This window comes from Ahaetulla prasina, chromosome 7, assembly GCF_028640845.1.
Source record: "Ahaetulla prasina isolate Xishuangbanna chromosome 7, ASM2864084v1, whole genome shotgun sequence".
In the NCBI taxonomy this organism is placed as follows: Eukaryota; Metazoa; Chordata; class Lepidosauria; order Squamata; family Colubridae; genus Ahaetulla; species Ahaetulla prasina.
In genome coordinates this window covers 102,293,738-102,856,155 of record NC_080545.1, presented here as the reverse complement: position 1 = coordinate 102,856,155, position 562,418 = coordinate 102,293,738, and the positions used below count along the sequence as shown (strand labels likewise).

At 51.8% G+C, this 562,418-nt stretch overlaps 14 protein-coding genes across 34 annotated transcripts; 8 read left to right on the top strand and 6 right to left on the bottom strand.

Annotated features, from left to right (window-relative positions):
* The first annotated feature begins 22,905 nt into the window (after positions 1-22,905).
* On the top strand, positions 22,906-27,929 carry LEP (leptin). Of its 2 annotated transcripts, none has more exons than XM_058190762.1 (3): positions 22,906-24,234; positions 26,405-26,562; positions 27,551-27,929. In XM_058190762.1, exons 2-3 carry the CDS (start codon positions 26,419-26,421, stop codon positions 27,908-27,910), a joined length of 504 nt encoding a protein of 167 aa, XP_058046745.1. In that variant the 5' UTR covers positions 22,906-24,234; positions 26,405-26,418; the 3' UTR covers positions 27,911-27,929. The 2 variants fall into 2 exon arrangements, with proteins under 2 accessions (XP_058046745.1, XP_058046744.1); XM_058190761.1 differs by having other exon boundaries at positions 22,906-24,274.
* An 11,753-nt stretch (positions 27,930-39,682) lies between these two features.
* RBM28 (RNA binding motif protein 28) lies at positions 39,683-47,335 on the bottom strand. Its single transcript, XM_058191322.1, has 19 exons — positions 47,162-47,335; positions 46,934-47,074; positions 46,713-46,804; positions 46,489-46,564; positions 46,050-46,142; positions 45,154-45,228; positions 44,809-44,911; positions 44,446-44,606; positions 43,761-43,830; positions 43,394-43,503; positions 43,099-43,172; positions 42,858-42,993; positions 42,616-42,680; positions 42,214-42,375; positions 41,492-41,626; positions 41,140-41,214; positions 40,508-40,848; positions 40,264-40,354; positions 39,683-40,165 (listed from the first exon to the last, which is right to left on the bottom strand). The coding sequence occupies exons 1-19, from the start codon at positions 47,316-47,318 to the stop codon at positions 40,028-40,030; spliced, it is 2,295 nt and encodes a 764-aa protein (XP_058047305.1). The 5' UTR covers positions 47,319-47,335; the 3' UTR covers positions 39,683-40,027.
* A 7,531-nt stretch (positions 47,336-54,866) lies between these two features.
* PRRT4 (proline rich transmembrane protein 4) lies at positions 54,867-73,241 on the top strand. Its single transcript, XM_058191735.1, has 4 exons — positions 54,867-55,222; positions 61,718-62,358; positions 62,655-62,774; positions 70,943-73,241. Exons 1-4 carry the CDS (start codon positions 54,867-54,869, stop codon positions 72,679-72,681), a joined length of 2,856 nt encoding a protein of 951 aa, XP_058047718.1. The 3' UTR covers positions 72,682-73,241.
* On the top strand, positions 65,078-66,517 carry LOC131201983 (adenylate kinase 8-like). Its single transcript, XM_058190474.1, has one exon. It carries the CDS (start codon positions 65,078-65,080, stop codon positions 66,515-66,517), a length of 1,440 nt encoding a protein of 479 aa, XP_058046457.1.
* A 2,383-nt stretch (positions 73,242-75,624) lies between the features above and the next one.
* IMPDH1 (inosine monophosphate dehydrogenase 1) lies at positions 75,625-100,944 on the bottom strand. Of its 10 annotated transcripts, none has more exons than XM_058190864.1 (16): positions 99,925-100,944; positions 89,539-89,637; positions 86,173-86,221; positions 85,645-85,746; positions 85,374-85,448; positions 84,935-85,138; positions 84,580-84,667; positions 84,261-84,460; positions 83,602-83,691; positions 82,554-82,659; positions 81,867-82,124; positions 81,223-81,367; positions 80,743-80,886; positions 79,935-80,018; positions 77,165-77,181; positions 75,625-76,300 (listed from the first exon to the last, which is right to left on the bottom strand). In XM_058190864.1, exons 1-16 carry the CDS (start codon positions 100,107-100,109, stop codon positions 76,251-76,253), a joined length of 1,896 nt encoding a protein of 631 aa, XP_058046847.1. In that variant the 5' UTR covers positions 100,110-100,944; the 3' UTR covers positions 75,625-76,250. The 10 variants fall into 10 exon arrangements, with proteins under 10 accessions (XP_058046847.1, XP_058046846.1, XP_058046848.1 ...); XM_058190863.1 differs by having other exon boundaries at positions 84,935-85,141; positions 99,925-100,939; XM_058190865.1 differs by having other exon boundaries at positions 82,554-82,649; positions 83,601-83,691; positions 84,935-85,141; positions 99,925-100,934.
* A 5,323-nt stretch (positions 100,945-106,267) lies between these two features.
* Positions 106,268-111,632, top strand: LOC131202257 (Golgi-associated RAB2 interactor protein 1A-like). Its single transcript, XM_058191059.1, has 6 exons — positions 106,268-106,411; positions 106,749-106,883; positions 107,605-107,922; positions 109,357-109,472; positions 110,060-110,124; positions 110,331-111,632. Exons 1-6 carry the CDS (start codon positions 106,268-106,270, stop codon positions 110,555-110,557), a joined length of 1,005 nt encoding a protein of 334 aa, XP_058047042.1. The 3' UTR covers positions 110,558-111,632.
* A 5,285-nt stretch (positions 111,633-116,917) lies between these two features.
* On the bottom strand, positions 116,918-120,105 carry LOC131202482 (uncharacterized). The gene is made up of 2 exons (XM_058191512.1): positions 119,974-120,105; positions 116,918-118,814 (listed from the first exon to the last, which is right to left on the bottom strand). The coding sequence occupies exon 2, from the start codon at positions 117,988-117,990 to the stop codon at positions 117,292-117,294; it is 699 nt and encodes a 232-aa protein (XP_058047495.1). The 5' UTR covers positions 117,991-118,814; positions 119,974-120,105; the 3' UTR covers positions 116,918-117,291.
* A 121-nt stretch (positions 120,106-120,226) lies between these two features.
* Positions 120,227-126,011, top strand: LOC131202483 (rheacalcin-1-like). The gene is made up of 6 exons (XM_058191513.1): positions 120,227-120,303; positions 124,242-124,320; positions 124,484-124,578; positions 124,858-124,995; positions 125,104-125,209; positions 125,754-126,011. The coding sequence occupies exons 2-6, from the start codon at positions 124,263-124,265 to the stop codon at positions 125,867-125,869; spliced, it is 513 nt and encodes a 170-aa protein (XP_058047496.1). The 5' UTR covers positions 120,227-120,303; positions 124,242-124,262; the 3' UTR covers positions 125,870-126,011.
* Positions 126,012-126,590: 579 nt separating this feature from the next.
* On the bottom strand, positions 126,591-138,950 carry CPT1B (carnitine palmitoyltransferase 1B). 9 transcript variants are annotated; one of them, XM_058190086.1, is made up of 21 exons: positions 138,809-138,950; positions 135,890-136,001; positions 135,318-135,374; positions 135,025-135,172; positions 134,505-134,644; positions 133,796-133,973; positions 133,575-133,676; positions 132,927-133,064; positions 132,701-132,778; positions 132,466-132,573; positions 131,946-132,030; positions 131,269-131,464; positions 130,926-131,111; positions 130,280-130,385; positions 129,964-130,080; positions 129,161-129,325; positions 128,899-129,033; positions 128,094-128,246; positions 127,815-127,928; positions 127,035-127,127; positions 126,591-126,889 (listed from the first exon to the last, which is right to left on the bottom strand). In XM_058190086.1, the coding sequence occupies exons 4-21, from the start codon at positions 135,163-135,165 to the stop codon at positions 126,800-126,802; spliced, it is 2,325 nt and encodes a 774-aa protein (XP_058046069.1). In that variant the 5' UTR covers positions 135,166-135,172; positions 135,318-135,374; positions 135,890-136,001; positions 138,809-138,950; the 3' UTR covers positions 126,591-126,799. The 9 variants fall into 9 exon arrangements, with proteins under 9 accessions (XP_058046069.1, XP_058046067.1, XP_058046071.1 ...); XM_058190084.1 differs by lacking the exon at positions 138,809-138,950 and adding an exon at positions 137,544-137,827; XM_058190088.1 differs by lacking the exon at positions 138,809-138,950 and adding an exon at positions 136,429-136,609.
* Positions 138,951-145,439: 6,489 nt separating this feature from the next.
* On the bottom strand, positions 145,440-155,085 carry CHKB (choline kinase beta). 2 transcript variants are annotated; one of them, XM_058190093.1, is made up of 11 exons: positions 154,853-155,085; positions 154,291-154,399; positions 153,397-153,510; positions 152,306-152,439; positions 151,984-152,088; positions 151,598-151,656; positions 151,400-151,487; positions 149,032-149,140; positions 147,307-147,413; positions 146,971-147,052; positions 145,440-146,782 (listed from the first exon to the last, which is right to left on the bottom strand). In XM_058190093.1, exons 1-11 carry the CDS (start codon positions 155,029-155,031, stop codon positions 146,726-146,728), a joined length of 1,143 nt encoding a protein of 380 aa, XP_058046076.1. In that variant the 5' UTR covers positions 155,032-155,085; the 3' UTR covers positions 145,440-146,725. The 2 variants fall into 2 exon arrangements, with proteins under 2 accessions (XP_058046076.1, XP_058046078.1); XM_058190095.1 differs by lacking the exon at positions 154,853-155,085 and adding an exon at positions 154,538-154,698.
* A 17,800-nt stretch (positions 155,086-172,885) lies between these two features.
* Positions 172,886-207,060, top strand: MAPK8IP2 (mitogen-activated protein kinase 8 interacting protein 2). Its single transcript, XM_058191548.1, has 12 exons — positions 172,886-173,193; positions 185,108-185,213; positions 187,445-187,666; positions 196,034-196,157; positions 196,986-199,175; positions 199,789-199,864; positions 200,502-200,674; positions 201,916-202,025; positions 203,197-203,316; positions 204,061-204,131; positions 204,550-204,648; positions 205,637-207,060. The coding sequence occupies exons 1-12, from the start codon at positions 173,129-173,131 to the stop codon at positions 205,707-205,709; spliced, it is 3,429 nt and encodes a 1,142-aa protein (XP_058047531.1). The 5' UTR covers positions 172,886-173,128; the 3' UTR covers positions 205,710-207,060.
* A 2,045-nt stretch (positions 207,061-209,105) lies between these two features.
* Positions 209,106-518,668, bottom strand: SHANK3 (SH3 and multiple ankyrin repeat domains 3). The gene is given in 24 exon segments (XM_058191734.1): positions 209,106-216,145; positions 229,797-232,110; positions 242,955-243,048; positions 243,943-244,070; positions 251,523-251,603; positions 254,810-254,945; positions 267,094-267,218; positions 285,348-285,430; positions 297,687-297,762; positions 314,346-314,459; positions 338,804-339,151; positions 339,209-339,699; positions 360,296-360,602; positions 367,464-367,530; positions 369,661-369,738; positions 370,509-370,692; positions 371,317-371,340; positions 371,673-371,812; positions 372,675-372,826; positions 374,540-374,648; positions 412,385-412,456; positions 415,388-415,591; positions 471,073-471,657; positions 518,565-518,668. Coding segments are annotated over 23 exon segments (6,330 nt in total). The 5' UTR covers positions 471,532-471,657; positions 518,565-518,668; the 3' UTR covers positions 209,106-215,601.
* A 20,435-nt stretch (positions 518,669-539,103) lies between these two features.
* LOC131202627 (uncharacterized) lies at positions 539,104-548,164 on the top strand. Its single transcript, XM_058191732.1, has 4 exons — positions 539,104-539,161; positions 542,500-542,574; positions 546,754-547,491; positions 547,914-548,164. The coding sequence occupies exons 1-4, from the start codon at positions 539,104-539,106 to the stop codon at positions 548,162-548,164; spliced, it is 1,122 nt and encodes a 373-aa protein (XP_058047715.1).
* Positions 546,774-562,309, top strand: ARSA (arylsulfatase A). Of its 2 annotated transcripts, none has more exons than XM_058191837.1 (9): positions 546,774-547,029; positions 549,777-550,214; positions 551,655-551,895; positions 552,495-552,713; positions 557,090-557,259; positions 557,968-558,092; positions 558,182-558,309; positions 558,700-558,802; positions 559,834-562,309. In XM_058191837.1, exons 2-9 carry the CDS (start codon positions 549,976-549,978, stop codon positions 560,139-560,141), a joined length of 1,533 nt encoding a protein of 510 aa, XP_058047820.1. In that variant the 5' UTR covers positions 546,774-547,029; positions 549,777-549,975; the 3' UTR covers positions 560,142-562,309. The 2 variants fall into 2 exon arrangements, with proteins under 2 accessions (XP_058047820.1, XP_058047819.1); XM_058191836.1 differs by lacking the exon at positions 546,774-547,029 and adding an exon at positions 548,299-549,526.
* Positions 562,310-562,418: the final 109 nt, after the last annotated feature.

Sequence of the window (562,418 nt, the reverse complement as noted above, 5' to 3'; positions counted from 1 at the left end):
CGCCGGGATTCCTCAGGAAGTTTCCTTGGGACATCCCTGGGAAGCTGCCCCAGATCCTCCCAGCTTTCCACTCCAGCCTTTGGTGACCCGGCAGAGGAGCCCCCTCCCCACCTCGATGGCAAGACGAGGCCCCCTCCGCCCAGCGAGGACATCTGGCGGGAGAGATCCAGGAGAAACAGTCCCTCTCCTGGCTCTTTGGACGGAGAGAGTTTGGCATTCTGCCAAGGCTGAAGGCCAGTGAACCCCTTTGGAGCCATCTTCCCTCCCTCCCTCCCTCCCTCCCACGCACCGCTGAAAGCCGCTCCGGCTGCTCCGGGCTTCCCCCAGTTTCTCGCTTTTCCATGAAAGCTGTTTTCCGTGGAGAGCGAACGAAGCACTTACCAAATTATCCTCTCCATTACCGCTGGTCTGCGAGCGTAATAAAAATTTCATCCCATTTATCCCACCTGAATTGTAGGCTCCAGTGCTCAGAGGCAAATCCTCCGGCTCGGCTCCCCCGCCCTTGGGCCGTCTTTCCAGCTCCGCGCTTTTTCAGCAGCTCCCAACAACTTGCGGAGGATCGGATCTCCCGGCTGCGCCAGAAGGCTGGGACCCCCTCCCTCGGGCGTCTTCTGGAGAAGGGCTGGGGGTCTCCACCCGGCCCCTCCCTCTTTCTCCGCCCCGGCCGCTCTTTGGAGCAGAGGGTGGGTGGAGGCAGCCGGATAAAGCTGGTCCGTTTCAAGAAAGATTTGGGCCAAGAAGATCAGAGTCTGCCCGGGGGTATCTGTGGACCAAACTGAGCAGCCAGCTTCCCCGGTCTCAAGTTCTCATTCCCCCTGCCTCGCTCCGCCTCCCACCCCACCCGGCCTGGAGAGAAGCGCCACCCCAGGTGCCGCCTTTGAGATGCGGGGGGACAACCGTGGCCCAGATATGCGCTGAGAGGGCTGGCCCGGCCGAGGGACCGCTGCGGTGGGAAAGAGGAGGAAGGGCTCCCAAGCATAAGGGCCTCGCCGCCGGTGCCTCTCGCCAGCCGTCTGCGCCAAGGTCGGGCAGAGCCGAGGACCGCCGGAGAGGCGCTCCGTGGTCGAAGTGAAGAACCTGGGTCGCTCCAGCAGCCCTGGAACTGGGGTGGGGGTGGAAGGGACCCACACTTACCTGAGCAATTCAGCCGGGGCTGTGGGTCAAATACTGCCTCGAAAGCAGGGAGGCAAAGACCAGGCTGTGAAGGACTTCGGAAAAGCGCTTCCCTTTGGGGAAGATTTAGGTTGAGCTCGGTGGGAAGCATCACGCGCGCGCGCGCTAAAGAGAAGCCGCACCGGGGCTGCCTTTCCCCGCAGCCTTCGGTCAGACAGGGCCCTGAGGGGATCGTCTCAGAGCCAGTGTGATGTGCCTCAGCCTGGATTTGCAGGACCCAAGAAGGTAGTTGCGTGTGCGCATTTTCCTTCGCCACTGGCTCCTCGGTGCCTCCGAAATGAGGCAGCCGCCCGTTGTTCCCCGTGGAAGCTTTTGCCACGATCATAAACCCGTCATTCATCTCTCAAGTTCCGAGGATGCTCTCTTTGCCAAGCCAAGAGACCCAGGAAGGGGCTTGACTCTACAGCTGGAGCAAGAGCGACACCCAGCGGACACCTGATGGAATGACCGTGTTGAATCTTCTGGGAACCAAGCCAGAGACTCAGACTCACCTCGGCAAAAGGGCCCCAGTGCAGCATTTCCGGCATTCGTCTTGCTCAGCGTTGAGTGTAGGATAGACTGATCTAGAACTGGTAACTACTGGATAGCAACTGGGGTGAGAGAAATCCAAGCTAGTGAGAAGGAGCAGCTGTGCTCTGCTGACTCCAGTGTTGCCTCTAAGGCAGGACTCTCCAAACTTGGCAACTTTAACATTTGTGGATCAACTCCTAGAATTTCCCAGCCAACCAGAGTTGATGTCCACAAAATTTAAAGTTGCCAAGTTTGGAGAACCCTTCTCTAAGGGGATGGGACTGTCCCTGAGGAAGCAGGTCCATAATCTGCGGGGGAGAGGGGGGAGTCCTCCTGGACTTCTACATGAGCCAGGAGAGGCTTTGCTCAGCTCTGGATGACCCACCACAAAATCTCTCCATGAACTGTCTTTGAAGACCACTTGAAAACAGCAGTGCAGCGTATGAGGCTAGAGAATCGTTGCCTATTGGCTTATAAATGAGTGGCCATCATTGGCCAACAGGTGATAGCTGCTATATAAGTAGCAGCTGTGTGTGAAGTTGGTTTGTTCGGGAATATTGCCCTATTTTTACTCGCTGTTAGTTTGTTGTTAATAAAGGATTTTTGCTAACCGTCAAGCCTCCATTCCTTCTTCATTCTTTGAATGAAGCAAGCAGAGACCCCAAAATGCAGCTGCCCACCTACTGCTAATTACCCTGACTCTGCACACACATTCAGGGTTATGACAAGGCATGGCCCCTTGGCACTTGCCAAGCCCACAACTTCAATGCTGGATCATACCGGCCAATGGTGAAATCTGAACCAGTTCGCTGGCCGTGCATGCATGCTGTGCATCAAATGCACGCGACATGCACACATGCATAGTATACAGCAAACATGAGCTGCGCGCGTGCATGTGCAGTCCATGCCAAAAGGAGGTTTGGGACGGTAAGAAGAACAGCATGGGGGGGTGATCAGCTGTGGCGTGCGATCATGGGAACCTTTAAAAAAAGTTTTTAAAAGCATTTTTTACTACCGGCTCAGGCGAATAGGTAGTAAAAAATGTTTTTAAAAAGTTAAAACAACTGTGATCATCGGAGCCTCTTTTTTTACTTTTTTTAAGCATTTTTTACTACCTATTCGCCCGAACCGGTAGTAAAAAAATGCCTAAAAAGTAAAAAAAAAAAAAAAAGGACTTCCGGTTTGGCACCGTAGGTGATGGCGGTGATCTTTATGATCACCAACCTCTGGATTATGTGGAATCGCTAGGACAGCTTAAATCTGCTGTCCAGCGGTTCGGAAAACCCCCTCTTCGGGAGAAGGAGAAGGGGTGAGCTGAGGGCAGAGGTTGAATTTCCCTAAAGCCCCTGAGAAAAAAGGGGTTTGAAGGGTTAAGTTCCCTCCAGTAACCCGAAGTGCTCCAGATCCGAGGATTCTTCTGCTTTGGCGGAACCAATCACCACGACCAAACGCCGAGACTTATTTTGGATAATAAAGGATTATACCGGACAGAACGAAAGTGGGAGAATTTTATGCAAGTAGCTAAGCCGATTCCCCGATACTTTGTAACAAGCTTGAAAACAGCAAGAAAATGGAGGCGAATTGTTAACAAGTTAATGAGTGGAAAGCGAAAGTGATACTTTCAGCGTTTGTCTGCAGTTGGTAATTTGCATGTTACTTGCTGCTTTAACTCTTTAACTCTTTGCTGCCTGCTGATAGAATCTAGGGAGATTTTTAAATATTGCTTTAAAAGACTGTGTTTTTTAGAAGTTAAGAAGATTTAAAGTGAATATTAAGTTGGAAATAAATAAATAAATAAATTTATAGAAGATGGCAGCCAAACAATTAAAGTCTACTGTAACAAAGAGCTCTGGAACTTTATCAGCTGGTGCCTCTCCAGCTCATACAGCAGAGACTAGAACATTGAATTTAGAGGCGTTACAAGAGAACTTAAAAGGCTTTATAGAAGAAAATTTAAAGTAATAACTGATGAGATGTCTGAAATGAAAGAGCAGATATCAGAAATTCAAGTGGGAAATAAAGAAGTTAAAGAAGGATTTGTAATGGCAGTACAAAGTTTGGCAACAAATGTGATTTTATTAGAAGAGGAGGTTGAAGAAATTAAGCAACATAATTCAAAATTAGAAAATAAAATGGATGAATTTCAAAGTAAAATGGAAAAAACAGATGATGAAATAGTTTTGATACAATATAGAAATATGGAATTTGCTCTTAGAATCCGAGGTTTGAAAGAAAATAAGAAGAGAATTTAAGGAAATTTTTCTGAAGTATTTGCTGAGATATTAGCAGCTCGTCCAGCAGATGTGGCTTATCAAATTGACAAAATATATCGCGTGAATTCTTGGATAGCAAGGCAAAAAAAGTTGCCAAGGGATGTTGGTATTTATTTTACAAACAGAACAGTGAGAAATCAGATTTTGCAAGGCTCATACAAGGCAGAGACGATTCAGATTGCTGGTCAAGATATTTTAATATTAAAGGAAATTCCACCAAAATGTTAAGGGCTAGGAAGGAATTTGCCTTCCTGGTGAATGAACTTAAAAAACGTCAGATTGAATATAGATGGGATATTCCAACTGGTATAATAGTATATTATGCAGGGAAAGTACATCGTCTCAATACAGTTGGAAAAGCAAGAGAATTTTATGTTGAGGTATTAAAAGTTGGAAGTCTTCCCCATTGGAAGCTAGAAGAAGGAGGCTGAAGTGAAGGAAGAGAAGTGAAGCAGGTACAAGAACAGATTGTGATGGAAGAAGATTTATTACAAGTATTGGAAATACCTACGATGGGTTTAGATTCAAAAGAACAAAGGCTGACAAGAGCTGCTGCTAAACGCAAGGAACAAGAGATGAAGGCACAACAACAACTGGCAACTACTACAACGGAAACAGTGGAGGAGCAAGGCCTAAAGTAAAATGTGATCTGCGGCTGGTGTTCCAAAAGTTTCCTTTGGCCGATAATGGCAATTAAACTATTATCTTGGAATGTTAATGGTTTGAATTCACCGCAGAAGAGAAGGAAAGTATTTCATTATTTGAAACAATTTAAAATGACATTACCTGTTTACAAGAAACACATATTAGATCTTTAGACCAGAAATATTTGATAAACTCAAAACTGGGGGTACATTTTGTTGCCTCCTCTTTGGAAAAAAAAAATGGTTTAGTTATATATATAAAAAAGGATATATCAGCAAAATTAATTGAGGTGGATAAGCAAGGAAGATACATTGCTATTGAACTTTTGTTGGAGGAAAGAAGACATTATTAATAGGAGTTTATGCTCGAATCAACAACAAGAATTTTTCAAGTTTTACATAAAAGAATAGTATTTTGGGATTATAAATCATATATATTAATGGGTGATTGGAATGGTGTGTTGGATACTCAAAAGATAAAAAAGTTTAAGGAAGATATCAAGTAGGCGAAATTACCAAAGTTTTTTTGAAATGATGGAGGACTTGGAATTAAGAGATATTTGGAAGAACATAATACAGAAGAGAGGATTTTACCTTCTTTTCTGACAGGCATCAATCATTTTCGAGGATTGATTTTATTTTGATTACTAATGATTTGTATTCTAGAGTGAAGAAGACTAAGATTTGTTCAAGAACTCTATCTGATCATAGTCCAGTTTGGATTGAATTTGATCGGGAAAAGGAGGCTAGGAGATCATGGAGGTTGAATGAGAATTTGTTTAAATATGAACAAAATGTAAATGAATGTAAAAACAAATGAAGAATTTTTATTATGAATATGAAAAAGAAACATCTATAGAGATGATTTGGGACGCTAGTAAGGCCTATATGAGAGGAAATCTTATACAAATGAATATTAAATACAAAAATAAATTGCAGAAAAGAAAAAGGAACTGGAAGAGGAAATTAAAAGAAAGAACAGTTATTGATAAAATAGCCCAGGAAATAGTAAAATAAAAGAATCAATAAATATATTAAGAGGTCAGTTTAATATGTTGATGGCAGATCAAGTAGCAATTAATTTACAATATGTAAAACATAATACGTTTAATAATGCCAATAAGCCAGGAAGATGGCTTGCCTATTTAATAAGGAAAAAACAGAAATCACGAATGATTGATAAAATAGAATATAGGGGTAAGGAAGTTTATCAAAAGAACTTGATTAAAAAAGCATTTTTAGAGTATTATAGTAAGTTATATTCTAGGGATATGATTGATGATACAGAGATAGAAAGATATTTACAACAACAAAATATTTGTGAGCTTACAGAAAATCAAAGAGAAGAACTGAATCAATTAATTACTTCAGAGGAAATTTTGTTAGCAATTAAGCAACTTAAAATTGGTAAAGCACCAGGTACAGATGGTTTAACAGCTGTTTATTATAAAAATTTACAAAATGAGATGGTTGAACCACTTAAAGAGTTATTTAATAAAATTCAAATGGGAGGAGATGTTCCCCCTTCATGGAGGACAGCCTTTATTTCGTTAATACCGAAGGAAGATCGAGATGGTATTAAAGCAGAGAATTATAGGCCTATATCACTTTTAAATACTGATTATAAGATATTTGCCAAGATACTTGCTAATAGATTAATGCCAGTGATGAATCAAATAATTCATAATGATCAGTCAGGATTTATTAAGGGTAGGCAGATGAGATATAATGTGAGGCAAATTGTAAATTTACTTGAATATTTGGAAGGAAACAACCAAATCTCAGCGGCTTTGTTTTTTTTTGGATGATGAAAAAGCTTTTGATAGATTGGATTGGCAGTTTTTATTTAAAGTAATAGAAAAAATGCAATTTGGGGATTATTTTATCCATGCAATTAAAGCAATATATCAGAAGCAAACAGCACAAATAATAGTAAATGGTGGGTTAACAGAAACTTTTAAAATTGGGAAAGGGACGAGACAGGGATGTCCCTGTCTCCATTACTTTTATTTTAACTTTAGAAATTCTTTTGAATAAAATACGTGGTTCCGATCAAATAAAGGGAATTAGAGTTAAACATCAAGATTACAGATTAAGAGCTTTTGCAGATGACCTGGTTGTTACTGTATCTCAACCAATATACTCAGCTACTGGTTTAAAAGATATAATTGGTCAGTATGGTAAAGTATCTGGATTTAAGGTGAATCAGCAAAAGACAAAGATGATAACTAAAAATATGAATATACAACAAAAGAAGAGTTAGAAAGAACTACAGGTTTTGAAATCGATAAAAAGGTTAAATATTTAGGAATATATATTACAGCTTCAAATGTTAAATTATATAAAAATAATTATGAGGTATTGTGGCAGAAGGTATGGAAAGAAATGGAGAGTTGGAAGAAGTTACAACTATCTTTGTTGGGAAGAATAGCGGCTATAAAAATAAATGTTTTGCCCAGGTTTTTATTTTTGTTTCAAATGATACCGGTGCTTAAGAATGATATTAAATTACAGGAATGGCAAAAGGGGATTAATAAATTTGTATGGATGGGCAAAAAACCAAGAATAAAATTAAAAATAATGCAGGATACAAGGGAAAGGGGGGGGGGTCTTAAAATGCCTAACTTAAAATTGTATTATGAAGCAGTTGTCTTATCATTAATTACTGATTGGATTAATTTAACTGAGGAAAGCGTTTTGAATATAGAAGGTTATGGTTTGTTGTATGGATGGCATGCCTATTTATTATATGATAAGAAAGTAGATAAAATATTTAAAAATAATATAATTAGAAATGCATTATTGAGGGTTTGGAGGAAATATCAATATAAATTAGATGGAAAGATTCCAATATGGGCAATCCCGAGACACATGATAGAAAATATAAATATATATCAAAAGATGGAGGTAGTTACCTATAAAGAACTGCTTTGTATGGAAAAGGGGGAATTACAATTAAAATCCAGAGAAAAGATGGGGGAAGAAGGGTAAAATTATACATGGTTCCAATATGGACAATTACAAGCTAGATGGAAATTAGATCAAAAAATAGGTGTTAAGCAAATTGAGGATAATTTGTTAAAACAAATGAGAGATCAAGGCCAACAGCATATTAAGAGGTTGTATAATGTATTAGTAGAAATAGACTCAGAGTCCGAACTAGTTAAGGATTGTATGATTAAGTGGGCACAAAATTTTCAGCAATCAATAATGTTGGAAACTTGGGAAAGAATTTGGGTGAGGAATGTTAAATTTACACAAGCGCAAAATATGAGAGAAAATTTTATAAGATGTTTTATAGATGGCATTTAGACCCCAAATAATTGTCAGGTATGTATCCTAATGTACAGGCTAAATGTTGGAGATGCGATGGTGAAGATGCCACTTATTACCATATATGGTGGACTTGTAAAAAAGTTAAAGCATTTTGGATTAAAGTATGGTGGATCATGCAGAATATTTTGAAAAGAAGATTAAGTTTACTCCGCAGTTCTTTCTACTAGGAATAATTATGGATTGTACAGCTATAGAGACTAAATTGATTTTGAACTTAATAACAGCCATAAGACTTTTGATTGCTCAATATTGGAAGAAAGAAGAATTACCTACAATTGAAGAATGGACACTCAAAGTATCAAATTTGGCAGAGATGGCAAAATCTCCGCTTACTTGAAAGACTATACACAAGAAAAATATATTTTAGAATGGAAAATGTGGATTGATTATATTCAAAATAAGTAACAGATTAAAAAATATCGAATAGCATATGAGTAAATTTAGGAAATATTTTGTATTAGATATATTTTTGAAGGAGAGGGGAATTGAGAGTGTGACTAAGTGTGGTGTGACTAGAGATTATAATTTTGGAATTATTTTAGATTATGATTGTTAGTTTTGATACCCTGCATTTTGTTCTGGGAAGTCGGGGTGGGGGGTGGGGGGTAAGGGGGAGGGGAATTGGGGGGGGGTTTGGCAGAGATGGAGTGATGGTTAATGTACAGGGTTAATTGAAGATGTATAAATATAATTAATGTAGGGTCGGGTCTGCCCAGTTACCATTTTAGAACGGTGGGGAGGGAGAAAAGAGAGAGTAGGAGGTAGGAAAGAGGAGAAGAGGAAGGAAGAGGGGTAGAAGAGGGAGAAGGAAGGTGTAATGTATTACTGTAAGTTTTGGCGGGAGTTTTAGGCGGGAAATATCTCGTTTCTGATTGGATGCAGCCTCAGGCTGAAGTGTATATAAGGAGAGGTTTTTCTCCAGAGTTTTGCTGGGTCACACTATATTAAAGAGCTGTTGTCACTAACCTGGTCTCCTGCCTCGTCAATACCCAAACATAACATTGGCGACGAAAGTGGGATCTTGAGGCAGAGCACCAGAACAGAGCTGAACTCACTACGAGAATCAAACCCAGCAAGGTGACGGCGAATGCAGCGATGACCGGCTACACGCCACCCACTCCGTTTGACCCTGCCCAGGAGACATGGGGAATATATATGACCCGTTTCGAAAGTTTCCTGGAGGCAACGAGCTACAGGAGTCTCCGACAACCGCAAACGGGCTTACTTCATAAGCCACTGTGGGTCAGCAGTCATCGCCGTCAGAAGCCCTAGCGGAGCCAACACCGCTACACTCCGTATCGTGGCAGACCCTTCAGACCCTCCTGAAGAATCACTACGCACCAGCCCGTCCAAATCGTTCGGATGCGAGTTTGGGGAGCGCAGGCAACAAGAAGGCGAGTCTATCAGCGACTACATGGCAGCCCTGAGACAAGCCTCCAAGCATTGCAGTACCGCGATCTGGACGAAGAGCTGCTGGAACAACTTATACGGGGGGTCAGAGACATCCGTTTGAGGAGACGGTTGCTAGCCAAGAGCAACCTGACATTGGCAAACGCTCTGGACGAAGCCAGAGCCCATGAGATGTCCAACCATGCAGCAGACACCTTACAAAAGCGACTCACGCCGATGGCGGGCGCAAAGCCGAGCACAGTCCACCACGAAGAAACCTATCGTGAGTCAACCAGCGAAGAGGAGGAAGAAGTCCACTACACGGAAAATCGACAAGGAAGACCCGGAGGAATGCGGAAGTTGCGGGCGACATCAGCGCCAAAGATGTAAGTTCAGGGCGCCATTTGCGGCGGTGTGAAAGGAAGGGCACCTGGCTCAAGTCTGCCGAGCACCCCAACCTTCCGCCGAAAATTCAAATCGGCCAATCAGAGCGGCTCTGAGTCAGAGATGCAAACCCCACATTCCGCCGAAAATTCAAATCGGCCAATCAGAGCGAGATCGGCGAGGCGACCAGCGATTGGCCAGGAAAGAAAGAGCGAAGTCAAACCGAATGACTGTTACCATAGACCACGCAGCTACCCGCATCGAAGAAAAGATCTTCACAAACCCGACAATTGAAGGCGTACCGTGCCGACTGGAAGTAGACACAGGATCAGCTATCACAATCATGTCCTGGGACACTTTTGTGAAAGCCTTGCCGCACATCGCAAAGCGCAAGCTACAGAAACAACGGCTCCGGGTGCAGGATTACCAGGGCAACCGCATCCCTGTTCGAGGGACAACGACCGTCGAGGTCAAGTACGGGACATACGAAAAGACCCTGCCCATCACGTTAGTCGAGGAACCTTGCCAAGCTTGCTGGGGCTAGACTGGTTCAGGCGTTGGGAATGGGGTGACTGGCGTCCACGGAGCGGATGCAACCTGCAAACGCCCTACTGGAGGAATTCGCAGACGATTCGAGGACCGTTTAGGCAAGTACAAGGGGACCCCTATCTCCTTCAATTTAGACCCCCAAATAGCTCCCATTAGGTTAAAGGCAAGGAGGGTTCCTTTTGCACTCAAACCTAAAATCGACAAAGAGTTAGATAAATTAGTCAGCCAGGGGATACTAGTGCCAGTTGACCATGCCAAATGGGAGACGCCAATCGTCACCCCTATAAAACCAGACGGGTCCATAAGAATTTGCGCTGATTACAAGGCTACCTTGAACAAAGCATTGCAAAAGAGCGCCTACCCAGTTCCAGTAGTGCAACACTTATTGCACTCACTAGGGCACGGACAAGTTTTCGCCAAATTAGACTTGGCACAAGCGTACCAACAGCTACCCGTAGATGCTAGCACAGCTGAGGCCCAGACCATTGTAACGCACCGGGGTGCCTTTAAGTGCACCCGGTTACAGTTCGGGGTGAGTGTGGCCCCGGGGCTATTCCAAAATTTGATGGAGCGGCTCCTACAAGGGTTACCGGAGTCGTACTATTTCGATGATGTGTTGGTATCAGGGAAGATTTAAGAGAACTGGGGAAGCGATTAAGGAAAGTTTTGGCCATTTTAGGTCGGCAGGATTAAAAGTCAAAGCAAGCAAGTGTCAGATAGGGGTCGAATCTGTTGAATTTTGGGCTATAGAATAGACAAAAAGGATTCACCCCACTGAGAGCAAAGTCAAGGCGATAAAGAGAGCCCCAGCACCCAAAAACAAGACAGAACTCCAGGCTTTCCTGGGTCTGGTAAACTTTACGCCGTGTTTTTAAAAGACAAGGCAACCGTTGCTGAACCGCTGCATAAATTGCTTGGAAAAACACTGTTTGGTCGTGGGGAAGTCAGAGAATAGGGCATTTGAGGCAGTAAAAGTTTGCTATCAAGCGATAGCCTGTTAATACAATACAACAACAGACTGCCGTTAGTATTGGTTTGTGATCGTCCCCTATGGAGTAGGAGCTGTGCCAGCCACAGACTCCCAAACGGCACTGAAGCCCCTATAGCGTTCTATTCACGAGCGATGTCCCCGGCTGAAAGGAATTACAGCCAGCTAGATAGGAGGCTCTCGCAATAGTGTCAGGGTGAAAAATTTCACGAATACGTTTTGGGCGTGATTTGAAATTGTCACTGATCACAGACCGCTATTGGGGTTACTGGCTGGCGACCGCCCAACGCCAGTAGCACTCTCACCTAGACTGACCAGATGGACTATTTTTTGACCGCATACTCCTACAAACTGCAGCATCGGCCTGGAAAGGAGCTGGGGCATGCGGACGCATTGAGCAGATGCCCATTGCCAGGGAAATCGAGGACCCCACCCGGGCACACCCGTTCTACTAATTGACTCTTTGGACTCGGGCCAGTCACATCGCAGGAAGTGGCTCGGGCCTCCTACCGGGACGTTGTTTTAAGGACTGTAATCAGTTGGGTTCAAAGGGATGGCCGCTGCGGCGTTTCAAGGAATTTGTAAAGAAAAAGGAATTGTCTGTGCAAGGGGTGCCTGCTCTGGGGGATAGGGTGGTAGTTCCAGAGAAGCTGAGAAAAAAAGTTCTGGAACTCCTGCATGAGGGTCACCCAGGAATTGTGAGGATGAAGGGTTTGGCTAGGAGCTATGTCTGGTGGCCCCTAATGGACAGGGAAATCAGTGACAGGGTTGGCCGATGCCAAGTATGTCAGGAATCCAGACCACTACCACCTACGGCCCCAGTTTTGGAGTGGGAGAAACCCCAAAGCCCCTGGTCCCCCATACACATTGATTTTGCCGGCCTTCCACGGCCAAACATTTCTAATTGTGGTGGATGCATTCTCCAAATGGCTGGAGATCATCCTAATGAAATCCACAACCGCGGAAGCTGTCATCTTAGCACTAAAACACCTTTTCGCCACGCACGGGCTACCGGACACCCTCGTGTCCGATAACGGCCCACAGTTCACCGCAGCATTATTTGAAGGGTACCTGGCTGAAGAGGGCATCCGACATGCCCTCTCAGCGCCGTTCCACCCTGCGTCGAACGGCCTTGCTGGACGTTTTGTCCGAGTGCGAAGAAGCGCTATCACGAAGCGGCCCCGGCGATTGGCAGGCACAAATCGACACATTCCTAACCGTCCAACACAGGACCCCCTGTGTGGCCACCGGCCACAGCCCAGCCGAGCTTTTAATGGGGCGGAAGCTACGGTGCCCGCTAGACCGGCTACACCCGAACTACGTACAGGACGGGTTCAAAACAAAACCAGATAGAATCCGAGAGTTAAACATAGGAGACTCGGTGTGGGCACATAATTACAGCGACGGCCCTAACTGGAAGAGGGGATAGTCATAGACAAACGGGCCCCAAATCTTATCTAGTGGAACTAGACGATGGCAGAATCTGGAGGCGCCACATAGATCAATTAAGAAACAGATTGAGCGATAAGGCAGAATTAGGCGAGAACAGCCCTGACTATGATTTAATTAACCCCACAGCTGACTGGAGCCAAGAACAAACAGAAAGCGTAAGCAAAGAACCAAACAGAGACTTATCTGAGTCAGGCGAGGTCCAGCGACACCCTCCGGTCCCTCTAGAGGACAGCAGGTCCGAGCCGGCGAATAATCCAGGGCGGATGGCGGGAGGAGGAGCTCAGAGGAACGAAAAGTCCCTCCGGCAAGCTCGACTCAACTCCAGAAAGTGAACTGCGCAGGTCCGGGAGAGTCAGGAGACGCCCCACGTACCTGCAGGACTACGTAGAGAAGTAATATGCAAATATTGGCAAAGTGCCTTCTGGGAGGGAAGGAGTGTAATGTATTACTGTAAGTTTTGGCGGGAGTTTTAGGCGGGAAATATCTCGTTTCTGATTGGATGCAGCCTCAGGCTGAAGTGTATATAAGGAGAGGTTTTTCTCCAGAGTTTTGCTGGGTCACACTATATTAAAGAGCTGTTGTCACTAACCTGGTCTCCTGCCTCGTCAATACCCAAACATAACAGAAGGTGTAGGGTGGAGGGAGGAGAGGATGTAGATAAGAGAAGGAGAGGAAGGTTGGAAAGTAGAAGAAGGTAGAAGAGGGAAGAGTGTTAAAAAGGGGGGTGGTGACTGGGCAAGCCCGACTAATTGTATATAACTGTACATTAGATGAACTATTTGATATGATTGTAAAAATAAAACTTTTAGGAAAAAAAAAAAAAGTAAAAAAAAAGTTCCAATGATCAGCTGAATGATGCTAGATTGTTGGAACTTTTTTTTTTTACTTTTTAAAGCATTTTTAAATTCTGGAGAACCAGTAGTAAAAAAATGCTTAAAAAGTTTTTAAAAAAAGTTCCAATGATTGCGTGTCACTCAGCTGATCATGGGAACTTTTTTTTTTTTTTTACATTTTTACTACCGTTTCGGCGAACCAGTAGCATTGGGAGAACTGGCCCGAACCGGTAGCATTTCACCCCTGATACCGGCCCTTGGTCTGGTCAGCAGGACCTTTCTTATGTTCTAATGATGATCCCCTCAGAGGATGGACCAGCCTTTAACAGTCTTTCTATTTAACAGTCTTTCTAACCAATGGAGTTCAAGGTTCTCAGTCATCCCTTTATCAGCCCCCTCCTGGCAGGGCTTATCTGCAGAAGGAACCCCTGAAGCTAATATGGAGAAGATATGGGGCCAGTTCCAGCAATATCCTTCATGAGTAGCCCTATTGGTCTACAAGAGAAAGTCCTGCTTGTGGAAGGCTTACGAGGCTCCCCTGACGGGCACCATCTTGATGTGGAATCCTGACTTTAGGAGTCATGTTACCTGTAATGACAACTCTTTTAATTGGGCAGAACCTGGCCACTAAATGGTCTTTTCTTTTGTCCTGGAGCTGCCATGCTTGCCTCTGTACTCGGCCTGAACATGTCCCCACAAAGCTCTGGAAACCCACGTGAAAGGCTCTGGGCCCAGGATGCACAGCCTTACTGAAATGCATGATGTGCTCCACAGGTTTCAGCTGCCCCTCAAGTAAGATTGCGCCCTTCTTTCCTGATGCCAAGAGCTCCCCAAAGGCCAAGGGGCAGTCCCCACCCTCTGGCATGAGCTATGCTCCTCTGTAGGGGAGGGGCCGCCTGGCCACAGCCGTGTCAATAGAGGGCTTTCCTTCCTCTTGGACTGAGACCTCTTCAAGGCCCAGAGAAGATCCCTTTGGGGCAGGTGACCCACCTCCAATACCAGCCTGGGACTGCTGGGTGAGGCTGATGGGGTCTTCCCTCTTTCAGACCTTTCCATGGCTGGGAGAGGGAATAAAATAGCTGTCAGCTTTATCTCTTCAAAGACAATCCTGCCAAAGATAACACCAGATTATGCAGAATGTTGAATTGCACCTGACAGTTTATTTTGCCTTCTGAACAGATTGGATCACCCTTGTTCTTGCTGATAATTGTGCTGGACGAGTGACCTGTTTGCCAGCTCCTGCAATCATGTTAAGCTGAAGTGAGTGATGTAAGAAAAAAAAAATTCTGGTCTTTGTGTGGCACCACAGTACCTTTTAAAAGCAGCTATAATATTGACCTTGTTATAATCTTTATCAATTAATTTTATTCAGTATTATAATTACAATAGTAAAACTAATATACAAAGCAGTGTGATGGCCCAGTGATGAAGACATTTGCTTCCCACTTGGAAAGTTGAGAGTTCAATCCTAGGTAGCAGCAGATGTTTCTCTCCTAGGATGCAAAGAAAAAAAAATCTGCTGTGAACTGTATGTTGCTGTCAGGAAGGGCATCCGGCCAGTAAATGCTCAGCTCCATCCAGGTGCTCCGACTCCCAAATCAAGGGATTACAGAGTCATAAAAAGAGAGTAAAACTAATACACACTAAAATAATGACAAAATAGAATGAATAAAAAAAGGAAAATGTGGAAAGACATACATAATAGAAGCAAAAAAAATAATAGAAATAAAAGTAAAAATAGGCAAATAGAACCACAAACATACAAAGGAATGACTCCAAACCTTTATCACAACAAATATAAATAATTTTATAAAGTTATTATCTCCTCTTAAAAGACGTGGGAAGGATGGAAGGCTGAGTCAACCTTGAGCTGGTCGGGCAGAGTCAGCCTACAATGTATGCTCTAACCACTAAACCACCCCACCTCATGTTACCCAACTAAGTAACACCCTCAGAAGGGACTAGAAGGGAGCTTCATATGTTTATGGGAATTGGGTTTCAGAAAAACGTGCTGATCTCAGGCCCCTCTTTCCCACTGCACCTTCAAGGGCTTTGCCATTTCAACTGAGGCCAGGAGAGCAAAAGCTGGCGGCCTTTTTGAGAGCAACTGGATGAAGGGACCTTCTTAGGCCTCTCCACAGGACAACACATCTGGCCTCTAGATGGCGCTGGAAAACCAAGTTCCTGCAATTGTCCATAGCTGGTGAGATCCCATTTGAGCATCAAGGGCTCACAGCCCTTTCTGAACTTGTATTTTGGCCTTTGGACAAGAGGAGGGGGACCCAAGGTTGTGCTTTCAAGCTTTCTTTTTACACTTGGCAACCCCTCCCTGCTGTTTTCTGGGCAGCATTTTTTTCAAAGGACTTGCTAGTTCCTCCTTTCTAGGCCCAACTAAGTGGCTGGCCCAGTCATCTAACCAACTTGATGCCTCTGATGGGACTAGACTCTCCCGGTTTCTAGCCAAGGTGCCTGTGGAGAAAGGACCCTTTTAATCCCTCAAGATCCCTTTTAAACCTGGAAAGCTCTGGGTTCAAAGATTGGCTTATTCCACCCTTGCAATTTGAAGGGGTTTCAACACCCCCAAACAGGCTTGTAATTTGGAATCGACTTAAGACTCAAAGCTCCGCTGGAGAGCAGGGAGCAGCTGCAGCTCACAGGATCTTCTTGTTGTCTACAAACTGTCACATTTCTTGGCCTTTCTTCCCCTGTCACTCACCCCTGAATTGCCTTTCAAGTGGATTGCTGCCCTGCACTCTACATGGGGCTGTCCTTGAAGAGCATTTGGAAGCCACAACCTGTCCAGAGAGTTTTGGGTTCATCTCAAGCCATCCATAAAACCCACACAGTCACTCTCCTTCAAGAGCTTCACTAACTACCGGCCGGGTTCTAGGTGCTGGTTGACACCCTTTGAGGTTCAAGGCTTGGAAACAGCACGGGACGTTCCAGGTGTCCCTTCATTAGCTATTCTTAACATCTTACTTCCCCCATCTCCAAATACCTTGTTTCCATATATAGACCCCTCCCAGCTGAAGATCCGGCTATGCCATTAGGCCCCTGGGCTAGATTGCTGGGGCCATCACTCATTTAAGCAATTCATTTTATTGGATTCAAATATTATTCCCCATTTTTGTATAACTCATCATTAAGTGTGGGTTTACTTTTAAATGTGGTGTAGCTGTTTGTTTTCAGCCCCAGATTACAGATGTGGAGAGTTGTACTTTGCTGAGGGCTGATTGATTGGGCATTGAATGAATGAGTGAATAAATAAATAAATAAATAAATAAATAAATAAATAAATAAATAAATAAATAAATAAATAAATAAATAAATAAATAAAGCTGGCCTGTGCAGAATTAGTGTTCAACTTGGATCTGGGTTCAAATCCCCATCTGAAGCCATTGTTTTCCAACTTAATGGGGTTGCTATGAAGACAGAATTTATAGGTGAGAGGGAAGGGTAGAAAAATGGCTGAAGAGCCTTTGAAAAAGCCTTCGAGGTTTGTGAAAGAAAAGAAAACCTCTTAAGGAAATGTGCCCAGGACAGCTGGGCTGGGGGCCATCCAAGCAGCAGCTCAAACCAAGCCGCCCATGCAGGTTCCCCGTGGCCCTTTGGCCCAGGAAGAGAAGGGCAAGTCTGCTGACTGAGAGGGGCCACGGGGTGGCCCTTCATGGGAAGAGGGGGAGCCAGGGAGGTCTGTCCTGGGCAGGGAGCCAAGCAGCAGCTGACCTTTGGCAGGCTCACCGGATCCCAAGCAAGGGGGCATTCGGCTATCAACCTGAAGCTGGCTGAGGGACCCCCAGGGTCTGAAAGAGGAAAGCTGCCCCACCAGCTACTAGACCAGGGGAAAAGAGGAGGGGCCCTGAAGTGGAAAGACTTGATCCGAGGAGCCCTTCAGTCAAAGGTTGAGCTTGGACTGGAACATCCATCATGCCCAACCAGCCCAGGCCCTCAGGAGGCAGGAACAGGGGTGCAGTCCCAGGCTTTTCACACGAGACAAACTGGCTGGACGAGAAAACCTAGTTCCTGCGCCAGGCCCTGGGAGGGAGGCGGGGCCTCCTAAGCAGCTGTGGGCGGTTCTCTGGCCCCCAAGCTCTTGGACTGGCCTACCATGGAGGAGGAAGGGGCTCTGGGATGTGCAGTCCTGAGGAGAGGCAGGGGACCCCTCTCCCAATAGCTGAAATGCTCTCGTAGCCCAGATGGGGCAGAGCTGCTGTATCATCTCCAGAGGGCCAGACCGGGAGCATCCTCGGATTTCATTCGGAGGAGGAGGAGGAGGAGGAGGAGGGATTCCCAGTGAAGGGAAGGAGCAGTGGGCAGAGGAGCCCGAAGGAGGTGCTGTGGGGGGGGGACAAACTGAAGAATTGGAGGCTGGAAAGGACCCAGGGGCCCTCTAAGCCAACTCCTCAGAGGCCCCCCAGAGACGTGGCTGTCCAGTCATTGCTTGGAAGCCTCCAGGGATGGAGCCCAACAACTCTTGGGGGGGGGAATTGGGGTGGACATTGCTGTAGGTTAGCACAGCCCAACTGTTCTCCCCCTCCCCTCCCCACACACACAGACACGGGAAACACATGCCAAGCCTGTCATGCAGAGAAGGCTCAGGTTAGGCCAATCCTTTTTCAGATCTCTCCTGCAACTTTTCTTCCATACTTCAGAGACGTCCTTTGTGAATGAGGGAAGATCCATTCTTCTTTTCTCCTATGATCTATTCTATTGTAAGTAACTTTTTTGGAGGGAACTGTATTTAAATCAGAAAATAAGCCAAGGATCCTGGAATCGAAAGGACCTTGGAAACAAAATGCCCATCCCACCTTTTCTTGGAAACCTCGAGGGATGGAGCAGCCAGACCTTCAGGAGGCAGGCTGCTCCCTGCCTCAATAGCTCTCAGTCAGGCATTTCCTCCTCTTGTCAAATTCAGAAGTCTCTCTAGATCTGCCTGCTGGGTCTTGTCCTGCCCTCCAGAGTCAGCTTCTAGGGGAGATGGATAGCATAAACACTGAATCAATAAAAGTACAAGAACACAACAGCCCCACTGCCTTCCCTGGGGCAGCCCTTCAAGGCTGGGAAGACTGCTGGGAGGCCTTCCTCTTCTGGAGGCTAAAGATGCCCCTAGGGTCTTTAGCTTCCAAGACCCTCCCCATCTTCTCTGCCCTCTTTCCAGTTCCTCAGGGTCCTCCTTTTATTGTAGGGACCAGAACCGGTCACAGTATTCCAGGGCTAATCTGTCCAGGGCAGCGTGGAATGCCGATCCCTTCCTGGGGTCTCAATGTTTTACCTCCGTTGGTGCAGCCCAAGATCACATTAGCTGTTTTGGCAGCTGCAGAACACGGCTGGCTTATGCATGTCACCAAAGGGAGAATCCACTGCCTGAATGGATCCTGCACTCAGCAGGTGCTTGCTGGCCCTTCCTGCTTGTTGACCATCAGTGTCCTGCACTTCCATTTCATCCAGTGCCCAATGTAGCACCCAGAGTCTTTAAAAAGAGATGAGAAGCCTGCCTCGTTCTCTGCTCAAAGTCAGCATCTAAGCCAGGGGTGTCAAACTGATTTCTTTGAGGGCCGGATCAGCAATCTAGTACTCTGTGGGCTGGCCGGGGTGGGGTGGGGAGGGGAGATGGGACAGACGCCTCCTTGCATGCACCCCTGTGCCCTGTTTTGGCTGGCAGAATGCTGCAGGAGGCTGTCCAGGCCAAAAATGGGGCACAGAGGTGGCATTTTTGCTGCCAGAGGCATCGCGGGCCAGTCCTTTGCTATTTCCAGGCTGGCCCCGCGGGCCAGATTTAAGCACCCCACAGGCTGGATCCTCCCCATGGGCCTTGAGTTTGACACCCCTGATCTAAGCAATCTGTTCACATCACTGAGCTCCTAAGCAGGGAGTAGATAAGTGAGGGAGATGGGCTGCCTTCAGGGCTCAGGACTGTCGCTTCTTCTGGAAGGGTCTGGTTGCTTCTGCTGAGTCCACCGGAGCCAAATGGGCTCTTCCTTGGGCCCTCTCAGGGGACCCAGAGTGACATTTCCTCCACAGCGCCTTCCTCTCCCAGCTGCTCTAACTGAGCTGCCCAGATGGGTGGCCACAAGCCGGGAGGAGCAGGAAGGAACCTGTTCTCTTTCTTCCTTTTGCCAGAACCAAGGACAAAATTAGCCTTTTTAAAAAAAAACAAGTTTTAATTGATTTTTCAATTCCACCCCCTACACACATAGTTTATGAACAGAGTATTGGCCACATCATATCTTATACAATTTAACATATCCAGATACATTTTACTTTATTTCAATTTCTGCCAAGGTATTCTTTTCCATATTTTAATCGTGTCTTAATATTTTCATCCTCAATTATATAAATCACATCTTCCTTCGCCCTCCAATTCTAATTTCTCAATTTTTACTAATATTTATTCTCTTTTATTACTTTTTTTTTATTGAAAGAGTTTTTTTTAAAAAAACAAAAACATTTCCCTTTTCCCCCTCCTCCCAAAAACCCTTCCCCTCCTCCCCGGCTTCCCGGGTCAATCACAAGGTATTGTTATACATAAACCAAACATAGAATAAAATTTTCCCTTCCAATCCAATTAACCTCATCCAAAGCTTTTCATCGGCCGATAACTACTGGAGAAATAGTGGAGGCAATTAAACAATTAAAAATGGGGAAAACCCCTGGTACAGATGGTCTTACAGCAAGTTATTATAAAAAAATACAGGATGAAATATTAGGCCCACTTAAAGAATTATTTAATCAGATACAACTAGGAGTGGGAATACCCCCGTCATGGAAAACATATTTTATTTCACTGATACCAAAAGAGGAGCAAGATTGCTCTAAACCCGGTAACTACAGGCCGATTTCACTTTTAAATAATGATTATAAGATTTTTGTAAAAATAATAGCAAATAGATTAATGTTAGATCTTTTATTACTTTTTAGGTATTTCAGTTTTATCCTGATATATTCAAACATATTCGGGGTTGTCTTTCTTCCATTTCATCTTTTCCATTTTACAGCAATCTTTCTTCTCCTTCTCATTCCTCTCTCTCCCTTCTTTTATCCTTCCTACTTTCTTCTGTCCTCTACTACTCCTTCTCTACTTCCCCTTCCTTTCTCCCTCCCTTCTTCCTCCCTAATTCTCTACTCTTATTTCCCCTCCCTTTCTTCCTCTCCTCTTCCCTTTCTTTTCTCTCTCTCCCTCCTTCCCTCTTTCCGTCCTTCTCCTTCTTATCTCTATTGCTGTATTCATTTTCATTTCAATATTTTTAACAATGGTGTCCAGACAACCCTGATTTTCCCATTTATCAAGTATATTTCTCAGCATTCCCCTCATATGTTTTAATTATTAACATTGTCTTCATCTTTATCTTACAACCTTTTAATTAGTACAACCTTCCATCTTTTATTTTCTTTAAATTCTTATTCACAATTCAGTAATTATTTTTGTCTTCCAATAGGATACATCATTTACCAACGTTTCAATTTTATTCCATTTTACATCTCAGTTTCAATTATTTTCACTTATACACCATACTGTCTTTCATATCCCATCTGCTGGACTATTTTTCTTAAACAATATACTTCTTTTTTTATTTCTTCTCAGTTTTATATCTTAATTTCAATCAATTTCTTTCCTTTCCATATTTAAAATATATTTCTTTACCATCCACTATAATTCTCTCACATTCCATGCATTCTCAAACAAAACATGTATCCCATTATATCTTTCACAGGACAAAATTAGCCTTGAACTCAGAAATGAGTACAGGAGCCACAGGCAGTCCTGCTTCCCAGCCTTCCAGGTTCCTAGGACTACAGCTCCCAAAATCCCCAGCTGCTTCTTGAGGGGGTGTTGCCAATTCAGGGACTCTACTTGGATCCATGGATGTCCTGGCGCAGGGGGAATGCAACAGGTGCCTCCTCTCAGGTGCTGCCAGCAGCCAAGTGCAGAAGTCAGAACCACGTTCAGCCCCAGCACTGCAGCGCCCCATGGACATAACCCCACCGCAAGCAATGAAAGGGGGGCATCTGCCTTGACAGAGGTGGCTAACAGCCCCCTTCCTTTTGGGCTTTCCCCTCCTCCCCTCCTCCCTTTCCTCCCCCACACCTTTCCCGTTTCCCATTTGAGAGAAACCACCTGCTCCGAGACAAGGCAGGGCGACGCAGGGCTCGTGTGCACGCTAAAGTCTTGAAGAAAAACGCTTTTGAAGGAAAAGCAGGGCGAGAGGACTCCAACAGAATGGCAGAGTCGGAAGGGACCCAGTCCACCCCCTGCTCAAGCAAGAGACCCTATATCATTCAGGACAAATGGCTATTTCTCAACCTCTTCTTAAGAACCCCCAGTTATGAAGCACCTACAACTTCTGGAGCAAGGCATTCCATTGATTAATTGTCCTCACTATTAGGAATTTCTCCTTAGTTCCAGGTTGCTTCTCTCCTTGATGTAGTTTCCATCCGTTGCTTCTTGTCCTGCCTTCAGGTGCTCTGGAGACTCGGTTGATCCCCACCTCTTCTTTGTGGCAGCCCCTTAAGTATTGAAAGACTCCTATTCTGTCTCCCCCAGTCCTTCTCTTCATTAAATTAGTCATACCCCGTTCCTGCAACCGTTGTTCCTATGTTTTACCTTCCAGTCCCTAACCACCTTTGAACCGCGCTGAGCGGCTTCCCGAGTATCGGTCGGCAACATTAATATGCAACTCTTGGAAGGTCACGCGAATGTGCGGAGAATGTCCCGGGACAGAAACTGGTGGCTGCACCCTCCCACCGAACTCCCAGGTGTGAGAATTAAGGAAAACACCCAGATAAGCAGAAAGGGAACCTTAGGACCCCTCAGCCCTCGGCACCAGCTTCCCCTCGACCCCTTTTCATCTGAAGGGAAGATCACTTTCTCTGAAGGGAAACTGGCACGTAGCCCGGCCGGATGGTTTAAAAATCGAGGAGGACGGAGTTTCGTTAAAATAAGCTTTTATCCCCTTCCCCACCCGACCAGCCTTTCCTCCTTCCCCGATAAAGGTCGGTAAGGAACTGGCTCCCTCTTTAGAGTCGAGCGAGGGAAATAGGGCGGGGGGGGGGGAGGTGGTAGGGAGGGGAATTCCCGCGTCGGTCTTTCGAGCCAGAGGTGTTAAATTCGGGTCTGGAGGCTCTGCGGTGCGGTTATCTGAGGTCTCGCCGCCTCACGTCTCATCTGCTAAAGAGGGGGGTCGAGTTCCTCCGCTTCCCGGGCAAGAGAGGGACGTGGGGGGGGGGGGCGGGACAGAAAAGGGATGGGGCTGCCGAAGGGCGCACAGGGTAAATGGGGAGAGGAGACGCCCCATCCCCGACGCTCCCCGTGGAAAGATGGACCCAGAACTAGAAGAGCCCCTCCCTCCCTCCCTCTGTGCCATTTTCGGCTGGATCCGGGCGGTCCTTGGGCGACCCTCCTGGACGACCCTTCCTTGCTCTACGGATTCCACCCGGATTTAGGAAAAACTTTCCCGGGAAGCCCCGGGGAGGGGACTGCACAGCTCCCGTTCGTCTGGGGGGATCTTGCAAGGCTCGGCCGGTTCTAAAGCGAATCCCCTGGCCACGTTCAGCTGCGCGCCCCTCTCCAAAGACTCGCGCTCTCCCTGTTGGCGGCCGGTCTCCTAAGGCCCGAGGGGGTCCTGGCAGGGGGGCGCCCGTTAGGCCGGGACGTCTTCCCTCTGCTCAGGGTCTTCTTAGGCTCCTTCCGAAGTGGGAGGGAAAAACACACTCCCTTTCGCTCTCCGGGCTCTTCTTCGCCGGAGGATTCATCCGACCGCCGCCTGAGCGCCTGGGCCGGCTAGCCTCCCAGGGTTGAGTATCTTAGGGAGTCCCGACGGCGCGACCCTTCCACCCCACGAATGCACCGCCGCTTCCGACGCCTCTCCGTGCTCTAAGAGGGCCCTTCTGCAGCCGGTCCAAGCGCAGGCGCCCCTTAGTTGGAGACTGGACGGGGAGGGCTTGGAGAACCTGGGCCGCCGCCTCTTTTTCCCTGAACTGTCCCGGTGCTCCGTCCCAAGCAGAACCGGGAGACCAACTCCAGCAGAGACACCCGCTGGGTTTCGCCAGCCAGCGCCAGCCCAGGGGCTGCTTAGCGCCTCCGGAAGGAAGTCATCTCCGGTGTCGCTTGGCAGGGCTGTCCCAAAGGCTGAGCCCCCAGATGCCAGCGGAGTCTAGCGGTCCGGGTAAACCGGCTTTTTAACCCAGGATCTGCCCGTAACATTGCCCTTGACTTAGAGTCTGCGGGGGATGGGGGTGGCTAACAGAGGGCGAGCGGAGGACGTCGCCGAGCCAAATCCATTCTAGCCAGCCAAAAGGCGAAGGCGCGCGGGGCAATGCGAAATGTTTCCCCTCCACTCGCGCCCATCTCCCGGTCGTTTCCCAATCAGCCGGGCCAGAAATCGTCCCCCCCCCGTGCTTAGGGAGGGGGCAGAGATGTCCGTAAAACCCGCCCCCCCAGCCTTTAAGCCGAGTGAGTCTCCGGGGTGGGTCCCTCCTGCCGGGGTGGCGGGGCCCTGGAGCATGGGGGAGGGAGCGAGGGAGGGGAAAAGGGAGGGAGGAGGGAGGAGCCGGGCAGGGCCGGGACGGGACGGGACGGGCAGGGCCGGGCAGAGCCGAGTCGCGGCCGGCTGCGCGTTGTGCAACGCCGTACTTATAAAAGGGTCGCGACTGCGATGGAGCCTCAGAAGCCGGGGCGGAAGCGCGAAGCAGTACCGCGGGCGGAGGTGAGCTGCGCCGTCCGCAGAGCAAGTGATGCGCTGAGCAGTGAGGTTCCTCGCGGTGGGAGCGGGGAAAGAGGGGAGCGGGTCGTGGGCTGGATTTTTTGCAGTCGTTTGGCTGCCTGGAAGAGTGCCTCTGAGCATGTGCTCACCTTCTTCCAGCTCTTCCCGCCGTGCTTCCAGGCGCCTCCTGGTTACGGAACCTGGCCTTGCCAAGGGGAGACTCAGCCCCATGGCAGTTTGAGACCAATTTCGGGGTTCACCCAATTCCTGGAAACGCAGAATAAGGCCTGGGGCTGGGTTCGCACAACGCACTAAGCCGCAAAGGCAAACCATACTAAAACTAGCCGAGTTTCGCTCACTGAGAATGCCACCGCGAGGTCCTTCCCTGAGTCAGAGAAGCGTGTCTTGAGAACAACGCCAGGCCAGGATGCCTTTCCCAGGCGTCCCGCCAGCCCGACGGCCTAGCGCTCGTCCGCAGGGGACAAGGCCAGGGGACAAGCTGGGCGCGCGCGCTGGAGCCAGAGAAGTAGCCGGAGCAAAGCCGGGACGCCAAGATTTCATCACTTGGACTCGCGGGGGATGGGGGGGGGACGCTTCGCAGCGGGAGGGCTGGCGCCTGCATCTGCTCCAAGGAGGCAACCCCTTCTTGGGTGAGACGGTGTCCAGAGAAGCCTGGCATCGGCCCTGCCCGGGTCGCAGAGCTGGAGCAGTGCCAGAACTTGTGAAGCTACAGCCTACAGTCTCAACCCTGGTCCAACCAAGAAGCCGGGCACATGGGCAATTCTCCCCCCATCTGCGACTGAGCAGCATTTCCCTCGGGGCGTCCACCCACCCTTCCTTCCTTAGGGCTGGATAGGGCTGAAGTGCCCAGGTGGTCTTGAGTGGTCAAAGCTGGCAGCTTTGCCAGTCTCGGGATGGGCAAATGGAGGGTCCAGAGGAATTCTCAGAGGGGCTGTCTGCCTGACGATTGTGCTTTTCCTGGATCTGCTGCAAGCACACTTCCCCCGCCCCGCCCCCCTGTTGTGCCGGTAGGTGAGGGATCAATGTCCAAAAGGCCAGCTCGGGTGAGCCTACTGAGGGCTTTTGGGGCTTTCATTTTTCTAGGGGTCAGCCAGTGGGTTTGGGCCACACGACAGCTTGGGCTGCCCCAGTCTGCTTAAAGGGCGACCAGCCTGCCCTCGCCCGGGCCGGCTCTTGCTCAGCCATCAGGCGGATCTCCAAGCCAATTCCGCAGGAAGCCTCCTGCCCCCACAGTTGGCCAGCAGGCACTGGTCATTCTGTCCCGCTCGCCTGGCGGGGGTCTCCGACCGCTTTTGTCTTCCTGTCTGTCTGTCTGGGCTGGGCGCTGCGGCTGCCTGGAGTCTCCTTGCTGCTCCCCGGTTATGTAACGGGGATGAGTCGAGCGCAGCTGGATGGCCACGGGCCCCGGGAGGCGCTGCCTCTGCTTGCCGTTGCCGGCGAGGTGACGGAACTTGTCCCAACCGTCAGCGGCGGGGCTCATTAAGCGCGCACCACTTCAGAGGGCACCGGGACTGGCAGGGCACGCCTGCCCTGATTGGGCTCCCAAGAGCCGGGCTGGCTGGGAGGAGCCCAGATGCAGTGCGGCCCTCAGCCTGGCGCAGGAGGTGAGGGCAAGGCAGGGCAGCCGTTGGTGTGGCCCCTGCTGGGCATAGCCCTGATCTCCCACGCAGCGGCTTTGCCACAAGCCGCCCTCCGCCTCTGCCGCTCCTGGGAAGCGGAGAAACGCCCGTTTCTGCAGGAAAGCGATGCCAGGCTGTTCTCTGCACGCCCCGTGCCAGGGCAGCCCCGGACTCGATGGGACTTTGGGTGGAGAAATGAAATCTTGGGCTGGGCGGATTCTAGGGAAAAGCAGTTTGAAAGAGTGGGGGGGGGAGTTTGCAGCCCACCAGGAAAGAGAACCTCACAGGCACACCAAGACAAATGCGCCTTTTTACTTCTTTTTAGTGTGACTGGTCTTTGGCAAATAATTCAGCCCGGCTTCCTCAGCCACGCAGCCAACCCAACGCCTTCTCTACTGCCCTAAAAGCTCTGCTTGTACTGTCCTCGGATAGGACAGGGTTGCCATCTGCCCCCCCTTCTTCCTCTCTCACCCCCTTGCCCTCCTCCCTCTTGCAGCCCCCCCATCATTGGTCCCCATTTCCCCCCCGTGCAGGGCTCAAGGAGAAGATGCGCTCCCCCCGCATTTCTGTGTATGGGTTTCTGTGGGTCTGGCTGCCCCTCTTCTACAGCCGGTCTGTGAAAATAGACAAGGTGATTGCCGACACTAAAAGCCTCACCAAGACGATCGTTGCCAGGATCCAGGAGCACCAGGTAAGAGGAGCTCCTTGTCAGCCGCCGGGGGTTGGGGGTGGGGGCTCACCTCTTGCCAGGTTGGGCTTGCCTGGCATCCCCTGCCTGCCCAGAGACCGCCCTCCCTTTGGCGCCCCGAGCTGACCCCAACTGCAGCCCCACTGCTCGACTGGCTTCTGAGTCCGCTCGGGAGCTCCTGGGGCGGTTGGGAAGGCCACGGAGCTTCTGCACGCTCTACACACAGCAGCTTCTCCTGCCCGCGCTCTCTGGCTGCGCGCCTTCCTTGTAGAAGTGCGGCTGGGCGAGGCCCGAGCACCCCAAGGCATCCCATTGGAGGCAGACCCGCGTTGTTTTCACGCCGCGGAGCAAAACAGCTCATTCGGGCCAAGCCCAGCCGGTGTCCTGGGCCGGTTGAGCATCTTCGCCACAAGACGTGGCGGCTGCACAAGAAACCGTTATACCATAACTCGTCTTTCCACACCCACACGGGAGGGGACGGGGTGTGGAAGGGAGGCAGTCACCTAATTAGGTCAGCGCTGGGAATGTTCAATTGCCTCATCCTTGCTCTGAGGATACAGCGGGAGGAGGAGCCCGGAGGTAGCGCGCCCTGTCCCGTCCAAGCCGTGGGGAGGAGAGCGCTCCAGTAGGGTAACCGCCCCCCGCCACAGCCCCACGGGACTAAAAGGGCCTCTTGGGTGAGGCGGGGGTTAAGAAGCGGCCCCAGCCGGCCTTGGAGAGGGAAGGTGAAGAGGTGCGGGTGTCACAAAGGGCGGATGTCAGCTCCAGGCAGCTCCATTCAGACCGAAGGGCCAGAAACACTTCCTAACAGGAGGAGAAGCTGCCGGGGGACCCAATGGAGGTGGGGTGGGGTCTGAGTTCAAGCAGAAGCTAGACAGACATTTCCTGGGGGTGCTTTGTTTGCGCTCCTGCCCTGAGCCTGGTTGGCCCTTTCCAACTCTGTTGGGCGGTGTGTGCACAGACTCTCGGCAGCTTCCCTGTCTCTCGGTAGTTCCCTCCGCTGAGCCTGAAGATCAACGGTCTGGACTTCATCCCCGGGGAGCTGCCGGTGCAGAGCCTGGAGGCCATGGACGAGGCTCTGGAGCTCTTCCACCAAGTCCTCTCCAACCTGCCCCTGGAGGCACCCGTCGTCCAGATCTCTCACGACGTGGAGAACCTCCAGAGCCTCTTGCAGCTGCTGGGCTCTTACCTGGGCTGCCCTCCCCACAGGCCCGCCCGCTCGGACGCCCTGCAGAACCTGACCGAGCGCCTGGCCGTCTCTCCCTATACCGCGGCGGTGGTGACCTTGGACCGCCTCCAGAAGTGCCTGCAGAGCATCACCAAGCACCTCGACCACGTGCACAACTGCTAGGGGGGGCTGCCTTGACAAGAGGGGCAGCCCAGCAGGGACACCCCTGCAGCAAAACTGGGGGCCTTAACTTGCATTTGGCACCCAAGCCTGGTTGGCAGATTCTTCATGCCTCGTTGCTGTTTCCTGGTGGCCAAGTCCCGGGGTGGATTTTCTGGGTGGTGGGGTGTCGCTTTGTGGGGCAGAGAATTACTGAATATTGGTGGTGGGGGTGGTGGTGGTGGGCGAGTTTGTGATGAAACGTGTAGTAAGGACCTCCTGCTTCCGAGGGTGGAATGGGGGGAGGGGTCTTCGTGTGCAAGGCTTGTTGCCCAGAGGGCCACCCTGGATCTCATCCCAGGCAAGCAGACAGCTGAGGATTATGGGAGGAGAAACACCTGGATGGAGGCTGGCGGTCAGAACCGCTGGGCAGAACCGGGCTTTGTGGGCCTGGCCAAGCTCCGGAGCAAGCGCAGAGCTCAGAACATCTGGGCTTTGCGAGGCAGCCCTCAGCCACGCCTGAGCATGGTGGGTGGGGCAGGGCTCCCTGAGATTCCAGGGGGCGGAGCGGGTGGGGTTTACCTCGGTCCACATCCGACTCCTTGGATTGGGTATCTTTCCAAACAAAGCTTCCGGCCTGGAGCTGCGATTCCCTTCCCTGCCTGGTGGCTGCATTCTTGGTCCCCGAGATCAAAGGGACGCCTTCCCTCCTCCTTCAAAGACAGACCTGCGTGGGCTTTTGGCTCTTGGCTCGCTCGCCGTTTGAGTCAACACCCAGAACGAGAGGATTTCCCCGGCTTCTCCCTGCCGCAGCCTCCTCCTTCGTCCCCAGACTGGCATCGCAGCTCCCTTTTGGGTGCGGCCAGGACCGGGGACTTGGGGAGATGGCCGGGGCGCCAGGGGAGGCGGAGGCTCAGCCCCTCTTTTTCAGGCCCCGGCGGGGGCTGGGGGGAGACCCACCAGCCAAGCCGTGCTGCCAGTGCAGGAAAAGGCGCTGGGTTAGCAACACGTTGCAGCCCGGTCGTGGAAAGTCGAATCCAGAAGCCTCGATCCAGAGTCCAGAAGTCACGGGATGCGCCTTCAGCCACGGCAAGCAAGAAGACTCCTGGCGACGGGCTCGGGAGTTCTTGCAGCCATCCGGGCGCTTTCGCCCTGCGTGCCTCTCAACAGGGCGGATTTTCAGCGTGGGAGGAGAGCGCTCCAGTAGGGTAACCGCCCCGCCACAGCCCCACGGGACTAAAAGGGCCTCTTGGGTGAGGCGGGGTTAAGAAGCGGCCCCAGCCGGCCTTGGAGAGGGAAGGTGAAGAGGTGCAGGTGTCACAAAGGGCGGATGTCAGCTCCAGGCAGCTCCATTCAGACCGAAGGGCCAGAAACACTTCCTAACAGGAGGAGAAGCTGCCGGGGACCCAATGGAGGTGGGTGGGGTCTGAGTTCAAGCAGAAGCTAGACAGACATTTCCTGGGGTGCTTTGTTTGCGCTCCTGCCCTGAGCCTGGTTGGCCCTTTCCAACTCTGTTGGGCGGTGTGTGCACAGACTCTCGGCAGCTTCCTGTCTCTCGGTAGTTCCTCCGCTGAGCCTGAAGATCAACGGTCTGGACTTCATCCCCGGGGAGCTGCCGGTGCAGAGCCTGGAGGCCATGGACGAGGCTCTGGAGCTCTTCCACCAAGTCCTCTCCAACCTGCCCCTGGAGGCACCCGTCGTCCAGATCTCTCACGACGTGGAGAACCTCCAGAGCCTCTTGCAGCTGCTGGGCTCTTACCTGGGCTGCCCTCCCCACAGGCCCGCCCGCTCGGACGCCCTGCAGAACCTGACCGAGCGCCTGGCCGTCTCTCCCTATACCGCGGCGGTGGTGACCTTGGACCGCCTCCAGAAGTGCCTGCAGAGCATCACCAAGCACCTCGACCACGTGCACAACTGCTAGGGGGGGCTGCCTTGACAAGAGGGGCAGCCCAGCAGGGACACCCCTGCAGCAAAACTGGGGGCCTTAACTTGCATTTGGCACCCAAGCCTGGTTGGCAGATTCTTCATGCCTCGTTGCTGTTTCCCTGGTGGCCAAATCCCAGGGTGGATTTTCTCGGTTGTGGGGTGTCGCTTTGTGGGGCAGAGAATTACTGAATATTGGTGGTGGGGGTGGTGGTGGTGGGCGAGTTTGTGATGAAACGTGTAGTAAGGACCTCCTGCTTCCGAGGGTGGAATGGGGGGAGGGGTCTTCGTGTGCAAGGCTTGTTGCCCAGAGGGCCACCCTGGATCTCATCCCAGGCAAGCAGACAGCTGAGGATTATGGGAGGAGAAACACCTGGATGGAGGCTGGCGGTCAGAACCGCTGGGCAGAACCGGGCTTTGTGGGCCTGGCCAAGCTCCGGAGCAAGCGCAGAGCTCAGAACATCTGGGCTTTGCGAGGCAGCCCTCAGCCACGCCTGAGCATGGTGGGTGGGGCAGGGCTCCCTGAGATTCCAGGGGGCGGAGCGGGTGGGGTTTACCTCGGTCCACATCCGACTCCTTGGATTGGGTATCTTTCCAAACAAAGCTTCCGGCCTGGAGCTGCGATTCCCTTCCCTGCCTGGTGGCTGCATTCTTGGTCCCCGAGATCAAAGGGACGCCTTCCCTCCTCCTTCAAAGACAGACCTGCGTGGGCTTTTGGCTCTTGGCTCGCTCGCCGTTTGAGTCAACACCCAGAACGAGAGGATTTCCCCGGCTTCTCCCTGCCGCAGCCTCCTCCTTCGTCCCCAGACTGGCATCGCAGCTCCCTTTTGGATGCGGCCAGGACCGAGGACTTGGGAAGATGGCCGGGGGCGCCAGGGGAGGCGGAGGCTCAGCCCCTCTTTTTCAGGCCACTGCGGGGGCTGGGGGGAGACCCACCAGCCAAGCCGTGCTGGCAGTGCAGGAAAAGGCGCTGGGTTAGCAACACGTTGCAGCCCGGTCGTGGAAAGTCGAATCCAGAAGCCTCGATCCAGAGTCCAGAAGTCACGGGGATGCGCCTTCAGCCACGGCAAGCAAGAAGACTCCCTGGCGACGGGCTCGGGAGTTCTTGCAGCCATCCGGGGCGCTTTCGCCCTGCGTGCCTCTCAACAGGGCGGATTTTCAGCGTGGGGGAGGAGTTAAAGGCTTTCCCTGTCAGCCACTCCGCACCTTTGAAACGTCTGGTTCACACGGACGGTCAGACCCCAGAAGACGCGGGGAAAGAGGCCATCTGGGTGGGCGACCCTGAAGCACTAGACCGGCGATGGGGGATGGCCTTCGCTGGGACAGCGCACCGCGCACGAAGAGTTGTTCGCGCGGCTGACCTTAGCTTCTTCAGGGCCTGGGAGCTGTCGGGCTTGCAGGCGCGGGAAGCGGGAGCATCAAGTAGACCGCCATGGGCGCTTTGTTCCGGGCAGTGCTGCCCGTGCGCCCACCCGAATGCGAACAGCCGAAGTCAGAGCCGATGCGGTGCTTAGGCCTGCGCTTCCCAGCAGGGGAAGAAAGGAGTTGTTCGGCGCGGTGGAGTGGGCCTTGGGGATGGGTGGGGGACCCACCCAACGAAGCACATCTTTTCTCCTGTAAAAAAAAAAAGTGGCCTTTTTATTTATTTCCGTTGGTTTATTTTCCACGCTGGTGGTTTTCTTTATATACCTGGAAGACTATTTATGTTTTATAAACAAACCTTCTGAATTTCTGTTGCTTCCATTCTTTGTCTGGGCAGGGAGATGCTCCCACAAGTTGAGAGGGGGCTATTTCCAGGGGGCTTGTGCAGATGTGCTGGGAAACCAAAGGACTTCCTGGGGGGAGAGGGCCAAATTGATTCCTGATGGACTGATGGGTACAACTTCAACTCCCATCACTCCCAACCAGTGCCTGGGTCTAGGAGGGAGGGAGGGAGAGAAAGCCTTCTCCATATTTCCTAAGACCCAGATGGTTCAATGCTTAAGTGGACCTTCCTTCTCGGGGTGTGGGTCATCATCTTCAGACCCTCCCCTGGCTGCAAGAGCAGCTGCTGATGCTGAGAAGCAGAGCCCTTCCCTCCCTCCCTGCCCCTCCCAGAGGCCTCTTTGCTGGGGCAGGACAAATGCCAGGATTTGCCTTCCAAGGCATTTGCTGAATTTTATTGAGTTTGTTACTCTGTGCATTGCAAGAAGGGTCTTGGTGACATTCTGGTGCTACTGGCCACCACATTTCACTCCAAGAAGCAGACAGAGATTTGCAAACTCAACACGTGTCACAGGCCAAGCACCTGGACCCTCCTTCCAGCCACGACCCCATTGGCCAGGCCAGGCGTCAGTTGCAGCTTGATCAAGGGTAGCTAACCCTAACCCTAACCCTAACCCTAACCCTAACCTTAACCCAAGGCTCTTCTCCACTCCTGTGCTTCCCATTGGGCTTGGCTAGTCCACCCAGTTTGGCCAAGAGTTTTGGCACCTGCTCCTGGGCTTTTCCACTGGACACCTTTACCATGGGATCCATCTGTCCTGACTGTCAATACTCCCTTGTTGGGTCTTCTTCCAAGCTGTCCTTCTCCACAAGATCCCAGGAGGACTGACATTTCTATCTACATGGCCTGCTTCTAATGAGCCTCCTGCTTACGCCCATGTTTTTGCAATACTTCCCAGTATTATCCATGCAATAGCAAACATGGAAATTCCATAGAAAAAGATAAGGAGACAATAAATTTCTCTACCATCCATCCATCCATTCATTGATTCATTCATCTATTGATTGATTCAATTATTGATTGACTCATCCATCCAATGTATAAGCCACCTCTATTGCCACTCTCTTTGCATCTGCACAGAAGAGGGCTGAGCCCTGCCCCTCTCTCTTGTCCCTTTCCCAGGGGGCAGGCAGGTGTAGCTGAGCCCTGGAGGGCTAAGGGAGGCAGCCCATTGGACCGAATCGGCTTTCACACTGGGCCAAGTCAACTTCCCCAGGAGAACAATTTCTGATGCTCCATAACACACCCACAACCCCTGGCCCCATTGACCCAATTGGCTTCTTGTGAGTGAATGTTGTGAAGATGTGAAGCTGAGGTCAGGAAGCCTCGAGTGACCCTGGACTCCTTCAAGTGCAACACTGGACGGGTCAGTAGAAAACAAGTGGAGAAGGCATGGAAGCTGCTCCCTGAGAAGCAGCAATCACCAAATGATTAATGAGGAGCCTCGGCCAGGACCAGTTTCGGCCTCAGTCCCCGTGTCCCCTCCCAACTGCTTCAAAAAGGGTTTGGAGCCTGGGGGTCCCAGCCTGTCCCTGCCCTACAGGCCTGCTTGACCTCTGCTGAGTCTGCCTGGTTCAGCCTTCCCGGTCAGTGGGCAGAAGCCGCCCAGCCCAGCCTGCTCGGAGCTGAGATGGGAGCCCTTCTTGCTCCCCCTTCACCCAGGTGGCTTTCTTTTTATTACCTGAGTTCATAGAAGGTGTTCTTTTAGCTGGAAAACCAGAACATTTGGGGAATTTTTTTTAAAGATCAAGTTTAAAACGTGACAGATCTTTTGAGGACTCCTTGTGAACTATGATCCTCTTTCCTTTAATTAAACCTTCCAGCCCCAGGTGACGACATGTGAGCTCAGAGCCCCTCGCTTGCCGGCTGGAGCTTCGCCTTCTGTGCCCCCCTTTGGGCTTCCGGGCCATGTGCCTTGGCAGAGGGCCTGTGGAAAATGGGCTGGGGGGCCTCCCAGCCCCCAGCCCATCAATCCGGCTCCATCCTCCTCCGTGCTGACTTGGCAAAGAGCAGGGGGCTCAGCCGGAGAGGCGCCTCTGCACCCCCAGGAGGAGGGGGCTCTCTCCCTTGCAAGGGAAGGCAGGCAGGAGGGCCAGGGGCGGGCAGCAATCCAAGGCAGCCGCACCCACCCTCGTCCTCCTGTAACCTCCCTGCGTGGCTGGCGGGGGGAGCCAGCCCCACTCTTCACGTTGCTGCAAGAGGCCACTTCAGGACAGATGCGCACCTGGGGGGGGGAGAACCCCCGGCTGGTAGCACCTCCCTTGTGAGGTACAGGCCCCCCACCCTGTGAGGTGTGCGTGCACACGGACAAAGGAAGGTGCTCCAGGCTGTGCAAAACACACCTAACCTGGACCCAGAATCCACCTATTTTGTGGTTCGCACAATACACTAAGCTAACTCCTGGGAGTAGCTACACACAGGAGGCTAAGCCAATCTCAGTGCCTTATGGGATTGAAGCTGCTAGGCATGTCACTGAGATGGTTCAGGATCGGTCTGGACAGAAATGTGGAATTATCATACAATCCCAAAGGTGTGAAGGACCTGGGAGGTTCTCAACGCCAACCCTCCACCCAGAGTAGGAATCCTCAAGACATCCCAGACAAATGGCCACAGAGTCTTTGCTTGGAAACGTCTAGAGATAAAAGGCAGCTCTGCCACTGCTTTGTGGCCCTTCCACTGTGGGGGCTAGATCCGAACAGAGTAATTCTGGAGTGATCTGAGCCCACAGCTGTTCCTGGGAGGCCATCCTTTGTCCCAGGATTGCATTGGCTCCTTTGGCAGCTGCAGCACACGGCTGGCTCACACGCAATTGGAGGCCTACCAAGAGGCTGAGACCCATCTCACGTACTACCGCTGAGTGCCTCCGACCTTGTTCCTGTCCATCGGATTTTTCCTACCTAAGGGCAGACTCTTACCTTTGTCACCGTTGAACTGCCAGGTTCAAGCCTATCAAGAGCTTTTTGGATCTTGAGCTGGTCTTCTGAGGCCTTGGCGTTCTTCTCCAGCTTTGTATTGTCTGACCATGGAAAGAGTTCCCCTCTGATCCCTTTCTCCAAACCATTTGTAAAAAGGTTGAAAAGCTCTCAGGCCAGGATGGAGCCCTGAGAGAAAGAAGCCCTGCCCACCCCTGCTGCCCTCGAAGGCTTGTGCTGCAGGCCAGGCCCCAAGGAGGGCTCCGAAGTGCTGAGGAAAAGATTGCTGGGTTGCTGAAGGTGGCGGCCTGCTGCGGCATTTCAGGGAGATCCTCAGCAGCTGGAGCCTGACCCAAGGTTCTCTCTGAACCCTGCCTGAATCCCTCCCACCACCTTCCCAGCACACAGGTTGGGCCACAAATGCCTTGCAAGGTGGTGATCAAAGCCGCAGCTGCCACAGAAGATGGCACAGCCTCACCTTTGGCGAGGCCCAGTAGGGAGAGGCGCCATGCAAGGGCAGGGCACCCCAGGGGGTCACCGGCTCCGTCCCTGGCAGCTTTTGTGCCTTGACCCAGGAGCAGCAGGGTTGTGTGCTAGGAGTCCTGTGTGGACCACTTGCAAGGGCTACCCACTTGGGGGCCCCAAGCCAGGCCCCTGCAGGCTAGGATGACATCATCCGGCTGCCGTTGAGACGCAGTTCGCGTGTCTCCACAGCAACCCAGGTCAACAGAGGATACGCCAAGCTCAGAGGCAGCTAACCCAGGCCCTCGCCAAGAGCGCTTCGGCTGGCTGCCAGCCAAGGCTGAGCAGCCGGCGATGGAGGGAAGCCCCTCCCAAGAGGAGGTGGCCTGGGGCTGCCCCGCCTTGGCTGCTTTCCCCAGGTGGATCACCTGGCGGAGGCCCAGTCAACGGCTCCCTGGCCTGAAGCAGCCATTGCAGCAGTGCTGGTGACGTGGCGCAGAGCAGGACTACTTCTGCTCAGCCTGCCCCCGTTCTCTTCCCCCCACCCGCCTGCACAAAGATGCTTCCACCAGCAGCCACCTCCAAGAGCTGCCGAACTCAGAAGTGGAGTTTAACGTGTCTGCATTGGGGGCAGGTGGGTAAGAGGGGGCTCTGGATGGCTTGTTGTGGCATCCCCCAGGTGGTGCCTAAGAGCTCAAAAGGAGGGAAGTCAGATGGCCAGGCATGTTGGTGCCCAAGTTTGCCCACAAACCATCCAACAGGGTGCTGAGGTTTCAGTACTGCCCAATGGCAGGACCATTGTCCCCCACATTTGCAGAGGCTGGGAACTCACCTGGAGAGGAGGGGGGAACCTGGACCCCACCCGACTCTCTGCTGTTTGGGGCTGGGAAGGACTTGGCACCCAGGAGCCTCCCTGGCACATGGAGACATTGGCGGCCCAAAGAGGTTGAGGTTGGCTCCTCCTAGGCAGGAAACTGCCAGTCGGCCATCAGCCCTTGAGCCAGCCCTGGGTGCTTTGCCACTCTCTCTCAGTTCTGCAGTGACTCAGTTGGCCAGGAGGGCAGGGAGGTCCCTGGCATTTAGGAGGTCTGGCAAATGTTCTCTGGCTGCAACTTCCCAGGGCCAGGCACAGGTTCTGCCAGAAAAAAAAGGCACCGGGCATAAGCAGCTCTAGTGCCACCATCTGCTAACCGCAAATCTGCATGCCAGTCTCAGGCGGCACCTCCCAAAGCTTGGCTGAGCAGGATAAACCTGCCATGAGACTTCAGTGCCTGGTCCCTGCAAAAGTCCATTTCCAAAAGTCCATGGTCCGGGTTTCCATAATTCTCCCTTTTGGGAATTCTTGCCCCCTCAGCCTCCCACCCCCTGGTCTTCCTCCCGTCTGGCCCCATTGCAGGCCAGGCAGCCCCACTGCACTCTCCCTCCTCAGTGAAGTTGAGCTGGCATAAATCCCGGCTTCTCTCTCCACTCCAATGGGGCAATTTTCAGTTTCCTTTCTCAGACTCTCTGGGCCACTGGCCTGTGGGTCAGACCCAGCCTGTCTCTGCCCCACAGCAAGGGGGGCTCTGTGTCCCTTGGGTGATTATGTCCAGCAATAAACTCAAAAGAAAATGCCAGCAGAAATAGGCAGGGCCCGGACCCCCAACTCAGCTTGCCAACGATGCAGGCAGACACCCCACCCAGGGAAATTTTGCCTCAACCTGCCTACCCCAGTGGCTAGGAGGGGGCTGTGCGGCCGGCATGTGACTAGGGGAGCCACCCCCAGCCTGGGCCTCATGGGCATATGCCCACCCCTTGCCCGCAGGCACCAGGGAGACCTGCAGGTGCTCATGTGCCTAGCACTGTCTGTCCGAAGCCCTCTAGCCCGTGGAGGGGCATTGGGGGTGCTCCAGCTAAGTCAACAAAATCCCTAGAACCGCCTGTCTCCAGATGCCAGGCGGTGGCTTGTTCCTCTCACCATCAGAGTCTCTGCGGTGGCGGCGGCAGCCAGCCAGTCCATCATCACATGGCCCCACTTCCCTCAGTCTCTGGTCTGCATTTGCCTTGCTTCGGCCTCCAGGCCAAAACCAGATGCTTGGCTCCGAATTATGCAGGTCGGCTGAAGGTCCCACTTGTAGAGGAATGGAGGTGGCTTTCCTCCTGCTTGGCCTGTCTTCAGAGGGGTCAGCCCTCTGGGAAACCTCGTGCGGAAGGAGCTCCAGTTGCCCCCCAGACTCGGGCACCCCCTGTAGCCAGCCTGCTCCCCTGCTCCTGGGCAGCCCCAGGACACCCGGGCCTGGCCTTAGATGGCAGGAATGCCCAGCAGCGTGGCACGCAGGAGCTGCGGCAAAGGGAAGGACCACTTGCCTGAGGAAGTATGGGGCAGGCAATGGGAGACTCTGGGGAAGGGGGCAGTCAGGTCATGGGTCTGGCTCTGCACTCATTTCCCTGGCGCCGGGAAAGTGGGGGGGAGACAAGCCGGGCTTCAGTTTTGCATTATGAAGATGAACCGCCTGCAACTGAAGGGTTTCCAGCAGGCAGAGGGCCAGACCCACACGCTCCTCTGCACGAACTTCTAGGACATCTGCAAAGGATGATGGCGCTCTCAGTCCCAGCCCCCCCCCCCGGGCTACGGCTTCCACCACAAAGCTCTTTGCTAGGTAAAGAAGGGGACTTCCCTGGGGGCCCAGAGCCTGGAAGGGCCCAGTCCCAAGTGGAGAGGAGGCAGGGCAAGGCGTGCACTAGCCAGGAGCCCAGGCTGAAGGACAGTGTAAGTGAAGGAAGAGAGTGGGTGAACCAGGAGGGGTCCCCAGAAAGTGCTTCCAGAATGCAGGAGAGCCACAAGAATGACATCATCCTGCAAAAGTACATAACACGCGCACGAGAACAGGCCAAGGGGGGTCAAAGAGGAATTGGGGAGCACAAGTAGCTGAGAGGCAGGAGGTTGCCCTGATCCATGGAGCTTAAGCCAGGACTCGACTGCCGCAGGGAGCCCAGGTGGCCCTCAGCCTGGACAGAGCAGCCGTTCAGACCGCTGGCTCCAACAGCAGCCTTCAGCGGTGGAAACAGCTCCCTGCACAACTGTCCACGGGACTCTTTGTGAGCTCATCTGTTGACACCGTTTCCCGGAGTCACTCTTTCCAGAGGCAAAGCGTGGCCCAGCTGCGCTTCCTGCTTGGAGGATCTTAAGCGACTTATTGGCATTTTGCAAGACTTGGCTTGGTCGTCCAGAGGCAGCTGGGCCAAAGCAGAGCCGCCGCGTAGTTCACTCTCGCCCGTCTGGGCTCCTCCCCATCGCCCCCTACCCCTCAGTTGGCTGGCACGGGGGGGGGGGGGGCGCTCAGGCTCAAATCCTCTCAGGTAGGGCTGCCCTTACGGCCAATGCTGAGGGAGCCAAGTCAGACCCTGAACGGCCAAGTCTACCGATCCCACAGAGCCCCACCCCAGGACGGCTGCAGGGCCCCGCCTCTTCCAAGCCAATCTGAGGATCAGGCCTGGCCAAGGCAGGGTTTCTGGGATGAGCTTTGTAGTCCCATGCATTCTGAGGACATCCGACTAGAGGGGTCTCCTCCAAAGGATTTGAAAAGACAGGAGGGCTGTCTTCCACTTACAATGGTTCATTTAGTGACCATTCAAAGTTACGTCACTGAAAAACGTGACTTATGACCATTTTTCACACATATGACCGTTGCAGCATCCCCATGGCCACGTGATGAAAATCCAGTGTCTCAGTCTCACGTGATCCTTTTTTGTGACCTTCTGACAAACAAAGTCACAAAATTGGGGAAACTAGATTCCCTCAACAGAACCTGTAAGGCTTCGTGTGAGGCCTCGTTGACGCCACATACCCAAACTTCAGTTGGATTGCTAAAAACCACCCAGCCCCCCTCCTTTACCTCCAAAACAGAAGCCTCTAGGCCAGATACATTAAGTGATGTTTGGGAAACTGGGTTTTGAATGGGGGGGGGGCGTCCCATTAAACTCAAGATCGTTCACTGGGAGATTGGTAAAGGAGCCCCCAAAAGGAATTTAACATCCCATTACAGCATCTAGCTTTGATCACAGTATTAACAAGTTTTTGAGACCCTAGAATAGTGCAGAGAAGAGCAACAAAGATGGTGAGGGGACTGGAAGCTAAAACATAGAAACAACGGTTGCTGGAACTGGGCATGGCTAGTTTAAAGACAAGACGGACTAGCGCCGGCAGTCTTCCAATATCTCAGGGGCTGCCCCAAAGAAAAGGAGGTCAGTCTGTTCTCCAAAGCACCTGAGGGCAGGACAAGAAGCAACCGATAGAAACTAATCAACCTGGAACTAAGGAGGAATTCCCGGACAGTTCAGAATCAGTGGAACAGAAGTTGTGGCTGCTTCATCATTGCAGGTTTTTAAGAGAGGGGACAGCCATTTGTTTGGAATGGTATATGGTCTCTTGCTTGAGCAGGGGGTTGGACTAGAAGACCTCCAAGGTCCCTTCCAGTTGTTTTTCTGTTAAGAGCATCCAATTGGCAATCCACTGGTTGATTTTGTGAAGTCCTCTCCAATGCCCTGTGGTAGAACTTCTGAACCAGAAGCCCACTGCCTCTTTAGCAGGATTTAACCCTAACCCCCCTGCCCCCCCCCACAGAAAAGGGATCCTCTGATCCAGGCCTAGGAGGAGATTCCCAGCAACCACAATTCTGAGAAAGTCATTTATTAAAAGATGCCAAATAAGCAATGGGCTCTCCATGCCTGAAGCCGCCCCCTCCTCCTCCCAGCAGCGGCTCTCTTGCACGTCTTCCACCAGGCTGTGTTGCCGGGACACACTTCTGCACGGCTGATGCCCCCCCTCCCGCCCCTCCTCAGGGCAAAGATGTTCTGGCCACAGCACGTGGCTGCCTTGCTTCTCCAGAGGCACCAACCCCCACCCTGGCGGCAGAGACCCCAGCTTTTCCAGGGCCCCAGGGGGCTCTTCACCCTGCCTGCCTGGCCCCCCAAGTCCTGTGTCATGTCTGCCCACACAGTGCCTGGGCGAGCCTCCTCCTCTCCCCCCAAGGGCAGGACTCGACCTCCCAGCAGCCCCACCCAGCTGGGGGGTGTCTCTCTTCCTTGGGGAGGGGCGACTCAGTTCTCGAACCACTTGCTCCTCTTGAGCTGCAGGGCGGCCTTGCCAGCCCCCAGGATCCGCTGCTTATACCGCTCCACCAGCTGCTCGAAGCGAACCTCCGCCTGGCCCCGTCCAGCCCGCTTCTTTTGGGGGCCCTGAGGACAAGCATTGGGGTCAGGCTCAGAGGGCCGGGGGTGGGGGCACTGCACAGAGGCAGGTGGGCTCTGGATGGGAGGAGACCTCACCGACTCACCTGGGGGGCAGCTCTGGGTGCCTTCCGCTCTCTGGGCCCGGCCTTCTTCTTCTTGGGAGGGGCCCCCTTCGCTTTGCCCTTGTCACGATTCCTGCCAGGAGAAAGCCCCCACCTCAGTCCAGGGGATTTTCGTGCCCCGGGGGCCCTTCCAAGCTCTCGTCTAGGTAGCGGAGCAAGGTTGTGTGTGCAGGATTTCCTCCGGCCCTGCCAGGGACCCGGGAGCTCCCTCCACTGCTGCCTTTACCTGATTTTGGGTCCCCAGTGAGAGGGGAGGGCCAGGACCCTCCGTCGCTTGGTGCCGTCCGGCAGCTCCACAGTCTCCTGCTCCTTGTGGGTCTGGAAGCCTGACCAGGAGCTGGCTCCTTCGGCAGTCTGAAGGCTCGGCGAGGGCCCAGGCCACTTCCTCTTCTGGCCACGGTGCTGTGGTGGAGCCTGAGGGCCGCTGGAGGCCCCAGCCTTTCCTTTGGCCCCTGGGGCCTTCTTCGAGTCCTCAGGTGGCTTCTGCGGGGCCCCTGGCAGGCTGGTGCTGGGCGATGGCCCCTGACTCGCTGACCTGGCAGCTGCTTCCTTCTGCCTCAGCTTTTGCTGCCCGGGGGAGAGAAGCGTCACAGCGGAGCAGCTCCTGGAGTGGCTGACCCAGCTCCAAGTTCATCTCGCAGCCCTGAGCCTCTCTCTTCCTTTGGGTGGTGCAGCCGGACGCCCTTTATTCTTCCAGCAGCTCAGGACGCAAACCTTAGGGACCCCTCCCCACCCCCAGACCCCTGGGGGCGCTCCAAGGAGCCAGCAGAAGGGGGACTGGCACCTGCCCAGGAGATGGCTTCATCACTGCAGCCCTAAGAGGGTCCCCCACCCCCCACCCCCACCCCGATGCCCTACCAGGCTGCGTTCAGCACGCTGCTCCTTCAGCTTCAGTTTCCTCCCGTCCTCCAGGGAGAACTCCACAATAGGCCGCTGGGAAGAGAACCAGTCCTGTCTTGGGCCAAGGGGCACCCAGGCTTCTGCCCTCCTGCTCAAGGGGTGGCCTCCCTCCTATTCCCTGCCTGGATCCTTCCGTGAGGTGGGCAGAGACCCACAGGCCCAGTCACCTCCGGCATATGGCCCATCCTGAGTCTTGGGATGCCCAGAAGGGCACGGGAGCCTCACAGAGGAAGGGTGGGAGGGGGCTCCATGGACCCCAAGCAAAAACCGGTCCAGCAGTGCAGCCTTGGCCGGTGGGGAAGAGACTCACCTTCTGGTCCCCAAAGAGTTGGGGGTTGTTGTTGACCTGGCGCAGGGCAAGCAGGGCATGCTGGGGCTGCTGGAACTCCACAAAGGCGTAGCCCAGGGACTGGCCCCGACCCTTCAGCTCCCGCATGACCCGGCACTGGGAGGGGGGGAAGAGGCAACCCTTGGGCACCCGCTAGAGGCTGACCGGACCCACCTAAAGTTCAATTCTGGAGCCCGAAGGCTCATCCCTGCCACACAAGGGGCTTTGCCCACCCAGAAGCACCAAGGGGAGCCCCAAGACTCTGCAGGGAAGGTTCCACTTCGCAATCCACATGAAACCTGAGACATCATACAACCAAATGAGCCTCTGGGATTGGGGTCACAGAAGACACCCTCCCCACCCCAAGAGGCTTTGGAACCCAGGGAACTGCAGCTGAGGAGCTTCCAGATGAGAAATACTCGGCTCAGCCCCCTCCTGGTGCATGTCCCCCCATTGGGGCTCCTGGTTCAGCCATGGAGTGCCCCCCCCACTTCTGCCCTGCAGAAGCGGAGAAGAGGCAAGGGATGGGTGGGGAAAGGAGGCTAGGGACCTCCACTCTCAGCCTGTACCGGCCGCCTTCCTTCCCTCTGGCTGAGCTCCGATTTCTTGGGCTCTGCAGCTCCTGTCCAGCTACCTGGGAGATGCCCAGACCCAGTCACGGCAGTAGAAGGGCGAGCTCCCCAGAGAGGCCGGGGTAGGCTCACCTCCTTGATCCTGGCGCCAGATGTGCCACCACCCGCCGCCTGCAGCATGACCTTCCGCAAAGCGGCACCATCCACACTCTTGGGCAGGTTATGGACGCAGAGCCTCGTCTGGGACACAAAAATGTTCTGGTCCTTTAGCTTCTGTCGCTTCAGCTCCTCGAACTGCAAGGGGGGGGGGCGGAAACCCGTCAGAGTTCTGCCCATCCGTGCAACCTGCCTGGTGTATCCCTTCCCCCGGACGGGCCCCCCTCCGCCCACGCCAACCTTCAAGAGCGAGGCCGGTGGCAGAGAGTCTTCCTGGGCACTTCAAGAAGGCTGCCCGAGTGCCCTCAACAGCAATGGGCAAGCGAGGACTAATGCTCACTCCCCTCCCAAACCGGTGCGGGGGGAGGAGGCACTTACCCGGGCCCTCTTGGCCATGTCAGTAGCACTGACCCCCTCAGCTGCTTTCGTGCCAGCCCGGATCACTGCAGAAGGGAAGGGAAGGGAAGGCCGGCTGGGGGCGGGGCTGCTGGAGTTGCAGCTGGCCAGAGGGTCAGCCTCTCAGTGCCCCGAGAGCTCTCCCTTTTGCCTGGCATCAGGCTTCTCCTCCACAGGCAGGGCTGGGCCCAGGAGCCCCGGGGACAAGGAGGGGACCCACTCACAGCCTTCTCGGGCCAGGTAGAGGTTGCGTGTGCCGGTGGGCTTGGGAGTCTTTGGGCTTCGCAGCTGCTGGGCTTCCTCACGGCTGACAGCCAGGTCCACCCGGAGACGGCGCCCCCCCAGGTGAAGCCCCCGACCCTTGCAAGGAGAAAAACAAGGTGAGAGGGAGGCGCCCTGCGAAGGGGCTCCTGTCAGTTCAAATGGGGTAACCCCCCCCATCGCCCCACAGGGTCCTGCTCTCACCTCAGTCTCCTCCTGTGCTGTCTGCAGACATTTCTGGGCAGCTGTCTGGGTGGCAAACTGGGCAAAGGCACAGCCTGAGGAGGGCAAAGGGGGGGGGCATTGGAGGAAGGCAGGCAGGAAAGGATGGAGGGGGCTTCTGAACTGCCCCTGCAGGAGTAGGTGGGGCGTAAGGAAAAGATCCATTTTGGCCCTTATTTTTCCTCTAGGTCTCCCACAGGGGAACTGGGAACCGATGGAGTGGGGGGGGCATTACCTATGGCCAGGTGAGAGGATGGGGTCTGCAAGCCTCACTCACCTTTGGAGTGTTCTGTCTCAGGGTGCAACACAATCCGGACGTATTTCAGGTCCCCGAACTGCTCCAGAAGCTCCCCCAGCTCTTCCTCTTCCGTGTCAAAAGACAAGTTCCTGGGGGGGGGGGAGGGAGAAGCAGAAAAGGCTCCCTCCACACGTGTCCTGACACTTCCCCCCCCCAGGTGGCTGGAAGGAGGCAGCTGCCAGGTCTGCCTGGTAGTTTTTGTGCTGCTGCCAAGCATGGTGAGGGGGTGCAGCGCAGGAGCCTCTCGGGGGCTCTCCCCAGACAGAAGGCCCTTTGGGGCTGCAGCATAACAACCCTCAAGCCCCCAGGAGGGCGCTAAGCCCCTCAGGCCGCCCCTTGGACCCACCTGAGGAAGACAGTCCGGCCCTCTGCGACATCAGAGTGGCGTTGCTTGTGCTTTGGGGCAGGGTCCTCCCCTGCAACGAGAGGGAGGAACATGAGACTCAACAAGCAAGTGAGCCAGAAAGCCATAGAAATGGGCTCTTAAACTCCTGGGGTACAGATATTGTCACCCCTTGTCCGCCTGGGACTCTCCAGAGAGGCCTGACTGTCCTGTTCCCCCCCCCCAGCACCTGAGCTGGTCAAGGGAGGGCTGGTAGGTGAGCTGGTTTCGACAAGGTGGCCCTTAGGAGAAGTCTCTGGAAGGCCATCAGACAGGGCAACTAGGAAAACCCCAGCAAGGGTGGAATCCCCTTGAAGGACCCCGTCAGCCTAATATAGGGAATCCTTGACTTGAAACCATTCTTAGTGACCGTTCAAAGTTACAATGGCACTGAAAAAAGTGACATAACCATTTTTCACACTTACAACCATTGCATCATCCCTGCGATCACATGATCCAGAAGGGTCGCAAAATAGAGCAAAACTCACAAATGTCTTGCTTAGCAATGGAAATTTTGGGCTTTATTGTGGTCATAAATCAAGGACTACCTTTACAGGGTGGTCTTCTGCTGCTTCAAGTATTGGTTGATTCTACATGTGCAGACCCTACTCACCCTGTCCCCCCAAAGCATATGGACCAACCAACCAACCTGCTCCTCCTCCTCCTTCCTCTTCTTCTTCCTCAACGCTCTCCTCCTCATCTTCCCCATCAGAACTCCCAGCCTCGTCCAGTTCCTCCTCCTGGTCCCTAGAGCTGACCTCCTGCTCTTCGTCCTCACTCTCCACAGGGGGAATTGGAGCCTGAAGGTCCCTAGGAGGAGAGGCCAGACAGAAGAGATCAGCAAGAGAGCGTTTCTTGGGGGCAAAACCAGGGGGGATCCACTGGCTTTGGGCGAGGAGCTTTGCAACCGCCCACCACCCTTGAGAAGGCAGCCCCGGCACTCACGCTTCTGCCACAAGCAAAGCCCTGGTCTTGTCACCAGTGTGGCCACCCCAGGCTCCCTGAGGCTAACCTGCTGGGCCTCCCTGGCCCAGTAGCCTCTGGCCTCCCTCGTTTTTCTTCACTCCCATCCACACCTTCCGGCTGGGCTTTCTTCTCTGTCCCGACTTTCTTCTCTGAGGACAGACAAAGAATGTGAGGAGACTTTGTGGGCCAGGCCCTCGTGTCAAATCAGAATGGGGCTTATTTGGTCACAGCAACATGTGTGAAGCCAGCCGCTCCAAAAACTGGCTGCAAAACATCCTCAGAAAGTCTTTTTACAGGGAGAAAGCAAAAGGTGAAGAGTTGAAGAGCAGAACAGATCCCCCCCCCCCCCGGCAACACTGCCCACCCTGATTCCCATGAGATAGCCACTCACCAGTAGGGATGCCTTTCACCTGCGCAGCCTGGTACTTCTCCTGGGCCACAGCCCAATCCACGGCCACCGGACGCTCTGCAGAGAGTAAGGGGACCACTGAGGCTGGCTGGAAGTGGGGATAATACAAGGCAAGAGGCCCCAGAGTCAGGTGATGCTTACACGGGAGGACCAAAAGGTTACCCATCTCTTGCCTGCTTTTAAAAACCTGACAGGCCTTCAATCACCTTAAGTGCTGCCCTAGTTAGCTGCCAAGCCTCAGCAAGATGGCAAGTGGAGGAAACAGATCACATGGAGACTACTGCCCGCTTTCCCGTGACCAGGGTCATCGCCATCTCCCCTCCTTGCCCACAAACCCACAGACCCTCCCTGCAGCAGGCAAAGCCTTCTGCAAGTCCGCTTAGACCAAAAACAGAAGTCTCCTCACAGCATGGCCCAAGGGAAATTGCAAGCTAGTGAAACCCCAGCTTTCCCTCCTCAATCAGGGATGCCGCCCCTCCCATTTGGCCAAAACCATAGAACTTGCTCAGGAACAGGGACAAGAACCTGCCCAGCTTCCCCAGACTGTCCAGCCCATCAGGTCCCCAGGAATTTCTGCCCTGCAGCTCTCAACTTCTATAAAAATCCTGGCTTTCCCAGGGTTTCCTCCTTCCCATAAAGCACTGTTGTTCTTCCCCCTCAGTATTCAGCCCGAGTTCCTTTTATCCAGGACACCTTCGTGCTGCTGACCCTCAGCCCTGCACAGAAGCGAAGACGGCGTGCTCAGGAAGTGGGCAAATTCTTTCCCCAAGGCTGGTATCTGCCGAGCTGCAGCTGGTCCCCTTCCTGCCCCTCTGGGAGCACCTCAGCACGAGATGATGGACAGCCACCCAAATCCTGAGCGGGTTACAGGGACTCACCTTTGATCTCCTTCATGTTCATCCCCTTCAGGGCTTTTCCCGCTTCCAGGACGTTCCTGAACTGCACAAAGGCAAAGCCGCGGAGCTTTCCATCTGGAAGGCAAAGATCAAGGCCAGAAGCCCCTTCTTACGTCACACATTCACACCTTCCCCAGGCCTGCTGCTTCCCTGCATTCCAGAAGGATGGGGGCAAAGCAGCCCCTCACCCAGAGCAGGGAGTCTCCTGCATTCACCCACTGAACACAGATCTTTTGAACCTTTATATTAGTAAAAACTAATCTAGGTGAACTGTTTATACATTAAAGCTAGTCCATGTAAGATGAGCCATAGACTGTCTAGCAAAAGCCTTCATCGCTGAGATGCACTCGGGCTCTTGTCCCGCAGGGGCCCCAGGACCTTCTCCCTCCCTCCCTCCCTCCAGGTTTCCCAGTCCACTTACCGGGCTTCCTGGGCAGGGAGGCTTCCAGGACCGTCCCGAAGGGAGCAAAGGCGCTCTTCAAGTCGTCTTCTGTGCACTGGGAGGAACCGACAAGGCCAAAGGGATTCAAGGGCAAAGAGCGCAGGGATCGGGGGCTGGGAGAAGAAGCGGTGCGGCCGCCCCTTCCCTCACTCCGGTGGGGGGGGCCGCCCCAAACTCGGGCAGGGCAGCCGCCGCCCTCCTACCTTGAAGCTGAGGTTGCGGACGATCAGCCGGGCCTTCTTGGGGGCCCCTGGCCTTGGGGGCTCCTGCGCTTGCCGGGGGCCTCGGGGCGCCTCTGGGAGAGAAAGAGGGCGGGCGAGTGAGGGAGAGGAAGGCGGCCCGCGGAGACCCCCCATCCCCAGAAGGGCTCCGCAGCCTCCGAGGGACCGAGCCCCCCGCCGCTCACCTGCGCCGCCGCCGCCGCCTCCCGCCTTCCGCTTCTTGGGCCGCGCCAACGCCAGGCTGACCCGGCGGCCGCCGAAGGTGCGGATCTCGCGCAGGGCCCGCTGCGCGTCCTCCGGCAGGGAGAAGCTGACGAAGCCCAGGCCGGTGCACGCCTCGCCACCTGCAACGACCAGGCCGCCCCGTCAGGCGCCGGACCAGGAGGGGTCTCTCCCGCCCGCCCCCCCCGCTCGTCTCCCCCCTCGCTCACCGGGCGCCGTCACGACCACCGCCCGCCGCACCGGCCCCGCCTGCCCGAACTCGCCCTCCAGGTCGGCGGCGCGGGCCGAGGGGGGCAGCCCCCGCACCAGCAGCGTCCGCCCCATCCCGCCGCCCGGGAGACACGCGCGCCACCCGGACGCCGCCATCTTGCGCCTCCCGGAAACGGAGGGGGGGCTGCCGGAAGTGCGGGCGCCCCCTCCAGGCGCGGCGAGGAAGAGCGCCAGTGCCGGGTGGCGCGAGTACGCATGCCCAGAGAAGGCTGGCCTTCCCCCGCCCCCCCCCCCGCCGTGGCAAGCCCTGCTTGGAGGGGGGGGGGGGGCGGTGGGGGCAGGGCAGCCCCACTGCGGACTCCTCCGGGGTTCAAGCGGGGGCTGGCAGAAGCCGCGTCCCTTCCCTTCCCCGCTGGTCCCCCCCCCTCCCTCAGCCCCACCCCCGCGCAGGTGGGAAACGGGGGAAGTGGGGGGGGGTCTCGTGGGCCACGCTGCAAAAACAGCGATTTTTTCCCAACCGTTGCTGGGACTGAGTCCAAGTGGCCCTTCTCTTGGCTCCTTTGTTACCTTACTCTGTGTGTGGGAAAGGGGGGGGGGGGAGACTGTGCGTGTGTGAGAATTCTAGGGTTGGAAGTGAACTCGGGGGTCATCTAGTCCAACCCTCTGCCGGCACAAGGATCCTCAGACCATCCCAGACAAAGGATTGTAGGTTTGAACCCTCAGGTCTCTTTCTGCCAGGGCAGGTCTTGTCCTGCCCTCAGGAGCTCTGGAGGAGAACTCCAGGGTCACCCCACGGGAGAGATGGACGGCATAAACATTGAATAAAGTCTGTCATCTGCACCTCTATAACTGGCTTGTTTGGCTCTGCAACCCAACAAGACAGACACAGACTTCAGAGGATCATTAGAACTGCAGAAAAAATAATTGCTACCAACCTGCCTTCCATTGAGGACCTGTATACTGCACGAGTCAAAAAGAGGGCTGTGAAAATATCTACAGACCCCTCGCATCCTGGACATAAACTGTTTCAACTCCTACCCTCAAAATGACGCTATAGAGCACTGCACACCAGAACAACTAGACACAAGAACAGTTTCTTCCCGAACACCATCACTCTGCTAAACAAATAATTCCCTCAACACTGTCAGACTATTTACTGAATCTGCACTACTATTAATCTTCTCATCATTCCCAACTCCTCCCACTTATGACTGTATGACTGTAACCTTGTTCTTTTATCCTTACGATTTATATTGACTGTTTCCTAATACGATTTGATTGCTTATTTGTTCCCTATGACTATCGTTAAGTGTTGTACCTTACGATTCTTGATGAACGTATCTTTTATGTATGCCAAGAGCGTATGCACCAAGACAAATTCCTTGTGTGCCCAATCACACTTGGCCAATAAAAAATTCTATTCTATTCTATAAATAAAACTCCCCACCGCCTTCCCTGGGGCAGGGAAGATTGCTGGGAGGCCTTCCTCTTCTGGAGGCTAAAGATGCCCGGTTCTTCGTAGGGTCTTTAGCTTCTATGACCCTCCCCATCTTCTGTGCCCTCTTTCCAGTTCCTCAGAGTCCTCCTTTTGTTGTGAGGACCAGAACTGGTCACAGTATTCCAGGGCTAAACTGACCAGGTTAGCATGGAGCATGGATCCCTTCCTGGGATCTCAATATTTGACCTCCGTTGGTGCAGCCCAAGATCGCATTATCTGTTTTGGCAGCTGCAGTACACAGCTGGCTCATGCCTGCTGTGAAGGGTTGGATGCTCTCCTCCAGACCTTCCTTTCCTCATATATTTGTGGGTAGCTGTAGTTGTTTACATCCCTTTTGCTGTATGAAACAATGCCAGATTTAAAAAAAATTAGAAGCAGGCAGTTTTGTTAGGGGAAAAGCTTCCAGTCTATCCCCTTTGAATGGAGTGCCTATTGGTAAGTTCATTTGATGTCGCCCCCTCCCCCTGCAGTATTTAGTGTGGCCGTCCATTTATACACATGGACAGACCAAAGAGATTAGTGCTGCCAACATTGACCTCACTGGTTCATACAACATTGACCTCACTGGTTCATACAGAGTTGGAAAGGCACTTAAAGGTCATCTAAACAATCCTTGACAGTCACTCAATCAACACACTTTGAAAGCATTTGATGAGTGGGAAGCTACGTTCCTGGCAGAAGGTGGTGCTGATTTATAGCTTTTGCACCCCAGAAATCTCTGACGCTGCACCCAATCGGCCCCTTTTTCATTTGGACTGACTGCTGCTGCTTCTTCTCTCAGTTTCCATGGAGAAGAATCTGCATCCTTTTGCCTAAGACAGTCCTCAGATGTTTGCAGCCCCCTCTCCTTCCTCCTCTCCGCCTTCTCTTGGGCAGGTTCAGCCTCCCAGCTCCTTTCAGGCTTCCTCGCAGGGTTGGTGTTCAAGTTCCTGATCATTTCTCTTAAGTCTAGTGGCCAAACTGGAGAAGAGAGACTGGACCGTCCTGAAGGTCAGTGGAACTATTGCCCAGCCCCCCACCTCCCATCTGGCTGCAGTGCTTCTGCTAATTACATGTGTCTTCTTAGCTGCTGCATCCCCCTTGCCGGCTCAGGTGCAGCTGGGATCCCAGATCTTGTCCTGTGTACACAAGGACTTGGCGTTGGCCTTCCTCCTCCCGGGTCTGGCCCAATGGCTGAGCCTGTGGAGGCAGTAGTGGGTTGTCCCTGGTTCAGACTGGTTCTATAGAACTGGTAGTAAAACCAGCGGGAGGCTCCGAATGTCGTCATAGGTGATCTGCGTATGTGATCCCATTGCGAACCGGTAGTAAAGGTAAGTAGAACCCGTGTGGAGGCCACGTTGTCCTCTAAGGAGGATTGGTGTCTTCTGAAAACGCCCTTCCCATCTTGGCCGTTTTTAAAGTTGTGCAAGAGCCTCAGCTGCCGATTTGCCGCAGAGAATGAGTCAGAGACGAGGTGGGCAGCAGGGATGGCTCAGTTGTAAAACCACCCTGGTGCCTGTATCTGTTGACTGGATTGCCAATCTGGAGGTCTAACTGAGCTCCTGCTGGGTTGCCATCTGCCTGGAATCTGGCTGGGAACAGAAGCTCAAGATGAGCAGCTTCAGAAGGGGGAGTGGGGGCAGAACTTGCTGCCAGCCTCAGCAGCGTCCACCAGAGGGCAGCAGAGTCCTGTGAAACCAGTTACTAAGCAACATGGGTTGCAGGGAGCACATATACCCTGTGGCCGCCTGCACAATTTATTTATTTATTTATTTATTTATTTATTTATTTATTTATTTAGTCAAGCATACAGTATATAAGATAACAGATAAAAGTATAAATATGATTAAGAATACATGAAATGGGTACAAATACAAATGCCCTTGCCACCCTACATGGCCGCAACCTGGCCTTGCCCACTGTGGCTGCTCCTGGCAGATGTTGAACTGGTGCCACCCTATGCTTCCCTCTTGTATTTTGAATATAGATAGCACTTAGCTGTGGGGGCAGAAGTGTCCTTGTGGCTGGCTGACTCCCAAAATGGCTCTGCATTGCCTGCCAATCCAGAATGCCCTGGGAACACAAGGAGGGAGGGGCAGTAGGGCACCCCCAGGCTCTCCTTGGCTCGCTTACCTTTTTCTCGAGAGAGAATTGAGGCCTTGACTCTCCTTGACCTTTCAGCCTCCTCAAGTCTGTCTTTGAACCTGTCTCCCCCTTCCCCTGCCCCCCAGTGTGCTGCCCTGGCCATTTCCCCCCCTCTCCTACAGCCCACCCTTCTTGGCTGCAGCAGCTTCCTTGGGTCCCCAAGGCTGTGACCACCGCTGCCCCAGCTGCCCCTCCGCTCATCCCCTTTTGGGTTGAACAGATGCAAGCACCTTCAAACACACGTTAAGCACCTGCACAGCTGCTCCACAACCACAACCCCCTTGTGTGTTGCCATTTGTGCAGGGACGCCCTCGGCACCCGCTGCCTTCCCGATTCCCTTTCCCGCCCCCTTTCCATGCATCCCCCTATATCTTCCCCCAGCCTTTGGCCCTGATTCAGAAGGGACCTGGGGCAGAACTCTCATGGGTGCCACCAGCCGCCCAGGACCCCAGCAGCAGCATAGGTGGCCCTGGCACCGGAGAACCCCTCGGCGTTAGAAGAGGCAAAATGCCACCAGAGCCTCACCACAATGACGTGTAGGATGACAGGTGGGGACAGTGTGGTTAAAGCAGCTGCCCCACTGCCTGCCCCCCAACTGAAGGCTTTGCCCTATTCCATAATACCCAGAGCCTCCTCTTGCAGAAACCTAGCCTGGTATATTAGGCTTATACAGATAGTCCTCGACTTACAGCCGCAATTAAGCCCAACATTTCCCTTGCTAAACGAGATAGCTGTTAAGTGAATTTTGCTCCATTTCATAACCTTTCATGCCACGGTTGTTAAGTAAATCACTTCAGTTGCTAAGTGAATCTGGCATTCCCATTGATCGCTTGTCAGAAGGTCGCTAAAGGGGATCACGTGACCTGGGACACTGAAAACGTCATAAATATGAGCCAATCGCCAAGCCTCTGAATTTTGATCACGTGACCTTGAGGATGCTGCAAAGTTTGTAAATGTGAAAAACGGTCATAAGTCACTTTTTCAGTACCATTGTAACTTTGATCACTAAACAAACAGTTGTAAGAAGAGGACTGTTTTTAAGACCCCAGGAAGTACCTTAGTGTTGTGTCTGCGCCCCCCGAGCCGGCCCTCCTGCCAGAAAGTGACTTGGAGCCGGGCTTGCTGCCAGAAAGTGACTTGGAAAGTGAGGGGGAAGGGCCGTCAGGATTTACCTCAGGAGCACTGGCTCCCCTGGCTCAGCTCCAGGAGCCAGAAGCAGGCCAGATGAAAGAGATAACGAGGCCTCCTTCCCCTGACTCTTTCCCTCGCTAGGCCACGCCTGCAGACCCAGCTGACAGCAATCAGGCTTGGTTGAACCCTAGGTTTCGTAGGCAGGAGAGGAGGGAACAACAGAAGCAAGGGTGGGGCAGGCCTAGGAAGTGCTGAATCATGGAGCCAAACCCCACCAGATATAAAAGGCAGTGAGAGCTGCTGTGTCTCTTTGTAACAGGCAAATCCACTGATTTGACTAGAGCTGAAGTTTGTGACTCACCAGCATCGTGGAAGTTAACGAGGGCTCTTGGCAGACGCTGGCTCTTTTGCCGCCAGAGCTGATAGTGCCAGCTAATTAAGCCATCATTCGGACGGAGGCGGAGGAGGACAGAACACTTACAAAGGAAGACTCCATGGGCTTCAGAGCAAAAGACACTATTGGCCATGGGGAGGGGGGCAGAGAGCAAAGACCACAGTCGGTGGGAGAGGAGGTGCACACAACATACAATGAAACATTGTACACAAAACACACAGCTGTGCCTCTGCTGGCCGACACTGGACTCTTGATACAGAGCAAGGAAAGAGGGCGGAGGGTGACGGGTTACGTGCTCCTGCGCCCCACCAAAGAAGGAGACAGGTGGCTTCCCTGCGGCAAGCAGGTGTGCAGAAAAGCCCATCAGGTCTCTGACCAACCCAGCAGGAGAGGCTGTGCCCGCAGCCCCTCGGTTGGTGGCCCAGAAACCGCACGGACGCAGTGGCCAGAAGGGGATCGGAGGGGAAGGGACTGTTTTGCGGGGTTGGAAGGGGCTCACCTGCGCTCTCTCTCTCTCTCACCTTCCTTCCAGGGTCAGGATGGGGCATGACGGTCTGATGAAGCAGGGTGGCAGACTGGCTGAAAGGGAGAAGGGAGGGAGGGAGGTTCTGGTGCTCGGACAGAGGCTGAGCAGCTTCCATGCCCTCTTCCTGTCCCAGGATCCTTTGGGGGTGGGTGGGAAAGGCATCTGGCCCAAAGGGGCTTCAGGCAGATCTCATGGGGCTCCCTGAGCCTCTCTCCCCCAGACCCGTTTCCCATGGCTCTGAGCAGGAGTGAGTGAGCTCTCCTGGCACCTTTCTGACTCAGCCCAGGGAGTGGGAGAGGCCTCGAGGCAGAAGTGGTCCTAACAGGGAGGTGGACATGGGGGTCACTGGCCAACAGCAGCAGCCACAAGAGGGATCATATCCCAAGGACCTGAGAAGGACCGTTACTCATCCTTTCATCAGATGAGAGAATTCCAGTGGATCCCAGGGGGGCCTTTCTCATCAGTGATGCATTGGCTACTGGTGGTCTGCACCCACCATGACCCTGTGGAGAGTTGTCCTGAGCCCCGTTGGGTCTGCATCAGGCAGTTGATGGTTGCTGCCTCTTGAAGCCATGGCCAACAAGGTTGGGGGCTGGAGAGCAGGATGTGAGGAGGAGGAGGAGGAGGAGGAGGAGGCGGAAAATGGTTCCCCCTTCCCTCTGCTGGCTAGCAGGGGCTGCTGCTTTCAGGACAACTGGAACTGCCCATCTCCCACCTGCCCTGTGCCAGGGGCTCTGCTGCCAAGAAAGCAGGCAGCTTCAGTCTGGCCTGGATGCTCCTACAAGCAGAGGGGCTTGTAAGGATCTGAGTCGGCCCAGCCTGGCTGGAAGACGCTCAGGGAGCTTAGCCAGCTCAGGTATCAAACTTCTGCCTGCAACCTGTCCAGGTAACTCCCGCTGGAGGCTCTGGGCCTGTGTGGCTCTCTTCTTCCCCCAGAGACCCTCGGGCCCTTCTCAGGTCCTTGGGATCTGACCCCTGTTGTGGGTGCTGCTGTTGGCCAGTGACGCGTATGTCCCTGTTAGCACCACTTCTGGTTTGAGACCTTCCCTCTTTGGCCTTCACCCCACCCTGGGCTGAGTTGGAAAGATGCCAGGAATCCCCACTCTGATCCAGGCCCATAGGAACAGGGGCAGAGAGGTTCAGGGAGACCTTGAGCTCCACATGGTCTGCCTGAAGCACCTCCAGGCCAGTTGCCTTCTTCTGCCCAGAGGGGCCAGGGGAATGCCATGGTGGTCAGTGCCTTCTGGAGCCAGGATTCCAGGCCATGCTTCATTTAGCCATTCCTTCCAGGCCAAGGGGTTCCTGTTCCATCACTGGAATCCCAGGGACAGCTGCCAGAACCCAGGGCGGCAGCTGCCACATGCCAACTCCGGGTGAGGCCTACCTGCTGGGTGAATTTCTCTGGCCCTTGGAGCTGCTGGGCCATGGAGTTGGCTCCCAGAGATTTCCTTGCCAGGCTAGGTGGCATCTGCTGAGCTAGGAGGGAGGGGAGGGGTGTCCTGCCAATGTTGATGGGGTGACTGGGCTTGATTGTCAGAGCAGCTGAGGGCAGCACCTCCATTTCCCAGGCATTAGGTCCACTACAGATCTGCAAAATTAGACTGGCTGACATCAGGAGCTGCCCATGGTGGAAGGGCTGACAGCATCTGCTCCTCAACAGCAGCCCTGCAGTATAGGCCAGCCTGAGTGCCCAGGCTAGTGGGGTGCAGAGGCGCTTTGAGTGGAGGCCTGCAGCTGAAGGGAGCCTGGCTGCCCCCTTAGATCAGACCGAGCCCATCCTGTCCCGCCCAGCCTCTGCTGGGGGAACCAGAGCATCTTGCTGCTGGAGGCTATTTAAGCCTCTTCCCTGTCCTCCAGGCAGAGAGCCAGGGGCCTCCAGGGTCCCTCCTGCTGGGCTGCCCAGCTGAGCGAGGTCCCGGGTTGGGAGGCACCCCTAGCTGACGCAGAGGAGCGCAGGGGGGCCTCGAGGGGCTCAGATCACCCTCGCCGGCCAGGACTTGCGGCGCAGGAGTTCTGGCAGGTGTACCCAGGATGGCGGGCGGCTTGGCAGCGGCTGTGCTGACAGCATACGGGCGGGGGCCTCCGCCACCTCCGCTCCGCCTGGGGGAGGTCCGCGCGTGCCATCAGCGACGGCCGCCTGGATGCGCCCCGAATCCGAAGCGGCTCCCGCCTCCCCGTGGGCAGGGGAAGGAGGAAGGGGGAAGGGGCGGGCGCCGGCCGCATCCCTCCGACGGCAAACGGGGAGGAGTCGCCGCTGCAGCCGCTTGTCACTCGGGCTGCTCGCCCTGCTGCTTCGCCGCGGCGCCAACTGGGCTGCGGAAGGAGGCGAGGGAAGGAGCCGCGCTGGGGCCGCCGCTGGTCAGGGCAGCCCGGGCGGGCCGGGCCAGGTGAGCACTTCCGGACCCGCCGCGTCCTCAGACCCCGACGGCGCTGCTGAGTCCCCCTGGCCGAGCCTCGAAGTGGGCGATGGGGAGCCTTTACTCGGGGGCCGCTCTCAGCCCGCGCCCTGGCCCCGGGGGAGCAGGCGAGGCGGGTCCCGGGCCCCGAGGACAGAGGGTGCGCGCTTGGGTCTTGCTGTCGGGCGAGGCGGCGGCGAAAGCGCGCGCGTGGGCGAGTTCTCTTTCGCCGCTGCTCTCCCTGCGCGGCTTCCTTCTTGCTTCGCGGTTGCCTCTGGACGATGCGGCGCCTTCCCTGCGGGTCTCCCGAGCAGCTCTCGACCCTCCGAAGCCCCCGCTTGCTTTTGCGGCTTTCGGGAGCGGCTGAAATTCCTTCTGGCGCAGCGGGAAGCGCGCTTGCTTTTGCTGGGCCTCCCAGGTGGGCTGCGGCGTCGTTCTTTGGCTTCGGGGGGGGGGGGGGGCCACGATGTTCCTTGGCCGGCTGGCGTGAGGCCCCTCCTGGCCCCCTCCGTTGGGTCTCCTGCGGGAGGAGGGGGTCCGGATCCTGTGCGCCGGCTGCGCTTGGCGGTCCGGATTCCGGAGCAAAAAGTCGAGCTGTGTCGTGGTCCCCCACAGCTCTCTCCCGGACGTCGGGAGACGCCAGATTGCGGGAGGTCGCTGTGGAACCGCAGCGCATCCCGGAAAGGAGTTGCGATGACTTCTCTCTGGAGCAGCAAACCCCTCCCCCCCCAAGGAAGGCCCAGGCTAAGCAGCCCCGGGTGGGGGGAAGGGTCTGCCCACCCCCCACTCCGCGACTCCCCCGACGAGGTTGTCGTGGGGGAGGAGCCAGTGGCCGATCTCGGAGAGGCTCCCGGGGTCAGGCCCAGGTGAGAGATGGATGAAGCCCCCAGGAAGTCTCAGGGCAGAACCAGCCTTTGGGCTGAAGACCCCTGGAGGCCTCTTGGTTTGGTTTCTGTTGGAAGCTCTCTGGGGATGCCAACCCGGGGATCTGATCAGTGAAAAGGCAAACCCCAGCTAGAGGAGAGATTCTTGGGGTGGGAGGGGGGGGCAAGCTGGAGAAGTTGCTGCTGGGCTGCCTCCACCAATCACCTCCCTTTGGGATCCCACCCAGGAGCCCCAAGGAAAATGAGGCAGGGATGTTCCTGAGCTGCATAGTTTTAATAGCAGAGGGGCTGGGGGTGGGCATTCCCCTTCCCTCCCTTTGGCCTCCTGGTGCAGAAGGGCTCATATACTTGGTGGTGGTCGGGGAGAGGAACTCTGGCCATTGAAAAGCAGTCTGTGCATGGAGAGCGATGCAATGCAACTGCCAGCCTCAGACTCCTTCACCCACCCATGCTACCACTCTCACCCACTGATTGGGAGGAAGAGGCAGCATCACATTTTCTGAGGGAGGGGCTGAAGCTAAAGGGCTGCTTCTGGTCCTCCATCTGGCTGTTGATGTTGCGTTCCTGGGGACCCGTTTTTTGGTCTTGGGCCTTCTCCCTTCGGTCGGATGGAGCTCAGGCAGGGGCTGCCCTTCCTTCAGGTTGAAGCCTCAGGTAAGCCAGGCCTGTTTGATGCCCGCCCCCCCTTGGCCCCTCAGTCAGCAGAGTTCATTCCCTCCTTGAGGGGCTCATTCACCCCATGGTTGGGGGCTGGGCTGGACGCCTTCATCAAAGGCCCTTGGACTGGTTCTGGTGGAGGAAAAGATGAAGGGTCAGCCTGGTAGACCTGGAGGTCATCTGGGTCAGTTCAACGTGGGGCTAGCAGGAGGAAAAGCTTCTGGGACCACCAAGCCAGGGGCTCTGCTGCCAGTGGCTGTTCTCCTAAAAGCTGAGTTGGATGATGGAAAGGGCTGGTAGGCAGTTGGGCCTCGGTGGTATGAATACAGATGGCTGTTTCTCCCTCTCCAGAGTCCGAGCCAAGGCCCGGGGGCACAGATATTGGGGGAGTCCCACTCTGCAGTCCTGGCTGGTGTCAGAGAATCCATTTGGAGTCACAATCACCTCCCAGAGCCCAGACTGGCTGACTGGGGCACCAGAGACAAGATGGGGGCTAAACCGGGGTGGGGGAGATACAGTCTGGGAGGGGACAGGGGGCTGTTGACCTCCAGTCCAGAGTGGCCAACAAGTGACCCAACAGCTGGACTAGATGGGTCTGATGCTGTTATGCAGATGTTTAGATGATCTCTAGGGAGACCCTGGCTGGGAAATTCTGGGAGCCCACCCATCTCCCAGTGACTGAGATACTTCTCTGATGGGATATTGATGGGCGTCTGGTTGAGTCGCACCAGACAGGTTGTACAGCCTCACCACCTGGTCTTTGGGAAAATAAGGCAGCTGCCTTCACACCATCAGCTGAGATGCTTTCAAGCTCCCTCTTTTCTGTTTTTTGCAATGCTGGCTTAGCACATTCTGTGGGTCTTGGCAACGCACAAAACCAGGTTCAACGGGATTGGGTGGTTGTGAGGATGCAAGCTGGTTTTTAAGATGCAGTGGGAGGCAGGCCATCACGTTAGGTCAACCTGGGGTTTACTTGTTCAGCCAGAATGAAATTAGACAGTTAACTTCAGTGGAGCATTCAGCATGTTGGGTAACCCCCAAAATGGGGATAATTCAATAATCAAATGTATTGATTTGTGTGAGCCCTGTATCAATCCTTTTTAACTTTTCTGTGGCTTAGCAGTTTATATGACTTCTGTTTCTTTGGGCAGCTTGTGACTCAACATGCATGCAAAGTAGGAAACAGAAAATGGCATTAACTCCATTTCTGAGATACTGGCGGTCCTTGACTTACGACCACAATTGAGCCCAAAAGTTCTGTTGCTAAGTCAGATGTTCATTAAGTGAGTTTTGCCCCATTTTATGACCTTTCTTGCCACCGTTCTTAAGTGAATCACTGCAGTTGTTAACAACATGGCTGTTATGTGAATCTGGCTTCCCTACTGACTTTGCTTGTCAGAAGGTCGCAAAAGAGGACACGTGCTCCCCACAACACTGTAACCGTCATAAATATGAGACAATTGCCAAACATCAGAATTTTGATCATGTGACCATGAGGATACTGCAACAGTCGTAAGTGTGAAAAATGGGCATAAGTCACTTCTTTCAGTGGTGGTGTAACTTTGAACCATCACTAAATGAGCTGCTATAAGTCAAGGACTACCTGTAGGCAGTTGTGGAGCTATAAGCCTACTGACCATCCGGATCAGCTCCCCAAAAGGCTCCTCAGCAAATGCAGCTCTTCAGTTGCAACTGTGGGGGCGCAGAGGAGCCCCCAGCCTTGAAGAAGAGCCCACCCCATCCTGCCTTCCGTGTCTGTGCTGGGAAATGAGCTGCCTGCAGTTGCAGGAATTGGGTATCTCCTGTTTAGTGAAAAGAAGGACGGGGGGGGGGGGAATATGATAGTGGTCTTCCAATATTTGAGGGACTGCCACAAAGAAGGGGCGGGGTCCACCTATTCTCCAAAGCACATGAGGGCAGGACAATAAGCAATGGATGGAAACTAATCAAGGAGAGAAGAAACCAGGAATTAAGGAGGAATTTCTTGTCAGAATAATTAATCAGGGGAACAGCTTCCCTCCAGAAGTTGTGGCTGCTCCAACACTGGAGGTTTTCAAGAAGAGGCTGAACAGCCATTTGTCTGGAATGGTATACTGGAGGGTCTTGTGCCTGAGCGGGGGTTGGGCTAGAAGACCTCCAAGGTCCCTTCCAACTGATTTTCTATTAATCAATCAAAACTGGTGATGCCTTAGGGCTCAAGCCAGACTTCCAGTCTTTGCAGATGCTGAGGTGTTAAAACAGTTGGCACAAGCAATGGAGTTGCCACACAGCCTCACAGGGCACACAGCAGAAGAGGATTCCTGCCTGCCTTGGTGCCCGCCTGGCAGCAGCATGCCCACAAGGCATCCAGGTCCAGCAAGAGCAGCTACTTTTGGGCTGGGCTGTCAGCTCCATTGGCTCCCGCCTCTTCATCTGTCGGCCACCAGTGCCCGGAAAGGGAGGCAGAGGAGATGCCAGCTGGCATTGGAGCCTGTCGCTTCACACGGCTCGCCTGAGCTGCTGTGACATCCCGGAGAGGGAGCTTCTGAGCACGGGAGTGCCCAAGGCTGCCTGATGCCCCATTTCTCTGCCTCCTGAAAGACGAGGTGTGCCACGAGACCTACTTCCTCACCGGGCATCCCGGATCTGGGCAGAGTGGTCCAGCATGTCCAGAGGCAGCCGTGGGATCCTTCTGCCCCAAAGGGCATGTTTGGAGCCCCAGAGAAAGCCACTGATGGCAGAAGAAGGAACAGAGATCACTTGAGGGAGGAAGGGGCCCAGGCAGCTTAAACGCAGGGAGTAAGCAAGAGGGGCCCAGCCCTTCTCCCCATCCCCAGTGACGGGGGCTCATAGGAGTTCATCTCCATCGATGGAGGGAAGTTCTGGGGTGAGATGAAGACAGCCTTCCTCTCTCTTCCCCTGTCCATGGAGGTGGAGGCTGGCTGGGACTCCTTGGCTATTTGGTGACCTGGGGTGTGTGTGTAGTTATAGGGAAGAATTTCCTCTCAAGGTAGCCCAGTCCAACCCACTGGAGAGCCTGGGGGAGCCTGCATCCTGATCCCAGGACACCGCCCCTCCAGATCATAAGGGTGAAAACGGTCATAAATCACTTTTTTCAGTGTAACTTTGGACAGTCACTAAATGAATGGCTGTAAGTTGAGGACTATCTATACTTAGTTCCCACCTCCCAATGGGTGTGTGTGTGTCCCTTTCCCAGAGAGAACTGAAGCGCCAGATGGTTCAGAGGCTGGAGAAATGGCCACTCTATGCTCCAAAGGATGCGAGTGCCCCGTTCTTAATGGTGCTGCTGGCCGTCATCTCGGTTGGCGCTCTCCAAGAAGGGCCAGAGGGCCTCTGGGGAGCCACATATGGGGTGCTAGAGGCTGGCACTTCCTTTTACGGCCTTTTCCAGATTGGCATGAAGCTCAGTTCTTCTGGTCTCAGCCAGCACAGCCCCCAATCTCCCAGCCACTGACCCAGGCCGTTGCAGGCCACCTTGGCGCCCTTGGTGGGTCTTCTTCCCCCTCTCAGCTCACCTCAGCCCAGTTGGAAAATGCTGTCACAAAGCGGCTCCCTCCAGCGGGGTGGGCACGTGCCAGGATCAGGGAGAATTCACGCCTCATCTCCCCTTGCTGGAGGAGCTGCTCTGGACTCCCGAGCCAAAAGTGTCACTTGTCGCGTGTCTCGCTCTGCCCGTCTTCTTGTCACGTTTCTCATATAGGCTGCATCCCCATTGGGCTTGCAGGATCTCCTCTGACGGCTCACCTGGGCCCCCCAGTGCTGGGGGACACAAGGGGGCTGGGGGCCTGCCCCTTGCTCTAGAAGTAGGAGGTTTCTCTGGCCAGTTGAGAGCAGCCTGGCTTCGGGGTGGACGCCCTCCCTCCCTCCCTTCGTCCCAGAGTGACCCTGACTATCAGCCCTCTTGCACAATAGGATTCTGCTGTGGGAGAGCAGTAGGGGGGGGCAAATTGGGCATTTTGTCAGGCCAAAATGGCTCAGCTTGAGATGCTTCAGGTGACAGGTGTACTATTGCCAGCAGTTGGACGAGGGGAACGTCCGCCATGCTGCTGTGCATGTAGGATGTTGCTCACACATAGGTTTTGACCCAGGAACAGCATCTCTCTTGAGGGTGTGCAGAGCCCCTACGCTTCCTACGTGTTTGTTATTGATGTAAGATCTTAACACACTTGTTCGCCAGCTGCCTCCCTGCATCTCCTCCTCCTCCTCCTGCTCCACAGCCCCAATTCGTGTCCTGGTTTCATTCCTTTTGCGTTGCTCACTAGCACCGCTTGCCTAGTGCACCGAGTGCCACTCAGGCCTGGTCCTTGCCCATTTGTCCGTTGCTGGCCAGGGGAAGGAGGTGTCTGCAGCGCCTCCCTTGTGGTGATGACCGCCAGAGAGGCTCCTCCGCCCGTCGCCCTTCGGGTGGCCCTGGGAGGGGGCTCAATTTTGGGGATTCCCATTGGGCTGAGCAGGCTAAATGCCATTATTTCATCTCATCTGTGGGCTCAGCTGGTTTTGCATTTGACCTGCATGTTTTCAAATGTGCATAAAATGTGTGGGGAGCATTTATCAGGAGGAAACATGAACAGGAGAGGATTTAACTCTTTCCTCCTTGGCTGAGGTCTTGGGGACCATCCTTGCTCTGCCTGAAGTTGTGTGGAATCTTTCCAAGAGCAAAAATGGGCAAAATGAACCCCTGGGGAAGGAAGGAGCCACAGTTCTTGGCCACAACTCCAGGTGGCATTTGGGGCGGCTTCTGGCTCTGACCTGCACGGGGGTCCAGAGGAGCAGAGTCGGTGGGCCCCCTCCTCACTTTCCAGAAGCAGCTTCTACCCAGGCAAGGACTTGGCTGGCTGGGCTGATTCCGGACTCAGATGGAAGCTGAGGAGGAGGAGACGACTAGATAGGCGACGCTCCCTCGGGACCCTCAGCTCCGCTTGACCCTCTCCCCTTCCCTCCCCAGGTGCTTCCTGCCGGCGGTAAGACTCACCCCGAGGCCAATGTGGGGATTCCTGCTGCTGCTGCTGCTGTGCGTGTCCCCGCCGCCGGGCTCGGCAATGCCCCCGCCCCCGCCCCAGAATGAGTCTGGGGCGGACTTGCAGAGCCCCGGCCCATCTCCCGCCTCTCCGGCAACCCCCACCCTGCTGCCCAGCCACAGCGAAGCCCCCGCCTTGCGGCTGAACCTGGGGCTCAACTTCCAGGTGAAGGTGCGCAGCCAGGGGAAGGGGCAGCCCCCCGAAGGGCCTGGGAGAGCCGCCACCAGGCCGCCCCCGCCCCGCGGCCAGCCGGACGCCCCCGCCCACTCTCCAACCGAAGCCGCGGGAGGCTCCGCGGGCGCCGGATCGGCTGGAGAGCCACTCGCTGGTCCCACGGCCGGGCCGAATAATGGCTCCTCCTCGCCACGCGCCCCTGCGGCTCCCCGGCCCTCCGCGACCCCCCTCCGGCCTGGGGAGCACAGCAGCGAGCTCGAGTTCCAGGTGGACATCGGCCTGAGTGCCGGGCTGGGCCAGGAGCGGGGCTCGGTGCTCGGCGGCGGCGGCGGCGGCAGTCTCCTCCCTGTCCTGGCCGACGCCTTGGGGATGGCCGGCCAAGGAGGGGGTCCAGGTGAGTATTGCTGAAGATCTCGGGGAGTTGGAATGCGCGCGGGGGGGGGAAAGATGCGCAAATGCCGGTCCCGAAAAGGCCAGGGAAGGGAGAAGTCAAGAACCGGCGCCTGGCAGATCCAGCTTTGGGGTTGCCAGCCAGGGTCCCTGCGGGAATGGTTGAACCCCCACCAGGCCCTGGAAGGTCTTGACTGGAGAGGGAGAAGAAATGGGGCTGAGTCTCTGGCCAAGTCCCCCTGGGGGGGGGAAAGACCCCAGGCCCCTTCTGATCCCTTCTCTGTACTGGTCCTTCAACAGGTCTGTTTGGCTTCACTCTGCCTCCTGAGCTGTGGAAGCCCCAGGAGTGGAATGTCACGGGAAGCCCTGTGGAAGAACCTGAGGACCCCGTCTCCACTGCTGAAGGGACCCTGGAGCCAGGTAAGAGCATAACTGGGGGGGGCGGGCTGCCCTAGCCCCCCACTCCTTTGCTTCTTTTGTGGGGCTCGTCCTGGCTGTCAGTCTTGCCCTGTTCCGAGGAAGAGGCTCCTAAACGGGGAGGGGGCCTGCCATGCACTGGTCAAGGAGGTTCTCCAGGAACACAGCAGGACCTCAGATGGGAGATGGTAGTGAGGTTGGTGTCCCCCTTGAAAGTTTCTCTGGATTTGGATGGTGGAACAGCCAAGGGGCCTCTGGGGCAGCCCCCCAGGGGCCCTCCTCCTCCAGGGGCTCTCTGGAAACCTTCCTTAGTCTGGAAATCAGGCCTTGGGTGACTTCAAACGTCAGGGAGGCTTCCCAAAAGTGGTTTTCAGATTTGCTGAGATTTTAAAAAATAATTTCTATTAAAGCATTTTTTTCCAAAGTTAAAAAATACAGGAGATAATGGTAGGTAGGTAGGTAGGAAGGAAGGAAGGAAGGAAGGAAGGAAGGCAATAGAAAGCAAAGGAAAAAAATGAACCATTAAAGAAGGAACTTCTGGTATTCTTTATAGCAGTTACAGACATGCTTAAAGCCACTTCCTCGGTTCTGAATTAATAATGTGTCTCCTTCTCCCTGTATTCAACTTTTATTAATCTGCAATTCCACAAATTGCCAGTTCATTTTTACTCATTTTTAGCAAAAAGTCTGTAAAAGGCTCCTGGTCTGTTATAAAAATAAAGATGTTCATTAACCATTTCTACAAGTTCTTCACCACCCATTCCTCTATTGTGTGTATTTTTGCCTTCTTAATAACCTGGCTGCATCCAGGCTTTCCCTCTTCTGACCTTACTGTCCAAAAGTCCTAGGAAGAGGAATTCTGCTTGCCAGTTTTTAAAACTCTGGATCATCATCGCTTTTTCATAACTACATAACAAAATATCCCTTCACGCTTTTTACATTTCCAGAACCATTGTAAGAGGATTTTGCTGGGTAGCCAAGCAAATGCACCTTGATTTCCTGCCCCTCAGTGGCTTTGCACCTTCATAGTTGGGGGAGGGGAATTGTGGGGGGTGGGGTGCTCGCCATGCAGGAATTTCCTCAGGAGGAATGTCCAGGCAGCACAGAATCCCTGGGAGGCTTCAGGTGAGAGCAGAATTTGAAAGCTTCAGAATGCTAGATCAGAATTCTCAAGCATGGAGGCTCAGGGGGCTCTAGGGTTTCATGCCCCCCCCCTTGTTGCAGCCTTTCCATGCAACAACGCTGGAGTGGGATGGGTTGTGCCTGTGTGTGCATGAAAGCAGGGGGTCCGATGCAGGGCAACTGAAGTGGGGAGCAGGGAGAGCAGTGGGGCTGTCTGCCCTGCAGGAACCGCAATCCAAAGCCTCTTCAGCATCAGCACCAGCAACCCTGGTCACCAGAAGGCAGAAAGCAGGCTTGCTGCCTTCCAATGGCTGTATCTCCCTTTGCCCCTGTCGCCCTCAAACATTCCTCCCTGTTTCCTTCATGGGGGGGAGGGGAACAATTTAAAAGAATCTCTAATTGAGCTTAGGAAGACTGATGTTTGTTTATTTAGAAGATAGATACAGCTGCCCATCTTAAGGCCATCATTCTGAGCAGGGAACAATACATGCCAAGGCGATATAAGAACCCACAACCCATGAAACTATTCCAGTGTAAGGAAATAGGCACCACCTGGCATGCAGCCTCCTAACAGACAGGCGGGCACATGTCCCCTTCCGGGCCTCACCCACCGAAGGAAGCAGCTGCCCTTCTGAGTTCCACAAGAGCCCTCCTCATCCTGGACGATGGGTGCCAAGGGACATCAACTTCAAAACAGTCAGCCGGTGCCACCTTAGGTGCCCAGAGCTGGCAGAGGAGTGCCACCTGCAACCCTGTCACTGCAGGTAGGAGCTGTCTCGTGAGCAGCCTGATGGAGGATGGCAGGCCCTACGTGGCTGCTTCAAGGGGAGGAGAGCTTCTAGGCAGCCAGACGTTTGTCGTCTTCTGAGCAAAGGCTTCTTGAGTGCCGGGAAGCAAAAGTGAAAAATGTGGAGGGACTAGGCAGACCGGAATATTTGCAACTGAGCAGGATTGTCCTTGCTCTGGCCTCTTAGGTGACCTTCGAGGGAGAAGACATCTTCCTCAAGTTCCCTGGGCTCTCTTGGTGGGGGCCACTCCCATGGGGGGGAAGGTTCTCTGACTCAACTGGGCAAATGTGGCTGAAGGTTCCACGGGCTGCTTCCATCATCAGAAGCGCCTGGCAACCTCGGAACACAAAGTCTGTTTAAGAACCTGCTTTACTGGGCACTCTCCAACTCTCAGAGATGGATGCTACCAGCAAGCCTCACCAGATCCCCCCGGAGATGGGGATCTATGCTGAAAAGCACAATATCTTCCAGATCATGCAGGGCCTGATGGAAGCTCTCCTCGTGTCCCGGCCGGCCAACCCCATTGACTTCATGATAGAACATCTCAAGAAGAACAATGAGGAGGTGCCCAAAGTCTTCATTGTGGGTCCCCCGGCTTCTGGGAAGACCACCATTGCCCGGTGGATTTGTAAACACCTCAGTGCAATTTATCTTTGCCCCAAGGAGCTCGTGTGTAGCAAGCTGCTGAAGAGGGCCAGGGAGGCTGCGGCATACCAAGCACGTGGGGAGAAGATCCCCGATGAGCTGTGGGTTCACCTCCTGCAGGAACGCACGAGCGATGTGGATTGCGAGACCTTGGGCTGGGTGGTGGATGGCTTCCCCCAGACCAGGAAGCAGGCCCTGGAGCTTCAGACCCTGGGTGTCCTCCCCCGGCATCTCGTGGTCCTTTACGCCCCGGACACTCTGCTGATCGAGAGGAACCTGGGCAAGCGTGTGGACCCCTTCACCCAGGAGGTCTACCACACCACCTTTGACTGGCCAGTCGACGTCACCGTGCAGAAGCGCTTGGTGAAGCCGGAAGACACCTCAGAGCAAGCCACTGCTCGGCGGCTTCTGGAGAATCACCGCAACATACCTGGCATCATCCAGACCTACCAGGATCGCCACAAGGCTATCAACGCCGACCAGCCCTGTGTCGACGTCTTTGCCCAAGCGCTCAATTTTGTGCAGAGCCGTCCACGCTCCAACGCCCCCTTCACTCCCCGCATCTTGCTCCTGGGGCCCCCGGGCAGCGGCAAAAGCCTGCAGGCAGCTCTGCTCTCCCAGAAATACGGGGTGGTCAACGTTGCCTTTGGGGACCTCCTGCGGGAGAAAATGGCCGGGAACATGGGCGTGGGTGAATTCATCAAGCCCTTTTTTGAAAGGGGGTACCCCGTGAATGACAACATAGCCTTGCACGTCCTCCAGGAGCGGCTGGAACAGACCGACTGCCGTACCTACGGCTGGGTGCTCCATGGCTTCCCTCGGGACGTGGACCAGGCGCTGCTCTTCCGGCAGATCGGCGTCGAGCCCAACCGAGTCTTCTTCCTCAACCTGCCCACCGAGGTGGGGTTGCAGCGCCTCTGCCAGCGTGCCACCGACCCTGTTACCGGGGAGAGGTACCACACCATCTACAAACCACCTGTGGAAGAGGAGGTCCACCAGCGCCTGCGCCGCCACCCCAAGGACGATCCCCTCCACGTGGAGCGGAAGACGGACATCTACAGCCACCAGCTGCCTGACCTGGAGGAGCACTATGAGGACTCCATCTGCCTCAATGCCGATCAGGACCCTTACACCGTCTTTGAGTACATCGAGAGCTGCCTGGTCAAGCCCCTGCCCCTCTGCAAGTTGTAAGAGCCGAGAGGTTCCCCCCACCCCGTGGCTTTGCCAGCACCGCCCTGGCAGCAAGCAACATGGATGGTGAGAGGAGGGCAGTGTGTTTAGCGCTAATGGGAGAATAAAAATATTTTGCTTTCACGTGGAAGCCATCTCTGCTTCTTGTTTAAGAAATGCCTTGCCCTGGGTCAGCCACGATGCCTGGCTCCTGCAAGTCACTGCTCTTGGTGCCCATCTCTGTCATTGGCAGCAGGCTGGGTGGACAGAAGAGAGCCTCATTCTGCCTGCCTTCCTTAGGACCCGTCCTCTACCCCCTATGTGGCTCATAGTGGCGTTTTGGATACCTGCCCTAGAAATTAGTCACATCTCTCCCCCTGAAACCTCAAAGGATGTGCCCAAGAAATGGGCACCTGCCCATCAGCAGAGGCTGGTCCAGGTGGGGAGGTTTCTGTCCAGTTGACAGGGAAGGAATTGGGCTGAATCACAGCAGGGAGCATCGGACTGTCCTTGACATCCTCTCTGCCCCCCAGCCCCCTTTCCTAATTTTGTAGAAGGAGTGGCAGGTAACCACAGAAAAGCTGGAGGAGTGTTCCAAATTTGCCATGTCTCCCCAGTTAGGCTGTGCTGATGCAGACACAGCACTATCAAGGGTCCTGGCTGCCACAGAGATAAGCATGGAGTTGTTCTTGGCGGGGAGGAGTGGGGAGCTGAGATTTCCCCATTAGGCTGGCTGGTGGGGAATTCTGAGGCCAACCGGAGAGAGGCTGGAAGGTATTTTAGCGTGGCCCTCTTCTTCTGCCTATCCACTCCAGGGCATCTGTTCCAATAATGGAGGGTTTACTTGCTCTGCCCTCAAATATTGGGGAGGGGCTGGGGCTGGATGCTTTGGGGGGCTCTTGGGCTTCTGTAAATGGCCCTGTAGATGGCCCAGGCCAGGCCCCTTATTCTGCTCCCCCCCATCTCCCAATAAACAGAATAACAGAGCTGGAAGGGACCTTGGAGATCTTCTAGTAGTCCAACCCCCTACACAGTCTGGACAAATGACCATCCAATCTCTTCTCAGAAACCTCCCAGCTGACCTTCTACTTGAGCGTAGCTGGGAAGATTCCTTGGCATCAGCCTCTCCATCCTTTACGTGGCATGAAGATCTACTTGCCTGGGATGGTCCCTGCTGGATCTCGTCTCCCTGACCGGCTGCTGCCCAGGACGAGCGTCTTGAGGCTGAGCTCTTGAAGGGCTGTGGTGGCGTCAGGAGATCTGAGTGTCCGAGCCACATTTCTCCCTTCGGAGAACCGGGAGCCAGGTGCCTTGGCCAAACCAGGAGTCTCTCCCGAAATGGGGAAGGAAGCTGCCCTATTGCGATATTGGAGCCAAGTGGAGGACGTGACACCCTGGAGGGCACAGAGGGGGCAGCCCTCCAGATGGCTCTCGAACCCACCCCACCGGCTCCATCGCCCTCTTGCAAAAGCCCCAGCTTTCTTGGGGTAGCAGCTTCACACGAGCCAGTCTCTTCGTCAGGTTGACTCACCTGTTTGTCTCCTGCAGTGACGGTACAGCTGGTGACTTCGGCCCAGAGATTGTAGAATCCCAGGATGAGAAGGAACCCAAAGATCCTCTGGCCCACCCCCATCAAAGACAGGAGACTGCAAAGACCCTGCCAGCCCCACCAGGCAAATTAGACCAAGAAAGAGGCTCCAGGGATGCGAAGTACAGGTGGTCCTTGACTTATGACATTTTGTTTAATAACCTTTCCACATTACAACAGCGTTGGAAAAAGAACTTCACACTCAACGACTTTTGCAGCATCCCTGTGGTCACATGATCAAAATTCAGATGTTCGGCCACTGACTCACATTTATGACGGTTGCGGTGTCCCGGAGTCACGTGATCCCCTTTTGTGACCTTCTGACAAACAAAGTCAATGGGGAAGCCGTAGTCACAGTAACAACCATGTTACTGACTTAAGCACTGCAGTGATTGGCTTAACATCCCTGGGAGGAAAGGCCATAAAGTGGAGCAAAACTCATTTATATTAACAAAGGAGATTTTGGGCTCAGTTGTGGTTGTTAAGTCAAGGACTGGCTATATTTACGATCCAAATTTGAAGTTACAAAGGCCTGCCCCCCCCTCCCCCCTGTGATCATGGGACCACATTTGGGGCACTGGGCAACCGGCAGGTGTTTAGTCACATGACCACAATTTAGATGTTTTTCCCGGAAACCACTGTTAGTTTCTGGTCTCCGTCAAAGAACGCCTCATAGGGAACGATGGGCTCCCTTAACAAGGCTACTTTGGCTTTCCAGCTGCGCCATCTGCTTAACCACCATTGCAAAAAAAACATGGTAAAACCGAGCACAGTCATATGATGACCTGCTTAATGACCATCATGGCTTACGATTGTAATTGTGGCTTCAATAACGGTCGTATTTCAAGGACTGCCTGCGGTAACATCGTCTTGCAAGGGTGATCGGGCTTCCCCTCCTCCCTCGTTTATATTCATATAGATTATGGGGGGGGGGTCTAAGACATTGTGCTGGTATTCTTGCCCCCCCCCCCGAAGCCTCCATTTTCTGACCATGAAATGGGCCCCAGTGAGTTTCTCTCGGAAAGGGTCTACGTCCCCCCGCCTTGCAACTGGGCCCTCAATGTCCAAAAGCCACGGCACGTGGGAGCTGCTGGTTCATGGGTTTTGGGCAACAGAGGCTTTCTGGGGAAAGGAAAAAGGAAATGGGGGTGGGTGGGTGTTTCACCACCAAGACAGGCTGCCTCTCCTGCTTCATTTTTTTCTTACAATCTCTTAAATTGCAGAAGGAAAATGAACACTTGACTGAAGCCAGCCTTGTTCTGTCCAGGAGTTCAATTCTGAGCAGCTCAAGGTTGACTCAGCCTTCCATCCTTCCAAGGTCTGTAAAATGAGGACTCGGATTGTTGAGGGGAAGAGGCTGACTCTGTTAAACGGTGTAGAGAGGGCTGGAAAGCACTGTGAAGTGGTATATAAGTCTAAGGGCTATTGCTATTCTCTCTTTCTTATTCTCTCTTTTATTTATCTATCCTCCTCCTAATCCAATTTACGCAGCCCTGCATCACAGGAAAAGTGACTGCCATCCCGCAGTGCCTTCCCCAGAATCTGGAGCACCTGCGTCATTAACAGAGGGATCAGCCGGGCTCCTACTGGCTGCCCTGGGCTGCTGCAAGCAGGCCCCCATGGGGTTCAGCCTGTGGGGGGAGCTAGACCCTTGGCTGCCCCCCATAATGCCCAAGCCATGCTCTGAAAAGGGCCAGTGAGGCATTGCCAGGCTCTTGACCTGCCCCACTCAGCCCCATTCTACCAGAGGGCTGGGCGGTTTCTGAAGCAGGCACTCAGCCTGAACCGCTTAAAGAGGGCTGGTCCTCCTGCGAACAGGAACTGTTTCTGCAGGAGCAGGAACCAGACTCCGCCTTCCGAGAGAGTCGGTGGCTTCTACTCACCTGGAGTTTTGCACAGCCAGGCATTTGGCAATTTTTAATGGGGAGGCCTGCTCTTTTGCCTGCTCCTCTACGATTTACCTGCCCCAGAGGCTACTTCTGGGTTACCAGTGGGGCCGCTGCCTTTACTGAGCAGCCCGCAAAGAGGATCTTCCTCAGGGTGTTTCCTTTCTGCTCACCCTCCTCTCTCCCCGGTGCTTGTCAGCCCAGCTGATGGATCACAGCCCTGGAGGAGGATAGCCCCCTCCCCAATCCTCCTTCTCACTGGCGATCTGTCAGTCTGGCTGCTTCTGGTCCTGGGGCTGGAGTGCTACACCATGACTGGGTTGGAGCACCTCCCTGAGCAGCCCAGGCAGCTTCTCCCACCCTTGGGTCTTCCTCCCCACATCAGTGGTGGGTTTCTACCGGTTCACCCCGGTTTGGGTGAACTGGTGGCGGCGGCGGCGGGAGGCTCTGCCCATCTGCCCGGACATCATCACGGATGTTCTGCGCATGCGCAAAAGCACTGTGCATGAGCAAAGTGAGCGCGTGCTCACATGCACGCTCACAGTTCCGAACCAGTAGCAAAGGTAAGTGAAAACCACTACTGCTCCACACCTCGGGAGAAGAAGGGTGGCTGCTGAGTGGCAGCCAAGCTAGGAGAGCCCAGAGGTCTGGAGGACAGAAGGGTGACAACGGGGTGTTTTTGCAGGGCACTTTGGCATTAAAATGTGAAGCTGCTGAGAATCAGGAAACCAAAGGAAGCAAAGAAGTGTTTTCAATTAATTTAATATCTGAATAACGAGGGAAGAGAAGCCCCATTGCCAGCCTCATCCATACCATGCAGTTCTGCACAATTTCTGGACCTCTGGCTGTGTCCTCAGAGGGCGGGCCAGACCTAGGAAGACAGAGGGAAGATTGTTCATTGTCAGCTGCCATCGGGGCAGGAGCGGCCCCTCCCTTCCTGGCTTAACCCTCCCTCCTGTCTTCTCTCCCCAGGACCAGTGGAGCCCAGTGGCAGCCCCACCGCCCCGCTGGGCAGCGAGGAGGCGTTCGTGGCACTGCCCGCCTGCCTGCCGGACCGGCCCGATGCCTGTGGCTCCCCCCGGCCAGAGCCCGGCACACCTCAGCTGCTGCCCGGTGGGCCCCTCTTTGTACCCCTGCACTCGGACTGGACGGCGGCGCTGGCCACGTGGGGGCCAGCCTGGGAAGGCCACGTCTACGGCGCTGGTGCCCTCTTCGCCTTGCTGGCAGCCTTGGCCCTGCTGGCCCTGCTGGTGCTGCCCTGCCGCCGCCACCGCCTGGCTGCCTCTGAGGGCCGCCTGCTGGGCCTGCTGCACCTGTTGCTACTGGGGGCTGGCAGTGCCCGGGCCGGGCTGCTCTTTGGCCAGGCCGATGGGCAGCGTTGGGAGCGGCTCCCTGCGCTGGCTGTGCGGCTGCTGCGCGATCTTCCACTGCCCTGCTTAACCTCAGCTCTGGCTGCTGCCCTACTGCTGCTCTCACGGCGCCCACGGGCCAAGCTCTCAGCACACCCTGGCCTCCGCCCACCCTGCCTGCTGGTGCTGCTGTTGCTGGGTCATTTCTCGGCTGCCACAGGCGCCGTCTTGGCCGCCGAGCGGCTGCCGGTGCTGCTGCTAGCCTCGCGGGGGCTCTTTGCACTGCTGGCTGCGTTGCTCTCGGCCGCCCTGCTGGGCTGCTCCTGCTTGGCGCGGGGGGAGGTGGCTCAGATCTATGACCTCCGGAGTGCCCCGCCACCACCAACCTGCCAGGGCTCTTTTGCTAGCGGCCGCCGGTGGAGCCGCGCTGCCCGTGCCGCCTCACCCGCCGCCACCTTCGGGCTGCTCAGCGCTGGCCTTCATGCCTATTCGGTACTGCATGTGCTGGGCTATGGGCTTAGCCCGGCACTCTTCGGGCCCTGGCCCTGGTGGGCGCTGCAGCTCTCGTGCCGGCTGTGCGAGGCGGGTGTGGGGCTGCCGCTGGCTGCCTTCGGCCTTTACCTCACCTGTGGCTGCTCTGCTGCCACCTGCTGCCGCCGTCTCACCTTCTGTTCAGGCCAGGCTGCCGCCAAAGCCCCAGTGCTGCCCAGCAGCCTCCACTGGGCGCTGTCCCAGCAGGAGAAGCTGGCTGTGTGCAGTGACACAGTGGTCCGCAGCCAGTCCGACTACCTCCCACTGTGCGCTGTGTCCATGGAGGGGCCCCTTGATGCCCGCTGTGCTGCGGCTGCCTGGTCAGTCCTCAGCCTGGCCGTGGAGGCAGCTGATCCCACCGCCGACTTCCAGCCACCCTCACCCATTGACCTGCGCCGTAGCATCGATGAGGCACTGTCCAGCGAGGGGCTCCTCCAGGGCAGCAGTGCCTTCTCCACCTCCAGCATCCTCTCGCTGGTCTCCGCCACTGAGTGCCACCTGCCCCACGCCACTTCCTGCTTGGAGCTGGCCCTGGTTCAGCCGCAGGACGATGGGTTGGTTGCTCTGCAACCCCATGGGGCCACCATCCAGCCCTCCTCCCCCACCAGCCCCACCAGGAGCACTGCGGGGCCTTCCCCGAGCCATGCAGACTCACTCCCATCTTCTCCAGCTGCCAGAGACCCACCCGGGGGCCTGCCTGAGCACTCCCAGGAGTCCCTGGCCTCGGTGGGGCAGCCCAGAGAGGACACAGCCCCCATGCAGGAGGAGCCAGTGGATGTTAGCCAGCCAGCCGATGTTGTCAGTGTTGGCAGTGACACCATAGATTTATAATCCCCTGGAACCCCCAATATGGACGCCTGCCCCATACTTTGGATCGGAGCTCACTGTGCATCTGCAGTGGGAGGATGCCCAGCTTGGTGGCCCCTTCCTCCCAGGCGGCTGTGCAGCTGCTTCACTCCTTGGGTGGGGCAGATGGGCAGGGGTCTCTGGCCCAGCGGGAGGCTCTTCCCACATCATTCTGCCTCCGCACAAAGTGGCCAGTTTCTAAAACCCATCATGCTCCCAACTCAGCAAGCTACTCACTGTGCAAACACAACTGCTGGGTCTTCAGCGTACCCGCTTAAACGTGTTGTGGGAACAGAAGTGATGGGACGGGTCGGGGTTCTGCTGTTGCACAGCCACCCCCTTCCCTTCTGCTAGCAAAAAGGGTTGCCCTCCCCCCTCCCCTCCTTGCTGGGGACCCGGCCAAAGTGGCACTGAAATGAGCCCCCCCCTTCCCGATCTTCAAAGCCAGCAAGAGCGGGCGACTCTGTTCTGTGGGGTGGGGTGGGGAATCCAAATCCTACGTGTGGATCCTCCCTCCTTCCCCAGAAGGGAACCGAAGCTCTGTAATTTTAATAAAGGGATTTTATGGAGAGGCTGTCTGGTCTTTGTGCTTGGAGGGAAAAGGGTCCTCTACTTGTCCCGCCCCTTTTAGAGCTCAGAGCCTCCCCCACTCCATGAGTACCCACCTTTGGGCCCTTTCAAATTTATTTATTTATTTTATTTTATTTATTTGATTTTTATACCGCCCTTCTCCCAAAGGACTCAGGGCGGTGTACAGGCAAGATAAAACCAGCAATACAATATACAGGTTAAAATACAATTTAAAAAACTTATTTAAATTAGCCTGAGGATTAAAATTTACCATACACTAAAAACCCCGTTTAAAAATTAATAAATTTAACATTAAAATTCCAATTTAAGCCAGCCCCGCGCGGATAAAGAGATGTGTCTTCAGTTCGCGACGGAATGTCCGAAGGTCAGGTATTTGGCGTAAACCCGGGGGAAGCTCGTTCCAGAGTGTGGGAGCCCCACAGAAGGCCCTTCCTGGGGCCGCCAGCCGGCATTGTTTGGCGGACGGCACCCTGAGAAGTCCCTCTCTATGGGAGCGTACGGGTCGGTGGGAGGCGTGTGGTAACAGCAGGCGGTCCCGTAAGTACCCAGGTCCTAAGCCATGGAGCGCTTTAAAGGTCGTAACCAACACCTTAAAGTGCACTCGAAAGGCCACAGGCAGCCAGTGCAGTCTGCGCAGGAGCGGTGTTACATGGGAGCTACGCGTAGCTCCCTCTATCACCCGCGCAGCTGCATTCTGAACTAACTGCAGCCTCCGAGTGCACTTCAAGGGGAGCCCCATGTAGAGAGCATTACAGTAATCCAAGCAAGAGGTAATGAGCGCATGAGTGACTGTGCATAAGGGATCCCGATCAAGGAAGGGGCGCAACTGCCGAACCAGGCGAACCTGGTGGAAGGCCCTCCTGGAGACGGCCGTCAAATGGTCTTCAAACGACAGCCGATCATCCAGGAGGACACCTAAGTTGCGCACCCTATCCTTTGGGGCCAGTAACTCGCCTCCAACAGTCAGCCGCGGCTGCAGCTGACTGAATCGGGATGCCGGCATCCACAGCCACTCCGTCTTGGAGGGATTAAGCTTGAGCCTGTTTCTCCCCATCCAGACCCGTACGGCTTCCAAACACCGGGACAGCACTTCAACAACTTCATTGGGGTGGCCCGGGGTGGAAAAGTACAGCTGGGTGTCGTCAGCGTGAACAGCTGGGCACCCTCTTTGCCCGGCACAGCCTCAGGGCCCTGAACCCACGGCTCAACTGGCAAAGGAGAGCCTTTGTCACCTTCCCCCTCCCCCCTCCCCCAGTAATTTTTGGACAAGGCAGGTTAAACCAAAGAGGGTGAGGTTGGTAGCAGCCATGTTTGCTTTCTCCCCAAAATGCCAGTGGCTCAGATTTAGTTCCTGCCACCTATTGAGCAACAACCGGCCCAACCAGGCCGAATTCCCACAGCCCTGAGTGCCACCCAACCCATCCCATTCAGGCAGGAGGAAAAGGCATTATTCTCCTGGCCACGTCTCACTCACCTAGAGGATGGGACTGGAGGGCACTAGCCAGGTTGGGGTAGGCCACTCGGGGGGCTACCTGATTCTCTGCTGCTGTCCCGCTTCCCCAAGCTGGCCTCTCTAGAAATGGGGCTATGGACCTGGTTGCCTTGCTAACTCACTGCAGAAAGAAATTATGGTTAGCGGTCAAAGAACGCGGTGTGGCCAGACATCCCCAAAGCTGACCAGAGCACAGAACAACTCAAAGAGGCAGTAAAAGCTGGGGAGAGGCGGAGAAGCGACCCAGCCCACGGAACCCCCGAGAGTTGGACATGATGGAATGGAGACCATCCCCCTCATCACCTTGCTAGCCTGGCTGGGGGGGACAAGGGCTGTGCAGGCCGAGGATGCTGGGTGCTGCAGTCCTGAAGGTGGAAAGTTGGCGGTCTTACTGCCCTTCCCTCCGGGGGTGGCGTAGAGGTCCCTAGGAGGGAATTTGGGGAGGGGGCTTCTCCCTGAAAGAGCATCCCTGGGGCCTGCTGTGTCTTGACTCTGGGTGGGAGTGTCTCAAGGTGGGGAGGTCATTATGACTAGGACTTGCATTTCTCCTCCCGACAAGTCATTTCTTCAGTGCTGTTGTAACTGTGGTCACTAAATGAATTGTTGTCTGTATTCCCTCTGCACCTATTACCCTGGCCTATCCCAATGGAGAATTGAAGGTGACCTTAGGAAAATGAACCATCCAAATGGGTTGAGGAGATTCTGAAAAGCTCCCCCCCCCCTTGGCAGGAGTGAGAGATCTGGCCAAGAGTTGGGGGTAAAGCCTCTGACTCCTGGTCCCCCACCCCATTTCTTCTCCCCCTCCCAGCCCAATTCCAGAGCAAGAACCAGCAGAGCCATTGAAATGACACTCCGCTGCTTTTATTTACGAATAATACAGGACACAAAGTGGGGCCCTGGCATGCGCAAAAATTACAGCATTGGGAGGGAATCCCAGGTGGGGCCGGTGAGAGCTGCCCCCCACCCCCCACAGCCAAGATCCTCTTCCCCACCCGGAGGCGGCTGCAGTGGGAGCTGGAGAGCCAGCACAAGAGGGCCAGGGGCTGGCCGGAAGGGTTTGGAGAGAGGCTGCCGCCAAACCTTTGCAGCTGGATTTGGTCCCTTGCAGCTCCTTCCACCTGGGCCCACCCCCTTCCTTCCCACACCAGCGGGAGGGCAGCAGTTCCTCCCCGGCTGCTATTCAAGGCCAATACCTTTGAGGCCCTGGAGGGGGAGACCGGCCAAGGCCCCCACCTGCAAACGAGGCCAGGCACTAGGGGAAAGCCCAAGAGGGGCATCCATCCCACCCCGCCCCAATTCTGCCCACCAGATGGAGTCGGCGACAGCCCCAGCGCCGGGCGAGAGGCCTGATGTGTCGCCAGCAGGGCAGCCCAAAGTGCAAGTCTTGGGCCGCAGCCAAACCAGGGGCAAGAGAAGAGGTGGGTGCACTGGTGGGCTTCAGCAGTGGCCCCTGGCAGGGGGGCTGGAGCGGTCACAGGCCGCTGCTCTGGAAGTTGTCCTCAGTACAGCCGCTTCTCGTAACTGCAGGGAGGCAGAGGGGAGAGGAGGATCAGCCCCTATCCGGCAGCTGGAGGGGGGAGACCTTTTCTCCAGGAATCAGTCTCCCAAAGGGGGCGAGAGGCAGGGGGGGAGGTGGGACTGGCCCCGAGGAAAGCCCCAGGGTGCCAAGCGAGCCCCCTTGCTAGCCCTCCTCCAGAGGGACGTGCTGGGACCCCCAAGCCCCGCCAGGGAACTTGGGGAGGAGAAGGAGACAGCAAACCGGGCGAGAAGCAAAAGGAGGGTGGGGGTGGGGGGTAGCAGAGGCAGTATGAGAAGCTAGGAAAAGAGGCTCTTGTGGGATCCTCAGCCCATAAGAGAAAGACCAGGGGCCACTCCCTTGGAAAGAAGAGAAGCCATGAGCCCTCCCAAAAGGATAGGGGAGCCCCCCGCATCCCCCAGGGATACCAACACCCACACCATCCCCGGGCCCACGAGGGGCACCAAGCGTCACAAGGAGCAGAGTTTGGGCTTAGCCCCTGCCAAGGAAGCCCACCCCTGGCCAGGCAGGTTCGGGATAGAGGAGGCATCAGGCCTGGGCAAGACAGCACCCGCTTAGCTTCTTCCTCTCCCTCGCTCTCCCCTCCACCCACCCATCCTGGCACTCCTGAAATCACCAGCCCCCACTGCAGATGGCATTCTCCGGCTCCCTCCTCCACAGGAGGGGCTCCTGGCAGAGACCAGGGCCGTGGGGTGGGGTGGGTGGGGGCGCCGGCCCAAGGCAGCCGGCCAAGGGAGGGAGGTGACGGGCTGTGCAAGGCGCCCAATCCACCATCCTGTGGTGAGGGGTGGAGGGGGCCGCTGACCCCCGTCCAGCACACCCAGAGTGGCTCTGAGTCAGTTACTTACATGGCAGAAACGTAAAGCTACAGGAAGGCAGTGGGGGGGGGGCAGGGGGAGGGAGAGAGAGAGAAAGGGACAAGGTCAACGTCTTCCCCCCATTCGAGGCCACCACCACCACCGCCTCGCCGTCACCACACCAGCCACCAACCTGCTTGCTAGCTGCCAGGCCTACACCACGCATGGGACCCCCAGCACTGCTCAACTAGCCTGACCCTCAGCCTGACCCTTCTTTCCCAGGAGGGAGCAAGGACTTCTTGGGAAGCCCCCAACCCTTCCGCCAGAACCCAAAACCAACCAGCACAGAGCAAGGAAAAGCCTGTGGCAGGCCAGCTCGGCTCCTGGGGTGCCTCGAAGGGTGGGCGAGGCCCTTGGGGCTTCCCTGCAGGGCTCTGGCATGTACCTGGAGGGTCTCTAAAGCCCCCCCTGGAAGGACAGCCTCAGAGCTGCTCACCTCCAGTGACCACCGAAGAAGGGTCAGCTACTGGCTGGGGGGGAGGGGTCAGGGCTGGGAGTCTAAGGGGGGGAGGGGACTTTGGTCAGTGTCTCTTTTCCTTTCCTTTCTGTACACCGAGAGCAGAGGCACCAAGACAAATTCCTTGTGTGTCCAATCACCCTTAGCCAATAAAGAATTCTATTCCCTTCCCTTCCATTCTCAAAGCTCCCCCCTTTTACCCATCTGCCATACCCCCCCCAAAGGAACAAAACAAGAAGAAAAAGACATTTGCACATGTTGCCCCCAAGAAAGGGCTGCCTGACAGCTGTTTTGGGCTTCCTAGGCTCCAAAGATCTAGGGACTCTGTGTGTGTGTGTGTGTGTGTGTCAGCCAAGCAGCAAGCTCGAGCACCAGGTGAGATAATCAAACAGCTCCCCCAAAGGATGCAAAAGTTTTGGGGTTCCCGAGGTCTCTTCCTACAGAAAGCAGGAAAAGGGGGAGCAGAAAGGCCAGTCATCAGGCCACAGGAAACGCTGCTGGTTGTGGGGATACCCCCAAACAGCTTCCCTTTACAAATGATAATGGTTCTCTTCCCCTCAGGCACACACACACACACACCTCAAGTCCAGTCGGGGAGGAAAGCGGGACCAGGGGCAGCACCGTCTCTGTGCCCGGCCAGCAAAGCCCTCCCTGCAGATCCCCGATTTCTCTGCCCTGCCAGGACCTGCTCAGCCCAATTGCTGGAAGGCGGCTTTCCAGCAATTCTCCATATGCCGCCCCTCCCCCCTCAAGCTTGAGCCTGGGAGCACCATCAAGTGCCTGAGCCCGGGGTCACCTTTGGCCCCCAAACTGGCTGCCCAAATAAGACTGTCAACGCAAGCAGTGCTTCCTGGAGCTGCCCGGCTGGAGGCCCAGTGCGGACCTTCTGCAAGATGAGCTTCCTCCCCCGCCCCGCCTAACCCTAACCCTAACCCTAACCCTAACCCTAACCCTAACCCTAACCTGATGGGCTTTGGGGTCCACGTACTTCACGGTATGGGATACGTAGTGCCCCTATGGAGAACAGGCCTTGGGACAAAGTTCCCTAGATTTTTATTCCACCGTTAGGGAGAAAAACTTCACCCAAAGCACCCGAAGTTCTCCAGAAAGCAAAGAAAGGACAAAACATGAAATACAGCAACTAGCCGTAGCCCTTGAGGCTTCTATACCGCCGCTCCATGGTGCTTTATAGCCCACTCCAAGCAGGTTACAGACTCAGCCTTTTGCCCTCCACAATCCGGGTCCTCCTTTGACCCAGCTCAGAAGGACGGAAGGCTGAGTCAACCTTGAGCCAGTCAGGATCAAACTCCTGGCAGCGGACAGAGCCAGCCTATAGTCCTGCACTCTTAACCGCTGCGCCACCAGGGCTTTGATACCTTTGCTGGTTTTTAAACTCTTCCGTTTCAGTCTAATCCCACGCCAACCTCTGCCCCCTTCTGAGCACGGCTGACCTCTCGAGTCTCTCTCTCTCTCTCTTTCTCCCTTTGGTGGGAGGAGGCCCAAGGAGGAAGGGGGCAGCTCTCTTTCCTTGGACTGTGGCACAGCTGGCATCGGCTCAGGCCAAGCGCCCCCCAAGCGATGCTGCTCAAGCAAACCCACAATCCCTCTGCAGCCGGAGGGTGTGCGTTCCACACAACAACTGCAAAGCAGCAACACCCACAGGGGCTGCTAAGCCCTCAGCCGGCAGTACGGATCCCGGGAGCTCAGCCCTCCCCTGGCCAGGAAACAGAGAGGAGGGGGCCCCCTCGCAGGCTCCACTTGGAACAAGGGCCAAGTGCTCCAGGCCAGGCAAAGCGGTAGCTCCCCCCCCCCCATGTCCCAAAGTGGGAATCCGGACGAGTAGCCGAGAAGGCCTCCCCACTCCCCCTCAAGCACACAAGGGGGAGACAAGGAGGGTTTCTGGGGTGTGTGTGTTATTCCTCCTTCAAGCCTGGCAAAGGCCTGGGCATCATCCAAAAGCCAAATGGAGTTTTTCCTTCTGGTCCTCCCGTCGCCCAATCACGAAGCCCTGGCCTGGAAAGGGACAGATGGGGGCTGTGCACAATGCGGCCCATGCGGTGGGGGGAGAGGCACCCAGAGGCACCAACTGGCAACAGGTGTTCTGGACGGAACCTCTTGGTGGGAGGCAGGGCAACCTTGGTGGCTACTGGGGGACGGGCAGGAGAGGAGGGAAAGACCGGGGAACAGAAGGGCAGGGCAACCCGTTGCACTGGACCTGCTAGGTTTGGACATGGGGGAGAGGGGCAGAAGATGGACAGTGGGGGTGAGGGGTTTTCAGGGCAGCAAACAAGCAGAGAGACTTACGAGTGGAGGCCATGGACTCCCCCCTCAATCTGGGCTGACATTGTCCTCTTCTCAAACTTTAGTTCCCCTGAATACATCATGGAGCTGGCAAGAGCAAAGAGAGAGGGGGCTTAGGGGGCCTTCCTTCTCCCCTAAGCCCACCAGAAGCTCTGGGTCTAGTGCAGATGGTGGCGGGAGGGGGATACATGAGAGGTCTGAGAGGCTGCAGCAGGCTCAACCTTCCCAGACACCTGGGAGGGAGGGGAGGGGAGGGAGACACAGAGAGAAAGAGACACAGATAGAGAGACAAAGAGAGAAAAAGGAATGCCCAATGGTGCCCAGTCTAAGGGGGAGCCCCAGGCCTTTCGGGGGGACAGTGAGCTTTGGCAATGTACGTACGGATGGTGAGGAGGAAGAAAGCTGCTAGACCCTTTTCATGCTGGCGAGGGGGGCTAAGAGACAGGCTGGGGAGGAAGAAGCGGGAACCTCCCCGCAGGAATCCCGGCTGGGCAGCTCCCTCGCAGGGGCCTTCTTGGCACAACCTTCTCAGGCAGAGGCTCTTGCAGAGAGGCTGCGCCATGGGAATCTCCCTGGGCCTGAGAGGCGCTGTCTGGATTTCAGGACATTCAGTTCTCCTTGCATTTCCACTGGGGATGCTGCTGGGCTGGGGCCCCTGCCAGGACCTCCTGCTGCGGGAGGCTCCCCCTCTACCTTCCTGGGTGCCCTGCGGTCTCTCGTGCCTTCCCTTCCTCCCCTCCCATTTGCTGCCCACAGCGGCCACCCCAGCCCTGGGGCCCCAGAGGGGAGCATCCCCCCACCATGGACTCACCGCAGAACGGAGAGGCTTCTGGCGCCAATGTCCTGGCAGCCGTGCTGGATACCAGCAATCAGGTATGGCACAAACTTGTGGATGGAGCCCTTGTCCTGGATGGAGCCGGAAACGCCCTGCGCCACCTTCACCTTGTCCCCCTCGCTGCAAGGCAGGCCAGGGGAGATGCTGGAGGGCAGTCTGTCTAGCCCCCTCCCCCCCTCAAAAGTAGTGGGGCTGAGCTACCCTTCCTGTGGCAGCAGCTCAGCCGTGGCCCTTTTGGAAAGCCAGGGGCCCTCCCTGCCTGACCTGGAGCCCCCAGTTGCCAGACCTGACAAAGGCCCCTCCCCCTCGCAGGGGCTCTTTGGGGGCAGACCCTCCCTTGCCTGCTGTGCCAGCTCTTACTGGGCTGTGCCCGGCTTTCCTGCCTCTCCCCTCCTGCTCAAGGCCCAGCTGGCCTGGGAGAGCTGCTGTTGCTGTGGGGGCCCTTCCCCCCCACACCTGAAGTAGCGTTTCTGGCTGCTGCGGTTCTTCTCCATGGCGTCCAGGGAGCCCATTCCCCGATACTTCTTCAGCCGCACTCCGTCGGAGAAGAAATACTCACCGGGGGCCTCTGTGGTGGCCGCCAACAAGGAGCCCATCATGACTGGGGGGGAGAAGAGAGGGCCGGAGCTAGGGCTGGGGGCCGCAGCCAAGGGGGCCCTGCCTCTCGGGTGGTGAGCTGCGTCAGGCAAAACCTCCCTCCGGCAGGGGTCCCTTGGGGCATCGTGGGCCAGCCCCAGCCACCCTCTCTCAAGTCAGCCTCAATCAACACTGAGGGAGAAGCGTTGAGAAGCCACCTACCCCCCCCTCCACGAGCTGTGCTGAGGATTTGGGGGGTGGGGCTGGGGGCGTCATGGCCCAAAGTGAGGCAATTAATCAAGAGCTCAAGGAAAAAAAGATCCAGAGATCATTTTCAAACAACTGAAATTCAAGTTCATCAAAACAGTCACGCTTTCTGGAGACAGGCATGCAAGCAATGCCCATTTGCAGAACACGAGAGAACATGCATGTGCATGAATGTATTGTGGAAGCACTGATCTCTCTGTCATGGACCACGATGGTTCAGGTCTTTCTACCCCCCATCCCAGGGCACGCCCCCTCACCTGTGGAGGCCCCCAGCGAGAGGGCCTTGACCACATGGCCCACCGTCTGGATCCCACCATCCGCGATCACAGGTACCCCAAACCGGCGGGCATATTCTGCCACTTTGTAGACTGCGGTGCCCTGAGGCCGGCCACATGCCATCACTGAGGGAGGGAGAGTCATAGGCAGGAAGGGCCCACCGAGGGTCCGGCCCAGCCCTCGGCCACCCCGGCGGCTCCAGAGAGCCACGGGCTGTGGCCAGGGAAGAGCAGGCAGCTCTGAGCGGAGACCCAAGGAGGAAAAAAGGGTGATTGCATTGCAGGCTCCAGGCATGGCAGCGCCAACCTTCCCAGCTCCTGGGACTCTGCAGCCGGTGCCCCTCCAGGCTCCGCCCATAGGGCCCAGTGCCAAGGGCAAGGATCATTTTCTGAGCGTTTCACTCAGCCTCGCCCAGCCCCACTGACTGGCAGGCCAGTAGAGAGGTAAAGACCAGGGAAGGGGCAGGGGATTTAGGACGGCCTCTCTCCTTCGCTTGCTGGCTGGGCAAAGGCCAACCCCGGAGGGCCACCAGGGCTGCTTGGGGGCTGCACAAAAGGCTGTGCCCAGAGGGACCACCACCAGGATGCCTGGGAGCACAGGAAGAATCCAGAAGCCGCTTCCTCTGAGGCAGGGAGTGCCCACCCTTGGGGGCCCCACCTCAGACTCACCTTCCTGCGTGATGCAGATGGAGCCGCAGCCCATGCCCACACGCAGGGCATCCACTCCAGCATCGATCAGGTTCTTGGCCTGGGCAGCTGTCACCACTGTGCATCCCGTAGGGCAGAAAGCAGAAGGGCCCGTAAGACCCCTGAGCAACAAACGACCCCTCCCCCCCAAGGGTCCTTGGTCCACACTAAGGCACCCTTCTAGAACACCCCCACCCCAACTCCACTTTACAGCCAGCCTGCCTGCCTGCCTCTGGCAAAATAAAGCCAGAAAATGTAAATTCAGGAATTTCTGCAAAGTCATTGACTGTAAAGAGCCAAGAAGCTCTTAGGAGCCACTTCCAGAAACAAAAGCCGGTCTCTCTATGTTGAAATCAAAGCTTGTGTTTCTGCACATCCTTCTTGCACCAAAGGTACACAATGGGCTCCAACACAAAGGAGGTCACTCTGGGTTCTATCTAACCCACCCATCCATCCATCCATCCATCCATCCATCCATCCATCCATCCATCCACCTTTAGTCACAGGCAGAAAAAAATCTGATACCAAGTTGTTTCCCCCTGACCATGAGAATTCCCATAGGGAATTTTCTAAACAAATGGAGGTTTTTGGAGGAAACTTTAACTCCGCATATACTTGTTTATAAGCCCATTGGTGAATCAGGGGACCCTTGAAGTTTTAACCAAAACACGCCATAAAAAATGTGCCACCCACGGATAAGGCCGCCCACATTTTTCATGGTATTTTGGTTAAAAATCTGAGGGTTGGTTGATCCACTGATAGGGTGATAGGTAAGTAGAGCTAGTCCTTGAGTTATAACAGTTTGTTTAGTGACTTTTTAAAGTTACACCACTGAAAAATATGATTTATGACCATTTTTCACAGTTACGACCTTTGCAGCAGCTCCCTGGTCATGATGATCAAAATTCAGGGCTTTGGAAGCTGCTTCATAATTATGACCCTGCAGGGCCCCGTCGGCTGAGGAAGCAGCCTGGAAGCAAAGGGGCCAAAGGGGGACCCCATAAGGCCATGGCCCCCGCAGGCGCTCACCATTGCCCCCGATGACCTGCAGCTCTGGAGATTTGTGCTTGATATAATGAACCATATTGATTTGGTAGACGGAGTTTCCCTGAGATGAGTCCTGGGGGGGCGAGGGGGGGAGGAAAAGAAAGGAAAGGACCATTAGGCACCACAAATAAGCACAAGGCAAGCAGTGTCACCTGGCCACCCGCGTGTACCCACAAAGGACAGACAGCAGCAGCCCCTCAGGGGCCATGCCAGGGGAGCAGCAGGTCATGCCAAGCATAGCCTTGAGAGGGCCAGGATGGGAATCCCCTCCTCCAGAGAAACAGACCAGGATCCCAGCTGCAGAGTTGTGCCAGGCTTAAATCCAGACAAAATCCAGGAAGCCGCTGGGGCGGGGGGCATGCCCTTGACTCGCATACCCGAGCCGTGGAAGGGAACCTCCGTGGGAGGTTGGGAGCAGAACTCCGTCTGTATTCCGGGGGCTCCTGATGGCACTCAGGGCTAGCTTTCAGATGGGGGGGGCGTTCAGTGGGGATACTGCTGCCAGCTTCGCTTCTAAACGACCTTTTGGCTTCCCTTGTTTTGGGGTACAATTTGGGGGTGCTGAGCAAAGGATACGTGCACCATTCAAAGCCTGCCATCCGAAGCACCCGGGGGGGGGGGGAGGGGCAGCTTCAAACTCACCAGTACCACCACGTCCACGCCGGCCTGCACCAGCAGGTCCAGCCGGTACTTGTCGTCCTCCCGGGTGCCAATGGCTGCCCCACACAGCAACTGCTTGCGCGAGTCCTTGGAGGCCAGTGGGTAATCACGGTTCTTCTTCAGGTCGGTGCGGGCGATGATGGCCACCAGCTCATCCACTTCATTCACGATGGGCAGCTTGCCTGCAGGGCAGGAGGGCCAGTCGCTCGGTCAGGCCATGGCCAGGAAGGGAGCCGCCATGCAGCCACCTGGGCCAGGCAGGACCTCCCCAGGCCACAGAAAGACCCTCCCCCATCTCTACCTTTCTTGCTCCGCTGCAGAATCTCATTGGCCTCTTTGAGGGTGACGCCTGCCGGGGCCACCACCAGGTCATTGCGCTTGGTCATGACCTGAACAAGGGAAAGGGTGGCAGGGGCTCAGCTGGCCCACTCAGCCCCTGGAACGGCAGGCGGCCAGCTGCTGCTTTATGCGGGGGGGGGGGGGGGGTGAACCAGGCCACCGGCGTCTCCTAAACTGGGCTCAGCAGGGGCACCAATCCAGCCGGGCAATTGCCCCAGAGGAGGGGCTGGCTCTTGCTAGGGGTCCCCCACTGCCAGAGGGCTTCTGTCCCCCGGGAACCCTTGGGGGGCAGGAGGGAAGGCGGGTCGCTGCCTCACCTCACTGAGAGGGGTGTTGTAATCCTTCTCAGAGAGGAAGTCGATGTCCCTCGAGGTCACGATCCCCACCAGCTGGCTCTCCATCTTGCCCGTCTCAGTGACGGGGATGCCCGAGAAGCCGTGCCGGATCTTGGCCTCGAAGACGTCCCCCACGGTGTGGCTGGGGCTCAGGACCACCGGGTCGGTGATGAAGCCTTGCTCAAACTTCTGTGGCCCGAGGAAGAGGGGAGGCCTTTTCTGTAGAGCTGCCCCTTCCCCACTCGCATTCTCGGCTCTGCTCCCACGCCTGCCCTTCCTACACGGGGCAGCCTGGCAGGGAAGTCTGGGAAGAGGGCTCCTGGCGCAAGGCCAGCCTCAGGGCGACTGAACGGCCTCTCCCGCCAGCGTCCCTGCAGCCCCACCCCCAGCCCAACCCTCCACAGCTCCAAGGGCCACTCACTTTGACTTTGCGGACTTCGTTGGCCTGGAACTCCGGGGTGCAGTTGTGGTGGATGATCCCAATGCCCCCCATCAGCTGCAGGAGGAGAGAGGCGGGAGCTCTGAAGTCCTGAGGCCGGTGGGGATGCCCCCCCCCAGCCCTGGCTTCTGCCCTCTGGCCCCACAGCACGAGGGCCCCTGTTTTGGCATCCCCATGGAAAGGGCCCCGGGACGGCAGACCCACAGTAGCTGCCCCACCAGCCTCAGAGGACTCGGCCCCGGGAGAGGCTCACCGCCATGGCAATGGCCATATCTGACTCAGTGACGGTGTCCATAGGGGAGGAGATAAGGGGGGTCTTCAGGGTGATTTTCCGGGTCAGGGCGGAGGTCAGATCCTGCAAGCAAAGAGGGTCAGCTCAGTGTTCTGCCAGCCAGGTGTGTGTGTCCCCCCCCCAATTCCTCTCCCAGGCCAAGCTGGAAGGCAACACTGGAGGAGCCAGGCTGCCCCCCCACCCCCTTCAGCCTTGCAGAGAAGGTAGAGTTGATGCTGATGCAGGAGAACCCGAAACTCTGTGTGTGTGTGTGTGTGTGTGTGTGTGTGCGCGCGCTGGGCTTTTTCTATCTAAGCCCCCCTCACTGGCACCGGGAGAAAGCACAAGCGATCGGCCCCTCGGATAGAGATGGGCGAGCAAAGCCTGTTTCTGCCCCGGAGCCAGGCTGGGGCTCTCAACCCAAGGGAGCTGAACAGGACAGCTGTGCCCCCCTCCCCCTTTGATGGGCCCCCCAGAGGCCCTGTGGGAAGCCGCCTCTGCCAGACTCACCACTTCATCCGCCGTGAAGTCAATGAAGCCAGGAAGGATGAGGAAGTCACTGTGGGGAGAGACGGAGGGGTCACCCAATGCCCGATGCAGCCCCAACGGGAAGCGGGAGGCAAACCAACCCCGGCTGGCATCACATGGAGCCCAACGGTTGATATGGTCGCCCATCTTGTAAAAGGCAACTCTGGGCAGCTCCGCAGCCATGAAACGCAGCCCTCCTCTCTCATCCATCCATCCAGAGCATGTCAGGCCCCAGCCTCTCCCCACTTAAACCCACTAAGGGGCATCGGCCACTGCGAGGAGGAGCCTCCAAGCCCTGAAGCCAGCCAGAGGGACGCTGTGGCCGATGGTCCCGAGAGCCACCAAGAGGGCCAGGACAGCCACACTACCTCCGTCGCCAGCCCTCCAAAAGGAACCTGGCCTGAACCCAGCCGGAAACTGGTGGACAGAAGAGGTGGAGGAGGCTGCAAGGCTCTTGGTCAGCCACAGAATCTTTTCAAATCAGAGACATCACCAACACTGTCGTTCGTTCGTGTGTGTGTGTGTGTGTGTGTGTGTGTGTGTGTGTGTGTGTGCCCGCACGTGTGTGTTCAGCTGCCCTCCTGTAGCACAAATAGGCAACAACAAGCACCAGCAGTGCAATTTACAAGGCCGTAAAGGGCTGGGGGCTGTTTCAGCTTATCTCCCCCCCCCATCCCCTGCCACCTTGAACCAGGCCATTGCCATAAGCTGGGCTGTGATTTCTCCGTTTCTGCTTCCCGCATGTTTTCTATCCATTGGGTGGAGTTCAAGGCAGCGTCACCTCTGAACTGGAGCCCCCAAAGGGCTCTGAACATTTATTTAACTTTTCAACTTTTGTACAACAGAGTTCATATACAGGAGAGGATGCCAGCAAGGCAAAACAAACTGTAAATCCTCAATTAGATCAAAATTGCCAAGGTTTCCGTTACAAAACAAAGTTGATCCAAGGCAGGCTTTCAAACCCCTTTGGGAAGCTTTCCCAAAACCCCTCCCCAATTCCGAGAACCCTGTGTCACCCCCTTCTCAATCTGACCACCTGCTCAGCTTTAAGACATAAAAGCACCCTGCCTTCTCCCTGGGCAATTGGTGATGACAGACACCCTTCCTTGGTGCAGGGACCAAGGGGCTGCTCCCCTATCCCTGCAGAGACACCCCTGCCCACCCCATCTGAGCAGCCTGCTCAACCCCACCCACAGGCCCCACCCCTACCCTCCAGCACAGCCCTGTGGGGACGCGCATCTCCTCCTTGAAACGTGAACCAAATGCATTGAAGTGCCACGTCCCCCAAGGCTCGGCAGGCGCCCAAACGAAGCGCAAACGAATGGCAATTTCGTTTGGGACAGAGCCCGGCCCAGACCAGGCCCCCCTTCCCACATGTGCCAGGATGACTGCAGGACCCCCAGGCTTGTGTGAGTGAGGGAATCATCCATCCCCCTCAACCGTCAAAGAGGCGGCTCTGGGCAAGCCACCTGCCGGCTTCCAAAACCACTGTTTTGTTCAAAACCTCAGTGCCTCACCTGTCCCGTAAAGGATTCCAGGCAATGCTCAGTCATTAAATATTAACAGAATGCACTGTTGAAAAGAAGCAACCAGGTAGCTCAGCAGGTTAAACACTTGAGGAGGGACTTTATTGGGAGAACTTAGGTAAACAAGCCTCACATGGAAGCAGGCTGGCTATCAGAGATATTGTAAGACTTTTCCTGAAGAAATGAAGGAGAGTGAACCATGAAATGTGAGCCAAAATGGGCCTCTGCAGAGTGGGAAAGGGCTATGCAGCCCCCCTGCCAGGGCGTGTCTGAAAAAGGGGGCACCCCACTCCTCTGGCTCTTGCAGTTCAGAAGGAGCTCATTTTAACAGTCGGTTTTGTCTCAGAAACAAAACAAATTTCCGCTTTATTATAAACCTTGCTTGGCCGAGAAGAGAGCACAGAACTGAAAGCGAAAGAGATTTCACAGAGGAAAAGGTGCCCTGGAAGGAAGCACCTGCACAGCCAGGGGAAAAGGAGGGACTCAGCCTTTGCAGTGGCCCTCAAACAGCTGGAGGGTGAAGGCCAACCGGGGAAACAGGTCTGAAAGGAGCCGCAAACGTTTAGCAAAATCAGCAGCACAAGTTAGAAAACTCTCTGATTGGTGAAAGAACCGCACTGCACCCCTTTGTGCTCACACTCCCCGCATCTCACCCTTGTGCTGACCCTACAGGAGCCCCACCCTCCCGCCTTGAGACACGCAAGGCTGGGCCCATTGGAGGAGCCTTCCTTGCTCCAAAGAAGGCACCCCTGTTGCCTGCGGAGCCCCTGCAGGGCCTCTTAAGAGGAAAGCAAGCCAGGCTGAGACCTGCCCGGCCCTGGCTTCAGGGCCCCGGATCAGGCATGCCAGATTGCGGCTTGAAGAGGCTGCTAGGGGGCTGTGAAGCCCCTTCCCATCCTGAGGTTCCTCACTTTCTCTCAGAGCACTGACCTTTGAAAAGGCACGAAGCCCCTCAGCTGAGGGGCAAGAAGTTCAGGCCTGTCACCACGGGCAGCCCCAGGTACGCAGTGGGGCCAGGTCCAGTTGTACCAGCAGACATTTGGACCCAGATGTAAGCAGCAGCATCGGGGTATGCAGCACCCCGTCCCTAGTAAACACACCTGGCGCCATCCAAGATGCCGTGGAGAAAGGTCCATCCCAAACAAGGTTTCTGCCAGAGCCCCTTCATGCCATTGCACCCTCCTGCAGAAGAGCAGCCCCTTGGGAGGAGGGCGAGGTCCCTCCTGTGCTGCCAAGGAGGCTGAAGGTGCACCCCGATTCAGTCCACGCCCAGGGATGCTGCAGAGCTTCTCCTGCCCACCTTTTGCAGGCCACCTACGGCTCACAACCCTTTTTGCACAAGCCCTGCTTCTCGGGAAAAGGGGTCGGGTCAGCAGAGGCCCCCTAACTTGCTGTCTGCCTCCACGGATTAGCCCAGAAAAAGGCTACAGCCACGGCTTAGCTAGAGGCCTGGGAGAGTTGGGGGGGCGGCGGCGGGTGAGAGGCACCATCAGCTGAGAAAAGGGGGCAGCTTCTGCCCACTCCAGCAAAGGGGTCCCTTCCAGGGGGAGAGGCGGGGGGGGGATGCTGTCCAGGCAGGTGGGCACCCGGTGGCTGCGCGTCCCTTGCGCGCCCGGCCTTCACTTCGCCCGGAGCCCCTTGCCGGGCTAGCAGCTGCAAGGCCAGCGGCCCCCAGGACCCCCCCCCCCCGCCCACAAGCCCCGGAGCGTCGGGCGGCCGGGCCATCCGCGGAGCTTCCCGGGCCGGGCACAGCTGCGCCTCACTCCGCAGAGCCACGTGCGCCGCCACCCTGCGACCCCCGCCCGTCCCGCCCGCCGCTTACTTGTAGGTGAGCCCGTCCGCCACGGCGAAGAGCTGCTGCGCCGTCAGCCCATCCTCGGGGACGTAGCCGGTGCCGCCGCTGATCAGGTAATCGGCCATGCTGCGCAGGGAGGAAGGAGGGGGGAGGGGTTGTCAGCCTGCGACCCCCCCCGCGACCCCCGCCCGGCCACACCTGGGCGGCTCACCGGGCGCTCCGGCTGGCGGGATGCGCTGCTGGCCCCGCGGCTGCTCGGGGCGGGGCGACTCCACCCGGCCGCCCCCGGAAGAGGAGCCCGCTCCGCCCGTCCCCCCGCCTCCCCCCCACCCATCCGGCCGCCTGGGCTGCGGTTGGGCGCGGCGCCCCCCGGAAGACGGGCCGTGCGAAGGCTGCCCCGCTGGCCCGCCGCCTCCCGCGCGCATCCCTCGGCTCAGTTCCTGCTGCCGCGTCAGTCCGTCCCGGCGTCCCTTGCAGCGCCTGCCCGCCCCCCCCCCGCCCCGCGACCCCCCCCCCCGCCCCTACCTGAGCCCCGCCGGGCGGAGGCTCCGTGGGCAGCGGCGGCGGGGAAGGAGGAGGGAGGGGCCGCTGCCGCCCGGGGCTGGAGGGGAGCGGGGGCGGCGAGGGCTTCGTGCAAGGCCGGCCGGGAAGCGGGGCTCGTGACCGGGGCTCGGCTCTGGTTACGGCGAGCTTCCTGCCCGGAACTGGGGGCTCAGTCAGCGCCCTTCGAATCGGCTGGGCGAAGGCGGCCCCTCCCTGGCCTCCCCAGACCCTGGCGGGCCTCCGCTGGCTGCGGGCTCCGGCTCTGCCCAGGGCAGGGCCGCTGAAGCTGGTCCCCTTTCTTTGGAGAGGCGGCCTTGGGGCTCCTCTTGGACCCTTCCCCCCCCCCGGCTCCCCCGGTCGCTGCAATGGAGCCAGGCTTCCCGGGGAAGGGGGCGGCGAGGGGAAGGGCCCTTCTTCCAGCTCTTCCCGGGCCAAATTCACTTTTTGACTTGCCTTTATTAGGTTGTGTGGTGGCTGTTTTTTTCATTCTTCTGGGCAGCCCCTTTGAGTGAACCCAAAAGAGAAAGCCAGGAACCCCCCTCCTCATTCCACCATCCGGTTGCAAGGCCCAGCAGCCCAACTCAACCACAGTCCAGCTGACAGGATCAGGGGAGGAGGGCAGGGCCTGGCATCTCCCTCTGTGTGTCCCAGCCTGGCATTTGGTGGGAACCAGCTCCACCTCGGGGTTCATGGCGCAAATCCCAGCTGACCTCCCCCCCCCTGCATCTCCCCCTTCTTCCTGATGGGCAGTGGCCACCCACGAGCTCATCCGGATCTCCTGACCAGGGCATGATAGCGAGGCTCAATTAAACGCCTGCCGCCTTTCCAGCCCCGTGATTCCGATTTGTCCCCGGCTGAGACTCCCTGAATGCAAAGGCTGGCACTGATAGGGGGGGGCCTGAGCTGCCATAGGGTGGGGATCTCCATCTGCCACAAAAAAGGCTGGTGTGGGAGGAAGCCTAGCTTCCCCAAAGGGAGACATCTTTGATCTGAAGGCCAAGGCCGAGTGCACAGTGGAGCCAAGAGCGGCTGGGCTGGGGCCGGGTGCCATTCTTGAGGTGGGCAGAAGGGAGCAAGCACTTGCCAGGGTACAGGCCTAGCTGGTGTCGGATAGCAGTAGCAGCAGCAAACGGCCTTTTCCAAATCCTGGGCTGGGCAGGCCATTGCTGCCCTGTTGAATCCTGGGAACTGTAGTTCCAGGCAGAGTTGCTTGAAAGAACAGGTGCCTCTAAAGCACCCGCCACATTTCTCATCATGCTCCTGCGTGGCAAAACAGGAGCCTTTGCCATGCCACTCCCTCGGCCGAAGGAGCCGTTTTGGCATGGAAGGAAGGCTGGCTGAAGGAATATCCCAGCAGAAAATCTTCAGCCCAGCCCTGCCCTGATCTGCCTGGAACCGGCCTCCCACCTGAATGGGTCAGGAAGATCATCAAGAAGTTTTCAATTCAATTCAGAACAAAGTTGGAAGGGACCTTGGAGGTCTTCTAGTCCAACCCCCTGGTCAAGCAGGAAACCCTGTACCATTCTAGATAACTGACTGTCCAATCTCTTTAAAAACCCCAGGGATGGAGCCTGCACAACTTCTGGTGGCAAGCTGTTCCACTGGTTAATTGTTCTCACTGTCAAGAAATTCCTCCTTAGTTCCAGGTTGCTTCTCTCCTTGATTAGTTTCCATCCATTGCTTCTTGTCCTGCCCTCAGGTGCTTTGGGGAATAGGTGGACCCGGCCCCTTCTTCCTTGTGTCCGTATTTGTCTCAAATACTGGAATACATGTCACCCCCAGTCCTTCTTTTTTCTAGACTGGCCATATTCCATTCCTGCAACCATTCTTCATGTGTTTTAGCTTCCAGTCCCCTCATCATCTTAGTTGCTCTTCTCTGCACTCTTTCCGGAGACTCTACATCTTTTTTATATCGGGGCAACCAAAACTGGATGCAGTATTCCAGGGGTGGCCTTACTAAGGCTTTATAAGGCAGTTTTAACACACATTATCTTGACTCTATGCCTCTTGTTTATACAACCAAGGATTGTATTAAGCAGGCAGGCAGCTGAGGTGCGAGGCCCACATAGCTGCCCCAGGGCCAAAGTTCCTGCTTTGAACCCCCTGTGGCCGCTGCCTCTGCGCGAGAGATTCCTCAGCCCCATTTGGGTTGGGGAGGAAGCAGGTCAGCGCGGCAAGAGGGCTGGTTCACCCCACAGACCTGACCCCCCACCTGGCAGGCGACCTTGCCTGTATTCTGAGAGACTCTTTAGGGTGCCTTAAAATCCTCAGCAAGAAAAGGCAAAGCGCTCTGACTATGCTCAGAGAAGACCCCTGTTCCTCTACTGGCCTGGAGCCTAGTCCTACTGCTGGCAACCATTTGGAGATGCAAGAATTGGCAAGTGGGGAGCTGTTCCCCTTGGTTGGCTGAACCAAAGCCCCCAGGGTGGGCGGGTGGCAGCTGCTCTGCTTTGGAGAGTGCAGAGCAAGCGGTCCAAGGGAGCTCTGGTGCCCACAAACCCTGATGAGCTGCTGTGCCCAGGCAAAGCCTGTCCTGGTGCCCACCCCCAGCTGCTCCCCCCTCCTTGGAGCCTAAGGCTGAGTCCAGAGCTCTGCAGTGGCTCATCCCAACCTGTTGGGCTCCAACCTGGAGCAAGAGAGCCTGGAAGCCCCCAGAGGTCTCCTTTATCACACTGAGGTCAGGTTGGTGGCCTCTGAGGATCTTCAAAACGGGGGTGGGGGTGGGGGGATATAGCTTCAGGACTGTTCAAACTAAGCCCCACTCAGAAGGATCCCCACGTTTGCTCCCCAAGGCTGTTGGAGCTGCTGCTTCATCTTGTGATTTGGCATCCCAAAAAAGGAGTAAACTGGGCTGAAAAATCCTGGTCACAGATTGAGCAGCAGCTGATGAGGGAGGAGGGACTCTAATTCCCCTTCCGTGAAGTTTGGTTTCTTGAATGGCAAAAAATCAAGTGCATCTCTTGATTAGGCCTTGAATGCCTCTTTGGTGGATGGTGAAGATTTAATCCACCTGTGGGATGGGAAATAGCCCTTCATGTTAGTAGGAACACGATTCGTTCCTGCCCTGCGTAGGTAGGTAGCTACGTGTGGGTGTAAATATATACATGTATATATGTATGTATACATGCATACAACATATACCAAATATTTGTAATATTATCCCATATGTTTCCTACAGAAAGAAACATCAATTGTTAAGTCAAAGGTGCTTTTACAAAAGACAACTTGGCTTTTTCTTTGTTTTTTTCTTTAATTTTTTTCACTTATCATCCAAGAAGCTTCTTGTGCTTTAACTGAAGCTATTTAGAACATTTAAAACTGAAAAAGCTTCTTGGATGAGAAGTGAAACAGTTTCAAGGAAAACCAAGAAAGTCCAGTTGCTTTCTGGGAAAAGCACATTTGGGCTAACCATGACCCGGATGATGGGAAAATCAACATAAACATCAATTGTTAAATATCTGGAAGAGAAATAAGTATGAACCACCTTCTGACCAGCATAAATCTTTGGTCTGTGTTGAAAAAAAGACAAGGTTTATACTTCCAAAACAGCAGCGCCAATAAAGCACTTGGACTATTGGACAATCGGAGGGAGGGAAGGAAGGTGAGGACATGAAGGCTGCAGGGATGCAAATGTGCTTTAATTTATTATAAGGCTTTGTGCTTGGGTGGGACACTACCAGGGATCTCAGGGCTATGAGCGGAAGAAGGCAGTGGCCAGCTACTTTGGCAATGGGATCAAGGAAGTCACCAGGAATCGCCAGAGTTAAGCGCAAAACCAATTTTTAAGAATTCCTGGTGATTTGCTAGAGAAGGGCGGTTATGTGTTCTGTGCTAAATTCAGGGGTGAAATGCTCCCGGTTCGGACCGGGTCGCTCGATTCAGTAGCGATGGTGGCGGGTGGTTTGGAGAACCGGTAGCAAAAATCCCTTCCCCCCCCCCACCGCCCCAGCTGAGCCGCGCGATCATTAGAGGTTTTTTTTTTTACTTTTAAAAGCATTTTTTCTTCAGCCGAAAAAATGCTTTTAAAGGTTAAAAAAAAGCTTCTGATGATCGCGCGGCTCAGCTGGGATTGTCAGAACCCTTTAAAAGCATTTTTTCTACGACCGAAGAGGTTGTAGAAAAAATGCTTTTAAAAGTAAAAAAAAATAAATAAAAAAAATTGGCCATGCCCAGCCAGTCACATTAAACCCCCCACCACCAAGCCACGCCCACAGAACAGGTAGTAACAAATTTTACATTTCATCCGTGGCTAAATTTCATACTGGAGGCACAAGAAAGAAGGAAGGAAAAAATTAAAAGGGTTCCTTAATCAAACGTGTATGTGTGTAATCTTTTTTAAGGCAGTCTTTGCCAGCTAAGGGTCTGGGTCACTGTGGCCTGTGAAGACAGGAAGAGGGGTGTGTTTGGGGCCGGAATCGGAGCTACACTCTTAAGCAGCCCTGACCTTCCAAGATGGCCCAACTCTTGGGCATCCTCCCTGTAGCAGATGAAATATCTATCTGAAAATGGGGCTGCTCCTACATCAGAGGACTCCAAACCTGACAACTCTAAGACTTGTGGACTTCAACTCCCAGAATTCCCCAGCCTTTCCTCTGCCATACATTGATCTGCTCAGGACTTTTAGCAGGGCTCTGGGTGTCTGCTGCCCCCTACCGGACTAACCGAAAACCTCAGTCCAGCTCTCCCAGTACAACTCTTGAGCCTAGGCCAACTGGAGAAGAGTCCGTTTTGGGGGTAGGGGCATGGAGGGTCTTCGCTGGATGTGGCCGGTCAAAAGGATCACAGATATTGACACCATGTTCAGTGCAAGTCTACGCTCAGGATCACCTTTGAAAGATGACTCCCTCCCCGCAGCAGGGGAGGGGGTGTCTCAGGCATTTCCCCCTCCCTTGAAAGAGGACTTTAAGCCCCCTCTGCCCTCAGGAAAGAAATCCAGGTGAGTCCCTCTTGAGGCAACCTTAGACACCCGCCATTTGAGCCCCTGAGGTTGAACAGTCTCTTTTTCCTACCCTACTTTTCATTGAGGGAGGGACTGAAGCTAGTGCTGCCCCCAGCACTCCCTTGGGTGCAGCACTGGGCATTAGTTGAGAGGCTGCTGAAAACTGGTAGCAAAGCACCCCTGCAGGCCGTTCCTTTCCCCCAGCAGCCAGGAAAGGGGAGAGCTATGGGGCTGCCCCCCCCCTTTCCTGGGACAAACTGTGGTTCTCCCTCCTCCACCTTCCAAAGGATCTACGTGATGTCCAGGCCACTCCTCTCTCTCTCCTGAACCTTCCCCACCAAGGCTTTGGCTGGATTGACCTGCTGGGGATGGGGATAGCTGAAAGCCTGCAGGTGGCAGCAGCTCATGTCTCTACACACACACACACACCCTGTTGCCTTGAACAACTTGCCTAGGTAATTACACCCCCAGGGACCCCCCAGAGCCAGCAAAATAGCCTTGGGGCCCAGCAACCATGGCTGCTGCTACTGCTGTTTGTGTAGCATCGTTGCAGGGAAGGGAGGCACTGGGTGACTGTGTAGCCCTCCAGCATGATGTGGCTCCAAGGCCACCCTTCGGGGGTGGGGGGTGGGCACGGAGTTCAGGGACGCTTCCTGGGCCCAGAGGGGGACTCCTGGCATCTCCTGGTCCAGGCCAGCTCAGCCCCAGAGCTGCCTGCAAAAGGGCTGCTTCAGCTTTGAAGCCAAGCAGATGGGCTGTGGGTTAAGGGGGTGTGCGTGTGTCTGTCCCTGACTGGCCGCGGATGGCATCGGGCAGCTTAGGAAGAGAAATAAATAAATAAAACTCTGGGGAGCTGGCAAAGCCCAGGAGGAAGAACAACAGACGCTTGTAAAATTTGGAGGGCATTTCAACTAACCAGTGGGACCCCCAACTGCCTCCCAAGGGCAGCTGCAGACCCTTGGCAGGTAGAAGAGTGGGGCATGGTGCCCCCCCCTGCTCAGCTGCCAATTTCTGCCCTGGGCTTCCCTGCAGCTGAGCCGGTCCCTTTAGGGCTTTAAGGATTAGCGGCTGCACGTCACTCTCTGTCCTGAGGCAGAAATAGCCCCAGGAGGAAGCTGCTTTGCAGGGCAGGGCAGGGCAGGGCAGGGCAGGGCCACCAGCCGCTCAGAGCCAATGCCCATGGGAGGGTGCTCAGGGCAGGCCACGTGTGCGAGGGGCAGCGGGCAAGGACCGCCAGAGGTGGAGGTCTGCAGAAGGCCAAACGGGCAGTTGGGGGGCATTGTCAGGTCAAGGCATCTGTAACACCCCTCACCCGCAAATTGTTGTGTTTTTGCACACCTGCTTCTGGGTCTGGCTGTTGTGTAACGTTCATCGTGAATTTGATTCCCCAGCAGCTTCAAATGCCTCCTGGGGTCCTGAACCAAGGCTGGATTGAACACTTACGCCGCGATGCCTCCCTCTCCTGGTTGTGATCTGCTTCTCTTGGGGCCCTGCCATTGACAGAGATCACCAGATCTCAAGACCGGATTGACCTTGTGAAAAGGCTCACGGGATCTGCCAGGCCATCTATCCTGTTCTCCCCACCAGCACACACACTGGTGACCCAGCCGGGGCTACCCCCTGCGAAGAACCAGGGGAAGCTGCACCTTCCCTCCTCACCAGTTAGGCCAGAACAGGCTGGGAATTATGGTTGCTGATGTGAACAGAGATTATCCGTCTGGGGGGGGAGGGGGGGCTGGAGATGGCAGGAGATGCCTGGCCCTTCTCAGAACACCCCCATCCCTTTCCACCAGGGAGATGGGCCTACTTATGGGGTGGCCTGGGCCAGGGCGGGGTTCAGCAGCTTTGCCCTCTGGGCTCAGACCCAAAACATTGCTCTCCCCTTCTTCAGTGTTGGACGTGCAGCTTGGTTGACTCTGGACTAGGTGAGCCATTATTGTCATTATTGCCTCCCCCCGCCTCCTGCATGGATCTGAGGAGCCCCACTTCAGGGATTTCAAAGGCATCACTGCCCTCTGCCCGGCCTCCCCAGGTGAGCCCAGCCTTCTGTGTAGCACCTCTCCCCTTTCGGTTGCTTTCTTGCCAGGCTTGGCTACATCAGGGCAGGGTCTCTGTGCATCCTCCTCTCCAGTCAGCTGGGAATCTCAGGGTCAAGGGACTGGCAGCTGCACATCCCCTGCACAGTTGGCTGCTGTGCTGTGGCCCAAACAACACCCCCCCCCAGGGCAGCCAGGCAGGCCACATCCTTTGGGCCTTGACTTAATGTGGCTTGAAGATGGGGGGTCTTTGGTGAAAAGCAGCATCAAATGCCTGCCCTCTCCTTGCAGAATGGACACATTCACACATGCAAAAGCACAGGAGGGCTACAACTGTGGTCCTTTGTCCTGGGGGGGGGGGAATCCACCTTGCAGGGGTTTGCAGAGCTGTGCGTAGTGCGTGAGCAGCTGGCACTGCAGGGTGGTGGTGGATCAGAGCCCCCTTCTGATATTTCTATAGGCTAGAGGAACTCAACTTGTTTCTAACTAGTCACTAAACTTGCCTTTTTTTTATTGCAGCCAATTCCAGGGGAAATTTTCCTCCCCCTTGTCTTTTTTGCCCAAGCTGAAAATGTGGGAATTCCACGATAGCAAATAAATCTTTTTTAAAAAATGTACATCAAGCCAGCTCTTTGAAACCAAAGTGTTTGACATTTAAGGATTGCTGCCTGTCTGTCTACAGCAGGGGTCTCCAAACTGGGCATAGCTGGGAATTCTGGGAGTTGAAGTCTACAAATCTTAAAAGGGACCAAACTTGGAGACCCCCTTCCCAGGATTAACTCCCAAGGCCCTCATCTTGCCTCAGAGCAGAATCCTGCCTACTTGTTCTTAGGCTGATTTTCAAGGGGAACAAAATTTCAGACGTTATTCAGATATACCATCTGTTTGTTTAATAATGGCAACCCCTAATTCAGTCTACACAGGACTGCAGAAAAAGAGGCCATTCCCCTCCCCCCAGTGTGAGCCGAATGGGCTCCTGCAGGCCTGCTGACCCAGACTGCCCGTGGCTGCAGCCAACCCTCCAGTGGACTCTTGGCAGCTTACAAACACAACAATACACATGCTGAGGGGTTTGTTTGCTTGGCTCTCGGTCCAGCCTGAAAGGATAAGTTAGCCCAAACACTGGCACAAACAACGCCACAAACCCCAGCAAAGGTTTACTGATGGCCGGGATTTTGACCCTGCCCCGTCCAAAGGGTTCAAGGCAGGTCATGCTCCTTTGCACAACAGGAAGCGGGGACAGGCCACGGTGTGGTTTGGGTGCCAGTGGGCTCTGGACCTCCCGGTCCACTGAGCTGCAAGGAGGGGGCTCTCAAGTGTGGTGCCTTGAAGGGAAAACCTTGCATGTGGATAGGCTATCAATGGGCAGACCCAGAGTTTCAAGCACACTTGCACCCACCATGGCTGGGCTCACACAACACAGTTAATCCCACAGCCAGCTAACGAAGCACCTTTGCTAGTTCGGGTAACCTGCCAAGCTAAGCCAAACCAAACCTATCCTGACATAAACTACCAGTCCTGCTTCTGCCTGGACTCACATCTGGCCTGAACCAGCCTTGATTCTTCCCCCCAGCCCTGGTTTTTGCACCCCAAACCTTCATGCAGCTGAGCCATGGTGCAGGTAGATGAGAGGCTTGGTGCACAGATTCCCAAAGGTCGGGGGTGGGAGATTCCTTTTGCCCCTGTGATTCCTCTGACTCTCTTCGAGGTTCCCCACCCCAGCCAGATGCTTCCCTCCAAGGAGACCAGGTCCAGGCAAGAGTGAGTGAACCCGCTCGTCTCCCCCTGAACACCCCAGGCAGAAAGGAGGCCTAAGGGCCCTGCCGCTCCCCTCTTCGTCCAGTCCTTTCACACATACACACAAACACGCTTCCCAGGCATGGGGGCTGCACCTCTCCCTCCCTAGTCTGCCCGATCTCTGGGCCAGGCTGGCAGTCACATATCAGGACCAGCTGTGCCAAGGCAGGGAGCTGCTGGGGCTCTTCAGCAGAGCAAAATCTGCACTCAACAATAACGGAACAGAGTGTAATTTAGGGGCAGGGGGCTGCCTCCTCTCTTAGTTGAAGCTCCTGAAATTCAGAGAGAGACAGTCAGAGAGCAGCCAGTCTCTCCTGGATCCATTTACCAAACAAAGCCCGCTCAGTAAATCTTGGCTAAAACACAGCATCACACGCTGTTTGACAGGATGGTCAAACTGATTGCAGTCTCCTTTGCTTGGCCTAGTGCTGAACTTTTGGGAAGGGGGGGGAGGAATTCTGCCTCCTTCACAACAAGAGCTGCAAAATATAAGGAGTGGGAACGGAATGGGGGAGTCTCCTCAATAAGGGATTCCCCCCAGAAAAGGCTGGAGGCTGGAGCGGGAGACACCGGCCACTCACTCCGGGTTTCACAGCAGCTGCTTTCAGAGATAGACTGCTCCCCAAGAGGGAGGATCCATTCATCTAAGGAAAATATAGTGAAGATTATAATATGCTTCCTAAATCCAAAATGTCGATTTAAAGGCGGAATTCAATCTCTGGTGAAGTTCGAATATTTTAAGTAGATGAGAAAGTGATCTCAGGTGGCAGCTCCTGGCCCAGCGGATGTCCAAAAGAGAAATCCGCTCCGGCAGAGACTGTCCACCCCCCCAGGCGTCACCAGACGTTGATGCCAGGCCTGCCAGGGAGAGCCTGCGGGTTCAAGCCTACAGCCTTCCCTGCAGGGCTGGCTGGGCAGGTGCGGGCCGCCCCTCTTGCCCTTCCTGGTTAAAAGCCGCGGCGCAGAACCCCCGCGAGACCCCCGCGGCGCACCCTCAGCCCCGCGCCACTCGCTCCGGAAGCCGCGTGCCTTGGAGGGGCCCCGGAGGACCCGTCCCGTCCGCCGCCCGCCCGTCCGCTCTTGCTCGGCTGCACTCACCTCTCGGGTTCCAGGCCGGCCTGACAGAGCCGGGCGTTGTACCTCTGCGCCGCGGTCCGGTGCCCGGTGTGGAGCGGCACACAGCCAGAGGAGTCGAGGCGCGGCGTCCTGGGGCTGGCGGGTTCTTGCAGAGGCCCCACGATCAGGCTGTAATCGTAGGGCGCCATCGCCGCCTGCCCGTCCATGGCCACGGACACCTCGACGGCTCCGGGCAGCCCAGGCGGCGGCGGCGGCGGGAGACGCGCTCAAACAGGCGTGGCGCTGGGCAGGAGCGCCCGGGAGGGTTTCCACGCCCGCGCCCAGCCCCGCCCAGCGGTCCACCTCCCGGGCCGGCAGTGGAGGAAGGACGGCTGCCTGCCAGGCTCAGTTCGGTCCGGCTAGAGGCAGCGCTGGCGACCCGGCCAGACAGGCCCTCGAACCCCGGACGGGCGAACAACAGCCAGCCCTCTGAGCGTGGACGAAGTGCGAATCCTCTGGAGTCTGAGCTCGGGCGCTCGTTTTCCACCGGAGGCTGTTCCTTGCCTGGAAACCCCGAGTGGTCTCGAGTCACCTAGCGAGTGATCCCCATTCCGTCCGATTTTGGAGCAGGGATAAACGTTGCTGTAGGACCGATTATTCTTATTCTCATCGTCCCGCGGATGTTTGATTCTTTCCACGCCACCAAAACCGCGGCACTCTCAAAGCCTCCTCGATGCCCGAGCAAACCTCCCCCTGGCAGATGCCCGGCTGCTGTCTAGGGCGCGTCAGCCTAGCTCCAGCCCGGGGATTTCGTCCCCACGCGCCCTTTCGCTTTCTCTTGGCTCTTGCCACGTTTCGCGGTAGGGCCCCAAGGTCACCCGTTGCCTTTCCGGCTCTGCCTGCCTCCCTCCCTCCCGGTCAGGCAGCAGGAGGCCGCCAGAGTCGCCAGGCATCCGGGCCGTTTGTGGGGGCCCTGAGTTCCCCGCGCTTCTAGGGCTACCCGGGGAAGAGGGGCTGAACCGTTGGTTCGCTTCCTTTGCTTGCGCTCCGCAACGAACTGTCTCCCCAGCAAATCTGTAACCCGTTGCTTGAAATAGCTTTGCCCCCTCCCGCAAACCCTGGGTAACCCCTAACTCCGATGCCGCCCCCTCAAAAGCGCCTCGCCGGCGGAGAGCGGGAAGTGCCGGTCCCTCTGTAGGCTGGCCGGCCGGACACACGGACGCCGCCTCCGTCCGTCCAGCCCGCCCCCCGGCAAATCTTTTGATCCCGCTGCCTGTTTGCGGACACGCACCCGCGTGACAAAGAGGAACCCGTTGGGAGGCAGCTGGGTTCTACTAGCAGCCCGGCGGTGTCCGCGGCTCCGAACATTCCCGCCGGCAGCATAGCCGTGGTAGTGGGAGGAGGGGAACCCGGGAGCCCCACTCAGCGCCCTCGCGGCACCTCCAGATGGGGCCGCCAAGGCATCGAAGGAGGCTTCTCTTCCGGCTTTCTGGGGGAGCTGCGCTTTGGGGACGAGGAAGGGTCAGCATTTTCCTTGCGCCCAGCATAAAAAAAAATGTGGGGGGGGGAGGAGGAGGAGTCAATGTCCGGACTGTGAGGATTGGGAAAGCCAGTAGCCTCCGAGTCTGCCTGAGCCCCCAAGCTGCATCGGGATCAGAAGGTTTCGGGGGAGCCCCCTCGGGTCCGCTCTCGCCCCCTTTTCCTCCTGCCTTTGGCCTTGTACAGGAGCCCTCAAACTTTTATTCGTCCTTTTCATCAGCCTCAGAAAGCCGGCGGTTGGGTTGCAGGTCGTCACGTGACCTTTGCTCTACCACAATTGGGGCGGGCTTTCCCCCCCCCCATATTTCTTTGGCTGTTTTTAGATTATTTAAATTTATAATTGTTGGCATGTTTGTCTGCTGTTTGCCATGAGCTATCATTTATGTTAAACAAACGAACGAACAACGGGGTGTGTGTGTCCCAACTTTCTCTTTTGCCAGGAGTGGCCTTTTGGCAGCCTCGGGTTGGAGGTGTCCCTGGGTGGATGTGGATGCTGAAGTCCGGGGGGGGGGGAGGAGGGCCAAGGATGCCCCCCCCACTCCTTCTCCTGCTGAAGGCAGGGCCTTGGTGACTCTGTCCCAGGCCTTGGCCAGTCCAGAGGGATCCCTTGTAAAAGGGGCGGCTGACGCTCTGTCCCTGCGAGGATGGGGGGTGGGGGTGGGGGGGGCATGCAAAGGGCAGCCTTCCTTCTGCATTTCCTCAGCAGCCCTGGAGAAGGAACAGGACTGCTCTCCCACTCCTTGCATCTGGTCTGGAAGGGAGCAAGTCTGCCTGTAATGGTTTTTCCTGCCTCTTTGTGTGTGTGTCAGAGAGAACGGAAAGAGAAAGGAGAAAGAGAGAGGGGGAGGGAGGGAGAGAGGGGGGGGGGGAGAGAAGAGTTTGGCACTTATGTCCCCCCCCCGTACCCACATTCCGATAAAAAGGTTCAGAGCCAAAAGACTGGGTCTGCTTTCTGAAGCCCCCACCTCTGCCAAAGGCAAGCAGGGTGGAGAGATTGGCCATAACCAAATCGCACACAGGCAATGTGGGAAAAGGAGTCAGAGGCCGAATTCAACTCCCCATGGTTGGTTCTCTGCTGGGCCTGGGTGGTGGGACCCTTAAGACAAGGCAGCCCTTCTTAGCTGAACTCACCTGGAACTCACCTGGAGCCCCCAATCTCATCCCCAGAGCAAAGGGGGAAGAGCAGGACCTGGGGGACACTGAGAGCATATGCACCAAGACAAATTGTGTGTCCAATCACACTTGGCCAATAAAAATTCTAATTCTAATTCTAATTCTATTCTATTCTATTTTATTCTATTCAGTAGCTCTGCCTGGCCAAAGAAGGGGGGAAGTTGAGGACCCACTCCTGAGTTGCCCAGCTCTTGGTCTTCCTGTGGTCACAACACAGAACCTCCCGCCTGCAATGGCAGCTGATCTACAGCAGGTGGCACACTTGAGCAGGCCTTTCAAAATAGTCAAGCAAGACTTAACCTGGTTTGTCATCCCCAATGAAGCAGATTGTGGCTCGCAGAGCACCAAACTCTCCTTTCAGCCATATAATTGGGGACTGGCTATCCGTTGTTGGATGTCCTTTTTTTGGACAATTTCATGGAGAAACGCTGCTTTGGGGTGAACACACGTGCAGATATCTCAGCAAGCGTCCCTTTATCTTGGCTTTCGACCCAGAAGGTAGCCTCTCAGGAGTAGCCAGAGAGAAGTGAATTTGAGTGGCATCAGCAGATCTTCTGATCTCAATTTGCGAATGTTAAGAAATGATGCTGAGGGGAGGTGTGGAAGCTATGGATAATTCCGAACATCGTGAAGAAAAATAACCAACCAAAAATAACCAACCGTTTAATTTAATTCAACACTTATCGGATTCCAGCTTCAGAGGGAGGGGAACAGGGAGCAGCAAAACAGCCCTTTTAGGAGCATGAATGGCCGCGTGAGTTCTGATTTGCAGTCAGGATATTGAGGCCAGAGAGGAAGAACCAGATCACTTGAGCGGGGCATGGAGAACCCCTCGACTGTTAGAGAAAAGAATGTTTGTTTAGGGGGGCTGTGCTTCTGGGACAGCCACAGCCTCTTTTCGGCCAGGGGGGTTTCCATGCCTTTCCCATATTTCAGCTTCACCTTCCTCTGCCTGTCCACTCTGCCTGTGTTGGTGGCCAGCAATGTTTGTCTTCAGGGAGGAGAGGATTTGGGGTACAAGTAGTCCTTGACGTATGGCCACAATTGAGCCCAAAATTTCTGTTGCTAAGCGAGACAGTTGTTAAATGATTTTTGCCCCATTTTATTGCCAGCTATTAAATGAATCATTGCAGTAACACAGTTGTTAAGTAAATCTGGTTTCTCCATTGACGTTTTTATCAAAAGGTCACAAAAGGGGACCACGTGACCCCTGGGACACTAAAACCGTGACAGCAAATAGCAAGAGCCCTTAGGCTTCTCTACTGCTTTGCGGTGCTTTCCAGCCCTCTCTGAGCGGTTGACAGAGTCAGCCTCTCTTGCCCCCAACAATCTGGCTCCTCATTTTACCCACCTCGGAAGGACAGGACGGAAGGTTGAGTCCACCTTGAGCCTGGTGAGATTCGAACTACCCAATTGCAGTCAGCAGAAGTAGCCTGCAATACTGCGCTCTAACCGCTGCGCCACCGTGGCTCATACATGCGAGCTGCCAAGTGTTTGAATTTTGATCGCATGACCGTAGGGATGGGGCAATGGTTTTGTGTGTGAAAAATGGCCATAAGTCACTTTTTTCAGTGCCATCGTAACATTGAACAGTCACTAAACGAGCTGTTAAATTAAGGACTGCCTGTACCTTGGGGGCAGGAATAGTGTGAAGATTTAAGGGGATGGAGTAGGAGACAGGCCTCCTCTGCTGTGATCCCTGCTCTGCGAAATATCCTCTCATGGAGATCAGGCGTTGGCCCCAACCCTGCTGGCCTTTGGTAAGGGTCTCAGGACCTGGCTGTGTCCCGGGGCCTGTGGCTCAGGACGGGTCAAGAGCCCCAGGCCTTGGCTTGATGGCTAACTGGCCGAGGAGCTTGTGTATCTCTATTTTGAGTGTTTTCACTCTTGTGTTTAAAATATTTTAAAAAAACATTTTGGAATCATTGATTAAGATGGGAGGCTATATAAATTGAATAAATAAATTTAAAAGGCTGGTGGCCGGCACTCTCCGGCCCCTTGCTCGTTTGCAGAGCAGCTGGAAGGGGGGGCGCCCCATCCAGAAGAGGGGAGGGTCTCATTGTTGGGCTGGACCCAGAAGGCGCTGGCTACTTCTGCTGGTGACAAGAGACTTTGACACCCCCCCTCCACCCTAGAAGGCGGGGTGGGGTTTGGGTCGTCACTGACCGAGCCTGGGCCCGGAGGGACCAATCCTGCCTGCCCCTTTGCTGCTGATCTGGCAGGAGAGGAGAAGTGTGGACCCGTGATTTGGTTTTTAACACGAGTTGCTGCAAAGTATGAACACTGAGGACTAGCCGCACACAGAAATAGATGCTTTCTCTCTTTAGTTTTCTGAGTGTCTTCTTATAAGGCCCAGGTCTTGTCTGTGGACCCTGTGAATGGGCCAGGATAGGGAGACTGGATATGAAGCCTGGCTCTGGGGTCAAGACATGAGGAAACCCACCCAAGCAGCCGTGTCTATGGAGATTCTCAGTCACCCAGGTTGTGGCCGTTTTCCAAAAGTTAAGACCTGTTTTGTTCCATCCAGAAAGGGGTGTGATGAATGTTGGGGTGCACTGTGGGACACATGGCTTTTAATTTTTAAAAAAAATATATTATGGTGCTGTTGAGATTGTTGTTATTTGGAGGTCTGGATTTGTTGGGCTTTTAGGTGAGAGTCACTCAGAGCCATTGAGCAGGAGGGTCACATAAATATACAGTAAATAACTGAACCATTTCCCCTGCCCCCTCCCCAGATTAAGACCAGATGTAACAATCATAGGTTATTGTCCAAAACTACAGAGAAACTCCTTGTAAGCATGACCTACGCCAGAGGGGAGTGGTCTCCCTACAGAGGCTGTGGGTTCACCCTCTTGGCCTGAAGAAGCCGAACGAAGGGTCTTTCGAGGTTGGTCTAGATCAGGGGTCTCCAGCCTTGGCACGTTGAAGACTTGTGGACTTCAACTCCCAGAATTCCCCATCTCTCTGAGCGATCTCCAATCTTTCCGACTTGAGGCAGGTGGGGGAGGGGAGAGTGAGGGGATGGTTTCACGGGGATGCCCTCGCTGGCCTGGCTCGGTTGCGAATGGGCTGTGGCCCAGCACTGGGCTGCGGCCCGAGGGTTAGGGACCCCTGGTCTAGATGATCCTCGTGCTCCCTTCCATACTGGGTACTAAATCCTGAACCTGATCACCTTCTTAGCTTAAACATGGCCCATGTTCTAGAAGCACAGAATTTACCTTTTATGGACCCGAGTTTAGGGTTAACCTGTTGTGTAAACACAGCCTTTACAAACTGCCAGGATGTCTATGGATGCCCATGAAATGTCACATGGCATTAGGGGCATGTTAACGGGGGAGGGGAATGGTGAGCCACCTGTCTTGCCTGCCACTTGGGGAATTCTAAGGGAAACCAAATCCATGCCAGGCTGGCAGCGTGCAGTGCACCAGAATGGCCTCTGAGTTCTGCTGCCATCTCAATGGAGCCAGCGCTTCTGCTGCCAGTGTGACATCACAGCTTCTTCCAGGTGGCACCCCAATGCCACTGTGATGCACACAGCTCTGCTCTGACCCGTTCCACGGATTGCTGAGCCAGCTCCCGCCCCTCGCTGAGTCAGTGCTGGCCCCTGCTGCCTGGCCAGCTAAGGGAGGGCCTGGGCATGCCTGGCTCCTTGAGCCCAGCCGCCCAACGCCCCATGGCTAGAGGGCTCTTCACTGGCAGCAACCAAGATGCTGGCAGGACACTCGGTTTGGAGGGGGGGCTGCTCTGCCAGCTGATCCGTTCCCCAGATTACAATCTGTTCCCCAACTCAGCGGTTTTTGAGAGCAACTTCATTCAGGTTTGTGGGGTGGGTGGGTTACCGGAGGGGTCCCTTTCCCTGGCCCTGAACAGGTCTAGGAAGCAGGCCGGGCTGGGTGCTGAGCCCAAGATGCCCACCTAGCCTTCTGCCTTCACCTTTGGGCAGAGAGGGTGGCACAGCTGGTCGCTCCTTCTGCTGAGCATGCCAGTGGGAAGCCTTGGACTGAGTGAGGAGGGTACCCTCGCCCGCTGCGCCACCTGGTGGGAATATGGGGGCAGCTGGATTTGGTGCAAATGGATTGACTGGGTTAATCAAGAGGGGTCTGGCCCTTCTCTTAACTCAGGGGTCTCGGGTGGGCGGGGAATGGTTCCCACAGGTCACAAAGAAGGGGAAATGGATGGACATCACCCACACACCCACCATTGTGACTCTGGCAGTGACCTCCTCAGATCCCTGCCTCCCTCTCCCCAACGTGCTCCTGATGGCGAACCAACAGGCCCCACTTCAAAGGGTCCACACTGGCAGTGCCCGGCTGTCGCAAGTGGATCTGACCAGGTGACGTGGAGCCAGGATCAGGAGGGAGGCATTGGGCCGGGCCTGTTCCTGCCTGGGCTGGATCAGGAAGGGAAGCAGGTTGGCACCAGAGAGGCTCACGGGACCTTCCCACCACTAAGAATTCCTTGGGACCTCCTGAATGGGGTCGTGTGGCAGCACCATTCCCACAACATTTGAAGGAACACTGGGTGGCCCCCAATACCCCTAGCCAGGAATGGCCACCTGCTAGTTTGGTCTAACAGGGGTGCGATCATGTGAACGGATTCCCCCCAATGTTGTGCAAAGCTGCTCTCTAGAGAAGGAGGAACCGGGCCAGGTATAATCCCAGGTTGCTTCACACATGCAACTCAAGGGCTGGGTGCGTGGACACCATCCAGAACCTCGTTTTGGGCCACCTCAAGTCCTCCCTAGCTGCAGACCCAGACTGGGGCTGATGCCTGACATCAGCTGTGTTTGCATGACATGCTTACCCAGGATTTATTCCATGAACCCTTTCCTGGAATTTTATCTAAAAAAACCCAAAACCGGCTGCAGGGAGCAGATTTTTGAGACTCGGGAGGGTTTCACTGCTTGCGAAAGGGGGCAGCCAAAGCCTCCCTCCCCAGCCAAGCCTTCTCCAGAGTTGCTGGACTTTGAGTCCCCCAGGCCCACCCCGGGGGGTCTTGCCCACCTCCCAGCCCTGCCCGCCACTACCGGAGCTTCTGGCCCTGACTGCCTCCGTTGCTTTGCCCAGGCTGCTCCCCCTCCGCTACGTCCGGCTCTCTGTCCACAGCGCCTCCCAGCGCATTTTGCGTCTCCAGACGGTGACCAAGACGGTGTATTACCTGCAGCTGCACCACGAACACCCAGAATCCGTCTTTGCGCTCTGGAGCCGCCTGATAAACATCCTGCAGAATGGCCTCTCTACCACCACCAAGGACCCGGCCATCCCCATCCACCACTGCCTGGTCTCCAGCCGTAGCAGCAGCGTCTCCAGCATCGGGCCCTTGGTCGAGGTAGGTAGCCCTCCCCACCTCCAGTCAGAATAGAGCTGAGAGGGATCTCGGAGGTCTTCTAGCCCAACCCCCTGCTCAAGCAGGAGACCCCATGCCATTTCAGTCAAATGGCTGTCTTGCCGGTCTCTTCTTAAAAACCTCTAGGGATGGAGCCCCCACAACTTCTGCTCCACTGCTTAATTGTCCTCACTTTTAGGAAATGTCTTCTTAATTCCAGGTTGCTTCTCTCCTTGGTTGCTTCTCGTCCTGCCCTCTGGTGCTTTGGAGAATAGCTTGGCCCCTCTTCTCTATGGCAGCCCCTCAGATATTGGAAGATGCTATCGTGTCATCCCTAGTCCTTCTTTTCTCTAGACTGGCCAAACCCAAATCCTGCAACCATTCTTCATATGCTTTAGTCTCCAGGCCTTTAATCATCTTAGTTGCTCTTCCTGCACTTTTCCCAAAGTCTCAACATCTTTTTTGTAATGTGGTGACCCAAAACTGGATGCGGGATTCCAGGTCTGGCCTTACTTTTATAAAGTAGTATTAATACTCCTCTGAAAGGCTGCTTGGTTCTGGGGAGACCCCGGGAGGAGGTGCAGCCGGCTGCAGCGGCTGCCATGAGAAGCAACTCTGACAACATCCCTGCAGGCTGTGGATGGTTTTCAAGGAGTCAGTGGCAGAAGGATGCCCTAAAGGCCAGCCAGATGCCCTTCCGGCTTGATGTAGGCTTTTGATTTCAGAGATAATCAGAAAGAATCTCTCTCGCCCAGCCGATCTAGACCTCTCTTGCCAGCATAGCAGCAACGGGGTGGGTGGGTGGGGGTGTCCCTTGGTACTCTCTGAGCTTGTTTTTTTTTTTTTTGCAGACTTTTCATAACCCAACTACGTAACATCATCAGTGCTTAAAAAGGGGAGTGGGGATTGCTTTATATACCATTTATCCTGTTGGTGTTGTTGGAAGTGTTCTTGGTTGTTCCTTCATTAGGCTGTGGCTTACCGTTTGATTGTCTGAGTTGGTAGTTTCTTGATTGGGGTATAAACAGAGAGCAAACCCTGCTCCCTTCTAACACTGATGCTGTTCCCTAGTCGGGTCATGAAACATCTGCAAGAAAACCACCCAGCTGAGAGAGCACCGAGGACCCCACAGTTCAACCCTGAGCCACGAATACTCCATGGAGAGCAGCCCTCCCTCAGCTCTCTAATGGGGCAGCCTAGTCCTGGCCGCTGCTGAGCCAAGCCCGAACCACCCCCACCCCCACTTTAGCTGAAGCTACTTATGGTGCGAAGAAGCCTGATCCTTGGCTGCCGCCTTCCTTTCCACCTCACAGGGATGGAATTGCAGGCAGGGCGGGGGATCTGCAGCCCTGTGGGGGAGCAGGGCATTGGTTGCTTCTCCCTGGGCTGATGGAATTTGGGGGTCTCCATCTAATACCAGCCTCCTCCCACCCACAGCGCTCTGATACGGTGATAAGGAGCGCAGGGGTGATCAAGAGAGTGGGCAGGAAGGTGTCGGGCACCACCACCCAGTTCTCCCCAAGTCCCAAGCAAAACCTGGAAAAGCCTCGGAGGTAAGTGGGCAGATCAGCCAGTCTCCCCCCACTCCCCCCCCCCTTGCCCGGTCTGCTTGAGACAGGCTCAGACCTCTAATTTGCATCAGTTTCTCTCCTGACTTTGTGCTAAAGTCTGCTTATCATTTCCTCGCCCATCTGGGTGGACAATTTAGGGACTTGAGGCAGGGTCTGCAAGGCAGGTTCAGGCTGGATGCCCTGCTGAGGGCCAGAGTGGTTTCAGAGGTCGCCACTGACCCAGAGAGCTGGAGTTCTCCAAATAGAAGCAGGACACCCCTTTATTGGAGACTTTATTTATGTTTATTACCAAACTTGCTTTAATTTGAATTTTATATGCTGAGCGGTGGTGGGGACAGGGCCCCTTGGCAGGAGAGGAGAGGACCCACTTGTCTGAGAAGGGCCGACCATGGGAGTGGCCCATCCTGGAAAAGAGGCAACCCCCCCCCCCGACGTTCTCTGGCGAAGCAAGCGCCAGCGCCGGCTCACTTTCTCCCCCGAAAGGCCCCTGTGGCAATCCGCCACAATCCGGGTGGGGCGAGGGTTTTGCGGAGGGTGCCTTTCCTGACCGTCCTCTCCTCCTGCGCCAGAGTCTCCTTCCAAGCGCAGCAACAGAGCCTGGAGGACACGTCGGGCCTCTCCAGCAACATTAAAGGTGAGCGCTGCCCGCCATGGACAGCCGGGCGGCGGGGGGGCCCCAGCGAAACAGGGACTTTTTTGGCCGAATGCCGGGACCAGAAGGGCGGGAGTGCCTCTGCAGTGGCACAAGACAGCCACCCGGGGGCGCCCCAAAGCAGCCCCCCCCGGGACCTCTCCCACTTCCCAACCCACCCATCCACCGACCCCTCCTCTGCCCGGCAGTCCTCTTCTACGACCTGCCTCCGCCGCTGGTGTGCGCCCGCTGCAAGGGCCGACTGCCGAGGACCGAGCCGCGAAAGTGCCGCCTGGACGCCCGGCCCGCCGACTCGGATGTGGAGCTGGCGCCCTGGATGGACCGGAGGACCCACGGCCTCTGGCAGCAGGAGACGCCCACCTGGCTGCAACCCCTCTGCCGCCTCAGTAGCCTCGCCGCCGCCGGCTGGAAATAGGCCGGGCCGGGCCGGGGCGGGACCCCGGCTGGGGCGCACGGCCGCCCGGACACGCCGTCGCCGCAGCAGCCCAAGCGGGACGAGAAGCGACTGGCGGGGCCAAAGCGCGAAAGGGATAAATAAAGCTGCCGGCTGGACCCGACCCAGGAGTGGCGCCCACTTGCAGAGGAGGCGGGAAGGGCGGACGCCGGGAGCAGGAACCCCCCCCCTCCCGACCCACCCAGAGGGGAGGGAAATGCACTGGGGGCCAGCTAACTCTGCTGGGTGTCTATGGGCACAGCCAAGGCAGGAAGGGGGTGGGGGGCTTCTAATACCCCCCCTGACCCTCCTCCTACCAGCCTCTTTCCATCACCTGGAAATGGTACATCAATTGTTGAGGGACAGCCCTCTAAGTGGACTGGGGTCCCACACCAAGCACTCCGGCGTCAGGGGTCCCTCACTTGCCCAGAGCAGGTGTCAGGTGCCCACCAAGGGGGCAACCTCTCCTCCAAGGTCTGCTTTTGGGTGGGAGCGAAGTTGGTGGTGAGCAGCTTCTTGCAGCCAGATAGGGAGGCTTCATCCAGAGCATCCCCCAGAAGATGTGGGGGAAAGAAAGAATTGGGGGGGCCAGGAGGGGGCCTGGCCAAGGGCCTGGCTTTGGAGGCAGGGGCTGAGCAAGCCACCCCCACAGATGAAGGGGTCCAAATTTGGGGAAGGGTGGCTGGAAGGGCAAGATGCTGCTTTCCCCATCACTGGAAAAGTCCCCATCCCATCTTAGGGTTAGGGTCCCCCCCTTCCCTTTCATCTCCCCCCCCCAGTAATTCAAAGGAAGGTCAAACCAATTTGGGGACAAAGTTGAAACCAGGGTTTGCATCTGCCTGCTGTGCCTCGAGAGCAGTTAGAAAGAAACGAAGGAAGCTTAGTGCCCTCCTGAGACATTGACTCACCATCCCAAGGTCAGCCCTCCTTCGCAGGGAGAGTTACCAAAACCACTTCTTTGAACGTGAACTGGACAAGCGGAAGATAGCTCTGTGTGTGTGTGTGTGTGTGTGTGTGTGTGTGTGTGTGTGTGTGTGGAACAGGAAGGGGAAAGTTAACTGGGAAGCTTTTTTGTGTGCAAAACCTCAGTCTGGCTTTGATCTACTGAAACCACTTGGCTTTTAAAAGAATAAAAGAAATAAAAAGAATAAAAGTGCTGTCTTGTGAGTCTTGCTTTCCTAGGAGACCAGGCTGGGGCAGGACTGACCGCTGAATCTTCAGGGGAGTGACCGCAGGCAGCCCAAGGACGCACCTGGAGGAAAGGAACAGGGTTTTCCTGCCTTTGAAGAGGGCGGCCGTCTGTGCAGACACTGAGAGGAATTCTCTGGCTTTGCAAAGCTCTCCAGCTTCCTGCCTTTTCCAGCTTTTGCAGCTGAGCTGGGTGGTCCTGTCTGGCCCCGAGCCTCTCCCGCCCCCCCCCCCGCTCCATCCCCCATGCCAGACCCCTCCCATGCCAGCTATGTTGGCTCCCTGGCTCCCTCCTGGCTTGTAGTTCTGGGAAGGGGCGCCAGGTGCTCCCAGGCCCCTCTGCATGTGGGGCAGACCCTTCCCCTGGGCCAGCAAGGTCAGCTGGCACCTACAGCTGTTGCCTGAAAGCTCAGCCTGTGGCTTCTCTCCCAGCTGCCTCACTGCCAAGCAGAGCCTTCAGCTGGCAACTTCCCCCCCTTCAGGCATCTGGATGGGCCCTTCTCCTGCTCTTCTGCTATTCCCACAAGCTGCTCCAGGCGTCTCTTTCTGGCCTTCCTCCCCTTCCTGAGGATGAAATCTCCAGACGTGGCAGGCTGGGTCAGGCGGGGCCATCCCTACTCCCGGGTGGAGGAGAAGGAGGAAGGAGTGGGCACCTCTTCAGCAGCCTCAGAAATAGACCCCCCCCACTTCTCCACCTCTCCCTTCTGTGTCCAAGGCAAGTTGTGTGACTGTACAGGTGCGTTCCAGCATTTGCTCCTTTCCCACCCATGTTCTCTCGGTCTCAAGCTGAGCCATCTGCCTTCCCTTGACAATCTCCATGCCTTTGGCACAAAACCAACTCAGATTCAGAATAGAGCTGGAAGGGACCTTCGAGGTCTTCTAGTCCAGCCCCCTAGCCCTAACCCTTGATTAATTTCCATCCACTGCTGCTTGTCCTGCCTTCGGGTGCTTTGGAGAAGAGGTTATCTCCTTCCTCTTTGTGACAGCCCCTCAAATACTGAAATGCTACTATCATGTCACCCGTAGTCCTTCTTTTCTCTAGACAAGCCAAACCCAAATCCTGTAACCTTTCTTCATAGGTTTTAGTCTCCAGGCCTTTAATCGTCCTTTAATCAGGCCCTCCTGCCTCTCTCTGCTACTGGAGATGCATCTATGGGGATTGTGGGGGGGGATAGGGACCCTTCCAACAGGGGCAGAACCCACACCCTGTTCCTGACTCCTCACCTTTCACCCGGGGTTAATGTTGGGCTGTTTTCCTCCTGGTGCCCCCAGGAATGCGGGTGTGCAGTTCCTAGAATCCCAAAGCAGCACATCTGGAGCACATCAGCTTGGGGGAAGCTGCCCCACCTCTTTGAGGGAGAGCATTTATCTCCCGCGCTTTGGCGCAAACATGCTGTGGAGCATCCAAATCCAGATTACTCCGCTGCATTCTGGGAGGGGGGTGAGCAGCCCCCTCGGGGACACAGGGACCTCTGGCCACTTGGCTTCTTCAATGCTCATTTTTGTTCTTGTTTCTCCCAAAGATGCTTTTCCAAAAGGCAACTGGATGTTCCAGGTTTCTTTCCTTGAAGATGTTCCGCTTCTCATCCAAGAAGCTTCTTCGGCTCTTCTTGGATGAGAAAGCCAAACCTCTTCAAGGAAAAAAACTGGGAAAGTCCAGTTGCCTTTTGGAAAAACATCTGTGGGACAACCGTGGATGATGGAGACTCCCCATAGACATCTGCTCCTGCCTCCTTCCAATTAAAGGTGGGCCTTTCTACTTGCCCTCCTCAACTACGTGGCTGCTGGTCTCTTTCCTGAAGAGGGGAGGGAAGAAGGAATTGGGGAAGGGGGAGGGTTTCCTGTTGCTGCTGATTTTCCTGATTGGGGGGGAGCTGTCCTCCACTTACAACATCATTTAGTGACCTTTCGAAGTTACAACAGGACTGTCAAAAGTGACTTATGGCCATTTTTCACACTGGTGAACCTTGCCACATCCCCAGGGTCACGTGATCAAAATTCAGACGCTTGGCAACTGACTCGTATTTATGACGGTGGCAGCGTCCTGGTGTCATGTGAGCCCCTTTTGTGACCTTCTGACCAGCAAAATCATTGGGGACATTGAATGAACTTCACAATTCCGCTGGTTCATTTAACAACTGTGGCGAGGAAAGTCATAAAATGGAGCAAAACTCACTGAAGAAATGCTTAGCAGTGGAATAGTTGTCCTTAATTGTGATCATAAGTCAAGGCCCAGGTGTGGCCCTCGCGGAGAGTCCGGATCTCACGTGGGCCTTGTGAAGCTGTGCTGATACCCAAACAAGGGGATTCCACCACCCCCGAACCTGCAGCTGGTGAGCCAGGCTGGGTTCGGATTCCCTCAGGAGGTGCTCTGCCCATCTTCAGCGGTAGCTGGACAGAATGGACCAAGGCATGGATATGGGCAGGGGGCTAAGCAGGTGGTTCCCAGGACCCACCTCCACTTATCCGTGCCACCCCACCCCACCATGTCCTGCCCTCCCCACAGGCAGAGGGGGAGGGAGTTGGCTTCTCAGCAGGAAGGAAAAAAGAATGGGGAAAATCCACCAGTCGCTTAGCTGAACTTGTCCCACCTTAAAACTGCGAAGACAATCCAGCTGTTCCTGCTGCTGAATCAAGCAGCACCTCTTGAAGCTGGACCCTTCCTGGCTTCAGACTGCTGAGAATCCAGCTGTTGCGGGGTCACACTGCACAGTGTTTCTCAGCCAAGGTGGCTGGACTTCAACTCCCAGAATTCCCCAGCCAGCGTTTTAAGTCCGCCCACCAAAAGTGGCCAAGGATGGGAACTATTGCATAGAAAGAAGGGCCTCTGGCTGGATAAAACCGGGTGTGTTTGTGCTGCACATTCTTGGTTGTGTGTTTTGAGCACAAGTTTTGGGAGTTGGCAACTAAGAGTGCAACATTCCTGTTCTTCTCCCGCCAAGTAGAGTTGGATGGATTTTATCCTTGACAGTAAAGCCATCCTGCTAGAAAGACCTGAACTGGGTGCCTTCCTGGCTCCCTTGGCTGGAGAATTGGACCCCCTTCCCCCTTTCTGGGGGGGGCAGTGGGGGAGCTGAATCGATCCTCCCAAGGGGCCAATGAAGGCAGGATACAAATTCATAAATAGACAAATAATAAAGTAAATCCAAGCACAACGTCATGGGATGGGACGCTTGCAATTGTGTGTTTGAGTTTTTTATTAGTTTGTGAAAATATGAAATGCAGAAGTACAAATGGAAACAACGGGGAAAGGGGAAGAGGAAAAGAAAAGAAAAATGGGGGCGGTTGCAATTGTGATGCGCAGCAGAGCACGGCTGATGTGGCTCCCCAAAGACCCCCACCTGCCCCCCTTCTCTCCCCCACCTCTTTTCTTGCCAGGGATCCAAGTGCAGGCGTTTCATGCGACAGGAAAGCTGGCAGCGGAAGGCCTCCTGCCAGCAGGTCCCGGTGCCAAGGACGTGTGTGTGTGTGTGTGTGTGTGTGTGCATCTCCCTCCCCCTTTTCTTGTGCACAGAGCCCCCAATCTCCCTCCTGACCAAGTCAAGAAGAGCTGGAAAGGCAGAGATTTTGGCTCCCCTCCCGTTCAGCTGCCTCCCCCCCCCCCCGCTCACTGGAGAGGGGCTCTGGAGCACTTTGCAGCTTGTGGGGTGTGAGGGTGAGCACCTCCAGGGTTCATCCCAGAGAAGCCGTCCAAAGGGCAGCCGCCTTTCGTTCCCCTTCCCTCAAGAGGGCCGAGCCTCACGTCAGGACCCCGAGGAGGGGTTTCTGCCCTGGGCATGCCTCTACTTTTATCCTGCGTACAGGGAGTCTTTGACTTACCCTGTGTTTGTGTGGTGGCAGTTGTGTGGTTTTGACCATGGTTGGGAGGCTGATTTAGGGTCTCCGGGAAAACTGCCACAGTGGTCCCAGAATGAAGGGATTTTGCAGAAAAGGACTTTACTTTTGAAACAAGCTTGCAATGTTTTGTTGCCTTGCCTTGCTCTAGGGCTGCCCCCTTCCTTAGGCTTCCTTGAAAGTAAACCACATTAAACTCCCTGGAACTTTGGGGACGATTGGTCCAATAGAGCTGCCGACTCCCCCATCCATTCTTCAAAACAAGTAGGAGAGCAGACAACCATTTCTCTGTTGCGGCTCTTATGAAGGGAAGCCAAAAGAGCAGCTTTGACTGCTTAAAGTTCTGAATATTTGACATAGTTAGAATTGTTCCCACAGGAGCCAGCTGGGGCCATCTGGGCCGCCTCCACCAGGGACAATGAAGATTAACGGAGGATCCTGGGGCAAAAGAGGCGTCTGGCTGCATGTTGTTTGCAGCGCCAGATGCTGCTGGCCTCCCCATGCCGGTTGAGGGAGAACGGGAGGTGGGGGGGGGTTGCGGGTGGGGGGCACTTTGCCTGGCCAGGGTGGGAAGAAAGGACTGGTCTAGACTGCATCCATGCAGCCTCAAGATTCTTGATATACAGATAGTCCTCGACTTACAGCCACAATTGAGCCCAAAATTTCTGTTGCTAAGCAAGATAGTTGTTAAGTGAGTTTTGCTCCATTTTATGGCCTTTCTTGCCACAATTGTTAAATGAATCTGGTTTCCCCGTTGACCTTGCAAAGGTTGCAAAAGGGAATCACACGACCGCAGGACACTACAACCGTCATAAATAAGAGTCAGTTGGCAAGCCTCTGGATTTCGATCATGTAACTGTGGGCATGCTGCAATGGTCATAAGTGTGAAAAACGGTCATAAGTCACTTTTTTCAGTGCCGTTGTAACTTCGAATGGTCACTAAACAAACTGCTGTGAGTCAAGGAATACCTGTATCATGTCTGTCCTTTATTATGACTTGGATGATATGGAAATAATTGACTGAGCAATAATGCAGTCTGGGTATTCTTTGGGAGAGTAGTTGAATTTTGGAGCCTGGACGATCTCAGCAACGTTGACCCTTTGCAAGGGGAGGGGGCACAATCAAGTGCCCAAAATGGGCTCAGGTGGTCAAGAGGGAAGAAAGCCCCCACCCCAGTGGGTCAGGCCTGGCAGGGGGTGCGGCATCTGCTCTGTGATAAAATGGACCCCAAAGTTAACCCAGCCTGGAGCCTGAGCAAAGAAGTAGAAGTTGGTCTGTGGAGACTCTTGGTCCTCTTATTTATTTATTTATTTATTAATCACATTTATATACCGCCCTATCTCCCGAAGGACTCAGGGCGGTTCACAGGCAAGTAAAAACATATAAATACAAATTAAAATAACAATTAAAAAACTTATTCTAAAAGGCCGAATTATTAAAAAGCAGTATAAATAATAAAACCCATTAAAAACTAATATAAATTTAAAATCTAATCCAGTCCTGCGCGGATGAATAAATGTGTTTTAAGCTCGCGGCGGAAGGTTCGGAGGTCCGGAAGTTGACGGAGTCCTGGGGGGAGTTCGTTCCAGAGGGTGGGAGCCCCCACAGAGAAGGCCCTTCCCCTGGGTGTCGCCAGACGACACTGCCTAGCTGACGGCACCCTGAGGAGTCCCTCTCTGTGGGAGCGCACGGGTCAGTGAGAGGTATTCGGTAGCAGTAGGCGGTCCCGTAGATAACCCGGCCCTATGCCATGGAGCGCTTTAAAGGTGGTTACCAAAACCTTGAAGCGCATCCGGAAGGCCACAGGTAGCCAGTGCAGTCTGTGCAGGATAGGTGTCACACGGGAGCCACGAGGGGCTCCCTCTATCACCCGCGCAGCCGCATTCTGGACTAACTGCAGCCTCCGGATGCCCTTCAAGGGGAGCCCCATGTAGAGAGCATTGCAGTAATCCAGGCGAGACGTCACGAGGGCGTGAGTGACCGTGCATAGGGCATCCTGGTCTAGAAAGGGGCGCAACTGGCGCACCAGGCGAACCTGGTAAAAAGCTCTCCTGGAGACGGCCGTCAAGTGATCTTCAAAAGACAGCCGTTCATCCAGGAGGACACCCAAGTTGCGCACCATCTCCATCAGGGCCAATGACTCGCCCCCAACAGTCAGCCGTGGACTCAGCTGACTGTACCGGGATGCCAGCATCCACAGCCACTCTGTCTTGGAGGGGTTGAGCTTGAGCCTGTTTCTCCCCATCCAGACCCGTACGGCTTCCAAACACCGGGACAGCATTTCGATAGTTTCGTTGGGGTGGCCCGGTGTGGAAAAGTACAGCTGGGTGTCATCCGCGTACAGCTGGTACCTCACACCGAAGCCACTGATGATCTCACCCAGCGGCTTCATATAGATGGCTGGGTCATGGCTGTGTCTCAAAGGTGCTTTTCAAAAGACAACTGGACTTGGCCGTGTTTTTTTTCATGAAAACGTTTCACTTCTCAGGACTGAAGAAGCTTCTGGGATGAGAAGCGAAACGTTTTCAAGGAAAAAACCCAAGAAAGTCCAGTTGCCTTTTGGAAAGCCCCTTTGGGACAAGTGGAAGACAGCTAAAGAGGTGGCAGAGAAGTCTGGAGATGTTGCTTCAGACCTTCTGGAGATGTTGCTGGGCCTGCTCCATGGCCCGGGGACTGGCTGAGCTCAGAGGCAGTTCAAAGGGTGGGCTTGCTGATGCCGTCAGACCGGCTGGCCATCTTCCTTACAGGAGACCTTGTGCACAGGTCAAATACTTTCAGGTAGAGGCTTCCTGCACAAACAGGTCAACTGAGGGGCACTGAAGACCAGGGGCACTTGGCTGCCAGACCATCTTGGCTTCCCAAGGGGAATGTTCTGAGTGATCTGGTGGCTTTCGGCTCTCTAGATTAGTCCTGGGTTAAAACAACAGCAACATTTGATACTTTGGAGAGCTGAGAGGTGCATGATCTTCTCACAACTGGGAAGAGAGAGAAATCATCATCATCCTGATGTTTGGAAGGAAGCTACAGCCAACGGGGTGGGGGGGGGAGGGGAGGTGGGGAGCAATGATGGTGCTGGTGGTATTTGCAGGCCGGTCGCCATTCCTTATCTTGTAACCACCAAGCCTTTGATGGCAGACTTGAGGGCAGCTACAGAGGGAAAGTCTGAGAGAAACTTCTGTGCCAACTTCAGTGCAGAGACCTTCTGTCTCTTTTCATCTGAAACACAGGAAAAAAAAACCCCTGAGCTCAGTTAAGAACATGATGATAGGCAAGATAAACAACATTAAACCATCAATTCATCTCTAAAACATGAGAAACGTGATCAAAGAGGAGATCGGTATGTTGATGGAAATTCAAAAAGAGATCAACTGATCCTCAGAGAGCCAAACTGGGATCCCAAAGAGACCTCAGCAGGCACAGGGCTAAATGCCCATGGAGATTCTTGGTCATCTAGACCATGGTTGTCCCAAAGGTCACTTGACCTTCTTGAAGAAGTTTCCTCAGTTCAGAACTGAAGAAATTTCTTGGATGAGAAGCGACGGGTCTTCAAGAAAAAACGAAGTCCAGCTGAAAAAGCACCTTTGGAGCACAGGGCTAAACTTCATAGAGTTTCTTTAAATATACTTTTGATATATTGATATATTCACAACCCGCCCCAAAGAAGCTGGAGAGAAGAGTAGCTAAAAAAAAATATTTTCTTCAGGACCATCACCTCCCCCAGGTAGAGTCAGCTTCTCCTCTGCTTTGTCCAGATTGGGACCGTTTTATGTACTGAGTAAAGGAGAAGTTGGGGGCCCAGGATGAGGGCTTTTTCATAGCCACCCCCACCCTGTGAAAACACTTTCCCAGATGTTCCATTTGCAGCCACCCTGGTATTGCTGTACAACCCCCCAATTTTTCCTTCTGGGCTTTGATGAGCTGCTTGGATTAGGCTGGGCTGCCATGAATAGTTGTCTGACTTTATTGATCATCGTTGCACAGCTATTGGCTTTATGAATGTTAGCTTTTGAGGCTGATGTGTCTTGCGAACCTCTGTGAGTCGATTTGGCAGGGCAGTGTCAGAGAAAGGATGCAGGAAGAACCACGGGGAAGGAGGCTCCACTGGGGATGATCATGGCAGGACAAGACCACTTCAGGACCTAGGCCCCATTCACACCAAAGAGCACTTCAGTCTGTTGGGCAGTTTTTCAGGCCAGAGATGGTTTAAGCAGCACACAGGCAATGCCTCCTCCCCCTTCACTCTTGCACAGTGACACACCAGCTCATCCCAAAGGTTAAATAGAGTGGGAGGCCCCCCACCTCACCCCACCCTTAAGGTTTCTGTGCTGTCTGCTTGTCTGTCCTGGAGGATTTCACTTGTTTTGAAAAACCCTACCTGGGGCTGGCTTGGCCAGCAGGCCTCCTCTCCTGGGGGAAGGTGGAGGAGGATGGTGGGGTGTGTATGGAAACCGGGGTTTGAGCCTGCAGCCAGCCTTCCTTCCATCTCCCTGCCTGCCACGGGGCTCCCGATAAGCAGCGGCGATCGCCGACTGCTCGCGAGGGGACCACCCCGTCGGAGCTCTCCGTGCGTGGGTGGGGGCGGCACTGACAGCTGCCGGGCAGGGGCGGGGCAGGTCGGTTTATAAAGCACAGGGAAGCCGCTCCTCTCTTCTTTTCTCCGCTTCGGCTGCCCAGAGCTTGTTCTCCTCCCAGCGCGACAGGACCGGTGAGTGTCCTCCGTCCTCTTCCGACCCATCGCGCCTTCCACTCATCGAGCGCAAGGATCGAGTCGAAGGACCCGCTGTTTCATCGCGAAGCCTCCCGCATCCGGGGCATGGCAGCCGGTCTCTTCCCTCCACCCTCTTTGAGGTCCCCGGCTCAGCGGGGCCAGCAGCAGAGGCTTGCCTTGGGGAGGGATCAGCTGTGACCCGCGGGGCAACCCGCACTAGCCGCGGCGGCCAAGCCTGGCCAAGAGACCCGCGCACTCGGCTGGCGGAGGGTGGGCTCCTCCGTGGCTTTCCCAGCTGCAGAGCCCCCCGGCCCCCCTCCAAGCACCCCCAGCTAGGAAGGTCTGGAGACGCACGTGGAGGGCGCCAGGGCGAGGCTCGGTTTCTACCAGACCGAGCTCTATTCTGCCTGCTAGGAACGGGGCTTGGCGGGCACAAAAGCAGCTCCCCTCCCGAGACCCCCGCTGGAATCGGGCTCTTCGAGGCTGCGCCTGGCACTCGCGGCGTTGAGCGCCCCTCCAGACGCCCGATGGCCCAGTTCCCGGCCCTTTCTGCCCAAAGGGAGGGAGAAGGGGGCCCGCGTCCCTACTTGCCAGCCCCAAATCAACTCCAGCTGCGGCTTAGCCCTGCCAGCGGCTGGACCTCAGCACCTCGGAGAGATCCAAGACCCGGAATGGGACACTTCGCCTCCGCCACATGCTCGCGCCCCTCTAGCCCCGGTCTTCCAGCCACAGCCGACAAACAGCAGGCCTTTAGACTGGGCTGGTCTCCTGCCTGAGCTCCGCCGCCCCCAGCGGACCCCCGGCCCTCCACCTCTGGCCCCTCGACCCGGGCGATTCGCATAGGGATACTTTTACCCGGGGGGGGGGTCGCTACAAGGGACACGTAGCCGCGCCTCCCGGCAGCCAGTCTGCGCACCGAGGATTGGGCTTCTGTCCAGCCGTGGTGGCGCTTGGGGGGGCGTGTGTGCGGCGCTGGCAGGTAGCGGGATCGGAAAGACGGTTCCTTTCTATGGGACGGGAAGGGTCCCCCACCCACACCCAGACACGCCTTTGATTTGAATGACCTGGATTCCTTGTTGACGTCTGGCAATTACCAAGAAAAATGGAAAGTTCCCTCCCTTTTTCCCCCCCAGCAATGCAGCGGAACACCCATGATTTGGCCGCCAAAAGATTCAGTATTCAAGCTGGCTGCGATACAGCTTTCATACCAAAGGGGAAAAAATCTATTTCGGCCTCGCTAGGGATGAAATGCAAGTAGAAAAGTTCCCGCTGCACTGATCGCGGTTCCTCAGAACCCTATTTGATCGGAGTCTTTTGACCGCTGCTGCTTTTCCTGAGTCTAACTTCAGGTTTAAATGTGTCTGTCCAAGACTCTAGGTAGACGTGCAGAGAGCTGAGACGGTCGACCCAGGCCAACCTTTGCCTAGTGGGTCTTGATATCATTTTCAATATATGGATGCGTGTACAGTATGTATAAATTCTGTTCTCACGCAGAGAATATAACGTGAGCTGAGTGTGCAAATCACAGCTGCAGAAAGTTGTTTCAATCCGTGCCAAAGTTGCCACAGCTGTTATTAAGAAGCTATTGATTTACTCCCGACTCTTAGGTTACACAAGGAAAGAGTCCGGGAAAGCCAACACCTGCAGACAAGGCTCCGGATAAACCGTTGTGTTATTCACTACACATTTTTCCCTGCTCTGTCTCAGCCCAGCTATGTGTATGTAATACAATAACCTAGAAGATCCAACTCCAAAGTATTTTTCAGTCAGTTTCCCAGAAATTGTGGGGTTCTTGGTGGTCTCTGAGGTTGGTGGCTTTCTTGTAGAGTCTGTAGAGATTCTCCATCCTCCCAAAGGTGCTTTTTCTGGAGGCAACTGGACTTTCTGGTTTTTTCCTTTGAAGACGTTTCACTTCTCATCCAAGAAGCTTCTTCAGCTCTGACTGGATGGTGGGGAATGGAAGGATTTATACTCCTTGCAGACAGCTGGTCCTTTGCATCTTTTTAGAGGGTTGTTGAGGCACTTGGAGGTTTATCTGTGTCCTGGGGGTCACCTGAGTGGTGCAAATGGTTCCTGTAGTCTGAATCATTCCTTTCATGCAGAGATTTCATTACCAACAAGCACTGATGATTTTCCCTAGTTGGGTCATGAAAGGTCTGGAAGGAAACCCTCAAATTCAGAGAGCACCAAGGACCCCACAGCTCAATCCCGAACTACAGCGCTTGCGCTCTGTCGGTTTTCAGAAACTACCCACTATTTTATCATTTCTAATCAATGTTTCTACGCACATTTATAGCATTTCAAACCTAAGCTGGTCTGAAAAACATGCACAGCCCTTAGGTGATATGGTAAAATAGCACGTGGCACTAAAAGAATGCAACTGCTTTAAATGACATTTTTCAAAATGCTCTTTTTACGGCCTTCCTGCCCTCATTCGAAGGGCTACCTGTCTCCATCTCTTTCCTTCACTCTAATCTTACCTGCCCAGGTGTGACAGCAGCTGATTTTGTTCTGCACTCCTGGGGACTAAAATGCTCAACTGGGATAATTGATATAATTCCACACCTTCACAATCTTTTATTTCAACTGCCCCCCACTTTGTGATACACACTTCCTTATACACAGAACTTATACACAGAAAATTTTGTTTTTCTCCCCAAGATAAGCAGACCTGTGAGGATCAGGGCCAAGAAAATGGTGCAAAATTAACACGTCTCACTTAGCAACAAACATTTTGGCCTGAATTGTGGTCGTTGAGTCGAGGACTATCTGTGCTTTTATTCCTGCACAAGAAATCCTCGACTTGCAACCATTTGTTTAGTGACCATTCGGTTACAATGGCACTGGAAGCAGCAGCTTATGACCCGTCCTCACACTTACACCAGAGTGTCCCCAGGGGGCGCTTGGCAGGTGGCAGGTGCATCTCCCAGGGCCGTCCCTGGGTGGGTCCCATAATTGTCGCTTTCTGGCAAACATCATCATGGGAAAAAGAGTTGTAAAATTGGGCACCTCATGAAACAACTACCTTGATCCTGGAGGTGCTTTGACGGTTACAAAGGTGAGGATTTGGTTAATTTAGCACCGTTTTACGACCTTTCTTGCATGGTCGTTAAGTGAATCCAGCTTCCCTGTTGATTTTGCTTGTCAGAAGATTGCAAAAAGGGGATCACAATTCCAGTCCTGAAAGTCAGGTGCCGAGGGCCTGGTGTGGATCACATGGCCATAGGGAAGCTGCAAGGGACATTTTGAACTGCCACTCATCAAGTAGTTATAAATTGAGGATTATCAATATACTTTGTTTGCTGGCCGTTTTATCCTTCCAAAATACTTCCCCAGAGGTTTTTTGGACTACTGCTTCTTTTGCCTGGAATGGCGTAGGCCTTCCTGTCTGAGCAGGGGGTTGGACTAGATAACCTCCAAGGTCCCTTCCAGCTCGGTTGTTCTGTTATTACTCTTAAAATATTATACTATTTTCCTTTGAATAATTCCATGAAAAGTTACAAGCCCTGTAGCAAAATGAGAGATTCTCAACCAAGCTGAGCCGCTGTGCGTTTTTGTGCCGGTACAGATCCTCCTCGGCCCCGATCTTCACAGGTTTGCTTATTTTTTTTGGGCGGGGGGGGGGGAATCCATAACTTAGCAATGGTTTCTGTGTTGTATAAGGGTGTGTGTGTATCAGGGTCCCATGGCAGCAAAGTGGAGGGGGGTTGAAATAAAAGGTTGTGAAGGTGTGGAGTTATATCAGTTGCCTCAGTTGAGCCCCCAGGAGCGCAAAATGAAATCAGCTGCTGTCACACCTAGGCAGGTAAGGTTAGAGGGAAGGAAGGAGATGGAGACAGGTGAGCTTTTCTCATCCCATTTTTCATTTTCCTACCAGCAAGGCCTGGTGGCTGCCGTCCTCCCCCTCCCCTCACGCCTTCTCTTTCTTTACCCAGCTGGCAAGAATCGGAAGGAGGATGGCCGCTTTCAGCCTTGGCCTCTTGATCTGCCTGGTGCTTGTACCCTTCAAGGCCGGTGAGTGTCCTCTCCCCCCCTCCAAGCCTGCAGGGACGACCCCCTGTAACTGAAAGAGAGGAGGGGGCTCTCCCGTTCCTCTGATGGGTTCTGCAGTTCTACTTCCTGGGAGCAAAGCCAATCTGTGGGCATTCAGGGCCTCACCCCTTTCCTGCTTTTGCAGATGCCCAAGCTGGCCCCTGTCCCGGTGGCTGGCTCTCCTACAACGGCCACTGCTATGGTTACTTTGAGCAGGAGGTGAACTGGCAACAGGCTGAGGTGAGTCAGGGCAGGGGAGAGGGGCCTGGCTGGGATTGGGCCCTCTGCACCTGGGGATGTGCAGTGGCACTGCCAGGGGTTCAGCCTTGCCCACACCCTGGCTGCTGGGGCAATACCAGGAGAAGGAGGCAATGGCCGAGACCCGCAGCTTCTCCCGCTGGCTGGGAAATTCTGGGAGTTGAAGTCCACCCATCTTCAAATGACTACGGTTGAGCCACCTTGAGGGCAGGAAGCCGGCTTCCTCTGCAAAATCTCTGCCAATCTCTCCCCCACCCCCAGACCTTCTGCCAAAGCCACAACGGCCACCTGGCCTCCATCCAGACCCGCGAAGAGCACCAAGCCGTGGCCAACTTCCTGACAAAGGCTCAATGGTGGGAGCACGAAGACGTCTGGCTGGGACTCTTCCTCCCATCCAATGTGAGTGACCGGGGGGGGGGAGTGGGTGGCTTGTGGTGCCCCCGCCCGCTCTGCCTCCTGGGACTCTTCCTCCAGTGACCAGTCTCAATGGGTTGGTTGTGCCTCTAGAGCCGAACCTGGGCTTGGGTGGACGGCAGCCCCGTGGGCTACACCGCCTGGGAAAAGCATTACCGTCGCTCCTGGAAGACGTGTGCTGCCCTGGATGACTCTTATGGTAAGGGCCCAGGGCCAGAAGGCAGGGGAGCGGGCTCCAATCTCCACATTGCAGACCCTCCCTCAGCAGGACGTCCTATGCTTGTCTGTGGAACTCCCTGCCACAAGGAATTCCACTGAAATGGGGCAAAAGGACTCCCATTTAACTGGTCTCTGAAAACCCCCTCCCAGTTCCCAAAACCTGAGGGGGGACTGCACAATATCTCGGCCACAGTTCAGCCCCAAATTTCTGTTGTTAAGTGAGTTTTGCCCCGTTTGACAAACTTTCTTGTCGGTTGCTAAGTGAACCTGGCTTTCCCATTGACCTGACTGGTCAGTGCCCAGGGTGGCACCGCTGTGCAAAGGCTGGCACGATGCCAGGACAACATTCACAGAATGCTCCCCCTGCCCCCCCCTGTATCGACAGCCTTCCCTTTAAAGGCAGGAGTTTAAAGGCTGACCAGTGGCCAAGGATCCATCTGGGCTTGGTGAGGGACCCCTCCTGGAAAAGCCTGCTGGCAGCACCCAACCCCCTCCCCAGACCTGACCCCCCTTTTTGTTTCCAGGGTTCATGCTGTGGGATGACGACTCCTGCTACGACCGGAACCCCTTCCTCTGCAAGAGCTTGGCAGCGGCTGCCCCCACCCAGGCCCCGGAGGGAGGCCAGGCTGGCCAGCCCTGAATCTGCTTCTTCCCCCCCCCACCCCGCCCCGCCCCACCCTGGCCAAAGCCCAGAGCCCCTCCTGCCACCCCCTCCCTCTATCCATCCTCCCTTCCCCACCAAAGCTTCTGCAGCATCTCACAATAAACACCTTTGAGCAAAGGATGAGGTTCAATGACTGCTTTGGGGCTGCTGCACTGGCAAGTGGGGTGTGGGGGGGCGATCCTACCCATTTAGCCTCAACACCCTCCCCCCACCAGCTGATATGGCAGTTGAAGGCCTGCCGTCTTGGGATCACTTCACTATCTTGTAGACTGCACTCCACCAGGTGGCCCCCAATGGCCACACAGGTCGTTTCCTGCATCTGCTGAACTTCCTTGGCCAAGATGATGTCGTGTCCCCCCCACCCCCTCCGGAGGAGATTCCCATTGTTGAGGAGGGAGGGTGGGCCCTGTGCTCCAGCTGGGGCACTTGTTCTGCAGGGAGGGGGCACAAGGGAAGCACAGCACCCCCCCCCAGGCAACCAGGAAGGGCCCTCCAGGGCAAGTGGACCTCGGCTGCCAAGGGCGAAGGCTCCCCCATCTTCTGCTGGGGAGCAGGGGGGGGGAGATGCCTCTGCAGAACCAGTGGGCGTGGCTGCCTCCGGGTGTGGCCTGACCTTTGCAATGGGGCCTCCGCCCCACCACTAAAGCTTCACAAGAAGGAACGCCCCAAACAAAATCAGGTGGCTTCACACAAGGGGTCCCCCCAAAACAATTCTCCTTTATGAGTGACATCACAGGGCAACCACTCTGCCCCCCACACCCTGCAAATCCACAATCCACCCACAGGGCAGCTCTGCAGGGCAGGAGGCGCAGCCGGCCGGCCGGCACCAGGCTCGACGATGCCCGGAACAGCCTCTCTGAAGCTGGCGGCTGCTTCCTGATGGCTCTCGGCAAAGGCCCCCCCAGCTCAGCGGGCCATTCGCCTGGGCTGCACGTCTATCAGGGCGGCTATATCCACCATGGCCTGACGGATGTTCCCCCCGAAGCGCTTGGAGTCCTGGGGGGAAGAGAGAAAAGAGGCATCGCTCAAGGCAGGCAGGAGGGGCGGCACCTGGCCAAGGAACCCCGTGAGGGCCTTCCAAGGAGCCGGCCACTGGCCTTCCTCCACCTCAGCCCACCAGCCCTTCCTCGGGCACACTCACCGTTTCAGGGCTGGAGAACTTGCTGGAAACATGAAACGTGATCAGGTTCTCACCAGCAATGATATAGGAGACCCCGTAGCCATCGTCGGCCACCTGCAGGGCGGAGGGACACCGAGGGGGCCACGCTAAGACCGGAGGACCAGCCCCTGGGCATGGGGGCACAAGGCAAAGGGGTGTAGGAGGAACCCTTGGTGTGCCTTGCCAGAGCCCTACCTCTGGACTCAATAGCCCTCCCCGCCCCTCCCCTCCCTCTTTCTGGCTCTTCTGTCTGGGCTATGCATTTCTTCATGTCCAGAGAAGCAAACTCTCATGCCCCACCTTCCAAAGCAGCCTCCTTTGCATATCAGTCGTGGGGTAGGGGAGGGAGGGCGCTCTCCCTGGGCAAAGGCCTATCCATTCCAACAGAAGGTGGCCACGCTGGGCAGATTTTGGCTCATCCCCAAAGCCAAGAGGGGCCGGGCCCTCCATGCTTGGATGAAAACCCCCCACGATTGGGTTGGTGCAGCTGGGAAGTCAGCGAAGCGTGTGGGGCAAGGCCATTGCAACCTCCTTTCTTCCTGCTGCCCACCAGCCACAGGCATGGGCTCAAGAGGGAGCTCTTAGGGAAAAGTCTCTTGGCAGCTTTTGCCCTCAAGAGGCTGCGGTGCCATCGCCTCCTCCCAACTCTGGCACTCCCCCCTCCCTCCCTCCCTCCCTCCCTCCCGGGGAACCCAGGACCTCTGCAAAGCCTCCTCCACCCCACCCCACCCCCGCCTGCTCCAGCTGGCCAGCCCCACTCACCGGCCCAAAGCCCCCACCGGAAGAGACGTAGTCAGGATAGGCCTCCAGGCTGAACATCTTGATCTGCTGCTGGGGGGTCTGGCTGGTGGAGAGGCGCCAGGGCTCGGACAACACCTGGTGGATGGGGGGGGGGGGACAGGAGGGGTCAGCCCCAGCAAGGCCAGCTTCCCTTCCCTCTTAAACCGCAGCCCCACAAGGCAGGCACCTGCTCAGGCGGGCCGCGGTGCAGAGTCCCTCCCCAAAGCCTGGGGCCCCATGGCCAGGACCCCCCCTCCGCACCTTGTCCAGAAAGGGAGACTTCACCCCGAGGTAGCGCGACATCACGTAGAGGCAGAAGAGATGCCGGTCGATGCCGGCCCCCGTCATGGCCAGGCGGTACATCTGCTGGTGCTTTTCGGACGCTGCCCGGAAGAGCTGCAGCCGGTCCAGGGGCTATGGGGAGACCGGGGTGGGTGTGGGGAAGAGAAGGGGGTGATGCCCAGCTTGATCGACTGTTTGGCCCCTCCAAGGTGGGCAGTTCCAGGCGCCTCCTGAGCTGGAGGTCATGTTGGGCCACCTTTCCCCAGCCGCCCCTTCTCTAACCTGACTCTGCCTCTGTTGGGATCCCACTGCAAGCCCCCTCTCCATCTACCTCCAGTTACGAAGGAGTTTCCCTTGCTTAGGGGGTCCCACGTTCACGGGGGGCACAATTTCCATGCTCCCCCACTGAGCCCAAGTTTAGAGATTTGGAGGTGTCAAAGTTTCCCACCTGCTCTGCACCCCCAACCTCCCCCTAGCCAGAAGGCTGGAGAGGCAGCTGGGCGAGGGGGCACCAGGCAGCTGCGTCTGAAGCACCCTGGAATTTAATTCTGGCCTCTGCCCACGGTGGGTGCCCACAGCAGAAAAGCTGGGCAACCACAAGCTGCCATCCGTGGGACCCCCTGGAACCACAACTGTCACCCCACCCCCCCCTCGTCCTGGGGCTGGGTGGGATGTGCCAGTTTGCACCCCCTCCTGAAGCTCTCTGGGGCTTTCGCAATGCCCCATGAAAGGCAGTGGCGGGCTGCAGTGGGGCAGGATGGGGCCGAGCAAGCGGGGGGCTCACGCTGCAGTTCGGGTCGCTCATGCTGCGCACGAAGGCCGTCGCCTCGCTGGTGCAGGAGCGCACGGTCTCCGTCCGGCCCTCACGGAAGAGCCGCGTCATGGAGGCCTCGTAGGTGAGGCAGAAGTGGCCCCTGTCCTGGAAGGGGGCAGGAGGAGGAGGAGGAGGAGGAGCTGGATGAGGAACACAGAACCCTTGCCACGGCCACGGCTTCCCCGCAGCTCCCCTTGGCAGCCGGCCTGAGAGCCCAGGGCCCCCTCCTCACCCGGAAGTGTGCCAGCTGCAGGGCGATCTGGATGAAGCTGTCGGGGCTGGTCCGGCATTTCTTGATCCGACCTTTGCCGAAAGCGCTGAAGCAGAAGCAGCAGAAGTCCACTTCCTCCGCCAGTGCTTGGGCCTCGTCGTACGACGCATCGATGGTCCGGATGCACTGCGGGGAGAGGCAGCCTGAGACGGTGGGGGGCATCCCTCCCTCCCTCCCTCCGTGTGAATTGCTCCAGCCAAATGGAGAGGAGCCAAGGATGAACCCGAGCCCTGTGCCAGCAGAATGCCATTCCGCTCTTCGGAGGACACCAGAAGAAATCAATAAACCACCTTCTGGCTTGCAAAGCATCCCCCATTTACGGTGGGGTTCCCACAACCTGACTACCCACAACCACAATGTCCCATTTGACCCAGACTAGCTCTGTGTTGTGCCAGCCTGTGCCAGCTTTCTACAAGGGAGGTTTTTGCCCCTTGCATCAACCCTCCAAGAGAGAGGAGGCCCTCTGGCAGGGAGGCTTTAACAGGAATCTCTGCACTCAACAGGAGGCTGGACTGGATGGCCTCAAGGGCCCCATCCTACCTGAGGAGCTAAGGCTGGGCAGACTTTCTTTGTTCCAAGGAGCCCCTCAACAACCTTCACCCCTCCCCCGCCCACAAGGATGTTTTCAGGATGGCGACTGTTGTGGGGGTCTCCCACCTGCTTCCTGGGCAGAGTAATTCTGGTGAGGGGCAGGGGCTGTGGTACTAAGGGGAGAACCCTCCCTCTTCCCACTGAGCCCCACTCTGGACAGCCACCAGACCCACCTCTTCTGGAAGGTCCCACATCAAACGCTGCGGGGGGAGGAGATCGGTGTTGGGCACCCCCTGGCAGTGCCCGCCATTGCAGTAACCTAGCTGGAGCTGGTCTGTCGCCAGCATGAACTGGGCAGTGAGAGGAAGGAAGGAAAGATGATGAACCACCTTTAGGGTTAGACAGCTTGCTCTGGCCTCCCACTCCCGATCCCATCAGCCTTAGCCAGCCTGTCCCCAAGCAGTCCCCTGAGGACATGGACCAGGCTGTGGCCCTTCTCGGGCCCTCGGCAGGGACCTCCCCTAGAGGGAGACCGACAGAGCAGCTCACCTCCCAGAGGTGCCCCATGACAGGAGCGTCGGCCCACGAGTGCTCAGCGTTGCCCCCCAGTTTGCCGTTGGGATAGACCACCAGCGTGAAGGACTTGTCGAACCACCTGGGGAAGAGAGCCCACTTGCACCAAAGCAGCCCCCAGAAGCCACCAGGCAGGAGGCGGCGGTCCTCCCCTCTACAGGGGTGTCATTAGGGGGAGGGGCGCAGAGTTCCCAGGACCAAGATGCCCTGCACAGGAAGAAGGTCCGGCTGTCCTCTCGCCCCCACCCCCGCCCTCCTTCTTGATCCCTGCCCGAGCCCGGGAGGGGGCTGGAGCCCCTGGAAGGAAAACAGTGGAGTCCAGGATGGAGAGGGAACGGTTTGGCCTAGTGGTTAAAGCACCAAGGTCTTGCCTTGACCACGAAAGCCGGCTGGGTGACTTTGGGCCTCACTTCCTCTCTCTCAGCCCAACCCACCGCACAGGGTTGTTGTTGTTGTGGGGGAAAAGAGGAGGAGGAGGAAAGAGTGTGGGATATATTCAACTGCCTTGAGCAATTTGTGAAAATAGCAAAGGCGGAGTATAAATAACCAAACCAAATATAATCCCTGTGTGCCATCCCAACCCAACTGAAGCCAGATGCCCGCGTGCCAGGGATGCCCTCACCGGTCGTAACAGCGTCCATGCAGGAGGCTCTTGGCGTAGTCGCTGAGGCTCTCTTCCCGCTCGGGGCTGAAGCCTTGCGCTTCTTCGTCCAGCGCCAGGAAGAAGGCGGCTCGGTCAATGCAGTCCAGCGATGCCCTGTTCTTGCCCCGGCTGAAGAATTTGGCACGGGCCTCGGCCCAGGGCACCCTGGAGGGGGGGAGGAGAGGGGCCCTGGCTGCCACGTGTCCCTCCAGGGTGGGCCTGGGCTCTGGGCGCATGTGGGCACCTGTGGTCGTGCCCACTCCCCCACTGCGGGTGAGGGGGGAATGCTTCCTCTCCCAGCCACCCCTCCCACACGGGCTACCTGCTCCCCGCAGTGAGGGCCGCCAGCCGCAGCTCCCCCGGCTGCGGAGGAGAGGAGTCGTCCAGGATGCGCTGGAACTGCATCTCCAGGTCCCGGGGGGGCAGCAGCTTCCCCCCATGGTAGAGCCAAACTTTGAAGAACCGCCCTCCGTGGAAGACCGCCAGGTGCCTGCTGTCAGCCAGGTGCAGGAGGGAATCTGGGGTGGGGGGGTGAGGATGGGGATGAATGACAGGTGGTCCCTGAAGGCCAATGAGGCCTGACCTCTGGCTGGCAGCGGTTCTGCTCCATGCTGACCAACAAACCAGCCAGCCCCCTTTTCCCCCCTTAAGGGGCTTGAAATGAGAATGAGGGTGTGGGGCCCCGAGGTCAAGGGTCAACTCTCCTGCTTCTCGAGGAGCCCCTGCAAGGATTGGCCAGTCTCCTCCCAGGTGATAAGTTTGGACAGGAAGGAACATAAGCCCCCCCTCCCCCCTCTGGGTCGGTTTCTGATCTCAGGTCAAAGTTGTGACAGGTGATCCTCAGCTTACAACCATCCTTTTAGTGGCCATTCAAGGTTATGATGGCACTGAAAAAAGTGTCTTATGACCATTTTCCACACTTATGACCATTGCGGCATCCCTGGGGTCACGTGATCAAAATTCGGACGCTTGGCCCCTTCCTCCCCCAGCGCCGCCCACCTGCCTCTTTGCCAGGGATGCGCGTGGTGTTGAACATCCGTTCCATCTGGTAGGAGCACATGGGCACCACTCCCAGCGCCATCACCTGGGGGCAGAAACAGGCAGAGGGGTTTGGGCGCCCTGGCTGTGGGGGGCTCAGCCTGGCATTAGGACGTCTGAGCAGAGAAGGACCAGAGTCCCTGGCAAGGGGAGGGGGTGGCAGAGGAGGAGGCAGGAGGGAAACCTCCCAAGGTCCTTTCCCTGGGGGGCGGGGGGGGGGCTACGATTGGCACCAAGGAGAATTTCTCTTTCCAGCAGAGAAAGGGATCTTTCAGTTTTGAGGGGGGGATTCTAAAGAAGCCCCTAAACCCAGCCAAGCCCCCTCCCCCAGAAGCGAGGCTCTCTGGAGGAGGGAGGGGGGGCTTTGCCCGGGTACACTTTGCCAGAGGGCAGGAAGGCACCTTTTCCTCTAGAAAGCTTCTGGGAAAGTGCTGTGTGGGGAGCCCCCCCCCCCAAAATAAAATAAAAAACTTTTACTCACAGGCGGAAGCTCTTCCCGGTCCAACTGGCGTCGGTACTTCAGGATGGCGTGCACGGAGTTGCCTGCTCGGGCAGCCTGGATGGGCGTCGGGGTGATGTAGAGAAAGTCCTGCAGAGGGGGGGGGAGGAGAGAGGGAGCAGCCAATGACCTGGCAGGTAGGGGAAGGGCCCCCGCCAGGCTCTGCCCCACAGAGCCGGGGTCCCCCTGGCCGAGCCCCCCAACGGCTGAGACTCACCATGAGGTAGTAGTTGCTGTTGACCATGATGGGGCCCCTCCCCCGCAGGTAGATGTACTCCTCCCACCAGTCGCTCACCTGTGGGAGAGAAGGGCTTCCTTGGGGGGCTGCCAGGGTGGGGGACCCTCTCCTGGGGGAGGCTCCCTCCACAGCCTGGGCTCCAAGGACCAGGGGCCCCGTGCCGAGCCGAGTGTATGTTTGTGTGTCAGGAGGTGCAGGAACTCACGTAGTTGGTGGCCCACCAGGACTTGAGGACTAGGAACTTCTGGAGGCGGGGGGCCACCTTCTGCTGGAAGTCCCTGGCCAGGCTGTCCATCTGCTCAAACTTCTCCTTGTCCAGCAAGGGCTGCACAGACTCCAGATACTGCAGGCAAAGAAAGGGCATTGGGGTCCAGTACTTGCGCCCCCCTCCACGGGCCCACCTGGACCCAGAGTCCCAGGGCACTGCTGGGCATTGGTGGTCAGACTGGTGCGTCCCCAGCATCAGCCCAAGCCCCACTGCCTCAGGCAGCCTCTGCTTAAGCCCCACGGACTGGACTGGACTGGGAGGAGAGGTCTCGTCTCTCTGGGAATATGGAGTCCCCCCTTCAAATTGGGGCGTGGCACTCTGGGTCTGTTGTGGCCCCCACTCTGGGAGGCTCCCAAGCCCCACCCAGCCAGAAGCAGCAACTGGGGCACTGCATGCCCCCCTCCCTCCCAGCAGGAAGGGGCAAGAAGCAGGGGGCTGCAGGCAGACCCTCCTCAGACATGGAGAACGCACTTAGGGGCCCCTCCCTGCCCTCATCCCATCGCCCCTAACCCACACTCAAGGCAGCGCCCCCGTCTCCCCACACCCGTAAGAGGCCCTTCCAGCTCAGGGGAAGCCAGCCCTTACCCTCTGGATGGTGTCCCCCACGCGGGGCACTGGCAGCTTGGGCAAGGAGGTCTGGAAGCTGTAGAGCAGCGGGTGGCGCCCGGACATGACCTTCACCAGGGCCTGCGAGGGGAGGATGGTCAGGCGGGGAGGGGGCAGGCCCTGGCCCCCAGCCCAGCCCCCACGGAGCTGAAGGGCAAGGCTTCCCTCCCTCTGCCCGCACTCGGACCGCCGGGCCTCACCACCCAGACTTTGGTGCTGAAGCTGGTCTTGCCGTGGGGCTCAAACATCCAGCCGTGGTAGGAGAGCAGCAGCTTCAACATCTGGCGGCGCAGCCAGATGCCGAGGACCCAGACGCCCGTGGAGAAGAGCAGGGCACTGAGCAAGGTCTGCTGGCGAAGGTTGAAGTAGCGGCTACAGCTGGAAGGACACAGGGGGAGGGGGGATTTCTGGATGGCGGTCCCGGGCAGGCCAGGTGAGTGGCTGGAGGGAGGGGGGCTTCCCCTCACGGGAGGTTTGCAAAGCGGACTGGGTAGCGATCCGTCAGGGATGGTGTAGGAGAGTGCAACATGCAGTGGGGGTGGGCTTGATGACCTCTGAGATCTTTTACAGCTCCTTTAGCTGGAAAGGAGGGGGAGGACTTCCATACTCAGAGGTCGAGGTGGCTACCTGGGGGGAAGCAGGGTCCTTGAGGGAGAGGGTAAGGCCCTCCCCTCCAGACACGGCCTCGGGAAGACAAAGCTGCCTTCAGGAGTTCCCCCGCCCCCTGCCCCTCCAATCCCCCCCCAAACACTGCACTGAGCCCTTGAGAGGATGGGACCCCCAGGTCTTCCCAGATTACCCCCCATTTCCCCACCTCAGGAGGCCCCCTTGCAAAGGGCCAGGAGCTGCCTTGCTCTGGAGTGCTTCTCCTGCCAGGCGCTGGGAGGAGGGGTCAGGACTGGCGCTCACCTGGTGAGCAGGTGCCTCTGGATTCTGCTGATGGCTCCCCTGGAGAGGTCCACGTGGGCCCAAGTGCTGCCCACGGTCACGGTGGTGATGGCCAGCCAGCCAGAGGGGGAGCCGGGATACACCCCGGTCAGGAAGCTGTTCTGTGAAATCGGCCCTGTCAGAGGCCAGAAGCCCCCGCCTCCATGCCCTGGCCCCCCCATGTCTCAGGGGAAGAGGACCCTGCCTGATCCTTCTCTGCCTAATAAAAGCCGGGCGAGCAACCACACAATTGGGGTCCCCCGCAGAAGTGGGGTGGTGCCAGCAAGGAGGGTGGGCCGTGGGGCACCCCTCAAATCCAGCCCCAGACGCCCCGGCCTGCCAGGGAAGGGGAGGGGTCTCCCAGGAAGGCAGCCAGGCCAAGGTCCGGCCCCTCGCTCACCCTCAAGACCAACAGCTACCACAAAACCCCATGGCATGGAGGGGGGGGGCTGCCCCGGATTTTGCCAGAACCTCCCTCCCCCGTGTGCCCCCCCCAGCTGACCTTGAGCCGGATGAACCGTTTCTTCCAGGAATGGAGGCCCGACAGGTAGATCTGCTTTAGGGCTTCCTGGCTCAGCCGGAAATCCACCCCCTCCGGAGTGACCGTGAACTGGAAGGCGACCGCCTGGTGGGCTTCCGCCATCTTGCCTGGGAGGAGGAATTGAGGGAGGGGTCTTCACCCAGTTGCTGCTTTGTCTTGGAAGGTTCACACAATTCAGTGGGACTTCGCTTACTACCTCCCCTCCCCTGCTCCCATTCCAATCCCACTGATCCTGGAAGGAAAGAAATATAGTACCACACGCAGAGCCCTCAGAGCATGTGCAGAGTGCGGCCCTTCTGCACTCTTGTGTGCTGTGAGGGAAGAAATGGCAAAGGCCTTGCTGGAATGGCGGGGGGGAGAGAAAAGTCCCCAGAGCAGGGGCACCAGAGCCAGGCTCTGCTCTGCGAAAGGGAACCGGGGTGGGGGGGGCACTGCCTCATCTCATTTCCCCCCAGCACTACCACCCCCCCCCGGGGCTTTTCTGCCTCTGAGGGGGAGGTAAGACCTCCTTGGGGAGGAGGACAAGGGAGCCCAGGAGACCCCGGAAACCGTCCACCTGGCTGGCTGCCAGCACTACAAGGGATTCCCCAGAAACCATTTCTCATCACAGGACCCCCGTTTTCTCCTCTCTTGCTCCCCAAACTGGAATCCTGTGGGGTAGGGACTCTGCTGGAGGGCTCCCCCCCTTACCACCCATACGACTCTCCCCCCGCCCCCTTGTCAACGTAGTTCCATGGGTCACAGTTCAGGAGCCTATGTGGGTCTACACAAGGGGCTCCTCCAGTCAGCCAGACCCTCCCCATTCCCACCCCCCCATCCTGCTAACCTGGAAAGGTGGATTTAGGCTCAGTGTCAGCAGCAGCCTCTAGGCAGAGCCCGGGAAATGGGGGTGGGGGCAGAGCTTGAGGGCTTCCTTCTCTCCTTTGCCCCCACTAGGCCTGTGGAGAAAGACGCAGGGACCAGGGTCAAGGTTGCCATGAGGGCTGACTCTGGGGGCAAAGCTTCCCTTCCTGTGGGGCCTCCCACCCCCACCTGCACCAGCTGATCTGCAGCCACCCCTGTCTGTTTACACAAGGAGCCACTTGGCCAGAGAGGCTGTTTCCATCACGTGAGGCTGGCATCAGGCGCAGGGTGAGTGGGTGCCCTAGCCGGGAGGGAGGGGAGGCCCAACCGGGACGGAAAAGGGACCTCGAGGAAGCTTCTGACAGAGAGCACCGCGACACCCCCCCCCCCCAAGGGGTGGTGAACTGCCTCCCTTTCCTCTAAAGTCCTGCTGGGTATTTATTATTTATTATATTTAAGAACCATCTCAATGCCCCAAGTCAGAATACTCCCCTCAATCCTGATGCCTCCTCTTGAACTCACCTCACACCGGGTGTGAATTGAGGGAGATGGAGGGGGGGGGGAAATCAGGCAGGAGGAAGCCACTCTAGTTGGGGTGACTCAGGAACCCCCTCTTCCTTCCCTCCTTACTTCTCCCTCTTTTCCTTCGTTTCATCCTTCCAACCTTCCTTCCTTCCATCCATCCATCTCCCTCCCTTTCTTCCGTCCATCCATCCACCCTCCCATCCCTCCTTCTTTCCCTCCCTTTTTCCATTTCTTCATTTCCTTCCTTCCTTCCTTCCTTCCATCCAAATCCATCCTTCCTTGCGCTTGGCCACAATCCAGAAGGGGGGCAGGGCGATCTTCACAGCTGGCCCCGCATTTCTGGTGGAGGGGGGCAGGTGACTGGCCTCCTCAGAGCAGGTCTGAAGCAGAGCCCGGCAGCAGGTGTCCCAACCCTCCACATCCTCCAGAAGACCCTTCCTCAATCCACAGGCTTCTTGAGTGGCCCTTCCTTTGCAGCCTAGGATTTTCAAGTGTCGTAACCCCTCCCCCTATCCTACTGGAGAGCAAGAAAAGGCTGTCCCCCAGCCAGCCCACCCTCAGGAAACAGGAGTCCAGGCTTGCCCCCCCCATGCTGCTTGTGGAGCAAGACCCCACCCAAGGATTTCCGGAGAACCCCCAGATCTCCCCTGGATTCTGCCAGCGCAGCTGCCCTAGGAAAGCTCTGCTCCAGAAGGGCAGGACCCTTTCTTGGGCGTCCCCACAAAGACAGCCGGGGGGGGGGGGGCTGCAGCCGTGACAAACAAAGGCTGGGGGAGGGGCGGGTCTTCAGGCATCCAAAACCCTAAAAGGAGCAAATCTTTTGGAACAGCAGCTTTAGGACTTTGGCCAGCAAATTCATCCGGTTCCCAGCGTCAATCTTCCCAAGGTGAAGAAGGTTGGATCTGGACTTCTCACTGGGATTTTCGGAGCCCCCTCCGCGGGACCCTTGAGCAGCTGTCGGCGTCGGCGGGGTGGGGAAGGAGGGCGGCCCCTTTCTCGAGGGGGCCCACCGGGGACTGTAGCCGCGGCCCCCACTTGCCTCCCCGGGCGAGCCACGCCGCACGAGCCGAAGGGCCAGGGACCCCCGTCCCCAGGGCAGCCCCGGAGCTCACCGACCGGACGGGGAGGCTGCTCTGTCCGCGAGGGAGGAAAAGCCCGGTCGCCGCGCCCCGCTGGCCGCTTCCTTCCCCCCGACCGGACGCGGCGGCGGCGGCGGCCCTCCTGTAACTGGACACCCGGCGGGGACGGCGGCCGCCCTAGTTGGGAAGAGGAAGCGGGCGGCGCCTCCAGCCCCTCCCCCGCGTCTCGGGGCCCGCGGGAGGGAGGGGGGCGGGGGGAGGCGGACCCCGCGATCCCTGCCCGCTCCGTCCAGCCCCTAAGGCGGCTCCGGTCGCCGCTTCCGACGGGAGGGAGGGAGGGAGGGCAGGTGGGGGGGGGAGGTTGCCTTCGGACGTGCTTGAAAGAAGGCGGGGCGCTTCCGGGGGTCTCCAGGCGGAATTTCTAGCCCAAGGCCACTCGGTCTCGTGTGTGTGTGTGTGTGTGTCGGAGGGTCCCTGGCGAGGATTCCGGGTCTCCCACGACGGTCTTTCTCTTCTTAGCTTGCTTGAGCGAGCACAGCGGGGCACCGGCCGGGACTCCGCTGCACGTTCGCCCGGAGGACGGATCGCCCCACCCGCCTCCGCCACGTCGCTCGCCGCCTGGCCCGCCCCTTCCCCATTTTGCGGGCCAGATCCTTCCCCAGCCGGCCGGGGCGGCTTCTCCCTTGGGGCGGGGCCGGTCAGGGACGGAGGCTTTGCGTGCAAACCGCCGCCGCCGCCGCCTCCCGTTGCTTTCGCCCGGCCTTTGCGCGCGGCGGCCCCAGGATTCCGCCCAACCGTCGCGCAGGCCCCGTCCCCGCCCACGGAGGCTTCGGCTCCGCCGTCGCCCGACTTCCCTTTTTTTAGTTTAGGCTCCTAGGAGGAGAGACGCGTGCAAAGCAACCGGGGTCCCGACGGGGCTGGGCGGCCTCTGACCCGGGTCAGGGCTGCAATGCAAAGGCCCGGCGACCCCCCCCCCGCCTGCGGCGTTCGGAGCCTTCCACGACCCGCTGCGCCGCTTCGGGACATGGCGGGCACTGGGCAGATCCGCCGCCGCCGCCTTTCTCCGGGCCTGGTCCCTGTGGCGGACCCCGCCTGGAAGCCTTCCCGGCCGAGGATCGGGTCACGGGGTCTGCCTGCGTCCTCCGGGTTCGCACTTCCCAGTTCAGCCGAAGGCCCAGCGGACCCCTCCGACGACCTGCTCGGCTTGCTTCGTGCTCGTTTAATAATGTTTCCTTCCGGGAGTCACTCGCGTAACCAGGGTCCCCCGTGCCCTGCTTAGGCCTGGAGCTCTTCCCTACCTCCTGGTGCTTCTTCACACGACCACCTGACCCAGGCCAGGGAGCAAAGCTCCGGCAGGTGCATTCGCCCAGCCACCGTTGCTCCTGGTCCGTTTACAGGTCATTGCGGGGTGTTACTGCGGCCAACGGGTTAAGCGAGCGTGCAAATGGATCAGGGGAACTGAAGCGTGTCTCTTCCGGTGTGTCTGTCTGCCTGCCTGCACAGGGAATCTACAAGGGCAGAACTGCCACTGGCTCCTTCAGCTGCAGGTTAAAGGTCAGCTGCAAATTGGGGAGGGGAAGCCCTATGGCAGGGAAAGGGAGGTCACAGCCCCCCCCCCCAGACCCCTTCATCCTGATGCACCAACTGGGCTCATGCTGATCCATGGTTCCATTTATTATCAATTTGTTGACTAACCAACAAACCAAGCTAAATGTTGGAAAGCTCTTGGGCAGGTTTCCAGGCAGCAGAAGCCAAGCGAGGGCTGGCAATAGGGACGTGCCTCCTGCCTGGCACGACATGGGCAGTATTGGGGCGCTCCGCAGCTGCTCTGCTGCGAAACGTGAGGCCACTGCACGCGGGAACAAGGAGGCTGTCCCGCCAGGCCCCCTGTGCTATAAATAGGGGCTGGAATTTGGGTGAGAGGGCGGCTGGCTGGGAGGAGGAAAGGACAGCTGCTGGCCTGGGCTGCCCCCCCTGCTGCCAGGCAGCCTCCCCCAAACCCCTCGCCTCTCCCAGCCCCCTCCTCTCTGGTCGGGCGACAGCTGCCCTCCAGCCTCCTCTTTCCAAAGCCCGGATTTCATGGCTTGTCTGAATTGCAGCTGTTCAGCTTGGGGGCCCAGGAGACCCGGCCTCTAAACGGGCAAAAGGCTGGGTGCCCACAACTTTCGACACAGCCCATGGGGGAGGGGGAGGTGTCTGAGATTGTGGCCCACATCAAGCCTCAAATAACCACCCCACATGACTGCAGTCTGCTCAGTGTGGGATGTGTGAATGTGGCTGCTGGGCCTTTCCCTCCCGCTGCTAATTGCCGCAGGACCCCATCGTCCCACGAAGGCCCCACAACCCAAGTGGAGCCCTTGGCTGGGGGTGGGGGAGGGGAGAAGAAAAGAAAGGGGAAAAAAGCAGCAGCAGCAAATTAAGGAGGAATGAAAGGCAGGAGATCAGAGGAGTTCCTGCTAAGATTACCCACAAGTAGTCCTCTGCTTACAGCCATTCATTTAGTGACCAAAGTTACAACAGCATTGGAAAAAGTGATTTAGGATTGTTTTTCACACTTACAACAATTGCAGTATCACGGGGTCAAAATTCAGATGCTTGGCAACTGACTCATGAGATCACGTGGTCCCCTTTTGCGACCTTCTGAGAAGCTAAGTCACTTAACAACTGTGGCAAGAGAGGTTGTAAAAGGGGACAAACTCACTTTATAATAGCCTCGCTTAGCAATGGAAATGTTGAGTTCAGTTGCGGGTCATAAGGGTGAAAAATGTGAAGGGGTTGCCCAGCATCCAACATGGGGCCAGAGGTTGCTGAAGCAGCCATAAGAACTCCAGAACTGGGCCTTCGGTAGCTCTGGACGGTGGATAAGGGACCGGTTGCTAAGCGAGGACTACCTGGATTTCACCTGCAATCATTCAGCTCATTTTCTCTGTCAAAAGGCCCATCTGGGTCTTTGGTCCATTTAGAATAGAATAGAATGGAAGAGGAACAGGAATACCGTAGGATAGGAATAAAACGGAACAATTAGGATAAGGCAGGGCAGGGCAGGACAACAGAACAGGACAGAACAGAATAATAATAGTTGGAAGGGACCTTGGAGGTCTTCTAGTCCAACCGCCTGCTCAAGCAGGAGACCCTCTCCCATTTCAGACAAATGGTTGTCCAGTCTCTCTTGGAAAGCCCGGAAGCACCCACAGCTTCTGAAGGCAAGCTGTTCCATTGGTTGATTGCTCTCACCGTTAAGAAATGCTTCCTTAGTTTTGGGTGGCTTCTCTCCTTGCTAAGTTTCCAACCATTGTTTCTCATCTTGCCTTTTGGTGCTTTGGGAAATAGGTTGATCCCCTCATCTTTGTAGGAACCCCTCAAATATTGGAGCAGTGCCGTCATGTCTGCCCTAGTCTTTCTTTTCATTAGACTAGTCCAGTGATGGCAAACCTTTTCGGCACCGAGTGCTGGAAACCCAAAGACCAGCTGGCCGGCACGCACATGCCTGTTTTTTGGGCTGTTTTCAGGACGTTTTTGCGCACCAGAAACCAGAAGAGCAGCTGGCGATGGTGCACGTTCCCACAGAGAGGGCTCTGCGTGACACCTCTGGGACGCTTGCCACAGGTTTGCCATCACGGTACTAGACCTCCCAAATCCCTGCCACCATTCTTCCTATCTTTTAGCCTCCAGCCCCCTAATTATTTTTGTTGTTCTTCTCTGCACTCTTCCCAGAGTATCTTTTTAGTATTGTGGCAACCAGGACTGGATGCCATATTCCAGGTGTGGTCTTACTAAGGCTTTGTAAAGCGGTAGTAGAACTTCATGATCTTGACTCTATCCCTCTGTTAATACATTGAATTACACTGCCAATCTGCTGAGCCATTTTGGACCTTTGTCTCTTTGGCCTTTGTCGAAAGATCCCGCTGGAGAGGAACCTTCTTCCCCAGTTCTCCTGCTGGCTAATGGGGTTATGTCCACTTTGGGGGCCGAGTGCGTACTTGCATACCTCTGCTCTTGTTAACGCAACTATGTGTTGGGACTTTGTCAACCCACTCCATATCTGAGAATATGGCTAACTTTCCTCTTCTTCAGGTGACTCGGTCAGTCCATTCCGGACCTTGGAGTCCACCTCTGAAGCCTCATAAGATGGAGCTGATGAACTGGCCCTTCCTCCAGCAGGGAATCTGGACCCACTTTATCCCCAGATATTGTAGCAATATCTCCGCTGGCTTAGCTGACACACAGGAGCCGCTTGTGGGTTGCATGCTAGCTGGGGAATGCTGGGAGTTGAAGTCCTCCCATCCCAAAGGCTACAAGATTAAAAAGGGCTACCCAGAGGCTTCATTCCGCTGTTCTGGGCATGGCCGTCTGCATCCTTGGAGGAAACCGTGTGCACAAGGCTTAAGAAGGAGACGGGGTCCCCTTTGACGGCTCAGGGATTGATAAGGGAAGGTCAGGTATGCTTTCGTTTGCTTGAAGCTCAGCAAATGCTCCCAAAATTGGCCTTCCACAATTAGGCAGAAGGCTGTAAAAGTAGGAATCCGAATGGGGGAGGGGGATCTCAGGGGCTGCCGAGAGTTCCCCTCACCAAATCCCTTTTCTCCCGTTGGGGTCTGTGCCCCTGAGATGGGGCAAGGAGGCTTTGTAAATGGCCAGCAGCCTCAACTATTTCTTCTTAGGGCCTGCCAGCCAGGGAAAGTGTGGGCGGTGGGGGGGGAAGCTGGGGGATGAGCAGATTTGTAGCCCTTTAAATCTGGAGGGCATCAGAGCAGAGCTGGCTGATTCCTGGAGGGGCAGGACTGAACAGCAAGGGTGGCTCACCTTGGCTGGAATAGGGACGTTAATGGACCCTCAGGCGGAGTGATTTTGGGATTTACTGAGAAAAGCTGTGGGTGGAAGCCCCCTCCCCAATGGTTTGCAGCCAGCCTCCTCTGACCCTCCCACTGTGGCACTCGCAGGCCTGGTGAGAGCTGATCTGAGCTGGCATTCAGCTCGCCTCTTGGTGCCCGTCCACCCTAGTTGGTCTTTCCTCGGGATCCAGCCCTGGGAAATTGGTAAGGGCTTCTCTCGATCCACTCTGGGCATCCAGATCCTCCCACCTCTGCAATATAGGCAGCCCCCCTCCCCCAGGTCTGGTTTGTGGTCAAGTCTTTGTTCCTCTTGCCTAGTTCATGGCCTCCATGACGGCCCTGGACCTGACACAAATAGTTGATGGCCCTACTCACATGGGGGGAGGCACACTGGATCTGATTTTTATCTCTGGACAGTGGTCTGGATTTAGGAGATTTAATTACCGAGCCATTGTCATGGTCAGATCATTTTCTCCTTCGTCTAGACTTTCGGACCGCCGCTCAACACCGCAGGGAGACGGGACCAACATGCTGGTTCCGTCCCAGGCGCCTGATGGACCCGGAGAGGTTCCTGATGGAGCTTGGGCCACTTCTTGAGGATCTGGCCCATGGCACGGCTGAGGAATTAGTTGCGGCCTGGGAACGGGCCGCGACTGGCGCTTTAGACCGTGTTGTGCCTTTGCGGCCTCTGACCCAGTGCAGATCTCAACCAGCCCCCTGGTTCTCCGAGGGGCTGAGGGAGATGAAACGCCGGAGAAGACGCCTAGAGAGTGCTTGGAGATCCAGCCGTTCCGAGGTTGACCGGACACTAGTTAGGTCCTATAGTAGGACTTACCTAGTGGCACTGAGGGAAGCGAAGCGTTCTTATGTTTCCTCCCTCATTGCGTCGGCAGATAACTGCCCGGCGGCCCTGTTTTGGGATGACCCCTTACAGGGCCGTGCCGAGGAGTTTAGTGGTTATCTATATGATAAAATTGTTCAGCTTCGGGACGGAATGGATCAACAGTGGGTAGATCCAGGTGAGGGGCTGGAGACACATCTTGTTGAGACTATTTGGGATGGATCTGACCCTGTGACTCCCGAGGACATGGACAGGTTGTTGGGGCGGTTGAATGCCACCACATGTTTATTGGACCCGTGCCCCTCCTGGTTAGTGCTGGCCACACAGGAGGTGACACGAGGCTGGCTCCAGGGGATTATAAATGCTTCTTTGATGGAGGGTGTTTTCCCCGCCGCCTTGAAAGAGGCGGTGGTGAGGCCCCTCCTCAAGAAGCCCTCCCTGGACCCGGCTGTTTTAGGAAATTATCGTCCTGTCTCCAACTTTCGCTTTCTGGCGAAGGTTGTTGAGAGTGTGGTGGCACGTCAATTACCCCAGTACCTGGAGGAATCTGTCTATCTAGACCCGTTCCAATCTGGCTTCCGACCCAGATACAGTACGGAGACGGCTTTGGTCGCGTTGGTTGATGATCTCTGGAGGGCCAGGGACAGGGGTTGTTCCTGTCCTGCCTCTGCCCTATTAGACCTCTCAGCGGCTTTTGATACCATCGACCATGGTATCCTGCTGCACCAGTTTGGGAGTGGGAGGCACTGTTTATCGGTGGTTCTCCTATCTCTCTGACCGGTCGCAGACCGTGTTGGCAGGGGGGCAGAGATCAACCGCGAGGCCCCTCACATGTGGGGTGCTGCAGGGGTCGATTCTCTCGCCTCTCCTGTTCAACATCTATATGAAGCCGCTGGGTGAGATCATCAGTGGCTTTGGGGTGAGATACCAGCTGTACGCTGACAACACTCAGCTGTACTTCTCCACCCAGGGCCACCCCAACGAAGCCATCGAAGTGCAGTCCACCGGGAAGCTGTACGGGTCTGGATGGGGAGAAACAGGCTCAAACTCAATCCCTCCAAGACGGAGTGGCTGTGGATGCCGGCACCCCGGTACAGTCAGCTGCAGCCGTGGCTGACTGTTGGGGGTGAATCATTGGCCCCAGTGGAAAGGGTGCGCAACTTGGGCGTCCTCCTGGATGGACGGTTGTCTTTCGAAGATCATTTGACGACCGTCGCCAGGAGGGCTTTTTACCAGGTTCGCCTGGTTCGCCAGTTGCGCCCCTTCCTCGACCGGGATTCCTTATGCACAGTCACTCATGCTCTTGTTACCTCTCGCCTGGACTACTGCAATGCTCTCTACATGGGGCTCCCCTTGAAGAGCACCCGGAGGCTCCAGTTGGTTCAGAATGCAGCTGCGCGGGTGATAGTGGGAGCCACACGTTGCTCCCATGTAACACCTCTCCTGCGCAGTCTGCACTGGCTACCTGTGGTCTTTCGGGTGCACTTCAAGGTGTTGGTGACTACCTTTAAAGCGCTCCATGGCTTAGGGCCAGGGTACTTACGGGACCGCCTGCCGTTACCGAATGCTTCCCACCGACCCGTACGCTCTCACAGAGAGGGACTCCTCAGGGTGCCGTCCGCCAAGCAATGTCGGCTGGCAGCCCCCAGGGGGAGGGCCTTCTCTGTGGGGGCTCCCACCCTTTGGAACGAACTTCCCCCTGGACTTTGGCAACTGCCGGACCTTCGGACTTTCCGCCGAGAGCTGAAGACCTATTTGTTTGTTCGCGCAGGACTGGCATAGGATTTTAATAGGATTTTTAATTAGTTTTAATGTTTTAACATTTTATAATTTGGGGTTTTATTCTAAATGTTTTAATTTGGCCATTTGTATAATAAGTTTTTTAATTATGGTTTTATGTGTATATTGCTGTGGTTTTTTATTATGGCTGTAAACCGTCCCGAGTCCTTCGAGAGAAGGGCGGTATAAAAATTTAATAAATAAATAAATAAATAAATAAATAAATAAATAAATAAATAAATAAATAAATTCGGAGAGGGGAGCATTTGGGTGCCTTGCCCGAAGGATGCTGCTGCTGCTGCTGCTGGACCACAAACCTTCGGACCCCCCCACTGCACCCCCCCTTTGAACTCTCCACCTTCAGACCCCTTCTCTGATGTTTTCAAGAGGCTCAAAAAGGCGAAGCCACCCAGAATTGCCTCCAATGGTGAGATTCATCGTTTATTCATAAATAAAACATGCATGGTGAAATGCACATTTCTACAAATGAACATTTTTTATTTTGTACAATATTCTGACCGAGAGTGCAAAGCATCCATCCACAGCTCTATTCCAGTGCTTCAGGGCTGAGCTGCCCTGAGAAAGGACAGCAGAAAAGCTCATGGTGTGGGTGTGGTGTGGATGTGTCTTCGGAGTCCTCCATGCGGGACATTTGATTTATTAGCCCAGAATAAAACCGGTGACAGAATCAAGGGGACAAAACGGGGTCCACTGAGTATAATAAATGGCCCCATGGCCTGGAACCAAAGCCAAGTTTTCAATGCTTTCTGGAACTGAGGGTCCCCCCGCCTATCTTTGGAGGAGCCTGGGGCAGGGTTGGGGGCCCCAAGAGAGAAGCAAGGCTTCCTGGGCCCACATGGTGGCAGTGCTTAATGGGGGGTGGGGGGCTTGGCGGATATGCCCTCCAGAAATGACTGGAGACAAGCAGCCCTCCAGCTCTCTGACCTGCAGACTTTGGAGGCAATGGACGCCGGCTGGCAGCTGGCACAGCTCACGTCGCAACGGTGAATGGACGGGCACATGAGAGGCTCCCGTGGCACTCTGCACCACAGCTTTCTGTACCAATTGTGGCTTCTGGGTGGTCTTTGAGGGCAGCCCTACGTACAGTGCATTGCAGTAATCTAACTGAGGTGAGCAGGGCATGAGTGACTGTCTGAAGGGAAGGCAGAGGGTGCAACTGGCGCACAGCATGAAAAGCGCAAAGGTTTGTCTTGTAGCAGGATGACCCCCCCACCCCCACAAGCTGCACCCCAGTCTGGAAGGTGGAAATGTGGCCCCCTCCAAAACCAAGGATGGGAACACAGCCGACCGAGGGGCCTCGTACTATCAGGTGTGAGCAACCAGACCCACGCGTGCAAAGTTCACAGGTGGGCCTGGTTGTTCACTTGCACCCGGTGCATCCCAGTGGTTTCATGCAGACGTTGAGCAGGAGGGCAGAGCTTCGAGCCCTGAGGCATGAGAGGCTGTGGACACGATACCCTTCTTGTCTGTCAACCTGGACTGCAACCAAGAAGGCACTGCCCCCCCACTCCCACTCCCGATCCAGAAGGAGGTTGACCGCTTGCCCTGCAATGCGTAACAGGAGCCCCCAAAAAACAGGTTGATTGAATAAATCCAGGCATCACAGCACCAAAGCACATGTGCAGAGTGTGTGTCTTGCAGGAAGGCTGACCAGCCACCCCTCCAGTCTTGGTCCTTCAGCTTCAGCTGTCTGATATGTCAGTCCTGGTCAGGCCAGTTTATGGCCACTGGCCAGCCAACGGTCACTCGCCCCTGGCCTTCTGCTGGAAGTAGGCCTCAAAGCGGCACTGGGCATATTCCTGGCAGGATGAAATGATGGGCAAAGTGACCCACCTTCCCTGCTGGGAAAAGGGAGAGGCAGCCCAGCACCCTGAAAGCCCTTGGGGTGCCCCCTGGGGGGCTGGCAGCAGCCCTTTATCCCTCTAGGGCGTATCAAAGTGGCCCAGAGGCCCGGGGGGCGGAATGGGAACCAGCCCTCAACACTCACCAGGTAGCCAAACTCGATGGTGGAGATCTTGGCCTGCAGGATAGACCAGAGGCCCCAGAAGAAATGGGAGGCCAAGGTGAACCTGCAAGTCGGAGGGGGTGGGGTGGGGGAGGAAGAAAGTCAGCCAAGGGGGGGATCTGCCATTCATGCCCCACAGAGGCAGCTTTTTCTAATTGGGAGCATTTCCCAGGAGAATGAGGGGCAGACCGAAGCCTCTTGCAATGCCCACCCCCCACCCTCAAAGGAAACAGCCACAGCTCTTGCCCCCCAACCCAAAGAAATGCCGGTGCCGGCTGCTGCAGCGGTTCTGGCCACCCCCTCACCCTCACGACTGACCGGCTGATCTCCAGAAGCATTTTGGCCTCCAGGCGCTTCTGCTCCTCTGGCGAGGGGGGGTCGGCCTTCCCACCTGCCTCCTGCAGGTAACACCGGATAAAGTGCAGCTGAGGGAAGATGAGACAGGTGAGGCAAACCCTCTTCTGAAACTGCGCCTCCTGCCTGCCTGCCACTAGACCAGGGGTCTCCAACCTTGGTCCCTTTAAGACTTGTGGACTTCAACTCCCAGAGTTCCTCAGCCAGCAAAGCAAAGCTGGCTGAGGGACTCTGGGAGTTGAAGTTCACAAGTCTTAAAGGGACCAAGGTTGGAGACCCCTGCACTAGACAAAGCTTCTGAGATCCCAGGGACAATTGGGGCCAAAATAAATTGGGGTTGGTGATAGAGACCCCATGGAATTCAAGGAGGAGGAAGCGGCTTCTGGCTGGGCACGGCAAAGACTTTCCCAACCTGTTCCTAACAATTCCTGAACAGTCGCTGCTCAGGAGGTGCAAGATTCCCCTTTGTTGAAGATGTTCAATTGATCCATCAATCAATATCTGCCACCCAACACCTCACCACAATATAAAGAAGATTCTAGAAAGGGTGCAGAGAAGAGCAACAAAGATGATTAAAGGAACTGGAGGCTAAAACATAGGAAGAACCGTTGCAGCAACCGGGTATATTTAATGAAGAGAAGGACTAAAAGTGTCACAATATCAGTCCTCCAATATCTGAGGGGCTGCCCCAAAGAAGAGGGGGGTCAAGCTATTCTCCAAAGCACCCGAAGGCACATCAGGACGCAACGGATGGAAGCTAACCAAGGAGAGAACCAGCCTAAAACCAAGGAGGCCTTTCCTGTCCGTAAGAGCAAACAACCCAGTGGAAAGGCTTGGCTTCAGAAATTGTGGGGGCTTTTAAAAAGAGACTGGACAGCCATCTGTCTGAAATGACACAGGGTCTTCTGCTTGAGCAGGGTGTTAGACCAGAAGACCTTCAAGGCCCCACCCAAGTTGACTGTTGGCCACTTACGAACCTGGAGAGCAGGGGAAAAAACCACCCTGGCATTTAAACGAAGATTCCCACAGCAGAAAGCAAGACCAATCAATAGATCAAATTATAAGCTCACTAGCTCAAGTTCCAAGAGGCCAGGCAGGCTCCAGGGCCACCTGAGCTGAAACGACTCAGTTTCCAAAGAGACCAGGTCTGTCCAGTCTTCCAGGGTCACTGTTGCTGGGCCACCCAGCATGGGAGGGAAATGGATCCTTGCAGGAATGGGGAGCAGATTAGCAAGACAGAAAGGTAGAAAGGATGGGTGCTAACTGGGGCAACCTTGAAATCCTCACTTCTCAGCCTGCTGTATCAAAGCTTCTATGGCAACGTAAGAAACGTGTGTTTCTTGCTGTTAAGGCCATCCTCTTAGAAGGGCAGGGAAGAAATATCTATTGCCTACGTATGGCCGTATTATCTTCTCCTCCTTTCCTGGAATGAATAAATACGAGCGCATCCTTCAGACTGTGGGAGTCCCTCCCATTATTTCTCCAGAGTGCACTCAATGAGCACTGCAGCCAGCCTGGAGGTCGGCAGTTCGAGTCCTGCGTTTGATTCCACAGGCCTCGACACCAGGGACGGGCAATGATGGCCTCTTCATGACCCGTGGACTTCAACTGCCAGAATTCCTGAGCCAGTGGTTCTGCTCCCCTTTCCAATCCAGCCCCGCCCTTCCCCCAGGAGCCCAGGGTCATTACCTGCTGCTCGGGGCTGGGGTAGTTCTCCGGGCTGGCTTTGTAGAAAGGCCACTCGTCGTGGGCGTAGCTGTAGACCCACTCGCAGAAGTGATTGGCGATGTCGAAGCCCCTGCAGGAAGAGGAGAAGGAGAAACAGAATAGAATAGAATAGAATAGAATTTTTATTGGCCAAGTGTGATTGGACACACAAGGAATTTGTCTTGGTGCATATGCTCTCAGTGTACATAAAAGAAAAGATACGTTCATCAAGGTACAACATTTACAACACAATTGATGATCAATATATCAATATAAATCATAAGGATTGCCAGCAACAAGTTATAGTCATACAGTCATAAGTGGAAAGAGATTGGTGATGGGAACTATGAAACGATTAATAGTAGTGCAGATTCAGTAAATAGTCTGACAGTGTTGAGGGAATTATTTGTTTAGCAGAGTGATGGCCTTCGGGAAAAAACTGTTCTTGTGTCTAGTTGTTCTGGTGTGCAGTGCTCTATAGTGTCGTTTTGAGGGTAGGAGTTGAAACAGTTTATGTCCAGGATGCGAGGGATCTGCAAATATTTTCACGGCCCTCTTCTTGATTCGTGCAGTATACAGGTCCTCAATGGAAGGCAGGTTGGTAGCAATTATTTTTTCTGCAGTTCTAATTATCCTCTGAAGTCTGTGTTTTTCTTGTTGGGTTGCAGAACCGAACCAGACAGTTATAGAGGTGCAAATGACAGACTCAATAATTCCTCTGTAGAATTGGATCAGCAGCTTCTTGGGCAGTTTGAGCTTACTGAGTTGGCGCAGAAAGAACATTCTTTGTTGTTCTTTCTGCGGAGGAGAAGGGGGCAGGAGGAGGAGGAGGAGAAGGGGCAGGAGGAGGAAGAGAAAGCTGAGCATTGGGTTTGTTCGGCATATCTCTGTGTTTTTCCAAACATCTCCTTACACTACATAGGTAGTCCTTGACTTACGACCAATTGCTCAGTGACTGTTCAAAGTGACAAGGGTCCAACCTTGGGGCTACTTACCAGCCGGATTCCAAGTTCCCACGGCTGCCCCTCCCTCGGCGGTCACATGACCAAACGTTGGGCACTGAGTGACACGGCTGCATTTAAAGACGCTTGCCGTGTCCTGCAGTCACCTGAGCACATTTTATGAGTTTTGCCAAAACCCGGCATTTACTGCGCCCATTGCAAACCACAGATTTGCTTAATGACCGCCAGAAAATAGGTTGTAAATTTGGGTCTGATCCATAACCCAGTCTGTTTTCTGATTTGTCACAACTTCCGACTGTGATGGGCAGGCTCCGTGATCGTTGTAAGTCAAGGAATGCCCGTAACCCACTTTTCTGAGGTTGTCACCACCTGCTACACCAAGCCACCTCCTGGGGACTCTCACAGAATTGCTGGGTTTCTGCACTGCTCTTAGTCAGGCCAGTGAAAGGTTGGCCGGAACATCAAGACCTCAAGTTCATTTTTAATCTTTGCTCAGGATGTGCGTGTGTGTGTGTGAGATAGAGCATGTTAAGCAAAGCCAGGCCTGTTGGGTTACTTTCTACCACAATATAAAACACGCTCCAGAAAGGGATCACTTCAATAAACCAATTAAGGCTAAGGTGGAAAGACAGCCGGCACATTAAAATATAATTGGCTAATTTGCGATTAGCGGCCAGGCACTGCAAAGCCTTGCCTGGGGGAATTCGACGGGAGATTTTCATGAAAAACAGGACCGGAGAGCAGAGAAACTTCCTGGAAGAACTGAAATAGCAAAGCCTCTCTCTCTCCCCGGCTCTCCTTCTCTGTCTCGCCAAGCAGATTCTATGGCTGCAGGCAGGAAGTCACCAGGAGACCATGGAGAGTCCTTGACTTACAACCGTTGGTTTGGTGACTGTTCAAAGTCACAATGGCGCTGAAAAAAGGCCATTTTTTTTCACCCTGTTGCAGCACCCCCCATTTTGGTCACGTGACCAAAATTCAGATGCTTGGCAACTGACTCATATTTATGCCGGTTACTATGTCCCGAGGTCACGTGATCCCCTTTTGTGTCGTCCTGACAAGCAAAGTCAACAGGGAAGCCAGATTCACTTAACAACCGCAGGGGTTCACGTAACAACGGTGGCAGGAAAGGTCGTAAAACGGGGCAAAACTCACTTAAGAAATGTCTCACTTAGCCACAGAAACAGTTTGGGCCCAATTGTGGTCCCAAGTCGAGAACTAACTGTATTCCGAGTTGGCAGGGAACTAGACTTGGCTAGAAGAGGCCGGGAAATCATTTGATGAAAACGCAGCGATTGCCTCCGGGTGGCCCCTGAACCAGCCCATCCTCTTCCTCCCTTGGGCCCTTTGCCTTCTGCCCAGCTGCAGAGGCCGGCCGGCCTGCCTACCGGTAGTTGTAGCTGCTGTACTCGAAATCGATGAGCATCAGCCGGTCCGTGGAGGAGGCTTGGCGGCCAGCCAGGAGGAGGATGTTCCCTGCGTGGGGAGAAAGGGGGCAAGGAGAGTCGGCCATCAGCCCAGCCAGGACCTCCTTCCGGCCTTCGGCCAGGTGGCTGCCGAGGGCCCCGAGTCTCCGCCGCCCTCACCTTCCTGCACGTCATTGTGGCAGAAAACCACAGGGGACTGCGTGGCTTCCAGCAGCATCCTGGGGGAGAGGAAGAAAGAGAGGGAGAAAAAGGGAAAGGGGCTTTGCCCAGCTCAGCCTCTTTTCCTTCCCGAGGGAGGGGCACCACAAGACAAGAGGGGAGTGTGACTTCTCCACCCTCCTAGCTTCAATACAAAGCCCTCTTTGGATGTGAAACCTGGAGGATGCCAGCCTCTGAATCCACCTTGCCCCACCGGCAGCGCTTTCCTGATCCCAGGGGGAAGGGGAGACAACTGCAAAGCTGGCATGGAGCCAGGCTGGGGCGAGCGAAGGATGGCCCACAGTCTGGGAGCCCCACCAGCAGCCTCTCTCTGGACGCCTGCTCACCTGAGGCTGTGCATTTCGGCCTCCAGGTTGTAGGCCTTGAGCCGGTTAAGCTTGTGTCGCTGGGCCTCCTGGGAAAAGGTGAGCTCGGAGATCTGCTTCAGGTACCTGCCAGGAATGGAGGAGGATGAAGGGAGGCTCCCGCTGCCTTGGAGAGGAGGAGGACAGGTGGGGGAGAGGCCCAAACACCTTCCCAGGCGGCCTCTGGAGTCCTTGGCACGGCGAGAGCTGCAAGGCCACCCGCCCAGGGAGTGGCCCTTGCCGGAAGCAGCCCCAACCGCCTCTGTAGCCGAGGGGCCAGCCAGGACGCTGAAGGGCGACCTACCTCTCCATGGTGCCAAACATCCACTTGGGCTCTTTGTTGAAGGGCATCACCATGCCGTGGAAGCGGGCCATCTTCACTGCGATCTCCCCCGAGATGCTGGGCTCCGGCAGGTCCTCCGTGACCAGGCGACGGCTCTGCGGGTAGAGACCGAGGGCAGCCCTGAGGCCGTGAGGGGTGGGGTGGGGGGCTGGATGGAGTGGGGAGCTCAGAATCCAGGGGAAGCGGATGGAGAGGAGAAGCTGCAGGGGGTCACAAAGGGCTCTGGGAGACCCCGAGGTCACGTTGATTTGTAAGCCCCCCCCGCCCCCAAATCTCTTGAAACCAGGCTGGAAGCGAAGGATTCGTGACACACACATTGCACAAAGCCACCCAGAGGCCTAACGCCCCACCGTTCAGATTCCTGAAGCCTTGGAAGGCCTGGCTGTTTCCCCACACCTTCTGGCTGAGATGGGAGTGTGAGAACTGATTGCTTTTCTTCCTGCTATGTTTCCAGATCAGGAGGGCTCCTTTTTGCCTATTTTATGGCTTTCTGGGGTTTTCTCTCTCTTTAAATTTGGTCATCCAGAGTTGCTCGGAGTCAGAAGTTTAATAAAGTGAAACCAATAAGATTCTACACAAAGCAGAGCTGTGTCCAATTTGGACTTGAGTTGAAACCTCTGCACAACACGCGTCTCCCACAGGAACTCTGGGGACCGCTTGTGAGGGCAGCCTTGCCCTTCTGCTTGGGGTGGCGGCCCGAGTGCCTTAAAGCAAGGATGGGCGCTGACCAGAAGTCAAAATTCTGCATCCAGGGGCAGAAGGTGTTGGCAGCCTCTCAGCCCACCCACCCGCATGCTCACCACCATTCCTCACAATTTCCTAAAATGGGATTCTGGAAATCAGAATAACAGAGTCGGAAGGGACCTTAGAGGTCTTCTAGTCCAACCCCCTGCTCGAGCAGGAGACCCTGTAACATTCCAGACAAAGTAGGAGGAGAAAGTAATCCCGGCAGGATCACTGTGTGCCTGGAGATGGCATTGGGTGGCACTGCCAGGCCAGGTTCAGCCCTATGTCACAGCCTGCCTGCCAGGGAGGGAAGGGCTGGCACCTACCGGAATGTATTCCTCCAGGCGCCCCTGCGGGAAGATGCCATACAGCCGTGGTCCCAGGGCCCGCTCGGCCAGGATGGCGAACATGACGCTCTCAAGAACCAGCGAGTCGACCCCCTGCAGGAGAGAGAGAGAGAGAGGAGAGAATTGGAGGGGCCTGAGCCTCCCAACTGGGCTCCAGCAGACCAAGAGCCAGAGGTCTCCAGGCTGTTGGCCATTCCCAGCCCTGCAGCGAGATGGCACTGAAGTGGCCGGTCAAGCTGTCATCAGTCCACCAGAGCCAACCTGGGAGAATCCACTGCCCAGGAGTGGCTGAAGCCAGGGGAGCCCACAGCCGCTGTGGCTGATCAGCTGGCATGGAGGGAGGGAGATGCGTGAGAAGGAGGCACACAACCACTCGTGGCAAAGCCAGCAAGGCCCTTCTTGGGTGGCCATATCAATTTTCTTAAGTACAGGTAGCTCTCGACTTATGACCAAAATCGAGCCCAAAATTTATGTTGCCAAGTGAGAAATTTGTTAAATGAGTTTTGTCCCATTTTACAAACTTTGTTGGCAGAGTTGTTAAGTGAACCACTGCAGTTGTTGCTAAGTGAATCCGGCTTCCCTCTTGACTTTGCTTGTGATCACATGACCCCGGGAGAGTGCAACCGTCATAAATGTGAATCAGTTGAATCCCTTGACCAAGGGGATGCTACAACAGTCATCGGTGTGAAAAATGGTCATAAGTCACTTTTATCAATGCCGTGGTAACTTCGAACGGTCACTAAATGAACTGTTGTAAGTTGAACACTATATGTAACTAAATGAAGCCGTTGCTTCATGGAAGAGCCCCGGCTGGATATCCTGGGGCCCCGGGAGCAGGCAGACGGGCAAGGTCATCCCGGGGCCGAAGCTCACCTGAAGGATGACGCCATAGACGCGAAGCAGGACCTGGCGTGGCTCCTCCTGGGCGGTCGGGATGTGCTCCGGCAGGGAGCATTTGTACAGCAGGTTGCTCAGCCCTCCACTGTGGGGCAAGCAGAGACAGGCAGGTTGGGGGCCACCCAGGAGGCCGGGGCTGGTGGGACAGGACAAGCCCCCTCTTCTCCCCCTGGGGACGCAGGCGGCATCCCCGACTTCTCTGGGGGGGGGGAGTGCCTCCCACCTTGGCCACTTTTGAAAGACTTTCGGACTCCAACTCCCAGAATCCCCAGCCAGCCCCGCCGGAGGGTCTCTTTGGTGCGAGGCTTCCTCCCCGGGATGAGCCGCCGGGGACGGGAGTCGCTGGGCGAGAAGGGCCGCCGGAGCTTGGGTCCGTCGTCCCGGGGGGCTGCTGCCCTCGGAGCCTCAGCGGGGATCCCGGTCGAGAGAAACCGCTATCCCCGCCCTGACCTCCTTCCGCGGGCTTCTTCCTCCGGCGGCCACCCAGTGGCGGGGCGTTCCACGGGCGGGGCCGGTGACGTCACGGGCGGGGGCTCACCTGACGGGGACGATGCCCAGCTGCTCGGGGGCGGCCAGGCGGCGCCAGGCCCCGGCCAGGAACTCCCGGCACCAGAGGAAGGCCCGCAGGCGGGTGGGCGCGGGGACGGCCGGGCAGCCGCGGGGCGAGCGGGGCGCGGCTCGGTCTCCGTCCGGCCCGTCTCCGTCGGGCGCCTCCATCGCAGAAGCCGACCAATGGGCGCCCCGCCCCGCGCCCCGCCCCCCCCGCTCCCATTGGCCGGGGGTGGAAGGTCGGCTGCGGTTCGGGCCCGGGACAGAGGGGGCGGGGCAAGGAAGAGCAGGCGGCCAATCGGAGGCCGTGACGTAGGCGGCCGCAGCGCCAATCGCGGAACGGCAGAACCCGGCAAGAGCGAAGGTCGCGACACGTGTAGCGGCGTTTGTGTGAACGCGCCGCCGGGGCTCTGGGCCCGCAACTGGAAAAGGCGGCCTCGCTGGACCCGCGGTTTCAGTCGGGCGAAGAGAATTGGTGCAGGGCGCTGCGGAACAAGGGCGGTACGTCCAGGGAGGGCGGCTCCGTTTCTCTTTTCCGCCCGGTCGGGAGCCCGTTGCCAGCTGGACTAGCCTCTCCCCTGCGAGGCGGGGCCTTTTGAAGGGGGCGTGGAACCAGCGGAGACCTACACGTGTCTGGGGCATCCGGGGGTTTGGAGAAGCAGAAATACCGCCCCCCCCCGAAGAAAGATCCGGGCTCAGAGCCGGGCTGGTGTCCCTCCCCCGCCCCCCCCCCGCGTCTGCTCGGCCCCGACAAGGGCGGAGGGGGGCTGGCCAGTAGCTGGGGGTGGGTGGGTGGGGCGGGTGATGGGCTGGGGTCCTTGGAGGGGAATTTCGGCTTCAAGAGAAGAGAATAGCCGTAGCTCAGGATTGAGCCACAGGGTCCCTGGTGCTTTCTGAGCTGGGTGGTTTCCTTGCTGACGTTTCATGACCCTGGTAGGTAGCATCGTCAGTGCTAGAGAGGGGTTGCTCTCTGTTTATGCCCCAAGCAAGGATCTGCCAACTCAAACAACACCCAAGCAATAGAATTGTGGAACCAACAAGAAGGAAACACTCCCGCCAACACCAGTGGGGCGAGCTGCTAGTATATAAACAGAGAGGAACGCCCCTCCCTTCTAGCTCTGAGGATGTTACCTACGGGGGTCATGAGACGTCTGCAAGGAAACCACCAAGCTTAGAGAGCACCAGCCCCCCCCCCCCCTTGATGCTCCCTGATCTCTGATTGTCTTGTAGATGCCGGCAAATGTGGAGATCAAGGCCCAGGTGCAGGATCTGGCCCAGCTGATCAGCAGGGTGGAGCAGCTGAGTGGATCTCCAGGCTCTCTCGTCCTTCAGACAGACACCTTCTTTCCTGTTCCCCATGGACGGCTGAAGGTTCGCGATTTCAGAGTGAGTAGCCCACCCAAGCGGGATGCGGGTGTGTGTGTGTGTCAGTTTGCTTCCCCCCCTTTTGCCCTTCAGGGGACTCTCCAGCTCTTCCTTCCAGGATGGGCCCAGGAAGTGGCAGTTCCCCTTTCAGGACATTCTTTCTCCATGCAACTTAGTGGGACAGACCTCCCTGCCCCCCCCTCCCCTTTTGAGGATAAGGGAAACTCCTCCATCTTTAACTTTTCCAGGCAGGCAGAACACCCCCAAATTCAAACAAATCTAAGCAGTTTCTCCCCAAGTCTTCCAGCCCATTTTATTTCTACGTTTTCTGCTGCTGCTCAGGGATGTTCCTCTTGGATTATTTGAGTGACAGGATTTGAGTAACAAAAGTGAGGTTGATTCCAGCCTTCCTGAATTGGGTAATTTTAGCGACTCAGTTTTGGAGAGTTTCTTCCGTTTGAGAAGTGGCGGCATCCACAGGGATCATTCACTGCAATTCCGTTCTTTTGGGCCAGTTTCCCTCTTTCCTTTACAGGCAGTCCTCGGCTTACAACGGTTCGATTAGTGACCACTCAAAGTTATAACTGCTCTGGAAAAAAAGATTTATGACTGTTTGTCACACTTAGGACTGTGACAGCCTCCCCATGGTCACCTGGTCCAAATTCAGCCGCTTGGCTACTGACTCATATTTATGACGGTCTCAGTGCCCCGGGACACTTTTACGACTTTCTGACAAGCAAAGTCAGCGAGGAAACCAGATTCATTTAACAACCATGCTACCGTACTAACTTAACAACGTGGCAAGAAAGGTTGTAAAATGGGGGAAAATCGACCTAATAAATGTCTTGGTTAGCAACATAAATTTTGGGCTCAGTTCTGGACATAAGTACAGGACTACCCCTGTTCTCTCTTCTTTCCCGCTGGTTCTTGCAACCTTTGAATGGCCTGTTTCTGCCGCTCAGCATCTCTCCCTTTGCTGTTTGCCCAGGGCTCCCGAAGTTGTTATCGCTCTTTCTCAGTGTTTGATCTGCAGTCCTCTTAGAAAATAATGGGCAGGTGTCGGGGGAGGGGCACCCCACAGCATCCGGATTGGCTCCTGTCAATAAAGGGGTCCATTAGTACAAGCCAGCCTTATTCTGGGCGGAGTTTTCACCACTGCTGGCGAGGACAGAAGTCCAAGGTCTCGTGGGCAGAGCGGCAGCTTGCCAGGCCATCCTTCTCAGCACCAGCTGCCTCTCTGGCTCTCTTGACGGCCAGCATTGATAAGATGTGCCTAGAAGAAGCCAGGGTCACTCGGCCCTCCCTTCTCTGGCAGAGGTGGAAGGGGGGCAGTTCAGCCCAGCCTCCCTTCGAGCTCTGGGATATCAGTTCTGAAAGAAAGAGATTTTTTGGTGGGGGCGCTCAGGTCAAAGGAGTTTCTCCAGCCGGCTGCCCAGATCTGCTGGCTGATCTTCAAAGGCCCCAGAAGGCTCCAGGTTGGGAAGATTTTGCCTGAGCTGCACAAAAATGGCAGAAATGGCTCCATTGGTTTTTGGGTGGCTCAGGTTGGGAGACTGGCTGAAGGTGCCAAAGCTTTTCCAAAGCTGAGAAGCCCCCTCCAACCCCCAACCAATTGGGACCACCTGCAAGGGACTCCCAAACCCATCATGTGCATCGGGTACTCCTTGCTTTGCTAAAGACACAATTTTCTGGAATTTGGAAATTGACTTGGCATGGGAGAAGGCTCTTGAGAGTCCCTCGGACTGCAAGGAGAACAAATCAGTTGATCCTAAAGTTGATCCTTTGGAAGGACAGATTCTGAAGCTGAAGTTCAAAGACTTTGGCCACCACATGAGACGAGAGGACTCCCTGGAGAAGACCTGATGGTGGGAAAGGTGGAAGGCCAAAGGGGAGGAGATGGGTTAGGAAGGGTCATCAATGCAACAAACAGGAAGTTGGGCAAACTTGGGGGGACGAGGGAGGGGGGCCTGGCGTGCTGTGGTCCATGTGGTCACAGAGACTCAGACACAACTTAGCAACTGAACGACAACCACAGCTCCAACTCCTGAATCAGAAAATGTTCACTTTATGTGAACATTATCAATTATATTGTCAACTCTTGAAAATAATGAAAATGAAAAGACACAACTTTTGGGAAGTTACTCATAAAATGGCTTGAGCTTTGTTTTGTTTGTTATTAGAGTTTATTGTGCAAATAGAAACAAAAATTAAGAAAGTTAAAAAGAGTGGAATGCAAGAGAAAATAAAGAAGAAAGAAAAAAGTAATTTTTCATTTTTTAGTGCAGTAGAATACAAATAAGTTACAACCTCAACTTTTTGCTTTACGTTTCTAAATATTTCAAATTATTTCTAAAACAAAATTATTCTAAAAATCAAAACCTAAAATTAGAGCTTCATTTTTCTTTGCTTTCAAGCACAAACATCTAAAAGTAGTTCCCAGTTGCAAATTGAGCTAGACCAATTCTTCTCTTTAATTAAAACGGGCCATTTCCCACTCTCCGCCGACTCTTATCGCCCTACCATCTGGAAATTGATATGTCTTTCCATCTTTGTGCAGATAAAATACATACAGTCATCCAGATTTCCTTTCAAGCTGTTTGTACTCCCAACCTAAGAGGAACAAATTCTGGCTTCATTTTTAAGTATCTTTTAAGAAACGTCTTCTGAATTAGGGTAAAAATCCGATCCCAGCACTTCTTGGCTTTATCAGAAGTCAACCCGAGAAGTCCATGAACTTTCCATAATAAACAAGCAAGTTCATGTCAGGGAGGCAGGACCTTCCCCATCTGGCCTGCTGGGAGCCTCACGCTGAGGATTAAGCTGAGAAGCCCCCAGAGGACCCCCAGCAACTGCCACTCTGGAGTTGCCGCGAGTTCGTGTGTGTGATATCCTGAAGCTCTGCCTTCAAGGGGGCTTGGCAACCAGGCTGCGTTTAGGCTCCTATGATCATGTGACCACATTTTATGATGGGCGTTTGCTTAATGACCTTGGATTCGCTTAATGACTGGTGATCGGCTTAATGACCACTGCAAAAACTGTCATAAAATCAGATCAGTCGTGACCGTTTTATGACATATGAGCTTAATAAGCAGGCTCCATGATGAATGTATATCAATGACTACCCATAAGGCAGACTTCCCCACCATTAACTCCCATCATTCCCAGCAAGCACAGCTTTAGGATGAATATTTATGTTTGACGATTTTAATCTTTTTCTGTTTTAAGCTGCCCAGGCACTTTGGAATGATAAACTTAATAATAAATGACAATAAAGGTTATCTGATCTTATCTCAAAATAAAATAGTGATTTAAGGCCAGGACAGGCCGGAGAGAAGCCTTCTGCAATCAGCTGCTGCCCAGTTTCCCCTTGGGCACGAGCAGGCAGAGGCAAGCAGCTCTGAGAAGCCCCTCCTCAGATTACAGCCTGGCAGGGTTGTATTTCAGAAAATAAGGTTAATTTGCTTATTTTGATCTGTAGGTTTGGCTTGGTCTGACCCTGAGCCTTTTACCAGGGGAGGCTGCCTCTTGAGCCATCTTTTCTTTGCAGGATGGCCATGGAGAGCTGGTGTTTTATGATCGGCCGAACTCAACAGCCCCTAAGCTCTCTCACTTCACCATCTCTCCCACCGATGACCCCGGAGGACTTGTGGTAATGCCTCGTGGACCTGGAAGGGCTGCTTGCTGTGAGAATGGCCCCGAGGGGCTGGGCTGGGGGCCCCAAGGCTTTGGGAGGCACAGAACGGTCATTCTGGAGGGGGGCAGGACCCATCTCTGCTTCCAGCATTCACGTGAATGTTTGAGGCTGTCAGACCTGCCCCAACCCGGTCCCCGAGGAAAAAAAGACCCTTGACTCCATTAGACTGAAGCAAAATGTTATTTTACTAAAGGAAGCTGGATGCAGTAAAGTCAGGCTAGATCTAAGGTTTTCCTGCACGGAAAGATACAGAAAAGTTTCCCTTCTTTCCTCCCCCTATGACCATATTTCTCTAATCAGAGATGTCGAGGATGTTTTGAGAACACCGAGAAGTTTTGGGGCAATTCACGTTCTTTCTCAGGGTGCATGGCCTTGGTGCCCGCTGGTACAAACTGGTGTCCGGGCATCTCTGGTCGTTATCACCTGTCATTCCCCCCTCCCTGTTTCCCATCATGTACACACATAGCTACTGCCCATTTGTCCCCTCCCCCGTCCAGCCTTTGATGACAGGATCCTGGGCCCGGCAGACCTGAGAGAGGCTTTTTTCCAGGCCGGGCAATGCCCCACAGTCGACACCAAAATACTTTGTTGTGCAAAGTTAATTCCACGTGCAATGAGGCAGCAGGCAGCCCTCCAAAGCTTGGAAGTGCCCAGGTACCATGCAAGGCCGGATCAGAAGGTCATGCTGTGTGAGACTCTGTACCTATTTCCCCCTGGAGATGGTCAGAGGAAGCTGGGTCAGCCCAGACTGGTCCTTGTCCGGCCTGGCCACTTTCCTCCAGGGCCATCCACGTGTTTCCGGAATGTGCATCAGATGTCCCCTCCAGCTCTTGTGCTCCAAGGCTGCCATTGTCCATGGAGATTCTTCGTCATCCAGGTCATGGTTGTCCCAAAGGTGCTTTTTCAAAAGGCAACTGGGCGTTCTTGATTTTTTCCTTTAAAATGTTTCGCTTCTCATCCAAGAAGCTTCTTCAGTTCAAGTTTTTTAGAACTTAAGAAGCTTCTTGGATGAGAAGCAAAACATTTTCAAGGAAAAAAAGTCCAGTTGCCTTTTGGAAAAGCACCTTCATCCCCCACTGCAGCTCATCTGCTCCCAGTGACCCTTTGGGCTTCGTATCCAGGGAAGGAGAGAGACGGGGCCTTGAGGTCTCTTAGAAGGGGGGGCTGGGACATGAAATTCACTGTATGACCCCCACCCCCCACCCCCCGGTTGGAAAATGGGTGTAAAGCCATGCTGGGCTCTGCCTGCCTCTTTCCCCCACACAGGCAGCGCTGTCCCAGGCGCTTGGAGAGCAAGGAGTGGTGAAGAAGGCGCGCCGTCTTTATATGGTGGGCCAGACCCGTGTCCACGTGGATCAGGTGGAAGGCCTGGGTGACTTTGTGGAGCTGGAGGTGAGAGCAGCGCTTGGAGGTCTTTCCATTCCAGGAGCTGAGCCTCAGAGCAACTGGGGTTTATCTAGTGGGGCTTGGAACAGCTGATCCACTTTCTAACACCCTGGGGAGACCCCACTTGGAATACTGCATTCAGTTTTGGTTGCCACAATGCAAAAAAGATGTTTGAGGCCCTCGAAAGTGTTCAGAGAAGAGCAACAAAGACGATTGGGGGCTGGAGGCTAAAACATACGACAAATGGTTGCAGGAACTGGGCATGGCTAGTTTAATGAGAAGGAGGACTAGGGGTGACAAGATAGAAGTGTTCCAATATTTGAGGGGCTGCCCCAAAGAAGAGGGGGTCAACCAATTCTCCAAAGCACCAGAAGGCAGGACAAGAAGCAACAGATGAAAACTAATCAAGGAGAGAAGCAACCTAGAAAATAAGGATAAACTTCCTGACAGTTGGACCAATTAATCAGCGGAGCAACTTGCCTCCAGAAGTTGTAGGTTTTCAAGAAGAGACTGGACAACCATGTGTCTGAAATGGTACAGGGCTTCCTGCCTGAGCAGGGGGTTGGACTAGAAGACCTTCAAGGTCCCCTCCAACTCTTTATTTTTTTAATTGAAAAATTTAAGTAGATTTAAAAACAAACAAAAACAATGGACATTGCTCCACATCTCTGGTTTCTAACATTTACGTCAAGTTCAAGTTACTATATCATATATTCCTCAGTCTATATACAAATTTGCATACCTCCTAATTCCTTATATATCAAGTTTATACTATATTACTACTACTCCTACAACTATATACATATTTTATAAATCTATTATATCCTCACAAGTACAATATACATGGATATATACATTTCCAGACACTCATTGTCTCTTGTTTTTGGCATTTTTCCTCCTCTCAAGCCATTCGTAGAATTTACTCCAGACCTCATAGTACCTTGATTCGCTTTTATCTTTGAGTTCTAGAGTAAGTCTGTCCATCTCTGCACAGTTGTAGATTTTGTTTATTACTTCTTCTTCTGAGGGTATTTCTTTACACTTCCATTTTTGAGCAAATGTTAATCTTGCTGCGGTTAATATGTGCAATGTTAAGTAGTAACATTTTTATCGTATTTGCCATCCATCATGCCCAATAAGAAAAATTCTGGTTTGACCTCTATATTGACCATTTAACATCTCTTCTAACCAGCTTCATATTTGCTGCCGGAATTTTTTTGCTTTTTGGCATTCCCACCACATGTGATATGATCCTAATTCAGTTTCACAATTCCAGCAAATTGGAGAATATTTTTTACTAATTTTTGCCAATCTTGTGGGAGGGAGGTTCCACCTGTAAAACATTTTGTACAAGTTTTCGTTGTAAGAGGCCGCCAATGTAATTTTAATATTTTTTCCCATAAATTTTGTCAGTTATCCAGATCAATACTGTACCTAAAACATCTACCCCAGATTATCATGGTCTCCTTGACTTGTTCTTCAAACATGTCTTGTTCTAATAAGTACCTGTATAGTTTTCTTATGGCCTTTCCCTCCATATTTAATAAAATTTTATCCAACTCTGATAATTCTAGTTTTATGTCTTTTTCTTTTTTATCTTTCATAAATTTAGACAGTATTTGTAGGTATACCCACCATTCTAATTCAATTCCTTCTTCCTTTAATTTGTACCTTGATTTCAGTTCCCCTTTCACATTTAATAATTCTTTATATGTAACAGCCCCTCCTGTTTTAAGAAGGTTGGGACATGTGAGCATGTCTACTACCAATATCCAATTAGGGATCTCTATAGAGTTACTTCTTTTAGTTTAAGCCAAATATCTAAAAGTGCCCTCCTGATGTAGTGCCCTTGGAAGTATTGGTGGACTTTGTTTCTCTTCCCAGATGATAGCATGCCACCCTATTTAGAGATCATGTCCTTCTAATGGTCAACAGCTTTCTATTTTTGAGATGTAGCCAATCACTTACCCAGACCAACGTCGCTGCTTGCTGATACTTTTCCCAATCTGGTAGGCTAAATCCCCCCTCTCTTTTGCATCCCTCAATAGTTTTAATTTAATTCTTGGTTTTTTGCCCTGCTATATAAAATTTTGCTATAATTCTATTCAAGTTTATAAATAATTTTTTTAAGCCGAATTGGTATGCATTGAAACAAATATAATATTTTGGGTAACACGTTCATCTTAATCACAGCAATCCTCCCCATAAAGGAGAGTTGCAATCTTCCCCATCTCTCTAGATCAATTTTAATTTGTCCAATCAATCTATCATAATTCTCTTCTTTGAGCATCACGCATCTTGATGTTAATTGAATCCTCGGGTATCTGATTTTTTTGACTATCTGAATATCAATTTTCCCCTCTAATTCTTTTTTTTGCTCCTCTGTCATGTTTTTAACTAATATTTTTGTTTTATCCTTGTTTATCTTTAGGCCATCCACCTCCCAATATTCCTCCAGTACTTCCATCAGCCGTACACCAGACTACAGTGAGTCCTCAATAATGAAAATAAGGTCGTCCTCAAACGCTTGCACCTTGAAAATTTCATTTCTAATCTTCAGGGCCATAATTTGGTTATCCTCTCGAATTACTCTGTTCAACATTTCTAGCAATAAAATAAACAATAGTGGCAATAGCAGACAACCCTGTCTCGTGCCTTTCTGAATTTGAAAGTTCATTGTTGTTTCCCCATTGATTATGACTTTTGCTTCTTGTTCCAAATAAATTGCTCCACACATCTTTATAAATTTCCCCCCGAAATCCATATATTTTAACAGGTTTAGAATGAATTCCCATTTAAGATTAACTTTAATGCCTTTTGTGTGTCTGCAAATATTAGTACCATCTGTTTTTCATTGTGAGTCTCATAATATTTTATGGTATTTAATATTATTCGTAACGTATCACCTGGGCAGAAAACCATTTTGATCTAAGTGGATAAAATTTTCTAAAAATTTTTTAAGTCATTCGGCCATAATCGTCATAAAAATTTTGTAGTCTGAATTTAATAGGGGTATCAGTCTATAATTTTTAATGTGTGTCAGGTCAGAATTTTCCTTTGGGATCAATGTGATTGTCGCTTCTTTCCAAGAGATTGGAATTTTTGCCTCACTTGAAACATCATTGTAGTCATCTAACAATATTCCCTGGTGGTTCTTGTATATCTCTGGTGGTAGCCCATTAGGACCCTGGGGCTTTATTTATCTTTTGCTTTTTGATTGCCTCCATTAATTCTAATAATGTTACCTCTTTGTTTAATATCTCCTTGTATTCTATCGGGACTTTGGGCAATCCTGTTTTCCGAAAATATGGCCAAATTTTATGTTCCCCAATCTTTTCTTTATCTTCATATAGTTTTTTAAAGAACTCAGTTTTCTTTTCTTCATTTTGATACGTCAATTTGCCCTCATTATTATATAATTTACTAATCCATCTGGTATCCCTCTGTTTCTGCAATCTATATGTTAGCCACTGCCCCGGCTTGTTTGCATTTTCAAAAAAAGTCTGTTTAACACCTTTTATTTGCTGAGTTAGAAATATTGTTTTTTCAATAATATTTAATTTATGTTTAATTTCCCCAATTCGCTGTTTGAACTCTTGTTTATTTGGCTCTTTTTGTAGTCCCTCCTCCGTTCTACTCAGTCCTCTTTCTAAACTTCCTTTTGGTTTTTTTGGTTTTGTTTATTCTCCTTGGCCATGCACTCTATTGCAACTCCTCTCATGAAAGCTTTTGCAGTATCCCAGAGATTTTGGTTATTTGTGTCTTCTTTTTTGTTGTCTTGGAAAAATAAATTCATTTGTTCGTCCATTCTCTGTTTAAACTCATTTTGGTTTAGGGTTGCTTTTTTCAAAGTCCATCTTTTTGTCCTTTTTTGTCCTCTCCATTTAATTCCAGTGGGGTTGTGGTCTGCCCATGAATTTATATCAATTTAAATTTCTTCAATTTCTGAATCCGGTTCTAATGATACCCATGCCATGTCAATCCTAGGCCATGTACCATGTCTTCTTGATTAAAAGGTATATTGTTTCATTTTTCTAGTCCTTTCTCTCCAACTATCTTTGATACCTAACTCCTCCACCATTTGAAAGAATGTAGTAGGCAGTATCCTTTTAGTATCACTAAAAGGTATCCTCTTTTATCACTCTTACGATCCAATTCCCTATCAACTATTGCGTTGAAGTCCCCAACTATACAAATGTCATCATATTCCAGTTTTCCAATCATCTTGTGTAATTTTTTATAAAATCTCATTTGGTGCATATAGTCCCACCAAGACAACTTTCTTTCCGTTTAATCTTATCTCAATTATTAATATCCTTCCCTCCTCGTCTTTGCTAATCTTCTTTGCTAGAATTCCTTCTTTGATATATATCGCAATTCCCCCCCCCCCCTTTTTTTTTTTTTTGTGATAGGGTTGTGAACATATTTCCCAGTTTAGGACATTCTAATAACTGTCGCTATGATTCCTTTATATGTGTTTCCTGTAACACGATTATATCTAACTGCAATTTACTCAGTTTATTGAAGTAATTTTTTCTCTTTATCGGCAAATTTAAGCCATTAACATTTACTGATAGAAGTGTTATTCCCTCTTGTGCGTCTCTACTTCTGTTTAGATCTCGTCGCCCTCGTCTGTCTAATTTCTGTGTATTCTTTGTGTTTGCTTTTATCATATTCTTCTATATCCTTCCTTCCTTCCTTCCCGTTTCCTCTTTCTTTTTTTGAGGCTTCTATCACTTCCAGAGCCTGTTTCTTTAATTTACCTTCTTCTCTTAATTCTCTTTCCTCTAATTCATCAACACTGCCAAAATTTTGTCTGTAAAATTCTTCCACTTTGTCCACCGTATCAAGCCTAAGTCTTTTTCCCACCAAGTTACCATAATACCTTCTGGGATCAGCCAATGGAAGTTGATAGTTAGACGTGTTAGTTTGGACGTCAAAGTCTGGTAGGGCCTTCTCGGTTCTCTCACCCTCCTGGGTACTTGCTTAAGAACCACCAGCTGTCTCCCTCCATACTCCAACAGGTCATCTCTTGTCCTATGCAAAATTTTGTCACGGATTGACTTCTTTACAAACCTGATACGAACCTTTCTTGGTAGATTGTGCCTCCTTGCATAATTGGTGTGGATTCGATAAGTTTCATCCATCTCATTCACCATTTCCTCTTTTCAAATACCTAATGCTCCTGCCAACATATCTGCCATCATCTCCGGCAGATCTTAACTTTTATTTTCCTTCACATTTTGAAAACGCAAGTATTGGGTGGCTTTTTCCGTCTCTAATTGGATTCAAGTTCTTTATTGGCTTGTATTAATTTCATATTCATTTCACCCACTCGTTTTTCTTCCCGACCCATTCTTTCTTCCATCTCCTGTATTTTTTGTTCATTTCTCATAATTTGCTGCTGGAAACATTCAAATTTACCATCTATTGACATTATCTTTTCTTTTAGTTCACCGGTATCATTCCTCACTTCCCCTATCTCCCTTTTCAAATCTTCATGGTTTCTCAACATTACATCTTGCGTAGATTGTAGTATTAGTTGTAAGTACCTGAATGTATTTGATCTTTCTTTTTTTGAGGCTTCTATCACTTCCAGAGCCTGTTTCTTTAATTTACCTTCTTCTCTTAATTCTCTTTCCTCTAATTCATCAACACTGCCAAAATTTTGTCTGTAAAATTCTTCCACTTTGTCCACCGTATCAAGCCTGAGTCTTTTTCCCACCAAGTTACCATATCTTCTGGGATCAGCCATGGAAGTTGATAGTTAGAAGTTTAGAAATATTTAGTTTAGAAATCAAAGTCTGGTAGGGCCTTCTCAGTTCTCTCACCTCCTGGGTACTTGCTTAAGAGCCACCAACTGTCTCCTCCATACTCCAACAGGTCATCTCTTGTCTTATGCAAAATTTTGTCACGGATCAACTTTTTACAAACTTGATATGAACCTCTCTTGGTAGATTGTGCCTCCTTGCATAATTGGTGTGGATTCAATAGATTTTGTCCATCTCATTCACCATTTCCTCTTTGCCAATTCCTAATATTCCTGCCAACATATCTGCCATCATCTCCGGCAGATCTTAACCTTTATTTTCCTTCACATTTTGAAAAAGCAAGTATTGGGTGGCTTTTTCCGTCTCTAATTGGATTCAAGTTCTTTATTGGCTTGTATTAATTTCATATTCATTTCACCCACTCGTTTTTCTTCCCGACCCATTCTTTCTTCCATCTCCTGTATTTTTTGTTCATTTCTCATAATTTGCTGCTGGAAACATTCAAATTTACCATCTATTGACATTATCTTTTCTTTTAGTTCACCGGTATCATTCCTCACTTCCCCTATCTCCCTTTTCAAATCTTCATGGTTTCTCAACATTACATCTTGCGTAGATTGTAGTATTAGTTGTAAGTACCTGAATGTATTTGATCTTTCTTTTTGTAACATCTCTTCTATTGATCTTTGCCCTGCTGGACTCAACTCCGCCACATGGGCTACCTGTCTCTTTCCCATGCCAATCTTCGTTAAGTTGGGTATACTCGTCATCTCTGTAATCAGCTTGAACCAACCTCCCCACTTACTGACGATCCTCTTGTACCTCTCCAACACACCCTGACCAACGTTTAATTTATTCCTTCCCTATTTATCTCCAAGTCTATCCTCTCATTTCAACTCTTTATTCTGTTATTCTGTTCTGATCCCTGGATCTTTATTCCAGGGAGCCAAAATCCAGAGCTAGAGCAGTCTTGAGTGCGGAGAGGTGCAAAGCCAAGGGGGCGCAGTGGTTAGAGCACAGTACTGCAGGCTACTTCAGCTGGCTGCTACCTGCAGTTCAGCAGATCGAATCTCACTGGCTCAAAGTTGACTCAGCCTTCCATCCTTCCAAGGTGGGTAAAATGAGGACCCAGATTGTTGGGGGCCATAGGCTGACTCTGCAAACTGCTTAGAGGGGGCTGTCAAGCACTGTGAAGCAGTATCAGTGGTGAAATCTGAACCATTTTTTGCTGGCTGCCTGCTGTGCATGCGCATATACAATGCACACCACGCACCAGATGCAAGATGCCTGCGCGCGCAGTGCAAGCCAAAAGGAGGCATGGGGTAAGTAGAATAGTGTGTGTGTGTGTGTGTGTGTTGATCAGCTGTGGCGCGCAATCTTTTTTTTAATTTTTAAAAGCATTTTTTACAACCTATTTGGCCAAATAGGTTGTAAAAAAATACTTTTAAAAGTTAAAAAAAAGGCTCTGATGATCAGGCAGCTCAGCTGTGATTGTCAGAGCCTCCTTTTTTAGCTTTTAAAAGCATTTTTTAAAAGAAGTGGGGAAGTGGGTGACCGGGTATTGGGTGGGCATTTGTGGAGGGGGGGGGGCAGGGATATTTGCTACTGATTCTCCGAACCACCTGCCGTCATCGCTGCCACCAGGAGCATTTCACCCCTGAGCGGTATATAAGACTAAGGGCTGTTGCTATCTGGTAGCTGCAGGGAGGTCAGTGCAGGAACGGGGTGGGGGGGAGGAATTTGGGGACCATGATGTTCTCAGGGAGAGTTGGGAGTCCAGGACAGGACTGAGACCAAGCAGTTGACAAGAGGGACAGACTGGCAGGCTCTTCTGGTTCTCCCTTGCTGCTGGAAATTCAGTCTTGGGTTCGATTCCACTTTCAAACTATTACGATCAAGGATCAGCCAAAAATTGTGCAATTCCACACAAAATGCATAAATAACCATTTGTCAACAGCAGGATTGAAATGAGGGGTGGGTTTTATGGATAGGAGATGGGGTGTGGGAAGAAGAGGTTATTTGTTACATTTTAAGAGATGGTGCTGTTACTAAGATGGTTTATAGTTGTGTTGAAGAGAGAAATAATTTCCCATTAGGCTTGTTCCCCATCCCTGGGGTCCCCCGGACTCAGTTTGGACGACCTTCTGTCAAAAATGTTCTTGGAGATCATTGAACTGAAGGTGGACCTAGCTGGCCCCCTGGATCCTTCCCTCCCTCCCACCCACCCACCCTAACTCTGGGACTGCAGTTGCCCAGCGCTTCCAGCAGTGGGGAGGGGAGGTGTGCCTCCCTCCCCCTGCCTGCTCCCAGAGCTGGCATGGAAGTTTCCTGGCTTGTTCCTCCCTTGTTCCCGAGGGCAGGAGGGAGCAGGTAAACACACTTCACCAGGTGGCCACGTGATCTCCTAGACAGTCAAACCGTGCCTGGAGGCGATAAACAGATTCAGAGAAAATAGTTGTGAAGGAAACGGGTTGAGGTTTTCCTGCACAGTTGCTCCGAAAGGAAGCCAACAGAGCTAAAGAATTGGGAGGAAGAGAGAAGAAGAGGGGGCCGGCTAAAGAAAAGCCACTTTTGGCAGGGGTGGAAGCCCCTTGAAGACCACCAGGGGCTGACTTGTGTGCAGAATTCCCAAGGGATGCAGATGCCCCAAGCCCAGGGCCCTGCTAGCCACAAGCAACGGTTGGGCAAGTTTTATCTGAAGCCTTGACTAGCTTAACGAAGGGAATCCCCTTTATTGCCACACCTGCAACGTACCACTGAGAGGGACTTAGCTGCTGACGGGAAGACAGGGGAGTTGCAATCCTAAAGGTTTTTTCCCCCCTGCTTTTGCTGAATTTGAACCTTTTTACATTGGTTATTGCAGGAGAAAAAGGGCGGTGGGTGAGGGCTGGATCTGAAAGGCCTTTTAACCAAGTTGTTTTCGTGTGGTGCTGCTTTCTGGGCTGGGTCAAAGACAGACACAGGTAGTCCTCAACGTTCAAAGTTGCAATGGAACTGAAAAAAGTGATTTATGACTGTCATTCACACATACGACGCTTGCAGGATTCCCATGGTCATGTGATCAAAATTGGGGTGCTTGACAACTGATTCATATTTATGACGGTTGCCATGTGATCCCTTTTTGCAACCTTCTGAGAAGCAAAATAAGTGGGGAAGCCAGATTCACTTAAGGAAGGTCATAAAATGGGGCAAAATTGACTTAACAAATGTTTCACTTAGCAATAGAAATTTGGGGCTCAATTATGGTCATAATTCGAGGACTACCTGTACAATAAATGAAGATATGAAAAACGCCCGGTTGGACCACAGATAGAGTTTGTTGAGCCAAAAAGCTGCATCTGCGGAAAAAACATTGGGAGGAGGAGGAGGATGATGTAGCCATAAATCCAGCCTCTCAAAGAAACCAACTTTCGCCCATCTCAAAGGTTTCCAATCTTGGCAGCTTTAAGACTTGTGAACTTTAACTCCCAGCATGGCAAGTTCTGGGAGTTGAAGTCCACAGGTCTTAAAGTCACCAAGTTTGGAGACACACACACACACACTGGTCCATCTCATATTGTTGGAAATGTATTTGGTTTCACAAGGCAGCTGGTTGCACATTGGGGTTGAGGGGTTTGCCATGTGCATGAGCCCCGTATCCCATCGTCCTCTCCCTTCTTGCAGGTGGTGTTAGAGGAGCAACAGAGTCCGCAGGAAGGCAAGGAAGTGGCCTGGCAACTGATGAGCGAATTAGGCATAGAGGAGAAAGATCTCATCGGTGGGGCTTACCTGGATCTTCTGCTGGCAGGTGGAGAAGCCTCGTGACGGCTGGAGGACATCTTGGGGGAGTCACCTTGCTATTTGGTGGAGTAAAATGCCTGGGATGTTGAGGGGAGCCTCTTCGGGGAAAGCAGGAGGTTTTGTATCTGAAGTCCACCCGCAATCATATCAAATTAAAAGGTGCCTTGGCCCAGAACAGGGATGTCCAACCTTGGCAACTTTAAGGCTTATTTAAATATCCACTGCGGTGCATCGGAATATGCAGTGACTGATAACCCACCTCACAGGGTTGTTGTGGGGAAAATGAGAGGCAGGAGTTTTAGGCACGTTTGCCCCCTTGAGCAGCAGAGCCAGAGGTACCTGGTGAACCCCTTGGAGCTGGCGGGGGAGGGGGGGAATCAGTGGGGTGGACAAAGATGACACTTGGCTCAACAGTCACTGACCCCCACAGGAGGAAGAGGAGGAGGAGTATCTGGCTGGCTGCATGGAGGATGTACGAGAACGCGGAAGAGGAAGCAGGAGCTCCCTCCTTCATAATGGCACTTTCCCAACTTTCCACAATGTGTTGCATGACACCCTAGACAATTATAAGGAAAGGGGCTGAGCCTGTGGGTCTGCTTGATAGATTGATTCATCATACAAGTGCCAAAATGAACTCTGGCTGGTGAACAAAATAAAAACATTTAAAAACCATCATTCAAAACTGAACTCTGTTGCACCAGTAAATAAATCCATCCATCCACCCGCTAAAAATCCCCCCCCCGTTTGCTGCATGGTTGGTCCTGGGGAGGGCCACTCCCTGCCCTGTTTGTATTCACGGGCATTGGCACAGAGGATTGTGGGTCTCTGCCTTGGAGGGAAGCTGCAGCTACTGGGATGCTGGCTGAGATATTCTCAGAGATGTGTGTGCCAACTATGAATCTCTGACCCCAGCCTGGCACGCCAGGCCCAATGTATTGAGTTATCATCCGCAGCCAACGTGGCCAGCCTAATGCCAGTCTTAATTCTTTCAGTGTAGGTCAGTATGGCACATGCTGCAGAAAGGGGCAAAACAGGGACCTCCTAGACCATCAGGTGCCCCTCTTACAGAAGTTGCCACAACCTTCTGCCCTCCAGATGCCTACTTTGGACTTGTAGTAGTTGGCTGGGCATACTGGGCGGCCGCAGCCGGGGGAAGGCTCTTTGTCCATATTTCTCTTCTCTTGGCCAGGTTTCCTGGGAAGGCAGCATACGGATCGGTTGCCCTGGATCAATGGCTCGCCCACAGTGCAGGCAGCCTTAGCAACTGGGAATCTGGGGTGTGGGGCAGGCCCAGTGGGGAAGTCCCAGGAGCAGCAGGGCCTGCCTTTAATTGGAGTTTCTTTAATTGGCTCCCTGGGGAGGGAGGGAGGGAGGCCTCCCCCTGCCACCCTGCTCAGCTCAGCCCCGGTTTCTGTGTGAAGTCTGGCCCCCCACCAGGCAGATGCCGCCAGGGCCTGTTGGGGCACCGGCCGTCTCCTCCCTCCCTCCCTCCCTCCCGCTCAGCAGGACCTGGCAAAGCCTTCTTGTCGGGCCCTCCCTCTGCTGCCGAGGCGCCCCAGCCAGCCCCCCGACTCCCCGGCGCCCTCTGGCCGCCCGCTTCAGCGCCCGACCCAGGGACAGCTCCTAGCAGCCGCCCTTCAGCACCAACGGCGCGGACAGCTCCACGCCCCGTAAGCCGCCGGCTCTGCCGCCCGCGCCGCCACCGGCCTGGCCAGGGCTGCCCGCTGCCCCGCCCGCAGCGCCCTCGCTCTGCAAACGGGCGCCCGACGCTGGCATTGGGCGCCCGCTTTGTTTTGGCGCCGGGTTGGGGGTGCCGGAGGGGCTGGACGTTCCTGCCGCCGCCGCCTCCCCCGACCCGGTAGGCTGGAGGTGTCGCGCCGCGCATCCGCAGTGGGGAGGGGGCGCTGTGGAGCCTCGCTCCGCCTCGCCCCTCCTCCCCCTCCCCCGAGCCGCCTCCCGCCGAGCCGCGCCGCGCCGGAGCACGACGGGCTGGTGGGTATTGGCTGCGACGCCCGCCCGCCCGCCCGCTCCCCCCCAGCCGCCGCAGCCAGGGCAGGCGCAGAGCCCCCCGCGCTGTTTACCCGGGCCGGGCCGGAGGAAGCGCCAGCGCGCCATGGCAGCTGCGGCTCTAGCCAGCCTCTCCGGGCAGCATCCGCAGTGAAGACCGCCGCCGCCTCGACTGGCCCGGCCTCGCCTCGCCTCGCCCGCGGCGCCTCGCCTCTTGCTCGCCTCGGCTCGGCTGCGCGGCGCGGCGCTACGCCCGGAGAAGATGGCGGATCGGGCGGAGATGTTCTCGCTCTCCACCTTCCACTCGCTCTCGCCGCCCAGCTGCAGGTAAGGCGCCGCCACCGCCGCCCCCGGCCCTCGGCCTTCGCGGAGGGGCTGAGCCCGCAGGCAGTTCCAAGGCCGCGGGAGGGAGGGGGCGGAGAGGGAGCGGTGCTGGCCGACGCGGCTCCCAGAGGCTCCCCGGGGCGAGTCCGCAACCCGGGTGGAGAAGCTGGGCCTGGGAGCGGCGGCCGAGGAGTTCCCGCTGGCTGCTCGTTGGGCTCCTCGGAGGAACTGGGCCTGGCCACCGCCGGACCGTGGACGCCCCGTCTGCTCTTGGGGTCCCTCCTCCTGACCGCCAAGGGGGTCGCGTGCCGCTCCCTGCCTGCCCTTCCAAGGGGGCCGCTCCCTCCCTCCCTCCCTTGCCGTCGGGGTGGGGGTGGGGGGCGGCAGCACTCGGCCCAGATAAAGAGCGAAGCCGCTTCTCTTCCCGCGTGGAGGCCACAGCAACCGAGGCATTTCGCGGATTTGGCGGTGCCGCTTCGTCGTCGCCCATCCGGCCACCCTTCCTTTCATGGAGGACTTGCCTTCGACTCGGCGGCCGGATCGCCTCGGAGAAGCGGGACCCCGGAGAAGCCGGACCCCGCCCGCGGCAGCTCCCTTCGTCTCTTGCTTTGGCGCCCTGCGCTCCTTCCCCCCCAGAGCCGAGCTTGGGCCTAGGGTGGGGGCCACTTATCCTGACCCTCCTTCGGAGAGGCACCAGGCCCTTGCTGAGCTTGCTGTGGGCAGGGCGCTTTAGGCCTGCGTAGTCCTGAGAGGCCTTGGTGAGCCCTACTGTTGCCCCCCACCCCCCATAGGCAAACTGGGCAATGGGCGGCCCTCCCGCTCCTCCCCCCTTCTCCTTTCTCTCCTTGCCAGGCTCAGTCTGGCAGGGAGCCAGAGCTGCCTCAGAGCTGTGCTCTCCCAGATGAGCAGCAGCCCTCTGCCCCACTTGGAACCCCCAGCAACTGTTGGGCAGAGGGCTGCATAGTGCCAACCTTGCTTTGTGGGGCCCCTCGTCAAAGCCAAAGAGGGGCTTTGGGGCATTGCCTGAGGATTGGGAAAGGAGCAGGACCTCTTTCAGCTGGTCTTCTGGTCCTCCAAGCTGTGAAGGAGTTTTCCTTGGTGATCCCCAGGGGCACCGGATGAGAGCTTCTTCTAGGAACGGAGGTTCTTATTGGGAGAGAAGGATCCAATGGCTGCGAGAACACCAGAAGCCCCTGGCTGGATCAGGCCAGCCAAGCCCCCGGGTTTGGTTTCCCCAGATGCACCCTGGAGACGGGAGAGGCCTCTCGTCCTGCTGTGGTTGTTTTCCTGAAGGGCCCTTTGGGGACAGGCTGCCCTCACCCAGAGACGGGGCTGCAGGGGAACCGGGCTGCCAAGGAGCAGGGCATGGCTAGTAGTTGAAGCTTTGGGGAGGCTGGGGAGCCACCAGAGGGAGTCAGGTTCAAGCCCATCCCAAAATCAGCCCCTTCCTCTGCTTACCCGGGTGTAGGATAAAATCAAGGGAGAGCCACCCGCAGTCCACCTTCGGTATCTGGGGGGGGGGGGGGAAAGGCTGGATATCGATTAAATGGATCCATGGAAAGGGCAGGAATATTGTCAGAGGAATCCAAGCCTCCTTGGCTCCTTCTGGGATCTCTTCTGGATGAGCAGGGATCCTGCAGACCTGCTTTGGCACAGAGGTGGGGGGAGGGGAATGAGATGAAGGCCAGGATGATGGGGTCTTTCGCAGATCTTTGGGAAGTAGAGGGGCCTGGGCTGAGCCACCCCACTGTACCCCTCCCAGTATGGAGCTGACATGGCGCTTCCTGGCCTCCTTAACTCTCAGGGCACTGGCCTTGGGCAACTGGCGGTCCCCAGGCATCTGGAGGGGGTGTGTATGTGTGTTTTTTGGAGGCAGGAATACAATGGAGGGGGTGGGTTCCATGATTCTGATGAAAGAGAATTGGGTGCCGCAAGATGGGAAGAGGTTTGGGTGTCTTTGGCCTTTTTCTCTGGAGTGGGGGGGCAGTGTAAGGGCAGAGTTAAGGAGAGAAATGGCTCCGGTCAGGACCATCTGTGGACCCTTTAAGGGAAACTCAGGGATGAAGGGGAGATTCTCACACCCTCTTTCTGGAATCCGGGACAGCTGAAAAACCATAACCTGGCCAGCTGTGGTCTGCATAGGATGCATACGTATATATAGGTATATATATATGATATATATATGCCAAGTATATATGGTATATATACTTGGCATATATATATTGGTATATATGCCAAGACCTACATAACTATACCCGTGAAAACTTACGAAAATAAATTTAAGCAGCATACCGAAGGGACCCTCGATGGCAACCTTTCGTCCGGCTTCTCTGCTATTGTGCTTGACCCATTAAGAGGGCAGCCAGGAATGCCAAGGACTTTCTCTGCAAGGAGCTGCTCAGGGCCAGGAAGGAGACAGGCATTGCTAGATCTCTGGTGGATCCCAAATGGATCCCTGTCCTTTGGAACAGCGTCTCGTCTTGACCCTTTTGCTCTTTAGGAAGACTTTGAAGAACCTGGTTTTTCCAGCAGGGCAAATGGTGAATTTACCGGGATGTTGATATTTTGCATTTTTATCTTCCTGGGTGCTGTGGCTGCTTTATTGCCTTACCTGCTTGTAAGTTGCTAGTCAGCTGGGTGGCAAGCAAGCAAGCAATCAGGGCCATTATATGTTTTATTCAAAGTTATTGGCCACGGGGCGTAACAGGAAGGAGGGTCCTGCTACTTTGTTGCCCCAGCCCATGTCTGAATGTACCCATGGTGAGAAGGGGGTCCTGGACCAGGAGCCCAATGGGTTAAGTTCAGAGATGGCCTGAGGCAACAAAGAAGAGGGAGAGAGGCATGGTCAGAAGCAGCCAGATAGCTTCAGATGCCCATCTCAGCCCCTCCTGCTCCGACCCTGGGAGGGTCTCCCCAAGGGGTCTGCCAAAGAGATTCGTGCAGTGGGGTGGATCTGCATGAGCCTCCCTCTGCAGAAGCCATCTCATTCCACCCATAGAGAGGCATCATCTGCCAAGATGAGATCTGGAGATGTTGGAGCACCTCCACAACCCTGTTGAATTGGAGAACCCCGTTTGCTAGAGCACACCCAGGCCTTTGGCTTAGTTATTAAATTTATATGCCATCCACCTTGCACTTACGAGCATCGTGACATCCCCACGTCATGTCTTCAGACTTTGGGGGCTTGGTAAGCACACCCAGGCCTTTGGCTTAGTTATTAAATTTATATGCCATCCACCTTGCACTTACGAGCATCGTGGCATCCCCACGTCATGTCTTCAGACCTTGGGGGCTTGGTAACTGGCATATATTTAGGATGAGGGCAGCGTCCCTGGAGTTGATGGGGGTTTTTAAGAAGAGATTGGACAGCCATTTGTCCTGAGTGGCATCGGGTTTCCTGCCCAAGCAGGGGGTTGTACTAGAAGATCTCTAAGGTGCCTCCCAACTTTGTGATTCTGTCACAGTCACACCTCTGGGGTTGTCTCCTTTTTCCTGTGATGTGCACCTCACCCTCTAGGGTGTTGATCCAGCCTGGATTCGCACAACACACTTAACTAAGTTGTCTTTTGTGTGTGCACATCCCATCAAGCTGCAAAATACTAGAGTTGTCAGACAACTCTAACCTGCTTCACGGACAATGAAGCTGCAGTCAGTATGTCTTTCAGTGACCTGGTTAAGCTGCTGTGAGAATGTGACCACTGGAGCCACTTGCTCTGAAAGTTGGTAAGCGAACAAGCGCAGAAACCGGGTCAGGCCTGGTCCGGCTTGGTCTCTGCTGAGTTTGAGCAGGACCTGGAGCTACCAGGAGGGGCCATGTCCTCAGCTAGGAACCCCCCCTTCCATGTTGCATGGAACTAAAAAAGGACCAGGATTGACATGATAGCATCTTCCAGTATTTGAGGGGCTGCCACAAAGTGGAGGAGGTCAAGCTATTCTCCAAATCACCAGAAAACAAGATAAGAAACAATGGATGGAAACTAATCAAGGAGAGAAGCAACCTGGAATGAAGGAGAAATTTCCTGACAGTGAGGACAATTAACCAGTGGAACAGAAGTTGCCTCCAGAAGTTGTAAATGCTCCAACACTGGGAGTTTTCAAGAAGAGATTGGAGAACCATTTGTCTGGAGTGGTAGAGGATCTCCTGCTTGAGCAGGAGGTGCCCTAGAAGACCTCCAAGGTCCCTTCCAATTCTGTTCTTCTGTTATTTTAAATGGCGGCTTCCCTCATCCTCAAGATTGTAAACGGTGAGGTTTTGTTTCAGCGAATGAGGAGCTGGGTCAGATCCATTCTCTCTTGAGAAGGATTTTGCCTTCTCTTGGTGGGGGGGGGGTTCCAGGGTGGTTTCGCCCAGTAAGACCTTGAAAACGCTGCAAGATGGACATGGTGGCATTATTATCTAATTATTCAGAAGTCAAAACTGAAGGGGGGAGGGGGAGAGAGAAGGAGATGGAGGAATGGGGGAAAAGATAAGAATTGTGACTGAAGCAGGAATTGTCGCTTGGGAGTTGGAGGGCTGGTGCTTCAGCACATGGGGAGGACCAGGAAATCCTACTTATTGATTTGTAATCCGACTTATTGGGGTCAAATGTGCTGCACGAACCTGCCTTTTCAATCGGTCGTGTCTCCCACTTCAGCCAAAGATGCTTTAATGGGAACCTTCCAGGACAAATCCTGCTTCTCTCTCTGTCCCCAAAGCATCAATGAATTACACTGGACAGCCGTGAAGGGGTCTTTCTCAGGCCGGGGAGTGCAGTTCTGCGCAGGAAGGGGCAGAGGTGGGGCTCCCCCCTTTTAGCTCCTTCGGGAGGTCCCACCAAGGGGAGAGCCTCCCCTCACTCAAGTACTGAGGCAAACGGGGCAGGGCAAGTGTTTATTCCTTGCTCAGGCGGGCACAGCTCAAGGTTGCCAACCGGAGGGAATGGGAGCAGCTTTGCAGGGTCAGTTAGTATCCCAAACAAGGCTGGTGACTCCTTGGGCCGCTGAGGGGTGGGTGTGGGTGTGGGTCGTTGGGATTCTTCTAAGGGGATTCTTAGCCTCTCAGCTCCTGGCCTGCCTTTCTACCCAAGGCAGCTCTTTAGAACAAATGGGGCCACCCGGTGGCTTCTGTTCTTTGTGATTGTGGTGACATTCAGACCACAACACCTACGCAGACCTGCCCTTTTGTGTCCCGATCAGTGTCCACTGGAGGACTTCATGGCTGGCTGACAGAACACAATTATGTTGCTAGTTACTGGGCAAGATCTGTTTAATTTGCACATACTTTAATCTTGCATTTTATATTTTAAATTTTATGTCCTATAGTGTGCCTTATTTTAATTGTGATGCCTCTGACAGGAATAAACAAACAGCTCTTTAAAAGACAACGAATTCTGAAATAATTAAAAAGAAACCAAACCGGAAACAGCCCTAAAATCATTATTTAACCCATGCCAGAGAGTTCTCCTGGCGATTCCGCAGAGTTACCCTGTGGTAAGATAGATTTTATAAATAAATAAAATGCAAATTCATTTCTGAACATGCCCCTTTTCTACCAGAGTCTGCCGTTTAATACCTGGCGCCAGATCTACCCAGCTTCCTCTTTGACAGAGAGGCACGAGGGTCCTGGATCAGGGCTTCTTTTGATGCTCCCCCACCGGGGACTCTTGGGGTGACCAGTATTGGCATCTTGGTTTTTTTGGGGGGGGGCTGTGTGCCATTTGTCCTCTTCTTCCTGGCCACCCCCCTGCAAGGGTGGCTGCAGTCCTGTAAAGGCCAGGGGCAATTTGGCTGCCACCATCCCAGGTGTTTTGGTGCCCCTCACTTTCCCTCGCCCCCTCCAGGGCTGGCAGAGCCTTCTCTCTGGTGGAGCCTTGTCATCGCTTGTCAGCTGGCCTCTAGAACAGGGCTGGGGAACCTTGGCCCTTTTATGACAATTATTCCTCTTCCATGCTGACTCAGGAGTTGTGGGAGTTGAAGTCCACACGCCATAAAAGGTCCAAGGTTCCCCATCCCCGCTCTAGAGGGAGGACCATGGTTTTCCCCATGGAATCCAGCTGAGGTATGTGGGGGCCAAAGGGGGTTGAAGTGCTCCCCCCTGAATTGATGGCTTAAAGTTACACCCATGGGAAGGACTGCGTCATTACTACAGTTCCCATCATGCTCTTCCAGGGAACTGAAATAAATCTGAGAGCTCAAAGCCACGTTCTGCTTTTGTTATAGAGAAGAAGAAGTGGTGGTGTGGTGGGGAATCTGGGCAATTGCATCACAGTTTCCCAGGGGGGAGGCAGCCCATTCCAGAGAGGGGCCCAAGGCAAGAGATTGCACAGTCCCAAGCTGGATGGGGAAGAAGAAAGAAATTCAAGGCAGCCACACTGTAGAACCTCTCATATCTGGTAGTCTGGCAAGATTCTGTTCATCAGGCGCAAGCAAGCAGAGGCTTGGATTTCACGGTGTTGTCTTGGGCGTTGGGCCTGGCAAGCCCTTGGAAGTGCTCGTAGCCCAGAGCAGAGAAGCTGGGCCTCTCCAAGGCAGGGAGGTCAGCAACACCCACGGGAGATTCTAAGGTGGAGACCCACTAGCTCATGTGCACCGTGCCAGTGGGCCCAGGGCTCTCCTAGGCAGCTGCAGATGGGAACGGTCTCAAGGTCGGCCTGAGATGGGCCCCTCCTCTAGTCCCTGAAGACAGCAGCTGGTTAGGGGGGGTCTGTGCTGCCATGAAGCTGAGAGCAGCAGGGCAGGTGGCTTTGTCTCAGGGTGCCTTTCTGCTCGACATGGGCACGGCGGAGAAAAGCAGCTTTGCCATCTCCCCAGGGGCTGGTCCCCGTTGCTCACCAACTCAGTGTTTGCAACGGATGGGCTGCTCGGAACCTTTGGAGCAACTGCTGAGGAAGGCATGTTTTAGCAAATAAAGTTGCAGCCGTGGCTGATTCTTTGGGTTTTCAGACATAAACAGCTGCGTGAAGCTTAAGTCCTGATGATCACTGGCTGAAAGTCCATGTGTGAGTTGAACTTCCCTGTGGTGAGAATTGCTGAGGATGCAGCAGCTCCTGGGAATCGGCTGCATTTCAGATCAGGGCTCTGGTTGGCTCTTCAGGTAGGCCAGGATGGGAAGCAGAGGCCCCAAGAATGTCTGGGAAGCTGGCAGCCCCCTCGCACCCCAAAGAATCAAGGGGGAGGGGTTTGGAATGGTGGACTTGCTCAGTTCCCAGGGCTGAGCCATCTGTCTCTTAAAGCGGTTGCAGTTGCCTTGCAGTCCATTATCTCTTCATCCTCTATGCGTTGTTTAAAAATGCAACATTAATGGGATGATGGAAAGGAGTAAGTGAATGGGGAAAAATAAAATTGTGAAACCTGATCACGTACTCAGATCACAAGGGCTCATAAGGCTCGGGCACTTTGCGGGATCTTGGCTCACGTATTACATGCAAAGAAAATAGGGAGGGGAACATGGGAATTCACCCCAAGTCAGAAATGGGAATTGGTCCCACAAGGGAAGCTTTGACCTGCTTGGCTTTTCCTTCCTTCCTTCCTTCCTTCCTCCCTCCCTCCCTCCCTCCCTCCCTCCCTCCCTCCACTCCTCTCCTCTCCTCTCCCTCTTTCCCCTTCCCTTCCCCTCTGCTCTCCTTGTCTCTCTTCTTTCCTCCCTCCCTCCCCCCAAGTTACCATGGCCGCCTATTTTTTTTTTTAATTTACATTTATATCCCGCCCTTCTCCGAAGACTCAGGGCGGCTTACACTATGTTAAGCAATAGTCTTCATCCATTTGTATATTATATACAAAGTCAACTTATTGCCCCCAACAATCTGGGTCCTCATTTTACCTACCTTATAAAGGATGGAAGGCTGAGTCAACCTTGGGCCTGGTGGGACTAGAACCTGCAGTAATTGCAGGCAGCTGCTGTTAATAACAGACTGCATTAGCAGCCTGAGCCACTCAAGAACCTCTTGTGTTCTGGTCCATTTCTGACCTACTGGTCCACCTGCCACCCTGAAAGTCAGATGCCTTTGGCCTGGGCAGAGAAGAGCAGCTCAGTGCCACAAAGAGGGAAGCCGTGGTCCTGAGGACAAGGGCAAACAAGCAGAGCCACAGAAGGCAACCCAGACCCGGTGGACGAGGACCGCCTGGGTTCAGCCACCAGAGCTGAGACAGGCCTCATTTTCTTGTGTTCTGGAATAATGGCCGTTCCCTCGAAATCAGGATAGAATTGCAATGGAGCAGAAATTGGGGTTCTGTCTTTGCTTGCAGAAAGCCCCGGTTCTGGTTTCTGAGGGGAGGGGGGAGGGAAAAGCCTCAGGCAAGGAGGCCGTCTGAGCATCCCTGAGCCAGACCAGCCAGTGGGCTGCTCCGAATACCCCCCCCCCGCCCGTCTTGGCTAGTGTGGGGAAGGAGGTGGACAAACGCAGCAGCTCTGCACTGGAGAGCGGCTGCCTCCACACCAGTCAGGAACCAGGTGTAGAAAGAGTCTCTGGCCATGTTCCTATCCTGCCCTTCAGAGCTCCTTTGCAGACAGTGCAGCTGTGCTCCTCCCCCTCCGCTGACCTCGGTTAAAGCCGCCTTTAAGTCCAGCTGGGCTGGGATTAACCAGAGGGGTCTTCCAAGAACTTCTGGGCAGACTTGAGTCTGGGTCTGCCTTGCTCTACACCAGAGCTCTCCAAATGTGGCAATGGCGGCTGGGGAATTCTGGGAGTTGAAGTCCACAAGCCTTAAAGTTTGGAGACCCCTGCTCTACTCCAACACCTGGCTCAGGCACCACGCTGGCCTGTTGGAGAAGCCAGGAAAGGGCTTCCCTCCCACTGCTTTGCCAAGCCAGATGTGGCTTCCCTCATCAAGGTCCCTTTGGAGGGTTTTATTTTTCTGCAATGGCACTTTTGGATTTGCCTGGGCGTCCTGTCTTCCCCACCTGAGCTGTGTGCTGCCGCCCAAGGAATCAAACAGCTGAAGCAGCTTCACAGTTCACTCTCCTGCCTCGTCTTTCAAGCTGAGATCAACCTGGAACTAAGGAGACATTTCCTGACAGTGAGAGCAATTTGTCAGTGGACCGACTTGCCTTCAGAAGTTGTGGGGGTTCCATTACTTGAGGTTTTTAAGAAGAGGCTGGACATCCATTGGTCTGGGGTGGAATCCTGCCTGAGCAGGAGGTTGGGCTACTAGAAGATCTCCGAGGTCCCTTCCAAGTCTGTTATTCTGTTACCCCAAGGAACGTCCATCTGGCCAGAAACGTGGCCCCACAAGAGCAGGTCCCCTTCCTTCCTCTGAATTCCCCACCCCTTCCTCTGCTCTGCTGCTCGTCCCTTTGTTCCCTATCGTGGGCGGCACAGAGAAGGGCAGCACGACTAGTGAGGGCACTCTGCACATGGCCACTCACGTCTCTCTGTGCAACTAGGTAGGTTTTCCCCACTTGGGATCTGGCAATGACTCAAGGACCTCATTTCCGCATCAGTTCAACCTTCAGGATGATTACTCAGCTTTGCAAAGGAGGCCTTTTATTTTTAAGTGGTTCCAACACCCTGCCAGCCTGGTAAAAGGGGCAGGAGAACCACCCAGCCTCCAAAAGCAATCAGAGAACCCGGCTGGGGCCTGGCCAGTGTCTCATGGGCTGGGCGCCTCCCCGCCCTCCCAGGATGGGATGCTTGGCAGGACAAAGAGAAGGTGGTTGGAGGGCCCAGTAACTCTACCAGATAACGGTCTGCCATTAATGCACCCAACAAACTTCCTGTATTTCAAATTCAGTTCAGGGTGATTGCAGTCTGAGTGAGTTAATAATTTAAAAATATTTCCAGGATCACACGAAGCCACTCCTGCTAAAGAATGAATGTCCATCACTCCCGAGGCTTTTTCATCCTCCTCCCTTTAACAGCATAACAGAGTTGAAAGGGACCTTGGTGGTAACAGGACGATATGTAACAGTAACCGAGTTAGAAGGAGGTCATCTAGTCCAACCCCCTGCTCAAGCAGGAGTCCCTCTACCATTCCATACAAGTAGCTGTCCAGTTTCTTCTTCAAAGCCTCCAGCGATGGAGCCCCCACAACTTCTGGAGGCAGCTTCTGTTCCACTGGTTAATTGTCCTCACTGTCAGGAAGTTTCTCCTTAGTTCCAAGTTGCTTCTCTCCTTGATGCGTTTCCATCCGTTGCTTCTTGTCCTGCCCTCAGGGGCTTTGGAGAAGAGGTGGACCCACTTCTTCCTTGAGGCAACCCCTGAGACATCGGAACACTATCAACTGGCCTGGTCCCTCACCCAACCCTCCAGGGGTGGCCCAGAGGCCTTAATTTATCCTGGGGACAAAAGGGTGGCCTTCTCGGCACCTCCCTGCACACCTGCCAAGCGTTTCAGAGTTGTGTGAAGGGCACGGCCTGGAAGAATGAGGACATGTCTAAGTATTGACAACAAAAGAGCCACGAAATGTTGAAAACGTTAATTGCTGGTAACAGGGATGACCTCATCCTGCTTCTTGGTGCTGGGATGATGCGGAAGTCCCAGGGCTTGGCAGGTGGGCTTCTGGGAGGGGATGGCTGGAAAAGAGAGCCCAGCTCGGAGGAAGCAGAAAGAGACACGGGTCTTGTTTTAATCGGGGTGGCAGGTTTTGGGCAAGTGACGACTCTTGCCCACCTCTGTCTGCCAGCCACCATGAGCTCTGAAGATGGCCCCACTGGCCATAACTCCAAGCAGAATGAAAGGGGCAAAGAAGACAATGGTGGGAGGAAGCAGTTGTGTGAGAGTCCAGCCGAGCTCCGGATGGAGGCGGGTGTCTCCCCAACCAAGGAGGGAGGGGGCTGTCATGAGCCCCACCAGAAAGGGCAAGATGTCGAGATGGGTCCCCGTGACGGGTTGGCTTGTGGGCCAGATCCCCTCCCAGGTGGGCTGGCAAGTTGCCTTACCTGAAGCAGCCCCAGGGATGGGCAGAGAAGGTCCCCTCCCCAAACCCAGCTCCGGCTCTGCCAACTGCAGGTCCCTTCCATGGGGACTGAGGGAGGGGAGGGGGCTCTGCCAGACCCCCATGTTCATCCTGACCTCCAGGGTCAGAGGGCTGCTCTGCTGTGGGCTGAACCTGGGGGTCGCACCAGGGAATGGGAACCTGGTAGAAACGGTGGCTTCCTCACGGCTTGTCCTCCCCCCTCAGATCTCAGCTAGCTTCTGAAGTCCCTCCAAACTGCGGGTGGCCCTTTAAGGCTCTCCGAGCATGTTGGGCAGAGCAGCTGCTGGGCCACCAAGGGCTCAGCTGTCTCAAGAGAGAAGCATTTCCCACAGAAGATCATACGGCTGGGTCTGCCCCACCCTCTTGAAGACCTCGGGTGGAGCCCTTCCCGGAGGGCCTCCCCCAAGCAAGGCAAGGCATTGGCCCCCCAGGGGCTCTGGCCCACTCCAGCCACATTGAGGGGGGGGGAAGACTTTTACTGCAATCCTTGCTTTCCATCTCAGTTACATGATTTGAATGTACAGATTAGGCCAGCATTTCTGGCTTTCAAAGGACGGTTTCCATAACAACCATGTTCTCATCAGGTTGCTTAACTCTTCCACCACTGGACCAGCCTCTCTGCCTAGGTGGGCTTCCCCCAGAATGCGTGCTGTTGGGGGCCCGTTTGGCTTCCCCTTCTCCATTTAGGTTATGTGGGGGGGGTGCATCCACAGAAGGTAGCAAGGACAGGGCAGGAAGCAGGCCGAGCGTCAAGTAAGCCTCAAAGGTCAGGAGAAGCCCAGGGAGGGCTGGGGTTTCTGCTCCAGCAAAAGAGGCTCTGAGAACGGGGCTCCCCCTCCCTAATCAGCCACCGGCTCAGCTGTTGCAATTAAGGCTAATTGCAGGGAGGAGAGCAAAGGGCCCCCTGTTTTTCCAGGCCCAGCAGGTCCCCCGGCAGGTGGGGGGGGAAGGAGGGAGGGAAGGAGCGTGAGGCACCCGCCTGGTCTCTGGGCCTCATGGGGGTCTCCTCCTGCTTCCCTCGTAGACCCTCCCAGGACATCAGCCTGGAAGAATTTGACGACGAGGACCTTTCTGAGATCACAGACGATTGTGGCATTGGCCTGAATTATGACTCGGATCACAACGAGAAGGTGAGAGAAGCTGGCAGGTGGGAGGGGCGGCAAGGGGGGTGGTGGTGTCTGCCCCTCTCCTTTTACACTGGGGGACTTTGCAGTTGCTGCTCCCCTCTTGCTCCAGGATCTCCCCCTTGATGGAGGGCCTGGCTGGGTTGCTGGCAGGAGTCATCCAGTGGCCTCCATCAACCCTCCCAGGAGACCCGGGGGGGGGGGGGAGCAGAAAGCTCTTTAAAGGCAGACAGGATGGGGGGGTGGGGAGCCTGGCTTGACCCTGACCCTTGTGTGCTGGTCAGCTGGATCTTGTCCCTGCCTGGACTGGACGTTTGGGTCACAGCAGCAACAAGGAAAAGAGAATTGAGACTCAATGCAGAGACCACCCACCCAAATCTGTCCCGGGGGATGCCATGAGCAGGGTGAAGGCTGAATTGGCTCTGGAAGGATCCGGCTCTCCAGTCCAGGTCATTGAGCCAAGCGCCCCCCTTCTCCCAAATGAAAACCCTCATTAAAGGCCCCCATGAGCCCCCCCAGGAATGTGAGTTCCCTGCCTGCCAATCCAGATCGCTCTCTCCCTCTCTGATCATTATTTATCATCACGACTTGGGGATCCTTGGAAAAGACCAGCACAGATTCCAGCCGCCAGGTCTACCATTCCACCAGATCCCGTAGGGAGACTGCAAGACCGATCAGCCTGTTTGCATTCAAAGTGGCTGTCTACCCTGCCCCCTGCCAGGTCACCCCCTCCCCTCGCCCCAGATTTCTCCTCTGTCTGCCTGAAAAAGCAGCCAGTCAGGCAGTGATTAGCACAGCCCCCCCCCCCCCCATGCACGGAAGGATGTTGATGCAATTCCTGGGGGCTCCCCAAGGAAGGTGGGTTGTCCAATGCTGTTGGGTGGGGGGCTCCTGCTGGGTCCCTTCTTCAAGGGTGTGTGTGTGTGTGTGAGAAAACCTGGGTTCTTCCTCCCACGCCTCCCATGGCTGCAAGAGATTTGGTGCTGTTAAGGCCAGACTCAGGCTGGAGAGAGGGACCTTGTGCCCCATGGCTGCTCTCGGGGGAAGCCAGGATCCTTCTCAACTAATTGGGTCCTTGTGCACCAAACCCACCCAATCTGCCCTATCGTCCAGTCTTTGCTGGGAGGGGTCCAGCGATGGGCCCCCAGTCCCATTTTATTTTATTTTTATTTATTTATTTAGCCACACAGTATATATAAGCGTAAGTATGAGATAACTATACAATATATAAGCATATATGTAAGCATAAGTATGTAATAACTATATTAATTGGATATAATGAAAGGAAACATTAGGACAGGGACGGTAGGCACGCTTGTGCTCTTATGCACGCCCCTTACAGACCTCTTAGGAATGGGGTGAGGTCAATAGTAGATAGTTTTTGGTTGAAGCTTTTGGGATTTGGGGAAGAGACCACAGGGTCAGGTAGTGCATTCCAGGCATTAACAACTCTGTTACTGAAGTCATATTTTCTGCAATCAAGATTGGAGTGGTTAACATTAAGCTTAAATCTATTGTGTGCTCGTGTATTGTTGCGATTGAAGCTGAAGTAGTCTTCAACAAGAAGGACATTGTAATAGATGATTCTATGAGTTAAACTCAGGCACCCTCCTCCTCCTCCTCCTGAGTTCCATCCAGAAGAGGGGAGGGAGGCTTTCCCTCCCCAGGAATGGAGGCTCCTGAATGAGCCATCATCCCTTCCCTGTTTCCTGCCTTTGCTGGCCGGTATCCCTGCAGGCCTCCTCAATTTTTCTGCCCCCCCTGAAGACCCAGCCACCCAATCTGGACGCAGCCCCCAGGCAGAATTGGGCTGTGCAGCTCTTGGCGAGGCCAGTCCTCCGCCTGGCAGAGCCTGTGGATGGCTTGAGCTCCTTTGCCTGTGGGGAGGGGGACTGGTCACCTATGGCCCAACCACAAGACCCCCTCAGCGGCCTCTGACCGGAAATGGTGAGGCTGCTGCCAGCACAGGGCAAAGGTTTCCTTCTCGCTTGCCTGAATGCCCTTGGCCTAAAAACAGAAGGCGGGGGGGGGAGGGGGGGCTTGCAAAGGGTCTTCTGAGTGGAGGGTGGGTGGGACATGAATGCTGCCAGTCAACCTTCCTGAGGGAGGGGCCTCCAGCCCAGTTGAGAGATTTCCTGGGGGGCCCTTGAGCCCAGAGCTGCCTGTAGCCTGTCTGGCTGGGCCAGCCCCACAACCCCCCCCCCCCCTGGCCAAGATCTTCCTTTCCTTCCATCCAGGACTGCCTGGGGCTGGGCAGGGGGGAGCAGCCCCACCCCACCTGTACCTTTCAGGAAGACTTCCAGGAGTTTGAGATGATCGATGACAATGAAGAGGAGGAAGAGGAGGATGAGGAAGAGGCGCCCCCCTCCCCTTTGGGGTCGCTGATACCTTCACCCACCCCCGAGGACCCCCAGAAGCTTCGTCCCACCACCCTCAATTTGACAGTCACAAGCACCCAGGTGAGGCTGTGCCCACCCACCCTGGGCTTCACTCAGCCAGGCTGGGGAGGGGTCCAGGCCGGGGCGAGGGGAACCAAGGCTGAGAGAGCTGCAGCCAGGTGGGAGGGGGCAGCGGGGAAGCAGCTTTGCTCTCAGAAAAGGGGGTGGGTGGGGGTGGGGCAGCTGGGTCGGATTTCACGCGTGAGTCCAAGGTGCTCTTCTACAGGTTGTCCTCGACTTACAATCGTTCGTTTAGTGACTGAAGTTACAACAGCACTGAAAAGGTGACTTACGGCCGGTGACCATTGTAGCATCCTCATGGTTACCTGATCAAAATTGGGATGCTTGGCAACGGACTCACATTTATGACGGCTGCGGTGTCCTGGGGGGCTCACGCAACCCCCTTTTGCAACCTCCTGACAAGGGAAGTCAAGAAGCCAGATTCACTTAAGAACCGTCTAACTAACTTAACAACTGCAGTGATTCACTTAGTAAATTTAGAAAAGTCATTAAATGGGGCAAAACACACTTAACAGCAGAAACTTTCGGTTCAATTGTGGTCGTAAATCGAGGACTCCCTGTACGAAGAGAGGGGAATTTGAGAAGTGCATCCGGCCAGCAGGAAGGTTGCTTGTCGAGCGGGGTTGGGGGTTGGGAGGAGAACCTGAGCTGCTTCGCGCAGGAGGCTGCCCAGGGCGTCTCCAGGTGGCGAGGGCATCAGGGCTCCTGCCCCACGAAGTGGGCACCGTGGCTCCAGCAGCCGTTCTGCATCATGAATAAAGCCTGCAGGAGAGGGCAGGGCCAGTGGGGAGGGCGAAGGAGGCAGCGCTCTCCACTTCCGGTGCCCCTGCAGACTCCGGAGTGTTTCAGGGCGAGCACAAAGAAATTGACCGAAGGGCTCCGGGGGAGGCGGCCCAGAGGCCATTGGAGAGGGCAGCGCCCTGCCCGGCATTTGGAGGCATCCCCAGCAACCGGCTGCAGCCCTCCGTGGGGCAAAAGACAGGGGGAGGCAGGAGGTGTGGGAGGGGGGCGGTTGCTGGACGGCTGACGGGGGGGCAGGGGGAAGGTATGCTCAGGATGCCAATGAAGGTATGTTCAGAAAATCTCTGGAAAGAGCGCAGAGAAGAGCAGCCAAGGGGATGAGGGGGCTGGAGGCTAAAATATATGAAGAACACTGGCAGGATTCAGGTGTGTCTCATCTAGTGAAAGGAAGAACTGAGGGTGACGTGACTCCAGTATCTGTCACAGAGAAGAGGGGTTCCACCTCTTCTCCAAAGCATCAGGACAAGAAGCAACGGATGGAAACTAACCAAGGAGAGAAGCAACCTGGAACTAAGGAGGAATTTCCTGACAGTGAGGACAATTAATCAGTGGAACAGCTTGCCACCAGAAGTTGTGAATGCTCAATCACTGGAAGTTTTAAAGAAGAGACTGGACAGCCATCTATCAGAAATAGAATAGGTCTCCTGTGACAGCAGGGGGTTGGACTTGACGACCTCCAAGGTCCCTTCCAATTCTGTTAAACCAACTGGGGCCACCCAATTGGCTCTAAGTCCAGCTGCATTTATTGGGCTTGGTGGGTCCACTGAAGGTGGAGCTTCTAGGCCACATCCCACATAGCAAAGGGACATCCTCACCCATTGGTTTTCGGAAGTGGGTTTTTAAAGGGTGCCCCACTTGCTGAAAAAGGTGGCAGTGAAGCATCGCCAGTGAGTGGCTGGGTGGGCGGGGGAGGGGCTTCTGCCCACCAGTTCAATGAGGTCCTGCAGGGGAGGGGCTTCCTCTGCCAAGAGGCTGACCTCGCAGGGATGCAAGCGGAGGCCACCAGGTGGGACAGGCGGAGACAGGATGTGCGTCATCTGGGCAGTCAAGGCAGCCGGCCTTACCAAGTGCACAGGAGGCGCCCACCTTCAGGGTCTTCCCAGGAAGGGAGACGGACTCTCCCGCTGTCCTGTGGCTGGGCTTGACCTCTGCACTGAGCCACAAATGGTCTCTTGTGCACTGAGTCACACCCCACGGTTTACAGGAGAGGGTCTGAGTTCACAGGAGCCATCCGACTTAGGACTCGGTGTGAGGTCTGAAGCCAGATTTGGGCTAGGGCTCCCCCAAACCCTTTCTGCGTCCGGAGCAATGCCAGAGGCTCACCTTTGGGCTAGTGTCCTGCTAGTTTTCTCTCCCCACAGCCTCTCTTGGATCCCCCTTCCTTCCTTCCTTCCTTCCTTCTCATTGCTCTTGGTTGGATGCCCCACCTCTGCAAGGACCTGAAGGAGGTTCACCCCAAACGCCTTCGTCCCTGCCTCTGAATGAACCTGGACACTGCCTGATTGCGGCCTTTGGGCTGGACGTCTGAGGGGCCGCGGTTGACCGTGGTAGCCATACGGATAGGTGCCTCCCTGTGTGCATCCCAAGTACGGATTATCTTGCGCAGATAAGCAGCCCAGACAGATATTATTTTATTGATTTGTTTAGAAGATTTATCTGGCCGCCCCCTCACGCTAAGTGACTCTTGATGGCGGACGAACGATAAAAAAGAATGGTTAAGAGTAGAAGTCCTTTGGTTGTGTCACTGAAAGGCAGGCAGAGCCTTGAATGGGCAGCCTTCAAAAGAAGCAGAGAAATGTGATTCCCCGGCTGTTCATCTAATACCCCAAGTGGCTTCTCTTCACTGTTCAACGCAGCACTGAACCGGTTCTCTATGGCCACTTCTGAGGTGCTTCGGGGTCCCTTGAAAGCCTCGGCTGGGTGTCCTTCCCAGCTGCCTGGTCTCCCCTGACCTTGAGGCTGCTTAAGCTCCTGCGGGATTTGGCCTATCACTAATCCCCCAGCCCCGAGATTAAGGCTCCCCCTTCTGGGCTTCTAATCTGCCGATATGTTAACTTTCAGCTGGTTTCTGACCGAAGCTCCGTTTTCAGGCTAAGCCTTCCTAGGAGGCAGGAGGAGATTCTGGAGTGCTCCCCCTCAAATGGGGGTGCAGGGTGGGGGGCTGATCCCCTCTTTCTTAGCAGCGTAGAAGACTGGTCAGCTGCAAGGAGCCCAGGTTGATCCCAACAGCTGAAGGGGAATCTGTCAAACTGGACATGGTTTAGGTGGAAGAAGCCTAACATATTAATAGCCCTACAGATAGACACGTTTCCAATGCATAGATCCTACTCTGGTCTTGCTTAACTGGCATCGGGTGGGGGGGAGGGGAGGGGGGCATGGTTGGCTCAGGAATTCTGGGAGTTGGAAGTCCACGGGTCTTTTTTTTTTTAAACAAGTTTTGTTTTTTTAATTCCCCCCCCTACACACATACATAGTTTATGAACAGAGTATTGCCCATATCATATCTTATACAATTTAATATATTAAAATATATTTTACTTAGTTACCATTTTTGCCGGATATATTCTTTTTTTTATCATTTAAAAATTTTTAATTTCATATCTTCAAAAATTACTGTACATTAATAATCAATCCATGTATCATTTCCCCCTCCTTCCCCCCCTCCTCCCCCCCCCCAGACTTCCCAGAGCAAATACTGGGTATTATGACCAACAATCACAATCTAACGTATACAAAATATACATAACCTCCCACCTTTAAAAATTTAAAACTTTAGATCCCCTCACAATAAAAATAAAAAGATAGGAAAGAATAATAAAAAAAAAGAAGAGAAGCAATACCAACTTCACATATTACTTCTTCTTACAGTCCATTTTTAAAATTAATCCATCTTCTCAAATTCAATTTTTTTTCCACTTGTATATTCCTTCAAATTTCATAAGTCCATTTCTCAAATTACTGTCCATCTTCTCGAACTCAAATTTTTATCACTTATATATTTCTTCAATTGCCATAACATTTAATGTCCGTTCTTCTTACAGTCCATTTTAAAAATTAGTCCATCTTCTAAAGTTCAATTTTTTTTTCAGCCACTTGTATATTCCTTCAAATTTCATAAGTCCATTTCTTAATTTACAATCCAGCTTCTCAAATTCAAATTTTCATCACTTATATATTTCTTCAATTGTCATAAGATTTAATATCCAATCTTCCAATACTACTCCATCAATCAAATATCATTTCAAATAAAATCTCTCAAATATAGTATTCATCCACAATATAACAGTAAGCAGTTAAAATCATTACATCCACATTATCTAAATTCATAAATTTCACTTTCCATCCTTCACAATTGAATAATATCATCCCATAGATTTATACCATACAAATAGCAAATAACAAAAATCCTATAATTTATATCCTAAACAAATCAATTCCAAAAATTAACCATAATCATCATATTCACATCTTAAACATTCCTCCCTCTCCATTCTATTTTCCATCATTTCCAAACCAATTAACTTAGCATCTAACAACAAAGGATTCCCACTCTTTAAAACATTAATATAAAAATGTCTCGCTTTCATAACTGAATTAAGAAAATACTTTCTGCCTCTAAAATTCACTGACAAACCCATTGGGACTTCCCATGTAAAATATATCTGATGTTTCTTAAACTCATCCACTAAAAAGCAAATTCTCTTCTCTTTCTTAACATTTTAGGAGGAATTTCCTTCATCATTTTATATCTTGTCCCAATATTTGAATTTATTTTTATAAAAGGCTTGCAAAATTTCATACCTAACCTTTTTAGTTGTAAAATAAATAACCACATCCTCGGTACTCTATTTTGTCTTGCCCACCAAGAATTAACACGATAAATTCTTTCAATATTAGTCTCAAAATCTTCTGGCTCCACACCCTTTATCTGAGCAAAGGCTTGTAAAATCTCCTTTAAATTTTCCTTCCTATTTTGTTTCAACCCCCTCACCCTTATAGCATATTCCATTAATCTATATTGTAATATTACTCTTTCTTCATCTGCCCTATCTACCTTTGCCTGTATATCTTCCATCTTATTATCTAAGTTCCAATTGTTTTGATTTTTTTGAGTTTCTTCTATTTTCCTTTGCAACTCTAAATTAGCTTTATTAATTTCTGCAAAATCATCCTCCATCTGAATACAAGAGCTCAATATTTGCGCAATTGCATCCTTTACCATTTTCATTTCCCTCTTTTGCTCTTCCACCACTTCCTTAAAATCCAACATCTCTTTCTCTATTTCATCAAATTTTTGATCTATTTCTAAAAAATGACTCTCCAAAAACTCCTGTAAACAATTTCTTAATTCCTTTTTAATTTCTTCTTTTAATTTTTGAATCTGAGCTGAAGAAATTTCAAAGTTTTTAATGACTTTTGGCACTATTTGCTTAAAAGCTATTTTAAAAAAAAAATAGCTTGATAATGGACCAAGAAGAAGAAGAAAAAAAAATAAAAAAGAAAAATTCAAAAAACTTTTCTTCTAATTCACTATAATCCCAAAGAAGAAGAAAAAATATAAATCATAAGATTCTCGTTTCTTCCATTTAATCATTCCTATATATCTTCTATTTTGACACTAGCTGTTAGTAAGCATTTCTTTAACTTTCGTTTTCAATACACACATTCCACAAAATCGCCATTTGCTTTCTTCTCTCCTATCTTCGCAGCAAATATATCCTCAGGGGCTTGCAGTCTTCTTACAAACAAATGTTAAAACTCCAGTTTCTGCTCCGTCCACGTTACAGTCCATCATAAATCAACTCCAGCCGTGGAAATCAAACCAACCAACCAGCCCTGAGTTACAGAATCACGGAGTTGGAAGGGACTTTGGAGGACTTCTAGTCCAACCGCCTCTTAGGCAGGAAACTCCATATCTATACCAGCACTGATGACATTACCTAGTTGGGTCATGAAACGTTTTCAAGAAAACCACCAAGCTCAGAAAGCACCAATCCTGAGCTACAAATATTCTCCTTTTTTGAAACCTTATTCCATTTCAGACAAATGTTTGTCACTTAATGTACAAATGGCCATTCTTCCTCCTTCCTATTCAGCACTGATTCTGGATTAGAAACACACTGCTGCTGAGTCAGTTTTGTGGCTTTAATTACCGGGTTCTTTTAATTATAAAAAAAAACAAAAACGTTAAGTAAGGAAAATATGGAGGATAAACAAGGAACTTCTTCTTTACACAAAAAGCAGGCACCAAATTGTACTGAGCAAAGGGCTTATCTACGGAAACATGGCACTGTTGCCACCCAGAAAGCTGCAGGAGATGGCAGAACGTCACCTGAACAATTTAAAACGGGACACAATGCGGCAGTTCAAGGTGCTGCTTGTGGTTGGTCAGCAGGCAGGGAAAACACAGCTGGGCCCGAGAAGAAAGATCCACTTAGGTTCCTGGAGGATGAGGGATGCTTAGCCTGAATCCTTTAAAGCATTATCCTTTCACCATAACTTATGCTCAAGATGTTGCTGTCCAGACCTTGTCAGGACATTTTATTTTATTTTATTTATTTATTTGTCAAACATGTACCAGATAACAGGTACAAGTATAAGCATGGACAGGAACATAGGAAATGAGTACAAATACACGGGGAGAGTAGGACAGGGACGCTGGTGCGCTTAGCTTTGCCCCCGTGAAGCTAGAATGGTCAGATCTGCAACCAGGAGGCAGAAAACCCCAGGCTGGATCTCATGATGAGAAGCAAAAGGTCTTCAAAGAAAAACCAGAAGGTCCAGTTGCCTCTTGAAAAAGCCAGTTGGGGAGCCCTGTGACCCGGAGGACTGAGAATCCCCACAGGCATTTGCAATGGGGAATTTATTCATTTCTTCTTCTCCTCACTTCCCTCGTTTTATAAAGACCTAGCATTTAGGAAGGGAAAAAGAATTATTAGAAGCAGCCAGTAATTAAAGCCACGTAACTGACTAAGCAGCAGCTTCTTTCTAAGCCCAAATCAGTATTGAATGAGGAGGAGGAAACTTCTGATTAAAGGAATTCGAGGTTTGCAATCTTCCCAGTTGTAAGGGACCGATGGCCACGTAATTGGAGCTAAATCAAAACTGAGAAGGAAATGCAAACAATTTGGTGAGGATCCAGTGAGTTGGGAAAGACATTACCGTCCATTTTATAAAAATGGTATTAAAAAAAGGAAGAATAAAATTGGGGTAAAAGCAAGGCAGTTGCCATACCAACGTGTCTTAAGTTCCCAAATGGGATGATAGATTGTGGAAGTTGGTAGACAACCAAGGCACAAAAACTCCTGTATGCTGACTGGGGACCGAGCAAGCCAGTAGTGACTTTAGAAAATTCACTTAAAATCAATGGTTGCTTGAGGGTCACAAGTTCAGTCAATCAATCCTTTCTTCGCCCATCAAACAAGCAGTCAAAGAAACCAGATGAAAAAGATGAAACATCAGCCTGGGTGACCTGCTAAGATGTCAGTTCTGTAGATACAGGAGTCTTCAAACTTGGCAACTTTAAGACTCGTGGATTTCAACTCCCACAATAAGTCCACGAGTCTTAAAGTTGCCAAATTTGGAGAGCTCTGTATCTAGTGAAATAATACTAACCCTAAAGCTAAAGTCGTAATCTTGTTCAAATCATCACAAAGATAAAAACCCAAGCTGGAGACACTATTGCATGACACTATATTCCATCAAAAACTTCAATTCTGGATTTAAAAGTGCTGCAGGAGGTTTTGGAAGGGATCTTGTAGGTCATCTAGTCCAGCCCCCTGATCAAGCAGAAGACCCTACACCCTTTCTGACAGATGGCAGTCCAATCTTTTCTTGAAAGCCTCCAGTGATGAAGCTCCCACAATTTCAGAAGGCAACTTCTGTTCCATCTGATTGCTCTCGCTGTCAGAAAATTCCTCCTTATTTCCAGGTTGAATCGCTCCTTGTTCAGCTTCCATCCATTATTCCTTGTCTGGCTTCAGGTGCCTTGGAAAATAGCTTGACCCCCATCCTCCTCTCTGGGGCAGCCCCTCAAATATTGGAACACTGTTATATCATGTCTCCCCTGGTCCTTCTCTTCACCAGACTAGCCATGCCCAGTTCCTGCAACCGTTCTTCGTATGTTTTATCCTGATCATCCTGGTTGCCCTTCTCTGCACTTTTTCTAGAGTCTCAACATCTTTTTTATAGTGTGGTGACCAAAACTGGATGCAGTACTTTAGGTGTGGTCTTACTAGGGCTTTATAGAGTGGTATTAGGACCTCCCTTGATCTTGATTGTATCCCTCTGTTAATGCAGTTTAGGATTGCATTGGCTTTTTTTGACGGCTGCCGCACACGGCCGGCTCCTATTTAGCTGGTTGTCCACTAAGACTGCAAGGCCATGGAGCAGCACCTCTATCCATGCCAGCTTCCATGGACTCCCAGTTCTGGCGCTTCCCCGGTTCTGATCCGGGGCCTTGAAGGCAGCTAAGTTATGTGCCGAGCTGGCAAGATGTGAAGTGGGGACTTTCCTCTTAGATGCTCCCCGCTGAGTTGCTCTCTTCTTTTTCTCCCCCACGTCCAGGATTCCCTGAACAACAACAACAGTGGCTGCAACGTAGCTCCCCCCCTGCAGCGGGCCACGTGGCAGGAGACCCTGCTGCACTCCTCTTCTTCCTCCTCTTCCTCCTCCTCGGTCTCCCATACAGGTGAGGTCTCCCGTTTCTTCTAGGGATCCAAAGCTCCAGGGGGGATTTTCATTTGGCTCCCTTTTGGGCTGCTCAGATCCTGGTTGCACAGGGGGCTTCACCTCCCATCTCAGGAACAGCCTCTGCTCGGGGGAGGAATAAGCATCAAACGGTTGTCTGAGAAACATTTTTAACATTCAACAAAGATTCCAACCCCTTTTCTCTTGAAAAGAAAAAACGAGTTACTCACAACGAGTAACTCCTTCCCCACCAGCCTGGGTTTAATTGATCTAATTCCCCTGCTGGCATCTTCTCCCCGCATCTCTGCTGGGGGACCCCCAGAAGCAGTGGGCTCTGGAAAATGCAAAGGGGTTTGAAGCTGAGTGACCACCCCTCCCCCTCCCCCGGCCCAACAGGGAGAACGGTGGGCAACTGTATGGGTTGACCGACCCAGGTGAGGCCGGGTGCCCAGCCCAAATTCAGCAGCTGCTTTCCAACCCGAGCTGGCAGGAGAGAGGGGTGAGGATCAGTGGGGGGTGGGGGGCAGCACCCTTCCCTGCCTTTCCTCCTCCCTTCCAGCCATCTGTGGGGAGGGGAGAACACTAAACTGCATTAAGGGCATTTCAGGCCTTTGTCTACCAGATGTTACTGTTAAAAAAAGGGCTGAAGATTCCCACTGGGTTGCGCTAACAGATTCCTTTATTTTGGGTCAAAAAAGGGGAAAAAAGATCAACTTGGCTCTCATAGGATCAGGATGCTGCTTTTGATTCAGTTTCCAGACTTTTGATAAGAGCGTAAAATGGCTGAGTTTTTCAAGGCCTAAACGGAGCCACTGTCTTTCCTCCGCAGAGCGACCGTCTCCCTTGCACGCCTGTCTCCAGGACGGACCCTGCAGGGACGTCCAGAGCAGCAAAGGGCCGGCTGTGTCCCGGGCCCCTGGCAAGCCCTCACTTTTTGATGCCGAAGGCAATAGCCAGGGTCTGCAGAGAGGCCCCCCTGGGGGGGAGGATTATAACATGAACGTTGTCTCCACGGTGCAGCCTCCTTCCATCTTGACCAGCGCAGCATCTGGGAAGCCTCCTGAAGCTCAGAGCAGCCCTCCGCTTCTCAGTTCTGCCTCCCAGACCCACAGCCGCAGCCCTCCCAGGTCCCCTGCCACGGAGAGCTACTGTGCCCAGTTCCAGAGGGATGCCGTGGCGTGCCAGGAGAAAGAGGGGAGAGCTGGCTTGGCTGGGGACCCAGCGGGGCACAGACCCCCCGTGGGTGGGGTCCGTGCCCCACTCTCTCAGGATGAGCCTACCAAGCGCCCCAGAGAGTCCGTAGAACCCCACGCAAGCCCAGTACAAGAAGTGGCTGCCCCCCTGAGCTCCGAAGGAGAGGGCACTTTGCGAGGACTGCCCTCTGCCTCCTCCGATACCACGTCTCCCTCCTCGGACCCCGGCATAGAGGCTGATCTCACCAGCCGGACCTCCAAGGCCTTCCCCCCATGCACCCAGCACTGTGAGGGCCTCAGCTCCCCCAGCTCCGACTCTGACGTGGAGGGGGAAATTGAGGCAGCCTTCGCATCTAACGGGAGCCGCTTGGCTAGCAACATGATCTCCAGTATCTCTGAAACGGAGCTGGACGTGAGCAGCGAGAGCAGCAGTGGCCGTTCCTCCCACCTCACCAATTCCATCGAGGAGGCCAGCTCCCCAGGCTCCGAGGCTGACCTGGAAGCAGACCTGGATGCCCCGGGCGTGATGGGTTTGAAGGACGCCCTCCTGCTGGATGCCAAGAAGGAAGAGGAGGGCACGCGGCTGCCCGCAGAGGAGAGCCTGCACCCCCTCAAAATAGAGGAGTTCTACGAAGACCCCTCGGTGCCCGTTGACCAGACTGAGCCGCCTCCTTCAGGCCATCTGGAGCTGGAGATCAACCCTGACCACAGTCTGGAAAGCCTGCGGCGATCCTTCTACCTGCCGGTGGGGCGCCAACTCCTGTGCGATGGGGCGGAAGAGGAAGGGAACAGCGAGTACGATTCTGAATCGGACTCGGAGTCGGAACCCGACCTGAGTGAGGATTCGGACTCTCCGTGGCTGCTCAGCAACTTGGTGAACAAAATGATCTCAGAGGGCTCCTATCCCATCAAGTGTGCCGACGAATGCTTCCCGGCTGCTCACTCCCTCTCTGACACTATTTCTCCGGCCTCCGATCTGGAGCCGGAGATGCCCAGCGAGGCCCTGAATGACGCCCAGCCCTGCCCGCAGCAGAGCATCGAGCTGGTGGACATGGAGACGCTGCGCTGCTCCCTGCAGGGGGCCGAGGAGGAGAAGCCCCTGGGGGTCCATCCTGCGGTGGAGAAGGGCTCTCAGGCAGGGCACACGGGGCCCTACCTGCTCATGAGCAACTCCACCAATGACGTCATCGCGCCCGTCTTCCCAGGGCGGCCCTATTCTGGCTGCCGCATCAACCCTGTTGCCGCCAAAACCTTCCCCCCCAGGGAGCCCCCTGGCAAGGCCGACCCAGCTACGGAGGAGGAGGAGGAGGAGGAGGAGGAGGAGGAAGAAGGTGCCATCGATGGGGACCTGGACTCAGGCATCTTGGAGGACAACGACATGATCGATGACATCCGGTTAGAACCCAAGGAAGGCCTGGATGTCTCCACGGCCAAGACCAACCGCTGCTTCAGCCTGTCCTATTCCCCCGAGGAGGATGCAGGGCAAGGGTCCCCTTTCGGCCAGGCGCTCCCCCTCCCGCCACCCGCGGGGATGCTGGACGACTCCCTGGCCTACGACTCGGTCAAGTACACCCTGGTGGTGGACGAGAACACCCAGCTAGAGCTGGTCAGCCTCAGGCGATGCACTTCCGTGCTGAGCGACGACAGCGAGCTGCTCCGTGCCTGCGACGCCACTGACCCGGAGGATGCCGCCAGTGACTTTGGGGAAGGGCTGGGGGCTCCTGACGGGCGCAGCTCCTCCTCGGAGGACTCCTCCCCGGAGGCCGATCTCCACTTCTCCAAGAAGTTCCTCAACGTCTTTGTCAACAGCACCTCCCGCTCCTCCAGTGAGTGACAGGTGAAAGTGGGGGACGGGGGTCGGGGGGGGTCGGGGGGCTTTCGCGAGGCTTTTGAGGAGACCGGAACAGCCGCTGTGGCGTTCGGCCCCTTCCGTGCCTTTGCATGTATGGGCAGTCCTTGACTTACAACCATTCATTTAGTGACAGTTCAAGGTTAAAACATCACTGAAAGAAGTGACTTATGACCCTTTTCCCCACTTATGACCGTCGATTGGCAGCTGACTCATATTTATGATGCTTGGGGGTCCATTTGATCCCCTTTTGTGACCTGCTGACTAGCGAAGTCCAGGGGGAAGCCAGAGTCACTTAACAATGATGCCGCTAACTGAAAAACAACAATGAGAGTCACTTCAAGCAAGGAAAGTTGTAAAACAGGGCAAAACTCACTTAACAAATGTCTCACTGAGCAACAGAAACTCGGGCTCAATTGTGGTCATAAATCAAGGACTGCCCATATTTTCCTTGGTTCCCGAAACTCCAACCTCTGCCCTCTCCTCCCACTCGTTTTGCGCCCCCTGCCCTGGCTGGTCCCCCCTTTGAGCAACCAGACTCCCCGTTTCCTCCGATTCGGCTCCCCCAGTGATGCGTTCTCTGCCCCCAGGCACCGAGTCCTTCGGCCTGTTTTCTTGCATGGTGAATGGAGAGGAGAGAGAACAGACCCACCGAGCTGTGTTCAGGTGAGCTGTGGGAGGAGACTCACCTGGGGTGCTCCTCCTGGGCTGATCCAGGGCAGGGAGCTTGCGAGGGAAGCGAAGTTCAGCCCCTGGAGCCGGGGCCCTCTTGACCCCCTCCTAGGTATGACAGCGAAGCCTCAAAAGGGCCCTCTGACCACCTGCCGGGTGTCTTTCCTCTGTAATTGGGACCTTCAACTGCCCGCTGGGTTGGGCCGGCCTCACTTTACCTCTCCTTTCAGAGGCGCCACGCAAAGTGGGGTGGAGTGTCATTATTCAGTGTCCCTGGAGATTCTCAGTCAACCAGGACATGGTTGTCCCAAAAGTGCTTTTTTCTAAAAGGCAACTGGACTTCCTTGGGTTTTTTCCTTGAAAACATTTCGCTTCTCATCCAAGAAGCTTCTTCAGGTCTAGCTTCAGTTCTTCCGCTAGAGCTGAAGAAGCTTCTTGAGTGAGAAGCGAAACGTTTTCAAGGAAAAAAACACAAGAAAGTCCAGGTGCCCTTTGGAAAAAAGCACCTTCGCGAGTGCTAGTGTTACCGGCTGTCGGCCGGGGCAGGAAGGAGCAGAGGGGGCAGGCTGGCCCCCCAGAAGGAAGCCGGATGGCCTCCTGAAATGCCCCCTGGGGCTCTTCTCTCTTCCAGGTTCATCCCTCGCCACGAAGACGAGCTGGAGCTTGACGTGGACGACCCGATCCTGGTGGAGCTGGAGGAGGACGACTACTGGTACCGGGGCTACAACATGCGCACAGGGGAGCGTGGCATTTTCCCGGCCTTCTATGCCCATGAGGTGGTGAGCCAGGCCAGGGACGTGGCAGGTACGGCGCAGGGGAAGGGGAGGACGAAGGGGGAGGACCTGCCTCTCTCTAGCTGCTCATGGTGTGCCTGGTAGTGTAGCAGCAGCCCAAGGACCACAGAGTGCCCGCTTGGCTGGCTGGCTGAGAGGAGGAAGCACCTCCGTGGGGAGATGCTCTTTTTGGATGCTGAGACTCAGAAGGGCAAGAGAGCCTTGTGGGTTGGCCGTCCCTGCTCCTATCTCCATGGTGGACTTTCCAGACATACATATAAGAGATGGGAGCGGGTCTCCTGCCTTGAGTGCCGACCACAAGGGCCATGTCCTCCCAATGTGGTTCCTCCCACTGGTCATTCTGGTCAACAGCATAAGAGAGCTGGAAGGGACCTTGGAGGTCTTCTAGTCCAACCCCCCTGCTCAAGCAGGAGACCCTCTGCCATTTCAGAAAAATGGCTCTTCTCCAAAACTTCCAGTGATGGGGCACCCCAAGCTCTTCCACTGGTTAATTGTCCTCACTGTCAGGGAGTTTCTCCCTAGTTCCAGGTTGCTTCTCTCCTTGATGAGTTTTCATCCTTTGCTTCTTGTCCTGCCTTCAGGTGCTTTGGGGAATAGGTTGACCCCTCCCCCCTCCAATACTGGAATACGGCTATCATGTCCCCTCTGGTCCTTCTTTTCTCTAGACTGGGCAAACCCAACTCTTGCAACCGTTCTTTATATGTTTTAGTCTCTAGGCCTTTAATCGTCTTAGTTGCTCTTCTTGCATTTTTCCCAAAGTCTCGGCATCTTTTCTCTAATACGGTGGCCAAAACTGGACGCACCATTCCAGGTGTGGCCTTAGTAAGACTTTAAAAAGCGGAACTAATCCTTCACGTGATTTTGATTCTATGCCTCTGTTTATGCAACCAAAGATTATATTAGCTTGTTTGGCTGCTGCCACTCACGGCTGGCTCGTGTTTAAGTACCAGCTTTCAGTACCTTGTGACGTGAGATGGAAACCCGGGTCTCTGCCGCCAGGACTTTGCAGCCTAAAAACGCAGCCTTGCAAAGCAGGATGGAGGCTTGGGGAGTCCTGGAGACCTCCCCATCCCTTCAGTTGGTGCTCCAGAGGTCCCTGAGGAGATGAAGGTGGTGGAAAGTGGCCCCCTCCAGAGAAGACCTGGTCTTCCAGACTCCCCTCCCTTTTTGGCATGGTCCTCCATGGGTTGGGGGGTGCCGGAGGTGGGGGAAGGAGGCCGGGCCAGACGTGACTCTGGGCATTCCTCGCAGGGCTGAAGCGGAATCCCTGCTGGGTGGAGCACTTCAACGTCCAGTTCCTGGGCTCGGTGGAGGTGCCCTACCACCAGGGCAATGGCATTCTGTGTGCGGCCATGCAGAAGGTGAGTCCTGTGGGGCGCTGAGGGGTCTGTGTGCCAAGGCTGCCTTAGCGGGGCTGGACCTGCACCACCCTCGGCGGGAGTCAGCACAGCACAACAGCCACCTTCCCAGAACACCCAGCAGCCGCCTTCAAGCTTTTTCAATTTTATTTATTTCGAATGGGGTGACAGAATATGGCATCAGTGCACAAGAGCCACAAAAACAGCACTTAAAACGTGGGTCAACATATAAAACATCATTGCACTGAATTTCTATGGCGATTCAGTCATCCAGATCAGGGTTGTCCTAAAGGGTTTTCTGGGCTTTCTTGTGTTTTTTTTCTTGGAAAACGTTTTGCTCCTCATTCAAGAAGCTTCTTCAGTTCTTGAGAACAGAAGAACTTCTCCAGAACTGAAGAAGCTTCTCGGGTGGGAAGTGAAATGTCTTCAAGGAAAAAAACCAAGAAAATCCAGTTGCCTTTTGAATAAGCACCTTTGGGATTACAGTGAATTATTTTAAAAAAACCCAATATGAGCGATGAATAAAATAAAATTATGTATGAGTGGCTAAGCCTATGGCCGGATATTTAGATCACTTAGTCATTGGTAGTTCTTACAGGCTTCTGTCACAAGAGGATGTAAAGTTTGTGGGATGTTCCCATGGGCCCCCGTTAAGATTATCAACCAACTTTTGTTTTGCCAATATTGGCAATCGCTGCCATGGTTAATACGGATCCGGCTGTCCAGTTTCTCCTTGGGAGATCAGAGCCAGAGGGGCCTTGTGCAGGATCAGACGCCAATTGAAACAGACTTGGCTAGAAGTCGCCCCTTCCTGGCGCCAGAACCTTCTCTGTCCAAGGTTCCACAGCAGATGCCAAGACTCTGATGGTGAGAGTCGTGGTGTGTAGACAATGATCAGTTGGCCTCCCGTTTCTGCCCATCCTTTTTTGAGGCTGATTGTCTTCTTCTCGCTGCCTTGGTGGAGGCCACGTGCTGAGCCAGTGCTGGAAGGAAGCCTTGCGTGACGCTTAACACAGGTGCTCCCTGCTCTGGGATGTCCGGGTACCCATCGAACCCCAGGTTATCCTCGCCCAGCGAATAGGCTTAGGCCAACCTGGGTGTGAGTCCTGCGGGGAAGGGTCTTCCGTGCAGGGTCCCGCTTGCCAGGTTGAGCCTGCTCTGCTCCTCTCTGCAGATTGCCACCACCCGGAAGCTGACCGTCCACCTGAGGCCTCCAGCCACCTGTGACCTGGAAATCAGCCTGCAAGGCATCAAACTTATTCTGACCGTCAATGAATACAGTCAGGACGAAGAGGTGAGGGTCTCCCGTGGGGAGGAGGGGAGGGGGCCGTTGGAAAGGGAGCGGGGGCTACTCCCGAGTAGGAGCCAGCCTCGTCAGTTGCAGACTCAACCCTGCCTGCCTTCCACGTGCAGAAACTCCCTCCCAACCTGCTCAGAGTCACCGCAGGCTGAGTTCAGCTACTTTGCTTGGAGAGACTGGGGGTCTAAGGTCTTGTGCAAACTCAGTTTGGCCACACTAAATGTTAGCTGGCTTATTAACCATGTGAAGCCTGCTGCAGGACGGCCTGGTCCAAGGCCAGCTGGGCTCGGCAGGGATGTTGGCGCAGCCATTGTGCTTCGACCAGTGGGAGGGTGGGCTCTTGCCCAATCCTTGCCCAGTTCCCTGCAGAGGAGGGGCAAACCTTTGATGGGAGGTGGCCACCAGCTCTCTTTGCCCTCCCCAAGGATTTCCCTCTCTCTGCTACCTCTTTGCCCCAGAGCTGCAATGGGCAGAGGCAGCGCTGTGTCCAGAATCTCGGGAAGCCTATGGGGCACAGCGCTGGCTGGCTCTTTTGCTGGTGGGCCCCCCAATGGCCATGCCAAGCTCCACGGATTGCGGGGGGACGTAGCCTCTGAGTGGGCAAGAAGGCCAGGTCAGATGGGCAGCCTGTGGCAGTGACTCTGGAAAGGCCTTCCTACTCGGGGCTGGGCAGGGGCGGCTGGCATGGCTGCCTCCTTACCGCCTCTTTCCTTCCCTCCCTCCCTCCCTCCCTTCTAGTTGGAGCGCTGCAGCCATTTCTTCCAGATGAAGAATGTCTCCTTCTGCGGCTGCCACCCTCGCAATAGCTGGTGAGTGGCTCCTTCTGCAAGGGGTGCCCGCTTGAGATGGCACGGGCTGAATTGGCAGGTTCTGGCACCACGGAGGGAAGTGCCCCAGTGGGCCTCTCTCTTTGCAAATGGGCCGCTGGAGCCCCCTTGTGGGTTTGCTCGCTCCGCGGCAGCTGCTGGCACCGGTCAGCCAAGGCTCTGCGGTGGGAAAGGCGGGCAATGGCAAAGCCACACAGAGCTGGTGCTGCTGCTGGTGCCAGGATGGGTTTGAGACTCTGGTGCCGCCCTACGGCTTCTGACGCTGCAGAACCAAGGAGGCAGGGCTGGCCCCGGCCAGTGGCCTGCTTCCCTTCCCCCCAGCTGGAGAGGCCTGCCCTTTGCCCCTCCCCCTTGGCAGCTGTGCCCGCTTGGCCTCAGCACGGCTGGTCTTTTCCTGCAGCTATTTTGGGTTCATCACCAAGCACCCCGTCCTGAGTCGCTTTGCCTGCCACGTCTTCGTTTCGCAGGAGTCCATGCGGCCAGTGGCCGAGTGTGTCGGGTAAGTGGGCAGGGAGGCGCTGCTGCAGCCATGTCGGTGCCACCCAAGGAGGCAGAGGGGATCCTAGCAGCCACAGGCACCCCAACTCTTCAGGGCAGAGCAGCCCTTCAGGCTCGGGGGAGCCCAAGTCACAGATTGGGCGGGAGGTGAATTGGCCACTGCCAGGTGCCCAGAGCCCCCCAATCTCGTCCTGCCATGAAGGGAGAGCAGATGACCCAGCAGCAATTCTGCCCCCTCCCTCCTTTGCTGGGGTGCTAGTGGAGTTGGGCCGGGTGAAGGCTCCTAAGGATCTGGCTGTGCCCCTCCAGAGGGGTGAGGCGGGGTCTTCTTGGCCGTGGAGCACGATCTGGCCTTCTGATTCGGATGGCCCCAATTTTTTTTTTATTTGCATTTCTATCCCGCCCTTCTCCGAAGACTCAGGGCGGCTTACACTGTGTCAAGCAATAGTCTTCATCCATTTGTATATTATATACAAAGTCAACTTATTGCCCCCAACAATCTGGGTCCTCATTTTACCTACCTTATAAAGGATGGAAGGCTGAGTCAACCTTGGGCCTGGTGGGACTAGAACCTGCAGTAATTGCAGGCAGCTGTGTTAATAACAGACTGTATTAGCAGTCTGAGCCAAGAGGCCCTGTATTCCTTGCACCCCAAGTCCCCTCAGCCCATCGTTGCCCAAAGAGGTGACCTCACCCAGGAATGGGTCTGAATAGCAGCAGCCCCTCCCACGGCACCCATTGGCACAGGGGCAGCCCTACATATCTTGGGACACTGCTGGGACTTGGTGTAAGCTAGGCACCACCCCAAGTGGTACACCTTGTCCTTGGGGGTGGGCGTTTGGTATTCTTCAGAGAAAGGGGGGATTAGGGGTGCTCTCCCCCTCCTTTGCCTTGGGGGTTCCCAGGTAAGTGGGAGAGGGCAGGCGTGTGTGGCCTTCTCCCTCACTGAACAGGGGTACTACTGACTCAACTCTTCCTCCTCTTTGTAGCCGCGCCTTTCAGGAATACTACCAGGAGCATCTTGAGTTTGCTTGCCCCACAGAAGACATATACCTGGAGTAGGACGTGAGCTGGAGGGCAGCCCCTCCCCCCTCCCCAGTTTCACACCCCTTCAGAGAGATGGACCCAGACGCCTGAGTCCTGCCAGGCAGCCCAGCCCACGACTCCCCTGCACGAGTGGGGCCTGGCATTGGGGACTTTGGGGCCCAGGCTAGTCTGGCGGTCATCTTGCCCTCTCTCCACCTTTCCCAATCCCCCCCACCCCCCACAATCTCCCAATGTGGCCAGGGGAGCGGATGCTTGGCAGGGAGGAAATGAGGGTGGAGAGGAGGGATCCTGAGAAGGAATAGCTTTCCTGCTTGTTCCCAAGAATTACGGCCTTTGTATGAGGTCCCTTGTTTGGGCTGGAAGGAAGGCTGGGAGGGATGGGCAAGCATGGATGGGCCCCTCCCTTGAAGAAACTTGCCTGGGGAAAGGGCTTCCATCTGCCAGCCCCCCCACCGGCCTCCCTTCATTCCTTCTTGTTGGGGAGGGCAATGCCTCCCCCGCTCTGCTCCCTGCCTCCCCTCTCTGCCTGGCCTCGCTGCTCTGGCTCCCCACTCGGTACGTCGGTTTTTCAAGAAGAGGGGCTGTATGTGTGCGCACACCTCCCCCCCATCACCTGCCCCCCCCCCTGCATATTTTCCTGTTAATTCTCACCTGCCAGGGGCAAAGCTTGAGTTGGGGGGAGTGCAAGATAGACCCCCCCCCCGCATGCTGCATGGCAGCCAGGAACCCAAAGAGAGTTTCTGCAGGCAGCTCCTTGGCGGAAGTGGGGAAATGGGGGTCCACCTGTCTGGGGGGGGGCAGAGGGCATCTTCCTTCCCTCTGGTCCTGCTGTGGCTAGGAGGCCCCTTCTGGTGGAGGGGGGTGTGAGGAGACGAGCAAGGACTATTCCACAGATCACCATTTGCAGAAAACCCAGGAGCCCCTCCCCCCATAGTTTTCTTTTGCGGAACCCCCAGGGCACCGGTAGAGGGTCGGCCTGGACTCCCTCCCCAGCTCTCCTCTCTGCCCCCCCCCCCACGCCCCTGCTGTGCCTGGTAAACGCATCTGCTTGCCAGCCCGCCTGCCTGGACCCGGTCCGAGCTGAGCTGAGTAGTGGCCACTGCTGTCTGTTCATGTAACGATATTTATCTGTAACTTCACCCACCAGGAGCAGTGACTTGTACAAACCGGACTAGGGACCCTCCCTACTCACTGCCTTGTCATGAGTTGGACTTTCAATAAAATATATGCTTGGTGTCACCGCGGGGCTGTGTGATTGCTGCATTTGGGGGCAGCTCCTGCGAGTCCTGGAGACAAAAAGCTATGGAGAAGGGTTGCAGGAGTTGGGTATGGCCAGTCTGGAGAATAGAAGGACTGGGCGGGACATGATAGCAGCGTTCCAGTATTTGAGGGGCTGCCACAAAGAAGAGGAGGGTCAGATTATCTTCCAAAGCCCCAGAACAAGAAGCAACAGGTGGAAACGAATCAAGGAGAGAAGTAACCTGGAACTACGGAGAAACTTCCTGACACTGAGGACAATTAACCAGTGGAACAGAAGCTGCCTCCAGAAGTTGTGGGGGCTCCATCGCTGGAGGCTTTGAAGAAGAAACTGGACAGCTACTTGTATGGAATGGTAGAGGGACTCCTGCTTGAGTGGGGGGTTGGACTAGAAGACCTCCAAGGTCCCTTCCAGCTCTATTCTGATTGATGGATTGATTGGCATGGCCTGAAAGGCAGCAGTGAGGCCAATGGCACCTTGTCTGGCAGCTGCTGGGGTTGTAAGGGAAGGGGTGCCCAGGGCAGGCCCCCGCAGCCGCTGCCTGCATCGGGGGGAAAGCACCATGGGTGCCCTGCGCCAGGGTCGGGGCTAAAATGGGAGCCTCGCAACCAGGGCACCTTCAGGATGTGCTGGCAGGCGTGGGGGAGGGGAGGCCCCCTGGTGCAAGTATACACAGCACTTCATTTAGCGACCGTTCAAAGTTACAAAGGTCCTGAAAAAAGTGACATGACCGCTTATCATACTTGGCTACCTTTGCAGGACCCCCAGGGTCACGTGATCGGAATTCAGAGGCTTGGCTACTGGCCTGTACTTATGACGGTTGCTGTGTCCTGGGATCACGCGGTCCCCTTTTGCGACCTTCTGACAAGCAAAGTCAAGGGGGAAGCCACGTTGCTGACTTAACTGCAGTGATTCACTTAACAGCTGTTGGGTAGAAAGGCCGTAAAATGGGAAAAAACTCACTTAATGAGTGTCGATGTGGAACCGGTCGTTGAGCAGACGAGTGCTGGCTCCCCACAGCCTTTCAACGGTACCTGTGCAGGGCAAAGGATGGACACCTGTGCAGGGGGGCCTCGTCCCATGACTGTCAGATCTGCCATGTTCAGCCATGAATTGCAAGGGAGGGGGGGAGGGGGGAGGGGGGCCTGAGAACGGGAAGAGAAACAGCTGCAGGCCTGACATCTTGACAAGAACCACAGGTGCCAAACCGGAACGAAGCAGCCTCCAAGGGCCCCTGGCCTGGGAACCGAATGCGAATCCAGAGTGAGAGATGCCAAACATCTGAGCCGTTCCCAAAATACCATCAGAGCATCCTATTGGACACTGATGACCTGGTCAAAAGGGGAAGTGCAACCTTTGCGTGGGAATAGTCGGACCTAGCTTCACTTTCACTACAACCACTTAACTTTAGTCCAAGTGCCTATCGCTGCAAACAAATGGGAGCCGAGGGTCTTTCCTTCCTAAATGTCTAAGCTGGGGCCCGTCTGACGATGACTGCAGTTGGGACCAGAATTCCCTTTGTTAAGCAAGGCAGTTGTTAAGTGAGTCACCCTCATGTTTATTATCTTCTCTTTGGCCACAATTGTTAAACAAGCCACAGCAATTGTTAAGTGAATCCAGCTTCCCCCATTGACTTTGTTGGTTGGAAGTCGGCTGGGTCACGTGGCCCTGGGACACTGCGACCCTCATAAATTCATGTTGGTTTGCCAAGCACCCAAATTTTGATCACGTGACAGTGGAGATGCTGCAATAGTCGTAAGTGGGAGGACCAGTTATAAGTTACTTTTTTCACTGCTTTTGTAACTTTGAAGGGTCACTGAAGAAATACGTGTCCTGTACTGTCCTAGCGTTGAATCCCACTTGTCAGAATTTAATGCCCGTCTGCCAAGAACCCGGGGTGGGCTGGAAGGGAGGGAGCGGGAAGGCCTGGGGGAAAATGACACTGAACCGACACAACAAAAGATCCAAAAGAAGAGACCAAGGGAGGAGAGCTGAACTGGCAAAAGTCTGGCGGGAACTCTCAGAGTTTACGCTACTGTAATTCACTTGACTTCTTGTAAACTCGACCTTTCTCAGTTGTTTTTGCTTAGAAGCCCAAGCTGAGGCAGGTCTGACACCACCTCAATAGCAGCAATAACCAGACCACAGCCCAGTGATTTCTTATAAATTTATTACATAATAATAATAATAATAGTAATAATAATAATCATCATATAAGAAACATAGATCTCTGTGTGTCTGGGGGCGTTATCACAACATCGGGTCAGGAGGTGAGTGAGTCGAGCCTCCCTTACTCTGCAGAAGACGGACTTCCTCAGGAAATCGGTATAAAATAAGGGGTGACGTCAAACTGACCCTGTCAATTAATAAACCTTCAGCCAAACCAAGGGGGGGGGCAGCAGCAGAGGGGGGGGCATGGGGGACGAGACAGACGGGGGTGGGGTGAGACCGTGGGCCTTGTCTGTGTGCATTTTGGGACGCAGAGCTGGGAGCCCTGCTCGTTTCTGGCCCGACCAGGCAGCAGCTGCAGGAGCTCCTGGGCCTTCAGGGGCGGCTGGGGTGTGTGGGCAGGGGTCCCTGCTTGTTTCCAAAGCCCAGAGAGGTGAATGGGCATCTCGGGGGTGGGAATTAAAGAACCACATCAAGACCCCAATGAAAAGCCAGCAACCTTAAGAAAATCTCAAAGCAAAACCCCGTGACCCAACTTTATCCAGAGGTAACAAAAGTCACTGAGAAGTCATGAGAAAAATCACAGTCTCTCCGGGGCAGCTGAGGCTCACACCTGGCGGAGGGGTGTGTGTCTCAGGAGGACTCCCCCCTCCCGGGAGCCCCGCCGGCCTTCTCTGGGATGGCTTTGGGAATGGAGGAAGAAATTTGCTGCGAGGGCCTTGAGGATGGGGGGAGGGTGGGCGGGCGGGAGGGTGCAATCCAAACCAGGGATGGGCAAGCTGGGGCATGCAAGTGACGTGCTTCGCTCCAGCCAGGGAGGGTCGCCTGCCTTGGTGCCAAGGCCAGGGACGCCGACGGGGCACAAGCGGGTCCTTCTTGCCAAGCAGGCAGATTAAGCGCAGCAGAAGAGGAGGGCAGCCAACACCAAGCCTCTCGTGGCAGCTGGGGAAGCGAAGGCAGAAGCAGATGGGGGAGCTTGCTAAGCAGGACGTGACTCGCACTGGGGTCTGGGGTGCTGCGGGGGAGGAGCTGAGCCTTTTCACAAAGGGTGAGCCTGGAGCCGGCTGGACAGGCAGCCAAGGCCGTCTTCCCTGCTGTCTCCACTTCCAGGTGAACCATGTGGTGGCGGGGAGTCCCTTCCCCTTGCAAAGCTGAAAGCCAAACCACGAGGAAGAGGATGAGGTGGCTTTTTCGTGGACAGCCGTGGCTCCTTTGGCGACCGGAAGGTGCCCACAAGAGTGGCTGTTCCTCCTCTGGAGAGGGGCAGCCGAGCCCTTTCCCTGCTTTGCCCAGCTCATTCTTGGGGTGGATATTTAGGGGTCAAGGTACCAGATCAAAGGAGTGACCTTTCCTGCCTCTTGCTGGGGGTGGATATCGTGGCCTTTGGCCAACTTCCCTTCAGGGCAGTGACTGGGAAGGTCCCTGGCTGATGCAGACCCCCACCCAAGAGGTCCACTTGGCGAGAGGTCCACTGGGGCTATTTTTGTTGTTTTGGAAAGCATGGGAGGGTGTGTGTGTGTGTGTGTGTGTGTGTGAAAGGGATTGTTTTCACTCTGTCTGGCACCAGAGTCCATCGGCCGTTTTTTTGCTACAGACCTCTTCCCCAACCTGGTGCCCTCTGAGCATGTCGGGCTCCCCACCCTCTGCCTGCCTGCCAGCTGGGACCCCTCGGGGTCTGGCCCTCCAGGCCAAGGTGGCCACTGGGAGGGCGCAATCCACGCTCGGCCACATTGTGCCTCGATCTCCCTGGCGTGGCCCTCCTGGCTGTTTGGATCCTGCTCTGTGGAGACTTCCCTGCAGGGCTGGGCTGGGGCTCAGTTGCCTTTGCAGGAGCCCTCCAGCCTCTTGGTTTGGGAAGAAGAGTCATCAAGTGCTTCCCCAACGGGGGCGGGGGGGGGGCTGAATTTGCCCCATGTGCCGCGCCCCAAGAAGACCAATGGGGAGCCAACCCCAGGTCAGTCAGCAGGGCCTGTTCCGACGCAAGCAGGGAAGAGCCCCTGTCTAAAAGAAGGGAGGCTTGTGAAAAGGGGGGGTCTCCCCTCAAGGACTCGGGAACACGGGCGGCGGGTCCCTCTGCGCACCCCGGGGGTCAGTGAGGTGACTGCACGGTCCATGGCCTCCCAGCCGTTACGGGGAGGGGGGGGCTTTGAGAAAAGCAGGGGTGGAGCTTTATTTGCGGGGTGGGCGGGGAAAGAGGCGGCCTTGGGTCTCAGAAAGGAGGGGGCTGCCGTTTGAGATCGGGGGTCTCGGGCCAGCCCAGGCAAGGGGGCCGAGGGGGCGCTTGAGCATCAGGGCCGGGCCGGGTTTCGCGTTCCCTGGCGCGATGCCTGCCGTCGGGACTTAGCCGTGGTGGCCCCGCTCCGGTCAGCCGAGGCTCCGGGGGGCGTCACGCAGTGTTTGCCAACACAGGTACGGCTGCAGCTGCTTAGCGGGACGGGCTGGTCGGGGCCCCCCAGGCGAGGGGCCCGCGCTGGCCTCCTCGATTGGCAGGAGAGCAACAGCCGCTCCTGCCTCCCTCGAGCGGCGATCAAGAGGAGGCGTCCAGCTTTCCCGGTCCCGAAGGGAACTTCCTGCAGACGAGGGGAGGGCAGTGCGGGGCGGGGGTCTGCAGTCTTCGGGCCTCCGCGGGGAGGAGGCCGGGCAGGCGGCTGGGCAGGCGCGTCTCCTCTGGTCCCAGAAACAGCTGCGAGAGGGACGGAGACACCGGCTCCACGGCACGCGGAGCGGAGAAAGCGCCTGCCGCGCGTGGGGGCGGCCCTTAGCCCGGCTGATGAACGGCCCTGGCCGGGGGAGGGACGGAGGGAGCGCGGCGGCGGCGGCCTGGGCACCTCGCTCGCAGCCCGAAAGGCGGATTGTGGGCAGCTCCGGAAAAATTGGGGAGGGGGAAGCTGATAGGTTTCCTGGGGCCTCTGAGACCCCGAAAGGTGAGGGCTGGACAGCCAGAGTCTCCTTCGGAACCCTTCGGGAACCTTTTGAAAGCCAGGCGGCATCTGCTTTTTAGAGGAGGGGGCCTGGTGGGCCTTGCCTGGCTTTGGCAGCGAAATGGAAGCGTTTCCTCCTTTGGCATCTGCTTTTGCAGGGACTACATGGCCCCCCCAGCGCAGGAGGGGCTCTCCTGGAGGGAGGAGGAGGGGTTTGCTGGGTTGGGCCCAGGGAGAGGCAGGAAGGCAGCTGAGTTTCCAGGTGCCCTAAGAGAGGCTTGGGGTCAATCACAAACCTTTGGGGTCTCATGAAGTCTGGAGACACCCCAGAATGAAGGACCCAGGGGGCCCATTTCCACAGCCGGGGAGATGCTTCTGGGGTCCTTGCACCCTTTCTGACCAGGAAAGCCCGTTCTGTGAAAGGGCCAATTTGTAAAAATGGGATAAATGGATTAAGGGTGAGAGGTTAGCAGCCTTCCGGTATTTGAGGGGCTGCCCCAGAGAAGAGGGGCTCCACCTATTCTCCAAAGCACCAGAAGGCAGGACAAGAAGCAACGGGTGGAAGATCGTTCGAGAGAGAGAGAGAGAGAGAGAGAGAGAGAGAGAGAGAGCAGGGAAGGACTTTCCCTTTAGAGGTTGTGGGCGCTCCATCAGGGGCGGGTGTGTGTGTGTGTGTGTGTGTTTCAAGAAGAGTTTAGACAGCCATTTGTCTGAAATGATAGGGGGATCTGCTTGAGCAAGGAGTTGGACTAGAATACTTCTGAGGTCCCTTTCCACTCTGTTATTCTGTAAAAGATGCCGGGGGCTGGGGGTGCGCAGCTGACTGGGGGCGCCCGAGGTCCCCATTGGGGTTTGTGCTTCCTGAGAGGCTGTCTCAGGAAGCTGCCCCCTCCCACTAGCTGGGGATGATGGGAACCGAAGCCCGACACAGTTGGAGAGCACCAGATGTGGTCACACAATTTGTGTGTGACGTTCGTTGCCTTCAAAGTAACCCCAAACAAGTTTTTCACATGGATGGGAAAAAAGTCCAGGCTGTGCTAGGTGTCCCTGGGATGTTGGGGCTTCTTAAAATTTTGGAATTGGAAGACAGCTGGTTTCTTTCCTCCTCCTGTGACTGGGAGGTTTAAAATTTGGAAATGCCATCATGGGGGGGGGGTGTCCGTTCAGGGAGGTGGGGGATAGACCTGGTCCCCTCCTCGCACTCTTCCCTAAGGGAGATCAATTCTGGGGGTGGGGAGAATCGCAGAAAGGACTGGTAGGATCTGGGTGTTGTAGGTTAATGGATTGGGGGAGGGGCTGGTGTGGCAAGCATTCCTGGCAGATGCCAAGACCCGCTGAGCTGCTTCCAGGAAGAAGAGAGCAGCCCACCCCCAGCTAGGCTGGCCCCCTGCCCGGCTTTCCTTGGGCCTTCAAGCTGGCAGCCCCCCCACACAGGGAAGAGACCATGCACTCGCCAGCCCTTCTACGGAGCAGATGAGAACCCTTAGCAGGAAGCAGGTTTCTGTTGGCGATTGGTAAAAATGGGGGGGGGGGAATCTGGGGATCTATGAGGGTCAGTGGGGGCCCTTCCCTCTAGCACCAGAAGATCTAATGACCCTGCAAAGGAACTGGCTGGGCTGCCCTAGACGGAGGCTCCTGGTCTGACCCTCGGAAGTTATTTGGTGCCCATCTCTTTCCCCCAACCTGCTTCAGAGTCCAAGATTTTTACGCCTTGAAAATAAAAACAATGAGCTCATCTTCAAAGGTGCCGCTGGGTCTCCTCTGATTTTAGGCCAGGGCTGTAGACTGAGAACTCTCCTCCCGCAGAGGAGCCCCAGGTGCAGGAGGTTGGGGGTGCAGGGAGGCCACTTGTGACCGGGGGGGGGGGGCGCGTTTCTTTGGCCTCTTAAAGAAAAGGGGACGGACCAGGCGCCAACCACAGGGGGATCCGAGACCGGCCCCGGCTGGGAACCCCTCAGGACTGCCGTTCCTTCCACAGGGCCTGGGCTTTGCAAAGTGTTTGGGGGCCCCCGCCTTCTGTGGGTATTTTGGGTGCAGCAGCTCTGCGGTTGGGGCTCCCTGGCTTCAAGAGGGAAGGCGAAAGACTTGGGGTTCCTCCCTGCCTGCTCCTCTCTGTTCTTCCCCAGGAAAGCAGGGGAAGGGGCTTGAGCAAGGGAAAGAGGGGTGTGTGTGTGTGTGTGTCTCGAAGGGGGGGAAGCAGCTACTCTGGTCAGGGCCTGTCCAGCAAGAATGGAAGACTTCACACGTGTCCCTAGAAGCCAGTGCAATGTTGCCTTTTGGTTTTTTTTGTTCCTACCCCCAAATCTTTAAAATTCAGAACATCTAAAGGAACTTTTAAAAGATTCTCTCCCCCACCCCTTTCATTCAGTCACTAAAAACTCCCACAAGCATTGCAGGAAGGAGCCCCCAGGCCCCCCCTCTCCCCCCAGCAAGATAGAGCGTCAGTCAACCGTTAACTAAACAAGGTGGCTATAGATATAGATATATAGATATTTGTTCTTTTTTTCCCCTTTTCAAATATATAGCTGATTAAAAAGATGCAAAAATGAGTGACTAGGACGGGGGGGGGGGTTTCCTGCTGTTGGGCATCCTCTCCTTGGGTTCACCAAACCTACAGAAATGCAGAGAGATTAAAAGACCCCCTTCGACATGTCCCGCACCCCCAAAGCCCCCCCTCCCCACCAGGGCTGGCCAAGCAGCAGCTGCCGGATCCGCCCTTTGCCTCGCTTTGCACCCCAAGCATGCTTCGATCCATGCGACATCAGCCCCGCTCACGCACCAGGGCACAGCAACAGTCCTCCAGGCGGCAGTGCCCACTCTCCTTGGGGGTGCCTCTCCTGGTCTTCTCCTCTTCCTGGCCCCACTGGGTCCTTGCGGGGCAGGGGCAGGGCCAGGGCCCGGGGCTGTGGGTGGGGTCGGGACTGGGGTGGATGGGGGCCCTCCTGAGCGATGTTCCCACTTCTGCCCCTTGACCTCTCTTAGGAGCTCCTGCTGACCTTCACAGGGAGAATTCCTCCGGCAGCAGCAGTCGCTTGGGTGCCAGGCAGCTTCCCTCCCTCCCTCCCTGCGGCCAATGCACTGAGCCCCTTCCCCAACCCCAACCCCCACTGGTCAGTCAGCATCTAGCCTTCCAAAGGCCGCAGCACCACAACGTATGAATAGTGTTAAGGCCCAGCTGGAGTCTGCAACCCCAGCGCAAGGACCCCTTCCCCTCTTAACACCCTGTCCCTCTGGCCTCCCCTTGGGGCCCATGCCATGGTGTTCCTCACCTCGCCTCTCCTTCCCCAGAACCGCCTGTCCAGCAGTGACTCTCTTGGGGAGGGGGTGAGTTTCTGTGGCCCATGCCTGTTCCCGAGGAAGGGAGTCTGCACCAGGGTGCCCGGGAGCTGTGGGGTGGGAGGGAGAGGAGGTGCCTGCCCATCCCCCGTCTTTCAGTGCAGCAGTCCGAGCAGGACAGGAAGAGCATCTTGTGGGCTCCTGTCTACTGGCCTAGCAGGAACAGCCCCGCCTGCCCCTGAGTGACGCGGCCCCGGGAGAGGAGCCCAGGCTGCCGGGATGGTCAGCTGTCTGTCAGCTGTTTGAGTGCCCGCTCAATGTTCATGCGGTGCCCCACCCGCGTGACCCCCAGCTCCACAAAGTCCTCCTTGGTCAGGGCGGGCAGGTGGGTGCCCTCAATTTCATTGTCCTCAAATTTGTCTCGATGCTCCACCAGGTTAATGCTCTCCAGCCAGTCCCCCACGTCGTATTTGTTCCAGAGCTGGAGGGGTTTCTGCATGAAGGGCCGTGGGGGATGGAGGGAATGCAGGGGGGGCCCCGGGGAAGGGGAAGGAGAGGGGGAGCGGCTCCGGGCACTGACGCTGCGTACCACGAAGCGTACCTCCTTGGGTTCGTGTGGGATGGAGAGACTGGAAGATTTGAGGATGGTGGGCGGGGTGAGCCCGTAGGGCCGGACGGTGCTCAGGGGGTCTGTCCTATCCAGGGCAGGCTTTACCGGACTGGGAGTGCGGCGGGTCACAGGGTAGCGGCTGCCAGGACGCACGGTGTAGGTGGTGCCAGAGCTGCGCTGGGAAATGGTGCTTAGTTCTCCTAAACTACTGAAAAGTCTGTGAAGACAGAGACACAGAGAAAGAGAGAGAGAGAGAGAGGGAGAAGCAGGTGAGAGAAGTGCCCAGACACAAAACAGGTGCACACACACACACATTCCCCACACAACCAGCAAGGCCACAGATTCTGCAGAACCCTCAGGGGAGATACCTCTGCCACCCCCATGAGCTCTTCTGCGTGGGTCCTTCTGTGCAGGCTTTCTCTCCCAGACACAATGAGGTTGGTTGGGTGGCTGATCTTACCCAGGAATTGATCCCCCCTCCAACTTTATCCTCCTAAACCCCCCAAAGTCCTTAATTCCTGCGGTCCACCACCTGTCCCTGCAGCAGAGGTGGGGATCTGGGGGAAGCAGGATCTCTGGATAGGGAGAAATCCACCCTGTGGAGTGCCAAGAGTATTTGTCTGAAATGGGAGAGGGTTTCTTGCTTGAGCTAGAAGACTTCCAAGATCTCTTCCAACTCTGTGATTCCGTGAAGACTCCCTGGTTCAGCTTCAGGGGCCATGTCCCCCATGTGCCAGAATTCACTTGCCTGGGAGGGAGGAATGGCTAGCTTCCTGCTGGTGTTTTTCATCAGCTCTGGAAGCCCCCCCAGGACTCTGGGAAACCGACTGAAGGTTTCCTCCGAGTAGACCCAGGGGAAGCTCTCTGAGCCATGGGGATAGCCAGCCTTTCTGAGAGAAGGAACTGTGTTACTCAGTGTCTGGGCCAGGGCTCTCCAAACTTGGCAACTTTAAGACTTGTGGACTTCAAGTCCCAAAATTCCTCAGCCAGCCGTGTTGGTATAGATTATTTTCCTGGACAGAACAAAAAGGGACCGAAAGCTCGTTTGTTCCTTTTTGTTAACGTGTGGTGGAACCTGTAGCTGAAAAGTTGGGGAAGGTGGAATTAAGAGAGCCTCTAGCTTGGAATCCCTGCAGGGGAGAAGCAAAGGCGATCTGTCCCCTCCCCCCATTCTCCAGACGGCTTATCCGGTTGTTCTCGAGAGCGAAAGTAAGTCTGGTGAGATTGCAAGAATAGGTGAGAAGCAGTAGAGACCCTTTTCGGATCAGTTCAGGTGCCATTCTGGTTCCTTGCGCCTGAGAAGTGTGGCACTCGGAGTGGAATGGTTCGGCCCAAAAGCTAACGCTTCTTTTCTTAGCCTCCCCTTGTCCAATGTTGTGAGCACACGGAACGAGCAAGGGATGGAGTTGTGTTCGGCCTGCTGCTTTTGCTGACCAGGGAGGTGATCTTTGAGATGCCATCCTTCTGGACCTCCCTCTGAACCAGGAAGCCTTTGCTCATCGCTTTCTTCCTGGTCACCAGGAACCCGTCAAGAACCAACCTCTCCAGCGCCTAAGGGGTGAAAGGTTAGTCTCCTGTCCCATTTCTGGGGACGGAGAGCTGAAAGGCAGAGGGGCAGGCAGGACTTTGGGCAGCTGGGACTGCTTGGAGGCAGGGGGAGAACAATTAACCAGTGGAATGGCTTTGCCTCCAGAAGTTGTGGGCTTCGTCACTGGAGGTTTTTAAGAAGAGACTGGACAGTCACTTGTTTGAAAGGGTCTAGAGTCAGGGGGTTGGACTAGAAGACCTCCAAGGTTCCAGTCTGAACTGAATGTTTGAATTCTGTGAGTTGACGTAGAAAAGGCCTAGCGGTTGGGGACTCCTTTGGTCAGAAGGCGGGACTGCCCCCTCCCCCAAGGTGGGTGGGAACTGCCCAAGAAGACGTGTGCAAAAAGGCTGAGCCAGTGGGAGCTCTGGAATCCTCTCTTACACAGGAACAGCAACAGAAGAAGAAATGGATCCCAAGTAGACCTTGGGATCCTTGAGTGTGGATGAACGATCTGGCCTGGAGCCTTAGGAAGACAACAGCATTGTGTCACTGCTATCTGGCAAGATGTTTACAAAATTGTCCTGAACTTGTTCCTTTGCTCAGTTCACCTGCCTTGGACACTGGCGTCTGTTCCTGTGCAGGAAGGATGCAAGATGGAGAGACCAGCAGCAGCTTCTAAGAAACTGGGCAATGAAACCAAGCTCTTCACAAGACCAGCTTGCCTCTTGATCAACAAGTGGCCTTCAGACATGATGACGACCTCCAATTTTCCAAATTTATAAAAGCCAACAGTCATAGAGGAGAGGTGTCATGGCCACTGGTCTTGAAACTTTTGATGAGTGGCCTTGGGGGACAAGAGGATGAGTTGCTACCAAGACAACAGTCAGATAAAAGAAACCCGAGTCGGGCCGACTTGTAACCAGAGAAAGCATCTCAGACAAGACACTCCTTAGTTCTCAGGAAGACGAAGGAAGGAAGTGGGGATGCAGGTTCCTAATCGAAAGGTTCTGTCACTATAACCTTAGAATAAAGGTAATATTAACTTCATGATTTGGTTTCCTACTTTGGTCTGCCTTGAACTCCCTAACAGCTGCTGGAAGAAGACAACGGGGCCTTCCCAGGTGGGAGCTTGGGAGCCCCTGAGATGTCTCTAGTTTGACACAGCATGACACTGTCTGATGGACAGGGATTTTCTGCCTGCCACCTGGCCGGCTGCATCTTATTTGGCTCTACAAGTTCCACAAGGCAGAAGACCCCGCTAGGATGAAGCCCCAAGGCCCAGGCCTTCTGCCCCATCCCTTTCCTGCTGCAAGCAGATGCCGGAGGTGGCCCAGCCGTGTCCACCAGCCAGAAAACAAGAGTGTGTTATGTAGGGAGATCTTCAGCACCAACGGCCTTCTGAGTGTTTGCATGATCTTCAATCACACATGTCTGAGAAAAAATATGTTGCTTTCCACAAAAGGGAAAGTCAGGAAAGGAAGAAACGGAAGCTATGCCAGATGCCTTCAAGGGGAAAGGCTCCTCCGCTCGCCGTCACCGTAGCAGACATTTCAGGGCCTGCAGCAGCTGGCAGCTCTGGCCAACGCTCAAGAAGTGACCCGTTGGTTGGACAATGAAGAATGAGCCAGGTCCATGACAGAGCGAAGAATGCCTTCACTGGACAAGCCGTCCTTCAATGGACATGGTCAGGACGGTTCTTCATCCTTCAACAGGCACGGAAGGCCTCTCTCCAGTAGAAGGCCTGGCAGGCTTCGGACTTTGGTTAGCTTGGGATGGACTGCAGTGTGTGGCTTGGAGCCGAGTGCATCCAGTTCTTGCAAAAGCTTCCTTCAGTCTGTGCTTTGGCCTTTTTTTACTAAGGGCTGGGAGCCACGGCGTAAGACTGACCACATTTTGAAGGCTGCTCTGCAGAATTAGCCATTCTTGGTTGGCCAGGCAGAGATGCTCTTGGCCCACTTAGTGGCAGAGGCCGTTCCCAAGAGCCACATGTTTGGTTGAAGGCGAAAACCCCGGTTAATCGTGGCAAAGTCTGAGGTTCGGCTAATCAACCTAAAGCAACAGCAGTCAAGTAGAATGAAGAGAAGCCCAAATTTAAAACCCTCTACATGCCGGAAGTATTGAGGAACTAATGTCCTACAAGGGCTCCTTCCGACCTGCTTGCTCCCAAATAATTCTTCGGTTGGCCTTAGCAGTGACGGTGGGCTTTGTAACGCAGGAAAATCACAGCAATCTGGAAGGAAGGAACCAAATGAAAGGCAGATCTTCCTCATATGTCAAACAGCTGTCTGTGACCTCACCAGCAGATGACCAACTGACCACCTAAGACCTATAAAAGCAGAAGAGAACTGAAACAAGACACTTCAACCGAAGTTCAGCTAGCCTGGTGAGGAAACCTTCAGAAACGAAACGAGCTCGGAGAACAAACCACCCCCAATAATAGTTGTCTCTTTTGAAGACTTCTTTCTCCGTTGATGGCGAGACAGCGAGAAAGAAGGTTCCATCGCAAGACAGCTTTTTAACACAGGGCAGATGGAGAGTTTAGGAACATCTCCTTGAGCTGAATGTAGAACCCCAAAGGCAGGAATGAAATCCAATTTTTTTCCCTACCGGTTCTGTGGGCGTGGCTTAATGGGCATGGCAGGGGAAGGATACTGCAAAATCTCCATTCCCACCCCATTTTGGGGCCAGCCAGAGGTGATATTTGCTGGTTCTCCGAACTACTCAAAATTTCTGCTACCGGTTCTCCAGAACCTGTTAGAACCTGCTGGATTTCACCCCTGCCCAAAGGGCTTGTCAGTTTAGAAAGGATCTCCTCCCTGTGTCCAAAACTGATGAACATGGAATGGGAAGCGTATCCTCTATCCAATATTCTTTTACCAAACAAAGTCTTCCCAGACTTCTAGAGAAAAGAAGCACATTAGCAAAAATAAGCAATTTTAAATTAAATTTAAAATACTAAAGAGTAAATAATTTGCTTCATGTTCCCACGCGGACAAAAAAACTTGAAAATCCATAGTGTGGTGTTGCTTTAAACATTTTCCACAGGTCCTTGGAACAAAAATGGACTTTCTGTTGTAGGAGCAAGAATGGACACAGCAGAGTTTTTTAAAAAGGGATTCTGCTGAGTCCTGAACTGCACTTCTCAGAGACTAAGGACATCCTCAACAACAACACCAAGGAGGAGGAGGAGGCAAAGTGGGAGTTGCTTCGGTGGCTGAAGATCCCAAGCAGACACCATGTGGGTAACGGAGTATTTTAGAAGATGCTCAGCTCTCGAGAGATTCAGAACATAATGAGGGTGGTAAAAATGCCTTCAGTCACAATGTGGGCCATGTTTTACAAAGACACCAGACCAGGTATTATGGCCGCCAGGAACTCCAATCCCTGCTCTAAATCGTTTGAGAAAAATGTAGGTTTTTCTCCTCAAGGTTTCCAAGAAAAAAATTGACCACCATTTGTCCAAGATGATACAAGCTGTCCTGCCATGAGCAGGGGGCTGGATTGGAAGATCCCTTCCAGGCCTAGGATTCTACATGAAAATGTCCAGACCTGTCTGACTGTGGCCATCCTACCTCACCTTTACACTCAGTGGCCTCTAGCTAAGCCATATGCGAGTGTGGTGGTACTTTGCGCATCTCCCTTGACTTTTTTCCTCAAGACCAAAACTTTTTCTCATCACGCAAGAAGATGAAAGCAGCAGCACTTGAGAAGATACGGTCGGAATTCAGGCCAGGTCCAGGTCCACTCCAAGGTGGAGACAAAACATTCTTTCAGGATCACAGGAGTAGATGGAGCTGACGCAGGACCAAGCTTATGTCCATCTGGGGGGGCTTAGCCAGCCACGTGGTGGTGGCTCCGAGGCCGAGTGAGGAGCCTCCTAGGGGGCAGGACTTTGATGAACGGGCCCACCTGAGGACCTGGGTGGAGAACTGTCACGAACATCTGGGCATGAAGGTTGGGTCCACCCTGCTGGTAACATGCAGCAAGACCCACCATCAGCCTGGCCTGTCTAGGAAGGAGAAGCTCATGGGCTTCCGGGTGGCCCCAGGCTGCCCAGGTTCTGGATGATGAAGAAGAGCCTCTCGGAGAGCATCAGTCACCCAAGGCAGTGGGATCACCCTGAGGAGGAAGGGGACTCCTGGGATCAGGGGTCTTGGGGTTCTTCCTTGGTGAGAGAACAGTGATGGGTCTTGCATGGGACTACAGAATCCTCAGTGCCCCCCCTCCAAATGGCCACCCATCCCAAAAATGCTTTGGACCTCAGCTTCCAAAGGAAAGGCAGCACCCCCTTCCCTGTCTTCCTATCTGGGCCAGCTTTACTCTGGAGGACGGGCCTGTTCCTATCAGTGGGGCCTGCAGGCAGGGCGACCCCCTCTTGCTTTTGGAAGCCAGCCGAGTAGCCCCGGCTTCACTTGACCCCAAGGCCCACTTGGCATCCGATTGCAGACGGGCACTTCCTCCTGGGATTCCGGGGCACAGAACATCACCAGACAGATATCGACATGCTGGGTCGGGCAGGCTGGGGAGGGACGCAGCCACACAGTCCTGCAGGCCCTGCCCTCCCCCTCCCGGCAGCCCCCAGCCAGCCCACAGCACACACAGCAAGCAGCAGCAGCAGGAGTGGGAACTGAGGAACGGACAGAAGACGGACGTGGGGTTGCTATGAGATGAGAACATGCTCACTTACACAGCTTGCCCACCCTCCTGAGGCCTGAGGTGGTGCTAGACAGAGCAGCCGAGACATGCAGATGGGAGAGCAGGAAGAGAGGCAATGAGAAAGATGTTAGCATCCATCCAAGGCACCAGGAACCACACTGAGAAGAAGGAACAGACTTGGTCACAAGCTCCTTTGGGGTCTCTGCCACTCCCAGAAGCCCCCTCCTGACCTCAGGCTCAGCAGGGCTGGAGGAACACCCTCCCTTCCCGAGGGGGCTTCTGACCTCCTGCCAGCACGGTCCACCTGGCCAGGGAGATGAGCAGTGGCCCCGCCTGCCTTCTCGGGCCATGGAGGGTCAAGGGCTTCAGGCCAGGGGCCCCAAAGAGCTCTGGGAGGCAGCTCAGTCATGGTCAGTTCAATACCCCACCTCCCGTTCCATGAAGTCCATGTTCACAACCACAGATGTTCAACAGCCAAAGCCTGACACGAAGCAACTGTGAAGCTCCAGGCGGAGGGGAGGGGAGGGGAGGGGCTGGGCCGGGGAGCAGAGAGAGAGAGAAGGAAGGAGAATGGGCTTTGTGGGGAGCAGGTCCAAAGGAGAGCAGTGTGCCCTACTTCTCTGTGGTTCCTGCTGTCCCCCCAAGAATGGGGCAAATGAGGCAAGATGGCTGATCCAGCTTTGCCACGTTGGTGGTTGGAGCCGGGGAACCTGTGTGCCCGTGAGAGGCAGCCTCTCTGAGAAAAACAGGAATGCCTCTGAAAAGACCCCCATGGATTCATTCAGAGCTCTCCACTGCTGACCGGGAGTTCCAGCCCAAAGAGCTTTTGTATAATTTTGGGCTCTACAGAATGCAGTGCGTAATCTCTGAGTGATTTGCTAAAATAATCCAGGTGATATAGAAATGCTGTAAATAATAAATAAATATGCAAGCATTTCTGAGGGCAGCCGGTGATGAGAAATGCAAACGAGATAAATCACAGAAGGGGAGGGGGAGATGCTCGGGGGAGGGGGGTCTTCTTTCTGATCGTTCCTGGGATGCTCTTCTAAGCCCTTTCTGGGAGAGACCCTCCTCTCCTCCCCAAGCCATCTGGGCAAACTGCCCTGAAGGTCCTTGATCTCCTGCCAACCACTTGCACACCTGGCAATCCTCCTGAGTGGACCAGCTCCAGAAATTCATTTGCCTCCCAAACTAATCCAGGAGGAAGTCCACAAGAAAACCCTCCACTCAATGTGCTCTTCATGAAATCCTTCTGAGCCCAGCCTGGACACTCCCTCAGTCATGGCCAGCTGTGAAGACAAGAGGACCAGGTAGGAGATCTGCACCACCAACAGGCCTGCCTTAGCAGGTGAAGGCAAATATACAGGTCCCGGGATAATGTTGCACGATCCAATCAGAGTCAGTCACTGGGACCAGAGGTTTATTCCTTCAAGCTTTTGAGCTCGTGCTGGAACCCATCCTCAGGGAACTTCTCTCTACCGGGATAGGTGCTTTGAGCTATTCCATGAGTTGTATTTATGCAGTGCCTTCCTATTGGTTGACTGGTGCATTGATGGCAGGTGATTGGCTATTGTTTCCTTGTGCCCACCCCCCATGCCCTCAGTTCCTAAGTACCTGATAAGCTGCTGGTAAATCAGCATTCCTGTTGCCTGCCAAGGGGCCTATTTCCCAGGTTTCAATGTTTTCTCTGGCTATTTTTGTCCCTGCTCAGCCAACAATCTTAGTAGCTGCAAAATTGAATGCACATCCTTGTTCATTGCAATGTGAGGCTCCCATGAGGTTGGGTTTCCTCATCTAACTGCTCGCTCCTTCTCCGAGGATGGTCACCAGCATGAGCCCAAAAGCTTGGAAGCGTAAACTTTTGGTGCCGGTGATCAGCTCAGCTTGGATTCATGTATGCTTTAGGTCTGAGTCTGCCATCACTGCACAGTGAGAGGAAGAAAAACCAGGCAGCTGCCAGAGCCACCCAACCTTTTCTCTTCCTAACAAGGAAGATTTCCAACCCCTTGGCACCACCAAAACAATCACTGCCCACTGTGGCATTTGTCTCTGGATTCAGCCCTTCTTGGCTGCTCTTGGCTTCCTTCTTCCTGACCCAGCACACAGGGAGGAGAATGCAGGCATTTCTGCTCAGTTGCTGGGGAGGAAGAAAGGTGGAAAAATCCATGCAATGACCCTGAGCCCTTATCTCTCAGACGCCACTTTAGAGCGAGGGCGGATTCCTAGCCATAACCCTGTTGAAGTCTTATTCCCTAGCGTGGCAATTGTTTCCTCCTAAGCATCTACAATCCACAAATAGCAATAGCCCTTAGACTTCTATACCGCTTCACAGGGCTTTCCAGCCCCCTCTAAGCTGTTTAGTTAGCCTCTTGCCCCAAACAATCTGGGTCCTCATTTTACTAGCCTCAGAAGGACAGAAGGCTGAGTCAACCTTGAGCCAGTGAGAATTGAACTGCTGGAAGTCGGCAGAAGTAGCCTGCAGCACTGCATTCCAAACACTGCGCCACCACGGCTCTTATAATTAGGTGCTTTCATGAGGACTACTAAGCTGACGACAATGGCACCAGAATTCAAGCAAATGCCACGCTGTCAGTCCCGTTAAGGAAGTGAGGATTCTGATCAGCGTTAGGCCCTGGAAGTTATTTCAGGAGTATCTTGATCATATAATATTACACAGGTAGTCCTTCATTAACGATGGCAACCAGGACTGGAATTGCGGTTGTTAAGCAATGGGATCCTAAAGCATGACATCACGTGACCATGCTGCTTAACGATGGTGACTCTGCCAGTTCCGGTTGCTGTCGCCGATCACCAAGCGTTGTTAAGCGAGGGCATTATGTCAGATCTCTGAATCTGGGGCTGGACTTATTCCAAAGAGATCTGATCCCAAGCCAGGCTCAGGGCCAAAGTTGTATAAACGAATTACTTTACATTATTGCAAACTCAAGTGGCATTTCTCTCAAATGTCCCCTCCCCTAATTACTTTTCTTTGCTTGTTGCTTTCAGTGCTCGACTGCCGAAGAAGGAAAAATGTTTGACTTCTCTTTCCATACCTGAAACCATCTCTTGGGGCCACAGATACAACAGCCATCTCTCTTTGCCTGCTCCCCCACCCTCCATGAACATGCAGGAGCCAAGGGGCAGGAGCCACAGTGAATGCCCCCCGTGGGGTGAGCAAGCCAGGATTAGTAAGGGGTTAGCAAATGGATGGAGTGAGTCTGCCAGCGATCAATCAGTCATAAAGGCATGCCATGACTCATGACCAACAATGGCCCTCTTACCCCTGTATCCTTGTAGGCAGTGCACACTCTCTGTAAAAACCAGTTTTCCTGGAGAACATGAATTACTCCATGCGGGGGGAGGGGGGGCAGACACCGATAGGAATAGCACTTAAGACTTATAAACAGCTTCACAGTGCTTTACAGCCCTCTCTAAGCGGTTTATATAATATTAGCCTATTGCCCTTAATAATCTGGGTCCTCATTTTACCGACCTCGGAAGGAGGAAAGGCTGAGTCAACCTCGAGCCGGTCAGGATCGAACAGCTGGCAGTGGGCAGAATTAGCCTGCAATGCTGCACTCTGACCACTGCATCACCAGGGCTCCTTGTCTGGGGATGGGTTCTGTACATAATGAGGTGTGTTCCTGGGCCCTGCCAGAGGCATCTGTGGCATGAAAATCATGGAGAGATAAACTCCATGTCAAGGATGAAGAGGGCAGCACTAGCAAAGTTGGCTTTGATGAAAGGGCACCACCCAGAGGGTCCCTGCCTCACTTGTCAATACTGCAGCTCCCTTCTTCCACCACCTGCCCACCAGGAATGGGGGGGGGGGAATCTGAGGGGATTCAGTGAGTCCCAACCAGTGGTGGGATTCAAGTAGTTTAACAACCGGTTCTCTGCCCTAATGATTTCTACCAACAACCAGTTTGCCAAACTGCTCAGACAGTTAGCAACCGGTTGTCCAGAAGTGGTGCAAACTGCCTGAATCCCCCCCACTGGTCCCAACCCACTGGCTGGAGGAGAGCAGTGGGACAAGGTGACCCCCACGTGGATTTCTGGCTTGGGAAAGCCTCCCTTGTAAGCACGCAGATGGGCTATGGGTCAAGGTTCCTGTCAGCCACCTTTCCTATTGGGCCTTCAGACCTGCCCCATTTACTACTGTGGGAAATTGGGGGAGGGGATTGCCAATACAAAAGGGGGCTTCCAGGCCTGACACTCTGTGTTTTTTAAACGGCTCTGGAAAGACCTGTTTTATCAAAGTGACAAGCAGGTCAAACTCGAACCCCAATTTCAGTGGGCATCAATGAGATCTTCATCTGGAAACAAGAAGTTGCCTCATCCCAAGGAAGACACCAGCTCTCCCCTGGAGCCTACTTAGTCGTGTAGTTTATGCCCAGGCAGAGAGTTGGGCAAGATGATCTCTAGGTTCCCTTCTCACTCTGTGAACGTGGGCTCCGAGGCATGTGAGGGAAGCGCCTCTCCCCTCCGCTCAGCCCCCTCTTAAATTCTTAAGAGCTTCTTGGAGAGGTTTCTTGGGAGTGTGTGTATGTGTGTGTGTGTGTGTGTGTGTGTGTGATGGTTAAAGGTTGTGTAGTAACCTTGCAGAAGAATTATTGGTCTGGCACAGAAATCAAGTCTATACATAATTTAATGCCTCTTTTGCAGGGATAAAGAACGAGGCTCTCTACCAAAGGACCCTCAGCACGCCAGGCCAGGGTTCTCCAAACGCGGCCCCTTTAAGACTTGTGGACTTCAACTGCCAGAACTCTGTTCTGCCTGGGGGAATTCCGGGAGTTGACCAAGTTTGGAGATCGCTGCGCTTGACCAACAAATGTCTAATGCAGCCAAACAGAGCGAAGAACTGAGTGCTGCTATGTCTCCTTCTGACCCCTGCAGCCAAAACACATTTCTTGATCCCAGAAGACCCTCCTGCAGACCGGCTTCCAACAGGGTAGAGAAGAAGCTGCCTTAAGAGATGCCTTTGCCCTCAATTTGCCCACCTTTGGGATCATCAGACCTCAGGGTGTGTAAGACCATGGCAACAAAGCCTACAAGGAAATTGGTAAGGTGTTAATTGCCTTAGTTGGAAGCTCAGACCAGGACATCACAAATTTCAGCTGAGAATTATGGAGCCAGGACGTAGAGAAAGAGGAAGGTTTACCCTAGAGGCTAAAAGGCTTAAATGGCTTAATTCTCTTCAGGGTCTTTGTCAGATCTGTAAGAATACAAAGCAATGGTGGGTTTTGGAAACACAAATCTCTTCTCCCTCCTGTTCCCCCTGCTCCCCACCCAGAACCCCTCCCACCAGAGACCGGCTACAGGTTACACTTTGAGAGAAACTGGGGGGTGGAAACGAACTTGAGCTCAGGTGAAACTCTGGGATGTCCAACCTTGGCAGCTTTAAGACTTCAACTCCCAGCATTGCTCAGTCAACTCTTCCGGCTCAGGAATTCTGGGAGTTGAAGTCCAAGGGTCGTGAAGGGGCCGTAGTTGCCCACCCCTGTTCTATGCAGTGCAGCAGGGGTCTCAAATGGAAGGGAGTCTACCCAAACGGGTCTTTTCAGTTCTGGGGAAATTGGGAAGGATCCCCTGAGAGGCCACCAGCCTCCTTCTAGAACTTTCCGAGCTTGAGTTAAGGTGGCCAAACCTTCCCATGCAGGAGACCATGCAAGAGTCCAAGCTATCATGGTTTTCTCTCCGCATGTCAGAGAATCTACAAGTAGGGTCCAGCAGCCCATCTTCTCCCTGCCTCTCATCATCTCCACTGGATTCTCACTCCGGCTGCACCTGAGGCTGGGAGGCCCCTCAGAGGGATGGCTGCAGCTGGGGGGGGGCAGAGGGGGCTCACGCTGGAAATGACTTCTTAGAAGGAAATTCTGGCATGTTATTTGCATTGCCTGAAGCATTCAGTGAAGAAATATGTTGGTCACTAAAAGAATCTGCTGTGGGATCTTGGCTGATCTTCTTGTGGGTGTCTTTGGCCAAAGGAGGGGAGGGGAAGAGGGATCTGTTTGTTGTAGGGGTGGGGGTGTCTGATCCCAGTTATTCAGAATAGGAAAAATTCCGTTGAGATTTTATAAAAGGCACGGGGGGGGGGCTGGGCAAATCGAACGCAACAGCCGTCCAAAATGATACAGACTGAAGGAAGGACATAAAATAGCATCCTATTTGAGCGCTCAGAGAAGAGACCTGGGGTAACTGTTATAATGGCCGTGCGTGTGTGTGTGTGTGTGTGTGTGTGTGTGTGTGTGTGTATTTGACCAGAAGTTGTGGAAGCTCCATCACTGGAGGATTTTAAAAGGAGGCTGGACAGGAGATTTCTCCAGAAGGGTCTTGGGCAAGGGTGTCCAACCTTGGCAATTTTAAGACCGGTGGACTTCAACTCCCAGAATTCCCCAGCCAGCGTGATCAAGGGATTGGACTAGAAGACCTCTGAGGTGCCTTCCAACTTTGTTATACTGCTATTCCACATCTCTGAATAAGGCAGGATCCAGGGAACCAACCCTCCTTTCTGCTGCTGCTCCTTGCCTGGCAGACGTCTCCCCTTGAAGGGTTTATGAAGCGAGGGTCCTTCCTTTCCCTGAGGGAGATCCCTTCCCTCCTTAAGAGAACCCTCCCCCCTCCCCCTCCCCTTTGGCCCACAAGGCCCGACCTGATGGGTGCCGGTCAAGGAGGTGCTGAAGGGGGAAGCCCAGGCCCTGGACCCGAGAAGGAAGGCCTCCCCAACAGCTTCACCGGGGCTCTTCCTCAGCACCCACTTGCACCCATCTCCACTTTGCTGAACATGGGTAGTCCTCGATTTATGACCACAAAGGAGCCCAAAATTTCTGTAAAGTGATTTTGCCCCATTTCATGACCTTTCTTGCCAGAGTTGTTAATCACTGCAGTCAATAAGATACTAAGCCGGTTGTTAAATGAATCTGCGGAAGGTCACAAAAGAGGATCGTGTGACTCCGGGGGCACCGCAGCCGTCATCAAGAAGAGGCCGAATTTTGATCACGTGACCCCAGGGGAGGCTGCGACACTCATCTCTGTGAAAAACAGTCGCCAGCATCGTCGTAATCCTGAATGGTCACAAAACTAACTCTTGTAAGTTGAGGACTGCCTGCATCCCTTTTTATGCGTCGGATGCAGGGCAGCCCCGTCACAAAAGGATGCACGGGCCACCCACCCCCGCCGGGCAAAACAGGATGGGATGGCTTGGAGCTCAGAGCTTGGAGGTTTCTTCACCAGCAGAAGAAGACGAGGCTGCTCTCACTCTTCTGCCAGGGACCAAGCCTTCAAGGGGCTCGACTTCAATGGGCATGATGGGAAGGGGAGGCACGTGTGCAGGGTTTTACACAGGGGGTGTGTTGTGTGTGAGTGCATGCGTGTGCAGGGTGTGTGTGTGAAAGGACAAAGACCAAGTATCGAAATCAAACCTGGAACCGCAAAGCTGGGGGGAGGGGGGGATGAGAAGGAGAAAGAGGATATGGACAAGTGGGAGGGGCTTAGCATTCTTTCCAAATCTCCCCCCCCCCCCGAATCTAGATGGGGACAAATTCTAAAACGTCATTCTGGCATCTTGCTGAACCAGGGCCTGCCCGGCTAAGGTAGACGGACTCTGGGGAAGGGTTGGCAACCAGGGCAGGAGGCCACCTGGAGCCCCCTCTTGGTCCGGCTGGGCACGGGGAGGGGGTCTTACCGTGCTGCCACCACGGGAGTCTTCTTTCCAGGGTCTAACACGCCACCGGCAGGTTCCTCCCCCAGGGAGCGCGTGTCCTTGTTCAGCTGCTGCAGCCGGGAACTGAGCTCGCTGATCACAGTTGGTTTGTCATCTTCCGGCCCGTGGATGGGCCTGCTGTCCAGGGGGTCCCCCCACAGCTTGGACCTTCGCTGAAAGAGGTAGCGTGGCCGGCCGACGCTGGCGGAAGCCAGGATGGCCGCGTGTTGCTGGGAGATGAGCTCGCTGTCCGAGGACTGCTTCAAAAGAGGGTCCCTGAAGGTAACCGGCCCCTTGCTGGTCTGGGACTTGAGTTTCGGCTTTGGAGGCACTGGCGGCTTCTCGAGTACAAAAGTGTGCCCATCCGCAAAGGAGGTGTAGGTGTCGGTGGGCTCCCCGCTCTCGGAGGACAGGGTGGACATGCTGGAGACGGTGGAGATGGTGCTTGTGGTCTCCAGGTGATGGTCACTTGAACTTCTGGTGTCCACCTCTTCCACTCCCGAGTCTGCGGCAGACTCTGGGGCGGTGGGGGCATCAGAGGGCTTCCCTGAGGGTGTTCCACCAGTGGTAGAAGGTAGGACCGCTGCCGCTGGCACGGATGGCGGGGCGATGGCTGGAGCAGCCAGTTGGCTGATAGGTGTGCCAGCGGTGGTGACCAATACCCCGTTTGCAAACTCATCGGGTGGCGGCACCAGGCCAATCTTTGCCAGCTCCTCCCTGGTTTCCTCATCGCTTGAGGACAGCTGCGCAGGCGGAAGAGTGACCGTGTAGGTCTCCACTTCCTCCTCCGAACTCCCCTGTCCGAGTGTCTTGTCCAAGGCTGGACTGACGGGTGCCTTCCCCACAGGGCTGGGCTGAGCCTCCATCATGGACACTTCCACCGGCTCTGGGCCCCCCTCTGGGACAGGGGTCTTCTCCTCCTTCAGATCAAAGCCGAGGTCTTGGCCGTTGCTTGTCGCGTGCACCATGATGAGGCCCGCCGTCTTCTGCTGTGAGGTGTCCAGGATGCTGAGGATCATGGCCTTCTTCTCCTCCACCTTCTTCTCCTCCATCTCCTTCACCGGGGTCTCGGTTCGTGCCTCGCCCTCTCTCCTTGCACTTCCGGGCATCCCCCAGGGGCTCTGGGTAGGGGTCAGAGAGCTGGGTGTGGCCACTTTGGCTCCTGGAGAATAGGCGGGAGACCCCCGGCCTTCCAGCTCACCCCTCTCTTGGTCTTTGGTTTGGATGTCTACAAACAAGGGCGCTGCCCGATCGGAGTCAGGGCTGTGGATGGGGGTGGCCACTCTGGAGGAGACCTGGGTGGAGAGGGCTCGCTCTCTCGCGGCCAGCGCCAGCGCCAGGGGGGAGTTGGGGTCGAGGGGCTTCCCCGTTAGAGGGTGTATGAATGTCGAGGAGGAACTGCTGAGGAATGGCTTTAAAGCGGAGACGGGGGAAGGCAGGAGAACATCCCGGCTCCCCAGCAGACGCTCATCGATGGACCGGGATTGCTGCAGCGATGGCATGTCTATGGTGGGGGGGCTCCCCTCTATGGCCCCCACGGAAAGGAAGACAGTGGATTTCCGCTTCTCGTCAAGACGCCGGTCTCGCTCTTTCATGGCCCCAGCGACCGCTGTGGCAAAGGGCAGGCTGGCGGTGTCCATTTGCTGGGAGGTGAACTCCATCCCGCTCAGGCGGTGTCCCCTCCGGGTGGGGGAGGGCTCCCGAGGGAAGCCCCCAGCTACGGAGAGCGCCGCTCGCTCCTGTGCATCCTCCACCTGCAGTTGCTTGACCAGGGGGCTCTTCTTGCGCTGGGGCTTGGTGGGGGCAAAGAGGCTGACGTTGAACTGGCCCATGTTGGCATATGGGTTGTCCGCCCCACGCCCCCTCCGCTTCAGCTTCTCCGGCGGGGTGGCCGAGGGGCCTGGCCGGGGGATGTCGGTGGGCTCCACGGGGATGTGGGAGGAGTCTTGCAGGATGATCATGGAGCGGGCCCGCTTCTGCCGCTCGGGGTAAGGGATGCCGGCCCTGGCCTGGTCATACATCTCGGCCGCGCTGATCACCGGCGGAAGCCCGTGCAGCTTGGCCTCCAAGCCCGGCTTGAAGCTGGACCGGACGGTGTCGTACACCCTCCCTGGGGGTGGGGGCGGGGAGAAGGTGGGGGGCGGGCCCGTGTCAAAGTAGTAGGGAGAGGGGGGTGGGGGTGGAGCGGTTTGTGGTGGAGGCGGGATGCCGTGACCCTCTCGGACAGTGTCTTGCATTGACGTACTCCGGGGAAATTTTCCATCCATTAGGGAAGCCGCAAATTTTTCATCTTCGCCTAAAAAACAGCAAAAGAGGAAAAGTTGCAGCTCTTTTGGGAGGTAAAATGATGCTTCTCTCTTTGACTGGCCAGTAATACGGACTACAAAGCCTGCAACTGAGGCAAGGCTTGGGGTGCCCATTGGCAGCTTCACTGTAGATGGTTGGAACTGAGGGGTCCTGGGTGCTCTAGGAGTTTGGTTGCTTTCTTGCAGACGTTTCATGACCAAACTAGGTAACTTCATCAATGCCACCGGGGAGTAAAAAGCCTAATCAAGGAACCATCAAGCACACCCCCATCAAGAGTGACAGGGTAAGCGAGGTGGCGCCGGGGTTAGAGTGCAGTACTGCAGGCTAGTTCTGCTGACTGCTGGCTGCCTGCAATTTGGCAGTTCAAATCTCACCAGGCTCAAGGTTGACTTAGCCTTCTATCTTTCTGAGGTGGGTAAAATGAGGACCCAGATTGTTGGGGGCAAGAAGCTGACTCTGTAAACCACTTACAGAGGGCTGGAAAGCAGTGCAAAGCGGTATATAACTCTAAGTGCTATTGCTATTAGTATACAAACAGAGAAAACCCTGCTCCCTTCTAGCATTGATGATGTTACCTAGTTTGCGTAATGAAACATCTGCAAGAAAGCAGGCAAGCTCAGAGAGAGCCAAGGACCCTACTATGGTCCTCCTCCCCCCACTTCCTCCTGGCACTGATGACGTTACCTAGTTGGGTTATAAAACATTTGCAAGAAAACAACCAAGCTCGGAGACACACTAAGGACCCTTCATTTCAACCCTGAGCCACAAATATTCTCTTTTGGTGGTTGGAATTCTTGAGTCAGGAACCGCATGGGCGGGAGGCCCGCAGCTGCAGACCGATGCCCAGAGCAGGCCGGCTGACGTGCTAGGAAGTTGGGGAAGGCCAATTAAGGGGGAATAATTGTCACCGAATCTCTTGCAAGGAGCCCTTTGCACCATGAGAGGGATTTGTATTCCTCTGGAGTCTGGCATCTAAAGAATGATGTTGCTAAGCAGGACCACGCCAGCGGCGTCCTCTTGCCCAGGACAGCATAATGCACAAAGGCCCCGGGGAACAGACATTGTGTGGGACAGTTGCCCTGCACCTTCCAGGCTGTGGTGGGCTGGGCATCTCCATGGCATGGAGTGAAGCCCCAGCCTCTGCAAGTCATGCTGAGATCAGCCCCCTCAAGGGGGAGTCCAGTTGAGCAGCACAAGTAGCCTCCTGTGCCCAGGACCCCCTCCCAATGCCCTGCCTGCCGTTTGTGCACAGAGGCCGTCACACCAACGATGCCAAGTATGTCACGTGCACAGTAACGTTGCTGTGATGACACACTCATGGAGCAGACTGGGGAATTATTTTACTTTATTTATTTATTTATTTTATTTATTTCGATTTTTATACCGCCCTTCTCCCGAAGGACTCAGGGCGGTGTACAGCCAAGTAAAAATACACTATATACAGATTAAAAGAAATTAAAAGGAAACATATTATAATGTGGCCGAAAATTTAAAACAATTTAAAATCTTAAAATATAAATAACCCCAATAAAATTTTAACCCAGTCCCGCTTGAATGAATAGGTGCGTTTTCAGCTCACGGCGAAAAGTCCGTAGATCAGGCACTTGACGTAAGCCAGGGGAAAGTTCATTCCAAAGCGTAGGAGCTCCAACAGAGAAGGCCCTTCCCCTGGGGGCCGCCAACCGACACTGTTTGGCGGACGGCACCCTGAGGAGACCCTCTCTGTGTGAGCGTACGGGTCGGTGGGAGGCAAAAGGTAACAGCAGGCGGTCCCGTAAGTACCCGGGTCCTAAGCCATGGAGCGCTTTAAAGGTGGTAACCAGAATCTTGAAGCGCACCCGAAAGACCACAGGAAGCCAGTGCAAACTGCGCAGGATTGGTGTTACATGGGAGCAACGAGTTGCAGCTGCATTCTGGACTAGCTGCAGCCTCCGGGTGCACTTCAAGGGCAGCCCCATGTAGAGAGCATTGCAATAGTCCAAGCAGGAAGTGACAAGGCATGAGTGACCGTGCATAAGGCATCCCGGTCAAGGAAGGGGCGCAACTGGCGCACCAAGCGTACTTGGTGGAAGGCCCTCTTGGAGACGGCAGCCAAATGATCGTCAAACGACAGCCGCCCATCCAAGAGGACACCCAAGTTGCGCACCCTCTCCGTTGGGGCCAATAACTGCTTCACAGCCAGCTGCGGCTGCAGCTGACTGTACCGGGGTGCCGGCATCCACAGCCACTCCGTCTTGGAGGGATTGAGCTTGAGTCTGTTTCTCCCCATCCAGACCCGTACGGCTTCCAGACACCGGGACAGCACTTCGACAGCTTCGTTGGGGTGGTCCGGGGTGGAAAAGTACAGCTGCGTATCATCAGCGTACAGATGATAACTCACCCCGAAACCACTGATGACCTCACCCAGCGGCTTCATGTAGATGTTGAACAGGAGGGGCGAGAGAATCGACCCCTGAGGCACCCCACAAGTAAGGTGCCTCGCGGTCGACCTCTGCCCCCCTGTCAACACTGTCTGCGACCGGTCGGAGAGATAGGAGGAGAACCACCGATAAACGGTGCCTCCCACTCCCAAACTCTCCAACCGGTGCAGCAAGATACCATGGTCGATGGTATCAAAAGCCGCTGAGAGATCTAATAGGACCAGGGCAGAGGAACAACCCCTATCCCTGGCCCTCCAGAGGTCATCCACCAACGCGACCAAAGCTGTCTCCGTACTGTGACCGGACCGGAAGCCGGACTGGAACGGGTCTAGATAGACGGCTTCATCCAGGTACCGGGGAAGCTGCCATGCAACCACACTCTCTACAACCTTCGCCACAAAGCGAAGGTTGGAGACTGGACGATAATTTCCCAAAATAGCTGGGTCCAGGGAAGGCTTCTTGAGGAGGGGTCTCACCACCGCCTCTTTCAAGGCAGCGGGGAAAACCCCTTCCAACAATGAAGCATTTATAATTCCCCGGAGCCAGCCTCATGTCACTTCCTGAGTAGCCAGCACCAACCAGGAAGGACACGGGTCCAGTAAACATGTGGTCGCATGTAGCCTCCCCAATAACCTGTCCACGTCCTCGAGAGCCACAGTCTCAAACTCATCCCAAACAACCTCAACAAGACGTGCCTCTGCCATCCCACTTGGATCATCGCAATTTTGGTCTAAACTATCCCGAGGCTGAACGATTTTATCGTATAGATAACTGTTAAACTCCTCAGCACGTCCCTGTAGGGGGTCATCCCGCCCCTCCTGATGAAGGAGGGAGCGAGTCACCCGAAACAGGGCGGCCGGGCGATTATCTGCCGATGCAATGAGGGTGGAAACGTAAGAACGCTTCACCTCCCTCATTGCCACTAAGTAGGTCTTAGTAAAAGATCTCACTAGTGTCCGATCAGCCTTGGAACGGCTAGACCTCCAGGTACTCTCTAGGCGTCTTCTCCGGCGTTTCATCTCCCTCAGCTCCTCAGAGAACCAAGGAGCCAATTGAGATCTACACCGGGTCAGAGGCTGCAAAGGCACGACACGGTCCAAAGCCCCAGCCGCGGCCCGTTCCCAGGCCGCAACTAGTTCTTCAGTCGTGCCGTGGGCAAGATCCTCAGGGAACGGCCCAAGCTCCGTCCGGAACCTCTCAGGGTCCATCAGGCGCCTGGGACGGAACCAACGTATTGGCTCCATCTCCCTGTGGTGGTGAGCGGCGGTCCAAAAGTCCAGGCGAAGGAGAAAATGATCTGACCATGACACCGGTTCCGTCACTAAATCTCCTAATTCCAGATCATTAATCCACCGTCCAGAGATAAAAATCAGATCTAGTGTGCCTCCCCCCGTGTGTGTAGGGCCATCAGTTACTTGAATCAGGTCCATGGCCGTCATGGAAGCCTGGAACTCCTGAGCTACCATTGATGACAAGCCGGCCAATGGCAAGTTGAAATCCCCATGACCAAAAGTCTGGGAGTCTCAACTGCCACCCCGGCAAGCACCTCCAGCAGCTCAGGAAGGGCTGTAGTCACCCAGCAAGGAGCCAGGTACGCGATCAACAAACCCATCTGATTCCTATGGCCCCACTTCATAAGGAGGGATTCACAACCAGCTATCTGAGGCACAGTGGACTCCCTTGGCTCTAGGCTTTCTTTAATCACAACCGCCACCCCCCCACCCCTACCTTGAGCCCTCGGCCGATGAAATGCACGGAACCCCGGCGGGCACAGTTCAACCAGGGGAACACCCCCCTCTGTGCCCAACCAGGTCTCCGTAATGCCCGTAAAGTCCGCGGACTCCCTCTGGATAAGATCACAAATCAAGGGAGCCTTGTTAACCACGGAACGGGCAATGCAGGTAGCCCTCGAATTATGATTGCTATGGAGCCCAAAATTTCTGTGGCTGAGTGAGACGGTCGTTAAGTGAGCTTTGCCCTTTTCTTTGCCACCATTGTTAAGAGAATCACTGCAGTTGTTCAGTTACTAATATGATCGTTCAATGAATTGTGTTTCCCATTGACTTGGCTTGTCGGAAGGTACCAAAAGGGGATTACGTGACCTTGGGACATTGTGACCGTCATAAATACGAGTCGGTTGCAAGCGTCCAACTTTTGATCACGTGATCATGGAGAATGCTGCAACGGTCGTAAGTGTGAAAAATGGTCACCAATCCCTTTTTTCAGTGCCGTTGTAGCTTTGAACAGTCACCAAACGAGTGGTTGTAGGTCAAAAACCCTGTAGTAGAACCTCTGGTTTGCCCGTCGAAGGGGGCCTCTCTCTGTAGGCAGCCAACAGCCATGAAACAGGGGATATGGGGAGGGGGCTGCAGGAAAGTGTTAGGCTCCACCCACTTAAGGGTTTGGGAATTGGAGTTACGTGCTGCCTTTCAACTCTGGCACCCAGATGAGCTACCAGGACATCAAAACAAAAGCAGAGCGTAAGAGAAAATGGGAAAAAAAACAGATGAAAACGGACAATTATATATCTATCTACAAGAGACCCTGCTAGAATTGAAAGGATTCTGGGAAGGCCAGGGTAAGGGGCTTCAGAGGGAGGAAGCAGAGTAATAGCAGCCTATCTCCCCTGCCAGGCGGGTGACTCTATAGGGCGGCCTGTCCTGTGGATGCCCACCGCCAGACAGGATCCTATGGGGCAGAGGAGATGCTCAGTTCAAGAGAAGGCTCTAAAGCCAGAGCCAGCATCCTTGGCAACTTTTGAGGTGTATGAACTTCAACTCCCAGAATTCGCCAGCCATGCCGGCTGAGGAATTCTGGGAGTTGAAGTTCACACACCTCAAAAGTTGCAAAGTTCATAGGCTCCTGCATTATGGCAAGCACAATCCAAGATTCAAACTGCAACACAACCAGTTCTGCCTTCCTCTGCTGGACCATAAAGCTGTCCCCTCTTCCTCCACCCCCCGCTTTCTTCCCTTGGCATCCCTCAGAGGGTCGGATTCTGGCTTCACCTGCATCAAGAGATGCATTCCTGCATCGCCGCTTGGCCATGACGAGTTTTCATATCATGCAGAGGATAAAACCTGCTCGGAAGCTTCTGGGTTGTGAATCACTGCTGTTTGTCAGCTGCGGCTGTGCCCAGAATATTTTCCCACAAGCAGGGAGACTGGCATCTCTCCTGGCAGGGAGATGCCCTGCAACATCGCTCTGAGTGCTGGCAGATAGCGGAGCAGCAGCAACCCCTTGAGGTGTCACTGGAAGCCCCATGGGCTCCCCATGGCTCTGCCTGCCCCCCAGATTCCTCTTCTGCTCTGTGTCCAGCTGGAATTCTCCCACTGCCATGGTGGGAAGTGCTACTTCCCAGTGGTGAAATCTAAACCAGTTTGCTATTGGTTCGCTGGCCATGCATGTGCGCGCATGTGCAGTGCATGCCAAACACACGCTGTGTGTTTAAAAGGCTACCGGTTCGCATGCGCAGTACATGGCAAAAGGAGGCCTGGAATGGTAAGTAGAACACTGGGGGAGGGGATCAGCTGTGCCACATGGCACAGGATTTCCTGCTCTCTAGCAAAACTAAACCACGCGGCACAGCTGGTCGTCAGATAGTAGCTTTTTTAAACTACCGGTTTGACCGAATGATAGCTTTTTAAATTACCGGTTCAACTGAACCGGTAGCTAACTACAGGTACGCCCGAACTGGTAGTTTTTATCAATACCAGTTTGCCTGAACCGGTAGCATTTCACCCCTGCTACTTCCCCTTCTCCACCTGCTGCAAACCCCTCCACTTTTTTCTCAATGAAAAGCTGACAAGGTGAACTTTTTATTCCAGAGCCTTGAATTATTTTCAGCTCCAGCAGGATTTTTTTCCTTACATTGCTTGAAACTCTGGTATTCCACCCCCCCCCCACCCATTTTCGGTCTGCTGATGCCCTGCTAAGCAAAGTAAGAATAGGCAGGTGCATCCCTTTCCTTCCGTAAATTTTGTGTTTTGCGTTGCTGAAGCCCTGCTGCCAAATCAGCTAAGTGAACAGCAGCCGCACCAGCCAGGTCCCTGGGATCATCTGCACACTTGGGAGAAATCCTTGGGATCTGGCTCAGAGTCACAGGTCTTTTTAATATCTTCTCAGACACAGGTCTGTGTCAAGAGCCAAGGTGGACAGGACGTGATCAGGCAGCAACAGCCTTGGCTGTCAATGAGGGCTCTCTCACCAGGAAACACTTGTCTGAGTTCCCACGGAAGACGGCTTAGTCAGGGAAACTGCCCGGTTCACACCAGTGTCTGCAACTCGTGCAGGTCTCCCGGGGACAAGCATCCCACTCGAGTGCCACCACCAGGCAATGCTTACCCAAGGGGCAGCCTGCCAGTCAGCCAAGCCAACAGCTGCACGAGATGAACTCAGCCGTGTGTCTTCCCTGCTGCTTCGGAAGCAGCCAAACCGAGAAGGGCCTGGCTCCTCTAGGGGTGATTGGGTCAGGGACTCCTCCATGCAACCAAAGGCAGCCTCTCAGATGCCCCTCGTGGCTTCCTCTAAAGCAAGGATCTCCAAACTGGGCCACTTGTGGACTTCAACGCTCAGGTATTATGGGAGTTGATGTCCACAAGTCTTAAAGTGGCCCAGCTTGGAGACCCCTGCCCTAGGGAAAGGGGCAGGGGTATTTAGAGGAACCTTAACCCTAACCCCTCCCCTTTTAAAGGTTGTGAATCCTAGCGAGGGTGGGGCATCCATCACAGTTAAAATATCATCATATTTTAACATCTTATCCATTCAGAGATGGAGCCTTTTTATCGCCGATTTTTATCTCTTCAGCTTTTTATCTTCAGTCGTTATGCGCTATTCGTCTTGTGAACTCTTGCGCCTGCGAGGTGCCCCCGCCTCACAGGAATGGTCCGCTTCGTTACCAAGGGCCGGCCTCAATGACGGGTCTTGGGACCCACAGAGGTGGCATGCGAAGAGAAAGAGCCTTTGGTTTTTTTTAGATAGGGCATTTTTAAGGGGTGGGAGGGTTAGGGCGGGTGTTGGGGGTAGCCCGTCGGGAGGGAAACCAGTTCCTGCGCGTGCTCGCGGCGGTTATTTAACGGGTTCGGAGGTTATGGGGGGGGGATGCGTTCCTTTTTGTGAGGGTGGTTCTATTTACACGGTAAGTGGGAGGGGCAGATATGGCGGAAGGGGGGGATCGTATCAGTTTAGGGCGCGCGCGCTCGATGCTTGCAGGCGATCGCGCGCCCCGATCCCTCTGACTTCTCCCGTTTCCCGGATGGTCAAGACCCTCAGAGCCTGGGCCTTTGGCTTATGTTATGCAACGCACGGTCCGTGGTCAATAAGGCCCCCCTAATATATGATCTTATTCAGGGGGGTGCCGCGGATCTTATAGGCGTTACGGAAACTTGGTTGGGCACTGAAGGGGGCGTGCCCCTTGTTGAAATGTGCCTACCGGGCTTCCGTGCATTCCATCAGCCTAGGGCTCAGGGTAGGGGTGGGGGGGTGGCGGTTGTTATTAGAGAGAGTCTAGAGCCGAGGGAGACCACTGTACCTCAGATTGCCGGGTGTGAATCCCTCTTTGTGAGATGGGGTCATAGGTGTCAGATGGGCTTGTTTGTCGCGTACCTGGCTCCTTGCTGCGTGACAGCTGCCCTGCCCGAGCTCCTGGAGGTGCTTGCTGGGGTGGCAGTAGAGACCCCCAGACTTTTAGTCATGGGGGACTTCAACTTGCCATCTTCCGGTTCGTCATCGACAGCAGCTCGGGAGTTCATGGCTTCCATGACGGCCTTGGACCTGACCCAAGTAATGGATGGCCCCACTCACATCGGGGGAGGCACACTGGACCTGATTTTTATCTCTGGTCAGTGGTTGAAGGATCTGGACTTGAGGGATGTAGTCACAGAACCTTTGTCATGGTCAGATCACTCTCTCCTTCGCCTGGACTTTCTGACCGCCACTCAACACCGCAGGGAGATGGAACCAATACGTTGGTTCCATCCCAGGCGCCTGATGGACCCGGAGAGGTTCCGGACGGAGCTTGGGCCGTTTCCTGAGGGTGTGGCTCATGGCATGGCTGAGGAACTAGTCGCGGCCTGGGAACGGGCTGCGGCTGGGGCTTTAGACCGTGTCGTGCCTCTGCGGCCTCTGACCTGGCGTAGATCCCAACCGGCTCCTTGGTTCTCCGAGGAGCTGAGGGGGATGAAACGCCGGAGAAGACGCCTAGAGAGTTCCTGGAGGTCTAGCAGTTCAGAGGCTGATCGGACACTAGTTAGGTCCTATAGTAGGACCTACCTAGTGGCACTGAGGGAAGCGAGACGTTGCTACGCCTCCTCCCTCATTGCGTCGGTAGATAACCACCCAGCCACCCTGTTTCGGGTGACTCGTTCCCTCCTTCACCAGGGGGAGCGGGATGACCCGTTGCAGGGACGTGCTGAGGAGTTTAATGGTTATCTATACGATAAAATCGTTCAGCTTCGGGACAGTCTGGACCAAAATTGCGACGATTCAGATGGGGCGTCTGAGGGCGGTCTTGTTGACATTGTTTGGGATGAGTTTGACCCTGTGGCTCCCGAGGACATGGACAGGTTGCTGGGTAGGTTGAATGCCACCACGTGTTTACTGGACCCGTGCCCCTCCTGGTTGGTACTGGCCACTCAGGAGGTGACACGAGGCTGGCTCCAGGCGATTATGAGTGCTTCTTTGTTGGAGGGAGTCTTTCCGGCCGCCTTGAAAGAGGCGGTGGTGAGGCTCCTCCTCAAGAAGCCTTCCCTGGACCCGGCTGTTTTAGGTAATTATTGTCCGGTCTCCAACCTTCGCTTCACGGCGAAGGTTGTAGAGAGTATGGTGGCATGTCAGTTTCCCCGGCACCTGGATGAAACTGTCTATCTAGACCCGTTCCAGTCCGGTTTCCGGCCCGGATACAGCACTGAGACGGGTTTGGTCACATTGGTGGATGATCTCTGGAGGGCCAGGGATAGGGGTTGTTCCTCTGCCCTGGTCCTATTAGACCTCTCAGCGGCTTTTGATACCATCGACCATGGTATCCTGCTGCGCCGGATGGGGGGATTGGGAGTGGGAGGCACCGTTTATCGGTGGTTCTCCTCCTATCTCTCTAATCGGTCGCAGACGGTGTTGACAGGGGGGCAGAGGTCGGCCCCGAGGCGCCTCACTTGTGGGGTGCCGCAGGGGTCGATTCTCTCGCCCCTTCTGTTCAACATCTATATGAAGCCGTTGGGTGAGATCATCAGTGGCTTCGGTGTGAGGTACCAGCTGTACGCTGATGACACTCAGCTGTACTTTTCCACACCGGGCCACCCCAACGAAGCTATCGAAGTGCTGTCCCGGTGTTTGGAAGCCGTACGGGTCTGGATGGGGAGAAACAGGCTCAAGCTCAATCCCTCCAAGACAGAGTGGCTGTGGATGCCGGCATCCCGGTACAGTCAGCTGAGTCCGCGGCTGACTGTTGGGGGCGAGTCATTGGCCCCGATGGAGAGGGTGCGCAACTTGGGCGTCCTCCTGGATGAACGGCTGTCTTTTGAAGATCATTTGACGGCCGTCTCCAGGAGAGCTTTTTACCAGGTTAGCCTGGTTCGCCAGTTGCGCCCCTTTCTAGACCGGGATGCCCTATGCACGGTCACTCACGCCCTCGTGACGTCTCGTCTGGATTACTGCAATGCTCTCTACATGGGGCGCCCCTTGAGGGGCACCCGGAGGCTTCAGTTAGTTCAGAATGCGGCTGCGCGGGTGATAGAGGGAGCCCCTCGTGGCTCCCATGTGACACCTCTCCTGCGCAGACTGCACTGGTTACCTGTGGCCTTCCGGGTGCGCTTCAAGGTTTTGGTAACTATCTTTAAAGCGCTCCATGGCATAGGGCCGGGCTACTTACGGGACCGCCTGCTGCTACCGAATACCTCTCACCGACCCGTGCGCTCTCACAGAGAGGGACTCCTTAGGGTGCCGTCGGCCAGGCAGTGCCGTTTGGCGACACCCAGGGGAAGGGCCTTCTCTGTGGGGGCTCCCACCCTCTGGAACGAACTCCCCCCAGGACTCCGTCAACTTCCGGACCTCCGAACCTTCCGCCGCAAGCTTAAAACAAATCTATTCATCTGCGCAGGACTGGACTAGATTTTAAATTTATATTGGTTTTAATGGGTTTTATTATTTATATTGTTCTTTTTAATAAATTTGGCTATGTAGAATAAGTTTTTTAATTGTTATTTTATTTTGTATTTATATGTACCTTTTTATCTGCCTGTGAACCGCCCTGAGTCCCTAGGGAGATAGGGCGGTATACAAATGTGATAAATAAATAAATAAATAAATAAAAATAAACAGCCCCCTTCTTGGCTTTCTGGACGGCTGAACTGAGGCTTTGCTGCTGGAGGTCCAGACGAGGCCGCCCACCTCATGGAAAGCCAGAGAGGGTCCCACCTACCTACAGACTTGGTCCGCGGGAGGCCTTTGCGGAGGGAGATGTGGGGCTTCTCCGGCCCTGCGTGGGTGGCCATCCCCTGGCGCTCGAAGAGGGACTGGAAAAGAAAGAAGACACGGCGAGTCCCACTGGCTCGGGCTGGAGGTCACGCCCCCTCCCTCCCCTCCTTCAAACACCGGCCTGGGGGCAGGGAAGGCCCGCAAGGGAGCCCCCAGGCCCATCCACAGGCAGTCCTTGACTTACAACACTTCATTTAGTGACCGTTCAAAGTTACAATGGCACTGAAAAGAGTGACCGTTTTTCACCTATATGACCCTTGCAGCCTCCCTCCGGTCACGTGGTCAAAATTCAGAGCCATGGCAACTGGCATGTACTTATGACGGTCGCAGCGTCCCAGGATCGCGTGATCCCCTTTCGCAACCTTTGGACAAGCCAAGTCAATGGGAAGCCAGATTCACTGAACAACTGTGTGACTAGTTTAAAAACGGCAGGGATTCACTGAACAACAGTGGCAGGAAAGATGGGGGAAAGGTTGTAGAACTCCCTTAACTGTCTCACTTAGCAACAGACATTTTGGGCTCAATTGTGGTCACAAGTCGAGGACTGCCTGTATTCCAGCCTGGCCGGGCCTTGCTGGCACCAGCCAGAGTTCAACCACGGGGCCTTGGTAAGGGTGGTCCTCCTTGTCCTGGTAGCCAAGAAGCAGTCATGGCAAGGGGGCAGCCTCTGTCTGCCAAGACAGCGCACAAGGGGCTCAGGGCAGCCAGCCTCAGTCATTTCCACCCTGGAAACATCCAAGTTGCCTTCTGATCAGGACAAACATTTCGGTCTGCAAAAGTCCGGTTCAATTGCACTGCCAAATGGCCATACGGTCATTTGGCCTGACCGGCATCAACACGGCTGCAGCGGAAACCGGTTGGGGCCAAGTTCGCCTCAGCAGACCTCCCTCCATTTGGCCCCCGGGGTGCAGCCCCCAGCCCAGCCTTCTCACACTGATCTCTGCAGGGGTGATGCGCCGGCTGGTCGGTCTCTGCTTCACGGTGGCTGCTCGGGAATCCGCTTCCACCAGGTCCGCTCTCAGCGAGGGTTCAGCCGCTGCCAAGATCTCGTCCAGCTTCTCTGTAAAGTCAGACACACCGCACCGAGTTAGCTGGGCCGGCCCTCGCCAACTGTGCCCTGCGGAGTGGGGGGCGCCCGGAAGGGAGGCCCAGGGAGCCTGGCAGAAGCAGGAGAACCTGGTGCCCCTGCCACCCTGTGGAGGTCGTCTCCTCCAAGCTCCTCAGAGATGGATGGGGCCCCAGCCTCCTGCCCCAAAGGCTCTGGTTCTGGAGAGCAGGAGGTTCCCAACTGCTGAGGGACCGTCCCAGGTCAGAGCTGAGCAACTTACAAGCTTTTCCTTCTTAAGCTGCTCCCAAAATCTGAAGGAGCCCTGAGCGTCCTTACAGACGAAGGAAGCCAAGTCGGCTCAGAAAGGAGAACCTCTCCACCTTCCCGGAGTCAAGTGCTTAGAAGAGGAACTTTGCCCCCTTTGGGTTTCTGGGATTTTATTTTAAGGCAAGGGTGGGGAATGATGGACCTGTGGACCAACTCCCAGATTCCTCAACCAGCATGGGAATTAAAGTCCACAAGTCACAAAGGGGGCCACCATTCTGCACCTGTTTTAACAGAACAAAGAGAAGAGAATCCTGACTTCCTGAAATGCTTTTGTTTCTATCTTCTTGAAGGGTTTCTGTGCCCTTCCAAGTCTTTGGATTTTCTCTCCTTACTTGTCCTGGCCTTCTGTTGGGCAAGATCCATCCTTCCTGGCCCCCCACCATCAAAGAGGCTTCCTCCCTGACCAGCGACTCACTGCCACCTTAGGCCTTCTCATGCTACTTCTGCCCACAAGCAAGAGGGCAAGAGTCATATTTGGGTACGATTACAAAGCAACCTGGGTCTGGAGGGCTTCCAACATGAGCCCTCAACCCCTTGGGCAGCGATCCTGCCCTCGCTTCCATCCCCAGGGCTGCCCCCCATCCCCCCCCCGGCTGGGTCTCGCTTCACAGAACGTAACTTAACCGAGGGAGTTGACGTCCAGTAGTTGAAAAATCACAGCTTAGTGGTTTAGTGTGTTGGGGGATTCATGATTCACTGCCTTGGGTGTACACAGAAAATGGGTTTCATTCACTAACGAGGTTAAGTGTAGGTTGTATAAACTCAATCCATGATCTGATCGCCTAGGCGACCACAACCTCTTGGGTTCCTGATAAAAGTCCAGCCGAAGAGGCTCCCAACTCAGCTGCCTCCTTAAAACCAGAACTGGGGCCACTTGTCCCTGGCCAACGACCACGTGAGCTGGGATGCTGGAAGTTCCACCAGCAGCGTTGGCAGGATCCCCATCTGGGGGCAGAAGATGCCAGACTGCCATCTCCCACCTTTCCAGCTACTCAAAATATGAAGTTCAGCCAGAACGCCACAATCTTCACACTTGGCTCATGAAGACAGAGGCGGCTTTTGGAAGAAGAGACCAGATTTCAGGCCTTCAGATAGTTAACAGAATAACAGAGTTGGAAGGGACCTTGGAGGTCTTCTAGTCCAATCCTCTGCTCAAGCAGGAAACCCTCTATCATTTCAGAGAAATGGCTGTCCAGTCTCTCCTTAAAAACTTCCAGTGTTAGAGCACCCACAATTTCTGGTGGCAAGCAGTTCCAGCAGTTAATTGTTCTAACTGTCAGGAAATTTCTCCTTAGTTCTAAGTTGCTTCTCTCCTTGGTGAGTTTCCATCCATTGTTTCTTGTCCTGCCTTCAGGGGCTTTGGAGAATAGCTTGACTCCCTCTTCTTTGTGGCAACCCCTGAGATATTGGAACACTGCTATCATGTCACCCAGTGGTGAAATGCAAAATTTTTTGCTACTGGTTCTGTGGGCATGGCTTGGGGGGGGTGTCATGTGACTGGGTGGGCATGGCCAACTTTTTAAAAACTTTGTAAAGCATTTTTTACTGCAGTAGTAAAAGAGCAGGATTCCTCTATTGCCAGAACTGAGTCTCCCACCCTTAAACCTCCCCAACGGCCCCAGAACCAGCATTACTGGGACGATTCTGGACCTCATTGGACCCTGCCTGCCTTTTTCTTCTCCCCTGCTGCTCTGGGCATTGGCTGGCTTCCGGGGGGTGAGGGGGTGTCGTCTATTAGCTTGTCACCCCTTCCTTGCAAATGTATTTCTGAGGCTGATTTCCACTACAAGGGCAAGTCAGTCCTGCATCGGGGAGGTGGGAATTTTGGGGGGGATATGAGTAAAAGGGCATTTCACCCTTGCCCTGCCCAGCAGCCACTTTGCAGATATTCACAATACCCTTCCCCCCCCCAATAGAGAAATGCTATTGGGGCAGCGGTCTGGAGTGGGACTACTTGGGTGAACGAGGGGCACGTTTTACAGAATATCACAGTTGGAAGGAACCTTGGAGGTCTTCTAGTCCAACCCCCTGCTCAGGCAAGAAACCCTATACGATTTCAGACAAACGATTGTCCCATCTCTTGATAAAAGCTTCCAGTGTTGGAGCAACCACAACTTCTGTAGGCAGTTCGTTCCACTGATCAATTGTTCTCACTGTCAGGAACTTCCTTCTGGTCCTTGCAGCCTCCAAGGTTTCCGCTCTTTCCAGGAGGGCTATTGCATGAGGGAGCTTTGGTAGACCCGTCTGCCCTACGGGATCCATCCGCCTCTCCTGGCTGCTAGATCCTTTCCCAAGTCTCCAGGTAGGGAGCTAGGCCAGGACAGCTTCTGGGCAAGACTCTGCAGGACGAGGGTTTCCTGTGGCTTCTTCCTTTCCTCTCTGATGCTCCCCCTCGCCCATCCCCCCCCTCCTGCTGGAAACGCCTGAGCAGATGTCCCTGCAGAATTGTCTCTGTCCATCTCCATTCCGGCATCCCCTCCCTTTCTTTCTCCAGCTCAGGCAGGGCCTCCGAGGCCTTTGGCCCTTGGTGCTCCTCAACAGCTCTTCCAGGCCCTCTCTTTGCAAGCATCCTCTGGCACCCCAAATCTCCTGGCCTGCAGCCGAGATGCATCATGTTGAAAGAGATAATGTGGGGACACAGCTGGTCTGAGGAAGCCTGCTGAACTCACTGGCTGGGCTCACATAATTCGGTTCTCAACCTGGGCTTACAAAACACAATTGCTGGCTTCCTGTGACATGCCGTGTCCTGACATATAAGATGTAACATGGCTTAGTTTGGTGATCCAAGTCACACTCCACCATGTTAAGGGTCCTGGAAGCTGAACTGCAAACTACCTAAATCCATTTCAACCTTGGCTGCCTCAGGCAGAACCAGATCATGGTTCCGTCACGGTGTCCCTGATTGGAAAGTAGTCAGAGGGCTGATCCTCAGTTCAGGGCAGCAGAGCAAGAAGCAGCGAAGGTTGCCTTGGCCTTTGGTCCCAGCACACTTCAGAAGCGGCAGTGACCAATGGCAGAGGGGCTTCCTAGGAGGAAGCTGATGGGCCATCCATCAAGAACCATCTCCCCATCACCTGCCCATCCATGCCAATCAGAACCTGACATCCCCCATTTATGTCAGCATATGGCTGCCATATTGAACCAACAAGGCTTTGGCACCCCGTTGGCCACCCAACTTCACCCCACGCAAGAGAGAAGGAATAGCTACAACCCCAAAATCTAGCCTGGCCCCTCCCTGGGCAGCGGCACCAGCCACGAGCCTTGGCTCTGGGCCACAACAGGAGCTGCCTTGTGACCTCTGCTCCATCACTGTGACGGGGGGCAGAACTGAGAGTTGATGTATCATTCAGTGATACGTCCAAGTGGGCATTAAGTGGGCATTGTTGATCAGCAAATATCGTATCACGGGAAGCTGCTTTTAATGAATAGAGGGGAACCATAGAATCCAACAGCTAGAAAGACCCTGGAGGTCTTCTAGTCCAAGACAAGAGTCCTTATTCAGGGTCCCCCCGCTGGTCATTCTGGCCAGGTCCTGCTTAACAACAGCATGAGAGCTGGAAGGGGCCTTGGAGGTCTTCTAGTCCAACCCCGCTTAACCAGGAGACCCTGTACCATTTCAGACAAATGGTTGGAGCATTTACAACTTCTGGAGGCAAGTTGTTCCACTGACTAATTATTCTCACTGTCAGGAAATTCCTCCTTAGTTCCAGGTTGCTTCTCTCCTTGATTAGTTTCCATCTGTTGCTTCTTGTCCTGCCTTCAGGGGCTTTGGAGAATAGGTTGACCCCCTCTTCTCTCTGAAAGCCTCTGAAAGCTGCTATCATGTCCCCCCACCCCTGGTCCTTCTCTTTGCTAAACTAGAGATACCGAACTCCTGCAATCGTTCTTCATATGTTCTGGAAAGACATTTATCCAAGATAGCATAATGATTCCCTTAACCATTCATCATATGATTTAGTTTCCGGGATTGGAAGGAATCTTCAGACTGTTCCCACAAAATAATGTGAAATAACCAAGTTGTCCCTCTTTGTGAGAAGGACAAAGATAAAAGGCTGGGAGAGAGTGGGGTGCATTTGATTTCCCCCTCCAAACCCCGAAGTCGGCTATGAGACGGTCCCTTGGGGTTTCATTCTTCAACCGAGGTGGCCCTTGGCTTTCAAACCCTCCCCAAGGGTCCTTTCATGTCCATTTGTGAGACACATGAATTGGGAAATCCCTTCTCTCTTTTAAGGACCTCTCGAAAAACTAAACACACAACCAAAACACACTTTATGGCAGGTGTTTTTCTCAACCTTGGCAACTTTAAGATGGGTGGACTTCAACTCCCAGAATTCTGGGAATTGAAGTCCACCCAGCCTTAAGGGCACCATGTTTGAGAAAGGCAGAAGCTAAAGCATATGGCCTTCACCCCATGGATGGAGACCCTCTACCTATGACCTTCCAATTTTTTATATAATCCTGAAAAGCAAGTGAAGTTCTCTGGGAACTAATAGCCAGCCTTTAAGTGCCACAAGCCACCGCATTAATGTGGAAAGAGAGAGAGGGGAAGGGGCTTCTGGTGTCCCCTGCATGGCACCGTCAGGCTCCCTCCAGCATGGCTGGCACCCCAGGGCTTGGAACTTCTGGGGAACATCTGGAAGTGGCGCCGTGGTTCCCGTTCCCGCAGGGGCCTCTGGGGACGGAGCTGCCAAGGGCCCCCTCCTTGCACAGGCTGTAGAAGGACCTTTTTCCCTACTGGAGAGAGGAGGGAGGGGCCGCCTGAACCCAGAGGACCCCCAGTATGAGCACTCACCCCCTTTCCTCCTCCGCATCGAGGCTTGGAATCAAGAAACAAAGTACAAGACGTCAGTGGCAGGATGGCACGTTTTCCTCCCCTCTGCCAAGAGGAGACAGGGCCTGGGGTGAGGGTCTCCTCAAAGGCGGGGTGGGGGAGCAGCATTCTGGGATGCAGCCCTGGACAGGTTCCCCACAAGGCAGCCATCGTGCCCCTCCCAGACCCTCGCCCGGCATGCGTGCTCCCCCGCAGCAGGCAGGCTTGGCACCGGGGCATCCAAGTTTTCCTTGGCCCTCCCCTGCCCGTTTTCCTCCTTCTTCCCCCTCTGTGGCCCCCAAAGAATCTGGGGTTCAACTCCGCTTCCTCCACTGCACCACAACTCTGAGGAGGGGGCAGCCAAGCCAATTGGGAACTGGGGTCCACCTAAGAACCTCAGGTAAAGACACTGGGAGAGTCTCAATGGATGTATTGGAGAATGGCACACCAGGATGCCACCCCGGGGCTTCTCTTTCCAGCCCCCTCCTCCTCCCCCCACTGCCTCTCAGGGGTCCAGCCCCCCCACTCTCTTCACTTGCACAATGCACTTTGCTGTCAGTGGAAATGGCAGAAACTAAAAAGAATACCAGCTGCCCTCAGATACATCCTGAGGTGTTAGGGGTCAATCCAGGGGTCCTAGTGACCAGTGAGCCTCATACCTGTTGGAGAAACCCACCTGCTTTCCAGAGAACAGCCTGTCCCCGGCTGTGCTAAAATTCTGGGAAGGAAGGAGGCAAGTGGCCCTCATCCCTCAGCCTGACCTGGATGCTTTTTAGGGAGAAAAGGACTTTCAAGGTCCCAGTGGCTATTCCAGCAGCTGGGCTGGTCAACGAAAGGTGTGTTGCTGAAAGGACCATGGGGGAATGGAGTAATCTGAGGTTCTCCCAAATAGGGATGGTGTTGATGACCACAAGGAGATGGCCCAACTGGGTGACCGTGCAGAGCTGAGGAAGAGCTAGGATTCCCCAACCTGGCTTTTCAGGGGAAGACCTCTGGGAGGGCAGGAGCACGTCCCGGTTTGGGTGAACTGGTAGCAGTGGCAGTGGGAGGCTCCACCCACCCTCCCGGATGTCATCCAATACGATCTGCACACGTGCAGAAGCTCCTGAGTGTGACCAAAGTGGTAGCAAAGGTAAGGGAAACCCACCCCTGGGCAGGAGCTCAAGGCAACCCATCGTTGCTCTGCAAAGCCTCCTTTTCTTAGGGTTTGTATAACTGGGAAAAGAATCCGGAAGTTCAGTTTTGGAATAATGTCAAGGTTCCAGAAAAACCTCCTCTGCATAAGAAAAACTCAGAAGCCATTGTCTTTACTAGCATAAGGAAACTGGCACGCGATGAGTGAAATTCCAAATTCTGGAACCTTGACACCTTTGCTGCCCAACCAACATTGAGGAGAACCTCCCACAGACCCTTTTGGGAAGCCTTCCTTCCCTCGCCTGATGCCCCTCCGAGAACGCAAGACTTTGTGGGGCCTGAGATCAGAGTAGCCTCCCCCTCTCCCCCCCCACCCCCGACGGGGAAAGTCTGGCTGGAGGAACATCCCTTCCCCTGAAGATTCCCTCAAGCGTCCTTGGATGACTCTGGCAGGAGTTGCAGGATCCGATCTGAGTCAGTCACCCGGATCAGAGATTTCATCTTCCAGGCTTTTGGATCGTGCTGGAGTCTGAAAGCTTGGAAGATCAAATCTCTGGTCCCGTGACCGACTCAGATTGGATCCTGCAACGTTATCCTGGGACACGTAGATTTCATTCAGGAAGGGGGATGTTCTTTGGGGTGCCCTTTCCACCAGCAGTCTTGCTCTTCTCTTGGGGAACATCCCTCAGAAACGGGGTGGGGGGATGTGTCCATGGGGACTTTGGACAGACCAAGAAGGACCGCTGATCCTGTGGGGAAACCTGGGCAGGGTCTGGAAAGGAGACCCTCTAGGCCAGTGTTATCTAACTTGAAGATGCGTGGACTTCAATTCCCAGAATTCCCCAGCCAGGAACACCTGACTGTGGAATTCTGGGAGTCAAAGTCCAAGGCAGAGGAATTGCCAGGAACATCTTGCAGGAGGTGAAAGAAAGGCAGAGGCTGCATGCAAGCACGGCGGGTGGGCGGGTGGCGGCTTGGCGCTATTCGGGGCGGTAAAGCCTTTGCCAGGCGGGAGCAGCAGCTGTGCAGGGATGGAAGCCTCCGGGGTGGATACAGACGCTCAGTGAGGGACCGGGCCCGGCACAGGCAGGGAAGGAAGGCGGGGGGGGCGGGCTCCTTGCAAAAGCAGGAAAGGGCGAGGTGGGGGGCGCTGGGAGGGCGTGGCTGGGGCGCGGGGAGGGGGGGGCACTTACCCAGCTCTTCTAGCTCGGCGGTCATAGACTTGGAGCGCAGGGTGAGGGTGGTGCTGGGCGCCCGCTTGGGCGGCGGCGGGGCTGCAAGGAAGAGAGAGGCCGTCTTGCAGCGCCTGTCCAGCGGCAGCAGCAGCTTGCGCGGCGCGGCCAGGTGCAGGTGCCACTTCTTCTCCACCGCCTGGATCTCCTCGTACTCGCGGGACGAGGAGGAGTCGCACTGCTGCAGGATCTTGTTCAGGCTGCGCGTGGAGGCGAACTTCTTCATTGTCCCGCGCCCGGGCAGGGCAGCGCAGGGCCGGAGCGGGGCTGGGCTGGCCGGGCTGCCTCCGCCCCTGCCGGCCGGGCGGCGGGCCCTGGCTCAGCGGGCGGGGGGTCCCGCCGGCCGGCCCTCCTGCCCAGGCCGGGCCGCGCGTTCCTCCGCCGGGCGCGCCTCCCCCTCCTCCCCGCCCTCCATCTGCCGGGCGGCGGCTTCTCACTTCGCCCGCGGGCGCCCGAGCGATGCAGGCTCCGCCACGCGCCCCGTTGCCATGGCAACCAGCCCGGCCGCTTCTCCGGCGCCGCCTGCGGCAGAGACCCCGCGCGGGCGGGGCGAGGCCGGGAAAGCCCCCGCCGGAGAAGGGCGCTGCGGACCCCCGGGCTGGGCGGGAACCTCTCTGCCCTTCGGGGGGCTCAGCCGCGACCCCGCGGGGCTCTCCAGGTGCCGCGGCCAGGAGGCTGCGGGACCCTGCCGAGCCCTATCCAACTGCGGCTGCTGCTGCTGCTTCCCCTCCCTCTGCTCCGGGGACCCCTCCCCTCCCTTCTCCTCGGGGCCTCCGTCAGTCCTAGGTCAGCCCCTGGCAGGCATGAGCCCTTCCTCCCCCTCCCGCCTCCGTTGCAAGGGAGGGAGCCCCTTTCTGCCTTCTGCAGCTTCCTGGCACATGTGGTGCCCCTCCTTCTGAGCCCCCTCCCCAAATAATCCTTTCTGGTGGAAGAGAAGCTGACTGGTTCATCGGGAGGGTGCAGAGCCAAACTCCTGGTGTGGGAGGCATCCTTGCCCTCCAAGTGCCTGCTTGGCACGGAGACTGCCATTAGGCACCCCACTCCGGACTCTTGGTACATCCCCCTTTCCAGCCTTGAGCCCACCTTACAGGGTTGCATGAAGGCTACAGACTGAATATGCCCACCTGACCGCCTGGCATCAGCGCGGAAATAAAACCTAGTAGGCGTCCTTTGCTAGGCTTTTAAAGCTCATGGCAGCACTGTCCACTTTGCTCTTGTTTGTAATGCCTGAAAGTTGTTCGTGACTTCCTTCTTTTGTTTAACGTTGAATAAGGGCTATTTTTGAGCTGTTCTCGACTTTCTATTTTGCAGCTTCTGTTTTGCACTGAGCAACTGAGGAAGGGGATTCTGCCTGTGCCTTTTTCTGCCTCTTTGACTTTCTGGCAATTGGGGAGGGGGGAGCTGGGTTAAAATGCTATCAGAATTGGGGTGCCCTCCCTTGGAGTTCGTCACTTTCCTTCCCTTTCGGGCATTTACAGCAATCCAGGCCATTTCACACACACCCCTCACCTGAGTGTGGGGCAGAGATCCCTTGGGCCCTCCAGCCCACTTTCCCTTCTCCCAGCCCAAGTCTGGGGGGACACGACAGGAAGGATTTCTGGTTGGGGGGGGGAAGGGCCTTCCTTCCAGCCACTCATTGATGACGCTAATTGGGACCAAATCACGAGCCCCGCCCCAGCATTTGGGCCTTAGGCCAGTCCTGCAAGAGAGCGGGGCGCTCTCCTCCCTGCTCAGGGGAGGCCTTGAGGGGCTGGGCCAGGAGTGACCAGCTACGGGGCAAGTGAAGGAGAACGTACCCCTCCCCCCAAGAAAGAGCCTAGACTTGCAGCAGGAATGATGGGTATTGAAGGGATTGCAGAATTAAGCAGGGGGCATTTCCAGAAGAGAACAAAGCAAAAAGCCAGGAAGCCTCGCTTGGCCTTCACCCTGACCTCTGCAATCCAGCTGAGGAAGGAGGGGCGAGATGGGGAGCAGAGCCTCTTCTGCATGGCTGCTGGCCCTCCTGGTACCCACTGCTCCAGGCAGGGTCCCCTTGCAGCCTCCCTGGTGCCCCTGAAGCCTTCCTCTCCGTCACCTATCGGGATGGACAAAAGGAGCCTTCCTGATGAGGCTGAGCCCCAGAGGGGCCTCATCCTGCACTCTGCAATGTTCCTGAGGACGACGACAAGGGACGGCAGAGAAGGTGGAGGAAGTCCCAGAACGACGACACCAAGAAGGCGGCATCCGACTACTGGAAGGAGAGGACTTCTACTCTTCATTAGGGGGCAAAGGAACAACTTGGGGTACCCCTTCTCTTTTGGGGTCCTTCACTTCCCACTGGGCAAAGAGTGACATCCTCGCCCCCCCGGTGCCACAGAGACTCCAGGCTCTCCCAGGCAACGGATTTTCCTCTTCAGCAGTTGCCCTCTCATTGACCCAGGGTCTCTGGGGCTGCCAGTCGGAGAGGTATGGGGGGCTCCAGAAAGCATCTTCTCCATAAGGAAAAAGGCCAAAGGACACAAGTTGCTCCTTTAGATGCCTCTGAAGAAACAGCCGAGGGCTCCTTGGTGCTCTCTGAGCTTGGGAGTTTCCTTGCAGACGTTTCATGACCCAACTAGGGAACAGCATCAGGGCCAGAACAGCTTTGCTGTCGCTCTTCTGCCTGAGATAACATGGGTCAAGGGAGCATCTGTCAGCTCTCAGCCAGAGTGGTAAGTTCCCGCTCTCTTGACCGGGTGGCGCAGTGGTTGAAATGCAGAATTACAGGCAAACTCTGCCCATAGCCTGGAGTTTGATCCTGGTGGGCTTGAGATTGACTCGGCCGTCCATCCTTCCAAGGAGGACCCAGATTGTGGGGGACAATATGCAAATAATGCAGACACTGCAAACTGCACAGAGGGTGCTGGAAAGCCCTGTGGGCCAGTATATCCGTCTTAAGTCCTGCTGCTATTGCCACAGCTCCTCCCCCTTGGGCGTCTCCCCTGAGCAAACGTGCCCTCCGAGTCTACCTGGGCCTAGGCCATGGGGCTAGGGTCCAGCTCTGGTGGGCAATATTTCACTGGGCTTCTGCTTCCTGCATGGAGGCCTGGACAACTGACCACCAGGCTGGAGAAGACAAGAGAATGGATGCCTGGGGACGGGGAGGGCAACGGTGCCCGGGTCAGCCGCAGCCGCAGCTGGGGGGAATGGAGCCCCCTCATCCAAGTCCACAAGGGCAGCAAGAGGGAGACTCAAACCAAAGTGGTGGGCGGGATCTGCTTTGCACTCACCTTTCTTCCGAAGCACGTCTTCCGACTCTGGCTTGCGACTGACCGAGACCACTTTCATCACCAGGTGGTTTCCCCCCTGGCGGATGAGCGAGACCACCTGCTTGTGCCCCACCTTCACCACGTTCACACCGTTCACCTGTGTGGCAAGGAGAGAAGGGATAAGAGGAGGAGGAGGAGCTGCCCCCCCCACCAACTTTGCAGGCAACATCTGGCCACAGGTGTCCCTAAGCATTGGCAGCAGAACCGCAAGGCCTCTGATCCCCACTGCTGCATCCAGGAGGGGCTGCTCAGGGTGCTGAGCCCCCAGGGCACCCCAGCCCCCCCCCCCTCCTTGGCTCTGCCTTGTCAGGAGGGGAGCCAACCCAATGCGGCTGCGCTTACAGCCAGGAACCGGCTCAGACTCTTCTGGTTTTGTTTCCAGCCATTGAAACCATAAAGATCCACTTGATTTATTACCAAAATGACCCAAATAACCTTCAAACAAGCATTCCAAGAAATCGCAGGAAGTGATTCAATATTGCACTGTAATAAAGAATTCTATTTATCCATTCAAGCAACGGATAACAAGTTACGTTTTCTCTGAGCTGAAATAATGACATATTTATATTCAGTTCGTTAAGTTTTTCTGGTGGGCAGAACAGAGGAAGAAAAGACAAAAGGGAAAGAAAAAGAAGAAAGAGACGTCGTCAATTCACTCTCTGAGTTTCCTTTTAGTGACACTGTGGACGGAAGGCTTGGTTGGGACGGGAAGAGTTTCTAGCTTTTTTTGGATGGCCCCACATGTCACCTGTACCCCCAAGGGGCAAGATGACCCCACGGGTCCTCCTGGCTGCTGAGAGGACCAAAACCCACAGAAACAAGAGGGCAGGCTCTAAGACCACAATATACAGTTATAAAACCAAACTCTTGTAATTGGGTATTTCCTGGAGAAAACTTGAGACGTTTCATGACCCAACTAGGTAACATCATCACAGCTAGAAGGGAGAGGTTTTATTCTCCATTTCTATATGAGTGTTTTGCCCTGTCAGTGTTGGTGGGAGGGTTCTTGGTGGTTCCCTGATTACGCTGTTGTGTACTGTTGGTCTGAGGTGGCAGTTTCTTGACTGGGGTATAAACACAAAGCAAAGCCCACTCTGTTCTGGCACTGATGATGTTACATACTTGGGTCATAAAACGTCTGCAAGAAAACTGTCAAGATCAGAGAATACCAAGACCTCACAGTCCTCCTCCTCCTCCTCCTCTCTGCAAACCCCCCCTCTCTTCTAGCATTGATGACATTACCTAGTTGGGTTATGAAACACCTGCAAGAAAACTACCAAGCTCAGAGCGCACCAAGGGCCCCACGGTTGAACCCTGAGAGCTACAAACCTTCTCCCGTATCGGTCCTCTGATTCTTCCTACCAGCTTCTAGTCCCAGCCACAGGGACCTGTGTACAGCCCTACATTTCTCTCAGCTCAGCTCCCCCGTGGGCCTCAGGAAGCAAACGGTGGCCCATGAAACCTCAAGCCAGAACAAACGTGATGCTTCCTGGTGGAAAGGGGACCTTCAGGGGGCTCCTTTTGAAAGCTTCCTCTGCATTTGTCACTGCCGTGGGAGAAAGGGCTTCGGAGCAGGGACTTCAGTGCCAGGTGGGCAAAGGGCTCCACACGAGAGAGGTGGGTGATCCGGCTCTGACTCACAGGCTCTTTCTTCACAAAGGAAACGGTGTTTTCAAATAATATTAGTCAATCTCTTGATGCAGAGGGGAAATTAGGGGGAGGAGGAGGAAGTTATCCATGATTTATTGAACAAACAAGATGCATGCAAAAGGGGACAAGGATCAGCCTGGCAACCTGACCCAAAATGCCATTTCGGAACCGGATCCAGTCCTAGAATCAAGGTTTGTCTCAGGTGGAGGAGGAGGAGGAGAGCCCACCTCTGCTCATCCAAAGTCGGCTGGTGGCTCCGAAGAGCAGACAAGAGGGTGATGAGAAGTGGGGAGAGAGGGCCTGGGCTGGACAGCCATTTGACTGGAACAGAACAGGACAGAGTTGGAAGGGACCTCGGAGGTCTTCTAGTCCATCCCCCTGCTTAGGCAGGAAGCCCTACATCATTTCAGACAAGTGACTGTCCAGTCTCCTCTTAAAAGCCTGCGCTGATGGAGCCCCCACAACTTCTGGTGGCAAGTCCTTCCGCTGGTTAATTGTCCTCACTGTTGGGAGGTTTCTCCTTAATTCCAGGTTGTTTTTGCCAGCCAGATCTCCTCTGGGCCTTCTACAGTCCTCCTCCCCTCCTCGACTGTGGAGCCCTTCGGGCAAGAAGCTCCCTGTGGGAGGTGGGAGGACAGGCAGTGGGCAAAGGGGACTCCTGGTTTCATCTCAGCCAAGAGACAATGCCAGGCGTTTTTGCCCTTCAGCCGAACCAGGGAACGGGCAGGGAACGCCAAAGGAAAGGGACACTCCAGTTTGAGAGATGCTAGGAAGAGGCTAAGCCGAAGAAGGGCGTGCATGGCAGGGGGGGGAGGGCAGGCTGGCATCCCTTCAGCTGGAAGATGAGGAGGAGAATTCATGAAATGTATTTGCTGCCGGTGTCTGGGCGGTCGATCTCCTGGCACTTTGGCATCTGACCAAGGATAATATTTGTAGCTCACACGAGGGACCCCTGGTGCTTTCTGACCTTGGCGGTTTTCCTGCAGATGTTTCATGAACCAACTTGGGAACATCATCAGTGCTGAGCAAGAAACGTCTGTGAGAAAACCACCAAGCTCAGAGAGCGCCAAGGACCCCTCCCTTTAGCATCTTGGTGCTTATCTCAACGCCATGAGACTCCTGGGCACTACTTGGCACGTAAAACTCAGCTCTGGGTGCCACTTTTCCAGAAGCCCTTGGCAGCCTTTCAGATGGGGGCAGGTTGACCCCTTCCCTCCCCCAACCCCAATCCAGCGGGTGGGGCGGGTGGCCTTCTCCACACCCGGCCCTTGCAACGGCTGCCTGCCTCGGCAGCAGCTTCTCCTAATGACACGCCTCGCTTTCATTTTTCTCAAGGAAATGAAGCATTGGTTCAAAATAGAAATGGTTCGTTCAATGCGCTGAATGTCATTTCTCCTCGGCACTGTGGCAAAAATAACTGGTTTTGCGCATCGGAAAGAAAAAAAAATATTTCCAACAACAGCTTCCAAAAAAAAAAAAGAGGCCTTTTTTTTTATCCAAAGGTCTGATCTGAAAGAGGTTTAATCCAGCTAACCTAGACCAATCCAACGTCTGCTGGGGATGATGGGAACTGGACTCTCTTCATTGGCTCTCTACCCTTCAAGTACTAGGGGGCTGCCTTGCAAAAGGCTGCTGGTGGGATGCATCCCTCTAGGGGGAGCTGGGGCTGTATAGCCTCCCTCACCCAGAAGAATAACTTGCCCTGTCCGAATGCCACCCTTCTCCAGCCTCCGGCCCCGGCCGAGGATTCACACATCTGGGAAAAGCTGGCTCAGTTCCGTCTTGGTTGTCCCAGCCTTCCATACTTCTTTGATCGGTAAAACGAGGACCCAGATTTTTGGGGGCAAAAGGCTGACTGTAAACTTAGAGCCCTAGAGAGGGCTGGAAATAAGTCTAAGGGCTATTGTATTGTCCTGTGTCCAGATCTCACTCTGAACTGGTAGTGAATATTATCCGGACAATATCCAAGCAAGTTTGTCCTCCAGCTGTCTGGAATTACCATCAACATGCTTCCAAGCCATCACATCTTCTCCTGCCGAGAGCTTTGTAGGGCAATAGGTTTACAACAGGGGAGTCCAATCTTGGCAACTTGAAGACTTTAACTCCCAAATTCCTCAGCCAGTCATGGCTGACCAGGTGATGAAGACAGATACAGATTAACAGAGTTGGAAGGGACCTTGGAGGTCCTCTAGTCCAACCCCCTACTCAAGCAGGAGTCCCTACACTATTCTGGACAAGTGGCTGTCCAGTCCAGTCTCTTAAAAAACCTGCAGGGCTGGAGCCCCCACAACTTCTGGAGGCAAGCCATTCCCTTGGTTGATTGTTCTCACTGCCAGGCAACTTCTGCTTAGTTCCAGGTTGCTTCTCTCCTTGGTTAGTTCCCCCCACCCCCACCCCGTTGCTTCTTCTGCCCTCAGGTGTTTTGGAGATAGTTTGACCCCACCTTCCTTGTGGCAGCCCCTCAAGTATTGGAAGACTGCTATCATGTCACCCCTAGTCCTTCTCTTCATTAAACTAGACACACCCAATCCCTGCAACTATTCGTATGTTTTATCCCCCAGTCCCCCAATTGTCTTTGTTGCTCTTCTCTGCACACTTTCTAGAGTCTCAACATCTTTTTTATAGTGTGGTGACCAAAACTGGATGCAGTATTCTAGATGTGGTCTTGCTAAGGCTTTATAGAGTGGTATTAGTACCTCCCTTAATCTTGATTTTATCCCTCTGTTAATGCAGTTTAGGATTGTTTTGGCTTTTTTGGCTGCCGCCACACACGGCTGGCTCCTATTTAGCTGGTTGTCCAACCAGCTGTAGATAGGAAATGGAATCCCTCAGATTGGTCCTGTAATGTATTTGAATTTTAGGAGGGAAATTTGGGCGGGAAAATGCACGTTGCTGATTGGCTGATGCCTCAGCCAAAATACTATTTAAAGAGGGGTTTTTGCCTGTTGGCTTTTGCTGGGATCACAATAAACTACAGAGCTGTTGTCACTTGTATCGTCTCCTGCCTCGTCATTGCCCGAACATAACATTGGTGACGAGGGTGGGATTTTGAAGGCAGCGAGACTAGGAAAAGAGCTGAAGGAGCGACTTAGTTTAAAACCCAGCCAGTAGTAAGAGCGGATACATAGCGATGTCTAGCTATACGCCGCCAGCGCCATTCGACCCAGCCAAGGAGAAATGGGGGTCGTACATGGCTCGTTTCGAGTGTTTCCTCGAAGCTAACGAATTGCAGGGAGTATCGGATAATCGGAAGCGCGCTTACTTCCTGAGCCACTGTGGGCCAGAAGTCTTCGATACCGCCGAATCGCTGTCGGAACCAACGCCGGTACAGTCGGTGCCATGGCAAACGCTACAGACGACGCTACGAGCACACTACGCGCTGGTGCCAAAGTTTGTACAACGGTTCGAGTTGAGGCAAAGAGTTCAGCGAGAGGGCGAATTGATAAGCGTCTACATGGCCGCATTAAGGAAAGCCGCAAACCACTGTGAGTATAGGGACTTGGATGACTCTCTATTAGAACAGCTCATTTGTGGGGTCAGGGACATCCGACTACAGAGGCGGCTGCTGTCGAAAAGCAACCTAACCCTGGCGATAGCCCTGGATGAGGCCAGGGCACACGAGATGTCCACCAAAGCGGCGGAAACCTTACAAAAGCCGAACACGCCGAATGCCGCGGCGAAAGCAACGCCAGTCCACAGCGAAGAAATCCAGGCCGAATCGGACGGTGAGGAAGAGGAAGAGGTTTTCCACACCGGGAGGCCGGAGAGAGGCGACCGGGACGAGTGCGTGAGTTGCGGAGGCCAACACCAACGACAGAATTGCAGGTTCAAAGACGCGATTTGTCGGCGGTGTGAAAAGAAAGGACACATAGCTCAGGCCTGTCGAGCCTCCCAACCTTCCCGCCAAAGATTCAAACCGGCCAATCAACAGGGCGCCGGTTCAGCAAAGCGGCCAGGGATTGGCCAATTCAAAAAAGGCGCGAAGTTGAATCAGACCACTGTGAGAGTGGGCCACGCATCGACACGGCTAGAAAAGAAAATATTCACCAAGACATACATCGAAGGAGTGCAGTGTAAAATGGAGGTGGATACCGGCTCATCAATCACGATTATGTCTTGGGACACAATCGCAAAGGACCTGCCAGACGTCGCGAAACGCCAGCTGCAACCCCAAAAGCTGAGAGTGCAAGACTATCAGGGGAACCGAATCCCTGTGCGAGGAGTCACGTCCGTCAGAGTGAAATATGGACAATTCAAGAAAACCCTGCCGATCACCATCGTAGATGGAAACCTGCCCAGTTTGCTAGGTCTGGACTGGTTCAGAGCCTTGGGCATGGAAGTAACCGGGGTTCACAGAAGTGGAGTCAACCTGAAGGACGAATTGTTGAGAGAATTCGAGGACGTTTTCCAAGACTGCCTGGGCAAGTACGTGGGGACCCCCATCTCATTCAATTTGGACCCCCAGGTGGCTCCCATTAGATTAAAGGCTAGGAGGGTCCCGTTCACCCTCAAACCCAAGATTGACAAATTAGTAAACCAGGGAATACTAGTCCCCGTCGACCATGCAAAATGGGAGACACCAATAGTGACCCCAGTCAAACCGGACGGATCAGTCCGGATTTGTGCTGATTATAAAGCAACGCTTAACAAAGCATTGCAAAAGAGTGCTTACCCCGTTCCCGTAGTGCAACATTTGTTGCACTCGTTAGGGCAGGGACAGGTCTTCGCCAAACTCAATCTGGCTCAAGCCTACCAACAATTACCGGTAGACAACGGAACGGCTGAAGCGCAGACGACTGTCACACATCGGGGCGTGTTTAAATGCACTCGACTTCAGTTCGGAGTTAGTGTAGCCCCCGGGTTATTCCAAAACCTAATGGAGCGACTCCTACAAGGTCTACCAGGAGTAGTTCCATATTTCGACGATGTACTAATATCGGCGGAAAACTTGGAAGAATTAGGGGTCAAACTGCGGAAGGTTTTGGGCATTTTCAGGTCTGCGGGGCTTAAGGTTAAACTCAACAAATGCCAGATAGGAGTTGAATCTGTAGAATTCTTGGGTTACCGGATAGATAAGGAAGGCATCCACCCAACGGAGAGCAAAGTGCGAGCCATTAGAAAGGCCCCAACCCCAAAAAACAAAACAGAATTACAAGCATTTTTGGGGCTTGTAAATTTCTATGCGGTATTTTTAAAAAATAAGGCAACGGTAGCCGAACCGCTACATAAACTGCTAGCGAAAAAAGCTGTTTGGACTTGGGGCAGGGTTGAGGCTAAGGCATTTGAAGGAGTTAAGAATCTCTTGTCCAGCGATAGCCTTCTTATTCAGTACAATGGGACATTGCCACTAGTACTAGTTTGTGATGCATCACCCTATGGGGTAGGGGCTGTCCTCAGCCACAGGTTACCGAACGGTTCAGAAGCCCCTATCGCATATTTTTCCCGCACGATGTCCGCAGCGGAAAGGAACTATAGCCAACTAGACCGGGAAGCCCTGGCTATAGTTTCTGGGGTTAAAAAATTCCACGAGTACCTGTTTGGGCGGCAATTTGAAATAGTCACAGACCACAGACCTTTATTGGGACTATTGGCGGGGGACCGTCCAACACCGGTTGCATTATCACCCAGGCTGACCCGTTGGACTATTTTCCTGGCAGCATATTCGTACAAACTGTCTCACCGACCGGGCAAGGATTTGGGACATGCGGACGCTTTAAGTAGATGCCCATTGCCAGAGACTATTGAAGACCCGACCCCAGGGACGCCCGTCTTGTTAATTGACTCTTTGGACTCTGGCCCAGTCACATCTACGGAAGTGACTAGGGCATCTTACAAAGACATTGTCATAAGAACTGTGATCGGTTGGGTGCAGAGGGGATGGCCCACTGCACCGGGGGATCGTTTCAAAGAATTTACAAAAAAGCGTTCGGAACTGTCGGTACAAGGGGGTTGTCTGTTATGGGGGGATAGAGTGGTTATTCCGGAGAAATTACGAGGGCATGTGTTGGAACTATTGCATGTGGGCCACCCGGGGATTGTAAGGATGAAAAGCCTAGCGAGAAGTTACGTGTGGTGGCCACAAATGGATAAAGACATTAGCGACCGGGTAGGGAAATGCCAAGCATGTCAAGAATCAAGGCCACTACCCCCAACAGCCCCCATAAGGGATTGGGAGAAACCCCAGGGTCCTTGGTCCAGGATCCATATAGATTTTGCCGGGCCGTTCCATGGGCAGACCTTCTTAATTGTGGTAGATGCCTACTCGAAGTGGTTAGAAATTTTACTTATGAAAACCACAACAGCGGAAGCTGTAATCACAGTATTGAGACATCTATTTGTGACACACGGGTTGCCCGACACTCTAGTATCCGATAATGGCCCACAATTTACGGCCACCCAGTTTGAGGGGTACTTGGCAGAAGAGGGCATCCGACATGTCCTCTCGGCGCCTTTCCACCCGGCGACGAACGGACTTGCAGAACATTTCGTACACAGTGCCAAGGAAGCGCTATCTAGAATTAGCCCAGGAGATTGGCAATCCAAAATTGATACCTTCCTGGCAGTCCAACATAGAACTCCCTGTGTGACCACCGGCCGCAGCCCATCGGAGTTATTAATGGGTAGAAGACTCCGGTGCCCCCTAGATCGGTTAAACCCAACATACTCCCCTGATGGGAACCAAAGCACAAAGGAAAAAACCAGAACAATGACAACAGGTGACCCAGTATGGGCACATAACTATAGTGATGGCCCAGCGTGGCTAAAGGGAACAATTGCAGGAGTGACGGGCCCAAAGTCATGCATAGTGGATATGGGGGATGGCCGAGTGTGGAGACGCCACATGATCAATTACGAAAAAGAATACAAAACAATCCAGAAACCAAACAGCCAGACCCTGACTACCCAATATTTGAACCAACAGCTAACTCAACCCTGAGGCGATCGGAGGACTTAGCTGAGTTTGACGCCAACCGGTTCCTCCAGAGGACAGCAGGGACGACTCTGCCAATAATCCAGGGCCGGATGGCTCAGAGGAGGAGCTGGGAGGAACAAACAGTCCCTCCGACCAGCTCGACTCACTCCCAGGGAATGAATTGCGCAGGTCAGAAAGAGTTAGGAGACGCCCTGTCTACCTGCGTGACTACGTGGAAAAATAACATGCAAATGTTATATGCAAAAAACTATGTAAATATGGTACAATGTGTTCTGGGAGGGGAGGAGTGTAATGTATTTGAATTTTAGGAGGGAAATTTGGGCGGGAAAATGCACGTTGCTGATTGGCTGATGCCTCAGCCAAAATACTATTTAAAGAGGGGTTTTTTGCCTGTTGGCTTTTGCTGGGATCACAATAAACTACAGAGCTGTTGTCACTTGTATCGTCTCCTGCCTCGTCATTGCCCGAACATAACAGGTCTTCTATCAAAAACTTTTGATTAATTGATTATGTGCCATTAATTCTTGACTCTTAAGTCACAACACAGGTTTTCTCCATGATGTTCTGGCCCTAACTTGGTCCCTTGCCTCTTCCAAGGGTGCCCTGATTGCCGGCCCTCCTTTTGCCTTCCAGGCTTCCTAGCATAACAGGGGAAACGTAAATGCAGGCCAGGAGGCCCCAGCCTGGTTAGGACCCGGTGAAGGAGGAGACGGGCTCCAGGTTGGCAAAGGGAGGAGATCAGGTCTCATCCTTTCTCACACCAATTCTAGATGGAATCCCCTTCTAAGTCCAGGGATTTTCTGAAAGAATCCTTGTTTTCCCATGTCAGTTTTTATCCTCCGTGCCTCTACAGAATTGTTGTGATGCTGCTTCTTGTCTCTTTCTTCAATTCCCTTCTGAGCATTTTTCTTTCTTGGCTTTGGCTTCTCTTCTCTTCTCCTCTTCACAATTTCCATAGTTTGTTCTGATATCCAGTTTGCCTTCTGCTTGTTTTCCTTTTTCTCGGTGGTACCTTTGCACATTCATCCTTAAGGACTCCTTAAGGTCATTCCATGAGCTTCAGGGCTTCAATACGATTCCTGATCTTCTCCTCGAAAGTGGTGGGTTCAAGGTCATGTTGTAGAAACCTCTGGAAAGTCCAGAAGGCTCTGATTTACAGTCCTTGTACTCTGACACTGATTGACTAGTTCTTCTCTCAATTTCCACCAGAAATCTGCATCCTTTTGCCCAAGACATTCCTTAGATGTTTGCAGGCCCCTCCCCTTTCTCTTGGGCAGGTTTCGCCTCCAGCTCCTTTAAGGCTTCCTTGCAGGCTTGGTGTTCAAGCTCCTGACCCCAGAAACTCTTGCTATGTCTCTCTTGAAGTCTGGTGCCCAGAAGCGATGAAGAGCGACTGGACCAACTCAAAATGCAACGGAACTATTGGCCTCTGACTGTGATGCTTCTGCTAATTGCATTGGGTTTCTTAGCTGCCCCATCACCCTCCTGCTGACGTTCAGCCGGGGTTCCTTCTCACATGCACTACTGCCAAGGCAGGTCTTGAGAGAGATCAATGCTGTGATGCCCTCCAGCCTGAAGAAACGGTAGCTGCTTTCACTGCCTCGCCTCCTCAAGCACCAGCCGTCTTATCCTGCTTTTGGCAGAACCGGAGCGTGTGATGATTCATAGCCTGCTTTGTGGAGAAGGCAACAGCCACAGGTCCAAGAATTGGTTTGGGACTGTTCCATACTTGGTGTGACTTCCAGCGAAGACACTTCTTCCAAAACAGGCAGGGAGGAGGTCTCAGGCAGGGAGTTAGCCTGGAATCCTTGCATAACTGCCAAGTGATCCAGAACACACGTAGACACAAGCTCCATGGACCCTTATCTCTCTGTTCCCAGGGGAAGGCAAGCGGTCTGGGCAGATTCCTTTATAGTAGGCAGAATATCATAAAATAGTTAGTCTGAACCTTGAACATGTGGATCCGGTTACTTGTGCCTGACAACGCACCAGCAGGACAAAATGCAGCCACTCCAGTGACACACACAGCTCAGTCTCCACCAATGTCCAGTTGGCCTTAAGAAGCAGTGCACTTGGCCCGTAGCCCTGAAAGATCGGGAGAAGGGCACATATATTGGTATAGAGGGCTCCAGGTGACCCATGGGAACTATCCCAGCTGACTGACGTAGGCCCAGAGACTGGGGTGTCCAGAGAGCTCCAAATATTTGCCATCGGCCTGGATAAGGTGCACAGTTCTGAAGCAAACTGTCCACCAGGGCCCCCACCGCTTTCTCCTCTTTCCATCCAGGTAAAAGGAAAGGAAACCCTGTGGAATTTACTCCGCCTCTTATTGCTGCCTCTAGGGCCCCCTGCTCAGCTCCATTTCTAGGTCACTGAGCCAGCGCTGTCCGAGAGGTTTCCTTGGTCATGTGGCCAGCTGTTACCTTTCCCTTTACACCCAGCAGTACTTAGAGATGGATAGAAGGGTCATTATATACTGACCTCTGGGGCAGAGGTGACCAGAGCCTCTCAAGGCCGCCCTTTCCTCTTCCTCCCATTGAGCCCAAATCTGCTTTCCTGCTCATTCTCCTGGTCAGTTTGACTCCCCCGTAGAAAAGTAGGGAGACGGCCTTGAAAAAAACGCATGACGGCCATTGGGGACACATAAACTTCGCCCAGGAAAGCAGGAAAGGGTGAGAAAGAAACTCAATATTGATTTTCTTTGGTGTAAGAAGGACGGAAGGGAAACAAATGTATTTCAAGATTTTGTTACAGGTAGTCGTCGACTTACGACCACAACTTTGAACCCAAAATTTCTGTTCCTAAGTGTGAAATTTGTTAAGTGGGTTTTGCCCATTTTATGACCTTCCTTGCCACAATTCTTAAGTGAATCACTACAATTGTTAAGTTGGTAACATGTTTGTTAAGTAAATGTGGCTTCCCTGTTCACGTGACCCCTAGACGCTGCAACGGTCATAAATACGAGTCGGCTGCCAAGCATCTGAATTTTGTTCACGTGACCATGGAGATGCTGCAATGGCCGTAAGTGTGAAAAACGGTCCCAAGTCCCTTTTTTCGGTGCCGTTGTAACTTTGAATGGTCACTAAATGAACTGTTTTCAGTCCAGGGCTGCCTGTATTATATCCGGTATCAACAGTACCAATTCTTGTGAGGTGGACTGCCCTGGCCCTTCACCTGTGGCCCTGCTGGGCACAGGGGGAGACACGGGGTCAAGAGAAGGTGGTTGAGCCTGGCGGGCACAAAGGGCCCATTCTTTCACACAAGGCCACCCCAACACATCCCAGCGGAAGCCAAAGGGTTGGAGGCCACCAGCGGCAACCGCAGGGGATGCCCGGCCACTAAAAGGACAGAGGAGGACCAGTGGAGAACCCTCCCACCCTGCCAGTAGGAACGGTCAGGTGACAAGGTATCAAAGGCTGAATTTTAAAAGACGCCATCACAGAAGGAGCCCACCAAGAGCTTGTGGCCCTGAAGAGAAGAGATTCTATTTCCCCCGTTAGACGTTTCCATCCTCTTTTTCTCCTTCACCTGAGACCCCGGATGGCCCCTGCCCAGCTGTGGGGAGACCCTCTCGGGAGGGTTTCTGCTCCTCAACCGGCCCCTCCCTTCCCAATGCTGCTCAGCCTGCCCGCCCCCCATCCCGCCCCTGCCATGGCCTCACCTCGATCAGGAAGTCTCCTGTGCGCAGACCTGCTCGCCACGCCACACCCTCCACGTCCACCGATTCCAGGTACTGCAGTGCTGGGAAAGCTGGCGTTGGGGTGAACTCCTCAATGGGCGTTTCCGCTGTAAGGAAGAGGAGGAAGGAAGGAAGGAAGGAAGGAAGGAAGGAAAGAAAGTAAGTAAGTCCGGATCAGAAGGAAGGGGAGCCTCTTTGCGTGGCTGAGGTGGAGCAGGCGGCTTCTGGCTGGCCATGAAGACATTCCAGCCCATTGGCCGCATTGCTGGGCCCCCATGGCCTTCAGCCTGCAACAGCCGAGGTATGGTGGAAGCTAGTCCGGAGTCCTAGGATGGAGGGGCTCTTTCCCAGGGCTCATGGGGAAAGCGGAGTTTGGGATGCCTGGTAAGCAGGAAGGGAGCATGTCGGACCCTCCCTAGCAGTTCACAGAGGAAGTCTATACTCGCTTTGCTCCGGCAAGATTCTGTCTTACAGGTGAACAAGAGTAAAGAGGCCGCTCAGAAGTCACTCCTATCAGCCAGACAGGAAGGCTTTGCTATACACCAAGTCCTTGACTTATGACTGCAATGGAGCCCAACGTTGCTAAGCAAGAGTTGTTAAGCGAGTTTTGTCCCATTTTACAACCTTTCTAGCCACAGTTGTAAAGTGAATCACTGCAGTTTCTATCAATCAATCAGAATAGAGTTGGAAGGGACTTTGGAGGTCTTCTAGCCCAACCCTATTAAGTTACTAACAGTTGTTAAGTGAATCCAGCTTCGCTTGCAAGAAGCTTGCAAAAGGGGACATTGCGACCATCATAGATATGAACCTGTTCACAAGCATCCAAATTTTGATCAGGTGACCATGAAGATGCTGCAATGGTCGTAAGGGTGAAAAATGTCACTTTTTCCAGTGTGTTGTAACTTTGAATGGTCACTAAACAAATGGTTTGAAGTTGAGGGCTACCATAGTTCTTTGATTCCCTAGTAGGCAACACCCCGCCCCCCCATATTTCTGAGCTGGTGAACAACCTCCGCTGACGTCACAGTGGCCACTCCATGTCTCTGAATGGGGCAGCTGGAGGCTCTGGGTGGGCGCTTGAGGCTTATAGATTAAGGAGAGGAATGTGTTGGGGGGGGGATGCAGCTCCCTTCATGGCTTCCAGGGGCTTGGAGGCAGGGAGCAGCACGGAGCCCAGGGGCCCCACGGTCGAGTCTGCCCAGTTCTGCTTCTGCCCCATTGATCCTGTTAACGGGGCAGGGCAGCCAAGCAGGAGGCCCCAATCCGTGACCCTGCCTATGGTATTAGGCACTGCCTGCCCTTCGAGGCAAGAAGACCCCTTTGGACAGGGAAGAAGTGTGTGTGTGTGTGTGGGGGGGGAATCTACTCCGGACTGCCCATGTCTCCTCTGAAGGCAGCTGCCTGGCACCTGAAGCAGCCTCCATCCATCCATCCATCTTGTTTGGACTATTGCAATGCTCTCTACATGGGGCTGCCCTTGAAGTGCACCCGGAGGCTGCAGCTAGTCCAGAATGCAGCTGCGCGAGTAGTAACAGGAGCCACTCATTGCTCCCATGTAACACCGATCCTGCGCAGTTTGCACTGGCTTCCTGTGGTCTTTCGGGTGCGCTTTAAGATTCTGGTTACCACCTTTAAAGCGCTCCATGGCTTAGGGCCCGGGTACTTATGGGACCGCCTGCTGTTACCTCATGCCTCCCACCGACCCGTACGCTCACACAGAGAGGGTCTTCTCAGGGTGTCGTCTGCCAAACAATGTCGGCTGGCGGCCCCCAGGGGTAGGGCCTTCTCTGTGGGGGCTCCTACGCTTTGGAACGAACTTCCTCCTGGTTTACGCCAAGTGCCTGATCTTCGGACTTTTCGCCATGAGCTTAAAACGCATTTATTTATCCAAGCGGGACTGGATTAAAAGTTTTACTTAATTTTAACTGGGGTTAATTATTAATTTTTAGGTAATGGGGTTTTATCATTTTAACTGTAATTTTAAATTCTGGCCTATTTAAATAAGTTTTTTAATTAGTTTTTATTGTGTATGATTTCTGTATTTTATCTGGCTGTAAACCGCCCTGAGTCCTTCGGGAGATAGGATAAAAATTTGATTAAATAAATAAAATAAATAAATCCATCCATGGCCTCTTGCTCTTCTGCCAGAGCTTCCCATCCCATGAATGAATGACTCTGGAGGTTCTCAATCATCCAGGTCATCTTGTCCCGAAGGTGCTTTTAGAGTAAGAGTGTTAGAAGGTATCTTGGAGGTCATTTAGTCCCACCCCTTACCCTTGCGGGAGACCTAGACTATTTCTGATAAATGGCTGTCCAGTCTTAAGAGCCTATCGGGTTTTAGGCACTGAAGGCAATTTGTTCCACTGATCACGGTAATTGTTCTGTTAGGAATTTTCTCCTTAGTTCCACATTGTTTTTCTCCTTGGTTAGTTTCTATCCATTTTTTTGGTCTTGCCTTCGGGTGCTTTGGTGAATAAGTTGGCCCCCTCTTCTTTGGGGCAGCCCCCTCAAATATTGGAAGACTGCTATCTTGTCACCCCAGATTCTTCTTTTCACTAGACATGTTTAAACAACATTTTCTTTTCTTTTCCAAAAGGCAATTGGGCTTTTGTGGGGTTTTTTCCTTGAAAATGTTTCACTTCTCATCCAAGAAACTTCTTCAGTTCTTCAGTCTTTTTCAGAACAGAAGTAGTTCTTGGAGACATTTTCAAAGAAAAAACCCAAGAGAGTCCGGTTGCCTTTTGAAAAAACCCCTTTGGGGCATATCACAAATTGTTTGCCTGTTAATGTGGGGCGGGGGAGGCAGGGGGCACGACACTTAGAACAGTGTCTCTCTTGCCCCCCAAAATTTATGCTTTTCCATAGTAAAATTCAGAATAATTTATGTAACCTCCTCGAGGCAACAAATACTAGAACCTACCACATCAGGAAAGAACTAAGTAAAAATGTCAATTAAAGACGCCTCTTGTCGTCCCTGTCCAATGAAAAATCTTGACTCCCATGGAGTCTTATGAGATTTATTGCAAGCAAAAGCAGAATTTTGGCAATTTTGAAGCTCATATGTGCATCCATTCATCAGTAAGTACATGAAGCTGGGGTCTCTAACCCTTCCGATCGATCACCAGGGGGAAGGATTCCATGGATGGAAACCAGGAGAATTACTGGGAAATTTTGGATCATGAAAGGCCTAAACATAAACAAACCAAAAAGGAAGAAAAAAAGCTTATGAAACTGGTGGAGTTTGCACCAAGAATTCTCCAATAAACTGAGAAACCAAAAGGACAAGTTTAAAAAAAAAAAGGAAAGAGGAACACATAATGATGATGATGATGATGATGGTGAAAGGAGAATATCGAGGAATGTGCCAAGGCTGTAAGGATGGGGTTAGGAAGACCGAGGCTGGGAAGGAGTGAAGCCTTCCACAAATGCCCAGAAGAGTTTGTTGGGGAACAAGCAGTTCCTGGCTGGAGAAGATGTTGATGAGCCACAGGAGACGACCAATGGCTTAATTCCTATTCTGCATCTGCCTTTTTGCAAAAAACGGTCCAACCTGTCAGAAGGTGCACTCTATGGGGCAGGAGAGTGAGGAGAGGCAAGGAAGTGGTCAGGAAATGCCTAGCAGCTTGGAATGGGTTCAACACACCAGGGCCAGATGGATCACATCCCAGGATGCTAAGGGAACTGGCAGATACAATCCTCACAACCACCAATGGGGATTTTTGGGAGGGAAGGACAAGGCGGCCGGAGAAGAATTCAGATGAATCCAATCTTTAAAAGGGGGGAAAAGTGAATTCTGGGAAGCTGCAGTTTGATGCGAACACTCGAAAGAGCTTTCAAATGATACTCAAGTGAGCTCGGATGTCCTTAGAAAGATATCAGGCTGTTAAGTCCACCTGGGTTTGTTTAAAAACAGGTCATGCTAGACAAACCTAGCTTCATTCTTGATAAGCTGGAAAGTGGATGGGGTGGATGGTCCTGCTACAAGATGGCTGGGCAGGTGATTGGACAATGGTGCTCAACGCGAGGTCCTTCATGGATCTACATGGAGAGGGGTTCCCTCAGAGCCTGCCCTGGTCCTGGAGCTCTTCAACATAGTAGAGTGTAGCAGGAGTGTCCAACCAAGGCAACTTAAAGACTGGTGGACTTCAACTCAACCCAGCATGCTGCCTGGGGAATTCTGGGAGTTGAAGTCCACCAGTCTTTAAGTTGCCAAGGTTGGACACTCCTGGTTTAAGGTATTCAGTCCTTTGCCAACCTGGAGCCCACCCTGTGTCACCTGTTCTAACCAGGTTGTGTTTTCCTGACTTGGATAGAAGTTTTTCATGAGGACATTGAGATGTTCTGGGATTCCCGTTTTCTGAGCAATTTTCACAGCTTGACATAATTGACACAATCAAAGGCTTTTCTATCATCGTTGAAGCACATCCTGATTTCTTTTTAAATATTCTTTGGCTTTCTCAATTATCCAGCGTGCCTCAGCAATAAAGTCTCCGGTTCTTTGGTCTTTTCTAAAGCCAGCCTGAAATCTAGTTATGTCCCTTTTCATGGAGGGCTCCAATCTCTTTGGTTGAGCCTGCGTGTTATTTTGCAAGCATTTGAAATTAAGGATGGTGTACAAGAGTTTGCAGGATCTGCAAAGTCTCCTTTTTCTTGGCGTTCAAATGTAGGCTGACCTCTTCCAATGGGCCAATGAACCTCTGGGCTGTTCTCCAGATTTCTTGGCATGGTTTGTTTAGAACCGTAACTGATTTTTTTCTTCTATTGCTTGCCATATTTCATCATCCGTTCCTATGGATTTCTGACTTAAGACTGTGGGCTCCTTGAGGCTCTCTTGGTTGTTTCCGTGCACACATTTCATGGGCCAAGCTAGCGCTGATGACATTTCTTAGTAGGGTAATGGGTTGATCTAATTTAATTCCCTATTTTTTATTTAATGTCACCTTCTAGAATTAGAGGTTCCTACAAAAGAATGTCTTTTAAGATAGCTTGGATGTTGACATCTCTAGAGTGTTTCGGTATACTCCTATCTTCCTTTGATCTTGTTTAATTTGGTTATTTTGTTTTATTTATTAAACAAATTTATCTATCCGTCCAACTCACACATAGGTGATTTTAAACAGATGACAACGTTTAACGTTTAACATACCAATTCGAAGTTGGAATCTCCTTCTGAGTTCAGAGATCTTTTGAAAGACTTTCCTTATTTTTTGGAGTCTTTGATGCTCTCCGAGCCTGGTTTCCCTGCAGACACTTCGTGACCCAACTAGGTAACGTCATCAGTGTTTAGAAGCCTTTTAGCACCAACTTTCTAGCACTGGTGATGTTCCCTAGTTGGGTCATGAAATATCTGCAAGAAAACCACCAGGCTCAGGGAGCACCAAGGAGCCCACAGTTCAATCCTGAACTACAAATGTTATCTTCTACAATTTGTTTTTCCCCCAAGCCCATTTCCTTCAATTTCTTTACAGGTGTTGTAATACTGCTTTCTGTCTGAAACCCTTTGTTCCTTTCTGAGATTTTAGTCTTTCTTTGGCTTCTCTTAGCTACTCTTCTTGGAAATTTCCACGGACTGTTTTGACATCCGGATTGCTTTCCTCTGTCCCTTTGTTTTTGAGAGTCTCTTTTCACCTTCATTCTTGAGGACTTAAGTTCATTAAGGTTAATTCCTCTGGTTCTCTATTGATGAGATTGAGACTTCAAAGCTGCTCCTAATGTTCTCCTCAAAAATGGTGGGTACGAGCTCAAAATCATATTGCAGAAACCTGACTGGTTCCCTTCTCCTCCTCCTTCTCCTTTAGCTTACCCTGGATCTTGCACACCAGCAGTTTGTGATCTGTTCCACAGCCAGGCCCCGGCCCCGCTTTTGATGCTGCAATGAGCTCCTCCAACTCTGTTCAGCAGCAATAGGGTCAACGTGATTCCTCTTTTCCCCATCCTGGGAGGTCCATCTATGTTGGTGGTGCTTTTTGGTTATTTGAAGACAGGGTTAGCTGTGACAGAATCATGAGAGCCACCTTGCAGCAATATGGGTGGCATACAAATTTCATACATAAATAAATGAGGGAGAAATTGCAAGATGGCATCCTGCTTCCAAAGCCATTCCATCCGACTACCTTTTCCTCCTCCTTTCTCTTTCCAATCTTGCCATTCCAGTCCCCCATCAGAAAGAGCCCATTTTGCTCACAGGTTCTGCTGATGCCAACTGAACTTGATTGTGCAATTCACCAACTGTTGATGGATGGCCTAACCCCGGAGATTGGAATGGAATCTCCCCGCCCCCCCACACTTGAATGGCACTAGAATGGCATTAGCTCTTTAAGAAGCCCTATCACAAGTGAGGCTCCTCAATTGCAAACCACGCCCACAATCCCATCCTGGACAGCCATCCTCTAGGCCTGGGCTGTCCAACAGGGTGACTGAGGAATCCTGGCAGTGGAGGTCCACAAGTCTCCAAGTGGCCAAGGTCAGAGACCCTAGGCAGCTACCAGAAGGTCACAGAGGGCCTTCTTGCTGGGGCTTCCCTCTTCGGTGCCTTCACCTAATGTTTCTTTTCCATTCCTACCAGCCAGGTGCTGCTGCCCTCCTTCCCTTGTTCAACTTAGCTCCCTGCTCAGCAGATACATTTACCTGGGGAAGCAGGTGGGAAAGAAGCAAGCCAAAGAGCTTTCCCGAAAGACGGACAAGTGCACCAGCTGACTATTTCATTTTTTCTGTTGAAAAGCATGACCCGTAGATCAGGAACTGGACCGTCTGCATCTGAGTCTCACATATTAATTTTCTATCAGCACCAGGGAAACAATCCGTTCTGACCATGCTTGGGACCAAGTAGATCTCATGGTGATTCCCCCAGAAGACAATGCCAAGATCACGGGAAGACACATCCCTTGTAAATATCAGTAGTAAATATCCTCTTGGTTCAAAATAAGAGAACACAGAATTGGAAGGGACCCTTGAGGTCTTCTAATCCAACCTCTTGCTCAAGCAGGAAGCGCTGTAACATTTCAGACAAATGGCTGTCCAGTCTCTTCTTAAAAACCTCCCGTGATGGAGCAGCCACAATGCTCGAGTGAAGAAGCTTGGCAGAACTGCCTCAAACCTCAAAATGCAAGACCAAAACGGTACTAAAGGAGATTTTTAGTGTTGTAAAAAGATTCCAGTGTATTCCAAATGCTCAGCTCATGAAAGGAGAGGCTGGATGACGTCCCGCGCAGGAATGGCCCAGCGAAGGCATTTCCCCAGGAACTGTCACCTAAATTCTATTAATGTTTCACTGCACCTGACCTTCCTCACTGATAGCTCTTTGTTCCTTGGGAACAGTGCAAACGAGGGAAGGGGCAGAAGGGACCAATCTGATTCAGTCACCGGGGCCAAAGGTTTATATATTTATTTACCTTTCCTTTGACCATGTTCAGAGGATCTGGCTGCCTCTGAAAGGATGGGCCGCACAGGGGGAAAGGGCCCAGGGGCTAACAAAATGACCCCGGCGTCTTCCTGCAGTGGCTAAGAGGCAAGGCAGAGCCACCTTGAAGAAAAGGAAACAAGTCTGCATTGAAGAAAGGGGAGCACAGAGAGACCCCGAGATCACCATCTCTCACCATCTTCGTCCAAAGCGGTTGGATATTCACGGAAAAATTGGGTTGCAGGTCTCATCAGGGAGAGCTAATCCCCCACCCCAACCCCACCCTATATATCCGGCTCCCACCTTCTCTGTCTTGTATTAATGCTTTTATTTTGTTTGTATTGGCATTTTATTGGGTGAATATTTATACTGGATGATTTTAATGGGTTTTTTTAATGCTGTAAACCACCAGAGTCACTCAAAACAAGATGGGAAGCAAATGAATGAATGAATGAATTTTTTGTTTGATCCATTTACCTTCCAAATCTCGCACTGTGTAATAGCGCCTAGATCTCTTTTTAGGATAAACTGAATTTCTCTTTTATTATTACTACTTAAAGCAATTCAATGCCAAGCAACTCATTTTTAAAAATCTTTGCAGACTAAAGAAACGAGGGCAATTCCCTCCTCTCTCTCTCTGCTTCTTAGCACCTGGCTCTGTTATTTGGTTGATTTGATCCAGATCTGCTCCTGAGTTCTGCCTTGTGGCTAAGCCGGAAGGCTTTCTTTTTGTCAGAAGGTGGATGGTATTTGTTATTTATGGAATGATGAACTCGAATTAAGTTTCCTCTGATTTCAAAGTAATGGGATATATATGCGTATGTCTATAATCTTGTATAACATGTATAAGCAAATTGTATGCATATTTGCATTTATATCTGTATCCATCTAGGATATCTCAGAAAATGTGGGCTCCTGTTGAAGATGCAACTCATGAATTAAGAATGGATGGAAACTAATCAAGGAGAAACTAAACAAAGAACTAGGGAGAAACTTCCTGACCATTAGAACAATTAATCAGTGGAACGGCTTTCCTCCAGAAATTGTGGAAGCTTGAACACTGGAGGTTTTTGATTGACAGCCATTTATCTGAATGATATAGAGTCTTCTGCTTGAGAAGGGGGTAGACTAGAAGACCCGCAAGGTCCCTTCCAGCTCTGTTATTCTATTGTTCTGAAGGGTTCACCTGCAGAAATTGTGGGCGCTTCAACACTGGAGGTTTTTAAGAAGAGATTAGGCAACCATTGGTCTGAAATGGTCTAGGCTTTGGGTGGGAGGTTGGACTAGAAGATCTCCAAGATCCCTTCCAACTCTGTTATGCTGTTCTCTAATAAACAATGAACTACATTCATTCAAAGGTTTGGACTTTTCCTAATGTTTGGGCTAAAAACAATGAGACTGTTAATATAGTGTGAATTGACCAATGTATGTTAAAGATACCCAGGCTCTTTCTGGAGATCTCCCTAATATTTGGGCACTATGAAGACACCTGAGTTTTTTTTCAGTGCCAATGAATGTGGCCAAATCAGGGCTCAGCGATGTCTCTCTGGATTAAGGAGAAGACAAGGATCACCCACATTAGGCTCCGTACAGATCCTCCCTGTGGAGAAATTGCAAGACAGCGTTCTCCAGCGGGTTTGAGAGAATTGTGGAAATAAGCCACAATTGGCGCCTTTCAAAGAGACACCGAAGTCGCCTACTTCTCTCTCTTGTAATTACTTTTAAAGTGCTTCTTATTGATTTCTTTGGCGTCAAGAACCTTCTGAAAGAGAAGATTTTCCTTCCTTCCACCCTGGACAAAAGATGTTTCAGGATTAACAAGACAATCTTTACTTTTTGGAAAACAGCAAAAAGGGGACTAGAACCTTGGTTTTGGAAAGTTAAAGGGCAAGATGGACGTGAAAGAATAGTTCCTGCCGGTGTTTAAAATTTATAAAACACAATCTGAAGTCTTTGATATTAGTTGTAAAAAATCCTCCCCTGGGAAAGTTTTGTTGATTGCAAACTAAGCAGGTGATAAAAGGACTACAGGGAACTAGAGAGAACAAAGAGTTCCTGAAAGGAGAACAATCCACGAATACAAGGGTGGGGGCAGGGGAGAGAAGCAATATTGGACCATGGAAGAAATTAAGGCCTTTTAGGAAGAACAGACTCAGAAATTGCTTGACAAGATTTTGGGATACTATAGCAGAGGATACAGAAGAACAATAACATTTATTGGATCAAACAGACAGAGTGGAATGCAGATTCAGAGTTTGAAAAATGCTGGATTAGGATAATGGAAAAAATTGTTTTGTGGATCTGAAAATGGATTTTAAACAGACTAGAATATAAGAGTGATATGGAAAAAAAATGCCAAAATGGATTTTAAACAGACTAGAATATAAGAGTGATATGGAAAAAAATGCCAAAATGGATTTTAAACAGACTAGAATATAAGAGTGATATGGAAAAAAATGCCAAAATGGATTTTAAACAGACTAGAATATAAGAGTGATATGGAAAAAAATGCCAAAATGGATTTTAAACAGACTAGAATATAAGAGTGATATGGAAAAAAATGCCAAAATGGATTTTAAACAGACTAGAATATAAGAGTGATATGGAAAAAAATGCCAAAATGGATTTTAAACAGACTAGAATATAAGAGTGATATGGAAAAAAATGCCAAAATGGATTTTAAACAGACTAGAATATAAGAGTGATATGGAAAAAAATGCCAAAATGGATTTTAAACAGACTAGAATATAAGAGTGATATGGAAAAAAATGCCAAAATGGATTTTAAACAGACTAGAATATAAGAGTGATATGGAAAAAAATGCCAAAATGGATTTTAAACAGACTAGAATATAAGAGTGATATGGAAAAAAATGCCAAAATGGATTTTAAACAGACTAGAATATAAGAGTGATATGGAAAAAAATGCCAAAATGGATTTTAAACAGACTAGAATATAAGAGTGATATGGAAAAAAATGCCAAAATGGATGTTAAAGATACCCAGGCTCTTTCTGGAGATCTCCCTAATATTTGGGCACTATGAAGACACCTGAGTTTTTTTTCAGTGCCAATGAATGTGGCCAAATCAGGGCTCAGCGATGTCTCTCTGGATTAAGGAGAAGACAAGGATCACCCACATTAGGCTCCGTACAGATCCTCCCTGTGGAGAAATTGCAAGACAGCGTTCTCCAGCGGGTTTGAGAGAATTGTGGAAATAAGCCACAATTGGCGCCTTTCAAAGGTTTGGACTTTTCCTAATGTTTGGGCTAAAAACAATGAGACTGTTAATATAGTGTGAATTGACCAATGTATGTTAAAGATACCCAGGCTCTTTCTGGAGATCTCCCTAATATTTGGGCACTATGAAGACACCTGAGTTTTTTTTCAGTGCCAATGAATGTGGCCAAATCAGGGCTCAGCGATGTCTCTCTGGATTAAGGAGAAGACAAGGATCACCCACATTAGGCTCCGTACAGATCCTCCCTGTGGAGAAATTGCAAGACAGCGTTCTCCAGCGGGTTTGAGAGAATTGTGGAAATAAGCCACAATTGGCGCCTTTCAAAGAGACACCGAAGTCGCCTACTTCTCTCTCTTGTAATTACTTTTAAAGTGCTTCTTATTGATTTCTTTGGCGTCAAGAACCTTCTGAAAGAGAAGATTTTCCTTCCTTCCACCCTGGACAAAAGATGTTTCAGGATTAACAAGACAATCTTTACTTTTTGGAAAACAGCAAAAAGGGGACTAGAACCTTGGTTTTGGAAAGTTAAAGGGCAAGATGGACGTGAAAGAATAGTTCCTGCCGGGTGTTTAAAAATTTATAAAACACAATCTGAAGTCTTTGATATTAGTTGTAAAAAATCCTCCCCTGGGAAAGTTTTGTTGATTGCAAACTAAGCAGGTGATAAAAGGACTACAGGGAACTAGAGAGAACAAAGAGTTCCTGAAAGGAGAACAATCCACGAATACAAGGGTGGGGGCAGGGGAGAGAAGCAATATTGGACCATGGAAGAAATTAAGGCCTTTTAGGAAGAACAGACTCAGAAATTGCTTGACAAGATTTTGGGATACTATAGCAGAGGATACAGAAGAACAATAACATTTATTGGATCAAACAGACAGAGTGGAATGCAGATTCAGAGTTTGAAAAATGCTGGATTAGGATAATGGAAAAAATTGTTTTGTGGATCTGAAAATGGATTTTAAACAGACTAGAATATAAGAGTGATATGGAAAAAAAATGCCAAAATGGATTTACAAATGAAACTAGTGGATGTCTTAATAATTAAAGGGGACACACACAGTAAATAATAAAGCAGAAGAGTGACTCACTTTGGATTCACACATGAAAAGTCTCTTTGAGGAAAGACCAAAGGGGAGCTCCAAGCTCTTCCCCAAGATGGAGAGGAAGATAAAGAGGAAATGATACAAAATCAACTTGCAGGACCCTCCTTAATAGGACAAAAGAGCCAAGATTTTTAACAATGAAAAGAAGATTTATAAAGTGATTTTATTTGATAAGGGTTAAAATATATCTCCTCTGGATTCTGATAGGTGTTAATGGGACTTCTTTTTGACCAGGGTTACATGACAAGGCTTTGAAGATTGGTCAATAAGCAGGAAGAGATTCCTTCTGCTTTATTTATTGGAGGTAAGTTTGGATTGTAAAATTGAATTTATATCTATCTATCTATCTATCTATCTATCTATCTATCTATCTATCTATCTATCCATCCATCCATCTATGTTAATATTTCTGATAGCTCTTCAGACTAGTCCCCTTAACAAGGCGATATGCAACATAAAAAAAACAATAAATAATTAAACTATGGCCGATTAAGGTTGAATGATATGTTTTTTTGTCATTATATATATCTATATATATATTTGTTTTCGTAGGTTTTCACGGGTATAGGTATGTAGGTCTTGGCATACCCGAATATATCAAGACCTACATCTATATATATATATATATATATATATATATATATATATATATATATATATATATATATATATATATATATATATATAAATACACACACATGCATTCCTTTTGTAAATTAAAAGAAAAAGAGTCAGAATATCAGCCAATGCGGAAATCTAACATGCGATAAAGGAACCACAACATTACTGAATTGCTAAGTGGTTTAGTTTACTCCAACAGAAAATTTTGTGTTCTACTAGCAAACAGTGAAGAGAAGGATGAAGGAGAGGGCAGAAGATTCAGAAAAACATGGGCAATTAATCCCTTTTGGGGGTCCTTGGTACTCTCTGAGCTTGGCTGGTGTTTGTTGTTGTTGTTGTTGTTGCTGTTGTTGTTGTTGTTGCTGTTTTGCAGATGTTTCATTACCCAACTAAGTAACATCTTCAGTGCCAGTAGGGTGTAGGGTTTGCAAAATGCAGGAGGAGGAGGAGGAGGAGAAAGAGAAGAACTATTGGGGACCTTGATGCTCTCTGAGCTTGGTGGTTTTCTTGCAGATGTTTCATGGCCAACCACCTAACTTCATGATTGCAATCACAAACTCTACACTCCTTTGCACTGATGCTGTTACCTAGTTGGGTCATGAAATGTCTGCAAGAAAACCATCAAGCTCAGAGAGCACCAAGGACCCCACAGTTCAACCCTGAACTACAAATATTCTCTTCTATAAATAGCTTTTTTGCTCTGAAAGGCTTTTAATATTTGGGACAAAACGAGCTGCATCTAAGGGTACCGAAGGAACTAGCGGATGGTCTGGCCAAATCCTTTCCCATTATTTTTGAGAGTGAAATGCCAGGTGACCGGAGGAGAACAAATGCGGCTCGTATCTTCAAGATGGAGAAAAGTAATGAAGAAGAACTGAACTGCACTCATGTCACGTTGACGTTGACCCCTGGGAGGATCCTAATCCTGAAGAGATTGAACAATAAACACCTCGACAAACAAATGATCTGACTACAGAAGTCAGCATGGATTTGTTCAAAATAATGTTTTTTAACAAAATCTTATTAGTAGATGTTATAGTCTTAGATGAGTAAAAGCAGTTCAACAGGACAGGTAATGGTCTGTAGAGACGAGGGCTGGACAGCCACCTGTCCAGCAGGCCTTGAACAGAGCACTGAGGTTACAATAACTAAAAGGACAAAAATGTAGATTTGGGATCTCCAATCACTGGAACTTTAAGACCGGTGGATTTTAACTCCCAGAATTGGTGGGCTGGGGAGTTCTGGGAGTTGAAGTCCACTGGTCTTAAAAGTTGCCAAAGTTGTACGGTCCTGTTGTACATGGAGAAGGCGGCCAAAATCTGACCCTATAGAAGAATAGTCGTGATGTCTTCAGGACCAACCAAACTAAAGAGATGAAGACCTCCACTCTGGAACGGCAATCAGAAATAAAAACATTATCCAATCATCATATTTGACCCAGCAACCTATCAGGTCAATGAAAGGACAGCTGGGGTGAATGAAGATGGAAGGTCTGATGGAACATGGCTGGCCAAAGAGAAGAAAGGTGACCAGGGGTCCAGTTTGGAGATGTGCTATTCTTGAGCAGGCAATTATCACCCCCTGAGAAATCCTGACAGCCCCAATCCTGTGCCCCCCCCCGGACAAGGGTGTGTGCAGCCATGCAGGCACCCACATTCAATGCGAAAGCAATCGTAATTCATAAAACTTTTGTAGATTGAGATTTCTAGGTGTTGTGTGTTCCCTTGAAATACACACACACACACATATATATAAAATCAGATCCTAAAGTTCAGTTCTGTAACTCTGGATTGAGTGCGATGAAGGTGTTTTTCCCCCCCCCATTTCTGGGGCTCAGTCATTCTGCACGGTCCAGGCAGAAGTCAAAGCAGCCGTTGGAAGAGTTCACAATGGCTTAATTTACTTTCCACTTCAAGAATGGATGTTCCCCCAGACACAGGTAGGATTATTTCCACCTCAACAAGGAGGTCAAGAAAGGATGAAAGCAAAAAAATAGAAGGAATGCAGAGAAGGACAACAAAGATGGAGGCTAAACCACCGGATGAGCTCCTATGGGTATGTCTAGCCTAACAAAGAGAAGGACTAGGGGGTGACATGATAGCAGCCCTCGGTTATCACTTCCAGCGCCAGTACTGGAGGGGGGTCAACTGATTCTCTAGAGGCCAAGACAAGAAGCAATGGATGGAAGCTCCTTAGAGGGAGATCCAACCTAGAACCAAAGAGGAATTTCTTGATAGTAACGTTAGTCAGTGGAACAGCCTGCCTCCCAGAGTTGTGGGTGCTCCATCACCAGAGGCTTTCAAGAAAAGATTGGACAACCCTTTGTACAGGATGGTATAAGGTCTGCTGCCTTGGGCAAGGGGCTGTGCTAGAAGACCTCCAAAGTCCCTTCCAGCCCTAGGATTCCATGAAAATTATTGGGTGACCAAGAGGACTATAAAGGTTCCCCTGTCCAGTTGTGTCTGACTCAAGGGTGTGGGTGTGCATCTGTTTCTTGGTCGAGGGAGCTAGCATTGTCCAAAGACATTTTCCGTAGTCGTGTGGCCAATGTGGCAATATGCCAATAGCACACAGAACACTGTTACTTTCTCACCAAAGTGGTACCTATTAATCTACTCACATTTGCATGCTTTCGAACTACTAGGTGGGCAAAACTGAGGCAAGGGACGGGAATGGCAGCGTGTGGAAGCCTTTGGCCTAGTATGGCTTCCAAAGCTGACAGGGAGCTCACCCCACCATGCAGAACTTGGGTCTCGAACCTGGGCTGCCAGCTTTCCAGCTGACAAGCTCAGCATCTTTAACCGCAAATACAGTGAATATTAAATATTTTATTGATTAAGCTTGTTATACTGCTGAATATCCTTTTGGGTTACCTGGAAGCCACACTTGGGAAGAGAGAGAGAGAAGCGGGGGGGGGGGGGTGAGAGAGAGAGAGTGGGGGGAGAGAGGATGGGTGGAAAGCAGACCCCCGTTTGGCTTTCTCACAGTGGGCCACGTAGGGGTGGCTGCTTTCCTCTGACATGCATGATTTCTGATTATCCTACATTTTATTTTTTTGCTGTCCTTAATTGTGCCTGTTTCTACATTGCCTGGAGAGACTCAGCAGCGGAATAGGTAATAAGTGTTTTTATGACGTGAAGGAAGCTAATAAAGGAGCTGCAGGGAAGGAAGAACAAGAGTTAAGGGGAAGCGGTGTGAGGCTGGCGGACTTCAGACCAGTAACGATGATGAAACCACTGAAGCCAGTCTAGTTAAAGCTGGGAAAACCCAAGACTGGCCAAGGCAGGGTGCTGGATCTGGTGATCTCAGGGCAGAGGTCCAGGTGACCACCAGGGCAACCCCACCCTAGATGGGACAACCCAGGTAAGAAGTCCTCTTTGTCAGGCTTCCAGGCTTGACACCCTTATTCTTCACATGGTTCTGAAATCTTGGACACGGCTACTTGTTATGCTAGCCGAGTTGAGGGAAGGAACGGTGACAATGTCCAGTAGAGCAGGTTTCTCCAACCTTGACAACTTTAAGACTTGTGGACTTCAACTCCCAGAATTCCCCAGGCAGCATGCTGGGTTGAGTTGCAGTACACAAGTCTTAAAAGTTGTCACGGTTGGAGAGACCTGCAGTAGAGTAAGGAGATGTTTCCAGGCAAGAGCATCTGTTGAAGGCCAGCAAGAAGACCCTAACAAGGTTGGAACAGCTTCAGGGCAGGTCTGTGGAGCAAGACGCCAAGTGGTCCCTTCCAGGATTTCTGGGTGGTAAAATCCATCACCCAGGACTTCCCTTTGCAAGCAAGAGCGGTGGGTGCAGGTGAGACCCTGTTTCTGAACAAAGAGGATTTCAGCTCCAGATTGGTCCAAATTCTGCGCTCCCTCCCGACCTGCCATGACTAGATTTGCCTCCTCTTGAATTATGTATAGTATTTGCTGTGATTCAGCTCTTCAAAAAAGTCAAAGCTTTGTTGCATGGATGAACTAAATTGCACATTCAGGTCAACGGTGCTTCCTTTTCTCTCTCCTCCACCCCCTCGTTTCGAAAGAGCCGAGGGGGGTCCTTGCAGGCTGCTGCTCTCCCTCTCCGCTTCTGGAACCCAGACTCCAGGCATTCACCAGAAGAGATCCTGGGGCTCGTGTCCTGTCAACCAGGTCCAGAAACATCTCCACCCCCTTGCCTTGGTGGAGGTGGGGCCCATGACTTCCTCCTCAATCAGGATCAGAGACCCTAGAATTGTAGCCCTCCCCACTGTGGAACTCTGCCCCCACCCACCCTTGACTTGGCAGAGAGCTCAAAATGTCCCGTGAGATGGGTCATCCGTTTCCTGCCTCTGTTCAAAATTACCGGGGTCCCCAAGGCTACGACTGGCTGTTTTTAGGTAGTGTCAGAATAAAAGGAGGGGCATTGCGGGGGGAGGGGGGGAGAAAATGCTATTGTAACCCTGGTTCATCTCAGGACAACCTCAGCTGGTCTCCCACACTGGCCTGGGACAAGGTGAAGGCAAGGAGGAAGCTTGAGGGGGCTCTCTCCCGCCAAGGGGGAACCTTAGGAAGGGCCACTTAGGGTGAGAGCTAGCAGAGGGACCCACACCTTGAATATGTCCTCCCAACATTAAGAGCCTTTCCTTCGTTCACCTGAACCCACCTTCCTACCACTGGGCTCCCTGGTTCTGTGTCTCGCTGCATTCAGGGCTGCCCCCACTCAGGTCCTCCTGGAAGAGGACCTCTCCTCTTCTGCATCCCTCAGGACCAGCCCCTCCGGCCATCTCCACGGCCCTTCCTTGATCCGCTCTCGGATGGCCAGAATGCCAGCAACTCTACAGAAGCCGGCTGGCTCCTCCCCAGCTTCTCCTTGTCAGCACCAGGCAGTGTGGCTGCTGGGGGTCTTCGCAAAGTTCCTTCCCTACTCAGGCAGGGTCCTTCTCGCAACACCCTTGCCTCCATTTGCTGCCCAAGGCTTCGGTCATCAGCCAAGCCCCAGGCCGTCCCCTCCGTCCGTTTTGTGGGGACAAAGGAGGTTGTAGCATCACACAATCTGCACCCGGGAATCAGCACGGAATGCAGGCAGGCTGAAGAGAGGAGAAGCCGGCTGGGTCTTTGACTACCACCATTGTCCCCCACCCTCTGGGGGAGAAGAAAGAGCCAAGCCCCATGCAGGGACACCTCCTCTGGGTTGGCCCTCCAGAGAGCTTCCCCTGCCCCGGGATGGGGTGGGAGGAGAGGGCATTAACGGAAGAGTTCCCCCCCCACGGGGCTCCGCTGAGCTCCACCAGGTCAGCTGGGGAAGGGGAGGCTGATGGAAGGAAGGCTGATGCAGATAAAGGGAGGGGTGGAGTTGGAGGAAAGTGGGGAGGGGGAGGATGAGACCCTCCCTCCCTCCCTCCCTCTGCCTGCCGCTTTGCTGAATCTTGGACCCTCAGAGTGGAGAGGCAAACCTCGCCCACCCGCATTTTCTTCCGCCCATCCCAGCAGCAGGTGGGACCTTCCCCCCCCCAGCCCATCCCTCCCCCCAGGAGGCAGCTCCCTTGTACCCCCCCCCTTCAGGAGAGCTTTCTCATCTGGTGCCAAGGAGGGGGGAGGATAGAGCTACGGAGGGGGGGTGTTGGAAACTGGGTCAGCGGGAGCTTCATGGGGGTCTCCAGAAAGGAAGCCCCTCTCCCTTCTGCAGCAGGCCTACCACGGGGGCACCCAAAGCCACGAGGCTGGTCCATCAGGAGGAACAGCTCCGGAGAGGAGCCCCGTGCCCAGCGGATGGGGGGAGGCTCCTCGTGTGCCCCCACACACACACCCCTCGCCCCTGGCTTTCAAGGCAGCCGCCCGGGTCCACCCCTGTGCCGGCGCCCCCGCCCCCCCACCCCCACCCCTCCGCCCCGCGGGCGCTTACCTTTGGCCCCGCGCAGGACGAAGCCGAAGCCCTCATGCTCCCGTTTCTGCAGGACGGCCGCCTTCTCCTCGATGATGTAGTCGCTGGGCAGGAGAGAGCAGAGCAAGAGGAGGCTGGGGGGCAGCCTGGCGCGGGGGGCTCCTCCGCCCAGCCACCCGCTCATGGCAGCCGCTGCCGCCGCCGCCGCCCGGATCACCCCCGGCCCCCCCCCCGCCCGCCCGCCCGCCCGCCCGCTCACCTGCCGCTGGACGCCGCGCGCCGGCTGAGCCCGGGGACGGCGCGGCCGCCGAGCAAGGGAGCCGCCGCGGCCGGCACGGGAGGCGGGCGGAGCGCGGTCCATCCTCACGGCGCCGCGGGGAGGGAGGGGGGTTAGGATAAGGCGGGAGGGGCGAAGTTCCGGGAGTGGACTTTCTCTCGGGGTCCGGCCCTCCCCCGTTGCTAAGAAACAGCCTGTCATTCGGAGGGGAGGGGCGGGGGCCGGGGGGCGAGGGCCGGGCTCGTGGTCCTCAATGGAAGAAGCGGGGCCGGGGGAGGGGCTCCCTCTCAGCACATCCTCGCTTTGGATTTCGGGAGGGGGAGGGGGAGGCAGCGACCCCACCTGCTTAAAGTCCCGCCCCCTCCCCACTGCAGCACGGGCTTCCCGGAGGTCTGCGAGACCCCTGAGATTTGCACCCTGGAGTCCCTGCCTTGCCTTGCCATCCCCCCACCCCCCATCCTGGAGACCCAGAAAAGTCCAGAGCCAGCCTTGGTTGGGGGTGGGGGGAGAGAGGGAGAGACTCCTTTTCACACAGGTGTTCACACGAGAGTGCTGGGTTCACACTTACTGCAGCAGACTCACACAATACCCGACTCCTTCACACACACACACAGCCCCCACTCTCTGGCCCAAACCCCCTCCCCAAGCCACACAGCCTCCCTGCCCGAGCATGAGGTGTTGCTGCCCCCTTCAGCCAAGCAGACCCTCCTCCCTGCCTTCACCTGCTGATGGGGAGGGGGGGGCGCGTCAGGCACTGCAGATCCTTGGGTGGAAAAGGCCCCCTTTGCTTCCCCAGTCAAGGAAAAGGCCAGCTAGCACAGTGGTTATTTCTAACCTTTACAGTACTCAAACCTCTTGAGAAAGAGACAAACCAAGCATCTTTGCTGGCTCAGGCCTGCCTTGTACATGGAGGGGGGGCCACCAGGAGATCTATCTATCTCCTCCTCCCCCAGTTATGAGCCTGCCCTTGAACTGAGGTGCCTGCCCTCAGTGAGCCCCTTCTGACTGGGGGTGGGGCTGCAGGAGGGTGCCCACCTGCCTTTAGGCCACAGCACCACAGAGGGCCAAGCGCGGATCGAACCTGTCTCCCTGGAGAGATGGGGGTCTCCCTTAGCTAAGCAGGCCTTTCCCTAGGCTAGCAAGGGGACTCCAGCCTGCCCCCCCCCATGTATCTCTTCCCACCCCCAGCAACCAGAGGCAGGTCATCCCCCACCCAGCAGGAAGAGCCAAAAGTTTCCAGCCGGAGTGATTTCCCCAGCTGAGATGGGTGGCGTATAAATTTAATAAATGACACGTAACAAAGAAACCCGGCTTTGCAGCCGAAGGAAGAGCCTGATGCGAACATACCTAACATGCCTTCCTCCAACTCTTTTCCCCACCACAACAACCCTGTGAGGTTGCCTGGGCTGAAAGAGAGAGAGGAATTGGATCAAAATCCCAACTGACTTTCAGGCCTAAGGCAGGACTTGAACTCACGACCTCCACTCTCTAGCCTGGTGCCTTAACCACTGACTAGACCAAACTGGCTTTCCCTATATTATATAACAATATATAATATGTAAATCTATTAGTGCAGTGCAACTGGGTTTCTTGTTTTAAAGTATCTGGGAAGTTGAGTCAAGAATCGATCGTTTCTTTTGAATAGCTGCTGTTGTGTGAATGCGTCCTTCAGCACCTGACAGCCAGGTGGACCTTCCTGTTCTCCAGCATGGAGCCTCCACTCTGCTGGCTCACCTCTTCTGGAAAGGCCCCCCCACCTCTGCTCAAGGCAGGAGGAGAAAGGTAAGAATCGCCCCCCTCCCGGACCACTGGCCAACTTCTGCTTGGGAACGTTCAATGGAGACGAAGGCCCCACCTGTCTAGATGATGGTGCCCACCATCGCACCAAGCCCACGGGAATTGTGGGATCATCTTCTGGGAGGTCCTCCAGCCAAGGTGGGTGGTTGTCCATTGGCACTGTCCTCCTTTGAAGTCTGGTCCCGGGCAGGACATGGACTTCTCCCCTTGCTTTGGCCAACTCTAGAATTCTATGTGTATAGCAGGTTTTTCCAACCTTGGCAACTTTAAGGCCTGTGGACTTCAACACCCAGTTGACGTCCAAAGGTCTTAAAATTGCCAAGCTTGAGAAATCCTGGTTTAGAGGCTAAAAGAACCAGAGAAAAACTCTGGTTGCCTTAAAACCAAACCGTCTTGTTCAACCGCCAAATGCATCTCAACCAGTCTACCCGTCTCATTTCTTTTCTCCTCCTCTACACTCCTTGGCCGAGGACACACAACTTGGTGGACGCAGTTAAAAGGACGGGTTGTGCATCCCTTGGGCTGCCTGACCCTTCCTGAGCATTTGTTGTGTTTGTGCACAACCTCCCTCCTTCCACTTGCAGGCCACTCCTGGTGTGTCCCTTCTGCTCCCTCATTCTTAAACTCCGTCTCACACGCGTGTGACGTGAAGCCAGCCCCGTGGCAGAATTAGCCTGGCCCACCTCACCCTGCAGCGGTGGAGGCTGAGGAGCAGGAAGGATGGGCACGCTACACGCAGCTTAAGAGGGGTTGGGCCGACAGACCCTTTAAGTAAGGCTCCTCTGCACTGACAGCACCGTTGCCATGGAAACGGCACTCACAATTCGAGGTGCGAGACAAGGAGGAAGCGGCACCCAGAGGAAGGGGCAAAAATCAGCCGGAGTCAGACAAGCCCACTCCTCAGCCTTGCTCTCCCCCAACCTGGTGCTTCAGTCGTAGTCGACTCTTGGCGGTTCTATGAGCAGCCAGGTTCTTAGACTCAGAATAACTTTATTGTCACTTTGAATGTACGCTAATCGGCATACATTAGAATGAAATTTCATTGCATACAGCTCTCAAAAGTCCACCACCTCCAATATGCACTACATAAACACGACAAAATAAATAAATACAAAATTATATATATATATATATATATATACACACACATACAGTATATTATATGACAGAAATAACACAGTCTAGTTCGGATGTATAAATGCACATGGCGAGAGAAACGAATCTTGCGAGTTTACCAGATTGATGGCCTAGGGAACAAAGCTGTTACAGAATCTGGTAGTCCTGCTAGAAATACTTCGAAACCTCCTCCCAGAGGGGAGCAACAGAATCAGACCATGAAGTAGGTGTGTGGGATCACTAACAATGCTTTGAGCTCTAAGCACAGAGCATAACAGGAAGCGAGCTTCCAATAACCTCCTCGGCTGTCCTCACCACTCTCTGTAGGGACTTTGTACCTGAGACGCTGCTGCCACCAAACCAAAAAGGGATGTAGTTTGTTAAAACGCTCTCAATCATGCCTCTGTAAAAAGTGGCCAGGACAGGAGAAAGAAGTGCTCTCCTTAATCAGTGCAGGAAATGGAGATGCTGGTTTGCAGGCTTCACTCAGAATGACATATGGCGAGACCATTTCAGATTGTTAGTTATCTGCACTTCCAGATACTTAATGTTGTTGACCACCCCTACAGCTGCATCCTTGACACTGAGTGGAGTATGACTATGCCGGCTCTCTTTCTTCTCTCCACATCTCCCAATCTTACGCTGCTTCTTTTGAGTTTTTTTCTGTCCTCTGGCTGGTTTCAGCTTTGATGGTGGGGACGTCACACCCCTGGGAAGCATCTGTGGGTGGGGAGGGTTGAGCCGGTCCTTCTGTTGACCTTCAGCTTCCCATGGACTGGACCTTCAAGAACCCTCAAAGAACCCGGGCTGCTGAATTTCCAGAGGTTCTGAGATGCTGCACCAAATTGGTCTATTTGGAGAAGGAGGAAGGCAGGCTTTGCATCACCAGGCAAGCACATGTCCGTAACCAAACATCAGGGTCCTCCTCGGAGAACTTGGAAAGACGGTCCAGGGCATCTTTGGAATATGCCTTTAATTGCTCAGAAACTGGCTTGTTCTGAAAAGCCACAATATCCGGAACGACCAGACACCGGAGCAGTTTTTCCCCTCATCCATCACTCTGCTGAACACGTAATTCTCACAGTACTGTCTGCCTGTGTGTATTTGCCCATGTAGTATGTCTGTAGTATTATTATTTATCCTTTCATTGGCATGATGATGATTCTGTTCCTTTGCACGGATGCTTGGAGCTTCTGCACTGGGGACCAATTCCTTGTGTGTCCAATCACACTTGGCCAAATAAAGCACTCGGTGCAATGCAATTCAATCCAATCTGATGTTGAAGGAGCCCAAAATAATGGATTTTCCTTTCTGGACACATCTGGTGCTCTGCAGTTGCTGGAAAGCTGGACTGCGTTGACTTAGAATTGGGGCTGGTGATCTTAGTAGAAAGGGTTATTCGCACCCCAAGTCAGAATAACAGAGCTGGAAGGGACCTTGGAGGTCTTCTAGTCCAACCTCTGCTCAAGCAGGACACCCTGCTTTCTGGACAAATGGCTGTCCAACCTCTTCTTAAAAACTTCCAGTGTTGGAGCATTCACAACTCTGGTGGCAAGTTGTTCCACTGGTTAATTATTCTAACTGTCAGGTATTTTCTCCTTAATTCCAGGTTGCTTCTCTCCTTGATTAGTTTCCATCCATTGTTTCTTGTCTTGCCTTCTGGTGCTTTGGAAAATAAGTTGACCCCCTCTTCTTTGGGGCAGCCCCTCAAATATTGGAAGACTGCTATCACATCACTCCTAATCCTTCTCTTCGTTAGATTAGACACACTCAGTTCCTGCAACTGTTCATCATATGTTTTAGCCTCCAGTCCTCTGTCTTTGTTGCTCTTCTCTGCAGGCTTTCCAGAATCTCAACATCTTTTTTAAATTGTGGGCACCAAACAAGATCAGTAGGATGGGCTCTCTTAATGCTCCCCTCCCCCAATTTCTGAGACAGATCAATGTATGCAGAGGAAAAGGCCTCCCTCTGGGCTCAGCCATCATGGAGCCCTGAGAAGTCCCAAGGCCCAGAATCCAGCTAATATATTGGGCAGGACAGACAGACAGAGGTGCCCCCTCCTCTTGCCGAAAAGCTTCCAAGGGCTGAAAGTCCCCTTGAAGAGTTTAACCTGCCTTTTTTCAGATGAGCAGAGAATGCCCCACAAAAGAAGACAATTCTTGAAAACCGTTTTTGAAGAGGACCAGCGAAATAATCCTTTGTATTCCTCATCTCTCTTCATCAAGCATTTAAGGCAATTAGAGGCTGTACAAAATGAAGGGACAATGTAAGATGACCTGGAGGTGAGGAACGATCCCAGCCTCTGCTGAACGGGATTTAATTAACCACGATTTGAGGAACAAGCCAGAGCAGGCTGCTTCGGATTTCTGATCAACAGCGTTCACATATATTAAAGCACGTTAGGGCTGAATTTAAGGTGCCTGATGAGGCCGTCTCCCTCTCTGCAGCTGACTCCGTAAGCGGGAACTGAGAATGAGAGGAGACCCCCCCCCCACATACACAGGGGTTTCTTGGCAGCATCCCCCCCTCCCCCTTGCAACATCTCTCTCTCTCTCTCCATCTCCCTGCTCTGTTCCTCTTTGTTCATAAAATCATAGAGTCCTAAGCGGTGGTGAAATCTGAACCGGTTTACTACCGGTTTGCTGGCACCAACTGTGAAGTGCGCACATGTGCAGTGCACGCCAAAAGGAGGCAGAGGGTAAGTAGAAGAGTGCAGGCGCACGCCGGAGGTGTGTGTGATCAGCTGTGGCGTGTGATCTTTTTTTTTTCTTTACTTTTAAAACCATTTTTTTTACAATCTATTTGGCTGAAGTGGTTGTAGAAAAATGCTTTTAAAAGTAAAAAAAAAAGGCTCTGACAATTGCGTGGCTCAGCTGGGCATGGGCGGGGGGGGGGGGGGGGCGGCAGGGATTTTTGCTACCGGTTCTCCGAACCACCCACCACCATCGCTACTGGGAGCATTTCACCCCTGGTCCTAGGACTGGAAGGGACATTTGATGTCTTCTAACACAAAGATAATCAAGCAACAAATCACCGAACACCTAGAAGCAAACAGAGGAACTCCGACGGGAGGACATTTTTGAGAAGGATGAGAAGAAGATGAACACCCTGCGGTTGCTGCGTTATCGTCCACTCCGTTGGCAACTGGTTTCGGTGGTGATTATAGAAACAGGCCAGCAGCTTTCCGGTGTTAATGTGATCTTCCTTGGCATTGAGGAAATGCTCTATTCTACCGGGTTAAGCCACGAATACGCCCCATATTTCCAAATGATGACCACTGCCCTGTTAATCTTGGCTATCATATATGGGATGTACATTGTGGACAGGAAAGGACGGAAAATCCAGCTCCTCCTTGGATTTGGGATGTCCACGGTCTTTTGCCTCTTGCTCACAGTCACTCGAGATCTACAGGGTAAATTTCCACGGTTGACTTTGTTCAACAACGTCCTTGTCAACTTCTTCCTGATCATCTACGCTGTCGGACCAAGTTCTCTGATCAACCTGCTGGTTGGAGAGCTGTTTCTGCAATCTGCCAGGTCCTCTGCTTATGTCATTGGACAATTTTTACACTGGTTCCTGAACTACCTAACCGTCTTAAACTTTGTCTACGTAGAGGAGTACATCGGGCCTTACAGCCTTCTCCTCACCAGCCCTGTAAGCTTGGTGACTTTTTTTTACATCTTGAAGATTATCCCCGAAACAAAAGATAAGACGTTTTTGGAGATCCCGGGCCTGATACCACTCTACAAGGTCAAGCACACCGCTGCCTAGCGACAGTCGGGAGAACACAAATCGGTGCTTTCCCCTCAAAACGTCCGACTTAATAAGAAGCGACTGTCCGCTGTCTAGGAATTCTTGGGGGCCTCGGTTGTTCCTTTGTAAATAGAAAAGGGGTGTGTGTGTGTGTGTGTGTGTGTGTGTGTGTGTGTGTGTGTGTTTTTGCTTTCATTAAAAGTTTTTTTTTTGGAGAAAAAAAAAGATAATCAAGCAACGAATCACCGAACACCTAGAAGCAAACAAAGTAATAACCAAAAGCCAACATGGGTTTGTCAAAAACAGATCATGCCAGACTAATCTTATTGCATTCTTTGACAAAATGACAAAATTAGTAGACCAGAGGAATGCTGTCGATATAATTTACTTGGACTTCAGTAAAGCATTTGATAAAGTAGACCATAACCTACTACTAGATAAAGTAGAAAAATGTGGGTTAGACAGCACCACCACCAGATGGATTCGTAACTGGCTGACCAACCGCACTCAACGTGTAGTCCTCAACGGAACTACATCCACATGGAGGGAAGTATGCAGTGGAGTACCCCAAGGCTCTGTTTTAGGCCCAGTACTCTTCAACATCTTCATCAATGACTTAGATGAGGGGATAGATGGGGAACTCATCAAATTTGCAGATGACACCAAGCTGGCAGGAATAGCCAACACTCCAGAAGATAGGCTCAAGATACAGAAAGATCTTGACAGACTTGAACATTGGGCGCTATCTAACAAAATGAAATTCAACAGTGAAAAAAGTAAGGTTCTACATTTAAGCCCAAAAAACCCAAAATGCACAGGTACCGTATATGTGGTACCTTGCTCAATAGTAGTAACTGTGAGAGGGATCTTGGCGTCCTAGTGGACAACCATTTAGATATGAGCCAGCAGTGTGCAGCAGCTGCCAAAAAAGCCAACACAGTTCTGGGCTGCATAAACAGAAGGATAGAATCAAGATCACGTGAAGTATTAGCACTGCTTTATAATGTCCTGGTAAGGCCACACTTGGAATACGGCATTCAGTTTTGGTCACCATGATGTAAAAAAGATGTTGAGACTCTGGAAAGAGTGCAGAGAAGAGCAACAAAGATGATTAGGGGACTGGAGGATAAAACATATGAAGAACGGTTGCAGGAACTCGGTATGTCTAGTTTAATGAAAAGAAGGACTAGGGGAGACATGATAGCAGTCTTCCAATATCTCAGGGGCTGCCACAAAGAAGTGGGAGTCAAGGTATTCTCCAAAGCACCTGACGGCAGGACAAGAAGCAATGGATGGAAACTAAGTAAGGAGTGAAGCAACCTGAAACTAAAGAGGAATTCCCTGACAGTTAGAACAATTACTCAGTGGAACAACTTGCCTGCAGAAGTTGTGAATGCTCCAACCCTGGAGGTTTTCAAGAAGAATTTGGATAACCATTTGTCTGAAATGGGATAGGGTTTCCTGCCTAAGCAGGGGGTTGGACTAGAAGATCTCCAAGGTCCCTTCCAACTCTGCTATCCTATTCTAACCCAACCCCCCACCCCACCCCCCACCCCCACCCAAGGCAAGAGTCCCTAGACCACTCCAAAAGATTCTCCCCTCTTCATGCCAGGCTTTTCCAGTCTGCCTCCCCTGCCCCTCCTGGGCTCTGGGACTTTCCTGTCTTGCTCAGATGTCCTGTCTAAAGATCCTGGTGAGGCCTCCCAGCTTTGCTTCGCAGCTGATGCTCCCCACGTCCTCTGGCCGGAGACAGGATTGAACAGTGAGATTTGTGCACTGATGATTTTCCTTAGTGGGTCATGAAGCATTTCTAAGAAAACCACCAAGCTCAGAGACCACCAAAGACCCCACCGTCCTCCTCCGCCTCCACCTGCAACCCCCCACTTCCAGCACTGATCATGTTCCCTAATTGGGTCATGAAACATCTGCAAGAGCACCAAGGACCCTGAGTTCAAGCCTGAGCTACAAACATTTCCCTTTATTGGTACCTGAGCAACCGAATTTCGTGAATCTGAAACCTGAACCTGAGAAGAAACACAGATGCATCCATGTTCTCTCACACGCTTACACACATGAATCTCAACAATAAAGGGACCGTCCAATTAATCCGTCTCCCCAAAGCCCCTGACGGATTCCCTGCTGACCAAATGCAATCCTTTCCTTCCCAAACCCACGTCCGTCTGAGCTAATCCTCCACTAGGTAAATGGCAGAAACACCTTCTCCATGCCATCCAGGTGAGGGGGGAGGTTCTTAGCCACCTGACAATTTCTGATTTGCTCACTAAATTCAGACCTCAGAGGGGGAGGGAATTCCGTCTTCCTAAAACATCGGCTTTCCATTGTTCTGTAGAGGGAGGGGGGGAGGGGGAGGGGGAGGAGGGGCTGCCTAGGAACACCTGAGCAGGAGAGAAGGCTGATGCCTCCCTAAAGAGCCTTTGGTAATGAAGACTGAAAACATTTATGGAAGGAAATAACAGCCGGTTAGTTTAATGTCTTCTTTGCAATCATCTATGTCCAATTCTTTCCTTTCCCCTCATTTTTAGCATTAGCAATAGCACTTAGACTTGTACTGTATGCCACTCCCCAGTGTTTTTGTATCACTCTCGGAGCAGTTCACAGAACCAGCCTCTTGCCTCCAACAATCTGGATCCTCATTTTACCAACCACGGAAGGACGGAAGGCTGAGTCAACCATGAGCCAGTCAGGATCGAACTCCTGGCGGGGGCAGAGTCAGCCTGCAATACTGCACTTTATAATATAATATATAATATAACAACAGAGTTGGAAGGGACCTTGGAGGCCTTCTAGTCCAACCCCCTGCCCAGGCAGGAAACCCTACACCATTTCAGACAAATGGTTATCCAACATTTTCTTAAAAATTTCCAGTGTTGGAGCATTTACAACTTCTGCAGGCAAGTCATTCCACTGATTAATTGTTCTAACTGTCAGGAAATTTCTCCTTAGTTCTAGGTTGCTTCTTTCCTTGTTTCCACCCATTGCTTCTTGTTCTACCCTCAGGTGCTTTGGAGAACAGCCCGACTCCCTCTTCTTTGTGGCAAAGATATTGGAACACTGCTATCATGTCTCCCCTAGTCCTTCTTTTCATTAAACTAGGCATACCGAGTTCCTGCAACTGTTCTTCATGTTTTAGCCTCCAGTCCCCTAATCATCTTTGTTGCTCTTCTCTGCACTCTTTCTAGAGTCTCAACATCTTTTTTACATCGTGGCGACCAAAACTGGATGCAATATTCCAAGTGTGGCCTTATCAAGGCCTTATAAAGTGGCACTAACACTTCACGTGATCTTGATTCTATCCCTCTGTTTACGCAGCCCAGAACTGTGTTGGCTTTTTTAGCAGCTGCTGCACACTGCTGGCTCATATCTAAATGGTTGTCCACTAGGACTCCAAGATCCCTCTCACAGGTACTACTATTGAGCAAGGTACCACATATACGGTACCTGTGCACTTTAATCGCTGTGTCACCAGGGCTCGCTCTATTTTTCCTAATAAATTCCTTATATAAAAAGATTTGGCTTCTTGGGACTTCTAATTCTCATCTCAAGTTGCCCTGCAAGCAAGTGGGGGGCCCTTCAGAGCTCCCTCTTGTGCTTCGTGGCTGGCACAAGGTTTATTGACGCCTATATTTCTGAGTTGTGGAGAGGGGATGCAAAGCCCCTCCTCCTGAGCTGGGCTGGAAATCCTGCACTAACCTCCCACCCACTGGACAGATGGGGAAAAGAGGCACAGGGTTGGGAAACTGCCAACCAGGCTGGAAGGAGGAGTCAAGCAAGGGCCTAGCTTGGAGTCCTTGCACAGCTGCAAGTGTCATAAGCTTGATCTCCCCCAAGGTACAGGAAGCCGTATCTGGTCGTTCCCAGGGGAAGGCAAGCAGCCTGGGTAGATTCTTCTAACATAGGTGGCATCAGGCGGAAAGAACCAGAACCCTCGCTGAGTTCAAAGCACTGGAGAATTTATTATTGCTATCTATACACAAGAATCTGATTTTTTTCCTAAATTCCTTTTTTCTACTTTGATTTCACATCATACTTTTCATCATTTATTCCTCAGACATGCAAAGCTCAATATTTTAGTCTTCCACAGGTCTTAAAGCGGACACCAGTTTGGAGACCCCTGTTCTGTTTACTGAGAGAGAGTAAATGCAGGAAGGGTGTGTGGTCAAAAAAGGCAGAGTGGAGGCTTTGTCCCTTTGAAAAAGAAAAGACGGTTGCGTAACGGCAGAACATTGATTTCAGGATTGGGTCAGTTGCCTTCGTGACTTTTGCTGACCATGCCCTGTGGACATCCCTCAGAAGGTGCAAACTACTTCACCGGCCTTAAGTCACACTCATGCCCCACGCAGCGTTCCCTGCTAACAACTGCCCGGTCTGCCCCACGTGAAACGGGAGGACCACAGGCAGGGAGAAAAGCATGCAAATGCAAGTAGATAAACAGGTACCACTTTGGGGGAGGAAACAGCACTCCGCGATGTCATGCTGGCCACTGACCCTGGAATTGTCCTCAATTCAAGGGCTCAACGGCCTTGAAACGGAGTCGAGCCCCCCCCCCCATAGCCAGCAGCGACTAGCAGAGTATAAATCTTCCCCCCTCCCATGTAAAGACCCCCTCAAGCATCCGAGTAACTCTAGGCGTGCCACACACAACGTATCAAAACAAAACTAAGCAAAAACACGGGTTTGGAAAACGGCACCCCAGCAACACAATGGGTTTTATTATCCACACCAATGCCAGGGAATTGTGTCCCCATGGCAGGGCAGGGTCACCAAATGCCCTGCCTCGGGACCTGCAGAAAGAGCTGTGTTTTAGGAGAGCAGGCTCAGGGAAAGAGAGCAGGCTCAGGGCCCCGGGGGCTTCGAGACAGCACAGAAAACCCCCCAACCGGGCATTGTCTTTAATGATGACTGACTGCAATGGATGCTGAAGGGCCCACCCTCTTGTTCCACTGGGTTCCCCAATCTTCCCTCGTAAAAGTGGGGAGCACCCCTTTTCTCTCTGGCAGAACCTCCTGAGAAGTTGAGGGCCTTCCTTGAAATCAGGCCCCCCCGAGAACATCCAGGTGCTGCCCACGGCTTCTCCACCAAGGGCCCCCTGGCGTCTCTGCCGTCACGACCAGGGTCTCTCCGGACTGCCTTCATTCGAAACCCAAAGTTGCGACTTTGCTTGGACAACTTTCCATCTTTTTAAGGGCATTTCAAACCACCAGCTTGGCTTTAGAACCAGCCTTCCAAAGGTTCTTATGAAGAAGGCATAAACCATGTTCATTCATTTATTCCCTCCCCCCGCTCTCTCTCTCTCTCTCTCACACACACTCTCAATACTCTGCATGGCTAGAAGTCATTTGGGCCAGGAGCCCTCCAACACCCACAGATGGATCCGAGGCAGCAGAGGCTGAGCTCACCTGTGTGAAGTGAAGTTGTCGTAGGAGCCCACGGTGTAATGTCGGAAGAGCCTCTTGGTCCGGTCTTCTCTCGTCTCTGTGGGGAAAGAGCAGCCTTCTTCAGAACCCCAGCCCTCCGGAGGGGAGGGCCACCTGCCGCCATCCCACCATGCGCCCATCCTTGGTGCCCCACGGAGCTTCAAGCCCGGTTCCCCTTCTCTCGGATGCAGAGGAAGATGCACCAAGAGCCTCATTCTTGCTCCACGGCTTCTCCGTGATGGGCCCAGGGGACATGGAAATGAGCCTGGGGGAGACCCTCTTCCACTGGGCACAGGGCATCAAGACCAACCCCTCTCCGTGTCATCTCTGCCCAGGGGACAGGCTGTGTACGCTGATACCCCGGAACCGACTGACCCATGAAGCAGCCCTCGCTTGCGTGTGGCCCTCGGGGTCAAGAGCTGTGGTGATGCTCGAATAGTGGGGAGGCTGCCCAGGAGCCAATGACATGGCAGGGAGTGGGGCGCTGATGCACATGGGGCAGACCAAGCAGAAGGTTCCAGGCTGAGAAACTGGGCACAGGTGCTGCTTCTGCAGGTTGAATTTGGGGCAGGCTGCACTGGGGCTCCCCGGAGGCCTGCAGGCCGGATCCAGAGAGATCCCACCCCCCAAGCAGTGCTCTCCGCAAGCTTCCTTTGGTCCCTGAGCAGCCCCCCTGCCTTGATTTCCCATTTCATGGCCGCCCTGCCTCTGACGGAGATCCAGGAAGAGACAGGCTGGGCTTCCAATCCTCTTACGTCAACCAGGCCAGGGACCTGGACTCCCCAGCCTGCCCGGGAGAGAAGGGTGAAGCCCTGAAGCTCCCGGCCTGTCTTGGGGATTCTTTCAGAGAAGGGAGCTTCCCACTCAGGTCAACCTCTTCCAGGCAGTTTGGTTTTGCAAGGAAACACGGGGGGGGGGGATGTCTCTCTTTCCCCTGAGCTGGCCCAGTACGCAACTTCCTGCCTCTTCTTCTCAACTGGGCTCACAACCCCCTGTCCTCACCAAAATCTTACTGCCAGCAGCTGGGAACTGTGGGCCACACACCAAGACACCTGCAGAGTTGTTGGATACATATGGGCAATAAATAGAAAGAAGATAGGTAGAAGATAGAGAGATTAGAGAGAGAAAGAGAGAGAAGAGAGAGAGATTAGATAGATAGATAGATAGATAGATAGATAGATAGATAGATAGATAGATAGATAGATATAGATTGATGATGGTAGACAGATGAATGGATGGATGTCTACGGGGACCCTGTCTTGATGGCCAGATGTGGCTTCTGCAATTGCTCCCCAGAAGCAACCAGCCAAGCGTGGAGCTGCGGTGCCTCCTCATGGCCAGCAGAGGGGGCACTTTCTCCACGCCAAAGCAGCAGCTGAGCCCGGGCGAACACTCTGCTGGACATAGCAGCAGAGGCAGCCGGGCAGATGTGGGGCTGCAGGACTCTGAGAGGCAACCAGCCCGTCCTGCTTGAAAGCACTGAGATAGATAGATAGATATAGCTGTTCCTCCTCCAGGTCCCTCCGCTGTCTTTGCACGGCAACCTCCCGCAGCGAAGAATCTGCCACGCCAGGCAGCTGGCGGGTGGGTCATCCAAGAGGATCAAGGGAGACCTTGACAAGGAACCTTCTGCCTGTGAGATGATTCCACTCTTTATACCAGGCACCGGATAAAAATGGACCAGCTGCGCAGAGATCCTGCCACCTGTTTGGACATGCTTATGGATCCCTCAGCCCCATCCTTGGACTCCGCTCACTGGCTCTGGGTCGGTCTCTCCTGCAAGGAAGCCCTCAGGTCCTGAAACCCACAGGCATTGCGTCAAGGGGGGTGGGATTCAGACCCACAAGAATTCTGAGAAGGTGAAAGGTCTCCTACAGCGGGTTGGACTATAAGACCTCCAAGGTCCCTTCCAACTCTGTTATTCTATGTTCTTAGCTGGGAAATTGCAAGAAGGAAGGCCTCGGGATCATGACACCAGCAAGCCCACTGCAATACTGGTACAGCTGCTCAGCACAAGGTCATGAATAGCAATAGCACTTAAGACTTCTATACTGTTTCACAGGGCTTTCCAGCCCTCTCAAGCGGTTTACAGAGTCAGTGTAATTTCCTCCAACAATCTGGTTCCTCATTTTGCCGACCTCGGAAGGATGGAAGGCCGAGTCAACCTTGAGCCGGTCAGGATCGAACTCCCGGCAGTGGGCAGAGTCAGCCTGCAATGCTGCATGCTAACCACTGCGCCTGAATGATGAGTCCCGGATGGCCGTCTGCCAGGCTGCTGCGGATCGGCTAGCTGGCTCCCTGCCTAAACCACCGGCAGGCCGGAGGTCAAAGAGCCTGCAGGAGAACTGACCACGAGAAAGAGGCCACCTCCTTGGTCCTATCTGGGTGGGGAACCGAAGGTGGCTGCTTTGGTTTCCCAATACAGACGTTGCATGGCGTTATGGCAACAGTTGCTGGCAGGGATGACGAAATACCAGCTGGGATAACAAATCTTATAGCAGGCGGAGAAAGCCCCCCCCCCACCCTTCTCCTCATGGTGGAGTCCTTGATGCCCTCCAAGTGGGCTGGTTGCTGGCAGATGTTTCATTATCCGAGGAGCGAACGTCAGCCGAGTGAGGGAGGGAGGAAGGAAGGAAGGGAGGGAGGCGCTTGCTCCCTTCTTGCCTTGGCAGATAATGAAGCCTCTGCAAGCAAACAGCGGAGCTTGGCGAGAGCACCGAGGGCTCCACTGTTCAACCTCGAGCGAGTGACAGGGCTGCGTGTCTATTGTGCTCGCCTTACAAAACGCCCAACCCACACGAATCTGCCTGCAGCGCATGGATCTGTAAGCTTCGAGGAGCCTTTCGGGCTGAAAGGAAGGACGGACGGAGAGGAATCAAAGGAGGAACACAAAGAGGCTGCCTCAAAGGGAAACATGTCCATGGGGCCTCACGCAATGAACCAGGTGCTTAAAAACACCCACCTGTGTGGCTGAGGGCTGCCCTATGCTACGGGGGTGGGTGGGGGGGAGGGTCTCAGCCCAGGGGAAAGGGGAGAAATTTGGGTGGCAGGTCCAAGAGACCCAGGGGAGAAAGGGGGAAGAGCTTCCCCTGCTTGGCACACTCAGCACTGCTGACAGTAAACGGGTGCAGATCTGGGCCAGACCAGCCTGGGCTTAGACCTTGTGTGAGGCAAGGGGGGACCATGGGTCCTGCCCGCATTGCTGGTGCTTCACGGAAAAAGGAGAAACGGAAGTCTGAAGTATCACAAGAACGGCTCCTACTTATCTACCTGTCTACTCCCCAGAAAATCTCATGGCAGGTTACAGGAAAGGAAAGGAAAGAATGGGGACACCAGAACAGAAAGCCACGGTTTCCCTCCTGTGAAAGCCTGGTAGAACCTGGTAGAACCTGGCTGTTCTGGAGCCAGTTTGGTCTGGTCCAGGCATCTCCAACTCACAGCCCACACACAGTCCTGGACATGCAGTAATGCACAAGATCACGAACAGAAAATATCAAAATAACAAACTTGGAAGGGACTTCTAGTCCAACCCCCTGTTGAAGTAGGAAGTATCCTATAGTATTTCTGACAAGTGGCTGTCCAATCTCTTCTTAAAGACCTCCAGTGATGGAGCATCCACAACTTCTGGACTCTGGAAGGAAGTCCTTCCGCTGATTGATTGTCCTCACTATCAGGAAATCCCTCCTTCATCCCAGGTTGCTTCTCTCCTCGATTCGTTTCCATCCATTGTTTCTTCTCCTGCCTTTGGGTGCTTTGGAGAAGAGGTCAACCCCCCTCTTCTATGGAAGAGCCCCTCAATTACTGGAAGACTGCCATCATTTTAACATTATGATGAGATTTATATACATTAACTATGTTTTATAGGTGGACTCAACATGGCCCAGCAAGCCCAAGGATGGACACCCAGGGTCTAGTGGTTAAGGCACCAGGCTAGAAACCAGGAGACAGTGAGTTGTAGTCCTGCCTTAGGCATCAAAGCCAGTTGGGTGACTTTGGGCCAGTCACGGTCTCTCAGCCCAGCCCACCTCACAAGGTTGTTGTGGTGAGGAAAATAGGAGGAGGAGGAGGAAGGAGTATTAGATATGTTTCTCTGCTTTGTGTTTATAAGAAATGCTAAATGCAGGATACCAATTCATAAAATTATCTTTGATGCTACTGAATGGAGCAGGGTTATCACCTGCTATGAGCCACAGCTGGCAATGTCAGGGATCAAACTTCAAAACTGCAGTGGATATGAACAGTACATAAACTAACATTTCTTTAATTTGAGTTGACCTGATTATGTGCCTTTAAGTCATTGTTGACTCCTAGTGACCTCCTAGCTAGATTTTTCTCCATAACCCCTCGTCACCATCATCCTTGTAGCTGAGTCCATCCATTCTTCTTGCTGCTGGTCTTCCTCTTCTTCTCTTTCCTTCCACCTTCCCAACATCTGACCTTCTGCCAGAGAGCTGATGGGTCTTCGCTGAATGGGTTTGGACATCTGAGCCTGCTCATTGGGCGCCTTGAGTGAGAACTCTGGATTGGTTCAACATTCAATGATCCATTCCTTGATTTTCTTGGCTGTCCACGGTCTACTCAGGAGTCTTCTCCAACAACCCCATTCAGAAGCATCAACACTTTTCCTCTTCTGCTTCTTCAGGATCCCAATTTTGCTTCCGTACGGTGTCACGGGGAATATCATGGCTTGCACAAGGTATGGGTGTATCATGGCCTCTGACAATCTCTCCCCAAGGCCTCCTGGTCTCCTCTACCAAGCGCTGGTCTGCAGCTTCGGTCTTGTCCCTTGACTGCTGATGGCTGATCCTGACAGGCTGCCCACCACTATGATGTCTTCATTGCCTTCAATCTAAGGCGTGTTGCTCTCTCTCTTGTCAGTAGTTTGGTCTTCCGAGCACATTTAATTGGAATTAATTTTGTGAAATACGATTACTGCCCACATATGTAATAATGACCCTTCTGTCATCCTGAAGAATACAATTTGCCGGGAACTTTGATGGGCACTCCCACCGCAAGTCTTGGGGAGCTGCTGAGAGAGACTCTTGCCTTCCATTCAATAAAGGCTCCAGGCCACGCATGTTGCCATGGGGGCACCAAGCCCAGGAGGTCTCAGGTTATGGAAACCCCTGGTGCTCTTTCCCAGGCCATCCAAGCTGAAGAACATGGCCAAGCCATGGTCTTTACAGCCCCGAAGGTCTCCCAGCTGTGTTGATGCTGTCCTGATTCCCAATCAATCAATCAGAATAGAGCTGGAAGGCACCTTGGAGGTCTTCTAGTCCAACCCTCTGAATCATGCCAAGCTTTGCTCGGCTCCTTGGTGCTCCGCGTTCTGCCTCAACCTGAAATGTCTTGATGAGCTCCAGCTTAGCGCATCACCGCACGCAGCTCCACCAGAGGGGGTCCGGCCAGCCCCCAACCCAGCAGGGTCTCTGAGCTCCCTCAGGCACCTTCCCTTCCCAGCAAAGGGAGCCTCAGGCCAGCGGCAGCTGTCCTGGCCAAGCTGCACTGGGGCTCCAAAGACCTAGAGCTTTTTATGGTCGGTTTATGGCAGGGCTTTTTATGCTGGATTTATGGCCATTTTTACTGTTGCATATTGTGCTGTATTCTGCGCAGTTTTTAATTATCTTTCTAATGTTTGTAATTGATTTGTGGACTGCCCATGGAATGGCAGTTAAGGACGATTTAGAAGAACAGCAAGCAAGCCAGCCTCGCTTCCAGAGATTGCCCCGTAATTAAGTCAGTGGGAAGGAAGTCTGAAAGGGGGCCAAGTTGGGGGGCTGGGACTTTGCCAGGCAAACTGGACCTCACCGCCACCCCCCCCAGGACAGAGGCACGTGGCTCTTATCTCCACCAGTTAAGAAGCAACAGAAGGGGAGCTCAGCTGCCTCCTCACACGGACCCCAGCACTCAAATACAGACAACCCTTGTGGGAGTTTTTAAAGGCTCTCTCCCACCCCCGGGGGAGGCTTTTCTTATGAAGACCACAGATCAGAGGTTCTCCACAATAGGTCCTTGGAGCCAGGAGAAGCCCTTCTGACCAGCAGTTCCTTCGATGGGTCCTTCCATCCCCACATGCAGGACCAAGAGATGTAGACAAGCCCACCCAAGCGTGAAGAGATCCCTGTTGCTCAACTGTTCCACCAGGTCCTGCTGGTGGAAGAAGCTAGAAGCTGAAGCACCGCCCTCTCTTGAAGTTGTGGCACCCAAAGGGGGTGGGCGGTGGGGGGCGGGGGAAGGAATTAACATTTGGGGTGCAACAAACCTTCACCTCTTGCTCCCCATTCCTTCCCAGATGCTTCTCTCCAAGCTCCTTGTTTGAAAACCCTCTGGTAGAGCTCATTCCAGGCCAGAGAAGAGGACATTATTTTGTGATGGGACCAGGATTGATGGCCTGTCCACAGCCAGGAGGCTCATCCTTCTCCTGGCTTCTAAAAATAGCTGCTGTGAGATGGCACTTAATGGAGCTGTCAAGCTGGAAGTAGGCATTGGGGCTGATGGATGTGAGAACGGAGGAGGAGGAGGAGGAGGAGGAGGAGGAGGAGGAGGAGGAGGAGGGGAGAAGAAGGCCCAAAGAGCCCCTCTGGAGAGAAAGGGATGGGAGCAAACGGGAGGAAGGTGCAGCAAACAAACCAGGGATGGTACCAGCTCCAGGCCAAGATAAATCCCAACTACAGATTTAAAGAATGGGGCCAATCAACAAAAGGAAAAAGGGGCCATCTGGAAGCTTCCATTAACACTCAGCGTCCTATCTTCCCTCCCCCACAGGGGGCTGACCCTGGTTGAAGGCCCACAAAGAGCTGCCCTTTCTCCGTCATCTGAGGTCGTAGACTCAGCATTCACATGATCACCAAGGCTGCCCTTCTGCTTGCTTCCTTCCGCCTGTCTCCGTCTTTACTATTCCCCAAAGCCCCCAGGCTGCTCTGCTCCGGTCAGCTAACAACCCCCAAGCTATAGAGAGCAGCTAACTGGAGAATCACGAAACATGGGCGTCGAGGCCTGCCAAGGATCCGGTCGGGACCAAGGCCTCCAGGGCCTGGTCTACAGGCAGCTGCCCTGGCAGGGGCAGGAGGAGGGTCTCTTCTCCAGCCCCAATGAGGAAGGCCTGGGAAAGGGGGGCTCCTGCTTCAGTTCAAACCAGCTGGGAGGCCCAAATCCACTGAGGATTCAGAAGTCCATCCCGACTTCTTACAATGTCCATAAAAAACAGGCAACAACCTGTGTGGATATTTGAAGAGTGGCCCTGCACCCATCCATCCATCCGTCTTTTCTCTCTCTCCCCCCATACCCTTCTATATATCTACCTACCTACCCCTCTCTCCTCTATCTTCCCTCTCCCTCTCCCATACATACACACACACACACCCCTACAAACCAACCAACTATATTTAGGAACTGCCCACCATCCCGTAGACTGACCAACTGCTGAATTTGGTAGCAACCAACATTTCCAGCGGGAGACTGTGCTGCAGTCCTCCAGTTGTGACCCCAAAAGCTCCAAATGGGTGGAGCAAAATGCTGTCGGCTACAGGCTGCCATGTTGAGGGATGAGGAGCCTAAGGAGAAGCTGAACCTCACAGCCCCCTCCCCAAACCTTCCTCTTAAAAGAGCAAGTGCCCCTTCCTCAGCAAAAGGGCCACCTGCAGACCAAGCCATCTCAGTGCTGAGCTGGTTCTCTCCTTGAGGGGGAGGGACGACAAAGGATTCCAAAGGTACTTTCAGACCCTCCCTCTTTTTCAGACTTGGCTGCAATGTGGCTGATGTACCGTTTTCATTAATAGAAACAAAACACAAACGAACCGCAACCAAGTTGCCGCAGCTTAAAAGAGAGCGAGGAAGCAAGCAGGATTCAATCTCTTTGCTCCTCTTTACGCTGAGCCACCACATAAATAAAACATTTCTGCCCATTTTTTTCCAGTTGTCAAGAATCCTGTTTTGCAAAGGGAGTGAAAAATCTGGGGTGGACTTAAATCAGAAGCTATAAAAAAAATAGTTTATTTTTCAAAGCACCTGTTCATTGCTAATCAAGCCTGGATAAACATGAGTTGTGAATAAGTGAGTAAATTATCAGAGCCCAGATCCTGGGGCCAAATGCAGCAGCCAGCCTGGTGACAGCTGTTCCCACCCCCCAAAGGCTTGGGTGAAGAAGGGGGCCATGGGGAGAAGGCTCCCACTCAATGGGGCAGGCTGGTTTTGCCTGCAGGAGGCAAGTCAATCTCTTCTTGAAAACTTCCAGTGATGGGGCACTCACAACTTCTGGAGGCAAGTTGTTCCCCTGATTAATTGTTCTAACTGTCAGGAAATTTCTCCTTAATTCTAGGTTGCTTCTCTCCTTGATGAGTTTCCATCTGTTGCTTCTTGTCCTTAGTGCTTAGCGAATAGGTGGACTTCAGAGCTCGGCCGGGAAGAAGAACCTGTCCTGACCATTGAGTCCCGCAGGGATGAGAACAGGCTGAGGCGCTCTTGCCTCCAGGAATTGTGGGTGCTCCATTACTGGAAGCTTTGGAAGTGAGACTGGGCAGCCAATTGTCTGGAATGGTATACAGTCTCCTACTTGAGAAGGGGATTGGACTACTAGAAGACCCCCAGGATCCCTTCGGACCCCGTTACTCTACGCTCTTATAACCACCACGGATGGATGACGTGTTGAGATTGTACCTGCAGGACAATGTTTGGCAAAGCCATCTGCATACACGGCCTGCTCAAGTTTAAATCACCAATTAACCTCCCCCCAGCCCCAGCCCCTTGCAGAGGCTCACTGCATTCAGCCTCCGTTCCCCCCCACCTCAGAACAGGAATGACCTTCTCCTCACAATGGGCAAAATGTATTAAAAGCACTTAATGGAGGCAATTAGGAAGACAAATATTTCCTCAAAACCAACAAGGCTTTTTCCAAAACGGCCCCCCTGAAGAAACCCGCTCTGCAGAAACTCGGAACCTTAGTGGATTTCCCAGGTCAAACCAGGGATTAGGAACGGGGGAGGGAAAAACTCCTTGGGCTGGATGGGGGAGGACCTCGCTTGCTTCTCTCCCATGGGATGGTGGTGGTGGTGGTGTCTGGAGATGACTTTCTGGGAGAGGTCACACAGGCTCTGCTGGGCTGGGTCTCTGCTCAGATTTCCATGGGCTGGAGCAAAACAGCCCCTCCCTTCCCCAAGGTTGCACCCCACGGAAATGAGGGCCTGCTTATTGCATTCCTTTCCCTGGAAGGGACACGGCTCTGGTGTCCAGAAGAACCTTGCATGGCAACAGTCAATTTTTTTGGATAGAATTTACTTCTATTCTAATAGAAAACACCCTTGACTCATTCTGTGGGTTGATAGCACATCCTAAATCTGAGTTTTCTTACATTTAGAATTCCTCAGTTCAACCTCATAAGCAGTTAGCAGTCCTGATGCTAATTGAGCCTAGGCATAATTGTAGTTTGCCAATCTATATTTTGCTTTAGGAGAGAGTAATTTAGGTATAATGTTGAAAAATGACTTTTAGGCTTTGTTTTCAATGAGCCACGTGACCCACGTCTGAACTTTATAAGCACCCAAAAACATATTCAACAGTTCCGAGCCTCCGTGATATTTCTGATCCCATTTAGAGTTTGAATGAAGCCTCTTCCTGGGGCCCACCTGCACCCTTCCAGGGAGACTTTTTCGCAACTGCACAAAAGTGTTTTACTGTATTCCAGAATGTTATTTAATTTCCCAGTCTAGCCTAGGATCTCCCACAGATCTTCTTAAGCAAGTTGGATCCTGTTTAGCTCTTCAAGATAATCCAGGATTGGCTGAAAGTCACCCTTGGCTGAGAACAAGCCAACAGGAGGAGTGGGGGGGGGGGAACCTGATGCAAACAATCTGAAAGGGTTGAGAGGGTCAACCTCTTTTCCAAAACACCCAAAGGCAGGAGAAGAAGCAACGGATGGAAACTAATCAAGAGAGAAGCAACCTGGAACTAAAAAGGAATTCCCGGACAGTTAGAACAATTAATCAGTGGAATGACTTGCCTTCCAATACTGGAGGTTTTCAAGAAGAGATTGGACGGCCATTTGTCTGCAATATTATAGGATCTCCTGCTTGAGCAAGGGGTGGGACTAGAAGATCTCCAAGGTCCTTTCCAACTGGTGTTATTCTATCACCCGCAAGGCAACTTTGCTTTCTGACTGCTACCTCCGCCTGCAGGGCAGGGCCAGAAGGCAACGGGGGGGGGGGGAATGACTGCAATCAAAGCTCTCCGTCTTTTTTAGGGTGTGTGGTGCATAACACAACTAACACCTCATCCTGGCGGCAGACATCTTGACCATATCCTGGATGCCTCAGATTTACCCAGGATCATCTCTTGCCCACCAGATTCACACAAAATTGTATGCGATGCCTGTTTAAAAATTCTTACAATTTTTAAAATTTCTCCTCCAATCCCCCATTTTGGGGTGAACATGCAAGCTTGCACGTCCTTTGGTCTAAAATTGACTGGTCCTAACAATAAAATTGGAATTTGAGGGGTAGCCATTCCCCCCACCCATGGCCTTCTGAAGAAGGAGAGGTTCCATCCTGCTCCATCTACAATCCCTGAGTCTGGTGAGAAGAGGACTACAAAGTCTTCTCTGAAACGTGTCCCTTGACTCTGTGAAGGACAGCCGGACGGAGGCAGTGTCCAGTCTGCAAAAGGGAGCCCCTGGTTGCTTGTCCCATAAGGCACAGATGTTCTGGGCAGAGAGAGGTTGGCTCCATCAGGAACTCCCACGCAAGGAGGCCGCCTCTCAAAGTGCACTTCTGCTTGCTGTGCGGAGCTGTGAGAATGCAGATATAATCAAGGATGCTTTGGAGTAATTAGTCAATGACTGACACCCACAATTTCCCCTCAATGATTATTATATGTTCCCGCTTTTGAGAGAAAGGGAGAGGCAGCGGCAACTGGAATGTAGCTGGCCAAAGGCAGAACTGGTGAGGGCATCTGCAGCCTTCCCAGCTCATTAGTGGCATTGTCCTCTTCCTCTCTGCCGCCAGCGCCTGCCTTCGCCCTGGGAACAGAGCTGTTCACCCTTCATCCCACTCTCCCGCCCGCCCACACTTCAAGGGTCCAGGCTCACCACAACAGAGCGGCCACGGTCTCCTCTGTGGGACCCCCTTAGGTCCAAGGGCCTTCTCCAGCCTTCTGCCCAGTTCAGCCCCCACCTCCAATACTTAACCCCATCTACACACATCCCTTGCCAAGGTTGTGGGTCCGCCTTTCAAATCCCCCCCCCCCGTTCCCTTGGGCAACCCATCTGCCCCTCTTCCGAAGGGCTGCTCTGCCTCTCATCTCCCCACCCCGGCTAGCCCTGGGCAACGGGCAGAAGGAATGGCCCCGTCAGGAGCAAAAGACCAGCCGCCCCCAGTGAGCAGGAGGGAAGTTCAAGAGCCAGGCTGGAAAGGAGATCTTCACAGAAAAAGAAGCGGAGGTTGCAGGTCGATCATCAGGAACTGCGTTTAAACATGCTTGGGATAAACACACGTCTATCATCTGACAAAAATTAATAAATTAAAAACTAATAAAATAAGGATAAGGATAAGGATAAAATAATAAATAAATAAATAAATAAATAAATAAATAAATAAATAAATAAATAAATAAATAAATAAATAAATAAATAAATAAGGACAGGCACGATGGATCACTGAGTTTTTTCTGTCATTGGTTTTGTATGTTTCCGCATATCTAGGCTCCAATTAAAGTGACCTATTGCTATGCAGAAGAATCTTCTAAGGAAGCCTCTGCTAGGAGCATCCAGAGTGGGCTGCCCTTAGTTGTGACTACGTGGGCCGATCCCTCTTTTGACTCCGGCCCCAGGTGCTGCCACTCTTTCTCCTACAGGCCTGGACGGACAGGAGGAAGAGATGCAACTAAGACAATATAGAGATGAAAGGAACCTGAGTCTGGAAGAGAACCGCATCCAAGGGAGCATCTCAAAGAGTCGACTTCGTTCTCACAAAAAGAAAGGGAGGGGAGGGGGAAGCACACTCAGACGTGCAAGATGTTGTTCCTATAATCTTATAATAATAAATCAGCAATAGGTAAACCTCTGCAAACCTCTTGGAGGGCTGCAAAGCACTATGAAGCGGCATGCAAGTCTAAGTGTTCCTGCCAGTGCTAAGGCTAAGCAGCTGCCTGAGCTTTGGCGTGTGGTCGTTCTGGCCACGTGGCTACGGAAAAGGCAAAGGTCTTCGGACAAGACTGGCTCCCTTGACTAAGCAAGAGAAAGGAACACCACCTCGAGAGTAAGACGCGATGGGGAAGCCTTCTGCTTTCTCTTGTTTCCATCACAGGCACTTCTGAAGAGCCTCAACTCAACCTCTCTGGCCGCTCCCAACTTAGAGGATGTTCTCAGGTGCAGCTATTTTTCCTTCCCCAATATTTCTCCCCGTGGATCACACGTTGCCTGTTATTTTTCTACTGGCATTTGCATATCTAACTTTCTCCAGCAATTTCCTTCTGCCAAGGTACAGATATCCTGCTTGTTCTGAGGTTTTTGGGTTTTTTTTGCCGTTTACGTGCAATTGTTTAATCGCTTTTCTCTGCCAAATGCAACCACTTTTATCTCTGTCACACTAATTTTCAAATCCATATTCCTCCTTGCATCATGCAGCCTATTGAACGGCTCTTGGTTGCTCAGACAATAACGCCGCTTCAGGTGAATGCCAAAGCCCCCGTCTGTCCATCTGCCCAGCCGGACCGCCCCTGACCGCCACTGCAAGCTTTCCTTTAAACAATCAAGCGACCTGGCATAGATTTCTTTGACTCCCTGTTCAATATTCTGCTTTTTTTCTTGCACGCTTTCCTTGTGTCGTGTTCTGCTCATAGCATTCAGCAATCAATGTTCAAACTGACACCGAATTTTCTGTAATTCAAATCTATTCATAGAATAATAGAATGAAAGGGCTGGAGGGGTCATGGAGGTCATCTGCCCAACCCCCATCCAAACAGGAAGCAACAACTGCAACACACACACACACACACACACACACGGGGGATTCCACCTCGTCCTAAGACAACAGATTCCACCACTGAGTGGCTCTCAGTGTTCCTGATGTCCGATCGAAATCTTCTTTCTTGTAATTTCAACTCTTTGTTTCATGTCCCGTCTTCTGAAACGACGTTGAGCATTGCTGCCCAACCCTCTCCATGCAGTCACTCTTCATCTACTGGAAGGCCATCATCGTGTTTTCTCTCAGTCTTCTCTTCCCCAGGCTAAACTATCTCCAAAATGTTCCTTACGTGTTTTTCTTTTCTGGTTCCTAACAAAGGGACACATTCCACTTTGCTGAAGTCCATCCAAAATTGTGGTTTCCAGAACTGGATGAAATATTCTAGGTGGGGTCTAAGCAATGCACATTGAGCTGTGGTGGCGCAGTGGTTAGAGTGCAGTACTGCAGGCGACTTCTGCTGACTGCTGGCTGCCAGAAGTTTGGCAGTTTGAATCTCACCAGGCTCAAGGTTGACTCAGCCTTTCATCCTTCTGAGGTGGGTAAAATGAGGAGCCAGATTGCTGGGGGCAAGAGAGGCTGACTCTGGAAACCACTCAGAGTGGGCTGGAAAGCACCGGAAAGCAATATATGAGCCTAAGGGCTATTGCTAATGGAGCAGAATGATGACACCTTTTCTGCTGGACATTTTTCTTCCTTTGATGCAGTCTAAGATTGCATTTTTCTTTGTGGATCACACTGTTGCCTGGTGTTCTGTTTGTGATCCACCAAAACATCCAACAGCGGTTTACAAAGTCAGCATAATCGCCCCCAAACAATCTGGATCCTTATTTGACCGACCTCAGAAGGATGGAAGGCTGAGCCAACCTTGAGTCGGTCAGGATCGAACTCCTGGCGCTGGGCAGAATTGGTCTGAGGTACTGAATTCTTACTGCTGTGCCACCAGAGCTCCTAATATCTTTTGAATTTACTGCCGGTTAACATATCCTCCACCTCAGGTTTGATTTTGGCATCCGTCCAAGTTGAAATTCATCCTGCTGGTTTCTGCCCGGGGTTCCAGCCTGTTAAGATCCTCTTGAACTGTGATCTTGTCCTCCACGGGCGTCTGCTGCCTCCAATATTTGTGTGACATCTGCAAATCTAATCGTCCTATTTCCTAATTCCTCATCAGGCGTTTCTAAATGTGTGTTGCACAGCACAGGGCCTACCACGGACAGTTGAGGGGTGTCGTAAACGCTTCCTTCCAAGTTGGTGCCTGGCCTTTTGTCATAAGCTCCCTGGCCATGAATGTTCGGCCAGCCGTGCATCTCCAGCAGCAAGAGCCTCTTGGGGGTCGTCATGAAAAGCTCCGCTAAAGTCCAGCGAAGCTGCCCTTCGCGGCCTTCCAGTCATTACTTATAATGGCCACATTCACAAAGACTATGGTTCACTGCAGTGTTGCCCAACCTTAGCAATGCGGAGTGGACGTCCACTCCCAGAATTCCCCAGCCAGCCACATTCACCCCTGGGGGGGGGCGTGGGGGGGAGCTAACAAACATGTTGAGCCATGACGGGTCCACCTGGGAGAAGGACGGCTGCAGGGGATCCCCGGTTGCGCTCAGCGAGTGCTAGCGAAACAGCGGCTCCACCTCCGCAAGAAGGCGGCAGCTTGGAGACGGGAGCTGATGCAGCCCCCTCCCTCCCCCCCCCACCCTGGCTTGATGGGTCAGGAGGCAATGGAGGAGGAGGAAGAGGGGGCATCCTGCCCACACTCTCCCTGCCACACTGAGGAACAAGGATCCAGCAGGGCAAAGCTCCAGGGGGGTTCCAGAATGTGCTGAAACATTTTGTGCCCAGGGAAGAGGGGGCTCCTGGGAGGAGGGAAGATGGGGTGGGGGCTGACAGGAAAGGCAGGCAGAGTGCAAAAATGTGTGGTGAGTGGATGGAGCTTCGGCTGCTTGATGCTCCTTCAGCACCAACAAAGGAGAAGATTGGTAGCTCAGGGTGGATATGAGGGCTCCTTGGTGACCTCTGGCAGATGTTTCATGACCCAACTAGGGAACATCATCTGTGCTAGAAGGGAGGGAGGGTTGCAGAGAGAAGGAGGGGGAGGAAGGCCTCCATAGCGAAGGGATGGACTCTCACAAAGGTGTCCCAGGTTCAAGTCCTGTCAGACACGGATGCTCCCTGGTGGGACTTCCCTTGACAGGGAAGAAACGGGATGCTAAGCTTCTGGAGAGAAATATGAATATACACCAGTTAAAGAAAAGGTGGCACATAGGTGGTTGGTGGAAAGGAAGACGGCCCAGCTGGTAGGTTGATGGGCCAGGAAGTGTGCGGGAAGCCCATCTTCCAAAGACTGGTGCTATCAGCCCTTCAAGGTAGGCCACGTCAGGAAACAGGACTCTATGGTTCCAAAGAGAACCTCAATATTCTTATACCGGTCAAGACGGGGCAACCTGGAGTTTCTTCCTCTCCCGCTCCTGACTTTCTAAGCTTTCTCAGTGGACGCCTTCCTGGTGATTGTGGCGTGGCCTCCTCCACGGTCATCTCCTGCTCCTCCAGGGCAGCCTAATAAAGTTCCCTCTGGCTCCTGAATATGCTAAGCCAAGACCTTCCACCACCAAGAGTCCCGAGTCAGGCGTCTCCTGCAGCCAGCCCGGGTCCAAAGGTCCACGGAGGGCAGTGCCACGGCCACCTCAACGGCCAATAAAGCTCAGAGGAAGAATGTTTTCTCCATCTCAGTTCGGCATCTCCGGAACAAAACCCTCCGACTCCCCAAGATTTACAGCGGTGCTCAAGACGATCCTTGCAAGGGACTCCCTGCATACAAAACAGCTTTGCGGTCCATGAAAACACCGTCTCACGTCCAACTTCACCGCTGAGATTCATGCTTTGCCTTGGTTCTTCTAGCCCCCCCAATACTAGAACCTGCAGACATCCTGTGGCCAACACAGCACCCTCCCCTCAAGTATGGGGCAATCTACGGTCTCTAGATAGCAGCCGCCTTTGGAAGAGGCTTCCATCTTCTGAGAGAAAGTCACACCTGAAAGCCAGCTTGTCCTAAGCCCCACCTGGAAGTGCACGAAGGATCTGCTTCTCTTTTCCTCTCACCCATGTAACAGATGCAACACACACAGGACCCACAGCGCTAGGAGCCTGTACAACATCTGCTTCACCTTTCTAGCTTGCAACCCTCCAAGGTTGACCAGTTTGGGCACTGGTATCTCTTAGCTTTTTCCAGGGAGAAGATGTTCCTTGATTCAGTAGATCCCCTAGACCTCAAAAGGCACCTTGCTTTGTTGTTCTTTCAATGGATTGGAAACATCCCAGAGGCACCAACTACCCTGCAGGGGTGTTGCTAGGGAATTGGGGAAAGCTACGGGGGAGGAGATTTAAGAGGAAAGATGGGGAGAGGGGCTGTCCATCAAAATGAGGAGCAATAACATTTCCTCGGCTAAGGACATTAGATCAGTTACCAAAGACCCATAAAGAAGCTGGTACCATCATGAGGTCCAGTAGCCTGCAGACCGTCTTATGAAAGTGGCTCTCTCAGAGGCCCTTCTAGGCACGGCAAGGGCCATCAAGCAGCCGAGCCCTCATCCCGGCCCTCCTGGTGGCCTGTGGGATGAGGGGAAGCCAACGGTCTGCAATGGGCACCCCAGTCCTGGCCCGCTCTCTTCGATCTCCCCTCCCCCCCAAAGGTTCTTACCTGGTCGGGCATCGAACTGCCGCATCTGCACCTCCTCGACACATTCTGCCGGGAACCAGCCGGTCCGTCCTTTCACGCTTCCTTCCCAGAAGCCCCCTTCTCCGATGCTGAGCACTGTGGGGGGAAATGGGGGGGGAGGGAGGGAGGAAGAGTCAGATCTATTGAGGCTAAGCATGAACACAGAGGGCCAAAAAGGGCTGCCCCTCCCTCTTTGACATAACCCCACCCTTCCAGGTGCCCACCGGAGACCCCCATGGCCCTCTAGCTTCCTGTAACCTTCCCTTTTTCCCACTCGTGGTCTGCTAAGGGAAGAACTATTCAAAATTGTATGCATTTTCATTTGTATGAAAATCGGCATCCATTTTTGTTCATATTTTTGTAAGCTAGCCCCACTTGCAAGTATGTTTATATTGCCTAGACCCTTAACATGTGCCAAGTTACAAGGTGCTTCCTCTAACCAATTCTCTTTTGACCCAAAAAGGCACTTTTTGATTCATCTGCACCCCAAAATTCCAACAGCTGCTCAAAGACAGGGAGAATCGGTTTCCTGCTTGCAGGTGGGCCCAGGAGGTGGGAGTCCGTGTTTGAGCCCTGGCCTCTGAATGGAGCAAGCTGCCCCATCGTACAGTAGCTCCAGGCTCTCTCTCTCCTGCTTTCAAGCCCCAGAAGCTGGTCCCACGTGTTCTCCCCCCTCCCAACACTTGAGAATCAAGGCACCATCCAGGTTCTGGCCAGGGCCAGGTGTGGACAGTGGGCAGAGAATTCTGGGGTTTGCATGGCTGCTTGGGGAATTCTGGGAGTTGAAGTCCACAAGTCTGAAAATCACCTAGGTTGGACAGTCCTGAATCTTGGCAGCTTCAACCCTGGAAGACTCTACCACAAAGCCTCCCCAGGGAGTGTTCAAAACATAAATAAATAATAGAAATGGAAGATTATGAAGACATCAAGGGCATTCACCCCTTGAACCTAAGGCCCGGAGGTCTCTCTGCATTGGAATGCCAATAGATATTCCGTCCATTTCCAAACACCTCTGGGGTGAGAGAGTTTCAAAAACCAGGGCTGCCCTTTTGAGGGACTCCCAGAATCCCCCAGCTGGCATGGAAATGACTAAAGCAGCAGCAGCAGCAGCAAAAACTCCAGAGTAAATGCCAGCCTGGGCTGCATTAACAGAGGGACAGAATCAAGATCACGTGAAGTTTTAGTGGTGTTTTATAATGCCTTAGTTACACCACACTTGGAATACTGCATCCAGCGTTGGTTGCCACGATACAAAAAGGATGTTGCGACTCCAGAAAGAGCAACAAAGATGATTAAGGAGCTGGAGGCTAAAACATATGAAGAACGGTTGCAGGAACTGTCTGTGTCTAGTTTAATGAAAAGAAGGACTGGGACGGCATGATAGCAGTCATCCAATATCTGAGGGGCTGCCACAAAGAAGAGGGAGACAAGCTATTGGTCTCATTCGAGACAATGACGAATCCGCATATAGACGAGAGGTCGAACGACTAGCCTTGTGGTGCAACCAAAACAATCTGGAACTGAACACACTCAAAACCGTAGAAATGGTGGTAGACTTTAGGAGAAACCCTTCCATACTTCCACCTCTCACAATACTTGACAACACAGTATCAACAGTAGAAACCTTCAAATTTCTAGGTTCTATCATATCGCAAGATCTAAAATGGACAGCTAACATCAAAAACATCATTAAAAAAGGACAACAAAGAATGTTCTTTCTGCGCCAACTCAGTAAGCTCAAACTGCCCAAGGAGCTGCTGATTCAGTTCTACAGAGGAATTATTGAGTCTGTCATTTGCACCTCTATAACTGTCTGGTTCGGTTCTGCAACCCAACAAGAAAAACACAGACTTCAGAGGATAATTAGAACTGCAGAAAAAATAATTGCTACCAACCTGCCTTCCATTGAGGACCTGTATACTGCACGAATCAAGAAGAGGGCCGTGAAAATATTTACAGACCCCTCGCATCCTGGACATAAACTGTTTCAACTCCTACCCTCAAAACGACGCTATAGAGCACTGCACACCAGAACAACTAGACACAAGAACAGTTTTTCCGAAGGCCATCACTCTGCTAAACAAATAATTCCCTCAACACTGTCAGACTATTTACTGAATCTGCACTACTATTAATCTTCTCATAGTTCCCATCACCAATCTCTTTCCATTTATGACTGTATGACTATAACTTGTTGCTGGCAATCCTTATGATTTATATTGATATATTGACCATCAATTGTGTTGTAAATGTTGTACCTTGATGAACGTATCTTTTCTTTTATGTACACTGAGAGCATATGCACCAAGACAAATTCCTTGTGTGTTCAATCACACTTGGCCAATAAAATTCTATTCTATTCTATTCTATTCTATTCTATTCTATTCTATTCTATTCTCCAAAGCCCCTGAAGGCAGGACAAGAAGCAATGGGTGGAAACTGATCAAGGAGAGAAGCAACCTGTTCCTGTGAGAACAATTAACCAGTGGAATAGTTTCCCTCCAGAAGTTGTGGCTGCTCCATCACTGGAGGTTTTTAAGAAGAGCCTGTCTGAAATGGGCTGATAGGTTCTCCTGTTTGTGCAGGGGGTTGGACTAGAAGACCTCTAAGGTCTCTTCCAGCTCTGTTATTCTGTTTCTGTAAAGATGCTCTTTCTTGGGAGTCCCAATGCCCAGCCTTTGGGGCTAACCGTCAACAGCTCCTAACTTGCGAATTTTTACCCAGAGGTTAGAAGGAGGCTATAGTAACAACCAAAAGAGCTTCTATCAATACGCTGAAAATGAAAAGGAAATGAAAGGACCAGGATAGCAGCTGCTGCGTGAAAAGAGCAAAATGCTGTCCCATATCAAAAGAGTCATTCAATTATTCTGGTTCGGTCTTCTTCAACCAAAAAGATGCCTTCCACTTGAAAATGGCAAAGAATACGGAAATAGAAATAGGACTGGAATGCTTCGTTCCTTGGGAGGCGTTGATGTCCCTGAAGCAAGAAAGACCAGGCAGCTGAAATCCAGCCAGCGTGTAAGATAAGATCCCTGGGGGATTTTCTGGAGCAGATCATAAGATGATGGCTTTGCAAGCCCCTTGAAAACAATGCAGCAATGACCAGAAATCACCAATGATTTGTCCCAAAAGATTTAGTCACAGAAGACCCTCACTATTGGATTGGATCAGTTCCTTAATAGATTGTTGGTATTCAGAAAGTCATAATATAACTTGACTTTGGCAAAACATTTGATTTGTCCATTAGGAAGCAGGTTAAAGGTAGGCTAGATGGCACGTCAACTGTCTGAAAGTAGATTAAAAAATGGTACTGACCATATAATCATTAGCAGCTCTTGATCACGTTAAGGAGAGACACACAAAATTTGTTCTAGTACGCAAGAAAATTAAGGTCTTTTGGATAAGAATTTGGTGGATTATTCAAAATGTACTGAAGAAGAAGATAAAGTTCCTGCCACAATTTTTCCTTTTGGGAATTATAATGGATTGTACAGGGATTGAGACTAAACTGATTTTGAACTTAATAACAGCAGCAAGACTGTTGATTGGACAATACTGGAAGAAAGAAGAGATACCTACAATAGAAGAATGGATATTGAAAGTTATTAACTTGGCTGAGATGGCTAAAATCTCAGCGTTTTTAAAAGACAATACGCAGGAAAGATATTTAATTGAATGGAAAAATGGATTGATTATCTACAAAACAGATATCAGATTAAGAAATATCAGATTGCCTTTGAATAATTAGAAAGTTATTTTATGTAATGGGAGGGGGTTGGGAGACGAAAAGCTTTGGATGTGGTTATTTGGATTGGACTTTACCTTGTGATTGACCCGGGAAGCCGGGGGTGGGGGAGGGAGGGGGGTGTTTTGTTTTGTTTTTTTTTTTGGGAGGGAGGGGGAAAAAAGGGGGAAAATGTTTTTGTTTTTTTTAAAACTCTTTCAATAAAAAAAAAAAGTGTGATTGGAAAAAAAAAAAAAAAAAAAAAATTTGTTCTAGTACCTCAAGATGAGGGAACAATTATCAACAGTAATTGGGAGAAGGATCTTGGAGTCCTAGTGGACAATCACTTCAATAGGAGTCAGCGGTGTGACGCAGCTGCCAAAAGGGTCCAGGTATCCTAGGATTTGGGGCAATCATCAGCGGCCTGGGAGTTGTAATCCAGCTTTAAGCACAGGCTATTTACGGGACCGCCTACTGCCACCAACAGCCTCCCATCGACCTGTGCGCTCTCACAGGGAGGGCCTCCTCGGGTACCATCGGTTAGACAATGTCGACTGGTGGTTTCCAGGGGGAGGGCCTTCTCTGTGGGGGCTCCTGCCCTCTGGAATGAGTTGCCTCCGGGGCTTCACCAACTCCCCGACCTCCGGACCTTCCGCCGCGAGCTGAAGACTCTTATTCCATCGAGCAGGGCTAGCCTAAAAATGTTGTTTTAATGGGGTTTTAGATTGTTATTGTTTAGTTTTTAGGAAAATTTTGGCCATAAGTTATATTAATTTTATACTGTTTTTAACTTGTATAATAACGTGTTTTTAAATTGGCTGTTAACCGCCCTGAGTCCTTCGGGAGAAGGGCGGGATATAAATATGATTTATAAACAAACAAACAAACAAACAAATAAATAAATAGCCAATTGGGTGGCTCTGGCTCAATGCCTCTCCCTCAGCCTAACCCACCTCACAGGGCTGTTGTTGCAGGGAAAACAGCGGGAGGAAGGAGTATTAGGTATATATTGCATCCAGTTTTGGTCACCATATTATAAAAAAGATGTTGAAATTCTAAAAAGAGTGCAGAGAAGAGCAACCAAGATGATGAGGGGACTGGAGGCTAAAACATTCGAAGAACTGTTGCAGGAACTGGGCCTGGCTAGTCTAGGGAATCTTCCAATATTTGGGGCTGCCACACAGAGGAGGAAGGGGGTCAAGCTATTTCCCAAAGCACCCGAAGGCCAAAGAACAGTGGATGGAAACTGAATAAAGAGAGATTCAACCTGCAAATAAGGACAAATTTCCTAAGTGACAGCAATCAACCCATGGAACAGAAGTTGCCTTCTGAAGTTCTGGGAACTTCATCCCTGGAAGCTTTCAAGAAGAGACTGGACTTCCATCTGTCAGAAATGGTGCAGGGTCTCCTGCTTGGGCCGTGGGTTGGACTAGATGACCTACAAGGTCCCTTCCAACTCATCTGTTAATCTGTACGTTCACCACAGTGAGTTACATATGAAAAGCATAAAAGGGTGGGATAAAAGTCGTATGAATGAAGACATGAATGAGTGAATGAATGCCAGAATGCAAGAAAAACTTCCCAAGAGTCTTTCAAGAGTAGAGGGTTCGCTCTCCTGCACTGGACCTATTCTGGTCCATCCTCATCCTGGATGCTTTAAAGTTGATCTCTGAGCTGATCAAGGAGTTGACCTCAAGGATCTTCCCCATGATGCCCAGATTCCTCTTCTCTCTGCAGTGGGGCAGAAACAGGCTGTGCTGGTGGGACTCCCCCTCCCCCACCCCGTGTGATTGTGTGTCAGTGCAGAGAACAGCCAGACTAAAAGACGTTCCCTGGTGTCACCCTTCCTCCTTCCTTCTCAATCTGATATATTCCTGATGAAGCCCATTCTGCCATTTCCTCCACTCAAGCCAGGCTCCTGGCGAGACCTTGCAAGCCAAAAGGCCATTTGTGTGTGTGTGTGGGAGCTCAGATAAACATCTGCAATTATTGCCTTGACCATCTGGAGGAAGAGTCCATGTGTGTGTGTGTGTACATGAAGACAGCGACTCAGTGCAGCCACCGTCCAAGCTGCATTTGGCTATCCATTACTGGGGGGGCGGGGGGGGGGGGCTAATGGCTGCAGCAAAGGCAGGGCCGGTCCTTCGCATGCAGAGGGATGCTCTCTAAAGCAGCAGCTGCCACCCGAAGGGAGGGAGCCAAGCGTCCCAGGGCCAACACGGCCTCTTCCCCTCCTGCCATGACCAGCAACTCTAACCCAAGGAGCAAGGTTGGACTCGGGGGGGGGGGGCGGGGGGGGGGGCGGGGGGGAAACAGAGGCTGGCCCTGCCATCCACATCTTTTCCAGACAGCTGGACATCAAGTGTCCCATCCAGCAGACCTTCCAAGGGAGAAATGAAAGAGGGAAGATCTCCTCTGTCTCCTTAAACAGAATATCAGAATTGGAGGGGACCTTGGAGGTCTTCTAATCCAACCCACTGCTTGAGCAGGAGACTCGCCTAGCCCATTCCAGACAAGTGACCGTCTAGTCTCTTCTAAAAAACCTCCAATGATGGAGCAACTTCTGGAGGCAAGTGGTTCCACTAGTTAATTGTTTCCACTCTTGGGAAATTTCTCCTTAGTTCTAGGTCACTTCTCTCCTTTATTTATTTCCATCAATTGCTTCTCGTTCTAAATGGAAGGTCTGGGCCATCCCTGGGTTTGTGGATTCCTGCAAGACCCCAGCAGTGGTTGGGGGGCCAGGGCCTCTGCCCCTCTCCCCCAGACCCTCAGTGCAAAGGGGCTGCTTTTCAGTGGGCGGATCTCTTTTTTCTTTTCAGGTTCGATCAAAGCAAGCCAATTATGCAGGAAAGGAGGAAGCCGCAGAGGCAGCTGAGAAGAAGCCCAAATCAGGCTTAATCAAGGCCATTCACTCAGCCTGCCCAGCCCCCCTACCCTGCGCTTCCAACCCCCCCCCCCATCCATCCACTGGTGCAAGCCTTCCCTTCTGTGTATGTGTGTGTGTGTGTGTGTGTGTGTGTGTGTGTGTGTGTCATCCCCGCTCCTCCCCCTCCATAAATAAGAGGCAGACTTTGGGATCTGCAGCCTTCATAAAAAGGGCCTGAAACTGTGCTGAAATTAGTCTTTTTATTACCCAATTTTTGCCCGCGTGATTTCTGGTCCTTTCCAGGCGCTGGGCAGGGGGCCAAGGCTGCCTGCAGGAGGAAGAATGGGAAACGTAACGGTCAGGAGGCAAAAGGGGCATCGGCAAGGCCGGTGCCAACAACTTGCAGGGCTGGAAGATGGGGAACTAGGAAGACTTCACGTGAAGCATGTGAGAAGAGGGACATGATGGCAGTAACAGGAACCTGACCGGGTGGAGAGAGTCAGAAAAGGACACAAGAGAATGACAAAGTTGGAAGGGACCTTGGAGGCCCAGCCGACTCAGAAGCAACGGATGGAAACTCATCAAGGAGAGAAGCAACCTGGAATGAAGGAGAAATTTCCTGACACTGAGGACAATTAACCAGGGGAACAGAAGCTGCCTCCAGAAGTTGTGGGGGCTCCATCGCTGGAGGCTTTCAAGAACGGATTGGACAGCCACCTGTCTGAAAGGGTATATAGCGTCTCCTGCTTGAGCAGGGGGCTGGACTAGAAGACCTCCAAGGTCCCTTCCAGCTCATTCTATTCTATGCCCCTTCCGACTCTTTCATTCTGTTCTCCTCGTATCTGGGGATCTTCTGTTGCCCCCTTGATCAAAATACTGAGATCCATTTATTTATTTATTAAAGCGATTTGCCACCCACCTCGTTTTGAAGCGATGCTGATGGTGGTGAAATAAAGGAGATTTTAGGGCAGGGAAAGGGGCACTTCAATCACAAAGATTGGGGAGATGCGCGCATGGCGTGATAACCAAACCAATTTCCTAGCTATTGTAAATCCAGATTTTTCAAACTGTGTTCCCTCGAATCGTGGGGGAAAGTTCCATCAGATACCAACAGCTAAATAAATATAAATAAACGACTTCCCTTGAACGTGGCCCATTTTTATCACTGGCGCGCTGCCTCTCATCAAGGGTGCTGGGAAACTATTATTATTTACCTAGCTAAGTTCCTTGACCTGAAAAAAATCATTTTCAGGCATTGACTGAGAGGGGTGGCTGTAAAAATTGAATGAATAAAGAAACGGAAAAATAAATAGACCCCCTGCTCTAAATGAGGGTATCTTGGAACCGATCAGGTGTGTGTGTGTGTGTGTGGGGGTCAATTCTAAATTTGGTCCTAATGGGGTGATCCCGATTTGGAGTCTTTAGCAAAGTATCACTTTATTGCTTGTATTTTAGTATGTAGATAGTCCCAAACCTATGACTGTAATTGAGCCCAGAATTATGGAACTAAGACACACCGGCTGTTAAGCAAGTCATCAGGTGTCTGATCTGATTTTGTGATGGTCATTAAGTGAATCTGAAGTCGTTAAACAATTCATTATCTGCTACTTTCCGGCAAAAAGATGTAAACCATGGTCACGTGGTTTGGACTGTGGCCCAAATTTGACCACATGACCACAGGAGAGGCAGCCGTCAGATCTTTGAACCTGGGTCATAAGTACCTGTTTAAGTATAAGTAAGCTCGCTAAGCGACCAGTTGTAAATTGGCCCCCTGTGCATGTAAATGGGAAATGTCACAGATGTCCAAAATAGACACACTGGATGACAGAGAACTAAAAAAATAGGGAGCTGGTGAAAAAAAAGAGACCAACAGGAGATCAAAAGAGCCGTATGACTTCACAGTGACCTGGTGGTTATTCAGAAGGTCAGAAAAGAGGAGCAGCCCAAGCCACGAAGAGTCCATCGGGGCTCCATCGGGGCGTCACAGGCGAGACGCTAAGCAAGTTTAGGAGGCTGAAGGTTTCCTTCTGAGCACCGAAGGGAGAAACGCAGGGTGGGGAAAAAGTGGGAAAGGGAACCATCTGTGGAGAGGCAAAAGGAAAAGAAGAATAATTCAAATGCCTTTAAATAGGTTGGGAAAAAAGAAAAACCGCCAGAAAAGGAGATGGGCCGACTGATGCAGGAGATTCAGGAAGAATTGAGAGATTAGACAGTCACGGAAGGAATTCGTTGCAGAGGATACCAGGTAAGTCCTTGAGTTACAACCATTCATTTAGTAGCCGTTCGAAATTAAAAGGGCACTGAAAATAGCGACCGACGACCGTTATTCACACTTACGTCCCTGGCAGCACCCCCACGGTCCGTTGAAAAAAATCTGGACTTTGGGCAACTGGCTCATATTTATGACGGCTGCGGGGTCATGGGATTCCCGTCAGAAGGTCGCCAAAAGGAATCACACAGCCCCAGGATACTGCAACCGTCATAAATACAAGACAGTTGCCAAGCGTTGTTCACGTGGATGCTGCAACGGCCATAAGTTGCTTTTTCCGGTGCCGCTCTAACTCTGAACGGTCCTTAAATGAATGGTCGTAACTGGGGGACCGCCTGCATCCACCCCCTTGCTACAGGAACGTGATGATGAGCCCCCTGAAGGCGCCAGCCTGGCTGAGGCTCCACCGTCTCTCTCCACCTTTCCTGATGGGAACTTCCCGATCCAGCCCCGGCCGAGTGCCCAGGCACCGGAGCTTCCTCACTTCCTGACCATCTGCCATCTCCTTGGAGACCGGGCTGAATTAAAGCAAGCGAAGCAACCAGCCCCCGAGCGGCTTCACTTCCCCTCTGGGTGGGTGGGTGGAGGGCGGCTGCTTCCTCCTCCTCCTCCTCCTCCTCCATGCAGCTGGAGGGGGCTTGGCAGAGGGCCCCCCCCTGCACCCAGGGCCTCCTTCCTCCTGAGGGAAACGGTGGTCTTCCTCTCTCTCTTTCCTTCTCCCGGGCTCCAACCTTCAAGGAGAAGGGAGTCCTCGGCTTAGGGCCCCAATGGAGGCCACAATTTCTGCTGCTAAGGGAGACAGTTTTGCCCCACTCTACAACCTTTCCTGCCACGGTTGTTAAGTGAATCTGGCTTCCCAGGTTGGCTTTGCTTCTCAGAAGGTCGGAAAAGGCGATCAGGTGACTCCAGGGGACATGGCGACCGTCATAAATAGGAGCCAACTGCCAAGCGTCCAAATTTTGATCACTTTGATAAGTGTGAAAAGATGGTTATGTCACTTTTTTCAGTGTAGCTTTGCACAAAGGTCAATTTCCTGGTAGACTGACAGTCCAGAATAAAAAAACCCCCCAAAGAAAACCATACAGGCTGCCATCTGGATGATCCTCTGAATAACAGTTGGAAGGGACCTCGGAGGTCTTCTAGTCCAACCCCCTGCTCAAGCAGGAGACCTTATTCCATTCTGGACAAGAAGCTGTCCGGTCTCTTCTTAAAAACCTCCAATGATGGAGCCCCCCCACACCCTTCTCCTCCTCCATGCTGGCCAATGCACGGTTTACTTGGTTTGGATGCAGGACAGTGGATCACTTCCCCCTCCAGAAAACCCTTGGCTGACAGATCTTCTCTTCGCAATGCCAGATCTCTTGTGGCCTGGGCCAAAATGGATCTAGTGCACAGGGCCCAAGCACCAGACCAGGCAGGGGCTCCCTCAGTGGACTTAAGCAGCCCTTGGGACTCAGGCAGAGCTCAGCCCGGACGGCAACAGCAGCTTCCTGAATTATCCACCCAACAAGATTTATGTTGGGAGAAAAGCGGGGACTCGGCTTTGTTTACTTATTTGTTAAATTTCTTTGCTGCCTATCTTGATGAGGGAGCCACCCTACTTTAATAAAAAAAAAAGGGGGGGGGGAACCAAAGAGGCATGGAAACAGAAGTAAAATAATAGAGCAATAAAGCAACGAATGACCAAAGAACACAACAAGAATAAACACATCAATCTGGTAATTAAAAAGGATGGATGGGTGGAGAGCAGAGTGTGTGTGTGTGTGTGTGTGGGGGGAAGCTGGAGACTGCCATCCATCCAGCAGCCACCTCCAGTTAGATGGATGGATGGAGTGGATGTAGATAGGATAGATAGATGATATAGATAGGTGATAGATGATAGATGGATGAAGAGGGAGAGAGAGGGAGAAAGAGAGAGAGAGACAGAGAGAGAGGCAGGCAGGCAGGCAGTCTTAGGGATTCTCCAGATCTCCAAACTTGCCAACTTTAAGATTTGTGGACTTCAATTCCACAAATGCTGCCTGGGGAATTCTGGGAGTTGAAGTCCACAAGTCTTAAAGTTGCCAGGTTTGGAGATCCGGTCTAAATGGCTCCATGCTACCTTAAGGAGGATGTTCAGATGTAAAAAAGCACCCCACACTTGTTTTTTCCCCCTGGAATTTGTGAGCTGAAAATAAGAAAAGTGGGGTGAGGGGAACCACCCATCCACGTTACTCTTGTCGTCCTCTTCCAGCTTTGCATCTGTACCCCTGCCCACAGTCATGACACGGGCAGCACCCAGACCAACTACCCGGATGGGAAAGTAAACACAAATAACAATGCCAGAAGAAAAAAAAATCATTTCTGCATCTCAGTCAATAAAACTGCCTGGTTGCATCCATCCAGTCAGTGTCACCGTCGAAAGCAGCATCAGCCAATTTTGATAGAGGCTGGCAGCTAAGCAGGATCAAACTTAATTGACAGTTGGATGGGAAACAGCTAGGAAAGCTCAGCACCGGAGACCAGGCTGGAGAGTAAAAGGGAACATCAATAAAGGAGAATATTTGTAGCTCAGGGTTGAAATGAATGAGGGCTCCTTGCTACTCTCTGCGCTCGGCTGATTTCTTGCAGATCTTTCATTACCCAGCTAGGTAGAGTCATCAATGTTGACTCTAGTTGAGGTCATCTAGGGCCAGGGCCAGGGCCACTCATCAAGGGCTGCCTCCTCTCATTCTCAAGGGTAGCCCTGGACCCGAAAGGAGTCTTCACCTACCCCTCCCTAGCCAACTCATTGGCTGGAGAACGCCTCCTGTGCGGAGCCCCATATCATGGGCTGTTCGGGGTTGTGCAATGATAGGCACGAGACCCACATCTGGCAGGGAAGAACAGCCACGTGGGCCTCCGACTCTCACAGCAGCGTAGCAGATGGGAGGCAGGGAGCAAGTCACCCTGCCTGCTTTTCTTGGAAAGAGGCGAGGAAAGTTAAACAGTATTTATTTGGGGTATTTATCTATTTATCCATTTATTTGGAGTCGTGGTGGCACAGTGGTTAGAGTGCAATATTGCAGGCTGACTCTGCTCACTGCCAGCAGTTTGATTCTCACCGGCTCAAGGTTGGCTCAGCGTTCCATACTTCCAAAGTGGGTAAAATGAGGGCCCAGATTGTTGGAGGCAAGAGGCTGACTCTGTAAAGTGCTCAGAGAGGGCTGTAAAGCACTGTGAAGCGCTACTAAGGACTATTTATTATTTATTATTTATTTATTATTTAAATTTTTATACCGCCCTTCTCCCGAAGGACTCAGGGCGGTTCACAGCCTGATAAAAAATACAAAATAATACAATATAAATACGATTAAAATATAATTAAAAAACTTATTAAATTGGCCACGGTTAAAATTTAGAATAAAAACCCATTAAAAACCCATAAGTTTAAAAACTAACCCAGTCCAGCGCAGATGAATAGGTGAGTTTTAAGCTCACGACGGAAGGTTCGGAGGTCCGGAAGTTGACGGAGTCCTGGGGGGAGTTCGTTCCAGAGGGCGGGAGCCCCCACAGAGAAGGCCCTTCCCCTGGGCGTCGCCACACGACACTGTCGCGCCGACGACAGTGTCTATTGCATTTCATGACGACAGCTATTGCATTTCATATTTCTTAATTGCTCCTCTCCCTTTCCCAGCCAGTGCATGCAGTCTACCTATTCCATGCAAAACAACCATTTTATTCTGCAGAGGACAACTGCCGTGCCAACCAAGTCCAAAAGGAGCCCAAAGGAGAAAGTAATGGTTGGAAACTAACCAAAGAGAGAAGCAACCTGGAATTAAGGAGAAATTTCCTGACAGTGAGAACAATGAACCGATGGAACCGAAGTTGCCTTCGGAAGTTCTGGGAGCTTCATCACTGGAGGCTTTCAAGAAGAGACTGGGCTGCCCTCTGTCAGAAATGGGATAGGGTCTCCTGCTTGGGCGGGGGGTTGGACTAGATGACCTACAAGGTCCTTTCCAACTCCGGTGTTCTCTTCTGTTCTGTTCTACTCTACATAAGATATCGGAGCGTTTCAGCCATTTAGGATGCTCCATTGCAGATTTTGAAGCTTCACCAGGAGAACCGAGCGAGAAGTTCCTGAGATCACAAGCATCTCAAAAGAGGCTCCAAGCTGGACCTCAACAAGCACCAAGGGCTTTGAGCACTTGATAGGTATTAACTGATACCATACAAGGAGTCCTTGACTTACGACAGTTCATTTAGTGATCATTTGACATTACGACAGCACTAAAGAAGGTGACATAAATGGTCCCACACTGTGGCCATAAGCAGAGGGCTAGCTGGATTGCTATTCACTGACGACCTGCGCTTCCCACGGCTACTGGGTGACCGACAGCCTGCAAAGCAGATCAGGGCCATTGGTCATCAAAGACCCCCTTCATCCGGGGCTCAAGGAGAGCCAGGAAGATGCCATGGGAGCCTCTTCGGCCATGGACACTCCCTGGGTCCCACTCCCTCGGCCTACCTCACAGGGAGGTTACTATTGCACGGGTGAACTTTCAGCTCCTGGGGGAGTGGTGGGAGAGAGGGTCTCTCAATTACTGGCAAAACCTCGGACTGGTCCTGAGGAGCCCAACCCCCCCCCCATCAGGGTGTGAGGCCTCTGGGGTCCACCCTGAGAGACCCCTGCAGCAACCGCAGCTGCTCAAACCCTCATTAAGTCTTGGGTGGAATATCTCCCTGCAGAAGGGGGAGGGAGGGGAGGTCAATCAAAGCAAGGCAGGGCAGGCAGGGATTTGTGCTCCTTCAGCCTAATGAGCAGATTTCGGCTTTATCAGATCCAGAAAGCCAACAAGCTACTTTTGAATGCACAATCCCAAGTCCATGGTTGCTGGGGGGAGGGGGAGGGGGAGCAGGGCCATCTTCTTCCTCTCCTCTGCTTGCACTGGCTCTGCCCTGCCACCAGGCTGGAGCAAAGCCGATGCTGCCATCCTTAAGCAGGAATCACCGGAATAACCGAGTTGGAAGGAACCTTGGAGGCCTTCTAGCCCACCCCCTGCTCAAGCAGCAGACCCTCTCCCATTCTGGATAAAGGGCTCCCAATCTCCAGTGACGGAGCCCCCAAAACTTCTGGAGGCAACCTATCCTCCAAAGCACCAGAGTGCAGGGCAAGAAACAACGGATGGAAACTAACCGAGGAGAGAAGCAACCTAGAACTAAGGAGGAATTTCCTATCAGTGAGGACAATTAATCAGTGGAACAGCTTGCCACCAGAAGTTGTGGGTGCTCCAACACTGCAGGTTTTGAAGAAGAGATTGGACAACTGTTTGTCTGAAATGGTATACAGGTTTCCTGCCTGAGCAGGGGGTTGGACTAGAAGACCTCAAGGGTTCCTTCTCACTCTGTTATTCTAAGATGACCCCAGCCACCCATCTCTCTCCCTGCCTGTTCAGAGGTAGCAGCAAAGCTTCCCTCCCACCGGCAGAATCTCCTGGGCTGCTCAGGGGTGGCAACACTTATGCAAACGAAGGGCAATCGATTCCAAAGGTATTTTAGCCCCCCAACCGCCTTGGCACCCAACTGAATTCCTTCACCTCGACTGGGGTGGGGTGGGAGGACTTGGGGGGCCCAGCGTCCAGGCCACTGAAAAGCTAAAGCTTTGGGAGGCCCAGCTGAGCCTCCAAACTATTGTGGCTGAAAAGGGGTCTCCCTCTCCCACTCTCTCTCTCTCTTTCTCTCTCTCTCCCTCCCTCCCTCTCCCTCTCTCTCCCTCTCTCTCTCTCCCTCCCTCTCCCTCTCTCTCTCTCCCTCCCTCCCTCTCCCTCTCTCTCTCTCTCTCTCCCTCACTCCCTCCCTCTCTCTCTCTCTCTTTCTCTCTGGTGGCGGCAGCCCTCCACCGCCTGGGATATTAAGGCCACAAAAAGCCTGGGGAGTGGGCATTCTCTACTCTGGTACCAACCCCATCCAGGATTCCCCACTTGGCATCTCTGGTGCTCTGACTGGCAGGGGGCAACCCAGGAACGGGGCCAGAGGATGGGAGTTTCTCCATGCCTCCACACGGACCACCCACCATGGATCCTCTTGCCCCTTGGCTCCCCAGTCTCAAGGCAGAGCGCTGGTTTTTCCCTGGGGACCCTTCTCCCCAAGGCCTCTCTAGGGCTGCAGGGCACAATTAGTATCCCCCCCTCCCCCACCAGCAGGGGGTCTCTGCAGGAGGCACAAATGAGGCCCCCTTGAGAATGCCCAGATGCCCCTTGGCTGCTGCTACCCCAAGACGAGAGCCGAGGCAGCCCACATGTGGGAGGAAAAGGACAAAATCCAAAGAGGCCAGTGGAGATGAAAACAGAGGCCACCTGAGGTCATTTAGACCAAATGAAACGCAGGTGCTGCCTCTGGCAAGGGGCAGGGGGGGTTTGGGGGGGATTAATTACAAGGTGACAAACAACAGCCTCTGTTTCCTTGACTGGTGCTGGTGGAGTCAGAGCCAGGAGCCACAGCCAACTGGTATTTTCTGTCCCACACGTTCTGCCTTTTCTTAGACTAGAGGATTCCAGAGAGCAACTGAATATTGTTAAAAAAGAAGAAAGAAAAAAGGATGATTGGAAAATATGCAGAGTTTGTGAAATCTGGGAGACCGCTTTTATCTGCATTCATTTACCTCCAAACTGAACAAAAATTGGCCGTGTATTTGGGGGGAAAAGAAAGATAATCAGGACAGATTACTATTGCTCAGACATGAGTAATGAAAGATTAAGTGAATAATTAGAGGACGCATAAAAGGGAATTTAGGGGAAAGCCATTTCCGCCATCCCAAACTCTGATTACTTATGCAGAATTTATTCTGCTGCAAACGTTCTGGCTCCAGAGATGGTTCACTGATATATAATCCATAATCCCGCTCTAAACTCCTGGGGATCATGGGTCACCCCAAATTAGCTGCACATGCTGGCAGCAGGTGGGGGTGGGGCGAGCAGCTTCCAAGCCCACCTGCAGGGGTCTCACCTGTCAGCCCTGCAGGGAGACAAGAGAAGGAGATGCACTCCAGAGAGGGAGGGAGGAAATGCTTTGATTGAGATTGGCTAGAGCAGGGGTCTCCACACTTGGCAACTTTAAGCCTGGGGAATTCTGGGAGCTGAAGTCGGAGACCCCTGGCCTAGAAGAACAGACTCCTTGCAACTTCGGTTCTCCGGTTCCCCCTCTTCCTCCTTATACAGGCAGGCCTTGACTTACAACAGTTCATTTAGTGACCGTTCAAAGTTACAACAGCACGTGATTTACGACAGTTTTTCACCCTTACGACCGTGGCAGCATTCCTGTGGTCACGTGATTAAAATTCGGAAATTTGGCAATAGATTCATATTTATGACGGGGTCACGTGATCCCCTTTTGTGACCTTCTGAACAGCAAAGTCAATGGGGGAGCCAGATTCACTTAACAACCGTGTGACTAATTTGACACCTACAGTGATTCACTTAACAGCTGTGGCAAGAGAGGTCACAGGCAAATGTCCCGCATAGGGACAGAAATTTTGGGTGCAACTGTGGTCATTAAGCTGAGGACTCCCTGTACTTCAGTGCACTGGTGCGGGGGGATACTTCTTGAACTGCTTCCAAATAATGGATGGAAACTGACCAAGGAGAGATTCAATCTGGAAATAAGGAGGAATTTTCTGACAGTGAGAAGAATCAACCGATGGAACAGAAGTTGCCTTCGGAAGTTGTGGGAGCTTCATCCCTGGAAGCTTTCAAGAAGAGACTGGAGTGCCCTCTGTCAGAAACGATGTAGGGTCTCCTGCTTGGGCGGGGGGCTGGACTAGATGACCCCCAAGGTCCCTTCCAACTCTGTTATTCTGTTAAATGTTACCTGGGTGTCCTGGCCTTAGAGAAGGCTTCCGCCCCCTTGGCCCAAGCAGCAACCAAGTGTATCTGCGCCTCCTCCTTCCCCTCTAGGCCTCCAGAGTGGGTTGCTGGGTTCCTGCTGGGTGGGGAGAGCGCTCTTCTCCTCCTCCTGCCCCAGGTCGGTCGGCCACCGTGTGCGAGGAGGACTAGCCAGGAGCACGAAGGGGCAGAGGAGAGGAAGAGGAGGCAGGCGTGGGATGAGGAGAAAGCCGGGAGAAGCGAGGAAGAGGAGGAGCAGGCCATAGTTACCCAGCTGATGAGGTGAGCCATGGAGTGCTGAGCATGGATGGTCATGCAAGAAGAGATGAGCAAGAGGCAGCGCGGAACAGCCGGCTGGCGAGAAGCAAAGGACCAAGACAGAGACAGTCACAAAAGAAGGCAGAGCCCAGAGAATGAAGCCCCCCTCCCCACCTCACGCCCAACCCCCCCCCCTCAAAATTGGACAAGGCGGACGGAGAACCTTCTCCTTCCCTCCTTCCTCTTAGGACCACCATGGTATCCAACATTTCTGTTGCTAAATGAAACGTTTAAGTGAGCTTTGCTCCATTTTACGACCTTTCTTGCCACCGTTGTTAAGTGAACCAATGCAGTTGTGAAGTTACTGTAGCTGCATGGTTGTTCAAGGAATCTGGTTTCCTCCATTGACTTTGCATGTCAGAAGGTGGCCAAACGTGACCCGGGACATTGCAACCGTCATAAAGACGAGTTGGTTGCCAAGCATCTGAATTTTGAGCACGTGACCAGGGGATAATGCAAGGGTCGTAAGTGTGAATCAAGGTCCCAAGTCAGTTTTCCCCCTGCGGTGGTAACTTTGGTCACTAAACAAATGGTTACAAGTTCAGAGCCAGCTGCAGTCCTTCCCTCCTGTTGGCCCATGCTGAAAAGTGGCCCCTCCCTCTTGCCTCTCTCAATGGGGGGCGGGGGGGGGGGAGAGAATTGAGGCTGCAGACCCCTTCTTTCTACCTCCAGAGAAGATCCCCCCCACCCAGGAAGGACCAGCAGTTCCACTTCCCGCAGGCAGGTGGAGGAGAGGGCCTATGACCATTGGCCACAGCCAACTCACCGCAGGGCGAGAATTATGTTAACATACAAGAAATGGTGGAACAGAATTCATTAAACAAAGGATACAAATGGAGGGAGGGACGGAATGAAAACGGAAGGACAAAAATTAAAATAATTTGTATTTATTTAAATAACTAAACAGAATTGTTAAATTGTCCTGTGGTGAGTTTTCTTATTCCCTTCTAGGTCTGATCCATATTAGGAGTGGGTCAGAGAGATGGATCAGAATCAGAATCAGAATCAAGCTGGAAGGGACCTTGGAGGTCTTCTAGTCCAGCCCCCTGCTCAAAGCCTGGGAACTTTGGAGGAAGCAGCCAGTCGTCTGGGGGTTCAAGACCCTCCCCAGAAAGAGAAAAAGGAACATGACCCTATGGACACAATACTGGTTTTCGGGATAGCCCATTTCAACAGAAATAGAGCTAGTTCTCAATTTATGACCATTCACTTAGTGACTGGTTGTTGTTGTTGTTGTTGCCGGGGTGGTGAGGGATTACAGGCAGTCCTCGATTTACAACAGTTAATTCAGTGATCAAACTTTCACTGGCACTGAAAAAAGGGACTTATGACCATTTTTCACACTTATGACCACTGCAATATCCCCATGATCACACGATTTACAGATGCTTGGCAATTGGTTCATATTTATGACGGTTGTAGTGTCCTGGGGACACATGATCCCCTTTTGCGACCTGCCAAGTCAATGGCGAAGCCAGGTTCACTTAGCCACCGGTTGTGTGGCTTGTTTAATCACGGCATGATTCTCTTAACAATTGCAGAAAGAAAGTTTGTAAAATGGGGCAAAACTGTCTCGCTTAAGGACAGAAATTTTGGGCTCAATTGTGGTTGCAAGTCGAGGGCTGCCTGCACCGCCACAGGTGGGACAAGAAAGCCGCCCCAGCCTGGCTTAAGAGGGAAATTGGGAAAAGCATCTCTAAGAAACGGAAGCTCTGGGGCCGAGGAGAATTTTCTGCCCAAAGGGATTTGGCTCCTCAAGGAAGCCACTGTGGTCTTTGGGCTGGGCGGGAACCTTGCTTAGCGGCTTGTGAGCCAATTAGTTGGCCGAAAGGGACTACAAAGCCCCTTTCTTTGCTAACTGCAGAGCCATCTTTGCACGCTTCCTCCTGCTTCTCCATTGGAGCAGCAGCCCGAGGAGGTGCCTCTTTCTCTCACTCTTGCTGGAGGGGGGCCTTCATTCTCTTCTGCACCCCCTCCCCACAACCAACTCAACATCAAAGGCCGCTTTGAAAGACACCTCCTCCGTCACCATGGCAGTGCGACTCACTCGCATCCTTGGTGCCACAGCCGGGACTGCTCCAAGGAGGCGCTGAGCCCCTCCTCACAATCTCCGAGCCTCAGCTCATCCTTCCCCATCTTTCCTTCCTAGCCGGCAGCCCACCCACCCACCTTGGCTGGCAATTAGCTCTCCACTCCAGGCATTTCGAAGGGATCCACTCCAACTTCCTGGCTCCTGATCAAATTTGTGCCTCCAACATCCTCCGCCGAGGAGGAGGAGATCAGTTGGGCGGCTTAGATCACAAGCGGTTTTGTAAGCTGATTTAGGATGCCTTGAAGTTAGAATCCCCAAGCCCTGGGGGGGGAGGGGCTTTGCGAGCATCGCTGGGCCCGAGGAGAAGGGTCTCTCTCGCCCTGGACCCAGCCAACTGGGGCTGCTGCAGAAGCGCCCTTCCAGCAAGCTGGCTGCCTGAACCAGCCCATTTTGCCTCCCAAAAGCCTGGCCTGTGGAGAGCCCCCAGGCCCCGTGGATAACAGGGGCCTGCTTGCTCCTTCAACGAGGGGCAAGGAGGGGGGAGGAGGGAGCTGCCTGCAACGGCTGAGACCCCCTCCCCACCTGTGCTTTGGAGAGACTCCCACGCTGGCTTCTGACAGCTCCCCGCCTGGCCAGTCTTTTTGGGAAAATTCAGGGACCAAAAAAGTCCCTTCAGAGGGGATATTCTTTTATTGGCAAGACTTATGAACAACATTTGACTGATGATAGTTTTCAAAGAGCCTTTTCCATTTAATGCTATTGTTGTATCTCAAGTGGGATGACTAATCCTGGTTTGTGGCACCTCCCTCTCCGTGCTGGAAGAGTAGGAGTAACACTACTACTGTCTCTTGTTTACGCATGGTGGGCTTACGAGGAGCAAAGCAGCACAGCCGAGCGATTCCTCAAAGGTGCCACGAGCTGCCATTTCTGCATTCAGAGTCCCAAAAGATTCTGATCAGCCCCTCCGTTGATGGAGGAAATTGGGGTGGTGGGTGGGGGTGGGGGTGGGGGCACCGCCCAAGGATTTCAGCCACAGTTGACTTTCAAGGAGGGGGCCAGCCCAGCCCTCTGAGTGCAAAGACCCAGAACCGTCAGAACACCTGACCGGTAGCTGGCCTTCCCAAGGTGCGACCCCCCAATCTGGCTGAGTTCATGTCCAGCCAAGAGAGGCTTCTTTCCCAGGTCTTCCCCTTGGGTCCAAGCCCTGCCCTGCGCCCCCAGATCCCTCGAGTCACAACTCTGGATCTAGAAAGAATCCTCCAACTCTTCGGCGCCTTCTCCTCCTCGACTTATGGCAGCTCATTTAGGGACTGTTCAAAGTTACAACAGCACTGAAAAAAGTGACTCGGGACCGTTTTTCACTGGTACAACCTTTCATGTGATCAGAATTCAGACGCTTGGCAACTGGTTCATACTTATGAGCGTTGTGGTGTCCCGAGGTCACATGACCCCCTTTTGCGACCTTTGGAGGGGGGCCGGGTTCCTTTAACAACCAAGTTACTAACTGCAGGCAAGAAAGGTCATAAAACGGGGCCAAACTCCCTTACCAAATGTCTCACTTAACAACAGAGCTTATGTGCTCAATATAAGCCGAGGACTAGCTGCCCTTGGCCCCACTCTGGAGCCGCCCGGCTGCCCCCCCCTCTTCCTGCAAAGGGTCCAGATTGGGCTGTGGGAGAACTGGGCCTCTGGGCAATTTTGGCAGCCAAGGCAGGAGCCTCCCTTTGACCCCCCCCCCCCGGCCATCTCCCTCCCCTCCCTGGCTCTCCTTTCCTCCAGTGACCCAGCATCTTTGCCAGGCAGCCCTGCCACCTCCTCTCTGCCCTTGACTGCCGGCTAAATGCTCCCGCACAAAGAGTCCCCCTGTGCCCATTAAGAACAGCATTCCTCCCCCCCTTCAGAGCCGAGCAGCCGATGGTTCTTCCCTTCTTCATCTCCTCAGTTTTTTTTTTTCCTTCTGGTTGGTGCCTCAATCTGCCACGAAGGAGAAGTTTCAGCTCTCGCCCGTCTCCCTGTGTGGCACACATGCCAAGCCCACATAGAGGTATAGATAGAGGAAATCTGCCTGCCAGGTGGGTCACGCGCCACCCTCCACCAGGTCTGGGTTACAAGCAGTCCTCCACTTACGACCATTCATTTAGTGACCGTTCACAGTTACGATGACACGTGACTCATGACCCTTTTTTGCACAGTGAATAGCTCCCATAGGGTCACCTGATCAAAATTCGGGCCCTTAGCAAATGGCTGGTGTTTATGAGGGTCGCTGGGTCATGCGATCCCCTTTTCCGACCAGCAAAAGTCAATGGGGAATCCAGATTCCCTTAACAACAAACATCATGAAATGGGACAAAGCTCACTCAACAACTTTCTCGCTTAGCAGCAGAAATTTGGGACTCCCTTGGGGTCGTAATTTGAGGACTAGCTGTACCCAGATCCTAGAAGGCAACTTCTCGAAGGTCAACCAGCCAAAGCGAAGACCTCTGCTGGGGGCCACCTGGCTCTTCCCCAGCCCTCCCTCCCCCTTCACCCATTGAGCAAAAGCCTTGACTTGGGCTCTGGTCCCAGCACAGGGTAGCCCCACAGGACCCCCAACACGACTCTCCTTCTCGTCTTCCAGAGCAGCCAGAGAGAGAACCACCAATCTTGGCACCTTCTGTGAATTTCTCCCACACTCAGCCGTCCACCGTGGAGCGTCAGAGGGAGGAAACCGAATTTCGATACGGAAGGACTGACGGATTATCTGTCAACTCTCAGCAACCCTCCCGAGGGACCGGCTTTGCCAAAGACCTTCCTCGGCTGAGTGGAAGATGTCACAGGTTCATCCGGGAACATGCGCCACACGCACTTCATTTGAATGTCGGCCAGCTCTGGCTCCGGCCTCCTGGGCTGTGCGCACTCAGGCAGGGCATTTCACCTCTGCTGCACATTCAGAAGCCAGGAAACTTTTTCGGCATGTTATCCGGGTTGCTGATACTTGGGTTCCCCTTAGACCAGGGGTCTCCAACCTTGGCAACTTTAAGACTTCTGGATTTCAACTCTTGGACAGTCCTGAAGCCAGGATTCAGAGAGGATTTCTCCTTGCTCCTGACTGTGGCAAACTACTCCTGGCCATTACAGCTCCAGGTCTCCTCCAAGCTCCACGTTGTCAGAATTAAAAGAACCGAGGGTGGTGGGGAGGGTCCCCTGGTTCAACCTGTCCAAAAGAAGCCTTTGCTCGTATGGCAAAACCTTCAAGGCAGGGACCCTGCCATCCCTGGCCCTTCCCTGCAGCCATCCCTCTGCTGCAATGTCTTTCTTTGCAAATAAAAATTCTGGGGGAGCCTCAGCAGTTGGTGCTCTCATCTGACGTGTCACGGCTGGGCCACATCCTAAGACCACGCCAAACACGGGGACAGCGTGTAATTGTGAAACGCAGCCCACGCGCAACAGCACGGTCAGGGAAAGTAGCATGTATTGGTGGCACTTGAAAGCCAAATCGTTGTGGGGAGCACACCAAATATTACCGGGGGGGGGGCTTTACTTTTGCTCCTGTGGTGGTCTGACTCAGCACTTCACAACTCCCTGCCATTCAAGCTGCAAGCAGGAGCAGCACTTAAGATAAGAGAATTCTGATATTAGTATAAACGAAGAGTTAACCCTCTTCCGCTGAGAATTCCCCCTTGCTGCTCCGCTTTGTACAAACTTTGTCCTCCTTCCCTCCCCCCCTCCCCCCACCCACCCCAAGATCTTTGTCCAAGTCTAGAACTTTCCCCAAGAGCCTTCAGCACCAGCAGGCAACCGTGCCTTGGACCCAAATAAACCCAGGACACCAAGAAGGAACAAGAGCCTCCAGACGGATTCTACACACAGAAGACAAATGAGGGTCGGCCTGATTGCATGGATGTCACCAAAAGATGCCCTTGCGCCACCGACGGCCAGCCAGAAATGCTCCCGGGCACTCTGGCCTTGGACAGCCACAAGCCAGGCAGGACTCAGCCTCCGGTCGGGATGGCTGCTCCGGATGCCCCCGTGGGCTGGTGCTCGTTTGGATGCCAGCCCAGCCAGGAAAGCGTCCTCTCTGCACCCCAATGTCTCTCGTGGAGGCCCCTGCGTACCCCACGCCAAGACCCCCTTCTGGTTTTACAGGTGCCTCTGGATAGGACAAGCGATGAATGGGTGCTGCAGGAGCATCTTTGCAACATGACCTCATGCTGCCTGCAAGCACAGCCAGTGCTGCAGTGATGAGTGGGTGCACACAGATGCACCGGGTTCCAGAAGGTGCTGTGAGCACACAAGAGGCATCCACGGTGTGGAGCACAACACGACCTGCTCTGCTCTCCGTTTCTGACTGCTTGTGGGGAAGGCCGCCCCGAGGCAACCCGGCCGGTCAAACACCGCTGCAGCCCTGGGAGAGGCTCTTCTGCCAAGTCAGGCAGCCCGAAACCAAACCGGCCCCAAGTGGGCACAGACCCAAGAGGGAGAGAGGGCACAGCTGCACAGCTATTGAAAATCCAAACCCAGAGATAAAAGAAGCACCTTGGAGGGTCAGGAAAGGCAGAATGGAGCTAGGAGGGGAAAACGGGAGGGTGTCTCTTCGTCTCTGGCTGAGTTCACGTCCACCCAAGAGAGGCTTCTTCCCCAAATCTTCCCCCTGGGCCCAAGCACTCTCCTGCACGCCAAGATGCCTTGAATGACAACTCTTGTCTCTTTCTCATCTGTTGCATGCACACACGGGCAGAATTGCCTTGCTTCCCCTGTCCATTGGATGGCGCTGGGAAACGGGCCCCAGCAGAAAGGAGCCAGAGAGGACTACTTGATGCAACGCATCCCACCCACAGTTCACACATTACACCAATCTCACCGGTGCCTCACTGGTCCCAGCCACTGATATCCTGATTTGTCACACTCAACTCAACCAATCCAGGAAGATATCGGCTCTTCACACAACACACCTCACCCGGTGACAGACTTAGCCAATGTTCTGGGTTCATTTCACAGGGCGGCCCCACCCAAAAGCTAAGCAAGCTCAAAGCTAACCAAGGTTAGCATGGGATGTGCCCGTTTTTCAGCACTAGAGGAAAAGTCCAATGGGCGAATTCCGCCCCCCCCCACGGGCCTGGGACTGGCAGGGCAGGAGTGGAGCTGGGACCCCCCCCCTCCCTCCGACGCCAAAGGGGATCCCCCTCTCCCACAGAGACCCCGATAAGGACAACTGACTGCCCTCCCAACTCCTGCCGGGCCCTCCAGCGCTCATCCCAGGAAGGAGACCCACTCGGAGGAGCCCGACCCGAACGCCTTGCCCCGCCTTAGAGCCCCGGCCGCCCCGGTCCCGCCGTCCAAGCGGCCCCCATGGCCCCCTCCCTCCCTCCCTGGGCTCTGGCGGGGAGGCGCGTGTCGTCCCCCCCGGGGCTCACCCTTGACGGCTTCTCCGCGGTTGAGCTGGATCTCGCCCTCGCCCTGCGGCGCGTAGCTCTTGACCACGATGAAGCGGCGGCCGGGCACGGCGCTGTACAGCTTCTTCTTGGGGCCCCGCAGCTGAGCCGGCGCGGCGTGCGGAGTGTGCTCCACGCCCGGCCCGGCGCCCGGCGCCCCCCCAGGCCCGCTGCCGCTCCCGCCGGGGCTGTAAACGAAGACATAGGTTACGCTGCTGATGCCGGGCAGAGGCGGGGGCGGTGCGGGGGCCATGGGCGCGGGCGGCGCGGGCCCTCGGACGGGGGAGGCGAGCGAGCCGGGCGCGGCCTCTCCTTCGGCCCTCCGCCGGGGAAGTCAGGCCATCGCGGCCGGCCGGGGGTGGCAGCCGCCGCCGCCGGGAGCCGCACCCGCAGCCCGCCGATGGGGGCCCTGCCGGGGCGCCGCCGGGCGGTCAGGCTGCTGGGCGCCGCCGCTGCCGCTGCCGCCGCCTCCCGCTCCGGCCGGCGCCCCCTCCGACGGACGCAGCGCCATGGCTCCCTGCAGCCGCTCCGGACCCCCGCCCGGCTCAGGGGCCGCTCGCGGGACGCTGCCGCCCGGGCCGGCCCCTCCGCCGCCGCCGCTGCCCGCCCATGACGGCGGGGGGAGGCGGTCCTCGCTCGCTTGCTCAGCTGCAGGCAGCCCCCGGCCGGGCCGCCCGCCCGCTTGCTTCTCCTTGCCGGCTCCGGCTGCCTCCCCCGGCCGCTGCCGCTCGCCAGCCGCTCCTCCCCTCGCCTGGGCGGGGACCCACCGGGCCGGCCCCCCGCCACCCCCCCCCCCAGCGGACGGCGGCCTTGGGCTGGCGGTCAGGCGGAGGGGCCGGGAGGGGCCAGAACGTCCCCCGCAGAGAAGCAGGCAGGCACTGGCCAGGTCCCGGGGCAAGCAAGAACCCGCAGGGCGTCCCGTTCGCTCCATGCCTCTGAGCCCACCGCCGGGCTAGGCACCTCCTGAGCCCCCCACCCTCTCCAGAGAAGGCTCCAGGAGGGGTCCGGCTGGCCAGCCTTGGGCGGCACCGTTGGCTTTCCTGATGGCCCCCATCCCACTTTGCCGCCCAGCTGGGATCTGCCCTTGACAGGCGGGGGTGGGGGTGGGGACTCCCGATGCCCGAAGGAATGAAGGATGCGATGGCTTATTGGGACCCCCTCCCCCTCTCCTGCGGCAGTACAGAAGGTCCAACTTCCCCCCAACTCCCCCTGGCCCCGCCTTTTCCAGCCCTGCTCAGGACCCTCCTTCCCTCCTCCCCACAGAGCCCCCCCTCCTCCCCAACACAGAACCCCAATGGACCGCCTGGTTTGCTGCCCAGCACCCCAGCGCCCAAAACGGTGGCAACAGCCCCCTTCCTCTTAGGCCCTTGCAAGCACACCCAGGGCCTCCCCATCAGCATAAACCAGGGAGCCCACGAAGCCCAGTCTGCACTGAGCCAGATTGGCTCCCCTCCCCTGTTAACCTGTCCCCCCCCAAGCCCCAAGCCGGCCTGGCTCTGCAAGAGGCAGCAAGTTCAAATCAGCCATCCTTTCCAAGCAGTAGGGAGCATCGTGGTCTAGGAGGGGGGAGGCAGAAAATTGGCCCAGGGCTTCCAGAAACCTTCTGCCCCCCCCCCACCATTCCCAACTGATCAGCTCTGTCCATTGTAGGTCCAAACAGAACATGCCAGCCAAGGGTGGGGAGGAGGGAGGCAGAAAATTGGCCCAGGGCTTCCAGAAACCTTCTGCCCCCCCCCCCACCATTCCCAACTGATCAGCTCTGTCCATTGTAGGTCCAAACAGAACATGCCAGCCAAGGGTGGGGGAGGGGAGGGGAGGCCCAGGTCTAAGGAGAGCCTGAAAGCCAGAATTTGTCTGTTCAGAAGAGAGGAAGCTTCTTGGATGAGAAGCGAAATGTTTTCAAAGGAAAACAAAACAAAACAAGAAAGTCCAGTTGCCTTTTGAGGGACCTTTTGGGGAAATTATTCTTGGCTGACCCAACTGAGCAAGGATGGCAAAATCCCACCTCCGCCAAAAGAGTCTGGGTAATCCCACAGCACCCCCAGATCCCCCCAACTCACCCAGAAGGGGACCCTCTGAATAACAAGTGCTTTAAGGAACTACAATGCATCCATCCCTGGAGGCCCCCCCCCCTCCGAAAAAAGGAAGTCCGAGAAAGAAACACAACTGCAAGCCAGTGTGAAGTTCACAAAAAGGGCTAATCTGGAGAGGAAGGGCGATATTTCCTGCAAGTACAGATCCTGCTTGACTTACAACCGAGTATTTAAAATCAAAATAGCACTAGAAAAGTGACTAATGATCAGTCCTCACACTTATGACCATCGCAGCAAGATCAGCTGGTTGGCAGCCAGGAGGCATTTGAGCCCAGTGGTTAGAATGCAGGACTGCCGGCTGCTTCTGCTGCCTGCCAGCTGCCTGCAATTTGGCAGTTCAAATCTCCCCAGGCTCCAGGTTGACTCAGCCTTCCATCCTTCCAAGGTCGATAAAATGAGGACCCAGATTATTGGGGGCAAGAGGCTGACTCTGTAAACCGCTCAGAGAGGGCTGGAAAGCACCGCAAAGCGGTATAGAAGTCTAAGGGCTAACGCTATTGCAGGGAAAGCGCCTCAGAGGGACACCACAGCTGCCATATAAGGAGATCTGCAAGGCCTTGGGAGTGGACATTAACAACTGGGAAACCTTGACCTCTGATCGTTCAGCTTGGAAGCTAAAGACGCAGCATGGCCTTCTCCAATTCAAAGAGACATTTGCTCGGCAGGCCAGGGCAAAAAGGCAGTCCGGGAACCAGCGAAATCTGGGGGCTGGCAGGGCACCGAATGTACCTGCCCCCAGTGTGGAAGGGATTGCTACTCTCGAATTGGCCTTTTTAGTCACACTAGATCAGGGGTCCCTTTAAGACTTGTGGACTTCAACTCCCAGAGTCCCTCAGCCAGCATAGTCCACAAGTCTTAAAGGGACCAAGGTTGGAGACCCCTGCACTAGATGCTGTTTTAGGACCACTTTCCAGAGCACGATACCATAATAGACTTTTGAGACTGAAGGATGCCAATGCTGAATTGCTGTTGCTATTTGCGATGGCTGCGGTGCCCCTTGGTCATGGGCTCATCATTTGCGACCTTCCCAGGAGGCAATCAGAGAAGCCAGATTTGCTTAAGGACTGCATGATTCACTTAACAACTGCAGAGTTTCATTTAACAACCCTGGCAAAAAAAAGGTTGTAAAATCAGGACTGATTCATTTAACAAACACCTTGGTTAGCAATGGAAATTCTGGTCACAACTGCGGTCATAAGTGTAGGACTATTCTCCTGCGAGCTGCAGCCTGATTCAAATGCCCATAATCCATGTCCTGCCAAGTGTGGAGTTTTGGAGAAAGCACATACCTGTTCAACATCATTCCCCCTCCCCCAAGAGACAGGAAGCGGATTGGGGTCTATGGCAAAGTTGAAGGCCCTTATAGATATCCTTATGTGACCCAAGAACCTTTTGTTATTGGAGCAACAACTGAGGGACACACCCCTTTCATGGTCTACACAACACAACTGCTTTCACATAGATCACAACTCTCAATACTATACTTACTGAGGAGTATAGGAGTTGTAGCAAAACAGTCAGAAAAAATAAAGTCATTTATTACTGATTATAAGGCCACCCAATTGTAGATGGTATACAGGTTAAAAACTCAATTCAACAATAGCTAATCCTGCTCCTCCTCCTCCTCCTCCTCCTCCTCCTCCTCCTCCTCCTCCTCTCTTAAGATGATTAGAACTGGAAGAACAGTGCTGGAGAAGACCTCGATCAATCAATCAATCAGAATAGAGCTGGAAGGGACCATGAAGGTCTTCTAGTCCAACCCCCTGCTTAAAGCAGGGGACCTAGTATACCATTTCAGACAAATTATTCTCCAGTCTCTTCTTAAAAACCTCCAGTGATGGATCACCCACAACTTCTGAAGGCAAGCTGTTCCACAGGTTAATTGTTCTCATTGTTAGGAAGTTTCTCCTTAAAATTCTCTTAATTTTCTTGAGCGTCCCTTGGACTGCAAGGAGATCCAATCAGTCGATCCTAGAAGAAATCAACCCTGTTCTTTGGAAGGATAAGACCTTGAAGCCGAAATACTTTGGCCACCAAATGAGAAGCAAGAGAGGACTCCTTGAGAAGCCCCTGAAGGCCCCTTGGTGCTCTCTGAGCTTGGTGGTTTTCTTGGGGACATTTCATGACCCAAACTAGGTAACCTCATCAGGGTTACTCACTAGCACCAATGAGGTTACCAAGCTGGGTCATGAAATGTCTGCGAGAGAACCAGCAAGCTCAGAGAGCCCCTGGGACCCTTCCCATCTATCAACCCTGAGCTACAGATATTCTCCTTTATTAAAGACCCTGATCTTGGGGAAGAGAGGAGAAGGGGAGGGCAGAGGGGATGATTAGATTGTGTCATCGACACAACGAACATGAAATTTAGACAAACTCTGGGAGACAGTGGCAGACGGGGTGTGTGTGTGTGCCTGATGTGCTGTGGACCTCGACTACCTATCATCTCAACATTTTCTTGTGAGCAAGTCCTCCTCCGCAGGGCCTTAAAGCAAGGCTGCTGGCCAGCCGTTTGCACCCACAATAACAGTGGGAAAACAACGTTTGCCATGAATGTTCTTTGCAGCACAATTCCTTCTTCCTGCTACGGTGTCCCTCCTTCTCCTCCTCCTCCTCCTCCTCCTCCACCTGTTGGCTCCTCCACAGGTCCAACCGCTTCCTCTTGCCAGGATTTGCCGGCAGGACTTGGAAGGAGACAGGAAGGGCAGCGGGAATTCCGAGCTCCTCGCAGGAAGCGAAGGTGGAAATGTTGCAGGGAGGCCAACAAGGAGGATGAACAATGCAGATTTAGGCAGATTAGATGGTCAAAATTGTCATGGTTCTGGCACACTTTTTGGTCCATGGTCCATCACTCCGAAAGGAACCCTCAAGCCTGAACTCTTCAGAAGCGGTGGGTGATTCAACACTGGAGGTTTCTAAGAAGATGTTGGGTAGCCATTTGTCTGAAGTGGTGTAGGGTTTCCTGCCTAAGCAGGGGGTTGGACTAGAAGACCGCCGAGGTCCCTTCCAACTCTGTTACATTCTATTCTATGCCCGTTTTCATTTTAAAATCAGTTCCATCTTTCTTTGAAAAATAACTTTGTGTCTTGTTTTCTCTTTTGCTGTTCGTTTGCTTTTGGCACGGAGATCAGAAAAAAAGAAAAGAAAAGGGCTGGAAAAGTCAGAAGCACCTTCTCTGCATGGAGGGATTTATCTGAAAGGCCAGGGGAGAGAACAGAAGACAAGATAAATGGGCCTCTTTGGTCTTCTGGCACTTCAGAAACAAATGCAAAGGGAAAAAAGACGCTCTGAATTTTCAACAGCTTATTTCTGTTTCCAGTTGATAAGCCGACTTCATAAAGAGACACTAATTGTGCAAATATTTAGATCCAAAAGCTCCCGTGTGAAGGGGGGCGAAAGAGGCACCCCCAAGGGCAGGTTTCCAAGTCAGGTTCCCTGCAGGTGAACGAACGTCAGTGTGCAGCGCATTAGAGGCGCAGATCCTCAATTTACAACCTTTCATTTAGTGACCGTTTGAAGTGACAACGGCACTGAAAAAAGTGACTTGTGACCATTTCCCCACACTTACAACCGTTGCAGCAAGAGGTGACACGACAGCCCTGTTCCCGTATTGGAGGAGCTGCCCCAGAGAAGAGGGAGCCAACCTGTTCTCCACAGCACCAGGACAAGGCAGGAGAAGAAGCAACGGGTGGAAACCGACCAAAGAGAGAAGCAACCTGGAACTAAGGAGGAGTTTCCTGACAGTGAGAACAATTAACCAGTGGAACAGAAATGGCCTCCAGAAGTTGTGGATGCTCCAACACTGGAAGTTTTTAAGAAAAGATTGGATAGCCATTGATCTGAAATGATGTCGTGTTTCCTGCTTGAGCAGACTAGAAGATCTCCACGCTCCCTTCCAACTCCGTTATCCTGCCCGTCGTGACTATGGGGTGCTGCAGCACCTTCACCTTCAAAATGGTGTCGTAAGTAACTTCTTGGGAGGGAGCCTATTGTAACTTTGAATGGTCATTCAGTGACTGGCCATTAAATGAGGTCTATCTGTACTCAGTATTTCATCTCTTAGACTGCCTTCGTGTGCTGCCTCCAGCCCCGACCTTGATCTCGGCACAAAACGTTCCATAATTCAACCTCTTCATCACGCACGGTCTGTACACCAACAGACCAACAATAAATATCCTTCCCCTCTTTCTTTCTCTGTCCTGCTGAAGAGGACCACTCGTACTCCTCATTCAAGGACTTCCTGCCTTCCCTTCTGCAGCACAAATGAGGTTTGTCAGATAGCCACAACAAAGCTCTTCGCTACGGAAGTTTTTTTTTTTTTTTTTTTTTTTTTTTTTTTTTTGGATTTATATCCCGCCCTTCTCCGAAGACCCAGGGCGGCTTACACTATGTCAGGCAATAGTCTTCATCCATTTGTATACTATATACAAAGTCAACTTATTGCCCCCCAACAATCTGGGTCCTCATTTTACCTACCTTATAAAGGATGGAAGGCTGAGTCAACCTTGGGCCTGGTGGGACTTGAACCTGCAATATTGCAAGCAGTTGATGTTAATTACAGGCTGCATTAGCCTGTTGCGCCACCAGAGTTGCCATGCCGAAAAACAAAACCCAAAGCCACAAACACAGAACTGCGCTGGAAACGTGGAACGTAAATGCGGGACTCTCGCACAATATCCTTAATTTCACTGGCTAGCAAAATAATGCTTAGGATCATATAAAGAACGGGTGCTGGAACTGGGTATGTCTAGTCTGATAAAAAGAAGGACCAGGGGAGACACGTAGCAGTCTTCCAATGTTTGAGGGGCTGCCCCAAAGAAGAGGGAGTCAAGCTATTCTCCAAAGCACCTGAGAGTAGAACAAGAAGCAATGGGTGGAAACTGATCAAGGAGAGAAGCAACCTGGAATTAAAGAGAAATTTCCTGACAGTCAGAACAATTAATGAGTTGAACAACTTGCCTCCAGAAGTTGTAAATGCTCCAACACTGGAAGTTTTTAAGAAGATGTTGGATAACCATTTGTCTGAAGTGGTGTCTAAGCAGGGGGTCGGACTAGAAGACTTCCAAGGTCCCTTCCAGCTCTGTTATTCTATTCTATTCCATTCTATTCTATACAGGGGATATTAGAGTCCCACCTGGGGAGGGAGACGGCAGATGTCTAAGCCAATTTTAGAAAAGGCCAAGGAACAGGAGACATTCATTACTCTTGACATTTGCTAAATAATTGAAAAAGTCCAAGATATCAAAATGAAATCAATATCCACTTCACCAATTTGACAAAGGCCTTCACTTGCACTGACAGTGTTAAGGGGTGGAATATTCTTAGGAAAATGGGAATTCCAGATCTCCTCGGGGTTCTCCTGAGAAACCCGCCCAGTCACCGGAGGAAGAAGCCACAGCCTGGGTGCCGCAGGGTAAAACCCGCAATGGCCTTGGGGTCCACGAAGGAATGAGGGAAGTCCTGGAGGCTCTCATTTTTTCTTCAGTCTATATCCTGAATATATATTAAGAGGAGCTGAACTGGAAAAAGACGAGTATGGTTTAAAATTGGAGAAAGAAACATTAATATTCTAAGCCATGCTGATCACTGTACCTGACGGCCAAGGATCTGCCAGCCAGAGTTATAAAAATAAGGTGCAAAATGAACAAAAAACTGGCCTAACGTTATATCTACAGCAAATGAGTAACAAGAGGTCTGGCAACCAACCTGAGATTTGGGAGAGAAGATACTGGAAGGCAGGAGAGCTTCTGCCCTGTGGGATCCACCATCCATGGAGAATATTGGAGTAGAAACTAGGTTGTGAGTTCTAGTCCTGCCTTGGGCACGAAGCCACTGGATGACCTTGGGCCAGTCACTTTCTCTCAACCCTAGGAAAGAGGCAGTGGCAAATTGCTTCTGAAAAACCTCGCCAAGAAAAGTTTGAGGACTTGTCTCCAAGAAACAGAGGCCATTGGAGGGAAGGGGAAGAAAGGACACCAAGCGTCAAAGAACAAACAGTCAAGAAATATGCCACAGCCTGGCACCGGGTGGAGCGGTGGCACGAAGGCCTGGAAAAGACCTTCAGAGGCCAAGCGGCCTTCACCTCCTTCGGCATCCATGGAGCAGGAGTGGGAAGAGATTCTGATCCTTGAAGCAGGAAAGGAAGAGTGCAGGCAATACTCGTCTTACAACAGGTCATTTAGTGATCGTTCAACGTTACAACATCACTGAAAAAAGTGACTTATTTCACTTCTCACCATTTTTCATACTCGCAGCCCTTACAGCGTCCCACACTGATCACGTGATCAGAATTCAGAGGCTTGGCAGCCGGCATGGACTTCTAACGACTGCCGTGTCCCAGGGTCACGCGATCCCCTTTTGAGACCTTCTGACAAGCAAAGTCAAGGGGGAAGCAGGATTCACTTAACAACCGTGTTACTGACTTAACAACTGCAGTGATTCACCTAACAATGGTGGCAAGAAAGGTCATAAAATGAGACAAAGCTCACTTAACAAATCTTTTCACTTAGCAACAGAAATTTTGGGCTCAATTGTGGTTGCAAGTCTGGGACTACCTGTTATTGATGCCTTTGACTTCTGACCTTGAAGATGATTACTGGGAACTGTCCGTGGCAGTCACAGAAAACAGAATTAACAGAATAACGGAGTTGGAAGGGACCTTGGGAGGCCTTCTAGTCCAACCCCCTGCTCAGGCAGGAGACCCTCTACCATTTCAGACAAATGGCTGTCCAATCTCTACTTAAAAATTTCCAGTGATGGAGCCCCCACAACTTCTGGAGGGAAACTGTTGCACTGGTTAATTATCCTCACTGTTACAAAGTTTCTCCTTAGTTCTAGGTTGCTTCTCTCCTTGATTAGTTTCCACCCGTTGCTTCTTGTCCTGTCGTGTCCCACTCCTCCGCTGACGGCCGGGTCAGGGAAATCCGAATCAGGCGTGCCTCTGCAGCTCTGCCCAAAGTCCTAGCAAAGTCCTCAGAGCAGGCAGGAGACCAGAAAGTGACTTCAGCAAGATAAGTTCGACTTTGCCTGACTCAGAGACTGCCAGAAAGTAGATCCTTTATATAGGCCATGGGGTGTGGCTCCATGACTCAGCACTTATCCAGGCCTGCCCCTCCCTTCCTTCTGTTGCCTCCGCCTATCCAGTCTTCTGATGCGAGGGTCACTCCAATCAGCAGCTGTTGGAAATAAACCTTCCTCAGGCTCACCTGCTGTGGAGGAGGGGGAGGGGTCTAGCTGCTCCGTTTGCCTGGGCATGGAGTCAGGGCTGGGGCAGGGAGATGCTCCTTCTTCTGCAGTTTGTGTGGGCATGGAGCCAGGACTTGGGCCGGGAGGCATACATTCCTCAGTGTTCGGGAGCAGATAAGAAGGCCCCGGCTGCTCTGAGGGCGGGCAAGACACAACATGTCCTACCCTCAGGTGATTTGGAGAATAGTTTGACTCCTTCTTCTTTGTGGCAGCTCCTCAGATATCGGATGACTGCTATCATGTCTCCCCTAGTCCTTCTCTTCATTAGACTAGACAACCCCAATTTCTGCAACCGTTCTTCCTATATTATAGCCTCCAGGACCTTTGTCATCTCTGTTGTTCTTCTCTGCTCTCTTTCCAGCTTCTCAAGACCTTCTGAGGAGAGGCAGATGCCCAGATCCCTGAGGCCAAAGGCTGGTAGGCCAGGAACCTTGCACAAGCCCATCTTCATTTGATCCCAGCCTCCCACTCCTCAATCTGCGGAGTCGCTGGAATAACAGGACAGCTGAACAGATGGCAATCAATGCCAGCATTCAAACAAGGGACACTCTGACGGCCCTTAATGGGCAAGCAAACATACGTCAATGCCAGGCTGATGAAGTACCTTTTCTGCCTGCAGAAAGGATCATTTAAAGAGGTCTCCTGCTGCAGCCCGGCCTTCCAACGAAGCCGCAGAGAGCAGAGCAAACGTCAGCGTGCAGAGGAGGAAAGACAGACGCCGGCACGTTTCGATTCATTGCCCAGAAGGACAATGCAGAGGATGAGCAAATAACCTGGATCTAAGATGGCCAGAGAGGACTAAACTAGGAATCGCTCTGGGGGGACAGGAAGGAAATGCAACAGGATTTTACGCCATAGTTTAAAGTGACCAGGCTGTAGCCCCATAGAGACACCCAGGGAGATCCCACCATCTGAACCGAGCAGAATCAGCTGCCTTTTCTTGCCTGGGACAATCCAGATGTTTTCTGCCGGATGGCTGGGATGAGGGTTAAAGGGACCCAGAGACCATCTTCCCCAACCTGGGAAAGGCATTTCTGCACCTCCATTGTGCTAACCCCCCTCCTGTCACCACCACCCCGATTCTCCAAGCGGCAAATTTTCACCCTGAGTAAGTTTGTGGTCCAGGTGGCATTCGGGGGAGGGGGGTGTCTAAAGAGGCTCATTTGAGACTCAGCCTGGTTGGAAGCCCCCTCCCGAGCACTGCACAAGCCTCCCCCTTCCCCCCTGCAAGGGCCTGGGAAGGAAAGGGGGGGGCAACAAACACCATGTGAGGGACACCCCACTTCCTCAGCCGCCAGGCAGCAGGGAGGGTTCTCCACCTGGTGCCTTCCAGCTGGGCTCAGCTCCTGCTCTGAATGCCCAGCTGGCCCATGTGGAGACATCCTGAACTTGGGGGTGGGGGGGGCGGGGCGGGGCGGGTGTCTTCCACACGCCCATTTCCTGGCAAGCAAATGCCTGAAACTGCTCCCCCCCCCTCTTTAGCCCCCCCACCCCCCCCACCCCGCCCAATGGATCCAGTCTTTGTTCAATTGGCTGGTAAAGAGGCAGGCCTCAAGGGAGCCCAGCATTTCCCTTGCTGAGTAGTTGTTAAGTGACTTTTGTCCCATTTTACGGTCTTCCTTGTCACGGTTCTTAAGTGAATCACTGCAGTTGTTCGTTAAGTGAATCTGGCCTCCCCATTGACCTTGCTTGTGGAGGACGACCCCCCCCTCTGTCTCTCTCTCATCGTCTATTCTATCTATCTGCCTATCTTTCTGTCATCCGTCTGTCTGTCTATCCGTCCATCCATCCAATCTATCTGTGTGGGGGGGGGGGCTGGGGGTAGGCAACGACCCCTGTGGGTTTAAGCTCTCCTTGGACGTCCTTCTGAATTCGGCACCAGCACCGGATGCCACCCTGACCTGGGTAGGTCTGGAGAAGACCCCCTCGGCCCTTGTTTAGTGCCATCAGAGCAGTTAAGTGAGGAGCACCCGTGTCTGTGTGCATTTCTTCTCACTTATTCCCATTTAATCCTCCAAGGCGCTTGCATAATAGATCGCAAAGCATCGAGGCAGGCTGTATAAATATCACTGTGTCAGAATAACATACGGTCTAAAAACGGGGAGTTTGGAGCCATGAATGGCCTATAGGACTAGACCTGACAGTATGTTAAAGTATTGATCGAGTTTTATATTAACATTTTATGGACGGAGTCTTAAGTTTCTACAAACGTTACTTACTTATTCATCATCCTATATATCTTTTCCTAGAGCTACTGTATTTTTGCTTGTCCTTTATTATATCTTCCTGTTGTTACTGATATATATATATATATATAAATTAAATATATATTATAAATATATAATACATTTTTAAAAAATCAATGCCTACAATGGCTTGTTGCATTTGTGTTCCACCTTCTTTCCAAGCTGAAGTCTCTAGTCCCCAAAATACTCCTTCTCCCAGATTAAGACTCAGACCATGGAGTCTAGACTCTAGAATAGAATAGAATAGAATAGAATAGAATAGAATAGAATAGAATAGAGTTCTTTATTGGCCAAGTGTGATTGGACACACAAGGAATTTGTCTTGGTGCAGATGCTCTCTCAGTGTACACAAAAGAAAAGATACCTTCATCAAGGTATAACACTTAAGGCCAATTCAATTCAATTCAGAATAGAGCTGGAAGGGACTTTGGAGGTCTTCTAGTCCAACCCCCTGCTAAAGCAGGAGGCTTTATACCATTTCAGATTTATTTATTTATTTTGTCACAACATCATACAAAAAGATTATATAGTATATACACATATAAACATATATAGGAAGAAGAAAAGAAAAACAATAGGACAGGAACGGTAGGCACGTTTGTGCGCTTATGCACGCCCCTTATGGTCCTCTTAGGAATGGGGTGAGGTCAATAGTAGAAAGTTTTTGGTTAAAGCTTTTAGGATTATGGGAAGAGACCACAGAGTCAGGTAAAGTATTCCAAGCACTGATGATTCTGTTGCAGAAGTCATATTTTCTGCAATCTAGATTAAAGCGGTTTACATTAAGTTTAAATCTATTGGTTGCCCTTGTATTATTGCAATTAAAGCTGAAGTAGTCTTTGACAGGAAGGACATTACAATAGATGATTCTGTGAGTTAAACTTAGGTCTTGTCGAAGGTGACGGAGTTCCAAGTTTTCTAAGCCTAGGATTTCAAGTCTGGTGGGATAAGGTATTTTGTTGTTTTCATAGGAATGGAGAACTCTTCTTGTAAAATATTTCTGGACACGTTCAATTGTATTGATGTCAGAGATGTGGTGAGGGTTCCAAACAGGTGAGCTGTATTCTAGAATTGGTCTAGCAAATGTTTTATATGCTCTGGTTAGTAGTGTGGTGTTTTTGGAAAAGAAGCTACGCAAAATTAGGTTTACAACTCTTAGAGCTTTTTTTGCTATGTATCTCTTCTTAAAAACCTCCAGTGATGGAGCACCTACAATTTCCAGTGGCAAGCTGTTCCACTGGTTAACTGTCCTCATTGTTAGGAAGTTTCTCCTTAGTTACAGGTTGCTTCTCTCCTTGATCAGTTTCAATCCATTCTTTCTTGTCTTGCCTTCTGCTGCTTTGGAAAATAAGTTGACTCCCTGTTCATTGTGGCAGCCCCTCAAATATTGGAAGACTGTTATCATGTCTCCCCTGGTCCTTCTTTTCTCTAGATTGGCCGTGCCCAGTTCCTGCAACCGTTCATCGTATGTTTTAGTCTCCACTCCCCTAAACATCCTAGTTGCTCTTCTCTGCACTTTTTCCAAAGTCAAAATCTTTTTTTTAATGTGGTGACCAAAATAAGATGCAGTATTCCGGGTGTGGCCTTACTAAGGATTTATAAAGCGGTACTAATACTTTACATGATTTTGATTCTATGATTCTCTTTATACAGCCAAGGATTGTATCAGTTTTTTTGGCTGCTGCCGCACACGGCTGGCTCATGTTTAAGGGATCATCCCGAGGACTCCAAGGTCCCTCTCACAGTTTCTGTTTTTGAACCACGTTTCACCTAATCTGTACTTGAGCCTTTGGTTTTATCTACCTAGGTGTAAAACCTTACTTTTCTCCACATTAAATTTCATTCTGTTGGATAGGGTCCATTGTTCAAGTCTGTCAAGATCTTTTTGGATCCTGAGCTTATCTTCTAGGGTGTCGGCTATTCCTGCCAGTATAGTGTCATCTGCAGATTTGATGAGTTCCCTTTCTATTCCCTCATCTAAGTCATTTATAAAGATACGTTCATAATGTTGAAAACCAGGAAAGTCCACCCCTGGCAATTTTAAGACCCGTGGACTTCAACTCCCAGAATTCCCCAGCCAACCATGCTTAAAATCACCCGGCCAAGGAAGGCTTAAAAACAGCAGGAAATTGAGCAGCAGAGGGATTTTACAGACCTCCTCATCTGGATTGCTACATCTGTCCCTCTTTTGGTACCCATCAGATGTCTCTGAACACACAGGCCGGGGATGATGGGAAGCCTGATTTAAGTGGGGGGAGCTTCAGAGGTGGAAAACAGCCTCCTTGCTAGAGGCACACACCTTTTCAAGAGGCCAAAACCCACAGCTGGGGGAGAGTCTTCCACACCAGCTCAGCCCACAAATGTACTGGGAAGTGTCGCCCCAAAGCACACCTCTCCCCCCACCCTCCTGTTTCCTGGAGGTGCCCAGCGAGCTCCTCCTGGAGGCTGGAGTGCCTTCTTCTCATTTTACAACTCATGTGCGAGAGTCTGCCAGCCTTTGAAGCCGGTTTGACGGCTCAGGGATAATGAGCTGCCTGGGATGTTGGCGCTGCCGGCTCCGTGCTCCTCCTTGGAGGATGCGGTTGCTAAGCGAGGGAGAGGAAGGCTCCGCATGGCATCATCCAGGATTGGCAAGACGCGTCCCAGCAAGGGGGCTCTGCACGGCTCACTGGGGGCTCCACTTCAGCTGCACCCGCAGGAATGGGCAAAATCCGAGGACCCCCAAGCCAGCACAGGGATGTGTGGCTCCTCGCCACCTGTAGAGCACTAGTCTTAAGACTTCTATACCGCTTCTCAGGGCTTTTACCGCCCTCTCAGAGCCTCTGGCCCCCAACCAGCTGGGTCCTCATTTCACCAACCTCGGAAGGAGGGAAGGCTGAGTCAACCCCAGACTGGGGGCAGAATCAATCCTGCAATACAGGCTGCCCCACAACCACCGGGTACTTTCATGAACCTGGGTGGGCTTCCTCATATACAAGGGGGGGGGGGGGGGCTTGGCCCAAGACGGAAGAATAAGCCGTCAGTTTACAGGTAGTCCTCGACTTATGACCGCAATTGAGCCCAACATTTCTGTTGCTAAGCGAGACATTTGTTAACCCAGCTTCCCCCCATTTTACAACCTTTCTTGCCACAGCTGTTAAGTGAATCACTGCAATTGTTAAGTTTATAACACGGTTGTTAAGTGAATCAAGCTTCCCCTTTGACTTTGCTTGTCAGAAGGTCGCAAAAGGGGATCACGTGACCCCAGGAAACTCCAACCGTCATAAATGTGAGACAGTAGCCAAGTGTCCAAATTTTGATCACATGACCACAGTGATGCTGCAACAGTGCGAGAACCAGTCGTCAATCAATTTTTTCAGTGCTGTTGTTTGCTAAGGTTTGGTTTTGCCATAAACTGGAAGCAAATGCCAATGTTCAGCAAAACCGTCATAAAATAAGTTCCTGTGACCGTGTGATGCTGCGGGTGGCCGTAACTGCAAGAGGTTTGCTGAATGCCGGACATGCGGACATATGGCCATGGGGGGAGGGGGACACAGCTGTCAGAATTTCAAATCCAGGTCATAAGTACCTTCAGGCAGTCGGTCGTAACTTCAAACAGCCGCTAAGCAACTGGTCATAAGTTGAGGAGTACCTGCAGTTATCCCAGAGTCCCAACCTCAAGATCTGAGAAGGATGCTATGACTCTGACGTCCAGTTCTTCAAGGCCACCTTGACTTGAATGAAAAGACAGGAGTATCAGCCGCTAACATCACTGAAATTCTCTGAACCTCCCGGCTGCATCGCTCCACGTCTTCACTCTCCCTTCATTGTCTGCACCGGTCTGGTCTTCCCAGGCCTAACCTGCCACTTTGCACTATTACGAAGAATGTTTCCAGGAATTGGGCATGTCTAGTTTGATGAAAAGAAGGACCAGGGGAGACATGATAGCAGTGTTCCAATATCTCAGGGGCTGCCACAAAGAAGATTTGGGGGTCAAGCTATTCTCCAAAGCACCTGAGGGCAGAACAAGAAGCAACAGGTGGAAACTAATCAAGGAGAGAAGCAACCTAGAACTAAGGAGAAATTTCCTGACAGTTAGAACAATTAATCAGTGGAACAACTTGCCTGCAGAAGTTATGGCTGCTCCATCATTGAAGGCTTTTAAGAAGAGACTGGACAGCCACTTGTCTGAAATGGTGTAAGGTCTCCTGCCTGAGCAGGGGGTTGGACTAGAAGACCTCCAAAGTCCCTTCCACCTTCTCTTATTCTGTTTTTTCATCTCTGAGCCTGCCTTGTACTGGTAGAGAGGATGCAGCCCATGGCTAATTTGGGCTAATTAATGCCAAGTTTCACACTCAGCCACGGGAGGAAGCGGACAACCAAGAAAAGATAAGACGAGGCAACCAAGAAAACCTTCCAGATCCCTGTGACTTTCCCCTCTCTTGGAGACCAACAAGGCATTCGTTTTTGGAGAAGATTGTGATCCCCCAAGGATGGCGGAGCGGAGAGCAAAATAGAGGGTATACCCATAAAACACCAGCCCCTCTGGGTTCTGCTCAACCTTTTGTAAAGCCTCACAGAGGTGCCTCTGACAGCCCATCATCTGCCGGGACAAATGACCCAAAAGAAGAACATCCATTAATTACCCAGCCTCGTCCCAAGCGTCCTTCCCCATCACGGCCAGAATTAGCAATGGCACAAGATCAGAGGCAAGGGGACCACAGCTGCAAAATAAGAGGGAAGCTCCTGAGAACACCTCTTCCAGCCTTGCGCAGAATAACAGAGGTGAAAGGGACCTTGGAGGTCTTCTAGTCCAACCCCCTGCTCAGCAGGAAAGCTTATACTATATCAAGACAAATAGCTGTCCAGTCTCTTCTTAAAAGCCTCTGGTCTTGAGCACCCACAACTCCTGTCCCACTAATTAATTGTTCTCACTGCCAGGAAATTTCTCCATAATTCTAGGTTGCTTCTCTCCTTGATGAGTTAATGGATTCATTTCCATCCTTCTTGTCCTGCCTTCAGGTGCTTTGGATAAGAGGTTGACCCTCTCTTCTTTGGGCAGCCCCTCAAATATTGGAAGAGTGCGAATATGTCACCCCCGGTCCTTCTTTTCATTAAACTAGACATAACCAATTCCATCAACCGTTCTTTCTATCTTTTATCCCCCAGTCCCCTAATCATCTTGGTTGCTCTTCTCTGCACTCTTTCTAGTACTTTAGTTTAAGGAACAGAGTAAAATTGAACAAGGACAAGAGTCAAGTCTTTCTTTATCTCACAGGGCCCCGTCTCACAACAGTTCCATCAAGTCCCTCTCTAAAGCCCACATCCATGCCTGGACATGGCAGGGACCAGCATGTTGTTCCCCCCTCTTCACACAGGCTTCACAAACACCCCCACTGCTCCCCCCCCTTCCTGGGACCAGCTGCTGTGGCAGATGCCAGAGGAGTCGTAGGCGAGGGGCATGACTAACATCTGCCATGCGTGTCAACTTCTGTTAGGGATGCTCCTTTTCCCTTTTCTGATTTCATGCCTTTAATTTATTCCTCTTATTTTTGCTTATTTCTTGTCACTATCTTCGTTAACATCACAGCCACTTAGAGCCGGACGACTGAAGCCGCCAAATGACAATTGAAATTGAAGTCCTGTCGTGGGGAGGGCCGTCTGAAAAAGGGACAGTGGTCAGCTTGGAGGGCTCGCCTTGGGAAGCTTTGAGGGTCCCTCATGGTGAGGTGGGGGAAGGGAGGTCATCTTCCTCCCTGGAAGAAGAGACACCCCAAGACATAGGAGGGTGCAAATACACTCAACCTTTCAACCAAAGCCTCCAAGCTGGCTTCTTCTAGGACAAGAAGGAAGACGTGCCACAGAGAGTCTAGTCTAGTCTGATGAAAAGAAGGACTAGGGGTGACATGATAGACGTCTTCCAGGATTTGAGGGTGGGGGGGTCAACCTATTCTCCAAAGCACCCGAAGGCAGGACAATGGATGGAAACTCATCAAGGAGAGAAGCAACCTGGAATTAAGGAGTAACTTCCTGATAATTAGAACAATTAATACAGTGGAATGGCTTGCCACCAGAGGTTGTGGGGGCTCCTACACCGGAGGTTTTCAAGAAGAGATTGAACTGCTATTTGTCCAGAATGTACAGGGGGTGGGACTAGAAGACCTCCAAGGTCCCTTCCAACTCGGGTGTTCAATGATGGCTGCAAGTGAAGGATTACCTATACGGCCCGTCTGTTGGAACGGGCTCCCCCGAGACCCAGATGTGCTTGGCCCTGCTAGCCTCCCGTAAAATCTTGAAGACCCACCTTCTCCCTCTGGTGCTAGCAGAGGCTGACCTCGGTGTGGGGGGGACGGATTGCGGATCTTTTAGAGGCCTCAGCTCTGTGGCTGTGTAGTTTTTAGGATGCTTTGCTTTGACATTTCGTGCCATTTATTCCCCAGACCACCAGACAGATGTGGGTAAACACCGTGTAGGAACCCATTCAATCCATCCATCCACCCAAACTGAGCCAAAACAATCCACAAAGCAGAAACGTGGCACAGACCCCACCACCTGCTTTCCAAAGCCAAACATTTGAAAGGCAGAAGCCTTCAGCAGCCTTCATACCTGTCGGCTCTCTTCCCACTGCAGACCCAGGAGACTCTTAGTTTCCTCGTCTGAGCTCTTACTAGATCGCTGCAGATGGAGCTAGCTCGATCTGTCTTCAGCCCAAACCCCACGTTGTCCTTTCCTGAGGACTGCTATGACACGGTTGCACAAGTTCTGCTTCTTGTGGCCCTCTGCAGAGCAGCTGTGGCTGGGCCTTCCCTACCTCTGGTCTACTAGAGGCAACCAAACTCCTTTGCCTGTTGGCCAAGCAGGAGAGCAGTGGTGGATAGGGGAAAAGGAGGAGGGGGCTGGAGGGAGGGAAGAAGGGAGACAGAAGGACTCCAGCAAGGAACAGACTAGGTGGGAACAAGGAAGCCTCAGGAGGAGAGGGAGAAAGGGGGAGGGGGTTGGGGAAGCCCCAGAAGAGAGGCAGCCCCAGGTCCAGAACCTGGAGAAAGCCCACCCATGGAACTGGGCCTCTTTTAGATGCTTCCCACTCAGCCAGACCAGCACACGAACTGGATCCAGCCGTGAGCAAAAGACCAGGAACCATATCAGAAAGTCCAATTAGACTGGTTTATTGCCTTGGTACAGGAATTGCCTCAACTAACGTTCAGCAGCTGCTAGGGGTTTATAAGGGTCAAAGGGATCCATGGTGAGTTGGATTAAGAACATTTGTGGCTACGTGGAGATTCTAGGCTGCTCCCTCTTTTGATTCAGAACCTGAGATTCAGAACCTGCTCCCTCCAGGTTCTGCTTCGCCTACGGTTCCCGCCTCCTGCTCCTTACAAACCGGGCATGGCCTTGGTGCCTTCATCCCTTCCTTCTCCTCCCCTCTCTGCGTCAAGGGCTGGGATCTGTATTTTTTCTAAATGTTTTCTTGCATGGGGAGATACCCCACCACCACCATCTATGACCAGAGGACTCTTCTGGAGATCGCTTGGTCCTCAGGCACGGAAAGAAATGTGGCAGGGCATCTCTGCAGATTCCCAGACTTGGGAATCAGCTGTCTCACCAAAGGGGCGCAGCCGCCCTGCCAGCCTCCATCCACTCTGGAGCACTGTGACCCTCACCTGGGGCATAGGCTCATTTCTCTTCTGATGGTCCCCATTGGTTGAGGGGTTCTTTATCTGGGCCCCCCCCGGGCAGCCAAATGACTCCATAGAAGAGCTGTATATTGCGTGGGTCAGAAGGAGGGCTGAGAAGATGCCTGCAGCTCACATCCTGCATATAATCTGTTTTATCTCCTCTGGATGGCGCTACAGGGCATTGCACCAGACACAGGGACCATTTTCCCCCTTGCCTCATCCCTCTGCTGGACATGGAATTCTGTCAGTGCTGTGAGAATATCAAGGGTCCCCGTTTCCTAGCTAACAGGTCAAATATCTTGGCTGTTGTAGGAAAAGAGACGGCAGAACCTAGAGATGGAGTTAAAGGAGGAATCAGCCTACAATCCCTATGAAGCCACAAGCAACCTTGAAATCATTGGCCCTCGTCTAGCGCCCAGCAGTTAGTTGAGAAGATTCCTGCACAGAGGCTTTTAGCAACCAATCATTTAAACTGAACCTTCCCATGCAGATCTGACCTTTTGTGCCGACCAGCTGCACTTGTGTATTTATTTTGGACTGTTTCAAAAGGATTTTAGTCTTTTAATTGCCGTATTTTTTTGAACTGTGAACCGCCTAGAGTCATTGATTGTGATGGGCAGCTGTAGAAATTGGATACATAAATAAAACCAAAAGGCAGCAACTCTTGACACAGCTGCCCACTCCAAGAAAATGAGCTCACCGCTCCCTCCTGACCAGCGGCCACCCAGCTGCCCCCAGCTCTCTGAAGAACTCCAAATGGGAGAAGCACCTCAGGGGAAGGAGAGGAGAGCCAGAATGCCCCTGGTGCAAGAGGAGCAGCTCAACAAAATGGGTCAGGACCCAGTTGGACACATAGCCACAGGATCCAAAGGGCAACGGCCGACCACTTTGTCTCACCTGGCTTTTCTTTCCTGAAAATCGAGTGCCTCTTCCTAGAAGTCGGGGGGGGGGAGACACCCCACGCTTCCCCCCCTCCCGGAATCCTCACCCATCTTCCAGAATCCAGAATCCACCCTCAAACCAACAGCAGTTCAGCTAGGGAAAGAGGGAGCCCAAGCAGTGGTGCCTGCGGGTGGGAATCTGGGGGTCCAGCTGGCTCCCTCCAGCACCCCAGAACTCCAGGATGAGTAGAGATTCTCTGTCATCCGGGTCCTGGTTGTCCCAAAGGTGCTTTTTCAGGAGGCCACTGGCCTTTCTTTGTTTTTTCTCTGAAGATGTTTCACTTCTCATCCAAGAAGCTTCTTCAGCTTTGTCAGAAGTGCAACATCTTCAAAGAAAAAACAAGAAATCCAGTTGCCTCCTGAAAAAGCACCTTTGGGACATCCAGGATAAGGGACTAGATAGGATTCCCAGAACGTCAAACTTCTGGTTGGGGAAGATGCCCAGATTGGTGGCTTGTGACTTAAGTGCAAACCAAGACTGACTGTTGCCTGTAGCTACCTTCAGCCAGTCAGCAAACCACCTGTGAGTGAACGAATGTTTAAGGAGAAGAAAAGAGTCCGGAACCTGGTGAGAAAGTTTCATAAGATTTGATGGCGTCTCTAAATCTTTGCTCCTTGAGCTTCAGGCAGACCATTCAACTTCCTTCCACCCAGAAGGACAAGGCAGCCACAGCTGATCCCCTCCCCTGGCAAACAACCCAAGTTTTAACCAACTAACCAGGATCAAACCAGTGGCAGTGGCGCCCTTCAGATTCATGGTGGTGTCACTGCTTGTGGCTGCCCACTCCAGAAGTTATGGGAACAACCCTCCCCCCACATCCAATCTGGGGCCAAAGAGAGGGGAAGCTCCTTGGCTCAAAGGTTCTGTCCTTCCCATATAGGACCAGGGACAAAGAATCACGGTCACACCTGGGAGACAGTCAGTTAGAACCAGTGTGCTGTGGGGGGGGAAGGTGCTGGCCTAGAAACCGGAAGGCTGTGAGTTCTAGTCCTGCCTCAGGGCCTCTCTCTCATACCCACTCCACAGGGTTGTTGTGGGGAAAACGAGGAGGAGGAAGGGAGAAGCAGGATTGTTCTTCGCAGCCTGGAATTACTTATAAAGGCGGATAAAAAAACCCCAATGGATGTAGACTTAAGAAATAGATCAGACCAAGCGATCCGGAGGCGCACCGGCACAAGCGCGTCCCTCTTTCCGAGGCTCCGGCCGGGGGAGCCGGTCCCTCCCCCCGAGGCTTCCCCTGCCAGAGGTGCGGCTCCTCCATCCCGTCCCGTCCCGTCCGGCGGGGCGGCTGCTCACCTGGGCTTGGCGCGGCTGCTCCTGCGCAGGGAGGGCGCGTCGGCCTCCTTCTCCTCCCGCACGCGCTGCAGCGACGGGGAGCGGCTGTGGGCGCCGCGGGGCCCGGCCTCGCCCGCCGCTTCCCGCATCTGGGCCAGCAGCTGCGGGGGGAGGCCGCGGAGCGAGGGCGCCGGCGAGTAGGACGGCCGGCTCTCCGCCTTCAGGTTGTTGTCGCTGGCCGAGCGCTGGAGCAGGCGAGGGGAGGAGAGGCCGGCCGCCCCCACCAGCCGCCGCCGCTTGGTGTAGCTCGGGGTCTCGCGGAAAGGCACTGCGGGAGAGAGAGCGGGGGGGGCGGTTAGCACGGCCGGACCACAACCACACCGCTTGCCTTCAGCGCTTGTGAGAACTTCGTCACTGGAGGCTTTCAAGAAGAGACTGGACTGCCCGAGGTCAGAAATGGTGTAGGGTCTGCTTGAACAGGGGATTGGACTAGATGACCTCCAAGGTCCCTTCCAACTCTGTTAACCTATTCTATTCATAAGGCGCTCCGGTGGACTTCAGGGCTGGCCGGCGGACTGTGAGGGCTTTGACTTCACTCGGGAAGAAAACCTCCCCGGGCAGGCTGGGTGTCTGCGTGTGTCAGTCTCTCCGGAAAGCGTTTGCCCACCGCTTGCGCCAAGGTCAGCATCCAGCGGGAGACGCCTCCTGAGTTCAGGCAGGGAGACCCGGGGCGCAGAGGAGCTCGGAAGCGGGCGCCGGGGGTGGCCAGAAGGAACCTTTTCCCGCCGACCTGCCCATCCCAGCAGGAAGGAGGCGGGGAGGCTGGCGAACATGGCGTGACCTGCGGGTGCCTCCCGTTTCTCACCCATCCGGGAAGTGGGCAGACCCCCTTTCTGAGAGCCCCTTCCCCGGCCGGCCCCTCTGAAGAGAGCCGGCAGCCCGGCTGCCTCGTAAGGAGAGGGGGGAGCGGGAGCCGGGTGCCCTAAACTAGCGGCCCCGAACCTTCTGGGCACCAAGGAGCAGTTCCGTGGAGAGAGGCTTTTCCGTGGTTTCGCAGGCTGCCTGCATCCACCGGATGGGGCTTCGCTTCCTTGCGCGACCTGGGTTGTGGCATACCGGTGCCAGTCCAGGGACCGGGGATTGGGAACCCGCGCTGCCCTTAAGGGATGGCGGCGGCTGCTTTATGTCTGCTCCACGGAACCAGCGCTGCTGACTTTCTTAACCGCTTAAAGCCCCCCCTCCGAACCCCCGGGCTTGTGTCAACAAACCCCCGGAGCCCCTTTTGCTGGTTGGAAGGCTTTTCGGGGGCATTTGGCTCCTCTCTGCCCCCCCCCCCGTCTGAATGCCCAAAACACAGCCAACTTTTTAAAAGGATATTTCTCCATTTCTTTAAAGGTTTTTAAGAAAAAGATTGGACAGCCATGTTACAGGGGCTCCAGCTTGAGCAGGGGGTTGGACTAGAAGACCTCCAAACTCCCTTGCCACCCTTCTGTATTCTTGCCCTCCTGTGTGCTGACTTCAAAGGGACAGAAACGTTTGTCTCCTTAAAGGAGAGGGGTGGTCCCAAGGCCTTAAAGAGAGAGTCCTGCTTGATGGGGGCTTCTGAGATGCTGTGGATTGGATTGGGCCCGAAGGTTTTCAAAGCAGACCCCTGAAACTCCTGGCCTGTCACCTCTCTCAGGGATAAATGTGCCCCTAAAAGTGAGAAAGGAGCTACAAAGAGTGGCTTCCAGTGGCAAGGAGTTCCACATCGGACCAGGGACATGCCTATATAGACCAGCTACTCCAGATCTAGAGAAACTGAGAAGGATATCCTCGAAGGGACGGGGGTCCTGGGTGCTCCCTGAGCTGGGTTGTTCATGGCCCAAACTAGGCAGTGCCACCAGTGCCAGGAAGCAGCAGGGTTTGCTCTCGGTCGATATTATATATGAGCTCTGCTCCTTCCGGGCACTGATGACGTTTTACTTTTACAACCTTTCTTGCCACCATCGTTAAGTGAATCCCTGTGATTGTTTAGGGACATAGTTGTTAAGTGAATGGACTTTGATTGTCAGAAGGCTGCAAAAGGGAGACCCTGGGAAACTGCAACCGTCATAAATCTGAGTCAGCTGCTAAGCCATCCAAATTCTGACCACGTGATCATGCGGTCGTAAGTGTAAAAAACAGTCACAAGTCCCCTCTTTCAGTGCCATTGTAACTTTGAAGGTCACTAAGTGAAATGTTTTATTTATTTCATTTATTTATTTATTTATGAATCATACTTTTATACCGCCCTTCTCCGAAGACTCAGGGCGGTTTACGCCAAAATAAAAATTGTACAAAAAGAAACAAGTTAAGAACATTATTTAAAAATCTGATTCTAAAAATTGGCCCCATAATTTAAAACTAATAAAATATAAAATAGACCCTAATAAAACCACCCCTATTAAAATTAGGCCAACCCTGCTGGTTGGAATAAAAGAGTCTTAAGCGAAGTTTAAGTTTAAACGAAATGTTGTAAGTCGAGCACACAAAACGGGCAGGGCTTGGACTGCTTTTGTCATTGCCGTGCCCCCCTCCCCCCTCCCCCCTCTGGGGTCACCTCTGAAGAGGACCCCGGACGGACGAAGGCCCCTGATGGAAACCAAAGAGTAGAAAACGGCTTATTATTGCAACAGGTGAAGCCCAACACCTGATCTCACTTGCTCCCCCCCCCTTTAAATCCCTTCCAACTCACTATTTACATTTCAAAGGACCATATTTCTCCTGGCATTAAAAAGCATTGATTATTTGTTTGCTTATAGGCGGCTTCCCTTGTAAATGAATGTCAGCCGTGCAAACTCTAATCGGGGAAATGAGAAAGATTAAAGCCATAAATTATAATAACAGGAGACAGAGCCAATGGCAGCCTTAGCTGCTCATCCAACCCACTGAACGACCGACGTCCTTCTCGATAAAAGCCTTTGTCTCCTGCAAAGAGGGAATGGGCTCCCTTCCTTATAGGTGTGTGTGTCTCTCTCTCTATCTGTCTGTCTGTCTGTCTTGATGCAGGTGGGGTGGAATCTCAAAGGTCACGGTTGTCCCAAAGATCCTTTTTCCGAAAAGCAGCTAGACTTTCTTGGTCCCCCCACCCTTAAAAATGTTTCGTTTCTCATCCAGGAAGCTTCTTCAGTTCTTCTTCAGTTCAATTCAGAACTGAAGAAGCTTCTTAGATGAGAAGCGAAACTTTTCACAGAAAAACAAAACAAAACCAAGGAAGTCCAGTTGCCTTTTGGCAAAAGCACTTTTGGGACCTCAAAGGAGGGGTGGGAAGTGGGCCAGAAAAGCTCCCCCCCCCCGGTGGGGTGTCTGAGGGTGACCTTCTTTCAGGGGTGGGACTTGAAGGGGGCTCTCCCTTGTCAATCCTACCAGATAGGCAGAAGCTGTGGGGAGAAGGTGGCGATAGCTACACCTTGGGCCAGGTAAGGAGGCAAATGACCAGCTCCCTGTAAGGAATCTAAATCCTTCTATTCTCCACCAAGCAGTCAGAGCAGAAGAAGGTTCTTGGATCAGAAGCGAAATGTCTTCAAAGAAAAAGACAAAGTCCAGTTGCCTCCTGAAAAAGAAGCACCTTTGGGACATTAAATGAACGGTTGTAAGTCAAGGACTTCCTGTGATTCTATGGAGAGGCATCAAGGGACCAGGACTTCCTGATCCAGAAGTGGGCACTATTGTCACATCAGAGACGTGGCCAAAGGCCTTCCTGGCCACGGCACCATCTTCTCCTCCAGCAGGAGGATCTGTGAGTCCAGGAGGAGCCAGTGGACTCCAAGGGAGCTCAGCCCCATCCAGAACCCCAGATGGAACTTATCCCTGGCCCCAATTGGCATCTGAAGCCGGCTGCCCCAATTTGCTAAGACTGAGCTGGCATGGCACGATTCCGTCTCGCCCCCCAGCTGCATCACTCCTTTGGCTCAGGGCCTAGAGGTAGGGCTGGAATCCCCCACCTACTGAGGATGCTTGACCCTGTGTTGATGGGCTACGTGGAGATGCTAAAAGATGTGTGTGTGTGTGTGAGAACAGGGCACTCTCATCAGCCCACCCTCCTGGGAGTAGGTGCGTCTAGACCCCAGGAAATCAGGAGATTGGGGCTGTTCAAAGGAGTATAAAGATTTATTGCAATCTTAAGTTTTCTGTCAGAATCTGGCCAACTGACAGTTAAGGGAAATGAGCAAGAGATAAGAGAGGCTGGACTTAGATCTCTCCCGAGTGTGAAGTGACTTGTGACTTATGGCATATTTGACCCCTCCCTTGTGCTCGGCCTGGTCATCTCCTACAGGTGGGCTTCCGTCTACTCCCAGGAGGAAGAAGGAGAAGAATTACTGCCAAATTAGGGGCCCCTCCCCCTTCCACCTCCAGAGTCTATGATGGATGGTATCAAAGGCAGTTAATGAGACCCCGAGGGCTGAATTACCCATCACAGGTCTACCAGCCATTAAATTTGGCAGTGGACTTCCAAAAAGCTTTTAATATCATGGTATTCCCTCCGGCCTTGGGCTGGGATGTTAGATGATCCTGGTTATATAGTTGTAGAATTAAAGGATGTCTCTGAAGACATCCTTCATTGCATTAAGGTTGTGGTTAATTTTATTTGACTTTTATACAGGGGTGAAATCCAGCAGGTTCTGACAGGTTCTGGAGAACCGGTAGCGGAAATTTTGAGCAGTTCAGAGAACTGGCAAATGCTACCTCTGGCTAGCCCCAGTGAGGGAGGGAATGGAGATTTTGCAATATCTTTCCCCCTGGAGTGGGGTGGGAATGGAGATTCCCCTCAACGCCCACCAAGCCAAGCCCACCAAACCGCACCACACCTACCAAGCCACAGCCAGAGAACTGGTAGTAAAAAAAAATTCCACCACTGCTTTTGTGGTTTTAATAGCTGCCCAGAGTCATGGGCAGGCATATCAAATGGAAGGAAGGAAAGAAGGGAGGGAGGAAAGAAAGAGAAAGGAAAGGAGAGGAGAGGAGAGGGAGGACGGGAGGAGAAGGGAAAGGAGGAAAGGGAAAGGGAAAGGAAAGGAGAGGAGAGGAGAGGGGAGGAAAGGAGGGACAGGGAGAGGAGAGGAGAGGGGAGGAGAGGAAAAGAGAAAGGAAAAGGGAAGGGAAGGGAAGGGAAGGGAAGGGGGAAAGGGAAGGAAAGGAAAGGAAAGGAGAGGAAAGGAAAGGAAGGGAGAGGAGAGGAGAGGAGAGGATGGACAGGGAGAGGGAGAGGAGGGAAGAGGAGAGTTGAGGGGAGGAGAGGAGAGGAGAGGAAGAAAGAAAGGGAAAGGGAAAGGGAAAGGGAAAGGAAAGGAAGTCAAGTCAAAGTCAGGTCTTTGGAGCACATCTTGAGCTGAATCCAGATTGAAACAGATCTAGAATAATCCATCCCTCTGACCTAATCTGGAGATAACATCCTTACTATTCTCATTCCCTTTCCTCCTATTTGAAACCACTTCACAGCCCTGTGTTCTTGCTTCCTTTAATGACCATCATGGATTTCAGATGTCCTGTTAATCTTGATAGCAACCAATTATACTGACGGCCCTTCATGGTTGTTGATATGATTGGTTACGCTTTAATTAGCCATCTTGCCCAGAAATGACAGCAAGATTTTCTTCCTTAATTGGTTTCTCCAGCAGGTTCTCCCAACCAAGAGAGGCCCTCCCCTCCCCCCTCCCCCACCCCTCTGGAAGCCCCTTCCCCCAGAGCAAGAAGGGCTGAATGGCCCCTCCCAGCCCCAAAAGCACTGAATTCATTTAGTCCTTTACTATTGACTTTTTATTTGATTTGATTTTGATAGCTGCCCATCTCAGCAAACAAATTCGGGCAGCTCACAATTCAGAAACAGAGAGAGAGTCCCTGACTTAACAGTCACAATTGAGCCCCAAATTTCTGTTGCTAAGTGAAACATTTGTGGTGAGTTTTGCCCCATTTTACAACCTTTCTTGCCAATGTTGTTAAGTGAATCGCTGCAGCTGTAAAGTTAGTGACACAGTCATTAAGTGAATCTGATTTCCCCCATTGACGTTGCTTGTCAGAAGGTCGCAAAAGGAGATTACGGGACCCCGGGAAATTGCGACCGTCATAAATACGAGTCAGTTGCCAGGCATTCAAATTTTGATCACGTGATCACAGGGATGCTGCAACGGTCATAAGTGTGAAAAACGGTCACAAGTCACTTTTTTCAGTGCTGTTGTAACTGTGAATGGTCACTAAGTGGACTGTTGTAAGTCAAGGACTACCTGTGTTGCAATTAAAATCTTAAAGGACATTTTAGAACAATAAAAACCATTGAAACGCCTAGTACAAGTCCATCGAGAGCAAGCGACCTGGCCCGTTGAGAATATAGACAGGAGGGGGGGGGGCTTGGTGCACGTAGCCTCCCAGACACTTGTCTGCAACAGGGTAGGGTCTCCTGCTTGAGGAGGGGGTTGGACTAGAAGACCTCTAAGGTCCCTTCCTACTCTATTATCCTGTCTTTTCAGAAGCACATGTCAGGTGGGGGTGGGGGTGGGGGGGCATCCCTGCTGTTTCCGGAGCCTCTGTTGATCCCGATGTGTTTGGAATAAAATCCTTTTTCAAAGGGAGCCCCAAAGCCAGAGAAACCAATTAAGGAAGAAAACCTCGCTGTCATTTCCGGGCGATGTAGTTAATTAAACTGTAACGAATCATACAATTACATACACCGTGTGGGGACATCAATATAATTGGTTCCTCTCCAAACACCGCCTCCTGGCTGCGATCTCAGGATCAGCTGGGTGGTTGCGCCCCCAAACCTGGCAGCCCTCTCTCTCGGGCAGGACTTTCCCATTTTTTCACAATTCCACCAGCAGCCCATAAGTTCAGTTCCTGATTTGCAGCCGTGCCGTGCCCTCTTCCCACCTAGCTTACCAGTTGTGGGCACCCACAAGTGGCAGACCGTGGCCAACCAGGCAATGCTCTGGCAGAAGTCAAGTCCCTGGACCTGGACTGACCCAGCTGCTGGCCCAGAGGATGGCAGGAGGACTCTGCCCGCAGTCCGGAATTCGATCCCGATCGGCTCAAGCTTGGCTCGTCCTTCTATCCTTCCGAGGTCACTCAAATGAGGACCCAGATTGTTGGGGGCAAGAGAGGCTGACTCTAAGTAAACAGAGACACCCCCCACCCTGAGCTTCTCAGCCCTACAAAAGGCCAAAGGTCACACACTTACCAACGTCGGACTCTTTGTGGGTTTTGATGATTTCCGCCAGTTCAAAGTTGCCCGCAATGATGGCCACCTGCAAGCAAAGAGGCCAGAGTGAGCCGGACGGCTGCTGACCATAAAGAGTTCTTTGAGTGCCACGCTGCCTCACAGCAGCCCTGCAAAGTAGGCCCTTTGACTTCTTACAGGGATACAGGAATGGACGCGCTTTGTCCAAGCTGCCAAGCCCAGAATTGTTTGTTTGTGGCAGGATTGGACCCCAGGAAGAGCCGGGCAGGGCAAATGGTGTTCTGAGCCTTTGGGGACCCCCAGAAACCTTGGGAGAGATCCCTCTGAAAGGGGGAGACACCCTGTGGGGCCAGGAGAAAAGGGCCAGGCTCCCTTACGTGCCTCATTCAGCACCCTTGCCAAGGATATCAGGACTCCTCCTCCTTCTCTTCAGAGGGAGAGGAGCAGCCCAGATGCCCCCCTCAGGCTGGGGAGAACCTGATATCTCCAAGGTCCACTTCAGACGGGGGCCCAGACGAGGCAGAATCGGGCATCAGTCGCCCATCCCACCAGCGAGTGGAAGCTGTGCAATTCAGTTGGGGCAGTTGTGATGCCCTCTGCACCCTGATGCCCTTCTCCGAGAGCTATCAACCATTGCACAGCCGAGGCAGACGGTTGTGGACAGAGAGCCTGGCAGAAGAGTCAAATGGGGAATTAGTCTGCCATCCCTACGTGGGCACATAAGGGTGAAGTCTGACCCCCTTTGAATGCTGTTGAACCTTATGTAATTGGGCCCGGGTGCAAACTGCTAGTTGGCCGGGAAGTTTCCTGTAAAAGAGGCACAGATCAATGAAGTAGGTAACTGAACTCTTATCAAGCAGTGTGTGGATCTGGTTGCTTGTGCCTGAAAGACTGTTTGGTCAAAGCAGGTGGGGTGAAGGGGCCGCGGGGAGGCTGAGCTGTCCCCACATGGCCCCCCTTCTCCAGCTCTGAACCAGGGGAAGGGATTCAGGGCTTCCTGGTGTGACCCCAGAGGGGATAACGCTTCAGTGACTCCACCTTTCCTCTCAGGACTTTCGGGCAGAGGAAAGGGGGCTCTGGCAGAGGTCTGATCACCCCCCCCACCCCACAAGGCCTGGAACTGCAACTGATCCAAGATGCCTCTTTCTGACTTGAAGTATGTGATGGATACAGACGGGCGTGAAATGCAGCTCTCCGAATGGAAAATTCACAAGGCGGCCGTCTCACGTTGGCCAAGAGGGATGAATGTGGGGGGAGGGGGAGCTTCAAGGGGACATGATGAAGACCCCAACAGAACTCAGGGGCCACTGGAAATACCCCATCCTGCTTGGGTTTGGTCAGGAGCGCAGAACCCCGATCCCAAACGGCCCTGGTCCCTATTCTGGGGCAAGTCTTGCTCTGTGGTTTGATACAGCAGCCGAGTTCCACTTTAAGGACAGAGTTGGAAGGGACCTTGGAGGTCTTCTAGTCCAACCCCCACACTCAGGCAGGAGACCCAATGCCATTTCAGACATGTGGCTGTCCAGTCTCTTCTTAAAAACCTCCAGTGATGGAGCCCCCACAACTTCTGGAGGGAAGCTGTTCCACTGGTTAATTCTTCTCACAGTCCAGAAATTTCTCCTTTGTTCTAGGTTGCTTCTCTCCTTGATTAGTTTCCATCCGTTGCTTCTTGTCTTGGAGTTGATCCCTTCTTCTGGGGGAGGGGGGGGGAGGGGTTAGGGAGTACTGCTATCATGTCCCCCCAGGGCCCTAGTCCTTTTTTCCATTAGACTAGACAGACCCAATTCCTGCAGCTTCCTGTATTCTAGTCTTCTTTGTTGCTCTTCTCTGCACTCTTTCTAGAATCTCAATGTGACCAAAACTGGATGCAGAATTCCAAGGGTGGCCTTACCAAGGCCTTGTAGAGTCGTATTAACCCTTCACGTGGTCTTGATTCTATCCCTCTGTTGATGCTGCCTCGGATTGGGTTGCTTTTTTGGCCACTGCAGCACCCTGCTGGCTCGTATTTAAGGGATTGGCCCCCAGGGGTGGGGTTGAGGGGGACGACGGGAGGACACAGGCCTTCCGGGGAGTGCTGCCCTGTGAGTGAGCAGCCCCTGCCCCTCCCTTCTCTTGGTTTCCTGGCCTGGGCATCCTCTGCCTGCCCCCTATGAAGTTTCTCCTGTCAGGGGTGGAAGCCCGCCTGCCCTGCTCCTACCTGAAAGGCCGTCTGGCTGTTGTAGTTCCGGATCTCCTTGCTGGCTCCCCGGAAGAGGAGAACCCGGGCACAGCTCTCCTGGCAGAGAAAAGAGGGGCAGCGTCAGAGCTCCTTCGGACCGGGCATCTCTGGCCTAGTTCAGCCAATGGTGGTGCTGGAGGGGCCAGCGGGGCTGCCCTCCCTTCTTGGCCGTAAGCTGCCCCATGCACGGTCAGGAAAAGGAGTGAGGTTTTGCACCATGGGGCAGCTTCAGCCCTGTAATCTGTGACCACAGGAGGACGGGGCGGGGTCCCTGCTGGGCCAGCCCCTCCCCTGCCAGCCCACTTCCATCCTCAGCCCAGAGGAGGGTGTGGACCTTGTAGTCCAAATTCCTGGCTTCGGACAAGAGAGCCAAGCCAGGCTAGCCCTGAGCTACCTCCGGTTACCCCTTGCAATAAGATCCCGGAATTCCTCCCCCCCCCAGGGGGGCTGGAGGCATCACTGGGGTGAGAATTGGAACCCCCTCCCTTCACAAAGTCCACCTTCCTTGGAGCATTATTGAAAAGTAAATGGAACTTGATATTAACTTTCGGGAAGAAAAAGACGGGAAGGAAAGAAAAAAAGGACGTAAAATGGACCTTTGGTGGGATGCCAGAATTCCTGCCAGACCCGGGTTAGCTAAGCCCTTTTGGGGTGGGGGGGAGGAACCCCTCATCAGAAGGACCAGCAAGCCCAGAAGGCTGAGCCCCCCCCCCCCCAAGGGCCACCCCTGCTCAGCTCCTTTGACACCCGGTGATGCTGGAGTGTCCCTGTGGGGCAAAGCCAAGGCCGAGCAGCTGCGGGGTGTGTGTGTGTGTGTGAGGGCTCACCTGGTTGTAGAGTGCGCAGACGTGCAGGGCCGTGTTTCCCGAGGCGTTTTGGGCCGTCATGTCCGCCCCATAGAAGAGGAGGTGCTCCAGATGCTGAACGTGTCCGTAGCGGCAGGCCTGCCCAGGAGACAGGAAGGCAGGACTCGCATTCAGAGCCCACTTCAAGGCTCGCCACCCACTTGCGCTACAGCTCCCACTCTGGACTTCCCATCCCACGGCGCCCTCGGTCCCTCGTGGCCCCAGTCCGCAAAGGCGGGGGGGGGGAGGGCAGTGCCAACCTTCCTAAAGAGCTTTCTCCATCTATACCCAATGCGTGTTTGCCTTAAATGCAAACACACACATACTTTTATTTATTTTGATTGACTAAATAAATGTAATCATGTGAAGATGCAGGCAGTGTACCCCACACAACAGCTTCTTCCTTGGGGTCCCTGGTGCTCTCGGAGCTTGGCAGTTTACTTGGAGATGTTTCGTGACCCAGAAGAGGTGTGTGTGTGGGGGTGGGGGGGGCTGGTCTCACAAGTGGTTGGCCCTGTCACTGTGGTTGGGCTGTTGTTTACTGTCTGTTTGTCTGAGTTGGCAGTTCCTTGACTGGGGTTTGGTTTAATGCTTGGTTGTTAGTCTGGTATTAATCCTGTTGTCAATCTCTGTTTCTCTGGCTGTTGATTGCTGGCAAGGAGGTTCTTTGGTCCTTTGGCTTTCTGAGGGTCCCTTTAACACCCCCACCCACACTGACACCCCCTTTCCTTCTGGCACTGACAGTGTTCCCTAGTTGGGTCATGAAGCGTCTGCAAGGAAACCATGGGGCTCAGAGAGACCAAGGAGCCCACAGCTCAGCCAGAGAACTACAAATCTTCTCCCTTGAAGAGTAAAGAGGCTCCTGGACTCCTTTGGCTGCCGCCTGGCTGTCCTCCTGCAGTGTTGCAGCTCCTGCCCTCCCAGCCCCCTCCAAGGAGAGACGCTGAAGGACCAGGGTCAGCTGTCCAGGCTGAGCGGTGCCCCCCAACTCTGGGGGGAATTGGAGGCTCACCCGCAGGGCAGTGTGGTTCCGACATCGGACGGCCTTGTGCAGAGCCGTCATCCCTTCGCGGGTTCGGAAGTCCAAGTGGGCGCCACCATTCTTCAAGGCTTTGATGATCTCGACACAGAACTCCAGCTGGGCACTCATGGTCAGGGGGCATTCTGGGAAGGAGAAGAAAGAGAGCTCAGCAGTAGGGGTCCCCCCCCACCATGACACTGTGGTACAGGGGGGTCAGCCCCCGGCTGTCCTTGTAATCCGTAGAGGCACCCAGGTCTAGCAGCGTCTGTGCAAAGGAAGTCACCGGGGAGAGGGGGGGCATCAGGAGGTGCCCGGCATCCCTTGCCCTTTGGGATGGGTGGCACAAGTCCGCAAAGGCGGGGGGGGGGAGGGCAGTGCCAACCTTCCTAAAGAGCTTTCTCCATCTATACCCAATGCGTGTTTGCCTTAAATGCAAACACACACATACTTTTATTTATTTTGATTGACTAAATAAATGTAATCATGTGAAGATGCAGGCAGTGTACCCCACACAACAGCTTCTTCCTTGGGGTCCCTGGTGCTCTCGGAGCTTGGCAGTTTACTTGGAGATGTTTCGTGACCCAGAAGAGGTGTGTGGGGGGGGGGGGCTGGTCTCACAAGTGGTTGGCCCTGTCACTGTGGTTGGGCTGTTGTTTACTGTCTGTTTGTCTGAGTTGGCAGTTCCTTGACTGGGGTTTGGTTTAATGCTTGGTTGTTAGTCTGGTATTAATCCTGTTGTCAATCTCTGTTTCTCTGGCTGTTGATTGCTGGCAAGGAGGTTCTTTGGTCCTTTGGCTTTCTGAGGGTCCCTTTAACACCCCACCCACACTGACACCCCCTTTCCTTCTGGCACTGACAGTGTTCCCTAGTTGGGTCATGAAGCGTCTGCAAGGAAACCATGGGGCTCAGAGAGACCAAGGAGCCCACAGCTCAGCCAGAGAACTACAAATCTTCTCCCTTGAAGAGTAAAGAGGCTCCTGGACTCCTTTGGCTGCCGCCTGGCTGTCCTCCTGCAGTGTTGCAGCTCCTGCCCTCCCAGCCCCCTCCAAGGAGATACGCTGAAGGACCAGGGTCAGCTGTCCAGGCTGAGCGGTGCCCCCCAACTCTGGGGGGAATTGGAGGCTCACCCGCAGGGCAGTGTGGTTCCGACATCGGACGGCCTTGTGCAGAGCCGTCATCCCTTCGCGGGTTCGGAAGTCCAAGTGGGCGCCACCATTCTTCAAGGCTTTGATGATCTCGACACAGAACTCCAGCTGGGCACTCATGGTCAGGGGGCATTCTGGGAAGGGGAGAAGAAAGAGAGCTCTCAGCAGGGCCTCCTTCAGCCCCACCCGTCACTATCCCCCCCCCAGGTCCAACTGGGCCAGTCCTTCCCCTTGCCTGGGTGACTTCATCAATGGCCTGTTTTGGGGCGAAGCTCTCCAGCTGCATCTTCCTCCTTAACTAATCTTGATTAAATAAAATCCTGTCTCGGTCTGGCTTGGGAATCGAGTCCCACAGTCGCACAAAAAAGGCAAAAGACTGACTCATTCACATGTGACGCTGTACTTGAAATAAAACTTGAAACCTAACGTTAGAACCGTCTTTAAAAAGGCACGAGAGAGAATGTTCTTTCTGCGCCAACTCAGAAGGCTCAGACGGCCCAAAGAGCTGCTGATCCAGTTCGACAGAGGCATTGTTGAGTCTCTCATCTGCACCTCCATAACTGTCTGGTTTGGCACAGCAACCAACCAGGAGAGGGACGGACTTCAACGGATAGTTAGGACTGCAGAAAAAACAAGTGCAAGGCCTGTAGATTGCACAGGTCACAAAGAAGGCTGAGAAAATACCTACAGGCCCCTCACACCCTGGACATAAACTGTTTCAACTTCTCCCCTCTGGACGCCACTACAGGGCACTGCCTGCCAAAACAACCAGACACCAAGACAATGGTTTTTCCTCCATGCCATCGCTCTGCTAAACTAATCCCCACAGCACTTTCTTATGTCTATTTACCCATGTAGGAGGGCTGTATTACTATTATCATCTCTTCTACTATCTTCTCTTATTGGTATCTTTATTATTATCACTATTACTCTTTAATTTTGCTTGTACAGTGAGAGCTCCTGCACTGGAGACAAATGCCTCATGTGTCTAATCACACTTGGCCATATAAAGTGCTCAATTCAATGAGATTGAATTTATAGCCAGCGGCAGGGATCAGACTTTGGATATCGGATATATAAGGCACTCTGTGTGAGTGTGGAGAAGAACACACCATCTCACACGTGCTACGGTGCACACGAAATCCTTCAACACGTATGGAGGAAGACCTCCCGCTGGCGAGAGAAAATGCCATTGACGGGGCCCAATATGCAGTGAATGTCATTTAGTTTTAATCCTATTGATTTTATACACTTTTAAGTGTGCTACATTTTTATGAACTCTTTCGGGCAGAAAGAAAAAAAAGAAAGAGAAAGAAAGAAAGAAAGAAAGAAAAGAGAAAGAAAGAAAGAAAGCAAGAAAGAAAGAAAAAGAAAGAAAGAAAGAAAGAAAGAGAAAGAAAGAAAGAAAGAAAGCAGGCAGGCTGGATTGCAAGGGCTGCAAATGGAGAGAACCACATTCACCTGTGTAGAGGGAGCTGCCTCCCTCCAGACAAAGGTTTCCAGGCTTCCTCCTTCCTGAGCAGCGGGTGAGAAGCCACCCTCCTGGGCTGGATTCACACAACATGCTAGGCCAAACTCCTCCAGCCCATTTACATTGGCCTGGCCCGTTGCAGATACGAAAGTGTGTGCAATATCCCAAGTGGTATAAAGCAAGCAAAAGACAGGACTATAAATGTCCCTAGGCCAGACACAATTTCAAAAACAGGTGAAAGCCAGAGGGCCTCTCTTTGGCCCGAAGCTCCTCCTAAGGCAGAGTTTCTCAACTGTGGCAACTGGAAGATATATGGACTTCAACTCCCAGAATTCCCCAGCCAGCTATGGCAACTTGGCGCCCATCCTCATCTCACCTCCAGTGTCCGGGTCATGAAAGTTGGGGTCCAGTCCTTTCTCCAGCAACCTGCTGACCTTCTCCACATTCAGGGTCTGCACATAGTCCATAAATTTCTTCAGATTTGCCTGCGTCCACAAAACCCAGGAAGAAAACACGCCAGTTAATAGCTCTCCCTGGCAGCCAGGCTGCAGGCGGTGGGCCAGAGACCCTTCCTCCAATCTAGGAGCCAGCCCTTTCCCTCACGGCAACCAGGAAGAGAGCCGATGGTTGCTTGTGCCAATCCTTCCGATCACACCTGACCTCAGATCCATCTGATCTTGCACGTGGGAGTGTTCTTACACACACAACCTACAACCCAGCCCTACTGAGCCACCTCTTCCGCCTCCCATCAGCTTTGGGCCTCCAGCTGATTGGTCAAGAACAGCTGTCCTGCTCTGGAACTACATCATGGACAGAAGTCAAACTCCCCTCCCTCTCCCGGATCTGCCTCTGACCCTCCCCAAATTCCTCAGGGTCAACAATCCACCTTCCAAAGAGGCTCAAAGGTAATGAAACAGAACACTCTCGGAACAGAGGAAATGTGCAAAGCAGACATTTGGAGCAGACGTTTATTCACGGAAGGCACGGAGCCCCTCCTGCAAAGACATGATCCCTTAAGCAGCAGCCAAAAAAGATAATACAATCCTGGGTTGTATAAACAGAGGCACAGAATCAAAGTCACGTGAAGTCTTAGTACCGCTTCATAAATCATTAGTAAAGCCACACCTGGAATACCGCATCCAGTTTTGGTCACCACGTTACAAGAAAGATGCTGAGACTCTGGGAAGAGTACAGAGAAGAGTGACTGGGGTGACATAATAGCAGCATTCAAATATTTGAGGGGCTGCCCCAAAGAAGAGGGGGTCTAATTATCTTCCAAAGCAGAAAGCAAGACAAGAAGCAACGGGTGGAAACCAACAAGGAGAGAAGCAACCTAGAACTAAGGAGAAATTTCCTCACAGTGAGGACTATTAACCAGTGGAACAGCTGGCCTCCAGGAGTTGTGGGGGCTCCATCGCTGGAGGGTTTTAAGAAGAAACTGGCCAGCCATTCGTGTGAAACAGGGCTTCTTGCTTGATCAGGGGGTTGGACTAGAAGGCCTCCAAGGTCCCTTCCAGCTCTATTCTGACTGAGTGACAACTCCTTGGCCAAGAATCATCTTGGGTAGGTATGACAACGAGAGAGCTGGTCCTCACATCTGGAGGGGCCGATTGCTTAGATTGGGGTGCATCTCACCTCAACTGGCCCCTTTAAGACCATGGTTCCCCCTTTCCCTCTGGCCCTTACAATCCCCAGGAAGCCCTCCCTTGGCCCTTGCTGCCTCTCCTCCAGGCGGCTCCCCTTTTTCCTTCTGCAGCAATTCAATCTGAAAAATTTGAAAAAATGTCACGTGGCCCAAGGTTGGGAAGAGATGGCCTTTTGCTGCCTTCGTCTGCTTGTTTCCTTCCATCTGGAGAAGGGCAGCTCATTCTAGGCTCCATTTGACCCCCATTGGCTCATCTTTCCCTGAGTCCCAGCCTGTGACCATCCTCCATGGCCAACTTGCCAAGGTCAACTCAAGAAGGGCCAACTCACTGCGGAACAAGAGCTACACTAATATCGAAGAAACGGTGGAACAGAAAGGATGAAAAAGGAGGAACAGAATGAAATGGGAAAGACAAAAATTAAAATAATGTTTTATTTATTTTAAACAATTAAATAGAATTGTTAAATTGTCCTGCAGCGGGTTGGCCCATTCCGTTTGAAATAGAATAGAATAGAATTTTTATTGGCCAAGTGTGATTGGACACACAAGGAATTTGTCTTGGTGCATACGCTCTCAGTGTACATAAAAGAAAAGACACCTTCATCACTTACAACACTTAATGATAGTCATAGGGTACAAATTTAACACTTAATGATACAACATTTAATGATAGTCATAGGCTACAAATAAGCAATCAGGAAACAATATCAGTACAAATCGTAAGGATACAAGCAACAAAGTTACAGTCGTAAATGGAAGGAGATGGGTGGTGGGAACGATGAGAAGATTAATAGTAGTGCAGATTTAGTAAATAGTTTGACGGTATTGAGGGAATTATTTGTTTAGCAGAGTGATGGCCTTCGGGAAAAAACTGTTCTTGTGTCTAATTGTTCTGGTGTGCAGTGCTCTATAGCGTCGTTTTGAGGGTAGGAGTTGAAACAGTTTATATCCAGGATGTGAGGGATCTGTAAATATTTTCCCAGCCCTCTTTTTGATTTGTGCAGTATACAGGTCCTCAATGGAAGGCAGGTTGGTAGCAATTATTTTTTCTGCAGTTCTAATGATCCTCTGAAGTCTGTGTCTGTCTTGTTGGGTTGCAGAACCAAACCAGACAGTTATAGAGGCGCAGATGACAGACTCAATAATTCCTCTGTAGAACTGGATCAGCAGCTCCTTGGCAGTTTGAGCTTTCTGAGTTGGCACAGAAAGAACATTCTTTGCTGTCCTTTTTTGATGTTTTTGATGTTAGCTGTCCATTTCAGATCTTGCGAAATGGTAGAACCTAGAAATTTGAAGGTTTCTCCTGTTGATATGTATTGTCTAGTATTGTGAGAAGTGCAAGTATGGAAGGGTTTCTCCTAAAGTCTACCACCATTTTTATGGTTTCGGGTGTGTTCAGTTCCAGATTGTTCTGGTCGCACCACAAGGCTAGTTGTTCCACCTCCCGTCGGTATGCGGATTCATCATTGTCTCGAATGAGACTGATCACTGTTGTGTCATCTGCGAACTTCAGTAGTTTGACAGATGGATCATTGGAGATGCAGTCATTGGTATACAGAGAGAAGTGGGGAGAGCACACAGCTTTGGGGGCCCCCTGTGCTAATTGTACAGATATTTGATGTGATTCTGCTTAGCTTCACCTGCTGCTTCCTGTTTGTTAGGAAGCTTGTGATGCACTTACAAGTCTGTTCAGGTACCTGTAGCTGGTTTAGCTTAGTTAGAAGAGTGTCTGGAATGATGGTATTAAATGCTGAACTAAAGTCTACAAAGAGGATCCTTGGATAAGACTTTGGAGAGTCAAGATGTTGTAGGATGTAGTGCGGAGCCATATTAACAGCATCATCTGTTGATCTATTTGCTCGGTATGCAAATTGCAAGGGGTTGAACAGCGGATCCATGATGGTTTTCAGGTAGGAAAGCACTAGCCTTTCAAAAGTTTTCATGACTCCAGATGTTAGAGCAACTGGTCTGTAGTCATTCAGTTCCTTGATGGTGAGCTTCTTCGGCACTGGGATGATGGTAGAGCATTTGAAGCAAGAAGGAACATAGCACATCTCTAGCGATTTATTGAAGATACGGGTGAAGATGGGGGCCAATTGGTCGGCACAGACTTTTAAGGAAGAAGGAGTTATTTTGTTTGGGCCCGGAGCTTTTCCTGGCTTTTGTCTGTGAAATAGGTCTTGCACTTCCATTTCTGTGATCACTAGGGGTTGTGAACCCAATGGGATAGGGTCAGTTGTAGGAGGCTTAGCTGTGGTTGGTGTGTCTGAGATGAGGGTTGTGGAGATAGGTGGCTGTAGTTTCCTTTCAAACCTGCAGTAAAACACGTTCAGGTCATCTGCCAGTTGCTTAATGATGTTACAGTATCTGTGAATTCATCCAGGTCTGCAGAGGTATCTTCAAAAATATTCTAATCAGTGCAGTCAAAGCAAGCCTGCAGCTTTAAGTTTGCCTCCTCAGTCCAGGTCTTCATTGATTTAATTGCTGGTTTTGTGGTTTTAAGTCTTTGCTGTAAGCAGGTACAAGGTGAATCATGCAATGATCAGAGTGTCCTACAGCTGCTCGTGGTAAAGACCGATAAGCATCTTTTAGTGTTGTGAAGCAATGGTCTAGAGCAGGGGTGTCCAAACTTGGTCCCTTTAAGATTTGTGGACTTCAACTAGCTCTTTCCTTAAGTTTGCCTTGTTTAGATCTCCCAAAATAATGACCAGTGAATCAGGGAATTTGACTTCAGCCTCCATGATTTGGTCAGCTAGAGTCCATAATGCCTTGTGGTGGGATTAGAAGAAATGAGGAAAATTCACGAGGCGAATAGTATGGTTTGCAGTTGATAATTAATGTTGCTAAGTTTTCATCACAGAATTTATAAATTACAGTTAAATCCTGACACCAGAAACTTGGGCTGGAGATCCAACTACCAAGCAAGCAATGCCCATCGTCCCTCTGTAGGCAAGTCTGCCAAGGCTGCCCTCCTGGCACCGCATCTCCCAACCCAGCCCGGGCCCCATTTGTGCGCAAGCAGGCAAAAAAAGGCCACGCTCTTGTTGCCTTGTTTGCAAGACACAGGCTAGCTGGCAAAAAAAAAAGCCTTAAGGGCATTTTTGCCATTCGATGATTGAAGGGAAAGGATGGAAGAGGCTTCCTTCAAGGCTGGATCGGCCTGGTGCCCAGATGATCTCAAAGACACAGATGGATGGCCTTTCTTAGTCCCAAAAACCTCAGAGAAATCTCTCCAAACCTGGCAACTTTCCAAAATACAGGAATAACAGAGTTGGAAGGGACCTTGGAGGTCTTCTATTCCAACACCCTGGTCAAGCAGGAGTTGAAAGATGGAAAGATGGCGGTCCATCTCATTTCAGACAGATGGTTGCCCAGACTCTTCTTAAGCACCCACAACTTCTGGAGGCCGGAGGTTCCACGGGTTAGTTGTTCTCACGTTAGGACATTTCTCCTTACTTCCAGGTTGCTCCTCTACTTGTTCAGTCCCTCTCCATTGCCTCTTGTCCTGCCTTCAGGTACTTTGGAGAAAAGGTGCAGCAGCCCCTCAAATATTGGGAGACCACTATCGTGTCACCCCAGTCCTGCTTTTCATTAAACTAGACTTCCCGAATTCCTGCAACTGTTCTTAGCATGTTTGAGCCTCCAGTCCCCTAATCCTCTTTGTTGCTCTTCTCTCCACTCTTTCTAGAGCCTCAACATCTTTTTTTACATTGCGATGATCACAACTGGATGCAGGATTCCAGGTGTGGCCTTACCAAGGCCTTATCAAGTGGTATTAACCTTTCACCTGATCTTGACTTTAAGATGGGTGGACTTCGACTCCCAGACTTCCCCGGCCAGCTTGTTCCCTAAAGCAAGATCCTCGCTGTGTGTGACATTAGACCTCCACCTCACATGACCAGCAAAGAATCCGATGGGTTGTTATTGCAGGAGTGGCTGGGCCTGACCCAGAACCAGGAACAGCCAAACAGAGAAGGCAGCTGTGCAAAAGGCCCCACATCCTCCTCCAACCGGCAGCTCCAGATGTGCTGGAACTGCGCTGCACATTCCATTCCGCTGAAGCCGCCCTCCAGCTGTTAGGCAACAACCGGGAAGGTTTCTGAGGTCTTGCAGAGGATGGGGGACCAGCAGCCCCCCCCGTTACATTTGTCTTCTTTTCTATTGCATTTAGCTTTGGCACCTTTAACCTTAGCACACCTGTGCACCGACACACCACGAACACCCCCCTCTTTTGCAAACTCTGCACTTTGCACAAGGGCCGATTCCGTGTCCTCATATGACCTGAAGCCCACGGCTAATCAGGGGCAGGAGAAGGTCCCAGAGAGGGCGCTGGACTGGCCCAATCCACGCTGACTCCAGCTGCGACCCAGGTGAGGAGCCAGGGCTGCAGGCACCTCAGGCTCCCTCTGGAAGTTCAGGGTCTCCTTCTCAACTGGGCCGTCTCGGACTCTTTGGCAGTCAGCCACGCCGAGCAGCCGAATAGGACAGAATAACGGGGTAACAAGAGTTGGAAGGGGCCTTGGAGGTCTTCTAGTCCAACCCCCTGCTCAAGCAGATGTCCTGCCCCTCCTGGTCCCAGGAGTGAGTCCTCCTCTCGGCCGGTCAAGAGCGAGCAGAGCCCAGGAGAAGCGGAGAGTCCCTTTTCAATACTGAAGAGAGGGATGCTCGGAAGGACTCAAAACGGCAGCCCTGATGGGGCGATGGAACCTCTCCCGTTTTCATGGGGGTCACACTGTTGCAGCCACTGCCTGGCCTTTCGTGACCACCCCCTGCAGAGACCTGCCAGCAGGCGTGGATGGCAGGTGCTCACAGACAGGCAGGGCTCCCATCCAAACCCCTGTCACTCTACCGAGGGAGATGGGCAGCACAGAAACACACAACCAACCATGGAAAGGAAGGTCCCCGTTAAGCACCCCTCCTTACAGAAATAAATGAGGGGATAAATAAAGAAATAAATGCACTTAGTCCTCAATAACATATTGCAAATAGAATAGAATCGAATAGAGCTGGAAGGGACCTTGGAAGTCTTCTAGTCCAGCCCTCTACTTACAACAATTCATTTAGTGACCGTTCAAAGTTATGACACTGAAAAAAGTGACTTAAGGTCGTTTTTCACACTTACGACCATCCCCATGGTCACATGATCAAAATTCAGACCCTTGGCAACTGACTCACATTTATGACGGTCACAGTGTGAATCCCCTTTTGCAACCTTCTGACAAGCCAAGTCAATAGGGAAACCAGATTCACTTAACAACAATGTGACTAACTTATCAACTGCAGTGATTCACTTAACAACTGTCATAAAATGGGGCAAAACTCACAGAACAGAAATTTTGGTCGTAAGTCAAGGACGACCTGTATAAACAAAAGAGAGACTGTCATATTTTTCTCTATGGGAAACCCATAAATCTCAGGTGTGTCTTTCTAAATTTTGTTGGACTACAGTTCCCAGCATCCTTGGCAGCTGCCCACCCTAAGGGGAGCCGAAGTGCAGACGTCCAAATCCCCGCCTTTTGCCTGCAGGCTGCTTCCAGACCCCAGACGGGCTCTCAGCCCAAAGAGGCTTCCTTCTTTCATCCCATTCCTTCGTGGGTTTTTAAAAATGTGAATTGGGCCCCTCTGCCTGTCCTCAAGGTGGCCCTTTGCCGAGTCTGAAGCCTGAGTCGTGGTCTCTCTGCGTGGCTCCTGGCCAGGGAGTCCCCAGGGGCAAAGAGTCACAACCGCTTCACACAGTCCAAACGGAGGGGGGGAGGGGGGGGCTTCACAGTTTGGGGTGGTGTTGACCAATTAAAACCTCCCCCCTGCCCCCCCCGCCCGCTCCCCCTTTGCCATCTCGCCTTGAGGATTTTCTCTGCTGTAGTATTTCATAATGGATGACTTTCACGTTTTTATGTCGAAAGCCACCCAGAGTTGTCGGATACGAGATGGGCGCAAATACATTTCATAAGAAATAATAAATAAATAAAATTGACTGCTCGGTGAGCTGCTTCATCAGGGAGTTTTGACCTCGGAGGGGCTCAACGGGACTCCTCGGCCCCACCTGGTGGGCCCCTTCCTCCAAGAGAGGGCCTAAAAAGACCCCCTCTTGCCTGAGCTTGCAGAAGAGGGAAGGAGGCAGAGAGCCCCCCCTCCCCCCAGACCAGCCAGCATCGCCTTCCCCCCTCCCTCCAACGTCCTAGGCTGTCACAAAGGCAGCTGCCCCAGGCTGCCCCTTACAGCTACTCCTCTGCTTACATGTGTAGCTGTGCCCAGAATTACGGTTGCAGGTTGTGACGGCCGTTAAGTGAGCTGCCACATGACCACACCCAATTTTACATTTTTTTGTAGCAATTGTTTAGCAAATGCCACTCTCATTAAGCGAATGTCTGTTGGGGCTGTCTGTTGGGGGCGGCTGTCTGTTGGGGGCGAGTCACTGGCCCCAACAGAGAGGGTACGCAACTTGGGCGTTCTCCTGGATGGACAGCTGTCGTTGACAGCTGGCGGCCGTCTCCAGGAGACCCTTTTACCAGGTTCGCCTGGTTCGCCAGTTGCGCCCCTTTCTGGACCGGGATGCCTTATGCACGGTCACTCATGCTCTCGTCACTTCTCGTCTGGATTATTGCAATGCTCTCTACATGGGGCTACCCCTGAAGTGCACTCGGAGACTCCAGTTAGTCCAGAATGCAGCTGGGCGGGTGATCGAGGGAGCTCCACGTTGCTCCCGGGTAACACCGCTCCTGCGCAGTCTGCACTGGCTTCCTGTGGTCTTTCGGGTGCGCTTCAAGGTTCTGGTTACCACCTTCAAAGCGCTCCATGGCTTAGGGCCTGGGTACTTACGGGACCGCCTACTGTTACCCCATGCCTCCCACCGACCCGTACGCTCTCACAGAGAGGGACTTCTCAGGGTGCCGTCCGCCAACCAATGCCGGCTGGCGGCCCCCAGGGGAAGATCCTTCTCTGTGGGGGCTCCTACCCTCTGGAACGAACTTCCCCCCGGTTTGCGCCAAATATCTGACCTTCGGACCTTTCGCCGGGAATTAAAAATTTACTTATTTATCCAAGTGGGACTGGCCTGATTTTTAAATTTTTTAAATTTTAATTTTTTTAAATTTTATATGGGGTATTTTAGGTTGGGTCAATTGACGGTTTTAATTCGGCCATTATTGAATATGTATTTTAAATTGATATTTTAACTTTGTATACTTTATTGTTTTTATCTTTGGCTGTACACCGCCCTGAGTCCTTCGGGAGAAGGGCGGTATAAAAATTTAAATAAATAAATAAATAAATAAATAAATAAATAAATAAATAAATGTGGCGGACATTTAGCAAACCTGGTTTCTTCAATAGGGTTTTGTTTTTTTGTTTTTTTGCCAGGAAGCAGAAGTGAATGCAAAACCCACCCAGAATTACAGTCAAATTACGGTCAAAGGATGTTGCAAATGGGAGCCCAAAATGCAACCCTGTGACCATGAGTGGCGCAGGGGGATTGCAGCTAGGGGACCTCTGAAACTAGGTTGTAAGTAGCTCTGTTGCAATTTTCAATAAGTGACTGGTGGTTAGGTGAGAAGTACTGTACCTGTATTTGGGAGGGAAAAGGAGAGTGATGGCAGGATGGACGTGAGGAAAAAGTAGGCAGAGGAGGATGCTCTCCCCCCCTCCCCCCCTCGCTCTCATCTATAAATCCATTAACCGTCCTGGGAAACGCTGGTGGCCCTGAAGATGCTTATTTTCAGGTTAGGGTGGGTTCCTTTTGGATCCCTTGCAGGTCAGGACGGGGCCGGGCCCTTTGGAGGCGTCTGAGCTGTGGGGCACACTCAGCCCTGGCATCTTCTGCCCCCCCTTGCCTCGATGGCAGGCGGCTCAGCTGCCCCTCTTTGGCCCTTCTCTTTGAGGCCCGCCCCCCCGCCTCGGCTTCCCAGGCAGGAGAAGGGCCTTTGCAGAGGGAATGATGACAGAGAACGGAAGGCAGCCAGATGAACAGGATGATGTTGCTGCAGCGAGAGGGAGGCGGAGAGGGCCCCCCCGCTTCTCTGGCTGCATCCCTGCTGCCCCTTGAACCAGGGAAGGGGACTTTTCTGGAGAACCATCGTCCACCACTCAAGCACTCCCCCAGTGCAGTCCCCCACGGCTCCTGCTGCTCAACAGGTGCAGTCCAGGCAAGGCCGATTCAGGCTGTGACCTGCCAGGGCTCCCCCTCCATGCCAGGTGGCTCCTGAGAGCTCTCCGAGGTCCTGAAAACCCCATTTTGATGCCAGGGACGCCAGCCCATTAAGCAAAGTGGTTTGGCTTCCGCTCAACCCAACTGGACTGGGGGAGTTCCTTCCCCCTCCCCCACTTCTCCCATTTCAAAAGCGGATAAAAATAGAGCAACGCATCTCTTTCAATTAACCGACCTTCCGTGCAATTACAGAAATGAAAGGCGGGCGTGTGCCAAGCCACAGAGGCTTAGGGAGCCCATGTGGAGTGGCTCAATGCTCCTTGGCTGACAAGAGATGGGGGGGGGGCTGAGCCAACAGAGCATCCCTGACTGGAATCCCCGCTGGGGAAGAAGTCTGTTCCTGCTGCTCTCTTTTCCTTAGGAAGGAGTGATGGGAGAAGAGAAGGAAAAGAGTGATGGATCCTATTGTCCGTCTGAAGAAAGCTCCAGGCGGGAAGAGCTGCAGGTGTTTCAGCTGTACAGGTGAGAGTGAGGATGATGCTCCAGAGATGAGAGGGTAGGAGACCATCTCTGGGCAGCTTCCAGCTCTCCTTCTCCCCACAGGCGTGGAAGCCAATCACCTGTGGAGCAGGCAGACCATCCAACGGTCAGGCTCCGGCTGACTCTTATCCCCACTGGGTTTCTCTCAGGACCCCGGAGGAAGAAGCAGCTGCAGGTGAGCTGCCCTCCGGGGGGAGGCCATGGGGCTCTGTTATCACGGCTGCTCCTGGGCTGCAGAGAGGCTGGCCACCGTCTTTATTCTAGCCCAGTCAATGGAGCTTTGCCCCGAGCCTGCATGGAATCGCCTGAAGAGCCTTCGCCATTTCTCCTGGTGGGATGGGGACCCTGATATTTTTGGAAATAGGAAGACCAAGAGGATGAGCGTCATTGCTCGGATGGAAGGAGAGACCCTGAGCAGAGCCCACCCCTCCTCCTCTTTGCCAGGTGGCCAGAAGAGCCAGCTATTTTCCCAGGGGAGAAAAGATCGCGCACAGAGGACCGATGGACAGGCTGTCCGTTTCCAGAATCCCTGCTGTTCCAAGGACATCCACACCACCTGGACCCAAGCTTCCCGACGGGCTAGAAATGGCTTTTAACGGAAGGAAGATCGGTTATTCTTAGTGCTGGATTCAGGTTGCGCAACGTTCCCTTCTGCTCGCCTCCTGTTCGTTGTGCACTTTGCTACTTTGGGGACCGGCTCAAAATGCAGCCGCCATAGAAACTGCTCTGAGCATCTCATCCTTCTAAGCACTGCAGGCAGCAGGTTGCCAAGGAATTCAATCTCCGCATCGTGTTGTCATTTGCTGCACACTTGAATTCTACAACAGGGCTACGAGGATGATCAAACCCAGAGAAAACAAGGCACAGATATCAATCAATCCCTAACTCACCTCTTAGCACCTCTCAGGAAGGAAAGAAAGAAGGGAGGGAGGGAAGGAAGGAATGGGGAACAGGTAGAGAGGAGAAAAGGATAGAGAGAATAAAGGTAAGGAGGGAGAGAGGGAAGGAGGGAGGGAAGGAAGGAAGGAAGGAAGGAAGGAAGGAAGGAAGGAAGGAAGGAAGGAAGGAAGGAAGGAAGGAAGGAAGGTTGGTTGATGGATTATAGCCCAGATTCCCAGAAGAGAGAGAGTGTATTCCAGCAGAATAAGAGGAAATATCTCAGTTCAAATAGTTAGTGTGAGCAAAGAGGGTGAAGACAGCTCCTTCTCAATAGTTTCCAGAATAGAGGCTTCAATTTGGCAAGATTCTGCCTTTAGATGTAGAGCAATAAGGAAGGCTCACGATGTGCTTTGGGAGATTCCAGACCTGCCACGGAGACCACATCCCTTCCTCCTGACAGTCACCAGTGAGCACAACAGATGCCCTTCATGAATGGTGCATCCCTCTTTTGTAGGAGAATCCCAGAAGGTTAGAACTGCAGTCTGCGTGAATTGTACCTCAGGGCCCCAAACGGACAGCTGAAGGTCAGGATTACTTTTTCATAAGGAACCAGAAGGAGGCAAATCTCCCCATCTATAGCAAGGGGAAAAGGAAAACCCAGGCAATCACAGGTAGTCCTCAACTTGCGACTACAATAGAGTCCAAAATTTCTGTTGTTATGTGAAACATTTGTTACATGACTTTTGCTCCATTTCACAACCTCGCTTGCCACAGTTGTTAAGTGAATTTGGCTTCCCCATTGTCTTTGCTTGTCTGAAGGTCACAAAATGGGATCACATAAATATCCTGCTTCCCCCAAAATAAGACCTCCCCTGATAATAAGCCGAATCGGGCTTCTGAGCGCACGGCAATAAGGCCAAGCGCTCATTTCGGGGTTCAAAAAATTATAAGACAGGGTCTTATTTTGGGGAAACAGTATGAACCCTTTGCATCTGAATTTGCATCCCGTGATCTGGATGCAAATTCATCCCAGGGATGCTGCAACGGTTGTAACTGTGAAAAACGGTCATAAGTCACTTTTTTCAGTGCCTTGATGAATTTGAATGGTCACTAAACAAGCTGTTGTATTAACTAAATTCAAAACCCAGGAAGCGGTTTTCCTCTGCAGTTTTCCACGATGCAGCAATGTCTTATTTTCACTTGTTAACTTCCTAGTAGATTATGGGAATGCTGAAGATATAATATATCTTCATTCCAAATGGCCCAGAGAAGAGGTGGGCAATTTCATCACCACTAAACGATTCCCAGCTGGCAGGGATCCCTGTGTGGTTTAGCAAAGAAGGAGAGGATGCAGGAATCCATAGAGCAGCGGCAACCCAAGCTGAACCACCCGAAGGACCCTCCGTCCCGCCTTTGGCTGTTGGGCACAAGGAAATGCCACCTCTCTGCCTTGGGGACAGGTGAGGAGGGAGGGAGGGAGGGAATCGCCTCAAGAACTGAGCATCCCAGAGTCAGCTTGTTTGGGAGATGGGCAGCATTGAATGAATGAATGAATGAATGAGTGAATGAGTGAATGAGTGAGTGAGCGAGTGAATGAATGAACCAATCTATATGCATGAGCCAGACAGCCGTGCTGGTGAAGGTCTGTGCATGTGTGTGTGTGGGGGGGATGGTAGAGTCGAGCCCTTGACTGCAATGCAAAGCCTGGCCACCCACTGACCTCTAACTGCCACAAAGGCAATGATGCCCAACCATCTCCCGCTCAAACGTTAAGGAGTGGTGAAGTTACTTGGAATGAAGGACAAAGGGAAGGGAAGACGAGAAGGTTTCCCTCCCCTTCAAATGACAGTGAAAGGAATTCTTGCAAGAACGACCTCCTGCTCGCTTCATGCCAACCAGAAGCGAAGCCTTGGAAGGCAGCCGCCATCCTTGCCAGTTGCCAAGGCCCTGAGTCTCAGAGCCAAGGGGGAGCTTGGGAGAAGCCAACGTCTTTGGGCCTCCCGGAGACCGACTGGAGGAGCTGCCTGACTCCACCCAAAGCCAGCCAGGAGGGTCGATAGCCAGCAATGTGTGTGTGTGTGTGTGTGTGTGATCGATCCCCGTCCGCCCGTGGCCACGGAATCAATGTCCTGACGCACAAAGGGTGGCCTCTCCGCGGCAGCGAGGGCAGGCAAAGCGTGTCTGGGCTGCCGCTCATCACACCAGGGCCTTGCTGGCTGGGAACTAGGTGCTGTAGTCCCACCCATTTCCAGGGGCCCATTTCTGCCGAACACCGTTGGGAGACAAGGGTGGGTTATGCATCCTGCAACAAACCGGCAGGGGGAACCCACAAGAAACAATTCTGTTCTTTATACAAAGTCTCTGGTGTCCAAATGAGTCGACCTGCCATGCGCAGGGCCCAACCTCACTTGAGCAAACTGCTAACGAACAACAATTATAGGGAGTCCTCATTCAGTGACTGCCTCGTTTACTGACCATTCATCATTACTGCAATGATGAAACAGTAACTCTGTGACCAATCTTCGCATTTACGACCTTCACAGGTCTGCAAAACAAAGGAAAACTGAAGGAAGACCGCAAGCCGTGGTCGCTAAATAAGGACAACCCATAATTCTGACTGCAAAGTGCAGCCCTCCCTCCCGGGTGGGGCTGTGGCTCCTGGACCCCTAGCCCAGCATGGAGGTGGTAGTCCGTATCCCTAACTTGGGGAGCAGGATCCCTATAACAAGAGCCGGTTTTGTGTCGGGAGGCAAAGGCAGCAGGCTAGAAATGAGGACAATTCACTAGAAATGTGAATTTTAAGCCTGCCTTGCTGGCTGCCCTTCTCTCTCGGCCCTAGGAAGAAGACAATGGCAAACCATTTCTGGTATAATAGGGTCAAAAAAGCTGCAGGGACTCATCCAGACGGTCCCTGGGACTCAAGAATACTTTGGAGTCATATGGATGTCCACATGTCCACCCCCCCACCCCCTTTGCAGCAGGAGGAGGAGTAGCGGAGGTGCATTTAGGATTGCTTGGTGAGGTGGGCAGAATCGCAGGATGGCACTCAGCCTCCCCCTCCCCCTCCCAGATGAGCACACAGATGAGCCTCCCCGCTCTGCATTTCCCCCGCCCATGCTCCTTTTAGGGCTGAGCAGAAATGGCCGGAGGGCCTGTCCAGCAGCCGCTCAGCCCCCCCCCAAGCCCTGCCCCTCTCTTGAAGGCAGCTGGGACTGCTGAGACCTGGCTGGGCTCTCCTTGGTCCGGTGAATTCTGCACGGCACAGCCCAGCTTGGCTCGGTCCAACTAGCCAGAGGACAAGGTGGGCTGAGCAGAGCACAGCCCTAACTTCCCCCTGCCACCCAAAAGTAGGAGTGGGGAGGCAGCAGGGTCAGGAAGGGGTCCCCTGGGGGGGGAGGAAAGGAGGGGTACCTTGCTTTTGGTGCCGGACCACCCCCTCGTCAGTCTGTGCTGCTTTCTTCCCAGATGGGCCCCCATCTCCCCGTCCTTCCTCTTCTCTCTCCACCCAGGCTTCAGAAAGGGCGTACAACTCACAACTCGGACAGACACACACTCGTGATGTCACACACGCAGCAACACACACACACACACCCTGACACATTCCATGACTTGATCCCGTCCAAAGAAAAGAGCAGCCCCGGGGACAAATCCCACCAGAGCCAACTTGGCCAGCAAGCCTCCCCCTTCTCTTCTCCTATCCCTCTGCCCTCCCTTTCCGTCTGTGGCTTCCCCCTCCGGCCAGCTGTCTGCAGCATCCCCCGGCCCCTCCCACTCCCTGGGAATGATTGGGGAGGGGGACCCCCGAGTCAGCAGGATCAGTGGGGGATCAACCATATTATCCTTCCCTCCTGGCTGCAATCAATCAGGATAGAGCTGGAAGGGACCTGTGGGGGGGGGTCTTCTGGCCCAGCCCCCAGCTCAAGAGACCCTCTACCGTTTCAGATAAATGGCTGTGCAGACTCTTCTTAAAAGCCTCCAGTGATGAAAGACCCACAATTTCTGGAGGCAGCTTCTGTTCCACTGCTTAATTGTCCTCACTGTCAGGAAATTTCTCCTTAATTCCAGGTTGCTTCTTTCCTTGATTCGTTTCCATCCATTGTTTCTTCTCCTGTCTTCAGGTTGACCCCCCCCCTTCTTTGGGACAGCCCCTCAAATACTGGAATATTGCTATCATGTCCCCCTTTTCTCCAGACTAGCCAAATCCAAATCCTGCAACCCTTCTTCATCCAGGCCTTGAAGCGTCTTGGTTGCTCTTCTTGGCAAAGCCTCCCTGGGCTGCAGAAGGCCAAAGAGGGAGGGGTGCCTGCCTGCTACGCTTTGGCTCCTGCTACCCCACGTCCACCCCACTCAAGACCCCAAAGAAGCCAGAAGCACAATGCTCTGCTCAAGTACACAAAGCAAGAGTCAATATTATTCTTTGGTGGCCTTATTTTCGGTCATTTCCCACTTTCAACAGGAATTCAGGCTAGCACACCTCAGCCCCACAAGAGCTCCAGGCGAGGGAGGGCTTGGCAGCGGATGTAAGTCCACTCAGGGCAAGAGAAAGACTCAAAAGAGGGGCTCCCCTGTCCAGCGCTCGGGACCCCCAGTCAGCAGGATCAGTGGGGATCAACCATATTATCCTTCCTCCTGGCTGCAATCAATCAGGATAGAGCTGGAAGGGACCTGTGGGGGGGGGTCTTCTGGCCCAGCCCCCAGCTCAAGAGACCCTCTACCGTTTCAGATAAATGGCTGTGCAGACTCTTCTTAAAAGCCTCCAGTGATGAAAGACCCACAATTTCTGGAGGCAGCTTCTGTTCCACTGCTTAATTGTCCTCACTGTCAGGAAATTTCTCCTTAATTCCAGGTTGCTTCTTTCCTTGATTCGTTTCCATCCATTGTTTCTTCTCCTGTCTTCAGGTTGACCCCCCCCCTTCTTTGGGACAGCCCCTCAAATACTGGAATATTGCTATCATGTCCCCCTTTTCTCCAGACTAGCCAAATCCAAATCCTGCAACCCTTCTTCATCCAGGCCTTGAAGCGTCTTGGTTGCTCTTCTTGGCAAAGCCTCCCTGGGCTGCAGAAGGCCAAAGGGGGGGGGGGGCCTGCCTGCTACGCTTTGGGTCCTGCTACCCCGTCCACCCACTCAAGACCCCAAAGAAGCCAGCACAATGCTCTGCTCAAGTACACAAAGCAAGAGTCAATATTATTCTTTGGTGGCCTTATTTTCGGTCATTTCCCACTTTCAACAGGAATTCAGGCTAGCACACCTCAGCCCCACAAGAGCTCCAGGCGAGGGAGGGCTTGGCAGCGGATGTAAGTCCACTCAGGGCAAGAGAAAGACTCAAAAGAGGGGCTCCCCTGTCCAGCGCTCGGGACCCCCCAGTGCTGACCCTTTGCCGCAGGCCTAATGGAGGCACCCCATTTCAGGGGTGAAATGCTCCCGGTTCGGACCAGATTGCCTGATCCTGTAGCGATGGTGGCAGGTGGTTCAGAGAACTGGTAGCAAAAATCCCTGCCCACCCCATGCCCAGCTGAGCTGCATGATCATCAGGGTTTTTTTACTTTTAAAAGCATTTTTTCTTCTGCCGAAAAAAATGTTTTTAAAGGTAAAAAAAAGCCACTGATGATCGTGTGGTTCAGCTGGGATTGTCAGAGGCTTTTAAAAGCATTTTTTTGCCTTTAAAAGAAAAAAAAAGCTCTGACAATCAGGCAACTCAGCTGGGATCGTCAAAGGAGCCTTTTAAAAGCATTTTTTCTACAACCTCTTTAGCTGAAGAGGTTGTAGAAAAAATGCTGTTAAAAGTAAAAAAAAAAGTTGGCCACGCCCACCCAGTCACATTACCCCACCCCCCACCAAGCCACGCCCACAGAACCGGTAGTAACAAATTTTACATTTCACCCCTGCCTCATTTCCATCTGCTGGGCAGGTGGGAGGCGTAGACTGGCTTGTTAATTGATTTGTCTTATAACCACATCAAAAAATAAAGGTAGAATTCAACCTTTTATTCCAGGATAAAATAGGTAAAGTCCTGTCAGAGACAGAAATTCACTGGGTGGATCAAGCCGAGTTTAGCCCACAAATATTTCTCTACCTAAAAACTCAAAGTGCAACCAGATTGAAAAAAATACACTTGTGATAATTTCACACACACACACACACACACACACACACACCTGGTGCAACATCTTTGTGGAAAACCAACTCAGAGCCTGGTTCAAAATCGATACGAAAGTCTTTTTAATAAGCTCCTCTAATAAAGGAGTTTAATCAGCTCTCCAAGACCTTCCTAGTTAGCATATCTGGACGGCCGATATTGCGAAACCTGCCTTGCGTGACTGCTAAATGTGGCCTCTTGGGACGTGTTTGGGAGCGGGTTTTTCCTGGTAATTTCTGCAATTTTAACTCAATGCAAAGAATCGTCTCCATGGAAGCCCTGGAGCCAACTGGAATAAATCAGGTCCCTCTGCTACACTGGGCTCCCTCAGGGACCGGGCCCAGGAGAAGGGTCCCTGGAGTCTCAATCAGCCAGGCCGTGGCTGCCCCAAAGCGCTTTCTCCAAAAGTCAACTTTTCTTCCAGATGCTTCACTTCTCACCCATAAAACCTTCTTGGTTCTGAAGTTGGAGCTGAAGAAGCTTCTTGGACGAGAAGTGAAACGCCTTAAAAGAAAAACCAGAAAGTGCGGTTGACTTTAAACTGCAGGTACCTTTGGGGTCCTGCCTTCTCTAAGGACCCTCAGGAACCGTCTCCTTCTCAAAGCCCCACCCCTGCAGAGACCTGCCAGCAGGCGTGGATGGCAGGTGCTCACAAACGGGCAGGCCTCCCATCCAAACCCCTGTCACTCTACCGAGGGAGGTGGGCAGCACAGAAACAACCAACCAACCATGGAAAGGAAGGCCCCCGTTAAGCACCCCTCCTTACAGAAATAAATGAGGGGATAAATAAATAAATAAATGCACTTAGTCCTCAATAACATATTGCAAATAGAATAGAATCGAATAGAGCTGGAAGGGACCTTGGAAGTCTTCTAGTCCAGCCCTCTACTTACAACAATTCATTTAGTGACCGTTCAAAGTTATGACACTGAAAAAAGTGACTTAAGGTCGTTTTTCACACTTACGACCATCCCCATGGTCACATGATCAAAATTCAGACCCTTGGCAACTGACTCACATTTATGACGGTCACAGTGTGCTGGGGTCATGTGAATCCCCTTTTGCAACCTTCTGACAAGCCAAGGCAATAGGGAAACCAGATTCACTTAACAACAATGTGACTAACTTATCAACTGCAGTGATTCACTTAACAACTGTCATAAAATGGGGCAAAACTCACAGAACAGAAATTTTGGTCGTAAGTCAAGGACGACCTGTATAAACAAAAGAGAGACTGTCATATTTTTCTCTTATGGGAAACCCATAAATCCCAGGTGTGTCTTTCTAAATTTTGTTGGACTACAGTTCCCAGCATCCTTGGCAGCTGCCCACCCTAAGGGGAGCCGAAGTGCAGACGTCCAAATCCCCGCCTTTTGCCTGCAGGCTGCTTCCAGACCCCAGACGGGCTCTCAGCCCAAAGAGGCTTCCTTCTTTCATCCCATTCCTTCGTGGGTTTTTAAAAATGTGAATTGGGCCCCTCTGCCTGTCCTCAAGGTGGCCCTTTGCCGAGTCTGAAGCCTGAGTCGTGGTCTCTCTGCGTGGCTCCTGGCCAGGAGTCCCCAGGGCAAGAGTCACAACCGCTTCACACAGTCCAAACGGAGGGGAGGGGCTTCACAGTTTGGGGGTGTTGACCAATTAAAACCTCCCCTGCCCCCCGCCCGCTCCCCTTTGCCATCTCGCCTTGAGGATTTTCTCTGCTGTAGTATTTCATAATGGATGACTTTCACGTTTTATGTCGAAAGCCACCCAGAGTTGTCGGATACTGAGATGGGCGCAAATACATTTCATAAGAAATAAGAAATAAATAAAATTGACTGCTCGGTGAGCTGCTTCATCAGGGAGTTTTGACCTCGGAGGGGCTCAACGGGACTCCTCGGCCCCACCTGGTGGGCCCCTTCCTCCAAGAGAGGGCCTAAAAAGACCCCCTCTTGCCTGAGCTTGCAGAAGAGGGAAGGAGGCAGAGAGCCCCAGACCAGCCAGCATCGCCTTCCCCCCTCCCTCCAACGTCCTAGGCTGTCACAAAGGCAGCTGCCCCAGGCTGCCCCTTACAGCTACTCCTCTGCTTACATGTGTAGCTGTGCCCAGAATTACGGTTCCAGGTTGTGACGGCCATTAAGTGAGCTGCCACATGACCACACCCAATTTTACATTTTTTTGTAGCAATTGTTTAGCAAATGCCACTCTCATTAAGCGAATGTCTGTTGGGGCTGTCTGTTGGGGGCGGCTGTCTGTTGGGGGCGAGTCACTGGCCCCAACAGAGAGGGTACGCAACTTGGGCGTTCTCCTGGATGGACGGCTGTCGTTTGAAGGTCATTTGGCGGCCGTCTCCAGGAGACCCTTTTACCAGGTTCGCCTGGTTCGCCAGTTGCGTCCCTTTCTGGACCGGGATGCCTTATGCACGGTCACTCATGCTCTTGTCACTTCTCGTCTGGATTATTGCAATGCTCTCTACATGGGGCTACCCCTGAAGTGCACTCAGAGGCTCCAGTTAGTCCAGAATGCAGCTGCGCAGGTGATCGAGGGAGCTCCACGTTGCTCCCGGGTAACACCACTCCTGCGCAGTCTGCACTGGCTACCTGTGGTCTTTCGGGTGCGCTTTAAGATTCTGGTTACCACCTTTAAAGCGCTCCATGGCTTAGGGCCCGGGTACTTACGGGACCGCCTTCTGCTATCGAATACCTCCCACCGTCCTGTACGCTCACACAGAGAGGGTCTTCTCAGGGTGCCGTCCGCCAAGCAATGCCGGCTGGCGGCCCCCAGGGGAAGGGCCTTCTCTGTGGGGGCTCCTACCCTCTGGAACGAACTTCCCCCCGGTTTGCGCTAAATATCTGACCTTCGGACCTTTCGCCGGGAATTAAAAATTTACTTATTTATCCAAGTGGGACTGGCCTGATTTTTAAATTTTTTAAATTTTAATTTTTTGTAATTTTATATGGGGTATTTTAGGTTGGGTCAATTGACGATTTTAATTCGGCGATTATTGAATATGTATTTTAAATTGATATTTTAACTTTGTATACTTTATTGTTTTTATCTTTGGCTGTACACCGCCCTGAGTCCTTCGGGAGAAGGGCGGTATAAAAATTTAAATAAATAAATAAATAAATAAATAAATAAATAAATAAATAAATGTGGCGGACATTTAGCAAACCTGGTTTCTTCAATAGGGTTTTGTTTTTTTGTTTTTTTGCCAGGAAGCAGAAGTGAATGCAAAACCCACCCAGAATTACAGTCAAATTACGGTCAAAGGACGTTGCAAATGGGAGCCCAAAATGCAACCCTGTGACCATGAGTGGCGCAGGGGGATTGCAGCTGGGGGACCTCTGAAACTAGGTTGTAAGTAGCTCTGTTGCAATTTTCAATAAGTGACTGGTGGTTAGGTGAGAAGTACTGTACCTGTATTTGGGAGGGAAAAGGAGAGTGATGGCAGGATGGACGTGAGGAAAAAGTAGGCAGAGGAGGATGCTCCCCCTCCCCTCGCTCATCTATAAATCCATTAACCGTCCTGGGAAACGCTGGTGGCCCTGAAGATGCTTATTTTCAGGTTAGGGTGGGTTCCTTTTGGATCCTTGCAGGTCAGGACGGGCCGGGCCCTTTGGGCGTCTGAGCTGTGGGGCACACTCAGCCCTGGCATCTTCTGCCCCCCCTTGCCTCGATGGCAGGCGGCTCAGCTGCCCCTCTTTGGCCCTTCTCTTTGAGGCCCGCCCCCCCGCCTCGGCTTCCCAGGCAGGAGAAGGGCCTTTGCAGAGGGAATGATGACAGAGAACGGAAGGCAGCCAGATGAACAGGATGATGTTGCTGCAGCGAGAGGGAGGCGGAGAGGGCCCCCCCGCTTCTCTGGCTGCATCCCTGCTGCCCCTTGAACCAGGGAAGGGGACTTTTCTGGAGAACCATCGTCCACCACTCAAGCACTCCCCCAGTGCAGTCCCCCACGGCTCCTGCTGCTCAACAGGTGCAGTCCAGGCAAGGCCGATTCAGGCTGTGACCTGCCAGGGCTCCCCCTCCATGCCAGGTGGCTCCTGAGAGCTCTCCGAGGTCCTGAAAACCCCATTTTGATGCCAGGGACGCCAGCCCATTAAGCAAAGTGGTTTGGCTTCCGCTCAACCCAACTGGACTGGGGGAGTTCCTTCCCCCTCCCCCACTTCTCCCATTTCAAAAGCGGATAAAAATAGAGCAACGCATCTCTTTCAATTAACCGACCTTCCGTGCAATTACAGAAATGAAAGGCGGGCGTGTGCCAAGCCACAGAGGCTTAGGGAGCCCATGTGGAGTGGCTCAATGCTCCTTGGCTGACAAGAGATGGGGGGGGGGCTGAGCCAACAGAGCATCCCTGACTGGAATCCCCGCTGGGGAAGAAGTCTGTTCCTGCTGCTCTCTTTTCCTTAGGAAGGAGTGATGGGAGAAGAGAAGGAAAAGAGTGATGGATCCTATTGTCCGTCTGAAGAAAGCTCCAGGCGGGAAGAGCTGCAGGTGTTTCAGCTGTACAGGTGAGAGTGAGGATGATGCTCCAGAGATGAGAGGGTAGGAGACCATCTCTGGGCAGCTTCCAGCTCTCCTTCTCCCCACAGGCGTGGAAGCCAATCACCTGTGGAGCAGGCAGACCATCCAACGGTCAGGCTCCGGCTGACTCTTATCCCCACTGGGTTTCTCTCAGGACCCCAGAGGAAGAAGCAGCTGCAGGTGAGCTGCCCTCCGGGGGGAGGCCATGGGGCTCTGTTATCATGGCTGCTCCTGGGCTGCAGAGAGGCTGGCCACCGTCTTTATTCTAGCCCAGTCAATGGAGCTTTGCCCCGAGCCTGCATGGAATCGCCTGAAGAGCCTTCCATTTCTCCTGGTGGGATGGGGACCCTGATATTTTTGGAAATAGGAAGACCAAGAGGATGAGCGCCATTGCTCGGATGGAAGGAGAGACCCTGAGCAGAGCCCACCCCTCCTCCTCTTTGCCAGGTGGCCAGAAGAGCCAGCTATTTTCCCAGGGGAGAAAAGATCGCGCACAGAGGACCGATGGACAGGCTGTCCGTTTCCAGAATCCCTGCTGTTCCAAGGACATCCACCACCTGGACCCAAGCTTCCCGACGGGCTAGAAATGGCTTTTAACGGAAGGAAGATCGGTTATTCTTAGTGCTGGATTCAGGTTGCAACGTTCCTTCTGCTCGCCTCCTGTTCGTTGTGCACTTTGCTACTTTGGGGACCGGCTCAAAATGCAGCCGCCATAGAAACTGCTCTGAGCATCTCATCCTTCTAAGCACTGCAGGCAGCAGGTTGCCAAGGAATTCAATCTCCGCATCGTGTTGTCATTTGCTGCACACTTGAATTCTACAACAGGGCTACGAGGATGATCAAACCCAGAGAAAACAAGGCACAGATATCAATCAATCCCTAACTCACCTCTTAGCACCTCTCAGGAAGGAAAGAAAGAAGGAGGGAGGAAGGAGGGAAGGAAGGAAGAAAGGAAGGAAGGAAGGAAGGAAGGAAGGAAGGAAGGAAGGAAGGAAGGAAGGAAGGAAGGAAGGAAGGAAGGAAGGAAGGAAGGAAGGAAGGAAGGAAGGAAGGAAGGAAGGAAGGAAGGTTGGTTGATGGATTATAGCCCAGATTCCCAGAAGAGAGAGAGTGTATTCCAGCAGAATAAGAGGAAATATCTCAGTTCAAATAGTTAGTGTGAGCAATAGTTTCCAGAATAGAGGCTTCAATTTGGCAAGATTCTGCCTTTAGGTGTAGAGCAATAAGGAAGGCTCACGATGTGCTTTGGGAGATTCCAGACCTGCCACTTGGAGACCACATCCCTTCCTCCTGACAGTCACCTGTGAGCACAACAGATGCCCTTCATGAATGGTGCATCCCTCTTTTGTAGGAGAATCCCAGAAGGTTAGAACTGCAGTCTGCGTGAATTGTACCTCAGGGCCCCAAATGGACAGCTGAAGGTCAGGATTACTTTTTCATAAGGAACCAGAAGGAGGCAAATCTCCCCATCTATAGCAAGGGGAAAAGGAAAACCCAGGCAATCACAGGTAGTCCTCAACTTGCGACTACAATAGAGTCCAAAATTTCTGTTGTTATGTGAAACATTTGTTACATGACTTTTGCTCCATTTCACAACCTCGCTTGCCACAGTTGTTAAGTGAATTTGGCTTCCCCATTGTCTTTGCTTGTCTGAAGGTCACAAAATGGGATCACATAAATATCCTGCTTCCCCCAAAATAAGACCTCCCCTGATAATAAGCCGAATCGGGCTTCTGAGCGCACGGCAATAAGGCCAAGCGCTTATTTCAGGGTTCAAAAATTATAAGACAGGGTCTTATTTTGGAAACAGTATGAACCCTTTGCATCTGAATTTGCATCCCGTGATCTGGATGCAAATTCATCCCAGGATGCTGCAACGGTTGTAACTGTGAAAACGGTCATAAGTCACTTTTTCAGTGCCTTGATGAATTTGAATGGTCACTAAACAAGCTGTTGTATTAACTAAATTCAAAACCCAGGAAGCGGTTTTCCTCTGCAGTTTTCCACGATGCAGCAATGTCTTATTTTCACTTGTTAACTTCCTAGTAGATTATGGGAATGCTGAAGATATAATATATCTTCATTCCAAATGGCCCAGAGAAGAGGTGGGCAATTTCATCACCACTAAACGATTCCCAGCTGGCAGGGATCCCTGTGTGGTTTAGCAAAGAAGGAGAGGATGCAGGAATCCATAGAGCAGCGGCAACCCAAGCTGAACCACCCGAAGGACCCTCCGTCCCGCCTTTGGCTGTTGGGCACAAGGAAATGCCACCTCTCTGCCTTGGGGACAGGTGAGGAGGGAGGGAGGGAGGGAATCGCCTCAAGAACTGAGCATCCCAGAGTCAGCTTGTTTGGGAGATGGGCAGCATTGAATGAATGAATGAATGAGTGAATGAGTGAGTGAATGAATGAACCAATCTATATGCATGAGCCAGACAGCCGTGCTGGTGAAGGTCTGTGCATGTGTGTGTGTGGGGGGGATGGTAGAGTCGAGCCCTTGACTGCAATGCAAAGCCTGGCCACCCACTGACCTCTAACTGCCACAAAGGCAATGATGCCCAACCATCTCCCGCTCAAACGTTAAGGAGTGGTGAAGTTACTTGGAATGAAGGACAAAGGGAAGGGAAGACGAGAAGGTTTCCCTCCCCTTCAAATGACAGTGAAAGGAATTCTTGCAAGAACGACCTCCTGCTCGCTTCATGCCAACCAGAAGCGAAGCCTTGGAAGGCAGCCGCCATCCTTGCCAGCTGCCAAGGCCCTGAGTCTCAGAGCCAAGGGGGAGCTTGGGAGAAGCCAACGTCTTTGGGCCTCCCGGAGACCGACTGGAGGAGCCGCCTGACTCCACCCAAAGCCAGCCAGGAGGGTCGATAGCCAGCAATGTGTGTGTGTGTGTGTGTGTGTGTGTGTGTGATCGATCCCCGTCCGCCCGTGGCCACGGAATCAATGTCCTGACGCACAAAGGCTGCCCTCTCCGAGGCAGGGAGAGCAGGCAAAGCGTGTCTGGACTGCCGCTCATCACACCAGGGGCCTTGCTGGCTGGGAACTAGGGGTGCTGTAGTCCCACCCATTTCCAGGGGCCCATTTCTGCCGAACACCGTTGGGAGACAAGGGTGGGTTATGCATCCTGCAACAAACCGGCAGGGGGAACCCACAAGAAACAATTCTGTTCTTTATACAAAGTCTCTGGTGTCCAAATGAGTCGACCTGCCATGCGCAGGGCCCAACCTCACTTGAGCAAACTGCTAACGAACAACAATTATAGGGAGTCCTCATTCAGTGACTGCCTCGTTTAGTGACCATTCATCATTACTGCAATGATGAAACAGTAATTCTGTGACCAATCTTCGCATTTACGACCTTCACAGGTCTGCAAAACAAAGGAAAACTGAAGGAAGACCGCAAGCCGTGGTCGCTAAATAAGGACAACCCATAATACTGACTGCAAAGTGCAGCCCTCCCTCCCGGGTGGGGCTGTGGCTCCTGGACCCCTAGCCCAGCATGGAGGTGGTAGTCCGTATCCCTAACTTGGGGAGCAGGATCCCTATAACAAGAGCCGGTTTTGTGTCGGGAGGCAAAGGCAGCAGGCTAGAAATGAGGACAATTCACTAGAAATGTGAATTTTAAGCCTGCCTTGCTGGCTGACCTTCTCTGTACCCCGTCGGTCTCCGGATGGTGCGATGGCGACAGACATACCTGCACCTCCAACGCGGCCATCAGGCTCTTCCAGAAGCGGGCTGTGAACTGAACTCCGCGGTCCGAAACCACCCTGTCCGGTAGACCATGGAGGCGGAAGATGTGCTGCAGAAAGAGGCGGGCGTTTTGCGGCTGTGGGCAGTCAGCGGCATGGGATGAAGTGTGCCATCTTGGTGAGCATGTCCACCACCACCAGCACCGTGGTGAACCCAGAGGACGGCGGCAGGTCTGTCAGGAAATTTCTCCTTAATTCCAGGTTGCTTCTTTCCTTGATTAGTTTCCATCCATTGTTTCTTCTCCTGTCTTCAGGTTGACCCCCCTTCTTTGGGACAGCCCTCAAATACTGGAATATTGCTATCATGTCCCCTTTTCTCCAGACTAGCCAAATCCAAATCCTGCAACCTTCTTCATCCAGGCCTTGAAGCGTCTTGGTTGCTCTTCTTGGCAAAGCCTCCCTGGGCTGCAGAAGGCCAAAGAGGGAGGGGTGCCTGCCTGCTACGCTTTGGCTCCTGCTACCCCACGTCCACCCCACTCAAGACCCCAAAGAAGCCAGAAGCACAATGCTCTGCTCAAGTACACAAAGCAAGAGTCAATATTATTCTTTGGTGGCCTTATTTTCGGTCATTTCCCACTTTCAACAGGAATTCAGGCTAGCACACCTCAGCCCCACAAGAGCTCCAGGCGAGGGAGGGCTTGGCAGCGGATGTAAGTCCACTCAGGGCAAGAGAAAGACTCAAAAGAGGGGCTCCCCTGTCCAGCGCTCGGGACCCCCCAGTGCTGACCCTTTGCCGCAGGCCTAATGGAGGCACCCCATTTCAGGGGTGAAATGCTCCCGGTTCGGACCAGATTGCCTGATCCTGTAGCGATGGTGGCAGGTGGTTCAGAGAACTGGTAGCAAAAATCCCTGCCACCCATGCCCAGCTGAGCTGCATGATCATCAGGGTTTTTACTTTTAAAAGCATTTTTCTTCAGCGAAAAAATGTTTTTAAAGGTAAAAAAAAGCCACTGATGATCGTGTGGTTCAGCTGGGATTGTCAGAGGCTTTTAAAAGCATTTTTTTGCCTTTAAAAGAAAAAAAAAGCTCTGACAATCAGGCAACTCAGCTGGGATCGTCAAAGGAGCCTTTTAAAAGCATTTTTTCTACAACCTCTTTAGCTGAAGAGGTTGTAGAAAAAATGCTGGTAAAAAAAAAAAAGTTGGCCACGCCCACCCAGTCACATTACCCCACCCCCCACCAAGCCACGCCCACAGAACCGGTAGTAACAAATTTTACATTTCACCCCTGCCTCATTTCCATCTGCTGGGCAGGTGGGAGGCGTAGACTGGCTTGTTAATTGATTTGTCTTATAACCACATCAAAAAATAAAGGTAGAATTCAACCTTTTATTCCAGGATAAAATAGGTAAAGTCCTGTCAGAGACAGAAATTCACTGGGTGGATCAAGCCGAGTTTAGCCCACAAATATTTCTCTACCTAAAAACTCAAAGTGCAACCAGATTGAAAAAAATACACTTGTGATAATTTCACACACACACACACACACACACACACACACCTGGTGCAACATCTTTGTGGAAAACCAACTCAGAGCCTGGTTCAAAATCGATACGAAAGTCTTTTTAATAAGCTCCTCTAATAAAAGGAGTTTAATCAGCTCTCCAAGACCTTCCTAGTTAGCATATCTGGACGGACGATATTGCGAAACCTGCCTTGCGTGACTGCTAAATGTGGCCTCTTGGGACGTGTTTGGGAGCGGGGTTTTTTCCCTGGTAATTTCTGCAATTTTAACTCAATGCAAAAGAATCGTCTCCATGGAAGCCCTGGAGCCAACTGGAATAAATCAGGTCCCTCTGCTACACTGGGCTCCCTCAGGGACCGGGCCCAGGAGAAGGGTCCCTGGAGAGTCTCAATCAGCCAGGCCGTGGCTGCCCCAAAGGCGCTTTCTCCAAAAGTCAACCGGCCTTTCTGATTTTTCTTCCAGATGCTTCACTTCTCACCCATAAAACCTTCTTCGGTTCTGAAGTCGGAGCTGAAGAAGCTTCTTGGACGAGAAGTGAAACGTCTTAAAAGAAAAACCAGAAAGTGCGGTTGACTTTAAAACTGCAGGTACCTTTGGGGGTCCTGCCTTCTCTAAGGACCCTCAGGAACCGTCTCCTTCTCAAAGCCCCACCCCCTGCAGCTGTGGGGGTTATGCAGCTCCAGGATCTGGGCTCGCAGGAGACGTGAGGGGCCCCAAGGACCCTGCCGTCCAAGGTCTCTCTCCAGTTGGCTCAACGTTCCCACTTCAAGTCCATCGGTGGCCCAAATCCCGCCTTTTGCCTGCAGGCTGCTTCCAGACCCCAGACGGGCTCTCAGCCCAAAGAGGCTTCCTTCTTTCATCCCATTCCTTCGTGGGTTTTAAAATGTGAATTGGGCCCTCTGCCTGTCCTCAAGGTGGCCTTTGCCGAGTCTGAAGCCTGAGTCGTGGTCTCTGCGTGGCTCCTGGCCAGGAGTCCCCAGGGCAAGAGTCACAACTGCTTCACACAGTCCAAACGGAGGGGAGGGGCTTCACAGTTTGGGGGTGTTGACCAATTAAAACCTCCCCTGGCCCCCCGCCCGCTCCCCTTTGCCATCTCGCCTTGAGGATTTTCTCTGCTGTAGTATTTCATAATGGATGACTTTCACGTTTTTATGTCGAAAGCCACCCAGAGTTGTCGGATACGAGATGGGCGCAAATACATTTCATAAGAAATAAATAAAATTGACTGCTCGGTGAGCTGCTTCATCAGGAGTTTTGACCTCGGAGGGCTCAACGGGACTCCTCGGCCCCACCTGGTGGGCCCTTCCTCCAAGAGAGGGCCTAAAAGACCCCTCTTGCCTGAGCTTGCAGAAGAGGAAGGAGGCAGAGAGCCCCCCAGACCAGCCAGCATCGCCTTCCCCTCCCTCCAACGTCCTAGGCTGTCACAAAGGCAGCTGCCCCAGGCTGCCCTTACAGCTACTCCTCTGCTTACATGTGTAGCTGTGCCCAGAATTACAGTCAAATTACGGTCAAAGGATGTTGCAAATGGGAGCCCAAAATGCAACCCTGTGACCATGAGTGGCGCAGGGGGATTGCAGCTGGGGGACCTCTGAAACTAGGTTGTAAGTAGCTCTGTTGCAATTTTCAATAAGTGACTGGTGGTTAGGTGAGAAGTACTGTACCTGTATTTGGGAGGGAAAAGGAGAGTGATGGCAGGATGGACGTGAGGAAAAAGTAGGCAGAGGAGGATGCTCTCCCCCCTCCCCCCCTCGCTCTCATCTATAAATCCATTAACCGTCCTGGGAAACGCTGGTGGCCCTGAAGATGCTTATTTTCAGGTTAGGGTGGGTTCCTTTTGGATCCCTTGCAGGTCAGGACGGGGCCGGGCCCTTTGGAGGCGTCTGAGCTGTGGGGCACACTCAGCCCTGGCATCTTCTGCCCCCCCTTGCCTCGATGGCAGGCGGCTCAGCTGCCCCTCTTTGGCCCTTCTCTTTGAGGCCCGCCCCCCCCGCCTCGGCTTCCCAGGCAGGAGAAAGGCCTTTGCAGAGGGAATGATGACAGAGAACGGAAGGCAGCCAGATGAACAGGATGATGTTGCTGCAGCGAGAGGGAGGCGGAGAGGGCCCCCCCCCGCTTCTCTGGCTGCATCCCTGCTGCCCCTTGAACCAGGGAAGGGGACTTTTCCGGAGAACCATCGTCCAGCACTCAAGCACTCCCCCAGTGCAGTCCCCCACGGCTCCTGCTGCTGGACAGGTGCAGTCCAGGCAAGGCCGATTCAGGCTGTGACCTGCCAGGGCTCCCCCTCCATGCCAGGTGGCTCCTGAGAGCTCTCCGAGGTCCTGAAAACCCCATTTTGATGCCAGGGACGCCAGCCCATTAAGCAAAGTGGTTTGGCTTCCGCTCAACCCAACTGGACTGGGGGAGTTCCTTCCCCCTCCCCCACTTCTCCCATTTCAAAAGCGGATAAAAATAGAGCAACGCATCTCTTTCAATTAACCGACCTTCCGTGCAATTACAGAAATGAAAGGCGGGCGTGTGCCAAGCCACAGAGGCTTAGGGAGCCCATGTGGAGTAGCTCAATGCTCCTTGGCTGACAAGAGATGGGGGGGGGGGGCTGAGCCAACAGAGCATCCCTGACTGGAATCCCCGCTGGGGAAGAAGTCTGTTCCTGCTGCTCTCTTTTCCTTAGGAAGGAGTGATGGGAGAAGAGAAGGAAAAGAGTGATGGATCCTATTGTCCGTCTGAAGAAAGCTCCAGGCGGGAAGAGCTGCAGGTGTTTCAGCTGTACAGGTGAGAGTGAGGATGATGCTCCAGAGATGAGAGGGTAGGAGACCATCTCTGGGCAGCTTCCAGCTCTCCTTCTCCCCACAGGCGTGGAAGCCAATCACCTGTGGAGCAGGCAGACCATCCAACGGTCAGGCTCCGGCTGACTCTTATCCCCACTGGGTTTCTCTCAGGACCCCAGAGGAAGAAGCAGCTGCAGGTGAGCTGCCCTCCGGGGGGAGGCCATGGGGCTCTGTTATCATGGCTGCTCCTGGGCTGCAGAGAGGCTGGCCACCGTCTTTATTCTAGCCCAGTCAATGGAGCTTTGCCCCGAGCCTGCATGGAATCGCCTGAAGAGCCTTCGCCATTTCTCCTGGTGGGATGGGGACCCTGATATTTTTGGAAATAGGAAGACCAAGAGGATGAGCGTCATTGCTCGGATGGAAGGAGAGACCCTGAGCAGAGCCCACCCCTCCTCCTCTTTGCCAGGTGGCCAGAAGAGCCAGCTATTTTCCCAGGGGAGAAAAGATCGCGCACAGAGGACCGATGGACAGGCTGTCCGTTTCCAGAATCCCTGCTGTTCCAAGGACATCCACACCACCTGGACCCAAGCTTCCCGACGGGCTAGAAATGGCTTTTAACGGAAGGAAGATCGGTTATTCTTAGTGCTGGATTCAGGTTGCGCAACGTTCCCTTCTGCTCGCCTCCTGTTCGTTGTGCACTTTGCTACTTTGGGGACCGGCTCAAAATGCAGCCGCCATAGAAACTGCTCTGAGCATCTCATCCTTCTAAGCACTGCAGGCAGCAGGTTGCCAAGGAATTCAATCTCCGCATCGTGTTGTCATTTGCTGCACACTTGAATTCTACAACAGGGCTACAAGGATGATCAAACCCAGAGAAAACAAGGCACAGATATCAATCAATCCCTAACTCACCTCTTAGCACCTCTCAGGAAGGAAAGAAAGAAGGGAGGGAGGGAAGGAAGGAATGGGGAACAGGTAGAGAGGAGAAAAGGGTAGAGAGAATAAAGGTAAGGAGGGAGAGAGGGAAGGAGGGAAGGAAGGAAGGAAGGAAGGAAGGAAGGAAGGAAGGAAGGAAGGAAGGAAGGAAGGTTGGTTGATGGATTATAGCCCAGATTCCCAGAAGAGAGAGAGTGTATTCCAGCAGAATAAGAGGAAATATCTCAGTTCAAATAGTTAGTGTGAGCAATAGTTTCCAGAATAGAGGCTTCAATTTGGCAAGATTCTGCCTTTAGGTGTAGAGCAATAAGGAAGGCTCACGATGTGCTTTGGGAGATTCCAGACCTGCCACTTGGAGACCACATCCCTTCCTCCTGACAGTCACCAGTGAGCACAACAGATGCCCTTCATGAATGGTGCATCCCTCTTTTGTAGGAGAATCCCAGAAGGTTAGAACTGCAGTCTGCGTGAATTGTACCTCAGGGCCCCAAATGGACAGCTGAAGGTCAGGATTACTTTTTCATAAGGAACCAGAAGGAGGCAAATCTCCCCATCTATAGCAAGGGGAAAAGGAAAACCCAGGCAATCACAGGTAGTCCTCAACTTGCGACTACAATAGAGTCCAAAATTTCTGTTGTTATGTGAAACATTTGTTACATGACTTTTGCTCCATTTCCCAACCTCGCTTGCCACAGTTGTTAAGTGAATTTGGCTTCCCCATTGTCTTTGCTTGTCTGAAGGTCACAAAATGGGATCACATAAATATCCTGCTTCCCCCAAAATAAGACCTCCCCTGATAATAAGCCGAATCGGGCTTCTGAGCGCACGGCAATAAGGCCAAGCGCTTATTTCAGGGTTCAAAAAATTATAAGACAGGGTCTTATTTTGGGGGAAACACGGTATGAACCCTTTGCATCTGAATTTGCATCCCGTGATCTGGATGCAAATTCATCCCAGGGATGCTGCAACGGTTGTAACTGTGAAAAACGGTCATAAGTCACTTTTTTCAGTGCCGTGATGAATTTGAATGGTCACTAAACAAGCTGTTGTATTAACTAAATTCAAAACCCAGGAAGCGGTTTTCCTCTGCAGTTTTCCACGATGCAGCAATGTCTTATTTTCACTTGTTAACTTCCTAGTAGATTATGGGAATGCTGAAGATATAATATATCTTCATTCCAAATGGCCCAGAGAAGAGATGGGCAATTTCATCACCACTAAACGATTCCCAGCTGGCAGGGATCCCTGTGTGGTTTAGCAAAGAAGGAGAGGATGCAGGAATCCATAGAGCAGCGGCAACCCAAGCTGAACCACCCAAAGGACCCTCCGTCCCGCCTTTGGCTGTTGGGCACAAGGAAATGCCACCTCTCTGCCTTGGGGACAGGTGAGGAGGGAGGGAGGGAGGGAGGGAATCGCCTCAAGAACTGAGCATCCCAGAGTCAGCTTGTTTGGGAGATGGGCAGCATTGAATGAATGAATGAATGAGTGAATGAGTGAGTGAATGAATGAACCAATCTATATGCATGAGCCAGACAGCCGTGCTGGTGAAGGTCTGTGCATGTGTGTGTGTGGGGGGGATGGTAGAGTCGAGCCCTTGACTGCAATGCAAAGCCTGGCCACCCACTGACCTCTAACTGCCACAAAGGCAATGATGCCCAACCATCTCCCGCTCAAACGTTAAGGAGTGGTGAAGTTACTTGGAATGAAGGACAAAGGGAAGGGAAGACGAAGGTTTCCTCCCTTCAAATGACAGTGAAAGGAATTCTTGCAAGAACGACCTCCTGCTCGCTTCATGCCAACCAGAAGCGAAGCCTTGGAAGGCAGCCGCCATCCTTGCCAGTTGCCAAGGCCCTGAGTCTCAGAGCCAAGGGGGAGCTTGGGAGAAGCCAACGTCTTTGGGCCTCCCGGAGACCGACTGGAGGAGCTGCCTGACTCCACCCAAAGCCAGCCAGGAGGGTCGATAGCCAGCAATGTGTGTGTGTGTGTGTGTGTGTGATCGATCCCCGTCCGCCCGTGGCCACGGAATCAATGTCCTGACGCACAAAGGCTGCCCTCTCCGAGGCAGGGAGAGCAGGCAAAGCGTGTCTGGACTGCCGCTCATCACACCAGGGGCCTTGCTGGCTGGGAACTAGGGGCGCTGTAGTCCCACCCATTTCCAGGGGCCCATTTCTGCCGAACACCGTTGGGAGACAAGGGTGGGTTATGCATCCTGCAACAAACCGGCAGGGGGAACCCACAAGAAACAATTCTGTTCTTTATACAAAGTCTCTGGTGTCCAAATGAGTCGACCTGCCATGCGCAGGGCCCAACCTCACTTGAGCAAACTGCTAACGAACAACAATTATAGGGAGTCCTCATTCAGTGACTGCCTCGTTTACTGACCATTCATCATTACTGCAATGATGAAACAGTAACTCTGTGACCAATCTTCGCATTTACGACCTTCACAGGTCTGCAAAACAAAGGAAAACTGAAGGAAGACCGCAAGCCGTGGTCGCTAAATAAGGACAACCCATAAATCTGACTGCAAAGTGCAGCCCTCCCTCCCGGTGGGGCTGTGGCTCCTGGACCCCTAGCCCAGCATGGAGGTGGTAGTCCGTATCCCTAACTTGGGGAGCAGGATCCCTATAACAAGAGCCGGTTTTGTGTCGGGAGGCAAAGGCAGCAGGCTAGAAATGAGGACAATTCACTAGAAATGTGAATTTTAAGCCTGCCTTGCTGGCTGACCTTCTCTCTCGGCCCTAGGAAGAAGACAATGGCAAACCATTTCTGGTATAATAGGGTCAAAAAAGCTGCAGGGACTCATCCAGACGGTCCCTGGGACTCAAGAATACTTTGGAGTCATATGGATGTCCACATGTCCACCCCCACCCCTTTGCAGCAGGAGGAGGAGTAGCGGAGGTGCATTTAGGATTGCTTGGTGAGGTGGGCAGAATCGCAGGATGGCACTCAGCCTCCCCCTCCCCCTCCCAGATGAGCACACAGCCTCCCCCGCTCTGCATTTCCCCCCCCCCCCCGCCCATGCTCCTTTTTAGGGCTGAGCAGAAATGGCCGGAGGGCCTGTCCAGCAGCCGCTCAGCCCCCCCCCAAGCCCTGCCCCTCTCTTGAAGGCAGCTGGGGCTGCTGAGACCTGGCTGGGCTCTCCTTGGTCCGGTGAATTCTGCACGGCACAGCCCAGCTTGGCTCGGTCCAACTAGCCAGAGGACAAGGTGGGCTGAGCAGAGCACAGCCCTAACTTCCCCCTGCCACCCAAAAGTAGGAGTGGGGAGGCAGCAGGGTCAGGAAGGGGTCCCCTGGGGGGGGAGGAAAGGAGGGGTACCTTGCTTTTGGTGCCGGACCACCCCCTCGTCAGTCTGTGCTGCTTTCTTCCCAGATGGGCCCCCATCTCCCCGTCCTTCCTCTTCTCTCTCCACCCAGGCTTCAGAAAGGGCGTACAACTCACAACTCGGACAGACACACACTCGTGATGTCACACACGCAGCAACACACACACACACACCCTGACACATTCCATGACTTGATCCCGTCCAAAGAAAACAGCAGCCCCGGGGACAAATCCCACCAGAGCCAACTTGGCCAGCAAGCCTCCCCCTTCTCTTCTCCTATCCCTCTGCCCTCCCTTTCCGTCTGTGGCTTCCCCCTCCGGCCAGCTGTCTGCAGCATCCCCCGGCCCCTCCCACTCCCTGGGAATAATTGGGGAGGGGGACCCCCGAGTCAGCAGGATCAGTGGGGGATCAACCATATTATCCTTCCCTCCTGGCTGCAATCAATCAGGATAGAGCTGGAAGGGACCTGGCGGGGGGGGGTCTTCTGGCCCAGCCCCCAGCTCAAGAGACCCTCTACCGTTTCAGATAAATGGCTGTCCAGACTCTTCTTAAAAGCCTCCAGTGATGAAAGACCCACAATTTCTGGAGGCAGCTTCTGTTCCACCGCTTAATTGTCCTCACTGTCAGGAAATTTCTCCTTAATTCCAGGTTGCTTCTTTCCTTGATTAGTTTCCATCCATTGTTTCTTCTCCTGTCTTCAGGTTGACCCCCCCTTCTTTGGGACAGCCCCTCAAATACTGGAATATTGCTATCATGTCCCCCTTTTCTCCAGACTAGCCAAATCCAAATCCTGCAACCCTTCTTCATCCAGGCCTTGAAGCGTCTTGGTTGCTCTTCTCGGCAGAGCCTCCCTGGGCTGCAGAAGGCCACAGAGGGAGGGGTCCCTGCCTGCTACGCTTTGGCTCCTGCTACCCCACGTCCACCCCACTCAAGACCCCAAAGAAGCCAGCAGCACAATGATCTGCTCAAGTACACAAAGCAAGAGTCAATGTTATTCTTTGGTGGCCTTATTTTCGGTCATTTCCCACTTTCAACAGGAATTCAGGCTAGCACACCTCAGCCCCACAAGAGCTCCAGGCGAGGGAGGGCTTGGCAGGGGATGTAAGTCCACTCAGGGCAAGAGAAAGACTCAAAAGAGGGGCTCCCCTGTCCAGCGCTCGGGACCCCCCAGTGCTGACCCTTTGCTGCAGGCCTAATGGAGGCACCCCATTTCAGGGGTGAAATGCTCCCGGTTCGGACCAGATTGCCTGATCCTGTAGCGATGGTGGCAGGTGGTTCAGAGAACTGGTAGCAAAAATCCCTGCCCACCCCATGCCCAGCTGAGCTGCATGATCATCAGGGTTTTTTTACTTTTAAAAGCATTTTTTCTTCAGCCGAAAAAAATGTTTTTAAAGGTAAAAAAAAAGCCACTGATGATCGTGTGGTTCAGCTGGGATTGTCAGAGGCTTTTAAAAGCATTTTTTTGCCTTTAAAAGAAAAAAAAAGCTCTGACAATCAGGCAACTCAGCTGGGATCGTCAAAGGAGCCTTTTAAAAGCATTTTTTCTACAACCTCTTTAGCTGAAGAGGTTGTAGAAAAAATGCTGTTAAAAGTAAAAAAAAAAGTTGGCCACGCCCACCCAGTCACATTACCCCACCCCCCACCAAGCCACGCCCACAGAACCGGTAGTAACAAATTTTACATTTCACCCCTGCCCCATTTCCATCTGCTGGGCAGGTGGGAGGCGTAGACTGGCTTGTTAATTGATTTGTCTTATAACCACATCAAAAAATAAAGGTAGAGTTCAACCTTTTATTCCAGGATAAAATAGGTAAAGTCCTGTCAGAGACAGAAATTCACTGGGTGGATCAAGCCGAGTTTAGCCCACAAATATTTCTCTACCTAAAAACTCAAAGTGCAACCAGACTGAAAAAAATACACTTGTGATAATTTCACACACACACACACACACACCTGGTGCAACATCTTTGTGGAAAACCAACTCAGAGCCTGGTTCAAAATCGATACGAAAGTCTCTTTAATAAGCTCCTCTAATAAAAGGAGTTTAATCAGCTCTCCAAGACCTTCCTAGTTAGCATATCTGGACGGCCGATATTGCGAAACCTGCCTTGCGTGACTGCTAAATGTGGCCTCTTGGGACGTGTTTGGGAGCGGGGTTTTTTCCCTGGTAATTTCTGCAATTTTAACTCAATGCAAAAGAATCGTCTCCATGGAAGCCCTGGAGCCAACTGGAATAAATCAGGTCCCTCTGCTACACTGGGCTCCCTCAGGGACCGGGCCCAGGAGAAGGGTCCCTGGAGAGTCTCAATCAGCCAGGCCGTGGCTGCCCCAAAGGCGCTTTCTCCAAAAGTCAACCGGCCTTTCTGATTTTTCTTCCAGATGCTTCACTTCTCACCCATAAAACCTTCTTCGGTTCTGAAGTCGGAGCTGAAGAAGCTTCTTGGACGAGAAGTGAAACGTCTTAAAAGAAAAACCAGAAAGTGCGGTTGACTTTAAAACTGCAGGTACCTTTGGGGGTCCTGCCTTCTCTAAGGACCCTCAGGAACCGTCTCCTTCTCAAAGCCCCACCCCCTGCAGCTGTGGGGGTTATGCAGCTCCAGGATCTGGGCTCGCAGGAGACGTGAGGGGCCCCAAGGACCCTGCCGTCCAAGGTCTCTCTCCAGTTGGCTCAACGTTCCCACTTCAAGTCCATCGGTGGCCCAAATCCCTGCTTGGTCAAGGGCAGTTGGACCCTTTTCAGTGGGTTGCCTCCTGAAGGAAGGGAAATGGGCAGACGTGGGGCGGGACGAAGGATCCTGTCAATGTCTCTCCTCGGATAGACGGCCAGCATTGCCAGGCCGAGCTGAGTCAGCAAGATCGTCCCCGGTCGCTTTTGTTACTGGCGCCAGCCTTGGAGGCAAATGGAAAGAAAAGCCCGAGGTGTTGCCCACCTGGATCCTCCAAGAGGAAAGGGGGCATTTTGAAAAGGGCCAGGTTGGCTGCCAACTTCCCCCGCTGGTCTGGAGGCTCCACCTGGACCCTCCACTGGCTTGGCATCCGCCATCTTGGCATCCCTGCACAGCAGCCATCACAGCATCTGGTCTGGGTGAAAAGTTCCCAGGCTCCCTGTGCTGCCTCACAAAGGAGGGAACCGGGAGCCACGACAAAAGCAACAACTCCCGCCCCTCCGGCCTTGGAGCCCGGGTTAAACAAGGCGGGTTGACCCCCTTCCACTGGCCTTTACCAAGAAGGACAGCTTGCACAGCAGCTGACAGGGAGTCAGATAACCAGTGGAACGACTTGCCACCAGAAGCTTTGGGTACTCCAACACTGGAGGTTTTGAAGAGGAGATTAGAGAGCCATTTGTCCAGAACGGTATCTCCGGCTTGAGCAAGGGGTTGGACTAGAAGACCTCCAAGGTCCCTTCCAGCTCTGTTACTTGGTTATTTTTTTCTATGATCACGTGTGCCCATCCCAAAGTAGTCCAAAGGCAGTCCGGAATGGTATAGGGTCTCCTGCTTCAGGGAGCGGGTTGGACTAGAAGACCTCCAAGGTTCCTTCCAATCCTATTATTGTTCTAAATACACACACACACCCCGGATGAAGGAGGAGAAGCTTCCCCAGGTAGAACCAAGCAGCGGCCAGGGGAGCTTAGTGGAGGAGAGGCCTCAGAAAGCCCCCCAGCCCAGGCTGCTCCATGCCCCCCCCGACCCCTGGAATGCTAATCAATAAAATGGAAGTCATGGGTGCTGCATCACTGGAGGATTTCAAGAAGAGACTTTTCTGAATGATACAAGATCTCCTGCTGTGGAGAAGGGGCTGGGCTAGAAGGCCTCCGTTTGAACCCTATTATTCTGCCTTCTGTGTTGTAACACAAGGAAAGGAAGGTGGGACCAGAGAGAAGCACAGAAGATCTCACTTGCCCCTGGACATCGCTTCTCTTTTGACCCTGGAAATGGGGCTCCCTTCAGTGGGTCTGGCTGCCCCAAGGAAGGGATGACCGAAAACCCAGGAGAAGTCCCTCACGCCCAGCTCAGCCCAGCCTACAGTCCTCCTGGCCTGGGCTAGTGGGGTGAAGCCCAAGGCTTGCAGCCACCCCTGGAGTCTGAGCTGGGAAATGCAGCCAGAAGACACCCCCACCCCCCAGGCGATGGCTTACCTTTGTGTGCAGCTTGGCGAACTGCTTGTCATCCAAGAGGGGCTGGGAATAGACGCGCCTCTTGTATCGGAACTGGATGGGAAGCAAAGGGAGGAAGAAGCATCAGCTGCCAGCCTGGGCATCGGTCAAAGCTTCATCGATTGGGCCCCGTGACTCCAGCCCCAAGGCTGCCCACCCAGGGAGAGTCGGAGCTGGGCTCTTTCGCCCTCCGGGGCTGCTTCTGGCCGTCTGCTCTTCTGGAGCTTCCAGAGATTTGGGCTGCTGGTCAATGGAAAGTTTGCTGACCGCTGATTCAATCAATCACACCGTCCCAGCCCGGCTGCAGCCCTCCACCCCACTGCTGGCACCCCCACGGACGTCCCTTTCTCAAGGCTATGGGAAGGTCAGGCCACGCCAACAAGCGCGGCAGCTGTGAAACACAGCTAATCAACAGGACCGACCCTGGGCTCCAGGCTGTCGTGTCCCTTTGGCCAAGGTGGGCAACTAGGGACCCTTTAAGACCTGTGGACTTCAACTCCTAGAATTCCTGAGCCAGAATTTCTCATTCCTCAGCCAGTCTGTCTGTCTGTCTGTCTCTCTCTATCTCCCTCCCTCCCTCCCTCCCTCCCTCTCTCTCTCTCCATCCATCCATCCATCTTTCATCCATCTCCCTATCCTATCCTATCCTATCCTATCCTCCTCCTCATCTCTTTCTCATTCTCCCTCCCTCCTTCTCTCTCCCCCAGAATTGCATGACTACAAGATAAGTAGAATATAAATTTAATAAAACAATAAAACAAATCTATCAACTTTATCTACCTACCTATCATCCATCATCCATATTCTCTTTCTCTCCCTCCCTCTCTCTCTGATATGCTCATTCATGGAAGCCACAATGAACAGCCGAGAAGGCTTTGGAGGGCAGGGGTGGGGGTGGGGGGGCGGACATCTTGGACCCTGATACACCTTCTTGCGTAACTGACTCTCCCGTCTGGGCTCCAGCCTCGCTCTCCTCTATTCACCTCTTGGGCACTTCGGTTTGATTCTACAGCTTAGTTTGGAAACTACTATTAAAGTTACATAATGTTTGTCCCATTTAGATGTGCACCTCACAGGGAAAAAATCTGGGTGGAGGACAATTGGCAAATGAGAGAAATAAAGCAAAATAAACAAAGGTAGGTTTGCCTGGGGGAAGCTTTTGGGAGACACATATGTTCAGATCTTGATGGTGGCACATGGAGCCATCCCCTGCCTCTCCTGGGTGTTCTTGCAAGCCCGCGTAAGGCAATTTGCAGAACTTACTTCCGGGAGCCCAGCTTTCCCCTGGAGAAGCGAGATTTTAGATCTCCCACGTGCGAGTAAGATCTTCAAAATCTCAGAAGGTGGCTGGAGCAGAAGAGGGACGGAGCACCTCAGAGGCCTTCCAACGCTCTTTCCCAGGCCCTCCGCTCTGAGGCTCAGCCTTCCCTGCTTGGGGGGGGGGGTATCACTCCCTAAGTTTAACGTGCTGCCAAATGGCCGTTTTGCAGCAGGACTGAAAACCCGCACTGGGCCGGGGAGACCTTTGAGTGCTGGCAATCTGAGAAGAAATTGGCACCTGGAGAGATTTGGTGCTTAATAATCGGCCCTTTAGGGACCCTTTGGCTACAGGAGGCACCTGGCGATTCCCTCCCAAGCAGGGAGGGGGGCTTGAAAGGGGGTGAAGGTTTTGGAAAGGGACAGAGAGTCCCATAAGGAGAAAGTCACAGCTGTAGCTAGGGGCAGCCCCTTACGGGCCTTGGCAACAAGAGCTGTGATTGTGCAACTCGCCACACAGCTCCAAGGTGCAGCTCTGCTGGGGCTCAGTGCAAATTCTGTTTTGCAGAGGGGGTTTTTTTAACAGCTGCTGAAAGCCCGCAGGAGAATTAACTGGAGCCCCGAGGCCCCACATCGTCTGGGGGGGGGGCCAAATTGGTGCAGACCCATTTAGAGCCCACCCCTCCTAAACAAGGGATCGGGAACAAGATCTTTTGGCCAGGAGATCTGCCCTGCCTGGGCAGGTGACCTGTTTCTTTCCTTGCGACTGAAGCCTGGCTCCCCTGGGCAGCCCACCTCAAGATCCGGCTGAAGGCAGCACAACCGGACCTCGGCTTGACTCAGGGGAGGCTGTGTGGGCAGCTGCCTGATCCCCGGGTGCAGGGCTCGCCCCCCCCAGGAGCCCCCCAGCACCGTTCCCAGCCCCCAGGAGCCTGGGATTCCTGCAGGGTTTCTGACCCCTGAGCTGTCTGTGCGGATGGGCCGGTGGGGGCTGTGAGCACTGCAGAATCCCCCAGGGAAGAACCCTCCTGGCCCCAGGATGGTCCCAACTTCAGAGGAGCTCAGGGTTGAACTGAGGGGTCTTTGGTGCTCCCTGAACTTGGCGGTTTCCTTGCATTGGCCATCTCGGAGCTCACTAGTGCTGAGGATGCTTCCTCCTTTGGTAATGAAACGTTTACAAGAATAATCAAGCTCAGAGAGCAAGAAGGATTCCATGGCCTCCTCTTCCTCCTTCTCCTCCTCCCCTCCGCATGTCCCACTTCCTTCTAAACCTGATGGTGTTACCTAGGTAGGTCATGAAATGTCTGCATGAAAAGAACCAGGTTCAGAGGGCACCAAGACCCCCACAGTCCTCCTCTCCTTCTAGCCCTCTTGATGTTACCGAGCTTGGGTCCTGCAAGAAGCCCACCAAGCTCAGAGTGGACCAAGGACCCCATCACCCCATCCCTGCTTATAGGACCCCTGACCTTGCACGGCCGGTTCCCTGGGCTTTGAGTTGGGGGGTGGGTGTCTCCCCTTCAGTCTCCCAGCAATGCACCACTCAGACCCCACCTCCCTACCAGCCAAGGCCCCTTTCCAACGCCATCCTCCCTCGGAGCACCACAGAGCTGCTGAGCCCAGGACAAGGGGCCTGTTGGATTCGGGGCAGGTGAGTCCAGCCGGGGGAGGGGACCCAGAGCTTGCTAAGTGGGGAGGGCCACCCCTGAACTGGGCCGTGCCCGCAGGTACCTCCAGGTAAGGGACCGGGGTGTCCGGATTCAGGGGGTACTCCCTCAGCAGCCGCTCTTCATCCAGGAACTTCCCCGCCCGGCCGTTGAAGGCCGGCTGGAAGAGGCCATAGTTGAGGACGTCCTTCAGGCTGTGGTTCAGGGTGCAAAGGATGCGCTGCTTGGAGGTCCAGATGGGGACATCGGGGTTCAGCCGCAGACACTTCTGTGGAGGGAGGGAGACAAGCCAGGGGGGAAGCGTCAGAAGCCGTCCAGGCAGGAGGGCCACAGCCCAGCACAGCTGGAACGGGCAGGCGCATTGAAAGGCCAAACTATCTGAAATCTCATCTACGTTCGCTCGGCACCTGGCGTATCGTTCAGTGGATCTGCAGGATATATTCACATTTCCCCTGCATTAAAAAAAATACTGCAAGAAAATAGGAACGTTAAAAAGATCTATATTCAGACACAGATAACCCTCAACTTACGACAGTCCAAAGCTACAACAGCACTGAAAAATTGTGACCTATAACCGTTTTTTGCAGTTATTTATTTTATTTTTATTTTATTTATTTATTTACATTTATATCCCGCCCTTTTCCGAAGACTCAGGGCGGCTTACAGTGTATAAGGCAATAGTCTCATTCTATTTGTATATTTACAAAGTCAACTTATTGCCCCCCCAACAATCTGGGTCCTCATTTTACCTACCTTATAAAGGATGGAAGGCTGAGTCAACCTTGGGCCGGGCTTGAACCTGCAGGCTATTGTGTTCTAATAACAGGCTCCTAACAGCCTGAGGTATCCACGGCCCTTATTAAGTTATGACCTTTGCAGCGTCCCGGCGGTCACGAGGGCAAACTTTGGACGCTTGGCATCCAAAGGTTTGCATTTATGACCGTTGTTGTGTCTGGAGCCTTTTGTCAGTGGGGAAACCAGATTCACTTAACAACTAAGTGACTAAATTGGCAGCTTAACAACAATTGTGGCAAGAAAGGGGGCAAAGCTCACTTAACAAATGTCTCATTTAGTAACAGCAGTTGTGGTTGTAAGTCGAGGACTACCTGTACCAACATCTGGGCCATCTAACCACCGAAGCTCAGCCTTGTTTATACGAAGAAGAAAAAAAGTCAGAGACTGGAGTTGTGTGAATGCCCTGAGCTTAAAGCCGGTCACAATGTGATTTAAAGTTTCATGTACAGTTTTTACGTTACAATATTTTATTCGTATGCTGCCCAGAATCCCTCTCCGAAGGAGGCACGTGGTTCAAAAATGTGAAAAATAAATAAAATGATGGTTGCAGCATTATTATCATCATCATTGCATAATCTCCATCGACAACTTTCCCAAGCGGCTTTCCGACACGCGAAGTCAATGGGGGAAGCCGGATTCGCTTAATAGCTGCAATGTTTCACTTAACAGCCATGCCAAAAAAATAATGTCTTCAAATCGGGCACAAGTGACATAACAACCGCCTGGCTTAGCCCCAGAAATTCAGGTCCCACTTTTATTTATTTATTATTTTAGGAAATTTATGTTGCCGCCTCTTCACACATGGTGACTCAAGGGATATAAAAACCTCAGATACAATTTAATTTACAATTTTGATTGAAAAGCAAAGGCCACGTGCTCTGCACACAAACACAGAATTTGTAAGAGGCTACAACTTTGTGCACTGACCCCGAATGGGTTTTGCTGCCTGTCTCAGAAGGGAGTGGACGTGTGTCATTATTTTTTGTGTGTGTGTGTTGTGGGGCGGGTGGGGGTTGGGGGTGCACCCCCAGAAACCGGGCAGCTAATTTGGGTGAGTACAAGGCTCTCGCTCTCTCCAGAAGACAAAATTCAGAAATATGGAAATGTACAGCTGAAGCTTCTGTGGAGCCAGATGGACTGAGCAGCTGTTCTCTGCACCCGTCTGGATTGCTGCAATGTTCTTTATATGGGGCAACACTTGGAATATGCCCTGATATTTCCTGACAGCAAGAACAATTCCTTACTGGAATGGCTTGCCTTCAGAAGTTGTGGATGTTCCAACACTGGAGATTTTTTAAGAAGTCACTTGCATGGAATGGTATGGAATAAGAATATCCAATCTTGGGAACTTTAAGACTTGTGGACTCTAACTCCCAGTCCACAAGTCTTCAAGTTCCAAGGTCCAAGGTTGGAGACTCCTGGTATTATAGGCCCTCCTGCTTAATTGGACTAGAGGACCTCCAAGGTCCCTGTTGTGGCCCGTTGGCCACCGGCCCCTTCCAGCATCCGAATCAGAGGAGGAGGAGGCGTGGGACTCAGGATCAGCCTCAAGACAACCTGAGAGCTCCCAGGAGGAAGAGGGAATGGAGCTGGCAGAGAGAGAGAGACAGAGATGGAGCCTGGGCCATCCATCAGCCCTCAGATGGAGAGTCAACAGCCCCCAGGTCTGGAGGTGGCTGATGAGGAAGAGGAGGAACAGCTGGGTCCAGTGTCTGATGTGAGGATGCGCAGAAAACAGAGGAGAGGAGAACTGTGGGAATCTATGGGCCGGTCCTTGGGACGGAAGAGCCACCGCTGCTAGCAAAGCCCCACCCTAGCTCTGGGGATAAAAGGCAGAGGGCAGAGATGAATAGGTGGGGCAGATAACTACTCATCTCCCTGCCAGACAGACTTGTTAGCCTGCAGTGAGAGAGAAACTTTTGTCGGGGCTGCTGGAGCTCCTAATAAAGGAATTATTGCATCAACTACAGAGGGTTTGTCCTGTTTGGGGAGCTGGGTCAGAACAGCCCCTTCCAACTCTGTTTATTCTGCTCCGTTATTCTGGTTCAAGGATTCTTCCATCTTCTGGAGAATTTGCTCTGCCTGGAGATTGCTAATGGGATGCAATTCCATGTGTTGGCATCAACCATTAAACCCCTAAAACAAACAAACAAACAAACAAACAAACAAACAAACAAACAAACAAACAGCCCCCTTCCTCTTTACCCCTTCCCTGAGAAATCGTTCCTCACCCTGTGCCAGGCGAGGGCTGAATCTGGGCCCTCCTTCTGATGTTTAGGGCTGACGGATGCCCAGCAAGAAAATTGCATCTCTCCTTAAGCTTGGTTGCTGCTTTATCAAAGAAACTCAGAGAGAGAGAGAGAGATCTATAGATTGAAAGCTCAGAACAGCAAGAGAGCGAGCAAACTCTGAATTCAGGAGGAAAATGAATAATGCAGAGGCTTGCTAGCTGAGGACACTCATCACCTCTATAGAAGAAGAGGAAAAGCAGGGAGTGGGGTTGACAGGGGAAAAATGTGGAGAAACACCCTCAAATGAGCTGTCAGTTACCCCACACCCTTCTTGATCAGCCGGGCCATTTCCACACTCTACTTTTCACCAGTTATCTACCAGTTATCTACTATCTCTCCTCAACTATCAATATTCCAATGTGGTCTTACCAAGACATAACGAAGCAGTTGTGCCACTTTATAAGGCTTTGATAAGGCCACACTTGGAACATTGCATCCAGTTTTGCTAGCCAAAAGAAGATGTTGAGACTCTGGAAAGAGAGCAGAGAAGAGCAACAAAGATGGTTTGGGGACTGGAGGATAAAACATACGAAGAACAGTTGCAGGGATTGGGCGTGTCTGGTTTAATGAAGAGAAGGACTAGGGGGGCATGATAGTGGTCTTTCAAATACTTGAGGGGCTGCCACAAAGAGGAGGGGGGGTGTCAACCAATTCTCCAAAGCACCTGAAGGCAGGACAAGAAGGAACGGATGGAAACTAACCAAGGAGAGAAGCAACCTGGAACTAGGGAGAAACTTCCTGGCAGCGAGAAGAACCAACCAGTGGAAGGGCTTCCCTCCAGAAGTCCTGGGGGGCAGAGCCCTGATCCAACGTGACCGAGGTGTCCAGTTTTGGCGATGAACTTTGAAACAGGTTCATTTCCAGGCACGCCTTCTTCCAACGCATCTCCCCTTAATGCATATTTTGCACAGAAGCGGAATAAACCAGGGGAGAGGATGCAGCCTGATCTCATTCGTAAACATATCTCAACCTACCCAAACACCTCAGACATATTGGGGTTATTCTGCATTGCGTGAAGAAAAATATTTTCGGTCCCACCCAAGTTGACTCACTGCCATCTGGGTAGGAAGGCGAGATGTAAATTGAAAGAATAATCAGGAGAATACCGGCTGTCTGACGGCATCACTCCACATCCACTCCAGCGGAAAAAGGCCTGTTGGCCGAAGACCGATTTGGCACAGAGGTTGCCGGCCCCTGAGTAAACACGGCTCAGGCCCGGCCATATGTGAGGCCGGCGTGCCGCTGCGAGCAAAGCCACGTCCTGACATTTTGATACGTGCGCTGACATTTCTCTGAATGGGCACCGATAGATTCTCAGAGGCCTTTGTGCTAGAAATCCACTGAAAACCAAGTGGAATAAATATGAAAAACGGGGCCATTGTTTGCCACATGACCGGCCCCTCAACCAACGCTCAGACTGACTAGTTGAGCTTGGCACCTTGTCCTTAGCTCTAGAATGAAGACAGCAGAATAACACAATCAGAAGGGGCCTCGGAGGTCACCTAGTCCAACCCCCTGCTCAAGCAGGAGACCCTGTACCATTCCAGACAAGTGGCTGTCCAGTCTTGTCTTGAAAGCTTCCTCCTCCTGAAAAGGTCTCGGCTATTATTAGAAGACCTACGGAGAAACCAAACTGGCCTACAAGAAAGACCTAATGAAGAAGAAAAACGAGACACGGGAAGACAATGGCCAAGACATTAACAAAAAATAGCAGGGAAGGCAGATCATAACAAGACCTGGCAATGGCTGAGAGGAGGAAAGGTGAAGAAAGAGACCCGGGGCTTCTTCTGACCAAATGCATACAAAGCCAGAAGTGAGAAGATACCAACAGACAGTAAGTGCCGCCTATGCAAAGAAGCTGCAGAAACAGGGAACCGCCTGGCGTATCTGCTGCCTGAAGATCGCCCCAACTGACGACAAGCAATGGCGTGACAAAGTAACAACAATGGTGCACTGGAAGATCTGCAAGAAATACCATCTGCCTGCAGGCAAGAATTGGTGGGACCATAAAACAGAGAAAATGACAGAAAATGAAGCCGCTAAACTGCTCTGGGACTTTGGAATTTAAACAGACAAGCACCTGCCACACAACACACTGGACTTTAACAGTTGTCAATAAGAAAGACAAAAAGTCTAGATAGTGGATACAGCAGTACTGGGAGGCAGCAGAATAGTAGAAAAAGAACTACAGAAGGTCACAAAATATAAAGACCTTTGAACAGAAATAGAACGATTGTGGGAAAAGAAAACAAAGGTAGACCAATAGTAATAGGTGCCTCCAGAAACATCTGGAGCACCATTTGAATCTCACTGGCATTGACAAATTTACCCTCAGTCAATTGCAAAAGGCAACTTGACTCAAAACAGCTTACATCCTGCGACTAGACCCCTAACACTCCAAAACATCCACATTTGCCTATCCCAGGTCTTTGGGAAGGACTGGATAAAAATGTTAAATCCAGTCTCAACACCTGGCTGATAGATTAAGCAACCATAATACTACTTTATGAGATTTGAGAGGCCAACAATGGATTAGACAGGAAGTGTTTTAATTTGCAGCCCTGAAGGCCACCAACTTTGCCACGGCCTCTCCCCCGACTGGCCGGCCTAGTGTTTGCCGTAACCCCTGGAGGCCAAAGTGGATGGAGCTGAGCTCCCTCCAAGTCTCCCGAAGGACAGCCTGACGGATCCAGAGCATCAAAGGGAGAGAAGCAGAGCTCCAGCCTCCATGCAGCATCAGGGTGGGAGGAAGAGGAAGAGAAGGAGGAGAAAGAAGAGGAGGAGGAGGAGGAGGAGGAGATGAAGTCCCAGCTGCTCTCACCCCCCCCCCTTTGCAAGGTGCGGCTGCTTGGGAAAAGGACCAACCCTCGGTAGAAAACGAGCATTTTCTAAAAGCATAACAAGAACAACTTCTGCCTGTTTCATACCCAAAATAAATAGGAGGCAAGGTGAAGAGTAAGAAAAATTGGCAGCAGCTCCAGATTGGCTCCCTCGGAAAGAAGCAGAAGGAGTAATATTTGCAGCAGGAGAAGAGACACAAGCCACAGATGCCTTAAAACAGAAGTTGAGAAAGCTGGACACAACAACGCACGTCGACCACGACAAGAGAGAGACAAGGTTGTGGACCTCCTAATCAGCGGCTGTGGCAAATTTGCCCAGATCACGTTAGGAGACACAATGTGGACTGGAGAGTCTCGACCATTACGGTGAAAGAGGGGCACTGAATGACCATGAAAACCTCTTTCGGGACTTCCAAGTCCAGATGAACATCCAGGACACAATAAGTCCATCGTTGCAGAGCTTCAAGAAGCCAAATCTTACTTAGAGGTGAAGAACAAACAGAAGGGAGGGAACAGAAACGATGGCCAAAGTATCAGGACTGCACAACTGAAATTTTGAGACGTGTTTCTTAACCTTGGCCACTTTAAGATGGGTGGGCTTCAGCTCCCAGAATTCCCCAGCCAGCCACGCTGGGAACCTGGTGGGGTGTTGGCTGGGCAGCTAAGGGGTGGGGAGAGGCCGTGGGGAAGAGCTCTAGAAAGGACTGGGACAGCTGCCTCCCCACCCAGGCAGAGTTTAAACGAGTGGCCTGACTTTTTAGCCCTCCACTTATTACAGCCAGTTGAGCCAGAATTATGGCTGTAAGTCATGCTGGTCCTTAAGCAGGTCATCGTATGACCACACCCAATTTTACACCTTTTTTTTCTCCCAACAGTTGTTCAGTGTCTATGCAGATTCCCAGTCATTCCGGTCACGGCACAGATAAACCTCCAAGTGGCCTCAGAAAGAGCGCAAATGACCAGATGACTGCAAAGAACAGGAATCCTTCCATTCTCCACTATCCAGTCAAAATGGAAGAAGCATCTTGGATGAGAAGCGAAACGTCTTCAAGGAAAAACATAAAAAGTCCAGTGGCTTCTTGAAAAAGCACTTTTGGGAGAGTCGTCGTTAAGCAAACGCGGAGGTTATAAAGTGAACTCAGTGTTCCCAATGGGTGTTTCCTTTGCTGAAAACTGAAAAGAAACACCCGTTTCCAGCCAACAGGAAAAAAAATTGTAAATTGCAGTCAGACAAATTGCAAAGGCTCAAAAGTGCAATCCCGCGACTGGGGGGAGGGGACATTGGAACAGCAATCTGAGGGGTAAGAGATCCTTTTTGGAGGCCTGTCATAATTTTGAATGGTTGCTAAGTGAGGACTACAATTATCTCCTTATATAAGCACCCAAAGGTGTTTTTATTATAAAGGCAATGGGTCGTTATGAGTTTTTTTTTAAACGTTTCGCTTCTCATCCAAGAAGCTTCTTCAGCTCAAACTTCAGAACTGGATGAGAAGCGAAACGTCTTAAAGAAAACTCATGAAGTTCAGTTGCCTTTAAAATAAAAGCACCTTTGGGGCAACCATGATCTGGATTGGGGTCTCCAAGCTTGGCAACTTTTAGATTTGTGGACTTCAATTCCCAGAATGCTGGCTGGGGAATCCTGGGGGCCGAAGTCCACAAGACTTAAAGGTGCCAAGTTTGGAGAGCCTTGAGACGAGGGTGACGGAGACCCTTCACAGACCCTGTAGGAACACTTTGGTTGCCTTCCTGGACTGGAAAGACCACACAGCTTTTCTGCCCATGGACCTGGACCCAAGGCCCCCTTTCCCCCTTCTCCCAAGCTGGCATCTCTCCCCCTCCACCAGCCGGTTTGGACCCCATTCTGGATCACCCGGTGCTTTGGCTGGCCGCTTCCCAGGACTTGCCTGGTGCCAACCTTTCTTCCTTCAGAGTCCAACCGGCATTCACGGGGAGCCAGAACAGGACTCGGCCTCCTGCAGACAACAGCTCCTGGGAAGACCCAGTGGGATTTCTGGAGAGCGCCCAAGAACTATCCGGGGAAATCCAGCCAGGTTGGCAGAAGAGTTGCAGGGGGCAATGCCAATTGTCTGGAGCCAGCTAGACTTGCTCACTGCTCCTCCACCCAGGGCTCATTCTGCCCTGGAGGGCCGATGGGACCCTCCAACCATTCTGGCCTTCCTTCAAGACCTCAAGAGGCCATAATCCAATGGTGGATGAGGGGTCCTTATAGGGCTGCAGGCCCAGCATAAAGACCCTCAAGGTGGTGAATCCACAGGAAAGGGGCATGTTAAGGGTGAGGATGGTGGGGGGCCCTTAAAGCAGCATCAGAAGAGAAATCACTGCTCCCACTCAGGGGTGTCCAACCTTGGCAACCTTAAGACCTGTGGACTTCAAGTCTCAGAATCCCCCAGCCAGCCAGCCTAAGACTAAGACTAAGCCTATCCCTAACCCTAATCCTAACAACCCTAACCCTAACAACCCTAACCCTAACCCCTAACCCTAACCCCTAACCCTAACCCCTAACCCGTGCCTTAATTCATCCGGATGGAAAGTTCTCCTATCCAAACCATACTAGAATGCTGCGGGGCGGGGCAGGGAGGGGAATTCTGCAAGATTTCAGGAAGCTTGTTTGTTCTTGAGATGTTCTCCTTCCCCCAGAAGAGACGGTTTCTCCACCACATTCAGTAAAGATTGAGATGGTTCAACCTCCCATTTGGTAACTTTGGGGGTTGATTCCTCCATCCCCAAATTAAGCAGGTTAAGATGCGGTTAATATGAAGGTCTACCTGGGAATCTTTGGGCTGTAGGATAGGTTGGAAAATGAGGACCTCCTTAGAGAAGGCAATCAGCCTGTTAGCTTGTCCATCCTTCCTTGCGGCCCCTTTCGCCTTTCTTTTGAAGCAGAAAGAAACGCTTTAAAAATGCAAAGGATGAGTTGTTGCAGGATGCGTTTGGATCTCACTGATCCCCAACCGGGAAGGATTCTAGAAAATCTCCTGCAGCACCTGAGATGGTGAAATAAAACTCAAAAGAAAAGAACTTAAAAAAAAAAAACCTAGCCGGCTTCTATAGATCACAGAAAAGCTTCCGTGTGTGAATAGATGTCGGTGCGGGGTGTAATCATGCTTTGCAGGAATTAGTTTTGCTGAGCATGAAAACCACAATGCTTTAACAGGATTGCACGAAATCCCATTTAGTCTTGAAAGGAAACCCATCCTGGGCTGTAATTCTGGAGAGCTGCAGATTTCTGTAAGCAGAAAGTGCCCTCAAGATGGTGCCTGTGACCAACGGATTTGGCCCAGATGCACAGAGGGGTAGCCTGCAAATTGTTGCAAAGGAATACAGAATAACAGAGATGGGAGGGACCTCTGAGGTCTTCTAGTCCAACCCCTGTTCTGACAGGAAACCCTAGACCATTCCAGACAAGTGGCTGGAAATTATTTTTGGAGATTCTCCGTCATCCAAGTCATGGTTGTCTCAAAGGTGCTTTTTCAAGAGGCAACTGGACTTTTTGGTTTTCCCCCCCCCCCCAGACTTCAGTTCTGAACTGAAGAAGCTTCTTGGATGAGAAGTGAAACATCTTCAAAAGGGAAAAAAAAAACCAAAGAAAAAATTGGTTGTCTTTTGGAAAACTCCTTTGGGTTGACCATCTATTTCATCACTAATTTTCTCTTCCACGGTGAAATCCTATCAGTCTTGTGTTTAGATTTACAGAATTGCAGAATAACAGAGTTGGAAGGGACCTCGGAGGTCTTCTAGTCCAACCCCATTCCGGCAGGAAACCCTAGACCACTTCAGACAACTGGCTGTCCAGTCTCCTCTTAAAAGCCCCCAGTGACGGAGCCCCCACAACTCTGGAAGGGAAGCACTTCCCCTGGTTAATTGCCCTCCCTGTTAGGAAGTTTCTTTCCATCCTTCTTGTTCTTCTCCTGCCTTCAGGGGCTTTGGAGACCAGGATGGTGAAAGGGGCAACAACACGCTTGTCTTTTAATAATAATAATAACAACAGAGTTGGAAGGGACCTTGGAGGCCTTCTAGTCCAACCCCCTGCCCAGGCAGGAAACCCTACACCATCTCAGACAGATGGTTATCCAACATCTTCTTCAAAATTTCCAGTGTTGGGGCATTTACAACTTCTGCAGGCAAGTTGTTCCACTTATTCATTGTGCTGTCAGGAAATTTCTCCTTAGTTCTAAATTGCTTCTTTCCTTGATTAGTTTCCACCTGTTGCTTCTTGTTCTACCCTCAGGTGCTTTGGAGAATAGCTTGATCCCCAAATCTTCTTTGTGGCAGCCCCTGAGATATTGGAACACTGCTATCATGTCTCCCCTAGTCCTTCTTTTTATTAAACTAGACATACCCAGTTCCTGCAACCGTTCTTCATATGTTTTAGCCTCCAGTCCCCTAATCATCGTTGTTGCTCTTCTCTGCACTCTTTCTAGAGTCTCAGCATCTTTTTTACATCGTGGCGACCAAAACTGAATGTTTCTTTTGAGAAAGAAAAAGGTGTGGGGGGGGATCCAGTGGTGAAATCCAAATTTTTTTACTACCAATTCTGTGGGCGTGGCTTGGTGGGTGTGGCAGGGGAAGGATACTGCAAAACCTCCATTCCCACCCCACTCCAGGGGAAGGATACTGCAAAATCCCCATTCCCTACCCACTTCTGGGGGAAGGATATTGCAAAATCTCCATTACCTCCCCATTCTGGGCCCAGCCAGAGGTGCTATTTGCCAGTTCTCTGAACTACTCAAAATTTCTGCTGCCAGTTCTCCAGAACCTGTCAGAACCTGCTGGATTTCAACCCTGGGGAGGGAGATCCCAACCTCGCTCTTTGCAAAACTGAGAGGGTTCCCCCAGCAGGAGCCATGGTGGCCCAGTTGTTAGAGGGCAGAACTGCAGGCTACTTCTGCTGACTACAATTCGGCAGTTCCAATCTCACCATCCTTCCATCCTTCCGAGGTGGGTAAAATGAGGAGCCAGAGGCTGACTCTGTAAACCGCTTAGAGAGGGCTGTAAAAGCACTTGTGAAGCGGCCTATAAGTCTAAGGGCGATCGCTATCGTGCTATTAGACCACCAGGGGCAGGAACCTCCTGGAGCATCGCTGCCAGGAATTGTCCCTCTCTGCCTGTGGCCAAATTGGCCCTTGCTGCTGCCTGCTCTGCTCTCCCCAAAGCTCCTTTTTCAATCGTATGCAAAAAAGAAAAAAAGGGGGAAGAATAGGCAGAATTTACATGAATTTTAGTCTTTTAAACTAATAGCTGAGTCATATTTATTCATACCGCACTCTGCAATTAATTTGTTTTCATTTAATGCTATTACCTAACTTTAGAAGAGCAAAAGAAATGGAAAACTGAAGATCCACCAGACCAAATTCTTAACGACTTCCCCACTGAAGACCCCTGGCTAAAAAGTTTGGAAATGTTTGGAAATGGAACAAAAGCTCAAGCTGCTGTACACTTTAATATCATTTTTGGCTACCATAACCACATGAATTTTCCTTTCTCCTCTTCCCTTCCTTCTTCTTTTCTCTCCTTTTGTTTCCTCTTCTTGCCATCTTCCCCCCTCTCGCCTCCTGATGGACAGCGCAAGTTTTAAAACAAAGCTTATATTTGTTTTGGATAATCTTTTGATCGTTTTGGAGTCTCTGCCAGAGTGAGATGGGTAGCGTATAAATTTAATGAAGAAATCTGTGAGCCAATCACCGGCCAAGAAGACTGACGTTTCACCGGATGGACCATCGCTGGCCTTTTCAACTATTTCATGAAATAGTTATTGCTGAATTATTTTTGACTTTCCAGAACTGGTTCTTCTGGTGGGCAAGATAAGATTCCCATCTGTGCAGACGCTCTGGACAGCTCAGGTCCTGAAACCCTGTCCTGCCCTCTTGAATACTTAACAGATGCCTCTAAATAATAGCAGCAGGCTTCTTATTTTGCAAAGGGTGAATTAAATCCTCCAAAACAGAGTTTCCGAAAGACTCAGGGCTGCAGGAACAACAACAGGCATTGGAAGGAAATTGGATAACACTAGACCTCAAAAGGAAGAATTCCACTTTTTAAAGTTCAGTTGCAGTTCCTCTGCTAGTCCTTTTACTCGATCTAAAGCAGTGACTGTCAACCTTTGGGGCACCAGGGACCGGTTCTGTGGAGAGAGGTTTTTCCGTGGACCGGGGGTGGGGGGAAGTGTTTCGTGGTAGCCTGCATCCCATGGATGGGACTTCGCTTGTTGGTGTGGATCAGTTTCTAGCCTGGCATGGCCCCAGTGCCAATCCACAGACTGGGGGTTGGGGGCCCCTGATCTAAAGCATTTCTTCTCCCCATCTGTTGTTGCTCGGTTGCTAAGTCATGTCCGACTCTCATGGACCAGAGCACACCAGGCCCCTTTGTCCTCCACCGTAACCTAAAGTTTGTCCAAATTCACGTTCATTGTGTTGATGCTACCATCTAGCCATCTCCCCCTCCGTCCTCCCCTTCTCTGAAGGACCTGTCCTGGTATGGGGAGAACTGACCTTCCAGCGTGAAACCATGTAGGAGAAGCTTCAAACGCTCCCAAGGAATACATTCAGGTTGGACAAGAAGAGAATGAGAATCATTAATTCATGGAAAGGGGGTGGAATTAATGCTGAATCCAAAGAAAGCTGGTTGCTGAAAACTGCATATTTAAGGCAGGCGTTTTAACAAGTTAACAAAAGGGAAAAGTTTGGACAATTAAGGCTCCTTGGCAAAAGACTTGAAATTAAGGGGGGCTTTGCTGAAGCAATTAAAGCGGCTCTTGAGTCTTCTGGGAATGCAGAGCAGGAAACCCACAAGGCCCCACAGCCTCTGGACCTGAGGCCAGCCAGGGCAGAGGGAGGAGGCCTTAGAGCGGGGCCGCCCAGCCTTGGCCCCTTCAGATCCCAGAATTCCCCACCCAGCATGGTCTCATTAGTGGGGTTTGCTCAATGCTCTGGACCTTCAGTCATCCAGCAGTGTAAACGTAAGCGAGCCGTGCGGGGCAGCTGCCAGAAAAGCCGATGCAATCCTGGGCTGCATCAACAGAGGGACAGAATGAAGATCGCTTGTTAGTACCACTTTATAAGGTCTTGGTGAAATCGCACTTGGAATACTGCATGCCGGGTTTTTTGGTTGCCATGATATAAAAAAGATGTTGAGACTCTGGAAAGAGTGCAGAGAAGAGCAACAAAGAGAATTAGCGGCCTGGAGGCTAAAACACAGGAAGAACGGTTGCAGGAATTAGGTATGGCCAGTCTAGAGAAAAGGAGAATTACGGGGGACAGGATAGCAGCCCTTCCAGTATTTGAGGGGCTTCCACAAAGAAGAGTTGGGGGTCAATTTATTTTCCAGAAGCCCCAGAAGGCAGGACAAAAAACAATGGATGGAAACTAACTAATTAAGGAGGAGTTTCCTGACAGTTAGAATAATTAACCAGTGGAACAGATTCTCTCCTGAAGTTGTGGGTGCCCCAACACTGGGAGTTTTTTAAGAAGAGATGGGGCAGCTATTTGTCAGGATTCATACAGAGTTTCCTGCTTGATCAGGGGGTTGGACTAGAAGACCTCCAAGGTCCCTTCCAATTCTATTCTGAATCGAAGTCACACTTTCTAGCATGCCTTTTGAACTGCCCTCCTGTCAATCTGAGGTCATGACCCCTTGTTCCCGATTTTTGCTTAATAGTCAAAAGTTTTGTACTGGATTTGTGGGCAAATGTAGAAGGTTTGCTTGTGGTGACATCAGAGGCATGTTGACTGTGGATGCGTAGGGCATTTTGTGTAGCCACCATGCCGTGTGGTTGGCTGAGAAGCTGAAGGTCTCAGCAATGTTAGGTGGTCTCTCTCTCTCCCTCTCTGCCGGCTGTTTGGGGGGCGGGGGGAGGAGAAGCTGCAGAAAAATAGGAAGAAACGTGTCTCTCGCAGACCCACCTCATGGCTTACATCCCTGCAGGCGATGTTGGGACACGGGGACAAAAGGCCCAAGTTTGCGTCCTGCACATTTCTTCATTTTTTCTTCACCACGCACTGGACACCTGTGGCCCAGGTGACTCAAGGAAGGGCCCCCAAGAGCAAGACGGAGGCCTCTGACAGCAAAAAGGAAGCGAGCGATACGCCAAAGGCCGAAACTGGGGCAGAGAGAGGAATCTGTCTCGACGGAGAAAACCAGAGGAGGCATTCTGGGGCCTACGAGGGCCGGTGCTGCCAAAGGACATTTGCGATCCGGTGCAGGGAATGAATTCAGGCAGACCTCGACTTACAACCACAATTGAGCCCAACGTTTCCATTGCTAAGTGAGACGTTTGTTAAGTGAGTTTGCCCCGGCTTGTCTCACCATGATTGTCAAGTGAATGGCTTCCCCACTGATTTTGCTCATCAGACGGTCACAAAAGGGGCTCACGTGACCCCGGGACACTGCAACCGTCATAAATGTGAGTCAGTTGCCAAGCATCTGAATTTTGATCATGTGACCCTGGGGCTGCTGCAATGGCCATTATGTGTGAAAAAGGGTCATAAGTCACTTTTTTCAGGGCCGTTGTAACTTTGAATGGTCACTAAACAAACTGTTATAAGTCGAGGACTTCCTGTATTTGCCCAAAATGGGGAAGGTCCCATTTCTGTCCATTTTCTTAGGAGCAAAAGAGGGCTGGGCGATGTGGTCGGGGACATCAGCATGAAGGCCGTGGGAAGGGGCTGTTTTTGGCCGTGGGGGGTGGGGGTGGAGTAGAACTAGAAAACAAGGAGCCAAAAAATGAAGGGATGCAGAAAACATGTTGAGTAAACTCCCAAACGAACCATCACGATTCTGGCAAGTCACGGAGATGGTTTGGCCGGCTGGGGAGGCTGAGGGGGGATCACCAAACACAGGTAGGAAAAAAGAGCTCAAGAGGACCAAGAAAACTGGAGTTACAGAATGTGATGCTGACAAGGACCTCAGAAAGAAAGAAAGAAGAAAGAAAGAAAGAAAGAAAGAAAGAAAGAAAGAAAGAAAGAAAGAAAGAAAGAAAGGAAGGAAGGAAGGAAGGAAGGAAGGAAGGAAGGAAGGAAGGGAGGGAGGAAGGGAGGAAAGAAAGAAAGAAAGGAAGGGCAAAAGTCAAAGGACCGGTAGAACAGAAGAGTCATAGCTCAGGGTTGAACTGAAGGGTCCCTGGAACTCTGTTTTCTTGTAGACGTTTCATGACCCAACTAAGGAACGTCTTCAGTGCTAGAAGGGAGGTTTGAAGGAGGGAGGAGGAGGAATAATGCGGGGTCTTGGTTTTCTATGAGCTGGGTTGTTTTCTTGCAGACATTTCGTGACCTAAGTAGGGAACATCAGGGCCAGAAGGCAGTGCGGTTTCTTCTCTGTTTGTAGTCTAGAATAGGATTCTTTACTGGCCAAGTGTGATTGGACACACAAGGAATTTGTCTCTGGTGCATAAGCTCTGAGTGTACATAGAAGCAACAAGCGATAAATCACAATCACAATCATAAAATACAATCATAAAATGAAATAAATGCATAAAACACAATCATAAAATGAAATAAATTTGTACTCGTAGCTTTTCTTGCCTGCACCCGTCAACAACCAAGCAGCAAACGACACCCAAGGAAGGGACTGCCAACTCAGGCAAAGAATCGCAGCCCAGCAGCAGCTTAACCGAGGGACCTCCAAGTCCTTTACCACCAACACTGCCAGGGAAAGCCACGTGCCCAAAAAACGCCACTCAAGGAAGCCAGCTTCCGATTCTCCGGGGGCCCCAATGCTCACCAGATGCCCTGGTTGAAAGGCGCCCTGGGAAAGCTCTGTGTGTGTGTGTGAATCCCTTCGAGGCCTGTGGGGAGGGAGGGGAAGTGGACCACAGAACCCTGTAAGGAAAGTTCTGCTCTGAACGTACTGGGAGGCGGGGGGGGGGGGAGAGGACGGGGGTAGAGAAGATGAAAGGCCGTGTGTGTGTGTGTGTGTGTGTGTGTGTGTGTGTCCGTCCAGGGGGCACCAAAGCATCCATTGGCATCAAAAGAGTTGGCTGGTTTTATAAATATTTCAGATCCGTCTCTACAGAAAAGTCAGGTGGCCTCTTCCTTGCCTTACGGAGCCCTTTCAGCAGCAGCCGCCAATGCCGTGGCCAGCAGAGACTCAGGGCTGCCTGGGGGAGGGGAGGGGAGGGGAGGGGAGGGGGCCTGACAGATTGAAAGAGAACTGCTCAGCAGAGGCTGGGACCAACCATCTCCTATTTAAGCTCATCCTCCCCCTGAGTTGGGAGGGAATCCGGTGGCAGCCGGCCTGGAAGCCAGACCACAAAGGTGCCCTGGGTACTACAGGACCATCCTCATGGCTGGCATAGAATCTCATTGGAAGGCTCCCTCGAGGCCATCCAGCCCAACCTTCTGCTTAGGGCAGGAATCCAAAATTAAGCCTCCCAGAAAGATCCAGAATAAGAGAGCTGGAAGGGACCTTGGAGGTCTAATCCAAACGCCCTGCTGGAGCAAGAGATCCAATGCCATTCTGCACAAATGGCTCTCCACTCTCTTCTTGATGCTTAATGCTTGATTAGCATTAATTAATTAAGCTTGATGCTTAGTGCTTAGAATGGAAGCAATGCATTGCACCAGAATTAGGGCTGGGTGGAATTTGTAAGCTAAACTTGGAGCAAGGACATAGAACATAACAGAGCTGGAAGGGACCTTGGAGGTCTTCTAGCCCAACCCCCTGCTCAAGCAGGAGACTCTGTACCGTTTTAGACCAAAGGCCGTCCAATCTCTTCTTGAAAACCTCCAATGCACCCACAACCTCTGGAGGGAAGTCATTCCACGGATTAATTGTTCTCACTGCCAGGAAATTCCTCCTCAGTTCTAGGTTGGATCTCTCTTTCATCAGCTTCCACCTCTTACCAAAGAGAGATCCAGCCTAGGATGGCCCAGAAGCCTCTGCTGGATCACGTCTGGGAAAGGGGAACGCAGCATCTCGCTGGGTCACAAAGTCCACCCTCAAACTCTTCTTGCCAATACAAAGTCAGCTTTTCCAACCTTTGGTGAATTCTGCCTTTCTTGTCGTGTCCCACTCCTCCGCTGACGGCCGGGTCAGGGAAATCCGAATCAGGCTTGCCTCTGCAGCTCTGCCCAAAGTCCTAGCAAAGTCCTCAGAGCAGGCAGGAGACCAGAAAGTGACTTCAGCAAGATAAGTTCGACTTTGCCTGACTCAGAGACTGCCAGAAAGCAGATCCTTTATATAGGCCATGGGGTGTGGCTCCATGACTCAGCACTCATTAAGGCCTGCCCCTCCCTTCCTTCTGTTGCCTCCGCCTATCCAGTCTTCTGATGCGAGGGTCACTCCAATCAGCAGCTGTTGGAAATAAACCTTCCTCAGGCTCACATGCTGTGGAGGAGGGGGAGGGGTCTAGCTGCTCCGTTTGCCTGGGCATGGAGCCAGGGCTGGGGCCGGGGGGTGCTCCCTCCTCTGCAGCCTGCTTGGGCATGGAGCCAGGGCTGGGACCGGGAGGTGCCCCCTCCTCTTCAGCTTGTCTGGGCATGGAGCCAGGACTGGGGCCGGGAGGCATACATTCCTCCGTGTTCGGGAGCAGATAAGAAGGCCCCGGCTACTGTGAGAGCGGGCAAGACACAACATTTCTTGTTCCATCTGGAACAAGAGAAATCATCTCCTGATCATCTCTAACTGAAACCGTTCTGGTCATGGAGAGAGCAGTTCGATCCCCTCTCAGTGATCTTTTTCCAAGGCTAGAAAAGACTCTAGAAAAAGTGCAGAGAAGAGCAACCAGGATGATGAGGGGACTGGAGGCCAAAACATACGATGAACGGTTGCAGGAACTGGGCCTGGCTAGTCTAGTGAAGAGAAGGACCAGGGGAGACAGGAGAGCAGTCTTCCAATACTTGAGGGGCTGCCACAGAGTGGAGGAAGGGGGTCAAGCTCTTTTCCAAAGCACCCGAAAGCCAGACAAGGAATAATGGATGGAAAATGATCAAGGAAACTGATTCAACCTGGAAATAAGGAGAAAGTTTCTGACAGTGAGAACAATCAACCCAGGGAACAGAAGTTGCCTTCAGAAGTTATGGGAGCTTCATCCCTGGAAGCCTTCTAGAAGAGACTGGACTGCCACCTGTCAGAAATGGTGCACAGTCTCCTGCTTGGACGGGGGGTTGGATTAGATGACCTACAAGGTCCCTTCCGACTCTGTTAATCTGTAATCTGTAAACTTGGGATCCTTAAGGAGGTGGCAGCATAAAACGACCAGTAAACCTCTGGATTTAGAAAGTGTGCTTTTGTTGACGAAGGCAAAATGGCCTTGGCCTCCTTTGCAGCTGCCTCACCCTCTTGGCTTACAGCCCCTTTCATACCCAGGGAAGAGGAGCCTCTTCCCTACAAAAGAGCCTCTTCTAATATTCAGTGGGCAGCTTCAATGACTGACTGTATTCGGCCTCCTGGACCCTGGAAGGAAGCTGAAGAAGGGATGAGGTGTAAGTGATCCCGTTGCAGGGCTGGGCTCTTCAAAGCTCACAGGACACTGAAGGACAGCTCTGCCCCCCCCTCCCCTCCCCCCCCCCCGAGGACAGAGCTCATCAACATCCATCTTCCCTCCCTGCTGCTGAAAAAGTGAGCTCTCTACAACCGGCCTTGATGGTGACATTGAGTCAACGTAAAAGAAACCTTTGGACAAATGCTTGAGATCAGCTCCAACATGGAGATGCTAGGGTCCTTCACTCAATAAACCCACCCAGAAAACTCAAAGTTCCCCAAGAGAAAGAAGAACAGCCGGCCACGTAATCGTTGCTTCCGCACAACGTTGACCATATCAATTCCAGGTCACCACCAAAAAGGCCCCGCCGTGGGACAAGCAACCGGATCTCTGAGACTGCAGCTCCCTTCGATCATTGGCCAGGCTGGCCAGAGGTCTTCTCACAGGTTGACATAACGAATGGAAGAGTCACCATTACTGAGGTTCTGCCCAAAGTCACAGCTCAACTGGACTACCACAACACATTTTGTACGGGGCTTCCCTTGAAGAGCCCAATCCAGGATCTACCAGCTCAGACAAACAAAGAGTAAACAGCAGCCCAATCAAGGAACCCCCCAAGAGAAACCCAAGCCAACACTGACAGGACAAGCTATGATATATAAACCGAGAACCAACTCCGTTCCCTCCTAGCCCTGATGATGTTAGCTTGCTGGGTCATGAAACGTCTGCAAGAAAACCACCAAGCTCATGCAGCATGAAGGACCCCACAGTCTTCTTCCTTTTCCACCACTCTGCAAACAACACTCCCTTCTAGCATTGATGACATTACCTAGTTGGGTCATAAAATGTCTACAAGAAAACAGTCCAGCTCAGAGAACACTAAGGACTGCAAACATTATTTTGAAAGTTTCCCTGGTTGCCAATTTGTTTATGGGCATAGTTGAAGGTGGTGGTTTTAACCTTCGAAGTGCTTCATGGCTGTGATATCTTGCTCCCTGTAGGAGAAAGTGAGGCAGAATCAAGAGAGGAGTCGGCTTAGAATCTCTTCGCAGCCACAAGTGACCTAAGTCCAAACCCCCTTGAATGCCGTTGACCCTTATCGAATTCCAAGCAGGTGCTACTAGTTGAGAAGATTCCTGTGCAGAGACTTTTAGCAATAAAGCAGTTGAATTGTACCATCATGTGTGAACTGGGTCTTTTGCCCCTGACACCCACGGTTAACTACCCAGCCGCTAAGACCTGGAAATTTGGGCTCCCTCCAGTTCCTTCACGCAGGGAAGGCCACCTAAGTTTCAAAGAATGCAGGTAACAATACCCACCAAGTAAGTGGTAAAAAAAGTGCAAATATATATTAAAAATTAGGCAAACCAAGGAGTGCCATTGTATTAGCGGAGTGGCCTAGAAGTGGAGCTCTCAGGTCACAATCAGGAGGCTCTGAGTTCGATCCTAGGTAGAGGCTAATATTTCTCTCTTTGGGCACACTGAGAATATATCTGCTGAACAAAACTCCGCACTGGCGACAGGAAGGGCATCCAGCCATTAAAACATTCTTCCAGCTCCACCCCGCAAGGGATTATGGGGTCGTTAAATGATGATGATGATGGACAGTGGTTGTATTCTTTTCAACTCTTCCACCAAAGGCAAGATGGGGGCCCTACCCTTAAATTTCAATTACCAACTGCAAGAAGAAACGAAAAACCTCAGCAGAAGCAAAAAACTCCGGGTGACCAAGGATTTCCAGATTGCATTTTCTGGAGAGCAAGAAATAGCCCAAGAAACTAAAGATAAGATGAAAAACCAAGAAAACCACAGCCTTGGCATTACATACTTTTGCCAGAGTGATGTCTCTACAGTTTAAATTTTTGTCTTTTTTCCCCCTCCAAGGAGCAGCCGTCTCTTTATTTCACGACCACAATCACCATCGCTGTGAATCATTGAGCATAGGAAGATAAAGACCGTTATTATTCAACTTCTTTTCAATCTGTTTTATATTGGCTTGGCGTGACTTGCTGGCATAATCTTAGGGGCTTTTGGAAAGCACAACTGAACAAGGGAGGGGACTGGGGCCTCTTCTGGGGTCTGTTATACTTTCCCTCACTTCGGTTTCATCCCAAATGATATCATGACCCCTATTTTTAATTCTTTTCATTCTGTTGGAGGCTCCGTCTTTAGCCCATTTCAGCTGCTTCCAAAACTTTTCATTTCCCTCAAAGTCACCAGGTACTTTTAAACTATTCGTTTACAGGTGTTCTGATCTAGCCCGTAGAATTGCCAGGGGTTGGATGCGACTGAATGGATAACCCCATCATGAGCCAGCTGTGAGCAGCGGCAGCCAAAAAAGCTAATACAATCCTGGGTGGTAGAAACAGAGGCATAGAATCAAAATTTGTAACAGACAGGAAGCGGCAGGTGAAGCTAAGCAGAATCACATCAGATACCTGTACAATTAGCACAGGGGCCCCCCAAGGCTGTGTGCTCTCCCCACTTCTCTTCTCTCTGTATACCAATGACTGCATCTCCAATGATCCATCTGTTAAACTACTGAAGTTCACAGATGACACAACAGTCATCGGTCTCATTCGAGACAATGATGAATCCGCATACAGACGGGAGGTGGAACAACTAGCCTTGTGGTGCAACCAGAACAATCTGGAACAGAACACTCAAAACCGTAAAAATGGTGGTAGACTTTAGGAGAAACCCTTCCATACTTCCACCTCTCACAATACTAGACAACACAGTATCAACAGTAGAGACCTTCAAATTTCTAGGTTCTACCATTTCACAAAATCTCAAATGGACAGCTAACATCAAAAACGTCATCAAAAAAGAACAAAGACTGTTCTTTCTGCGCCAACTCAGAAAGCTCAAACTGCCCAAGGAGATACTGATCCAGTTCTACAGAGGAATTATTGAGTCTGTCATTTGCACCTCTATAACTGTCTGGTTTGATTCTGCAACCCAACAAGAAAAACACAGACTTCAGAGGATCATTAGAACTGCAGGAAAAACAGTGGCTACCAACTTGCCTTCCATTGAGGACCTGTATACTGCACGAATCAAGAAGAGGGCCGTGAAAATATTTACAGACCCTCGCATCCTGGACATAAACTGTTTCAACTCCTACCCTCAAACCGGCGCTACAGAGCACTGCACACCAGAACAACTAGACACAAGAACAGTTTTTTCCCGAACGCCATCACTCTGCTAAACAAATAATTCCCTCAACACTGTCAAACTATTTACTAAAACTGCACTACTATTAATCTTCTCATCGTTCCCACCACCCATCTCCTTCCACTTATGACTGTAACTTTGTTGCTTTTATCCTTAAGATTTATATTGATATTGTTTCCTGATTGCTAATTGTACCCTATGACTATCATTAAGTGTTATGATTCTTTTCTTTTATGTACACTGAGAGCGTACGCACCAAGACCAATTCCTTGTGTGTCCAATCACAATTGGCCAATAAAAATTCTATTCTATTCTAAAAAAAAATCACGTGAAGTATTAGTGCCGCTTTATAAAATCCTAGTAAGACCACACCTGGAATAGTGCAACCAATTTTGGCCACCACACTACAAAAAAGATATGGACACCTTGGAAAAAGATGAGAGAAGAGCAGCTAAGATGATCCAAGGCCTGGAGACTGAAACGTAGGAAGAAAGGCTGCAGGACTTGGGTATGATCAGTCAAGAGAAAAAAAGGCCTGGGGGGACATGATGGCAGTCTTCCAGTATCTCAGGGGCTGCCCCAAGGAAGAGGAGGTCAACCTATCCACCAAAGAACCAGAAGGCAGGACAAATCACAACGGATGGAAACTCATCAAGGAGAGAAGCAACCTGGAATTATGGAGAAAGTTCCTGACAGTGAGGACCATTAAGCAGTGGAAGAGAAGTTGTGGATACTCCATCATTGGAGGTTTTTAAGAAGAAACTAGAGAGCCACATCTGAACTAGTGTAGGTTCTCCTGCTTGAACTGAATGGTGGTGGTGATTCAACCTCCATGTTCTACCACCTTTTTTCCCTTGTAATAATTCCATCCATACTGGGCTATGGTCAGTTAAACACCTCGAAAATATCTTCGTTTTCTTCACCCTAGAAAGCAAGTCATTAGAAATTAAAATAAAATCAATGCGTGAAAAAGATTGATGCCTATCAGAAAAAAAAGTAAAATCTCTCTCATCTGGATTCCGTAACCTCCATATATCTCTAAACTCAAAGTCTTCCATCATTTCAAAAAAAGATTTTGGTAATTTTGCATGTATAGGTATCTTCTTGGAGGAGGTTCTCTTATCCCTTCTTGTATCAATTACTCCATTCCAGTCTCCTAATAAAATAAACGAACTATAATCCCAGAGGGTCAACCTCTCATGTAACATTTTGTAAAACTTTTCTTGTTGCTGATTAGGTGCATAAATACCTATCAACAAAGTCTTTTGCATCTATCACCAGTTCAATAGCAATAAATCTTCCTTGAATATCTGCCTCAATTAGCTTAGCTGGTATATCCTTCCTGATATATACAACAATTCCATGCTTCTTTTCCAAAGCTGATGCAACAAAATGGTTACCCAATTTTGAATTAATTAAATATTTTTGGTCTGATAATTTTATATGTGTCTCTTGCAAACAAATCACATCATTTTAAATTGTTTCAAGTAGTGAAATATTTTCCTTCTTTTCTGAGCTGAATTCAAGCCATTAACATTCCATGACAAGATTCTATTTGCCATTACTGGCCTCCTGAAGCTTTGAAGCAGACAACGGAAGCTCCTCCTCCGGTATCTTCCGTCTAGCTCCTCCCACAGCTTCCATAATGGGATCCTGACTTTTACTTTGAGACTGTTGCTCTTCTTTACGCTTAAGGGCTCCTCTTGTCACCCTTTGCTCTTGTGGTTCCTCTAATACTGGCAGCAATAAAGGCTCTTGGGTCACCACGCCTTCTTGAGTCTCTTGAAGTTTTCTATCACTTCTATTTCGACTTCCAAAACTGTAGAAAGAAAATCCTTTGCCTTTAAAACAGTGTCAATTCTATATCTCCTTCCTTGATAGAATAGTGTCAGTCCAACTGGCACCTCCCATCTGAATTGAATCTGATGTTTTTTAAGTTCTTGTGTAAAAAGCAAATTCCTTCCTGTCTCTTAACATCTTTGAAGGAATCTCTTTCAACACCTTCAACTCCTGTTCTCCAATTTTTAAAGTTGTCTGATATGAAACTTGCAGAATTTGATTTCTCATAGTCCTTTTCACAAAATAAACCACAATGTCCCGAGGAAGCTTTCTCTGTCTTGCAATCCAAGGATTAACTCTATATATTTTATCAATTTGGTAAGCTACCTCTTGGGGTCCGCTTCAATAAATTCAGCCAATGCTTCTGATATAATTTTTCTTAAGTCTTCTCACGCTCTTCTTGCATACCACGAATTCTAAGAGCTCCTTCCATAAGTTTATATTGTAATATCACAACCTGATCTTCATTTTGATCCACTTTTTTCTGAACACCTTTCATTTCATCTTCTAAATACTTATTTGACTGAGAGATCTGTTGCATTTCCACTTCCAATCCTTCAATTTTTTACTCAGTCCTTGAACTGCCATAAGAATATCTTCTCTTATTTTTGCATTAAAATTCTCCATCATCTCTTTTGCCTATCTTCAGAAAGTTTTAATTGTTCTTTCAATATTTCCTCAAGACTTGGTTCAGATCCCTTCTTCCAGAAGGCTTTAAAGGTTTAGCTGCCATTCTGTCTTCAAAAGAATCAGGAATTCAAACTTAATAACTCTCCTTCCCTCCTTTCAGTATAAAAAAAACTCCGTTTGTAACAATCCACAAGTAACACTGCTTCATCGTACTAAAAAATTTTACTTTCACTTTTAGACGCCATTTTAAAAGTCAATTAATCAAAGACAAAGAAAGGTTTCAAATTTCAAAAAGGGAGTCGGTACTTGCCGTGCTGATTCTACATCAAAGTTCGAACGCTTGTGAAATTCCCGTCTGCTTGGAATATCAATCAATTTAATAAGTTCTCTAGAGCAGAAGCAACATTCCTCTCCTTTTCCCTGATAAAAACAGGGGCGTGCTGAAGTTGGAAGGAGTGGAATTCGGTGGGGTCATAAATCCAGGAAAATTCGCTCTTAAGAGCAAACCCCCTGTCAGACCTGCCACTCTTCCACAATTCTGATAATCTCTTTCACCCAGAGATTATGCTAAGCTCAGTGAACAGTGATTTATTTTCTGTTTCACTGACTTTACAATCTTCTAACACGGAGTGCTCTGTTTGAGCACCCAGCAGGAGGGTGTGATCCCGTTGCAGGCTGGGCTCTTCAAAGCTCACAGGACACTGAAGGACAGCTCTGCCCCCCGAGGACAGAGCTCATCAACATCCATCTTCCCTCCCTGCTGCTGAAAAAGTGAGCTCTCTACAACCGGCCTTGATGGTGACATTGAGTCAACGTAAAAGAAACCTTTGGACAAATGCTTGAGATCAGCTCCAACATGGAGAAACTAGGGCCCTTCACTCAATAAACCCACCCAGAAAACTCAAAGTTCCCCAAGAGAAAGAAGAACAGCCGGCCACGTAATCGTTGCTTCCGCTGCGTTGACCATATCAATTCAGGTCACCACCAAAAGGCCCGCCGTGGACAAGCAACGGATCTCTGAGACTGCAGCTCCCTTCGATCATTGGCCAGGCTGGCCAGAGGTCTTCTCACAGGTTGACATAACGAATGGAAGAGTCACCATTACTGAGGTTCTGCCCAAAGTCACAGCTCACCTGGACTACCACAACACATTTTGTACGGGGCTTCCCTTGAAGAGCCCAATCCAGGATCTACCAGCTCAGACAAACAAAGAGTAAACAGCAGCCCAATCAAGGAACCCCCCAAGAGAAACCCAAGCCAACACTGACAGGGCAAGCTATGATATATAAACCGAGAACCAACTCCGTTCCCTCCTAGCCCTGATGATGTTAGCTTGCTGGGTCATGAAACGTCTGCAAGAAAACCACCAAGCTCATGCAGCATGAAGGACCCCACAGTCTTCTTCCTTTTCCACCACTCTGCAAACAACACTCCCTTCTAGCATTGATGACATTACCTAGTTGGGTCATAAAATGTCTACAAGAAAACAGTCCAGCTCAGAGAACACTAAGGACTGCAAACATTATTTTGAAAGTTTCCCTGGTTGCCAATTTGTTTATGGGCATAGTTCAAGGTGGTGGTTTTAACCTTCGAAGTGCTTCATGGCTGTGATATCTTGCTCCCTGTAGGAGAAAGTGAGGCAGAATCAAGAGAGGAATCGGCTTAGAATCTCTTCGCAGCCACAAGTGACCTAAGTCCAAACCCCCTTGAATGCCGTTGACCCTTATCGAATTCCAAGCAGGTGCTACTAGTTGAGAAGATTCCTGTGCAGAGACTTTTAGCAATAAAGCAGTTGAATTGTACCATCATGTGTGAACTGGGTCTTTTGCCCCTGACACCCATGGTTAACTACCCAGCCGCTAAGACCTGGAAATTTGGGCTCCCTCCAGTTCCTTCACGCAGGGAAGGCCACCTAAGTTTCAAAGAATGCAGGTAACAATACCCACCAAGTAAGTGGTAAAAAAAGTGCAAATATATATTAAAAATTAGGCAAACCAAGGAGTGCCATTGTATTAGCGGAGTGGCCTAGAAGTGGAGCTCTCAGGTCACAATCAGGAGGCTCTGAGTTCGATCCTAGGTAGAGGCTAATATTTCTCTCTTTGGGCACACTGAGAATATATCTGCTGAACAAAACTCCGCACTGGCGACAGGAAGGGCATCCAGCCATTAAAACATTCTTCCAGCTCCACCCCGCAAGGGATTATGGGGTCGTTAAATGATGATGATGATGGACAGTGGTTGTATTCTTTTCAACTCTTCCACCAAAGGCAAGATGGGGGCCCTACCCTTAAATTTCAATTACCAACTGCAAGAAGAAACGAAAAACCTCAGCAGAAGCAAAAAACTCTGGGTGACCAAGGATTTCCAGATTGCATTTTCTGGAGAGCAAGAAATAGCCCAAGAAATTAAAGACAAGATGAAAAACCAAGAAAACCACAGCCTTGGCATTACATACTTTTGCCAGAGTGATGTCTGTACAGTTTAAATTTTTGTCTTTTTCCCCCCTCCAAGGAGCAGCCGTCTCTTTATTTCACGACCACAATCACCATCGCTGTGAATCGTTGAGCATAGGAAGATAAAGACCGTTATTATTCAACTTCTTTTCAATCTGTTTTATATTGGCTTGGCGTGACTTGCTGGCATAATCTTAGGGGCTTTTGGAAAGCACAACTGAACAAGGGAGGGGACTGGGGCCTCTTCTGGGGTCTGTTATACTTTCCCTCACTTCGGTTTCATCCCAAATGATATCATGACCCCTATTTTTAATTCTTTTCATTCTGTTGGAGGCTCCGTCTTTAGCCCATTTCAGCTGCTTCCAAAACTTTTCATTTCCCTCAGAGTCACCAGATACTTTTAAACTATTCGTTTATAGGTGTTCTGATCTAGCCCGTAGAATTGTCAGGGGTTGGATGCGACTGAATGGATAACCCCATCATGAGCCAGCTGTGAGCAGCGGCAGCCAAAAAAGCTAATACAATCCTGGGTGGTAGAAACAGAGGCATAGAATCAACATTTGTAACAGACAGGAAGCGGCAGGTGAAGCTAAGCAGAATCACATCAGATATCTGTACAATTAGCACAGGGGCCCCCCAAGGCTGTGTGCTCTCCCCACTTCTCTTCTCTCTGTATACCAATGACTGCATCTCCAACAATCCATCTGTCAAACTATTGAAGTTCACAGATGACACAACAGTCATCGGTCTCATTCGAGACAATGATGAACCCGCATACAGACGGGAGGTGGAACAACTAGCCTTGTGGTGCAACCAGAACAATCTGGAACAGAACACTCAAAACCGTAAAAATGGTGGTAGACTTTAGGAGAAACCCTTCCATACTCCCACCTCTCACAATACTAGACAACACAGTATCAACAGTAGAGACCTTCAAATTTCTAGGTTCTACCATTTCACAAAATCTAAAATGGACAGCTAACATCAAAAACGTCATCAAAAAAGAACAAAGACTGTTCTTTCTGCGCCAACTCAGAAAGCTCAAACTGCCCAAGGAGATACTGATCCAGTTCTACAGAGGAATGATTAAGTCTGTCATCTGCACCTCTATAACTGTCTGGTTCGGTTCTGCAACCCAACAAGAAAAACACAGACTTCAGAGGATCATTAGAACTGCAGGAAAAACAGTGGCTACCAACCTGCCTTCCATTGAGGACCTGTATACTGCACGAATCAAGAAGAGGGCCGTGAAAATATTTGCAGATCCCTCGCATCCTGGACATAAACTGTTTCAACTCCTACCCTCAAAATGACGCTATAGAGCACTGCACAACAGAACAACTGGACACAAGAACAGTTTTTTCCCGAAGGCCATCACTCTGCTAAACAAATAATTCCCTCAACACTGTCAAACTATTTACTAAATCTGCACTACTATTAATCTTCTCATCGTTCCCACCACCCATCTCCTTCCACTTATGACTGTAACTTTGTTGCTTTTATCCTTAAGATTTATATTGATATTGTTTCCTGATTGCTAATTGTACCCTATGACTATCATTAAGTGTTGTACCCTATGATTCTTTTCTTTTATGTACACTGAGAGCGTACGCACCAAGACCAATTCCTTGTGTGTCCAATCACAATTGGCCAATAAAAATTCTATTCTATTCTAAAAAAAAATCACGTGAAGTATTAGTGCCGCTTTATAAAATCCTAGTAAGACCACACCTGGAATAGTGCAACCAATTTTGGCCACCACACTACAAAAAAGATATGGACACCTTGGAAAAAGATGAGAGAAGAGCAGCTAAGATGATCCAAGGCCTGGAGACTGAAACATAGGAAGAAAGGCTGCAGGACTTGGGTATGATCAGTCAAGAGAAAAAAAGGCCTGGGGGGACATGATGGCAGTCTTCCAGTATCTCAGGGGCTGCCCCAAGGAAGAGGAGGTCAACCTATCCACCAAAGAACCAGAAGGCAGGACAAATAACAACGGATGGAAACTCATCAAGGAGAGAAGCAACCTGGAATTATGGAGAAAGTTCCTGACAGTGAGGACCATTAAGCAGTGGAAGAGAAGTTGTGGATGCTCCATCATTGGAGGTTTTTAAGAAGAAACTAGAGAGCCACATCTGAACTAGTGTAGGTTCTCCTGCTTGAACTGAATGGTGGTGGTGGCGGACTCGAAGGCTTCCAGGGGCCCTTCCAATTCTATTCCTGATCAGCATAATCATATACAGGACATACCGGGTCTTTCTTTCACTGTCATTTTCTGCAGCAATCATTCTCTTAAAACATTTGCCTCTTTCTCACTTCCTTCCTTTTCAGCTCTCCCCCTCGAGTATCTTTGAACACTTCAGGGCCACACAAGAACATAAAACTTGAAATTCTTTTCCATCGGCTTCTCTCCTTACATCTGTGTCTTTATCGGGAGACTAACTGATCTTCTTACCCTGTTACATACTTTATCTTCCTCCACTTAATTCTGTTCTTTCCCTTCCCTCCTTTTCCTCTATGTCTGTTGGCCCCTCAAATCTGGATTTGACACTACTAAATAACCATCCAGGTTATCCAGGGAGAGTGTCAGTCATCCAAGTCATGGTTGTCCCAAAGGTGCTTTTCCAAGAGGCAACTGGACTCCCTTGTTTTTCTGTATGAACTTCAGTTCTGAACTGAAGAAGCTTCTTGGACGAGAAGTGAAACATCTTCAAGGGGGGAAAAAAACAAAGAAAAAATTGGTTGTCTTTTGGAAAAGCTCCTTTGGGTCGACCATCTAGGTATTTCATCACTAATTCTCTCTTTCACCATGAAATCCTATCAGTCTTGTGTTTAGATTTACAGAATTGCAGAACAACAGGAAGGGACCTTGGAGGTCTTCTAGTCCAACCCCCAGCTCCAGCAGGGGACCTTAGACCACTTCAGACAAAATGGCTGTCCAGTCGCCTCTTAAAAACCTCCAGTGATGGAGCCCCCACAACTTCTGAAGGCAAGTTGTTCCCCCAATTAATCGTTCTCACTGACCAGAAATTTATCCTGAGATTTAGGTTGGTTCTCTCCTTGACTAGTTCCCATCCCCTCTTCCTTGTCTGGCCTTTGGGGGCTTTGGGAAATAGGTGTTTCCCCCCCCCCGTTCCCTGTGACTGCCCTCCCCTCAAACACCAGAAGACTATCAGGTCACTCATCGTAGGCTTTCGCCTCCCGCTCATTTATCATCTTTGTTACTTTACGTTCATTTTTCTGGCCGTCTTCTGCTATGAGTAGACTTACGCATAGACCAATATTCCAAAGAGAATATGGTCTCCGCGGTGCGCAATAGAGTTCCTTCTCATTCATCCTTGGGTCTCTGAATGGTCCAGTCACTTTTCCTGTACACCCGTTTCATTCACACACACACACACACACACACACACACACACACACACACACACACACACCATTCAGGTCATCTGGCAGAATCTTTTCTCCTTTAGATCACGTTCTTCCGAAGGCTGCCCTATTTTTGTCTGAAAACAAATATCCGATTCTTTCATTCTTCCCCTTCCCTGGAGCATAACATGCAATTATCGCCAGCCGATGGGTCCCTCCTCTCTTACACAGCCTCAGTAACCCAGCTGACACCAATTCATATTTCCTGACATACATTTTAGCCTTTCCAGAGATAATAAACCCACCGCCCGACCCTTCCCCGCACATATTTATCGGCTGCCCAAGATTGGCCTTCCATTCAGGCTGCTCCCACCTTCCCCTCTTGGTTCCTTTCGCAGACCCGACGTTTTTTGATTCCCTTCGTGCTCTTCTCATTTGGATAAACAACATTATGCAAAGTGCAGAGAAACCTGGGAAATAGCCGGCAAACAAACTATACAGGCGAGAGATAAGAAAATCGATTTTTCTTTCTTCCGTTTCATTTATTCATTCCTGCTCGTGGCCGGCGGCTGCTTTCACGTGCCTGTGGAATTGCTGACTTCCATAGGCTTCGGTAGTCGGGAGATCTGCCCACAGACCCTGACCTCCACTGCCTGTCCCAGCTTTGGCTGACCAGGGCTCTTCAACCAGGTGCGGGCTGGGGCTCCTTTGCACCTCTGGCTTGCCTGAGGATCGCTCCCCACCCGTTTCTCAAGGACGGAGATGCCCAGGGCTCTCCCAACCCTCCCTGGGCCACGATTCTTCTTTGCTCTTTCTCAGGAACGCCACTGCTTGGTTTCTGCTTGTAAAAATGGTGCTGTGTGTCTGTAGTTGTGTCACTGTGTGGTTGGCAAATCCCTTTTCCCTAACGGACTCCTGTAGGCTGTGGCTTTTGGGTTGCTTCGCTCTTCCTGTGCTGGATTGAAATTTTCTTCCTTCATCTTCCTCCTTCCTTCCTCCCACTTTCTTCTTTTTCCTTCTTCCTTCCTTTCTTTCCTTTCATTCTTTCCCTCCCTTTTTTCCTTCTTCCCTTCTTTCCAACTTCCCTTTTCTTCCTTCCTCCCTCTCTCCCTTCAATTGGGGCTATGGAAATCTTTGGCAACTTTTAAGATCTGTGGACTTCAACTCCCAGAATTCCCCAGATAGTTATGCTGGCTTAAAGTTGTCAAGGTTGGGACTCCTGCGCCAGAGCAAATACTAGGATTGCCTAAGCCGAAGAATGGGCTGAATTCTGGACAGAAAGATCTGTCTGGAGACACAGCCCCAAGGGCCGTGGGAAGAAGGGAGGCCTGGAAGAGTCGTATCCTCTTCACTTCTCCTTCCCTGCTGTTGTCCAAGACTTTATGGTTTTGGTGGAAGGCCTTTTCTGCTTCCACCGACCAAACCCCAGGCAGGATCAGAACAGGTCGAAGAGCTTAGTAAGACCCCCACGCTCCCCGGCTCAGGCCCAGATGGCCCCTGCTGAAAGTCTTGGGCTCTAGAAAGGGTCAGAGTAGGGGGCCGAAGGCTAAAATATAGGGAGAATGGTTGCAGGAACTGGGTATGGCTGGTGAAGGGGAGGACTAAGGGAGACAGAATAGCAGTCTTCCAGTATCTCAGGGTCTGCTTTTTCAAAAGGCAACCAAGATTTGGATGACTGAGAATCTCCATACACAAGGGGGGTGCGGGGGTGGTGGTGGAGGGAATCAACCTATTCACCAAAGCATCTGAAGGCAGAATGAGAAGCAACGGATAGAAATGAATGAAGGAGAGAAGCAACCTGGGATTAAGGAGAAACTTCCTGACCGTGAGAACCATCAACCAGTGGAATGGGGGCTTCATCACGGGAGGCTTTCAAGAAGAGATTGGACAGCCACCTGTCTGAAATGGTAGAGGGTCTCCTGCTTGAGCAGGGGGTTGAACTAGAAGACCTCCAAGGTCCCTTCCCACTGCCATCCTGTATTCTGTATTGCCCTCTCTGCAGGTGAGCTGGAGGGCCTCCCCCAGCATGGCCATGCCTGGAGGAGGATTACAGACAGACTTTCCGGACTCATCTTCATGCCCATCGAACTCAACCCCAGCAGTGCCTGACTCCCCTTTCCTAAAAGCCACATTAGAGGTTGGATCCTAGCCGCCACTCACCGTCTCTACTTCTTCATTGCACAGGAGGAAAAACACACCCGTAAATTATTATTCTGAAAAGGCAGTTATTGGGCCCCGAGGGCTCTTTCCCAATATTGCTAAAACGATAAGAAGTTGCTCTTTCTCTTCCCCAAAAAGACCCATTAAAACAGATCGATCCCAGCCACCTAGTCATCAGGGGAAGCCAAGGTTTCAAGGCTGGGTTGCTGGGCTAGGGAGCTAGGGAGGCCCCTGGTCCTTGCCGTAAAAGAGCCATCAATCCCCACAAGGGGTGGGCTGAAGTGTCTGAACCTTGGCAGGGTGGGGTGGGGTGGGGGGTGGGGGTCTCCTTGGGCTCCTCAGCCTTGTGATGGGTAGCCCTCCCCCCACGTTCTTGGCTTTGGATTCTCTCACTGGGCCTGAAGCACGGAGGCTTTGAGGAGACATCTACAGACCAGGCAGGAGGAATGTCATGGAAACCAAGCCTCTCCTGGAAGCAAGGAGCCCAGCTGCCCCCTTTCCTCTCCTTCCTTCTCCTTCCCACTCCAGATTTTTTCAGAGGAGCTCCCTCTCGTCCTCTTCCCTGGTGGGGGGGTGGGGGGGTGGTCCCTCCCACGAACGCTTCAGCCCAGGAAGAGAGACCTGAAGAGGATTCTCCTGGGGAAGGGTCTCTTCGCTTTGTGGGTCCACGTTCTGGCCAAGGCTCTCCTGGCCGTCCTGTGGGCCCCTCGTGGAATTTGGGGAGTGGATCTGATTCTCTCGGCCTGATTTGATTAATGGGCTGCGTTTTTCTGGGTCAGCTTTGACAAGAGGCTGCATCTGTTCTACCTTTCCAGAGATGGACTTGGACGGCGTCCGAGTTTCTTCTCCAAAATAACCCAGAGAAGAACTTGGTTCCTTTTCAAAGAGGAACAGATGCCCTGCCTTGACAAGTCCAAAGCAGGTGGGCTTTTGCTCCCCCTCCCCCCTCCCGTCCGCGTTCTCCGTTCTTTCAAGAGGCCAAGCATGGACCTCGCATGGCACACAGCATGAAAGGTCTCCCCTGGTTGTCCTCCACCCAGCGGTTTCCCCACAAGTATTGGTTCAGGTTGGAAACCTTGGCATATTTCGGTTTAATGCAAGAGGAAGGAAATCCGAGGGCTCCTCCTTCAGGGGCTTCTTCCCAAGCGCTTTATGCTTGTCTCTGGGCCTAAACCAGTGTTTCTCAACATGGGCCACTCAAAGGCATGTGGACTTCAACTCCCAGAATTCCCCGGCCAGTGTGCTGGCTGGGGAATTCTGGAGATTGAAGTCCACAGGTCTTCAAGTGATCGAGGTTGAGAAACAGTGGCCGAAACTCTCAGCTAAGGTCAACTTAAGCCCCCCAACCCAGGCTGGACACAAGTTCTGAGTTCCCAGGAGCAGCAGGGAGATGCCTTTCCATGGGGGCTGAAGGTCATTTGGGCTAAAGAGATCCAAATGGAAGCAAGTGACCCAGAGATCCAGAACTCCTGGGGCAGCCACTAACAAGGTCCTCCACCTGGCCCCAACATGTGAAGTACTACTCTAACCCTAACCCTAACTACTCAACAAAGCCTTGGTAAGAGCCCATTTAAAATACTGCGTGCAATTTTGGTCACCCCTGTTAAAAAAAAGAGTTCAGAGAAGAGCAACAAAAGTGATTTGGGGCCTAGAAGCTAAATCATACCAAGAATGAGTGCAGGAACTGGCTATACCTAATCTAGTGAAAAGAAGGACTAGGGGTGACATGACTGCCGTATTCTGGTACTTGAGGGGCTGCCACAAAGAACAGGGAGTCAGTTTATTTTCCAAAATACCAGAGGGCAGGAGAAGAAACAACGGATGGAAACTAATCAAGGAGAGAAGCAACCTGGAATTAAGGAGAAACTTCCTGCAATGAGGACAATTAATCAGTGGAAGAACTTTGCCTCCAGAAGTTGTGGGGGCTCCATCGCTGGAGGCTTTGAAGAAGAGACTGGACAGCCACACGTCTGAAATGGCATTGGGTCTCCTGCTTGAGCAGGGAGTTGGACTAGAAGACCTCCAAGGTCCTTTCTAGCTCTATTTTGATTGATTGATTGATTGATTGAGTCTGCTCTCCCCCGCTGGGGTGTGAAACCCAGGCCTTGCACATCTGTGCTCCCAACCTGTCTCTCCCAACCTCCAGCCGAAGGATGAAATATTCAAGGAAGGTCTTTGCTTTGAAGACAAGACAGGCTAGAGATTTGATGAACGCAAGGATTCCCTTGACTGAGCCTGTCTCTCCGGCTGATGGAGGCTCTGCTCCCTTGCCAGCAGCCCACAAGGGGAGGGGGAAGGGTGGGGTGGGGGGCTCCAGCTGACCATCAACAGCCTTCTTGCTGCCTGGAGAGAGGCCAGCAGAGCAGACCTTTCTAGCATTTTGAAGGAGGCCTACAGGGTTGAACATCTTCAACCTCAACATATGATCTTCTTTCAGTACCCCAGTTAGACCAGTCTGGAGGAACTCTGTTCTTTTGGATCTTCTCTCGGATGCAGAAGATTAAGTGGTCCTTGAGCAACCTGCTCAGTTGTTGGGAAGACATGGTTGACCAATAGACTTCCCACAGCCCAAGGAAGCTCAGGCTGGTTTGAAGCCTAGAAGTCACCCTTAGTAACTGGTTAACAGACCAGGAGAGATAATGGGCGGCCATTTGTCCAGAAACGTAGAGGACCTCCTGCTTGAGCAGAGGGGTGGACTAGAAAACCTGCAATGTCCCATCCATCTCTGGTATTCTGTATTCTATATGTCCAAGACTGGCTCCTATCTATGATCCAGTTGACCATGTCCTACCTCAATGTCCAGTAGCATCGCTATTTTGAACACAACTGTCCAATGTATTTTCAAAACATGGTTGTAGTGCACGAACCAAAGAAGGACCCCAACTGTCACTTGGGTGTTTCCAGAAGGAGGAAGCCGATTGTGGGCGCTTCTGCAGTTAGGTTGTTGGTCTACAGACAAAGGAGGAAGAGCAGGCTTCCTCCAAAGCTTCTCTACCTGCCCTCCCCAAGGAAGGGCAGGAAAGCAGGGATGGAGGTGAGGGAAGACCCACCCTCAGGTAGGGGCTTGTTTGCTAAGGGAGTTCCTGACATCTTTCTTGTTAGGGCAGCTTTTCTCAACTTTGGCCAGTTGGCTGGGGAATTCTGGGAACTGAAGGCCACCCACCTTCAAGTAGTCAAGGTTGAGAAACACTAGACTGAAGTAAGAGAGCAGCCCCTTTTCATTCAGGAAACGGGGTCTCCAATAGACAGAAAGACTGGCAGCCTTTCCAAGCTCGTGAAGGACATGACTGGGCCCAGGGGTCATTTCTGGGGTTCAGCGAGTGACACCTCACTAAAGACGACGTCCAAGAAGAAACAGAGAGGAGGGGACAACCAGGCTCCAGGGCAAACCAGCTCTGCTCCTCCCTTTCTGCTGGGGAGGAGCCTAAAGCAACCAATAAATTTTTGGTAGTATTTTATTTATGGTTTTCTTTTTTTTTAAATATTGTAAGCTGCCTAGAGTTACCCTGGGCTAAGATGGGCAGCCAATACATTTCATAAATAAACGAATAAATAAATTTCCCTTCTGGTTGTCTCCCGGCAAGCTCTCTGCCTCTCCAGCCATTCCTGGCGTGGGCTTTTGGGAGGCGGTGGGGAGGGGTCGGGTTTATTCCCGGCCAGGTCCCAGAGCAGCTTTCCACATCCTGAGCTCTCCGGTCCCCACACATGCGGCACGTGAAGGAGGCTCGGGGAGCTCCGCAGGGAGCCATCCATTAAAAACAGAGTTAATCTCAGCCCTCACCATCAACCCAGATTTTAATAAAAACCTTCTCTCTCGGGGGGGCTGCAATATAGAGCCCCAGTGCCGCGCCTCACATGATGGCTCAGGATTCCTCCGCTGGCGCTGAGTTATGGCTCAATTATGCACCCTCCGTCCTCCAAGCCTTCGTCCTCCAAGCAGGCAGGTTGCAGGATCAGGGCTTTTGCAGCCTTCCTTCCTCTCTCTGTTTTACACACGCACACACACACACATGCACACACACACACATGCACACACACACACACACACACACACACACACACACACACACACACAGAGGGACTGACAGACAGACAGAGGAAAAAGGAGAAGAGAGACAGAGAGAGAGAAAGAGAAAGAGAGAGAAAGAGAAAGAGGAAAAGGAGAACACAGAAAGAGAAAAAGAGGAGAAAAGAGAGAGAGGGAGAGAGACTGACAGACAGAGGAAAAAGGAGAAGAGCGAGAGAGAGACAGAAAGAGAAAAAGAGAGAAAGAGAAAGAGAAAGAGAGGAGAAAAGAGAGAAAGAGAGAGAGAAGAAGAGAGAGAGAGAGAAAAAAGAGAGATGCACAAACACTGTAGTTTCCAAGGTCTTGGATAGTACCTAAGATTACTACAAAGAGAAAACTGTTGTTGTTTTTAATGCAGGAAAAACAGGTCTTGAACTCTTTTAGAGTTGGCTGTTGCCCAACCCATCAAGAGTTGGGTTGCCCAAACAGATTTGCCAAAAGAGACATTTTATTGTGTCCTGAGAGAGACCTCGGAGTCTTCTCTTCCCCTTTGGAATGTGGCCCTGAGGAAGGGCAACCTTCTCCTCCTGGAGACTGGAACTGATGAAGAAACCACGAGTTGTGTGTCCAGTCAACCATGATTGAACATCCCACCGTGTGGACCAAGCGCCCAAGTAGCCACCTGGGATATTTTTATTGGGATTATTTCCAGAGAAAACCAGAGAAGTCACTGGGGCAGGAGAACCTCTTGGTCCTCCAGGAATCCCTGGTGAACACCTTCTTGGCATGGTGGAGAAGTTCTGGGAACAGAATAACAGAATAACACAGCTAAAAGAGACCTTGGAGGTCTTCTAGTCCATCCCTTCCTCAGGCAGGAGACCGTGTGCCATTTCCGACAAATGGCTGTCCAGAGGCAAGACCTTCCACTGATGGTTCCGTCAGGAAATTCCTCCTTAGTTCCAGTTTGAGCAGGTGGAGGGGCCTTCTTGGTGGCCGCCCCAGGAGTCCTGGATCACTGACCAGGAGATCCCCTTCTCTGGTCCACCCCACGCATGCAAAGTCCTCCCTGGGCCCAGCTGTGGGGACTGGAATTCTCCCGCTTGGCTGCCAAGCTTTGCACCCCGATCCCTTGAGTGGACGGCTGCTCTAAGCTCCCTCTTCATTTTATTGTATATGGTTGCAGTTTTGTGGTTTTATTGTTGTTAGTCACCTTGGACTTTTAATAGGAAAAGCAGGGTATATATATATTTATAATAAATGAAGGGAACAAATGAGGGACCCCAACACAGTGTGGGCAGACCAGGAGCTTTCCCTTGGCCGGAGTTTGTTTTTGTTTTGTTTTGTTTTTGTTTACATTTATACCCCGCCCTTCTCCGAAGACTCAGGGCGGCTTACAGTGTATAAGGCAATAGTCTCATTCTATTTGTATATTTTTACAAAGTCAACTTATTGCCCCCCCAACAATCTGGGTCCTCATTTTACCTACCTTATAAAGGATGGAAGGCTGAGTCAACCTTGGGCCGGGCTCGAACCTGCAATAATTGCAGGCTTCGGTGTTCTTAATAACAGGCTATTACCAGCTTGAGCTATCCGGCCCTGGGGAAAGAATGGCTCCCCTGGGGTCTGGTTTAGCAAGGGAGCATAAAAAAGCCCCCCAGGGCCTTTTTTCTATCTTTCTTTCAGCCCCGGGGGAGCAGAAGGAGCTGGGCCAAGAGGCCTGGCTGGCTGTAAGCCAGAAGCCTGCAGTGGGTGGCCACATCTGGGAGGGGAATGGGGGGGGGCAAAGGGGATCCAGGCCCCAGTGCAGAGGAGGAGGGGAGGCTGAGCTCCCACCAAGGGCTCTGATAGACTCAGAATTATACCCAACGTACAACCACAATGGAGCCCAAATTTCTGTTGCTAAGGGAAACATTTGTTAAATGCATTTTGCTCCGTTTTACTACCTTTCTTGATGCAGTCGGTAAGCGAATCACTGCAGTTGATAAGTTAGTAACCCAGTTGTTAAGTGAATCTAGGGATCACGTGACCCCCTGGCACGCCACAACGATGGTACCTATGAGCCAGTTGCCAGGCGCCTGAATTTTGATCGCACGACCGTGGGGATGCTGCAAAGGTCTTAAGTATGAAAAACGGTCACAAGTACCATTGTAACTTTGAATGGTCACTAAGCAAACTGTTGTAAGTCAAGGACTTCCTGCAGTAAGGCTGGAAGGTAGTATTTGGAGAAGATTCTTGAGAGACCCTAGGGCCGTTTCAGACAAACGGTTCTCCAGTCTCTTCTTCAAAGCCTCCAGGGATGGAGCAGCCACAATTTCTGGAGGCAAGACCTCCCGTTGATGGATAGTTCTCACTGCCAGGAAACTTCTCCTTAATTCTAGCTTGGATCTCTTGTTATTGCTCTTCCATTCATTATTTCTTGTCCTGCCCTCAGGTGCTCTGCAGAATAACAGAATTGGGAGGGACCTTGGAGGTCTTCTAGTCCAACCCCTGCTCAACCAGGAAACCCTCTACCCTTTCAGACAAATGAGTTGACCCCTTCATCAGATTAAACCTCGCTAGTTCCCCCAGCCGTTCGTTGTACGATTCAACCTCCAGATCCCTGACTTGCTCTCCAGGAGGAAAACGGGTTCTCCTTCCGTTTCCTGAGTCCTGGGAGGGTCGTCTGAGAGGCAGCCCACCCCTCAGGGGCTCCCAACGGCCTCCAATGCCCAAATCTTTGTTTCTGCAGTTCCTTCAGAGCTCTTGTGCATGGATGGAGATTTAATTAATCAGCCCGAGCGCAGGGGATTAATAGGCAAAGACTTTTTAATCAGCCAACAGGCCTTGAATAGGATCCACTGAATGCCACGAAAGGGAGGAGGGGGCAAGGGTGGCAATGGCCCAGCCTGGCCCTCCGTGCCTGGAGCTTTCCTTCTTGTGCCAGGAAAGAAAGGAAGGCTTTCTAAGGAATTCTGGGAAATGATTGTGGGGGATATTCCTGCTGTCCTGGCCCAGCCTTGTGCCTGCCCACAACGCCTCCTTTTAACCCAAGAGAACGAGGGCTGCCCAGCTGGGGAGCCTTGGAGGCTGCCAGTCGCAGGCCCTGCCGGCCTTGGCGCTGCCCCCTTGGAGCTGAATGAAGCTGATCGGGGGTCCCCAAGGGGGGGGGTGTCTCTGCCAGGCTTCTGCACTCTGCCATTTGGAGGTGGCCCCCCCCAATGAAGGAACTGGAGCAGCTCCCAAGCGCTGTCCCTGTCCTACCCCACCCTCTTCCGCAAGAGTCTTGAAACGTGAAATTAAAGAGGGAACCCTAAGCATCCGTCCCGCAAGACCATTTTCACGTACTGGAAATGAAATCACCACCAGTTTGGGTCTCCCCCCTCCTTTTCTCCCAGCCCCTCCCTCTTTCTGCCCGCCAACTTCCCTGCTGGCGAGAGAAAACAGCAGCTCTCCACCAAGCGACTCTGGCTGCCTTTCGATGGCCTCCAACGGCCCAGGAGAAGAGACACCCCACTCCAGCTGCTGGCCGAATCCACCAACCCCGGACCTCCCTTCCTTCCCCATCTCCTTCCCGTTTCTTCCCCAAGCCAAGGCTCAGCAGCCCATTTCGACTCGGGCCGGCCATCCACGCCCAGGCGAGACGCCTCTCTAAGTGCAGATGGCAACAGAATCCATTCAGAAGTCTCTACAGGGAGTCCTCGGCTTACAACAGTTCATTGAGTGACCGGTCAAAGTCACAATGGCACTGGAAAAAGTGACTTATCGCAACAGCCTTCAAGACTTCCCGGTGCTTTCCGGCCCTCTCTGAGCGGTTTACAGAGTCAGCCTCTCTTGCCCCCAACAACCTCGGAAGGACGGAAGGCTGAGTCCACCTCGAGCCTGGGCAGTCAGCCGAAGTAGCCGGCGGTCCTGCCCTCTAACCGCTGCTCATGGTAGCTCATGGTTGTTTCTCACACAACTGCTCCAGCGCTCCCGTGGTCACGTGATCAAAAGTCAGACACTTGGCAACTGACTCATAGTTATGACGGTCGCAGTGTCCCAGGGTCACATGATCCCCTTTTGCGACCTTCTGATGAGCAAAATCAATGGGGAAGCCAAATTCACTTTACAACCGTGTCGCTAAACTGACTGCAGTGATTCACTTAACAATTGTGGCAAGAAAAGTCATAAAATGGGACAAAATTCACTTAACCGTCTCACTTAGCAACAGAAATTTGGGGCTCAATTGTGTTCATGAGGACTACCTGCATTGTTTGTTTTCCGCTGCCATGAAACCTAGATTTCGGAGAAGATAAAAAGCGTGGAGCAATTCTCCTATAGCCGGAATAGGCCTGCTGCTCTGTCCTGTGGCGAGGAGTTCCACAGTTTATCAATCAGTAAACATGTGCAACTTGTCATGTACGAAGTCCATCCCCTCTGAGCCTCTGAAGCTGCCTTTGCTGTCAGCACATCGTCTGGTTTCTTAAACGGCTTCAGTGCAAACTCTGCACATCTGAGCAATGGATATGAAACATTGATCTGTGCAGACCATCTCTCTAGCTTTGAACCTGAGGGCTCCCGGCTGCTCTGAGCTTCCTTCTTTTCTTCCAGATGTTTCAGGATCCAAACTAGGTAACCTCATCCGTGCTGGTAACATGACTAGCGGGTAACGTCTCTAGCACTGATGACGTTATGTAGATGGGTTATGAAACGTCTGCAAGAAAACAACCAAACTCAGAGAGCACTGAGAACCCAACAGTTGTTCCCCTCCTCCTCCTCCTCCTCTCAGTAAACCCCACTCCCGTTTAGGACTGATGATATTATCTAGTTGGGTCATGAAACGTCTTCAAGAAAACAATCAAGCTCACTTCAACCCTGAGCCACAAACATTCTCCTTTCAGCCTCTAATCCAGGGTTTCCCCAACCTGGCAAGTTTAAGAGAGATGGGCTTCAACTCCCAACACCCAGCAAAGCTGGCTGGGGAATTCTGGGAGTTGAAGTCCATCTCTCTTAAAAGTGTGTACGCAGTTATCCTGCCAGCTTTTTTTAAAGTGACCATAAATGGGGATGATGGCAGGGGGCAGCCCCCTGGGCCCACCTGGGCCACCAAGAAGAGTGTTTCCCCCAACCCCCCAACCCCCCCCCGGCCGTCTTCCTCCTCTTTGCTGCTGCTTCCTTCCCCTCTGCAGCAAAATCTGGCTCTCGGCTTTTGGAAGGGAGTCACGGCAGGAAGTGCCAAGGTGGCAGTTTTGCACTTCACACCTTCCCCGGGTGATTAATGAGCGTGCTCAGAAAATGCAGGAGCTACACCGAGTCTCTCTGCCTGTAGGAGCAGATGCCATTCCCAGCTGGCAAGGCAGAGGGGCGAGGGGGTGGCTGGGTGGCTGGGCTAGAAGGGCACAGCCCAGGAGGGTCTGGGGACCACACTGTCACCCCCCTCCTTTTCCCCAGTTCCAGCATGAGGAGAGACCTTCCTCCCACCTGGCCGGCTCAGGACCCACCCCTTCCTCTTCCTCCAGTCTCATGGGGTAGGGGATACACTGGCAGAAGCCCACCAGCCTGGCCAGCTAAGAGATAGTCGTCATCCCCCCCCCCCGCCCCTGTGGCTGATGCTTATTCTGTAAAGCTCAGCCGGCCTTTGCATTTCACATCTCCCCGAATGCATTTGGGAAAGTGCAGGTTGCGTTCGGAAATCAGCAGAAGTCAATGTATCCAGTAAATAGAAATAAAATTAGAAACCAGTGGACCGTAATGGGGAGCAGAAACGGTGTGCATTTTGCAACTTTAAGGGCTGGTGGGGGGGCTGGGAAAAGAGAGGGGCTTCATTTGGATTTTATTTGTCATGCACCAACAATGCTTGGCCCAATTTGTTTTTAGAAAGAATTGGATAGATTTTGCTCAGGGTGGATGGATCGTTCCCAACAAGCAAAAATAACACCTTCACGTTTGCAAACTGAGCTTTTCATCCAGTGTGTGTGTGTGTGTGTGTGTGTGTGTGTGTGTGTGTAGGCTGTGTTACCCATGCTGCTGGAGGAAAAACACTCTGCATTAGCTCAGGCGCTCTCTCTCCAGCAGGTGCCCATCTTTTGGCGCGTGGATCTGTGTTTTCTGGGCTGCATTTATTAATGCCTTTAATCTCCCCGCTCTGCTATTTATTAAGGTATTTTTAAATTACTTTTGAAGTTTGGGATATTAAACATTTTAAATAATTAATTTTGAAGTGATGTCGCGATCTTCCAAGAACATGGGAGTTGTAGGGCAAATCAGAAACCGAGCCGAACCAGTAGAGGGCGACTGTGCCCACCGAGGGCCCCCTGCTGGTGCTTCCTTGCTCCCCCCCACAACTGCCAGCCGCCGGGGTGGGGGTGGGGAGTCATCACTTCCGCCTTCAGAGAGAAAGAGCAATCCATTTGTGCAAGACCTGGAAGCGCACACAAACTCACACCCGTGTGCCGCTGCCCAGGATGCCACCGACTGGCCCTTCAGAGACAGCCTCCGCTTGAGCCTCAGAGCAGGACCTTCAGAAGGCCTGGAGAAGACCAGGTGGGAAGGGGCTCCTCCCTCCAAGATCCATGGATTCCCAAGAGGGTCTTTTTCCCCCCATCTGGAGGTTTTGGTCATGGCGAATGAATCCTGCATCTCCTTCCGCTGCCACTCCAAGCTCTGGTTTCTAAGGCCTCCAAGGGAACATCTGCAAGCTCAGGGGGTCCCTGCTGCTCTCGGAGGTTGGTGGTTTTCCTGCAGACGTTTCATGACCCAAAGTAGGGAACCTTTCTTCCGTGGAAAGAGAGCACCTAGGACCCCTCAAGGCCTACAGGTTGTCCCCCGGTAACCAACGCAGCTCACGGAGGGGCCATTCTGTTCTCCAAAGCCCCTGAAGGCAGGACTAAGAGCAACGGATGGAAACAAACCAAGGAGAGAAGCAACCTGGAATTAAGGAGAAACTTCCTAACAGAGAGGACAATTAACCAGTGAAACAACTTGCCACCAGAAGTTGTGGGTGCTCCATCACTGGAGTTTTTAAAGAAGAGCTTGGACAACCATTTGTCTGATATGGTAGTTTTTCGTGCCTGAGCCATGGGTTGGACTAGAAGACTTCCAAACTTGTTATTCTGTATTCTATTCTGGCAGCCCTCAAAACTGCCCAGCACCAGCGGTAGCCTCCGATGGTATAATAAAGTGTAAAAACACAACGCAAAAACCCATTAGGGTTATACAAAAACATACACAAAATGCATCCCACAAGGGGCCAAACTAATCTCCCTGCTTGAGCCAGGGCTCAAAGGCCTTCTGGAACACCTGCAGGGAGCTCTGGGGGAGGGGTCCTCATTCGGGGGGTGGGGGGGGGCACAGGCACTGCAACAGAGAAGGGAGACTTCCTGGGTTCTGAAAAATGAGACGGTTTGATCAAAGGGATTGAGGGTGGGCCAAACCTCTTGGCTCGTATCAGTCAAAGAGAAACCGGAAGAGATTGGGAAAACCCCCAAATAATTTGGTTTTATGCCATGCAGGGCTTTAGAAGGGATAACCAGCACCCCAAATCACACCCGGAAGGAAACTGGCAACGAGGGCGCTGGCGGAGGACGGGTGTCACATGAGCACACTGAGACATACTCGGGGTCACTGGGGGTGCTGCGTTCTGACCCAGCTGAAGTTTCAGATCGTCTTCAAGGGCAGTCCCATGGTGACCTCACTGTAGCAGTCAAGCCTTGAAGTGGCTAGTGTGGGAGTGACTGCCTGAAGGGCAGCCCAGCCAGAAACCCCAAAACCACTGCTTTTGGGGAAACACAGGAGAGAAAGGCGGTCACCCTGCGAGGTAGACCAGACTAAGACACCAATGCCATATTGGTCAGGAGCCAGGCTACTTTTGCTGTAACCAACTTCTTTCTTTCTTTCTTTCTTTCTATCCTGCCTTTATTATTTTTATAAATAACTTGACCTGATGAATCAGTCCAATACTCCTTTGCCCCTATATTTTCTTCAGATCAAGAACTCTGGTGAGGTTGGTTGGGCTGAGAGAGGGGGGCTGGCCCCAAGTCATCCATCCACCTTTCATACCTAAGACGGAACTAGAACTCCCAGTCTCCCAGCCGGCTTTCATGTCTAAGGCCGGACTAGAACTTGCAGGCTTCCGGTTTCCAGTGTGGTGCCTAACATGCATGTACAAACAAACACACATGGATTCTTGAATACACTTCCCCTTCCCTCCCTTTGCGTGAACTAGGGAGGGGCTCATCTGAGTCCTTCCCTCAAGTTCCTTTCTTGGTCAAGGCTGGAGCCTTATCTGACTGTTGCCATGGTAGCAGCTCTTCCTCCCCTCCTTCAAGGCCGTTTTCCCTCCCCTCTCCAATTGCAGAAAAATGGGGAGATGCTCTCCAGAGCACCCAAAGGCGAGAGAAGAGCCAGTGGGTGGAGGAGCCCTTTATATGAGGAGATACAAGCTCCAAATACAGTTTCTGGACTCTGGAAGCCACAGAGGCTTTCAAGCCAAGGTTGGGATGGTTTTTGGGTTCCTGCCCTGGTTGAGGGGCCGGACTAGGAGACCTTCAAGGTCACTCCTAACTCTACCATTTGATGCTTCTATAGCCTGTGTCCAAGAGTTATTGGCGCAATACAGAAATCTGGGTGGGTGTGTGTCCTTGGTGTTTTAAGTCCCTTCTAGGACTGATGATGCTATTTAGATGGGTCATGAAATGTTTGCAAGAAAACCACCAAGTTCAGCGAGCACTAAGGACCCCACAGTCCCCTCCCTCCTCTTTGCAAACCCCACTCTCTCCTAACCCTGATGATGTTCCCTAGTTGGGTCATGAAACGTCTGCAAGAAAACTGCCAAGCTCAGAGAGCTCCAAGGACCCCTCATTTCAACCCCGAGCTACAAATCTTCTCTTCTATTAATACATAACTCTGTCTTCTTCTTCCACAAATATAATAATCGGCCAAGGTCTGCTACTTCTGCTTTTCTGCTGGAGCGAAACGAAGCTGAGAAAGAAGAGCTTGGGGGCTGGGGGAAAGGAACTCAGGAACCCATTTGCAAATAGAGAAGGCTTGGGGGGAGTCGGGCTCTGGGGGAAATCTTTCTGCGCATCCCTTTGATGCCACCACCAAGGTCCTTCGGTCTTGCCTCCAAGATGGAAGAGGGAGCCTTTGAGACCCTGGCGAAGGTCGTGTCAGCTGGAAGGCAATAAGGCCACATACGATAGATACCAATGCACCGAGTAGCAGCTGGAGATTATTTCATTCATGGGCTGGCAAATTGAAAGCACAACGTTACGCAACGCAAAGTGCAGAGGGAAACAGGGCCATTTAAAAGAGAGAAAGAGAGAGAGGGAGAGAGAGAGAGAGAGAGAGACAGAAACGGGCTCAAAGCAATGAGTCCTTCAAAGAGAATAAAGTCCAGAGGAACTATGGAGCAACACAAGACCAGTTTAACAGCAGACAATCTTCCAAAGTCAGCCAGCTTTTAGAGCCACATTTCTCTACCTTGGCCATTTTAAGAGATGTGGACTTCAACTCCCAGAATTCCCCAACCAACACCGCTGAATCTGGACTTTTGGCCGTCCAACCCTCATTGCTCCGTCAGAGAGCAAACAAGGACATCCATCCTTTCCCAGCAAGAGGGACCACAGGAGCAGTTTTGGTAAAGCCACAGCAGTGGGAGAGGGCAGCCGTGCCCAGATGAAAGGAAAAGGAAGGAAGGAAGGAAGGAAAAGAAGTCCCAGAGAAGCACAAGGGAGGGCAGGACGCCTGAAGATTTAGAGATAAATCCAGATTGATTTATCTTTAATTAAATCAACATGGTTACTATATTTTCAGTCTAACTGAAATAAGCCACTGATGCCATTATAAAATTACTTTTTCTACAAAGTTGTCCCGTGTTTAAAGTAGTGCGCTTCAGGAGAAGGAGAAAGAGAAGGAGAGGAGAAGGGAAAGAAGGAAGAAGGGGAAGAGCAGGAGAAGGAGTGGAGAAGCAGGAGAAAGAAGAGAAGAAGTGGTGGAGAAGATGGCAAGGAGGAGGAGAAGGGGCAGGAGGGGGAGAAAGACGAGGAGTGGAGAAGGGGAGGAGGAGAAATAGCAGAGAAGGGGGAGAAGGAGGAAAAAGAGAAGGAATGGTGAAAGAAAGAAGAAAAGAGAGAAAAAGTTGACTTTTCCCCTCCTTCCACTGTTGGAAAGGACTACAAGGCAAAAGGCCTAGTAAGAGAACGAGGGGGCTTCCACCCTTCAGGCCTCTTCAGCAGGGAGCTCCGACTACTTTGCTTGACCTGCAGATTGAACCAACTTTCCCCTTTCTTCCCCCCTGGACCTCCAACCTTGAGAGAAACGGTGCATGGACAGAGTGACCGAAGGAAAGCTTGCAAACAGAACACCAAAAACACCACAAACATCAAACCTGATTTAGCCTTCAATTTAGCTCTATTTCCTGTAGTTTTCTCTTACATCTCTAATATCTTCATCTTACAACTTTTTATTCCTTTTCTGAGCTTTGCATAATGCTGCTTATCTCCCCAAAGAGGAGGGGAGGTGGGGACATACATCAATGAACAGAGATAATAGGTATCTGGAATCCACATGCGACAGCCTTCTTTATTGAGTCACCTCATTTTCTGAATTCGCACAACATGCTCCTGCCCTCTGCCCCTAAGCCACCAGGATAAAAAATTACCAGGTTTGGATGCGTTGTTTGTAAAGTTTTAGCTGATATAGCTACGCAGATATCCGGGTTGCCAAAAGAGGGCAGCAAAGGGGCAGCTTCTTGTTACATTTTGCTGCCATCTAGTGGTTATTCAGATTTTGCCCCATTTGAATGCATGAATTTGGAAGCAGAAGGGAGAAAACAAGGAGCAGTGTTAACTCTGGATGTAAGGTCTGGGACCCCTAAAACCCCAAATCAGGCTGGGGTTGGGTGGGTGGGGGATGCAGGTGGACAATGAAGAGACCCCCCCCCCCCCCCGAGCCTCATCAACCCCCTTCTGAGAGCCAGCCCAGCCGGGGGTTCCTGGCACGGAGCTCTCCATGGTCCTGAACATTCTCGCATCTGCCAGAGACCAAACAGCCTCTCTCAACACCCGTCCTCCATCGATTTCTGCTTTCTGATTTATTTCTTTACATATTTACACGACTGGCCGTCTACCAAGGCACTCTGGCAGCGAACAAGGATTAACCATAGAAGCAAAGTCACCCTCCATTACAGGGATAAAAAAAGAGAGTTGAGCCCCTAAAAAACAACAACCCTCAATCACAACATCTATGGAGATTCTCCATCATCCACAACATGGTTGACCCAAAAGTGCTTCTTCCAAAAGGCAACTGGACTTTCTTGGGGATTTTTCCCTGGAAGACGTTTCGATTCTCATCCAAGAAGCTTCTTCAGTTCTCAGAACTTCTTGGAGCTCCACTAACACCCCAACACCAGAGTCTAGGAGATTAGCCAGGACCTTTTGAAAGGCTGGTAGTTTTGGGGTTGTGCATAGCTCAGAACAGAGGCTGCTCCACAAGAAAGGCAAAAAAACAGACACCCATCCATCCCAGTAATGGAATGGAATGGAGTGGAGTGGAGTGGAGTGGAGTAGAGTAGAGTAGAGTAGAGTAGAGTAGAGTATAGTAGAGTAGAGTAGAGTAGAGTAGAGTAGAGTAGAGTAGAATAGAATAGAATAGAATAGAATAGAATAGAATAGAATAGAAGGAAGAGACCCTGGAGGTCTTCTAGTCCAGCCCACTGCTCAAGCAGGAGAGCCTATTTCAGACAAGTGGCTGCCTAGTTTCTTCTTAAAAACTTCCAGTGATGAAGCATCCAAGATTTCTGGTGGCAAGCCATTCCACGGGTTAATTGTCCTCACTGTTAGGAAGTTTCTCCTTAATTCCAGGTTGCTTCTCTAGGTTTCAGTGAGACCTGGAGCAGGCCAGGGTCTGGTTTTACAGGCAGGAAACATTGGATTTCCTCCTTGACGTTTCTTGCCGATGCAGTGAAAAGTTCAAACAAAAGGGATAATTAATACTAACTCCACCGAACAACTAATTCCGGTCCAGGCTGATTCCTATGAAAGTCCGTGGTGATGGAGAAAGCTACATCTGCCAGAAATCTCCCTCCCTTATCCCTGGAAGAAGAGGAGGACCGCCACAAAAACTCTCTGACCCCCCCAACCTGGCTTTGAGAAGGAAGGAATCCCCCTTGTCAGCAGATCGCCTGGGAAGGCCATCTTGGAATAGATGGTGGCTAATCAGTTCCACCATGTAATCCTTGCGCCCTGATTTAGAGAGCTTGGTGCCAGGCCTTGGTGACTCTGCCTGCCAAGTTGGAAGCTGAATCTCCCTTCGGCAGCTGCCCCTGGGCAGAAGAGGAGAGGCTGCAAGCAGACGGGAGGTCAAGGCATCGGCTGGCCTTCTTATGCCGAATCATTGAGGGGGGGGAAGGTTGTTGAGAAGGTGGCAGAGAATCTGCAGAAATGGGAACTAGAAGAAGCCATTATTTAGACCAGTGCTACTCACCTTGGCCCTTTGAAGATGGGTGGACTTCAGCTCCCAGAATTCCCCAGCCAGCCTTGAATTCTGGGAGTTGAAGTCCACCCATCTTCAAAGGGCCGAGGTTGAATAATGCTGACTTCGACCACTTCCAATCTGGACCCATTGGCTCCTCTAATGCAGGGGGTTCAACCTGGGCAGCTTTAAGACTTGTGAACTTCAACTCCTCCCAAAAAGAGGACCAAGAGGTGATATTGGAACTTCTAGCCTTCTTTCCACCAACTCTTCCTCCCTTTTCTCACCACACCATCCAAGATACAGGAGCAAAAACAGCCCGATTCTCCTTTCCGATTTTACTGCCCAAAGCACTGCAGACGCCTCTCAATTCTCCAGATGAATGGAAAGGTCAAGCGAGGCCATAGAGCCCTGCCAGCATCCCGCCAGGAAAGGGACTGGATGAACCTCAGGCACTACTTCCAGAACTGAAGAGGTTGCTCCAAAGTTAACAGAATAGCAGAGTTGGAAGGGACCTTCGAGGTCTTCTAGTCCAAGCCACTGCTCTACCACGAGACCCTCTACCATTCCAGACAAATGGTTCTCCAAGTTGGGCATCACTGCAATCCAGAAAGATGGAGGCTTGAAGGCTACCATGCTTTGGGGATTCCCTTGTTGGCTATACTGGAGTTTAATCTCTGGTCACAAAACTGGCACACGGGAAGCCCAGTTCACAAAGCAGCACCCTTCACCTCCCTACCAAAATACACCCCTTTCCTGGGACTGTTATGGCCTGTCGGCCGACAGTCCCTCTAGCAGTTGACCTAGAGGAGGAGGAGATAGCATCAAGGCAACCTGAGAGCTCCAGGCAGAGAGAGAGAGACAGAGGCTGAGCCTGGGCTGTCCGTCAGCCCTCAGATGGAGAGTCAACATCCTCCAGGCCTGGAGGTGGCTGATGAGGAAGAGGAGGAACAGCTGGGTCCAGCGCCTGACGCATGGATGCGCAAAAGGCAGAGGAGAGGAGAGCAGTGGAACTCTGTGGGCTGGTCCTTGGGATGGAAGAGCCACTAGTGCTAGAGAAGCCCCACCCTAGCTCTGGGGATAAAAGGCTGGGGATGGACATAAATAGATGTGGCAGACAACGGTTCATCTTCTGGATGGCCGGACTTGTTATTTTGAGAGAGAATTTTTTTGCCAGGGCTGCCAGGACTTCTAATAAAGGAATCTTTTCAGTTCACTTCAGAGGGTTTGTCGTATTTGGGGAGCTGGGTCAGAACGGGGACCCTAAGCCAAACTAGCACAAAACTATGGCAAGTCTGCTTACCCAAAAGCTGCCAATGCAGCTGCTCCGTATTTCCCTGGCTGATTCAGTACTTTGTGTGCGTAATGCGAATGCTTTGGAAACCGGAACTGTGCAAACATGCGTACATACATGCTGAGATGCCTGTATGTGTGCGTGTCAACAAGTCAAGATGGCAGCCATAAGCATGGAATGGAAATTCTGCCCCTCTTTGAAGGAGGCCTTGTGTTTGGGGAGGGCGCAAAAGGTTCCCCCCCCCTGCCTTTTGCAAGCTGAGTGAAACTTGCCAGCTGTTCCCTTCTGGAAATCTTGTGTTTACTGACAGGAGAAGCAGCTTGATGTGTTTTCTCAGGTCTCTGGCTGCCTCTCCATGGGAACGGGCGTTTCTAGACCCCCAGAGCGGGTTTTCTGCTCTCATCTCAGCTCCGTCAGATGTCTCGCTTGGCTTTTATTGAAATACAGATGATAGATCTGGTGAGGGGTTCTAAGGACCCAAAGCAAAAATGGCTAGAATCCAGTCCCTCCCCAGCAACCCTCTGGAAGATGAATCTCAGAATCACAGAGCTGGAAAGGACCTAGGAGGTCTTCTAACCCAACCCTCTGCCCAAGAAGGAGACCCTAGAGCAGGGCTCTCCAACCTTGGCAACTTTCAGACTTGTGGATTTCAACCCCCAGCAAAGCTGGCGGAGGAATTCTGGGAGTTGAAGTTGCTAAGGCTGGAAACCGCTGCCCTAGAGCGTTCCAGACAAATGGATGTCTAGTCTCTTCTTGAACACCTCCAGTGATGGCGCACCCACAACTTCTGGAGACACGTCATTCACTGGTTAATTGGTCTCACTGTCAGGAAATTTCTCCTTATTTCTAGGATGGTTCTCTCCTTGGTCAGTTTCCATCCGTTTCTTCTTGTCCTGTCTTCAGGTGCTTTGGAGAAGAGACTGAGCCCCTCTTCTCTGTGGTAGCCCCTCATATATTGGAAGGCTGCTACGATGGAGACTTTGGTCCCTCAGTCCCACCACTGGGAGGGTTTCTTTGCCTTCTTCTTCTTCTTCTCTTTCCCCATCATAGTTTGCTGCGTTTATTTTGTTCCTATCCCTCACCCACAACTGCGAAGAGCACCCTTGTGAAGTTCACCTGAGTGGTGGATTTCTGGATGTGCCCAAACAAGGTTTTCATTTTCAGAACGGCTTTGGTGCCAGGAAGCAGATTGGATGCAACCACATGGCTAAGTAGGCAGGACTAGATGTCAGCTTTTTCACTGGTCCCTCAACTCCAAGCCTGGAAAAACCTCCCCTCTAAGGCCAAACATGGCCTGGCGATTGGTGGAGAAAGTAGGTAGTAGTAGATGGAGGGAGCTAAGTCTTTGCACTGGTTCTTCTGGTGCCCTACGAGTGCCCATTTCTGAGTTGGGTTGGGAGGCTCGGCTCATGATCGCTCATGCCTAAATTAGGCCTTGTTTGATGTTTGCAATGTGCTCTCCTTGGATCTACCCTTGAAGAGTGTTTGGGAGTTACAGCAGAGTCCAGAATGTGCAACTTAGTTGATTTTAGATACACCATGGAACATCTGCATAAGACCACGGATTTTATCCCAAAGGTGCTTTTTCCAAAAAGGCACCTGGGCTTTCTTGGTGATTTTTTCCCCCTTGAAAATGTTTTGTTTCTCATCCAAGAAGCTTCTTCAGTTCTTCAGTCTTCTTCGGAACTGAAGAAGCTTCTTGGATCGGAAGCAAAATGCTTTCAAGGGGAAAAAAACCTCAAGAAAGTAAAGGTGCCTTTCAGAAAAGCCTCTTTGGGACAACCATGACCTGGATGATGGAGAATCTCCATGGATCTTCGCCGGCTTCCGGATGCCATCCGAGGTGCTTGTCCCCTCTGAAGCCACGTGTAACACAGGACCAGAAACCTACAGACCATTTTCACCCAATGTTTTCTGCCCACCCCAGAGATCTGGCAGAGGGTGACGCACTGAGTTGTGTCTGTGAACGAATGCCATTTTGCAGGATCTGGGAGCTGCAACTTCTCTGTTGCGCCTCCTCCACTGTGGAATGCACCCCTCCCCCGAGATCCCCAGAAGCCCCCCACCCCCGCTGGCCTTTTGGCAGGCCATGCAAATCTGCGTCTTTTGTGGGGCTAGGATGTCAGGGGAGCCCCACAGACATTTCAGAGTGTTTTCCAGTTGTGGTATTACAATGCCTCTTAACCGTATTTTACTTTACGTGGGTTTTCATGAATTCAGTTTTATGCATTGTTTGTGGATTGCCCAGGGTTACAAATTTTCCGAACAAATGAATAGATAAATAAATACATAAATAATATGACTCCACTCCCTCCCACGGCAACATTTGCCATTACCCCACCCCACAAGATCCTCTCCTCTCTTAACGGTTTGAGACTACCGAATGCAGCTAATCTCTCCCTAGATCAGTCCAAGAAGGACCAATCAGATCGATATCCCACAGGGGCAGTTCAAGAGTTCTAAAGGAACCACAAACGGACTCAAAGGAAAAGGCCCTCCCTGCTCCTCATACTCCCCCACCCACCCACACACATCAGATGGCCTGCCTCTAAATATGGAGGCTTGGCTGTGCAGTCTTGGCTGGGTTGACAGCAACCTGCTCCAAGGGGGGCTTGTCTAATTTAAATTTGTAATTGGTTTAACCTGCTTCTATGCCACACAGGAGAGAGCGAGATTAAAGGAGAGGAAGAGCAGGGAAAGAGGACATGAGCTGGTCTTCCTTTGACCGCTGTGAGATGCATCCCACAAGCCTGGCACAGAGAAAATGAAATGAAGCCAAACAACCTGGACCCCTTGCAGAATTCTGAGCCTCCAGAGGACCCCAGAGCCCTCAAAGAAAGAAAGAAAGAAAGAAAGAAAGAAAGAAAGAAAGAAAGAAAGAAAGAAAGAGGGAGGGAGGGAGGGAGGGAGGGAGGGAGGGAGAAAAAGCCAGTTACAACCCAGCCTGCAAGGTGAGCCAGAAGACCAAGACCCCCAAGGGTCTCCTCCAAAGAGTAAGACTGCCTCCTGCGTGCTGCAAGCCCCTCAGATGTCCCTCTGCAGTTTTTGTGGCAGCCCATCGGAGCCCCAGTGGGGCAGTCTTGGAACTGGTCGTGCTGCTCTGTTCTTGCCTGAGTGGATCAGGCCCACTTTCTCCCCACCCCCGCAGGAAGCCTCTTTGCCTGACCGTAGCAGGAGAAGACCAGGGCAGAGGCCTCGGCAGCCAGTGCAAAGCAGGGCTGACTCTCAGAGCTACCCCCATGGCTTTGCTTTGCACAATGCTTTCCCCAAACCCTAGAGTTGGAATGGACCTTAGAGGTCCTCTAGTCCAGCCCTGGATGACCAGCCTCTATTAGGAGACTCCAGGGAAGGAGTGACCCCAAGGGGTGGCTGACAGGAAGTTCCTGCAATGACCAGTTGGAATCTGCTTCCTTGCAGTTCCTGTGTACTCAGCCAACTGTACAGTAGTGAATAAGCCACAATTACGACAATCATGGTTTACGTCACCTGTGCACCTAGCCGACAGACTCAGCTACCTCCCACCTAGGATGCAGAACTGAGTCTGCTCTCAGCTAAGATGAATGGAAACCTCCCAGTCTTGGGGATGGCTGAGAAGATGTCGGGTGTCCTCTGAATCCGGAAGGGCTCCCACCTGAAGCCCCATAGGCAGAGGAGGGCGGGCGATCCTCTCCTGGCTGCCAGGTGCCATCGGGCAGCCTTGTAATCCGGCTCCCGTGGGCAGAGGAAGGATTACTAGAGAAGCACCCAGCAGCCACCCCCCTTCCCCACCAGGCTATTTCCCCCTCCTTTGCTCAAAGATGGCACTGGGTGATTGCTGGAGGAGATGGGTGGAGGGAGGGAAGGAGGGAGGAAGAAGAAAGGAAAAAGGAAGGAATGGGAGAGGGAGGAAAGAGGGAAGGAAGGAAGGCAGGACAGATGGGTCCAGAGGTAAAGGCCTCTTTGATGTGCCCTCCTTCTCTCCCCACTCCCCTCCCCCACTGCCTCAGTCCTGGGAGACTCCTGAGAAGAGCAAATGGTCCCAGGAAGAGAAGGGAAGGAAAAGTCCGAGAGGGACTCGCCTGCCTTCATCTGCAGGGTCTCCACCCAGAAGGAGGTCCAGAGCTTCCCTTGGCCAGCCAGGACGCTTGAGAATGGCCCAGAAGAAGACAACCGTGTCCAGTTGGAAGTTAGAAGGGCTTTCCGAAAAGGGAGAGAGGGGAGCCCAGGGGGGCCGGCTTCCCAGCCACAAACAGAGAGGGGGACCAACTGGCCTTCAGGACCCTAAATCCCAGTCCTGGGATTCTCCAGCCCCCTCCCCAGCCCCTCCTTCTCTCTCCCTAAATCCTCCCCAGGCCCTCTTCTCCCCTCTGTCCAACACCCCCCCGCCTCCTCCCCCCACAAGGGTGACCCAGCCCAAATGTCCCTCCATTCAAGGACCTGGCAGGCTGAGCGGGTTGCAAAAATCAGCATGCTGAGACTTTGCCAACCTTCCCACGACTGACCACAGAGGCCCAGAGACTCAGGGAGCTGCTGGAATTCGTGCCTGACCCCTCCCCCAATTCGCCCATCCAGGTGGAGCAGCCGGGAAACAACAATCCCCAACCCTGCAGACCCCGGCCACACTGCCCACCCCGCTGGAATTTCCTTAGCCCAGGCAGCGGATGAGTGAGCTGGGCAAAGGGAGTGGAGGGAAGTGCAGGAAGACGGAGGTGGGGCGATGGGTGCCCCTAGCAGCCCTGGCACAACGTTTCAGGGCTCTGCTTTCTGCTTGCCTCGGGCAGGGCTGCTGCAGGGAGGCTGGGAATATGGGGGTGGGGCGGGGACTGGGAAGTTGCTCCTGTCCTGGAGTGAGACCCTCGCTGAGCCCCCAGGGGTCTGAAGGGCAGGGCTCTCCTCCCCAAGCAAAACCAACAGGGAGCCCAGGAAATTGTGCCCCCACCCAGTCTGGGGGCTTCAAGATTTTTCTCGTCCCCACCATCCATCAAGCAAGATCAGCATAGGTCCCTGCATTACAGCCCCGAGCATCTGCTGGGTGCACACACACATACACATACCCCGCAGAGCACTCCAGCTGCAGCCTGTGAACAACACTGGCACCTTAGCCCCACAGAACTGGGGCTCAAACTTCAGAAGAGACCACAGAGAACGTCTCCAACCCTCTTTGCTTCCTGCCCCAAAGTTCTACTTCCCCCTTAGATTCCCAGCCCCACAGAGATGGAACCGCACCAGGCCCTGATCAGCCCAGAGCCACAAAAGGCCTCCCCACACCCCACACAGCAGGGGCATCTTGCAAACCTCCAAAAGGCAAGGGACCCTCCTTGCCCCCCAATACATCCCCCACGCCTTATAACTGGAGTCCACAGAACCTCCCTCCAAATTCTAGGCCATTCCAGAATACAAATCCCATCCTTCTTGGCCAGCATGCCCAGTTTCATGGGAGCCAGAAGGGTCAAATGCCCCTTCTGGGACTCCACTCCAGCTTCAAAGACCAGCCTAAGCCCTCCTTCCAAGAAAGACCCTCAGGGCCCCTTAAGTAACCCCACCCTTCACCCTCTTGGTCTCTGCCCCATCTTGGCTGCTCTAGCCTGCCAGCTGCTACCAAAATCTCCAGCAGCAGCAAGGCTTTTTTGGGGGGGGGGGCTTCTCCGTGGATGAGCCCCCATTCCCCTTCATCTGTGGCTAGAGCATGCAGTTCCAAGATGCTGCCCCCGCTCACGATTCTTCCCAACTCCGAACCCTCAGCCGGCCCCCCTCTGCCCGCATTCAGGACCATCCCAGCCTCTGCAGAGTTGAGGGAGGGAGGGAGGCGAGAATGTGGGGGGGGGCTTCTGCGCCCCCTCCCCCGGACTGCAGTTGCGTAAAAGTTTAGCCAGCAGCCATTCCACAGGCGGGGGAGCGGGGCGGACTGCAGCCGGTGGCCCCCTCCCTCCCCGGGGCAGGGGACTTGCGCCCACCCGCTCTGGGCCGGCGCTGCGGGACGCGCACCTCGGCCCGGGTGCAGCGCCCCCGGCGCGGCCCGCCGCTCTCCTTGGTGCTGCGCGCCCGACTTACCGTTTGCTGGAGGTCCGGGATGCCGATGCGCAGGACCAGGGCGTTGGGAGCTGGCTCGTCCATCCGCCCTGGCGGGGGAGAGGCCGGCGTCTCGGAGGAGCAAGGGCCGGGGCCGGGGGCGGCGGCGGGGGCGGCGGCGGGAGGCGTGATGGTATCATACAGGGTCTCCTCCCTGAGGCTGCTCTCCGTGCTCTCCCCAGGATCGCCGTTCACCACGCCGGCCTGCTGCAGCTGCTGGCAGCGGTGCGAAGACTGCTCTTCTTCTTCTTCTTCTTCTTCCTCCTCCTCCTCCTCCTCTTCCTCCTCTTCTTCTTCCTCCTCCTCCTCTTCCTCTTCCTCCTCCTCCTCCTCCTCCTCGTCCTCGTCCTCCTCCTGCTGCTGCTGCCGCCGCCGCCGCCGCCGCCGCTGCTGCTGCTGCTCCGGAGACTCATGTTTGCCGCTGGCTGGGCTGAGAGGCATGCTCTGCGCGCCGGGGACGCGTGCCTGCGCGCGCGCCTGAGAGTGGGCAAGGGGGAACGGGCAGCGCGGCTAGCGGGCGCACATCAGCCCCTGGCCCGGGGGACCTGCCGGCGGGAGGGGAGGGGGCTGCACGCCGGCGGGGTGAGCAGAGAGAGTGGGTGGTTGTGGCGGTGGCAGGGAGCCCAGGATTGCGCGGGGGGGGGGAGAATGTCCCATCCCAGGAGAGGGGAACACACAACACACACATTCCCACCCCAGAGAATTGGAGAGAAGTGTGTGTGTGTGTGTGTGTGATGGGGGGGGGGAGAGAGAGAGAGAGAGAGAGAGAGAGAGAGATTGTTTAATAATGGTCAATGACCTCCCCCCAAAAAAACTTTTCAGAAGTCCCCCCCTCCCCCTCCCAAGGGGAAAAACGGTCTGGGGTCCTGCCAGCAACCCCTTCCCTTTCTCCTGCCTCAAAGACCCTCTAAGAGGTCCATAGTCCAGGGTGGCCAAGAGATGGCTGTCAACAGGTGCCCTTTGGCACTAACGAGTGGCAAGAGGTCCCACTTGGCGTGGCCCTCAATGATGTGAGGACCTCATTCATCTGAGCATGTGCCAAGGGCTTAACTGGATCCTCAGGCAGCCACATGTCTGGCTTGGGCTTGGACTAGAAAGCCTCCAAGGTTCCTATTATTCTATATGTCGCTGGATGCCTATGCCCACAACCCATGGCATCCGTACCACCTACACCTTCTCAAATCTCCAACTCCAGAACCCTTTTCCTGCCTTTTGTAAGCCATTCTGGCTCACCAAGAAAGAACAAGCCAGCTTTTTTTTACACCTAAGTACTTTTGTCCTATGAATCATGTTGCTTGTGGGCTTCTTGGTTCGATTTACAGCCTGGCAGGGTTTTCTCCCCAGAAGCTCAAGGCTCCCTTTAATATTGTGACCATCCCACCAGGCCAACCTCTGCCTCTCTTGGGCTTGGCAAGGCCACCCAGCCACTCTAATAAAGGAGAATCTCTGTCGCTCGGGGTCCTTGGTGCTCACTGAGCCTGGTGGTTTCTTGCAGACGTTTCATGACCCGAACTAGGGAACATCATCAGTGCTGTTACCTATAGTGTTACCTAGTTCGGGTCATGAAACGTCTGCAAGAAAACAGCATCAAGGACCTCTCCTTCTGCTTTTGAAGCCATGGTTTGTAGTTCAGCACAACGGTGGCTTATTTAACCAACTTTAGCTGCCAAGAGAGAGTCTAAGGCTTAAAAGTAGGCCCAGGCTCTCCAGCGCCCGGCCTCCTGGGCCATTCTGGGTAATTCCAAGCACATGCCCAGCGCCCTGGCAGGCCGGATGCCCGCACAGAGAGGCTGCTTTTCATCCGCACGCTTGCTCAGCCCTAAACCCCACTGAAATTACATCCTGGGAATAAATCTGCCTGGATCAAACTTCTTGGCTGGATATAAATACCCTGCCTTTGTCAGTCCTCCTTTGTATTTTCATTTGTTTCTTCTTTAATCCTTGACCGATTACTTATTTCAGTAAAAGGAACCCCACCCCCACCCCCCCGTGGGGAAAAAGGGTGACGGTGAAACCTAAGGAAAGGAAGAGTTAGGGAGAGAGATATTGTTTGGGTTGGTAACAAACTGTGTACGGATTATATTTGTGTTCATGTATTATTAATTCAATTTATACTCAAAGTTATATCTAATGAATAAGTACCTATATCAAACAACCCGGCTTGCTTTTCTTCAGCAATAGAACAGGTTTAAAAGTGTTTCTTCACAAAGTATCTCCCCCCACCTCCACTTTTGTTCACAACTATGCAATAAAGCAACACAGTTGGTTTGTGCCAGGCAGGTGTTTCAGCCACTCCAGCAGCAAAAGAGCCGTTATTGCTCTCAGCCAACATTCACTGGGATGTCAGGCCTCATAAAGTCACTAAAGCCCCTTTTCACAGCTACTGAACTGTAAAGAGTCGAAAATGGACCAGAGCCACGAATTTTGATTTAAACTTTTTTTTTTTAGCCTATGGTGAAAATGCCAACGCCAATCCAAACATGCAGGGGGCTCTAAGACAACCTGGTTCAACCCATTCTTCACATCTTGGAAAACATGCTAGTTGAATTGAATCAGCTAAAGCGTTAGTAGCAGCGGGGTAACTACATTGGCATCACGTGCAAAAGTTGACAAGTTTTAAACTTGGTTAACTTTTGATGGCATAGGCTCTTGTCTGAATCTGGCCCAAGCAGCCAAGGGAACTGGCCATGGGGGGGAGGAGGAGGAGGAGGAGGAGAAATGACTGTGTGTTGATAACAATGATGATGATGATGATACTGGAGGAGGAAGGGGAAGAAGAAGGGGAAGGAGGGAGTGTGGGAGAGAGGAGGAAAGAGAAAGGAGGAGGAGGAGGAGGAGAAAGAGGGAGTGAGAAAGGAGGAGGAAAAGGGAAGGAGAAGGGGGAGGGGGAGGGGGAGGGGGAGGAGGAGGCATTCACATGTGAGAAAGCTGAGCAGGCCCAACCAAGTGGCCTGCTCCTTCAGCTGGGACCAAGAAGCCCTGAGATTGGCAGCAGCAGAACCAGCCGTTTTGGCTTCCTGGCTCAAAGTTGGCCTCTCAGCCCGATTCTCAGAGAGAACTCTTCCTCGCCCGTCTTCTGCCCTTCAGCACAGCTTCCAAGGAAAGGGCCCCCCTCCACTCTTTCCTTGGAAGCCCCGGAGCTGAGCTCTCCTGTGCCTCGGCCCAGCAACATGGGTCCCAACTCATCCGATCAACCAGCTAAGCGTGAGCGAGGTTTGTAGGCCGGCCTCCGTTCAGCTCCTGCAGAGCTTCCTTTAATTGCCAAAACTCGTTTTGTGAAGGCTGCGAAGAGCAAGAGCGAAGTGGCATCTCACAGCCCGCCTCGTGGGAAGGGGGAGAGGAGAGCTTTCCGGTGGGTGAGAAGCCAGGGGGGCTTGGGGAGTTAGGAAATGCGGAGGGTTATGTAAGTGAGAATGCGCAGGACCATTTTCGGCCCCAAGGAGCAGAGCGACCTGGCCAAGCACGACTCGCTTTGGGAGAAGGTGGGCATTTCCTCGCCCAGGAAGGTGCCAGTGCCTGGGGCCCAGCAGGAGAGCTGGACTGTCACCCATTGCATGCGGGTCAATTGCAGGACAGCGTCACCTGAGGATGGAGTTAGGAGCCAGGCTGGATAGAAGCAGGAGGGAGATGCTTGAATTGCTTGGCTTGCTGCCACCTGGAGTGCCCTCCGTGCAGGGGGTGTCTCGAGGACACTCAAAGGTGCTTTTTCCAAAAAGGCTGCCGGACTTTCTTGCTTTCTTCCTTGAAAACCTTTCACTTCTCACCCAAGAAGCTTCTTGGGTTCTTCAGTTCAGAACTGAAGAAGCTTCTTGGGTGAGAAGTGAAATGTTTTCAAAGAAAGAAAAAAGCCTCAGAAAGCCCAGTTGCCCTTTGGGCCAACCCAGACCTGGATGAGGGAGAATCTCCAAAGACCCTCCGGAGGCCCAGGGGGTCCTGGGCTAACGCAGGTTAGGAGACCCCTCCAGGGCAGGGAATCAGGCTCAGGATTCTCCGGTAGTTTACAAAGATCCAGAGCCTTACAGGTAGCCCTCCAATTACAATTGAGCCCAAATTTTCTGTTGTTGTTAAATGAGTTTTGGCCCATTTTATGACATTTCTTGCCACGGTCGTTAGGCGAATCACTACAGCTGTTAAGTTAGTGACAGGGTTAAGTGAATCCGACTTCCCCCTTCATTTGGCTTCTCAGAAGGTCGCAAAAGGGATCACGTGGCCCCGGGACACGGCAACCATCATAAATATGAGTCAGTTGCCAAGCGTAGGAATCTTGATCACACGACCACAGGGATCATCTTTTTCACATTTACGACCGTTGCAGCATCCACATAGCCATGGGATCAAAATTTGGAGGTTGGCAATTAACTCATATTTATGATGGTCGCCGTGTCCTGGGGTCACGTGATCCCGATTTGCGACCTTCTGACAGGCAAAGTCAATTCACTTAACGACCGTGTGACTAACTTAACAACTGAAGCGATTCACTTAACAACTGTGGCAAGAAAGGTGGCAAATAGAGGCAAAATTCATTTAACAACTGTCTCACTTAGTGTTGGACGTTTTGGGTACGTCGAGGACTTCCTTCCCCCAAAGGGAGGAGGGGAGGACCTTTGCCCTGGGGTTAAGCTTTGGGATTCCCCCAGCCGGCATGCGGGGGCTCCTGCTGCACTCAGACTAAGCGGGATTAGCGATGCTGGTTAGTTTATTCATTTGTCCTAAGCGCAGGCGAATCATTCTGAGCAGCGGCCGTCTGGAAATTCTCAGCGCAAGCCTGATTATGGCCACACAAGCTTCTCCGAGCTGGCAGGACGAATTGGATTAATTTCCACCCGGACTGAGATTGAAGGTGTTGCAGTCCTACCCAAAAGGAGAGCCCCCCCCCCGCACCTGTTGGGGACCTCAGGTGAATCAGCGTAGCTTGTGTGCACCTATTTCCACATTGTTACCGTTTCAGGTTGCCCCGAGCCCTGGAACCAACAATGCTCATCCAGCCCAGAGAACGGCCTGGCGGCTGCAATTGCTAGACCAGACACTTCGGGTGAATTCAGGCTATTTCTCTGCAGCTTATTGTGAGGTGCACACCCAGGACAGTCAGGGAGCTTACGGTTCAGTGTATCGCACGATCCCAGAAAACGGGCTAATTCAGTAATGAGGTTAAGTGTGCTGTGCGAGTGGAGATTACAAGATTACAAGATGACCAACTTTTAATTATGTGAAACAGCCCTCGCCTCTGTTCTCCCCTCCCTCCCTTCCTCCCTCCGACTCTTCTCCAATTGTCTCTATAATTACAAAGAGATCTTGGGACCAGGACCAGCTCCTATAGGCGGGCTGGGGGGAGGAGGAGGAGGAGGAGGAGGAGGAGGAGGAGGAGGAGGAGGAGGAGGAGGAGGGGGTCTCTTAGCTGAAGAACGCAGGAGTGGGCAAGCCCAGGAAGAGAAACAACCTTCCTGGAAGGCGAAAGCCTTTCATGAATGACTTTTCTTCTAACCTAGGATGGAAATAGGCTGAGAAGGGCCAGCAAGGCTATCCCAGAAAAGATGCTCTCCTGAAGGCTGTGGCCCAGGAGCCCTCTGGCTCTGACTGTGGTCAGCCAGAAAAGCCCACCAGCTTGTTACTCCTCCAGTGGCACCAGGTGACCTTGTCCTTGAGCATCTGCCAAGGCTGCAGCTGCAGTGGGCCTCTCTTGCCAGTTCTCCACTGGGGTTATGGCCTGCGATAGCCATCTGCTTCCTCGGAAGACTTCCCCAGGGCCTGATCACGCAGGGAAGCGTGCTGCCTTTCTTTCCCACAGTTGGCAGAAAGGATCCTGCAGAAGGATCCCTGGGTCCCTTCCAAGAAGCTGGGAATCTTTTCAGGCAGAGGGCGCTGTGCACTAGATCTTCTTCTGGAGCCACACCCCCTTCCCCTTCTAGAACACGGACAGGAGCAGCCATGGGAAGGAGGCAAGAGAAGAATCCAGAACAAAGATGACCACGTTTTGCCTGGAAATCCCCACGAGTGAGATGAGGGAGTAGTGAATGAGTTCCCCCCACGGCTTAGTTTCCTTAGGAGGAGAATCCCAACCCAACAGACCATGGCACTTCTAGGCTAAGATCCTTCAAGCATCCTTAGAAGAACTATTATTGTTTCTTAATTCACTCAATCAAATGAAAGCCTCCATTGAGGAAGTGGCCAGACATCAGGGCCAGAGGCTATAATCAGGCCCTCTGGAAAGGATGTAATTGAGCCTTCGGAGGCATCTGTGGTTGGGAAGCGCTCAGCTGCGGAAAGTCCAGGACGGAGGGCTCAGTTGGACTTTTCCCAAGCAGGATTTCAACTGGGTTGCAATACACAGATGTCACTTGTCGTCTTGTGAGTGACCTCTGAAGACAGAGGTGGTGGGACTGGGTCTCTTGGTGGCTTTCCGTATTGTCCACCAGGAGACCCTTCTGGCTGGCTTCAGGACTTGGGGCAGGAGGCACTCTCTTGTGATGTCCCAAAGATGCTTTTTCAAGAGGCAACTGGACTTTCTGGTTTTTCTTTGAAGGCGTTTTGCTTCTCATCCATGAAGCTTCTTCAGCTCTGACTGGACATCTTCAAAGAAAAACCAGAAAGTCCAGTTGCCTCTTGAAAAAGCACTTTTGGGACAACCGTGACCTGGAGGACTGAGAAGCTCCATAGACACTCTCTTGTGGTGGTTCTCCTGCTTCCTTGGTGGCCGGTGCCTGTAGGTGGGGCAGGGGAGGTCTAGTGTTAGGCCCGTGATGTGGGCCGCTCAGCGCTTGGGACTGCCACATCTACTGGAAGCCACTGGGTGAGGTCCTCTGAAGGCACAGGGTGTGGGATTATCCATTTCTAGGTCTCCACGCCAGGCCCTTCAGTGCTGGTCCAGTACCTGGAAGCTGTGGGGAGGAACAGGCGCCAAGTCAGCCCTAGCAAGATGGAGGGGCTTTGGACTTTTGCCCCCAAGAGCCTGGTGAGGTGCCATCTTTGACTCTTGATGGGGTTGTACTTTCCCAAACAGAGCTGGTGCACAAGTTGGGGGTTCTTCTGAACTTGCACATCCTGTTCTTGGTGCCCTCTGAGCTTGGGGATTTTCTTGCAGGTGTTTCATGACCCAACTAGGTAACCTCATCAGTGCTAGAGGGAGGGGGACTTGCTTTCTGTTTAAATATCCCTTCCCTTCTAGCACTGATGATACCTAGTTGGGTCATGAAAGGTCTGCAAGAAAACAACCAAGAGAGAAGATTGAAATACACTGCCGGACTTTGCAAATAGACAAACAGAGGATGGGAGGAGGAGGAGGAGCAAGAGGAGGGAGAAGGAGGAGGGGAAAGAGACAGAGAGAGAGAGGGGGGCGGGGAGGGAGGGAGGGAGAGAGAGAGAGAGAGAGAGGGAGAGCCTGTCTGTATCTGGGGCGGAGGGCCCTTAGTCCTCCTCCTTTCCTCCTTTCTCACAGGAGGGTCAGCGCCCCCTCGCCTGATTTCTCCATCCTCCAGGCTCCCAGGTGGGAGAGGTTGTCAAGATTACCAGTTCCACTTCTCTGCCTTTGCCACTGTGCAGACACCCCGCCAGGGGGAGCCCCCTCCCCTCCCCTCCCCTCGCCCGTCGGTTTCTCAGCTTCCAGAGCAGACCCAGGAGGAGCCACCACTTCCTTCCTTCCTTGTCACTTTGCCTTGAGGGCTGCAGCCCGTCTTCTGCCCACAGAGTCACGTGGGGCGCAGCGGGGGGAGGGTAAGTGGGGGCTGTGTCACCATACGAAGGACTTTATTTTACTGGTGGGAAGGAAAGCCGATAGCTGGTTGTCCTCTTTATGCCGGCTTCTTCTCTCTCCCAACCAGCCCCTGGAGCGAAGGGCTCAGCCCAGGGGTGAAATGCTCCCGGTTTGGACCAGATCGCCCAATCCGGTAGTGATGGCAGCGGGTGGTTCGGACAACCGGTAGAAAAATCCCTCCCCCCCCATGCCCCGCTGAGCCGCGCAATCATCAGAGGTTTTTTTTAAAAACTTTTAAAAGCATTTTTTCTACGGGAAAAAAGCTTTTAAAAGTAAAAACAAAAAGCCTCTGATGATCGCGCGGCTCAGCTGGGATCGTCAGAGGAGCCTTTTAAAAGGATTTTTTCTTCAACCTCAAAGAGGTTGTAGAAAAAATGCTTTTTAAAAGTTAAAAAAAAAAGTTGGCCACGCCCACCCAGTCACATTACCCACCACCACCAAGCCACGCCCACAGAACCGGTAGTAACAAAATCGTCCAGGTAAGGCTTTTATCCTGCCTTTCCAATCTGACCTCTGGGTGTGGGGTGCACCCTCTCGCCCACTTTTCCTCTTCAAAATTTGCAGAAAAGAAGCGGCTAGAGAGAGCCTCAGGCGGAGGGGCCAAAGGGGGGGATCAGCCTGCAAGCCTTAGGAAGCCACAAGAGGGCGGGTCCAACCCTCTGCAATGCCAACTGCAGGCCTGGGAAGAGTCCTGTAAAATAGGCCTGAGCAGTAAAGTAGCTAGTTGATGCCCTCCACCTGTGGGTCCAGCTGTTCCCAGACCCCTGAGCTGGCTCACCAGAAGGCAAAGCAGCCTCCACTTTGGGAAGGGCAGTATTGGGAATTTGCCAGTGTGATCATCTGCAGCAGGTGCCCGGAAGCCCTCCCTCTCTCTCCTGCCCTCCCTCCCTCCCTCCCTCCCTCTCTCTCTTATCCTTTTCCTCTTTCACTTTCTCTCCTTTTTCCTCTTTTCCTCTTCTTTCTCTCTTTCCTTTCTCTCTTTCTCTTTCACTCCTTTTTCCTTTCTCTCTTCTTTCTCTCTCCTTTTTCCTCTTCTCTCTCTCTCTCTCTCTCCCTCCCCCACCTGTGCCCCCTGGTTCTTTAGCCTAGCTGAAGCCCTCTGCTTTGGAGCTGGAGATTTTGGGGGCCGTGGTGGGGGGAAGCCACATTTCCCACGCAGAGAGGAAGAGTGAAGGCAAAGCTGCAGCTGTCACCATAGGAACCCCGGTGAATATGCAAACCTGAGTAACCATAGGAACCCGGGCAGCATTGCTCAGCAGCCCCCCCACCCAGGCAAGAGGGACCAGGGCATGTCAGGATGTCGCTCCAAAGGCTGGCAGAGACAGGAAACGTGTCATCGCCCCGTGGAGGGATTCAGATGCCCAAGGACACCTCTCTGCCCTCCTGACCCACCACGTGCCCATTGGTGGGGCATTTTTGGGGCACCCACCCAGTTGCCTGGAAGAAGGCCAGCTCCGCCCTCTAAAAGGGGTGACACCCCCTCCTCTCCGTCCTTGCCAAGGTCATCTCTTCATCTGAAAGGGGCTTCGGGGGGGGCACCCCGACATCCGAAGTAGACCCCAAGCTTCTCTCCCGATCCCCAGTTAGGCACCGAGGGGGAAAGGAAGCCTGAAGGATCTCGAGTCACCCAGGGTTGCTCAGACGCTTCTCTAAGCCCAAACCTTGAACCGGCCTAATCTAGGTTAAAATGAGGACCGGGGGAGCAATCGGAGCCTCCTGTGGGCTTTCTCATGAAGGGCCCCATTGCAAGGTCTACTTAAAGTCCTGGCAAAGAGAAGGGGGTGGGGGGGGGCCATAAAGTCAAAAGGGGATTAAAATTTGGAGGCTTGGCAACTGACTCACATGTATGACGGTTGCTGTGTCCCGTGGTCACGTGATCCCCTGCTGTGACCTTCTGACAAGCAAAGTCAACGGGGGGGAAGCCGGATTCACTTAGCAACAGCAGTGATTCACTTAACAACTTTGGCAAGAGAGGTTGTAAAAAATGTTTCGTTTAGCAACAGAAATTTTGGGCTAAATTGTTGGTTGTAAGTCAAGGACTACCTGTATAAGCCAGTCATAAACAGAATCAATATTAGCAACCGACCGCTGGAACAGAAGGTGTGGGGGCTCCATCACGGGAGGCTTTCAAAAAGAGACCGGACAAACATTTGCCTGAAATGGTAGGAGATCTCCCGCTGGAGCAGGGGGTTGGACTAGAAGACCTCTGAGGTCCCTTCCATCTCTGTTATTCTATGCTTAGACCCCCCAAAGGTTCAGCCATGTGTGGAGGAGACCCAGAAGGAAGCCCCATTGAGCTGACTGGAGCCAGCAGAGGTTCTCTAGGCTTTTCCCTGGCGCCTGGCAAGCCGAGTGGAACGGCAGCGGCTTCTGTGGCGCCCACCTGCCTGGGGAGGGCTTTTCCTGTTGCACGCTGCCAGGGGAAATATGGGAATGCATAAAGCCAGGCGGCATGTTTTATAGATAAGCCAAACAAGGCAATGTTCTATGCTAATCGAGTGATACATTATGCATTACATGTCATTAGAGCAGTAACGTTAAGTTTTGAGTTTGTGAAGAAATCAATCCTGCCCGCATTTCTGTTTTCCTCAAATTCGAAGAGGAAAAAGGAGCAGCTGATCTCCGGGGCTTCAGATTTAGGTCTGTCTCCTGCGAAGGAGGCCCTCAGGACGATCGTCAAAGGGGGCCCATCTACAGAAGGACAAAACTGCAGACTTGCAGAGTTGGAAGGGACCTTGGAGGTCCTCTAGTCCAACCCCCTCTTCTCAAGCAAGGAGGCCCTATACCAGGGCTTTCCAAACCTGGTGACTTGAAGACTTGTGGACTCCCAACTCCCAGGATTCCTCAGCCAGCATGCCTTAAAGTTGTCAGGTCTGGAGACCCCTGCCCTATACCAGGCTATACCATACTATACTACGAGGGGAACGGGCCCTCTGCTGCCCTCCTCCACCTCCCGGCCCTCTCTTCTACCAGCCTTAGAGACTGTCTGGGTATAACCCTCTCTCCCCCTCCCCTCCCCTCCCCTCCCCTGCCACACACTTGCTTTCTTCTTCAACAAGTTGGGTAAAACCCCAGCGGATATTCTCACAACCACCATGCAAAGCAAACCTTCCTATTAACTTGCCTACATTTCTTTGTGGTTCGGTTCAGGAACAACTCCTACTGGTTGGATACGCTGACAATTCAGACTATTGTGTGTACTCAGAAAACCAGCTCAGGGTGCAAAGGGAGCGTTCTGTGGTGCAAAGACAGGTCAGTCATCCGCCTGCCCAGGGAGGCCAAGAGGGTCTCTGGCAACTCGCCACTGCCAAGTCATCACTGCCAACTTGCTGCGGACAATTCACCCGGGGACAACTCGCTGTGGGTCAAGAGTTACACTAATATTGAAGAAATAGCGGAACAGAATCATTAAAGAAAGGGTGACCAAACAAGGAAAAAATAAAACGTGAATGACGAAAATTAAAATATCTTTGAAATTATTTTAAATTAGAGGTGTCAACTTCAACGCCCGCTGGCTGGATCCGGTGCTTCAATCTGGCGTGAGGGCCGGCCTGGAAATAGCAAAGGACCAGCCCGCCTCTGGTGCCTCTGGGAGCAAAAAAAGGGGTGCTGGGGGGCGCGCACAGCACCCCCAATCCCCATTTTGGCCAGCAGGTGCTGCATCTCTCCCCTCCCCCAGTTGGCTCACAGAGGAGAACTACAACGCTGATCCGGCCCTCGAAAAAAATCCAGTTTGACAGCCCTGTTTTAAATAATCAAATTGAATTGTTGAATTGTCCTGCAAGGACTTATCCCGCGGCACATTGGCCATAGCGAGTTGATCGTGGTGGCCATGGGAAGTTGGCTGCAGTGAGTTGCAGCCATTCTGGACACAGGTGTGGCTCAGGTAATGCCCCTCTGGGACAAGAGATCTTTGCAAGGTAAGGGGGAACAGACAAGGGCCCTCGGTTTCCACCAGCAAAACAGGACCCCCCGGCCTTCAGGGACATCAAGTTCACCGTGAATCCACCCTGGAAACTCAAACCCAGGCAGCTTGTTTGCAATGGCCATTTTTGAGGGCAAGAAGCCAAGTCGCAAGGATTGGGAAAAGCAGCTGTGCCTGGCATGCCGGGAGCGAGGAACAGCTGTGTGGAGCCATTCGGTGAATTCCTGCCTGAAGGAATGTGCAGGGCCTCTTCTCGCCTTGCCTGCAGGAGCCTTTGAAGTGGGATCCAGCGAGGGATGTGGACCTCTGAGCAACATCTGGGAAGGGTCAGTGTTGTTTGTTGAAGGTATCTTTTGAGCATTCCGTCCACCTGGAAACCCGTAGATATTGCGCAATTGTCCGGCTGATTTTTCATGCCGAGAGTTGGCTGCTCCGCATGGTGTTTTATCTGCTCTCTTTATGCTAGGCCAGATGTTCCCAGGGAGAAGCTGAGCAGGAGCTGAACCCAGCCAGCTGCCCACCCTGGAGTTGGAGAATCTGGCTCCAAGCCCATCCCGGGCTCACTTGGACAGCCACAGTGGGGAGGTCTTCTTCCAATAAACAGCCCCTGCTCCACCTTCTTCTACCTCAGAAGACCCTCCTTCCCAAGAGGGCAGGGCTTAGCTTACTTGCTTCTAGCCAGAACTTGGCTGTTTCTGACACCCCTGGCTTGGGACGAACCATTGGCAGAGTGTGTGAGTGAGAGATTGGAGGGTAGGAATGAAAGAATCTGAGGAAGAGGAGGGGGGAGGAGAAGGAAGAGGAAGAGGGAAGAGGAGGAAGAAGAAGAGAGGAGGAGGAGGACTGTGGAGTTCTTAGTGCTCTCATTACCTAGTTTATTTTTTAAAATTTATTTACTGGAATTTGTCAAACAAAAATGAGAACAAGAATAAGAGAATAAAAAGACAATGACAGGGATAATAGGAAGGTTAGTGCACTTATGCACGCCCCCTCTACTGACCACTTAAGTATGAAGTAAGGTCCGCAGAAGTCAATCTGTGATTGAAACTGTGAAAATTTGTAGCTGAGACAACTGAAACATCTGCAAGAAAAGAACCATGCTCAGAGAGCATCAAAGACCCCACAGCCCTCCTCTTCTTCCTCCACTCTGCAAACCCCCCTCCCTTCTAGCCCTGATGATGTTTCCTAGTTGGGTCAGGAAATGTCTGCAAGAAAACAACCAACTCAAAGAGCACCAAGGACCCTTCATTTCATCCCTGAGCTACACACGGTCTCCTTTATTGGTAGGATGGATTTACACTGCATAGAAGGCCCAAATAATTGTTAATGGAGATCTAACAAAAGCCTGTGAGATACAAAAAGGAGCAACACACGAATGGGCGCTCTCTTGTTAATTCTGGTTCTTGAAAATACTGGCTCAAGATAGAAGACAGGATGAGGGAAACATGGAACTAAAGATTTAAAAAGAAACTTATAAACTAAGGGCTTTTGCAGATGACTTGGAAGATCCTTTAAAGATCAACATTGAAATATTAATGGACAAACTAAAAGAATTTGATGCATTAGCAGGTTTCAAGATAATTGAAGACGGAGATATTAACAAAAAACGTGAAAATAGAAGATTAAACAGAAGTGATGAATAAAACAGATTTTAAGATTGAGAAGAAGGTAAAATATCTGGGTATCGCTTTGACAAATATGAATTGTATGTTACTCCAAATAAGCATGTTAAGACACGGAATGAAGTTTAAAAAAGATCTGTTAAGAAGGGAGAAATTACAACTGTCATTGCTGAGGAGAAATTCTGCGATAAAAATGAGTGTATTGCCTGAAATGATGTTTTGTTTCAGACAAAGCCTGTTTTGACAACCGAGGCACCATTTAGATAGAGGCAGAAGGCTATATCTAAATTTGTATAAAAAGGGGTGGGGAAAAAACCACAAGTTAAATATAAAGTGTTACAAAGTGCAAAGGAAAATGGAGGATTGGATATACCTGACCTGAAACTGGTTTTGCAAGCTTGCTGTTTGGTTTAAGGGGATGGATAAGTGGATGTTGATGCTGAGAAACAGAAAACTTTGGGAGTTAGAAGGACACATCCTGAAATTTGGGCGGCATGGATGTTTGAGGAACAATAAAATCATGTGGATTTTTAAAATTGTTCATGTTAAGATGTGCACCCTGAGAATGTGGCTGTGCCCCAAAACACCCACGTAGCTCTCCAAGACAGGATACATTTTGTAGAGGAGAAATAAGAGGCGAATAAAAACGTCTAACTCATGAAATACTAGAATTTTGTCAAATTAACATAAAATAAAATCAAGAGAAGAACTGGTGGTAGAGGAATATAGTTGTCAGCGGTTATTCCTTTGCAATTATTAGAAGGATTTCAACTAGACAAAACAATTTATGGTTTCAAACATTAAAACACTGAATTTGAAATAGAATTGTTTACAAATATTGAATGCCGAATGACTAAAATGTATAAACTTTTACTGAAATTTGAAACAGAAGAAAAACAAATACATAGGATTGAAGATTTTGGTTATAATATACAGATGGACCAATGAGAAAATAGGTGGGTTGAGGACTGAAATTTACACTGTGTTAAAATGATTTTAAATAAAATAATCTACTATTGATATATGTCATCAGAGGAATTGTCTAGAATGCATAAACACACATCAAATTTATGTTGGAATTTCATGTTTGGTAGATGTAGTAAAAAAAATAAATAAATTCTGGATTCAAATACATGCACCGATTCAGAGGATTTTAAAGATTAATATGCAACTGAGACCAGAAGTTTGATGTACAAACAGTTGGGGAAAGTTACAGAAAATTGGTTTTTGTACATGATAAATGCAGTGATATCGTTGCATGTACAAAAATCGAAAAGATTTGGTATTATCCTCAATGGAAGGTTGGTTAGTGAAGATGAAGGAATTTGCTAAGATGAACAGACTGACTTCTTTGATCAAAGAAAAGACAATATCTACATTTATTGCTAACTGCCCCTTATTTTATGAGAAATAGGAAAAAAATGAATTTAGGATTTAGAGTTTTATAATTAAATACAACAGACTATAGAAAAAAGTATGTTGCAACCATTGAGTAAGAGGCAATTTTTTGTAACAGTGCTTATAACTCCTGTCAACAAGAAGCTACCTCTTTGCAACTTTTTTCTTTCTTTTTTCTTTTTATTTTAATTCCCCCCCCCCTTTCTTGCACATGTAGCCTTCTGTTCGACTTCTTCCTTTTTCTTTTCTTACTTTCCATTACTGAGTTATATTGATGAGTTGGCCCTGACAAGAGACTCTGAATGAATGTTGAACCACAGGGGAACCCATGGATGACGCCAGAGAGGAAGGGCCAGGCTGGGGGCTTCGACAAGGAACTTCTCAAAGCCCCCAGAGCGAAGCAACCTAGAACTAAGGAGACAATTCCTGACAGTGAGAAAAATTAACCAGTGGAACAGCTTTGCCTCCAGAAGTTGTGGATGGGAGTTTTTAAGAAGAGATTGGACAACCATTTGTCTGAAATGGTATAAGTCCTAACCCTAACTCTATACTATAGGGTTTCCTGCAGACCTCCAAGGTCCCTTCCAGCTCTGTCCTGTCCTGTCCTGTCCTGTCCTGTCCTGTCCTGTCCTATCCTATCCTATCCTATCCTATCCTATCCTATCCTACCCTACATTCTGTTCTGTTCTGTTCTGAATCCTATCCTATCCTATCCTATCCTATCCTATCCTATCCTATCCTATCCTATCCTATCCTATCCTATCCTATCCTAACCTAACCTAACCTAACCTGCATTCTGTTCTGTTCTGTTCTGTTCTATTCCTCATTCCTGGGAAGAATGTCTGTTACGATGACTGTCTTGTGGAGCAGCCTCTATGCTGAGCTATGCAGAACCCCAAAACTGCTGGTCTTTTAAAAGGTTAGGGTTAGGATTAGGTTCCACCCCATCCCATCCCATTCTTGTCTGAGGCTCAGCAACATGGAGAAAACAGAAACCTGCCCAGACATGGTGCACAGACCAAGCAGAACATGGACAACCAAGTTCACATCTGGAGACATAAGTTGCTCACTGAAAGAGATTGGCATAGTACAAGGTAACTATTCTACCATGGCCAGTAGACATTTGGCTCCCACTTAATATGTGTGTCTGTCATTCATTCATTCATTCATTCGTTCGTTCATTCATTCGGAGACGGAGACGGAGACGGAGCCAGTTCGGTGGTTCCGTCCCAGGCACCTGATGGACCCGAGTAGGTTCCTGACGGAGCTTGGGCCGATTCCTGAGGATCTGGCCCACGGCTTGGCTGAAGAACTCGTTGCCGCCTGGGAAAGGGCGGTGGCGGGGCCTTTGACCACGTCGTGCCTATGCGGCCTCTGAGCCGGCGCTGCTTTCGACTGGCCCCTTGGTTCACTGAGGAGCTGAGAGAGATGAAGTGCCGGAAAAGACGCCTAGAGAGCGCTTGGAGAGCCAGCCATTCCGAATCTGACTGAACACTAGTGCGGTCACATATTCAGGCCTATCTAGTGGCAATAGGGACGGCAAAGCATGAATACTTTCCTGTCCTTATAGCATCGGCAGATAACCGCCCAGCCGCCTTGTTTGTGGTGACCCGCTCCCTTTTGTCTCAGGGGGCTCGGGAGGACCCCTTACAGGGGCGAGCTGAGGAATTTGGAAGTTATCTGCATGATAAAATCGCTCAGATCCGGGACGGGCTGGACACTGATTGGGTGGATCTAGGCGGGATGACGCAGGCACGTCTTGAGAACATTGTTTGGGCTGAGTTTGACTCTGTGACTCCCGATGACATGGACAGGATACTGGGGAGGTTGAATGCCACCACATGTTTATTGGACCCGTGTCCCTCCTGGCTGGTGCTGGCCACCCAGGAGGTTACACGAGGCTGACTCCAGGGAATTACTAGCACTTCTCTGATGGAGGGAGTCTTCCCAGCTGCCTTGAAAGAGGCGGTGGTGAGGCCCCTCCTTAAGAAGCCTTCCCTGGACCCAGCTATTTTGGCTAATTATCGTCCGGTCTCCAACCTCCGCTTTTTGGCAAAGGTTGTTGAGAGTGTGGTGGCCTGGCAGCTCCCCCGGTACCTGGAGGAAACTAGACCCGTGCCAGTCCGGCTTCAGGCCTGGGTACAGCACAGAGATGGCTTTGGTCGCGTTGGTTGATGATCTCTGGAGGGCACGGGACAGAGGTTGCTCCTCTGTTCTTGTCCTGTTAGATTTGTCAGCGGCGTTCGATACCATCGACCATGGTATCTTGCTGCAACGGTTGGGGGGTTTGGGAGTGGGAGGCACCGTTTTACGGTGGTTCTCCTCCTACCTCTCCGACCGTTCGCAGACGGTGTTGACAGGAGGGCAGAGATCGACCACTAGGCAACTCACGTGTGGGGTGCCGCAGGGGTCGATTCTCTCACCCCTCCTGTTCAACATTTATATGAAACCGCTGGGAGAGATCATTCGTGGTTTTGGGGTAAGTTGTCAGATGTATGCTGATGACACTCAGCTGTACATCTCCACCCCGAACCACCCCAACGAAGCCATCGATGTGATGACTCGGTGTCTTGAAGCCGTTCGGGTCTGGATGGGGACGAACAGGCTCCAACTCAACCCATCCAAGACGGAGTGGCTGTGGATGCCGGCATCCTGGCACAGTCAGCTTACCCCATTGCTGACTGTGGGGGGTGAATCGTTGGCCCCCAGGGAATCGGTGCGCAATTTAGGCGTTCTCCTGGACACACGGCTGTCTTTAGAAGATCATTTGACGGTCGCCAGGGGAGCTTTTTATCAGGTCCGTCTGATTCGCCAATTGCGCCCTTTCCTGGACCGGGACTTGTTATACACGTCACTTCCTGCCTGGATTACTGCAATGCTCTCTACATGGGGTTCCCCTTGAAGAGCATCCGGAGGCTCCAACTGGTACAGAATGCGGCCGCGCGGGGGATTGAGGGAGCTCCTTATAGCTCCCATGTAACACCTCTCCTGCGTGGGCTGCATTGGTTGCCGGTGGTCTTCCGGGTGCGCTTCAAGGTGTTGGTTATCACCTTTAAAGCGCTCCATGGCATCGGACCGGGATATTTACGGGACCGCCTGCTGCCGCCAGTTACCTCCCATTGTCCGGTGTGTCCGGTCCGCTCTCACAGGGAGGGTCTCCTTAGGGTGCCGTCAGCCAACCAATGTCAGCTGGTGACCCCCAGGAGAAGAGCGTTCTCTGTGGGGGCCCCGGCTCTGTGGAACAAGCTGCCGGTGGGACTCCATCTTCTTCCTGATCTTAGGACCTTTAAATGCGAGCTCAAGACTTTCTTTTTCACCAAGCGGGGCTGGCCTGATTGCTTGATTTTAATATTTGGGGATTTTAGCGGGTTTCTTAACAGGGGTTTTTATCTTTTGTATTTTTACCTAATAGTTTTAAGCATACAGCAGTCTAATTAGATTTTTTACTTTGTTATGATATTTTAAATGGTTTTGGATTATTGTCGTTTTACTTGCTGTACACCGCCCTGAGTCTTTGGAGAAGGGCGGTATAAAAATGTGAATGAATAAATAAATAAATAAATAAATTCATTTATTCATTCATTCATTTATTCATTCATTCTTTTCATTCATTCATTCAGTTTATATGCTGTCCATCTCATTGATACGGCAACTCTGAGAGGCTTACAAAATGATCAAAACATCAAAATTAAGAAAGAATAAAGACTAAAAACCCTCAGGACAGGTGACCTGGGGGTCAGGGATCTTCTCTCTACCCCATCAGCCACCCCCAGTCTGGTCCCAAGCCAGGTGGCTCAGCCAGATCGTCAGGCTCTCCCAGAAAGACCAAAGGGTTGGGACCAACCTCACCTCTGGTGGGGAGATATTCCACGAGGCTCTTTTCCCAGACTCCACCAAATGAAATTCTTTGGCTGATGGGATCCAAGGTAGTGCTTTTCTGCTGGAATGAGTGGGGTGGGCTAGTCACATTGGGGTGAGACGGTTCCTCAGGTACCCTGGGCCTATGTCATATAGGGCTTTAAAGGTAAATAATCTGCAGAAGGATGGACAGAGCCAGGAGTGGTGATGGAGTCAAACAAGGAATGATTATGCTGTAACTGAGATGGTGTAGGGTTTCCTGCCTGGGCAGGGGGTTGGACTAGAAGGCCTCCAAGGTCCCTTCCAACTCTGTTGTTATGTTATGTTATGTTATGTTATGTTATGTTATGTTATGTTATGTTATGTTATGTTATGTTATGTTATGTTATGTTATGTTATGTTATGTTATGTTATGTTATGTTATGTAACAAGTGACCAAGCCCTCTTGCATTCTGGTAATTCTTACGTAGCGCCAATTTAGCGCTGACAAGATTCTTGTGCCTAGACATGAAAAATGAATTTTCTTAACTGGAACTTTGCACATGGTCCTGATTCTCCGTGCCTCAGGTAATCAACACCTTGAACTGGACCCCAAAGCAAACTGGCAACCGGAGTGGCTTGTGCACTAGTGTGCCAGACGATGCCACCGGAGGACCCTCCAGAATTGTCCGCGCTGCCACATTCTGCACCAGGCTGCAGCTTCCAAACACTCTTCAAGGGTAGCCCCATGTAGAGCGGGTTGCAGTACGGGTAGTCCTAGACCTACAACAGTTTGCTTAACAAGCATTTGGAGTTACGACAGCCCTGGAAAAAGTGACTTATGACCGTTTTTCACACTTGCGAAAGCATGCCTGTGGTCACGTGATCACAATTCAGGTGCTTGGCAACAGGTTCATATTTATGACGGTCGCAGCGTCCAGGGTCCCGTTATCCTCTTCGGACAAGGAAAGTCAAAAGGGAAGCCAGATTCACTTCACAACCCTATTACAAACTGGACAAATGCACTGATTCACTTAACAAGTGTGGCAAGAAAGACCGTAAAACGGGGCAAAACTCAGCCAACAACTGTGGAAATTTTGGCTCAGTTATGGTCATAAATCGAGGCCTACCTGTAACCCAGCTGAGAGATGACCAGGACTGAGTGATCTCGTGGGGATGGCCTTGAAATGGAACCGTGGCATTGCTGGGAAGGGGGTCAGCTTTGGCGGAGGTTCATTTCTTTAGTTGCTTTAAATGCCATTTCAGTCGACCTCCCTCTCAGCCAAGTTCCCCGAGACCCCTTTCCCCCTCCTCTCTTAATGGGAATGGGAACACCTTAATGGGAATACTAGGGACCGGCATCAGAATGCAGAATCAACCCATCAGCCTTACTTGCTATTTTCAAGACTCAGGCCGGTTGCCATAGAAACCCTTTCATAGCCTCCCGGGGGGGGGGGAAGTGGGGGGATCCCGTTATTAAAGTCTCTCCATCCCTGGATTAATAGGGACTAATTAAAGGACGGGACAAAAGCACGGTGAGCTCTGCGAACAGGAAGCAATTACAGGTAAAAGAGGACGGGCATTTCTAAATAAAAGGGTGGTAATTTTATGCTAAACTGTATACCCGGCTTTATCGAGCAATTCCCTTTGAAAGGGATAATGAGGAAAGATCGGGGTTGCAATCCTATTCTAAAATGATCACCCCTCTCATCTGCAGAGGGAGAGGCTTCCAGGGCTGCAAAGGCGATTTGGATGATTTGCTGAAAGCCGGCATAGAAATAACAACAATTTTGAAATACAGGCTTTATTCGGTGGAATTCATGAGCTGGGTCCTACAACAATATGCTGCGCCCTAAAGCCGGGCCCCTCAAGCACAAGGGCTGCTGTTGCTAGAGGCGGCTCTGGCCAAAGGAATATTCCGGCTTAAAGTAGTTCGGACAACAGGCCGGGATGACATCTGGGCTTCTGTCCAAGCAGCGCTAAGCTCAGAGGTGTCTCCCTCCTCAAGCCTCTTGGCCGCTGCCACAGTGGGACTAGAACTTCTGTGGCTCAGCAAGGCGGCTTTTCAGGGAGCCACACCCGATTTTATGATCTTGTTCTCCCACGGTTGTTAAGGGACTCCCTGCAGTTGTTAAGCGAATAGTGCAGTCATTAAATGAATCTGGCTTCTTCCTTGTTGGAAGCCAGTTGGGGAGGTTGCAAATGCTGACCAGACGACCCAGGGACCCTGCAACACTCCTATATACGGTCCATGTCGGATGCCAAGCGCCCACATTTGGCTAAAAAGAAAGGAAATGGGAAAGGAAAGGAGGGGGAAGGGAGGGGTGGGGTGGGAAGACAGGGAAGAGAAGACAGAAAGGGAAGGGGAGGGAAGTCTGGACTGAATCCGGGGAAAAATCAGGAGGCAACTTTTCTCAAATGGCATAAAATATTTATGAGCCTTGATGAAATGAAATCGGATGAAAGGAGCTGCCAGGTGCCTCCTGGGTTTGTTCCCAACTGCAGACCCCCAGGCACACACCCACACAACACACACCCACACAACACACACCCACACACGCCCTGATTCAGGGGAGACTGAAACCGAGCGGGCTGAAACTCCCCAGCAGGAGTCTGTGCTCCATTTCCTTCTTCAGAGGAACTCTTGGCAAGCGCTGAGCTTTCTCAGCTTTTGGGGTGGGATTCCTGCCGGCCTCTGTCTTTGGGGTGGGATTCCAGACGTCAGCCACGAATGGCATGCATAAATAAATAAATAAATAAATAATCCCCCCTTTCACAACAGGCTGGTTGCCTTCCCATACCTTCTTCTTTTCCTATTTTTTTTTTTTAATAAAGCTTAATTTACCAGCCAGGGGCGCTGGGTGTGCATCTGATGCTTATGATGATGGCTGTCTTTACAATTCCAGGCAGCTGCTTACGTTTATTCTTTATTAGTTTTGCACTGGGTGTGTTTTCATTTATTTTAATAAAGTTGCCCAGAGTTATGTATGTCTGATAATGTCTATGTCAGGCCTGGAAGCCATCGTTTGCACTGAGCCTTCATGCCTGCCACATTCACTGTTGTGGGAAACTGGGAGGGGGGATTGTATGGAGCATGGGTGATATGTAGTCATAATAACATTCCTTTCTCAGAGAGTCAAGGACATCTTGCTCTGCACCTGGAGGGCTGGAACTGGGAGGCATCTCCAGTTGGGATGGTGCTTGGATTGGATCATGTGATGGACATGTGGGTGCAGGGAAAGGGACTTGGACTTTCCTATGGAAGCTTTCAGATTCAGGTTTTCCCAGATGTGCCAATATGACATCTCTAATAAAACGGAACTTTGAGGAAACTCAAGGCTCAGAGTCTTCTTCCGTTGCGGTTGTTACTTGGAACCCTGACAGTCTATACAAATTAATGAAAGGAGAAGGAGAAGGGACAGAAGGAGGGAGAAAAGAAAGGAAGAAAGGAGGGAGGGAAAGAAAGGGCAAGAAAGGAAGGAGAGAGAGAGAGAGGAAGGGAGGGAGGGAAAGGAAGGGTGAGAAAGGAAGGAAAAAGGAAGCGAGAGAGAGCAAGAAAGGAAGGAAGGGAAAGAAGACAGAAAGAAAGAGAAAGGAAGGAAGGCAGGCAGGCTGTTGTATTGTTTCCAGCAGCTGGCATGACAAGTAGACTGCCTCTGGCTGTGGCGTTTCCAGGCTGCTTTCAATCCTCTCCTTTCGAAGAGCCATCCCAGTGCTTGGAAAGAGCTCCTTGCTGCAGGGAGTTTCACAGACTAGCCAAAGCCTCTATTCTTAAACCTCTTAGCCCAGCCCACGGGAGGGTCCCGGGTTGTAGTGTCTCTCCTGTCTTCTCCCACTGCTGGGACTCTTTCTGCTAGACCAGGGGTCTCCAAACCTGGCCACTTTAAGACTTGTGGACTTCAACTTCAAATTCTGGGAGTTGAAGTCAAAAAGTCTTAAAGTGGCTAACTTTGGAGAGCCCTGTGCTAGAGAAACGAAGACGTGCCAAGAAAGGCAACTAGCTTGATGGGGGGCACCTTTGCCCCTCAAAGACCCCCCCCCAAGATTGCTCCTTCCCCAATGGATCTATCCCAAGATGCCTCCTAGCTTCCCAAGGCCAAATTCTCTGCCCTCCTTCGGTCAGGGATGTGGCTCCCCTTGGGGCAACCGCTGGCATTTCATGGGGCATCTTTTGCAACCTTCAAAGAAGTTGAACTTTCCCATCAGGATTTCATTCTGCCAAATGCTTTTAATGCCTCCTTTCTCCGAGCTGGACGGGGCTGTTTGGGGGGTGGGTTGTTTGAATTACAGGCAGGATGCTCTGGAAATTTTCACAGATAAAATCCTGCAAGGCCTCCAAATGGGGAAGAATCCCCCAGCCAGCCTCCGAGCAGGCACGGTTGCCATAGGAACGAGCAGGGATGCTCTGACGCTGAGCCCCAAATGTCTAGGGCAGGATTCATTCCCCCCTTCCTGTGCTACGATGCTCTGGAAATGTGGGTCTGGGGGCACAAAGAAAGAGAGAAACGAAGGCCATGAGAAGTGAGGAATCTTCCATGCCAGCCTTCCTCTCCTCTTTGCAGATGCTGAAAAAGATGCTCCGGAATATATTCTGCAAAATATAAAACCTCCCTCCGTTCTGCAGGGCCATCTCCACCATCAAGGCTGTGTTTTCACACTGTGCCAGGCAGCCTTGTGCTCTCCAAAGCCCCGGACCACAGAAACACTTCAGACGTGGAGGGAATGATGGGATGCACGGAGCTTGACCCAAGGCCATTTTGGTCCCGAGACAGCCAGCCTGACACCCACCAACAATACCATCCTCCCACCAGCACTGACGGGACAAGCCACGTGTAGATAAACGCAGAGCAAAACCCACACTCACTAACACTGAGGATGTTCCCTAGTTGGGTCATGAAATGTCTGCAAGAAAACCACCAAGCTCAGAAAGCACCCAGGACCCCACAATTCAACCCTGAGCTACAACACGCTTTCTTCTATTAATCCCATCTCTTTGTCCACTTTCCAGCGGTTGGCACTGAAAGGGCACATTACTGCCATGGTGGCTATGTTGGTTCTACATCTCCACAAAGAAAAACAATGGACGGGTTGGCTTAATGACTGATGCTTTTGCTTAGAACAGTTGTGGCATTGGCTTTACGATCACCCATTTTAATTTATAAAAGTGAGCATGATCACACGGAGACCTACTTTACAACAACCGCCATGACTTACGACCAAAGTTGCAGGCTCAGTTATGGTTGTAAATCAAGGACTCCCTGTAGGAAAATGGCTGTTGAATTCTCAGAGAAACAGAATCTTCTACCAACACGATGAGGAAGGGTCCCTAGTGACAGAACTGAATTGAATGGAGCACTTTATTTGGCCAAGTGTGATTAGACACCCAAGGAATTTGCCTCCGGTATGGAAGCGCTCAATGTTACATGCAAAGCAACAGAATAATTAACAATTATTTTATAATGAATACTTATAGAATTAATTGGAACCCGGAACAAACATGTCATTCACAAATACGGTTACGTGAAATGCAGCTTTGTGGACTACATCTCAGGCCAGATGGGGATAGAAATGAATACCTTTGCTTTATTAGTAAAGATACTAACATATTAATACTAATGATGTTAATTAATACCATTAATAGCCCACATCTCCACACTGAATACATTGAGCTACTGACAAGAGATTGATCCCGTTCACAAGGTTATTGGCTGCATTCACACATGCTCAACCTGGTCCATGAGTTGATCCCTTTTCCTGATTCCCACAATGCCTTGAGGCAGAAGCTTTGAACCAGAGAGCCCACTCAGTTTGTACAACAAACTAGGTTACCTCAAAGCTAACTGAGATTTGGTCACCACACTATAAAAAGATGTTGAGACTCTAGAAAAAACACAGAGAAGAACAACCAAGGTGTGGCTCAGGCTGTAAGAAGCCTGTTATTAAAACACAGCTGCCTGCAATTACTGCAGGTTCTAGTCCCACCAGGTCCAAGGTTGACTCAGCCTTCCATCCTTTATAAGGTAGGTAAAATGAGGACCCAGATTGTTGGGGGGGCAATAAGTTGACTTTGTAAATATACAAATAGAATGAGACTATTGCCTTACACACTGTAAGCCGCCCTGAGTCTTCGGAGAAGGGCGGGATATAAATGTAAATTTAAAAAAAAAACCAGGATGATGAGGGGACTGGAGGCTACAGGAGGTGGCCATGGTTAGTGTAGAGAAGAGACAGACCAGGGGAGGCATGAGAGCAGCCTTCCAATATTTGAAGGGCTGCCACAGAGCAGAGGAAGGGGGTCAAGCTGTTCTCCAAAGCACCCAAAGGCCAGACAAGGAATAATGGATGGAAGCTGAACAAGGAGCAATTCAACCTGGAAATAAGGAGGAATTTTCTGACAGCGAGAGCAATCAGATGGAACAGAAGTTGCCTTTAGAAGTTGTGGGAGCTTCATCCCTGGAAGCTTTCAAGAAGAGACTGGACTGCCATCTTTCAGAAATGGTGTAGGGTTTCCTGCTTGGGTGAGGGGGGGTTGGACTAGATGACCTACAAGGTCCCTTTCAACTCTGTGTATCTGTATAGATTAACACCAAAGTGGCTTAGCCTGTCACTAAAGTCACTGGAGATTAACAGACCTGATTAAACCTAATCTCGGCAACCGGCCATCTGTTTTGGGGGCTCCTGACCCAACTTTTCCTGCCCAACCCAGTCCATAGCAATCCTTGCCCCCACCCCCACCCCCAGGCACCTGCAACCCAACCGTTATTCCTTACGGCCAGCCCCTCTTCCTTCGGCCACAAGGGTTGAACAAACAAGGGAGCCATTGCTGTCCCCTTCCGAGCAGCAGCAAGGGCTCCCGTCCTGGGCATGAATCCTGCCAGGGGACGACTCTGCTGTTCAGTTAAAGGCAACTTCTCATTACCCCTCTCTGTCTGAGCAAGAGATTGATGCATTTTTGATTGGAACAGATGGATGAAATCTCTTCGGAGGAATATAAATTATGCAAATGAGCTTTTCTTGAATCGTGAAGGAAAACATTCAGGTGCGATTGTCCTGTGGGCATTTAAATATCATGCCCAATTTCAGAGGAGTTGCTGGACTCCGGTCAGGGGCATGTCTCTCATCTTGGCGCAGGGAGGAGGGGGTGGGGGGTAACATCTCAGCAGACTGGCCCTCAAACCAGAGGGTGCTCAGGACAGCTTGTAAGATGTGACAAATTCAAGGTTCAGTCCTTGGCAGTTTCTTCAAGGATGTTCTCATGAGCTTGGCAGGAGGTGCTCAAAACTGATGTTGGATGTAGCTCTTGGATGACGGTTTTCACACCTTACTATGCATTCTAAAATCAATCCCTTATTCTGAAACATTTCACACCTTGCCATCCTTTCCAGAACTGGATTCATCATTCTGAAACTGCGGGTCATAGTGAGCTATCTCAACCCACGCCCATCTGGGAGAGAAGGCTGAGCTGAGGCCTTCCAGAGAAGCTCAGCCATGGGAATCCCTCAGTCCTGAAGAGCTCCAACACCTTGCTATCCATTCCAAGACCTGTGAGTCAGGGTGGGAAACCTCAGACCACCCTCATCTTAGAAAGAGGGCTGAGCCGAGGGTGTCCAGCCCCAGGTGGCCTCCTCCGGCCTGAACCTTGGGGAGCACTTTCTCTCAATGGAGCAGCACTGAGGACAATTTTGGAAGTGGAAATGGTGCAGGAAGGACTAAAGGACTGGGGGACAACTTCTGGCAGGTCTTCAGGGGGAAAAAAATCACAAGCCAGGCCATTGATACCGGATGCACCAGTCTTGCAAATCAACCCCAAACTTCCAGACAGTCACTCAGTCCGTGGGAATGGCGCTGCCTTGAACGTCAGATTGCCCTGTGGAAGAGAGTTTCAGAGACATTGGCTCTCTTCTGACTTGCTCTCCTTCTCTGGATCCTCCATTGGGACTTGGTGGCTGGACTTTGGACTTTCATGGTGGTCTAACCCTTTTGAAATGGGCCCCTGGGCTGGATAATCCCAATCTTGCTATTCCCAATCCTGAATCCACAGGATTCTGGGAAGATACCAGTAATAAGAATGCCAGTAATAAGAATGGGAAGAGAGTGAACAGAGAGACCTGTGGAGATAGGATGGCAAGCCCAGAGGCTGTATCCTTGATGCAGCTTTTGAAGTTTTTAAAGGGAACCGGCAAGGTCTTAAGGTCGACGACAGCTGGCAAGCCATTCTACACACTCCATACAGCCCGAGGGGTTATCCTTCCAGTTTCAGTTTTGGTTGCTTCTTTTTGCATTGTTACTCAACTCTGACAGGACCTGTGTTTAACTCATAGAATCATCTATTGCAATGTCCTTCCTGTTGAAGACTACTTCAGCTTCAATCACAACAATACAAGAGCAGACAATAGATTTAAACTTAATGTTAACCACTCCAATCTTGATTGCAGAAAATATGACTTCTGTAACAGAGTTGTTCATGCTTGGAACTCACTACCTGACTCTGTGGTCTCTTCCCAAAATCCCCAAAGCTTCAACCAAAAACTGTCTACTATTGATCTCACCCCTTTCCTAAGAAGTCTATAAGGGGCGTGCATAAGAGCACAAACGTGCCTACCGTTCTTATCCTACTGTTGCTTCATGCTTATGCTTATGTATGTTGTTATGACAAATAAAATAAAATAAATAAATACGATTGATCCAAGGGCCGGTTTAGCTCTGCCTGGTAAGGCCTGTTATTAAGAACACAGAGCCTGCAATTACTGCAGGTTCGAGCCCGGCCCAAGGTTGACTCAGCCTTCCACCCTTTATAAGGTAGGTAAAATGAGGACCCAGATTGTTGGGGGGGCAATAAGTTGACTTTGTAAATATATACAAATAGAATGAGACTATTGCCCTATACATTGTAAGCCGCCCTGAGTCTTCGGAGAAGGGCGGGGTATAAATGTAAACAAACAAACAAACAAACAAACAAACAACAAAACAAGTGAGGAAGACCACACTGATGCAAGACAGGAGCTGACAGACTCTTATAAAGCCACCCAAGGCACCTTGTCGGGGAGATGGGCATCATAGAAATGTGGCAAGTAAGTAAAGAAAAGGGATCTAAATTATGTCTCAGCAGGTCGAAAGGTTGTGTTGCTCTTCTCACAAGAACCAAACAGGTTCCTCCGGGAAAGTTGTACAGTGAGAAGTTCACGGGAGATAAAAGGATTTCCTCCCATGGTCCAGACGTATCCTGTTGAAATCCAATTTCATAGGAAGTAAGGAAGGTCCCTGCCAGGATCAACTTTAAAAGGGGATCATCTAACTGATTTATGGAAGGAACGGTTGGAATGGCTTGATTTACTACCATGTAACACACATGTTTAGGCCTGTCTCATTGAGAAAGAAACTTGCCTGGGGGGACAACTGAGATACACCCCTCTACTCCAGATGACGGAGAAGAAAAGTGGAGAACCAGCATTTCTAATGTCTTCACAGAGAGGTTCACCAAGGGTGTTTGGCATGACAATACCATAATTTAAACTCGTGGTGCCTCTGGGTGTCTGCTGAGATTATGGAACTTTCACAAAGCCGGCAGAAACTCTACAGAAGTGAGTCGCTGAGGTCCTTGCTGTACAGACACCAAATTAAACAGGGTTTGGGATATTGTGACGAGCAGGTCGAAGATGCAGAAATTAGTTCCACAAAGGCTTCAAAATGGTTGAGCTTCAATTTACTCGAGGCCGCTCTGTTCGTGAGAAGGAGGCCTCAGGAACAAGCAGAGTGTGGTTGGCGACTTTACTCTTCATTGACGGTTTTTTCAAAGATTTTTCACTGGAGTTTAGTTGCAGCCTCGATATGCTTCGATACAAGGGTTTTTTCTTCAACCCCTGATATTCTGCACATGTACAGGAACACACAAGACTGGCCACCCACATTCAAAATACCCCAAAGTAGAGCGATAGAAAAGTCAGGAGCAGGAGATGGGAAAAGGCTTAGACAGGCAGTAATCAGAATGTGCCACAGTTCCTTGTAGCAGACCTGGGAGAACTTGAAGGAAGGAAAGAAGGGATGGGAAGGGAAGGGGAAAGGAAAGGGGGTGGGAGGAAGGATGGAAGGAAGGGAGGGAGAAAAGGGCAAGAGGGAAGGACAAAAGAGGGAGGGAAGAAGAAGAGGGAAGGGGAAGAGAAAGGGCGTGAGGGAGTGAGGGAGGAGACAGAAAAGAAAGAGAAGGGAGGGAGGGAGAAGGAGGGAAAGACGTTCATCCCCAGGGCCAGGAGGTGCTCCCCCCTCTGAGGAGGGGCCGAAGGGGCAGGCGGTCTCTGCTGAGCCCCCCCCTCCCCGCAGCCTCCCTCTCATCCTGCGTGGCCCTTGGGCAGAGGCCCCGCCAGCTCTCTCCCTTCTCCTGCTCCCTCCTGAGGCCAAAATCCACCTGGGCACCTTGGAATACCAGCTGGTGGGTGGATTCAGAATTAATCACTTCTCTGCCGACTTCCGAAAAGGCCGCCTTGCTTAATTTTCTCTTTTATTTCCCAGCCTTTTGTCTCTTCCGCCTCCGGGAATCACAAACCCTTCTTTGGATTCGCCCCCTCGCTGGCTGAACTCCCCAGGAAAGACCCCCCAGGGAAAGAAACATCCAAATGGGCTGCCCCCACAAGGCACCACGGGTGGTCCTCGACTTACAACAGTCCGTCTAGTGACTGTTCAAAAGTTAAAACGGCACAGACAAAAACTGACATGACCACTTTTCACACTTATGACCCTGGCAGTATCCACACGGTCACATGATCAAAATTCAGACACTGGGCAACTACTTTCCCCTCTCTCTGTCCTTTCTTCCTTCCTTCCTTCCTTCCTTCCCTCCTTCCCTTTTAGCGAAGAGCAGAGGGGCCTTTCCCAGGGCCTGCCGCTCAGCCTCCCAACCTTCTAGAGAGGAAAGGAGGCCAAGCGGTGTTCCAATTTTTGCCCCCCATCTTTGCTTTGGCGAGCTGCTTAAGCAGGTGAAAGGGAGCAGAGCTCCCTGGGAGGAAACCGCTTCCACTCGCACCTTCAAAAAGCTCCAAACCCAGCCTGAAATCCGCCTGCACACAAATCTGGCCATTTTGCTTTCGACTCCTGCCGGGGCCACCCTGGAATGCCACTTGGGGCCCTTCAGTGGCTCCTTTGCAGGCGGTTCTTGACGCCGGTTGGCCATCCTGGATGTCAATCTGCCCTTGTCCTTTCTTTACAAGACGTCAACTTGTTTTCTCCAATTGGACTCTGATTTTCTCTTAAGTTGCTTCTTCACAGCAGAGCAAAAAAATGAAGATGGTGACTGTGCCCCTGCCGTCAACACCACCTGGCTTTCCATGCCCGCTGCCGTGCCATCAAAAGGGTGACGGCCTCGATTACAAGGGTGAAACTGCCGTCTTTATTTTTGTGCAGATCAGGGGACGGCTGGGGTTATCCAAGGCAACGTGCAGATAGGCAGGGACACCCCTTCCACACATTCACTGAGGTTTGGGGTCCTTCTCCTAAGCAGGGTGTGTCCCCTTGTTTGTTTCTGACGACCTCTCAATCAGAATAGAGCTGGAAGGGACCATGGAGGTCTTCTAGTCCAACCCCATGTTCAAGCAGGAGATCCTATATCGGTTGTCCAGTCTCTTCTTAAAAACCTCCAGGGATGGAGCCCCCACCATCTCTGAAGGCAAAGCCATTCCACCGGTTGATTCTCCTCCCTGTCAGGAAGCTTCCCCTTAATCCCAGGTTGCTTCTCTCCTTGACTAGCTTCCATCTGTTCCTTCCTCTCCGGCCTTCAGGGGCTTTGGAGAAGAGGTGGACCCCCATTTCTTTACGGCAGCCCCTCAAGTATTGAAAGACGGCTATCATGTCTCCCCTAGTCCTTCTTTCCTCTAGACTAGCTTCATAGGAGTGCTAAACATCAGCCAAATAATGTGTGTGTGTCCCCACTTTCGTTTCCACGAGACAGTCAGTGCTCCCCTAAAGCAGCCCATTTCCCTCGGTGGCACTTAAATTCTGCAGGCCTCCCAGCCCGTCTCCTTGGACGGAGAGCCGAGCCAGAAGGCTGTGCCGGTCGCTCCGTGTGCCAGGCTGAGAGGTCCAAAGCCCTCCGCCCAGATTGCTGGGGACCTCAGCCTCTCTCCTGGGACCCCTCTTGAGCTGGCCCAAGCCCTGGAGCCTCTTCCTGCCCCCTGGAAACAATGCTGGCCAGCCTGGCCCTGGACGGTTTTCCGGACATTCTTTGGGAGCGTCTATAAAAAGGCCGAAAACTCCGGGCAGGAAGCAGCAGCCATTCTGAGCACGGCCGGCTCTTCCCAAGGGAAGGGCTCCTGCCCTGGCGCCTTCAGGCTGGGTACTGCCCTCCCGATGCCACCCGCCCAGGAGGGAGGGCAGGAAGCAGAAAGAGAGCCCCCAGACCAGGCTCCCGATGCCTCCCCCCTCCCCCCTCTTCCTCTGGTGCTGATGCCTCCTTTTACATCAGTCCGTTTACTGACCGTTCAAAGTTATGATGACACTGAAAAAGTGGCTTGTGGCTGTTTTTTACACTTATGACCGTTGCGGCATCCCCCATGGTCACTCGATCAAAATTGGGATGCTTGGCAACTGGCTCATATTTATGACGGTCACATTGTCCCAGGATCACATGATTCCCTTTTGCGACCTTCTGACCAGCAAAGTCAAGGGGGGAAGCCAGATTCACTTAACGCCCGTGTTACTCACTTATCAGCTGCAGTGATTCGCTTAACAACGGCGGCAAGAAAGGCCGTGAAATGGGTCAAAATTCATTTAGCCACTGCCTCACTTAGCGATAGAACTTTTGGGCTCGATTGTGGTCGTAAGTCGAGGACTACCTGTATTATTTTTGGCCTCTGCGTTGGCCACCTTGCCCTGCACGCTGACCCTGCCAGGTAGGACAATCACAAGAGTCAAAAACAATAATGCAAGTTTAGACCTCCAGCCCAGGTCGAGGGGCCCACGTTGGCATAATTCCATTTTCTGACATATTTTCCAAGAGTATAAAAAGCCTCCCTCAGCTTTCTCCCCTTTCACCCAGGAGCAGCTTCTGCAAGACAGGTGCTCAGTGCCTCTGGCCAGCCGGCTGCCCCAAGGACTCCTCTTCTTTCCTCCCCCCACAACAGGCCCCTCTACCCAAAGCAGAAGGAAAGTGGGGGGGCTCCTGGAGGCTCTCTAGGGAATAGCAACAGCAGCTCCTGCTAGGATAAACGGGGTGGGGGGACCCCAGAGGCCCAGAAGAGCTGAAGCCTCCATCCCTTACCAGCTCAGGGTTGACCCCAAATTCTCTCTGGGTCACACCGGAGCCTCGGCGACCCCTAAAGACCCCAGGGGGAGCAGCAGCAGGCCAAGTGGGCCTCACTTCCAGCGATGGAGATGCATCTCCAGGGACAACTGGCTGAATTGTGGGTCACCGGACACTATTTGGGGCTGCTGGGAGGGGGAGCCCAAGGGGCAGCTTTGGGGCAGAGAAACCACAGGAGGGGCTGTCTCCTGAGCCAGCTGCCAATTGTGAGGGGACGGATTTTGAAGAGACACGTCCCTCCTGCTCACAACAGCCGCCCGTCACCTCTCTGGAACTTTCCGTGGGAGGTGAAACGAGTTCTCTCCCCCGCTCTGTGTGTGTGTGTGTGTGTGTGTGTTGGGGTGGGGAGTAGGCATGAACTACACTGTCAAAGCTGAATCATGTCAGTAACTATAGAGGAGCAGGGGTAGAACACACAAATAGCCCTACTGGGACACTATCACCCCAGAATTTATTTAATTATTTTTATTAATTAAACGTATATGTTATCCATCTCACTATCCAAATGGTGGCTGACAGGATCATGGCAGCGCAAATATAAAAGCATTCAAATTAAATAAAGACTAAAAACTGAGAGCACAAAATGGTTTGGGGAATAGTCTTTTTTCTTTCACTCCAAAAGAATATAGAATTGGAAGGGACACCTTGGAGGTCTTCTAGTCCAGCCCCCAGTTCAAGCAGCACTTTACACCACTTCAGAGAAATGGCTGTCCAGTCTCTTCTTAATAATCTCCAGTGATGGAGCACCCACAACTTCTGGAGGGCAGCCTTTCCACTGATACATGTTCTAATTGTCAAGAAATCTCTCCAGGTTGCTTCTCTCCTGGATTAATTTCCATCCATTGCTTCTTGTCCTGCCTTCAGGTGGTCTGGAAAACCTCCTCTCTGTGGCAGCCCCTGAAGTACTGGATGTTGCTATCATTCATGTCCCCCTACTCCTTCTTTCAATTAACGTAGACATACCCAATTCCTGCAACCTTTCATGAATTCATTCATGAATGGCTGTCCATCCTGAATTAGGCTTTTCTTTAAAGTCTAGCTCTCCCTTTTACATTCCAAGCACACCCACCAATTAGGTTCCGCAAACCATCCATTTTCGAAGTGTCACCCAAAGCGTCACCCAAAGACCAAAACCAACCCCTGTCTCTTTCGAGCTGGGCACCACGTAGATATTTCAACAGGTCTTGTCTCTCCGCCCCACCCAACCTTGGTCCAACCTGAGCAGCTGAGCAGGGAGTTCCCAAGCCTGCTGGATAGACTGGGAAACCCTGGAACATCTTGGAAGGACAAAGGCTGATTGCAACCATCCTGGACGGCTGCCTAGCAAAGGATCAAGGAATCCCCAGGGATCCAGCCTTAGTACTCAGAAACCAGGCAGCCAAGTCCAGCAAAGCCAAAGCAGGCCTGGGGAAGCAAGACCGCAATCCCCCCACCTCCCCCGCTAATTTTGCACCCTATTCTGAAATGGATAAAATTGGTTACCCTGTAGAGCAACTTTAAGACTTGTGGACTTCACTTCCCAGAATTCCCCAGCCAGCTAAAGTCATGGGGCTTCCGTCTAAGCTGGCACAAGAGTTGGCATGGCCCCCTCCCGGAAGACTCCACCCCAATTCATCCCCTATAGGATGATGGGCACCGGTGGCAAGACTCTAAATGCCAGGCAGGAAGGTTTGAAATGAGGCAAAGAGCCACTGGGCAGAGGTGGCAGACTACATTTCCCAGGAGGCATTGGTGCCCACTCCCCCATCCAGGTTGGCAGTGCCCCACTTCTTTAGACTGTGTGGGCTGCTGCTGTGCCTGACATGGGTCTTTCTCCAGACATCGCCCTGAGCGCATTACGCCAGCAGTGGGTGAGAAAATCAGTACTGGCACACTTGCAGCGGGTTTGCCCATGCCAGTTTGGACGCACTGCTGTGGGGACAGGCGTGGGTTGCTGCCCCTCTTGGCTGCCCACCTCCCTGCAGCGGCTCCTTTGCTCTGCTGACAGCAAAATAACTGAAGCAGCAAAGTTGGAAGGGACCTCAGAGGTCTTCTAGTCCAACCCCCTGCTCAAGCAGGAGACTCTATGGCTCTCTTGATGCTTAATGCTTCATTAGCATTAATTAACTAAGCTTGATGCTTAATACTTGGAATGGACCAAGGCACCAGAGCTGGGGTAGAATTTGCAAAGGAAACTTGGAATCAGGACATAGAAGAAGAGAGTTGGAAGGGACCTCAGAGGTCTTCTAGTCCAACTCCCTGCTCAAGCAGGGGACCCTATTCAATTCTGGGGCCAATAGCTGTCCAGCCTTCCTTGATAGCACGAATTAATTAATTAACTTGGTACTTAACGCTTGCAACGGAATCAATGGGTGATTCGACAAACTAAACTTAGAAGAAGAACGCAAAAGGTAGAATCCCGGGGTCGGAAGGGACCCCGAAGGTCTTCTAGTCCAACCCCCGGCCCCACAGGAGACCCTCCCGCTCCCATCCCGGACCAACGGCAGCTTAAGGCTTATGCGCCCACCGAGCGCGGCTGCCCGTCTGCGGAGTCTCGGACCCTCCCGGGGCTGCCCAGCCCGAGCGCTCAGCCGGGCGGCGCTTACCTTGCGGAGTCCCGGGCGGCGGCCGTCCGGAGGGGCTCGGGGGGCCGTCGGGCGCTGTCGAGGGGCCAGAGGAGCGAGCTCCGTTCCCTGCCGCAAACTCAGCCCCCTCGCCAGCCGGGAGTTTCCAGCGTCGCCATGGCAATGAGGGAGGGCGAGCAGGCGAGGAGGGGGCGGCGAGGAAGGGCAGCCGGAAAAGTTGTCCGCCGGAGGGGAGGGGAGGGGAGGGAGGGGAGAGAGCTGCGGGGAGGGCGGGACGGCAGCCTCTCCGCCCGCTGCCCGGCCCCAAGCGTCCCCCTCCCCTTAGACCCAAGCCCCGGGCTTCTCTCGGCCCCCTTCCAACCAAGCGGCTGGGGAGGATGGGAGTTGGAGTTGCTGGGTACCAGCTGAGAAAAGTGAACACTAGGCTGCATTCTGGGGGAGGATGCCAAACCTGGGCACACTCTGCCCCCATACCTCTCCCTCAAGGCTGGGGCGCTTTAAAACTTGTGGACTTCCACTCCCAGAATCCCCCAGCCTGGGAAATTCTGAGAGTTGAAGTCCAGAAGTGTAAGGTGGCCATGTTTGGAGACCCCTCCTCCAGCAGCCCCCCACCCCCGTTGGCTTTGTGGGGCAACCTTGCTCAGAGCTGCAGGAAGAGAAGCCCAAGGCTGATCCCAGGCTGGAGGAGTCCTTTGCCCTCCACCCAGAGTAAGAAAGAGCGAGGACTAATGCTAAGTCACTTGTTCAGTACTGTCGGTAACTTTGAACATTTGCTATATGAATGGTTGTAAGACGAAGACTAGCTGCCCTTTTCCCAACTGAAATTCCAGCAGGAAGCGATCAAGTGCTCTGCCAACCTTTTGATCACCGTGCCAGAAAATCCACTTGGGATCCTTCCTAAGATCTCAATTATAAAACAAAAACGGAGCAGAAGAAGCAATGTTGAAAATCATGAAAGAAACTCCCCCAAGGAGGGGGTCTTCTCATCCAACCCCTGGCCCAACAGGAGACCCTCTCCCACTCCTGACCAGCGGCTATCCAGGGGCCGATGGCTCTTGTGCGTGAAAACATGAAAATATCTGGCCTCAAAGTTCCCTGCCCTTCCCATCTCCTGTCAGGTACTAAACCCTCCTGAAGATCACCAAAATGCCGGCTGTAAGGCTGGGGGTGGGGAGGGTTATTGGAAGGATTAAGGTCAGGAGAAGTAACTACGGTAGAGGGTTAATTCAATCAACACACCCCCAATAGTCGTCCTGTAACAAGTCATGGAAGGTTACGATAGGAAAAGTTTCCCAGCGATTGGAACAGCAGAGAAGGACTATTTAGACATCCTACAACAGAGTCCAATAACAATGGTTGAGGCCTCCTGAAGAACCAGAACCGGAGCTTTGCATCTCCCTTGATATTTGAAGTGGTGGTAGTGGTGGTGCAGGAGGAGCAGGAGCAGGAGCAGGAGGAGGAGGAGGAGGAGGAGGAGGAAGGAGAAGAAGAAAAAGAAAAAGGAGAAGAAGAAGAAGAAGAAATAATCTACCATTCCATGTCTGACCCATTGCTCGATCCAGGAAATCTAGAGAGTTAGCAGAGACTTCTGTGCTAGCAACTGGAATTGCAGAGAAGAAGGTCCTTCAGTGTTGGGTTTCCCATAATGGCCTCCTAGATGCCTTCAGGAGTATGGTGAGTATAGAGTCATTTTGAAAAATTGAACAAGCTGGGAAACTGAGCCAATGTCCACCAGAATCCAGGAAGAACATGGCTAACGCTAGCCATCTTTCTCCAAGACCATCGGCCATAGGCACAAACTAAAGATTTTGGGAACTCTCAAGTAAATCCAGAAGATGTTGGGCTCAGCAAAGGCAGTGTGGAATCTCATTTCTCCTGGCAGAGGACAGGACAGCACAAACACTTCCTATGCAAATTATTTTCCTTGGCTCCGTGAAATTTCTTTGCTTTGATCTCGGACCATCTGGCTTCACTTTGAGGGGGACTTGAATGAGGAGGCGAAGAGTACAAACCTCTCGCTCACTCCCCCACTGCACTCCCAAGACCAAAATCTACACTGAAGCATGGATGCTTGCAGCAAGAAACTTGCACAGAGGTTATTGGGAAGCCTACCGAGACATCAATTAATTGGTCATCTGCTTTTTGGCGAATTTATTGATGAGCTTTAGACATTTCAACAGAGGCTTTAGGGAGTCACCTCTGGAATGCATTGTTGGAAGCTATTCACAAACCACTCAAAATATATTTATTTATTTTTCATTGACTGAAGGATTTGAGTGGGGAAGAGCAAGGCTGTTTATGACTTTCACCAATATTAGAAATGGTAACACTTATCACTGTATCTGAGTGATAAGCAAATTTTACACCTGGGCAGGAAAAACCAAAGGTACAAGCATAGACTAAGCGAAACCTGGCTCAAAATAGTAACTGTGAGAGGGACCTTGGAGTCCTTGGGACGATCCCTTAAACATGAGCCAGCCGTGTGCGGCAGCAGCCAAAAAAACAAATACAATCCTTGGTTGTATAAACAGAAGCATCGAATCAAAATCATGTAAAGTATTAGTACCGTTTTATAAATCCTTAGTAAGGCCACACCTGGAATACTGCATCCCATTTTGGTCACCACATTAGAAAAAGGATGTTGAGACAAAGTGCAGGCAAGAGCAACCAAGATGATTAAAGGCCTGGAGACTAAAACATATAAACAACGGTTGCAGGAACTGGGTTTGGCCAGTCTAGAGAAAAGAAGGACTACGGGGGACATGATAGCAGTGTTCCAGTATTTGAGGGGCTGTCACAAAGAAGTGGGGGTCAACCTATTTTCCAAAGCACCTGAAGGCAAGACAAGGAAGAATGGACGGAAACTAATCAAGGAGAGAAGCAACCAGGAATTAAGGAGAAACTTCATAACAGTGAGGACAATTAATCAGTGGAACAGCTTCCCTCCAGAGATTGTGGGGGCTTCATCACTGGAGGCTTTTAAGAAGAAACTGGACAGCTATTTAGTTGAAATAATATAGGGTCTCCTGCTTGAGCAGGAGGTTGGACTAGAAGGCGTCCAAGGTCTCTTCCAGCTCTATTCTGATTGATTGATTAATTGATTGATTGATTGATTGATTCTCAAATTTATACCCTACATTACAGCTTCAAGTATGTTTAATAAATATAAACAGCCACAGGCCTCCGACATGTTCTGGGAGAAGCTTCCAATCTGAGGATGTACAAGTATTATTTCTAGATTGCATTCCTGTCAACTGGCGTCTTCCCAAAGACAAGCGTTGGTGGCTTCATGCATGCCCAGATGGTCACAGAAAGGAAGGAGAAGCTCTTGCCACCTGTTATCCGATGAACTTCCTGCTTCATCTTCACAATAGATGCTGCTTAAGAAAACCCTACATAAACTGGTTTAGTTTCTTAGATCTTCCTCTTTACAACTTAATACAAGTTAATAGCAACTCCCATCCACCTTCAATCGCTGCCCCAGAGGCTTTCTCCACCATTGAGATGAAGTACTCTTCATCCATGTTTGAGATGGCAGAAAACTTGACCGGTGCCTGTGATTCCCATGGCCTCTCCTGCCTCTGTTCCACCACTGGAATCTCTCTTCAAGATCCTGGTGGGCAAAACCAAGATTTCATGCACCTGGAGGTGGGTGGACTCCCTGGGCGGAGTCAGAAGAAGGGTGAAAATTCTGCTAGGCATAGGTAGGAGGGCCTCCTCCACCTGTTGCACTCATGAGCTGGGGACAAAAGGTAGACCCTTCCCTTGGAAGGGAGCAATTTTGTGTCAGGGTGGTCAAAGCTCTCAGAGGCAGGAAAGGTCAGCTAGACGCTCACTCTGTCAAAGACCTTGGAGTACTCATCTCAAATGATCTCAGTGCCAGAGCTCACTGTAACAGCATTGCTAAAAAAGCACTAAGAGTTGTTAAACTAATCTTGCGTAGCTTCTTCTCCAGTAATATTGAACTGCAAACTAGGGCATACAAAACTTTTGCCAGACCAATTCTTGAATACAGTTCATCTGTCTGGAACCAACAGTGCATATCAGACATTAATACAATTGAGAGGGTCCAGAGATATTTCACAAGAAGAGTCCTCCACTCCTCTGCTCGCAACAAAATACCCTATGCCACCAGACTCCAAATTTTGGGCTTAGACAACTTAGAACTTCGCCGTCTTCGGTCTGACCTAAGATATTGTAACAGATGACATAAAATCATCTGTTACAATATCCTACCAGCCAATGACTACTTCAGCTTCAACCCAAACAATACAAGAGCACACAATAGATACAAACTCATGGTAAACCGTAAATCACATAAATCATAAATCACATAATCATCATAATAATAGTACTCCTAACTACAATTTCAAAAAAGCAAACTATGACCTTATAAACAACAACCTCTCATATCTTGACTGGCAAAATCTATTCTCAACCTGTATAACTGCTGAAGACCACTACAGAGTTTTCCTATTTGAAATCAATAGAATCATCAAACAATACGTACCACAAATCACCACCAAAATAAAAAAAAAACAAATTACCCATATCAATAAAGAAGCTTCAATCCAAAAAAAAATCCCTCTGGAAAAGAAACAAAAAAGGCCATGTAGCAAACTTCAAAAACCGCTACAGAAATATTTGCAACCAAATAAAAACTGAATGCACCATTTACCACACAAAGCAAAAAGAAGATCTTCTGCGCACAAATTCCAATCGTGCTTTCTATAATTTTGTTAACAACAAACTTAAAGAATCAAGATCCATCCCACCACTAAGAGAATCTAATGGCAATGAATATAACGATGAAACAATTAAAGCAAACCTCTTTAACACATTCTTCGGCTCAGTCTTTGTTAACAGTGATGGCTCATATCGGACATTCCCCAATCGTACTAACAATGATTACGACTTAACTCATATAGACTTCACAGAAGATTATGTTGAAAAAGCTCTTCGCAACCTGAAACCATCTTTATCTATTGGACCTGATGGACTATGTGCATACTTCTTAAAAAAACTTTCCACTAATATAGCAGAACCCCTAAGCATAATCTTCGATAAAGCTTTCAAGACTGGTTCCCTTCCCAAACTTTGGTCTCTAGCCACAGTCATCCCTATCTTCAAAAAAAGGAGATCCCAGCCTAGTTGAAAATTACAGACCAATCTCTCTATGCTGCGTCATCTGCAAAGTAATGGAATCTATCATCAACCAATCCATTACCCTCCACCTAGAAACAAACAACCTACTCTCTAATAAACAATTTGGTTTCAGGAAAAAAATTATCATGTAACTTACAACTTCTCCACTGCAAAAACATATGGACTACTAATCTTGATCAAGGCAAAGCAATAGATGCAATCTACATAGACTTCTGTAAAGCTTTTGTCTCAGTAGTACACGATAAACTTCTCCTAAAACTAAAATCCTACAGCATTTCAGGACCCCTTCACAAATGGATAACTGCTTTCCTGTCAAACAGACAACAAGTGGTCAAAATTGGCAATGCTTTATCAAATCCTGTCCCTGTCAAAAGTGGCGTTCCTCAAGGTAGCGTTCTTGGACCAACGCTCTTCATACTATACATAAATGATCTCTGTGACCATATCTCAAGTTATTGTGTTCTCTTTGCTGACAATGTCAAACTATTTAACACCACCAACAATAGTAATACCCATCAAAAAGACCTTGATTTTGTATCCAATTGGTCTAAAACTTGGCAACTCCAAATCTCAACCAGCAAATGCTCAGTCTTACATATTGGAAAAAAAGAACCCAAACACTAAGTACAAGCTTGATGGACATTATCTTACAGATGACCCCCACCCTGTCAAGGACCTTGGAGTTTTCATATCAAATGATCTAAGTGCCAAAGCCCATTGCAACTATGTAGCAAAAAAGGCTCTAAGAATTGTAAACCTAATTCTGCGTAGCTTCTTTTCCAAAAACTCTACACTACTAACCAGAGCATTCAAAACATTTGCCAGACCCATTCTTGAATACAGCTCATCTGTCTGGAACCCAAACCACATCTCTGACATTAATACAATTGAACGAGTCCAAAAATATTTTACAAGAAGAGTTCTCCGCTCCTCTGTAAACAACAAAGTACCATATTCCACCAGACTTGAAATCCTGGGCTTAGAGAACTTAGAACTCCACCGACTCTGACAAGACTTGTGTTTAACACACAGAATCATCTATTGCAATGTCCTTCCTGTTAAAGACTTCTTCAGCTTCAATAGCAATAATACAAGAGCAAACAACAGATTCAAACTTAATGTCAACCGCTTCAATCTTGATTGCAGAAAATATGACTTCAGTAACAGAGCTGTTAATGCTTGGAATACACTACCTGACTCAGTGATCTCCTCTCCAACTCCTAAAAGTTTTAACCAAAAACTGTCTACCATTGACCTCACCCCCTTCCTAAGAGGACTATAAGGGGCATGTATAAGTGCACAAAAGTTCCTACCGTTCCTGTCCTATTGTTTCCTTTCAATATATGTTCCTGTATATAATGTTGTGACAAATAAATAAAATAAAATAAAATAAATAAAGTAGACTGCAGAAAATACGACTTCAGTAACAGAGTGGTCAACGTCTGGAATGCACTACCTGACAGTGTGGTTTCTTCCCTAAATCCCCAAAACTTTAACCTAAGACTATCTACTGTAGACCTCACCCCATAAGCACACCAGCGTGCCTACCGTCCCTGTCCTAATGTTTTCTTTTATTCATACCCTTTATATGTGTTTATAATTATGTTTACACTTGTATCTGTCATAAAATACATGCTTGACAAAAAGAAAAGAAAGAAAGAAAGAAAGAAAGAAAGAAAGAAAGAAAGAAAGAAAGAAAAGAAAGATCTCAGCTTGTCCTACTCACTGCGGGGATCCCCTTCCTGCAGATATGCCTCCAGGGCTATCAGGAAAGGAAAGCCTACCCTTGCTTTTAGGACTCCTTTCACCCAGGTTTCTTCTAAGACTTGGCTGATACCTGCAAAATCCCCCACTTCTGATTTCTAACTTGTGGTTCTCCTGCCCTTTTATCTAGTCTTCTCCAGTCAGGTCCTTGATGCTCTCTGAGCTGGGTGGTTTTCTTGCAGATGTTTCATGACCTAACTAGGAAACATCATCAGTGCTGGAAGGAAGGGCGGTTTGCAAGGATGAAGATGAGGAGGAGGAGAAGGAGGAGGACTGTGTTGTGTCTCGTCCGATCTCACCACAGCTGGGGCCTTCTTATCTGCTTCCGAACACGGAGGAATGTCCTAGTATGCCTCCCGGCCCCAGCCCTGGCTCCATGCCCAGACAGGCTGAAGAGGAGGAAGTATCTCCAGCCCCCAGCTCTGGCTCCATGCCCAGGCAAACGGAGCAACTAGACCCCTCCCCCTCCTCCACAGCATGTGAGCCTGAGGGAGGTCAATTGCCAACAGCTGCAGACTGGAGTGACCCTCACGTCAGAAGACTTGATAGACGGAGGCAACAGAAGGAAGGGAGGGGCAGGCCTGGATAAGCGCTGAGTCATGGAGCCACACCCCATGGCCTATATAAAGGACCTGCTTTCTGGCAGTCTCTGAGTCAGGCAAAGTCTAAACATATCTTGCTGAAGTCACTTTCTGGTCTCCTGCCTGCCCTGAGGACTTTGCTAGGACTTTGGCAGAGCTGCAGAGGCACGCCTGATTCGGATTTCCCTGACCCGGCCGTCAGCGGAGGAGTGGGACACGACAGACTGCAGGGTCCTTAGTGCTTTCTTAACTTGGTGGTTTTCTTGCAGACGGTTCTGACCCAACTAGGTAAGATCATCAGTGCTAGATGGGAGTGGGTCTATTTATACACAGGTGGCTTGCCCCGTCAATGGCCTGTCAACAATCAAGCATTAAACAAGGCTCCAGTCAAGGAACTACCACCTCAGACAAGCAATCAATAGTAAACAACCTAATCAAGGAACAACCAAGAACAGCCTCACCAGCATTGATAGGGCAGCCACTCGTATATAAATAGAGAGCAAATCCAGGGGTGAAATGCTACCGGTTCGCACCGGTTCAGGCAAACAAGTAGTAGCAGCGGCGTGGAGTTAAGTGAACTGGTAGCGGCGGCAGCGTGAAGCTCCACCCACCCGCCCGGATGTAGTTACTTTTAACCAGGAAATGACCTGTTTTTGACCTTCTGTTCGCACACCGAGTTCACATTTCCGAACTTGTAGGAATTGTAAGTAGATTTCACCCCTGAGCAAATCCCACTCCTTTCAAGCACTGATGATGTTCCCTATTTTGCTCATGAAACGTCTGCAAGGAAGCAACACAACTCAGAAAGCACCAAGGACTGCACAGTTGGACCTGAGCTCGAAATATTCCCTTCTATTGGTACTCTTCTCCAGGTTTAGCAGACTCTTCTCTTCCCTTTTTCTTTCCTGGATATAATCCCCTTTTTGGCTGCACTTCTTGGGCTCGGCATACTTCAGGATACTTTAAAATGTGGCACATGGAATCGGGCATGTCTGACAAATGCAGAACAGGGTCTACACTGACCTGGAATCTGGACCTTCAGGACGTCTGATGATCCATCAACTTTGGAATTAGTTGCAATTTTCAAAGACCCCCCCAGGCTTCCTTTCCCTCATGTCACTCCTCTAAGAGGAGATTCCTCAAGTTGCTGCATGTTTCTTTGGCTTCTCCTCCCTAAATGCAACCTTAATATAATCAGAGTTGGAAGGCATCCCGGAGGTCTTCTAGACCAACCCCCTGCTCAAGCAGGAGACCCTATACCATTCCAGACAAACCTTGAAAACCTCCAGTGATGGAGCCCCCACAACCTCTGGAGTTAAGTCGTTCTTGCTTCTTGTTTTATAAGTTGAGCCCATCTTCTCTATGGCAGCCCCTCAAATATTGCTCAAAGACTGCTATCATGTCCCCCCTGGTTCTTCTTTTCATTAGACGAGACACACTCAGTTCTGCAACCATTCATCATATGTTTTAGCACACGTTCCTCTAATCTTCTTTCTTTTTCTGCTTTTGTTTTCTAGGATCTCAATATCTTTTTTATATCGTGGTGACCAAAATTGGGTACAAAATTGGAACTCTCCTTGATTCTTCTGTTCTGACAGGAAAGTGACACTCTCCTAGAGTCCATAATTTTTATACTTTTATCTCCTTTTACGTTTCTCCTTGCTAGTATCCACCCGTCACAATCCTTTTCGCTCCTCATTCTGTTTCCTCTGGCATTAGCTAGTCTTCTCAATGTCTTTTATGCGGCAGCCTGAAAAGCATTTACACTTAAAACTGTTAATGCCTTCCCTGGTGCTCCTCCTTATTCCCACCCCCCACCTCCCTTTATTGCTACAGTCTGAGCTATTCATATATCTTAAATGTACATTTGCAAGCACAAAAGCATCCGTTTTGGGGAGGTGAATAAGGAAAGGCAAAGTATCCGTGCGCATTAATGAATGCAGATCGAGAGGGGTGTCATTATGGGAAAGGGGAGGGGCCTCGTTTTCATAAAAATGCTCTTCTTTGTCCTTGCTTGTGCCCACCAATGAGATAGAACTGGGTCACTCGCTCCCCCTGCCAGTTGAATTTCAAGATAAGCGAAGGCATTTGCGAAGAGAGAGGGGAACAGATGGTGGCTGTCTGAACCATTTTTATGGCTGAGATGAGATAGGATTTGAATTCAGGACTCACAGCTGCTCCCTTAAACACGCTCCACACTTTGCTATGGTGCCTGCCACTTATGCTGTGGCTCCTGGCAATCCAACACCGTGGCCCAGAAACCCACAGCTTGTTGGCTTCCTGGCGAGGACTTCGGGGGGATCTGATGCTGTTAGGAAGGAAATTGCTGTGGGAGCGGATGGGGATCCATTCCCAACGCACAGAGAAGCTTCTTCAGGCATTACAAAAAGGTGTGGAGACTTTAGAAGAAATGTAGAGAAGAGCAACTAAGACGATCAAATGCCTGGAGACCAAAACACATGAAGAATGGTTGCAGGAACTGGGGTTGGCCAGTCTAGAGAAAAGAAGAATTTCAGGGGGACGTGAGAGCACCTTCCAGTATTTGAGGGGCTGCCACAAAGAAGAGTTGGGGGGTCACATTATTCTCCTGATCAAGGGTCACCTGACACTCACCAAGAAGAGAAACAACCTGAAATTAAGGAGAAACTTCCTGACAGGGAGGACAATTAACTGGTGGAACTGTGTGCCACCAGAAGTTGTGGGGGCTCCAACATTGGAAGTTTTGAACGAAAGATTAGACAGTCACCTAATCGAAATGGGATAGAAGACCTCCAAGAGCCCTTCCAGCTCTATCCTGATTGAAGATTAAAGACCAGCTAGGAAACTCCTGCTAAATTTCAGTATCAACAGTAGAAACCTTCAAATTTCTGGGTTCTATCATATCGCAAGATCTCAAATGGACAGCTAACATCAAAAGCATCATTAAAAAAGGACAACAAAGAATGTTCTTTCTGCGCCAACTCAGAAAGCTCAAACTGCCCAAGAAGCTGCTGATTCAGTTCTACAGAGGAATTATTGAGTCTGTCATTTGCACCTCTAGAACTGTCTGGTTTGGTTCTGCAACCCAACAAGAAAAACACAGACTTCAGAGGATAATTAGAACTGCAGAAAAAATAATTGCTACCAACCTGCCTTCCATTGAGGACCCGTATACTGCACGAATCAAGAAGAGGGCCGTGAAAATATTTACAAACTCCTCGCATCCTGGACATAAACTGTTTCAACTCCTACCCTCAAAACGACGCTATAGAGCACTGCACACCAGAACAACTAGACACAAGAACAGTTTTTTCCCAAAGGCCATCACTCTGCTAAACAAATAATTCCATCAACACTGTCAAACTATTTACTAATCTGCACTACTATTAATCATCTCATAGTTCCCATCACCAATCTCTTTCCACTTATGACTGTATGACTATAACTTGTTGCTGGCAATCCTTATGATTTATATTGATATATTGACCATCAATTGTGTTGTAAATGTTGTACCTTGATGAACGTATCTTTTCTTTTATGTACACTGAGAGCATATGCACCAAGACAAATTCCTTGTGTGTCCAATCACACTTGGCCAATAAAATTCTATTCTATTCTATTCTATTTGAGGGACCTGGTCAAGGCGAATCATGTCAACTGTAGTGGCAACTCAAGGAGAAGGACAAGAAGAAGGAAGGGCATTTGGACAGCTCTCTTCAGCATCGCCACCTTTGATCAAAAGGAGCTCCTATGTAAAGTCCCAATCCTGCACCATTAGCTGCACTAAGTTGCACTGCAAAAGGCAGATCCTGTGCCAACCTGATCCATCCCAGAAGAATGCCTGGTTCAGGGGTACCAGCATGAAACTGGCCCTCCACCATTTGGCCACACGAGGACCTCCTGAGAGCGCCAGAAGATTCCTCTCTTTCTGCTTGCTCCATGATAATCCTGGCCTCTCAACCCAACCATGTACTGCCAATCGGATTCCACAGTCAGGAGTGTAGGGTAGGCCCTGAGCAGCAGCTCCAAAGACCCAAGTTGTTGTGGCTCCAGTCCCCGAACCTGGCCCCATGCCCGAAAGTGACTCTGAGAGTGAGGGGGAAGGGCCGGTAAGGCTTACCTCAGGAGCACCGATTCCTTTGTCCCGGCTCCAGGAGCCAGAACCAGGCCAGTCGGAGGACTTAATGAGGCCTACATCCCCTGATTCCTCCCTTCCTCAGGCTACGCCTACAGACGTAGCTGATAACCATACTAATCAAGCCTGGACTGACCCGCGCTTCAGAAGATTAGAGAGGCGGCGTCATCAAAGGGAAGGGTGGGGCAGGAGCCCCACCCCACAGGATATATAAGGAGCTTTGGGACTGCTCTCACTTCTACGGGAAGCAAATTAGCTGAACCGTGTCAAAGTGAGCTGAAGTCTTGATCTGTTTGAACTTTTTGGCAGGCAGCTGCATTTTCTCGGCCAGGACTAATAGGAACCGTGTAACCACTGGCTGTAGGCCAGCTCGTTACTCCAAAGTGAGGACGGAGACAGAACACAAGTCTTCCTTGTTGCATAAGACACCAGATGTCAGATGCCAACAACCAAGTCCACAGGTGAAGGTTCAAGATGACAGATTTATTGCTCAAACCTACACACAGGAATCTTCTCAGACTCAGGGTTTGCCCCTGGGTAAAACTAGATGAGGGCCCTTGGCATTCAAGGAAGTTTGAACTTAGCCCTCTTGTGACTACACAAGAGCTTCTACAAATCCCCTGCTTGATTCCTCCCTTTGGCTCTCTCCTATATCAGGGACGTCTTTGGGCAAAGGGGCCAAGGACCCAGCAGCTTTGCCTTGCCTAGAAGTGGGTGAGGGCTTCTTTCATGCCAGGGGCCTCTGACCAGCCCAGCACAATGCTGCTCTTCAGTGGGTGGATCCAGAGCAAACCTGGGCATTTCCAGCAAAGTCCCACCCTCTCCATCTTCTGCTCCCCCCATCCTTAGATGAGGGTGTTCTGAGTGGGGCTGTGGGTCAGCCAGGCGTGACCAAGGCTGGATTGCCTGCTCATCAGGAAACCTGGAAGACTCCACAGTCCCGACTCTTGTCCTCATCCCAGGAGACGCCTTCAGGCAGGACCTGAGCAATGCCGCCCTCTTAACTCTGCCTCGCCTCTCATGTCCTACCCCCACCCGACTCCTGCTGGCCTCAGGGGGTCCCAGATGCCTCCCAAGGCAGAAGCTTGGCCTCTGGACCCTTCGGGCCCCTTCCAATCTTTCTCTTGTCCCGCTGGAAAGGCAGTAAGCAGAGGTAGGCAACGCCCATCTGGGCTACATTCTCATCAGATACTCGCAGCGGTTTCAACAGAGAAAAACAGAACTAAACAGAGATTTACTGGTTTTATGCCGAAAGCTGTTTAATGCTCCGGGCCCCAACAGGAAGCCTCTTCAACCCTCCCAGGCAGGATGCAGGCTGGAGGCTCAGGAACCAACTTTGCTTCTGGTTTTGCAGAGTTGCTGCAGAGTTGGGTCCCTGGGGGACAGTTTGTCGGGTTGCTCCTGATTCTGAAGCCACACCAGCAGCCCCCCCCCTTCGTCCCCCTTGCCTAAAAGTCCCATTTCTTACCTCTGAAGGAGGCTGGTGGGTGAGTGTCTGGCTGTCTGTGCCACTCAGGGAAGATTGGGCCAGGAGGAGAAGGGCAGCCCCGCCCTCCGTCCCCTTCCTTCCTCCAGCCTGCCAGGAAAAGGACACCCCCCAGCTTGTGCTCTTTCTCACACACACATGCACACACACGCACACACCCCTACTATTTCCCTTTTCCCAACTCCAGCCAGTTTTCCATAGCTGAGGAAAAAAAAGTGGGGGGGGCACTGGCTATGGTGGGCTGCTGTATGCCAGGAAGAGGCTCTCCTGGACGATGAATTGTTCTACCGACCTAGGTTTGCCCTAGGAAGGTCTTAACACCGAAACCAGACAAACCACATCAGTAGGCCAGGGCACACGGAAATGGCTGTGTGGGCAGCCGGAGGCTCTCCGGCTTTGATCTTCAGGCGGTATCTTTTTGGGAAATAAGCCTAAGCCTCCCAGAATTGAGGGGGGGGGTTGTAGCAAGGAGTGAGGAACGCATAGAGAGCCCCCACCCCCCAGGCAGGGACCCTTCAGTCATGGTAGAAACAGCAAGACTCGACTTGGCAAGAAAATCAGGCATGAGGGTGCACTGTAAGGATATTTATGCCTGTTTCTCAAGGAATTGGGGGGAGGGGGGGAACGGACCCTCCTCCCCAGCATCACTCTGGAAAAATCTGCTCCAGCCCCCACTGTCGCTTCTGAATGCATTAGCCACCTCTTCAGCATCTCCAGCGCACAGAAGCTTTTCTTTCAAAAGCCATCATGGGTAGGCGAAGAATCTCTTTGCTAAGCAGCAAGCAAGTTCACCCAGCTTGGCCTTGGATTAAAAAATAAATTAATAATAATAATACAGGGTAGTCCTCGACTTATGACCACAACTGAGTCCCAGATTGCTGTTGTTAAGCGAGACACATGTTAAGTGAGTTTTGCCCCGTTTTACGACCTTTCCTGCCACAGTTGTTCAGTGAATCACTGCAGCTGTTAAGTTAGGAACAGGGTGGTGGAGTGAATTTGGCTGCCCCATTGACTTTGCTTGTCCGACGGTCGGAAAAGGGGATCACGCGACCTCCGGGACGCTACAGCCGCCATAAGTCCATGCCAGTGGCCAAGCTTCTGAATTTTGATTGCACAACCATGGGGATGCTGCAATGGCCGTAAGTGTGAAAACCGGTCTAAGTCACTTTCTTCAGTGCCGTTGTAACTTCAAACTTATAAGGGCCGGTTTAGCTCAGGCTGGTAAGGCCTGTTATTAAGAACACAAAGCCTGCAATTACTGCAGGTTCAAGCCCCACCAGGCCCAAGGTTGACTCAGCCTTCCATCCTTTATAAGGTAGGTAAAATGAGGACCCAGATTGTTGGGGGGGCAATAAGTTGACTTTGTAAAAATATACAAATAGAATGAGACTATTGCCTTATACACTGTAAGCCGCCCTGAGTCTTCGGAGAAGGGCGGGGTATAAATGTAAACAACAAAAAAAAAAAAAAACGGTCACTAAATGAACTGCTCCCTGGATTCTTTTCTATTGACAAATGGCTGTCCAGTCTCTTCTTGATAACCTCCGGTGATGGATATGGAGACACCCAGAGCCACCTTATAATAATAACAACAGAGTTGGAGGGGACCTTGGAGGCCTTCCAGTCCAACCCCCTGCCCAGGCAGGAAACCCTACACCATCTCAGACAGATGGTTAACCAACATCTTCTTCAAAATTTCCAGTGTTGGAGCATTTACAACTTCTGCAGGCAAGTTGTTCCACTTATTAATTGTTCTGTCAGGAGATTTCTCCTTAGTTCTAAATAGCTTCTCTCCTTGATCAGTTTCCACCCGTTGCTTCTTGTCCTGCCTTCAGGTGCTTTGGAGAACAGCCCGACTCCCTCTTCTTTGTGGCAGCACCTGAGATATTGGAACTCTGCTATCATGTCTCCCCTAGTCCTTCTTTTCATTAAACTGGACATACCCAGTTCCTGCAACCGTTCACCATATGTTTTAGTCTCCAGTCCCCTAATCATCTTTGTTGCTCTTCTCTGCACTCTTTCTAGAGTCTCAGCATCTTTTTTACATCGTGGCGACCAAAACTGGATGCAATATTCCAAGTGTGGCCTTACCAAGGCATTATAAAGTGGCACTAACACTTCACGTGATCTTGATTCTATCCCTCTGTTTATGCAGCCCAGAACTGTGTTGGCTTTTTTAGCAGCTGCTGCACACGGCTGGCTCATATCTAAATGGTTGTCCACTAGGACTCCAAGATCCCTCTCACAGGAACTACTATTCAGCAAGGTACCACATATCCGGTACCTGTGCATTTTTGTTTTTTTGTTTTTGTTTTTTTAATCAATAATGGCAAAACGAATCATACGGCCGGGGCCTTGGTAGCCCAAGCTTTCACCTCTTCCTGCCTGGGAAGGCTTGACTTTTGATCTCTAGGGCAGAAGGGGAATTCTGACCCAAGGAGAGGCTCTCAATGGGATTTCCAACTCGGCGGCTTTGGAAGAGGAGGAAATTGCAATCATGACTCTGGAAACCTGCTTCCTGGCTCTTCTGATAGGCTGCCCTGCCTATTTCCTGAGACCCAGGCTCTGGACAATCCTTTCTGTTTTACGTCCGGTGTCTAAAGGCTGGACTTTTGTTCAGAGACATCAAGTAGTGCCGTGTGCAGCCCTGCACACTCGTCTTCCACATCACCTCTTGGACCTGTGATAATTACAGAGTTGGAAGGGGCCTTGGAGGTCTTCTAGTCCAACCCCCTGCTCAAGCAGAAGACCCTGTGGCAGCTCCTCAAATCCTGGAAGACTGCTATCATGTTCTGTCCCCCACCCCCAGTCCTTCTTTTCTCTAGACTGGCCATACCCAAATCCTGCAACCGTTCTTCATATGTTTTAGCCTCCAGGCCGCTAATTCTCTTTGTTGCTCTTCTCTGCACTCTTTCTAGAGTCTCAACAACTTTTTTATAATATGGTGACCAAAACTGGATGCAGAATTCCAAGTGTGGCCTTACCAAGGCCTTATAAAGCGGCACTCACACTCACAAGGATGGGCTTAAATTGGCTGAACTAATTTAGGACGAGTCTGGTGAACTGATGGGCAAATTCCTGCCCCATCTTAATCTCAAAAACTATTAGATGAAGAACATCCTGCAAAAGGAAAGCTAGCTGGACCAAGACAAAACCTGGAGGTTCTTTTCAAATTGTGTGTGTGTGGTGATGATGATGATGATGATGATGATGATGATGATGATGATAATAATAATAATAATAATAATAATAATAATAATAATAATAATAATAATAATAATAATGGTACTTGGCACACTGGGAGTTGTGCCTAAAGACCTAGGCAAGCACTTAAAAGCAATTGGCGCTGACAAGATCATCATTGGTCAGCTGCAGAAGGCCACCTTACTGGGATCTGCTCGCATAATTCGCCGATACATCATGCAGTCCTAAACGCTTGGGAAGTGTTCGACTAGTGATCTGTGATATGAAGTCCAGCATAGATATCTCGTTTGCTGCGTATACTGTCATTTTGTGTAAATAACAACAACAACAACAACAACAGAGTTGGAAGGGACCTTGGAGGCCTTCTAGTCCAACCCCCTGCCCAGCATACTATTGCTGCTGTTCCATAAAAGCCTCCTTGGTGGGTCTCCATCCGGCTCATTTATGGGGCATTGGGGGTGGTGGTGGGTGGGAGGAGCTTCTCTGATGAATCCCAGAGCTTCTAAATTCTGGCTGGCAGGGAAATTCTGAGAGTTGAAGTCCACATGACTTCAAGTGGCCAAGGTTGGGGAACTCAGTCTTAGACGCTCAACGTCTGGACAATCCTATTCACGGCAAGCCTGGCACCAGAAGACGGGGGTCTCCAAACCCAGCCCCATTCCTCTTTCTTGATCTGCATTGCAGCTTTCTTTAGAATCCTGCAGAATCCTTCCAGAAAACAAGACTTTGCACCCCATCTGTAAAACATCTGCCAATGCGAGATACCCTCCCCTTTACAGAACTGGTGGGTGGGTGGGTGGGTGGGGGGAGGGAGTGCAGGAGAGGCCCCACCCAGTGGCATCCCAAAGCCATCCAACCACGTGAAACAGAGCAGACTTCCCATCTCGGAACCCCCCTCCCACAGGCATAGGACTACGGTTCTCATCATCCTTGGCAAGTAAGATGGGGTGTGGGGGGAGGCCTCTGGAAGGCCGTGTGGTTCAGGAGGGCATCACCTGGATCAGTGAACCCAAAGCAGAAGAAATGCTGGCGTGGGAGGGAGGGGCTGCTCCTTGATTTAATGCAAGCTGGATATGACTGGGGACACGAGCGCATGGAGAGAGGGGGAGGGAGGGAGGGAGGGAGACTTTTCTTGCACTAAGGCTAAGCCAACAAGCTGATTTGCCCAGAGCTGAGAAGTGAGCAGGCGGTGACCTCAACCATTATTGTCAGGGCAGGAAGGATGCAGATGAAGCACAGCACACCGCCCACCCCCCACCCCCAGGGACTTGGGAGCGGGATCCCGTGTTCAGGAAGAGCATCACATCAGATGGTTCCTGGGGAGAGAGAAAAACTCTTGTGGGGTCCCAGATGCGAATCCGGTTCATGTATAGAACAAAACAAATAAAATGGGAGAAATGGGAGAACAGAACTGAACAGCTTGCCCCTTCTCTCTCTCTCTCTCTCTTTTTCACACACACACACACACACACACACACACACACACTCTCTCTCTCTTCCATGTGGGGCTCCAGAGAGGGTCTCCTAAGTCCACAAGTCGTAAAATTGCCAAGGTTGCAGACCCCTGTCCTAAGCCTTGTTGCTCTTCCAGGGCTGCTATCCACCCCACCCCCCATCATGGGCCTTTTCCTTGCCAGAAAAGTATGAAAAATTCTTCCCTCCCTCCTTCCTTCTTCTACCTTTTCCCCCTCTCTCCCTCTTCCTTCCTCCCTCCCTCCCTCCCTTCTTTCTCTTATCAGGCAGTGCAGGTGGGAGCAGGCTGCATCACCAGGCAATCTAAAAACAGACCGCGAAGGAGGGGGCTACGGAAATGAGCTCCGTCAAGCCCATCCGAGCTGCCGGGGCTGACGGAAGGAGCAGCTGCCGTGGCCGCCTGGGCACGTGGGAAGTGCCAACGTGTGTGTGTGTGTGGTGGGGGGTATCTCTCTCTCGTGATCCGCAGAAGGAGCGGCTTCCTCCGGCAGGCCGGCCAAAGGGAGCTGGCTGGCTCAGGGGACCCACAAGCCTTGCGAGCCCATAGGAAGACCGGGAAAGGTTTGGCGCTCAGTGTGTTGTGTTTGTACCTGTAGGTACATATGTGTTGTTTCATTTTTTAAAAAGGCAAGACATGGTTGCAGCATAAAAAGGACCGGGACGTTGGTTTCATAGTTGCAACCCATCTTGAATTTTCTGACAACCCCCCACCCTGTCCCGATGTTCCAGTCTGCTTCACTGGTTTTAGCTGGGCTTCCCCAAATAGGTGGGGCTGGTCACAGAGCTGGCCCTATTGAAGGCAATACTTAAGGCTTCAAATGATCCTTTCTTTCTAAACCCCCCCCCCATTCTCTGTTTGTGACTGGGAAGACTCTCACTGCCTCCCGCCCACCCACCCCAAGCTGAGTCCCCGGGGTGGGGCGGGGTGGGCTAGTGACCGGCCAGTGCAGCTCACACAGTGCTACCTGAGCGTGGTCCAGCCTGCTCATTGCTGTTCACTCAGCTTCCGACCGGTCTTCAAGGGCAGCCCCGTATAGAAGGCATTGCAGTAGTCCATCTGTAAGATGACTAAGCTGTGAGTGAGGGCCCCCCAACCTAGGAAAGGGTACAACTAGGGCACCAGATGGCTGTACGGTCTTCAAGGGCAGCCCCATGTAGACGGTATTGCAGTAGTCAAGCATCAAGGTGACTAAGGCATGGGTGACTGTCTGAAGGCCCCCCCCCAAAAAAAACTTAGGAAAGGGCACAATTGGTGCACCAGATGGAGCTGTCCAAAGGCTTTCCCTACCCTAGAACCCCTGCTTGGCCTCTGGGCTGGGGGCTTCTTCTCTGCTCTAAAGGTGGGCCCCAAACAGCTGCCCCCTCCCACCACCACCCAAGAGGAAACCAAGACCTGCTCTGAAAGAGCTCCTGATTGGCTCTGCCGGAGGGCTCTTGCAGATCACATCCGATCCCAGGATCTTGCAGGCTCCTCCCCTGGAAGGTGCTCTCTGGCCCTCTCCTCCCCTGGATCTCCTCCCAGGCTGCCGTTCGATTGCACACACCCACACCCACACCCACACCCACACACATACACACCCCACTCCTTCCACACCTTCATTGGGGTGAGAACGTCTTCCCCACTCTTGCTCATGGTTTCCATGGTGACCTTGCTGAGAATTCAGGCGGGCTCCACCATGCAGCCTACCACTTCGATCGGGATGTGCATCTCTTGGTCCGAGTGCGCATGTGTGGAGACACACAGCTCCAGCTTGCCAGGTAGCTGGGCTCAGCTGAGGCTGCAGAGGCCAACTAGCCGGTCCCCCAGCCCCACTCTAAAGCCAGCTGGGCAGTTTTGTGGCCCGTCCAAGGGCCATTTTGGGTGGGGAGCAGGCAGAGGCTCAGGGGCCAACCTGCAGGGACCTGGCTGGCTTTGGCTGCTTGCAAATGAAAATGTGGGAGATTCACTGAAGCCAACGCAGCAAAACCTCAAAGTTTTGCCTTTGTCTATGGAGACTCTCAGCCATTCAAGTCTTGGTGGTCCCAAAGGTGCTTTTTGAAAGCCAACTGGACTTTCTTGGGTTTTTTCTTCAGTTCTGGAGAAATTTTTCAGTTTTTCAGAATTGAAGAAGCTTCTTGGATGAAAAGTGAAACCTTTTCAAGGAAAAAAAGAAGCCAAGAAAGTCCAGTTGCCTTTTGGAAAATCACCTTTGGGACAACCTCAAGGCAGTTGACAGGAGAAAGGTGGAGCTGGCAGGTTTCAACCCAGCCCCCCATAATCCTTCTGGGCCTGGGCCTCCGGTGACCCCATGCAGAGTAGCCCTGTGCTAAGCTTTGGGCCAGGGGCAGACAATGTCCTTTTCAAATTTATTATTATTATTTTATTTATTAGATTTTTATCCTGACTTTATTATAAGTAATTCAGACTGGTGTATATACTTATTTTCCTTTCTCTTTCCTCTTATTTTCCCCACAACAACAAGAACCTTGCAAGGTGGGTAGGGCTGAAAGAGAGAGGGACTGGCTCAAAGTCACCCAGCCAGCCTAAGGCAGGACTAGAACTCCCAGTTTCTGGGGTGAATGACTCAAAACCTCCCAGCTGCTTTCCATACCTAAGGCAAGGCTAGAACTCCCAGTCTCGGGGGTGATTGGCCCATAGTCACCCAGCCGGCTTTCGTGCCTGAAGTAGGACTTGAGCTCCCAGCCTCCTGGCTTCCATGCCAGCCCCTTAAGTACCACACCAAACTGGCTGTCTTTTAACGTTTAGTGCACCTAGGAAGAGAGCAGCGCCAGGCAGGATCTCACCCCAGGGAAGGAGGGCTCACCTGGGCTTTACAAGAGGGGCTGAGCTGCATTCCCAGACTTGCAGCCCCCCACAACACCCCACTCACCTAAAATCAGCTGCTCTCTCCCTCCTTCCACCCCAGGTAAGCCCAGCTTTCCTTCCACTTCCATGCCTCGCTGGCTCCATTCCTTGTCCCACGCAGCAGCCTCCTACCCACCTGCATGGGGCCGTCTTGGCTCAGCTCACAATTAAGACAATCTGCAGCTACGGTAGTTTGCTCCCAATCTCCCCCCCCCACCAGAATTTTGGCTTTGTTTTGTTATTTTATGAAAAGGAAAAAAGAGACAAGGAGAAAAAGCAGGAGATGATGAGACCTCTTCTAAGCTGCTCCCCCTCCCCGCCCTCCCCAATGTACTTATAAGACACATCACTCCGTGGGAAAAGGGGTCTTGGTTACTCTCAAGAAGGCCCCCCCACCAACTTTGCTCCGTCCCCATCAGAGTCAGACCAGAGACTGGAATCAAAGCAATGGCCGCCTCCCTGCCAGGAAGAAGAAAATATGGGACAGGTTTCAGTTCATTTACTGACTGTCTGAAGTTACCGTGGTACTGAAAAAGGTAACTTATGACCGTTTTTCATACTTATGACCATTGGAACATCTCCATGGTCACGTGAACAAAATTCAGATGCGTGTATATATGACAATTGCAAAATCCCAGGGTCATGTGACCCCTCCCCCCCTTTTGTGACCTTCTGACAAGTCAGTGGGGAAGCCAGATTCACTTAACAACCAGGTTACAGGTAGCCCTCGACTTACAACAGATGGTTTAATGACTGCTCAAAGTTACAACAGGACTGAGAAAAAGTGACTTGACCATTTTTCATATTTGGAACATCTCCATGGTCACGTGATCAAAATTCAGATGGTCGGCAACTGATTCATTTTTATGACGGGTGCAGTGTCCCAGGGTCATGTGATCCCCTTTTGCCACCTTCTGACAAACGAAGCCAGATTCACATAACAACCGTGTGACTAACTTAACAATTCAATCAATCAGGATAGAGCTGGAAGGGACCTTGGAGGTCTTCTAGTCCAGCCCCTTGCTCGAGCAGGAGACCCCGTACAATTTGAGACAAGTAATTGTCCAGTCTCTTCTTAAAAACCTCTAGTGATGGAGCACCGACAGCTTCTAGTGGCAAGCAGTTCCACTGGTTAATTGTCCTCACCAAGTTTCCCCTTAATTCCAAGTTGAATCTCTCTTGGGTTGGTTTCAACCTTGTCCTGCCTTCTGGTGCTTTGGAGAATAAGTGGACCCCTTCTTCTTTGGGGCAGCCCCTCAAATACTGGAAGACTGCTATCACGTCAGCCCCTGGCCCTTCTTTTCTCTGGACTGGCCTATTGCGGTAATATTGCAGAATTGCAGTAATTAACTTAACAACCGTGGCAAATGAAAAAAAAAAACCAAATGTTAAAAAGTTATGATATTTATGTAGTTACTTTACCAAGCACATCTAAATAATAGTCAATTAACTAAAATATATTTACAATCCCCGAGGCACCTCACGACTTTTGAATACCCCTAATGTTTGGAAATTGAAAGCGGGCACACCTTACAGTTGTGGCAAGAAAGGCTGTAAAATGGGGCAAAACTCACTTAAGCACTGTCTCACTTAGCAACAGAAATGTTGGGCTCCGTTGTGGAGGTAGGTTGAGGACTACCTGTAGGCTGAGATAGGGCATAGAAGATAGAAAACACCTGGTCTAGAACCAGCGTGCTGCTTTCAGCAACTCCAGTTCTTGTGTAAGCAGACGACAACTGGCAGTGGAAGCCAGTCTGGTGGCATCTTTGCCAGCTCACAAATTTTGTTGAAAGGCATTTGTGTTCCTGAGCGGCGGGAGATGGCTCTGAATTAGAATTGTGAGTCAGAAAAGCTGCGGTCGGAGTCCAAGTATCACGGTGACAATAATGCCCCATTGGAAATCCTGAAAGAGCAAATTAGGAACTGATCTTCCTGGAGAAAAAAAAAGAAATCTATTCCTTCGGCTGCTAAGAGTCAACACAGACTCGATAGCATGGAATTCGTCAACTAGGGAGTCCTCTCCTTACAACAGTTTGCTTAGTGACCGTTCAAAGGTATAACCGCACTGAAAAATGTGACTTAGGACCGTTTTTCAGAGTTATGACCGTTGCAACATCCCCACGGTCACACGATCAAAATCCAGATGTTTGGCAACTGACTCATGTTTATGACGTGTCCGGAGGCCACGTGATCCTCTTTTGCGACCTTCTGATAAGCAAAGTCAATGGAGAAGCCAGATTCACTTAACAAATGTCTTAGAAATTTTGGGCTCAATTGTGATTGTTAAGTCAAGGACTACCTACAGGGTGATTTGAGAGAGAGAGAGAGAGAGAGAGAGAGGGAGGGAGGGAGGTATCACAAAAACTGACGTCTTTGAGGAAAAAAAAGGTGACTTGGAAGGCTTTTGAGGCTGTGGCTCCCATAGACCAGCCTGGCTCTCCTTCTTTGTTGAAGCCACTTTGGTTTGGGCTCCGCTTGTTATGGAAAGCTGGGCAACCTGTTGGCTCAGGTGAAGGCCTGTGAGGGATGCGGTGAACCTTTGGCTTGATATTCTTAATGGACTTGAATCAACTGAGATATGAGACATGGGAAGGCTCAGCTTGGCCCAGCGGTTAAGATTCGAGGCTAGAAGCCAGGAGGTGGTGAGTTCCAGTTCTGCCTTAGGCATGAAAGTTTTTTTTTATTTATTTGCATTTATATCCCGCCCTTCTCCAAAGACTCAGGGTGGCTTACACTATGTCAGGCAATAGTCTTCATCCATTTGTATACTATATACAAAGTCAACTTATTGCCCCCCAACAATCTGGGTCCTCATTTTACCTACCTTATAAAGGATGGAAGGCTGAGTCAACCTTGGGCCTGGTGGGACTTGAACCTGCAATATTGCAGGCAGTTGCTGTTAATAACAGGCTGCATTAGCCTGTTGAGCCACCAGAGGCCAAAGTTGCCCCTCTGGCTTTGGGCTAATCATCAGGAGATGGTGAGTTCTAGTCTCATTGCAGGCATGAAAGCCAGCTGGGTGACTTTGGGCCAATCACTCTCTCCCAGCCCAACCCACCTCACAGGGTTGTTGTTGTGGGGAAAATAGGAGGAAGAAGGCATATTAGGAATTCTTGACCCCTTGAATTATTTATAAAAATAATAAAAAGTCTCACTTCTGCTCTGGACAGGAATCCAAGCGAAAGCATCTCAGAGAGACAGCTGCCCAGCCTTTGCCTGAATGCACCCAGAAAGGGGATCCCCCCCCCGCCACAAGTCTCTAGGCCAGGGGTCTCCCTACAAACTCTCAGGGCCAGGGTTCCCCCGGCTGATCTGCTCCCTCTCTCCCTCCCTCCCTGGCACAGGAGAGGAGAAATCTTGACCTTCTGCTCTATGACATCTTGTCAGGGCTATCACATCACCTCTGTTGTTCTTTTTTCCTTCTTCAAAGCAATAATCTATCTGACAGAGAGGAATACAGTAATTGCTTCCTTGCTTTGGACATCCTCTTAATTAACTCTAAGGTCCACTTCCCATTTTTGCAGCCATGTCACCCTGACATTCAGTTGCAACTCAACTGCTATTTCAAGTACTTTCTCACTGGTGTCATTATCTAACAGAATAACAGAATTGGAAGGGACCTTAGAGGTCTTCTAGTCCAATTCCCTGCTGAAGCAGGAGTCTCTATATCAATCCAGACAAATGGCTGTCCAGTCTCTTCTTTAATATTCCCAGTGTTGGAACATTCACAACTTCTGGACGCAAGTTGTTCCATGAATTCATTCTTCTCCCTATCAGGAAGTTTCTCCTTAATTCCAGGTTGCTTCCATCTATTGCTGCTTCAGGTGCTTTGAAAAACAGCTTGACCCCCCCAATTCCTCTCTGTGGCAGCCCCTCAAATATTAGAAGACTGCTATCCTGTCTCCCCTGGTCCTTCTCTTCCCTAGACTAGCCAGGCCCAGTTCCTGCAACTGTTCATCGTATGTTTTAGCCTCCAGTCCCCTCATCATCCTGGTTGCCTAGAATTTCAAGAGCCTAAGAAGTCTGTCCGAGACGGTTAGTCTCTGTCCTCAAGACCCACCACAGAGAAGCTGGAGGAGGAGATAAGAGAAGGACGTAAGTGTCCCTAAGAGCATACAGATAGTCCTTAACTTACAACCATTCATTTAGTGACTGTTCAAAGTTATAACAGCAATGAAAAAAGCAATGAACAGCAATGTTATAACAGCAATGAAAAAAGTGACTTATGACCCTCTTTCACACTTACAACCTTTGCAGCATCCCCATGATCAGAATTTGGATGCTTAGCAACTGGTTCATATTCATGACGGCCGCAGTGTCTCATGGACAAGCAAAGTCAATGGAGGAAGCCAATGACCTTAACAACCGTGGGACTAACTAAAAAACCCGAGTGATTCACTTCTTGTCAACTGTGAAAGAAAGGGGAAAAACTCACTTAACGACTGTCTCACTTAGCGAAAGAAGCTTTGAGCTCAGTTGTGGCCATAAGACGAGGACCCAGCAGAGCCAACCAAGGCATGAGGTCAAGCAAGCCGCCCCTGTAAAGGTGGCAGAAACCTTCACCAGACCACAGAGATGGAGCGAGAGGCAGAAGTGAGTTTTCCATTGTGGAAGGCTTTGGAGAACTGGATTCATTCATTCATTCATTCATCCTTTAAATTTCCCATTTCTTAATTTACAGAAATATCTCTGAAACAATGACCTAACGGGACACGGGTTGTCTAATTGTACTTATAATCGCCATAATGAAGATTGGAAACAGAGTTAAAAGACGCTGTTCATCTTTTAACTGCTTTGTTCAGATTGTTAAAGGGGACTAAGTACTTTTAGCTTTCTCTTTGATTTCTTTTTTTCTTAATTTATATTAGTCTGCAACAGATTTTATCTGTCTTTTCTTTAAAAAAAAAAAACCTTTACTCACACAAATGCACACGCTTTTCATAATAGGCATTATACAATCTGAAATCAACAGAACATGCAAGCAAGATGTGCCACTTTGTGAGTGGAGATCAGATTGCCAAAACTGGAAATATTAAGGAAGGAAATAGAGCTGGATTGTAGGATTTAGAAAACAGAAATGAAGCAGAAAACGTTCTGCCAATCCAATGATCTTTTCATTGTTAACAGTCTTCCAGCAACCAAAACAACATCTATGCACATGGACAACATCAGGTGGAGTACACAAAAAGTAAATTGACTCTATGATTGGTACAGGGAGGTGAAAGAGTTCAGTTACAACTGTGAAGATGTGGCCTGATTGAGAACCCCGAGACATTATTTCTGACGCATGCTGGACCTTTGAGAAAAATGAAAGAATATCCCAAGATATTCAATCAAGAAACTACCAACTCAGACAAACAACCAGGCAATAAATAATAGCCTAATCAAGGAACTACCAAGATCACTCCCATCAACACTGACAGGGCAAGCTATGATATATAAAGAGAAAGCCCCGCTCCCTTTTAGCACTGATGAAGTTACCTAGCTGGGTCATGAAATGTCTGCATGAAAAGAACCAAGCTCAGAGACCATCAAAAACCCACCATTCTTCCTCTCCTCTACAAATCCCACTTCCTTCTAGCACTGATGAATTTACACTGAGATGGCTTTGGTCGCGTTGGTGGATGATCTCTGGAGGGCCAGGGATAGGGGTTGTTCCTCTGCCCTGGTCCTGTTAGACCTCTCAGCGGCTTTTGATACCATCGACCATGGTATCCTGCTGCGCCGGTTGGAGGGGTTGGGAGTGGGAGGCACCGTTTACCGGTGGTTCTCCTCCTATCTCTCCGATCGGTCGCAGACGGTGTTGACAGGGGGGCAGAGGTCGGCTCCGAGGCGCCTCACTTGTGGGGTGCCGCAGGGGTCGATTCTCTCGCCCCTTCTGTTCAACATCTATATGAAGCCGCTGGGTGAGATCATCAGTGGCTTTGGTGTGAGGTACCAGCTGTACGCGGATGACACCCAGCTGTACTTTTCCACACCGGGCCACCCCAACGAAGCTATCGAAGTGCTGTCCCGGTGTCTGGAAGCCGTACGGGTCTGGATGGGGAGAAACAGGCTCAAGCTCAATCCCTCCAAGACAGAGTGGCTGTGGATGCCGGCATCCCGGTACAGTCAGCTGAGTCCACGGCTGACTGTCGGTGGCGAGTCACTGGCCCCGATGGAGAGGGTGCGCAACTTGGGCGTCCTCCTGGATGAACGGCTTTGAAGATCATTTGACGGCCGTCTCCAGGAGAGCTTTTTACCAGGTTCGCCTGGTGCGCCAGTTGCGCCCCTTTCTAGACCGGGATGCCCTATGCACGGTCACTCACGCCCTCGTGACGTCTCGCCTGGATTACTGCAATGCTCTCTACATGGGGCTCCCCTTGAAGGGCATCCGGAGACTGCAGTTAGTTCAGAATGCGGCTGCTGGTGATAGAGGAGCCCCGTGGCTCCCGCGTGACACCTATCCTGTGCAGACTGCACTGGCTACCTGTGGCCTTCCGGGTGCGCTTCAAGGTTTTGGTAACCATCTTTAAAGCGCTCCATGGCATAGGGCCGGGTTACTTACGGGACCGCCTACTGCTACCGAATACCTCTCACCGACCCGTGCGCTCTCACAGAGAGGGACTCCTCAGGGTGCCATCAGCTAGGCAGTGTCGCCTGGCGACACCCAGGGAAGGGCCTTCTGTGGGGCTCCCACCCTCTGGAACGAACTCCCCAGGACTTCGTCAACTTCCGACCTCCGAACCTTCCGCGAGCTTAAAACATATTTATTCATTTGCGCAGGACTGGGCTAGGTTTTAAATTTGTATTGATTTTAATTGGTTTTAGTATTTATATCATTTTAATTAATTTGGCTTTAGAATAAGTTTTTTAATTGTGATCTTAATCTGTATTTATATGTTTTTATTGGCCTGTGAACCGCCCTGAGTCCTTCGGGAGATAGGGCGGTATACAAATTTGATTAAATAAATAAATAATAAATAAATAAATAAATAAATAAATACCTAATTGGGTCATGTAATGTCTACATGAAAAGAACCAAGCTCAGAGACCACCAAGGACCCCACAAACCTCCTCTAACTCATCTTCCTCCTCCTTTCTGCAAACTCCACCCCCTTCTAGCACTGATCATGTTACCTAGTTGGATCATGAAATGTCTGCATGAAAACAACCAGCTCAGAGAGCACCAAGGAACCTGCAGTCTTCCTCCTCCTCCTCCTCCCCCTCCTCCCTGCAAATCCCACTCCCTTTTAGCACTGATGATGTTACCTAATTTGGTCATGAAATGTCTGCATGAAAAGAACCAAGCTCAGAGGTCACCAAGGACTCCACAATATTCAAAAGAAGTCTGTATGTGTTTCATTGATTACAGAAAAGCCTTTGGTTGCATTGATCACATCAAGCCGTGGAAAATGCTCAGAGAAATGGGAATCCCAGAACGTCTTAATGCCTTCATGAGAAACTCATATATAGACCAAGAAGCCACAGTCCAGACAAACATGGTAAAACAGATGGGCTCCAGGTTGGCAAAGGAATGAGGTAAAGTTGCGTCCTCTCCCCTTATTTATTCAACCTATATGCTGAATGTATGCTAAAGGAAACTGAACTGGAAGAAGAAAATGTGGTTTTAAAACTGAAGGAAGGCGACACTATTCTGATAGCTGAAAACAGACATGATCTGGAAGCTCTAGTAATGAAAACCAAAAAAAATGGGACCACAGTTAAACCTAAGGAAAACTAAACCAAGGACAAGAGGTACAGCAACCACACTGAAGTGGTGGATAGCTTCTGCTTTTTAGGATCAACTATCCATATTAAAGAAAGCAGCCATCCAGGAATATGCTGCATTTGGTAGAGTGGCAATGAAGGCCTCTTTGGATGCTAGGATATGTTGATATCTGCAAAAATCAGAATCGTGCAGGTAAATGCTTTCCTTGTGACACTGAATGGAAGAGAAAGTTGGACTTTGAAGAAGCAGGATAGGAAGTATTGAGGTGCTGGAGAAGTCTCTGGAGAACATCGTGGAAAGTCAAGAAATCAGACAAATGCACTATAGAAAAAAAAATATCAATCCACAAATCTCACTTGAGTCACAAAGGACCAAACTCAAATTATCATATTTTTGACATGATATTCAAAGACCTACCGCTCTTGAGAAGTCCATAATGCTGGGAAATATGAAAGGAAAATGCAGAAGATGACCGGTAGCATGGGGGAAGGATTTGATTACACTTGTAATAATGCATTGATAGAAGACTTCAAGACCTAGATTCGGGAAGATTTATCTATGTAGTTATTAAAAGTCAGCAACTCAACCAGGCAGGCAGGCAGGCAGGCAGCCAACCAACCAACCAATCAATCGCTCACTCACTCACTCACTCACTCACCAATCCAGGTGCACTGATGCATTTGATTTTTGTTTCCTAAATGAGCTTTGCACTCATTCATTCTGCTGCATCTAAACTACTACAAGATGTTTTTGAATTGCATTTCTGTCCTACCCTATCGTACCCATCTTCATTGGGCATGCTGGAGCAAATCTCAGTCAGCAAATGCTCAGTCTTACATATTGGGAAATTATATTTCATTATATCAAATTATAATATTTCATTATATTTTTCATTATATCAAATTAATATAGTTGTTGCATACTTTTGCTCATATATATGTTTTTTCTTTTATGATGTGTTGTTGTTTTATGTCGATGTTCTTCTTTGATCTCACCCCCGCCTGTCTTTATGACTGTAACTTTGTTGCTGGCAATCCTTATGATTTATATCGATATATTGACCACCAATTGTGTTGTAAATCTTGTACCTTGATGAAGATATATTTTCTTTTATGTACACTGAGAGCATCTGCACCAAGACAAATTCCTTGTGTGTTCAATCACACTTGGCCAATAAAAATTCTATTCTATTCTATTCTATTCTATTCTATTCTATTCTATTCTATTCTATTCTATTCTATTCTATTCTATGTTTACGTATACTGTTGTGACAAAAAATAAAATAAAAATCCAGCAGCAGCCTCCCAGCCTCCCAGATCCTGCAAGACAAGAATCTCGATCACCTTGCTCTACAGCGAAGGCATTTCAAGAAGTTGATTGTCTTCTGTCGACATGAAGGTGCAATCCCCAAAACACCCCACTCCGGTTTATCCTGTGCTGCTCCTTTTGTATTTTTCTTGTTGCCTTTCCCACAGCTGAAACAGAGCTATCGTACTTGTTGCATGGGCATGTTATGGAAGTAATGACATTCCTGCTCTGAGAAAGGTTGGCTTTCAAAAAAAACTCCCACAGTCTGCAAATAGAATAGAATAGAATAGAATAGATTTTTGTACTGGCCAAGTGTGATTGGACACACAAGGAATTTGTCTTGGCACATATGCTCTAAGTGCACATAAAAGAAAAGATGTGATGAAATGTGGTGACCATCCCTTCAACTCTTCCTTCAAGTTGCGTAGAAGCATTTGAAGAGCACAGGAGAAACCCTTGAAGAGCATCCTGACAATAAAGGCTATACTATTATACTATACTATACTTGGTGGCTTCCCACTTGATGCCTTTCTTGAGTTTGATGAGAAATTCTTGAAGAGCATTCTCCAATGGATGACTTTCCTAGAACTAAAGAGACATTTCCTGGCAGCGAGAACAATAAATCATTGAAACAGCTTGCCTTCAGAAGTTGTGGGTGCTCCAACACTGGAGGTTTTTTAAAAAGAATCGGACAGCCATTTGTCTGGAATGGTCAAGGGTCTCCTGCTTGAACAGGGGAATGGAGTGGAAGACCTGCGAGGTTCCTTCCAACTCTGTTATTCTGTTTTTCAAGCCAACTACGCTTATTAGTCATATAATCTCCGGTATGCTTAATTAGTTTGGTATTAGCATGCCACATGTAACTTTGCCTCTGGCATTCCCAAAATCTATAAAGAAAATTACCTGATCAAAAAGTGAGATAAAGAACTTCCGCTTGGCGCCACCTTTCTCGCTGGGTGCTAATTTATGGCACTCCGCACTGGATATGGTAAAAGCCAGTGTAAACAGCTATGAACAGCTGTTCCCGACTTAATTTTCCCTCTCTGGTTGAAAGAGCAGGGGAAAGAGCAGGGGGGGAGAGTGGTAGATTCCCCTAGGGGCTTTGTTTTTCATATGCAAAGTCCCGAAAGGTCGAATCCCATTGAATTCCTTCTTATCTCCAGTATCCAGCGCGTCTCCTGCAAAAGCAGGAAAAGAGGAAGGTGTCCAAGATCTGCTAACAATTGATTTCTTTTTGTGGATCTCTATAAGCAGACGGAAGAAGCATGAGTGAACAATTACTGGTTTGCAAGTATTTTTGATTTTCTGACTTCCTCCTTTTTTAAAGAGAGAAATTTTTTTCCCCTTTTTTTAAAATGGCATTTGAAAGTAACTGAAAGTAGACCGACAGCCTTGCTGCGAAATCGAAACTGAATGGAGATTTTATTTTATTGTGTTGGATTGTGGATTGTTGGATTATATTACGTTGTTTATGTATTTCATAAGGGGATTTTCAGCAAGAACTTTGCCATAAAGGTTCTTTCAGAAGAATAGATTCGTGACTTTATACAGGATTACACAGAAAGAATGTATTTAATTATTCAAAAATACGAACTGATAAAAAATGGGGACATTTTGGATCAAGGCTTGGAGGAAATTAACCTGTGTGATCAAGACTTAAATGGAATGGAGGAGATACAAATAAAAGTGGATAAATATGAAGATATGATCGTGAATAAACAAGTTGATGTAAAGAAGTTTCCTTTAAATAGTTTGGATGAAATGTCAGAATTTGTGCTACAGGAGGCTGTCTCCCGAACTGAAAAAACTTACAGGCTTAATGCTTTTCAAGAATTCTCTTTTTGGACTGATGGAATATATGGTAGTAATTTGTGGATTTTTGGACATAAGGAACTACTAGGCAATATTGTGACTGACTTTTCAAAAGGAGTAATGAAGGAAAGACAGAGATTAATGCATCAAAAAAAATGGCAAGAGACAAAAGTATTATTCTTGAAACGAGGTTGTTTTGAATTATTAACAGACAAAAATATTAGTGTCCCTGAAAGACAATATGTAAGGAAGATCTGGAAGAAATGGGTTGATTATATGTTTTATATCTATCATAAAAGACTAGGTATTTGGATTTATACTGGATTTTGACGAGGAAGGACTAAATTTGAATAGCTATTGTAATTTTTGGTACTGAAATTTTATAATGTGTTGTATTGTATTTTAAATAGAATATTCTTGAAAGAGTTTATGTAAGAAAGACCTGGGGGAAAAATTATATGGTTATAGAAGCTATAAGGGAGATATTCTTTGAATTGGATTGGATTTTTATGCTTTAGCTGGTTTTAAATACTTTAGGATTAATTTGTTCTATTGATTTATATATTTTGTTACTGTTAATTGTTAATTTTTTTTTTCTGAAGGATTTTGGTTATGTTAGGAGGAAGTCAGAGCTAGAGAGGGAAAATTGGTATAATAGTTTTGGGGGAAAATTTTCTTAGCATATGTTTGTTTTATTTTTAACTATACCTTGTGCTTCTTCCGGGAAGTCAGGGGGGAGGGGGGAGGGATTAGTGGAGGGAGGGGGGTTGGGGGGAAAGGGGGGGATTTTTTTTTGGTAAAACTTTTGAAATAAAAAAAAAAGTGAGATAAAGTTAGTCTAGCAAGATTTGTTCTGACAAATCAATGCTGATTTCTGCATTGTTGGCCTGGCAAGAGTCTTTCAAATCTGACATGCTCTGGAAGATTCCCAAGTATCAATGTCAAAGTGGCTGATCTTGCTGGATCTTCCTTGCTCTCTTTTGGAAGAGTGACATCTCCTCCACTTCACTTTCAGCTAGTTCTTTCGCTCTCCCATTCCCTGGCCATGTTTCTGTCCAGTTCAAGCTGCGGTCCTTCACCTTCACCTTGCCCTTCACCATCTCCTGTCCGGGTGGAGGAGAGGATGCAACCAGAAGAGGAGCTGAGTTGCTCTGCTCTTTCTTGGCTACCTGCATTTATTAGTAGCTGGTATATGGATTCTTTCCTTTAACAATGAACGTATCTAGTGAAGCCCCTTTTAAATAAATATCTTTAAAGAAAAAAAAATAGAAATAGTGTTGAACTTTAGTTGGCCAGATTCATTGTGCAGAGGCTTGAACAAACCTCCTAAGCTGCAAATGTACAAAGGGTCCTGATTTTTTGTGCCCGATAGTAAAACGCTGCTTGTCCTCTGGGAAATCAGAGAAGGGGCTGGGGTTCCCCTCCCTCCTTTTCCAAATGTACATTCCATTGCAGGGCCAAACGTGGCAGAGTTCGTCTCTCAATCAGTGCCAGGAGACCCAAATGGTTCCACCTGGAGACTTCTTCCAGGGCATCCTTAGCTTCCCTCTGTTCCCGAGGGACCCTCCACCCTCGGATCTCTCATGCCTAGAAGGCGGAGGGAGGGGGCGTGCCAGCCTGAGTGTGGCTGAGATTCCTCACCTGAAGCTCCAACTCCTTCTGTGGTCTGAGCCTGCAGAACTATGGAGGACTTCCTGGGGCCAAGGGCCAGTTTGCTCCCTTTGGGGAGTGTGCCCACATTCTGCTTCATCCCTTGTGGCTGCTGCTTTTAGCTGCTGGGCAGGAGACAACCTACGACAAGGTTTTATAATTAGACTTTGCTGGGATATCTTCTGCAATGAAGGGAGGAGAACAAAAACTGGAGCAAAATTAACTTCCAGCTTCATGACCTGCAACATCCTCTGGAGCCAATTTTGGGGAGTCACTAATCCTGTTTATAATTGTATAAACACTGAACCCTATGCGAGACCCTCATCTCTCCCCCAACCCCCCTAAATCACATGCAAATTTACCTTCATCCCATTCCAACAATTACTTTTGCCCAGCATGACTCCATTCAAAAAACCTAAGAATGGAGGTCACACTCCTGTGTCCACACAGCACCATTAACTGGCTTGTTTACAAGGTCACCTTCAGACATGCTCTGATCTCTCTAAAACCCAGTCAAGATGCAGGAGATCTACGGGAGGGCTCACAACTTCACCTGCAGATCCACACTATGCAAAGGTTGGTTAGTTTTAATCTAGGTCTGTTTGGGTTGAGTCAGAATGACCCAAAAGTGTTTTTTCTAAAAGGCAACTGGACTTCCTTTGTTTTTTTTTTTCCTTTGAAAATGTTTTGCTTCTCATCCAAGAAGCAGCAGCAGCTTCTTGGATTAACTTGGCAGAACTGAAGAAGCTTCTCGGATGAGAAGTGAAATGTTTTTAAAGGGGAAAAAACCCAAGAAAGTCTAGTTGCCTTTTGGAAAAAGCACCCTTGGGGACAATCATGACTTGGATAATTGAGAATCTCCAGAGATGTTGGGTTAGAATGCTGTGTGAACCGAGATTGTTACGTCTGTGGATGGCTAGTTCCTGGTTCAATTTACTGTTCAGTTACAATTTGCTGTTCAGGACAGATGGGTGGATGGTTTCTCCAGCATGCAATCCTCTACTTGAAGGGACCTTGGAAGTCTTCTAGTCCAACCCCCTTCTCGAGAGGGAGACCCTTTCCCATTCCGGACAGATGGCTGTCAATTTATTCTTAGAAACTTCCAGTGATAGAATACCCACAACTTCTGTTTCACCGATTAATTGTTCTCACTTTTTGGAAATTTCTCCTCAGTTCTAGAGTGGTTCTCTTCTTGATTAGTTTCCATCCATGGTTTCTTGTCTGGCCTTCTGGTGCTTTGGAAAATAAGTTGACCCCCTCTTCTTTGTGGCAGCCCCTCAAATACCGAAATGCTGCTATCCTGTCATCTCTGGTCCTTCTCTGAGTGACCTAATACCAAGCATGATAAGGCTATCGAGGTGTTGTCCCAGTGTCTGGAAGCCGTACGGGTTTGGATGGGGAGAAACAGGCTCAAGCTCAATCCCTCCAAGACGGAGTGGCTGTGGATGCCGGCTTCCCGGTACAGTCAGCTGCAGCCGTGACTGACTGTTGGGGGCGAGTCATTGGCCCCAATGGAGAGGGTGCGCAACTTGGACATCCTGCTGGATGGTCGGCTGTCTTTCGAAGACCATTTGACGGCCGTCTCCAGGAGAGCTTTTCACCAGGTTCGCCTGGTTCGCCAGTTGCGCCCCTTTCTAGACCGGGATGCCCTATGCACGGTCACTCATGCTCTCGTGACATCTCGCCTGGATTACTGCAATGCTCTCTACATGGGGCTCCCCTTGAGGAGCACCCGGAGACTCCAGGTAGTTCAGAATGCGGCTGCGCGGGTGATAGAGGGAGCCCCTCGTGGCTCCCATGTAACACCTCTCCTGCGCAGACTGCACTGGCTGCCTGTGGCCTTCTGGGTGCGCTTCAAGGTTTTGGTAATGATCTTCAAAGCGCTCCATGGCATAGGGCCGGGCTACTTACGGGACCGTCTGCTGCCACCGAATGCCTCTCACCGACCCGTGCGCTCTCACAGAGAGGGACTCCTCAGGGTGCCGTTGGCCAGGCAGTGCCGACTGGCGACACCCAGGGGAAGGGCCTTCTCTGTGGGGGCCTCCACCCTCTGGAACGAGCTTCCCCCAGGACTTCGCCAACTTCCTGACCTTCGAACCTTCCGCCGCGAGCTTAAGACACATCTATTTATTTGCGCAGGACTGGACTAGAATTTTAAATTTTTTAAATGTTTAAATTTTAAATTTGGTTTTAAATGGGGTTTTATTATTTATATCTCTATTTTAAATATTCGGCCTATGTAATAAGTTTTTTAAATTAATGTTTTATCTTGTATATATATATGTTTTTTAAGTGGCTGTGAACCGCCCTGAGTCCCTAGGGAGATAGGGCGGTATAAAAGTACGAATAATAAATAAATAAATAAATAAAGGCTGCACTAGCTGATGGGCCTGCTTGCCTTCTGGGTCTGGAAGGGGCCCTATGCCTCCCAAAGCAAAGTCCAGAGGATCAAGGGCCTCCCACAGCAGGAGGGAGCATGGGGAGAGGATCGAGAGAGAAGGAAGGAAGAAGGAAAGAAATGTGCCAGCATCCTACCACTTAATAGAGGGAGCCCCTCGTGGCTCCCGTATAACACCCATCCTGCGCAGACTGCACTGGCTACCTGTGGCCTTCCGGGTGCGCTTCAAGGTTTTGGTGACCACCTTTAAAGCGCTCCATGGCATAGGGCCGGGTTATCTACGGGACCGCCTACTGCTACCGAATACCTCTCACCGACCCGTGCGCTCTCATAGAGAGGGACTCCTCAGGGTGCCGTCGGCCAGGCAGTGCCGTTTGGCGACACCCAGGGGGAGGGCCTTCTTTGTGGGGGCTCCCACCTCTGGAACGAGCTTCCCCAGGACTTCGCCAACTTCCTGACCTTGAACCTTCCGCCGCGAGCTTAAAACATACTTATTTAATTGCGCAGGACTGAGCTAGATTTTAATTTACGGGTTTTAAATTGGGTTTTATTTTCATATTTTTAATTTAGGCTTTTAGAATAAGTTTTTTAATTGTTTTTAGACTGTATTTATCTATTTTTAAATGCCTGTAAACCGCCCTGAGTCCTTCGGGAGATAGGGCGGTATATAAATTTAAATAATAAATAAATAAATAATAAATAAATAAAATAATGAAGAAATCCACAAAATACATCCTGAGGTTGATCTCCATTCAGTGAGAAACCAGGAAAGATTTTCATGGCCAAGTTCATGAATCATGTGAAGCCATGGTTTAGAATAAGCCACAATTGTTAGGATTTCCTAATTATAGAACATTATTTGTGAAACAAATATATTATGTATATGTGTACATGACCACCCAACTTACCCACAGCTGATTCCAAGCAGTTTACAACATTGAAAATCCAGGTTAAAAAGACCCATAAACTCACCTACCCACCCACCCACCCACCCCACCCCACCCCCAGCAACACATTCCAATCAGTCACCTCTGTCTCCGATTGGGGTCCTTATGCCTACTGACAAAACCATGTTTTTTAGGGCCTTTTGGAAAAGCAGTCGGGTGAGGGCCAACCGTATCTCAGAGGGATGTTGTTCCACAGAGAGGGGCCACCACTGAGAAGGCCCTTTTCTGTGGTCCCACCAGATGACCATCCCTGATCAATGGGACCTGTTAACATGCCCTGCCTTCCCCCTTCTGGTGGGCCTGGTGAATGTAATAGAGGGAAGGTGGGCCTTTGGAACCAAATCCTTCAGAACTTGCAGTCTGCAAGTCATTGTCAAACGGCATGCCATCTTCTCAGTGTGGCCCAGATGGGGCAGAGCAGGTTGCCTATTGGAGACACTTGGGATGAAGTACCCCGTTGGGTGCCTGGGTGAAGCTGGATAGGAAAGTCCTCCCAAGGGACTCAGCACCTACCTGGGCAATGGGGTGGGCACCGTTTCCAGCAGGCTTGGGGCTTCCTTGCCCCACAGGCAGCCCAGGTGTGGAGACTGGAGATTATTCAGTAGCCCCTTTTGGGGAGGCAAAAGATGGAGAGGCCCAGCCGGGTACAGTTTCCAGCTTCCCCCTGGCTGAGTTGCTCCTTAGGGACAAAGCGAGAAGGGTTGGCATTTCAATTGACTGGGTAGCTAAAGGGCACAGAAGGCTGCCAGTCTTTGCTGGCTGTTCCCCAGCAGTGGCTTGCCGGCATCCACCCCCGTCTTTACACACAAAGACTCCTCAGTGTAGACCATGGGAGGGGCAGGCGGGGAACTCACCCCCCCACCTCTACAGTGACCGCAGCCCCCCTGGGTATCAAGCCCTGAGGCTGGGCAGTCCATGCCCTTGAATGGCTGCTGCCAGGAGAACTTAGTGGGCAGGTGGCATTGTGCCCAGAGACTCAGAGTAACAGAGTCGGAAGGGACCTTGGAGGTCTTCTAGTCCAACCCCCTGCTCAAGCAGGAGACCCTTGACCATTTCAGACAGATGGCTGTCCAATCTCTTCTTAAACACCTCCAGTGATGGAGCACCCACAACTTCTGAAGGGAAGTAGTTTTGCGGATTAATTGTTCTGTCAGGAAATTTCTCCTTCGTTCCAAGTTGGTTTTTCTCCTTGATCAGTTTCCATCTGTTGCTTCTTGTCCTGCCTTCAGTGGCTTTGGAGAATAGTTTGACCCCCCTCTTCTTTGCGGCAGCCCCTCAAATATTGGAAGACTATTAGGTCACTCCTCCTTCTTTTCATTAAATTAGATATTCCCAATTCCTGCAACCATTCTTCGAATGTTTTAGTCTCCAGGCCCTTAATCATCGTCGTTGCTCTTCCCTTCACCCTTTTCAGAGTCTCAATGTGTTTTTTACATCATGGCAACCGAAACTGTTTGTATTATTCCAAGTATGGTCTTCCCCAGGCATTATAAAGCGGTATTAACACTTCATGCGATCTGTGTTGTGTCATCTGGGTGTGTCAGGAACCATTCACACAATGGTGGGGGAAACTGTTGGATTCGGGCAATAACGAGGCAGGAGACCAGGATAGTGACAACAGCTCTTTACTATATGGTGAACCCAGCAGCCAGTGCTGGGAAAAACCTCTCTTTATATACATTTTAACCGGGGGCTTTAACCAATCAGCAACGTGCTATTTTCCCGCCAAAACTTTTAAAGATACATTACAGAAACCCAGGAAGAACTTCTGCACAAGAGCTCAAGGATTTGCATTTAGGACAATTGTCTCAGTGCCCATGTTCCCCTCACAAACGGTATTTATATACCCCTCGTAGATTCCATCAGCTCTTCTGATTGGCTGAGTGCAGTTACCTCACCACGCCCCTCAACTTTTGGCGGGCCTTCTCTGTCTCCGGGCAGATTTTCCATCTCCTTCAAGGGAGCGTCCAATAACGGTGCGATTTTTTTCCTTCTGTCTAGAAAGTTCCAGCAGCTTCTTGTGGGACCCTTAGAGGGACCACAAAGATGCATCACGCAATGGGGATTAAATACCCCAGAGAGTAGGCACAGCCCTATCAGGCCCTGGAGCCTTGTTGAGATCTTTCTGTGGGGAGGACGGCCAAGTGCACCCGAGTAGACTTCCAGAAGGGACCTCAGAGGTCTTCTAGTCCAACCCCCTGCTAGAGCAGGAAACCCTTTCAAATGGCTGTCCAGTCTCTTCTTAAAAACCTCCAGTGAAAGTCAAAAAGGTGTTGTTGTTAAGAGTAGAGGTAGTCCTCAACGTATGACCACAATTGAGCCCAAAATTTTTGTTGCTAAGCGAGACTTTTGTCCCATTTTATGATCTTTTTGGCACGGTTGTTAAGTGAATCACTGCACTTGCTAAGATAGTAACACCGTTGTTAAGTGAATCTGGCTTCTCCATTGACTTTGTCAGAAAGTTACAAAAGGGGATCACATGACCCCGGGACACTGCAACCATCAAAAATATGAGTCAGTTGCCAAACCTGTGAATTTTGATCACGTGACTGCAACGGTCATTAATGTGAAAAATGGTCATAAATCACCTTTTCAGTGTCGCTGTAACTTTGGTCACTAAATGAACTGTTGTAAATCCAGGATTACCTTAGACCTGATCTCTAGTCTAAGACTGTAATAATAAATAGTTGTTTATTTATTTATTTATTTATTTATTTATTTATTTATTTATTTATTTATTTATTATTTTGATTTATATACCGCCCTTCTCCCGAAGGACTCAGGGCGGTTTACAGCAAGGTAAAAAACAAGAATACAAAAATTAAAACATTATTAAAAAACTGATTCAATTTGGCTAAAAATAATTAAAACTCTAATAAAACTCTAATAAAAGCCCCCATTAAAACTATTAGGCCAGCCCTGCATGATGGAACAAAAATGTCTTGAGCTCGCGCCGAAAGGTCCGGAGGTCAGGGAGTCGACGTATCCCTGGAGGCAGCTCGTTCCAGAGGGCAGGAGCCCCACAGAGAAGGCCCTCCCCCTGGGGGTTGCCAGTCGACATTGTCTGACCAACGGCACCCTGAGGAGACCCTCCCTATGGGAGCGCACTGGTCAATGGGAGGCAATCGGTGGCAGCAGGCGGTCCTGTAAATAACCCGGTCCTATGCCATGGAGCGCTTTAAAGGTAGTAACCAGCACCTTGAATTGCACCCAGAAGACCACTGGCAGCCAGTGCAGCTTGCACAGGAGAGGTGTTACATGGGAGCCTCGAGTTGCTCCCTCTACTACCTGCACAGCCGTATTCTGGACCAGTTGGAGCCTCCAGATGTTCTTCAAGGGGAGCCCCATGTAGAGAGCATTGCAGTAGTCCAGGCGGAAAGTGACGAGGGCATGAGTGACCGTGCGTAAGGAATCCTGGTCTAGGAAAGGACGCAACTGGCGTATCGGGCAAACCTGATAAAAAGCTCCCCTGGTGACGGCCGTCATATGCTCTTCTAAAGACAGCCGTATATCCAGGAGAACGCCTAGATTGCGGACCCTTTCCATGGGGGCCAATGACTCGCCCCCTACAGTCAGCGATGGAGTCAGCTGACTGTACCGGGAAGCCGGCATCCACAGCCACTCAGTCTTGGAAGGGTTGAGTCGAAGCCTGTTTTTGTTGACTACTTGTAGTAGTAATAATAATAATAGTAATAATAGTAATAAGTGTATTATTACTAATACATTACTAATACTAATACATTATTACTAATAATAATAATAGTAATAAGTGTATTGAAAGATCTGCAAAAAATACCATATCATACCAAGATTTGCAAGCAAGAATTGGTGGTACCATCTAAAACATTTCTCAAGTCCCAGAAAATGAAGATGCTAAACTGCTCTGGGACTTTAGAATTTAAATAAACAAGCATCTGCCACACAACACACCAGATTTAACAACTGTAAGAAAGACAAAAAAATGTGGATAGTGGATGTGGCAGTACTGGGAGACAGAAAGAACTACAGAAGATCACAAAGACCTGCAAACAGAAATTGTGGGGAAAGAAAGCAAAAGTAGACCCAATAGAAACAGGTGCCTTGGGTGCAATCCTGAAACATCTGGACCATCACTTGAACACCATCAGCATTGACAAATTCACCCTCAGTCAATTGCAAAAGGCAACTTCACTCAGAATAGCTTACATCCTGTGACTTAACCTCTAACACCCTAAAACATCCACATCTGCCTATCCCAGGTCTTTGTAAAGGACTGGATAGGCGGATAAAAATGCCAACTCCAATCTGAACATCTGGCTGACTGTGCAACCAACCATAATTGTACCTCTGTCTCTCTGTCTCTAAGCCTAACCCACCCTAAGAAGTATTATATATATATTTGCTGCCTTGAAGTAGTATACTTATAAAGTAATACAGGCGGGATAAATAAAAAAAATGCTATTAAATAATTATTAATACAGAACAGCCTGGCACAAAGAGAGATGCCAGGTTTGGCACATGACATGAGCTCAGTGTTTGCCATTCTGATTCCTCCTTTTTCAACTAGGTGGATTATTCCTCCGCCCCCCCCCCATCCATGTAGCCTCTGCTCTCGCTCTGAAGTTGTCGAACCAGGAGATATTAATATTAATAAGAATTTTATTAATAAATTTTATTAATGTTCTATTAATAAGACATTAATAAAGCAGACTTGCACCTGCATGAGACCAAGGTATTTTACGCGGAGTTATGAATCAGGACACACGTTTATAACAGCGTCTTGCTCCCTCCACCCCAATCTGGTGTTCCTGCCCCTGCCCCACTGACGCCCCCCCCCCTCAAAGAGCCTCTTCCGCTTCCCGGCGCTTCCCGAGCCTTGCCAGGCAGCTCCAGACTGACTGAGAAGAGGGAGAAGCGAAGCGAAGCCAGTCTGTCATTAGCTGTCTGGCGCTGCCTCCCTCCGGGCACCGGCTGGCCCCGGATCTGCCCGGCCGGGCTCTCCTCTGGCCGGGCTGGGTGCCCCGCCTGGCAACGCCACCTTCGCCATTCGTTCCCGAGCCTGTGCATCCGGCAGCGTGGGATGGGCCATGCCTCCTCCGCGCAATTTCCTTCGGAAAAAGGTGGGAAGCCGCCCTTGTCTGTCTGTTCTTTCAAAAGGTCCCCACTAGCCTCTGGAGGGGGGCTCCCCCCCCCCCCACCCCGTGCAGCGCCGCCTGGGCAGAAGCAGAAGCAGCCGCTCTCTAGGAGCGGGGCAGGCGGGGCGGGGCATTCTCGGGGATCCCGCTGCTGCCGCCCCAGCCGAGGGGCGAAGCTCTCTGGCTGCCGAAAGGCGACCCTGACCGAGAGGGGGAAGCGAAACAGGCAGCCCGATCACCTCGGGCAGCCCTCGGCCGGAGCCCCCGGGACCCTCGGCGGGCAAAGGCGGGCGCAGCAACTCGGTCCAGCTGCAGCGAGAGATCGCCCGCCCCCTCGGGCTGCAGTAGAGGGACTGCGAGAGACGGCCCGCCCTCGGGGACTGGAAGACCCCTCCTCTACTCCAGGCCGAGGGGCGGCGGCGGGGGGGCGGCTCGGCGCGTGGCCAGGTGGGGCGGCGAAGGGCCACCTGCAGCCCCGGACCAGCGTAGAGGCCCCGCCCCTCAGCCCGGAGAAGCCCCGCCTCTCTCCCCGGGCGGAGCTCGGACCCTCCGCTCTTGAAGGCCGGCCTCGGCTGCCCCGCGTGACTCGAGCCGGGGCAGCCAGACACAGCTGGCGACGGCGGCGGAGCGGAGCTTTCGCGGGGCAGCCGAGGCAAGACGAGGCGAGGCGAGGCCGTGCCGAGGCGCTTGCAGCCGGGTTGGGGTCTCCTGGGGCTGCGCGGCGCGGCGAGGAGGGGCGGCGGGAGGGGGCGGCTGCTTTGAAGCCCCTTCCCCAGGCATTCGGGGGCTTCCGGGCTCGGTCTGGCTTGGGCGCGGGGCTGGTGGTGGTCTAGAAGACCTCTGCCCTAAGCCTGGCTCTTCTTCCTTAGCGCTGCTCCAGGCCCTCCCCCCCCCCATCGCCAACCTGGTGCCCTCCAGATGTGCGGGGCTTCGGGTCCAGCCCGCCGGAGCGGTCCGTCTGGGTACGGTGGGAAAGCTTCAAGGGCAGGAAAGGTCTTTCTTGTGGGATCTTGTCGTGGGATCCTGGAGGTTTTGTGGCCTTTGGGGGACCCTCCGAGACATCTGGAGGCCCTCTGTGAAAGTGATTGTGGGGGGGAGCATCCGAGGGGTTTCCTGTTAGGTGTTTGAAGGAAGGGGTGGGGAGGAGGGTGGCTCCCCCCCAGCAAGAGAGTCTTTGGGGAAGCAGTCAGGATTCAGAGCAATCTGTACAGTAGTCCTCGACTTACAACATTTACATTTAGAGACCATTCAAAGTCACAACGAAAAAAAGTGACTTATGGCCGTTTTTCACACTTATGACCATTGCAGCATCCCCATGATCACGTGATCAAAATTCAGATGCTCGGTCACTGGTTCATATTTATGACGGTCGCAGTGTCCCGTTTTGTGACCTTCTGACAAGCAAAGTCAATGGGGAAGCCAGATTCATTTAACAACCGTGCTACTAACTTAACAACTGCAACGATTCATTTAATGACTGTGGGAAGAAATGCTGTAAAATGAGGCAAAACTCAGTGAACAACTGTCTTGCTTAGCAGTGGAAAATTGGGGCTCAATTGTGGTCGTAAGTCGAATACTACCCTGTGGTGCTGAGACATCATTGGTCACGCTTATGGATGACCTTTGGGGGGCTCAGGGTGAGGGCTTTTGCTTTCTACAAAATAATAGAATCAGAGAGTTGGAAGGGACCTTGGAGGTCTTCTAGTCCAACCCCCTATTCAAGCAGGAAGCCTTACACATTTCAGACAAATGGTTGTCCAGTCACTTCTTAAAAACTTCCAGTGATGGAGCCCCACAACTTCTGGAGGCAATTTCTGTTCCACTGGTTAATTGCTCTCACTGTTACAAATTTCTCCTGAATTCTAGGGTGGATCTCTCCTTGATTGTTTCCATCCGTTGCTTCTTGTTCTACCTTCAGGTACCTTCTACCGTTGGAGAATAGTTTGACCCCCTCTTCTTTATGTCAGGCCCAAAGATGCTGGGATTCGAGGTTCCTGCCAAGACGGGGTCATTCAGACATGTGAGAACGATTAATCAATGGATTAGCCAGCCTCCTGGAGTCGTGAGGGATCATGGAAGTTTTCAGGAAAACATTAAACCACCTTTTTTCTGGGATGGAATAATTTCTCCTGCCTTGGCTGGAGGTCCCTTCCATTCCTAAGGTTCTGCAACTTCTATGTTACACGGGTCTACTTAAAATTAGCACTGTACAACCATTGGTCTGGGATAACAGGATAACAGATGACATAAGAAGTCCAGTTTGGGCCTGGGGTTGGACTAGAAGACCTCACAAGACCCTTCCAATCCTGGGATTCTGTATTGCATGTGTGTTATTTGAGATTAGCAATTCGTTGGCTCATCTCAGGGATCAGCAGCTTCCATTTTCAAGAGGGGCTAAACCCACCACCTCCAAGGCGGACTACAACTCCCATCATGGCTATGCTCGGTGAGCTATGTTGGGTACTGTAGTCTGACCCATCAGGTAGGGATCCCTGTTCTAGAATGTTCCTTCTTATCCCCCATTGTTCTGTTTGTTTTCCTCGGTCGAGTTCATTGTGCTCGTTGGTGATCTCATTTTGTTCTTCTTTTCTTTAAACCCGTTTCTGGATCTCACCCGGCAACTTTTCCAGTGTCCGGGCTGCTTCCTACTCTTGAAATGCCAATTATTTTCTTTGTTGCTCTGTTTTCTGGATCTTTCTCCTATTTCCCCTGAGTCTTCTCTTCTTTTGCAGCCTTGGACCGAGTGCAGGGTCTCTGGAGACCTTGGAAGAGTCAACCTCGGGCTGAAGATCCTTCCGCTGACGGTTGAATCCCGACTGCTCTTCTCCTGACTGGAGAACAGTGGGGCATGCGGTGGGCTTGACCTCTGGCGCCCCACTCGAGTTGGTGACCTTGTGGCTTGGACAGGCTTCCTGCTTCCTTCTGGGCAACATGTCAGCCTTGCCTCCATCGTGGCTCCTCACCCTCTGCTCCGTGGGGCTGCTGGCCTCCCTTGGGTCAGCCTACCAACCCCCCAACATCGTCCTGATTTTTGCGGATGACCTGGGCTTTGGAGACCTGGCCAGCTATGGACATCCCACCTCTGCCACCCCCAACCTGGACAAGATGGCTGCCGAGGGCCTACGCTTCACGGACTTCTACAGCAGCAGCCCCGTCTGCAGCCCTTCCAGGTAGGGTGGTCTCTTTCTCTTCTTCTGAGCGTCACCCAGAAGGGTCAAGAGGGCTCAAGGCTGCCCATGAAGCTGTCCTTGACCTCAGAGCTCCAATGAAAGGGGGAAGGCATCCAGAGAGGTGCTGAACCTCTTGAGATGTCCTCTTGTCCAAGGTGGAGACCTTCCAGCTCTTGGCTTCCTTGGCCTCTGGCTCTCAGGATGATTGGACCTAACCATCTACAGGTAGACTTTGGTTTACGACCACAATTGAGTTCAACAACAGGGCCGTAATAGCTCAGGCTGTTAGAAGCCTGTTATTAGAACACAGCAGCCTGCAATTACTGCAAGTTCGAGCCCAGCCCAAGGTTGACTCAGCCTTCCATCCTTTATAAGGTAGGTAAAATGAGGACCCAGATTGTTGGGGGGGCAATAAGTTGACTTTGTAAATATACAAATAGAATGAGACTATTGCCTTATACACTGTAAGCTGCCCTGAGTCTTCGGAGAAGGGCGGGGTATAAATGTAAATAATAAAAAAAAAACATTTCTGTTGCTAAGTGAATCAGTGGTCAAGAGAGGTTTTGCCCCACTTTAAAACCTTTGATGCCACCGTCTTTAAGTGGCTAACTTAGTTATATGGTTCTCAATCGAATCTGGCTTCCCTGTGGACTTTACTTATCAGAAGGTCGCAAAAGGGGATCACATGACCTTGGGACACTGCAACCGTCATAATATGAGTCAGTTGCCAAACCTCTGAATTTTGATCACGTGACCTTGGGGATGCTGCAAGGGTCGTCAGTGTGAACAACAGTGCCCTCCAACAGCCAACTCCTAGTAGTAGTAGGAGGAGGCGTGGGAGTCAGGGTCAGCCTTCAGGCAACCTGAGAGCTCCAAGGGGGAAGAGGGAATGGAGCTGGCAGAGAGAGAGAGAGAGACAGAGCCTGGGCTGTCCGTCAGCCCTCAGATGGAGAGTCAACAGCCCCCAGGGTTGCTGGAGGTGGCTGATGAGGAGGAGGAGGAGGAATAGCTGGGCCCAGTGCCTGACACACAGATGCACAGAAGGCAGAGGAGAGGAGAGCAGTGGAAATCTATGGGCCGGTCCTTGGGATGGAAGAGCCACCGCTGCTAGCAAAGCCCCACCCTAACTCTGGGGATCAAAGGCAGGGGGGTGGAGATGAATAGGTGTGGCAGACAAATATTCATCTCCCTGCCGGACAAACTTGTTAGCCTGCATTGAGAGAGAAATTTTTTGCCGGAGCTGCCAGAACTTCTAATAAAGGAATCTTTGAGTTCACTTCAGTGGGTTTGTTGTGTTTGGAGGGCTGGATCAGAACAAACCATCCTATGTTACTTTATTCAGTGCCGTTGCAGCTTTGAATGGTCACTAAAGGAATGGTGGTAAGTCAAGGACTCTCCGTGTCTCTGTTTCCCACTCACGTTCTCTCTGTCTCTGTGCAGGGCAGCCCTCCTGACTGGACGCTATCAGACCCGTTCCGGCATCTATCCTGGGGTCTTTTATCCCGGCTCGCAGGGAGGCCTCCCGCTGGCCGAGGTGACGGTGGCCGAACTGCTGAAGGAGCGTGGCTATGCCACCGCCATGGTTGGCAAGTGGCATCTGGGCCTGGGTCCCAACGGCATGTTCCTGCCCACCAACCAAGGCTTTGACCACTTCTTGGGGGTGCCCTACTCGCATGACCAGGTGAGAGGCTGCAGGGGTGACGTGGTGGGGATTCAGGGCTCCCTGGGACGGTCATCTCCTTGGGTGGAAGAGTCTGAATCCCCGATGGAAGGGTTGGGCTTCCATGACCCAATAAGGGAACATCATCAGTGCTAGAAGGGAGCGGGTGGTGGCTTGCTTTCTATTTAAATATCCCTTCCCTTTTAGCACCGATGATGATATCTAGTTGGGTCATGAAACGCCTGCAAGAAAACAACCAAACTCAGAGGGCACCAGGAACCCCAGAAAGAAGCTTGAAACACACACAGCCAAACTTTGCAAATGGATAAATAAAAGGAAGGGAGGAGGAGGAGGAGGAGGTGGTGGAAGAAGGAGAAGGACCAAGGGGTAGAGGAAGAAGACGAGGAGGAAGAGAAGGGAGGGTGGGAATGATGGTTGTCAGGTTTATGCCTCTTGTGGCTGTGCAAAGATTCAAGGCTTCTCCCCCCCCCTTGACCCCTCCTAGCCTGACTGTCAGTTTCCTGGGGGGGGGCTTGCTTAGAGGAGGGGAAGGGACTGCATGGAGGGCTCTGCCTCCTCCTTTGCCCTCCCCTTCCTCACCCCTCCCTCCTCTTTCGCAGGGCCCCTGCCAGAACCTAACCTGTTTCCCACCCAGCACTCGGTGCTTTGGGGTCTGTGACCAGGGGGTGGTCCCCGTCCCCCTCTTCCTGAACGGGAGCATCGTGCAGCAACCGATTTACTTCCCCCACCTGGAGGGCCACTACAACACATTTGCGCGAGATTTCATTATGGCTTCTGCTCAGCGCAAGCAGCCCTTCTTCCTCTACTACGCCTCCCACGTGAGTCTCCTGGGGCGGGGGGTGGGGGGCGGTGAGGGTGGGGGGCGGTGAGCAGGGAGGGTGGGGTGTGGTATACCGGTAGTCCTCGAGGTATGACCACAATTGAGCCCAACGTTTCTTTGGCTAAGCGAGACAGCTGCTGACTGAATTTTGCACCATTCTACGACTTCGCTTGCCACCGTTGTTAAGTGAACCACTGCGGGCGATAAGTTAGTGGCACGGTTGTTAAGCGAATCTGGTTTCCCCATTGACTTTGCTCGTCCGCAGGTCGCAAAAGGGGATCACGTGACCCCAGGACGCTGAGGCTGTCATAAATAGGAGTCCGTTGCTAAGCATCTAAATTTTGATGCTGGGACGGCCTTAGGTGTGAAAGACAGTCATGAGTCAACATTTTTTGGTGCCCTTGTAACTTTGAATGGTCATTAAATGCACCGTCGTAAGTCCAGGACTACCTGTAGTAATAATAATGGTGCATTGGAAGTTCTGCAAAAAATGCCATTTGCAAGAACGGATGGGACCATAAAATAGAGAGAGTCACAGAAAATGAAGATGCTAAACTGTCATAAGACGAGGACGACCTGCGGTCTCCATTCATCTGGAGAGTTGAATGGCCTTTGGCCCCACTCGGTGTCCTGCGGAGGAAGCCTCGCTGTTGGGGGGGATGCTGCTGCTTCTGTCTCCGCTGCTCCCCTCTCACACACACTCACACACACTCACACACACACACAGACACACACCCTGCGGAAGCCACACCAAGAGCAAAGTCCTTCTCCAACTTTATGGCTTGGCTCCTTTGATCCAGCTGGTCCTCTTTGGCCTTCGGTCTTGAGCAGAAAAGGCCCTGCTGAACAAACAAGGGCTGGAACTTTCCATATTTCCACACTTTGCAATATCAAAAACTTCCCAACAAGTCTGATTGCAGGTAGAGGTAGCCCTTGACTTAGCAACCATTCGCTTAGTGACCATTTGAAGTTACAAGTGGAACTGAAAAAGGAACCTAGGACCGTTTTTCACACTTACGACCATTGCAGCATCCATGTGGTCACGTGTTCAAAATTCAGACGTTTGGCAGCCAGGTCGTATTTATGGCAGTGTCCCAGGGTCACGTGATCCTCTTTTGCAACCTTCTGATCAGCAAAATCAGCTCCTTCCATCATATTAGAAATGCACCACTGCTAGCAAGGACCAAAATCAAAGAACGGCCCTATTTGAAAGTGCCAGAATGGTTATCTATAATGGAGGCGTGGATGCATCCCAATGTCATAAATATGGACAAAATTATAAGGACACACTAAACGAAAGGGGAGACCTAAAAACCAAAGAAGAACTAAAAGGATTAGGGATTGGCCTATCATGGGGGCCAGAGTTACAGATAAAATCCAGATATGAAAAAGGCAGGCAGGAATATGGGTTTTATAGTGAACCAAATGAGCTGGACCTGATCTTAATGGGAACAGATCAAAAATTAATCAAGAGGATATGCAGTTATTTATTGACTTGCAAGTTGGAGGAGGAACAAGTAAAGGAAGCAATGATAATTTGGGCTAAGAAGTTTGGTTACACAATAGATTTGGACAGGTGGCAGAAATTATGGAATAGAAATCATAAACTTACAGTGTCAACACATGCAAAGAAATCCTCTATAAAATGTTTTCTAGAACACATTATTCCCCTGCAAGATTAGCGACCGTGTACAAAAACAGATCTGTTAAAGGTTGGAAGTGTAATCAGACACCAGGCTCAGATTACCATATGGACGTGTTCCAAAGCAAAAAAATACTGGAAGAGAAGACGCAAATGGCTGGAAAATATCACAAGACGACACATAGATGTGAAACCTGAGACAATTTTGTGGGGCATGCTTCCAGGAAACTATAGTAAGGGTAACACATATTTGGCTTTACGTAATCCTAACAGCAGCTAGGATTGTGTATGAACAACGTTGGAAAAACCCAGAAACCCCTGCAGATGATATTATTATCAAAAGAATTCTGGAGTGTGCAGAGATGGGCAGGTCAACCACAAAAAATTAAAGGAAAAGAAGATTCGGGTTATTTTATAACAAGTGATTAAATGACAGATATTGAGGTTAGAAGAGTGGAATTGGATGAAATATGGTCTACGTGAGAAAGAAAAACATATGAGCTATTATTTTGATGGTTATATAATCGATACCTTGATGGAAGATAGTATATATGTTGTAAAGATGATTGATATTATCGCATATTTGTTTATACATTACAGCGTATTTGTTTTTATATATATATGAGTATAGTGACGATGATGTTGTTTGTATGTTAACATCATGGACACCTAGAGAACCCACAGCTCAACGTAGAAATGGAATGTATGATATAAAACAATAAAAAATATTTTTTTTAAAAAAATCCAGACGCTTGGCAGCCAGCTCGTATTTATGACGGTTGTAGTGTCCCAGGGTCACGTGATCCTCTTTTGTGACCTTCTGATCAGCAAAGTCAAGGGGGAAGCCGGATTCATTTAACAACATGTTTCTAACTTAACAGCTGCAATGATTCACTTAACATCGGTGGCAAGAAAGGTCCTAAAAAGGGTCAAAGCCCATTTAACAACTGTCTCACTTAGCAACAGAAATTTTGGGCTCAATTGTTTTCGTAAGTTGAGAAGTACCTATAGCGGAGGCTGATGCACGCAGACCTGCTGTTTAGAGAGACTTTTTCGGAATTCAGTTCATGCATTGCAGATCCTGTGCAACACTGAGACCAAGCAGAATTGGTGGGAATCTGCCCTATGATTTGAGGATCCATTTTGAGGATCCATAGCGCTTGTTGTGCTTGGTGGGATGAGCTGATGAGCCAGGCTTGTCCTGGGCTGCTCCGGAGTTGCTTTTAAGTTGCTGGCTTTGGAAAGCAGAAGCCTCCTTATATTCATTCAGTTTTTCACACCAACTTAGAACCACAGCACAACAGAGTTGGAAGGGACCTTGGAGGTCTTCTAGTCCACCCCCCTGCTCAAACAGGAGACCCTATACCATGATGGTGAACCTATGGTACGCGTGCCAGAGGTGGCGCACAGAGCCCTCTCTGCTGGCATGCGCACCGTCGCCCCAGGTCAGATCTCCGTGGCGTTTCTTTGGTGAGCTTCTGTTTCCCTGCAAATGACGAAACAGAATCTCACGAAAGAAAAAGATCTGACCGCTTGCCAGCTGGTCTTGGGGTCTCTGCTGCACGTAGACCTTTCAGTTTGGGCACGCATGTGCACGCAGTGTGGGCACTCGGTGTCTAAAAGGTTTGCCATCACTTCCCTATACCAGGGGTGGGTTCTACTTACCTTGACTACCGGTTCGCATCATGCCCGCACACACCAACGCTCTCCTGCGCATGCGCAGATCACCTCTGCTGACGTCCGGGTCAGTGGGCGGAGCCTCCCACCAGTTTTACTACCGGTTCTATAGAACCGGTCCAAACCGGGGGGCAACCCACCACTGCCCTACACCATTCCAGGCAAATGGTTATTATTATTATTATTATTTATTGAATTTTTATACCGCCCTTCTCCCGAAGGACTCAGGGCGGTGTACAGCCGGAAATAAAATACAAAATATATACAATTAAAAACAAATTAAGACATAGCAAAATTACAAAACGGCTAATGATTAAAATTAAATTTAAAATATTTAAAAATATTAATAAAACCCCAATTTAAAATCAAAATTATTATGCCAGTCCCGCTTGAATAAATAAGTATGTTTTTAGCTCACGACGGAAGGTCCGAAGATCAGGCACTTGACGTAGGCCAGGGGGGAGTTCATTCCAGAGCGTCGATGCTCCCACAGAGAAGGCCCTACCCCTGGGGGCCGCCAGCCGACACTGTTTGGCGGACGGCACCCTGAGGAGACCCTCTCTGTGTGAGCGTACGGGTCGGTGGGAGGCATAGGGTAACAGCAGGCGGTCTCGTAAGTTGTCCAATGTCTTTTTGAAGACCTCCAGTGATGGAGCCCCCACAACTTCAGGAGGCAACTTCTGTTCCACTGGTTAATTGTCCTCACTGTCAGGAAATTTCTCCGTAGTTCTAAGTTGCTTCTCTCCTTGATTAGTTTCCATCGTTTCTTATCTTGTTTTCTGGTGCTTTGGAGAATAGCTTGACCCCCTCCGCTTTGTGGCAGCCCCTCAAATACTGGAAGATGCTATCATGTCACTCCTGGTCCTTATTTTCATTAGAGTAGACCTACCCAATTCCTGCAACCATTCTTCATGTGTTTTAGCCTCCAGTCCCCTAATCATGTTTGACACTTTTCTATTCATCCCTCCCTCCGATATCTATAGCTACCCATCTCAATCAATGACTCTGGGAGGCTTTCAATATGGATGATTGTATCTATTTTCCCCTCTGTCCAGCATACCCATTATCCCCAGTTCGGGAGCCAAAACTACACTGGCCGATCCTCTAGAGGACCTTATGGCGACTCCCTCCTGGAGTTTGATGGAACTGTTGGCTTCCTCTTGCAAGCTTTGCAGGATGCCGGCGTCCACAAAAATTCGCTGGTGTTTTTCACATCCGACAACGGGTAAGTGTGCAGCTGGTGCCAGTCTTTGGCTCAGGGATGGAGGGAGGGCTGCGGTAAGGTGGCCAGTTTAGCATGAAGGATCGGCATAGGCCAGGCAGCCCTTTCTGACCATCGGTGATGGATCCTGCTACCACGAAAGTATCTCTGCATAGCTTGGGTGGGTTCTCATAACGCCAGAAAATCCAGTTTAACAGAACCTCATGGCGGTGTCCCAAACATGCTTTTCCAAAAGGCAACTGGACTTTCTTGGGTTTTTTTCTCCCTTGAAAACGTTTCTCTTCTCATCCAAGAAGTTTCTTCCGTTCTAGAGAAGTTCTTCCATTTTTCAGAACGGAAGAAGCTTCTTGGATGAGAAGAGAAATATTTTCAAGGAAAAAAAAAACCCAAGGAAGTCTAGTTGCCTTTTGGCAAACTTCAAAAAGGAAACCTTTTTTAAGAAATTGAGCACTTAAAAAAAAGGCAAAAACACATACACATGTATTATCCACCCCCCCCCCAGTTGAATACTGATAGATATATTACAACAATAATAGTTCTCCACCCCCTTTCAAAACAGGCCCAGAGTTTGTAATGCAGGAGTGGTAAAAGTTTTCAATAATTGGGGATTAAAACAGAACTGTTTATAAATTGCTTACTGTTGGGAACATGCTGGACTGCTGCTGAGGTTCAAAGTCGTTTGCTAAAATATCATTTCTCCTTTCTCGACAGCCCAGAGACGATGCGCGGTTCCCGAGGAGGAAGTTCTGGCTTGCTCAAATGTGGGAAGGGGACGACCTATGAAGGGGGCATGAGGGAACCGGCTGTGGCTTATTGGCCAGGTCGCATTGCGCCAGGTGAGCCAGTGGGATGGGATGGGAGGACTTCAGCTGGCAATGGGGCTCCTCCGATAAGCCCCTCCCTGACCGCTTTCTCTTGGAGCCAGGTGTGACCCATGAACTGGCCAGTACCTTGGACATCCTGCCCACGGTGGCTGCTCTGGCTGGGGGGCGTCTCCCCAACGTCACGCTGGACGGATATGACCTGAGCCCCCTCCTCTTTGGGAAAGGAAAGGTAGGCTTCTGGGGGCAGCCTGGAGGCCGCGAGGGCCTCGCTTTCCACGCCCTGGATGTCCATGGAGATTCTCCATCATCCAGGTCACGCTTGTCCCAAAGGAGCTTTTCCAAGAGCCAAGTTTTCTGTTTCTTCCGTGAAAATGTTTCGCTTCTCACCCAAAAAGCTGCTTCTTGGCTGTTTTCATGCAGGCGTTTCATGTCCCAACTAGGTAACGTCATCAGTGCTGGAAGGGAGTGGGGTTTTTGGAGAGGAGGAGGAGGAGGAGGAGGACTGTGGGGTCCTGATGCTTTCTGAGCTTGGTTGTTTACTTGCAGACCTTTCATTACCAAACTAGGTAACTTCATCAGGGCTCTAGGGTGATGCTGTCTTCTCTGATTCTTCCGACAGAGCCCCCGTCAGTCCATGTTCTTCTACCCGTCAGCTCCTGATGAGTTGTATGGGGTTTTTGCTGTCCGCTATGGAAAGTACAAAGCTCACTTCTTCACCAAAGGTGAGCCCTTTATTCATTCATTTATTAAATTTACATGCTGGCCATCTCACTGTCAAGGGACTCCGGGCGGCTTATCACATCCTAAAAGACGTAGAAAACGTTAGGCATCAAAATGAACAAAGATTAATTAAGTTTAAACCCAGAATATTGGGGATGGGGGGGTGGGGGTGAGATGTTTTTCCTAGTCTACTGACTGCCTCCCGTGTAGGAGGCCCCCATCGGAACCCCAAGGCAGTTGGCAGAGCCCGGTTTTAAGGCCCTTCTGGAAGGCCAGGCGGGAGGGGGAGGTCTCACTTCGAGGGGCCTGGTGTTCCAGAGGGTGGGAGCCACAGCAGGAAAGGCCCTTCTCCTGGAACCCATCAGCTGGAATTCCTCGACCGGTAGGGGCTGCAGGAGGGCTCCAGTGGGGCGGCCAATGCCACTGGGGCAAGGTGGTTCCTTGGATACCCGCGTCCCAGGTCACAAAGGGCTTTAAATGTCACAACCAACACCTTGAATTGGACCCGGAAGCAAACTGGCAACCAGTGTCTTTGCTGCCTGCCTAAAGTGACAGGAGTGAGATAGAGATAGAGATGGAGAGATGGGCAGGCAGACCGGCAGAGACGGAGACAGATGGAAAGATGGGTAGGTAGATAGTTTCTCTCTCTCATTTCTCTCCCCTCTCTCTCCCCTGTTTCATCCCTCTCTCTTCCCTCTCTCATCCCTTTTTCTCCCCCTCCCCTCTCTCTCCCCTCTCCCCTCTCTCGTCCTTCTCTCTCCCCTCTTTCTGTCCCCCTCCCCTCTCTCATCCCCCATCTCTCCCCTCTCTCCCCTGTCTCATCCCTCTCTCTCTCCCATCTCTCTCCCATCTTTCTCTTCCCTCTCTCATCCTTCTCTCCCCATTCTTCTCTCATCCTTCTCGTTCACCCCCCCCTCTTTATTTGCCACCCATCCTACCTCTGGGTGGTTTACAATATTAAAAAGATAACCACATCACAAAGCCTATGCACCATAAAACGCTCAATACCCATCATCTCTCTTTTGATCTCCAGGAGCCTTCAACAGCGGGGCGACCCCTGACCGGGCCTGCAGCGGCTTCACTGCTCTCACCCCCGAGGAACCCCCCTTGCTCTTTGACCTCGAGATGGACCCTGCGGAGAACTACAACCTCCTGCCAGCCGGGGCCCAGAAGCCCGGAATCCTGAAGGTCCTTAAGGATGCCCGCCTGCTGAAAGCCGCCTTCGACCAGGACATGACCTTTGGGGAAAGCCAGCTGGCCTTGGGGAGCGACCCCTCGCTTCAACCATGCTGCAGCCCCCAGTGCAGCCCCAAGCCCTCCTGCTGCCGCTGTGGCTCCTAGCTCCCCCCCGCTCTTTCCTCGCACACCCCATCCGTGACCCACATCTTGTTCTTCTTCCCCTGGGCAGAAGAGCTGGGTTCAGTTTAGCATACTCCCAAGGAGTTTTTGCAATTTTTTAAAATCGGCAAATTATATATATATATATATATATCTCCCACCTTGCTTTCTGAATTAGGAAAGTTCCATGATCTTGAGCAGCCTCTTCTGCTGGATGGGAAGTCCAGGTGCCCCCCATCCCCCCATTAGCAAGGAGAGGAGAAAGTCTCTTCTTCTTTAAAACTCCAAACTCGCCAGGAATGGAGATAGTAGCCCATTCTTCCCCGTCAAAGACTACTGTGATCAGAGGCTGAAGGGAATCGGCCTCGGAGTCGACCAGAACTGGATGCCGTTGTTCTGTGTGTCAAGGGTGGCCTTACCAGAGCAGTAGAAAACAGGGCCAACCGTTCCTGTGTTGATGCATCCCAGGATTGCATTGGCCTTTTTGGCAGCTGCAACACATGGCTGGCTCATACTTAAGCAGCGGCCCAGTTTCCAGGCTGAGTTAGACAAGAGCTAGCGAGGATTCCTCTATGGAATGTGAGGATGAGGCCATTGCCCTGGGGGGACGGGGGACGGGGTGGCGGCAATTCACACGCAGGGAAAGGGGAGCCCGATAGAGACATGAAATCACGAATCTCTGCATTTGGAAGCCGCCTCAGCTCTCACCATCCCCTCCCCACCTCTGCGACTGCAGCAAATGCATTTGCAGCTTCCTTGCGAGGTGGTTGTGCAGCCCCGTCAAGCTGGAGAGAGAATAATAACAAAATAACTGAGATGGAAGGGGCCTCGGAGGTCTTCTAGTCCAACCCCCTGCTCGAGCAGTAGATCCTGTACCACTCTGGACAAATGGCTGTCCAATCACTTCTTGAAAACCTCCGTCCACAATATCTGGAGGTAAAAAACGTTCCACTGGTGATCCGGGATTACAGAATCACAGAATCGGGTTCTACATTACTTGGGTTCCAAGTAACCCACCCATAGAAAGTAGAATGCCAAGGCGGGGAATTTCCTCAAAGAACAGTTTTATTGGATCCATCATATTGGCACCACTGGTGAAAGGCGACTCTGAGTTCCTGGGGCTTTCACCTAATTAAAAAGTAAAAGTTTCCCTTTCTCCCAAGTTACTGCTGTCCAATCCAGGTGCTGGCCGGTTGCTTGGTTACTTGGCTCCTCTCCTGGCCAGCCGCCTGTGAGAACGTCCTTCGTTCCCACAGGAAAGCTTTACTGTTTGGCTACAAAACCCCATCTAGCTATTTCCCCCCCTCCCTCCAAGATGGCTTCAGCCAGGTTCACTTCAGGGTTGACCGTAACATCTTCAGCGGAGTGTACACTGTTGGTGGTGGTCTCCTTGTAAGGGCTTCGTGTGGTCCGTGGGTCTTGTGATGGGGAGGTCACGTTAGGTGAGGGTCTTGTGATGTGATGGGTCGTGTCAGGTGAGGGTAGAAGGAGCTTCTTCCTTGGGTGAGCATGGAAGGATCATGTATGTGATGGGCCTCCTTGAGTCCCTGGCCCAGTCGGACCTCATAGCAAGATCCCGCCTTTATTGGCCATTCTTGATTTATTATTTATTGATTTGATTTGATATTGGGGTTGCCTGGCTCTAGAGATGATCCCCTGACCCATCACAAGACCCTCACATAACGTGACCCTTACCTGATGTGACCTCCCCATCACTAGATCTACTGACCACATGAGGCCCTTATAAGCAGGAGAAAACCAACACTGACATCCCCTGAACTCCGCTGAAGGCATCACCTAGCCCGGTAATAAAACGTTTGGAAACCAGCCCAGCAGCCCAAAGGAGGAACCTCCACTCTCAACTTTCCCCCTCTTTTCTTAATTTGCTGCTATCCCCCTTCCCTCCCCCCTGGAAGGCTTTTCCAAAATTCCTAGGATTCTGTCTAACAAAGGCAGTTTTAGAAAGCCCTAAGGGAGACCCCAGGCATTGACATCTGTGATGTTGGGTTTCTTTTTGCTGCTTTCTTCAAAGATCGGAAAATGCTAATCGTTTAATTTCAAGTTTAAGTTTAATTCTTTTTAAAAAATGTTTATACTGTGGACATTATGACAGAGAGAAATCCTGTGTGATTTTTCTGCATTTGGAAAATAAATTCTTGATTTCTTAAAAATGCAATATGGTGGGTTTTTTGCAGACACAGGTACTCCTCGAGTTGTGACTGCTCTCTTCGCGATCGTTCAAAGTTATGATGGACCTTCCCCCAAAAGTACTGACGACCC

Bases quoted from the DNA above. Each gene is read 5' to 3' on its own strand.
- LEP (XM_058190761.1), top strand. From the start codon at position 24,184: ATGGAGCCTCAGAAGCCGGGGCGGAAGCGCGAAGCAGTACCGCGGGCG. The intron at 24,275-26,404 runs GTGAGGTTCCTC...CCCCCCGTGCAG, and splicing joins AGCAAGTGATGCGCTGAGCA to GGCTCAAGGAGAAGATGCGC. The intron at 26,563-27,550 runs GTAAGAGGAGCT...GTCTCTCGGTAG, and splicing joins CCAGGATCCAGGAGCACCAG to TTCCCTCCGCTGAGCCTGAA.
- RBM28 (XM_058191322.1), bottom strand. From the start codon at position 47,318: ATGGCGGCGTCCGGGTGGCGCGCGTGTCTCCCGGGCGGCGGGATGGGG. The intron at 43,504-43,760 runs GTGGGTCCAAGG...CCCCCCCCCCAG, and splicing joins GGCCGGACTGTCTTCCTCAG to GAACTTGTCTTTTGACACGG. The intron at 41,627-42,213 runs GTGAGCCTACCC...CCCCCCTCCCAG, and splicing joins CTGGCGCCAGGATCAAGGAG to TGCCGGGTCATGCGGGAGCT.
- PRRT4 (XM_058191735.1), top strand. From the start codon at position 54,867: ATGGCGGGCGGCTTGGCAGCGGCTGTGCTGACAGCATACGGGCGGGGG. The intron at 62,359-62,654 runs GTGAGTATTGCT...GTCCTTCAACAG, and splicing joins CGGCCAAGGAGGGGGTCCAG to GTCTGTTTGGCTTCACTCTG. The intron at 62,775-70,942 runs GTAAGAGCATAA...TTCTCTCCCCAG, and splicing joins TGAAGGGACCCTGGAGCCAG to GACCAGTGGAGCCCAGTGGC.
- LOC131201983 (XM_058190474.1), top strand. From the start codon at position 65,078: ATGGATGCTACCAGCAAGCCTCACCAGATCCCCCCGGAGATGGGGATC.
- IMPDH1 (XM_058190863.1), bottom strand. From the start codon at position 100,109: ATGGACGGGCAGGCGGCGATGGCGCCCTACGATTACAGCCTGATCGTG. The intron at 85,142-85,373 runs GTGAGTGGCCCT...CTCGGGCCACAG, and splicing joins ACGAAGTCCGCAAAGTCAAA to AAGTTTGAGCAAGGCTTCAT. The intron at 84,668-84,934 runs GTGAGGCAGCGA...TCCCTTGTTCAG, and splicing joins ACAACACCCCTCTCAGTGAG to GTCATGACCAAGCGCAATGA.
- LOC131202257 (XM_058191059.1), top strand. From the start codon at position 106,268: ATGGCTAGAGGGCTCTTCACTGGCAGCAACCAAGATGCTGGCAGGACA. The intron at 107,923-109,356 runs GTAGGTAGCCCT...TCCCACCCACAG, and splicing joins GCATCGGGCCCTTGGTCGAG to CGCTCTGATACGGTGATAAG. The intron at 109,473-110,059 runs GTAAGTGGGCAG...CTCCTGCGCCAG, and splicing joins AACCTGGAAAAGCCTCGGAG to AGTCTCCTTCCAAGCGCAGC.
- LOC131202482 (XM_058191512.1), bottom strand. From the start codon at position 117,990: ATGAAGCCGCTGGGTGAGATCATCAGTGGCTTCGGTGTGAGGTACCAG.
- LOC131202483 (XM_058191513.1), top strand. From the start codon at position 124,263: ATGGCCGCTTTCAGCCTTGGCCTCTTGATCTGCCTGGTGCTTGTACCC. The intron at 124,321-124,483 runs GTGAGTGTCCTC...CTGCTTTTGCAG, and splicing joins GCTTGTACCCTTCAAGGCCG to ATGCCCAAGCTGGCCCCTGT. The intron at 124,579-124,857 runs GTGAGTCAGGGC...CCCCACCCCCAG, and splicing joins TGAACTGGCAACAGGCTGAG to ACCTTCTGCCAAAGCCACAA.
- CPT1B (XM_058190086.1), bottom strand. From the start codon at position 135,165: ATGGCGGAAGCCCACCAGGCGGTCGCCTTCCAGTTCACGGTCACTCCG. The intron at 131,465-131,945 runs GTGGGCGGCGCT...CCCCCACCCCAG, and splicing joins CATCCCTGGCAAAGAGGCAG to ATTCCCTCCTGCACCTGGCT. The intron at 130,081-130,279 runs GTGAGCTGCTCT...CTCACTGCCCAG, and splicing joins TCATGGGGCACCTCTGGGAG to TTCATGCTGGCGACAGACCA.
- CHKB (XM_058190093.1), bottom strand. From the start codon at position 155,031: ATGGAGGCGCCCGACGGAGACGGGCCGGACGGAGACCGAGCCGCGCCC. The intron at 152,440-153,396 runs GTAGGTGCCAGC...CTCTACCCGCAG, and splicing joins GCCTGGAGGAATACATTCCG to AGCCGTCGCCTGGTCACGGA. The intron at 151,657-151,983 runs GTGAGCAGGCGT...CCTCTCCCCCAG, and splicing joins GCCGAAATGCACAGCCTCAG to GATGCTGCTGGAAGCCACGC.
- MAPK8IP2 (XM_058191548.1), top strand. From the start codon at position 173,129: ATGGCGGATCGGGCGGAGATGTTCTCGCTCTCCACCTTCCACTCGCTC. The intron at 185,214-187,444 runs GTGAGAGAAGCT...CCTTCCATCCAG, and splicing joins ACTCGGATCACAACGAGAAG to GACTGCCTGGGGCTGGGCAG. The intron at 199,176-199,788 runs GTGAGTGACAGG...CTCTGCCCCCAG, and splicing joins CAGCACCTCCCGCTCCTCCA to GCACCGAGTCCTTCGGCCTG.
- LOC131202627 (XM_058191732.1), top strand. From the start codon at position 539,104: ATGCAGGAGATCTACGGGAGGGCTCACAACTTCACCTGCAGATCCACA. The intron at 539,162-542,499 runs GTTGGTTAGTTT...CTTGCCCCACAG, and splicing joins CAGATCCACACTATGCAAAG to GCAGCCCAGGTGTGGAGACT. The intron at 542,575-546,753 runs GTACAGTTTCCA...CCCCCCTCAAAG, and splicing joins AGATGGAGAGGCCCAGCCGG to AGCCTCTTCCGCTTCCCGGC.
- ARSA (XM_058191837.1), top strand. From the start codon at position 549,976: ATGTCAGCCTTGCCTCCATCGTGGCTCCTCACCCTCTGCTCCGTGGGG. The intron at 557,260-557,967 runs GTAAGTGTGCAG...CTTTCTCGACAG, and splicing joins TTTTTCACATCCGACAACGG to CCCAGAGACGATGCGCGGTT. The intron at 558,310-558,699 runs GTAGGCTTCTGG...TTCTTCCGACAG, and splicing joins TCCTCTTTGGGAAAGGAAAG to AGCCCCCGTCAGTCCATGTT.